The 527869-nt window shown below is 45.4% G+C and overlaps 4 protein-coding genes across 16 annotated transcripts; 2 read left to right on the forward strand and 2 right to left on the reverse strand.

Moving 5' to 3' along the window:
* Positions 1-18446: 18446 nt before the first annotated feature.
* On the forward strand, positions 18447-204259 carry SLC8A3 (solute carrier family 8 member A3). 7 transcript variants are annotated; one of them, XR_012903475.1, is made up of 9 exons: positions 18448-18994; positions 66745-68567; positions 157792-157898; positions 171970-171987; positions 191309-191433; positions 192025-192124; positions 198944-199219; positions 200846-201427; positions 201667-204258. XR_012903475.1 is itself a non-coding variant. In XM_006130304.4 (8 exons), the coding sequence occupies exons 2-8, from the start codon at positions 66802-66804 to the stop codon at positions 201220-201222; spliced, it is 2766 nt and encodes a 921-aa protein (XP_006130366.1). In that variant the 5' UTR covers positions 18447-18994; positions 66745-66801; the 3' UTR covers positions 201223-204259. The 7 variants fall into 7 exon arrangements, 6 of the variants coding, with proteins under 6 accessions (XP_006130366.1, XP_075783432.1, XP_006130365.1 ...); XM_006130304.4 differs by lacking the exon at positions 157792-157898 and adding an exon at positions 159642-159745 and having other exon boundaries at positions 18447-18994; positions 200846-204259; XM_006130302.4 differs by having other exon boundaries at positions 200846-204258.
* Positions 204260-225119: 20860 nt separating this feature from the next.
* On the reverse strand, positions 225120-405771 carry SMOC1 (SPARC related modular calcium binding 1). 6 transcript variants are annotated; one of them, XM_075927325.1, is made up of 14 exons: positions 405444-405575; positions 396568-396702; positions 349911-350082; positions 332860-332972; positions 319018-319117; positions 312659-312706; positions 279901-279990; positions 275736-275816; positions 253828-254020; positions 250317-250399; positions 246438-246543; positions 237478-237725; positions 233891-233941; positions 225120-230717 (listed from the first exon to the last, which is right to left on the reverse strand). In XM_075927325.1, exons 2-14 carry the CDS (start codon positions 396601-396603, stop codon positions 230701-230703), a joined length of 1338 nt encoding a protein of 445 aa, XP_075783440.1. In that variant the 5' UTR covers positions 396604-396702; positions 405444-405575; the 3' UTR covers positions 225120-230700. The 6 variants fall into 6 exon arrangements, with proteins under 6 accessions (XP_075783440.1, XP_075783439.1, XP_075783438.1 ...); XM_075927324.1 differs by lacking the exon at positions 396568-396702 and having other exon boundaries at positions 279901-279957; positions 405444-405690; XM_075927323.1 differs by lacking the exon at positions 396568-396702 and having other exon boundaries at positions 405444-405690.
* A 66121-nt stretch (positions 405772-471892) lies between these two features.
* Positions 471893-485050, forward strand: SLC10A1 (solute carrier family 10 member 1). The gene is given in 6 exon segments (XM_006130297.4): positions 471893-472314; positions 480199-480409; positions 481482-481660; positions 482650-482846; positions 484924-484977; positions 484980-485050. Coding segments are annotated over 6 exon segments (1134 nt in total).
* A 2866-nt stretch (positions 485051-487916) lies between these two features.
* Positions 487917-492621, reverse strand: SRSF5 (serine and arginine rich splicing factor 5). 2 transcript variants are annotated; one of them, XM_075927326.1, is made up of 8 exons: positions 492461-492621; positions 491643-491794; positions 491125-491195; positions 490830-490928; positions 490506-490575; positions 489202-489275; positions 488774-488884; positions 487917-488610 (listed from the first exon to the last, which is right to left on the reverse strand). In XM_075927326.1, exons 2-8 carry the CDS (start codon positions 491766-491768, stop codon positions 488364-488366), a joined length of 798 nt encoding a protein of 265 aa, XP_075783441.1. In that variant the 5' UTR covers positions 491769-491794; positions 492461-492621; the 3' UTR covers positions 487917-488363. The 2 variants fall into 2 exon arrangements, with proteins under 2 accessions (XP_075783441.1, XP_075783442.1); XM_075927327.1 differs by lacking the exons at positions 487917-488610; positions 488774-488884; positions 489202-489275 and adding an exon at positions 489682-490230.
* Between the last annotated feature and the right edge of the window lie 35248 nt (positions 492622-527869).

Consider the following 527869-nt stretch of genomic DNA (forward strand, 5'->3'; position numbering starts at 1 on the left):
GGCCTTGATAGTCCTGGTCGCCTGCCTACACACCACCCGTCCACGCCGGACACGTTTGAAGTGGTGCAGGACCTTATTAGCCTCATGACGTCCCCTCCAACCTTGGTTGACTCGGAAGGGTCGAGGTCGCCATCGTCGGAGGCTCGGCTGGCTATGGCTTCACCCCAGCATGGCCCAGGTCGGCATGCTAAGGTGGCTTATGCATCGGGACCACCCCATGTGGGGTCAGTACCGATCGCTACTTCGGCACCCTTCTCGACGCCAAACTGTCAGTCTCAGGGAGTTTCCAGCCATGCGCGAACTTCGCTGCAGATGAGCTCCTTGCCAGCTCCCCGCCTGGCGGTACCGGTGCCGTATCTCAGTAGCCTGTGGCATCCACTCAGACATCTCTCTCCTCCATGGAGGTCACCCTGGAGCCGGCGTCCGTCTCCGTGCTGTCATCTGCACCGGCATCGACGCAATGATCTCGCCAGGCACCGGGCCTGGGTACCCCTGTGCCGCAACTGCCGACCACAACTCAACCAGTACTGGGCCTGAGCACCCCAGTGCCGCAGCCATTGGCGGCATCTCAACCGGCACCGAGCCTGAGCACCTCGGTGCCACAGCTGCTGGCGTCTCAACCGACACTGGGACTAGGCACCCCGGTGCCGCTGCTGCTGGCGACTCAACCGGCGCTGGGCCTGAGTACCCCGGTGCCGCAACTGTTGGCGGCTCAACCGGCACCGGGCCTGGGCACCCCAGTGCCGCAGCTGTTGACGACTCATCAGGCACCGGGCCTGGGCACCCCAGTGCCGCAACTGCTGACGTCACAATCGGCATCGGGCCTGAGCACCCCGGTGCCACAACTGGGTGCCGTAGAATCCTCAGCACCGGGTCTGGGTCCCCCGGTGCCGCAACCGTCAGCGAGCCTCCTGGCACTGGGCATGGGTCCCCCGGTCCCACAGATAGTGTGGCCCCACCGTACTCATGTGGGTAAGCCTGAGTCCATGGCAAAGTTTGCCCCGCATTCTTCTTTGGCTCCACCCTGGCCGGAGTCCGATTATTCCTCAGACTCGGATGCTGTCTCCATCCGATCGGGGTCTTCAGGAGCATCCTGGGCCCACAGGTCCAGGTCCAGACATCGGAGGACCACACTCAACAAACATGGCCTCCGCAACCACAGTGGCCTTTTTGGACCTCCTGGGCCTACCATCAGTGGCAAGGTCAGCTGCCTCCTTCTCTGGGGTTGGAGAACTCAGGGCACCGCTTCCAACCATCGGCAAGCCTGTCTCGAGCCGCCCTCCACCTCCCCTCTTCAGGCGCCGCAATCCGATCCAGCGGCACCGCAATCGCCGGCACTGGAGGCGGACCCATCGGGAGCGCAAGCTGCCCAGCCGGCACCGCAGTTGGCGACAACCGTTCCTGTGCCAGTTCAGGAGTCCTCGTCATCGTCGTCTCCGGATGGGGCACTAGCAGACCCTACACCGAGTCTGCCGTCAATGGATGCTCACACACACCAGGATCTCCTCCACCGCATGGCTTCCAACCTGGCCGTTCCGGTGGAACCTGTCATCAAGGACACGGATCCAATGGTGGACATCCTCACGGAAGATGCGCCTACGTGATTGGCCTTACCGCTTAACAAAACGGTGTCAAAAATTACTAATGCCCTGTGGCAAACGCCGGCAACCCTGACCCCTACCTTAAAAGGGGTCGAGAGGCGTTATTACATCCCGCAATCGGGGCATGATTACCTGTACTCACAACCCATCCCCGGGTCCTTGGTCGTGCAGGCCGCAACCCAAAAGGAAAGACTCCCTCAGCCCAGTCCTTCTCCAAAGGCGGGGGAGCCAAGCAGCTGGACCTGTTGGGCTGTAAGGTTTACACCACAGGGGCACTACAACTCCGCATCGCAAACCAGGAGGCGATGCTAAGTAGGTATGCCTTTAACACCTGGCAGGCCGTCGAAAAGTTCCGAGACAGACTCCCTGTGGAGGACCATCAGGAGTTCGCGGCTGTTGCCTTGGAGGGTAAAGTCATCATGCGAACCGCTCTCCAGGCGGCTCTGGACACTGTGGATTCAGCAGCCCGCACGATGGCAACTGGTGTCGTTATGCGTCGGGGGGCATGGCTCCACAACTTGGGAATTCCCCCGGATGTGCAGCATACGATACAGGACTTGCCTTTTGAGGGCAAAGCTCTGTTCTCGGAGCACACCGACTCTAGGCTCTATACCCTAAAGGACACAAGGTCCACCTTGAAATCCTTGGGCATCCACACGCCGGCCCCGCAGCGGCGGCAGCTGCCCTATATAGGCAGCAGGGGAGGGCGCAGCCCCAGGTCCCCCGTGGGGATTACTGGAGGCGCCGCTCCCGGGCCTCCGGTGGAAGTTCCGGGGCGGCTGCGCACCCTCAGGGGGCTAGGGGTTGATGTCGTCGCCCCAGGACCGATACCCAGTGGGGAGGTCCTCACGGTCCTTCCCATCAGGGCAAGCCCCAATTTTGACGCCCTGTTCGAGAGTCCCGTACCAATCTCCTGCCCTGGCCCCCCATTTGGGGCCAGGCTATCCCTTTTTGCCCATGCATGGGCCATAATAACATCGGATGCCTGGGTTCTGAACATAGTAAAAGGAGGCTATTCTATCCCTTTCCTAGGCCCACCGCCCTCAAAACCCCCTTATCCGTCCTTAGTAAGTGACACCCCTCACGAACACATCCTGTGTCAGGAGGTGTCTGCGCTCCTCGAAAAAGGAGCAATAGAGGAGGTTCCTCCGCATCTGCCAGGAAGGGGTTTTTACTCCCGTTATTTTGTTGTCCCCAAGCCGTAGGGAGGGGTCCGCCCCATCTTGGACCTCCGAGATTTAAACAAGGCGGTCCTAAAACACAGGTTCAGAATGGTGACCTTGGCATTGGTCATCCCAGTGTTACAATTAGGAGACTGGTACACGACTCTTGTCCTCAAGGACACGTACTTCCACGTGGCGATCAGACCCAGCCATAGGAGGTTCCTCAGGTTTATGATGGGCCAATACCATTTTCAGTTTACGGTGCTCCCTTTTGGTTTATGTACGGCACCGAGGGTATTCACGAAATGCATGGCGGTGGTTGCCGCATATCTCCGCAAACAAGGGGTGCACGTGTTTCCATACCTCGACGATTGGCTGATCCGAGGTCGCTCGTACGGGCAGGTAGAAGCTCACGTGGCACTCACAAGAGCCCTTTTCCTAAGGTTAGGACTCATGATAAATGTCAAGAAGTCGTCTCTGACTCCCTCCCAGCAGATAGAATTCGTGGGAGCCCTCCTCGATTCGGGGGTGGTGAGAGCGTTTCTGCCCAACAGCAGGTTCCTCTCCATAGTGGAGCTGATCTCGGGGTTAACCCGGTCCCCTATCACGACCCCTCGGGTCTGCTCCAGGCTCCTGGGCCATATGGCGGCGTGTACGTACACGGTCCACCATGCCAGAATGAGGATGAGACCCCTGCAGGCGTGGTTGGCAAGGGCCTTCAGCCAATCCAGGGGTCTTTGGGACTCGATAATTACGGTGCCCACAGAAATTCTGGACTCCCTCCTATGGTGGACCCAGGAAACTGTGGTACGCAGTGGGGTTCCTTTCAATGCCCCTCCCCCCTCCCTGACGCTGGTCACCGATGCGTCCGACCTGGGCTGGGGAGCACACCTGGGGCGCCACAGGACTCAAGGCCTCTGGTCCCCCTCCGAGCGAGCCCTACACATAAACGTCCGGGAATTGCAGGCGGTAAGGAGGGCCTGCGAAGCCTTCCTGCCAAGGCTCGCCCACTGCTCGATCCTGGTTCGTATGGACAACACAGCGGCAGTCTTTTACCTCAACAAGCAGGGTGGGGCGCGGTCGCCTCCCCTCTGCAAAGAGGCCCTACAACGTTGGCACTTGTGCGTCACGCATGATATCACACCTCAAGCGGAATACCTTCCGGGGTGCAAAAACCTGCTAGCAGACACGCTGAGCAGATCCTTTGGAGCCCACGAGTGGACGCTCAAGGACTCTGCCCTCCGCCAGGTTTTCCGCAGGTGGGGTTATCCCCGCCTAGGCCTGTTCGCCTTGGCACGCAATGCCAAGTGCAGGAACTACTGTTCCCTGCTGGGGCTGGGGAAATATTCCTTGGGGGATGCCCTGACGACCGTGTGGCCAGAGGGCATTCTCTATGCTTTTCCCCCGTTTCCCCTAATTTCCAGGGTATTGACCAGGGCGAGGACCTTTCAGTCCTCGATCATTCTCATAGACAGTTCTGGTTCCCCATCCTAGTGGACATGCTTATCCAGGACCCAATAGCACTCCCTCTAGTCTGGGACCTGCTAACTCAACCCTGGGGCAAGGGGATCATGGTTCACCCGGATCTCCGGTCTCTCCACCTAACGGCATGGTTTATCCGTGGTTGAGCCAACCGGAAAAGGAATGTTCCCAAGAGGTTCAGATGGTCCTCCTCAGTAGCAGGAAACCCTCTACTAGATGGTCGTACGCTGCCAAGTGGCAGCGCTTCTCGTCTTGGGCGTCCCGGAGAGGAGTACACCCGTCCTCGGCTCCTATTCCAACTATTCTTGACTATCTTTTCCAGCTTCGGTCTAGTGGCCTATCTTTTTCTTCTATCAAAGTCCATGTGGCATCTCTCTCTGCCTTCCACGTTGGTACGGCAGGAGTCTCCCTTTTTTCTAACCTGGGGGTTAAAAGGTTTCTTACTGGCCTGGAAAAGCTGTATCCCTCGGTGAGGGCCCCGCTTCCCGCCTGGGACCTTAACGTGGTCCTCCACAGGCTTATGCTACCTCCCTTTGAACTGCTGGCCACGTGTTCCCTGCAGCACCTTTCATTGAAGGTTGCTTTCATCGTGGCCATTACCTTGGCTCGAAGGGTATCTGAACTAAGGGCGCTAACTATAGACCTGCCCTACCTTGTCTTTTCCAATAACAATGTAAGGCTACGACCTCATCCAGCCTTCCTCCCGAAGGTGGTATCACCATTCCACCTGTCCCAGGAGATTTATCTCCCGGTTTTTTCCCCAAAACCTCATGCCTCCTCTAAGGAGCGGGTGCTTCACTCCCTGGACGCCAAGCGGGCGCTGGAGTTCTAAATTGATAGGACCAAGCCGTTCCGTAAATCACAACAATTGTTTATTGCATTTGGGGACAGGGTGAAAGGGTCGCCTATTTCGACACAAAGGCTATCAAGATGGGTGGTGCAATGCATCATAGAACGTTATCAACTGGCTGGTAAAACCCCACCCAGGGTGAAGGCACACTCTACCAGGGCACAGGCGTCCTCAGTGGCCTTTGGTGCCCAGGTACCAATCACAGAAATTTGCAGGGCAGCCACTTGGTCTTCCCTTCACACGTTTGCAACACACTATGCGCTACCTCAGCAGGCCAGAGAGGATGCAAGGGTGGGCTCTGCAGTCCTCGAATCTGAGATGTAAATATGTAAATATATATATCCAGTTGTCTTTGTTCTTAATATGTGCCTTATCAGTGTTGGATTGTTCAAATAAATCCATTTATTGTTCACCTTCCTTCATGACTCTGGTGGTCTGACTGCTCCAACCCCTCCTCCGTGGGGTTAGCTTGGTAGTCACCTACTTCGAATGGACATGAGCAACCACTCGAAGAAGAAGAAAAGAACGGTTACTTACCTGTAACTGTTGTTCTTCAAGATGTGTTGCTCATGTCCATTCGGCTCCCACCCTACCTCCCCTTCGTCGGAGTCTCCGGCAAGAAGGAACTGAGGTGGGGCAGCGCCGGCAGGAGTACTTATGCCCCGCCATGGCGGCGCCACTCCAGGGGGCGCCCTGCCGGCGCTACAGGTACCGCTAGGGAAAACGCTCCGGAAGACGCAGTGCACGCGGTGCGCACACCTACTTCAAATGGACATGAGCAACACATCTCGAAGAACAACAGTTACAGGTAAGTAACCGTTCTTTTCACAGCAGTTGGGAGGCACTGGGAGGGAGAGGGGCGCTTGTCTGCCAGTTGGAGCTGTAGCACCCACTAACTTTCCCCAGCCCTGGAGCAGCCATGGAGTTGGTGCCTATGGTAATGATTTACACTGTGCCTATTCACATCTCTGGGATGGCTTTCAGTAGTCACTGGGTGATCAGTGCTGATTGCGATAGCGTCCTGGCCAATCCAGGAGGACTGGAAATGCTGCCTGTGAGACTGATGAGCTCCTCGTGTTCTGGAAGGAGAAACTGAGCACAATCAGTTTGTCTTGCTCAAGGTTATACAGCAAGTCAGTGGCAGAGTTGGGAATTGATTCCGGCTCTCCTGGCTTCCAAGCCTGTCTTCTCTCTCACTTAGCAGTGTGATTGGTTACCCAAGTGAGCCTGTGAGGAAATAACTGGTCTGCCCCCACTCGGGAGGCCCTACAGAGGTGGGACAGCACATTGTCAGTGGAGGCCCTTAACCTTGGAAACTGCCCACTGATGACAAATCTGAACTCACTCCTAGCCATAGGGAGGCGTAAATCCTGTCCCAGCTCCACAGAAGGTATTGAATACAGTAGAACCGGTGTGATTTTGCTGGTTGGGAGCGGAGAAGCGATAGGGAGAAGCAAAGTAGCACCACGGGATACACACAGCTACGCAGGTATACCTTGGGCCTAAGCGTTAGGTGACTGCAGAGGCATGGCTGGGTCACAAAATCATGCCATGTGGCCACCTCCAGGAGGATGCATTTGGGAGTGTCCACAGGGGCTTCTGAGGCTGCAGCAATGAACACAAGAGGTTTTTGTCTCCCCCACAGTCTGCAAAGACCTCGCCAGTGAACACTGCCTGTTTATTCAGGCTCAATGCTAAATCTAGGAGTGTGCTGGAAGGACTCCTCCGACCAAGCTTTCCATTAACCACACAGGTTCTTGAAGCCACTGGCATTTAACTGACTTGACAAGGTTTTCCCATCCTTTTTCTTTAAGAGCAGCAAGTTTGGTGTTGCACTCTGATAGTGATCCCTATTTTGAAGTTGGAGACATTCCCCTGGGATTTTTATTTGTAGGGTTCTCTGAGGCTGAGAGAACTCCTTGATTGCAAAATATGGTGGACTAAATGTTTTAGCTAGTTTTGCATTGAGGTGTGGCATTTGTACAGTCGAGGGGTTTCCTGAGTTGCCTGTGATTGGAGTATTGTCTTGCCTCAGGAGGAAATGCCTAATTTCTCCATCAAGCCCTCATGGGGTGGAATGTTCCCAGGAGCTGAAGGTTTTCAGGTTCATGCCCCAAGTTTACTTCCATCAAGATGGTAGTGGCAGTGCTTCTTCCTTGGCTTGAGTCACTGCTACAGCTGCCAGTGTGATGCAGTGTGTCTCATGAAACATACCGCAAATAGGTAAAAATGATGAAATTTTTTCATCTGGAGTTTCTGTTCATGAGCCCCTGGGAGTTCTAAATTGTCCTAAAAATGAGTAATTTTGTGAGGAGCTTATGTTGTGGACTAGTTAGAAAAGTGGCATATATCCCTTTTCAGTGGTAGTAGATTGGTTAAGTGGTTTTCCTCCCCACCCCACTGTCAGGTCAAATAAGCAAAATGACCTGTTGCCATGCAGCCCCAGCCATGAAAGGATTAAATGTACATGCCATTGCAGGACTTTAACAGGGTTCCCCCAAAAAAACAAAAAAAGAAACAAACAAACAAAAAAAAGCTAGATAGATCACAAAGGTTAGTTCCATCAATGGCTATTAGCCAGAATGGGTAGGAATGGTGTCCATAGCTTCTGTTTGTCTGGAAATGGGTGACAGGAGGGAGATCACATGAAGATTATCTGTTGTGTTTCTGTCCTCTGGGTTATCTGGCATTGGCCACTGTCGGCAAACCAGATACTGGGCTAAAGGGACCTTTGGTCTGACTCAGTATGGCTGTTCTGATGTTGTTATGACACCCTCCCAATATCTGAATAGAGTAGGCTTGCTAACTCAAGGTTTAGGACAGCTAAGGGAAATGTTCCAGCCATTCCTAAGTTAACCCCCCTATTGACTTCAAAGCAGTGCTCCTGTTTTGAAAGGCTGCTTTGAATTAGCAGCTTACAAAATGGTTATTCTGTAAACCAGACCTGCAGAGAGAGCCACTCCAAGCCCATAGCTTAAGTGACCCCTTGCCAGTGAGTGATAGCCAAGCACGTGTACTTGCAAAAACAAATTGAGGGTGTTTGATTCAGGGTGAGAGACGTTGGCTTTCAAGCAGTATGTGGAAAGAAGCAGAGGACAGTGAAGTGTTTTGGCTGGACAATTTGAACATGGGGCTGGGTATCTGTTCTTTTTGCTCTGGTCGTTCTTATTCATAGCATTAACAGAACTGAGTCCCTGCTCTAAACAAAAAACAGACTAGGAAGGGCCCTGAGCATATATGTCACTCTTTCTTCTCTCCTGTTTGAGAAGTCTAGCTGCTCAGAAGATAGGAAGATGCAAGCCAGATGAATGGATGTGGACACCTGGGGTTTGGGGAGGAGGTTGAAACCCTCATCTCCCCCCAAAATGAAAGAGATTGTATTAACAAATAACACTGGTTGGAATAGATATTTTTTTCTCATTTTATTAAGTGGGCCCATTGAGTCATGAAATAGAAATACCCATTGAAGTGACAGACCACTGCTATTATTTTTAACTCTAGCCTGTCCCCTCTCAGTTTTAAAAAAAAAAGCATTCTGAACCCCTACTGTGTGACAGCAAGAGGTTCAGCATCCACCTATAAGCCCATATTTAGAGCCCTACCAAATTCATGATGCATGTTGGTCAATTTCATGGTCATAAGATTTTAAAAATAATAACTTTCATGATTTCAGATATTTAAATCTACAGTTACAGTTTTGACCCAAAAGGGTACAGTGTGTGTTCCATTCAACCCATTCAAAAGCCTTCTCTTAGTTGTGGCACAGCAGCATGCCAGTGTACTCTGGGGCTGAGTGCATTGATGATAGCTGCATGTGTTGCCAGGTAAACTGCAATCTACAATAACCCCTGGGTCTCAGTTAATAGTAGTAACAGAGTCTAGCCTATCAGCAGGGACCTTGGCAACCTGAGTGAAAGCTGGATGGAGGAATCTAGATTGCTTGAGGGAAGTGTGTAAAGAAGGCGTCAGGAAACCAGTCTGTGCACATGGCTTCACTGCTAGCTGGCACTGCAGCACCTCTGTAAATAGTGCTCTTAATGCAAAGCCAGTTTAAGTTTAGAAACATGGAGCCCTCTCAATGTATTGCTCGGCATATGGTACATGAAGCAGCAAGTATCTTGGTATCAGTGTTTTAAAAGGAAAGTACCTATGTTAGAGGCATAATCACTCTTGCCTTCCAAAATCAGTGGGAGATTCATTGATTTATGGAACTCGAGATAAGTCTGGGAAATGTACGTAAATAAAACGACAGGATTGGGAGTGTGATTCTTTGTTGGATCTTAGTATCATGCACCTGAGAACCCATCAGAACCCAGAGACTTGCCTCCAGGCTCCTAGTCTAATCTCTTTGCTTACTGACAATACAAACTTTTTCTACACTGAAAGCTCTTTATTCACTAATGGCCAAGAGGGGGTTTCAATAGGTAAACTCATAGTTGCACTATACTTCAATAATCTGGTCTTTGTTTATTTGGATCTCACCAGAGAGAGAAACACTGTCTAACAACTTACATTTTGGGTTGTAGCAGAGGTACAAGATTTAGCAATCACTCTAAGATGTCAAAGTATTAGTTATAGGTGCCTTTCCACTCCACTCTCCACCCAAACCCCCCAAGAGTTTTCCCTTGCTGTCCTCCCTAAGTGGCAACCAATACACTGGGGGGAAGCCTTTTAAAATGAAATCAATTAAAAAGAAAATCCTATTCCATACCACTACAGTGTGTGTGTTGCCTCATCTACTTCACCACAGACCAGCTGTCAGGTAGTACACTCCAACTCATTAGTCCTATCACCCTATTCCTATGCACTCTTTCTGCCCTAGCAAACCACGTGTATGCCAATACAGCTGTTAATAATCAAAGCTAAATGGAAAGCTTGGAACAAATGGAACACTGAGTGTCCTAGAAGCTCTTTCTCCACAATAGCCAGCATCTTCTCTTTCCTACTTATCCTTCCCATCCCCTCCTTCACTTCTGTCGGTCACCATATGTACTCTTTGGAAGACATCTGTTCTATTTACAGGTCCTCTGGGCCATGACTTGCTTCCACATCAAGAGAGAGCATCTGCTAGTCCTGTTTCTTTCCTCCTTCAAGTACAATTCCAGCTCTTCTAGGAACTGTTCATGCTCCACTACAGTACTGTAATACAACAATGTCAATTGAATGCCCAAATGGGAGTGTATATTGGCCTGGAGCAGTATTTCAGGAATCCTGCTGAGCTCCCTTCTCGTTCTTAACGTAAGCGAAGGCATCTTGGAAATAGACGCCTTTTGTCCATGGGCCTCCAAGAACAACTTGGTGCTGTAATAATTTTCATTAAGGACCTGATCTTGCAAAGACGTATGCACAGACTTGACTCCCTACAGGACTGAGACCAAGTTAGCTTTATCCTCATGATAATGCAGCTGTACAGTCTTACCCCTTGGGCAAGATCTGGCAGCTGCCTCTGGAAATGGTGTGTTATGTGCTATGCACGTAGGAGTGCCTTTCTCCTTCACCAAGAGTTCTCTTAGCAGTGTTTCCTAGGGTTCCCTTTTATATTCTGCTGAGTGCTTTCAACCTTCTATTATTTCTTTCCTTATTCTCAAGATCATCCATGTTTTAGCTCCAGATCAAGCTCCTTGCCTTCCAAGTCCCTAATCAGTTAGTGCATCTGGACATTTTGTTTCTGCCTCCACTTCAGTCACTCAATTAGCAAGTTCTTTTGTGTTTCTCATTAATTCCCCTGAGCAGGTTTGCATCTTCCATCCCATTGATCTTGATTCAGTCATTAATTCTCTGTGTGCCTTTGTGGCACCCCTCTCCTTGCCTTCCTCAGTTAGACTTAATTTGTGATGGCACGTTGGGACTTTGGTGACTTGCACACACAGGCTGTGCTGATAGAGAGGGCTTCTTTGCAGGCGTAAGTTTCATGGTGGGTTGTTTTAAAATGTCATGGGTAAAGTCTCATGGAGTTCCATTAAGGAGCAGCCCTCTTGCTGGAGTGACAGCTCCACTCGCTCTTGCCAGCAGAAGTCCATCCAATGAAAGAGATTCCCTCATCCACCTTGTCACTTTAGTAGCCTGGGACGACCATGGCTACCACCACACTGCATATATCACCATTCCTTGGGTATTTGATCATAGTGAGTTATGAAACTGATCAGATAGAAGAGAGAGAGAGAGAGAGAAAAGTTTGTGGAGGGGAGTCTGGTAGACAAAAAGAGCCTGTCCTTTTGACTCACAGCAACTCCACTGGTGGGTTCTCCAGGGAAGAAGGAAGCAATCCCCAGTCCCTGCCTGTTCTGAGCTCCCAACAACCCACAAGTGGGTCCTCTATTCTTTCACATCAGTAAATCTTAATACTTAGGCTGGCATCAAACACCGCATTGGGGATTGTATAAGCAGTAGCTTTTTTTCAGCAATAGGTGCACCTACACTTGTGCCTTTGCCACATTTAGGCTGGGTTACTGCCCTGCACTCTGATTGGGGCTGCCAAGTTGCTTGAACACTACTCAGAAGCGACCATAAAACAAAAGGTGGTCTGTCTGCTTTGTGGAGTGAGCTGACACACTGTTCCTGTACTCTGGGAACTGCTTGAGTTCCTATTTGCTTCCAAGGGCAATGTAAGGTGTCTCTAATCTATACAGGCCCTCCAATGTATAGGATCAAGCTACCTTAAAGACCACCTTTTCCCCATATGCACTATCAAAAAAAGCTAAGATCAGCTGAGGCACTCCTGTTTCCAGTCCCTAGATATCCTATCTTGAAGAATGGGTGATGCATTGGTGAGTTCCTGACCAGGGAATATGCTCCCTATTACACCGCGAGTTTGATTTTTCTGAACATCATGCAAGGACGATCCTTCTGGTCCAGAAGTTGTTCTGTAGCTCACATGTATGGAAAATTTTCCTGGGGTAGCACAGGACAGGAGATGTTTGGAGCATCAATTGTTTAAATCCCCATATTGCTCACTTTTAAGTATGTTTTTAGGTGCCAGAGTGCAGAACCTTCAAAATCATGGCATACTCATGTAGCACATCCCACCCAACATTGGAACATAGCAATGTAGTTTTTGACCCCCTAAATGAAACATTAAAATGAAGCTCCACTCGGAATAGATATGGACATTTTCTTCTCACACAGGTCTGCCCTACTGAGTAAAAGGAAGCCCTACAGCCAGGCTTCCACAGTCTAGTGATTTAAAAGATTTTACTCCTGTTTGCCTTGCAGAGTCCACCTAGCTCAGAGTAGGAGGGACTATAGTCTATTCTGCCTTCTGCATCGTCCACAGAATTCCAGTTACGGGCTCAACCAGTCACACCTGTGAATGAGGCTAATGGGGCTGCCCAGCAATCCCTGGGATCTTTCATAAATGACAATGGGGTTGCACAGGTGACACCAAAGACACGATTTGCCCTGCAGCTTCTTTATTGCTAGTGATGATGATGCCTGAAGAGTCCAGTCATGCTCTGAGTCTTGGCTCTGTTTGCAGAGCTGGCTGTTAGAGAAACCAGCATTTTCCCTGTAAACTGAGCTCATTTGCTCTGAAATCACTGACCCATGATGCCGTTTGTTTGTTTGTTTGTTTGTTTGTTTTGCAGTCACTTTTCAAAGTAAAGCTTCACTTTTAGGGTTCTCCACCTGAAACCCTACTAGCAAATACTACATTATCCAACCCCTCCTGATACTGAAATGAAGCTTGATGGAAGCTGAATGAAGAAGAAAAGCAGAGATATGAGAAACATATAGATAACGAAAACCAAATGATCCAAGGCCAGGTTTGAATGAAAAGGGCTACTCTTGTAACACAACGTTGATTTTAGTTACTTGGAGCCTGTTTGGGGACAGACAATAAGGTTTTCAATGTTGTGTTGAGTGCTGAATGAATGGGACAAAGGTGAGTAAAAGGAATACATATTTGAAACCCAGTTGCAGAATCTAACTTGTGAAGATGTTAGAGGAAGGAAGAACTCAGCTGGACTTTAAGATTGTGGATTGAGTTTGTTGCATGGACAGGCAGAAAAAAAAAATCTCTTGATATGAAAAACTGCACACCAGCCCTGCAAGTCTTACATGGCCCAAGTTGTCAGTATGAGTTTTGGAGATGGCTTCAGTTTTGAGTGTGCAAAATATGTGTGAGTGGTTCCTTGATCTGGAAGCACTGATCGAGCACTGAAGATAGTATTAGCAGGACACTCTGATCCCATTACCACACACTGAGGCGCTGAAGGGGAATATTTTACAAAGGCTTTTGTTTTACCTCACACAGTACAAATAAATAATTATCAGCTATGGTTGTCATGGTCTGGTATGTGTTTGTGGTAAGACAAGAAGGTGTGATCCATCTATGAAAATGAAGATAAAAGTATGTTGTTGGAAATAGTCCATTCGTTGCACTTTGCTGTTTTCTGCTTGGTTTTCAGTTAACAAAAATCACTGCTGCTGAAGTCCAGTATGAAAGTGAAATCTAGGTCCGTAGTGGAAGAATGTAATCTGAAATCTAGTATCTGTACTATATACAAGACTAACCTACAATAAGGTACATTTTTCATTGGCAGATTTGGATACTTGCTTGCCTGGGTGATATCCAACAAAAACCTTTTAAGATTGAGAAAATTCATCCCCGTATAGAATGGGGGAGAAAAAAAAGAGGGAAATGTCTGGGAGCATTTCTTATCTGTATTAGGCACAATTTCATGTACTGGATAGTAGAGATGAGATAGTAGAGACACAACATGGCTGCACAACGAAGAGTTGTTGTCTTAAATTTATTATCGAGCATAAATGTGTGTGTTGCCCCCAGTCCTAATTCCTATCACCTAGCTATTGTAACCTGACACCTCAAGTCTAGACCTGCTCTAACTGAGAATTAAACAAAAAATAATTTTCAAACCACATACAAATGAATTGTGGCTTAGAAGAGCTTCTGCACCTGCCATTAAGGGACACAGCCTTTTCTACTCAAGAACAGAAGCTATTGGTTTAAATCAGGGGTGGGGAACCTAAAGCCCAGGGGTTGGATGCTGCCCCTGGCTTGCCTGGATATGGCCCCTGAGGTTTGGGCTCCCCCCCTCCGCCCTTAGCATTGGCACTCAAGGCCCCCACCATCCTGCCTGCGGAACTGGAACACACGAAATCTACTAGCCTGGGCCCCCTAGGCTCTGGTGTGCAAAGGAAATGTGGGGAGTGTTTTTCTCCTCAGTCAGGGGCCATGTCAGTGAGGTGTTTTTTTGGTTTTGGTTTGGGGGTTGGGTTTTTTTTTTTTTTGCTTCATTTTTCACTTGTGTGCAACCTCCAACTGATTTTTCTGTGGGTCAGTAGCTCCTGACCCAAAAAATTTTCTTCACCCCAAGATTAAATCCAGTCCTGAGTTATTGTAGTGAAATTCCATAGTAACTCCTTCAACCACAATAAAAGTATAAGCATCAACTCAGAGACAGCAATAAGGGCAATCTGAGGAAAGGTGTGTTTGAGGAAAGGGTTCAGTCTGGTAAAATGAAGTGCCTGGCATCAGAATAAACCTCATAAGTCATGCATACATTAAGAAGTGGAAAGCAGTAGCACACGAAAAATGTGGTGCCGAACACTAGCCACATGTGTCTTCTTGCTATAACCACAGCTCTAGCCAGCTCCCTAGGGTCAGTCAAGTAATAGAAATAAAGACTCGTTAACATTTCTCCACAAATGTTTGAGGTGTGCAATGATTTGTGGTCAAATTTTCAGACAGTTGCTGCCTTGTGTGTGAAAATATTTGAATCCTGAATATTCACTAATCAGAGCAGGAATGGTTATTTGGAAGAAGATGTATACCTGAAGCTCATCATTCGTTGGTCTCTTGTTTAAAATGTCATCCAATCAGGGGAGCCAAAACAATAGCATGTACCATGGTGATGACCCACATACCATGAAGAATGAAGAGTGAACAGCTCACAGACAACCCAGGAGCTAAAAATTATTCATCCATATTATGTGGTGAATTTCTGAAATAACCAACATGTTAGAAGGGCAAAAGATTAGGATCAGCTTTTGAAGAATTCATTAACTAAAAAGAGGGCTAAATTTTTTAACGTGTTAATTATAATGTACAACCAGTTCCAGTTTCTATACATCAAATTGACAAGCATTACTAGCTAATCTACCATACACGACAAAAGAAGTACAACAGTGCTTAATGTAAGTGGCAACCACCAAGCAAGTTTGACCAGGAATATTACAGGACTGAATCCTGATCGATGGATTACAGTTATCATGGCATATCAATCTGACAAAACAAACCTCTGATCCTCACTTTAGTGTATCCGATAAGGGTTAATATTTAATAAATTCACAGATGGGCAATATAATCTATCTAATGAAGTCTCATGCCACCCCTGTATAAAAAGCGGGTAATTCATGTTTGTATGACAGTAGTGCCAGAGGATTGGAGCCCCCTTCTGCTAAGCACTGTACCAGTTACTGTCCCAGTGAGCTTAGCCTCTTTATAGACATGTTAGACCAAGGTAGGAAGTAGGAGCTCTTGCTGTTAGGGTTGTAAAATCCTATTTATTTGGTTAACTGGTTAAAAGTTATGTTTAACTTTTGCTTAAACAGTTATGGTTAACTACTTAAACAGGGACAGGCAGGGGGCTGATTTGGCCAGGCTTGAGCGCCCTCCACTGGTTAACTGTAATCAGTAAGCATCACACCTGGGCAGGCGCGCCTCTACCCCACCCCTCCTGCTATGGTGGGGCTGGAGCAGCCCCCTGCTGTGGGGAGGGGCTGCTCCAGTCAGGCCCAAGCACCCTCCTCCTTGTTTAACCATAATCTGTAAGGGTGACGCTTACCAGTTAACAATTCACATCCATAGGAAATTGAATGTCTAGGCCAAGGTCACACACAGTGGCACAGATGGGATCAGAAATTAATACTTGTTGGCTCCTGGTTCATAAAGCTGTCCTCCTCCATCATACCTTTCTCAGTCAGGGCTCAGGATGAGTAACACAAGGAAAGGCAAACCACTGGTACCAAGTCTATTCTTACATAATACAGGAATAGGTGTAGTGACAGTCACATGACTGACAATGGCACCAGGGCTGGTGTTGGTCATGACTCAGGCACCATGTATCAGAAGAAATTGAATGAAACATGACCATATGTGCAGCTGCCTGTGGCTTAGGCAAAGCATTCTAGCCATCCCCTGACATACATAGATTCCAGGGAGCAATGCCACACAGCTGGTTTCATGCATAGATATTAATTGCTGGTTTCTGTGTGTCAGGAAGTAAGGATGGTAGAACTGTGGAAACCTGAAGTTGGCCAATAGTGCTAGAGAGGGCACCTGGTTTTTGTTTTACGGAGGCCCCATGTTTGTGTGTGGGCTACAATGCTGTGTACCTATTGTGTTGTGAGTGTGCCTCGTACTGTGCAACTGAGAGCTGCTCCCAGATCCCTTTCCCTCTTATTGCCAGGTCTGCCCCAGTTACTCAAATGAGCTGCCTTCCCTGTGTCAGGAACAGCACATCTTCTGTGTTGCACAGGTGGGTGTTGCTTGCTCTGGAGGGAAACAGCTGGCTAATTTGCAGACCTCGTTTCTCAGGCTCAAGTCCTCTGCCAAGATCCCTGATGCCTGTCTGGTTTCCTAGAGGGAATATTTACTCTCTGCCCTGTGTAGGCTAGAGGCCACGTTTGTACTGCTGACTCTGCAGTATGGGCTGGGTTATTTGTGGAGAGCTGGAGTCATGAGCAGTAGTGGCTGACTATTGGGAAGCTGGGTGTGCTTTCAGCAGCTAGAGTTCACAAGTACCATACGTGTGTGAGACTTTGTATCCTCCGTATTTCGCTAGGCAGCCCTCTGCTATAAATGCATTTTTTCTGTAGGTAGCTTTTTTCTGACTTGTCTCGCCTTCCTTGATTAGCTTCTCACATCTTGGCATCCCTTTCCTGTCTTACCTGAGACTGCTATGTTTCTGTATCGTGGCAAGACTCAATTTTTTTTTCCAGTTCTCTAGATCCTGTTGTGGTACGGTTGGATGGGCCAATGGCTCCTCCTTGGCTTGATTCCCACACATATGAACCATAAATAGGCTACTGGGGATTTCATGGCTATGGAAAATCTTCCCACCTGTTATCAGTCTGCCTATTGATGTTGCTGACTGTGGCCTATTTGTGCCTGTTCTTACAGATTGACTGTCATTTAAAGCAGCTTTTAAGTTAAGTTACAGGGAACAGATATGAGCTTTCTGCAATTCAGGAGCCACATAACTGCTAGTTGCCCCAGACCATGTCCTTTTCTCCATGTGTACATCTGCTGTTGTGACGAGCCAGGACTAAGAGCAATTAAATGGTTCTGGAATAGATTCTGAATGCTCCTGTTCTGCTTTGTGTCACTAGTCAACATAGTCACTTTTGATATGGCCAATTTGCACTTGTGTAAGTGCTTAAGTCTTCAAACTAAAAGCTGTTGCTTCAAAACACAGCACAAGTCAAATGATGAAAGAATATACCAGGATGAGGAGTTTACACTAGAGCAAAGAGTAAAAACAGTGCATCCTTCTACAGGGGAGCTTATTACTCTTCTGTATGCTGTAGAGTTTGAGGACATTGCTCTACAATACTGTGGTTTCATAATTCTTTCAGAGGTAGCGGTAGCCTATGCTGAAAGGTAAATCTTATGAGAGATATTCACCAAGTTTGTGCATGACAAATATAGAGGCAATTGAAGGCTGTGAAAAACATTGTGTGTCGACATAATTTTGTGTCCTGCACAAAATGCAAACCCATGTTCTTTTCTGTGGTAGTGAAACATGCCCAGCCCAGTCATCTTATGCCAAATCAAATGGCAACATGTGAGGCAGCACATATTTTTAGCCTGAAAATTATTTGCCACCTCACAAGTTATTTGACTTTGGTTAAAAAGATGAATGGGTGGATGCTGCAACCACAAAACAAAGCATGTAATTTCAAATGGATACCCAGGGCGCAAAAGCTAGAACTGACTGTGCCTATATTATTTTCTTGTCTATATTTAATCTCTCAGATGCGTTTGGCAGATACTTTGCAAATCTTAAATTGAATCAATATCTTTTGCTCTGAAGGTGAGCTCCTGATAGCCTTCCTTCTGTCTGAAATACACAAGGAACAAAGTCAAGTCAATATACTCAGAGGTTACAGTGGTGATTCCTGTTCAGTGTGTGTGAAATGTAATAAAACGGGTCTGTATTTATCTGGGCAGGGTTTGTCTGTGGGTTTCTTGTGATTGTTTAAAGCAAAAAAAAAAAAAAAAAAAAATCTGGCAGCCTCCCTCCGCCCCAATTGCGAAGAATAAATATGCAGGGCTTGTAATTCTGTTGCAGTTCTTGCTCCCAGCTGATAGGGTGACGTGCGGTTTGGAGGCTTGGAGATTGGTTTTTTTGATTTGGCTCCTTGCTGCAGTTGTGCAAACCTCGTTGTCTGTCAGAAGTCAGGCTCAGCGGCTTGCCTTGTGCTGTCATGCCGGCAAGTCTCCGCTGAGCCCCGATGGTGTGGGAGAAAAGGGGGAAGCCCGGCAGATTCGATTGCAATTGGGGCACAACCCAATTTTTCCCTCTCCAATCCCCAGTCATCGCTCTCCTCCTTCCCCTCCCCACATCTCCCTCCCTCCCCAAACTATACTGCACCCCCCTGAAGATCACGGCTGGTGGATTTATCAACATTCAACCACCCCTCGCTCCCCCCACCCAATTTCCCGATGCACTTCCCCGCTCACCCTGACAGCTGCAAAAGAGAGCTGAGGTGTTTTAGCAAGCGAGGCAAGTTGGACTGACATGCAAGGAGGACCCCGCGCCCCTCTCCAGTCAGTGACTAGCCACCAGATGCAATGAGCTCTCTTTAAGAACCAGCAGGATCTGTATTGGGGAGCAAGCAGGTCCCCCCGGGAGCTGGCAAGGCAACTAGGAGGGGTAAGTAAGGCGGCTCTATCCCCTCTATAGGCAATGCAGGGCGTGTGGTTAAGTTTCCTGCTATGAAGCGGGTCCGGATTTATTGCACGCCAATTCCCAGAGAGGTACGTGTGTGTGTGTGTGTGGGGGGGGGGGGGGGATCTCGCTGTAAGATCATCCAGCAGAGAAGGTGCTTTAACGTGGTGAACCCTCACAGATTTGTCACATTCGTGCTGTTTTCCTGCCCCCCAGCCATAGTCGTTGTGGGGGGGGGGGGGAGGGAGAGACGCGCACAGATGGAGATAAGCCGCCTGCTGCAGCTTCCCAGCCCGGCGCCAGCCGCCCCCGCGCTTGGGCCACGCGCAGGCAGAAGCGGGTGGCTTTGCACGGCGGGGGGCTCCGGGGCGTCTCGCTTTATTCCCCTCCCCTCGGGCATGTCCTTTCCCGGGGCCCAGGCGCCGGCCGGCCGGCTCCAGCTGTCTACAACACCGCGCCGGCGGGAGCGCGGGGGAAGCGCTCGGCGGGCTCGAGCCAAGCCCGGCGCCGCCGAGGGCCCTGCAGCGCGGGCGCGAAAGCCAGCGGCTGCCGGGCAGAGGCGGCAGCTCCCTTGGTGCGGCGGGAGAGGGGCGGGCGCGCTAGCCGGAGGAAATGCCTCTAATGCAGTGCTATAAATTTCGTGTCTTTTCGCGGCCCGACTCGGGCTAGGGGAGCATCCGGCGGGCAACGTGCAAAGGGGCTGGCAGCGGCCAGGTGCACTTTCCCTCGGGACACGGAAAAGCTGGCGGGAGCCCCTCAGCGACTCTGCCTGCCTGCGGGCGAGGGCGTTTGCTTCTGTTTGGTCAGGGGAGGGGGCCACTGACCCCCCTCCTGCTAGAATCGGGGGGCAGGATTGAACCCTTCGAAGCAAAGGGAGCCCCCCGCTGTGTCTGCCTGGCTCTCGCGGCGGGCGCGCTTAATCGCGCACAGCTGTTGTGCTCCATCCACTTGTGCTGAGATCTTGTTTACCTCGGGTTTCAAATATAGCTACTGCGCCATGCTCTTCCCTAAATAGGGCAAGAGCGGGCTCCTGGGTAGTACCAGACAGGCTGGGATTTCTGCGCTTGGGAAGGGGGTTACCCTGCCCCTCATGGCTGCTTATGCTCCCGAGAGGGAGCAGCCAAATACTGCCAAGCTTAGAAAGACATAGTACTTTCGTCTGTACCCTTTTAAACAATGGTTTCTTCCAACCCCCACAATCCTCTGAACACACACACACACACACACACACACAATTTGACCTAAATGTTGGATAATTTTATACTCCTCCCTCTCCTCTTTATTTGATTTTTTTCACCAATAGGTAGCACCTTGGGCCTGAAAGCAAACACCTGTGCATTTAAAAAGTGACATGGCCATTTTTCTCAAGCTGCACTGCAATGCAACAGGGGGGGGGGTCTCCATTTGCGTGGGATGCCCCTGCAACTTGCTTTTAGGGTTAACCCCCCTAAATGTATTTAAAAATTAAGGATCTATGAAGGCCTCTTGGTTGGGATCTCAAAGGAGTATTTATTCACACCATCCTCTTTTTGGTAAAGTTCATCATTTTGGGGGTAAAGGACAGTTTTGCGGAGCCATTTTTTATTCTGAGAGGAGTTCCTAAATAGGGAGCACTGGCAGACTGTAGGCAACCTCTAGCCCGCACCTTCCCATTCAAAAGCTTTCTGCTCTTACAGTCCAAGAGCCTTAGAGGCTTGGTGCAATTGGGAGCAGCAAGGCAGCTTTCAAATATGGCGCTGACAGTCTGAGCAAGTTTATAACTTTTCCCCATCTTCATCTGAGATATTGGCATTTTATTTCCCTTTTGTGCAATTTTTGTAATGAAGGTAATTTGTGTTTGGTAGCTCATGTGCTTGCATATGAGCCTGGGTGACTGTCTGCTGCAAGACTTTTTTTGTTCCCTGGATGGAAGTAATGAGTTAGAAGGAGCAAAGGCATAAAACCCCTATTAAGAATGAATGGTCCACGAATGAGGAAGAGTTATCTAATTAGAGCTGTGACATGGGAGCCGGAACTCCTGATTTCTCTTCTCAGCACTGCCACTAACTTGTAATGTGACTAGGGGCATGTCCCGCAACTCCCCCCCTCCCCCAGTTTACCTATTTGTACATAAATGGGCATCATACCTACTGCTGGAGGGGGAGGGAGTAGTTGAGGCTTTATTTATTTATAAAGCCCTTTAACTCCTCAGATGAAAGCTAAAATATATCCAATCAGAAAAGGCTTAGTTAGTCTAATTACCCATAACACCAATTAACATTGTTCCAAATTTAAAACAATCCAAACACACTGTCCCAGGGTTGGAAACGGCATGCATCACCAAGGACCTGCGGTTCAGATGCTGCATTTAGAATAGGGGAGACATGGTTTCACTCCTTGCACAAGATCCCAGTGAGCCTGTTGAAGAAGCAACTCACTTAATCGCTCTGCAGCTCAGTTCCCTATCTGTAAAATGGGGGAAATGCCATTTCCCTATCTTCCAGGGGTTTTGCAAGATAAATTCATTTATAACTTGTGAGGTGCATAGCAGCACTTGCACCATTCAATATTCAGCATACATATCCCACTTACATGTATAAAGATGATTTAGATTATGACTAGTAGTGACTAGTATCCAGACTGGATAAGCCATCATGATCATGCAAACACTCTCCATTTTTCCAAACACCAATCTTCAGAACTGCACAAACTAGGATATTACCCTTGTATTCTAAATATTAGTGGAATGCTTAGGTCATGTGAAAACTACATCATATCCCAGATGTTTTTCTGTTGCACTGAGCACATGCAAGAATATGAGCTGTCCAGTACAACCTGTATTAAAAATAATACTTTTGTTACTAATGAATGTTGGTGGAATACTATAATGTGTCTTTTGTAGATTCATTTGAAATGCTGCTCCTGAATTTTCTTAGCTTTCTATTTCAAAGTTTATAGAATAAAAGCTGGAGGTGTATGAGTAGAGTAACAGCAGGGATGAATTTGTCTATGTAGATTTTCATTTTCCTCTGGGTATAGAAGCTGGATGGAGAGAATGTGAGAGTCTATGGCAGATCCTACATTTATTGCTGGTTAAAAGGTGGTTGGCTAAGAGATGTGAGTAGGCCATTGAGTTCTCTTGTGTTTCCATACAATTGAACAGTTTCAGAAAGTCCTGGCTGAAATATACATCCTTCCTTTCCAGTGCGTGTCTGCAGTTATTAGAAGCCATATTAAAATGAATCTTTCCACCATCAAATATTAAACCAACGTTTATAAATATAAATGGATTGTCCGTTTTATTCAGTCAAAATACAGCAACCCCCCCATCTCAAACCTTCCTACAAATAACCAAGAAGCCTTTTTAAAAACATGTTTGCATGTTCATACAATTAAAAATGGCTTTGCCTGCCAAATTTAATTTGTTTTTCAATCAGGCTGTAATATGATCTAATTCTGTACTGAAAAATAAATAAATAAAATAAATTAAATTACACAGTGTGTGTGTGTGGGAGGGGGGAAATCTCTGATGTTAAAATAGAAAAACCTCTGAAGCCAGGAAATTCATAGCTGAGATATTCTAGCATCCAATCACCCCTCTGTGTCCAGATAATTTCACAGTTGTTATAGTTTGTATATCATTTATATTACAGTAACTGCTAGAGCAGGGGTGGGGAACCTCAGGTCTGGGGGCTGGATGTGGCCCCCGGCTTGCTTGAATCTGGCCCCTGAGGCTCTGGGCTCCTCTGCCCCCTCCTCCGAACATTGGGGAGCCTGTGCCTACTGCAGGACTGGAGCACACAAAATATACTAGCTGGGCCCCACTAGACTCTGGTGTGCAAGCGGAATGTGGGGAGGGGAATGTGGGGAATGTCTTTCTCCTCGGTCAGGGGCCACGTTAGTGATGGATTTTTTTTTTTGGCTTCTCACTTGTGTGCAGCCCCTGACTGATTTTTCCGTGGGTCGGTGGCCCCTGAACCAAAGAAGGTTCCTCAACCATGTGCTAGAGGCATCAGCCAGATTGGGGGCCCATGTTGCTAAGTATTATACAAATGTAGTCAGTGATAATGTGGATCCTATAGAGCAGTGGTCCCCAACCTTTCGGGCCTGCCAGGCGTCCGGGGGCGGGGCCACTCACACACCGGGCACCTGGGGGCGGGGCCGCACACCGGGGATGGGACCACCCATACGCTGCATGCCCAGTGCCAGCGCCACCCATGCACCGCACTCCCGGGGCCAGTGCCCCTCCTGTGCCGCACACCCAGGGGTAGGGCTACCCATACCCTGCGTGCCCGGGGCCGGAACAGCCCATGCGCTGCATGCCCGGGGCTGGCGCCACTCCTGTGCCGCGCGTCCAGGAGCCGGCAGTGCCCATGCGTCGCGTGCCTGGGGCTGGTGCCGCTCCTGTGCCATGTGCCCAGGGGCGGGGACGCCCATACACCGCACACCCAGGAGCCGGCAGCGCCCATGCGCCATGCACCCGGGGGCGAGAGCAGGGCCAGTCCGATCACTCGGCGGGCACACAGAAATGGCCCGGCAGGCGCCATGGCACCCATGGGCACCACGTTGGGGACCACTGCTATAGAGCTTATGCATCATTAATAACTTAGTCTAATTCTGGTTGTTGATCAGGGTGCAGGATGGGTGGGTGGAATTTTCGTGGCTTGTGATATATGGAAGGTCACACTATGATTTGGTGATCCCTTTTAGCCTTAAACTCTTAGGGTATGTCTACACTACCACCCTAGTTCGAACTAGGATGGTAATGTAGGCAACCGGAGTTGCAAATGAAGCCCGGGATTTGAATTTCCTGGGCTTCATTTGCATCTTGCTGGGTGCCGCCATTTTTAAATGTCCGCTAGGCTTCCTAGTCTGAACTACCTAGTCCGTGCTGCGTGTAGCCGCGCTGCACGGAGTCCGCACTAGCGGACATTTAAAAATGGCGGCGCCCGGCGAGATGCAAATAAAGCCCGGGAAATTCAAATCCCGGGCTTCATTTGCAACTCCGGTTGCCTACATTACCGCCCTAGTTCGAACTAGGGTGGTAGTGTAGACATACCCTAAGGTAGTTACAGAAGATCATCATCTGTTCTTGGGAAACCACACCCTGCATGGCTACCTAAGAGCCTGGTCCTCCTGTGCTTGTTAAATAGCAAATCTCCCTTTGATTAAAATGGTGCAGTATCATACCATAACTGAGTTTTTGACCTAACTGGGGACACTTACCCATCCCCCACAAGAAACCTGGAACATTCCTGAGTTTCCTAGCACATGTGGGAAAATTAGAGCCCTATATTACTCTGGGGATCATCACGCACATAAATTACTTAGAATCCCCTTTCCTGTTTAGCCTTTTTTGCCTTGGATATTTACATTGTAAACTTTTGGAGGGGCAGAGGGGCAGCTGTACAACATCTAGCACAATGGGCCACTAATCCTGAATGGAGACTTGAAGCATTACTGTAATGTCAATTATTCATAACAATAAGGCATCATTATGCAATGATGTGTCATAATGCGGTGTCACAACCCATCTTTCCAATGACACAGTGAAAAGAACCAGATGTCATATAGCTGGTGATGCATCATCACCGAGTACTTACGTTACCCCCTACAGCAAATTATAAGCAGGTAGCAGCTCCAGTCTTAACTCTGAGCTTCCTGATAGTTCCAGTTTTAAAACCAGCCATTAGCCCTCCTTATCATCCAGGTGAATGTCCATTGATGTCACTTAAACCAGATCTATGCTCCTCCCCCTGGTTGATGTAATCTGCGTAGCTGAAGTCAACGTACTTACTGCTGCATCTTACATGCAGTAATTTCAGCGGGGGCTCCTCTCCCTTCGATGCCAGCTACCCTTCTTGTCCTGGTGGAGTACAAGCATCGACAGGAGAGCGCTTGGAGATCGATTGGTAGTGTCTAAACAGATGTGATAAATTGATAGCCAGTGGATCAATTGCTGCAACGTTGATCCAACATAGTGGACACAAACTGCCTTTTATCTGAGTCTCCCAGCTACAAGTACAGGCAGAAAAATGGTGGTAAAAACAGCAAGCAACAATATTAATATCCTATACATCTACAGAGCTTTTTATCTAGAAAGATTTCAAAGAACCTTAAGGTTAGATCCACAAAAGGATGCAGACCCCAAAGTCCAACATTTAGGTGCTACCGAGATCCTCAGTACCCCATATCACCTGACCGCGGAGATTCCTAAAATCCCTTGGCACCTGAGTTTCTATTAATGAGCATGTGCACAGCCACCTCAGGCATGGTTGTGTAAACCCAGCAGGACTCTCAAACCAGGCAGCCCCCAGATCCAGTAGGCAGACTCAGAGTGTGCTTCAACCCACACAGAATGGCCTGGCAGAGGGTAAGGGGTGGGGGAGGAGGCAACAACAGCCTCCTTTGGACTAAGGATGTTAAGCATAATGTAATTGACTAATTGAGTAGTCAATGCGTTTTTGCATTGACTATTCGATTAGTCGATAGGGCGGTGCTGCCACTTTGAGAAACCATGGCGGCGTTTTAAAGGGGTAGCACCGCACGGAGCCCGGGATCAGCTGTGTGGCACTGCCCCTTTGAAATGTTGATAGAGGCAGCAAGGGAGGGGGAAGTGACTAGTTGACTATCCTGTCAACTGTAAGCATTTTGCTTATCAGATAGTCGACTATCCTTAACATCCCTACTTTGGACCAGTAATTAGGGCACTCAACCACTGGGCTGCAGAGCTATTCCTGCTTTCTCTCTGTCCAAGTGCATATTATTTATATACACTGGAACAGCTTCAGCGGGGAAGACTGAGATACCATCAGGGTGGCTGACAGAATTGCCTGGGATATCTGCGGGGTGGCTCTGGGCCCTGGAAAGGGTGGAGCCTCACATGAAAGGATGGGGACGGTGCTAGCCTCTTCCAGCCAGCCCTTCAGGGCTGCATGGCACACACTGCTCAGAGCTCCAGCTGCTGCCACAGCCGCAGTAGCAGAGGCAGCTGGGAGCCCCAGGCCCTTTTCAATTGCACTGTTGATGTCACTTAAGCCAGTTTCTCTCACGCACCCACCCTCTGTAAGTGGCACTGGCTCCCATAGTCCACAGTATTGCATAGTTCTATTATTACAGCACTCACCTGAGAATTGTATGGGTTCTAATTCCTGCTCCCCAGCCACTAGAAAAGAGAATTGGACTTGGTCTTCCAAATGCTGGGTGAGTGCCCTTAACTCTTCTCCACACATACAATAGAGCTTTCTTAAGTGCCTGACTCCACAGTAGGTTTCCTGGCTGTGCAACCCAAGCAGCGATAGGGGTCCCACTCCAGCCCAGATTTAGGTGCCTAATTCCCTGAGTGGTGGGAGGGAGGCCTTGTGACCTACCCCTCTTTGTTGGCATTTCCTACCAGCTAGCTCAGACAATTCTCTCACTTGGCATGCTGTTTTTTTGGGGTGCCTAACTTTCCCAGTGTATTGTATAGAGAATCTGGGCATCTAATTTGGGACTGGATGACAAGGTGCCTAAAAGTCCCTTTGTGGATCTAGCCCATGGAAAGTATATACTTTTAGTAATCCCTTGAGTCTCCACACTGATAAGCAGCCACCTCTGAAGCATGACATTGCAGCTGTTTAACAGCACAAAGCATTGCTCTACAGCTGTTTAGGCAGTAACGTAGAATACTGCTGTGACAGATTGACAATATCCTGTAATACATGGAAGAAACCTTATGGAATTGAGATAAGGTTTACTGAGTTCAGTTTACCCCATTGAATTAGAGTTAACACCTTTGGTATCCATTATATTAAAAACGCTTTTGTGTACATGGTGTTGTGAAATTATGGTACCTTTTCTAGTAAGCAGCAGTGATGCCAATGTACTTCAAATGATTGATAACAGGAGAAGACATCACCCCAGGGAGATATTCATACCCTAGTTCAAACTGGATTCTCCAGAGACCCACACACAAAGACATTTGGAAAACCTCAGGATTTTCTTCCTGGTCCAGCAAATGGAACAACTCCTGGTCTGCAGAGGGCCTTGAATCCTTATGGAAGGATTGGATGTACTTGGCCTACTGAGACCCTGTGAGACTGTACCTGTTCTGAGCTGAAGCTCTGATGAACTAGTAACCACAAGACTGCTCTAGAATGGGGTATTAAAACTGCAGCTGACAGAGCTAATGTGAGAGCAGTAGTGATGTCTGTAATAAACTTGTTAGCATGTGTGTGGGTCCTTCCACTGGTTTGAACTTTTTCCATGTAATGCTTCTTACACAATTACACTGATGGCCCTCTCTGGAGAGAAAGATAGCAGGAGTCCCAATGCAACTTCTTTGTGCTGGGAATGCCACAGTGAGGGCAACCCAGCCTGGAAATACCCCTGTCAGAAGGACGAGAGGCATGTGTCTCCACCCAAGAGAGGTCACAGCTGGGTAGCTGAAAGCCAAGTTTGGTGGCATTGCTGATCACTAGGCAATGGTGCAACTAGAGGGGTCTGGTCTGGTATATCGTACCACTAAAGTATTTATAACTGGTATGATGTGCTGGAAAAACTCAGGAGAAGCCCACCCCCAGTCCTTCCACTCAGCTTAGTCTCCTGAGTCCCCCTTCGTGGAATCTTTTCAGCAGAAGTCTCTAGTACAGTGGGAGGATGACAGAGCAATGTTTCTGGTATAATGGGAAGGGGACAGGGAGAGTGCAGAGGACTGGGTGGGGAGAAGTCGCTTAGGGAGGCCAGATGCCCTGCCACCCTTGTGTTCCTTCTATGGGTGTGTCTAGACTACAGAGTTTTGTCGACAAAAGTGGACTTTTGTCGACAAAACTATACCTGCGTCTACACTACTGCTGAGTTCTGTCGACATAACGTCGACAGAACTCAGCAGTTTTGTCGACGCTGGTAAACCTCATTTTACGAGGCATAACACCTTCTGTCGACAGAGTTTCTGTCGACAGAAGGTGTTATTGAATGTAAACTGTCCTTTGCGTCTACACTACCATGTCGACAAAGCAGCTTGCTTTGTCGACAGAACTCAATGTAGTCTAGACGCTCTTTGTCGACAGAAGTTTTGTCGACAGTATCTGTCGACAAAACTTCTGTCGACAGAAGCCTGTAGTCTAGACGTACCCTATGAGTGCAGCATGCCAGCAAGAAATTATTTCCACTTGCACCACGGTCTGGGAGAAGGGAGGAAAATCCAGGTGCAGTTGCCCTGAACTGTGACAATTTCATTAAATACAAGCTACAGAGAGACCTTAATAGGGTGGAATGTAATAATGTTAGTTGGGAATTCTGGCTATAATGCTGAGATGAACAGCTCCTATTATTACTAAAATTATCATGGGGTCTCTAAAACCATGTAATGCTTCTTACACAATTACACTGATGGCCCTTTTTGGAGAGAAAGCTAGAAGGAGTCCCAATGCAACTTCTTTGTGCTGGGAATGCCACAGTGGATCCTTTAGGATTTTTTACCATTTACCTTTTTCAAAAGGGGGTATCCATCAGTAGCTCAGTAGCCCATAATACTACAAGTTCCACACTGAATATTATTTATCCAGAGAGACGTGTGTAACCTACTAAACTACCAGCACTACTCCTTGAACACTTTGTACTTCCTTGCTGATCTTCCATGTCATTAAAATCAGTCTATGGTTGTGTGCCTGTTAGGTGAGCAGCAGAAACCAGTGATTTGGTCAACTTAATGTACTCTCTGTACATACATGCACATCGCACACCATTTGAAAGCCGATTGTTGCTTTAAAATAAAGTATGATGTGAAACTTTCAAGTGGTGCCATAACCATGGAAACAGTGATAAACACTGACACCATCAAGATGTTAAAATGACTCCTTTGAAATATTTGCATTACTTTGTTAGTTTAATAACTATGCATTATTTTAAAACATCAAACTGGATTTATTTGTGACCTCAAAAGATCGCAATAGCCGTCTAAAGGGTAAAATAATCTAATAATAAATCTATATATGTATCATTGACACGTAATAACACAGGTGACATTTCTAGTCAACATCATTCTCATCATCTTGTTCATCACTGTTCTCTGTCAAGAGTGCCTGGGACACCACAGTCTTCATTGCCTTAACACAGACACAGTCCTGTGCAGGGAAGGTTGTTCTCACTATAGACGAAGGTGATTGTGCAGTGATCTCTAAAGGTTCAGGGACAAATAGAGTCTTGTAGAAGCCCAGGTCCCATTAGGCTCTGGAAAAATATAGAAAGTAGTTCATCTCCACTTTTCCATCCATGTTGCAAAGGTGATCTAAACTGTGTGAAGGCATCCAAGTCTTTGTCACGATGCTCTTTTGAAATGCTCTTCAAAACTGCCCGCACATGGTGGAAGTTTGTCTTCTTTGATGGCTAAATGGAGGTTCAAGCAATTCAGGCATCTGTGGGACTTTTGTGTCTCGCTCTGGTTAGACAGCACCGCTAACAACTTCTTTGCTGCAGAAATTGTGGCTTCTCCATCAGTCTCTCCGGCTACGTCTATACTGCAGAGTTCTTGCGCAAAAGCGCGTCCACACCTCAAAGTGCATTCTTTAATGCAAGTAAAGCTCACACCAGCATTTGAGTTAATATTGAGCCACCTCTAGCTCTCACTTTTCTCTTGCCACGCTTGCTGAGAACACCACATTCAGCAGAGATGTTAAAGCCCATGGATAAACATTGTATGGCTGGGAGCTGAGTGGTTTTTTGGGGAGGTGGAACACTTGCACTAGGGATTGATCTGAATTCAAGTCTAGTCAACTTCGGAGCACAATGCAAGTAGTGGCTCTCTGGGCAATGCTCCACTTTCAAGGAAGGCAGCTGATTATATTCTGCCCAAAAAGGAGATGGCCTGTGACATGTTGATATTTCATTGTTTTTACTCTGGTAACCAACATGCAAGAATTATCCTTCAGAAAGGTTATGACAGGCCAGGGCAGAGAATATAGCCCCAGTCAGTCAGCACAAATGCTTGTACTAATGCTTGCAGTTGGCACCTGCGTTATGATGATGGACAAATTAGAAGCTGGACAAATGAACAGATGATGGACAAATTAGAAGATGAGTCTTCTCCTTATCCTCTTGTAAATTACTTGCACGTTCCAAGCATCTTTTTTCCTTGTGTTAAACTTAAAGGATAGCTTCAGGCTTGCTACTTCTCATTATGGTTTCCTTTTCCTACCTTAAATAATCCATCTAGCCAAACACAACCTGACAGACATTGCCCTCACTGTGACACTGAGTGTGCAACATGCTGCATGAAAATCTGGCTATGTGGGTGAACGTGGCATGAGCAGTGACCCTCCTAGCATCCCTGCTAAAAATAAAACTCGACCCTTCTGGCAATCTTGGGGTTGCTTTTAATAGGTAGCCAGTCTCATCCCAGGCTTAGCGTGCCGAATACTAGGAGCTGGCTCATCTTTGGGAAGCTGCACTGAGGTAGTGAGGATGAGATTGACCATATGCAGAAAGTGTTATCTCAGTGACTTCTCCACAGACTGCCAGGTTATCTGCCATGTATAGGTGCGATGCTCTGTGCTTCCTAGCCCATGTGTTACATACATCTGTGAGCCTCTCGGGCCGCGTGTTCCTCCTACCACCCAGCTTCCTTGATACTCCTTAACGTAACTTTATCTTCCCACTTGCATAAGGCTCTCACTGTCCTTGGTTGAAACCCCAATTACCAACTCAACCCTCTGCCAGCTGACTTTCCCTTTTAACACCCTGCTCAAAGTGTTGCAGATCAGCACCCCTCTCAGCTGCTGGTTAGCTGTCCCTCTCATAGGAAAATAGATATTGCCATGCTAGACCAGACCAATGGCTAGGCACTCTTCAGAACTAGATGCTTCATTATGAGTGCCTTTACACCTTCCTTTACAGCTGCAGTAAAATTCCTATGGGAGGTAGGTTTTGTTCTAGGGATGTAAAATCCCATTTAATTGGTTAACCAGTTAAATAGTGTTTAACTGGTTAAAGCGGGGCGGGAGGGGAAGGGGGACTGCCAATCGGAACATCCCCTGCCTGAGATGGGGCAAGGGGGACCACTAAAGCCTGGGGGGGTGGTGAGTGGGTCTGCCGGCTCCCGGTCCCATACAGGGGCTGGAGCAACCTTCTGCTTGCAGCTGGCCATGGGCAGGTACTGGTTAACAGTTTCCAGGTAAGGATCACCCATTAACGATGATGGTAACAGGTTACCTGATCACATCCCCAGTTTGTTCATAACCCAGGGAAGCTAGTGGTTGGATTATATACTCAGTGATGAACCCTTCTTTGAATCCCACCAACTTCTTAATTTATATTGTGGAAATTAGTTACACAGGGCATATGCTATTTTGTTTTTAATTCCACCATTTCCCCGAATAAATAGGCTGGAGCCTACATGCTTCTCCAGTCTGTTTCCCTTAGAAAAATCTTGATAACAGTTCCACACACCTCTCCACCCCTCTCTCTACAAATGCTACCTTCCACAAGTTCCCCATCTCATACAATGCCCTAATTTGAGGGTTCCAGTTAATTATGAGAAGCTCTGTGATTTCCACTAGCAGACTCTAGTGACCTGTGGAAAACAGGAGTGCTCTCTCTGCCATCCCTCACTATTGGCGCAGATTGATTTACCCATCTTTGTTTGACAACTGAAAGGCATCAAATCAATGGTTCCCTGCCAACTTTTGCTGAGTTTCTGCCACCAGGCGTGGCAAGATAAATTGACTTCAGTATACAAATGACATACCCAAGAAGCAAAGTAACCAATTTTAAGGGGTAAATTAATGCTAAGTAAGAGTTAGTCTCCTGCATATTTTCTTGTGCATAATGTTTATTTTAAACTCGATGGTTTAATGCACACACCTCTGCGGGCAGCGATATTAGCACTGAGTAAAGCTGGGTGGAGAAGGCAGTTCTGTTTAGCAAAAATTTTGCTCTGCCCTGGAATTAAAACTAATTCTTCCAAAATGTTTTAGCAACATGGGTTTGTGTCAAAAAGGTCATTTTTTCAGTTTCTGTCTCCCACACCTCACTAGAAATGACCAAAGTGTCATCCTTGGATCTCAAAATCCTACCAGCTGGAAATGCACAGCATTCTTTGATGAAAAAATATTTAGTGGAAGATATTCTGACCATCTCCAGTGCTAAGTGCTTTTCAGGCTTCCAGCTGGTAGAAGACATGCTTACTCCAGATAGTAACTGCCTTGTGGTGGTTAATATGGTTAACACATTTTCCAGCATGGTGTTTCTTCTTCAGAATAGATGAGTTCTATAGTGGATCCATATTCATGGCTCATTCAGTCCTTGTCCTTTTTGCTGTGGCTTGACAAGTGCTAATTGAGATGGTGGGGTTTTTAAATAATATTTGGATGCGCATGGTTTTCCACAAGAGCTGATTTGTGATACTGTTTAGAGGAGTTAAATGACTGTGGGAGCCTTCTACAAGTTTGGGTCAAAATTTAGTGTTGCCATCCCCAAACACTCACTAATTAAGAGTCAGACCCCGCAAAATCATGAAGTTGGACTTAAAATCAGAAGATTTTTAAAATAGTACTTTTTGGGATTTTTGTTTACTTCTGGTTTCCAAATCTTATGGGTCCATTGAGGTCATTTTTCAAGATTTTTCTCTGCAACCAAAAGAGTAGAAATTTTCTCCCCCTTCTCCCTTATGAAAGCTGAGATCCTTGTACAATCTCTTGATTCCAACAACTTGGACATTAATAAAAAAAAAGAAATATCACATGACTGCTGATAAAATCAGTGTCAGTGTAACCCACACACCTAGGCTATGTCTAGACTGCAGAGCTTTTCTGGGATACTGGAGGCATCCAGGAAAAGCTCTGTTGTGTCCAAAGAACGCATCCATTTTTTGGAACAGTTTCCGAAAAAGCAGACGTCTTCTTTCGGCATCCCTGTATTCCTCTCAGTGACAGGAATAAGGGATGTTCCAAAAGAGGAGGTTTTTCCAAAATTTGGCCCCTTGTAGATGGCGCCCCCCGGGGGTAACTGCCCCCCCTCTCACTACGCCACTGGCTGGGGATTTCGATAAAGAGCTGAGCTGAGTGACCCTCGCTGGAGAGGGAAGTTTCAGAGGAGTGGAGTGGGGAATTCAGAGTCTGGTTGTTCTCAATCTTTGTTTCATTTTGAAAAAGGACTCTGCAGGGCCAGAAGGGTTTGGCCTCTTGAAAGGCCTGGCTGTAGGCCAAAGGAGAGGGGTGCAAACTTGAGGTAGAGTTGCTATGCCAGACCTTACTGTACCTTACTGTAATTAAGCACCTTGACAGCGTTATCTCTTAAAAGACAGCCACTGTAAGGAAAGGAAAGGAAAACTGAAGCAATGTTTCCCATTGGTGAGATCTATGGTATTGTGCTGTAGAATAGTGTCCCAAGGAGAGCTCTGTGAGTCCCATTTAAAGCTATCTCTCAGGAATATGCTGTTGGGCACAGAACATCTATATGGCATTCAGGAGATACAAGCTGACTGGTCTCTTCCAGCTCTAGTTTATCAGGCTTGGAAAAGACACCACTTAAAAAAACAACACGACCAACTTCATGCCTTGTTCATCTTTAGAAGAAACTTGCTTGCCTTTGTATTTTTTGTTAAATCTGGGGCATATATTCTTCTCGCTTTGATGTGGATGACCCCCCCATACTCGTGATAACAGAGGTGTGTCTACCTCAAAGAGGGCAGACTTACAGTTTAATTGTTCTCAGCATGGAATTGTTGTTCTTTGGAGGTTTTCTGTAGATATGTAGGGACACTTGTGGCAGTTCCTTCTATTCCACAGAAGCAGGTTTACTCATTTACTTTCCACAGATTTCTCAGATGACAGGAGTGACCATAAACTGATCACTGAAATGCGGGTCATGGTATGAAAAGTCCTTCTGAACTCCTGCCTCAGATGTTCTCAAGTCTGCTCTCGGCTGCATTGCCCATGAGAGAGGGATTCTGTGCCCTATTGGGGATTCTGATCTTAGCTGAGGACATAAACTTCACAGCAACTGGACCACCACCCTCTTTTAATCTCTCCTCACAGACATGCAAAGAAGGAATTGCTACAATGCTTAAAGCATATGGGGTCTCTTTCCTCAATTAAGCCAGGGGAGTGCCTATTCTCTTTTCATTAGGTCCAATAGGAATGTCTTGAGTATTTCCTGTACACCTCCATAATAGCATGGAGTCTGCCCTCTCTTCGCTTAGTGGTTTGAATAGAATGCCCAGCTTGCATATGGGCGTTGTTTTAGACACACATTATAAGTAAATCCTTACTCTGAATGTCCAGGAATCAAAGGTGCTTTCAAAAGCAAATCCAAAGTGGTTCATCTCTAGCCACATAGTGGTGGTTACTTGAAGCATGCCTCACAATTATGATGCTCCCCAGGCATACCTTGCTATCCTCTGCCCTTAGCGTAAGGAAGTCTTGTCTGTGCTTGCTGTGGATCACCTCTCTGACTCCACCAGCTGCTGGCAACACAAGCACTATCGTCCAGGCTCCACAGGCCTTGCTGTCTCTGTGCAGATTAGTGACAGGCACACAACAACCCCTGAGTCCTATGCGTATTCCTGTGGAGTACTGATTCCCAGCTCCAATAAACACTCACAGAAGTTTCAGGGGGTGCGTCTACACTGCTCACTTATTTCAAAATAAGCTATTCTGGAAGAAATACTCCAAAATAGCTTATTTTGAAATAGCACGTCTACACTACAGGGAAGCCTCAAAATTAGTCCAAGGCAGGCTTCCCTAATGTGGGTGTGCTACTTCAATTTAGAGCCTCAGGAAGCACTGGGGAGTAATTAGTTTGAATGGCCCAGGGCCATTTTGAAATGGCAGCAGTGGAGTGTCCACACTACCGCTATTTCAAAATCGCTATTTCGGAATAGGCATTATTCCGAATGGGGTTTACAGTAGTTGGAATAAGCCGTCCATTAGTTCGAATTTATTTCAAAATAGTGGAATTGCTGTGTAGATGCTCATATTGTTATTTCAAAATAATCCTGGGTCTCTGTTCTCAAAGGAATACAGGTTAGACCTCCCTTGTCTGGCACCTTTGGGACCTGGCTGGTCCCAAACAAGGGGATTTGCCAGACCAAGAGAGGTCCCTTTCCTCATGGCCCATCAGACTAGGGCTCCAGCCTGGCCCTGCTGCTGCCCCACCTCTCTGGGGCTTTCTAGCTGCCACCAGCCCCACTGCTGGTGGGGCTAGAGTGGCATGGCTGGAGCTCTGCAGTGGTGGTCAGAGCTTCGCAGCTACTTGGCTCCATGGCCAGGGCTGGGACTCTGCAGCTGCTTGGCTCTGTGGCCAAGACTCCACAGACCCCGCCAGAGCTGGGGCCAGAGCCTCATGGCTGCCACTGGGTTGTAGCTCCCTGGCTGTGGCCAGCGCTCCATGGTCACTGCTGGGGTTGCAGCTTCCAGGCTATGGGCAAAGCTCCTTGGCCACTGCGATTAGAACTCCCTGGCACTCCCACCCCACGCCGACACTGGCTTCCAACTGAGTTGCCAGTCCCCCCTACTGCATTCTTGCCCGGATGCCAGGCCTCCCTGTTCCTGGGCTCTGTGGTCCAAGAATGTCCATGGTCGTACCAGACCATGGATGTTGCCGGACCAGAGAGTCCCGGTTAAGGGAGGTACAATCTTTAGTACATACCAGCCTACTAATTTCACCTCAAGATCACCGCTCTGCTTAACACACAGCATGTATATGTGTTTACAGTGAAAACAGTATTGTTTATTATCTAAGAACAGATTCAAATGATAGTAAGGAAGGATATTGGAAACAAATGTTTACATATAAAACAAACCCATACTTTACTTCCTAGAGTCTAAACTTAACAAGATGTTTCCCTACTTCCTACAGGCGCTCTCACCTCAAGTCCTTTCCCCAGTCGTTTCAATCAGAATGGCTGAGACCCTCTTTTCATAAGATCAAGGCCACAGGCAGCTTGTCTTCCTAGATTGAAGGAAGCCCCCACTTACATCCCAGAAGTTCATTGTCTTGAATGATAAACATGGTAGCCCCTGCTGTTTTGGTAGCCCCTGTGGTTATCCTTCAGCACTTGCAATCTATTCATTAGCATTTGATTCAATATGCAAATAGACACCAATTGTACAATATACAACCTGGTAAATACGTGGTTCCCATTTCTTGTCTAGAGAGGTTTGTCTCACCTTTGTGTGACTTGCCTTTAAGAACAAGGCCTTATGTACATATATAATTCATTGTATGTTATTTGCCCTACATTTTGCCCATACTGTGATGCATGCTTTGAGAGACCTTACATTACTTGTTCTGGCATGTGCACCATTTTGGTAGGTCAGGGGGCCCCTACAGATGCACATACTGGCACATTGCTTGCTCTTCCTCTCACTGTCAGGGAGTGAGGAGAAAGTACTCTGCTTGGATGCGTTTCTTTCATTCCCAGCTGCTGAGTAGAAGGGGAAGAGGAGTAATTGGCACAAGCTGCATACTTTCCCCTTGCTCCCTGATTGTGAGGGGAAGGGGAAGAAGAGCAAGCAGCATCCCGGTACATGCAGCTGCAGCCCCCCCGCGCTTCCTAAATGGCGCCTTTGCGTTTTGGTGAACCTAAAGGATTCCTGCAACCATCTGTATTTCTGTGCTCTCTTCCAGTGGGTATCGGTGGGTCCGTGGGTCACAGCAAGGTACTATCCAGGCCTTTTTGTACCAGGAGGTGGATCTGTTGTTGTGATGAATGAGGGTTTTCTGTATTTGTCCCTTTGGGTGCGTCTAGACAGCACTCTTTTGTAGGAATAAACTACGCAATTTGCACTATGCAAATTGCATAGCTTATTCTGAGTCAAAATCGAAAGGGCTTATTTTGAAATTTGGCACTGTCTACACAGCACCAAATTTCAAAATAAGGCACTCTTCCAACAAATCCCTTAAACCTCGTGGAATGCGGGTTACAGGGACACTGGAATAGCACTCCTGTTATTTTGGGAAATAGCGGGTGCTTTTAAAGATGCGGGGTTGCTATTTTGGGATACTTCTGGCATTCCAAAAGAGCAACACAGTCTATATATACCCTTTCAGAGCTGTCTTCTCTCATGACTCAGCCACTTCATATATTGATTAGTTCAAGCAACTTGGGGGCTGTTGAATTAGGACCTACTTAGGGTTTGCCAGTTTGGAGTGGCATATGGTAGGAAAATGAGTTGGGATAAGGAAGGGAATGGCAGGGATGGAAGAATTGTATGTGAGAGAGAATGAATTATGAGAAGGGAGGTGGACGGAGGTTTCCTATTGAGCAGTAGATGGAGTGCTGTCAATACATAGGGTCTGATGTTTCACTAATATAACTCACCATAACTTGGTCCAAGAGTCATCTCTATTCTCTAAAACATCCTTCAGCTGAACTTGAGGGGACAAGCAGGCTTTTGGCCCTCTCCAGACCTGAAAGAGACTTCTCATTGTATGGTCTCTGCACAAGGAGGCATTTTGGCAGAGAAGGGATGGGGAAGAGGGTAAATGGTGTTCTCAAGAATACTTGCATCCATAGTTGGATGTGAATAGGATATCTAATTTTAGAATCCTTTGAAAACCAGGTCTTTTTTAGGCAGCTGAGATTGACTTTTTTGGCCTAAGCGACTTACCCAAGGTTTCACAGATTTCTTGTCTTCTGGAGAAGGAGGTAATGGAAATTCATTAATAGGTTTAAGCTGTTGAGGGAAATCCAATCAGACAGAGCCTGATTTTTTTCAAAGGTACTTGGGTGCCATTGTTTTCAATGGTGGTTATTCACCTTAGCAGGTCAGGTGCTTCTGAAAATTCCACTAGGTACCTATCTGTATCTTTAGATTTCTAAGGGTACGTCTACACTGCAACATTATTTCAAAATAACTAGTGTTATTCCAAAATAACTTAGTCTGCATCTACACAACAGGCAGTTATTTTGAAATAGTGTCAAAATATTGTCAAGCTGGAGGACTTCTTACTCCAACACCTGTAACCCTCATTGTACGAAGAATAAGGGAAGTCAGAGGAAGAGTGCTCTATTTTGAAATAAGTGCTGTGTAGATGCTCCCTATTTCGAAATAAGTTATTCTGAAATAAAATACGCAATTGACGTAGCTCAGTTTGCATAGTTTATTTCGAGTTAAGCCCTGCAGTGTAGCCTCTCCCCAGGGGCGGATATAGGGCAGGGCGAATGGGGCGGCCGCCCCGGGCCCCGCGCTTCAAAAAGCCCCGCGCATGCGCCGTGGCGCTGCTGCGCATGCACATGGCGTCACTGCACATGCGCCGTGGCAAAGGGGGGGCCCCGCATAATTACGCTGCCCGGGACCCCGCAAAACTGTCATCTGCCCCTGCCTCTCCCTAAATATCTTTGAAACTCTGGCCCATAGTGTTTCCCTTGCTGATGTGACGTACATGAGACATTGTCAGTTGAGGCTGAAAGAAGTAATAGTGTTGCAGAGGAAAAACATGTATGGAGATATTTCTCTGGTTGCCAAGAGTTGTGTAATTGTTTGCATCCTTGACAAAACACACGGCCAGCTGGCTGACAAGAAACTGAGGATAGATAGTAACCCAGACCTGAGGTCTAAAGGCAAATGTCAAAAGAAAGAAGCAAGCGATCCTTTCTGAGGAGACTGTGGAGGAAGAAATCCTGGCCTATCTGTAACATAGCCAAAGAGAACAAAATGGTGTATTGCTTTTTGCATCCCATGAGAGATGTGACCAAAAAAAAAAGAGAGAGAGAGAGTGGGAGAGTAGGGGAGTCAAAGGCCTGAACAATGCTTCCTCTTACTGTAATCACTGTAACAGCTGAGTTTCCACTTATTGCAGCCTATGTGATCGCTGCAATTACTGTATGATAAATCTGACTTCACTCTCTAGTAGATAATAGAGTTTATGTTAGAGAGAATCTGCAGAAAAATAATACATAACTGAACAAAGAGCAGTAAGCAGCCTGCACTTGTGAAGAATTAATCATGCTCAATTTAAAAAAAATTAATTACAAAATTAGCAGCTGAATGAAATTCAGTTGCTGTGACGTATGTGAACGTCAGTTAAGTAGCTGCTGTGTTGCACCATGAAATCTTAGTTGAGATATTAAGTTAAATGAGGGTGAAGTAAGCATTGTCACTTACCAAAACAGGTTGGAGTATTGAATGTGAACAATACTGTCAAAGGCAGCACATTGAGCGTGGGAGTGCTGGTGTGGTGTGGGGTAAGGTTTGGTGTGAGGCAATCCGGTTTTAACGTGTATTAACAATGTAGAAGAGGGGCTAAACCAACTAATTAAATGTGCAGATAATAGTAAACTGGGAAGTGGAGTTGTGTGAATTACTGATTTTTGGGGGGGGGTTGGCAGAAAAGCTGGAAAATAATGATGATTAATTGTGCATTGACCTAAACACTTTATTCATTTATTTTGGTAAACTGAAAAGATTATTTCAGGTAAAATGATTTTTTTTTACCTAGGGGCTACGTCTACACTGGCCCCTTTTCCGGAAGGGGCATGTAAATTTCACCAGTCGTAGTAGGGAAATGCGCGGGGGATTTAAATATCCCCCGCGGCATTTAAATAAAAATGTCCGCCGCTTTTTTCCGGCTTTTAAAAAAGCCGGAAAAGAGCGTCTACACTGGCCCCGATCCTCCGGAAAAAGCACCCTTTTCCGGAGGCTCTTATTCCTACTTTAAAGAGAATAAGAGTAGGAATTAAGAGCCTTTAAAGTAGGAATAAGAGCCTCCGGAAAAGGGTGCTTTTTCCGGAGGATCGGGGCCAGTGTAGACGCTCTTTTCCGGCTTTTTTAAAAGCCGGAAAAAAGCGGCGGACATTTTTATTTAAATGCCGCGGGGGATATTTAAATCCCCCGCGCATTTCCCTACTACGACTGGTGAAATTTACATGCCCCTTCCGGAAAAGGGGCCAGTGTAGACGTAGCCCAAATGAATAGTTCACTTTTTGAGGTGTTTTTCTCTTAAAAATTAATAAAAATGAACAAAAAGTCATCTTGGTTAGAAACATTGAAATATTTCATTTCGAAAATGTCAGAATGTTTGGACTGCTTCAGATTTTGGGAGGATTTTCTTTGAGGAAACAGTTCAGCCCATTTGACACAAATTTTCCATGTTTCCTTTGACCTGGATCTCTATTTTTGTGAGGATGTGCGTGTATTATAATTCTTAGTCTGAGAGTCTGACATTTCAGTTCAAGCTATAGAAACTCAAGTTTTTAGCCAGTGCATTCTCTGGTTCAGTCCCTAGCATGTTGGCCAAGATTACAACCCTCCATCACACAAGCACTAGAGAAAACAGGCAATTCAGTGAGAAGGGAAAAATCTCTATAGACTAGTTAGAAACTATAGAAATCTCTATAGACTATTTCCAAACTATTTTGTACCGCAGACCAGCAGACCCATTCACAAACTTTCAGCGGACCGGCAACATTTTATTTGCATATTTGCCCCCAAAGCCTCCCAGTCCCAGCACTAACCCCTAGAGCTCCTCTCCCCCAACCCTTCACTACCTCCAGTGCCAGCCACTTCCCCCGGTGTCCCCTGCACCCAACACCTCCCAGTGCCAGCCTCTTGCCCTCAGAGACCTCCCAGTGCCAGCCCCCATCCCAAACGCCTCAGTGCCCACCACCAGACCCCCAGTGCCAGCCTCCTGCCCTCAGAGACCTCCCAGTGCCAGCCCCCATCCCAAACGCCTCAGTGCCCACCACCAGACCCCCAGTGCCAGCCTCTTGTTTCCAGAGCCCCTCTGCACCCAACCCCTCTAGGACGCCTCCTTGTCCCACCCTCAGACCCCAATATTAGCCTCTCCCAGTGCCAACCTTGCCCCCATAGTTCCCTCACTACTAATCCCATCCCCCAGAGCCCCCCGTTGCCACATTCCGGCCCCAGTGCCCCCCAGTGTCAGCTCCCCACTTCTTAGAGCCCTCCACCTCTTAGAGCTCCCTAGTACTAGCCCCATCCCCAAAGCTCCTCAGTATTAGCTTTTCCCCAAGAATCTCCCAGTGCCAGCCCCTTGCCTCTTAGGGCCCCGCACCCGCAGAGCCTCCCAGAACTAGCTGCGCCCCTGGACCCCCTAGTGCCTGCCCCGTCCCTCTCATCCAGCCCTGCGCTGCCTCCCAACTGGTGCTAGCTGTCTCCCAACTGGTGCTAGCTGTCTCCCAACTGGTCCCATTGCTGCCCCGTGGCTACTCTAACGCTGCTGTTCCAGGCTCTGTGCAGCCCTCCTGCCGCTCAGGGAAGCACTTCTCCATGGCCAGGAAAAGACCTCGCCTCTGCCTGGTGCTGGTTGGCTGAGAGACGGGGCAGGACACACCTTTCCCAACAGCTGTGACAGGGGAGGTGCTGAGCGGTGTATCCCAGCCTCGGCCCCTAGAGCCGCTGTGGCCCAGCAGCCAGCAGTTCGTGGCCCAGCGCCAGTCCGCAGACTGGCAGAAACAAAACCACTGCTATGGACAATAAAATGAGACCGTCTGTCAGGAAAATTGTGATTCAATGTATCTGGCAAATCATCACCATCGTAATCCCAAATTCAAATATACAGTAGAAGGAGAGGGAGGAAGCAGGAAAGCAATAACAACAAATTAGATAGGATGACAGCGGATAGCAACTGTAACTTGAGTTTCAGCATGGTATCTTTCTAAAAAAGTCAGCATCTACAGTGGCATAGTATCATAGAACTAGAAAGGATCTCAAGAGATCTCATCCAATCCCCTGCACTCACAGCAGGATCAAGCACCATCTAGATCATCCATGACAGGTGTTTTGTCTAACCTGCTCTTAAATATCTTCAGTGATGGATGCTCCCTAAGCAATTCATCCACAAGCTCCCTAAGCAATTCATTCCAGTGCTTAACCACCCTGATAAGAAGTTTTTGCTAATGTCCAACCACAACTTCTATTTCTGCAATGTAATTCCATTGATTCTTTAATTTTTCTCCTTCCTCCTTGTAACAACCTTTTAGATATTTGAAAACTCTTATCATGTCTCCTTTTCATCTTCTTTTCCAGACTAAACAAAACCAGTTCTTTCAATCTTCTCTCATAGGCCATGTTTTCTAAATCTTTAATCATTTTTGCCTCAGAGCTTTTCTCACGGTTTGTCCAGATAATTTTTTAATTATAATCCCATCCCATGTCTTCCCGGGGGGTTGCAGCGCTTAGATCTGGCTGTCCGGGGGTTGGGTGCGGCCGCATGGCAAGGTGCTTAGATCTGTCCAGCTGGTGGCTGGGCCAGTGCAGCCTAGATCTGGCTGGCCAGGGGCAGTTGGCGGCCCCCACGACACGGGGGAGGGGGGCGCAGATCAAAAAAGGTTGCGCACTATTGGTCTAGACTGCAGAGTTTTTCCAGGATACCAGAGGTAACCTGGAAAAGCTCCACCATGTCCAAGAAAAGCGTCTGCTTTTCCGAAAAAAATTTCGGAAAAGCAGACGTATTTTTTCGGCATCCCTGTAAACCATGTTCTATGAGGAAGACGTGATGTTCCAGAAGAGGCTTTTTCTACAACATTTGGCCCAGTGTAGACGGGCCAATTGTCGGAAAAGCCTCTTTCAGAAGAAAAGCGGAAATTTGCAATTTGCGTATCTTTTTCTGATAGAACTTCGTAGTCAGACACAGCCTCAATGGAAGACGTAGTAATAGAGATGTAGCTGTGTTAGTCTGGTCTTGCTAAAACAAAAGACAGGACTATGCAGCACTTTAAAACTAACATGATGGTTTATTAGGTGATGAGCTTTCTTGGGCCAGATGTTACTGACATCAGTGGGAACCAAATCTGAGATGCTGGGCTCCTGAATATTAGTAGGGTTATGACTAGCTAGAAATGAGTGATGATCAAGACAAATGATTAAATGGCTGACTGGGCTAATTGATGAAGGAGAGAGAAAACAGGTGCTGTCTTGCCAAAAGATTACTCTGGAGGAAAAAGCTATTTTCAAGTAACAGAAGTAAGTACGTTTCTAGGAGGGAGGCGAATGCTAGACTATACCCAGGGCATATAAGAACCAGTAACATGAATGTTTTTAATTCCTTCCTAAACATAAAGAAAGGACCCAAATCTCTGGGATATTTCTTGAGTAATGTAAAAGTACTAGGCAAAATGCTGCACAAAGTAATACTCAGTGTTTAGGGAACAAATTAGCACTGGCTGCTGAGGTGATGGGGAACTTTTTTTTTTATCATTTTTGGTCAGGGACCACTGACCCATCGAAAAATCATTTGGGGACCACATATAAGTGAGAAGCAAAAAAGAAAAACCACCCTCCAAAACTCACTGACCTGGCTCCCAACAAGCCAATTCCCCCTCCCCGCCCCCCAATTAAAAACCTTTACTGACTTGGCTCCCATCAAGCTTTGGGCTTCCACCAGCAGCTGGGCAGTCCAGTGCTCACACTTCAGTCCTGCGGGGGGTGGGGAGTTTTGAGGCTGAGGGCTTCCTTGGGCAGCAGGGCGAGCTCACACTCCAGCTCCATGATGGTGAGGGGCAGCACCGAGGCTTGCCACATGGCTAGAGCATGAGCACCAGCTTGCCTCACCATGGGGGAAAAGCCCCGAGCTTCACCATGGTCCAGATCAAGCAAGCTAGAAGCTGGAGCTGGCCCACGGGCCATAAGTTCCCCATCCCGGAACTTGATGATTTAAGAGGCCAATTCCATCTCTAATTTTAGTAATCCAGAAATCTTTAGTAATTGGGCTTAGCCAGAACCTTTGCTAACCATTTCAGTACCTATTGCACGGAGAATTCTTAGCTCTTCAGTTTACAGCTAAGACTGAAAAGCTATTCTTTTTTTCCTTGGCAGCAACAGAATATTTCTGAAGATCAACCTTTTTACCCTTCCATTTCCTATTGTCAGTCTCTTTCCCTAAAATCCTGGGGAATAGAGAAGTGTGAGATCTGGAATTTCTGCCGTGAGGACATTTTTGTATTTCTGGGGGAAATTGATTTGAATTAGAATGAGAAGTCAGAAATTCAAAAGTTTCCATGGTTCAGAATTAAAAAAAAAACTTTTGGAGAACCAAAATGGAATTTCCCAACTGCTCTCCACCAGCCCATGCAGCTTCGTGGACAGCCAGAGAGTCTGGGGGAATAGGTAGCCTGTCTGTACAGATACCTGGTGTGATCAGGCAGATTACCCATGAGCCAGCTAAAGAGCTTAGGCTCTGGGTGAAGTGTCAGAGCCAAGCAGGTGAGCAGCAGAGGTGTTGGGGATTGGAGGTGGGGGGGGGGAGACCAAGCTGACCAGCTAGTCTGGTGTCATGTTCTTATATAAAGTTTAATTTCCATGGAACTAGTATTTTCAAGTGGAAAATTGCTCTTAGGGAAGACTTAGGACAAGCTATAAGTGGTTCTATATATATGGGGAAAGTAGTGGACGTGAAATACCTGGACTTTAGTCATGCTTTTGATATGGTCTCCCACAGTATTCTTCCCAGCAAGTTAAAGAGGGATGGCTTGAATGGATGGACTATAAGGTGGATAGAAAGCTGGCTAGATTCAGGCTCAAAGGATAGGGATCAATGGCTTGATGTGTGGTTAGCAGCTGGTATCAAGCATAGATATGTAAGCGAGTACTGTAGTTAGCTACTTGACTATTTGCATTTCCTGTCTTCCCCTGGGAGGTCAGGGGAGGAAGCAGGAGCCAGTGCTGGGGACAGCCAGCTTAAAATCTGGTCCCCGCCAGCACCACCTCCATGGTGCCATCTGCCCCCTCTTCCTCTGCGGTGCTTCCTCTATCTTCAGAGGCTCAGGCAGCAGCCCAGGGGGCCAGGGGAGGCCACTGCAAAGCAGCCTTTGCCTGTAGTGGGCCCAAGCACCGTGGGCAGAGGATGCTCTGGCAGCAGCCCCTGTTCACGGGGCTTCCAGCTTCCTGAGCAAGCCCGACTCAATTCTGGCTGGTGCCAAGTCCGGGACCTACCCCCAGTGTGTCTCCACAATTTAAATGTAGTAGGAGCTGGGCTGCTTGCCGCCCGGCTCTTACAACATTTAAACTGCAGAGTCACAGCAGGGGTAGCTGCTGGACCTGGTGCGAGCTAGAACTGAGTGCCTTCCCTTATCGGCTAATCATGCAATCAATAAAAATTCTGATGACTTCACGATTAGAGAAAAGCCCACTTCTTAACATCCCTAATCAAGTGGAATTCCCCGGGCGTTGGTCCTGGGGCAGTTTGTTTAACATCTTCATTAATGATCTGGATGAGGGCATGGATTGCACCCTCAGCAAGTTCATGGATGACAATAAGCTAGGGGGAGAGGTAGGTAGGGTCCAGAGTGACCTATACAAATTGGAGGATTGGGCCAAAAGGAATCTGAGGTTCAACAAGGCAAGTGCAGATTAAGACAGAAGAATTCCATGCACTGATACAGGCTAGGGACTGACTGTTCTGCAGAAAAGGACTTGGAGTTTGTCTGGAAATGGATGACAGGGGGGGATCACGTGAGGATTACCTATTGTGTTCCCTCCCTCTTGGGCATCTGGCATTGGCCACTGTCGCAGACAGGATACTGGGCTAGATGGACCTTTGGTCTCACGCAGTATGGCTGTTCTTTTGTTCTTATGGGTTACAATAGATGAGAATCTGGATATGAGTCAACAATGTGCCCTTGTTGCTAAGAAAGCTAATGACATATTGGGTTGCTCTTCTCTGAACTTTCTCCAGTTTGTGCATGTTTTTCCTGAAATGCGGAGGCCGGAACTGGACACAATACTTCAGCTGAGACCTAATCAGTGTGGGGTAGAGCAGAAGATTTACTTCTGCTGTCTTGCTTCCTACAATGATATTTGCTCTTTCTTCAAGATTCAGATTTTGCTTGTTACACTGACTTACATTCAGCTTATGATCCACTATAACCCCCTGATGCCTTTCCCGAGAACTCCTTCTTGCGCAATCATTTCCCATTTTGTATGTGTGCAACTGATTGTTCCTTCTTAAGTGGAGTACTTTGCATTGGTCCTTACTGGATTTCATCCTATTTACTTCAGATAATTTCACCAATTTGTCCAGGTCATTTTGAAATTTAATCCTATCATCCAAAGCTCTTGCAACCCTTCCCAGCTAGATATCATCCACAAACTGTATAAGTGTACTTTCTGTGCCATTATCTAAATTACTGATGAATAATGTACCTACAGACTACTCCAGACTGTAATCAAATGGCACATTGAAAATAATTTCCCCATATTACAGCAGTCTTTTGGAAATGGGACTGCTCCAAACCAAATTGGCAGGGTGTATGTGTGTCTGACAGAGAGGATAGGGGAAGTGTTGCACTTTGAAGACTGTAATGTTTTTTGCTCGACAAATTCAAATTTTCCCTGGTGGTCACCTGGGGTCACCAACTGGTTAGGACCAGCCCTGTTTATTCTCCTCAGCCTCCTAAACATTCAAGGAAAGATTTTCAGCCTCTTAGCTGGCCTTTGATTTCACCCATAAAATTGTGAGCACTTGTCCCTTTAATCCTATCAATTTTGACTGTAAAAAGTAGTGTTTGCAGGCAGAGTTGGGTGTGCAGTGATAAAAAGGTCTCATTTGTGCTTACAAATAAGTGTAGGCACAGTAACAGAAAGGTGTTAAAATCTGACTTCTGTAATGGAGCCTTCCAAACTTAAAACAAAGAATGGAAATGCATAGCTGTCACTTAGTCACCCATGTGTCCTGTTGCAGTTACTGCTATAATGAACATCAACCCATAATTTCTTTAACACAGTTAAGTGTATTCACCCTGCCTACTCAGCTTTTGGCATAGTGGGGGTTGCAGTGTAAATAATTACTGTTCTAAAGGACATGGCTGAACCCTGCAATCACAGATGTCCCTCTAATTCCTGCGTCCATGTTCTTTAAATATTTATACAGGCAGTATAAACCATTCCTCTCTCAGATGTGCAGCTATATGAATGGATCTTCCCTGAATGGGTGGCGTGGGGGTGTACTCACATTTCTTCAGGTGGTCTCCTGTGTTGGTACAGGATAGGGTCTCTCCACACCATGATAGTGTTCTCTCTGGTCAACCTCTTACCCATGCCCCACTTTGGAAGCTGCTCTGTTTGTTGCCCAGTTCCAGAGGGGCTGGACACTTTGTCCCTACCCCCACCTCATACTTCTGCTCTCTTAGGTTATGTCTACACTGCAGCGCTATTTCGGGATACTGGGGGTATCCCAAAATAGCTATCCCACATCTTAACAGCAAGCCCGTTATTGCAAAATATAATGGGCTCACTATTCTGACATCCCTGTAAACCTCATTCCATGAGGAGTAAAGGAAGTTTCAGAATAGCGGGTTATTTTGAAATTTGGTGCTGTATAGACAGCACCAAATTACGAAATACACTATTTCAAAATAAGATCGAAATAAATACGCAATTAGCATAGCTCAAATTGCGTATTTTATTTCAACCTACAGTGCAGGCAGAGCTGGCCCAAGCTACGGGCTGACCGGGCTACTGCCTGGGGCGCCCCATTGTAAGGGGCACTGCACAGGGCTGCCGGACTGGGTGGGGCGGGGCCACGCATGTGCTGCACTCCCAGGGGTGGCGCCATGCTCCCGGGACCAGGGGCCCACGAATGGCTCGGGCCAGCCCTGGGTGCAGGTAGATGCACCCTTAGAAACTGGACCTGCTTTGCTAGCTAGCAGGATCATCCAGAACGCTTCCTCTGCCAAGGTCTAAGTGCACCTCAAATCAGTGAAGAATCTAAGGTTCCCTCTTGGTTTGGACATCATGAAGCCTGATGCTGGTCTCCTCCAGCAACCACTTCTCTTTCTCTCACTGCTGTGCTTTGTGCCCATGGGGCAGGCAGTAAGCACAGCAATGCGGTTCTCTTATTGCATCACAGCCTGGAAGAGGACCAGGAAATAGTGGGGCTGCTCCCTTTTCAGCTCAGAGGGCAATGAATTACAATCCATTATCATGGGACTTGGGGGATGGAACATCAAGTACATGGAATGCAGAGCAGTGGTAAAGGGCCATAAAGGAAACAAGAATCAAGCCAACGAATATTAATTTGCCACAGTCATCCCCTCCCCCCCCCCCCGCACCGCCCCATGACATAGTAGCTTTTGTGCATGAACTTGCTTTGAAGGAAAGGGAGCTGTATTAACACACATTCATGGGATTATTTTTGTAGGCAACTGAATATGTTGCTATATAAAACCTAGATTTTTGGCACATTCACTGTGGAGCACAAAGCAATGACAAGCAAGAGCCGCCTACTGTTTCCTCTTGTGACATTTTTTTTAGGAGCCAAACTAAGAGGAATACATTGAGGGACTGATAATGAAATTTGGATGTTTTCCTGCTGTAAATCGCTGGTTCAAATACAGCCCAGGAAGATAGGGAGCAAAATCCATGAGTATTTCATAACTATTTGGTGGCCTATTGGAAATGAGATGGTAAATCTCAGTCCAGTTTCCAGTAGAGACTTATCCATCAACAAAGTTCTCATTAAGACTTGGTCTATATTTAAAAAATTGGCACTGCTGCAGCAATCAATGTACTTACACTGGTCCAACTTTTTTAACCTGGACGAGCCTTAGCTCACACTCTTGTTGGTTGCCCTAGTGGTTAGGCCAAGGATCAAACAGCCTTGAGTGGAGCTGATTGAAAATGTATTTTATTTCCACTGAAAAACTTTGAATATTTTGTTTCTTTCAACACTTTTCTGTGAAAATTTGAGGGATTTTGTGGAAAATATTGAAGATATTGGGTCCTGAAAACTGGATTATTTGGATTTCAATGTTTTGATGAAAATCGAAAACTTCAGCAAAAACAGATTTTCCCAGGAAACCTTCTGTTTAGTCAAAAAAACATTTTTTTCATGAAGACAAAGATTTGATAAATTTTGACCAGTTCTGTCACTGAAACCAAACTTATTCCTGCTCTGAAGGGGCAAGAGGTGGGGCAACTTGGAGGAAACTTACACTGCAGCAGCCTGTACTGTTGTTCTGTTGCAAAACATGGGACTTTACTCTGCCGGATTGCCAGTCTGGTATCTATCACCAATGCAAAATTCTGAATGTGATGAAAATAGCCCAACATTTATGCACAACAGCAAGGGCCCACATGCAAATCTGGTGTGGGAATATGGATTCACATGGATCTGAATGTTCTCAGTTGCTCTGTTTGTCTTTGTTGTCCTTTTTTTGGCAAAGGGACAGGGACTGTCACGTTCATCCGTCTGAGATTTGAAGGCCAAATCACAAGGTTCTAATCTAGATAAAACTCCTATTTTTGCCTCAGTAGCAAGTGAGTAGGGACTCTACTTTGACTTTTTATTTGTGACTCTCTTTCTTTATTTAGCAGCCTATTCAGGAGGGAACATGTAGCTTTGTTGTGAAAAGCAATAGTTCCATGCAGCAATGCATTATCTTAGCAGGAGGTCAAGGACACCCCACTTCCTTGCTCGAGTACAGGTTATCTGGGTGTGCTAGCTTCAGGAGACTCCTTCTTTCCCCAATCCCAGCTCCATTCAGCAAAAGACCTCATAGAGGCCCTTCAAAATTACATTTGCTTTTGTTAGCAGAGCTGTCCCACAGCATGAATGAGAGAGAATGACTTTACGTTTTGTTTGAGTAGAGCAACCTGGCTGTGGCTTTGGTGGCATGTGGCGAGCAGCCAGCACTTACCTGCTGTCTTCAGGCAAAACAAGCTGATTTGCTCTTTTGTTTGCAGATGCCTGCATGAATGTAGTGGCTGGCAATCTTTCAGAGAGAAGCAAGCTATATTGTGAGGGGGAAAAAGCTCTCATGCAAGTAATTGTTTACACTTGGGTAGGGCGTCCATGCCTGGAGTTTTTCCCACTCACAGTTGCAAATATTTTGCTACCCAAGTGAGGAAAGGAAATCTAAGGTAGACAAGGCTTGAGTCTTCTCAAATTTCTCTACTGTGATAACATAAAAACCTACTGTCTAGTCTCCTTAGTTAGCTTCCTGCCCAGGTTTAAAGTGACAAGATCTTCGAGGCACTATCCGTGCTAAAGTTTGGGTTTTGTCCAGCAATATTTTCCAAAAGCTTGAAAAAAATTGTGGGTAAGAATTGTTAGCTACCATAGAATGGGGAATTTTTCTTGGATCCTTCTAATCAGAAAAGCTGAAAACCATTCTAGAGACCTGGGATTGAACACTAATTCTTGAGCTATTCAATTTATATTGCAGCTTTTGGCTTCCTTTTCCCTACGCTCTTTTTTCAATAATTTATCATTTATCTCTGTGGTGCACACTCACCTGGTATCTCTTTCCCTATAGCCATTTATCAGTATGCTTAAAGTGGTAGCTGCAGGAAGGCATGCAGTTGCATAAGCAGTTAAGTGGGCAGCTATGTCTGATATTATAAAGGTAAGGGATATAAACAGGGAGAGATTAATAAGCCATTGTTATGCTGGCATGTGATACTGTATGATCAATTTTAAACAATTAGAAGCATTCTGAGAGGTGTAGTTAGTGCTATTAATGCTAGACTTAGATTTTCAGAGTCTGCATGTGAAAATCTATGTGCATAATCATGTAATTTGCAGTGCACATGTAAATTAAATCTCATATCAGAGTTACTTTTGTGCATAATGTCCACATACTTTTAGCAAAATAGGTGCCCTCTTCTTGTTTAACCTACTCACTTATTTTCAGCTTCTCACAATGCATTTACAATATCTGTTTCATTGAAAACATGGCTGTTGACTGTGCAGACTTTCCATACATGCAGCTTATCTTTCCTGCAATTAACTGCTTTGCTTTGCTTACTGTAGTCCCCAGTTCAGAATCTGAGACAAATGCAGATGATGAACTCCATCTTATGCTACTCTAATGCTGAGAAGATACAGTGACAAATGTGGTTTTCCTTTGTCTTTCTATGGGGCCCGAAGAACAATCTCTTATCAGAGATTGAGTTTAAAGGGACACAGTTACAAGAGTGACTTGGGGTAATGGACTGATTAATTTAGACTGAAGTCCTCTCTCTCACCCGAAATAGAAACACTACCATGGCAAGGTTCTTCCCATTGTCCTCCTGACATGCCCCAACACTGACCTGTAGAAACAACCTGTCTAGGAGAAAGCAGGAGTTCAGATTTCACAAAGCATTCAATCCTTGAGCTTTCTGCTAAGAGTACCACACATTGGGACAACAGTTGTGGTTTTGTGCAGTAGGAACCGGTTTGAGACAAACATTACATGGTACCTGGCCCCCCCTCAACAGCTATCAAATGGTGTGAGATTTGGTTACTTCCTCTAGCCCCCACCATGCCCCACCTCTTCCTGTCCCCACCCCACCTCTGTCCGTCCCTTTTCCCAAAGCCCCATCAATACCCCACCACTTCACGCCCCCTCCCCTGAGCATCCCCCACCATTGCTCCTCCCCCTCTCTCCCAGTGCCTCCTGCTATGCTGAACAGCTATTCCACGGTGTGCAAGCAGTGCTGGGGGAGAGAAGAAGGAGCTGATCAGTGGGAAGCACCAAGGGGAGGGGGTTGGCTGCCGATGGTTGCTGAGTAGCCATTAACTTTTTTCCATGGGTGCTTCACAGAATCAGTGTTTATGGCTATTACCATCTTGAAGACCATTCAAGAGACTGTCAAACAAAAGGGATTCTTTAAAAAAAACTCTCTCCAGCTAAAGGGAAAAAATATAAGGGATTTTGTTAAAATAAACCCCTTATTTAACACTTCACAGGTCATAATAAAAAGTTAAGAAAATTATTACAACTGTTTTGCCATGGTTCTAAGCAGGCTGAGGTCTCTCTTTACTAAATCCCAAGCCTTGTTTAAAATTGCTTGATGATGGACAATTTCAGGGACTTGTTAACAATATGTTGGAGTCTTTGGGCACATCTATTCCATCTCTCTTAATACAACAGCTCCCACCCATGTTGCCATGGCCACGCAGCTAGTGCATCAGCTTGTGTAAAGTTAGTGCATATCTGTCTCCTTGGGCTAGGAAGCACTCTCCGAGAGTAGAGGTACCCTCAAAGACAGGAAGAATGCTGCAAGCAGTGTTGGCTGGTTCTCCTGACTCAAGAGATGGGGAATAAGCCACACTCATCTGAACGGCTGACACAGAGACTAAGCCAGTGGTCTCCAACCTTTTTAAGCACAAGATCACTTTTTTAATATAAGCGCAGTCCAAAATCTACCTCAAATATAAATACCCTTGTCCCGCCTCCCTCCTGTCTCTTCTCCGAGGACCCTCCTCTGCACACTCCATCATCCCTCTCTTGTCCATCCTTACTCACTTTCATCAGGCTGGGGCAGAGGGTTGGGGCACAGGCTCTGGTCTTGGATTAAGGGATCTGGAGTGTGGGAAGGGCTGTGAGCTGCTCTTGGGGCAGGCAGTTGGGATGTAGGAGGTTCTAGGTGCAGGCTCTGGGATGGCATTTGGATGCAGGGGTGCTCGGGGCTGGGCCAGGGGCTTGGAGTGCAGGAGGGGGTTCATGACTGGGATAGGAGTTCAGGCTGTGGGCTCCAGCTGGACCCTGCCTACCTCAGGTGGCTCCTGGGTGGTGGTGCAGTGGGGCTAAGGCAGGCTCACCCCTACCCTGGCTCTGGACCACTCCCTAAACTAGTTAGCAAACTCCATCCCAAGTCCTGTTGTGCCCCCTCTGTGCTCCATGGAGAAAGGATGCAGAGTGGGAACCTTGACATCAGCACTCTCCTCTCCTTCCCCTGCCTTGCACAGAAAGCAGGAGGCTCCCCAGGGGAAGGGGCAGCTCCAAGGCAAAGGGCAGGACAGGAGCAGCAGTGGGGAGAGGAGCAGCCGAAGTGTTGGCACTTGATAGCCTCTTAGCCAAACCAGTCAGGATCACCTGCCAGAGGCTCCAAGATCTACCAGGTGACCACTGGACTAAGCACTGATAAGGAAATGTACCTGTAGATCTCTTTGTTATTTTTCACCCACTTTAAGCATAGCATACCTTACAGGTGCAATAAATCCTACTTGGTTTGGAAGTAGCTGTTTCTGTCTCCTTGCAAGTGTAAGCTGTCACAGGCTCCCAAAGAGAAACCCTGGAGGGATCCAGTTCAGTTGGATCCAGTGAAGTACACTTCTTTGGGTACCAATGGTGAGTAACTCAGAGACCCAGTCAGAGAGAACTGGATCGGGAAATCTCACCCCAAAAAGCAGTGGAGGGAGGCATGGGCCTGCCACATGAAAGGGATGCAGGGAGAGCTATGCCAGTAATATAGAAGGGCTAAAGTTTAAAAGTGAGGGTATCCTTTGTAACAGAGTATTCTGTTCTATTTGTGACAGTGTACTGTTATTTATATTTGATTTAATATACAGCCAGCCAAATTCTGCTTTCAGAGAAGCACAGGCAACTCCAATGATTTCAATCTGAGTTGCGTAGATGTATACGAGGACAAAACTGGATCTTGCATAAGCAATGCAAGTGATTTATGGTTGCAAAGAGAACCTTAGCTTTTGCATTTCCTGACTTATGAATGTTTAATATTTACATTAATGTTTTATTAATATAAATTTTTTAAATCTAGTAAATGTATCATTGCAAAGTACTTTTGCATTGGTTCCCAGAGGCCTATGGAGGATGCTGTATTGCGGTTTTTAAGACAGTTTAACTTAAAACTGTTATTTTATTGAAAGCATATTAAGGTCTTATCTTGCAGTCACTATGCAGACAAAATTCCTTTGGCTCTCACTGGAGAATTTTGTCTGTTTCAAGACAGGCAGGATTGGATCACTTATTACACTGTCTCTAAAAATGATTTTGACTTCTGCTTACGGGAAACCTGGCCCATCGCAAGAGTTAATGAACAAGAGAAGAAATATGTTGCTAAGCTTGTGTTTTTTACTCTGGTACCAGAGTCTGGGTTTGGAAATGTTGGGGACTCGAACCCGGACGGCCTTTGTTCGTTGTTTGACCGCAAAGAGACAGGCAACACCAGCAAGATCCAATCACAAGCTCTTTATTGAATGGTGCACACAACAATAGAGAGCGGCCCGTCTCCAAAGAGAACCAGCCCCGATTTTATTTACAGGTAGGCTTATATAGACAGTTTCGTCGCGTTATAGACTATTCGCCCAAGCAACCAACCCCCCTTTATTAGTTAGAAACCTTTAATACCCATGCATACCTGGCCAACTATACATCATGGCCTTAAGCAATTTATAATGCATCAGCAATTTCTTATTAGCCCAAAAGACAGGTACTGGGCAATAAGGAGACAGTTCGTTATGGCCAAAGGAGAACAGAAACGGAGTTTGGAACAAATGGGGAGAGCAGAAACAGGGAGGCTCCTTATCAGTTTTTAAAACAAACTGTTCCTTATCACAGCAGGTACAAAAATGCAGCTTTTTGCTTATCTCATTTTGCAACTTGAGCAAGCGTGTAGGATGCGTCCCTGCTTGAACCTATTTCCAGTTCTGCCCAGGGACTCACCCAGAAACCTTTGTTACATTTGCTTTAGCATAACTGCACTAGGCCTATTTTCCCTAGGGCCTAACAGTCCCCCCTTTGTCCCTAGAGTACCATGAAGGGACTTTTGGGACACAATGTAACAACTTACTACTTGGTGGAACACACCTTAGTGCCTATCCAACATCCACAACGAATTAGGACATAGAGAACTACCAAACCACAAATAACAATGACAGCGCTACGAAGTAAGTTATGGAGCCAACCACCGACATTTGGAAACCAGCTAAACAGGTTGCTCCACCAAGAATCCCCTTTCTTTCCTTCATGATCTTTTGCTACCTGCATAAGATGATGCGCTTTTTCCCAAGTGGCGTTATAAACGTTGGGAATATACACACAACACTCTTGTCCTATCAAGGCGCATGTTCCTCCTTGAGAGGCCAGTAGAATGTCTAGTGCTAAGCGATTCTGGAGAACCATTTGCCGGATTTTTTTCTGCTTGGTAGCCAGATTAGTTAAAGCATCAGCAGAGGTATTAGCCATTATTTCCAAGATTTTTTGAAGCCTTATTACTCCTTCTCCTATTCGATAAAAGGCCCCTCCACAAGCATTGGGAAATGCCGCACAAACACCTGTCCAATCATTCACAGCCCGCCAAGTAAGAGGGCGAGATTCTTTAGCATTTGTCTTAGCGTCCCTCATATTCCTAATCTTTCCAGTAGGGAGATGAGGGCGGTAAACAACAGGTGGCTCCAACCAGGCCAAGTAGCAGGATTCACTTCATGAAGGAGGAAGGGTCAAATATGCTTTGTTACCGCACACCCAGTATACTCCAAATAAGGGTGTGTTCCACGGTGCCCAACTACGGGGTGCAACCGGTGTTAGAGGACTATTAGGAAAATAACAAGCACAAAGCAATCGGTGATTAGGTCCCTGATCGCAGTGAGTGCAATTTAAGGGAGAACAGTTATAGGAATTATTCACTTGAAATGGGATACACAAGGAAGGGTCTATAGTCATCCAGGTAGGGAGAAGTGAGATAGAGACTCCATTGGGGATTAGATATTTTAATTTTTTTTTCTTTCACTTGATTCCCATGGCGTGAAAAGTTATATCGTGTTTCTATCTTTTTAAATTGATACCCAATATGTGAGATATTATAATAAATTTCGCACTCACTTTCACCAACCCACAAGGTGTTAAGCGTAGAGGATTCCTTAAGAAGACACCATTTACCGGGTTGTTGCCAGACCAACAGATATTTGTCTGTATGGATTCCAGCATTTTTCCAAGTTATATTCTGGGTGCCCAAAGGATCTTTCCATGATGGAGTCCAAGTTATATTCGCTGCGCTAAGTGCAATAGGAATCATGGGAAGGCCTTTTTGACTATTCATTGGCATTAAGGAGCAAACCCAGCAGGACACATTGCGTAATGCAGGCATGCGAGCTTTTATTTCATGAGCAAAGCGCAGGAAGGTATTAGCCTTTGATGCTCTTATATTCCATACCACCAAAAAAGCAAAGCAATTAACAAAAAACAGAGTAACACACAGAGGGCCCCGAAAATATAACAAGGCCATTTTTTAGATTCTTTAGCAAAGGGGCACCACCGATTTAAGCTTTTTTTAACCGAAGCTTCAGGTTGTTCAAAGGGATAGCAGTCCATTTGCTTCGGACACCAGTATCGTCTGCTTCTGGTTCACCCGTTTTGCGGTGGGGTGAACGTGCGCTGCTCCCTTGAAGTCCGACGTTGTCTGCTTCTGGGGAACCCTTTACCAGGTCGGGTTCCCTAGCGGTGCTCCTTTTGACCCTGGTATGATGTATCCAAGTGGGAAGCTCTTTTACCCGGATTGCAGTGGGGCTTACCAGAAGAGTTTTAAAAGGTCCCAACCACTGAGGCTGTAGCGGAGTCTTCTTGTATGCTTTTACCCAGACAGGATCACCTGGTAAAATAGAATGAACAGCTTTCCACAACGGTAAGGATTGAGATTGTGCTGAATATTGCTGCAGTGTTATTAGATGTTGCTGCAGCCTCTTTACATAAACTTTTGTTTTATTTGTTAAATCAGTGTTATTGGGAATCGAGATTAAAGGAGCAAAGGTTGGGGGTACATGTCCAAACAGAATTTCATAAGGTGCCAATCTAGTCCTAGCACTTGGAGTTGTTCGAATGATGTAGAGAGCTAGAGGGAGGACCTTAGTCCATTTCAACCCAAGTTCTTGGCATAGCTTTGTCAGGAGATTTTTTAAAGTTTCATTTATTTGCTTCACCTGGCCCGAACTCTGAGGGTGCCAGGGAGCGTGAAAAGCCCATTGGGTTCCTACGGCTTCAGTGAGCTCCTTACAAATTTTTGCAGTAAAATGAGTGCCTTGATCAGAGTTGATTATTTCAGGAGGGCCAAATCGTGGTATGATCTCATTAAGTAATACCTTGCATACTGTAGTCGCAGTAGCTCGAGTGGTGGGGAATGCTTTCACCCATCCAGTGAGCTGATCTATTATAACCAACAAGTGCCGTTTTCCTTCAGAGGGAGGTAAATCTGTAAAATCAATCTGTACATGCTGCATAGGTTTGTGAGCCCAGCTACGCCCCCCAGGCGGTGCTAGTTTGATCACACCTTTTGGGTTGCATTGCTGGCACAAGGCACACTTTTCCACCACCCTCCTGGCCACTTCATGAAGTCCTGGAGAAACAAACTGCCTTAAGATGATTTGGGCTATCTTATTTGCTCCCAAATGAGTATTGTTATGAACTTGTTGCACCACTTCGCTCTGATGACTTTTAGGTAACACAAACCGACCACCGCACTCCCACATTCCTACTGAGTTGGGCTGAGCTCCCCATTTCTTCCAGATCGCCTTTTCAGTATCTGGGGCTTGTTGCTGCCAAGCTACTAAAGGGGAACATAGATCCAACTGAGTTCCTTGTAAAGCAGCTGCCTTAGCAGCCCCGTCCGCAAAGCGATTTCCCACTGACACAGGATCAGTCTGTTTAGTATGAGCCCTGCAGTGGATAACTGCAATTTCTTTAGGAGCCTGAATAGCCTGCAATAGTTCGGCTATCTCTTTTCCGTGAGCAATCTGTGATCCCGAGGAAGTAATAAATCCTCTCTCTTTCCAAATAGCTCCAGTAGCATGACACACCCCGAAAGCATATTTAGAGTCTGTGTAAATGTTAACCCTTTTTCCTTTAGCATACAGACAAGCTGCTGTTAGAGCTTGCAATTTAGCCGACTGAGCACTGGTTCCGGGTGACAAAGGCTTTCCAATTAGCACTATACGACCATCTGTAACCGCATACCCTGAATGCCGAACTCCATCCCGGACAAAAGCAGATCCATCAACAAACAATTCCAACTCCGGATCAGATAGAGGAACATCAGTGAGGTCAGGTCGCGGAGTTGATACCTGATCCAAAGCCTGTAAGCAATTATGTACTTGTTCCTGCCCCTCCTCATGGGGTAACAAGGAAGCAGGATTTAAACTTGCACATCTCTTTAGGGTAACCCCATGGGTCATTAGCAGAGTTACCTTATACTTTGACAGTCTCTGATTAGTTAAATGTTTATGCTGCTGTGAGTTCAACAAACTAGCTACAGCATGTGGAGTGTGAACAGTTAAGGAATGTTCCAAAACAATTTTTTGAGCCTTTTTAACTAATAGTGCAGCTGCTGCTACATTTCTAAGGCAACCTGGGTGTTCTTTAGCCACTGAATCCAACTGTCCTGACAGGTATGCTACAGGTCTGGGGCTACTGCCAAAAGATTGTGTTAACACTCCAGATGCCACTCCCTTTACTTTATGAACATACAAATTAAAAGGCTTGCTATAGTTAGGGAGTCCTAGCGCAGGAGCTTGAACGAGGGATTCTTTCAATGCCTTAAAGGCTCGTATTTGCTCAGAGTTAGGGTGTAAAGGTTCTTTAGCCCCCTTTTTTGTTAGTTTATGTAAAGGCTTTAGCAATTTCCCAGCCGAGATAATCCAAGGACGACAAAATCCAATCATGCCAATAAAACCCCGTATACCTTGCTTGGTGGTAGGAAACGGGATTTTAACTATAGTTTTAATCCGTTTGGAATCCAGACTACGTATCCCAGGACCCAAGGTATACCCGAGGTACTTTACTTTTTGCTGTGCCCACTGCAGCTTTGTGGGGCTGACTTTATGTCCTTTAAGTGCCAACTGATTAAGCAAATAAACACAGTCACGCTTATTATCCTCTCGAGTTCTTGAAGCTACTAAAATGTTATCAACATAAGTCACCAGAGTAGAAGCAGCTGGCAACTGGACATCCTTTAAATCTTCCGCCAAAACCCTGGCAAACACACCTGGTGCTTTCACATAGCCCTGGGGCATTTTAGTCCATGTAAGTTGTCCCGGAGGTTCAGACCCTTTATTCCTTTTCCCCGCAGTACCAGGGACCCCCCACGTAAATGCAAAAAGATACTGCTTTTCTGACGCCACCGGTATGGAGAAAAAGGCATTTGTCAAGTCCATACAAGTAAACCATTTCGCCTCTGGTGGTACCATTGCCAAGATAGTATTTGGGTTCGGCACCACAGGATGTTCAGGAATAACATACTGATTGATAAGTTTTAAATCTTGCACCATTCTATACACAGGATTTCCATCAGGACCAGGCTGTGGTTTTTTTACAGCTAGAATGGGGGTGTTACAAGGAGAAACACATGGCACCAAGATCCCTTTGTTCTTAAGACTTTGTACAAGAGGTTCAAGTCCTTTTATTGCCTCCAATTTAAGAGGATACTGCCTCTGAGCAGGGGGAGGCACATTGCTTTTTACAACTGGATTTAAGGGTGAAGCAGATTTTACCAAGCCCACATCGTGCTTTCCTTCCCACACTATAGGGTTAACCTCATTTTGGACTCGGAGAGGAAGTGTGTTATAATTGCTACCAATGAGCTGTGTTAACAAATAAGCTTTTTCAATCGGGAATCGAAGGGAAATACTCTCAGGGGTACAAAAAATTTGTGCATGCAATTTACACAACAAATCTTTTCCTAACAGATTTACGGGACCATCCATTAACAGAAAAGAGTGCTGAACAGAGATAGGACCCAATGTAGCCATACAATCATTGGTCATGAAGTGGCGTTCAGGTTTCCCAGTAACCCCCACAACACATTTTTCTATTTCACCTTTTGGTGCCGCTCCCTTAGGTACAGCCGAATGAGAAGCTCCCGTATCCACTAATAATTCAAAGGTTTTCCGTCCTAATTTAAGGGGAACTACAGGAAATCGTGCATCACACTTAAATCGTATTATTCCGGCTTCGTAAACCTCAGGACCCCAGGGGAGCGGCACCTCCCTTCATTCCTGATCCACAGGAAACTGACCCACCACTTCAGGTTTGTACCCGGATTGCAGCCTAAGCGGGCATTTTCTCTTCCAGTGTTCTACCTTACCACAGCAATGACACTCATTAGAGCCACGGACACCACTACCTCCACGTCCTCGTCCTCTACTTACTCCACCTCTACCTTTTCCAACAGACCCTTCTTGACTATTATAGTTCCATTCACGGCCTCCACCTCTGCCTCCCGATGCGGCCACAGCCATAGCCAACAACGACACTTGATTCCTTATCTCTTTTTGCTCCTTCTTCCTTTCTTTTTCCCTCTTCTCTTCCCTGGCATTATACACTCTCGTTGCAATGCTTACTACTGCAGGTAAACTCTTCCCTTCCATCCCGTCCGGGAGTTCCCTAAACCTTTTTGCAATGTCCTCTGCACATTGCGCCATAAAGACAGTCTTTATCATTTCTTTGCCAGACTCCGAATCAGGATCCAGAGTGCTATGTTTCCTGATTTCAGTTGTCAATCGTGTACAAAAGTCGGAGGGATGCTTATTAGGGAATTGGATACATGCAGTAACCTTGCTCCAATTGGGGGTAACCTCTCCCGCTGCTTTCAGTCCCTGCAAAATAGCCTGTCGGTAACGGGCCAAACTAGTCTTACCCACATCCACATTCGGATCCCAGTTGGGCTCAGCAGTGGGCAGGTTTTCCCAATTCTGAGTTTCGTAATATGTCCTAGCCTTTTCTTTAACCTTTTGCTTTTTATCCTCGGTGAGGAGAGTATCCAGCAATTGGTTTACATCAGCCCAAGTTGGCAAGTGGGTGGAAAAGATAGTGCGAAACGTTCTTTCCACCTCCTCCGGGTTATCCCGGAGTCGTGGCGTGGAGCGTTGCCAATGTAACAAATCAGCTGCCATAAACGGGACATGGGTGTACGCTATTGCAAATGTCCCATTATTCTGGGGAACTGGGTAAGCTCGCAGAGGAGCCATGTATGCTTCCGGAGTCCCTGGTAACTTCCCAAAAGCTGTCATAAAGTTTCCAGGGGGCTTCCCCTGAACTGGGGATGCCATCCCAATTTTTCTTGGCTCCTCAACTATTGCTTTCCCAGCCTCCCCAAGCAATCTTAGGCTTACCCTTCGTGGCATTGCTGTAGGAAAGTATTTATTATTTTCTGTTTGGGTTTCCGGGGCATAGGGTGGGGGTGATTTAACAGATTTTTCTACACACACAGCCTGCAGAGCCCTTTCAAATTCCTTTGGTTTGTAATTATACCATACAAATAAATATTCCATTTGTCCGGGTTTAAGATTGACCAGTATGTCCCTCAGGGCATTCATTCTTTCTACGGAAAATGTCCCGCAGTCTGGCCAATCATTATCCGGGGACAAATTAGCAGTGAGTGAAGGCCATTGCGTTTGACACAAATCCTTCATTTTAGATTTTGCTAGACCGGCCGTTCCAGAAATGTCCTTCCAATCCCTTAGGATCAGGGTCAACGGGGCGTCCCCCGGGCACTTACTGCCGCCCTGTCCCATCTTTTCCAGCCAAAGGATCCTTAACCCAATTTCTTAATACCGAGCGCTTGCTTACCTCTCCAGGGACTTTAACCCCGAACACTCCAGGGACTTTAACCCCGAACACTCCAGGGACTTTAACCCCGAACACTTCAGGGACTTTAACCCCGAGGTTCTGGATCCTACTCAACGGGTAGGTGATGTTGCTGGATTTCTGCGGGCCTCAGCTGGTTCACAGGACACGCCTTATCGCCGGAGCAGGGATCAGGCCACCTGGCAAGGCTCCTCAAAACCGGAGGATGCGCGCTGCGTTGCTTCGGAGTCCGATCCTCTGCACCGGAGAGTCAGACGGGTCCCATCTGGGGTGCCAAATTTGTCGGGGACTCGAACCCGGACGGCCTCTGTTCGTTGTCTGACCGCAAAGAGACAGGCAACACCAGCAAGATCCAATCACAAGCTCTTTATTGAATGGTGCACACAACAATAGAGAGCGGCCCGTCTCCAAAGAGAACCAGCCCCGATTTCATTTACAGGTAGGCTTATATAGACAGTTTCGTCGCGTCATAGACTATTCGCCCAAGCAACCAACCCCCCTTTATTAGTTAGAAACCTTTAATACCCATGCATACCTGGCCAACTATACATCATGGCCTTAAGCAATTCATAATGCATCAGCAATTTCTTATCAGCCCAAAAGACAGGTACTGGGCAATAAGGAGACAGTTCGTTATGGCCAAAGGAGAACAGAAACAGGGAGTTTGGAACAAATGGGGAGAGCAGAAACAGGGAGGCTCCTTATCAGTTCTTAAAACAAACTGTTCCTCATCACAGCAGGTACAAAAATGCAGCTTTTTGCTTATCTCATTTTGCAACTTGAGCAAGCGTGTAGGATGCGTCCCTGCTTGAACCTATTTCCAGTTCTGCCCAGGGACTCACCCAGAAACCTTTGTTACATTTGCTTTAGCATAACTGCACTAGGCCTATTTTCCCTAGGGCCTAACAGAAACCCAAAAGTATAAATGGAAGCTACCAGCAAGAGAGGTTGCTTTAGAAATCTCATTCAGTTAGTTTGAGGAATAATCAATACAATTATTCATTAAATATTTTTTTTAAATATTGGCTGGCCAAGCTTCAGAGTAGCATGAGGAATGAACTGCAGTAAAAGCCAGTAGAGCAGTGTTTCTCAAAGTGTGCTCCGTGGAGCCCCAGGGCTCCACGAAACATCTCCAGGGGCTCTGTGAGGTTGACAAACTTGAAACATCCATAGGTACAACACATGCAATCAGTGGACCGCTGGGGCTCCGCATAAATACAACACATGCAATCAGTGGACCGCTGGGGCTCTGCATACATTTTTAAGCATGTAAAGGGCTCCGGAGCCCAAAAAGTTTGAGAACCGCTGCTTTAGAGCAACAAAATACAGATACATAGAATCCTAGGGGTGAATGGCTAGAATGGACTGTATGGAAGGTGGACCAAGTAAACCTAGACCATCCCTGGTGGGTATTTGTCTAACTTGTTCTTAAAAGCTCAAATGACATGGATTCTATGACTTGCCTTGGAAGCCTATTCCAGGGCTTAACTCTCCATATAGTCAAAGCTTTTCCTAATATCTAACCTAAATCTCCTTGTGTTAATGATAGAAGGTCAGAACACGGAGCGGGAGGCTGGTGGTAGCAGTGATTGATTTGAGGGATGGAAATGTCATTGCTAATCCAGTGTATGGATGAGAGTCTGACTTTGAATGATACTGAGGCACCAGTCACTTTTGAAAATGGAGTGCAGTTGTAGTTGTGTTGGTCCAAGTGTATTAGAGAGACAAGGTAGGTGTTTTATGTTTTATTTAGTCAACTTCTGTTGAAGGAGAGCTTGTTTCTCTCTCCAACTATCAGAAGTTGGTCCAGTAAAAGGAATTATCACACCCACCTTGTCAAGTCTGAAAATGGGATGACGGATGAACTGTAGTAGAAGCTATTACAGCTACAGAAGGCCAGATAAATAGAATTATAGGGGTGTATGACTGGGTCGAGGGGTACGATTGGGGGTTGTCTTACTCTGGCCTGCCCCTCAAATCTAGGTACTTTAAGGGTGGGGCTCAGCTTTCCTCCAAGGCCGCTCACACTCCCCCCTCACCCAGAGCTAACCCAGCCAGGTGGCCTGCATCCATATACCAGTCTGTTAGTGACACTGAAGCTCTGAGGCCTAGTACTCAGGTGGGTCCCTTCTGTTAGAGGCAATACGGCCCAGAGCTCTAGTCCAGAGATAAGCCTCCAAACTTCTATGGCACTGATTTGTTGTGGGGGAACCTGGGCCCTCCTGCTCTACTGGGTCCCAGCACAGGGCCTTGGTGGTGGTGGAGCAATCTACTGCCTGCTCAGTGGGGAATCCTACCGCAACACGCTGAGTGCCCAGAGAACAATTCTGCACCCTTGGCTACTTCCTACCATTCCTGGCTCGCTGCTTCACTTTCATTGCGTTGCTTGTGGGTAGTGTCCTTTCAGATGGCCTCCTAGGCTGCAGCTTCTGCTGAAGGTTCTGGCTGACTCCACTCCCCGTGCATCCTCTTCCTTCTGTAGTTAGCCATGACTAGGGTTGCCAGGTGTCCGGTTTTGAACTGGACAGTCCAGTATTTGAGCTTTCTGTTCAGGAAACAAATTGAGAAAATATAAATGTCCGGTATTTTCTAAATAAGATGTAATGTAGATTTTTATGTAATGTCAAGTGTGTCCAGTATTTTTGTTGAAACCATCTGGCAACCCAAGCCCTGACTGAGTGGCTCCAGAGGTTTTTATACTCCTGGGAGCATGCCCAGCAGGGCTGTGGGGGCAGAGGCCCTTTCAGCCAGTTGGGCCAGGGCAACTCCCTGATTCTCAGTGCAGGGTTGATACACCCCATCACAGGCTGGAATGGACTTTACAAGTGCGTCTAGTCCTGCTTCATGTGCTGAGGTAGGACCAAGTAAACCTAGACCATCCATGGCAGGTGTTGACATTTCCTATTGCTTTAGACAGGGTCACACTGAGACATGTTGACAAAGCAGGGTGGGGATCAGGCATGGTTACTGCCTGTATTGTACCTGTTCCATGGATACTTTCAATTCTGAGTCTATCAGTCAAGCACTGTATACCAGTCATAGGTTAAAAAAAGAGAAACAGAAGGATAAAGCATAAAAGAGAGCAAGTTGAGAAGAGTCTGTCATTTCTGAATCCATTCAGGTAGCATCAAACAGGTGTTTATTTCTTTCCATCTTTTTCCATACCAAAGGGGGTGATACGGATTTGTGGTTCTGATACTGCATAATCAATCACTCCTCTTCGCTGTGCTTTGTCAAGGATGGCTTTGTTCATTTGCAGTCTTTGTTCATTCTTTCCTTCCTATTTTGCTTGTCTCGATAGATTCTTACCTGGATATTGAAAACATTTTTGTAGATTGAGGGAGATTGTGCCTGCTTTTGAGGAGAAGTGAGTGACACAACAAGATGATGATGATCAAATAGCCGTTGCAATGCGTTTGTTCACACCAGTAACATTAAAGTGCTGCCTAGAATAGACACGGTGCTCTCAAGCCTCTTGAGGAACTTGTGATGGGGTTTTCAAAAGCATCTAGGGGATGGATTTGTAAAGGCACCTAAATGCCTTTTTTAAATCTGTCCCTGAGTGACTTGGGAATACAAGTCCCATTGAAAATCAATGGATATTGAAAGTCCAGTGGACGTGTGGGTCCTAAGATACTTAGCTGCTTTGGAAAATGCTGTTGTTAAGATCAAGGTTCCATGTGGCACTCTGTTCAGGTTCAAGGGACCCATTATAGATTAGTTAACCATGTTACTAAATACCTCAGAAAGCACACTGTGGCTGTAAGAGACAAAATTGCCTATTCTGTGGCAGCGTATACTATTTAACCCCAATTGTTAACAAATGGAAGGCCTATTAGCACAGAATACAATGAGTAGCAAAATACAGTAGGTGGGCCTGGAATGTGATGTACTAAGTTCTTCAACTTGGTCATCTGTCCTGGTTAGATTAGAGGAGAGGCAACGTTTACTCTATATAGAATTTGAAAACAGGTAAGGTTGTGTGTTGTGTCTAATCTGTCTAGGGGAATATTGGGAACACCAGTGGGTACTTGAATTTGCCACTGTATATTCATTAGCGTGGCTCTTCTGGATCTGTTAGTACCAAGCCTTTAAGCAGAGCATTACTAAGTTCTTGGGGGTTTTATTTTGTTTTTCTAAATTTAGCGACACACTGGTAGCCCTGGAGAGTGGAGTCATCTGTGCATAGTATGGGTACATAATGACAGTTGTGTGCCACACTCGCCTGCCACCATGTCTACCCTGACTTGCAGGCACTTCTCAGGGAAGAGAGAATGTCCATCTCTGCTTTCTGTTTAAATTTCCAACAAGGGAGCCAATTGTGATGGTTGTTTGGACATGTGAACACCTCACTTAGTTTGCTGGCCTCGGTTCCTCTTACTACTTTCATATACAGGCTAGTCAACAGCCACTTCACCCTCTTTCAGTAACAGGAGGAGGGCACGAAGGAGGCAAAGTAGATAATTTCTTTGTTCCTTACACCACCCTGATCCAACTCCAGTTTATTTTGTTACAAGAGGATTTGCCCAGTGTTGCTTATGTCCTTAACTCAATTTTTGTTTTTCTTCATTTAAATCGTTGTTCCGGGGTGGGGCCAGGGATGAGGGGTTCAGCATGCAGGCTGCCGTAGGAGCAAGGACTACCCCATCCTTCTCTCAGTGCAGCAGCTTGGGTCCAAGTGAGAAACGCCTCCCCATGGCCACTGCAGCTCCAACAGGCACAGTCGGGGGAGGGGTGCATGTCCCTTGGCTGGGGCAGGTCTAGGTTAATCTGCCCCCTGCACTCCCCAGCCACATTGAGGAATGGAGCAAACTGTGTCCTTCCCCCTCGCTCTCTGACCAGCAATGTTCCTGTACGAATGTGAGGGAGCTACAGCCTCCCCATCTTCCCTAAAGGGGCCCTTGGGGGTGGGAGGCTCAGGGCAGGGTCAGTCTCGGGGGGGGTGCCCCCATCCAGCCCCTTTCATTTACCTGATAATTCTGTCTCTTTTCTTTATGGTTTTATGCATCCCTATACGCATTGGGGGGTAGCTTCAACACCCCACCCCCGCACAACCAATCCTTTACCTTGCTTTAATTTATAGTAAGAGGAAGCTGCATACCAAATTTGGTGGTCCTAACTCTTACTGTTAGGAGCAGTTACTGAACAAATGGAGAGACAGACTTGCTTGCTCACAAACTCTCCCAAATATATGGAAACTTGCAGCTGGGTACTTGTTCCCTAAATTAAACAACTTGTTTGTCAAGATTGGGTTAAGATCATTTCCTTCTCAGTTACTTGTTTATCAGTTCCTCTCTCTGTTCAGCACCTGACCTTCCAAGACAGCACTGCTCTTTCTGATTTACTTTTAAAGAGTCTCTACCACCGGTAAAAAAAAAATGTTCATAAGTGGTGGAACACAGCCCATGTCTTTCTACTACTACTCCTTAGCAGTGAGGTACTGAAGTGCATATCTATGAAAACATTGCTTCTTGTTTCCCTCTATCTCATGCTTCCCTCCCATTTGTTTTGTTCATTTCAGATCCTTGGCGTTTTCAGAAGACTGTTGAATCTACACAGTGGAAGTCAAATCTTGTGTATGGCGTGGTTAAGGTTGCAGCCTCTCACCTCAACCTTCCTCCACTTTGGGCTGGTTACCTTTGTGCTGTTTTTGCATAGTTTGCAGGTGGATGCTGGCATAACAGGAGAGTCTCTAAGTACAGGACAAAACATCTCATGCTCAGGATCTTCTGATTGCAAGGAAGGTGTTATCCTGCCAATATGGTACCCAGAAAACCCATCCCTTGGGGACAAAATTGCCAGGGTTATTGTTTATTTTGTGGCACTTATCTACATGTTCCTCGGCGTCTCCATCATTGCAGATCGTTTCATGGCATCAATAGAGGTCATCACGTCGCAAGAGAGAGAGATTACAATCAAGAAACCAAATGGGGAGACCACCACAACTACCATTCGGGTTTGGAATGAAACTGTTTCCAACCTGACCTTGATGGCTCTAGGTTCTTCTGCTCCCGAGATTCTTCTGTCACTGATAGAGGTGTGTGGTCATGGATTCATAGCCGGAGATCTGGGACCCTCTACCATTGTTGGCAGTGCGGCTTTCAACATGTTTATCATCATTGCCATCTGTGTCTATGTGATCCCGGATGGGGAAACAAGAAAGATAAAACACCTGAGGGTCTTCTTTGTCACATCTGCATGGAGCATCTTTGCTTATATCTGGTTGTACATGATCCTTGCTGTCTTCTCTCCAGGAGTGGTGCAGGTCTGGGAAGGCTTGCTCACTTTGTTCTTCTTCCCTCTTTGTGTCCTCCTGGCTTGGGTGGCAGATAGAAGGCTGCTCTTCTATAAGTACATGCACAAAAAGTATCGTACTGACAAGCACAGAGGCATTATCATTGAGACAGAAGGTGAACATCCTAAGGGAATAGAAATGGATGGCAAGATGATGAACTCCCACTTTCTGGATGGAAATTTAGTGACTATGGAGGGAAAAGAGGTAGATGAATCTCGCAAAGAGATGATCCGGATCCTCAAGGATCTGAAGCAAAAGCACCCAGAAAAGGACTTAGACCAGCTGGTAGAGATGGCCAACTACTATGCCTTATCTCACCAGCAAAAGAGCAGAGCCTTTTATCGCATCCAAGCTACCAGAATGATGACTGGAGCTGGCAACATTCTGAAAAAGCATGCCGCTGAGCAAGCCAAGAAAAGCACCAGCTTGAATGAGGTGCAGGCGGATGAACCTGAGGAATTCATCTCCAAAGTTTATTTCGATCCTTGCTCCTACCAATGTCTTGAGAACTGTGGTGCTGTCCTCCTGACGGTGGTGCGGAAAGGGGGTGATATGTCCAAGACCCTCTATGTGGACTACAAAACAGAGGATGGCTCTGCCAATGCTGGTGCTGACTATGAGTTCACAGAGGGAACTGTGGTCTTGAAATCAGGGGAGACCCAAAAGGAGTTCTCTGTGGGGATCATTGACGATGACATCTTTGAGGAAGATGAGCATTTCTTTGTGCGGCTTAGTAACCTCCGAGTGGTTGAGGTTGAGGAACCTGCCGAGCTCAACAATTCACCTTACCCAAAGGCTCTCCTGGCTTCCCCTTGTGTGGCCACAGTGACCATCTTGGATGATGACCATGCGGGCATCTTCACATTTGAGTGCGATGTGATGCATGTCAGTGAAAGCATTGGTGTGATGGAAGTCAAAGTCCTTAGGACTTCAGGTGCTCGAGGTACAGTCATAGTCCCATTTAGGACAATAGAAGGGACAGCAAAAGGAGGTGGAGAGGATTTTGAAGATGCTTATGGGGAGCTGGAGTTCAAGAATGATGAAACCGTGTAAGTACCCCTTAAATTCTTTTCCCTCATACTTAGGTTAACTCCAAGTTTGCCTTTATCACAGGTAACACAGACAACAGATAATGGGCTATTTTCTCCAGCTCTCCTTCAATTTCCATACCTACCTCTTCCAGGCAAGAACCCTACAGCAGGATCTAAGAGGGAAATACCTCTTGTCTCTCCCCTCTCAGGCATGACAAAATGGGGTTTGGAAATCTTAGTGAGAAGACTCATAGTCCTCAAAATCATGTACTCAAACTGGCTAGTGAGACTTGGAGACTGACCTTTTCATAATCATTCGGTTTTGAGGATAGCAGGTATGATAGTGAGTAGAGGACAAACGCATTTTGTGGTCCTGTTGCAGACCTTAGTTAAAATACATAGCTACTGCCAACATAAATGGGCAGATTATCAGTAGTTGCTAAATAGGGTTGGATTTCCAAAAAGGCTCCGCACTGGCAGAATTCTGCTCCTGTTCATGTCAGGGGGAGCTGCAGAGAGCGAGCAGCTTTGAGCATTTTTGAAAATCCCACCCAGAAGAGCTAAGGTATCACTGAGAGCAATGGGAGCTGTTGGAAGCTGAGCTTAATCTGGCTCTAGGTGATGTGAGAAATAGCTGCAAGATCAGGCCCTTGGTCACTAAATTGAACCTTTATTGTATCGGTACGTCTTCCATTAATTGCCACTCCCTATTAGGGATGTAAAGGGTTAACAGGTTACCTGGTAAGCATTTGCCTTACGGGCATGCTTATTGGGTTAACGGGTGCCCAGCCCAGATGGTGCCACCCCTCACCTGCAGTGCAGTACGCTGGGCTCAGTCTGGCATGGCCAGAGCAGCCTCTGGTGGGTCAGGCACAGCTGGCTTGGAGCAGGCCCGCTGCCCACAGTGCTCCAGCCCAGCTGGGCCCACTGCAGCGCAGGCTGGCTCACCAATTAATTGTATAGATTAACATTTTAAATGGGATTTAACATCTCCGCTCTCAGTCTCTTTTATTTTCTTCCCTCAGCAAACAGCACATTGAGGACTGATTTCCCCATGCAGTAGAAGTGTTAGTTATGAGTAAAGGCAGAAGGTAGAGGGAAAAAATCCTCTCAAATAGTTTTTAATGGACTCTTGAATATGCTAGTTTGGGATATTAAAAGTCCTTCTGTAGGTATGGTTTTTAATTAGATCAGCCACCTCTCAGTAAATATAAGCCACTTACCTACCATGGGCTCTTCCCCTCCCTCGAGCTATACAACTACACAACTACGTGGTCTGTCTGTGCTGCTTGTACAACCAGCTGATCCATGTGGTAGCTAAATCCACGATTGGCAGCAAAGCACACCCTCTTGCTGGCTTGTGGCAAAAATTCCAGTCGGTGTGCCCTTGCTGCCTCTGACTAGAACTGTTTGAGCCGAAGAGTACTCTACCCAAAGGCCTTTCTTTACATGGATCCTAACATAGACATTAAAGGGGTGGGAGACATTTTTAGCTTTTGAGTAACCTTCTGTGTGACCATTACTGAGTAAACTGCTTTTCCCTGTGAATTTATTTACTAGTGATTCCCCCCTTAAAAATACTGCAATATTTTTCTGTAAAGAACGCTGCAACACTGCGCTTCCCTGTGGCGCCATGACCTAGTGTTTTCATACAAAACAAAACACAAGCACTCCTCCAGCCAGAGGAGGGAAAGGATTTCATGGCCTCCAATGGTGTGGACCCATCCTGTTATTTCAGCTCTTTCATTATGTACAAACATAGCTGATGAGAGAGTAGTGAGTAATAAAGGGCAGAGACATAATAATGTCTACCTGCTTTAACTACCTTCCATTAACATTAGTGGAGGATGAGGAAAAATCTCTTAAGAGAGTAGAGAGAAGTGGTGTATGGAATAGGAATGATGGTAACATTCCCTAATGCTGAGTGCTCAGGTGTCTCTTGTTAACACCAAGTCACTGAAGAAATCAAAGGTAGAATTGTGCTGACTTGCAACTGGCAGCAGAGAAAGGAAATCACTGTACCAAGGCTCCTTATGCAATACATATGTAGATACTGGTACCCTGAGCAGGGGTGCCAAACTCTCACATCTTCCCTTGGGCTGTGCCTACCTGCCATATGCTTCTCTCCTCCCTCCCCCCCCTGCTTCCTGTTGATTTCTGCTTGATTGTACTTGGCTATTCTTCCTTGATAGATGTACAGACATTGCTGGTTGGCTGAGATCACCAACAGTAAAAAAATTACAGAAAGGCAAAATAAGAAAAATGCTGATTGGGAAGGTATTTGATTTAAGGAAATTGACTTTATATATTTTGACAGGTGATGTTGACAATTTGTGTTTCAGGCATTCGCTTTTTGAATCTCATCTATTAGCCTTAAATATCCTGGCTTTCCCTCATAATTTCCTGCAACTGTGGCAAATTTACAAAGATAAAAATAGAAAAAAGATTTAAAATATGCTTCAACGTGATCTGTCAAAATTATGAAAACAGACAAACTGAATTGTGCCAAGCCTGAATAAAAGATTGAGGGTGATTAGCTTTGTCCTCAGCTTGCTGCTCCAGGGAGAAGGTGATCATGCTTCTCTGCTACTACAACTGCTCCTCAGGCTGCACTCTTTGGACAAAGTAGACCAAGGTCTCAGTTAAAATCTGTTGTGCTGGGGGACACCTACAACATGGTTTAGTTCTGATTGTGTGGGGCACAGGAATGTTTTAACTGGGTTCTCCATGATACATATTACTGGGGCATTTGGAGCCCAACAGGCTCAATTAGTGACAGAACTAATATAAACACTGTAATATTCCAGCCAGCCTCTCCTCTGCCACTAAAGCTTTCTTCTTTACAAATAGGGTAACATTTTAAGGTCCTGATCATGCTACCACTAAAATGGTTTAAGCTAAACCATGTTCAGCAGAATCATGTTTGAGTCTGTTCCCCAAGATAGTCATTGCACTTGCACACAACAGATGCTGCCATTTGCAACACTTCTCCTTGAGCTAGTCAAATCACAGTTCTGTTTTTAGAGCGGGGGTATAATAGAACACGCTCCAGTGAGACAGTGGGTTCCCATCTGTACTTCAAAATGGAATTGTGCTGGGGGCAAATATATTGTAACGGAGGCACCTTACCCTTCAGAATGACACCAACTAGTCATAAGTGAGCCTCAACACATCTGAAGTTTGAGTTTGAATAAGTGCCTATTATTCTAGACATTTATTCAGACATTAGACAAATCCTGAAATGGTGTGTGCCAGTGAAGTCAGTGAAGATGCAGTTGCTTACAGCATGGCTGCATTTACCCTCCGAGCCTCTTGAAACGTTGGTGAGGATGTTTCCTGCTGGTCATGAAGCATGGTGAGCACAGCTTTTGTTGCCATATTGGGAGAGTTTGGCTTAGAGACTCAGCTGGAATTACCAAATGAAGAGCTGTGAAGAGCAGTGATTTTCCTGAAGGGAAAAATAATTTTGGGCAGATGTTTAGGGTAGAAACTGACCACTATGGAGAATTCAGATCCATGTCTGAGCTGCTTGCAAAGATCAGCATTGCTCAGATCCCAGGTTTGGGTTTGGGCACTTCTCCAGTTTAACAATGTGTCTGATTCATATACAAGATGAGTGATGTGAGGTGATCTTTTCATCACCACAATGTTTTATGAAAACACTGGGTCAATAAAGTATCTTTCTTCACTCACTATGGATTCACTACCCAATTCCCCCACCTTTATCCACCCGTCACTCATTTAGACTCATTCTCTTTGTAGTACCCTTGTTAAGGAGTCTTTTGCTCATTGAGGAGGGAAGAGCAATAACATGTGTGCCCCATTCCTGTGAACACTTAGGGTATGTCCTTAGGGTATGTCTGCATTGCAATGAAACACCCACGTCTGGCCCTTGCTTGCTGACTCAGATATATAGGAGTTGGGCAGTGGGTCTGTTAAATGGCAGACTTGAGCCCAGGCTTTGGGACCCCATGAGGAGAGAAGGGCCTAGAACTTAAGCTCCAGCCCAAACATCCACACTGCAATTTTATAGCCCCATAGCCCAAGTCCTTTGAGCCTGAATCAACTGACATAGGCCAGACATGGGTGTTCTATTGCAATGTAGACAAACCATTAAGCATGTGCTTCTTTTGACTATCAGGAATAGTCCCATTGAACTGCCACCTGCATTGGGACCACTCAGGATAGTAAAGTTAAGCATGTGTGTAAGTATTTGTGGAAATGGGGCTAATGAGACTTCCAGGCCCTCTGACTGACTATGCAGATTGATGTAACTTACACACTAAGGAGCTGGCGTAGGGGGAGAGCCTCATTTTTCGTTCTCTTCTGGCTCTTGGTGAGCAAGTTACTGATTTAGACTCCACTGAATGGTGGGCAGAGTGGCTGTAAGCAGCTCAATGGGAGTCCTACTGAGTGTAAGAGTGTCTACATCAATGCTTCAGAGGGATAGCGGAGTTAGACTGTAACAGGATAAACTTAAAACACAACAAATAGTCTGTAGCACTTTAAAGGCTGACAAAACATGTAGATGGTATCATGAGCTTTCGTGGGCACAGACCACTTCTTCAGATGACTGGAGTGTTGGAAGTCCAGAACCAAGAATCAATGTGAGGGGCTCAAAACTCCACATCACCTCTCTATTGGATAACCCTGCAGTCTACCAAATCCCTAGAGCCAGCAGTTGGAGATGATTTCCCCGCTCTCTTTGAGGGAATTTCACTTCAGTTTAAAAAGATAAAAGAAACCATCCCTGTTTTTAAGAAAAGCGTTGAAGTCCCCAGGGAATGAAGGGTTAAAAATAGCTGCACTGATGCATAAATTAAACTGTGAGAGGGAGGTAGATCCTGCCTCAGGGTCTTGCTTATTGCTTCTGTGATTCTCTTAATCCTAATATGGTCAAAGTTTCCTTGCCTGTATATTGGGTGGGATTGGGGAGTGAGCTGATTTCATTTGAGATGTGAAACCTCAACGATGCTATTATTAACCAGCCCTCTTTCTATGCTCTGTGTGTGTGTGTGTGCGTGTGTGTGTGTGTGTCTTTCTATGGTGTGTGTGTGTGTGTGTGCGCGCGTGTGTGTTGTGGACCACAGTGGTAACCCTGCACTCTGCTATCTAATGAGAAAAGTGAGTAATCACAAAAGCTTCAGACTCTTGGTGTTATACCATTTTAAGAAAATAAAATAATACATGTTACTGCCCGTTGCCATCATCTAGCACTGACACTCCAGATGGTGTCTTTCCATTTTACATGGCAAAAACAGCTGATTGAGAACTGTCATCTCTAGTCTGGTAATACTCATAGTGAGGCTCGTGCACCACATATCGCTCTTTAATGTGTTTCCTGCTGCTCTTTTCAGCACGTGATATTAAAACACTGTGTGATTTAACAATCAGGATGCTTTTATTTTGTTATTAACCATTTGCAGATGATAAAATAATATTTGGCAGTCATGTTGTTATGAGAATTATACTATATATAGTAAATGAAACAATGAATTCACAGCATTGAGGCTCTTTTAGGTAACTCTGATTGCTAATTTGTCTTTTGAACAACTGAGGTCTGAGTGTCACTGTTCTAGTCTATTAAAAGGATACTGTCAATTAGATTAGGCCGAACATTTAAGTTTTATGAAAGGTTATGCAAACAAACAAATAAACAAAAGCCATAAGAATCGCTGATGTAAAGCAAATTGTGTTTTTAAAAATATTTTTGCCTTCTATAATAGAGTTACTAGACACACAGGGAAGGAATCTGCATCGTACAGTTCCAGGGTTGTCACTTTGAAGCCTAGGATGTCTGAGTCAGCGTGGAGCAAAGGAAACAGAAACAGGCATGGATGAGGGCTTTTTGTTTAGCAGATCACTGGGTACAATCATCACTGGGGTTTGTAGTCTGTTACCATCCACCGAGTAAGTTCTCAGCCTCTTGAATTTGACTTACACCTGTGCAGTATATAGGAAGGCAGGTATTTATACCATGCCAAGAGTCATAGATGATTAGGCTATCAGAAGTAACACAGCCAGTCACTACCCTTACTCTATGGTAACAGTTTCCTTTGTTCTAAGAGGGAGACTGCATGGATAGTGGATTACTTCGCCAAACTGTCACCTACACAAACACAAATCTCCCAGATTTCCACCCCCCCACACACACATCTCCCAGTGCAACCTCATCGTCACAAATCAGCACAACTTCCCACATGATAATACAACCAGCACACACCTCTCATTCCCCCTCCAGAACACAGAACCACCCCAAGCATCACTCAGATGTTTGGCTTTTTTTATGCCTATGATTTTATGAATTACACCCATGTGACAGCACAGGCTTTCAGTTACTAGTAATACCTTAATTTATAATTAGACTGACTGTGTACCTTCTTGCATTTGCCTGTGTCCATTTGGAATGACACACATGCTATTAGAAGCCAGTTTGCATGCCATTTGGAAGCCTAAGAGCTAAATTATATTCTGTGTTCCTTGCTGCAATCTCCAGGATTTCAACCTAGAGCTCAAGCAATAGATGTACGTGGCTGCTTGCTTTTGTCACTGGGATCAAAGCGGTTTTTGGGATCCACAGCCATGTATGGCTGGAGATTAATTTTTGTTCAGGACAGGAAGGAGTGTGTCTCCTCTCCAGCAGTGTAGCTGTTTGCCACAAGTCCAGAATTTTGTAAGCACTGTTTCATGGATCAGAAAGGGTATTAGGTGTCAGCAGAAGCTGTAATGTTAAACTGGTAACAAATGGCTTGCTAACCCTCTTGGCAAAACAAGCAGCGCTGAGACTTTGGATGAAATGCGTGTGGTAACATGTGGCCATTTCAGTGGGAGGTTTTTATGCAAAGCTTGCAATAGAGGTATAAATGGCAAAAAAGCTGAAAGTAGCTACCTCCTCCTGATTTGAGAGACTCTGCCTCACACTATCCAAGAAATTAAGGAACCACTTGATAAGTATTTTATACAAGAAACAGAAAAACATCAAGAATGACATTTCTGGAGACTGAGGTCTTGAAAAAGTTTATTGCCTGTGGCTTAAAAACAACGCTGCCTTTCAATATTTTTGGAGGTGCATTTTTTTGAAGCACTGAATAAGTAGTTACCAGAGAGCAGGAGATTTTGGAGTATGAGTTGCACTGGCACCCTGCTTCTGAGTTCGCTACTGAATCACTACACACGTGTTATGTAAGCTCTGTGCTGTAGGGACTATCTTCTTGTGGTTCGTGTGCCTAGCACTATGTGTCTAGGAAGCACTTGGTGCTGCTGCAGTACAAATAAGAAATTCCAGGTTATTTTGGGCTTTGAAAACAATCTCCTTGCTGGAAACAGCAATTGCACGGAATATGGGGAGTTCAGAAGATGGGGCTCAGGATGGGGCATGGAAGACAGACTGGCTCTGAGCTGTTTGGAAAAGACCACGGTGGAGCCTGTTGTAGCCATTTGTGCTTCTTTTTCTAGAACTCACCGCTGCAGGAAACGGTGTCATTTTCAGTTTGATGAACCACCCAGCTGAGGTGGCGTGATGATTTGGGGATTCAGCAATTGTCTGTTTGGGAAGCTCTTCCTGTCCTAGGCTCTTCCTCCTCCGTAACTCAAGACCTTGAAGAGCCAGCTCAGACTATTATGTGCTTCTAGTTTATCACATAGGGTGACCATATTTCCCCAAACGAAAATGAGTCACATAGGTGGGGCTAACCTGAGGCCACGCCTCCATGCAGGGCTGGCTGAGCTGCTCTCCCAAACCCCCAAATCCCACGCTGCTGGGAGTAAGGCATGCCATTGGCATTGCTGTTCACCTGAGCCCTGTCTCCACCACTGCATGGGACTGGCATTGCTGCTTATTCCCCCACACATTCCTCTGCATCCCATTTTTAAACAAGCATCAGCATTTGTCCTGTTTGCTCTTGCCAAGTGATCAAAAAAGTCAAGATGGCTGAGATAGGGCTTAAAAAGGGACTGTCCCAGGCATAATGGGATGTATAGCAACCCTATTATTTCTCCAATCCCGTCCTCTTAATCTCTCCCATTAACATGCAGGATCATTCCTGCCTTCTCACCCTTCCCGTCCAGTAAAGGAGAGGTGACACCTGACTGGTTCTGATCCCGGGCTTCTTCTCTGACCCAGGTTAAGAAGCAGTAGTACCAATCTCCTGGGATACTGTGCTCCCACATAATGCTCTTCCAGGAGCGGTCCCTGCATTATCCTGTAGCCAGGTTTTATCATTTCTGAAAGAGGAAGGTGCCAGTACGTCTGCTCCCTTGCTTTAGTTAGTCCATGTGTCTGTCCCACTCACTCCATGCAATCCATTTTCCCCCAAGCTCTGATTTAGTGATCAATGTGGGTCATCTCTCGGCATATCTCTAGTGTGAGAGATGCTGTGTTTAGTCTTCATTCTGAAATTCCCTCCTTTAGGTCCTGCTAAGACTGCTCATTCCTAGCTTACCACACTCCATCTACATTTACTACAATCCACTGTGATTTCTGTGTTGACTGATCTGGTGAGGCTTCCTATGAGATGCTGGTGGAGGATATCAGAAGAGTGTAAAAAATCAGCCTGCAGAAATGTGAGACTGAGACCAGCATGTGAACAAGAGAAGCACTGACCTGACCTTTACCCTCTCATAGTCTTGGTGACAGGTGTTGAGTAGAGATACATGCCACCTGTCCATGAGAAGGACAAATGACATCCTGTCTGGGGCTATGACTTGTTGCCCATCAAAGGCATTTAGATGTATTATATGACTGCAGCAAACACGGGGGCGTTTAACCTCAGTAACTCAGCCTTCAGTCAATTTAGGAAGGCATAAATATGGGCCTGATCCTGAGAGGGATTAACCCTCTCAAATAGCAGTGAAGTCAGTGGGAGTACAAAGTAAGCGTCACCCTACAGGATCGGGCCTTAGATGGGGAAGAAATGAGAATATTTCACAGTGGCCTGTGTCTTCCTTATTCTACAGAGAGCGCTGGGACACTGCAGCCCCAAAGTGGATTAAAAAGGTTAATCCCAATTCAGGTCAAAAACTAATTTACTGTGGGTTGGGTTGGGTTCAATTCAATCTGATTACCTGAAGTGTCTCAATGAAATGTGAGTGCTAGTGACACAATCCTGCCCTGTGGGTTTGAAAAGTTGGCAGATATGCACTTTGCACACATGCCTTCATTGCCCCATTTAAAGACTCTCCCTCCTTTTCTTTTCCCTGCACATACTGCTACTAGGAGGAAAGGAATCTGCTCCTAGATGTTTATGATTCGGTAGTGTCTGTAATGGTCAAGAGCACTTGCACCTCTATTCCCCTCTAGATCCTGAAAGAGCACTTCCCTTCAGGCTTTGGCTTCCCGGCTATGGCCTTTCTGGGGCTAAGACCCATGTCTCTCTTCCTTCTGGCTGGGATAGCTCTAGGCTGCACAGTCTGCTTCCTTCACAGTGTCCTTCTCAGCAAGAAACTCTGCTTAAACATGCTAGCTTACTTTCCCTTCAGAGACAATAACAGAGTAATCACCCACTATATGGTACCACACAGCACTTCCTATACAATCCCATCATAAGGCAAAAACACTCAGAGAAAACATATTAACCAATAAAAGAACCTACATGTGTATGAATAAGCTTACCTAAAGATCACTCCAACCCTAATATGAGCTATGGCTGAATTAGTCCTTCAAAACCCCACTCAAGGGATTTCCTAGTGGTTTGAAGTTTCTCACAACTTTGGTTTAGACCAAGCACACTCATGACATGCTTAGACCATCCTTTATACAGTTCATGGGTCTTTGAGCTGACATTTCCAGAGCCAATAATGGGTGGACAATAGATTTCTCTTTCCAGGGTGTAGTTTCAAAAGGATGGCTCTAAAGTTGGTCATTTACATTCCCCTCACTTCTCAGGTATTGCTTAGGAAATCCACTTTATTGCATTGTTCAAAAGTATTTTTGATGTTCTTCCCATCTTCCTGAAATGGTGATAATCTTGTCTTCTGGCTCTAGAAGTTTGAACGATTCCATAATAGAACATTAAATTTGCATTTTTCATAAATAGGACCCCAAGATATTGAGCTGCATTCACAAATGTTAAACTATTGAATTAACTTAATCTTAATGTCATAACATTTGTCCAGAATATTGGGGAATATTTTCAGTCTGTCCCAGTATCATCCTTTAATAAATGTATCAGTGGAGCAGGGTATGGCCAGGAACTGGCTAGCTTGGATGACGTGTATTGAGATGACATTCACATTTGACTCTGGACTTCCTGAGACAGCTTTGGATCCCTGGAGAAAGACACATGGAATTGAAAGGATTTAATTTTGCACAGAGAATTCCCAACATCCTACCTCCTCGACCCGTATGATCTGGAGAGACACTGTGACTTCCTCCAGAAGAATGGAAGGTAAATAAAGGTGAAGAGGTGCAAGAAAGATACAATATATGGATACCAAAAATGGGTGGATTGGTGTTTTCTGTTCCTTTTCACCTTCGTAGTCAGAGGACAGAGATGGGTCTCATTATCCATTGTCTGGCATGTTGCAGTGATGTGAGAGACTGTGGAACACATGTGCCAAGTGTCCAGTCAGAATGGTAGCATTTTACACCCGCTCTTTGAAGGTGTGATTATAGACAAGATGCAAGGCGGTTGAGAATGAAGCCCACCAATGTCCTCCGACCAGTAAGATGAAGAGGAGCTGCAAACATTAACCCTCCCACTAGGGAGGTGATAAGAGAAACGACATCTTAACCTGAGGGGAGGCCCAGGCAGCAACTGGCAGCCTGGGAGATGCTGATACTATTATGTACTGAAAAGGCTCTTTAAGCACTCTTTAAGCATAGAAATGACAAGGTGGGCAGAGCAACACAGAGAATGCACAAGCACCCACTTGTGCTGATGCCTTGAATGGTATTATCCAAACTCTCCCTCATGTTTGCATGAAAAGAAGCAGGATGCTTTCCTACAAGCCCATTGATAGAGAGGTATCAGCTACCACATTTCCATTCAGCAACCTGAGCATTGCTCTTACAGATGAATGTGGCTTGGGCCTGTTCAGTGCATCAATGGGAGACTGCCAAAGATAACCCAAGGTGCTTATGGAACTGGAATGTGACACGTCGGGCCAGTGTTCCTTCTGACTCTAGGTATGTTAGATTGTGCCACAGTAACACCTGATGACTGTGTAGATGTACCCTTAATGTTAACTTAAGGCCCAGTTATTTTGGAGGGGAGGAAATGTGTGGCTAGCCAGGCCATCTTTCAGACTAAATATAAACCAGGTTCTGACTGTAATTTTCCTTCCTGTCAATCCAGCCAGGCAAAATTCCACTTATGCATTTACCTGAAGTGAATATTTTTTTAAAAAATATTTCTTTAGTGGGAGAGTCACACAGTCATTAGCCATTGTTAGCATGGTATGTTGGGGGGGGCGGGGTGTTCTATGCGATCTCAAGTTTATGGAGGGTATGGTATGATGAGATTGGCTTATAGCCCATCCGCAACTGCTATTAGGAAATATCTCCAATGGCCAGAGATGGGACACTAGATAGGGAGACTCTGAGTTTCTACAAAGAATTCTTTCCCAGGTGTCTGTGGTGGGTCTCATCCATATGCTCGGGGTCTAACTGATTGCTGTGTATGTGGTGGGGAACATTTTTTCTTACAGGTCAGATTTGCAGAGACCCTAGGGAGAGGAGGTTGCCTTCCTCTGCCTCATGGGGCACTAGTCACTTGGTGGTTAGAACTAGACTATGTGGTGGACACCATTGGTAATTTGACACCATTAAATCAAGATTTGAGAATTTAAGTGACTCATCCAGAGGTTGTGGATCTGTGACATGCAGGAGCTCAGACTGGTTGATTATGATGATCCATTGTGACCTCAAAGTCTATGAGTAAATGCCTTAGGATGGGCCTTTGATGTGCTGCAGTGCCTGGATGCACAGAACAAGATCCCAACAAAGCCTAGAGTCTCTTAAAGTGTGTCTACACTGCAGGCTTAACTTGAAATAAGCTACACAAATTAATCTATCTCAATTGCATATCTTATTTCAAAATAGGGAGCGTCCCACAGCACTTATTTCGAAATAGAACACTCTTCCTCTGACTTCCCTTATTCCTCATACAATGAGGGTTACAGGAGTCAGAGTAAGAAGTCCTCTAGCTTGACAGTATTTTGACACTATTTCAAAATAACTGCCTGCTGTGTAGATGCAGACTAAGTTATTTCAGAATAGCTCTAGTTATTCAAAATAGTGTGGCAGTGGGATACCATAAAAGCACATGAGGTAACATTATGGAGCCACCACTAAGGGATGTTACACCAGGTTTATATGTTCCAAAATCCCTTGCTCTATGTTACCCATAATTGGTGTAGCCTCAGAATGTACGGGAACAAATGGCTAATGGCAGGTCTATATGGCAAGAGAGACATAATGGACCAAATTCATCTTTTTTTGAGCTCCAGGAAAGTCAGTGGTTTTAGAGCTAAAAAGAATCTGGGCCAGTGATGTCGAAGAGATATGGCCACGCTGAACCCTCCCACATGGTTTAACTCCCTGGATGTCTAGGTGTCAGAGTTTATTGCCTGTTTTTTTGCAACTGAGGCTCAGTTGCAGCCAGATCTGATTGGCTAATCTGGACTCCATGCCCCTTGCCAGAGTCTGGCTGGAACATGAATTGGAGTTTGGCATTGGGATTTTCTATTTCCTGTGTCGGTCCATAGACCTGTTCTTCCTAGAGTAGACTAAGTATCTATTCTTCTTGCCAGTTATCAGCTAGCTGTATCTGCCCTGTTTTGATCTCCTCCACCACAAGTCACATTGAAAATACTCCACCCATACTAAATCTTTATTTTTTTCTAGTCTTGCATTTGCTTGCTTTGCTTAAGCTGTATTCCCCTTGTTCCTTGGCCACCTGCTTTGCTTCTGTGCCTACCTTTGTCCCAGGGAAATAGCCAAGTAAGCAAAATTAAGTCATTCTCTCTCCGGCCCAAAAACCTTTCAACTTCCACTGCTTTCCCCTGCAATCACAAATAATTTCACACTATCCACTCAAGTTGTCACCAAAGAAAGTGTTGGCAATAATTTCAAATTATGCCACTCCTTATGAATGTCAGCGAATTTAGGATGGGCCATTCCTGGTTATTGAGCAAGCCTGGAGACCAAGCAAATAAAGGTTTAAGATCTAGCCTCTTGATATCTTCCTTACATTGCATATTTTCTGAATCCAATGGGTGTTAGAGATGCTTGGGATGAATCAGCTTTATCTCCTCTCGCTTTACTCCTTCCATCCCCATGTGCACTATCCAAGACAGAAGTTTTGTTGTGCTTTCACTTGTGATCCTTTCCAATGGGCCCCTCCATGGACAGTTTATTCAGGGATTTACTTTCTTCCTGCCATGTGTGTTAACGTATATTGTAGAGATCACCTTTTTGCCTCTACATTTTTTTCTTTCAACGAGAGAAGCAAAAACATGCCCATACAAATCATAACAAATGTCTTGCCTTGTATTTATAGCTCCAGTTATCATATGATAAATATGCAAATATTTAACTTGGAAATTCTGCTAAATTAAACTCTGCTTTATATCCTTTCCCTGATGAATTAAAGGATTAGGATCAATGTGCAAATCTCTCTCCTTTGCCTCATCTGATTGATCCTCTTACTCTGACATTCCCATCCTCTCCTTTCATCAAGACGCACCTGGAGAGCAGTGGCAGAATGCAATGTACCAGGAATAGTTTACTGACCTTACAAGGCCAGTTTAGCTCTGTGTAGTTTTCTAAGACATCAGAATTTATCTTTAAGATGCCCAATTGCTTAAGGACTCATTTTAATTTTTCTCCAATGGAGTGTGGGTTGTAGAACAGGAGTCTTGTTGCATTTTTTAAGATAATGTGCTCTCCGCTGAAAATAGAGTGGATAAAACTGGGGAGAGGTGCGCTCTTTCTAAACTCAGAGATGAATGGAGGATGAAATATACTGTAAGGTATATTTCAGTTTACCCAGAAGCCACTCTCCTTGAATTTGATCAGTTTTGTAGTTGGGCCAGAGAACAGTGGGGGTACGTCTAGACTACAGGCTTTTGTCAACAGATACTGTCGACAGAAGCTTCTGTCGACAAAGAGCGTCTAGATTACATCCAGTTCTGTCGACAAAGCAAGACGCTTTGTTGACATGAGAATGTAGACACAAAGGACAGTGTAGATGCAATAATGCCTTCAGTCGACAGAACTCTGTCAACAAAAGGCGTTATTCCTCGTAGAATGAGGTTTACCGCCGTCGACAAAACTGCATAGTTCTGTCGACGTTATGTTGACAGAACTTGGCTCTAGTGTAGACGCAGGTATAGATTTGTCGACAAAAGACCACTTTTGTCGACAAAACCCTGTAGTCTAGACACACCCTGTCTGAATAGGTAACAGAGTGGACGTATGTTAAGATCCTAGCTATTTCTGACATAAGGGATGCAGCAATGTTGAAGTCAGTGCAGTTGTGTGTTTGTGTTTGTCTCAGAGGTCACTTTGATGCTATGTCTGTAAGGCCGTGGTCACCAACCAGTAGATCGCGAGCTACCGGTAGATCTCGGAGGCTCTAAGAGTAGCTCTTGAGCCCTTTCTGAACTGCGTGCCTGCATAGTACATTTACATTAGATTTCCTCATTTCAGGAGCAGCTACTCACCGAGCAACAGCACAGGTGAGTAGCTGCGAGGAATGGTGGGAATTTTTTTTAAAGTAGCAGTATAAGGATTGGGGATAGCAAGTGATGGAGAGGAGGAGAATAGAGAGGGCGGGGCTTCAAGGAAGGGGCGGGGTGGTAGATCTTGGCTTGGTCTGTCATTTAAAAAGTGATCTTGGGTGTAAAAAGGTTGGAGACCACTGCTGTAAGGACTTCTGCATCTCCTATAGGTCTCCTGTGCATGGAATAGAAAGGCTTCATGTGGCCTGATGGAACAGTGTTAGATGGGGAAGAGAATGCTGTTAGTGGATCTCAGAGCTGAGGAAAGCTTTGCTGGTCATGAGACTTGTTCACGATATGCAGCTGGTGCTGTCTTTCCCCTAAGGAAACTAGTACATGGGCTAGGAACCTGCTTTTCCCATCCTTGTACGGCACACAGCAGCAGGAAAAGACATAACAGGTGCACCATCTGCCCCAATTAACTGCAAGTTATGCACAACAGTAGCAGAGCGTGCAAGAAGGAGAACAGGGATTGCCACTTAAATGAACTCTTGAGAGTGCATGGTGTCCCAAAGGGGGCAAAGAGCGGGGGAAGAGGTGGGACCATTACCCTCCTGCCTTGTCATCTAGGCAAACCAGCACAGCTGATTTCCCACCAACAGAGCAACTTACTTGGAATAACAAAGAGATAACAGAGATCAAATGGACTCAAAATCTTTTACAAATATATATATAGGGCAAATGCATATTTAGGAGCCTAAATGCACACTTAAGAGTATAACTTTGGGTACTCAAGTCTGAACATTCTGTCCCCAGAGCATTTGTTAATAGTTACTCTACCACAGGATCATTTCCACCACCTCTGGGCCATAGCATGGCAACTATTTAGAGCTGCACATGTTTTTTACAGGATAGGAAGTGTCGGCCAATATCATATTCAATTGAAGCCACAGAGGGAATATCAGATAGGTGAAATGCAATTACCTAGATTGGAATTCAGCCAAGAGACTGGAATTGATGTCTTTACCATGAGTGGTTAGGACCTCTGTTCTACAGCTAGCTGAAAGAAAACCCCTCCATCGACACTGATCTTCCTGACACCATGCTGGGGAGTCAGAGCAGTATCGACTCCACGAGGAGAGAACGCAGACTAGAAAGCTCTCCTTTGGTTAACAAGCAAAAATTCCATTTTATAGAATTTGGGGTTGCAAGAGGTGGGCACACAGGGTTCAGTTGAAGAACTGGAAAAATAAAGCAAAATTCTTCATAAAAAGATAGAGGCCCACAACCTACTTTTTGGGTGTTTTTTTTTTTTTAATAAACTAGTTCATAAAGTACCAATGCACTCCGTGGAGGGGGCCTCTAAATGAATTAGAGGGTGTCTCTGTGTTGTTCCAGGCAGCAAGAGAACAGCACCACTTCCTTTAACCACTGCCCAGAATGCTTGTGAGACACCCTATAATTCAATTAGAAGTACCCTCCAGGGAGCATATAATTATATCATATCTGTGAAATGTAATGACAGCCCCCTCATATCACATGGTGAGCAACTCTATACTGCTGCCCAGAACCTTTCACCGGTAAGGAACTAATCTGCTTAGCACAGATTGAACTCGGCGGTGTACAGCACTTACCCAAATGCTTCTGAAAGGAATCCCAGCCAGCGGAATAAACCTGTTAAAGGCACACACTTACCACACACTAGGGCTAATGCCTTCCCCTTCTCTGCCCTCAGAGCCTGCCCTGACCATCTTGGTCACTCTGGGTATGTCTACACAGCAAAGTTATTTCGAAATAACAGCCGTTATTTCTAAATAACTTTACTAGCATCTATACAACCAAACCACTATTTCAAAATTAATATGAAATAGCAGCGCGCTTATTTCAAATTTGGTAAACCTCATTCCATAAGGAATAACGCCAAATTCAAAATAGCTATTTCGAAATTAGTGCTGTGTAGACACTTATATCAAAATAGGGGGTCTCCAGCCTTCCCAGGGTGCCCTGGTGGCCACTCCAGCCTCAACCAAGAACACTCCTCTCCCTCCCCGTAGCCCTTAAAGAGGTAGACTCTTGTCACAGTGCCTGTGCCAGCGCCAAGCCTGCCAGCCCAGAGCCAGCAGTCACTGCCCCTGACCCAGTGACCCCAAAACATAAGGCAGCAAGCCACTGGCAGCCAGCCCTCCACCGCTCCCCAGGAGCAGTCTGCCAGCTCCCAGGAGCCTGCCAGGGCCTGGAGAAGGTGGGCACCTTCCTGGTCCAGGGTTGAGATCATGGACCTTATTCAGGTTTGGGGGGGATGCCCCCAACGTCCATGATCTCCACACTAGAAGGAGAAATGCAGCCGTCTATAGCAGGATTGCTGCCAGCCTGGCCACCAAAGGCCACATGCAAACCCAGGAGCAGGTTTCCATGGAAATCAAGTTGGTCCAGCAAGACCCCCAACCCTGAGCCCGAGCTTCCCCTCCCCCTTCTTCTCCTTGCTTCCCCCTTCCAGCTCCCTCCTCCCAGGTTTCCCTCTCCCCTCTCCCACCCTCTCTCTTCCCCTCTCTTACCTCTTTTCCTCAGTCTCAGCAGAGTTTCATTCCTGCTCCCCCCAGGTTTGTTAAATAAAGAGAGTTTGTGTTCATGAAAATATGTGTATTTTATTTGACATCAGGAAGGGGGATTAGGGAGGGGTAAGTGGAAGAACATGAGGGAGGAATGAGGCACAAGCCCCCAGTGGGGCAGACCAGGGAGGCTCTTAGTGCTCCTCAGGGTGGAAGCTCTCCTGCAGGGCCTCCTGGATACTGACAGCCCCCCGATGGACCTCTCAGATGGCAGCCTGCAGAAAGTGCAGCCAGGCTCGCAGCAACACATCCAAGAGAAGCACCAGAGTGCCCAGGGGCAGCTTTGTCTCCATGTTGCAGAGTGCTGTGGCGTCCCAAGTGAGGGCAACCAGAGCACACAGAGACAAAATGCTTTGTTGTCCCTCATCGAGGTAGACAAGCAAGCAGGATACCTGACAACTAGCTGTCCATGGGGGTGTCCCTTTAAGCACAGGCCTCAGATAGCTTCAGGCAGCAGCCACACAAAGTAACTCCTGACCGAATGCCCTGCTGGACCTGGTTCTGGCTGGCCTTAAATGCGATTAAGTGTCCACTCAATGTGGACACACTATTTCAAAATAGCAAAATGCTATTTTGAAATGCATTTTGTGTGTAGCTGCGTTATTTCGAAATAACTTATTTCAAATTAACTATTTCGAAATAAGATATTTCGAAATAACGCTATAGTGTAGACATACCCCCAGAGCCTCCCTGGAAAGGCTGGGATTTTAAAGGAGACAGCTGAGCTTCTCTGTAGCCCTTTAGACAATATTGGATAATTCACTTAAAATCAGTATGTTGGGTGGATTGGATTTTATAATGGGCAAATGTCCCTCTTGGATAAATGTCGTGAAGTTTCTATACAGGCCATACACTTTGTGTGAGAGAGAAGTAAGTGCACTCATCATGGAAATGCAGCTACTTCTGGTGTGAAACTCAGCAACCCTTCAACAAGCAGCCTGCAACATTATAAACTATTCAGTGAAGAATATTGTGGTGTGTTAAAATTTGAATTGGATACTGGAATTTCAATTAGGCAGAACACGATTATCCAACAAGAAGTGTTGGGGGTGTTTGAATCTGAGAGCATGCGCCTGCATTGGCAAACTTACATCCTCTAAGTCTCATCTGCCTGAATAAATAATGTGGCTCAAAGAATTAGATGAGTGGGCTGCTAGTCAGATTTCATTGGAAGAGGTACCTCTTGTTAGTCACCAGGAAGAGGCCATGCTTCTGACAACACTGGAGCTGACCAGTAACAGGAAGATTAGAAAGAAGATTTTCATTATAGTGAAAAGCAAAGTGGGGGCAGGTTGAAAGGGGAGGGTGCCCCATCCCACTTAAAGAAATCCTCTTGGAATTTCTCCACCAACCATGGAAAATGGTCTTGCCAACTTCTAGCCACATTGTGGCAAAACGAACCCGGATGAAATCATCCTCCTTACTCCGAATGAGTCTGAAAAATGCTCTTGCTCATCTGAGTTGCCCCCCACCCTTTTCCTTTTTCAACTGATATGCCTGTCTCCAAAAGATTTTTCGCTCCAGAGGAATAACTAAACCAATATCTGTCACCAACGTGTATTTAATTCTAATGCTTTAACATTACTGGCTGTCAGTCTGAAAAGTGTCCTTTACAGCCTCAAATCCCTGAGGTCTGAGTGAGTTGGATGCCACTTGAATGCCAGATAAAAGGAGCAAAGAGCAGCTCTCTGAGAAAAGACTGCCAAAGCAAGGCCTGTTCCCATCAGAAGGCAGGGGAACTGATCTGAATCCCCAGGTAAATCTTTTATGGGAAGCACAGTGTGAACTGAGTCAATTGAGACGGATGGGGAGCAAGCGCGGTTAGGCAAAATTCTTCTGTTCTCAAGAGATGATTTCCTGAGGAAGCACTAACTAGCAGGGCCACTGGGTTGAAATATGAAGCTATTCAAGAGGGAGCTGAAGTGTGTTTCTAAAGACACTCAAGAATGAGAGAAGGGTTTCGGGAACATTGTAATGCAAAAAAGAAATGGGTGAGAGCAACTTGCCTAGAGCTGCTTTGGCCTCTGTTCGTAGGACAGAATGAGGTTGGAAAAAGGTTATCTCCTTTGGTTAGGGTTTCTCAGCCATGACCAGGAAGTGGATTGAGGGGCACGGAGGGAATATATATAATTTGACATGAGCTAGGATCTGTCTGGGGCTCAGGCAGCCTTCCCACTTTCTGCAGGTGCATCTCTTCTGATGCCAGCTCAGTTCAGGGGGCAGAGGAGGAAGCAGTGTGTTCTTCAGTCAGCACTGCCCTAGAGCTGTGTTGCATGGAAGGGAGGGAAGGGAAGAGGAGGGGTGGCCTGAAGAGAAAATGTGTCCCCATCCATCCTGCACTCAGCAGGCCCCGTCCCCTTCCTTAGCATCCAGAGCCAGCCATGCTCTTTCATTTGCTATGATCCAAATCCCACAAGTCCGAAGGATATTTGGCAATTAAAAATACCTTGTATTTGCATAGCGCTCTTCAGATTGAAGGGCCCCAAAGCACTATAGAAATTATTTTAAATTCACCACTCCAATACAACTGCTTCTAGGTATCTGCTGCTTCACAGCACATAGTACTCCAGGACAGGATGTGAAGAAGAATGTGCACTGACATTTCTGGGGGAACATAGGAAGGCTGCATGTAAGGCTCAGAACTGGAATTTGGGTGGAACACAAGGATTAACACTGACCCGTGCACATAATGGAATAAGATCTTTAATGACAGCAGGTGAGCAGGACACATGACCTATAACTGGAGCCTGAAAGAACTGGGTTTGTTCAGTTTAGAAAGAGAAGACTGAGATGGGACATGATAGCAGCTTTAAAGTACCTAAAAGGGTGTAATGAGGAGGGAGAAAAATTATTCTCGTTAATGTCTGATGATAGGACAAGAAAAAATGGGCTTAAATTGCAGTAAGGGAGATTTAGGATGGTCATAGGAAAAACTTCCTAACCGTCATGCTATTATGCACTAGAATAAATTGCCTAGGGAAGTTGTGGAATCTCCTTCATTAGAGATGTTTAAGAGGTTTCTTCCAGTTCTAGTATTCTATTAATCAGTTTTACTTCTCAACTGAAAGGAGGCACCTGCAGCAATGCAGTGCCTCCTAACATCTCTCTGGAGCATTGTCTCAATCACAGCTAATAGTAAAGAGTGATCCTCTCTGAATCCCTTGTACCACTTCTTGCAGGGTCCTCGAATGTCCTATGGAGGCTAAGAAAGTTGTTTAATGAGGGAGCCTTTGATTAATAAGGGTTGTAGCAGCCATTGGTACTAGGGGTGTAAAATCCTGTTTAATTGGTTAACCAGTGAAACACAATGTTTAACCGGTTAGCTGATTAAAGTGGAGGCAAAGGGACTATGGAGCCCTTCAGCAGCTGCGGCGGGGAGGGAGTTGATCCAGCTCCCACCAGTTAACCAGAACCAATAGGCTTACCTGTTAATCATTCACCTCCCTAATTGGCACCACTTCAAATATATGAGAAGCCATGTGCTTATTCTCCAGTTGGAGCTGCCACAAAGGAGAAGAGCTTGAGAAACCAAATGGTTAAAATTACAAGAATAAAGGAGCAGCTAAATCTCCTAATCCCCTTGCAGCTGAGTCAGTGTGCTAGGAAAGAGCAACTCATTTGCCGTCCTTGGAATAAGAGGAAGGATGAGCATAAATTCACTGGTGGTGGTTTCGAGGGCCTAGATGCCCGTTGGTCATGGGGGCACCTGCACTGGATAGCATGAGCACATAAACAGTCACCAGTATGTTTTGGTGAAGGCAGATTGTAGCTCCTGTTTGTCTGAAAACCATTTCACCTCTCCAGGAGAATATGTTTCTCTGGATCCCAAACCCTAGAAAGTGGCTCGCAGCAGCTGAGTTCCAGCACTACTTGGTAGGAAGTCCAGTCTGTTCATTTGAATCTGTATATGCTGCAGCCTGTAGTCCATCACCCTGGTGGCCAGCTGGCAACTGAATGGGTGTCAGTAATGTAAGTGGTTTAGAGAGAGAAATGGAGCAGCATGTTGTTTAAAAATCAGACTGAGTCAGGATAGCCAGGTAGGGCTGGAGCTAAGATTCAGGGAGCTTGAAAATGCCAGCTTGTGTCATCATCAGCAAAAGAGCAAATGAGATCAAAACCTGCATCCCCACATCGTTTGTGACTGAAATTAGAAATTTGGGACATCATATTTCCAGGGGTGGCCAATTTAGGACAGACGCTCATCAGTCATTGCAGACACATGGAGCATGTAGATTCTTCTTGAAAGCACGGATCTTGTTTAGGCTTAACGTTTATTGTAGCGCTGCTACCTCATGCCACCTCTGAGTTCCCACAGTGCACTGGGGCCCACCCTTTCTGAGCAGATGATGTAGATCTAAATGTCAGTTATTGCTTCAAGGCTGCTGCAGGGATGTGGTTACATACCAGAGCCCTGCTGCTTAAAACATAAACCTCTTGCTAACCCCTTTGCAGCGTGGAGATATTTATCCACCTCCTTCTTTCTCTGTTTGCCATAACAAGCATAGCTTTTCTTTCTCCGGTACTCTGTCTCTCACACAAGCCCGTACACTGTGTACACAAGAAGAAAGATAATTCTATCACTGCCCCCCTCCAGTTATAGTTCTTGCCTCTTTTCCTACAGATACCTTTGTGATGCGGATGGGAGGGGCTTCCACACTCCAAGGCAGTCTGCATGGTGAGCCGGGGATCACGGATTCCAAAGTCCCTGGTTCTGGGGTAGCCCTACCATGTGGGCTGCCCTAATGCCAGGGCCCTATTTCTTCCCAGAGAGTTTTTACATTTTTGGTTTTCACTCCATCTCAGAATGAAACCAGTTCTGAAGTCGTGAAACCCTCTGTGAAAAAGAACGACTTTTCCCCACACAGCTCTGTCCACTGAACTTGGGGATTTTTTGGCTCAGACCCCAAAAGAGACCAGGTGGAATATGTGGTGAGGATGCCACTTTATCATCTTTCGTCACAGAAAATTGAATCAGTCTGGACTGTCCAGTGACTTTGGACCCACCTGAGCTCGATATCAGATGCACGTGCCGTCATCCAGTAATTTGGGGAGTACATAAAGGGCTGGAGGGAATGTGTACTGAGTAATCAGCTACCTTTAGGGCCCTTTCCTACACTAACTCAAGTAATTTCAATGACAGCAGGATCCTCATAACTATATGCTCTGTAGCAAAAGCATTAAACATCAGTGATCAGGTTTGGAGATGAGACATGGGAGATTAGATCTGGGATCCCATTCTGCTCCTGCACCGATAACAGGAACTTATCGGGCTGCCACTTTTGCTTTTATTACTGATGCTTGAGATTGAAGAAACTGAAAGATAGAGATGGGAAGTGACTATTGATCGGCAGTCAGTAGAGGCTGAGGCTCTTTCATCAGCCATGTGCAAGTGCAGTGCATGTTATAGCAATCGGCAAGTCCCAGTGGTGCCAGTGTGGATGTGGGGAGTTATCGTGACTGCATGCTGTACACTCTGATGTGAGAAGTGATCAGACTTGAAATGTAGTGTCCTTGGCGTTACCCCCACCCCCATGTAAAATGGAGCTTTGTGTGACAGACTCGCCAAGTGCCCAGTCTAAGGTTAGCAGCAAGCGAGGGGCAACAAAGAGCAAGGGAGGGAGGAACAGTGTGTGAGGCTGCGTCATGTTTCCCTAAATAGCAGTGCTCCACTTCATGGTGCTTTAAGCAGTATAGACTTGTGTTCTTACGCATAAGTCAGGGACACATCTGTCAGTGAATCTGAGGATGTGCCTGAAGTCCCCAGATGTGTGAATGGGGGCCACACTCAGTGCCCTTGGTTCCCCTTACTTTTCCTCTCTACCTTCTCTGTGTTCCCTCCCATTTAGATGACCCGTTCCCTCCTTTTGTCATTAGATATCTCTTCATTTCTTGCTTCAGCTGTGCTTTCTCCTCCAGTCTCTCTATTGCTTCCTTTGTTTCAGACGGTAAGCGTCAGGGGAGGGGACAGGGTCAGGGAGCACGGCAAAGAGTGAGTTTCTCTTTCCTGTTTTTCTCCCTGAGAGAACATGATGAAAAAGGGCCAGTGTCCAGGGCTTTGGATGCTCTGGGTGGCAGACACGGACAAAACAGGGTGCCGCTCCAGTAGCCAAAGGAAACGTGAGATTTAACATTCCAGAATTTTCAAAGGGACAATCTCTCCTCATACCTCTCCCCCAAGGGTAGCCTCCCTCAGGCACTGGTCAGTCAGTGGAGTGTACCGCCAGCTTGTGTCTGTTGTGCTGCCTATCCCTATCTCACACACACTAGGGGGAAAAACTAGCTAGTTGGAGGTTGAACTTCCTATCCATCTCTGTCAGCCTAATGCTCAGTCACTAAGGAGCAGCTCCGGTAGCAGAGCCCAGCAGAGACTTGGTTATATAACAGCCTGAAATACGCAATCTCTGCTGCTTATTTCCTTTTAAAAATAGCCCTAGATTTTAATTTTTAAACTGAAGTGCTGCTGTAAGAGTGATGCTGCCAAGGTGGCAGAGTGACGTGGTGCCTTCCATTTGCTGTGGCTTATTGATTTTTGAAAAGTGACATGTATGAAAAGCCAACGCGATTCTGAAAAAAAACCAGAATCTTTTAAAACCTGCCCAGTGATAATGTAAAGGTAAAGTTCAAGGCCTCTGGCTTGTATTTGGATTCCCTAGTGAAGATCCTTGTGCCCATGCAATGAGGCATTGACTTCAGTGATGCTCTACACAGATTCAGGTACCTCCCTGTGCAAAGTGTATAGAAGGCTCAGGCCCTTTGGTGGTTGATGTCATCACCTGACATAGGGTGAACAGACTCCAGAATTCAGGTCTTCACGTGTAAGTAAAAACAGAACAGATGTTCCGCCATGTTCTGCAGTGTAGTATAGCTGTATTTTTAAGAGTACCTGTGTATTTTGTTACAGATTCAGGATCTTTTTAATTTTTAAAGGGCACTTACCAGGTTATGAATCTAGATACTATATGTTTTAAAACAAAATGTTTAGACAAATATTCTTCCCTATATTGTAAATAACAATTTAGATAATTAAAACAGAAAGAATTTTTGAAATGTTATTTTCCATTGTTTCCACTGCTTGTTTCCATTATAATACAATGCAAAAAGTGGTTGGACTATGAATATGGATTAGTTAGTTTGGGGTCCACAGGGGTTCTTAGGCATTGTGTGAAAGCACCTAACTTTTAGGTGGCTATAAAATCACAGGGACAACACTGTTATAGATAACACCTGAGGCTAGGTATACACTATAGCCTTTTTTTGGATTGCTTTTTTTGGATTCGCATAGCTTTTTTTGATTGCTTTTCTGGAAGAGGCTTTTCTGCCATTTGGTCCCGTCTAGATGGGACCAAATGGTGGAAAAGCCTCCTCTTTCCTCCTCTTTCCTCATAGAACGAGGTATACAGGGCGCCCTGAAAGAGCACATCTGCTCTTCCAGGAAAAAAAAGCGGAAGAGCAAACGTGTTCCCTGGATGTGGCGGAGTTTTCCCGGGTTACCTCTAGTATCCTGGAAACCCTGCAGTCTAGATGTACCCTTAGGCACCTCAGCCTCCTATACAATGAATGGAGAGAGATAAGTGCTACAGCATGAGACCCACAAAGCCAGCGCAGTAGGCAGGGGCCTCTTAAGCTAGCCAGTGGGAGATGCCGGCAACAGGGATATGTGCTAAGGCCTGCCTCTCTTTCCGAGGCAGGCACCTAAATTCTAGCTGCAGGGAGGTGCCTAGCTCAGCGAGTGATCCATAAACTGGGAGAAGATTGGTGTTGCATGTGGGGCCCAAAACAAACTGTTCCCACCAGGAGAAGGTGGCTTGGAAGTGGCCTCCCTTACAAGTTTTAGCCTGTGCATGGAATATCCTTGGTTCAAGCCCCCCTTCCTCCTGAGGGAGTACAGGGATTTAAACAGGGAGATGCCAGCTCCTTGACAAGTGCACTAATCACCGGGCTAGAGTCATTCTAACTGTCCCTGGTCCAGTTAATTGTCCAATTGTTTAATTAAAGCAGAACAACTTCAGTGGGAGAAATTGAGGGAGACACATTTCAGAATATCCTGTGCCTTGGTGGCTAGGCACTCCCGTGAGAGGTAGCAGATCTCTGTTCGAGTCCCTTCTCCCTCTCGGGAAGAGGGGGGACTTGAACTGGGCATTTCCCATGTATGCTAGGTTAAAGGTTATAAGGGCAGTCTTGCTGGCCCCAGCCCCCAGTCATTTTATGTGAACATGCCTAAGGGGCCCACTGCAGTAGGTATGCTCAGAGGCTGCTTACCAGATGCGGCACCAAACAGAATGTAGCTCCAGATGTTTTTGGAATTCCACAGTAGTCAGGGATAACTTTGATCTGCCCCCTATGTCACAAAGGCCATAGAACTGCCTTGAAGGAGCCCCTGGTTGAATTAAGCGTAGCTTTTAGAAAAACATCCCACTTTGATCTAAAAACTGCCAGTGGTGGATGATCTGCCACAGCCTCTTAGTAAATTACCCTCACTGTTAGTTTGCCCTGCCCTAGCTCTAGCACTGCTACAGCTCCACTGCTGCTGCCAGTGCTCACACAGCCCTGCTGTTGCTGTGTTACTAAATGACATCCCCTCCTCCCCCAGCAATTATTAGCTCTGGAGGGAGTAATGCTTATCTCCCCTTCTCCCACGCACATTTAGGAGTCACTCAGAGGGGAAGATGGAGCTTTCTGAGCCTGCTGCTTAGTGTAGGTCAGCTCTTCCTCTCTTCCCACCTGCACTTCATCAGAAGGGCTGGGAGGAAGTTGCAGCTGCAGCTAGGAGCAGCTCTGTCCTGCTGGGCAGGTAGCAGGAGCTATGCTCTGGAGTCATGGAGACCTGCAAGGCCCCCAAGATTTTAGTATGGGGGGACTATTTGGGTAGGTAAGGATCTGAGCACCAGTCCAGCTCCTTCTCCCCAAGTAAGGGGTGGGACAGAGAACACAAGATGGGATGGGGGGTGGTGTGGGGGACACATCCAGGAAAGAGCTTTGTGGGGTTGGAAGAGAGCACAGGCTTGGGGGGAATCTTGGAGAGGGAAGAATGAGGGGTATTCCTGGGAGAGGGAGACAAAAATGGAGATGGGGATGTTGTAAGGGGTCAGTGGCCATTTAGAGGGAGGTGTTGATCTTTATTGTTGTTGGGGGATATGTAGGAGGAGATTTATACTGCTGCACTCAGGGGGGTGGGTGTGTGTATAGGGCTGCCAGGTGTCTGGTTTTCGCCCAGACAGGCCGTTATTCGTGGTCCCTGTCTGGTAAAAAAAACCAGAAAATACCAGACATGTACATTTCCTGCTTTCCTTGGACAGAAGGCTGGTGGGGACAGTCTTCCCCTGCCGCGTCTGGCGAGGAGATTTTTAAACCGTATGTGTGTGTGACACTGTAAGGAGGGCCTGTGGTTCCCCCTCTCTGACGAAGACACCATACTGAGCATGGGGTACAAGAAAAGCGTTTTGAGGGAGGTGATATTTAATTTGTCCCCCTTTTTCTTAATAAATAAATAAATAATGAAGAGCCACCCTCAGGGACAGGTCTGAGCAAAATCCCCTCTGCTTACTTCAGAGTGGAGACTTGTTCATTGGATTGTGTCCCTGCTGGAGGAGGGATCCAACCTTTGCTTTAAAGCGTGTTAACATCAAATGAATGACAGTGCAAACACTGGTCCCCCAGACCTCACAGATCTGCTTCCGGGTGCCCTGACCATCTCATGTGGAAAGGACCCTATGCTGGGATCTAGGAACACTTTGAGGATGTCACGTAGTTCCCTCCAAATTTGTCTATTAGCAGGTGGAGGCACCCCACTGTCCTACACCCAGAGAAGAGGCAGAAGGCTTATCCATCATAATTTGGCCTTTCCCTGCAATCTTTGTGGGTAATGAGGGAGCCATTGAGAAGTTGTGTCTGCCTCTTCCAGATTTCCCTGCCTTCCTTTGTTGCCCTGGCTGCATAGCTGCACTGGATTGGCAGGTCAGGCTCTTCAGTGCAAAGAGGGCTATGCAATTAGTTACACAACTTGAAGCTGTATGAATTTCATTGTTGATTCTCTGTCACGTTGATGTGAGTACATTTCTCTCCCCTCTCCTTTGCCAGATATGCTGAAAATAGAACCCATGGGCAAGGGGAGGAAGGGTACACACTTCTGTAGCGATAGTTGATCTCTCTTTTCCCACTCCACACCAATTTCTGAATTAAGAAGGGGAGATTTATATAAAATCTCCAGCGCATGGTCTGTGTCTGTTCTCCATCTCTATCTGCTTTGCCAACATGTTTAAGCTCCTACAGATGCAGTATAGCTTCAGCAGAATGAACTGGAATTGTCCTGTAATTTTAGATTGCAGGATCTTTGTTAGTAGGAATAGGATAAGAAACAGAGGAGGGCGTGTTTGAATCTCACATCCCAGGCTGCATTTGCTGTGCTGGCAGTTTAAAAAAAATCTTTTTACTTGTAAACTGAGCATATTTCATATGGAATCCATTGGGAGAACACAAATTACAGAGCCCCTCTTCTAATTGTAACTCCTCCTTATGCAGCTAAATCTGTCATCCTCAAATATTCCAGGCATCCAATCTGCAAAACCAAGCAGTAATTGAAGAGACCACTAGTCTTCTTGGAGTGAAACTCTCCTTACTGGTATCATTTACAAGGTCATCCCTTTCTTACTCTTCTGCCCCTCCCCAAAAGTGGCATACTGGAGAGCATCTGCATTCCATTTCCCGTGCCAGAGAGTGACAGGAAAGGTGCAATGAAAGATGCATGACTGATGGTAGCAGAGTCTTGTTAAAATATTGCTTGTTTTGTGGGGAGCAGAGGTTTGCTTTTGGGATGCTGGATCCTAAATCATCTGCCTTTTGTTCTTTTAAAGGTGAGCTGAAGAATTTTTAGAAAAAGAAAAGAAATGATCCACTTATTTAAGAACTCACATCAGCACCAAGCAATGTTTGTCTTAAGACACAGAGATGCATTTACTTTTTAAAATTAAAACAGAAAATTTAGTTCCTCGTTTATTTATTCTCTACCAAGGCCCGAGTTCAGGTTTCTGCTTTTCTCTAGCAATAGCTGATATTGCTGCCTCCTAAATCAATATAAAGACTAATTGTACATTCTTGTGCCTTACTTCTCTAAGCACTTCATTCTGTACACAGACATTCCTTTTCCAGCTTTTGAGGTGCAGCTGCCTCTTAGGTAATCTTACAGCTTTAATACAATACTCAAAGTGTAGGCAGGAGTTGCAAAACATATTTTTTTCCCCATTGAAATTGCTGACGAACTTTACAAAAAGATGGACCTACTTTGGAATTTGGCCAGGACGTCCAACTTAACACACCTACCCCTTGAAAAAATGCTACATCAGACTTCATTCGGCTTTATTCGGCTCTGGTGAGGCCACATCTGGGCTACATCTAGACTACATCCCTTTTTCATAAAAGGGATGTAAATTAGACGTATCGCAATTGCTAATGAAGCGGGGATTTAAATCTCCCTGCGCTTCATTAGCATAACAATGGCTGCCGATTTTTTTCGTCACGGAGCTTTGCCGGAAAAAAACGCCAGTCTAGATGCGGATCTTGCGGAAAATAAAGCCTTTTCCGAAAGATCCCGTATCCCTTATTTCAGAGAGGGATAAGGGATCTTTTGGAAAAGGCTTTATTTTCCGCAAGATCCGCGTCTAGACTGGCGCTTTTTTCCAGAAAAGCTCCGTGACGAAAAAAAGCGGCAGCCATTTTTATGCTAATGAAGCGGGGGAGATTTAAATCCCCGCTTCATTAGCAATTGTGATATGTCTAATTTACATCCCTTTTACGAAAAGGGATGTAGTCTAGACGTAGCCCTGGAGTATTGTGTCCAGTTCTGGGCCCCCCACTACAAAAAGGATGTGGATGCATTGGAGAGGGTCCAGCGGAGGGCAACCAAAATGATTAAGGGGCTGGAGCATATGACTTATGAGGAGAGGCTGAGGGAGTTGAGTCTGTTTAGTCTGCAGAAGCGAAGAGTGAGGGGGGATTTGATAGCAGCCTTCAACTTCCGGAAGAGAAGAGGATGGAGAAAGGCTGTTCTTAGTAGTGACAGATGGCAGAACAAGGAGCAATGGTCTCAAGTTGAGGTGGGAGAGGTCCAGGTTGGATATTAGGAAAAACTATTTCATTAGGAGAGTGGTGAAGCACTGGAATGGGTTACCTAGGGAAGTAGTGGAGTCTCCATCCCCAGAGGTGTTTAAGTCTCGGCTTGACAAAGCCCTGGCTAGGTTGATTTAGTTGGGATTGGTCCTGCCTAGAGCAGAGGGCTGGACTTGATGACCTTCTGAGGTCTCTTCCAGCTCTATGGTTCTATGATTCTAAGCCAGGATTTTGATTTTAAGTTTCACTCAGCACCGCTAGAGCCACAGGGCCCCCAGTGCCATGGTGAGCCATTGATTCCATCCTGAAAGGGAGGAACACCATCTTCCTGAAGTGTCAGGACCAAAATCTGGAGTACTTCTTTATTCTGTAGAAGTCACTTTCACAGTCACAAATACTGACCTAACCCTGCTTCAGTTAGAGCTGGATTCACAGTCCTAGGTGGTATGTCTGAAGGAATGAGTTTACTTGGGCATGGGACTTGTGGGAAATAAAACTGGATGAGCCAAGACATGGAAAAGTAAAGCAGAGCAGATGGAACACAGCCACAACCTCAATGTGTGTAAATTGACATAGCTCTATTGACTCCATTGCAGTGCAGTGATTTGTATGAGCTGAAGAGTCTGAGTTCCAGTCTCCTATAATATATAATTTGGTCTTAAGTAGCAGCTTCTCAGTCCCTTTTACAAACATTTATTTAGTGTCACAGCACCCCATTTCACAGCTGAGGGAACTGAGAGGCAGAGGTTTTGTATCTTACTCAAGATCACCCATCAAGTTGGTGCAGACTAGAATCCAAGTCTCCAGATTGTTAATGCTTTGCCTTGCTATAAAATCACAGAATACTAGAACTGGGAGATACTTCAAGAGGTCATCAAGTCCAGTCCCCTGCCCACACAGCAGGACCAAGCACCATCTAGATCACCACTGACAGGTGTCTGTCTAACCTGCTCTTAAATATCTCCAGTGATAGAGATTCCACAACCTCTCTAGACAATTTATTGCATTGCTTAACTACCCTCACAGTTAGGATTTTTTTCCTAATGTCCAACCTAAACCTCCCTTGCTGCAGTTTAAGTCCATTGCTTCTTGTCCTATCCTCAGAGGTTAAGGAGAAGATGAGACCATCCAGTCTTCCTTTTAAAGAACTTGGGGATTTTTCAGCTTAGAGAATTTCTTCTCCTTCTAAACAAAACCCCAGCTGTGACACATTTGATAACCTGTCTGCCCAGGAGCGGAGGAAGGCTATTGGATGGCGGTGTTACTCTGGTAGCTGCTATGTGGCTAGGGTCTTGAATGGTGAAAGTATGAGTTTCATACAGAATTTCAGTCAGTGGCCAGATTGTGTCGCATCAGTGATGAGTTGGCTGGGCACACCACAAGTGCTACTGGGAGTCAGTTTGCCAGTACTAGAGAGAGTCAGTTCAGAGCGTGTTGGTGTTTATGGCAGTTTGGGGGTAAGCAAGGCTGCTGGAATCTGACCCTGAATGTTGCCTTCCCCCTACATAAATCCTGTGGAGGAGATTGTGCCCATCAGGCTGTTGCTTCCTAACCAGTAAATGTAACTTGGGTCTCATAGCCCTACATAATGCCTTATTAACTCGTACAACTAGTAGGGAACTAAAGGAGGCAGGATGTTTTGGTTTTATTCATGATCCCTATACCTCTTTTGATACGAGTTCCAGTTTCATTTAAGACACAAATAAAAGGTTCATACAAAGGAATCCTCATAATTCCTATCTATCAACAGTGCAGATCCCGCATATACAGTGCCATGATTGTTAAATATCTTCATAGGAGGTACTCAGGACTGGAAATGCAGACGATATTGCAGCTCAGGACTCAGGTATGTTAGCAAAGATAGATGATATAACAGAGGTTCTAAATCAGGACTGAGGTGGACTGACAGGTTGTAGGAATCGAAAATTGACATCCTAGAATTGTGTCCGACTCCCGGGGTATGTCTAGACTATTGAGCTTTTCCAGGATGCCTCTGGTATCCTGGAAAAGCTCTGCCACATCCAAGGAACGCATCCGCTTTTCAGAAACAAAATGGTGGAAAAGCGGACGTGTTTTGTCGTCATCCATGTAAACCTCATTCTACGTGAAAGAAGGTTCCAAAAGAGGGTTTTCTTCTGACATTTGTCCCCATGTAGACAAGCCTAATGTTGGAAAAGCCTCCTTTGGAAGAAAAGCAGAAATAGATATGCAAATTAGGTTCACAATATACATATCTTTTTCCGACTTTTCTTTGTAGTGTAGACACAGCCCCAGCTGCCCGATACCTCATATCATTTCCCTTTCTCATTTTATTGTTCTTCTACCTGAGTTCTTAGAAATGGAAAAAATAGAAGAAAGCCTCCTCCTGGTTTTATTTGCTCTTCCCTTTTCTTTGCAAGGCATTGTTACACGGGATGCAAATGCATTCAGAGGAGCAGAATTAATCTGTCACAGTAGTCACGTCCAGTGGGGCTGCTGTTTGTGTGGTCTGCCCCTGAGATCGTGCACAGGTTTTATTAAAGCACAGCCTGCTTAGGAGATTCCACCCCTCTTCATCTTTCTTTTTATTGATGTAATAAATCCCACACCATCTGTATCCTGGGTGGAGGAAGAGGGAGATTTCCTGTGTAGTGCATTCCCAGGTTTTATTGACTATCCAAAGTGGCAGTAAATCTGAAGCAGCAGGTAAATTCAGCGGTGGTGAGTAGATCACGGAGCATTGTCGCCTGTGGCAGGTGAGGATAGATTGGAATTGCTCGCTATTACCATGCGAGGTTTCAAGGTTTCATTCTGTTTTTATAGTGGCTTTTGAGGGATTGGAAAGTGAGCTATTTTTACCTCAACTTTAACCTTTTTTAAATTTTCTGATTGCTAGTGCTGAAGAGTGAGGGAAGCAGTGTTTAAATCTCCCTCCCCCACAGGCCCTGCATATAAAACACCTATCATCACGGCAGCTTTCCACCAGCTGAAGGTGGAAATAATTTGTAGACTCCATTCAACTGCTCTGAGTAATGCTTTGTAGATCTGCTAGCAGTGTGTACTGCAAGAACAGGTTCACTTACGCTTTCCTGAAACTGAGACTGGAACACAAACGTGTCTCACACTGGCTGATTTTGCTCCAGTGCTCTGCTAGTAGAAGAAACTGAGAAAAGAGTAGCTCACATTCTTGGTCTAGCTGAGAGGATGGGTGATAGTCTTACCCAGGGTTCAGGTCAGTGTGCCTTTGGAAATCTGCCATCATTATGGGAGCTGTGTAAGTTCACTATCTGACAATCTATGCTGGAATCTTCTAAAATGTACGTCTTTGTGCTGGCAGGTTTCTAGTCCTTCGCTTAACTTCGGCCAATTAGTAAGATTTTCTGTATGGTACAAACTCCATCTCCAACCCAGAAGCAGGCAGCACTTTACTATGTTTGCTTTTCATCTTACCAGTTTCTCTTCTCCATTTCAAACTGCTGTTTACGACATAACCACTAGCATGACATTTTTATAACCCCTTTCAGACAGAAGGATATTACAGTGCTTATCAGTCTAATCTTCCAACCCCTAAAATGTAGCAATTTGAGGGGTGGAACATAGTGGCAACACTATACAGCCCTTCAGGACAGGGAGAGAAGAAGACTCCTGCATCTAATTAAATCGCAGGGAAGATTGGCTGGCAGAATGGAATTGCCAACACTGGCAATCAGAGTCTTTTCCTCAATATCCATGGGCTTTATATGATAAGGTTTCCCACTATATCCTCTCTCCCTCACTGAAGTTGTGGAGCATCAGAAGTTTCCAATAGTTCACCACTCCAGCCACCAGCATTGCCTGACCCAACAGGGGCGATTGATTGTTTGTTTCCTTGATTAGGCATCAGTCTGTTTTCTAACTGGGCCATGGCCATGCAGGCAGCCAGATTTCCTTCTGAGGACCCACCTCCACAATAATTGCAGTTGTCTAATGCCCTGGGACAAGGATACAAAGAAAATCCTCTTGGTGAGTTGCTGAGGAGGGGTGCGGGCGGGGGGGGGGAGCTTTCTCCTGAAGGGAGGAGGTGAATGCCTTGTGTCCTCCACTGGAATGTGTCCTCCACTGCTAACACAAGTGGGGTCTTGCACAACTCCATATGCTGTGAATGCTATTCGGTTTCCCAGCTCATCTAAGAAGTGTCTAGACTATGGCTCCTTAACAAAACCATGCTGAGATTTGGTCTGTCATGACATGCTACACACCTGCCATAAATATTGTGTAGTCACCTGGGGAAGGGGACATATTAAGTTGCTTTCCTCATCCAGATGGCTATATAGCTCTCAAAACGGTGAGAGGCAGCACATGGGCTAACATCAGTGGTGTCCCCTAGGGGTCTGTGACAAAGGTTCACTGGCTAACATGTGTGGTGGTGATCTCGATGAGGACTAACAGAGCACTGGTTCTTTCGGTCACCTCCTGTAGGTTCCCCATTTGTTAGTCACAGAAGTGTGTGGTGCCTTCTGGATGAGCTGGTAGCTCCGCATAGCCTGCACCTCTGTGGGGTTTCTTCTGTGGTTCGTTTATGCTGTTTAGTGGGTTTGGTCATGTGAGACGCAAAGCCAGTTTTACCCTTTTCCTCCTCCTCCCTCAACTGCCTCATAACATACTGTACCCACAAGTATGGATGGGGTTGTGAGTGGCTGATGCAAATCCTTCTCAATTCCCTTGTCTTCCTGAACCACCCCACAAGTTTGGCCCTGCCCTAGTCCCCGAGCTCTTAGCAAGGGCTTGCTCTCTTTGTCTCTATCTTTGCATGCGTCACACCCAGGCTTTTCCGTGTGTTTGGAGTTTTTTAAATGAGTTTGGAGCAGGAGTCTGAGGTGTTAGTTAGTAGCTTAACTTTTGTTTCCTGGCTTAACTGTGCCCCTCTCTTGAGTTCATGGGGTCTCAGGGCACTTTGGGAAATGCAGTTTGGAAACTGAGACCATTATCCATGTCCTGGTCCCACCTCATGGATCAGCATGCAGAGTGCATGCATAGGGCACTTGAGATATGACCAGACTCCTTTTCTGAACATCTCTGTGTCCCAAATTGCATGAAGTCCCAGTTAGAGCAAGCAACAAGCCACTGGTGTCAACACAGGCTTTGGGAGAATGTGGTCAGAATTTCTTCCATTTCACAAGCTAGAGATTTTATTTTCTGTTCCCAGGTTACCCAAATCAGGTGATGAGGTGTGAGGAATCATTCTGGGGGCACTGCAGACCCCAAGGCCCAGCTCTGGTTTTGCAGTACATTAATGTTCAGTTAGACCAAGAGACAGTGAACCAGCCTATAGAAATGTAATAAAGAGAGGGAGTGTGCATGGTATTCGGCAAGGAGTCAGGGGAGAGCACATTTTCTTTTCCAGACTTCATGGGTTACATCAGTTCTGAGATCCACATCAGTGATCAAGGGCCACCCTGCAGGAATAGAATTGTGCAAGTGTATGTGCTGGGGGATTTTCTCAATTGATAAAAGGGATGGATGGCAGAGGCAGGGCACTGGGCAGTGAACCACTGACAGATGGCACTGTTACTAGGGAGGGCAGGCAGGGTAAGACTCCTTGTTTAGTAAATGCTTCTCCTCCACTGTACAAGGCATTTGCTCTCTTTTGCAGTGAACATGTATATGAATTAATCATTAGGATCAGACTTTTCTGTCAATAAGAATAGCATTTGCAGTTACATTAACAAGGGGTAAGAATCACCAGGGCTCAGACTTCAGGACATAAACCAATCAGTAGTTGGGATCAGGAAGAAATTCACACTCCAATGGGACAGATAACATAGGTACATTACGGGCAAATTTACACTTTCCTCTGAGCTACAGTCAGAGACCAGTTACCAGACCACATGGGTCCTTTGCTCTGTTCAGCAAATTGTATGCTATGTTTTTATTATCCCTAAGTGTCAATCCTCCATTTTCTAGGGCTTAAGAATTCTAGGTTGTTTTTTCTTTTGGGAAAGTAGTCATAATAGCAGAAGCTACAAGCTTAGAGGTAGATTGGATGGTCAAAATGCCTTTTCCCCATACTCTGTTGCAGGTTTCCAGATGACACTGCTAGGAACATTAGGAAATGTACTGCATCAGCTCAATGGTTTGTCTAGTCCAGGATCCTGTCTCCTACTGGCAGCACAAGATGCTTTAGACAGAGGAAGGTGCAAGAACAGATATGGGATAATCTGTACCCAATCAAAGTCTCATCATAACCCCTCAGAGTTTTATTGGTGGATAAGTCTTGAAACATGAAGTTTTATATCCCTTACAAAAAATTTAAGAAGCATTAACTATTCTGATGATGGATATAACTATTCTGATGATGGATATCCTTTTTATTCATATAAATGTCACTCCTCACTTTAAATCTTGCTAAGCTTTTCACTACTATGGCATTCTGTAGCAATAAGTTCCACAGTCTAGTTATGCATTATATGAAAAAGTGTTTCCAGTCATCATTTTAAAATGACCTTTTTACAATGTCATTGAATGCCCCCTTCTCATGCCCCCTAGGAGAGAGGCAGAGCAGAAGTTCCTGGTTTACTTTCTCTAAGGCTTCGTCTACACTGCAGCACTATTTCAGGATATTGGAGGTATCCTGAAATAGCTAATCTGTGTCTTAACAACAAGCCCATGATTTCGAAATATAACAGGCATGCTATTCTGATGTCCCTGTAAACCTCATTCCATGAGGAGTAAGGGACATTTTGGAATAGCAGGTTATTTCGAAATTGACTCGAAATAAGCTATGCAATTTGTGTAGCTCAAATTGTGTAGCTTATTTCATGCTATGGGTACAGTGTAGACACACCCTAAATCAGCAGCTATTTCATATACTTTTAACAGGGCTTTCCTATTTATCTCCTATCTAGGGCAAACAATCCCAGTCTTTTCAGTCAGTTTTCAGAAGAAATGTTTTCTATTCCCCTAATCATTTGGTTGTTCTTCTCTAACTTCCTATATCTGGAGAGCTCTGCATCTTCCCTTTTGTTAATACTTTTAACAGTGAATACCATGCTAGAGGGACGGCATTGCTGACTGTACAGGACAAGTACAGATCTGGCAGCAGTAGAGCCTCAAACTGCCCTTTGCCAGTGGGCCTCAGTCCTAACCAGGGATGGGAATGGAGTCCAATTTCCACGGCCCATTCAATCTGTGGTCTGACTCTCTCCCTCCAGATTGCCAGCAAGGGCATTTAGGGCCAATTGTGCTGTTATTTTTGGGATGAGGACCCTATTCATTAGAAACTGAACTGGCCGTCGTCCATTAGAGAACATTTGGTCTCTACCACCTTGGGGCTGGAGTTGAACCAGTAACCTCAAGATGAAAGGTTCCATAATCTAACAATCCTCCACATTCTTGAGTGCCTAAAAATATTCCTTACTTTATTTAGCCTGTCCTCACTTCTCAACGTTTGCTGTATTTGATGGCTGCATGAAAAGCAAAGGAGAGAATAGTTCTGACCCCTGTGGGTCGTATATGGCCATGACAGTAGGTGCACCACTCACAAAGAAATATGGTGTAATGGGACCACAACTGCTTAACTGCAAAGGTGTAAACTGTCTGCCTGAGGAATGGTCTATGGCCCTTCCCCCACTCTCCCTTGCCCAAGGTCACATATAATTCAGTGACAGATTTCAGGGGTCCTGACTCCTCCATCAGTTCTCTGCTCCTGCCCCTAGATACTTTCCTTTCCTGCCAGCAGAGAATGGGTTAACTCAAAAGAGGAATCTTGCATGCAGCATGGTACATTGGTTGGAAGCATCAGGAGGAAGTGGATGGAAAAGTGATTTCAGTGCCCTGTGGAATGCACTCGCAGAGCTATATTTGGCCTTTTTAGGTTTCATCTCCAAGGTAGCTTGAAATTCAACCTTTCATTCCAGTCCAAAATATCGCCACTGGCCTAGTGTGTTCCTTGCCCTCTCTTCCCCCTGCTCCCCCCCCCACACACAGCTCTTTGTGTAGACTGGTTCACACGAGATGTCCATAGTGGCGAGCACTCTCAATGGACACTGACATGACATGCAGAGCGGAGCTGCCAGGGTTCTGGCCTGGGTTTAAGCTCTGGTGCTCAAACTGCTGCTTCCCAGGCCTCTACCCAGTGCTTTCGTTAACATTTCCCTGTGGGCGTGTTGGGGGGGCTAGGGAACAGAAAATGTCCCGGGGGGGAAAGTTGAGAGAGGGGGGAATTTTCCTCATTTTCTAGTTGGAACAGAGAAGTGGTGGTTGAGATTATTTGGTTTCTCATTTGCCCTTTCTATGTTAAGGTTCCCAGCAATCTGTTTCTCCAGTTCCCTCACTCCTCCTCATTCTGTAAGTACAGACTCTCTGAGATAGATTCTGATCCCACTGATGCTGATGTAAATCAGGAGTTACATCAGTGAAGTCACTGGAGCTAACTGGTTTAAATGCTTACTTTATATGGGCTTAAGTTACAGGTAGGACAGTTTAGGTTGGACATTAGGAAAAACTTCCTAATTGTCAGAGTTGTTAAGCACCGGAATAAATTGCCTAGGGAGGTTGTGGAATCTCCATCACTTAAGGTTTTTAAGAGCAGGTTAGACTAATACTTGTCAGGATGGTCAAGATCTCACAAGAAATATTTTGGTGGTCTCAGAGTGCAGCTACGAACTCTTGCTGGTGGTCGCACTGATGTTTTTTTTCTAAAATACTTAATTAACTTTAGGAAAAACAAATTAATATGCACTCATACATGTTCAAACCATTGTAATTTATTTATGCAGGGTTTTTATGCAGGGTTTTTTTGCCGACTCGGTAATAAAAAATAATGTCGTTTTCTCTGTTCTTTTCTGTACTTAGAATAGAAACAAATAATGTGTTTTGCATGTTCCTGTCCCTTTTTTAAAAGACTTGCTAGCTAGTAAGTCTGTTTCTGTCAAGAGTTATATCTATATGTTCTTAAAATCACGTTTCACAGCCGCAGACATGCTAGCTAGCAGGGAGGCACTGAAAAGTGATATTATCAAACATGCAAATACCCCCCGCCCCAGTAAATTTTTTAGAATCTGGCTCAGTGCCAGCAGGCGCAGGGTCTGGGAGCTACCTCCACTGCAGCTCTGCATTTAAAATACATTAGGAGCTGGACGTGCAGGCTGCCTAGCTCAGTCCTAGCTTGCGCTGGGTCCTGGGAGCTATCCCTGTGAGCGTGAGCTGGGCTGCCTGACCACCCGACTCCTAAATTACTTTCAGTGCAGAGCCATGGCGTGGGTAGTTGCCAGACCTGGCAGGAGCCGGGACTGAGCGTTATCCCTTATTGATTAACCGCATAATCGACAACATTTTTGTTGACTACACAATTAATGAATTACACACGTCTTAACATCCCTAGTCAGAGCCCACTGCTGCATGGCTGGAGCCCAGGGACAAAGAAGACAGTGGGTGGAGAGGGTGAGCCTGGGGCCAGGGCTGGGCTCTTGGGTCAAAGCCCATGGCCAAGGGATGGAGCCTGCTGCCTGCCATCCCAGGTCCGAAGCCCTAGCCTCACTGCCTGCCTGCTCCTCCAGAGTCTGTGGCTCCAGAGGGGGTCACCACCCAACCCCTACTGGCAATCCTGGGGGAGGGGCCACTGCTTCCCTCTTTATCCCTCCCTCCCCCCCCCGCATCATGATGTAGGAGGTTGTGGCCAAACTAAAAGCTCTTGATGGCTGCATTTGAGAAATGCTGGTAGATAATACTTAGTCCTTCCATCAGGGCAGGGGGCTGGACTAACAGGTCTCTCGAGGTCCTCTCCAGTCCTATGATTCTATGCAAGGAGTATCTCCCCCATCCCTGATCCCCCATTCATCCCACTCACTTCCTGTGGAACAAAGTCACATCTGGATACTATGAGGGAGCCACAAAGAGAGTGTGGAGCTGATTTTAAAATCTTACTTAACAGCAATTACACTGAATGAAAGTCTCACATATGCCCAGTAACAGGGCCAGCTGGCACAATGGACATTTGAAAGAAGAGGTGGAAGATTGGCCAGTGTCTGGAGCCAAGAGGACTGGGTATGAAAGCTGGGAGACTGGGCATTCAGTAAGCAGCAGAGAGATAGTGCTGTGGGCCCTATAGGTTTGTAGGCCAAATATTCTTTGTAGCTATGTGATGCCACGGCCTGTATTTGATAAGCTGCCCAGGATGTTTGCTAGCTGTTTACATGGACACAGGCTCCTTGCTGTAAGTCAAGGTTTCCCAACCTATGGGTTGCAACCCAAATATGGGTTGTCATTACATTTCAAAAGGGTCGCCAAGTGTCTCCCCAGGTGGCTTTGCCCTCCTCCTCCCCCCATTTTTGAATTGCTCTGGGTCACCAAGTCTTCCTGAATTGTCAAAATGGGTCCCCATCTGGAAAAGGTTGGGAACCACTGCTGTAAATGGATCTCCAAGTTTATCCTAGTCATTTTTAGCAAACAACCACCATAAGTGTTTTCCCTTTTGCTGGTTCAGATTGTCCTTCTCACCTGTCTGCCTTGCAACAGCCTTGCTAGCTTTCACCCTTCGCGTGCCTAGCTGTAGTGTATACCCATAAATTGCCTGGATTGCTGCAGCTTAGTTTCTTTGAACATAATGTCAGTCTCATCGGGGTTCTGAAGAGAGAAAGATTATCAAGGGCGCTGATCTGCACAGTTTGAAACTATACTTCTGCTCTGAGTAGAAGGTGAGGAGAATTCAATTTACATTTATATGGAGCTTGGAGGTAGACATGGCATTAATGTTTTACCTCCGGAAACCTCAGCTCAAATGCTGGCTGGATAAGAGTGCAGTGAATATGAGGGCATCTCCTCTTAGTCTCCAAAGGATAATTGTATGTTCTACATAGACCCCCACACTGCTCAGCATAGTTTGCAGTCTGTGGGGTGGGTGCTGCAGGGCAAGGCTTAAGAGCTGCCTGCAGGGCTGGGAACAGGAGAGAAAATGGTGCTGCAGATCAGGGCTGAGATGTAGCGCTGCATGGGGAGTCTGGGGTGAAACAGCAGGGAAGGCTGCATGTCAGAGCTGAAATGTTTTGGTAGAGCTGTTAGAGACTCTACGGGAAAACTCTGCTTCATCCATTCAGGACAACTGTCACTGCTGCTGTTGTCTGCTTACAGCTGCACATCTCTGCTACTCAATTCCCACCTGTGCAGTGACAGCAGTTCTAAGACTCTGGTGCCTCGAACATGAAGGTCTGATAAGCTATGATCACTTGTAGCTGTGCAGTTCCCCTCTCTCCCTCATAGGCCTCTTCTCCTCCCCTTCTGTGCTACAGTGAAATGGAAAATACCAGTCAGCTAAAAATTGTATTACCGCTGCTGTTTCTGTGCTGCCAAACACGGAATCCCCCCCACAACCCAGCCTCCCCCTGGGCCTTCCTATAAATCTTACCTACCCAGAGTCCGGCGCTCGGAATATACGAGTGGTTGTTCAGGAACAGAGGGTGAGCGTATCAAAATACATTAGTGCATTGATCTACCAGTTGCCTCTCCCCCTCGCCCCCTGCTGCCTCCTGTCTGATGGCATCGTTTTATTTCTGTCTGCAACCTAATTACGGCAAGATTAGAACTTGAAGTGCTGTGTGCCTGCTGAAAGCAGCAACTGTGCTGCAGACTCCCACAAAAGCCATAGGGGTTGGAGAAGTGTGTGTGCACGTGTCAGCGTGGGGGAGAGGGACGGAGGCCTCAGACGAGCTTTCTTTAAAATTCCCACTCAGCATGTGGTGGTGGATGGTGAGATGGCACTTGGAAGGCTGAAGGACTCCAGAACCTTCAGTCGTCCCCATTTTGCTGAACAATGCTCTGTGTTGTTTTTATCTAGAATGCCCCCAGTGATCTGCACTTTGCCTGCCCTCCTGTGCTAAGTGTTGTGAAGAAGGGGGACAGGGAGCAGATGTGAGAATGTGCCAAAAGCTCATTCTGTGGGAGATGGAGGACACAGAACTACAGAGGAGGGTCCCTTTCTAAAGCTGCCACCATGAGTTAATACTAAGAGTGGGGAGGGATAAAATTAAGCTGGGATGGGATTTGTACAGCCTCAGTGTATGAAGGGTAGGTGGCAGTTGCTTCTGCAATAACATCCTCCATGACATCCTCTCTTGGACCTGCTCAGTTCCTGCTGCAGCCATGCCCTGCACCCTCTTACTGGTGTCCTCTTACTGAGTCTTTGTAGCTGGCTGAGACATATTGCCTGAAATAGTGCACCCTGCTGGCAAGTGTCAGTCCTGCTTGGAAAGAGTTAACTTGGGTCTGCTGTCTCACTGACGAGATGCCCAGTTACTCCACGGGTGCGTAACCAGGTGGGAGTGGCTCTGTAGGGTACTGAGGTCTAAAGTTTGTGCAGCACGATGGGCTTGGCTGGGTAGGAGTAGCTCCCTGCTGCTTCGACCAGGATGCACCATGGATTTATATAGCAGCCACAAGATATTCTCTCTCTCATAATCTATCTCTTTCTGATTGATTCCCAACATTCGGTTTGCTTTTTTGACTCTGGCTGCACATTCAGTGGATGGTTTCAGAAAACTATCCACAGTGACCCCAAGATGAATGGTAACAGCTAATTTAGTTTTCATTATCATTCTCTCCTCATGCTCGTCTCTGAATTTTCTCCAATTTGTTCACATCTTTCCTAAAATGTGGTGCCCAGAACTGGACACATTCCTCCTAATATCTTCCAGGTTGATGTTTGCTTTTTTTATTGCACAGTTCACTAGTATCTAGCTCAAGGGTAGGCAATAATTTTTGACCAGCAGCCACTTCAGATATTTTTGAAATGGCCCTGGGTCATCCGGAGATGGTGGGGCCTCAGGTGGAAGGGGTGGGGCCAGTACACTTCCATGTTTCCCCACCCACAGATAGTGATTGGCCTGGAGTGGCGGGAGCTTGCAAAGTCTTTGCCCCCTACCCAGAGGGAACCGCCAGCTGTTCTGAACAGCTGGCAGTTCCCACTAGGTACCAGTGCCCCTGGCAGTGGGTGGAGACTTCACATGCTCCCCACTGCTGCCCCCAGGTCAATCAGGGCCTGGAGACGGGGAGCACATGAAGTCTCTTGCTCCCTGCCCCCACCCTGCAAGGGAGTCCCTTGCTTAGAGTCAACTGCCAGCTAAGCCTGCAGGGCAGGAGGAGACTTCCCCCGCCCCTAAGCCCTGATTGACCTGAGGGCAGGGGGAGCACAGGGAGTCTCCCCTCACCCTGCCCCCGCCCTGCAAGGAGCATGCGGTGCTTAGAAGCGCTATGCGCTCCTGGCAGGGTGAGAGGAGACTTCACGTGCTCCCCGCCCTCACACCAATCAGGGCTTCAGGGTGAGGAGAGCACACGAAGTGTCCTCCTGCCCTGCAAGGAGTGTGCGGCGCTTAGAAGCACCATGTACTCCTTTCAGGGCAGGGACAGGGAGGAAGATTTCCTGGGGCAGAGGGAGCAGCAGGGCCTCCATGGGCCAGATCAGCTCTCTTGGTGGGCTGGATTCAGCCCACAGAGGCAATTTTGCCCACCCTTGATCTAGCTTGTAATCTATTGTGATCCCCAGCTCCTTTTCCACAATACTTCTTCCTAGGCAGTCATTTTCATTTCCCATTTCCCATGTGTGCAATGGATTGTTCCTCCCAAAGTGGAGTACTTTGCATTTGTCCTTATTCAACTTCATCCTATTTTCACTTGACTATTTCTCCAGTTTGTCGAGATCATTTTCAACAGCTTGGTATCATCCACAAGCTTTATAAATGTACTCTCTATGCCATGACCTAAAAAATTGATCATGGAAGGTGTAGTAGCCGTCTGTATTCACTGATGCAATTATGTGCCCCTTCTGGGAAATGCAGACTTCCTCAGAGACCACAGCTTTTGGCCTCTGTGTCAGGGTGCCATTTAGGATTGCCAGGTGCCTCTGATTTTCAGACCAAATGTCCAGATACCTGCAGGGTGGCTCCTACAGATGATCCAATGAGCAACAAGGTGAGGGGGGAAAGAGCAAGTGATGGAGGCAGGGCCTCGGGGGAAGAGGTGGAGTGGGGGCAGAGCTCAGAGGACACAGCAGAGCAGGAGCAGGGCCTTCAGGGGAAGCAGAGTAGAGGTGGGGCAGGTTACCAGCCTTTAAAAAGGTGGCAACCATAGCTCAGTGTGATGAAGGAACCAGTGGCTAATGACTAATTTAGCCCTTCAGGCAGAGCAATCCCACCATCCTCCTTGCCTCCTCAGACCTGGTCACTGCACCTCAGTTCTGCCTTTCCAAACCTCTGACTTGTTTAGTGATTCTTGCCCAGGAATGCTCTCTAGGGACCACAGAGTGTTTTCTGGTCTGAAATCTGAATGCATGGCGTGTTCCTTTTGGTCATATTTCCAATAACTTTGCAAGTTTGCTGAAGGTGGTTGCAGTGATGGGATCCGAATAATACTCTTCTGGGTATTTCCCCTGCTACACTGAGATGTCTGGGTATAATCCCTCTAGTTCCCCAGCTACATGTGGGGAAGATAACAACAAGAAGGGCCTGGGTTATAGTCCATCCTTTCACTGTGGGGGAATGTCTAGACTGCAGAGTTTATCCGGGATACCAAGGTATCCCAGAAAAGCTCTGCTGTGTCCAAGGAATGCGTCCGCTTTTCCAGAAAAAAAATTCGGAAAAGCAGACGTGGTTTTTTGGCATTCCTGTAAACCTCATTCTATGAGGAAGAAGGGATGTTCTAAAGGCTTTTTTTCCAACATTTGGCCCTGGGTAGATGGGCCAATTGTCAGAAAATCCTCTTTTGGAAGAAAAGTGGAAAAAGATACGCAAATTGTGGTTCTTTTTCCCTAAAGAACTTCATGGTCTAGACACAGCTTGGAAGAAGAAAGGTGTCCCTTTGAACTCTTCTAATCTCTGGAGTTTGAGGAGTCTCTTTTTTTCCTAGTCCCATTTCTTCATACGTTTATTCTAACTGACACTTCGTTTTATGCATAAAGCTAGTGCTTTAGGTATAGAGGCATTACTGTAGGTTTCTAGATCCAAATTCTGCCCTCACCCGTGTGTGAAGGCAGAATTTGGTCCAAGCTATATATATGCAGATTATTGGAAGAGAGCTGTCCTTGGAAATTAGACATTTAAGGTTGCTCCAGCTAAAGGCAAAGAAAATTCAAAGGAAAACAAAGGACAGCTGCAGGGTTTTTTCCCCTTTCAAAAGCAGTCTAACTCAGCTCTTGGCCTTGCAGTTTGAAGCCCCTACAGACACTTTGACAATAACTCCTCCTCCAACCCAACTATCAAGCCCTCTTTCAGCAAATGACTGTTGATGACCTCATTTGGCTTAGGCATGGATGAATCACCATGTGCATATGTCAAGTTGAAAGGAGCAGCCTCCCTCCCCTGTATGCACTTGTGTGCGTGCGCGCGCGCACATATACACATAGAGGCTTTTGAAATATTTCACCTGGAGTCCATGCAGGAGATGATCTTTCTCCAGTGCAGCGGGGGCACCCACCCTATCTGCAAAATGTCTGAATGAAAATAAAGATTTGGGATTTTTTTAAATAAAGGAAATAATAGTTTCCATGTATGTGAAAATGCAAGGGTCTAATGATTTGGATTCTGGAAGCATAATCAAACAAAAGGAGACTGGTTAGCTCAGGGGATTAGTGAAGTCTTTTCCCCTTCTGTCCCTGTTAGCACCTGATAATAGTCCAATGACTTGTGTGAAACTTGAAACATGCATTTTCACATACATGGAAACTATTATTTCCTTTATTTAAAAAAATCCCAAATCTTTATTTTCATTCAGACATTCCCACTTCTCCTGGGCATGTGTTCACATCTCAGCAACCACTGTCAGACCTGACACAGGCCCATTCAAGAGGCCACGGCTTGAGTGGGCTTGAAAACTGGTCTTCCCTTTCGCTGGCAAGGTTGGTTCCTGCAGAGGAGCGTAGAGACTCGCGAGCAGAGCAGAGGATGAGCACTTTGCAGTTGGTGATATACTGCCATAGTATGAATATGAGCCTCCCTCAGAAGTGCCCCACCTTGGATGGCAACGCGTGTGACATTCTTTGGGTGAAACACATTCTGTCCCCTCCTCTGAAAACAGTAAATCATCAATTCCACGCCCACCAAAACATTTCAGTCCTGCCACGACCTCCCCCTTTTTTCATTTCCCCTCCCTGTGTCTCACACTAGTCAACCCTTCCCTCTCCATTGCCCTTAGCTACAGTCCTTCACTCATCTCAGCACCCTACTGAAGCTTGACCGCTGTCCTTCACAGCAGCTCCAGTGACAGAAGGTGGATCATTCTGTGGCCCAGTGCTGAGTGGTGGAATTATCTTTCAGACTCCATCTGCGGGTGGAGTCTGGGTCTCTCTTGGCAGAGGGCCAGCTAGCTTTGTGGGGATGGACTCTTCTTGGTTAGTGGAGTAGCCAGTTCTCCACTAGCTGGTGGATATGTGAATGAATCTTTCTAGGTAGGCCTGTAAAGTAACTCTTTGCACCACCCCCAAAACTACCTGCCTCTCCGTTATTCACCATTGATCACGCCACCATAACCGCCGAGCTTGAGGCTTATGGGGAGAATCAGTGAGACAGCTGTGTGACATATAGCTCACATGTCACTGACTTAGTTTACATTAAACACCTGTTAAGATTCAGGACAGAGGGGAAGTGTTTAGGTTTTTCCCCCTCGCTCAGCCTCAGATTTCTGCTGCAGAAATGGATCTCAGCTGCTTGTTCCTTTGAACTTGGAGCTCTCTGTTTATACTGGATTACATTTTCTCAGGCATTTCTCATGGGAAAAACATGAAGAGGAAGAGTTTCCATCGGGCCCACAAGCAAGATTTATATAATTTTCCCCACAGCCCTGCCCCTGTGCAGCCAACATGAAAGTCACTAGAAATGACTAATTTAGAAGGCTAGAATGTAGAATGTTGGCTAGTATTAGAGCAGGGAATGGGAGTCAGGACTCTTGGGCTTTCTTGCCACCTCTTTCACTGGGTTGCCAAGTGTTCATAGGTAGGTCATTTAACTTCTCTGTGCATTAGTCTCCCCCTATGTAAAATGGGAATAAATCCTACACAGGGCTGTTGTAAAGCTTAAATAACATTTTGGAAGTGCTTTGAGATCCTTCATGCAAGACACTATTTAAATGATGTCATTATTAATTAACACAAGCCTGCTTTAAACATAAATCAGATCAAATGACAGCCCCCTCTTGTTTTTCAATTTGCCAGCAGCAGTACCTTGTTTAGTTTGAGCATCGATGCTGCTTTTGAAATAGAGTTCAGGATCCCAGAATCGTGATGTTTTCATTTTTACATTCCACACACAGGCAAACACTTCACACATGCTGTGTCTTCCTTAAGACATTTCAGGACATTTTAATGTGCAGCACGCCTTACCTGCAGAACCATATCTCTGACCAAAATTGGGGTTGTCCTTTGAAAATCAGGAATGAGTATTAGAAATCCTGCTTCACGGTGGTTGCCTTACTGCTGCTATTCGTCCTACAGTCAGAATGTGTGTGAGAGGCTGCAATGAATGGGAAAACACATGTGTGGATATGTATTTGAGAGTTCTGCTTGTAGAACAAGCCGACTGCATGTGTCCAAGCCCTGAGGGGACTGTAGTATGTAATATAACTCCAATGAACCTCAGATGCTCAGGATGAGCATTGCCCAACTGTGGAAAAGATGTAATGCACAGGATAAGTGCAATCAAATTGTCGGTTAGTGGCTGGCCCTCTGAAGATGAAAAACCTTCCTACAATTGAAAGCTAATACAGATTCACATATAGTCCAAGAAGCAAAGCGTGGTGATTCTGGAGTCTAGAGGTTTTGGGTTCTGCACCACATGGTTGCATGACACTTTCTGTTCTCTTTCATGTGTGTGCTTGTGGGTGTTAGAGAGGAAGGGAAGGGCGTGGAGAAGATCAAAGGAAAACTCCAACTCTTTTTCCTGTCCTATAGTACTCATTTACTGAGCAGGAGGAGGGATTGTACCATTGGGGTCACATTCTGAAAGTGCAGGGATGATCAGAAGGGTTAGCTCCAGCAGAAGGAAGCTAACAAGAAACTTGGCAAGATATTTCTTTCCCAGTCTTTCAGGCACCAGGGGCTTGCCTAAGTTTGGTAGAAGCATTGACACTGTCAGGCCAGAAATCTCAAACCTGTACCTCTGGGTGCTGACTCGCTAGCCCAAATCTGCAGCAATAACCACAATTTGTGCAGCATGCGACAGTGTTCACAACGTAGTGACGCTGCATTGCGACATACTGACCAATGGCCACAGTAACGAGGCACAAGTCTGAACTAAAACCTCACAGCCAGACATCATCGCTGATCTCTCATGCTGTAAGAGTGATCCGGAACTCAGGATGTGGACTCCCTTGAGCTTTGGGTAAGTTTATCTAGATGTAAAAATTGCATCTCTGGCCTGTCTTTGCAAAGCTACAGTCTCCTGATGAGCACATCCTCCAGGACAAAGTGTGCAGAGTAGCAGCCCTCTTCTGCCAGCATCCTAGACAGAAAAGAGATGGCCAAGGGGATCAAGAAGACTTGTTATAAAGCAAATCCAACTTCCCCCCACTCCCCCTCCCCCGCACATGTCAAAATATAACATTTGTGTGGGAGGTTGGGTTTAGCTATTTGTGATTTTTTTTTTAATTTGGAAGGAGAAAGAGGGGAAAGAACCTGAGTACACAGAGCAGTTTACTTACTGACCTGGTATCCTAGCTGAGAGGTGGTGGAGTGAATAGTCTGCATAGCTGAACCCCTGGCATTTGACAATAACCCAGTCTTCCTTCACTTTGCTTTATCTGGACCTTGGGCACAGGTGACATTACAGCAAGGCTTTCTCTTCTTGTTTTCCACCTCCTTCAATTGGATGTCCTCCCAGATGTGAGATAGAATTACTTCTTTGTGCCTCTCCAGAGTATGTGCCAGACCTTTCCTTCAAGCCTGGCTGCTGCGGAAAACAGTCTCTGTCTGTTATACCTCAGTCATTTCCCATCTTTCCCAGCAGGGACATTGCAGGGGTTGCTGACTGAGCTATCATTGTATCATAATTGCAACCAAGGCTGGGAAACTGGGCACAACCTGTTTGTCCCCTGATTTAGTTAAAGCCTGTGTCCAGTGTGTAATCCATAAGGAACTGTAAAGATGTTTCATAAACCTTGGACATGTCCCAGAGTCCCCTGCACAGAGACACTTTCTCATCAACATGGCAAAGTGAAACCATACTGCAGCCAAGCTCTTGACCTGATTATAACTGAAGCATGTTTGGGCCCTCGCCAACTCTCCTCTTCCCACACAGTCACCTGGCTGCAAACTGCCCAGGACTGGACACTCCCTAGCAGTAGTGTTCCTGTTCTGTTCTGCTCTCTGTCTGTTTGCTTAGGTGTTAGGACAGGTGGACAGTTGGTCAAGAACAGAGTGGAATAGAGTTCCCGGCCACCCCATTCAAGCCTCATTGCCCTCACCTGTCCCTGAAAGGGGCCTGCCCCTTATCTGAAGGCAAAACCTTTTGAACTGTCTCCTCCTATCTCTCCTCTTCTCCTCACCCTTGTCTCCTGGAGCAGTATGAGAGTGAAGACTCTGCTGGAGCATATACCTCACCCCCCTGCTGAGGTACAATACCGTGCACCCATAAACACAGACTACGATGACTGGAAGTGGGCATGATAAGTTTGCCTATAATCTTATTGCCTCTAGCAGAGGAGGTAGCATAGGCGTACACGAGATCTCCTGTCTTCTGGTGGGGATGTTGTTTAAGCATATGTATAATTAGTTACACAGTGATAGTATATATTACTGTGTACACCTACACATCTATTATTTCTATTGTAGGAATACAGAACCTGTTATCTCCAAGTGTGTAGCAGAGGGGTTTGTGGGCATACGTGTAGGTGATTGTATTTCCGAGCTGACAAAGGTATATGCATAAACACTTCTGGGTGGTTGCATATGCACATAGAGTGCACATCTGGAACTCTCTCGCCATGCTTCTCTTAGGTAAAACTTTAGGAATCTTTTGAATCACTTCTCAGCCACTGCCACTCAAACTATCCAGTGGCACCTAGTCATCCCACCACTTCAGCTTCTAAGTAGAAATTCAAGGGGCTTGAATCTTCCACTGGAGAACACAAGTGATGCCTGTTGCACTTACTCGAATTCTGCAAAGGGAGAGCAGGCTGCCAGTGTTGTCTTCTATAACTCTTCTTATTCCTCCTGTTGTCCATTGTTAGCCAGAAGAGTGCAATAGAGGAAGTTTCTGAGTGTGCTGCTGAGAATATCAGTTCAGAGTGAATTGCTTAGAGGCAGGGCTACGTCCAGCCCAAGTCTGGGAGTTCTCCACTGTAAGGCACACCAAACCAGTCACAAAGAGCACTCCTGTTCACTGCACTGGCTAGCAAGAAGTCACATCAGCAATTCCCATCAGACGTTCTAGTTCACCTGTATCCCCACCAGTACCACTCCCTATAGAGGTGAGAGGTTATGAAAACCAATCTCACCAGAGAAGAACAGGTTCCTCTGATCTCAAAGGACCAGCCACATTCCCAGGTCCATTTGTAACTCAGATTTTACCCCAAAGAGGTTAGCCAGTCTCATAGAATCTAAAATCTAAAGGTTTTTTCATAAAAAATAAAAAAAGGCAGAGAGTTAAAATGATTAAAGGAATCAAATTACATAGATCAGTTGCTAAGTTCTTGACGCAGGCTTATAACAGAGATGGCATAATCTTCTGTCTTAAATCAAGTCTCTGGAATACACCATCTGTTAGGTTGGGTCATCAATCCCATCGAGCTTCAATTCATAGCAAGGATGCTGCAGAGGTGATGAGCTGGATTGAAGCCAAATGAAAGAATCCCAGGGATCTTTTTATAACCCTGGCCATTAGGGATGTCAGCGGTTAACCGGCTGATGCTTTACTGGGTGATACTTACCAGTTAACAGGCAGCCAGGCCTGGCTGGAGCAGCTCCCCACCTGACATGGATGGGGGCCAAACTCCGTGCCATGCTGTGGCCCGGGGGCCACTCCAGCCCAGCTAGGCTGCAGTGCCACCCCCCACCCCAGCACCAATCCTATTTAAGCCGTTAACTGATCAAATGGGAATACAGGCAGTCCTCGGGTTACATGGATCTGACTTACATCGGATCCCTACTTACAAACGGGGTGAGGCAACCCCGCACTACCTGCTTCCCCCCAGCAGACCAGGGAGACGCGAAGCTAGCGCCCCCCCACAGCAGACCAGGGAGACGCGGAGCGGCTTTTCTCAGCAGACACCTCAGCTTGAGAATAAAGGACTGAGGGAAGTGAGGTGTGGGAGAATAAAACTGAGCTCTGGAGAAATGTTTGGCTAGAGTTTCCCCTACAATATGTACCAGTTCCGACTTACATACAAATTCAACTTAAGAATAAACCTACAGTCCCGATCTTGTACGTAACCCGGGGACTGCCTGTATACATCTCTAGTAGCCATGTGGAGTGACTCCCATTGTTCTTGCTGTGTAACAATATGCCCCAAAACGGAGTCTGTCACATGAGAGAGTCACCTGTCCATGCATAACTCAGTCCTTTTTAGACAGATGCCATGGCCCGCATCCCAGATTGAAGGTGCGCAGGAAAGTCCATTCAGTGTAGTTGGGTGCCTCTCATGCTTCATTGTTTGTTGAATGTTCTTTGATGGGCTAATCAACTTGAATATCCTTTCCCAGAGGTGCTGGCTGGCTACTCTGAGGGTGTTACTCCAGGAGCTAACATTTGAAATACAGACACACAGCTAATGTTCATATCTTCAAGTACAAAAATGAACACTAAGTATAAACAGAACCAGTGAATTGTAAGATTTCTGTAGACCCCCTCCCTTGGCTCACTTTGTCCAAGATTTGGTGCAAACATATAGCAGTGGCTGCAACAATGATATGTAAAGACCCATCACACTCCAGTAACATCACACAGTTTAATATATTGTATTGTATTTAGTGGGATAGATTGTGTAATTAATTAGCCTAGCTGTGGTTACCAGAGAGAGTCGCAAAATCAGATTAAACTCCATATCCCTGACTGATTCGATTTCAGGAGTAAGAGACTAATAAAGGTGATGCTTGTAGGGCTCTAGTTCAGATTCTGTTATTGACTTCAATGGGATTATCCCTGATTTACACTGGTGGAGAGTCAGAACCAGCCTCCCACCCCCACCCTGCTGTCCAGGCCATATTGCTAAGGAAGTGCATGTTATCATAAGTGATTCTGGGTCTGTGGGGTCTGCATTTGTGGGGTCTGCATTAGGAAACGGATCACAGAGTTTGAGAAGTGTCTTGTGATGTAACAGGCAAAGTCAGAAAAAGAAGTTTGTTTCTTCCTGCTCTTCTTAATGACTTATTTCTCCACCAGCACTGATGTACAACAGTGCCCAGATGACTAGGTACATTACTAGGATCATCCAAATGGTATTTGGTTCTGCTGCGAGGGCAGGGCACTGAACTTGAGGACTTCTCACGGACCCCTCCAAGTCTAGGATTCTATGGTTCTGGAAAGCTCCCCACGCTTTTTTTTTTTTTTCTTTTTTGACGCCTCATCAAGTATTGGCCACTGCCAGAACTAATAAAAAATCAGAGATGGGTTTGAGATGCAAAGTTCAGGGGGTGGTTTTGCATGGCCCATGTTATGGAGCTAGTGACTAGGCAGAGAATTGAAATCTGGGTTGGAACTTCCCTAAAGGTTGAGTGTTGGGGTCAGGCCTTTTTGTCCAGCCCATCTCTGCCTGTCATGATGTAAATCTATTTAATTAACAAACTAGATGGGCTGATGGAGTTTGTTAAACCAGATTAGATTGTTTCTCTGAGAAAATCATGTTGTAACCTCTTGTGATCCTGGCTAGCAGTCTTAAATCAGCATCCATGTCTCTGTTTACATGCAGAATTGTATCATTTTCACTGAAGGTGTTTTTAAATATATATGTCAGACTTACATTGATTTAAGAGTATATGTCTACACTACAATGTTAGTTCGAACTAACATTCATAGGCGCTACACTAGCGCTCCGCTAGTTCGAATTAAAATCGAACTAGCGGAGCGCTTAGTTCGAACTAGGAAAACCTCATTTTACAAGGATTAAGCCTAGTTCGAATTAAGGGGTGTGTAGCCCCTTAATTCGAACTAGTGGGAGGCTAGCCCTCCCCAGGTTTCCCTGGTGGCCACTCTGGCCAACACCAGGGAAACTCTATTGCCCCCCTCCTGGCCCCGGACTCCTTAAAGGGGCACGGGCTGGCTACGGTGCCCGTGCCACGTGCAAGCCTGCCAGCACCCAGCCAGCAGACCCTGCACCTGGCACAGCTCGAGCCAGCCACCCGATGCCCCCCAGCCCTCCCCCTCTTCCCGGGACCAGGCTGGCAGCTCCCGGGAGCTTGCCCGGGACCGCAAGAGGCGGGCACCCGCCTGGTCTAGTGCGGACATCGTGGACCTCGTCCACGATCTCCGCACTAGGCACAGGAAAGTGGCCATCTAGGGCAGGAGAGCTGCCAGCCTGGCCACCCAGGAGCAGGTGTGCATGAAAATCAAGGTGGTCCACCGAGACCCCCAACCATGAGCCCTGAGCTTAGAATGGCCGTACTGGGTCAGACCAAAGGTCCATCTAGCCCAGTAGCCTGTCTGCCGACAGCGGCCAACCCTAGGGACCCTGGAGGGGATGGACCGGAGACAGTGACCAAGCCATTTGTCTCGTGCCATCCCTCCCCAGCCTTCCACAAACTTCGGGCAGGGACACCACTTCTACCCCCTGGCTAATACCACTCCATGGACCCAACCTCCATCACTTTATCTCACATCTCTTTAAACTCTGTTCCAGTCCTAGCCTTCACAGCCTCCTGCAGCAAGGAGTTCCACAGGTTGACTCTTTGCTTTGTGAAGAACAACTTTCTGTTACTAGTTTGAAGCCTGCTACCCATTCCTTTCCTTTGGTGTCCTCTAGTCCTTCTATTATGGGAACTAATGAAGAACTTTTCTTGATGCACCCTCTCCACCCCACTCATGCTTTTATAGACCTCTATCCTATCCCCTCTTAGTTTCCTCTTTTCTAAACTGAAAAGTCCCAGTCTCTTTAGCCTCTCTTCATATGGGACCTGTTCCAAACCCCTGATCATTTTAGTTGCCCTCCCCTCTCTCACCCTCTCTCTTCCCCTCTCCCACCTCCTTTTCCCAGTCTCCCCGAGTTTTGTTCAATAAAGAGAGATTCTATTTTTGACCACACCTTTTCTTTATTTTGTACATCAGGAAGGGGGGCTTGGGAAGGGTAAGTGGAAGGAGGTGAGGGAGGAATGGGGTACGAGACCCCGATGGGGAGGACTGGGCTGGCTCTGCGGGCTTCTGGGGGTGGAAGCTCTCCTGCAGCCCCCCGATTGCCCCCTCTCCCCAGATGGCAGCCTGCGGCAAGTGCAGCCGGTCTGATGGCCGAGTGCTGTGATGTGCCCAGTGTGGGCACTCAGAGCACTCCAAGCCAGGACTGCTTGGCAAGCGGGGCACCCCTGAGAACTGTCTGTCCAGGGTGGGGGTCGGGTCCCTTTAAGCACAGCCCTCGGCTAGCCTGAGGCAGCAGCTCCACGCTCTAAGTCCTAATCTGATGTCCTGCCGGCACTGCTTCCGGCCATCCTTAACCCCGGTTCAGGGTCCACTTAATGTAGACATGCTAGTTCGAATTAGCAAAACGCTAATTCGAACTAGTTTTTTAGTCTTGATGCGTTAGTTCGAATTAGCTTAGTTCGAATTAACTAATTCAAACTAAATTAGTTCGAATTAGTGCTGTAGTGTAGACATACCCTCATTTACATCCCTCTGCCAACAGAGGGATGTAGTTTAGACGTACACCCTGTGTCCTGCCCTGGCTGAAATCTGGAAGTGCAGAGACAAGCGAAAGACTAAACAAATAATGCAGGACTATGTAGCACTTTAAAGACTAACAAGACGGTTTTAGTCTTTAAAGTGCTACATAGTCCTGCATTTTGCTTCAGCTACACCAGACTAACACAGCTACATTTCTATTACTAAACAAATAATGAAACTCTTCTCAGATTTAAAAATTGGGGTTCAGTTCAGTGAGATTCAGGCAAGTTGTGAGGAGGACTTTTTTAAATAGTAAGGCTCTATAACTCTCAAGCATCTACCAAGCACCTCAGAGCCAATTACAAACATTAATGAATTAAATCTCACAGCCCCTCCGTGTAGAAGAGCCAGAAATAGCTCTGTGGTATCCTTCATAATATAGGAGAGAGAGCAGCCCTCTTGCTAATGAACACTCAGGTGATTCGGTACTGAGAGTGTGTGGTGCCTGCAGACACTAATTCCCTGTTGCTGTGTAGCTGACCAAGGATTGTAACTTGTGTATACCGAGGGTATCATTCCTTGTCCAAATGAAGCAACCCTACGTGGATTGTTGACTATCCTACAAAACCTGCCTGGTTCCTCACCCCTTGTTCTAATCACTAAATGCTTCCTTAATCAAACTGGGTTGCCCATCCCTAATTGTCAAGCTGCAGATGAAGAAGTAGCTCTAAGTGAGTGTGGAGTTCTTCCACGCTATAAAGGTTGTCAGGGCTGCTGACTCACTGTACCTGCTAGCGGCAATGTGCTGTGATACTTACTATGAAGTGGGAGGGAGAGTGAATGAAGCAAACATTGGTTGAGAGAGAAGGTCACCTACTGCCTCAAGAAACCAAATCAAAGTATCTGGGATTTTCACTTCTGTCACTTCCTCACATGGGAATAAACCCTGCTCCTTATACATGACACCTAGATGAGGCGCATTCTAAACAGTCTGGGCTTTGTTCATCAGTGTGATACAAAACTAGATGTATCACAACACTGATTCCAACCGTTAGCTAGTTTTATTCCCTACACCAGAGGCTAGCTGAAATCAGCCCCATCCAGTGTGTGTCTAGCTGTATGTCAGATGCATGTCAACTAATCAAATATTTGGTGGTTTGCTAGATACGGGTTGAAACCCTTCATTTCAAGTAAGAATGTCACAAACTCCCACCCCGCCCCCTAGCAGAAACTTTTGAGGAGGTTCAAAAACATTTTATTTTAATGTTTGTTTTTAATTTCCCTCTACACTTTCAGCTGGGAGCAAAAATGCCAACATACCATTACACAGTCTATGCAGGAGACAATTTTTTCAGGGCTGGTCTGAGATTGGGGAATGGCCTCTGCCAGGAATTAAGGACCATCACAAGCCATCATCATCTTCCATTCCAAGGACAAAGAGCATTTCTTCAGCCTGCCTTCTCTAGCATAAACAGAGAGCAGCAAATTCAATGAAAAATCAAAACCCTACCAAAACAAAACATTACAGACTAGTGGATATTAGTCACATTTCTTGCTGAACTACTAGAAGATGCTCAAATACTACCGTGAGGAGGGCAGTATAAGAACCTGAATAGAACAGAACAGACAAAGCTGTTCACATAGAATTTCTGTTCTTAAGCCAAAGCCTTATTACAGAAACATTGCAAGAGACCCTGTAGTCACAAGAATTTCAGTCCAGTTTTTCCAACGGGCGCAGGGAGGATTTTGAACAGCACATCAGTTAAGTGCCTCACATCAATTGAAAATTAATGGGGCTTGGACATCTCTTTTATGCCTTTGAAAATCCACCCTTGCAGACTTTTGGGGGATTAGCTGAACTGAGCCTCCATACATTTTGAGATTCCTTCATTATCAGTCTCAAAGATTGTCCAATTGCTTTTTCACTTTTGGATTCCTCTCCTCTTGCAATCTCTTATTCCTGATCTCACACCTTCCTGGACGCAATATATTGCTTAATTATTTGAAAATGAAGTACTAGGTAAGGCTCCTGGGTGATGGCCCAGGGCTCCAACTTGTGTCAGTGTGGTTAATTTGCTCCCCCTCTGTATGGGACTTTAAATACATCACTTCCAAATTTTGTCCTGGTGCTTGCAGCTTTCAAGGGTCTAATTTGTTTATGTCACTGCAATTTAGCTGTGTGCTGCATTATACATCTCCCATTTTAGTTTTGTCCACAAATTTTAGTATGTCTGACGCTACAGTATAAAAATCAAAAAACATCCATCAGAGAGAACCATGAACTACCAATACAAGGTACAATATACAAGCTTGGGTGTTGGTCAAAAACATCTCAGGAGACCTGGAAGTCTCAGAGTAAGCTGCAGAAAGCAAGAAGTGTCACTGCTTGAAAACTGGCAGATGCTGCCCCATTATGACAGAAGTAGCTCTGTGGGCCAAATAGAATGACTGTGAAGGCCAGCAATGTGCCATAGACCAAAGTTTAAGAGCCACTGCCTGACATATGGGTTTTTAATAACACGGTCTTTGTGCTTTTTAAATCACTGAATTATTTAGCATCTTTTTACCACTCAGTATTGGCTGTTTTTGTTCAGGATCTCAGGAGAGTAGAACTTAAGTTCATTCCGAAAGGCTTCTTTAATCTTCATACTGAGCAGACCACATTTTCCTTTTAGGAGGAGAGATTCAAAGCCCCACTTAACCTGCTCATAAAACTCCAGTTGCTAGTTTCATGGGTCTCAGAACAGCTGACCATCTATCCCCTTTTGCCTGTGCATGGCTACTGAATCTGGTTGGAAGGGAGGGAAAGAGAGAACAAGGCCTGCCACATCATGTGCTTATCAAAGAGGGGCCTATTTCAGGATCTCATTGATACATGCAGCGAAAGGTCTCAGGCTATGTCTAGACTGCAAAGATAAATCGGAAAAAGCAATGCAATTTGTGGTATGCAAATTGAGTATCTTTTTCTGTTTTACTTCAAAAAGAGGCTTTTCCAAAATTTGGCCTGTCTACATGGGGCCAGATTTCGGGAAAAAAAGCCTCTCTCAGAACCTTCCTTCTTCCTTGTAAAACAAGGTTTTGTAAGCATCCCTGTAAACGTGTCTGCTTTTCCGACATTTTTTTCTGCAGTCTAAATGTACCCTCAGAGGGCCACTAGAATATAGAAGGAAAAAAGAACAGTTGCAAAAGGTGAGCCTAAAATTGACCAGGATCTGAAAGAAAATATAACGCTCTGAAGAGGAGGAGATGGGTATAGATGGGGCTGGTTAAATTCATATAGCCTTGTGTAAGGCCAGGTATTCACTAGATCTGGAAAGTTGGGTTGAGGTATGCAACTCCAGCTATGTAAAATATGCAGCTAGAGTCGGCTTACCTTAAGCAGAGCTAGGCACCGTCTTCAACGAGGAAGGCCAAATGTTCCTGTCAGCTTCTTTTACTCCTCACAACTGCCAGGAGTAGGGGTGCAACCAGAGCCACCATCAGCAGTCAATTTAGTGGGTCTTAACTAGACCCACTAAATCCAATGCCAGAAGATGGATCTCTAGCACGGCAAGTATAGACATGGCCTAAGAATGTCACTTGGTGCTTAGAGACATAACTCATGTCATCTGCCTGATTCTTGCAGCTCTTTGACTGACTCATGCAGACAGCATCAGATTCCACTTGCTGTGCTGACATTAGGTCACTGCAGTCTAGGCACTGCAGTCTAGGCTGCTTCCTATACCTTTGGCTGTCAGGGCAACAGGTAACATCTTACTTGGTGACAAGGAATCTGAAGGGGGCTCTAGTACTCCCAGGTGACGGTCTATCTCCATTGCATCTGTCTCTTTTCTACCTCTAGGCTATGCATTCCTCCCAGAGGGGTGCAAGTGAAGGCCTATCTGCCTCAAAAGATGGTTCCTTCTCATTGAACTGACTTGATCCTCATACATACAATAGGGGTAGTGGATAGAAGGTTGTTGGGCACTGAGATTGTGGTGGGAAAACCCCAGGAGAGGGAATTGTATTTTTGTGTGAATTTAGTCAAATATCATTGACCCTTTGGGGTATTTGTAATTTAGCACAGACCGTAGCCTATTGTTTCTGACATCTCAGAATGAGACTCCTCTACTATTCACCCTTCAGGTGCTGCCATTTTCATATACATGTAAGAAAATTCTGTCAGAGGAATAATCTGTATCTGGGAAATTAATGTTTGATGGCACCTTACATCTCTGAGCTTGTGCCCGAAATAGATCACCAGGTGAAGAACTGGAGGTTCTCATTTTGGTCATTAGTGGACATATGTGCCCACGCCACAAAACCAGCAACCACCCAGTTTGGCAAAACTGGTAGTCACTGGTCAGAAGATGTTCCTGCAGGAATAGCAGTGGGGGGGACAGGACTGCAGTGCATTGTCAGGATGGTGGGGATAGGAGTTGGGGTCCCAGGACTAGAAAAATGACATCCTACAGATAAAGAATTTACGTTTACCAATGTACAAAATCCCCATGGCACTTGGACTCTTTCCTTTGCTTTTTTCCTTCACAGAATATTTCTGCTGATCAGTAAAGCAGTGGTGTGTACCGTGTGGCCCTTGAGTGTCTGGAGTTGGGGAACTGTGTTACGACGAAAATTGGTATTTGATTATTAACAGAAAATGTGATTCCTGAACAGCCCTTGTTATTTTTCAATAACAGTCAAATTGTAGATATTATTTATTTATTTATTTATGTGTATTGCTGCAGTGCTTAGGTGCTCTAGCCATGGATCAGGATGCTGTTGTGCCTAGCACTGTACGAACTCAGAACCAAATGATAATCACTGGCCCAAAGAACATGCAGTCTAAGTAGAAGACAAGAGGCAACAGGGATGCAGATGAAGGAAGTAGAAGGAAACTGAGACCGTATTGGTCAAGATGATGGGACTCTCCTACCCAGAGCCCAGGCTCCAAGCCAAACTCAGAAGTCTGCACAGCAATGAAATCATCCCTCAGCCTGAGCCCCATGAGCCCAAGTCTGCTGGTACTAGCCAGTCACTGGTGTGTAGATGCACTCGTAGGGGTTTATGTTCCTTCCCTGCTGCAGCTAAGCACTGGCCAGCTGCTGAATCACAGGGCAAGAAGATGAGAGAAGTTTTGATTTGTTTGCTGCCTGCTTCACTGTTAGCCTGTGGGTGCTCCAGGGAGAACAGAAAAGCAACTCAGGGTCTTCCTCTTCTGGAGCCTAAGGAAGTGCTTAGCAGTGGATGGCTCTCCTCCGCAACAGAAGCACCCAGGAAAGGTGAAGGGAGAAGATGCTGAGAACCAAGCACAAAATATGGATCCCTGATTTTCTGCTATAGCCTAGGTTAGAAAAGGCTGGGGCTGCTTTAAGTTGTGCCAGCTGGCAGCCATACCCTAGGGACCATATGCCAGTGGGGATAGCTGGAGTGCAGTGTACTCCAACCAGGCCTCCTCTTCCAAGGGTAAAAAAGCAGACACAGTAGAAGGAAGGCTCCAGCAGGGAACGTGTTGCTGGTTTCTGCTCCTTGCTCACAAAGGGCTTGGACAGAGCAAAGGATCTGGCCCAGTGCATTAACTGTAATCCCTTAACTTCCTTGAAATAATGTATTTGTCTCCCAGGCTGATTAAAGGTTGACATTGCTGCTGTGAAATCTCACCAGGCACAAGAAATAGTTTGCAGTCAGCTGTCTGCAGGGAGCCACAGCCAAAACTCTTTACCATGGGGGCCTAGAGTTATGCACCTACCTAAAAGTGGTTTGATTTTCAGAAGCTGCAGATGCTCCCCTGCTCTGGAGAAAAAAATATCAAGCCACTATTGAAGTTGCTGACGTAGGCACCCAGGTTTGTAATAGCTTTGTGTGTCCATGTGTGCATCTCTGCATATATTTATCTGTTGCAAGAATGAAAATAAACAGAAGAGGAGACTGGCAGAGACCTATGCAAGTGTCAGCCATTCAGAAGAGTCCCGTGTCTGCTGTAACATTTGAAATACCACATGTGATATGGAAGAAGAGTGGGGAGCTAAAGAGAAATGGTATAGATAGAGCAGTAAACTGAGACTTGCTGCCTGCAATAGACCCTGGCAACCTGTTACTCCAGGAATGAGGGTAGAGGAGAAAGCAGGTTGACCTTGGTGCAAACAAAAATTACTTGTAAAGGCTGAGAGTCTGCTGACATATCTGATTAAGAGCAAGGCCATGCCTACTACTGCACAAAGGAGATATGTCCATGTAGGTATCACAAGTTTACAAGGCAGGGTTCTTTCATTATTGCATGCTTAGCCTCTTCTGAATTAATCATCTGAAAGATTTTGTCTTATATTGTTTTAACCTGGAGAAAAGGTGTGTATAGCACACTAGCCAATTTATACAAGCCTGACTGACTTAACCTCTTGATTCAAGCAGGTCTTTGCTTCCTACCACATGGAGACAGATGCACTACAAAGCTGTCTCTGTGTGGCAACGTTGGCAGCCTCTTCTCTGGACAGAGGCAGGGTTCAGATGACAGAATAGTTATTGCAGGCCAGAAATGAATGGAATTGCTGAAGGGGAGAGCTGAAGATGGATCTAGCTGAGATGCAGCCAGTGAGGATTGAGGGGCATTCGCAGAGTTGTGTGGTGACGTGAGTGCTGGGACAGCAGTGTGTTATTCAGGCCAGAACAGATTGTTGAGCCTGGTGGAAGCTTGGTCTGTGTCCTGCTCTGGAAACCCAGCAGAGTTTCTTTTAAATAAAGGGCAGCTGTTTTATCATTTATGATAATCTTTCACCTTCTGCTCCTTTCATCAGCTGCTGCAGCAGCCCATTAGGAGGATGTAAGTGTGCTCAGACTCCTTTTTGTAGATGATACACTAGACTCCCTGGTTAATTAACAAATCCAACCACCTCTTTCCACTTTCTGGTGCACTGTGTTTTCTTGAAGCTCTTAAAAGAACAAAGCTAATACAAAGCAAAATGTTAAGACCCACTACAGACCGATTTCTATCCTGGGTCCCCAACCCACTGTTTTTAGGCGGCTTTTAGCAACAGTAAATTAGAAAGAAAAAAGCAGGAACAGTCCCAAAACATAGATTCTCCAGACTAGAGGCCTTTCTTTGAGCTACCTATCTATACTGAAGGAACCCTGCAAATTATGTAACTCCAGGCTCTCTCTCTCTCTCTTGCTCTTTCCACCTGTCTTGTTGATTTTCACTGCAGTTGTCATTTTCTAGAAGGCCTCAAGGATCCTTCTGTTGATAAGGAGTGGAGCTACTGGAGTGGGAGGTGGGAAGCATGGTACTGTGTAGAAGGTGTTTCTGCACACTGAAAGCATCTCCAAGGGAAGCCTGCAAGGGAGAGAGAAGAAGGAAGGGGAACAAGGGCAAAGTTCTGAGCTGCTTGGCGAGACAATGAGCTGTCAGTACCATCTGCCTCCCTGCGAGAGAGAATGAGAGAGAATAAGAACGAATCTGTCTGGCTGAACCCTTCTGAAAAAATCTCTAGAGTCACAGATGCTCCCTTCTGGATGTCTGCAAAAGCCAATAAGCAAAAGTTTGGGGGGGGGGGGGGGGGGGGTTGGGACTATTTGTCTGGCATTCTGGTTTTCATGTGCCCTCTACTCTCACTGTCTAACATTAACCATCTAACTCCGCATAGGAGCCTCCGTAATGGTATTCTCATTATATGGCTCCAGTTCTTATTGCATAATCAGTATTTTGTCATTTCTAAACCAGCTGGATTTTTCCTGTGGTCCTAGAGGAGACAGCTAGTCTCTCTCTCCTTTAAGGTGTATGGAAAACTAAGTATTTCCCTAAGAGAGTTAGAAGCCACTCCTGCTCTTAGTATTAAGTAAAATCCAGAGGTTGCTTTTTAGCTTGATCCTTTTTCAAACTTCTTTTGTTTTCAATAAGTACTGAGTAGATACTCAGTTAAAACCTCAGAATGTGGCCCATTATTATTTGGTTCCTTTCTCCCCCCTTCAAATATTTGTACATCATTTGCAAGGTCTTCTCCCACTGCATGCATCATTGTTTATCCAAGTTATAGGTAATGCACGTGGCATGGTATGTTACTTCTGTAACTCTAGAAGTAATTATCTCATTGTTTATGAAAATAGAGCAAGATGGTATCTTTGTGGGATTGGGTAAGGAACAAGAATAGAAATATATTGTTGCAATGGATGCTCTTACTTGCACCTGTTCTGATTGGTCTCAAGACAGAACTGTACTTGAAAGCTACTGAGAAGTCTGCTAATTTTTAAAAGCTAGTGCAGTTGCCTATTTGTTCTCTACCACTCCTTGTGACACCTTCCATATGTTAAAGGAGTTATGTTAAATGAGTTGTAAGTGGGCATGTCTGTGATTCTCATCACTGCTGTATCTGAGTGCCTGGCAAATATTACTCACCTCCCTCCCCCGCCTTCGAGGCAGAGCAGGAGGAAAGTGAGGTCCAGAGAGGGAAAGTGACTAGCTTGAGTCTGTGTTAGAGCCAGAATGAGAACCTGGGTCTAATGACTTCTAGTGCTGGGCTTCCCCCCATTAGAAAATCTAAGTTAAAGAACTCCAAATGGGTGCTTTGTAAGTACACGCTCTGTCTGTCTAGTCTTTGTTTCATGTACTGCTTGCTAGGTAATAAGATAAAAGGCCTCAAAGTTTCTAAAACTAGATTGCATACAAAGATACCACAACTACAGTTAGCATTCAAGCCATGCACTGTCTGATAATTGTACAGTATAAAATGATTTGCAAGCTTATTTCAAATCTCCACTAAATTTAACCTCAGTATTTCAGATTTAAAAAAATTCCTGGGCAAACAGGAGTATATGAAACTGGCCTCATTTATTTTACACATTGCCATACAGAAGGTATTCGGTAACCTAGTGGGGGAGGGCCATCAGGGGGCCATCTTTATTGAACCATAATGATGACATGCAATGGTCCTGGAGTAGTGATTCAAAAGTTTTGGGCCATTAATGTAATAATGATGGGGAGGCTGCAGCAGATAAGTAAGACCTCATTGAACTTTTCACAAGCATAGAAGTGTTAGCCAATTGTAATGGCCAAATTCCCATGTAGATAAATATAGAATATGGGCCCTAAATTCTCTCAACGGTGTCAGTACTTTTTTACCTGTGGGTGTAGTGCTGCTGTGTGCTGTTAAATAGAGGTTTCACTCCAGAAGTGAATGCATTTTAGCATGGTGGTCTAAGCTGAAGAGGAGTAGCTGATGAAAACTGCCTCCTAGCTTAGGCTGGACATACATATCTGGGTAAACTTTTTCAGTAGGAAGAGTTTTCACACCAGCAGGAAATGTACTATTAAAGTAAAGTGGATCTCTTTGTCAATTAGTACATGCCATTGAGCATGCCTCTCAGAGCATAAAGGGTCCAACTGTGAGTGCAGCAACTAGGGGAAATATGAAGTTGAGTGTTTTTTGCATCCTGAAACTTGAGAAGGCATACTTTGAGAACAGGGCTGGACAGAAGCTTAGGCCAACATTTTCAAAAGTGGACCCTGATTTTAGGTGCTTCAATCGAGACATCCTGTGTTTGATTATCAGTCACATTGGTTACACACAGCCCTCGTTGGGCTGAACTGGCCTTAAATCACTCTGTACCCCTGTGCTCTCCATCTCTGAAACAGGGAGATGATAATACTGACCTACCTGCCAGTGATACTTTATTAATGTTTGCTGAGCACATTTAGATCCTTGGATGGGAAGTGTTGTGCAAGTGCCTGGTTTTATATTATCCCCGAAATACAATAAGAGGTAACCCCATGCTGCGTCTCAGATTGCCTCTGCACATTAATATCTAACACGGGCTTACATAGTGCAACCAGTTCCAAAATGGGAATTTGGCTGGGACATCTGAGCTAATGCCCTTGCTCTTGTAAAAACTGCCATGGGATATTTAATGAGACCACGCAGCAACTGCCTCCATTCTGAATCTCTTTGGAAAGCCAGCACCTCTAGCAGCGAAGTGCCCCCGCATGCCATGCTCCAGCACTGGCTGGTTTTTACTTTCAGGGAAAGACACCATCTGTCAAATATCCAGTCCTACTTCCTGCAGTGACCTTGATTTGCCTTGGGGGTCTCCCATCTCAGTACTGACCAGGTCTGACACTATGTAGCTTGTGAGTTCTGACAACTGCTTGCTTTTAATGGAACGGATTTTCATAATATTAGCGCACTGAAACCAGCTCCCTAATTTATCCTTATTTTAACAATGTTTGTGCATGGCTGAGCATAATTAAGAGTGACTAGTAAATATTTAGCTTCATGCTGAAAAATGAGCAAGATTTGCTTTTTAAAGAAACCTACACAGTTTGGATATTTAGCTGCAGATGACTGGCTAGATGAAAAATTATATTAAAAAAAATCCCAACTCACATTTTTTGCTGCATAGGTTTTGTGCAAATCCTTCTTTGGCCAAAGGCCACCTCTCCTTTGCTCTCCACAAACAAACTCTCCCTTCCCCTTTTGTGGCAAAGTGAAGCTCGTTACCATGGAAGTTTCATTAAATTTGCATCTTGCTCAGCCTCTGCCGCACCACAGCAGCAAGTTGTATTTTTGGCTTGTGGTCGTTACATAATGAGAGAGGGAGAGGAGGGAGGTTCCAGTGGGAACGTTGCCTTGATGTAGCCCTCTCTGGCTGACACTTGGCTATCTCTGTTGAATTGGAAACCTGTGGAACTCCCGCACCTACAGCTGTCCCCGTCACATAGCAGCAGCTGGGTTAGTGTGAGTCTCCCTGCTTTTCCTTTCCATGAGCTCAGCAGCCTGGCAGTAGATGTCACTTAATCCCAGAGAGATGATTGATTGACTACCAGCCTGTGTTGCAAGCCAGAACTCTGAAGTGTCGTTCTGTTTAAGCAAAGCCCAGCCTGGAGTACTAGGTCTTATCTTTCGTACTGGGAGAGCACAGGACCATGTGTGCCTCCCACAGGTGGGATTTCTCATTGCCCCATCTCTTTCAAAGAGTTCAGTTTCTGGGAAGCAGTGGTGGAGAAGCAAGGGAAAGCAAAGTCCAATGCATTGATGTGCTTTCCCCTATGTGCCCCGCTCACTCACCGCATTTACTCACCACGGATGGAGATTGTGGCCATGCCCATCTGGCAGTGCTGAGTGTGACATTCAGTTGTGAACATGAACCTCCTCGTGTCTAGAGGTTCTGGGGTCTGAACCTCTGCAGTCTCTTCCAAAGGTACAGCTCAGAGGAGAATTGGGTGGGAAAGATGACTTTATGTCCACTTTGTGCCTTCCAAACCCTAAGCTGCCCCGGCGTGCTCCCACTCCCAACCTTGTCCTATATACCCCCGTGCTAGAACTTGGTGGATCTGTGCTATGTCCATACAAGGGAATTCTGCCGGGCCAGTTCCAGCTCTTATGGTATTCATATACATTTCCAGAAGTTCTTATCGGGGCTGGAGCCTGGGACAGAATTTATTTTTTTTACAAGAGTCTAATTTTTCTGTCGTGCATATGGATCATCAGATCAAAACAGCACCAGTTGCAAGCAAGTGGCCTTTAAAAGCCAATCCAACCACATGATTCAGAACATAAAATGACCTGCCGGGAGGTTAGGAAGAAATTCTTCCCAGACACCCTCCTGTGACCAGCTCTAGCAAACACAGCATTGTGGTGTTAACTACATGCATTATGGGGCATTTTGCTTTCATTTGAAGTGCCTGGTGTTGGCCATGCTCAGAAACAGGAGAATAAGTTACATAGTGTGAGGAATAGGGTGGCAAACACTATGGACCAAATTCATTCCTCGTGTAACTCCAATGACTTTAATTGCCTGGTATTATTCCATTAACACCAGGATGAATTTGAGCCTTGGTACCTGCTTTAAGGACAAAGCCAATGAAGGATCTAAAATATGTGCCTACTGTGAAAAGACAATGTACACGAATAGACAGGGATGTTTGTGTATTGTCACTCAGAGATTCTAGATCAGGGATACTTAACTTTGGAAACCCTGGGGGCCACAGCAATACTCACACACATGCCGAGGGCCGCAACTTAAGTGTGGTTGTATATACATGCAAATATTTATGCAAATATATGTAAATAGCTTCTTTCACACTAATGGGCATGAATACAAAGATTAAGGCGAGATTATACAACACACAGGCCCCATTTAAGCCAGTTCTGCTGATGGGTGGAAATAGTTACCCGATTTCCACCCATATGACATCACTTTTAATGAGCAGTGACAGTTCAGGAATCAAACTACTAAAATGCATATCAACAGAAGACCATTATATTGACTCACCATTGTGAAGCGTGTTCCCAGTGGAGGCCATGTTCAAAGGATCCCAGCCGCTGGCCGTGTGTTAAGCCCCGCATAAACCCAAACCACACTGCAGGCCACAAACAAAATGGGCCGTGGGCTGCATGCGTGTGTTGAGTAGCCCTGTTCTAGATCAAATCTGTTCTGCTTACAAATAGAAAGATGGTGTTTAATATTTGCCAGTACTGCAAACATGGCCTGGATCTGAATGTCAAGCTGGGCTCTTTCCTTCTCATCAGTGATAAAGAGTCCACAGGCCAAATTCTCCCCCTAGTTACACCTTTGCAATATGTTAGCCTTCAGTTGCTGTACAAGTGTCGCAGCGGGCAGAGTGTAGGCCTGCAGGATTTTATTACTTGTGTTGATGTGTGAGAAGGAACTAACTCAGCTTGACTCTAAACCAATAATTCTTTTCTTTAATAAAAGCAATCTCTTTGTTCGTAAACTGAGAAAATTTGATCTGGAATCACTGGGATACAATAAACACAGAACCCCAGGATGCCATTCTTTATAGTTAGCATGTCAAACTGGAGCCACATTTTAAGCTGCTTGAGGTATTAGAGACATTGAATGTTATTGTTTTCTAATGGGATGATGATCTCATTAGCTGTTGTTTAGAGAGACAGTCCTCTGAACTCCACTCTTGGTATTATTTGTAATTTTCCTAGTGTGCACTAGAAATGTAGTGGTTCACCTGCTCCAAATCTCCCTGACACAGCCAAACTTTGCAGCTGTAGCCTGTCTCTGGAGTGGGCCAAACTAGAATTCTTGATCCAAGATTTGGATTTGCCTCCATTTTCCAGTTTGATCTTTGCAGGGCAAGACCTTCTCAGCACTAGAGTGAAATCAGAGGTTTCAGTTTGCAGGTGAGAGGATACTCCTTGTTATTGCAGTTTTTGTGGGGGTTGCAACACAAACCTAGTTTTGGTTTGAATTTTGCATACAGAGACTTAATGTGAAACTATGCCCATTTCAAAATAACAGAGTGCATGTCTACACAGCAAGCCCGTTATTTCGAAATAATTTGGAAATATCGGGCATCTTACTCTGACTTCTGTAACTCTCATTTCACGAGGAGTAATGGAAGTAGAAGGAAGAGTGTTCTTCCTTTGGCTTCCTGCTGTGTAGACAGTGCCAAAAGTTGACTTAAGGTATTTCGACTTCAGCTACGCAATTAATGTAGCTGAAGTTGCGTAGCATAACTTGACTTTAGCCTGCAGTGTAGACGTACCCTTACAGAGAGAACAAGAATGAGTTTGCTTTACAGCCTTAGCTGAGAGCCTGTTGACTTCATAGCTCAAGCTGTAGCAGCTCATGCACTAATTCCCGAGGTCCTAGGTTTGATTCTGTCTGTTGGCATTACACACCTATCATAGAGCACTAGACCTGGAAGAGACCTTAAGAGATCATCAAGTCCAGTCTCCTGCACTCACTGCAGGACCAAGCCCCATCTAGATCATCCCTGACATGTTTATCTAACCTGCTAAATATCTCCAGTGATGGAGCTTCCACAATCTCCTTAGGCGATTTATTCCAGTGTTTAACCACCCAGACAAGAAGTTTTTCCTAATGTCCAACCTAAACCTGCCTTGCTGCATTTTACTGAATCTGGACCAAGTCCCAGCTTTGGAGCAGAAAGCAAAAGCTGGAAAACTTCTTGGGATTTTGGATTATGTTTTAAACAGCTCTAGTCTATTTTTGATGGGCCAGCTGTGGCCTAGAGAATTGAATACAGGGGTGGGAATCAGAGGACTTAGAACTTTGTTCATCTTTTCCTCACAGCCTCTCGACACCAGGTAGGCTGAGGCAAAGAAGTTGCAAGACAGAAATAGGATGCTACAGCCAGACACAAAGTCAGTACTGCACAATTTCTATAGCAGTTCCAGATGCAAAGGGTGTTCCAGTGCAGGCTGGAGGGAACAAAGAGGAGGCAGGAAGATGGAGGGCTGTTTTGTTCCAAGCAAATCCCCATGTGGACAACTGCTCATAATGTGGGTCAAACTGGTCCCTCCAACTACTGCATAAGGGAGGTCCAAAAAGCCTAACCTCATCCCTAACCTGATGCATTAATCATCTGACTGTTGGATTTTATTCCTGATTGACACAGACACTCGGTGCAATACTGGGCAAGCCAATTATAGTCCCTGCCTCAGTTTCACCATCTGAAATCCAGTATAACACCAAAGTTTATAAAGTGGTTTCGAGCTCCTCAGGTGAAAAGCACTATTGAAATGCAAAGATAACGAAATATCAAAATCAGCTGCTTTTTTAAAAAGCACAGAACATTTACTTTTCAGCATTATTTCTGGTCATACTTCTTTTCAAGTTGGCTAAACAAATAGCTGGCAGGACAGATGGGCAAAGGGGAGGGGAGACAGAAAGAATCAGAAAAACAGAGCAACCAGGTGATAAACAATGACAAACACTCTGGCAAACAGACAGACAGAGCGGAAGGTTCCCATTCATGACAGTCTTCCAAGTGTACAGATAGCACAATTTCCATGTAAGCGTTGTGATGCTCACTTGAGGGCACATGTGAACCGAACTGGAAGAGAGCTGAAGCTGGAATCGGGAGGGAGCGAATGCCAATGCCATTTCAACCTAATTACACTCAAGCTGGACAGAAAAGCCAGCTCAGGATGTGCACAGAAGAAACACACACAGTCCCCCTGCACTCTGAGCCACTGTTTTCCTGCACTCTGAAGAAACAGGCTCTGATCTCAATTGTTACCTCCTTTTGGGATGTTCCATAGCTTTAGAATCTGGATTCTAAGCCAAGGTAGGGGAAAGCACTCTTAGAATGGCCAAGTGTTTTATTGATCAAGTCAGCACTATTTAGAACAGCAATCTCTGTGCTGAAATTCAGAGGATCCATTGTCCACGCATGGCATGACATACTAGCCTGTATAGCTCTCATCAAAGCCATGTGACTAAAACCCGGTAGGCTGTTTGTGTAGGCTGGAGTGAATGATGCTTCAGTTACATATTGTCATGTTTTATTCCAAGGAGATGTCCGACTCCCATAGTGTTCCTACAAGGAGGTTAGAGGTACAAGGCTTTCATCTGTAGGGGCCTACGGCTTGGTGCCCTTTTCTCTGTAGTTGTATACACCAATGCAATGCAATGATTGTAAAACTCTCCCATAGTGAATGACACCATTTTACATTCACCCTGCAGTAGCAGTAGAGCAAGAGTGAATGGGGCCCTGTGTGAACAGCAGAGGGCGGTAATTAGCACAGTATTTGTTATCGGATGACTGTTTGGTGGCCTATACAAAATGAATTGGAGGTATCAATCCAGCTCCTAATGGACCAGCATCTATCTACAAAATGAAGTCATCTGTCCACATCACAAATACAGAGTAATTAAAAGATTCCCTAGGTTGTAGGATGGCTGTGCACCTTGCAGGAGAAAGAAATAGTGGCAGAAGGGAGTTGTGTGATTTTGGTTACTTTTGTACTCACGTGAAAAGGAAACAATAGCTGTCTTGCTTCTAGAGGGGGCACACAGCCCATACTAACAATACTTCTCCCTACCCCACCTCTTTTTTGGTCATCTTGGCCAAGGACAAGGACTGAATGGACCTTAGACACTCAGCTCCCTCAGTGGCAGCCAATGTGTAGCCCCTACTATTTGTTACTTCTCTAGAGCTTTGAAGTGCTGTGAAATCAGAACAGTGGTGGGGGAGAAATGACTCTCTGGGCTGAGTGACAAGATTTGTGAAGGTAAAAGCCACAACACTATCCTTTTAATTGTCCTGGGGGTGAGGGAGTTGCATTGGGAGGATCTTGTCCACTGAAAGGGGGAATCCGATGAAGACACATATTTGGATGGGCAGCACATGTTTGGACGGGTGGGAGAGAATAGATGAGGGCATTTGTTGTCAAGCAGAGATGAATGGGTCTATGGCAGATGTTACTGGGGAGCAGGGGCGGATATAGGGCAGGGCGAGTGGGGCAGCCGCCCCGGGCCCAGTGTTTCAAGAAGCCCCGCGCATGCACCCTGGCAAAGACGGCCCCCGCAAAATTGGGCTGCCCTGGGCCCAAAATGATCATCTGCCTCTGCTGGGGAGTGATGGGTATGAGTGCAGGGTAGATCAGTAAAAGTTCAAATGGGGATGGACTGAGAATAAATATCAGCCAGGGAGGGAGAGGTTGTGGGTGGGACAGAGTTTGGGGCTCAGGTCACTCTCAGAATGGTGCTCATTTCTTTCTCTCCTTATCCCCAACCTTCCCCCTGCCCTTCCCCGGTCATTCCTTCCACTTGTAAGCACCCCCTTACCATTATGGTTTTCAACTGTCCCTCTGCTGGGCCTCAGTATAGATTTTATATCCTCTGTTGTCCTCTTGAAGCTGCCCGTGCGACTTCATGTGGAAGGGAGAGCAGCCTCAAAAGACTAATGGAGGAAGGAGCAGGCTGTAAACGGGAGCTCAGAATTGAGGTAGGTAAGCTCTGAAGTCCCCACTAAGGTAGGGAAAGGAGCAGTCATGAGCGAGGTGTGACAATAGGAAAAAGTGGAAGAGGAAAAACAGATGAGCAAGGATAGATGTGGGAGGGGAGTGGGTGGATGGAGTCCCCAGTCTCTAACTTGCAGAGCCACAGGTTCTCCCACAGAATCTGGCTGGATTCCTGCTGCCCTCAGACATCGCCAGCAGGAACAATTCTGCAAGTAGAATTAACTTGACAATTTTGTTGCTGAAACCTGAGACAGAAACCTGAAACTTGTAGCTATATTGGCTCTGTAGGACTAATGAAAGCAAAACCATGAAGTGAGTGGGTATGATTCTGCATCCATAGCTCAAAATAAGCTACGCAATTTGAGCTATGCAAATTGCATAGCTTATTTCAAGTCAATTTTGAAATAGCCTATTTCAAAATTTGGCACTGTCCACACAGCACTTATTTCGAAATAAAGCACTATTCTGAAACGTCCCTTATTCCTCATGGAATAAGGTTGATGGGAACGTCGGAATAGCAAGCCTGTTATATTTCGAAATAACAGATGCACTCAAAAGATGCAGAATAGCTACTTGGGTATACCTCCCAAAATAGCGCTGCAGTGTAGACGTAGACGTAAAGCTAATCTAGACCAAGCATTGAACAATGTACTCTAGGGCAGGGTTTTCCACATTTTTTTCCTTGAGGCCCACCTGCGCAGCTGCAATGGGCAACATGGCCCACTATTAACACTTCTTGAGGCAAATTATTAATTTTAATTTTTACATACATATAAACTATAATACTGTAAATAAACAATGTACGTATTTCCTTTTCATCTAATGTAAACAATTATAATGATAAAAATCTGAAACAAAACAGTTTTAGTAAAACTACACTTTAAAAAATGTTGAGAGCAAAATGCAATAATCAAATAGGGAGAATAATATGTATAAATGTACAGTGTATAAAACTGAAAGTTAAGTACTACAACATTAACAAAATTGTTAAACACATTGTGTTATTTTATTTTAAAACAAAATAATTATCCAACTTTGAAAACTAGTATAAAATTTGTATTTCTGTTGTGTAAATAAAGACACAACGCTACTCTCTAGAAAGAATCAAATTTTGTAAATAAAAATATAAAATAGGTTATATTACAACACATTTTTATCACTTTCTGTATTATTGTGGCTGGCTCATTTCATGTAGCTATAGATGGTCTGGGACTTTCATTATCTTCTCCACCAGTGTACCTTTCTCATTTTTGAAAAATAAATCAATCTTTGTCAGATTGAAATACCTCTTGCCATTTTGTACAGTTGTAAATGGTGGTCTGTGTGTACGTTGCTAAGTTACTTTACAGTGCAATGCACTGTTGTATTCGTGAGAATTAAAACTTGAAATATTGCAGCTTGGCTTTTAAATAAGTATTTTTTTCCTATACTCTATCCAACATATACAACTCAAACACTACTTTTACTAGCTTTTATTTGATTACATGAGTCATGTTAAGTTAGAAGGGGGTTGGACTCTATGACTTCCTGAGGTCTCTTCCAACCTTCTGATTCTGTAATTCTAAGAGATTGACTGGAGAATGCAGTTGTGCTGACACACCACGCAGAAGGGTGTTGTGGCCATGGCCCATTGTTTGGGAATCTGCTCTAGAATAAGCCAGGAGTGGCAAAGGGGATGAAATAGGTGACTGAATGGGTCTTTTCCAGCTCCAACCTCTCTGATCTACCATTCAAAGGAAGTAAAAACCTCCAGGCTGGAAACTGTTGTGAAGAGCATGGCTCTCCTCGTTCTTAACCTTCCTTTCCCCCTTCATCCCCGCACTTCTGTCCTCACCAACATCTCCATAGCAACACTGTGTGCTAAAGAATAGAGAAGATATCTAAATATAGCTTCCAAATCTCCATGCCTACAGCTAAAAGCCTAGGGTAGAACTAGGCTGCTAATGCAAGACAGTAGAGAATGCACAGAGGATAGGAGCCGAGAATGATTCGGTGGGATTGCTAGGCAGAGCCCTGAGGTCATTTCCAGTTGAATGCCTGTTTCACAGGCATGCAGGGCACCCAAAGGCATTTTGAGGCAGTTTAGTCTTCCATCTAAATTCCAGAGGATTTCCAGTCATTCAGCCTACTGGATTTCTAGGTCCATGTTTTAAAGAAAACAAAAACACCTCCAGTGCTTCATTGGGCTATCAAAATCCATGATGGGTTTTGACATGGCAGCCTCTTATAATAATACATAAAATTAAAGTGGAAACAGAGAAATTAAAGGAGGAAGCAGAGTTGTTGAGCTCCCCCACCACCCCGCTTTTTTTTCTTATATTCTGAACTGGCTAAGGGCAATTCCAGTGTGGTTGTTTTTTTAACACTGGATCTTTATCAAAGAAAAAACTATGTTTGTGCAATTATGAAAATGCTACAGGGAGAATGAATAGGATATAGAGCCTTACACTTCCAGGCCCGCTGGATCTAACTAAACCCAATCAGATATTGACAACATTTTGTTTGTTTCATGGAGCTGCATAAAATGAGTCAGTGGTGTGGTTAAAATTCTTAGGAGTCAGGTGCTCACAACATGTTGGGCAGTAGCAGGCAAATTCAACAGCTAACTCAAAGTACGAATGAGCCATGTAGACTAAACTTCCCTCTCTCTCCTTGAAGTGGCCTCTATTGGCCATTATTGAGGCAAGGTGGTAGGTCACTGTAAAAAAACACCCCTGCAAAGCAGCTATTCATGCTGTTATCTGTTCTGTGTATGAAGAGACTTTGGTCTCCAGAGGTGACCGGCTGGAATTTTCACAAACATTTACACGGATGTTAAGTTTGGAATGAGGAGTTTAAGCAAAGATCACACACAGGACTGTAAATGTTCATAGTGACAAGTGGATTTTTTTAAAGTGTGTGTGTGTGTGTATGGGTGGGTAGGTGGGTGGGTGGGTGGGTGAACAATATTGAAAGTGACTTGCATAATAGCAGCCAGTATTAGACACTTATCATATATGAAAAATTGAAAAACGGAGTGCTTTGAAAATTTGCTTATCTGGCAGTCTGGGTGATTCCACTAAACTCACGGAGCATTTTCTTGTGGTCTCCTAGAATGCCCTTTGCAGCTCTGCCAAGTTCTTTGTGTTGAGTGATTGACAGCTGCCATTTAATAGCTTGGTTGCTGACTCATGTGGTTGACAGGTGAGGGTATGTTGCATCTCTAGTGTTGGCCTAAGTACTGTTTTGGGGGACTGCAGGTTACTTTGAAGATTCTTGGGAAGACCAAAAAGGTTTACCTGCCTGGCTAGTAACATAAAGGGATCTGATTTTTTCCCCCCTCACCATTCACCTTTCACAGTGCATGTGAAATGCTACTGTGCTTAACTGGGGATGATTCACACTCATTTCCCCCCGTTGTAAATGTCAGTCCAAGGTGCAAGGCAGGAGAGAATAAGGCCCCACATGCAGGTTGCCTCCCAGATTAAATTGAGGGAATGCCATCTCTTCACATAGCACCGTGACGCAAGAGGTCTGGGAATATGATGCTGACAGTAAATGAAAATTAAACTGACCAGTTTAGTTTCACTGTCCCAAGCTGAATGAAGATGAAAGTTTAATAGACACAAGCAGAGGTGAAAAATAAATTTAGATCATTCCAGATCTTTCACAGTTAAAGTAATGGGGCGATAACACAATGAAAGACCTTTTAAAAAATGTGTGGCTTTGGTCCTGTCTGCGTCCTTTTTAATTACCGAGTGCCAGCTGCTAAAGTATTTACCCATAGCTCTAATTGAAACACAGGCCAGTTTACTAATTAGTCAAGATTACAAGGGGAATACACAAAAGCAAATCACTTTTTCTGTCAATATTTCTTTCTTTTTCCTCCCGAGACCTTGTACAACATGAGCAATTTTTTCCCCTCCCAACCAGGTTAGAGGTCAAGCTTCTCTACTCCCTAAAGCAGGGAGCCACACACAGATCAGAAGGGTAGAGTGGGGTGGAGGAGCAAAGTTGCATTTCAAGCAGCGCTGCCTGTTTTCAACCCATGATACAGCAACCCTTTGTGAGAGCAGTGTACGAAGGAGCTGGGAAAATAAGTAACCTCCTCAGCATGCACCTTCTCTCTCTGCAACCAGATGCTTCAAGGAGACTGGTGGTTGTAGTTCTCTGCTCTCTGTCCCCGACTCAGCGTAAAGAGGGACAGGCTCTGTGTGTTGTAATGCAGCCCAGGAAAAGGGTGGTGAAAAGCTACCTTTGCGCTTCCCAGATTCTGGGTTTCTCTGGAGGTCACCCGCACTGCTAGTCCCCCAGGACCTCCTCACCTGCTTCTCTGTGTTGTTGTTTTTAAAAGGGTACATATGCCACTCCTGCTTTGGGGACTCTTTCACTCCCCAGAATGGCATAAAGGGATGCTGGTATGGAGGAGGATACTTAAAATGATACTCCTTTTAAAGTAGTGGCTGGGGTGACAAACCAATAGGAGCAACAGTATCAATTGCAGGTGGCACGTGCAGGTTATGAGGGAAAAATGGGCACTTGACTAGAAATAAACTCTGCGCTCAGTGACAGATCCTCTTTAACTCCCTAGCAGGAAGCAGAAAGAGCCCACCTTTCACTGCATGTCTTTCATCGGGGCTTAGAGACTCTTCCTTTTCCTCACTCCTGTTATAACAATACATTGTGCTTCTAAGGCTTCTTTCATCTGAGGATCTCAAAATGCTTTGCTAATAGTAACTGAGTCTCACAGCTCCCTTGGGAGAGCAACGAGCAGAGATGGGAATGGAATCCAGGTCTCAATCCCATTCTTGTGCTCCCTCTCCTAAGCAAGGAACAGGAGATACTGTGTAAGTCCTACCCCTTTGGATGTTGTCTTACTATTTATTAATTTTATAAGAATTCAAAACACAGCACAGTGACTTGGTAAACAAATTTTTTTCTGGGCAGAGTGTGTGTGTGTGTGTGTGTGTGGTGGGGGGGGATTGCATAGGTCTGGAGGAGAGGTCTTGTGAACCAGTTCAGGGAAGGGATTTCTAGATGTATAGGGCAGCAAGAAAGAAGATGCAGAGACAATTGCAGGAAACGAGGACAAATTGGGGTGCAGAGGAAAATGGACGGGACTGAGATGATGCAGGACAAGAGCCTGCAGGTAGGGAGAAGGAAAGATTTGAACGCCCTTAAGATGAGGACAAGGAGTGTAGCAGAAAAAAAAGGAGCCAGTGGAGGGATGAAAGTAGAATGGAGACATAGTCAGAGGGATGGTAAAGAAGACGATCTTAGCAGCGGAGTTTTATATGGACATGAGAAGGTGATGGTAGATGCCAGGGAGGCACTCGGGAGTTGTTACAGCAATCAAGGTGGGAGAAGATGAGGCCCTGGACAGAGGGAAAAGTCTGAATTTTGGAAATGCTATGGAAGTGGAAGGGGTGGAATTTGAACACAGCCTGAATATGTGGTGCATGGGGGAGATGTCAAAGATAACACCCAATAGCAGGCCTGAGTGACTGGAGGATGTCAAGAGTGGCAAGGAATGGTAGGAGCAGTGAAGGTTTGGAAGAGAAGAGAAGCTGGGATCACAGAAGCAGAAGTCAGTGGAAGGAGCATGTGCCTTGCTATTCCAAAGCTACCAGGAAGCAGTTCAGTCTTGATTGCAAGCTAGGGGAGCCCTCTGCTGAACCCAGCCATCAGGGACTCTGTAGGCCTATAGAGTTGGGCAACATGCCCGTAATTAACAGAAAACAAGCCAGTAATGGGAGGTGTTAAGGAAGCAGGTTAGAGAAGTGAAATGGATGAGTGGAATGCAAAGGGGTGGTTTGGTGTATGGGAGTATGGTTATGTAAAAATATATACAATATAATTCCAGTTATCTAGTTTATCCATAATCCTAAGAATCTGAACCCATAGCATGTCTCTGTGTTAGTTAAGATAAACATCCATTTCACATGTTAGCCACATGTTTCAGGTGGCCCCCAGGCCATTTGGATAAATGGGTGTATACTGTGTTTGGTGTTTAGGGCAGGTGAGTTGGAAGGAATAGATATGGGGCATTTCGAACTAATGGGCGGGTGTGGAAGGGAAGTGGAACAAAAGACAGGGCTATACAGCACTTTAAAGACTAACAAGATGGTTTATTAGGTGATGAACTTTCGTGGGCCAGACCCACTTCCTCAGATCAAATACTTCCTCAGATCAAGTGAGTTTGAGACAAATGTGTGAAGGCCAGCAGAGAATGAGAATAGAGCATGTATCACAGAGAGGAGTGAGTGCATTTGAATTCTGGTCATGTATCATGGCTAGAAATAGAGATTATTTACTAGTTCAGGTGGTAGACACCTCTGGCCTTAGAGCAGCAGGACCAAACTCTTATCTGCAGTGCCCTACTAAAGTTCAGAAAGCCATGGTGAGAGAACCACAAAGTGTCTAGGTGTCAAGGGAGCTGCTTAGAAAACCCAGTGATGAGCACTGCATTCCTGAGATTGTGATATGTTGCTTGAAGCCAAAACTCCAATCATGGTTACTTGTTGTTAAAGATTCCAAGGTGCTTTTTACAAGCTGAGGGGTGTTACCCGAGGTGCTCTCACTCAATAAAGAATAATTGCATTCTCCCTACCTGCTGCAAACACCCCTCCTCCACAATCATTTCAAGTAGATCCTGTCTTCTTCACTTCCTGACTTACATAGTTTGGCTGAGCTCAATTTTATTTCCCACCCAAAAATCACAGACACATCCTCATAGTCTCCACAGCAATAATTCTCAACAGAGAGACAGATACTGAGTTTTTTCTAGCACATTAATCAAATAACCATCCAGTTGTTTCCTTATGTGTTCGAAGCAGAGACATTGTCAACTAAAATGATTTTATATATTACTCTCTCCACTTTTCAGATGGAGAGTTTAGAAACTTCATGAGCATGAAGTCTTGTAGGAGAAGATCAGTGTCTGTTCATTTCATCTGCTGTGTACTCCAGAAAGTCACATGTAAAGTCACAGTTGTTCCTAAGTGGAGCTTGCTCTCCCTCTGCAGTTCTGAAACCAGTGATTATTATTAACTGAATATTTAAAGCAGTAGTACTTAGGGCTACTTTGGCAAGTGCTAGGGCCCAAATTATGTTGGATAAAATGGAAGAGGGAGATGATGTCCTCATTGTCAGCATGGATATATGACCCATGTCAACTATAGATTCCAACTTGCTGTGTTCCATCCTCAGCCAATCCATGTTGACTGGATTTCCGTACAAAAACTGAAGGCAGCCATTGTGGGATGTTATAGGCCACGCTTTGGCCACTGTGGATGTAAAATTACAGATTCAGCAATCTACATGAGTGGATTTTAGAGAAGCAATTTATCTATATATTTAAAAGATAAAACTTTCAGGGGGCAAAAAACTACCTGGCTTCTTAAACTACTGGTGTCTAAACTGTGATGCATGCAGCAGTCATGCCCTTTCAGATCCTGCATGGCGTGTGACATCTCTCCCCTCAGTCATTTGAGGCAGGCTGCTTGGCAGCATAGTGCTGGGAATCTTAACTGGAGCTTCTTGTAAATATGAAATATATCAGGTCAGCTGATCTGGGCTGGGAATCTCATAAGAACAAGGGCTCTCTGAAGAGATTTCTGATGCTTCCTGTTAGGCCAAAAATAGCTCTGTCACTCTGTGTTTGGCACCTGTGCCTCCACCCCCAGTCTGAACCCAAGCAGGAGAGGTTAACCAAACTTTTTTAATCTAAAAACATTCAGAACCTAGCTGAGACTTGGGGAAATTCTCCAGAACGCTGAATTAAAAAGATGTTTACACCATGTCTGACTTTGGCCTATGGAGGCTCAACCTCCATTTGACCTTATGTGAAGGTTTGTGCGGGTTCTTGTTTTTGCAGGTTGGCTCATCAGTCCCTGATGCTTGTTGTGGTATTTAAAGGAGGCCTTTGATTGCCAGGTCAAACTTTTGGATGGCTGGTGTCATTCTCAGCTTCCCAGCTGTCAGCTGTCCATAACAGAACTGTCAGACAGAGGGAGAAAGGACAGGAAGTGTCCCTTCCTGTCCCCCAGTGCTGGTGAATCAAGGATTTGTGAGGGCATGCTGCTCGGTTGATCCAGGTGCTCTTCAGATCTCTCTCTTTCCATGAGGATGAATGCATTGTCAGGACTGGTACAATGAAAACCCCCTTGTGCCTCAGGCTGCCTCGATTAATTTCAAGAGACGGTCACAGTGTTCTCACAGCAAAATGTTCTGAGCCTCCCTCGCTCGCTCGCTTTCTTCCTGTCGGTGTCCTGTCACAACTCTCACATTAACATGAAGTCTTCCCAGAGTGTTGTTATGCTCCAGTTTCTCTCCCCATCCATCTCCCTGGCTCTCCACACACTACTAGAAAGCAGCTGTCAGGCCGTTTGCATATGGGACGCAGGTGACAATGTTGCAATATGCATTTTGGCCTGAAGAAAATGAACCAGAGCATAGGGTGTGTCTGCAGTTCAGCTTGCTTTTTGCCACATATGAAAGGTACACCAGACACGGAAATCTTTTTGTATAGTTACAGAACACACGCAGCCCCGCTACTGTCAGTGCCCTGCTGCCCTGCTAATGTAATTCAACCCAGGATCACCCTCCTAGGTAAGCACCCTAGTAGGAGACCTTAGGGATATTAATGGCCTGACAAAGGAGAAGCACTCTCAGGTTTAAGCCCTCCAAGTCAAGTTTGGGAGTGTAAGTCTCTTATAGAAATCTTGAAAAGAGGAATCAGCTTTCCTTGAGATAATAATATTGCCATTAACCTTCTGTTTAAGAGACAGGAAAAAGGGTTTCTTTTCTCAGCATAGCTTGTAGCAAAGGGGAAGCCAGTGCTTTGCTGGATTTGTTATGAAATTCAAAGCCCTTAAAAAAAAGCAGTTTAAAGCTTGAGGGTTCAGTAACAATCCAACCTATAGCCAAATTGAGTCGATCAAGGAATTCAGAGGATTTGCTGCTCTCTTGGTTACGCTGCTGCAGAGATTTTACTGACTTCCCCGAAGCCAATGGTTGCCTTGGAGTTAAACTTTAATGTTGGGAAAAACTTGAAAAATCTGTCTTCAAGATAAATCAAAGCATTCCTAATACTTCCCCCCTTTGTTTTCTTAGTTCATTATATTTCTTTTTTCAGCTCAGTTTTTTCTTTCTTATAGCCAGCTTCAGTCTCATTGAAGCGCTAATGATTGTCTCTTTGCTAATATCACAATCATTTCCATAAGAATTCGTATGTTAGAGTATCAGTATTTTGTATGCTTCCTGGAGATCTAATTCCTTTATCCAAAGAACACATTCAACCCAGACAGCAACAGTGCAGCCTTCCTCATTCCCAGAGTCTCTCTGCCCAGGCATGGAGCACCCACCATTAGGGAGAAGTTGCTTCATCTCCATGTTCCATTGAACTCTTGATGGTCCTTTTAAGCTTCCAACGTGATTCTGTCCTATGTCTCCACCAGATCGATTTGTGGGGGCCATTGAACAGATGTCAAATGGTGGCAACTTTTGATCAAGACTGATCTTGGCTGGATTAGATTATAGGGAAAGGGTTGTTGTTTGCAAACACATGACCTATATCAAGTTCAGTTGCCTGCTGGTATGTTTCTATGTGCAGGGAACTATTTATTTCAGCAGCTCTGATCCAGTCTGAACTAGTGCAATGTCATTCATTCCAATTGAAAGTCAGGAATAGGGGTCATCACAGTTCTGGGTTTTAATTTAAAATCCAAAAGACACAATGCCGCTTACAGTATGTGACTCAATAGGTTTGTGATCGTCTGGCCTGGCAATCAAAGGCCTCCTTTAAATGCCACAACAAAGCAACGAAAACCAGCTGCATTATTTGACTGATTGAGTTACCTCTGCTCTTGTGTTATTTCTCTCAGGGAGCAGGCTATTGGAAAGGACCAACAGCAGCAGGATTGGGGGAGTGGGGCAGAAACACAATGAGAGCATCCTGCAACAGGAATACCATGCCGATTAGTCTTCAGTAATTAGAAAACAGGAACACACATAAGCGCAAGTTAAAAAATGACCAGGGCAGGCAGTGCGAGTGTCTCTGACTCTGCAGCCACTAAGTGTTTCCTGCCTAGTGAATGGAGTACAGCCTAAGACAGGATCATTTAGCTCAGGACTTCATCAGTCTGCTGGCGATTGCACTTGAAGCGTCATACATTTCTTAAGGCATGATTGTTCTCTGCCTGCATCCTACCCCTTCATTGCCTTGTGCACTTATGAATAAAGGAGCTAGCAGACAGACTTGAGACTATAACCATTCATGACAGTGAACTGTTTGTAACCTGTAGTGTTGTTTGTACGCATTCTTAGGCTGCACTCACCGTTGAGCCAGAAAGCATCATAGAATCACAGGGTTAGAAGGGACCACAAGGGTTGTCTAATCTGACCTCCTGTCCAGGTGCAGGATTTGTTGTGTCTGAGCCATGGGCGGCAGGTATAAGTGGCAGGGGAAGGCATTGCCTTCCCAAACTGACAAGCGTGGCCCCACCCACACTCCGCCCCTTGCTTCAGCATGGCTCCCAGGCTTCAGTCATGCTGAGGCTGGGGCCACACACTGCTCACTCTCGTCATGCCTCGGGGGGCTGGAGACCTGCCCCTGGGGGGGCTTGTCTCCTGAAGGGGGTAGGGCCTGGGTTGGATAAGGTAGGGGTGGGAGCTTGCCTCCCCCATCCCTAAGTTCACTCACCATGCATGGTCTAAACCAGGGATGAGGAACCTAAGGCCCTGGGACCAGTTGCAGCTCCCAGATTTCCTATATCCAGCCCCCGCGGCTGAGGGCTCACCCTCCAGAATTGGGTTACCCAGACTGCTGCTCCAGTACCTGCCAAACCCCCTTCCCCTGCAGGGCTGAGCACACAAAATCTACTCACCTGCCCGCCTCCCCCCCCCCTCCCTCCAGGTTCTGATTTTTCCATTAGTCAGCAGCCCTGACCCCAAAAAGGCTCCCCACTCCTGGTCTAAACCATCCAAAAGAGATGGCTATCCAGCCTCCTTTTAAGAACTTCCAGTAAAGGACTTTCCACAACTTCCCTAGGCAGTTTGTTCCGTTGTCCTACTGTTCTTAGTTAGGAAGTTTTTCCCGAGATCTAGTCTAAATCACCTGTGCAGAACCTGTTGCTTCTTGTTCTGCCTTCTGTGACAAGAAAGAACAACTTTTTTTCCATCTTTTTTTATGGCAGCCTTTCAAGTATTTGAAAACTGCTCTCTAATTTCTTCCCCTAATCCCCTCTTTTCCAAATGAAACATACCCAGTTCATCTGCCTTTGCTCACATTATTTGCATTCTGTCCTTTCGATCATCTTTGTCACTTGCCTCTGGATCCCTTCAAGTTTCGTTACATCCCTTTCTAGGCATTGGTGACCAAAACTAGAGACAGTCTTCCAGATGAGGTCTAACCAGTGCCAAGTAGAGTGGTAGTATCACTTCCCTTGACTTGCGCGCAATACCTCTGTTAATGGCACCTAAACTTGCATTTGCTTTTTTTGTAACAGCATCATTCTTGCAGCTCCTATGTATATGTATGTATTTGTCAGGATACATTAGTGTGAGTATGCACACACATCATACAGTTAATTGTTAAAAGAATGTCAAGGCTTCAAAAAGAAACGCTCAAAAACCATGAAATGCTCAACTAATGTTTTCTGTATTGAATTCTATAGATATTGGGTTTTGGTGAATATTTCTTTAAAGAAAATCTATAAAGAAGTCCCGTCCTTTGGAATTATATGCTAGACAATAATAGAACACTCTGTACTTTACAAAATGTGCACTCAGTAAGTCATTGGTTCATTGAGTGCACAATTTTGAGTATTCTGTTTGCAGAGAAAGCAACCACATAAAATCAGGAATTCTACAAACGCCCTCAAGAGATCATATTCCACACATTAAATGAGAATTTCTCCTTGTCTTACATATTCATGCATAGTATCAATGGAACACTGCAAAGCTGTTCATAAAACTGTTCTCATGTAACATAAAACAAAAAAACCCATGTGCATGCATGGAAATGTGTTTTCTAAACTCTGAAAACTTGGACAAATCCAACTGGATTTGTACTGGATCCCAGAAAGTTACATTAATGAAGCAAAAACTATGTCCTTCTAACCCACTGAAGCTGTTCAAAATGAGGTTACAGAAATTGTTGTAAAATGACAAAATTGTACTTTTTTCAATTTGCTTTATATTTGAACTATTTTGTTCAATGTTTTAAAAGTATTCTTTCTTGGACTGAGAAAAAACTGGACAATTTCATATTTTAGAAGTAAAAATTCATGAAAGCTGTAAGTGGAAAAAGGCCACTGGAATGGTAACACTTAAGCTGTGTTAACTACCAGTACACCTTCACACTGTAGATGGGATTTTCAAAACTTGTCAGTTTGTAACCTATCCTTTAAATAATCTTTGATACCAAATGGCTAACGATGCCGGTTTTTAAAAAGGGCTCTAGAGGTGATCCTGGTAATTACAGACTGCTAAATCTAACTTCATTACTGGGCAGATTGCCTGAAACTCTAGTAAAGAACAGAACTGTCAGACCCATTGATGACAAACTTAAAAAACAACAAATACTCTAGTAGCACTTTAAAGACTAACAAAACATGTAGATGGTATCATGAGGTTTCGTGGGTACAGCCCACTTCTTCAGAAGACCAGAGTGTTGGATGTCCAGGACCAATTGATGACATAATTTGTTTCAGGAAAAGTCAATATGGTTTCTGTAAAGGGAAATCATGTGTCACCATTCTACTAGAAGACTTTGAGGGGGGTCAACAAGCATGTGGACAAGGAAGATCCAGTGGATATAGTATACTTGATTTCCAGAAAGCCTTGGACAAGGTCCCTCACCAAAGGCTCTTAAGCAAAGTAAGTTGTCATGGGATAAAAGGGAAGTTTCCTCTCATAGATTGCTAACTTGTTAAAAGATGGGAAGCAAAGAGTAGGAATAAATGGTCTGTTTTCAAAATGAGAAGAAAGGTGCCCCTAGGGCACCCAGTCCTATTCAACATATTCACAAGTGATTTGGAGGAAGGGGTAAACAGTGACGAGGCAAAATTTGTAGATGATACAAAATTGCTCAAGGCAGTTAAATCCAAAGCAGACTGTGAACAGTTTCAAAAGGATTTCACAAAACTAGGGGTATGTCTAGACTACATGCCACTGCCAACAGAGGTATGTAAAATAGGCTACCCGATATAGTCAATGAAGCGGGGATTTAAATATCCCCAGCTTCATTCAAATAAAAATGGCCGCCGCGCTGTGCCGGCTCAGCTGATCGTCAGCACAGCGCATGAGTCAAGACGCGGATTGGTTGACAGGGAAAGCCTTTGTCGACCGCTCCTGTAAACCTCATTTCACAAGGCATAAGGGAGCGGTCAACAAAGGCTTCCCCTGTCGACCAATCCGTGTCTTAACTCGCGCGCTGTGCCGACGATCAACTGAGCCGGCACAGCGCGGCGGCCATTTTTATTTTAATGAAGCCAGGGATATTTAAATCCCCATTTCATTTACTATGTCGGGTAGCCTATTTTACATGCCTCTGTCAGCAGAGGCATGTAGTCTAGACATACCTTAGGTGACTGGGCAAAATGGCAGATGAACTTTAATGTTGATAAATGCAAAGTAATTCATATTTGAAAACATAATCCCAACTATATTTATAAAATAATGGGAACTAAATTAGCCATTACTACTCAAGCGAAAGATCTTGAAGACGTTGTGGATAGTTCTCTGAAAACATCCACTCAAAGTGCCGCAGAGAAAACTGGAGGGGGAAAGGCAGAAGCATTTGCAAAGTGTTATGGGCCTAGTCAACTTCCATTTTAAAAAGAGTCAACTCATGTAGGCCTCATGTGCTGCTAAGCATCTCCAGAGAAGCATAGAAAGTATTCAACAAAATTATTATGAAGAAATCTCAGCACAGTACTCAACATTTTCATCAGAGACACGTTGTTTAAAAGCCTATGTCCTTTAAGATGGATTGGTGGAGACTGAAAATGTCCAGATAAGGGAGATGAGACTGTCTAGCATTAATGCACAATTTCTGTACAGCAAGCGATTGCAAAAAATTTGGATTATTTAACCTAGCAAGGAGGAGGATTAGAAATGATTCTTCTTGCATATTTGTAATGATGGACATAGTGAAAGCTCATCAGTCAACATTTTCCCCTCTTATTCTATAATATGAAAACAATGGATGACAAAGAGGGCTAGGTCAAACCGAGAACCATGAAAAGGAATTGCTTTCCACAAGGTGGTTGGACTGCAGAACTTCTTAAACAGTAGGTCATGGGTCTAATGCTGCATCTGGAAATTTGTGGGAGGACTAGATAGTTTTATGATGCTTACCAATGGGTATGTAAGCTGAAGTAAATAAAGTAATCAAACCTCATACTTAATAGTAAAAAACTGTCATCTGCAGGTGTTCAAAAGGACACTCTTCCCCAATGTTACAGAATTGTCTAACTGGCAAATGTTCTCCTTCCTATATTACTCTTAAGTGAAGCAGTTTTGTGAATCATTACCCAACAGGCATGGCTCAGTACTTACAGTATTAGTCTTGGTTTGGCTGTTGGCAAGGTGATATCATGGGAACTGTTTGTTTTACTCTAAGACATAGCCAGGTCTTTGATGACAGCACTATGCACTTTGGCAGGGGCATCAAGCAGAGTGGTTTGGGATGCAGCAGAACTTGAGTGCAGGGCTGAATGCTTGTCTTTCTGAAGAACTCTTGGATTTTAAGATGCTGAAATAAATTTAGTGCCTGGTGCTTGTAGTAAGTTGTCTGTGCTCAGTTTTGAGCTATATACAACCAAGACATAAAGACATGAGAATAGAGATGCCAGACCTCAGAGAGTCTCTCAGGGTATGTCTACACTACCCTCCTAGTTCGAACTAGGAGGGTAATGTATGCATACCGCACTTGCTAATGAAGCCCGGGATTTGAATTTCCCGGGCTTCATTAGCATAAGCGGGGAGCCGCCATTTTTAAATCCCCGCTGCTTCGAACCCCGTGCAGCGCGGCTACACGGGGCTCGAACTAGGTAGTTCGGACTAGGGTGCCTATTCCGAACTACCAGTACACCTCGGTTCACGAGGAGTAACGGTAGTTCGGAATAGGAACCTAGTCCGAACTACCTAGTTCGAGCCCCGTGTAGCCGCGCTGCACGGGGTTCGAAGCAGCGGGGATTTAAAAATGGCGGCTCCCCGCTTATGCTAATGAAGCCCGGGAAATTCAAATCCCGGGCTTCATTAGCAAGTGCGGTATGCATACATTACCCCGCTAGTTCGAACTAGCGGGGTAGTGTAGACATACCCTCATTTCTTCATAGAGTCATAGGGATTTCCTGAATATTTATGGATTTGTGGTTTACTTACTGAGTTAGAGCCTTACCTTCCAGATGGTCAACTCAACACACTCAAATCCCATCAAAGTCAATGAAAGCTCTGTGGAGGAAGCAATACCTGTGTGTATTTATAGATAACTAAGTTATAGCACAGTAAAAAACGCTGATAACTGACCAATGACACTAGCTCATTTTCTCCTACCGGGAGAGTAAATAATTCCTGTCATCTTGGATGAGGAATGAAGAAGCACAGTGCATACCACTGATTAATATTTCCAAAGTCAGCTGAGTTTGTTGATGAAATATGTTTGTGATGTATGCCACTGTCTCTAGTTTATCTCAAGATTTTTATCACTATTATTGAGTGCTGTCATTGTGCTTGCACTGGGCATACGTAGGAAATCAAGTCCTTGCCCTGAGGAGTTATAATCTAGAGCAGTATGATCATACTTTCCAGTTTTCTAACACTTTCCAGTCAAGGGTCTGAATGTGCATTACAGACATTAATGGATAAACTTCCCATTGTGGCTGTGAGGGAGGTGTTATCAACAACATTTCATACACAGGGAAACAGAGGTACCAAAAAGAACTTTAAAAAATAGGACCATACAACAGGAATTCCAGTCCTATGATTTAACTGCATGGCTACTCCTTCCTTTCTGCACATAGACACAACAGGTTAGACATATTTAATATACCACGTATATCTGAAATTGAGGAGGTGTCAGAATTTTGCAAAGGTCATATTGTGCAGAAGAAGCATGTGGAGGATGGGATTGTGTGGAGATTAGATTATTCACAGGCTCAGGGCCCATCATGTGGTGAATTGGCTAGCTGGTTTGAACTTCAGGGAGAGCTGACCTATGGCTAGAAAAATGTAGGGCATTTGCTACAAGTTTCTTATTTCGGAATTGTTAAGTGGAGACTGTTTCAGATTTTGATTGTAACTGCTGTTCACGGAGCTTGCCTATTGAGGGCTTTCAATGTGCCTGCAGTGTTTGGGAGCCCCGAAATGTATAATACATACAGCTATTTATAATGTATAACCATATGTGAGCCTAGCTAATATAGATATAATATATGAATGTCAATGCACACACAAACTGCTTTGCATTAAAAAGCGTGAAAAATTGCACCAGAGTCTGAAAGCATGAACTGCTTTTACAGTGAGAAAGTTGGGATGTGATTTCATATAGCCTTTCCTGCCAATCAACAAGAAAGAAAGCAAAGTGCAGGTATAACTTACAGCCTGAGGCAATCGAGAGCAGCACTAAGTGAAAGCAAAATAACACAACTGGCTAAGCCTTCAAGGCATGCAGAGACTCTGTGTGTGTGTGCGTGCGCGCGCGCGTGCCTTCAAGACATGCAGACTCTGTGTGTGTGTGTGTGTGTGTGTGTGAGAGAGAGAGAGAGAGAGAGAGAGAGAGAGAGAGAGAGAGAGAGAGTGTAAAAAAGTCATTGAGGAAACAGTTTCTACCTGATTAAGGCATTTCCTTACCAGGAAGGGAGAACAGACTGGCAGAGAATCCCTCATACTTTTTCAGTGAAGATATTCATGGAATTCAAGCGCATTTTGCCTGGGTAAGGGTATCAGAATTTGCCCCAGAATTAGTGTGCCCTCCATAGCTGGTGGAGGCCTCCCAAGCAAGATTGTCCAGTAGAACTCTGATTAATCTACAGTATGCTTTAGATTGAGGTGATATGAGATTAAGTTGAAGTATAGTCCCATGTGTACAGGAGGGCTGGTTTGTTCCCTGCTTTTAGAGCTTCTTTGTCTGGTTGGGAGTCGGTTTCAAGTGAAGTGCCCCAAGGATCGGTTCTAGGGCTGGTTTTGTTCAACATCTTTATTAATTACCTGAATGAGGGGATGGATTGCACCGTCAACAAGTTTGTGGATGACATTAAGCTAGGGGGGAGAGGTAGATATGTTGGAGAGTAGAGACAGGGTCCAGAGTGACCTAGAGAAATTAGAGGATTGGGTCAAAAGAAATCTGATGAGGTTCAACAAAGAGAAGTGCAGAGTCCTGCACTTGGGACAGAAGAATCCCAAGCATTGTTACAGGCCGGGAACCGGTTGGCTAAGCAGCAGAAAAGGACCTGGGGATTACAGTGGATGAGAAGCTGGATATGAGTCAACAGTGTGCCCTTGTAGCCAAGAAGGCTAATGGCATTTTAGGGTGCATTAGGAGGAGCATTGCCAGCAGATCTAGAGAAGTGATTATTCCCCTTTATTCGGCTCTGGTGAGGCCACATCAGGAATATTGTGTCCAGTTCTGGGCACCCCACTATAGAAAGGATGTGGATGCATTGGAGAGGGTCCAGCGGAGGGCAACCAAAATGATTAGGGGGCTGGAGCATATGATCTATGAGGAGAGGCTGAGGGGTTTGAGTTTATTTAATCTGCAGAAGAGAAGAGTGTGTCGGAGGCTCAGAAAAGGATGGAGAGAGACAGTACTCAGTAGTGACGGATGGCAGAACAAGGAGCAATGATCTCAAGTTACAGTGGGGGAGGTCTTGGTTGGATATTAGGTAAAACTATTTCACTAGGAGGGTGGTGAAGGACTGGAATGGGTTACCTAGGGAGGTAGTGGAGTCTCCATCCCTAGAGGTTTCTAAGACCCAGCTTGACAAAGCCCTGGCTGGGATGATTTAGTTGAGGTTGGTCCTGCTTTGGGCAGGAGGCTAGACTAGATGACCTCCTGAGGTCTCTTCCAACCTGAGGATTCTATGATTCTAAGGATGTTTTAGGCCAGAGTTTCAAACCTTTAAGCAAAAGTTGTGCCTGTGAAGTATGTGCGTGTGTACACACACCCATTGAGTAATTGTGTAAGCAAAGCATGACTGTGTGTGTCGATCAGATGCAAGGCCGAAAGACTAGTTGCCTTGCAGTTATCCATTTTTTTCTGACAAAGCGAATTCATAGCAAGGGGAAGTAAATTTCTCTCTGGGGCCACTTCGAGCCTGTTTGGTGGGTGAGTAAACTTTGACTGTCTAATTTGCCTATTTGGTTTCTCTTACCTTTTCCCAGTCCTTGCTTTCCTATCCCCTCCTCCTCCTTATGACACTTATTATTTTTCAATCCACAGCAAAACAGTTCACATCAAGGTAATTGATGATGAGGAGTATGAGAAAAACAAGACTTTCTTCATTGAGCTGATGAGCCCACGCATGGTGGATATGAGTTTACAGAAAGGTGTAGTACTCATCCTCCAGACTAATGTTAACATTCTTATTTCCTCTTCTCTCTGTTCTCCTGCCTTCTTTTCTCCTCTGTTTTCTTCTTTTTCTCTTATTTCTTTTTGTTTTCCAACCGCTCTGTCCTTAACACTGCTGTGCACGCACAAACTTGTCACATGGTACCTATGGGGTCTTAACTGGAAAGGGCAATACTGTATTCTGGGGAGAGGGAACAAGATAGAGAGATGGGGTGTGAATTTGTGTGTGTGTGAGTGTGCGTGTAGAAGAGGGCGATTAGTATGCCTCCCTGATGTTGCTGAAATGGCTTGTGGTAGGGTTTTCTATTGCTCCTGTTGGCTGGAAGGACTGGACCACTGCATGCCCATCTGTGCAGCTTCAGTGGCAAAACATCTACAGGAAACATAACCAGGTTCTGAGAGGAGTTGTCATCCTGCCAGACCCATTCTAATAAAAACACAACAGTCGAGGCCCATATGAAAGTAGCACATCATTTCTCAGAAGTATTTGGTAAGATCCTTTAACTTTATCACAGGCTGACCCAAGGAACAAGTGCCATCAGGGTAAGGAAAGTGAAGAAAATCAACTTTTTTTTGAGAGACAGACAGACAGACAGACAGACCATGGAAGCTTTTATACTTTACAGTGGTGACATAGTGTCATGAGCTTGCCAGGGGGAAGACTGAGCAATGCCAGTCTAGTGTGCTGGGTACTTTAAGTCCAGCCTTCCTAGTCCACTGGGATATTTTAATACACGTCTCTTTTCCCAAGCGGTGGCCAAGTAAAGCTGAATCTTTCAGACACAGACCATCTACTTTAGGGGCACAGTAGGGGTATCTGCACAGGGATAAAAAAATCTGTGACTGGCCGGGGCCATTTGAAGCTCTTAGGGCTCACGTTCTGGGCCTTGAAAATAGCACTTTAGACATTCAGGCTTAGGCTGGAGCCCAGTTCTAGGACCTTGCAAGAGCTGGAGGGTCTACACTACAATATTTAGCCTTGCAGCCTGTGACCCTAGAGCCCAAATCAACTGACCTGGGCCAACCACAGCCATGCTGCAGGACTTTCATCCCCTTGTAGACATACCCAATAGGAGCTGGTGAATAATGCTTGTTAAACAGCTTGAAAACAACTAGAAACAAGAATCTAAGATATCTGTTGTTTTCAAATACAAAGAGAGAGGTTATAAAAAAACAATCACCTCACAGCCAAATGAGAGCTCCACCCTGAATGGACAACCCCCCAGCCTCACGCACAGCCATGCGTGTTTGTGTGTATGAGTGTATCTCTCTCTGTCCTGCTCCCCACCTCCAGAGCCAACCTGTTATGAGTCATGAGAGGGTGGGAGAAGCATTTGGTCTCTCAGCTAAAATGTGTTTGATATCTTTGTGGCTGTTTTGCCCTTGGTTATTTCTGATTGGTCAGTGCTCAGTCAGCTGATGAGATCTTATTACCATGTGACACTAAACTCAATGTGCTGCAGAAGTCACCTCCCACTAACCATCAGCAAGGTCCAACCCTCCCCTCCTCCTTCACTCCCTTGCCCACCCCCATCTTCCTCCTCTAATACTTTCCCACTCACCCTCAGAGCAACTACGACCGATGCGCTATATCAAACAAACAAAATGCTGCCCAAGGGAGCAGCAGGAATGGACTGCATGTGAGAAACGTGTGGTACTACTGCATCTGCTCCAACCAGCCAACCCATCGTACACGGTTGTCTTTCTTGTTGTCCCTACAGGAAGACCGTAAGGGTTAAAATAGTAAATGAGGAGGAATACGAAAGGCAGGAGAATTTCTTCATTGCCCTTGGTGAACCGAAATGGATGGAACGAGGAATATCAGGTGTGAGATCCTTTTTGAAAACAAACCAAAAAACCACAAACCCCAAATCCAAAAACTCCCACTTTTCTCCCCTCTCACCCACCTTTTTTCCTCCTCCTCCTCCCCCTTTAAATGAATTGACTTTTATTCTTTTCCCTCCTGTATTCTCGATTTCACCCTGTTTCGGTGTCATCTCTGCCTTTTAGAGCCTAGCTTATTTACGATCCTCTTTTTGTGCAATGCTCAGGCCTCAGGCCTTATTAATATCATCAGTTTTGATTTGTTTTGTTTTGATGACATCTCTGCTGCTATCCGTTTGCCCCCCGCCCCCTGCCCCTCATGCCAAGACTAAAGGAAGTGAAAAAGAACAGAGAAGAATATAGTGCATGGCCTTCAACTCCCCTCTTCAGTACTGTATCTCCCACTGTCCTTCCCTCCTTTGTACCCTGTCCCTTATGGCGCAACGTTGAATATTGTTGTTGGGTTCCCATGAATCTTTGCTAAAAGCCTACCGCACGGTACAGGAATCACTAAGTGTTTTAGCTTTGCGCCTCTTTAGCTTTTTTTCATGCAAGAATCTTGAAGCATTTCACATATATTTATTAATGAAGCCTCACAACACTTTTGCGAGAGAGATATGAAGCCTTATTTCCCAGTTTGCACTCAGATAAAATGAGGCATGTGGAGGTTAAATGACTTGGCCAAGATCACACAGCAAGTCAGTGGGAGAGCTGGAAAAGAACCCAGACTTTTAGTATCCAGTTTAGGTGCTAAACCATACTTAAAAATGCCTGTGTCCACCTGCCTGACCACACGCTAAACCTCTCCCTGGGCCACTGAAATCCATTTGTCATTCCATTGCCACAGTGGTTCAGGATCTGCCCCCTAAAGGTAATATTTGAACATAGGCACCTAATAAGTGGCTCTCCTCTTTTGGTGTCTGAGCTGACATGCAGGTGGATTGAGGTACCTGTCTGAGCATAATTTGGGCACGATAACATTTTAGGTGCTTCTGCAACAAAGATGCCAGCCGGGGTAATTAACCATCATGTGAGTTTAGAGTCTTCAGATAGAACAAGATTGAGAGAAATTCCATTTGTCTCAGAGGGTGGCTATTAATATAAGTTTGAGTCCCACAGGAAATGGATTCTTCTTTGGTTGATTTGTGTTTTCTGAGTTGGAATGCATCCCTACTACAGTCTTACAGTGTGTGCATCCAAGATCACTTAAAATTCCTCTCTAGGTTACCCCATCAATGCTACACAATGCAGAACTGGTTCAAACAAATCAGGATTTCTCTGAGAAGCTATTTAATGGTGTTCATCCTTACAAGGCCAGTGTAAATTGAAAGTAACTCCGTTACAGACAATGGGGTCACATAGTGTAAAACAGGTATAAATGAGGATGGTGTCAGACCCAAGGTCTGCTGGACAGCTCCTAAAGGGCACCTGCCTGTCTCTGTCACAACACAGGCACACCTATGGGCAGCCTCTATTTACCAGCAGGGCATGTGATACAATAGAAGATGAAGCACTTGTCCATTTGTGAATATTATCTGCAAATTTCCAAGAAACATGTCCACAGAAGGAGAGGTATGCACATTTCATTAGCCTGGTAAGACTATAGCCAGCACAATCTCTCAGCACTTAAAAATAAAGGAAAGGAAAGAGGGATTCAATGTATTTTTACATGGCCACCGTCTTAATCCTATGGCCTCTCTAAAGAGTCCATGTACTGTAGAGGGCTCCCACGAGAGGGCACTGTTGCAGAGGTTTTCTGTTGGCTTTAATGAAGAATTAGATGGCACATAGGTAGGACCTTGTGAAATTCACAGACATGAAAAACATGTCATGGACCATGAAATCTGGCCTCTCCCCCTCTCCATGAAATCTGGTCTTTTGTTGGCTTTTACCCTGTGCTCTACAGATTTCATGGGGGAAACCAGCCTTTCTCAACTTGGGGCTCCGAAAGGGAGTTGCGGGGAGATGATCACATTATTTTAGGGTCATGGTATGGCCACCCTTACTTCTGTGCTGCTGCCTTTAGAGCGGGGTGGCCATGGAATGGTGGTTGCTGACTCAGGGTCTAGCTATGCAGGTAGAAGCACAGAAGTAAAGGTGGCCATACCATACCAGGCCATTCTTCTGTACTGCTGCTGGCAGCACCTCTGCCCTCTGGCTGCCCAGTTCTGAAGGCAGTGCCACCAGCAGCAGCAGTGCAGAAGTAAGAGAAGCATTATCATAGCCCCCTCCCCCACCCCGGCACCCCTCTCACCTTTTTGGGTCAAGACCCCCCACAATTACAACTCCATGAAATTTCAGATTTAAAAAGCTGAAATAATGAAATTTACAACTTATAAAATACTATGATATGTAGATACCATTAACTTTAAAGTTCATCAGTACAACAATCACTATTGTCATCATGTAGCATGGGCCCTAATGACTCACAAGGCCACTAAGAGAAACAGATTCAGTAACTCTTGGCAGGCCCAGATAAAGTTGTTTTTGATGAGGAATTTCTGCTTGTATATTCTACTGGCATATTTGTAACCTTTCACACGGGATGTGGATTTCATCAGCTTGTGCTCTTCTTGTTGTTACTCTCCATTTATCTCTGTTGCATGCAGGCTGTTTCCAGAATGCAGTCGGAATAGCTCACGCTTCTAGATTGTTCTTCAGAGTGCTTTCAGAGCATTTCTTCTGGCCTCTCTGGGCATGCAAGCATGTCCCTTGGCTCAGCAGACTAAGAAGTAATCTTTTGAGGTAATCACCATTCAGGCCTTCTAGTGCAAGAGCCAGCATATCTCAGTTGTGCTTTCTCAATCGTAGCTTGAGTACCAGTGGTTTGGACTCCCCCAGGTGCCTTGTTATCCTGCCAGTTCATCTTAAGAATTAAACGATAGGCAGCACTGATGAAATGCATCTGATTTCAATTCATTGTCCACATTTCACAGCCAGAAAGCAGAGTCAGTTGGCACTTAGGTGCATAAAGAAGCATTTACATGCTTAAGGATCCATCCAAAGATCCCAGGGCAGGATTTGGCTGTCTGAATTTGTATCTACATATTGGTTTGATACCTTGTGCCGCTAAAATTCCCAACTCTGTCACTGCTAACTCGCTCTACGAATTCAGCAGTTGACCATAGACACCTAACTGAAGATGTGCCACCCAGGACAGCAATACAGGACACGGTGTTCAGCAGAGTATAGTCAGTCCAGATTGCTGGCTAAACTCTCCTATATACATAACAACAGAAAGCACCAGCAAAGAATATCTCTTATGTAGTATTCACTAGAACTAAGACTTATACTGGAGAAGTCTTGGCCCTCTGATTGGGATCCCAACTTAAACTGGGATTTGTACCTTTGCAGGCTCATGCTCAGAGCTTAGCATCTAAATTGCAATATTTGTGAGGCACCAAGATACAGACTAATGAAATCTATCCCATCAGGACTTTACCTGTATCTATCACAACACTACTGTGAGACTGGCCTTCCTGCCAATACTTTCTGCCCCCAAAATAAACTAAAGTGGTGAAGGGCCACTGAGGCAGCATTCACTCTGAGCAGTGATGAAGATCGCAGTCCCAGTGTTCAGCTGGAACTGTGTAGGGAGAATTACAATACCAGATCAGACTGATCATCCAGTAGGACCTGTTTCTAAGAATGGCCAGTATGAGAGATGATTGAAAGGGTTTTTTTTTAAAGCAGAAACGGGACATTTGGGGGGCTTCTGCTGAAAATGTTTCAGTTTTTTGATGAAAAGTCAATTTTTTCTATGGGAAGAAAAACATTTTCAGACCTGCTCTGGCCAGGACTGGATATTTCAGAGGCAGGTGCAAAGATTTGTGTCCTGGATAACTGTGGAACATCCTTTCCCTAGTCGGTGGATGTCTTCATGATCTGCATAAATCTCTAATACAGCTTTCTTCACTACATAATTTTGTGTCACCTGCAATGTTTGCCCCTTCCCTGCTCAGTCCCTTTTTCTGATCATTAGTAAATATTTTAAACAGCCTCCATGCTGGGCTGGTACCTTATGGCATGCAGTGATTAACCTTTTCGTCATGACAGAAATGGATGGATTTTTCCTAGTTTTTGTTCCCTGTCCCTTCGGTGCTTTCTGATCTATGATAAATTTCACTTTGCACCCCAGGGATGTTTAGTTTCATGAATAGCCTCTTGTGAGGGGCTTTTTAAAAAGACATTCAGAAAGTCCAAATAGCTAAATCGTGTAACTCTCCTTTATCAGCTACTATGTCAATATGCCCAGAGAATTCAAATAGAACAGATTTCACATTGGTATCTCTCCAATGTTCGTAATGAAGACTAATAGTAATTCAGTAAGGGCATATCAAGGTGCAAGGAGCACCAATAAAGGTAACTCTTACTTCAATTTGGTAGCACAGAAGTGAACAAGCAAAACACCAAAAGGAAATGGGCACTTTCTGCCTAGCAAGTAAGGCCAGGATGGTGGGGAGGCAGGGAGGTTGGTTCGCTCCAGTCTGCCACCTGCCCCCCAAATTTTCTACTCTTGTCTCCCTCTCCTTTTCCAAGAAGTTAACTAATGGAGTCTCATGGCTACATCTGTTTCTCTTATTTGCAGTAACAGTGACCAAATCCCTGTCTACTGAGCATAGCAGTTCTTAGAAGCCTCCCACCTAGGGATGTTAAATTTGGATTAATTAACTCATTGAATAGTCGATTGGATTTCCACCGACTATTCGATTAGTCAATAAGGACTAGCTCAGTGTTCCACCTTTGAAATGTACAGGAGTCCCAGCAGGGGCTCTTGTGCATTTCAAAGATTGAAATTCCATGTGTAGCCCTGCTGGGGCTCTTGTATATTTCCAAGTGGAAGCGCCGCATGGAGCCTGGGGCCTGCAGAAGACTCACCGTCCCTGGCTGGCCCCAGGCTCCATGCGGTGCTTCCACTTGGAAATGTACAAGAGCCCCAGTGGTGACTCTTATACGTTTCAAAGTTGGAACATCGCCGCTGCACCCCTGCCTCCTCCCATGGAGCTAGAGGGAACAAGCTTTTAAGCTGGCTCCCCCCAGTACTCCTTTCTCTTCCCCCCCTTGCTGCCTCCTTCTGATAGAGGCAGCACGTGCGGGGAGAGCAACTAGTTGACTAGTGTGTTGACTATCCGATAAGCTTTTGCTTATCAGGTAGTCAACTAGTTGATTAGTCGTTTACATCCCTACTCCCAGCACATTGAGCCACCTGCCTGGCCAGCCTTCTATCAGTCACTTTTAAATGCCTCTCTTGTGAATCAAGTCTTCTTCATTGAAAGATGACATCTTTTAGTTTCACTGTTACTTTCATGGTAGTTCTGGAGTCACATTAACTTACAATTCAGACAGATATTTTGCTATTTGCTGCCCTGCAGTGCTTCTCGGGGTTCAGAGAAATTCCAGCCTGTCTGTTCTCTGTTCACACATCTGCCTCAACAATTTTTTTTGCACTCCAGAACTGCAGGAGTGGAGCTTGCTTTTCTTGGAGCCAGTCTCCACCTTTTGCTTGCCCTGTGGTTAACCCAACTGTTAAGCAGAGCACAGAGTTGGTGTGAGCAACTGCAGAAAAGACACCTCTTTGGAAGATTCCATTTGACATTGCATAAGCATGGGGCTCACACTTGGAAAATTACAATTCATGCGAGTAATTGGGACAATTCACAGCAGACTGGCAAAAAACTGAATTTCAGGGATAGTGGCTGAATATTAACTTTGGATTATTCCACTTGACAGAAGGGTGAGAATCCTTCTTGGAAACTTCATGAATAAGTGGTTCCTTCAAGCTGTGTCCTCACAACAAGTTGAAACACAGAATCCCTGTTAGCAGGGGCAATGGATGTGTCGTTTGCAGGGATCTGCATAATAGTGGGTAGCACTGGCACAGAAAACTCCACTTCCAAGAGTGCAGTTGTGGCTGAGAGTCATAGTTGGAAGATTGTTTCATGATCAGTGGATGAGAATAGTTCTAGAAAATTTTCATTTCTTTTTCCAAACAGTCCTCTGCACCCCATCAAAAGTTTGCACCTTGTGAGATTATATTTCCTCTGCAATATACTGACAGAACTAACTTGTTGTAGCAAGTTTCCCAATGAAGAGCTAGTGTTACTTAATTACTTGACCTACATGAGAGGCAGAAGCTACATAGAACTGGTGTAGACAGCACTTAGGTGTCTGTAACTTGTGTTGCTCGGCAGGGTGTCTTTTTCACACCCATGAGTGACATAAATTAGATTGGCTGAGGTGGCCGTATAGACCTTCCCTTAATCTATAATGTGTAAAGAATAAAATGTGGGGCTAATTCTGTGGTGAAGCAAACAGTGATGAAAATAACACAAGGGATTAGAAAATGGATGCACTATACAGTTTGCACGACTCTTATACTGGACCAAAATCACTTTGGGAGCAACCTTCATTGATCTCAGGGCTTATCTAGACTACGTGGAACAGTTGAAAGAGGATATGCAAATTCCATTGGAATTTGCATATCTTCTTCCAATTGCAAGTGAAAGTAGTTTAGATGCAGCTTTTTTGGTGAACCCCCCCCCCATTTCAAAAAGCCACATAAACCTCAATTTTTGAGGAAGAGCAGCTTTTTGACAAAGGGGGGGGGTTCACCGAAAAAGCTGCATCTAAACTACTTTCGAAAGTGTGATTGGAAGATATGCAAATTCCCACGGAATTTGCATATTGTCTTTTGACTGTTCCGTGTAGTCTAGATGAGCCCTCAGTGACTTACAGCAAGATGAATGTTGGCCCTGATGCATCACCTAGTTGGCCAATGAGCTTCATACTGTATAGAAGACACAAAAATCGTAGACATTGGATACTGGCCTGGCCTGTGAAGTTCAGATACCAATTACCAGACTATAGAAAAAAGCAAGTATTCAGATCTGGGACTTTGGTTCAGCCCCTTATGCAACTAAGGCAACAAAACTACTTTAGGAGTTCTGGGATCCAAGGTTTTGATTCAGATACAGGCCAAATACAGGCTCATGCACTAGCAAAATGAAGGCAGCTTCAGTAAATGACAAAGCAAAGCTGCTTCAGGAAAAAGATTCAGATCTGAAAAGTTGTTCTTGTATATCTTGGCCATGCCACCACGCTCGTCTGTGCTCCTGCTGAATTCTCCTTCAACTGATTGGATTCTCACCGGCCGTTACCTCTCTGTCTGGAACCAAGCCAATCAGACCAAGAAAGTATCAAAGCAATTTCACCCTAGAGTTGTCATGATGATTCTGTAGTTTACCAGATGCCCCTTTCAGAACCTTAGGCTACCTGGAGTCCTGAGCCTTAAAGGACCATCTCTGTCTTGATTCTGATTTTACAAGTGATTATGCGAAACATTTCATTCTCACAGGGTAGTTCTTGCAGCTTAATTAGGCATATATACAGAGGCCAGACATATATAAGGAAGAACATGTGTTGAATTCATCCCTAATGTACTCTACTGGAGCTCTGGATATTACACTAGGGATTTATTTTAGCTTTATATGCCTTTTATCAACTCTTTCATTTTATCAATGAAAACGGAATCCCCTGTCCTGCCCTCTTCATCACAGTCTGGAAAATGATACACTGAAGAACTCCTGGGAGTTCAGCAGAATAAATGCTTCCTGCTTTGTCTGCCATATCCTGTGTTCATCTCTTCTCAGATCTTGCAAGATTTAAGCAAGGAACACAGAGGGTTGCTATTAGGGTGTAAAAGCTGGGCTTATTTTAATGGCTTCCTATAGTAAGGTGCATCAGGCACTTAAGAATATCCTTGACACCAATAACAGTAAGGCCACACTTCAGGAGTGGAGTGCGTTGACTTAGCTGTGTCATGATCAGTGACTGGAAGAGCAGAAGGCACTGCAGATCGGGAATGAGGTACTCTAGTTAGCAGACATGTGTGAGAGCCCCAGATCACAAAGCAAAGGGGTGCTCCAGATGAGAATTGGTGTGTATTGGCAGAAGGACAGGAGGATCCAGGACTAGACTGACAGTGGATATTACAGGTCAGGACTAAAGTACATTAAGCAGGTCCATGTGCAAGAAGGAAGCTACTGCCTGTGAAATCATATTCTGTGAACTATATTCACTCAGAAAGATAAAGATAAAGCAGTCCCTTGGCTTCCTCTTCTGTATTCCTGATGTTTCATTCCTAGCTTTACAGGCTCCTTCAGATATTCATGTATCATATCATAGCATAACTGAAGAAGAGAAAAACATTTCTTTTTCAGGCTCAAAAGCAAATGAAAAGTATAAACTCAAATCCCAGAGCACCAGAATATGATAACAGCTTTATGAAACATGAAAACTGGTGATGTTTTATAATCATTGTAGCTTAAGGGTCCAGTGATATTTCACTATTAGATTAATTTTGAACACTGAGTGAACTCGCCCTAATAATATTTCTGCTTGTGTGAAGCAATTGAATTATATTTGTCCAGAGTTATAGCAGAGTAGGGATGCCATTGAGGTGCATTTGACTAGAGCTGTGAAGAGACCCAACATGAGAAATGAATGGAGTGCTGTAGATGAAGGAACATTGAGGAATATTGCCTAGGCTGTGTGTAGCCACGGGCAGTTCGTTCGAACTAAGGGGGATTTAAAAATGGTGGCTGGACGGGAACATGCAAATAAAGCCCAGGATATTTAAATCCCGGGCTTCATTTGCAACTCCGGTTGCCTGATTTGCCTACCTAGCTCGAATTAACCCCTAGTCCAGCGAATTCTTTGGTTTGGGATCCAAGGGTGCCGGACCAGGGAGGCACAGCCTGTATTACAAAGATTGTTCATCAAAAGTACTGCTGAGCAGAAGCTAACTGTGGTGTTTTCCAGCCTATAATTAATCAGCTGAATAGCAATAGTTAACATGCCAGGCTTCCAGCTTGCAAAACTGTATGCTCTGGAAAAACAAGTCAGGAGGGCACAGGGTCATGTTTACTCCTCGAGGTCACTCACTTCTCCCTTCCCTCCTGCTCTGTTAGGTGTGCTAAGGTTTCAGAAAGGCCTGTTTCAGCAATGAGCATCACAATTGGTATTCCAGCTACTGGCAGTGGTTTAATCACGTTACTGAGCTCTGGGCTATCAAAAATCTGCTCCTACTTTGCATTTCTCAGAATTCTGCAACCATGAAGTCTGTCACTGCATCCAGTCTTGTTATGGAATGAGAATCCAGAATCCAAGCATTAGTTTTAAGAAAATTTGAAGTCAGTGAAACTGCATCTATTTATACCAGGAGAGGTCCAAACCATTTATTTCTAATTCTTAAGGTTTCAGAGAAAACTTCCAAACATAAGCCAGGGTTAAGCAACATAATCTTCCCAAACTCCTGATGCTTTTTAAAATCTGTAACTATTATCTGCAGATATGCAATGGTGTTACAACTGTGTTGGTCCCAGGATATTAGAGGCCCAAGGAGGGTTAGGTAGTATCTTTTGTTAGATCAGCTTCTAAACAATCTGTTTCACCATGCTCAGAATACCTTTCCCAGACCCAAAGAAGAACTCTGAGTGGCTCAAAAGTTTCAAGCTTGTCTAACAGAAGTTGGCCCAATAAAAGATATTACCTCGCCCACCTTGTCTCGTGAATATCTGCAGATAGATTAATACAAAAATAGTGGCGCATTGAAAATTTAGAAGTAGTGTAAAATAAATTGAATTAATATTAAACAGATAACACCAGGATTACAATATCAATACTATTAATAATTTTCATAATTAATTCACTTAAAATCTTCTGAGTGTTCCTGAAGCTACTGCACGATATTCACTCTGTCACATTGAAACATCACTACAAGTAGGAGGTCCTGCAGTAGAAGTTAGATACAGTTTGCAGGGGAGACACATGGGGCTTTGCCAGAGCTGTATCTAGGCCCCAGGACTGGAACAGCCTGGGGAGCTACATTTTAGAAGTGAGTTGGACAAGGGGAGCTATAGAGTAAAGACCTCATGCTTCATATCTACATCATAGCTAGTTTTAGTAGCAGTATTAGTTCTTTTTCTTGCATAAATTCTCAAAAATATTTCATGTTTACGTCATTACTTTGGAGGACCGAGGAGATTCTTCTCCTTTTAGGATTTACTGAGAATAGACTCTGAAAATCCATAGAAGGCTTTAGTTCTAGAGGTCTGAATCTACTCAGAGCCCTTTCACTGCTGTGACACATCTGCTATGCTGCTGGCATTCCATGGGCATTCCTTCCAAATCAGTGCAGTATTAGGACATACCTCAGACATTCCCATCAGATAGCAGTTGTCCAGCACATTTAGGGGAATAGCAGATGCATTCTCACTTATTGCTTGAATGGCCCTGCTATTTACAGTAGAAGCATGCCAGAGGACTTCACATTAATTAATAGTGTTCCAGACAATTCTGAAGCTTGTAACCATTTTTTGATGCCCTCTCCTCCCAAATCCAAATAGACACAGAAGGACAATAAGCTGCTGCCAGACTCCAGGCTGACTGTGTGGTCATGTAGAGTCCAATGATATTATCATGTTCACACCAAATCATGTGGCTGATATTTATTGCCTGTTCAAACACTTCACTGAAACTTGAATCAAAAAATGTGGTGGAGAGAATTGTCCAGTAGATGCAGTAAGAGATTGAGAACCAAGACTCACAGTTACTTTTCCTAGATTTACCAGGTGACCTTAGACAAATCTCATAGGCAAAGTTTCCAAACTTTGGTATTTAAACGGTGGTACCTGTCTGCATGTGTTGTGAATATTCAGATGGGGTTAGCAGACACTAAAAGCAATGGGTGATGTGGGTGTTCAATGCCTTTGAAAATTGGCCCACGATTTAGGTGCCTACGTTCAAATGTTCTCCTTAAGCTTTCTTTGCCGTTTCACCATGTGTAAAGTAGGGGTGCTAATACTGATTAGTTGTCTGTGCAGTGTCTTGAGATTCTTGGACTGAAAGAGTTATAGTAACAGTTAACAAGCATTATCACCAGTTAACCAAATCTTCACATCATCACAACCCAATCTTTAGATGCCAGTTGCACAGTTTTCCATTTGAGGGAGGAGTAGAGGGCAAACTTCACTGATGGAACTGAGGCTCAGTTCCTAGACAAAGGTTTGCTATTGTCAGCCAATATGAAGCATTTTACCTAGTTCTTGGCAGGATTCATGGAGTTGATTGAATATTGGTCGGTTTTCTAGGGATAATATGTAGAACAGATGCAACAGGATCTTTCTTTCTGACCACTATTGAGACTAAGGGGGCGGGGGGAACATCAGGTAATGAGAGTGAATGACAACAGGCGAACAATACTGAGCATTTTTGGAACTGGGAAATTACATTGTTCCTTATAGGGCTGTTCTCTCCTTTCTTATCGTCTCCTCCAATGGTCTACTATTTCAGCCTGTACTAATCTTGAGGCCCAAATAACTGTTTGCAAGGCGTTTTTGCAATGGAGTTGCATCCTTATTTGATGGGGGAGACTCTGTGGTGTATGTCAGTGCAATAGCTCCATGCATAGGTGCAACTAAAAGCCAGGAGACCTATGAAGACTGAACACGGTGGTGCATTGTGACATCTGGGACTCTAAATCTTTCAGAGCTAAGCTTGTGAGACATGGGATGGACCTGTGCAAATCAGGACTTCTCTGAATTTTTGGGGATGATGCCTAGCGACATTACTTCCATCTCCATTGGTCCAAGGACAATGCCCATTTTATAAATTTGTTGCCCTTGCCAAGTTCTTCTCAGTGAACCCCTTCGTTCCTCTTACCCCCACACTCACATCTGATTTACAAGAGAAGATCTGACAGGGCGCCAGTGTACCAAGACTGCCCTGTTTTTTGCAAGACCTCTCCACTTCTACAGAGTGTGCCTCAAACAGGGACACTTCAAACTCATTTTAAATCACTTTGGCTCATCTCAAAGCCTGATCTCAGGAGCAACAATCCCCACACACTTTTCCTCTCCCTTCCCCACTGTCCTGTCCCAAGTCCCATCCTTCTGCCTTCGCTCATGGGGGAGGGGGAATACGTCTGACCACAGAGCCCTTGGGATGCACCTGTTCCACCAGCCTCATTCTCATCCTGCTGCTACTGGGCATGCTCACAAACCTGCGCCAAGCATGCGGCTACAGAGAGCTTACACGTTGCACTAAGCCAACTTCATCACTCATTTAAAACTGTCATCTGCAAATAGCCTTTGCATCATCTCCAACTGGGGAATTAACAGTCTTCCTGTTTTCTTCTTTCCTTCTTTTGTTTTTCGTTTCCTACAGCGCTGCTACTCACGCAAGGTAAGAGTGCTCTCACTCCTTTCCTCTGTTGTGTGGCTTTGATTTCATTCTCCTCCTTAGGCCAGGGCTTTTTGTGCTCATGCTCATTGTATCACAATTAGTAGTGAGCTGTGTGCCCAAGGAGCAGATATATTCAGCATGCGCCAATTGTGACAGGGTGCGGTCATGTGAGAACCCTTGGGGCTGCTTCCTGGTGTGCTGATAAAGCCACTGACACTCACCACCTTACTCTCTGGGGCTTATCACCACCCTGTTCTGCTGGGCCAGATCTCCTGGTCTCCCCAAGCCAAGGCACAGAGCTGAGATCATCGCCTTCCCTCTTTTCTTCCCCCCCAACCCTTTTGCTATACAGACTTTGAACCTCTTCAGGACTGAGGAGAATGCAGTTTTGGGCAAAACTTCCAGGAAACCAGCCCCCAAGTGGGATCAGAACTCCACATAAATGATTCAGGCAAGCCCCCTTTTAACAATGAAAGGTGGATGTGCACCAGGCCTGGGCAAAATACCCTCCACGGGACAGATGCGGCCTGCCAAGCCACGAGATCCAGCCTGCAGATGCAGCGGGGAGTCTCAGGCAGACTCCCTGTCTGCCCCCCACATGCCACTGAAGAAAGCTGCTGCGGGACTTTGTTTGAACAGCTGTGAGCCTTCACGTGCTGCTCCTGCCTCCAGCACAATCCCATTGAAAACAGGCAGCTTGCAAAGTACCTTCCCCTTTTTCCCCTCAGGCTCAAAGCTGTTCAAAAACCACATGGCCCCTGCAGCCAGTGCAGGGACGGGGCAGGGAGGGGGTCTGCTTGAGAAGGCTGCTGGCTGGGAGTCAAGCAGGTAAGTCTCCCAGCCAGAGCCTGCCTCTGGCACCCCCAACCCTTTGCCCCCCTACCCCACAAAACCCAAACCCTCTGCCCTCCTCCTACCCCCATACTCCCTCCCATATCCTTTATCCCAATCCCTTACCCCAGTTCACAACCCCCTCCTGTCCTAGGTCACAGCCCAAACCTCACCACCCTAGTCCCCTAACCAGTCACACTGCCTCCTTCACTCAAACTCCCTCCCAGACCCCACACCCTCTCTTGCAACCCAGTCCCTTACTGCAAACTCCTTTCTGTGCCCAACCTCCATCCCAGACCACGCACTTCCTCCATTAATATTAAGGTTGTCAGATGGTTTCAACAAAAATACTGGACACACTTGACATTACATCACAATCTACATTACATTTTATTTAGAAAATACCAGACATTTATATTTTCTCATTTATATTTTCTCAATTTGTTTCCCGAACAGAAAGCTCAAATACTGGACTATTCGGTTCAAAACCGAACACCTGGCAACCCTAATTAATATGGAAGTGTGTGGCCATTGACCACTTTCCAAGTTCTTGGAATGGGCCCCCATAAAAAAATATTGCCCATCCCTGATGTGCACCCTGATTGCTCCCCCAGGTAACATTTATTTACACTGGCATTAATAGTAAATCAAAGTGATTTTATTAAGCACAAATAGTAGGATTTAAGAGGTTGCAAGTGAAAACAGGCAAAGCAAAGTAAATTACCAATTCAAAATAACAGAAAATGCATAGCTAGTTCTAATGTATTAAAGCTTATTGCAAACTTATCCTAAAACTGTTCTTATTTCAACCAAACCTCCAAGCCAAGGAAAATCTTTTTTCCCTGGGAATCTCTGGCTTATTTCTTTGGGTGTGTCATGCGAGCCAAAGACTAAGAGCTTGACAACTTTGCATCTTAAATAGCCTTCCTTTTGGGTGGGAATTATTTGTTTCTGCATTCTCCCCTTTCATGGAAAATTACCTGGTCAGACTTTGCCATTTGAGGTGGAAACATGTTTTCTTAAAACCAGCCACTGCTTAGACTTAAAGGACAAAAGAGGATGTTTACAGGTGATCATCCAGACATTGAGGGAAACACCCTTGATGGTTTTCATTTACACATTTAAAACCATAAACCATTTCATACCCATATTTCCAACTTCACATACAAGAATGATACACACACCAAAATGAGATACACAGATCCAGCAGATTGAGACATTAAAATTGATAGGCTACATGAGGTATTTTGTCCAAAGCATCTTCGAGCTATGCATATTTGTATCCGTACGTCAATTTCATAAAGCATGGGGGAGGGGCAGTCTGTAACATCAATTATTGACATATGAGGTAAGACCTCAAATCTAAGATTTTTTTCCCTCCACCAGTCTAGGGAAAAAGACCTTTCCTGTACCATACAGCTGAACTTACAACTCCTGATAGTTAAACTTTAGACTATTGGCCACCTCACCTCCCAGTCCCAATCACACAGCTTCCTGCCTGCTTCTACAAGTACTTCGCTGCAATAACACAGACAGGGCCTAAGTGTGGTTTTACCCCCAGAAATCCCTGTGGCAGGTAGCCCAAAGGAAAGTCCTGGAAATTTGGGCATAAGACAGACACAGTGCCTCCTAAAGAACAACTGATGTGCCAGCTATGAAGAGGGTGTAGTGTAGACTTCTCCACCACCCAACGGAGGCAAGATCTTCTGGACAGCATTATGAGGAGTGCAGGGCCATGGCCTTACCCCTTGTCACTCTGGCCTGCCCTGCTCTTGGAAACGTATTACCAGTAATGGCACTAAACAGAAGCAATCATTGCGCTCAGGTAGTAGACTTGAATGGTCCGTACCTTACCTCCCCTTGGCACCCAGATACAGGCTACATACAATCATGCCCAGTATTAGGACACTATGAAGGGAACAATATTAAACTTCAACCCTTGTATTCCTCCCATCCCTCATATTGATTCTCTTCTCTTGATCTCCTCTCCCTGGCTACGTCTAGACTGCAGCCCTCTGTCGACAGAGGGATGCAAATCAAGCACATCGAAATTGCTAATGAAGCAGGGATTTAAATATCCTGCACCTCATTAGCATAAACATGGCCACCGCTTTTTTTTCTAAATGGAGCTTTTTCAAAAAAAAACGGCAGTCTAGACGCAGATCTGTCGAAAATGAACCCTTTTTCAACAGATCCTGTATGCCTCAAAAAATTAAGTTTACAGGATCTGTCGAAAAAGGTTTATTTTTGACACATCTGCATCTAGACTGCCGTTTTTTCGAAAAAGCTCCGTTTTTGAAAAAAGCGGCGGCCATCTTTATGCTAATGAGGCACGGGATATTTAAATCCCTGCTTCATTAGCAATTGCGATGTGCCTAATCTACATCTCTTTGTTGACAAAGAGGTGTAGTCTAGACACACCCCCTATGTGCAGGACTTTCCATTTATTAATACTGAATCCACACACACCCCAGGACCCAGGACCTGAATTTCCTCTACTCTTTCTCAGTAGCTCCCACAGGGCTGACCCACAACATTTTGGCACCTGAGACGGGGAACTCAAATGACACCTCCATGCCCCCTTGCTTGGGCCAAAACTTTAAAAGGTCTCAATTCTGCCTTCTTCCTGTTATATGCACCAGCAGCAGACACAATTTTCTACACTTTGGGTCCTAGTGGCAGCCGCCTCAGTTCGCCTCTTGATAAGGCCAGCCCTGAGTTCCCAGTGAAATACAGGTTATTCCCCTTGTATTTGTGTGATCCCTCCTGCTCCAGGTTTGCTGAGTGTTGTATTTGCACTAAAGAAATGTTTAGCACAAGAAACAGGCACTCGAGGGCCCAGAAAGGGGCTTGGGTTTTTGTATTTTATGTAGTTGGACAAAAAATATTGCAAGTGTCCTGAACTAGACTACAATTGTCAGGAAGCGTCCCTGCTTGGAGCTGACAGGGGCTTAATGGCTGTGAGAGTAGCAGCTCTTCAGCAAACTCTGGAAGTGCTTTGCAAGTCACCAGTCCTCTACCACCCACAGCTTGCTTGAAGAACCTTTGTACTAAGAGGAGCTTAAGGTTGATGGACCATTCATGCATGTTTATAATGCCCAAGTTATGGTGGCTTTCACATTGCAGGTCATATCCAAGACTTCATTGCAAATCAGTAGGAAAATATCTTTATGCTGCAACCTTCAATTCCTAATAGTCTATGAGGAGCCTAACGCAGTTGTCCTTAGAGTATGTCCAGATTCCCAAACTGGGATAATTAGGAGAGAACTAATGATAGCAAAGCTCTCAGGATCAGCCCATTCAAGTTCAGGATGTGCATGAAACATCTCTGTCCCACTTGGGCTGGAAATCTTTTCAGAGGCCTTTTTCTTGTAGGAATTCTGTCCATTTTTCAACTTCATCAGGATTGGAAATGAGTCAAGCACAGCCTTTCTCAGGGTAATTTTGTTAATTCAGTAGCCACTTAATTTGATCAGAACCTCTGAAACCAAATAATTTGTATTGACAAAATTTCCACTCTTTGTGGTGATTAAATGTGATTGCTTTTGGCAGGTATTATTGGATAGTTCCTCACTGGCTATGGAAAGTTGCTGTCCAGTTAATTAAAAAGGGCCAAATTTCTGACCTGGAGGAAGTACCAGGTTCCTGAGAGTAGGGTACTCTGTTCCCCCTAAATCACACTGGCTAGAGTCCTCCTCCCTTTGCCAGGCTGCCTAGAATACTTGTTTATCTGATGTCATGTCTCTTGTATGCAGCACATGAATTCTGTGCCCAGCTGGGCTGACCTCGTTTGTATGTTGTATGTGTTTAAAACTACAAATATCAAGTTAGAAAATATCTAGACACTATCAAAAATATCCCTGCCCCCGCATTGCAGAAACACACATTAGCTTACCACTCCGTACCAATCCTGGCTAATGAGGAGCGAGGGCAGTGACATTTTCACTTAGTCCATGCCATGTCAGATCTGGAAAAGGAGAGCAGTCAGGAGTATTTGTAAAAATTACATTGAAAACTACCTTGCAGCTTCTCATCTCACCCGCCCCTCGCACCTCATGTTACCTGTTCTACCTCGCTCCTCATCTCCCTCCAGCTGCCCCACTGACCTGTCTGAGCCCACAGGTAGGTCCACACTGCAGTTGAGTACCTGTGGCTGGCCCAGTCTCCCACAGCTTGGGCTGCAGGGCTATAAAGCTGCATTGTCAGTATCAAGGCTCTGGGACCTCGTGAAAGGGGCCCAGGCTCGAATCCAAGCCTGAATATCTACACCATAACTGTATAGTCCTGCAAGCCAAAGTCAGCTGTCATGGGCCAGCAATGGGTTTTTTATGTCAGTGTAAACATACCCTTAGTGACCTAATGGCTCTATCACTTGGCCTCCTTTCCGACTCCCCCTAGATGTCTCATATTTTTCCTAGTGACTCTTGTTTCTCTTGTGTGTATCTCATGTCTTCCACACACCGTTGTTTGCCCTCCAGAAAGCCATCAGCATTTAGGACTAGGGCTCCTGCTGCTGTGTTCCTTCACTCCTCCAGCATAGAGCACAATGCTTGTCCCTTATAAGGCTTTCCTCATCGCTCGTCACAAGCTAGCTCAAGTGGTTCTGTCTGCATGAGCATTTGAGCTCTGGATACATATCAGCCATACAGACAGCACAAACCAAGACCCCCTAAATCCAAACAGCTCTTGATTTTAGAGCAATTTCCTATTGGGATTCAGACTTTGCAGCTGTGCAACTTGTATGTTTGCATCACATGAGTGTGCTAAAATCCCACAACAATCTGGCTAGCAAGATTTCCAATACTTTCTGGTTTTAAAATCTCACAAGAACAACTTTTTTGTGTATTATTGGCACTGCTGTTTCCAGAGGCCGAAAGTAAAGAACCACATAAAGAATGGAAAATATTTTTAAGAGTTAAACTCGCAAGTTTGGATGAGCTTCAGGCACCGATTCAAGCCAGTGCGCATTTGATCCAAACTGATTCTGCAATCCGTATTTGTGACTCAATAAACATTGAAAGGAACTTTAAGGGTGGGCCTGCTAGCTACTCAATTCAAGTATCTGATTCTGACTGCATTAAGTGAATGTGCTGGGTTGGTCATGAACCACAATTTAAATTTTTAGAGACAAACATCAGATGTTTCTATAAATTTTTTTTTAAAATCCACTGCTCATATTTTTTGGTTTTCATCAAAATATTCCCTGCAGTTTGCAATGGAAACTGTAATGTGTGAGGATTTTGAAACTGAATGTAAACAAATGTGAAATTGACAAACACATTTTCATTGTTTGAAGTAAGAGAAATGCACAAGGCAAACAGCATAAATAATGAAAAGTGAGTGAGATTTTAAAGTAATCTCAGGAGTGCATTTACTTTTAACTTGTGGATTTTTAAATGCACACCTAATATTGAATTAGTGTTGTTCATCTGAAGATCTCAAGTGTAAATTGAACATAAAAACCTCTTTATGGGGTGGGTGCATATTAGCACCATTCCATAGATGGAAATAGAGAGGCCAGTGTGACTTCCCCAAGTTCACACAGCACGTTAACAGCAGTGAAAGAAATAGAACCTAGAATCCCGTGCTTTAACCACAAAGCCCTGCTTTCTCTACTTAAAGTAATATTATGCCCATTTTTATCACGTTGGATAATTCATTATTTGTATTGGTCTTATTGCTGTTAGTATTAGAGAAGTGGTGACCATCCTCTTTTATCTGTAAAAATAGTTGTTTACTTCTGCCCAAAGGAGGGCTTGGTGAGTCAAGTCAGAGAGAGGGAAAAAGCTGGAATTTTGACCTAAATCTCAGATTGAATCCAAACCTTTCCTCACATTCAAAAAAGTTAGCTTGCATTTTTGCCATTATCTCTGTACTTTCTGGTGCTGGCTGGGTTCAAAAAGAGACATGCCAGATTCTGTGTGAATGATTAATTATGTGGCATTTGTAGCATGACCAAATGCAGGAATTACTGGAAATCTTACCAGCGGCTGTAAAGGTTTCAATAATTGATTAAAGGTTTGGGGAAGCATTCAAATGTTTGGCTGTTTATTAGAACGGACTATTCTAACCTGTTCGCTCATAAGTAAGAAAGTGTCTCAAAGCACATTTTCTTTATTAATGAATGAAGCCTCATTCCTATAATCCAAGCAAATCTTCATATCCCTGTTTTCACAGAACAAGTGACTGAGGCACAAATCAGACAGTTGATTTGTCCATGGTCCCTTCATGTGTTTGTGGCAGAACCAAGAATTGAATAGTCTGCCGATCCCATCTGGTGCTTTCGCAACATGAAATCCTTCCTCTTGTAGAGGTGCAAATTCTTCTACCTTACACTTAACAAGCTGCTTCATGTAATGCCAGATGGCTCACACCTCCAAATTACCTTCAGTGGCTACCTAAATAAATCCACACTCCCCCTGTTGTTGAAAGGCATAAAGAATATTCTGTGCTCATAGTGGGTTGAGTGCATGTGTGTTCAGCTAACTTACATATCAATTTGCTAACTTCAGAAATGAGATTCTCTCTTGGCCAACAGCCATCCCCAAGTCCAACTGATTGATAGGCAGTTGTCAAGGGAGCAGAGTTTATTCATGCCCAAGATTTACTTTACTTAGCTGGGATTTTATTATTCTGCAGCTGCAAGAAAAATCCCATTTTAATTATCATTTCAGTTGCTTCCTAACACTGCATTACCCAAAAGGAGTGAACCTCACTTGCAGAAAAACCCATTCCAGGCATGGGCACTAGGTAGCACATGGCATGGTTACTGAGCTCTAAAAGAGCCCTTTACCTCTAGGCTGCTGGTTTGAAACCGCTCTGGTTCAGAGAATAACTAGACGTTGTTACCAGTTGATGGCTGTTTGCTGATCTTGGTGCTGTTTACAATCACTACCTGGAGTTCTGCTCCTCCAGTTCCATCCTGGACCCTCTCCACTCTGGTGTCAGTCCCTTGCACTTCTCTGAAACTGCTCCCACCAGAGTTTCTAATGACCTCTTCCTGGCCAAAGCTCAGAACCAAGATGCCATCCTGACGGACATGTCTGCCATTTGCAATCCCATCAGCCATGCTCTTCTTCAAATCTTGATTGCCTGGGACTTCCATGATTCTGTCCTCTCCTAAGTTCTCTTTCTTCCTTCAGCACATTCTGTGGAGGACCCTCCATCCCCCCTCCAGCTTTCTATGGGGGTTACACAGGGCTCAGTCCCCCTCACTTCTCCCTCTCTTCTTTGGATAATCTCATCCCCAAATAAAAATTAAATTCCATCTCTATGCAGACGACTCAGAGATCTACCTCTCTGCTCCAGACCTGTGTCCTTCTCGCCAAACTAAAAGCTCCACCCATCCATCTGACATATCCTTGCAAATATCTAACCAGCAGCTCAAGCTCAACATGATCAAAACAGAGCTTCAAGCCCTCTCCATTACCTGCTTTCTTGATCAGTGTGGATAACACCATCATTCTGCCTGTTGTCTGGGTGTCATCTTTGAGGAGTCTAACCTCTCAGTATGGCCTCACCTCCAGGTTGTGTCTAAATCTTGCTAATTCTTTCTGCAGAATATCTCCAAGATGCAGCCAATTCCTGTCCATCCATATGGCTAAAATGCTCATCCAGACTCTCATAATCTCACATTTCAATTACAGCAACTTCCTCATCTCTGGCCTTGACCAAGGCAATCTTGCACCACTCATACCACTGAAAATACTTCTGCAAAGACCATTTTCCAGTTCCACCACGGGACTCACCTTGCTTCTCTTTTGCGTCCATCCCTTTGGTTCCCTTTCTCTACCCACATCAAATGTCAACCACTTCATGTTACTTTCCAGGCCCTTCATAACCTATCCACATCACGATAGCCTTTGACAGCCACTTGTTACATTTTCTTTGTGCTTTCTCCCAGGCTGCTCCTCATGCGTGGGAGGCAAAGCTACCTCATCAGCCACCTTCAAAGCCCTCCCTAAAACTCTCCTTGTAGTCTCTTCAGGCCTCTGTCCCAGTGAATCTCTCCCTCCAGGCTGTAGCCTCTAGCACTATTGTAATGCAAAGACGTAAGCCCAGTTGTGTCCTGGACCCTGGAGAGGGGCCAGCAGAGCCAAAGCCCAGCAGGTAATCTGTGAAGTAAGGTGTAGGATTGTGTCCCCTCACCCTCCGTGCCCAGCTATGCTACTCAGTGCTCCTGGGTCACAGAAAGGGCTTGTGCCTTGGACACAGGAGGGTGGGGCAGAATTTGGCTCTTAGAATAAACACAGCAGAAGGAAAAGTCTCCGGGCAGTCCCAGGAGCACAGTCCTGCATGTGTTTAAAGAGCTCCACTTGCCAGCAGGAAGTGTGTGCCACTGAGCACTGACATGGAGGAACTTCTCTTGCATGCTCGTGCTGATGCCGACCCAGCCAGGTTCTCTCAGGCTTTCCCTAAAGGTGACAGGCATTTTAGAGAACAGGTTGGGGGATGGGCACCTCTGAATCTCCTGCTGGCACCTCCTGCAGAGTCACTTTATCCCCCAACACCAGCTGGGGCACGGCCAAGCAGGATACGTGTCGCTTCACTCCGGTGACAGCTATGTGGAAAGCCTTAGAGCCCTGTCCTGCTGGACTTAGGTGATTACGTCTGTGTTCAGGATCACCCCTCTGTCTTTGCATGACAGCTGCCCCCACCAGCCTGCCCTCACCCAACGTGAGCCACGCTCCTTCTACCTCGATGTGTCCCCTGATTGCCCTGAGCTAAGCGCCTCACTCTACCTGCCCATGCTGGATGGGCCATGCGTCCCGTCTCTCTCGGCCACTGTTGCTTCTTCCTCACCCCTCTCTGGAGCTTGCAGTGCGCCACCCCTCCATCCTGCCCATGGGCGATGTTGAGAAGCGATGGCAGGGGCAGCTGGCTCACATCGTGACTATACGTCAGGCAGGTGGAGATATTCCTGGCCAGAAGGAGACAAAGTGCCTTGGGAATTGCTATTTCTAAGACTCTTCATTTGCATTTGTCTCATGGACTCCAGACATTTTCCTTCTTCCCCAGTTAGCCTGGGTGTTGAAGAATTCAGAGGGATGTTAGGGGCTAGGGATGCTATGTCCAGCAGATTAGCAAGGGTTAAATGTCATAAATGTAGCTACACCTGTCAGCCTCTTTCCCCCATGGAGATCTTCACATGTTTTGGAGCACACATTTTTATTCTAGATGAGTGCTACTGGGTCATCAGATTAGTAAGCACCCAAGGATCAGTGAATCCTCTTCTCCTGCTATTGCAGGCCGTCCCGTGATAAAGTGAGCCAGTGGCAGAGCCATGAGGAGGAGATCCCCGAGATCTGATGCCCTACAACATTCTCCTGCCTTCCTCCGCAGAGAGCCTGTCCCATTCCAGATAGGGTTAGCAGGCTGATAAATGCTGGGGTGTTGATTGAAACTCTTTGTTACATATCATAACAAAACATTTTGCCCCACGGGAAGGCCATGTGGGCAGGTCGTGACCCTCACTCGGGCACCAACCTATCCCTAAGCCTGTATTGCCTTCCTCTTGAGCTGTCCTCACTAACACAGACTGTGTGAGGGAATTAACTTTAAAAACAATAAATAGTCTGGTAGCACTTTAAAGACTAGCGAACCCTGTAGATGGTATCATGAGCTTTTGTGGGCACAGCCCACTTCTTGGTATCTTCATCACTTCGACCCTCTCCCCACTACCACAGTGGGGCCTGACTGAGACCTGCATGTGCTCCCAGGATCTGTATGTGAAAGTACAGTAATAATGTTTGCATGTGCTTATGTTCAGACTAGAGGAAATTAGGGGGAAGCCTTTCCTATCTCTAAGAGGCAGGAACCCAGGCAGAACTGGCAAGCTCCTTTTCTTGCCTGCTGTCTCCCGACCTTATCAGGCCTAATTAGACTTGACAGCCAGGAGTCCAGGGTGCAATCCACATTGAAAGCTTGGTGTTGAGGCTGATGCAAACAGAAATCAGGACTGGTTAATAATTAAGCTGTGGGTTGGCAGCATTCACCTTGACAAACTTGACCTGCCAAATTCAAAAACAAATTTTTTTTTAAACCTCGCTCGTTTTCTGCTGAGGAGAAGTGAGTGTGTTGTGCACACTGATGTAGAGGGGCACATGAAGGTAGGAGCATTTGACCACATCCCTCCTCCTGAAGGCCCTCCCCCAAATTTAGCCAATGACTCCTTGGGCACTGCAGCTAGACACACGCACTGCTGGGCATATCCCTCTGGGTTCCGGGACCTGTATTTTAGGTCAATCCAGACTTCAATGTAACTGTGGTATTTCCTGTCAAGGTAGCATGGATTGCTTAGAAAAAAGGACAGGAAGTCAGGGCACCTGGGAGCTACACTGCTTATTTGCTCGTGAGAAATTCTGCTCTGTGCTTCAGGTTCTCCATCTGTGATGTAGGAATAACAAAATTTCTCTGCCTCTCTGCAAAGATACAGGATGGGAGGCTTCATCAGAGACTCTCGGGGATGGGAGAGACAGAGGTGGTGAAATGTGGGTTGGTTCAGTCCTTTATGTATATACTAGGCACAATGGGTAAGCAACTCTCTGCCCTGCTCTGTGGAGTCCTACAAGTTTCAGTCTCTTCTGCATCCTATTCAACATGCAGCTGCAGGAAGAGATCAGGCAATAGCCCCATCTCCATTGACAGCTATCTGCAAATGACACGTACAGCTTTACATTTCAGAGACAGCCAACACTGCCTGCACCATCTCCCAGATACAACAGAATCATTGACTGCTGGGTAAAGACCAGCTGGCTGAAACTCAGCCTGGAGAAGATGGAGGTTATGGTGATGGCTGGAGGGAAGTACATGAGAAGTGCCTTGAACTCATCAAGACAGATCAGGCCTTTTTGGCCTCCTCTCTGCTTCTAGATACCTATGTAGTTGCAATCCTAAAAATGTCCTCTTCTATCTACAGATGGCCCATGCACTTAGCAGTGCTGTCCACATCACCTCACTCTGTGCATTGGCTCTGGTAGAACATAGAATCAAAATCAAGATTTTTCGTCTTGATAGCTAAAGCCCTCCACGGGACTGGCCTTGGTTACCTGAGGCCCTGCCCCCTCTCAACAGGACAATGACAGCCATTAGCAATGATGTTACAGCAAAACAGTGCAACTGTGAGACACGGGTGCAGGAGACAGAATGTTCTTCCCAGCTGCCCCTTATTGATGGATTCCTTAGCAAAGAATACCCATTGGCCTCATCGTCCACAGGACAAATCATAAAAACTCACTTAATTTACTTAGATTTTCCACAATAAATAAAACAAATAGAACGGAGAATGAAAAACAAAGCAATGGATGTTTTTAAGGGTCTTAGATTTGAAGGGGGCTCAGCTCCCACGGTGATGAGCATGCTGTAACGCTTGGATTTAGTGCCTAGAAATGGCGGTGTTGCTGTCTTGTTACCAGACAGAATGGGTCATGTAGGAGGCACCCACAGAATGTGTTTGGGTGTCACTCAGAGGCAGATGGTGAGTATGACACAGTTGAGTTGATACATGTGGCTCATACTGTTGACATTGTAGATATAAAGGGTCCAGACATAAGACTGCTTCCTAAATTAGCCTGGAGAACTGGTGGAGATACAGAGGCAGAGTGGAGAATTTTTTTGAATAGTCCAGCTCTACACTTCAGTACTTGAAGGATTTTTTTTAATGTCACTGGCTTGCTACCGTTTAGTTATTTATTTAAACCCATAGTTGAAGTTTTCTTTTTTCATTCCCTTATTGAGATGTAATTTCAGCTCTGGCCCCATCTGAATGAATCATTTAGGACTTGCCTTTGATGTTTTAATTTCCAAACATTTTCTACTAATTGTTCTGTGACATATGCCTCTGAATTGCTTAAAAATAAAATGTGCACTAGGAACCCCTGGACATGTAGCAAAGGACCAAAAGGCAGGGCCATTGTCCTCTGGTGCTGCTATCCTACCCAAACTGCACTCCTGCGCCTGCCACTTTTTGCCCACTGGTTTCCTCTTCCCTTGCATGGCAGCCTGTCCTGTGCCCATTGCCTCGTTACTGCTGGGGGTTTTCCAGCTGCTGCTGCCTCTGTTGCTCTGGGCAGTTTACCATCTTATTCAGAGCAGCTGAAAAGGAGATTGCCAACTGTGGCACTTGAGAAGTCTGCGCCAATACTTTATAGTACATTATTGATTTCAAAAGATGGATGTTTGTGTCAGCTTTTGTGATGGATGAATGTAGTATCTACTGCCTTAGGGTTCCTTGTGTGCTTTATAAACTCTGCAGGCTGTGTAGGGTTTATAATGTTTGCAATCAATCTGGCAGGGTTTGTGAGCCCAGGCAAGGGGTATAAAAAAAATCCATGCAGAGATTATAATCCCTGCATGACTTTTTGTGAGGAATAGGAGATCTGCTGGAGTCTGTACAGGACTAATAAGCCCCTCAGTGTCTGTGACATTAGGGGGTGTTTATAAACTGTACAGGAATTGCTGAGTAATTCCTGCCTCAGTTCTGGGCTACAGCAAGACTCTCTGTGTTGTACCTTTCCACTTCTTACGGCCCTTCCACTCAGACTCAGAAAGGCAGCAGTCTGAAATGTGGGTGGCCAAAGTGGCCACTAGCAAGGCCTCGGCCTGGCATCCTGCCACCCCTTGTTGATGAAAGTAGACCTGTCAGTGGGAATGCCGCTGTTGTCAGCTAGACCCTTTTGCCAATCTCCAGATCTGCTTGTTTGTGAAATTCCTTGACACTTGTTCAATAAGAGTGGTGACCATTGAGTCTGGAAAAGGCTTTGGGCACCAGCCTGCAGATCAGAAAGTTGTGACTCACTAGCAGCAGGAAGGTAGGTGCGTGCCCTCCAGCTGCCCCAGCAGCATCAGGAGACTCCTGGCGACTAGCCCTAGCACCAGAGGGAGTCACACACACCACTGACTGTCAGCAGGAGAAGCAACAGTGGCTATTTCAGCAGCCCAGGAACAGAAAGTCATGGACGCTGCTGACCTAAGAGCAGGGAACAGCAGTAGACGCTGCTGACCTAGTCCCAGCAACAGCAGCACTGGTACCTATCCACTTCATGAGCAGCTCAGGGACTAGCAGCAGGCACAGCCTCCGTGCTAGCATTCAGCTAGTCATTTCTGGCCTCTTAACTAGCTGCCAGGTCTGACTCTTCAGTCACTTGCAACTGCTCAGTCACTTGCTGTTGGTACAGCTCCAGCTGCCGACACCTTTCTCCCTCAGCTTTGCTGGTGCTGCACCAACTCCTGATCCTGCTGCTGGATTTACCCGTCTGCAAGTTCCTTGTCTCTCCTATCCAGGGCACATACCCACACTCTGCTTCCCTGCAGCAATCCATGGGCTTCTGCCATCCTAAGTCCCAATGGTAAAGTAGCAGCAAGGAACTCATCACCACCTTGCTGCTGCAGCTGGTTCCCCAACTCTGCCCTAGTCACTGGCCCAGCTGCTTGATGGCTCGCCATTTCAGCCTGTCTATGGCAGTGAGCTTGATGGTCCGTCTGCCAGCAGCCACTCAGTGTCTTGCTGTCAGGTGACCACATGGCTGCTTATAAATAAGCTTGTGGAGCTGGCAGAGATGGTTTACCAGGGGATCTGAGCCTCAGGGTCTAGGTACACTACAAACACTTCCTGCAGATAGACCATGGGCCAAGTCAGGGCCATCATTAGGATTTCTGGTGCCCTAGGCGGGATTATCAAACTGGTGCCCCTATGCCTGACTTGCTCTCCCACCCCACCCCCTCTCCTTCCCTTCCCAGAGCCCCACAGTAGCCAATCCTCTCCCTCAGACTGTGCTGCAGGCAGCGCATTCGGCCCTCTCTAGGACCCAGCCCTGCTGTTACATGTGTAAGCCTTCCGCCGGGTAGGCCTGGCAGCAACCAGGGCCGGGTTCAATATCTAGGGCTATGTCTATACTGGCGGGTTATTGCGCAAGAACAGCTGTTCTTCCAGAAAGCATCCACACTGCCCGCCCGCACTTGCACAAGAAGATGTACAGGACGGCGTGGTAAGAGAGGGCTTCTCGCGCAAGAGCTACGCTCTTTTTAACAGGTGTAAGCTCTCTTGCACAGGAGCTCTTGCGCAAGAGAGCAGTGTGGACACTCAGCAGGGATTTCTTGCACAAGAAAGCCCTATGGCTAAAATGGCCATCAGAGCTGTCTTGCGCAAGAGAGCGTCCACACAGCCATGGATGCTTTTGAGCAAAAGCACAGCTCGCACATGGCAGTGTGGACGTTTTCTTGCGCAAGACTTCTTACACAAGAAGCTGGCAGTGTAAACATAGCCTACGGGTCCATCTCACACAGAACCAGCTTGAGCCCCCACCCAGTAGCCTGGGAAATTCACACACCCCTGGGTGCCTCTGAGAGGCAATGCTTCCCCACTCGCAAGCACAGCATCTGAGTGAAGAAAAGAACCTTTTAATGAAAGAGAGAGAAGTCACATTGCATTATCTTGGGAAAATACCACAACAGAGTTCACTTACTCAAACTTTCTCCATACCCCTCTTCAGATGCCCCACTTACAGCTCTGTCCAGTCAGTGAAGACCCTGACACATCATCCAGATGACTCCCCTCCTTTTGCGTGAGGCTAGGCCAATTTTGTGCTACTCCTGGGCTACATCTATACTGGCAGCTTCTTGTGCAAAAACTCTTCCATAAGAGAGCATCTACACTGCCATGTGCTTTTGCGCAAGATTATCCATGGCAATGTAGACACTTTCTTGTGCAAGAAAGCTCTGATGGCCATTTTAACCATAGGGGCTTCTCGTGCAAGAAATTCATGTTGCTGGTCTACACTGGCCTCTTCTGGAAGAGCTCTTGTGCAAGAGGGCTTAATCCTCATGGGGAGAGGAATAATTCTTCCGGAAGAAGCCCTGTTTTCCAATGCTGTACTGTAAATTTACTTCTGGAAGAATGCTCGTGCAGTGTAGACAGCAGGCAAGTTTTTGCACAAGAACAGCGGTTCTTGAGCAAGAAACTGCCAGTGTAGACAAAGCCCTGTAGTCTGCTGGCCGCTCCTGCCAGCCGGTCATTCCCACCAGCCACTCCACTGGCTGCAATGGGTCTGGCTCCCGGCCAAACCAGTGATGTCAGCTCTTAGTGATTTCAACTCTTTAGCCATTACCTAGGCTGGCAAAAGATTCCAGCTTCCACTGGACTAGCAAAAAGACTCCTCATGGAGTCTGCTTTAGGTCTGTCCTTAAAACCAAGGGGGCAGGTTGAGCCAGTCTTTCAGCTCCCCCCCTGGCAGGCATGAAGCAGGCTGACTCAGCCCTCAAGCCCTTTCCACCCCCAACTCAGTTCACTCAACTCTGGCAGGGGGGAGGCTTGTTCCTCTGAGACCTCTTACAATGATGGTCTCTATCCTGCAAGCACTGGTGTCATATTTTAGTTTCCACATTTAGGGGTAGCATGATTTGTGACCCCCCACAACAGCCCCAAATTAGTTACAATACACCACATTCCATTCCAACACTGATCCTCCATCAGCCCTGGCTGAATTGGATTTACATAACCACACCCCGGATTCCTTCCCCCTCCTGGCAAGAGCTGTATTTACATATCCACAGTTAACAGTTAATTATCCTGCAGAGCTAAACAATTGGAGTGAGCACACCCACCCCAGGGCAGCTCTCTCCTTTTAGCTGGCTGATAGCAAGCAGTAGTTTAGCCCCTGCTTACACATGCTCCACTGCTTCTATCCATCCCAGCAGAGTGATGGCCCAGAAATACTGGTGCCCTAGGCAACTGCCTATGCTTAAGGACAGCCTGGGGTCAAGTGTCTACAGGCTATTGTTCAATCATCTCCATGTCTCTCCCCCGTCTTTCCTTCTCTGTATCATGTCACTATTGTATTTATTATATTTGCGAAAGTACGTGATTTTTTCTGGGTCTCACCTACACTAGCCAGGTCCTCTTACAAACACATGAAGCCAATATGTAGCGAGGGGCCAGGAGACCACTTCCATCCTCAATAGGTGCATGTGCACATGAATCCCAAAAGTCACATGACAAGAAGTTCTGCCCCAAATGGCCATGTGACCAAAAACCTATCACATGAACGTCAGTAGGAGTGCAAATAAACATGGCCCAGAGCAATCACAATGCACTATTTTAAGATGAATAATCATGCGCACCTTCATTGTGTTAGTCTAGCAAACTAATCAGGACCATAATCAGCACCATGGACAGCAGCCACCTCAATGGATCCCTTGGTTCTGCAGCTTCACCATAGACACCAGATGAGGAGGCCTTCAGGGCAATGATGCTCAGATCTCAGTGGTTTCACATCACATTAGCCATTAACATGACCCCCCCCCCCCCCAAGTGACAGGAGTTCATTGTTTCATTTGCAAGACGCATTAAAGAGCCACTTGTGGCTCAGAAGCCTCATTCTGAGTATCACTGCTTCAGGGTATCATTCATGATTGAGACCAGAGACAGCTTCCCAAGGGGAGCTCTCAGTGGATTGCTCCTCACAGGCAACACCACATGGGACGTCTTGTTCCCCACCATCAGTAGCTTGGGAAAACTTTTTTCTCCATCAAGGATTAATCATCCAGTTTTATATGAAAAAGCACACCCTCTTGGTCCCTGACCTATTTTTTTCCTGTACATTTTCCAGTGATAGGAATCCCCTAGGAAACGCACAATGTGGCATAAACGTAATTAAAGTGCAGAATGAAAGAATTAAGAATGTGTGTCTGCCCCTGTGAATATATATCTGGGTGAGAGTTAAAGCAAGCCCTGAATAGAACAGACGGCTGAAAGCAATTTTCTAATCAAAGGGGAATAAAAAGATTCTCGCTCTTGTTCATTTCAAGCTAGAAAACATGTCTGCACATTAATGTTTGCTTAAAAGGGCTCTTGTGCTAAAGCGTAAAAAGAATTGGTGCTTCAAACCCACCGAAGCTGTGGTTGCTGAAGCAAGTGGGAGGCATTGGGGGGAGGGGTTGTCACACTAATAAAGAGGTTCAAGACAGGGTAAAAAAGCCATTTTTAATTTTTTTAAAATAATGTACTTATGTTCCTTGGTATATATTGGAATCTGGGCCTTTTCTGGGTGTTTTCAGTGAAATCTTGGCTTTTGCGCCTCAAAAACGTGGGTGTTTCTATTAATAATCTTAATAGGAGCGATGTATTTGCAGGCTGCCAGAGCAAATGACGGCAGCCCTGCAGGAGAATACCCTTTCCCAGTCTAGACATTTTTGAGCTTCTGGTGCCAGTTCTCACTATGTTCCAACACTAGGCAATGTCCCCCTGGGGGGAAGTAGGCCCCTATGCTGTCTCTCACAGCAGTGAAGCAACCTGGACACAGCCCCACCTTGACATTCTGTAAATGGCAAAGAATGGGTCTGGCAAGCAAGAAGTGAGCGTGGGGGCAGTCATGGGCCTGGTAACTGCTCCTTCCCTCTTGACTGACACCTGGGCTGTGTCTACACTGGGCCACTTATTCCGGAAAATCAGCCGCTTTTCCGGAATAAGCTGCGAGATGTCTACACTGGCCCTTGAATTTCCGGAAAAGCAACGATGCTCTACTGTACAAAATCAGCCGCTATTCCGGAAAAACTATTCTGCTCCTGCTCGGGCATAAGTCCTTATTCCGGAACACTGTTCCGGAAAAGGGCCAGTGTAGACAGCCCAGTAGTCTTTTCCGGAAAAGCGCGTCTACATTGGCCACAGACGCTTTTTCAGAAAAAGGGCTTTTCCGGAAAAGCAGCCTGCCAATGTAGACTCTCCTTTTCCGGAAAAACTGAAAACGGAATAGCATTCTGTTTTAAGCAGTTCCGGAAATTCATGCCAGTGTAGACATAGCCCTTGTGACCAGCAGCATATTCCTCCTACAGCCCTCCCATTGCCATCACTAGTGGTGCTATGCAGATGAAGGGGGCAGACAATGCCCACATGGTCTGTTCTATGAAAATCAGGTTGAGGGGCGCTCAGTAGTGTAGTAATAGTGACTTAGCACTTTTCATCACTAGGGTGCCAGTGCTTGATCCTGATCCCATTCAAGGCAATGAGGAAACTCCCATTAGCTTTAATGGCTCCGGATCAAGTCTTTAATGCACTAGGCTTTCACTTCTGCCCAGCATATGCTGCAAAGGCAATCAGTAGAGACGTCCAGGGTAGGAATAGCCACGGATGCGACAGATCCGCAGTAAGGCACATGGGCAGTAGAGGGGAAAGGACAGGACTAGTCAGGGTGAAGGCTACTCAAGTGAATTAGTATTCCAGGGGATGCTTGCCCCAGTGTGTGCCTGACTCAAAGGATGGGATCCTCATTTTCAGAAGTATAATGCATTGAAGGCACAGCCAGGAGCTCTTTAGAAAGCTCATTCAGCTAATGGCCCAGAATTACTTTCATGAAGCTCATTGTGAGCTCAGCAAAATGGGAGACATGTATTTGTGCCCCAGGTTGGCACCCAAGGCATTTCACAGCCTCCACCAAGTGCCCCTGTCTGGTGCCCAAGGGCTGGTGTCTTCAGCTGAGTGCTGATGCTCTTTTCACAGAAGTGGCAGAAAGGAAGCTGTCAGTTGAAGAGGAGGAAGCCAAGAGGATTGCAGAAATGGGGAAGCCGGTGTTGGGCGAGCATCCCAAACTAGAGGTCATCATTGAGGAGTCCTATGAATTCAAGGTCAGTACTGGGTACCGGGTCTCTCTGTGAGGAGATAATGCAGTGTCACTGGAGAGGGCGCAGCCAGAGGGAAGGGATATAAGTAGTGGCTTGAGCAGAGAGGGCAGCTGTCAGAGAGAAAGCGGGTGGCCAAGGCAGGAGAGAGCATGCACCCAAAGAAAGGGGCCTAGCAGAGAGAGAGTAAGGGAGAACTCGGAGGGGAGAGGCAGGAGGGAGCAGCCTCAGGAGACATGAAGGGAAGGTGCACAAGCATCTTCTGGAGAGAGCAGGTAGGTCCCTTGTGTTCAGAGAGGAGGAGCAAGTATCCTGACAGGTTGGGAGACAATGCAACACCTATGGATGGAGCGGGTGGGTGGAAATGCCTGGGGAAAGGAAGGCTGGATGAAGGACAGGGAGAAGCAATTCTGCATGAAGAGAGGGGGAGCGGCATGAATCTAGCCACCAGCCCTATGGTCAGGAGCTTTATCTCCCTGGCAGGGTGAGTGTCTGTTCCAGCCCCTGTGGAAGGGCAAAAGTTCTCCTCTCAGCACAGCACTGAGCAGGGGGAACCAGAGCTGCTTTAACTGCTGTGCATTTTTGTCCCATTGACAGAGCACCGTGGACAAGCTGATTAAGAAGACAAACCTGGCATTGGTTGTAGGGACACATTCCTGGAGGGACCAGTTCATGGAAGCCATTACTGTTAGTGCAGGTGAGGGGATTTGAGGGTGCCCAGCTACAAAGTCACCAACCCCAGAGGGATGTACCAGCAAGACTTGGCCTCTGAGCATTTGTGTGAACCAACCTGAAACCGCCTGTGCTTCCTCAATGCTATTCAGTTCTAACAGTTACACCTATCTCAGACATGTATGGATCATGCATATCAGATAAACCAGGGTCTTTGATTCTACAGCACAGGCCTCTCACACATAAGGGCTGGTCTACCTAGCAACATAGTGCATGGCAAGACACAGCTCAGTCACTACGTGGACCCTTGCTACTGTACACTACAGGTTCCATCCTATTGCTCTTCAAAACCCGGTCACTGGACCAGAGAATGACACTGCAGCCTGGTGGTGATAGCACCAGCCCTGCTCCAATGTCTGTTGAGTTGTTTAGAAACTGTAAAACAGCTTCAGCAGGAGAGACCCTTCCCCTCACATCTCTCCGATCAGCACCCTTTCTTGGGAGGTGGGAGAGCTCTGTTAAAATTCTTTCTCCCCTCCTGCCAAAGGCTGGAATTGATCTGGGTCTCCCCTATCCCAGGTAAGCATTCTAACCAGCAGGCTGCAGTTCCTAACATGGGCAGCACCTCCTCTTCCTGGGGCTTTTTTGTGTGAAGTCAGGCAAGTGCCTGGTTCTTTCTCCCAGCTGCGGATCTCACACAGACCTGCCTGCCTGCCTGTCTCTTAGACTTAGGCACCAAATTCTGTGAGGGGGCGGAGCATAGGGCAGTGTTTCCCAAACAGTGGGCTGCAGGCTTGGCATGGAACCCATGGACCAGAGAGTAAGTCTGTCCTGCACTCACCCCACAGAGGTGGAATGATTTTCTAGGTTAGGCTAGACAGTGGATCCCAGATCAAGCACTCTCGGGATGCTCAGCAATTTGCAGGATTAGGCCCCTATTGTATAGACTTCAGGAATGCTTTGCAAGCAATAGAGACTAGTATGCTAAAGCACAAACTGAAAACCCTTAGCTATGTCAACACTGTCCTCCTGAGCAAGAAAATATGCAAATGAGGTGAAGCGGTGAATATTGCTATGCCTTATTTGCATACTTAATGAGCCACCATTTTGCGCAAGGGGCTTTTGCACAAAAAGGAGCTGTCTACACTGCTCCTTTTTGTGCAAAAACCCCCTCTTGGGCAACAGTCGTTCTGCTGCTTCTTTTCAGGAAGAATGGCTCTTGTGCAAGAGGGGGTTTTTGCACAAAAAAGGAGCCATGTAGACGGCTCCTTTTTGCACAAAAGCTGTTTGCACACAAATGGTAGTTCATTAAGTATGCAAATGAGGTGCAGCGATATTCATGGCGTCGCCTCATTTGCATATTTTCTTGTGCCTGAAAGAACAAACAGCTGGTGGCTTTTTGCCTTTCAAGCCAGCCGCAGAAGAGTGACAGGATCACATGTGGTGCAAGTTCAGCATTCAGAATGCACCTTGGCCATTTGGTGCTTTGGAGACCTCTCAAAAAGGGGTTAATTCCCAGCCAGCTCTGGGGCTAGGCAGCTGCAGTCGATTAGTTGGAGCTGCTTGCAAGGGAGTGAGCCCCAAGGCAGCTTGTGATTCATGCATCTGAGACTGATGAGAAATAAAGGCAGAAGGGGTAAGAGATAGCTGGGGCTATAGCTACACTACGCAGGTTTTCTGGGATACCAGAGGTATCCCAGGAAAACTCTACCGCGTCCAGAGAACATGTCTGCTCTTCCACTGTTTTTGTGTGTGGAAGAGCAGATGCGCTCTTTCGGAAGCCCTGTCTTCCTCATTTTATGAAGAATAAGGGCTCCTCCAAAAGAGGAGTTTTTTCCAAAAAAACTGTCGGAAAAAGGTACACAAAGTGTAGAGCGCAATTTGCGTATCTTTGTCCAATAGATCAAATAGTGTCGTCTAGACATAGCCTGAGTTTCTTCTTGCCACTTCTTTCTGTGTAGACTTTCCCCCTGCTGGAGAGAAATAGCTGCATGAAAGGAGAATTCCAGTGACATATCTCTTTGGAACAATATTTTTACAATTCTGCTCTTCTCTCTCAATCCCTTTCCCCCATTTCTCTCCTTCCCTCCTCCTCTCTCTATTCTCTCTCTCTCTGTCCATCCCTGATAGAACAACGGGATGGCTGCTCCATCCTGTGCCCTTAACTCCAAAGGTTAATTAAACCCTTGCTCAGTATTTTCTGCCAAGCACACAATCCGGCACTCAACCACTAGGGCACCAGCGACTAGAGTCAGTGCCCACACCATGGCAGAAAAGTGAAAACAAATTTTTGAAAGTTTAGTCCAGTGCTTTTGTAATTGATTGCACTCTGGGGAAGGAGAGGGACAGGAGAAGAGTGAGATGGGAATTCCTTATACAATAGATGCTTTATTCCATCCATACTTCAGTGAGCAAAACCAGCCTTTGACTCTACAAAGGAATTGTCACAGAGCACATTCCCCCTACTGCATTTATCCCTTTGGCCATTTCTAGACAAACCAGCCATCTGTAGAGATGCTCGTTCAGCTCCCTCTAATGAGTGCCATCTCAGTCACGAACTTCTTGTACACAGAAAGTTGCAGGGCTGCGACTAGCATACCAGGCTTCTGTACAGGTCTGAACAAGCGACAGAGCTTCCATCATAGAAAGAGACAACAGATGTGTTCCCTTTAGGAGATTTTAATGCACTGTCAAGTATTACTGTTACCAGCTCAGGGAAGATATGTTACACATGGTGCCATCTAGTGGCTGATTGTTATAATACAGTTTTAGGATTCCATCACCTCTCTCCTTTTGTTTTACATTCATGCTGTTTATAAAATGTATACTAGCTTTATAGCGTAATATGTATCAGTCTGTTAAGTTTCTGAATCAAACTGGCTTTTTAATTACACAACCTGAATGCATAACAACTTGATCATATGGCTATCCATTAGCTACAATGACTATTCTGGTCAGTTAGGAATCTTTGCTTCTTCTTGTTGTTATGCATGTGCTACTTGTAGTGTCTGCTCTGTTGAGTTCTGTTGAACTCTCCACTGGCAGTCTCAATTACATATGATCTGGGCGATTCATTCTTTTCCTTTAAGATAGCTGCAGTTCTTCATTCTCCATCCAATGTGACACATACAATCACACCAGATTCTAGACTTGACAGCATCATACATTGTAAAAGTGTCCATACACCCTTTCAGACTTTTTATCCAACTGTTTACTCGCTTCATGTCTGGCCACTTTTTGGAGATAGAGTCTTTTCTGAAGTTGGAACAGTAGTCCTTAGTTGTCTTCCCATCAGGAGTTGTGTTGAGCTACATGTTGGAGTGTATCTCAGAAGAGCAAGGAATGTGGTAGGATTTTTCTTAGTTGTCCATACTGCTCTCTCAGATTCTCCATTCACTTGTGCATAGTGTGGGTTGCTAGCAATATGAAAAATTATATTTTGTTTGGAAAAACTTAAATTCTGCTACAATTCTCTATAGCATGTAGTCCACCACTAGTTTGTTCTGCTATTCCAAAATGAGCAAAAAAGCATTTGCCTCTCAATAATACTTTGACATGTTACTTCTTTCTAGTACATTATTTCTATCTACCTGGAAAAAAATAATCCATTTTGACCAGATATCTTCTGAATTTGCATAAATCTGCAGCTAGTCACTTCCAACATGTATCTGGTAGAGGGATTGTTGAAAGATTTTTTTGTGTTGTATTGGTCTGTGAGAGCTGGAATACTCACATGGAGGTACTCTATTTTTATGCCGTGCTGATGCCTGGTCATGACTCACGTTGGTTGGTCTGTTCAAAGCATATAGTTAGCCCTTGTCCTTTGAGGATGAGTTTAAGATTTCTCCTCTTGTTGCATTTGGAATTATGATGCAATCAACTTTAATTATGTCCATTTGACTCAATTGTCCTTGCACTAAAAAGTAGTCTCTTGTTACTTTCTTAGTGTCCTTAAATACTCATGCTAATTTGGTCCTCATATAACTTAGAACTTCTTGAAATGTATGTCTATTGAGGCAGCTTTTTGTAGTAGGTATAGTCTCCTTTACATCTATAGCAGCCACATACAGCTTTATGTCATCTTCAAGCTCATAGATAGATGAGTATGATGCTGGGCTCCATGACAGCATATCTACTATTGCCAGATTTTTTTCCCCCAGGAATATATTTAGCAATTGGGATATGAATCATTCAAGGTGTATGTAAAGTTTATGGTTCAACATTATCTGACAGGATTATTTGTACTGCATCTTCTTTCAAAAATGCAGTCTCACCAAATACTTGTTTGAATTCTTCCACCTTTCTCTCTAAGCACATCCTGGCTATCGGGTTTGGAACTTTTGATAACATATACTCTGATTGGAAACTGCCTTTGTAAATTGTTTCTGTGGTGAACTGGCCCGTGCTGTTAAAACATCCGCAGCACTAGTCAGGGCTGTATCAGGTGATTTCAGCTCTAGTAGGTATTGAAGGTAATTATACATCCCTTCTGCTATGACTGTCATGTCTGTTCCTGAGTCAGTTTTCAGGTCAATAGTCTTTCCTTTAACATTCAGTCTTGCTCTCCACGTGGTCTCTATGTTATCACATTGATAGATCCCAGAACAAAATGCCTCTGGACTATCTGTTCTATGTCTGTCTTGCTATGGTAAACAATTGCAAGATGTCCATATTTTGTGCACTGATTACATTCTGCATCTTCAGTGGGCCATGCATCTGTTAGGCTGTGAATTTGTCCACATCTTGTACATTTAATTTGAAAGGTTTTGTAGTTAAGTCTGGGACGTGTCCAATATGCCTTAGTGGTCTTATAATAATTACATTTTGAAGTCATGCTGTGTCTTTTTGCTGTCTTATTTCCAGTTTAAATATGTCTGGCTTTAGCATCCAGCCCCTGATGCCTTTCTCTGGTAGATTAAAGAGCCCAGTGTCATTATACACTGTAATGAAGTCATGGTTTTCATCCATTTCCTCTGGCTATGGGCCTAGCACGGTTCCTCCATATAGAAGATCTTAGTTCCTATCACAATCACATGATCCCTTAAGAAATAGGCAGCAGTCCTTAAATCCAGGAACCAACCAAGGTTCATGTTCTGTCCTTGGGGCAATTCTGAGAATTCCTGCACCAGACATATAACACTGTTTGGGCAGCTTTTGGAAGTTTTGACTTAAGTGCCAGTAGACTGTATGGAAAATTGGTGTTAACTTTTGTAGTTACAGTTGAGTAGAGCTTTAATCTACTTATGTTTGGTCACTGAAGCTTAGCACTCTCTTCTTTCAGAGTAAGGGGGTGTGCAGTCCTCAGCATTTGGTCCAGTCACAGCAATTGGATTTGTCTGACTAACTTTGTTATGAGTAACAATAAAGAAAACAACAGGAAGAGACTGAACAAGCATCAAGCTGGAACTGCCCAATTGTCCACTTCATTTGATATTCTGTGTCAGGAACTGCCCTGTGACAGATATTTCAGGGGAACATATCCCCCGCTCCCTCCATATAATGCATGTTACACTGTAGAATGGATGGACATTTTCCTTCCTGATGTCAGCTTCCTCTGCCCAGAAAGATGGAGATTTAGAGCCCTTGTAATTTTAGCCAACCTTCTTACACATAAAGGTCTTAGTTTATCAGTTTCTGCTCCTTTACTGAATATTATTTAGCTTTGTGCCTCTATAATGCCAATCAACAATGAGTTCCACAGGCTAATTATGTGTTGCATAAAAAGTATTTGCTTTTATCCCTGTACAATTTGTTGCCTTTCAATTTCAAGTACTCACTTATGCTTATCATCTGAGAAAGGGTAAATAGGAATGCCTGACTGGCCTTCACTATTTTCCTGATGCTGTCTGCGTTGCTATGGTGATAAATATGGTCAAATCTTCGGTGTACCAGTACAAGAACAACATTAAGGACATTATGAGATGATTCTGTGATTGCTGATCCACTTTCAAATACCCTGATGCCATTTCAAAGCAATCCCAATATTATCCTCAGCCTCTCCCCCAGCCCCTCACTAAACCCAGAAAAAGCAGAGAAGAGGTGAAGTTGGCAGAGGAGTTTATTTGCACCAAATCAGCAAGCAGTAAGGAAAACTTGCATGTATTTGACTGCTGGCTATCTCTCCGTATCCCACAGAATGTAGCTGCTGCTAAATTCTAAAACCACATCTGGATTGGCATCTCCTGGTATGGTCCAGGATGTCCCAGGAATAGTGCCGCCTCGGAAGCTCCTGTTGCACTGCTGAATGTACAGTTCCTGTCATTCCACTGATAGTATCAGAATGTGACCTGACGGTGACAACACCGCAGGCATGAGGATGAGCAGCTAGGAGAGGGATAATTTGGTTAAGGTGTATACTCTGTGATGCTGCAAATATCCAAGAGCAGGAACATTTGCAGGCAAATCATTGGTTGCCATCGTCTCCTGGGCAGCAGAAGACAAGTGCTTTTCTGCCATCGCTCTGAGTTCTTAAGGCTGTCAGAGAGAGAAACGTGTCCACAGTTGGTTCCTTTCCCTCCAGCGGTAGTTAGTATTCTCCCCTGAGCCCTCACTGACTGAATCCTAGTTGTAGCTTGGATGGACTGTTCAAGGTAAGACCACTGTTTTCTGGCTTGACCTCATCTTTCTGAAATCCATCCAGACAGCAGCCAGGCCTCCATTCCGCCTTGGCCAAACAAAAGATTTAAATTCTTGCCTGTGCGATTTCAGGGACATGTCACTGTTGCAATAAGGACCAATAGAACATAATCCATGTGACTTCAGCTTATAAAATGCAGCAGCATTTGGGACCCTGGAATTTCAGAGCCCTCTGGTGATCTGCTTTCTTGTCTTGCATTGCTTGCAGCGGGTGAAGAAGATGAGGACGAGTCTGGTGAGGAGCGCCTGCCATCCTGTTTTGACTACGTCATGCACTTCCTGACCGTCTTCTGGAAGGTGCTCTTTGCTTGTGTGCCACCCACCGAGTACTGCAATGGCTGGGCCTGTTTCGTGGTGTCCATCATGATCATTGGCATGCTCACCGCTGTCATTGGGGATCTGGCTTCCCACTTTGGCTGCACCATTGGCCTCAAGGACTCGGTGACCGCTGTTGTCTTTGTGGCCTTTGGCACCTCAGTACCAGGTGAGGAGGCCAAGGGCAAAAGTGTGGCAATAGGACTACATAATGGCTGGCACTACTGTCCTAGCCCATTGCTCAGGAGTAGCAAATCTGAGAGGGGCTCAGCCCTTTCATCCCACAATCCTTTGCATGGGCATCTTTGGTGTTTCTGGAACCATTGGTTCATATGATGTTGTAAGGGATGTGAAATCTGATTTGGAGCAGAGGCTCTAGGAGGAGACTCATACCCTCTTTCCCTGGGCAAAAGCTGTTGACACTATAGGGTTTGGGATGCACCAGAAGAGAGTCTCTGTGAGCTGTGGTTCAGTGACAGGATTCTGTCTGGCTATGGAAGGGTTGCTGGGGGCATGTGTTTTGAGCAGGGTGGGTAAATTAGGGACTTGGCAGTAACTGCCCTGTAAACCAACACCTTCTGCTCATAGCCACCCACCTGACATGGTGGGACAGCTGAACGCTTGTCCTGCCTGTGGGAATGTTGACATCATGTGCTTTTACAGCAGGTTCCTGGTCCATGATTGGGGCTCCTAGGAGCTATAGCAACAGGTAATAGTGATAATAATAATGATGAGCAACAGGGAGTGTCCTGCTCTGTTGCCACTGGCAGTGCTCTCTCTACAGCTGTGTCTACATGGCCATGGGGGATGTGGCTGCACCTTGGGTAGGTACCCACACCAGTGTAATTCCAGATGCCATGGCCAAAGCTAGCTGTGAAGACATAGTGACATGCATCTGGCATGGAGTATCAATGTGAGTCTGGGCCCAGAATTCCAGGTAGGCTTGCACAGCCCCAGCTGAAGCCTACACTGCCATGTCTTCATGGCTAGTTTTAGCCATGCTAGGCAGAGTAACACTAGCCTGGCTGTGCCTGCTCCAGCTGCAGTCACACCTCCAGTTGCAGTGTGGTCAGTCTCTCTTTTCAGAGGCCACTTCCAGGCAATGGTACCAAAGCAAGTGGTAGCAAACAGCTACTGAGGACAGAGATGAGCCCTATTTATATCTAGTCAAATAATCTACTCTAGCTCTAGAGCATCAATTTCCCTCAGAAATAAAGTCCACCCCTTCGTGTCCCCATCCCCATTGTGAGTGTAGGTTAATGAAAGTACTCTCCACTAGCCCCCTTCAACCCGATGCCTACACAGGTCTCCTATCTAGCAGCAGCTTATTATGCTATTTAGGGCTTGGCTGAGAAGGGGTCCTACTTCATGGGCAAGATTTATAGTGTCTGCTAGTGACTAAAAGAGGAGCCGTAAGCACCCCTCTGGATGGAAGGTTGAGTGCCACGGGCTGTGTGATCAATGAAAAGGAGAGGGAACAAAGTGCAGTGGGTGCAAAGAGCAAAATGAAGGCCAAGGCATGCCTATAAATATCTCGTAACACCATGTACCAGTGTAGGAAGAAGGTGCTAAAATGGCATGAGACCATTAATAGGACTCGCTACCAGAGCTATTTCCAAACCACTCTTCTGCAGCTTCAGAGATCTGGCTTCTGCCCCCCTCAGAAAAGGGGCATCCTTAGGCCAACTTAGCCTCAACAAATCATGCCTACTTTGTGTCAGTAAAAACTGCCAGGGCCCCATCTTTGGGCAGCACAATTTCATTTTCATTGTTAATTCATGTCTCTCCCTTCTAGACACTTTTGCCAGCAAAGCAGCTGCCATCCAGGATGTCTACGCTGATGCTTCCATCGGCAACGTCACGGGCAGCAATGCCGTCAACGTCTTCTTGGGCATTGGACTGGCATGGTCTGTGGCTGCCATCTACTGGGCTTCCCAGGGACAAGAGTTCCACGTGTCAGCAGGCACGCTGGCCTTTTCTGTCACGCTTTTCACCATCTTTGCTTTTGTTTGCATCAGTGTCCTGCTGTACCGGAGGCGGCCTCACTTTGGAGGGGAACTGGGAGGCCCCAAGGGGTGCAGACTTGCCACAACTTTGCTCTTTGTAAGCCTGTGGCTCCTGTACATTCTTTTCGCCACGCTGGAGGCCTATTGTTACATCAAAGGGTTCTAAGCCGTGGAACGGTGATGAAGTCGGGGGAGGGGAGTCTCCCTCCTGTGTTACCTCATTGGACACCAGTCCTCCAAGTGTTGTTAAACCAGAAGTGACAGTGGTCAGTCAGATTCCACAGGTGCCCAGGCAGGAGGACAACTGGGCTGCAAGAAGGGCAAAATTATCATGAAACAAAAACAAGTTAAAAATACAAAATAAGTTAAAGGTAATTAAAGAAATCCAAGAAAATACACCCAATCACCGACCCCATTCACTGATACTCAGAATCTTCAGCCACCTTCAAAGATCACATTTTCTTTATTTTATTGTGTTCTCTTTTGTCTCCTCCATTCTGAAATAGTATTGTGTATTTTTAAACAGGATTACAGAAATAAGTTGGATCAAGGTTTTCTGGGGGAAGGGGGAACGACATGTTGCTTTAATTTTTTTTCTTCCTTTAAATAGATAAACATATGTTAACAATGAAAACCAAAAGCTTCAAGCTGCCATCAGCGCTGGAGTTGAACTGTGCATTTTCTGAAGCCACAGAAACAAATGTCAATGTCAAATGGCTCACTGTTATCCCTTTCTCCCTTGCATTTATTTTAAGTATATCATGAGACTGATGTATTTTAAATGCAAATACAAACACACATGCAGGAAAATACAACGATGAAGCTAGAACATGGAGCAACCCATACACCCGCCTTGGATTAAAGAAAAAGACCTCTACCATAATGTTGTATCCTGGATATTTTGAGTATGGCATCTCTCTTCGCGTAAAAAAAACTTAAAACCTGTGATACTGCAGGGAGAGGAAAATATGTTCATTTATAAAAGGCAAAGAAATGAACAGATACACAGACTTCACCTGCTATGTGGGGAAAAAAAGGAGCCAGGAAAACCAGTGCACGTCCCTTGGAATCATAATGGTATTGTGCTTGATTTGTGGGAGGACAGCAGGGTGTTCCATTTTGCTTTACAGTTAAGGTGAATTCATGTAAATAATTTGCTGTTCTCACATTTTGGTGCACACGAGAAGCTTTGAGGCATCCCATGCCACTCAAATTTCCTAAAGGATCATCTTAAAGGGTTTACTTTATTCTTAAAAACACACATACGTCCCAAAGGGGAAAGGTTCATGCTAACTCTTCATGACCTCTCTCTGTGCATCAGGGCCAGTTATTTCCCCATGTCTTTCAGGTCAAGTATGTCTGACTGGATGATGACCCACAGCTGGTTATTATAACTCACTGGTATCAGAGATGCTAAGCCAGGATGACACCAGTCTACTTTTTGGGAAAAATCCCAAAACCCAAGCAAAACCACATGACTGTATTTTTCCAGTGCACTGGACATTTTCCATTTTGATTTGGATCATGTCTGCCAGTTTTCTCCTTTAACACGCTGTCTTTAGAAGGGTCAGTGCTCCACTCACGGTCTTTGCTAGGTTGAGAGGCACAGTCTTAAAAACTGCCACAGGTCTCAGGACTTCTGTGTCACCTTAAGTAAATTTTAGAAACGTGCCCTTTTAATTATAAGTGCATTTTTAAAAGAAAAAATACATAAAAAGGGGGGGAGGGTACAAGCAAGATCTCCTATCAGGAATTATGTCAACAGCTGTGAATTGAATGGTTGGGTTGGCTAAGCAAATAAAAGCTATACTTATATCTATATAACCATATTATCTATATACATATTTCTTAAGTGCAAGAACTGGAAGAGGGTATTGCAGCTTCATTCTTTTTCAAGTGTTTTTAAGATGAAGATGTTTTCTTCTGTCAAAAACTTAGGTACTGTAAAGGGAAATGTCTTCTCATAAATTTCACATTCATTAAACAAACCTGGAGCATCAGCAAGTGAACCAGGAAATGGAGAGAGGTTCTTCTTTCCCTGTGTTTTCATAAGCGTGAGCCAATGCGCTGATCATGCCTTAAAGGCCAGGCAAAAGCACACAGAGGGAAACTAGTGATGATAATAGTTATTTTGTTATGGAAAAGAAGATGCAAAATGATCTCAGATGTATGGAAGAGTGTGAAAATGATCCTTAATTGACAAATGAAATATTTATTTTCATACAGATGTGTATCAAGTATATATAAACAGTGTGAGAAGGGCAGGCAAAATTCTTCTCTCTGATAGGATATGCGCAGTGGGCACTTTGTTGAAACTAGCAATGGGTGAACATTAAAAGGTGTGAATCCAATAAGGACCCACATTTTCTGAATGCTTATCCCCACATTATAATTTTGCCTACAAAAATCAGGCAAGCAAATTGATGAGAACAGGATGCCTACAGAGATTTTCAGTGTTTCTTGCTCCTCGCATGGCAAGAAACACAAGAACAAGCTTTTGTTAATTTATTTCAATGCTGCCACTCTCATCCTGGTAAGCAGAGGTACAGGAAATTGAAAACACAAAGGTTTGGGGAAAAAAAATTGTTTGAATTTGAGGCAAAGATTCAGAAGGTTTCTTATTTTATCCAGACCGGTTCTCTCATTGCTAGTTGGAACCTGGCTTGGTTATTTGAAATGCTGTTATGTTGCTTCTGCTGTATCAAACACATGCTTTTCATCTGCTTCTTTATTAAGATCACTTTGTTGGGGGGCGAGGGAGGGCTAGCGGGAGGAAGACGCACTATGCTAATGCCAATCTCAGTTACTTTGCTACCCTTACATGCACAGAGAAAAACTGCTCCAGGCCAATAACCTCTGTGGCGTGATTCTTTATTTTATTTTTTACATCATTAAAAAAATACAAGAAAAGAAAAACAACCTTTGTTGCCTTTTTGTTTGGTTGGATGGGTTTTTTTGCTCTGGAAATTTGCATGGAACCATTGGTACTTTTCTTTTTCTTCCTCTTCCTGTTCCTGTTTGTCTCAATTAGATTTTGCGGGAATAAGCCGCCTAAAGTTGCATCATGGATGTTTTGCACATAGGAGCCCTCCTTTGTTCATTAGAGCTTTCTGGTTTCATTGCCATTGTTCCTTACTCTTTGCTTTTCCTGTCAGCTTCACGTCTCAGTCTGGAATAAAAGCCGCTTTCTTCTTTCTGTTGGCTTGTTGCTTTTTAAATCACATTCTGTACAGTTCCTTAACCATTCGCACAAGTCCCTTCATTTCTCCTGCCCTTACTGCTGGATGAGAAAGAAGTCTTTTCTGTTGTAGGTTGCATAAGACTGCAGAGTTTGTATGGCCACCACGAAGAGGTGCGTTGAGAATCCAAACAACTGCACTGTACCTCCTGACCATCAATGACTCAGGAACACAGACTGAACAGATCTGAAAGTTAAAGGGGTTGGAAGTATTTGGGAGTTGGCCAGTTGGTTGTGATTTTTTTCCTCTTGGAGGTACTGCAGGAAACCTGTAAATCCCTCTTACCTCCTTGCTGAGCCCAGAAAGCATTTGAATGTCTTCATACAGCTGCTGAAACTGTTCCCAGTGCCAAACCGCATTTTGCTGGGCGAATCAGCCTTGCTCACTTTGACGGTGGAATAAATACTAAGAGCAGTGATAACATTTTGCATGCCGGGGAGATCAAAGAGCTTTGCAAAGCAACAGCTAGAGATTAAAATGGCCTCAAGCAATTTGGCTGAACAAGATTTCAAGCCTCCAAAAGATGCCTCGGTGCTACAAAAGAATGTTCCTGTGATGGGACAGGGAGTCCCACAGGCAATGTCAACACTTCCAGTGCTCCCCTATGAATGTCAGATACTTGGCCTAGTCAGGTTGAATTTAGCCTCATTTTAAAAGCAATTTTGTAAATAGGTTTTGCTTTTTCCTACCCCTACGTGAGCTGGATTTGGACTGGAATGCATCCAATCTGGTGGGGCAGCCAAAACCAACTGCCCTTGGCTCTATGGTAGCCCTTGTCTGAGCTATGAAGAGTGTTCGCCTTAGTCCTGTGTGGGTTTTCTCCTTATGCTGATGGCTGGCATCAGCTGGTCCTGGTGCTCAGGGGAATCCCCAAACTCTTTCACGCCTTAGGTCTAGCAGGGGGACAGTAGAAGAACCCAGGCACATCCACTACCCCGGGTTTCAGCTCAGTCAGCCAGTCAAGGCTCAACAACTCCTGTAACACTCTGAGCACTTACTAACCTACCTTCCTTGATTGCTGTAGGCAGCTGCAGCCTGTACGATCAGTCAGCTCATCACCATGTGGCATCTCAGCTACTTGCTGGCTGGAGTTTCTTCGCCAGCATCTTTGCTCCTCTGGCAGCTCTGCAAGCACTCAGAGACGGCCCCTAAGCAGTACCAGGCAGTTCTACCAGTAGCCCCTGGGTTCCTGGGCCAGGCTGGCGAATACGCACCACATAAACCCCAAGGGCCATTGTATTCATTTTAACAGTCAGTGGTGGATTGAGTCACTGCCCGAAGCACACAACTCTGGCAAGCTGGCTACCTGCTATTTTCCTGCAAAGCTCAGCTCTGTGTAGGGCTGGCATATGTCAGGGGTTTTTCCGCCCATTGCCTCTTTTTTGAGTCTCCATCCAGGTGAATGCCTGGCATTTTGCTGGAGCAGATACTGCAGCTCAGAAAACTGGTCTGCTTCCCAAGTGGTCCCTCCTCTAGAACTGCATTTGATTGGCCCCTGCCAGCTGCTAACTCCCCCCCCCTCCCCCCAGCCACCAGACTCAGATGCCCCTGCCAAGGAGCAGGGGGGCGATCCACAGAGAGACATGAATGTGACGGACAGCAGTCTGCTGCTCCCCACCGCCCACAGTAAAGCCCCAGGTACCTACTCCACCATCCCACAAGTACCAATCCCACACAGCCCCCAGCTACCCTTCCCAGTACATATGTCCTCCTTCTGCTATCCTCCATACAAACACAACTCTTCCAGAATCCAGCAGGCAGGCCTCCCAGTACCCAACCACCCCTCCAGTACCTGCATGCATGTGTATACACACACAGCCTACAACAATCCTGGTCCCCGCCAAGTACAACTTACAGTACACACACACATACTCTTCCAGCACCCCAGGTTCTCCCTTCCAGCATACATGTCCCCTAGCACATGCCAGGACCCTGGACGGCCAGTGACCTGGCTGCACAGGGAGGCTAGTCCCCAGCCCTCTCTCCTGGACCCCAACCTCTCATCCTTGCTCAAGCCCAAAGTGGCCCATAGCCCCAGCCCTGGTGTGCTGCATCTTCAGTTCCTGGGTGGCACGTCCGCTGTGCCCACAGCCCCTGGGTTCTGGTCCCCAGAGCACTGGGCAAGCAACACATCCAATCCCAACTCCCTGCGGGAAGAGCACTGGCCTGGGGACGGGAGCACAATAGGCCGGTTGGGGCTGCTCAGCTTCCCCCTGCCTACAATGCCTGGCACTCGTGGTTCTATTCACACATGAATGAGCCAGACAGATTCCAGCTTTGTGTCTGTCACAGTGAGACACAGTGGCCTTGGCAAGGGGTGACGACTAGTCTGTCAACATCACAGCTATTTCTGGAGCTATTTTCTGACAGTGGCCAATCATAGAATCCTAGGGCTGGAAGAGACCTCAGGAGCTCATCAAGTTCAGCCCCCCACCCAAAGCAGGACCAACCCCAACTAAATCATCCCAGCCAGGGCTTTGTCACGCCAGGAGTGAAAAAACTCTAGGTCTGGAGATTCCACCACCTCCCTAGGTAACCCATTCCAGTGCTTCACCACCCTCCTAGTGAAATAGTTTTTCCTAATATACAAACTAGACCTCTCCCACCGTAACTTGAGACCATTGCGCCTCATTCTGCCATCTGTCACCATTGAGGACAGCCTCTCTCCAGCCTCTTCAGAACCTCCCTTCAGGAAATTCAGCTATCAAATCCCACCTCACTCTTTTCTTCTGCGAACTAAATAAGCCCAAATCCCTCAGCTTCTCCTCGTAGTCCCCTAATCATTTTGTTTGCCCTCCACAGGACCCTCTCCAATGTGTCTACATCCTTACTATAATGGGGTGCCCAGAATTGGATGCAATACTCCAGATGTGGCCTCACTAGAGCAAATAAAGGGGAATAATCACTTCTCTGGATCTGCTGGGAGTGCTCCTCCTAATGCACCCTAATATGCCATTAGCCTTCTTGGCTACAAGGGCACACTGTTGACTCATATCCAGCTTCTCATCCACTGTAATCCCCAGGTCGTTTTCTGCTGAACTGCTACTTAGCCATTCGGTCCCAGCCTGCAACAATGCTTGGGATTCTGCACTTGTCTTTCTTGAACCTCATGAGATTTCTTTTGGCCCAATCCTCTAATTTGTCTAGGTCACACTGGACCCTTTCCCTGCCCTCCAATATATTTACCTCTCCCCCTAGCTTAGTGTCATCCACAAACTTGCTGAGGGTGCAATCCATCCCCTCATCCAGGTCATTAATAAAGATGTTGAATAAAACCGGTCCTAGAACTGATGCTTGAGGCACCCCACTTGAAATTGATCGCCTGCCAGACATTGAGCCATTGGTCGCTGCCCTGGGCCCAACAATCTAGCCAACTTTCTATCCACCTTACAGTCCATTTATCCAATCCATACTTCATTAAATTACTGGCAAGAATATTGTGGGAGACCATATAAAAAGCTTTGCTAAAGTCAAGGTATATCCCATCCACTGACCTCCCCATGTCCACAGAGCCAGTTAAATCATCATAGAAGCTAATCAAATTGGTCAGACATGACTTACCCTTGGTGAATCCATGTTGACTATTCCTGATCATTTTCCCCTCTTCCCAGTGCTTCAAAATGGATTCCTTGAGGATTCCCTCCAAGATTTTTCCAGGGACTGAGCTAAGGCTGACTGGTCTATAGTTCCCTGGATTGTCCTTCTTCCCTTTTTTAAAGATGGGCACTACATTTGCCTTTTTCCAATCATCCGGGACCTCTCCTGATCTCCACGAGTTTTCAAAGATAATGGCCAAATCTCTCAGTACCCTCGGATGCATTAAATCTGGACCCATGGATTTGTGTATGTCTAGCTTTCTAAATAGTTCTTAACCTGTTCTTTCTCCACCGAGGGCTGCCCACCGCCTTCCCATATTGCCTTGCCTAGTGCAGTAGTCTGGGTGCTGACCTCATCTGTGAAGACAGAGGCAAAGAAAGCATTGAGTAAATCAGCTTTTCCCACATGATCTGTCACTAGGTTACCTCCCTCATCCATTAAGGGCCGCGCACCCTCTCTGATCACCTTCTCATTGCTAACATGCCTGTAGAAACCTTTCTTGTTACCCTTCACTTCCCTTGCTAGCTGCAATTCCAATTGTGCTTTTGCGTTCCCGATTACTCCCCTGAATTCTTGAGCAATATATTTATACTCCTCCCTAGTCATCTGTCCAAATTTCCACTTCTTGTAAACTTCCTTTGTGTGTTTAAGCTCACCAAGGATTTTCCTGGTAAGCCAATCTGATTGCCTACTATATTTGCTTTTCTTGCTGCGCATCAGGATGGTTTCTTCCTGTGCCTCCAATAAGGCTTCTTTAAAGTACTTCCAGCATTCCTGGACTCCTTTCCTCTTCGTTAGCATCCTGCCCATCAGTTCTCTGAGGGAATCAAAGCCTGCTTGTCTGAAGTCCAAGGTGTGTATTTTGCTTCTCTCCTTTCTTCCTTTTGTCAGGATCCTGAAATCTACAATCTCAAGATCACTGCTGCCCAGGGTTGCCACCCACATCTACTTCCCCTACTAGTTCCTCCCTGTTTGTAAGCAGCAGGTCAAGCTGTGCATGGCCCTTGGTCAGTTCCTTCAGCACTTGTACCAAGAAGTTATCCCCAACATTCTCCTCAAACTTCCTGGATTGTCTGTGTACTGGTCTCCTAACAGATGTCAGGTGGATTAAAGTCACCCATGAGAACTAGGGCCTGTGATCTGGAAGCTTCTGAGTTGTCTGAGGAAAGCCTTGTCTACCTCATCCACCTGATCTGGTGGTTTATAGCAGAAACCAACTACAACATTTCCCCTGTTGCTCCTGCTCTAAGCTTAACCCAAAGACTCTCAACAAGCTATTCTCTCTCTATATTCTGGAGTTCTGAACAATCATACTGCTCTCTTACATACTGTGCAACTCCTCCTCCTGCCTGTTCTTCCTGAACAGTTTATACCCTTCCATGACAGTGCTCCAGTCATGTGAGTCATCCCACTAAGTCTCTTGTTATTCCAGTCAAATCATAGTTCTTTGACTGTGCCAGGGCTTCTAATTCTTCCTATTTGTTTCCCAGGCTTTTTGCATTCGTGTACAAACAGCTTAGATAGTTGATTGCCCTACCATCTCCATTTGAATCAGGGGTCCTCCTTTGTTGCTTCTTCCAATGCCAATGCAGGTGGTCGGATGTGAAAGTTCCTTTGGCCTCTTCTGTTGACAGCTGGCCTTGTTCAGTAAATATGAAATGAGAATTGAGCCACTTACCTGCCCCTTGTGACTTCCTCTGTATTCCTGTGCTTTGGGTGCCTGTCCTGGAGGTGCTGGTTGAAGTCCCTGCTCTGCTTGTTGAGAAATGAGTGGCAGTGTAAGCTATTACCTTCAAGTGTTCCACTATTAACCGGGGCCCAGTAAGCTTCCAAGCCCTTCTGTGGCCTGGGGGTTAGGGCGCTTCTGGATCAAATCCCTGCTCTGCCAGGCAGGAGTCCTCTGGTGTGTGAGATCAGAGCCCTTGTAGCTGATTAAGAGGCTATTTGAAGCCCCTCTTACTCCCTTATTTAAAGAGGAATTGCTGCTGGGCAGTAACCCCACTCTTGTCCATCAGGATATAGGCCCATGTTGTGGCAGACCCCAGGGCACGGTCTCCTCCCTGCTCTTTCAAGGGGGGTGAAGTTGAACTGGAGGCTCCCACCTCCTTTGGATAGTCACTTGGGGTATGTCTACACTACCCCGCTATTTCGAACTAGCGGGGTAATGTAGGCATACCGCAATTGCAAATGAAGCCCGGGATTTGAATTTCCCAGGCTTCATTTGCATAAGCCGGGCGCCGCCATTTTTAAATCCCGGCTGGTTCGAACCTCCTCATTTCACAAGGAGTAACGGTAGTTCGAACTAGGAAGCCTAGTTCGAACTACCTAGTTCGTGCCCCGTGTAGCCGCGCTGCACGGGGTTCGAACGAGCGGGGTTTTAAAAATGGTGGCACCCCGCTTATACAAATGAAGCCCGGGAAATTCAAATCCCGGGCTTCATTTGCAATTGCGGTATGCATACATTACCCTCCTATTTCAAAATAGGAGGGTAGTGTAGACATACCCTTGCAGGCCAATCCTGCCTGAATCCTCTCCCTGTGCCAAGACAACAACAGCCAGCCTCTTGAGAAAGAGAGGAGGCTTGGGACCAGGCTGACAGTCACCTAGGAGGCAGGAAACCCTTGTTCAAACCCCTGCTGAAAACGCAGCTAGGGGATTTGAACCAGGATCCCCCACAACCCAGGTGAAGAGCCAAACCACTGGACTGGGCAATAGGTGTAGCTGCTTCTTGGGGAGGCAAGCTCCCCAGGCTGAGGCTCCACCCAAACCTCACCACCGCACCACCCAGGCCCCTGCCCCTTCCCACTCATTCCAGCCAAATTCCTGAACATAAATGTAGCAAATGACCTCTGGGAAAACAACATTCTTCTAAAATGTTTTTCTAAAGAAAACGGAACAGGTTTTCCACTGCATGCCAGATTGAGACAACTGGACATGAAGAAGGTACCTAATTAAAAGCACTACATTCAAGAATAAAACATGTCAGTCACAGGTTTTTTTATATATACCCCAAATTTTGTCAGAGATTTATTTACAAAAAAACTTCATAATAGGGGCAAGTCAGCTACCCTGCTGAATACAACATTAAATACTATGCAACACATGATGCAGCCTCTCTGGTTTCCATTTATCTGCATCAGTATTTCTAAGCTGATTTTATATTTTAAATAAATGCTGAAGCCTTCGTAAAGTAATCGTTCCAGATTACTTCACTGAAACCTTGGCCTCTAGAAACTTGGATTTCAATCCTGAACTCCCCATTGTATATAAATCACTGTGGTGTGTGACCACAGGCTTCCTAACAGTAAATTATGTATAATATTAATTAACCACTTTAGTAATGTGTTTTATTGGTATGATTAAGTGTCTGTAGGGCAACCATCACCCTAGCATCTAAGACTCGAGGACATGGTTGAAATGTACTAAGAACAAATAATAGGCTACTACTGTCAGCGTTCAAAGTCCCCAAAGGTGGACACAACACAGATGTCAGCATATGAACAACATCATCATGGAGACTCCATCCACAAGGTACGGCTGAGCTGTCATATCTACTGGGCATTGAGAGCCCTTAGCATCTTGCACATGGTACTCAGATTCTTATGGCCTTGTCTGATGAGCAGCCCCATAGACTCCACTTAAGATCTGCCTACATGGGCCTGAAGATGAAGTGACTCACCCTGTTCAGTAACAATGGTTCTTCAAGATGTGTGTCCCTATGGGTGCTCCACTCAGGTCTTGGTGCATCCTCACGCTGCTGATGGGAGATTTTTGCTCCATAGCGCCCCTCACTCCGTGCCTGCACACTCCGTGTTGCGTGTTGCTGCCGTTTGATGGATGCATGTGCAGCAGGAGCCTCCCTCTGTTCCTTTTCTACCTGAAATCCATTAAAGAACTCCAAGCAGAGGGGAAGACGGGAGGGTAGTGGGGCACCCACAGAGACACACATCTCATAGAACCACAATCGGATATACATAAAGGGAACATTCAGAAGCCTGTTGGTGAGCATTTCAGCCTGCCAAACCACAGTCTGACAGACCTGCAAGTAGCTGTCTTGTCACAAATCAGCTCCACAATCCAGATCCACAGGGAGGCTCTGGAATCACAGTTAATCCGCAAATTCAATTCATATGCTAATGGACTCAATCGTGATATGGGCTGGTGGGGACTCTACCTACTTAATAACCACTGAAGGTGCTAACACAGCTCTCTGAGAGGTATCCTTCCTGTCTTGGGAATCTATCTATTGACTTTGATTTTTATCTGCTTAGGTTTAAGTACCCATTCTCCAGATACTTAATGATGCTCTGTCTTCCATCCCCCTCCCTTTTTCTCTTTCTCCCCCCTCCTCTTCCCCTCTCCTATTTATTTCGAGTTTTCATATCCCCAACTCATAACTCTGGTCATCTGAAGAAGTGGGCTGTGCCCACGAAAGCTCATACCACCATCTTCATGTTTTGTTAGTCTATAAAGTGCTACCAGACCATTTGTTGTTTTTTTCCTGTAAGGGTATGTCTACACTGCCACCCTATTTCGAACTAGGGTAGCTAATGTAGGCATTCGAAGTTGCAAATGAAGCCCGGGATTTAAATATCCCGGGATTCATTTGCATCTTGCCGGGCGCCGCCATTTTTAAATCCCCGTTAGAGCGGACTCCATGCCTGCGGCTACACGCGGCACGGAGTAGGTAGTTCGAATTAGGCTCTCTAATTCGAACTACTGGTACACCTCGTTCCACGAGGAGTGACAGTAGTTCGAATTAGCGAGCCTAATTCGAACTACCTACTCCGTGCTGCGTGTAGCCGCGGGCACGGAATCCGCACTAATGGGGATTTAAAAATGGCGGCGCCCGGCAAGATGCAAATGAAGCCCGGGATATTTAAATCCCTGGCTTCATTTGCAACTTCGAATGCCTACATTAGCTACCCTAGTTCGAAATAGGGTGGCAGTGTAGACATACCCTAACAGACTAACTCGACTACCCCCTGAAGCTACTTTCTTCTCCATCGAGTGGTGTCCCCATGGGTGCTCCACTCAGGTGACTTAGTAGCAGTACCTGCCAGATGGTGGTGGGCATTGGCATAATTTATGCAGAGGAAGGGCCGCATCTGCCAGAGATGTGGAAGGTACTGGTCCTTTCTATAGGGCGTAATGTTGTGCAAAGGTGTGATGGGAGGACCATGTAGCTGCTTTACAAACATCTGCCAACGGTACATTATGTAGGAAGGACATTGTTGTGGCCAGCACACATGTGGAGAGAGCCCTGGTAAGTCTGTGGTGGCTGCTTCCCTCGAAGTTCATAAACTGTGTAAATGCAGCTGGCAATCCATTTGGATAGACGTTGTGCCAAGACCTTGTGCTCTTCCCCTATGTGGCTTGGACCAAGAGATGAAGAGTCTGTCTGACTTTCTGGTTTCTTTGGTTCTATCTAAGTAGAATGCAATAGCTCATCCAATGTGTGCAAGATGGCCTCTTTGGAGAAAGTATGAGGTTTAGGGAAATATGAAGGAAAGTATATCAGTTCGTTTAGGTGGAAGTCGGATGTGACCTTGGGGAGGAACTTGGGGTGAGGCCTGAGTATGACTTTTTCTTTAGTAAACGTAGTGAAAGGTGGATCAGCCATGAGGGCTGCGATTTGGCCTACACGTCTTGCTGTGTTATTGCCACTATGAAGGCCACCTTCATGGACAGGTATTGTGGTGATGTAGTGGCTAATGGTTCAAAGGGTGGCCTGGTGAGCATGTCGAGAGCAATGTTTAAGTCCCAAGGTGGCACCGGGGGATGCAGGTTTGGGTGTATTTTTGGCAGGCCTGTGAGGAATTGCTTCATCATGTGATGTGCAAAGAGAGAGAAATCATCCACAGGTTCATGGAAAGCAGTGACTGCTGCCAGATGGACACAGAGCTGATGGAGAGACTTGCATCACTGAGGTCCATCAGGTACTTTAGTATGGTAGATGGGGGGGGAGGGCAGTATTAGGGAGTAAACGCCGAGTGATGCAGCACTGTTGAAAACATCTCCATTTGTTTTGGCAGGTGCTTCTAGTGGAGGGTCATCGACTGTTCAGTAGGATGTGTTTGACTCTGTCTGAACAGGTAAGTTCTTCATTTTAGAACCATGGAGAAGCCATGCTGAGAGTTTCAAAGTTTTAATATTCAGGCGGTGATGTTGCGTTAGGAAGTGTAGTGCCATGGGGCAGGGGATCGGTTGATCTACTGAAAGGCAGTCCAGATAGGGGAACCAGGGCTGTCTCGGCCAGGCAGGAGCTATCAGAATTACTGTGGCTTGGTCGGACCAGATCTTGTGGATCACCCTGGAGAGTAGTGGGATTGGTGGGAAAGCTGTAGGGGAGCTGTCCAGCAAATGGTGAAGGCAACCCCCTCCCCAATATCTTGTCCTTCCCTGCTTGGGAGCAGGGCCTATGGGATTTGTGGTTGAGTACGGTGGCAAAAAGAACTATGCACCAGCCAAAGCCAGTCACTAGCTGATGCTGTTTCCACCTTTGTTGCTCACCTGCAATTGTTTAGGCCTATCCTCCAGGACAAAGGAGCTTAGCTGAGTTAATGTAATTAGCAAATGGTTCAGCAAGAACTTTGTGGACTGTTAGCGAGTTTATAGGGAAGCTGCCGCCATCCAAGTCAGCCCAGCAGTAGGAGCGGGCACAAGCTGAGAAGTGCTCATTGCTATGAATAAACTTGGCAATATAATTCTTAAAAACACTTTTACTTACAACTGTCTTAGTTGCACTAGAAGCAGGTAGCTTGCTAAAAGGGAGGCTCTTTGTGGCAATGGCAGGTAGACTCCAATGGAAGAACCTGTGATTGGCCCTCATTTGCCAGGGGTGAATGGAACACTTATCAGAAAAACACAATGTTTAATTTCTAGGTAATTAATATTATGGGTAAAACAATGCCTCCTACCAGGCAGCTGTGTGCTGGGAAGACTTGGCTGTGCTTGACACTGCTGGATACCCCTTTGAATTGGGGGTAACAAACATGCCCAAATCACTGCCTCCTAAGATCATTAGAGCAAACAGTAGCAGTAGTAGTCCCCCGCCGTCCCCCCCAAAAATCTGCAAATTACATCTGCCTTTTGTGTGGTGTGCGAGTGAATATGGGGGAGGAGAGGTGCTTTGCCTGCTTTCCCAGGCATTAATTTGCCCCTAAATAGTCTGATTTTTACATTAGTACTAAATGTGGCTGGCAGCTGTTTTATGGTCTTTGACCTTTCATACCACCAATGTCATACAGCACATCACTCCCCTGCAATTCACTATGCAGCTCTGAAAAAACAGCCTGCCTGAAAAACTAGTTGTGCTGACAAGCTACAGTATGGAGGCACTAACTGTGGCACCTTTGTTGCGGTTGAGTTGAATGTTGCACTACAGCAGGGCTCCAGCCCCGTTAGGATTAATGACATACCCAAAATTTTATTGACACCATAAAGAGTCAGAAAATTAACAAGAATAATTGTCAATTAGTTGGAGCTAATTAAATACCGAGTCCTTTAAAAAATGTGTGTTGAAACTTCCAATTCCTGCCTAAGTGATTTTGAACATACCTAAGAGTGGCCATACTGGGTCAGACCAATGCTCATCTGAAGAAGTGGTTTTGCCCATGAGAGCTCACGATATACTCTCTCTCTCTCTCTAGCAAATTAATAAAAACATATATATATATATGTTTTTGTTAGTCTCGAAGGTGCCACAGGACTACTGGTTTTTAAAATTACAGACTAACACGGCTACCCTTATTAAACTGTTTAACAAACTATGTTAAATTCAAAGCAAAGTTTTTCACCACATGCTTTCAGCAATCTTACTGATCAAACTGCTTTGGTCAGGACCCCTTCTCACAAAATCTAAACAATGTTTCTTTTGTTCCAACTGCTATGAATGTGGTGGGCAAGGGGAGTGAGAGATGCACTTGGGTGCTTGTTCCTATTTTTTTTATAGCTTCAGTCTAGTCCCTCTTGAAAAAAAATTTACAGCTGGATACCAGGAGACAAAAAGTATAATTGGGAGGGATGTTACCAGCTGCTTTTTCCTCACCCATTTGAGCTTCCTTTGTTTCCCTTCTTGCTTGTGGAATGTTACTGTTTAAACACAAATTAAGCATAGCACACATTACTTTGTTTGAGACGAACCTCTTTGCCAACCTCAGTTTGGAACTTGTGTTGATAACACCATACACTGGACTCTTATAATTTCATACCATGTGCTACACATTTTTTTATCAGGATAAGAATGATCAGCAAATTATGAGTTTTCAAATGATACCTCCCAGGCCATTTGTTCATAGAATCATAGGGTTGGAAGAGACATCAGAAGGTCATCAAGTCCAACCCCTTGCCCAAAGCAGGACCAATCCCAACGAAATCATCCCAGCCAGTGATTTGACAAGCCAGGATTTAAAAACCTCTAGGGATGGAGATTCCACCATCTCCCTAAGTAATCCATTCCAGTGCTTCACCACCCTCCTGGTGAAATAGTTTTTCCTAATATCCAACCTAGACCTCTCCCACTGTAACTTGAGACCATTGCTCCTTGTTCTCTCATCTGTCACCACTGAACAGCTTGTCTCCATCCTCTTTGGAACCCCCCTTCAGGTAGTTGAAGGCCACTGTCAAGTCCCTGCTTATTCTTCTCTTCTATAGACTAAATAAGTCCAAATCCTTCAGCCTCTCTTTGTAGGTGACGTGCTCCAGCTCCCTATTCATTTTGGTTGCCCTCCACTGGACCCTCTCCAATGCATCCACATCCTTTCTGTAATGGGGGTCCCAGAACTGGATGCAATACTCCAGATGTGGCCTCACCAGTGCCAAATAAAGAGGCATAATCACTTCTCTATGGGTACGTCTAGACTACATGCCTCTGGCGAGAGAGACATGTAGATTAGGCTACCGGACATAGTAAAATGAAGCGGCGATTTAAATAATTTTAGCTTTGATGCATCCCAGGAGGCATACCTGGGTGGTCGACAAATACCTTTGATGTCGGCAGGGGAGCTTCCAGACTGTACGACAAACAGCTGATCAGCTGTTTGTTGGCTCAGCGCGGCAGCCATGTAAATTTAAATGAAGCGGCGATTATTTAAATCGCCATTTCATTTTACTATTTCCGATAGCCTAATCTACATGCCTCTGGCGACAGAGGCATGTAGTCTAGACGTACCCTTAATCTGCTGGCAATGCTCTCCTACTGCTCCCTAATATGTCATTCTTGGTTACAAGGGCACACTGTTGCCGCATATTCAGCTTCTTTGTTGTATAAAGAGGATTACAAACATGTGTGTTGTAGACACAGCAATACATTCAGTCACAATTGTTTTATTAGAAAGTCAGCTCAGCAACTTTGAGTCCGGCACCACTGCTCAGGTGGCTGTGTCAGAACTGCTTGTAGTTCCCCCTAGTGTATCTATTTAGATAAGTCACAGTCCTGAAAGGGACATAAGTTTAAACCTTCCCTTTTCCAATCAAAGAATGTATGCAGCTTAAGTCAAGCTATATCGACCTATACACGCTTAAGCTTGGCCTGTTACAATTCATCTCTGAGGTTTTCTGTGCAGTTTGGTGATCTACATGACAATGAGTACTGTCTTTGCTTCTGGTGGTCCAGCTCTCTTCTGATCTGTCACATAGTCTCCTGAACCTCCTCCTCTTCTGTAACATATTGTTGAGGTATCCTGTTTCAGCAATAACTGATTGTCCAGAAATCAATACTTGAAATTTCCTGCAACCATGCATCAAAGCTAAAGTCTTCTTCTCAATTTGTGTATATTGGCAGTTTTACTGAGTGCCATGGAAGCATATACCAGTGGTCTCCAGTGTTCATCATACTGCTGTAGTAAAGTTGCCAATGTGCCTCCCTTGAGACATCTGTGGACACCTTAGTCCATCTTTTGCCACCATAAAATAGAAGGACAGGAGTCTTCTTAATTAACTGTTCCAAGTTTTCAAATTCCATGTCTAGATTGGCATCCCATGTTCACTGACTAGTTTCCTGCAAGAATGGTCTAAAGTTGCTGATTTTAGCAGTCCACTTAGGTGTATATCTTCTCACAAAGTTGACCATCCCTAAGATTCTTTGCACTCCTTTGTCTATTGGAGATTATGTTTTTATTTGCCTGGACTCTGTTAGATCCATTTGATTCCATACTGTGAGACTTTCTCCAGGTCCATCATAGCTCAAATCCAACATTTACATTTAATCCTACTGCCCTACTAATTTCCAATGCTCTTTGTAAATCTTAGAATGTTATCCAAGTATCCCTTAGCACCTTCTTTCAAATATTTGTTACACTGGCCCCTGAAGTGTGTCTGGTGCAACTCATAACCCAATTGGCAATCTGCAAAAGCAGTATCTTATATATAGTGTACTAAAAGTAAATAAATGTGCTACTCTCAAACTTTCTTCTCTAGGGCACATGGGGAAATGTGCTTAAGCTCTTCGGGGTTTCAGTACACTTTAAAGGTTCTCTTTCTTTTCTACAATTACTAAGCAATGAATCCATTCAGTAAATTGTTCTACTTTTTTATTATCTCTAGTGCAAATAATCAATCTAGTTCCTCAGTTTTTTTCTCAAGGTTAAAGGAACATTCCTAGTGAAATGTATGATGAGACAAATAGACTCTGTCATTTTGATATTCTTTGAGCATTTTTTCTACATTCTTAAAGGCATCCTGAAACTGCTCTTCAATACTTGCTCCTCTAATGAGTATAGTCTCTTTACTAGCCCTAGAGTTTGACATGTTTTCAAGCTCAGTACAGGTGATTTTTTCTTGGCACAATTATACATTTTCAGTATTATTTTTCAACTTTACCACTTGTTAATGTGCCCAGAGTAGAAATGAGCACTCCACTGTAAACCTTTAACTTTAGCTGTCTATTGTCAATGTACTGCACTTTTTTCTTTAAAACCTTTAAATATATATTCTGTAACCACATTTGCTTGTGTACTGATGTCTAGTCTGTAAGTCACTAAAATTCCATTTACTTACTGCACTGACTATTCAAATCTGCTAAAGAAAACTTTGGCTTTCAAATATCAATTACCATTTGATCTGATTATGGACTCAGTGAGCTTTCCATAATTACATGTTTGACAACAGTTTGAGATCCAATATAAATTCTGGAAATGACTCTCCTTCTCTCTGAGTTCTCATGTGAAATTTGTATTTTTCAAAAGTTTAATTTGTCTTGGACAGGCAGTAGTCAACCAATTTCTGAAGCACCGTCTGAGAGCATTTTTGTTCAGCCTCACTTAACTGCATAACATTATAAATAACTAGTGCTTCTGGCCCCACAATATTTGTTTAAAATATATAGCTTCTGATTATCTTCTTTCAACAAAGCAACTTACTTGCATATACATTTACGGTGAATTTTTTTCCAGTTACCTGCTGCACTGGCCGATAACTTCAATTGTAGTGGAACTCTCAGCTCCTAAATTGTCTTTACCCCTCCCCCCCAATCTAATATCCAATCACTCTTATCTATGCACTCCTGCTACCATGCAGCGTTTGTGGTTTTTATGTAGGCAGACAGACTCAGACTCAGTCAGGACTCTATGAAGGTCAGAATATATTGTTTATTATAGATTCCGCTCAGCAACACAGAGTCTGGTGTTATTCCCTAGGTGGCTGTGTCAGAACTGCAAGTAGCAGTTGATGTATCTATTCAGCTAAGGTGGCACAGCCCTTAAAAGGGAATACCCTCTCACCTTTTTTAAGAAGTGAGGGCTGTCGGTAAAATTTTGTTAGAATGAGGCCTGTAGTGACTGTATTTTTATATAAACCACCTAAACCCAGAAAATTATATTATTGAATTGCCTTCTAAAAAACACAGGGCACTATGGGCTTAAAGATCACTCTTACGAGTGACAGCATTGTAGTAGTGCAGTAGCTTCTTTGTAGTTAAGGCTGCATCAGGTCATCTACTTAAAGATCAACCTTTCTAAGTCCTCTACAATTGACTTGCACCATTGGATTGTTTAGAAATTTGGTGTGCTTCAGGAGAGTCAGGGTAACGTCAGAGACCCAAACTTGGAGTCACTAGAGTCAAGGCTTCCAGAGGGCTAAGCTTGGTAAAGAAATAGCAATTAAAAAAAAGTTGCCAGGGAATTTGGAGGGGGGGAAGGAGAAGGAGATAAGGGTCAAAATGGTCTAAATCTGTCTTGTTTACCCAAGGTAGCACATGGCACTCATTAAATCTTTAAAGGATTTAAATTAAGAATGGTATTTAAGAAAGTGGCCATTTTTACACTGTGTGCGCATCAATACAGAAAAGTAGCTAGAGGTTTTCCACTCTATATACATTAGAACTTGCCTTTTGGTAGTGCTCTAAAATCTGTAAGGTTAACCCTTGAATTAACATAGTTAAGGATAAATTAATCACAACTGCAGCTTAAGACAATCACCCTGCACCCCAATCACTATGTCACACACGTGGCTGTCTTTACTCCAGGCATGGGAGAGGATTCTGTTTATAGGAAAGAGAGGTAACTGCAACAGAAATGTTGGTGGATCAGAAAGTGAAAGCTTTAGGGAAAGGCATTCCCTGCTTGCAGTGGAGAGGGGCCAGGCTGGAGAGACAGCAGAGCATGTGTGTCAGGGGTTTAGCTCAGCATGCCACTTGCAGGACAATACATATACAGCTGCCTAAATGACTAACTGCAAACATAATTAACTTTGCCTGTTTAAAAACATAAACCTAGAAAATTCAACAAAGAGGAAGTTAAGGTTGCTTGGTGGGCTGATGTCCCCTTGCAAAATTCTGAGGTGAGCAAAACCCAAACTTCTTCAGGAAATGCAGAATTCAAGTGGCCCCTTTTACTCTGCCCAACCCCATCATTGCTGAAATGTACAAGCTCTTCATCTCCTTCGGCAGCCCATTCACGCTCCCCCACAGGATTCCATCTAATGCTATGAAAGAAAAAAAGGGGTTGAGAAGGAAGGTTGCCCCCATCACCTGCTCTCTCTCCTCCATATGCACACAAGCACCTCTCACACTAGTCCTTGGCACAATAAGATTCAGGAAGGGCCACAGTCTGGTGTACGCTCACGTTCATTGCCAACTCTCCAGACAGAAGACCAACACAAGCAGTTTAAGAACCACTTCACATTCTTTTTCATCTCCCTTATATTTACTTCCATCCTAGGCTTCCATCTCAACCTACACTTCCACTCAGCCTTAGAATCCTCTCAGTCCACCTTTGCTCCCCGCATAACTGCCGCAATTGTGCACTGAAATGAAGCATGCTGTAGCCTGAACATGCATCTCTTCCCTTTCCTCCCACACAAGAGTGAGGGAAACCATAGATCACCATAGATCACCTTACATCATAGTCACAGCTCTGTCACACACCTCAAAGTAAGCCACACATCTACCTTTCCGTGCAGCTACACTTACCACCTCCTTATCCATGCTACTTGGACTACAGGCAGATACTATATGCTTTGACTATATGCTTTGACTGCTCTCATTCCCCAGCTCACTATATACAATGAGCCTTTTGCAATAGTCCTCCTGAGCCCTGTTTATTGTATGAAAGACTCATGAGGAGAGGCTGAGGGAATTGGGCTTATTTAGGCTGCAGAAGAGAAGAATGAGGGGGGTTTGATAGCAGCCTTCAACTATCTGAAGGGGGTTTACAAAGAGGATGGAGCCAGGTTATTCTCAGTAGTGACAGATGGCCGAACAAGGAGCAATGGTCTCAAGTTGAAGTGGGAGATCTAGGTTGGATATTAGGACAAACTATTTCACCAGGAGGATCCTGAAGCACTGGAATGGGTTGCCTAGAGAGGTGTATAATGCCAGGCTTGACAAAGACTTGGCTGGAATCATTTAGTTGGGGTTAGGGATGTAAGCAAGTAGCCGAGTACTCGAGTACCCAATAAGACTATGCTTACTTGGTAGTCAAGCCGAGTACTTGACTAATCACCGCTTCACTTGTTGTCTTTGTATGAGAGGCGGGGGGGGGGGGGGGGGAGGGGGGAGGGGGGGGGAGACGAGGACAGGAGCTGGTGCTAGGGAAAGCCATCTTAAAAGCCAGTTACCCCTAGCACCATCTTCATGGTGCCGCCCCCCCCCCCCCTACTGCCAGGTGGCTCTTACTACATTTAAAATGCAGAACCACAACAGTCCCAGACCAACACAAAACAGCACTGGTCAGTTCCAGCTCATGCCTGGTCTGTGAACTATTCCCCTCTGTGGCACTGCAGTTTAAATGTAGTAGGAACCAAGCTGCCTGTGTGCCTGGCTCTTACTGTATTTAAACTGTAGAGCTGCAGCAGGGGTAGTTTCTGCACCGGCAGGAACCAGGACCCAGCACCTTCCTTTATTGACTAATTGTGATTAGTCAATTACCTACCTCTTAACATCCCTAGTTGGGGTTGGTTCCACTTTCAGCAGGGGGTAAGACTAGATGATCTCCTCAAGTCTCTTCCCAATCTAATCTTCTATGATTCTATGACATATACAATGCTGCATTGAAGTAATGCATACTGGAACTTGAAGATACAATGCAATCCACAAGTCCTCATATCACAAACACTCCTTTACCACACATGCCCAGCTACTGCCTTCACCATTTTATGTCAGTACACCTAATATACTTCAGGTGCAATGAGTATCTAAATTCACCTTCGCTACTGCTAGCTTCAGGGGAACACAAGGGAGGCAGCATAGATAAATTATGTAATAGAAGTAGCTAGAATCCTGTGGGTGAGTGTGAATATGCTGTAGAAAGAGGTGAAGAGCTTGCACATTTCAGCAGCTGTGGGGTTGGCAGAGTAAAAAAAGTATGTAGTCAACTAAATAGGACACATTGGGCCACTGCTGACCAAGGGAAATGCTGTGCTGGTTTTCAGAAGTTTTGAGTTTTCTCAGCTCAACATTCTGCAAGGGGACAAAGTATCACTAAGCAACCTGTACTCAGCACTAACCTAAGGTTTTTCTGCTATGTGTATACTTGTGCTGCAATACATATTCATTGCTATCTCCACATCCGACCTCTTCAAATCTCAAAGCTTTTCTGAACTAAAGCTAGCTACAGCCTAGCGGTGTGGACTGCTTAAACCCCCTAAAAATGAAAATGCCCTTTGAAATAATTCATTCAAAAGAGGAGCATAAGAAAACATCAGAGTTTATAGAACAGGCCTGATAAGAAGGTTGCAAAACAATGTGCATAACCTGCATGTCCATGCTGTCTAGTACCTATTAGATGGAATAGAATTTCTAACTTCTACATTTTCTGAGTTTGGTGGTGGTTGTTTTTTTAAGAAGTGTTCTTGTAAGGTATTTTCCAAATATTTTGGTGAGTCTTCTGCTCATCCATCTCTCATTTACACAGGGGTTTGGAGTATGTTTGGGAGAGGAGGGGCGAGAGGTGTTTTTTGCGCCTGGGAATTGGTTACAGGGCCTAGATTTTGAGAGGCTAAAAAATCCATCTGATGCATTTTTATTATTTATTTCAAAGTTCAGAAAAATGAAATTGGAATGAAAGCTCTCTCAGAACAGCTCTGGGAGACACAGCTGGATTCCATTCTAATTCTTGGAGCATCAGCTGAACTTTCAGCTAAAATCTAACTCTGAAAGTCGTACTTACAGATAATGATGGCAGAAATAACACAGCTGCAGTTTCAGATCCCAGGTGGATTTTAGAGAGTTAACAGTTTGAAAAAACAAATTGACCATATTTACTTTGGATTCATTGAAAGATTGTTCCTCACAGTGTCCACTTTGCAGTTACTTGTCTGTCTAGAACTAGAGAGACTGAGTGGCATTGCCTTTGGTGTGAAGAAAAATACATTTGCTGTGACATAATATTGGCACTTGAACATTTCAGGTTCTGCAGATTTACATTACACATTCTTTAATCAAAGCTGGTAACCTTGGTTGTGAGTAAAAGTTTCCCAATGTGATCCTATTCAGGGCTGTCTGAACTGCAGAAACAGAACCAGTAGCTTTATGATGGGCATGGGCCACATCGTTGATTTCATTCTGATAACTAGAGGGACATAGTGTCAAGCAAATGGCTGACTTTTTCAAAAGTGGCACCTGATTTAGATGCCTCCTTTTCTGGGTGCCCAAATGAGGCACTTTAAAGGGACCAGCTTTTCTAAAAGTGCCAACCACCCAGCACCCTGAAAATCAGAACCCTTTTACGGGCACCCACGAATAGACACATATAAAAATTATTATTCAGTTTTGACCATTGTAATTCCTTCCTACTGCTTCAGTAACTTTCCGTTTGGACTCCCACTGATGTCCAGGGACCCCCAGCCTCAATACAGGTCTCACCTTCATACCTTACCTGAGAAATGAGGGCCTGCTTAAAAAAAAAATACTCCTGAGCTTGGATCTCCACATGAGTTTAATTAACTCAATCTGGGAGTGTGGAATGAAAACTGAGGCCAGGAGACTCCCATGGTTTGGGATTCACAGATAGCATTGACTGAGCCCTTCTAGAAACTGAGATGGGTGCAGACAGGAATGCAGGGACAGATTCATGACATTCTACTCTGCACTTAGGAAAATTCAGGTCCCATCTTCACAGCTCAGGCCTGTCTCTGTACTGGAGCCAGAAGCAAAGACCTTACTCAGGACATAGTCTGAATCCACCTGCCCTGAATGTTCTAACTAGAGGCTGGTCAGGAAGTTATTACCAGTCACTATTAAAACAGTGAGAGACTGTGCAGCCATTTCATAAGATAGGAGAAAGCATTTGTGACCAACACTTTAAAGAGCAATAGCTCTTTTCACTGATAAAGGTTAAAAATCCTCATGACCTGTAGGTGGCAGTAGTTGCTCTACTATTCAAGTCACTAAAGAAACATGCTTATATAGTGACTTGCCCAAAGTATTTTACAAACTATGCAGACAGTACAACTGAAATGTTGCCACTTCTGGGTAAAAAGCTGCAGGGACACACATCCTTCTTCCTCTTTGAAGCCTCAGGCCCTTTAAGTGGTCCAGGGCTAGCAAACATTTACCACTTTTGACCAAGTTTCACTTTGTGCTCTTGGGAGTGTTTCATAGTACTTATATAGGCAACATTTGGGGGTGCGCCCCACGTGGATCAAAATAACCTACGGGTTGGTGTGGAGGGACCACTGTGAACAGAAACCGTCCCAACCCTTGCTTGGGGAACTGTCAGGGTGTGATGCAGAGGAGGGGGGATCAAGCCTGGAAATTAAAGCTCCACGGGAAGTCACCACAAGACTAAAGCAACATTTATCTGTTTTATTACAAAACCAGCCAAGCACTAACAAACAATGCTGTCAACAGAATTGTTGGGCGGGGGGAGGAGGAGAAGGGACAATACCAAATTTACTTCACCGGTTCTCTGTGAACAAGAAAGTATCTCCCCTCCACCCCAAAGAGAACCAGTACTGGATGTCGACTTACTCTGTAAGGCCCTGGGCCTCTGCTCCTTTGTCCTGGTGTTTTCCCCTCTTATTCACAGCAGCAATGAACATATTCAGAAGCATTCACAAAGGTCAGAGAACATGCAAAGTTCTGCTTTCATGTACACATGTCTAACCAATTGACTTTATGGAGCTGTACTGGTGAAAATGAGAACAGCATGTAGCCTACTACTGCTGGATATGGATGTACTCGGCTTCACTTCCTGTCAGACAGGGCTGGCTCTTAGCTCTCCAGTGGGAATCGTAGTGCTGCTGCTGCTGCAGGACTTGCTGTTAACATTTGTCGTTTCAGTTCTGGGAGAACTTTGAGAAATCTATAGTCACTGACCAGCTCTGATATGGACAGTTAATTGACTGATTTATGCCTGAGGCATAGTTACCTCTAAGGTATGCACCTGCGCAGGTGCACACCAAGAATTTGCCTCCTGCCCACCTCCTCAGCAGAGCCATGAAGTGGCTGCTCAGCTGCTCCAGGGCGGGGCCATGTGGCAGGCAGCTACCCCACACCAGGAGCAGCTGGGTAGACACAAGCAGCCCAGTCCTAGCTTCAGCCCTTCCCCAGGGCTAGAGCTGTGGCCAGGATGGCAGCTGCCAAAGCTGAAGCTTGGGCTGCGGTACTAAAAGAAGCTCCTTGGCCCCGGGCCAGGAGCAGCTATGCTGCAGCCCCAGCTCCAGTTTTGGCCCATGGGGCAGCCACTCACCACGCAGCCGCGCCCCAGGTGCCAGGACTGTAGCCAGGGCCACGGTGCTATTTTTAGTACCAAGGTCCTGGCCCCAGCCCCAGCTGCTCTCAGGGTGGGACCACAGGGTGGGTGGCTGCCCTGTGTGCCAGGATTGGAGCCGTGCCATGGTGCAGCTGCTCCTGGGCCAGGGTACTAAAAAAGAACCGTGGTCCCAGCTCCAGCCCCGGCACATGGGGCAACTGCCCACCACACAGGCCAGCCCCAGCACCAGGGGGCCGAAGTGGGTTGAGGGGTGCAGGTGTCAGGAAGGCAGAAGGTGAGGGAAGAGGCAGGGGGAGAACTAAGGGGAAGATGGGGGGTGAGGAGAGGCAGGGACTTGCGCCAATGGGAGAAGAGGGGGCCCGGAAAGGAAAAGAAAGGGGAAGGCACCAAAGGGCAGGGTGGAGGAGAGACAAATGCCAGGGGGCCAACAGACAACAATGAGAGGAAAGGGCGAGGGCGAGGGGGGGGGAAGGTGTCACTGGGGGTGGGAAAAGGGAAGGGGCAGGGTGATGCTGGGAGAGGAAAGGGGACGGGCAGAGGAAAGGGGCAATGGAGCAAGAGGAATGAAGATGAGAGGGAGGAGTGGGTGCCGGGAGAAGAGGGGTTGAAAGGAGGGGTGGGCATGGGGAAGGCAGAGGATGGAGCAAGTTATGTGTGAGGGTGCAGAGGGGCATGAGGAGAACTGGGGCAGAGGATGGTGAGGGAGTGGGCACACGGGAGAAAAAGGGCAAGAGGGGCAGGTGTCGGGAAGGCAGGGGCAGTGAGGGAAGGGGAAGGCACCGGGAGAGTGCAGGGGGTAAAGGAAGGTGCAGGTGTCAGTGGGATTGTGGGGGTGAAGCAGAAGGGCAGACATAGGGAGGGGAGGAATGGGCAGCAGAGGACAGAGAAGAGAGGCAGGGTAGGTGGGTAGAGGAAGGTGTTCGGAGATGGGATGGGGAGAGGAGCTAGAAGAGGGGTGGGCACAGGGGAAAAGGGCAGGTGCAGGAGTTAGAGAGGATGGGGGGGTGGGGCAAGTCCCAGGAGGGCAGAGGGGAGTGAGAAGGGCAGGAGCCAAGACAGCAGTGGAGGGTGAAGGGTGGGGGGGGCAGCAGCAGGCACCAGGGGAACAGATGGGGCAGCAGAGGGGAAAAGGGAGAGGTTTATAGCTTGGGTGCCATGGCGAGACACACTAGTGCACAAGACAAAACTCACTCTGCACAAGGACGGAAAATCTTAGAGGGAACACTGGCTACAGGGCCAGGATAGTCTGTGCGACTGCACAAAAAGCTAGATGACATTAAAGCTGTAATTATGGCCCAGCCACACAAGATCACTCAGCCCCTCTTGTGTGCACAGTAACAGGCAGCACATGCTATGCAAGAGACTGCTCAGGACCCTATGCAAACCCAGCAACTCAGAATGCTGAAAGTCTCTCTCCAGTGGGCATGGAAAGGGAAACGGCATGCTGCTTGATTCCCAACCCACAAGTAGAACAAGGCTGGAAGGCAACCCGCTGGCAGATTTCATCACCAGGTTCGGATGCTGGCCCCATAAGCCAACAATAGCTTGGCTTCCTCGAAGATGTGCACGAACTAGTAACTTGCAGACAAGTGGTGGGCAAATACTACTTAAGCACTCAGACACCAGGGAGGCAGGGAGGACAGCAGGACAAAGGATGCAGAAGGGTTTAATTGGCAAAGACACAGTGTGCTCAGTGGCTGAAAGTTTTCAGTAAAAAAAGATTCAATGAGTCTTAGCAGAGCATCAGCCAGGAAGATTGGATTTAGGAGATTTTACTGCCCTGAGCAAATAGGTAATGACCACCTCTACCAGCCTGCTTCTGCTGCTGAAGATCTGCAGCTCTCGGAGACTTTATGAGAGAGCCCACCCTCGCATCCAACCCTCTGCTCATGCCATAAGTGAGAACGGCAGCCAGAGTCCATCATTCCTAGAACTAATATACAAAGAAAGGAGTTTTTACAAAACAGGTTCATTCTTCATTCCTACAATAGGATTAGAGGAGGAAACTCATTTCTCATTATACACCAAGCCAAATCATTTCAATGCACATATACTCCCCTCTCTAAGAGTCCAGGGTATATAAAAAGGAAAAGCAAAGAGAGCACGTACAATGTGCTGCTGTTCAGAAAGGACAATGGTTCCTCTTATGGTGGGCTTGGGAGCTCCGTGCTTCAGGAAGCCACTTGTGAAGTTTGTTTGGTCTGGATTTAAAAAAGCCCGAAACACTTTGACCAAACCTGCTCTCATCCAGAAAGCCCCACGCTCTGAAATCCAATGAGCAATTTATTTTTGCAGTCGAGCCCTGCTCCCTCTCAACAGTTAGTTAGTGAGCAGTGTGGTGTGAACCTGTGCCGAGACATCAGGACATTTGGGTCGCGACACAAGCTGTTCGGCCAAAGCTGCTTGTCACCACGTGATGCCATTGCAGTTGCCTCTGAGTGCGCTGTGTCACAACACCGAGTTGCAAAGCCACGGCCGCCAGCATGATGCAAGGCCTTTCTGCCACACAGTGCTGCTGTGAAGACATGTTGTGAGGCCTGGCACTACCATGAGTATCCATTTTAGGACCCTTCAATGGTATTGCACGCAGAGCTTTCCCAGTGGGCAGGACAGGTTGCAAACCCAAACGGGGGCCTGCTTGCCATTTCTCATTAGCCCAAGAGCAGATTTCTTATCGTGAGCGTACAAGTGAGAGAGAAGGGAGATCCCATTCTCCACCTCACGTGCAGCAACACAGCAACTACCTTGTGAGCAAAACATCCAAAGTACTTGGATAACAATGTTGCCAGAGACCTGCTGCTTCTCTTGCAGCACAATGCAGACAGCTGGTAGTATTGAGTTGCCAGTCTTGGTTGGACATATTCCTGGCGGCAGGCGGGGGGGGGGGGGGGGGGTCATCACATGACACGATCTTTAATAAACGTTAATCTTTAATTCTTGGAGACTCCTGGAGGGTTGGCAACCCTAGTTTGGGTAGAGAAGAGGTGCATGAAAGCTGAACAGAAAGGCTGTGGTCCAAATCTGAGTGGCAGGAGAGCACGTTTGACATCGGAGAAGCTGCTGTAAATAATGTGGCCCTCTTCCCCAGCATGCACATGGTCAAACAGCTAGACATGCACAAAGCAGGAATGTGTTTCCCATCATGCTCCATACACCCTACTGCCTAATGCACAGACCTAGCTGATTCCGCCACAGATTTGACAAGTCCGTCTGAGATGAACAAGACAATAACTTTGGCCACGGCACCACAAACTGAAGTGACCCCTGAAAGCAGCAGCCTGTTCAAGCTTCAATATTTCCACTGTTTCAATAGTGTGCACAATTACAACTTCCACTAGACACACAAGAATCAGAGCATCATGTGAGGTGGTTACAATGACCTAATAGATCACACTGCCACATGGGAAGATAGTTCTGGATTCACACGCAGCAAGCACTGGAACCCGTGGTCCAATGAGCAGCTATCGTTCAGCGCATAATGAACAATGCTTTCCTAAAGAGCATGGGCTAAAACAACAGCGATGAAACTACCAACTCCCCGCCTTTTGCTATATCTTGCTATGAGGACATATGAGTGCTCATCTCTTCACTGTCACACTAAGCAGACTATAAAGGGGCTTAGAGGCATTGCTGAGCTACTTCATGCTTTGTCTTTTGTATTCTGATCTGAACAGGCGGTATTTCCATGGTCACGTTGTGACACGAAGACGTGTGACTTCTGTGCCTTCCTCTTACTCCACTGTTCTACCAGGGCCTACACCAAGCTTCCCTACTGATGACATCCTCCTTGTTCTCCTAGTGCCACTAGATTCCCAAAATATGGCATCTGCCGTGCATGTCATCTTTGTCTGGTTTGGCAACCAGTTTGTTGTTCTCCACTACCCAATCTGCTGCTGCTCCTGGAGCCATCTTTGTGCATCAGGTTTGAGCTTTGCACCCATTCCTGCTCATTTCTTGGCAGTTCTCCAGTGTGTTGATGGAAAGGAGCATTGCTCTCTAAGGCCCAATCTTGTACATTGCAGTGGTTCCTCAACTCCACTGGCAGTTGGGTGTATTCTCCACTGGGTGTATTAACTCCAAGGAGGCATCTGGCCGACTGCATGAATGAAACTCCCGTGCACATCTGTGAACACAACCTATGCCAATACACTTGCTTTTATGCAAGCAGAGATGCTAGAAAAAGAGAGCGCAATTTGTGGCCAGAGGTTGGATAGTTTGCAGACATCACTACATTACTGGATACCAGAAGTCAAGGTGTCCCTTTTAACTCTAACAGCCTATGAAATTGAGGGGAGGGACCAAGCAGTGACTCCTACCCCTGTACAAGACAACTGTACAATTTACATATATATTTATATACAGTATATAAACATCTCTTTCTTCTTGAGTCCCCATGAACTCAGAAACGTAAGTTGTCAGTAGCTGTCCAATTTTTTTTTTTAAGTCATGCTCTCTTTTTCCCACTCTCCAAAGTATTAGATAATGGCATTAACAACAAACCAAAAACCCAAACCAATCATTTTAAAAAGTGCAAACATTCTGGGTGCCACTTCTGCTATGCTGGATGTTGCCAATGCCACATGCATGGTTGCAGGCAGCAAGGTGTCCGTCTGTCCATCCTTGGGTGGCCCTCCTGTCTTCTATTCAGATCTGCTCCTAGACCAGGCGTCCTACTGAAGCGGGTGGGTCAGGCAGAATATTGGTGGGGGAGGTGAGAGAAAAAAAACAAAATTAAAACCAAAATTACAGACTGAGAGTGTAAGTGTGCCATACACAGCTGCAGTACACAGCTTCTGTGTGACAGAAAAGGCTTCTGGAGGACAAAGATTTCATAGAAATCTGCACAGCAGAGAAGGGCTAGGACTTAAGGAGAAATAGCCTTGTGGAACAGGCAGCTTTGAATGAGTCAGATACACAGCCTAAGGCATGGCTGTATTTTTAAAACACAAAGCCTCTCTGCTCATTCCCTGCTGGGGAATGGGAGAATAGTCTGGGAACAACCACCACGCCCTCTCTTTCATCTAAGGCTCATTCTTGTTTCCACTAAAGAGCAGAACTCCTATGGATTCCAGTGAAAGTAGGATGGAGCTCTCACTGCTCTACCAATATAAATCAACTTCAAGGGTGATCATCTGGGTTCCTTCCCCATCAGAGAGCAGGTCTGTGAGGAATTAAAAAAGCATCTCTCTCTGGCCCTCCAGCAACAGGACCCAAAAACCTCTCTGCTAACCCCTCCTAGCAGCATTCCTGGACAACATGCTCTCAAAGCCCACTGTGCTACTGAAGGCCTGACTCCAAAGCTAAGACTGGGGTTTTAGCAAATCCTGCAAACTGAGAGCATGGATTCAGTGGAAGGGGAGAGATGTCAATACTTAAAAAGCTAAAGAGCTCTGGTAAGATCTGGGGGAGCCATGGCACTGAGGTTAATTAGTTGGTTGTATTGAGGGTCAGATCTACTGCTGTTATGAAATCCTGAAGCTACAAACTGCTGCCATGTGGCTCTAATAGCAACTGTCTGAGATCAGAAATTCCACTGAGCAGCATAGGGCTAGGCAGAGAGCTATTGCAAGCAAAGCTGCAACTTGCACTAACACACTCATCTTTACTTAACTGGAAATGAGTGAGAGACAACGTAGCCTTTTACTTTAATGGAGTTACACATTTTCCCCAGCAGTACTGTATATCTCCTCTTGCGGCTTCTCCAGTCCTGTTAGTCAAGACTGGCATACTGATGGTGTTCACTCTACTGGTCCTTGCTAGCACAATGGATCAGGTTGTGGATGGCCCTTTTATAGGTACACAGAAGGTTTATTGCAGGAAGGACGCAGAACTACAACTCTGTCACCTTCTGTACTGGCCAGCAGAGATGGTCAGTCATGGAGAGCAATTGCATTCTCTTACATGGCTGCTTAATGACCATATTGCACATATGCCAGAGGGAGCTCACGGAGGACTAAAAATTGCCAACTTTACCTGAAGGCAAAGGAGAATGTTCCTGCAAAGTTGGATGTAAATGCATTTTGAGTTAATGTCCGTTAGAAAACTGTCCTGCTTTGAAATTTTGACTCGCCTAATACTCTTTCTAATCTAGTCTCTAGCAACAGCAATTAAAATATTTTAACAAAAATTCTTGTAACTGATATCTTCTCTTGTCAATTGATCAATGTTCTAAGGGTTACAGTTACATGCAAAATACGAAGATACAAGATCAAGATAACTCAGAAGAAATGTAATAATCCATGGGTGAAAGTGACAGATTGTTCAATTATTTTAATAGATGCTGAAACTTTAAAATCAGAAGAGATCATTCTATCACCTAATTGGACCTCCTGTCTATCACAGGCCATTGCTTTTTCACACTGTACCCCAGTACTGAGCCCAATAACTTGTGTCTGACTAAAGCAATTCTTCCCAACAGGCACCCCTAAGTCTTGGCTCAAAGACTTCAAGAGCCAGAGAATCCACTACTTCCCTTGGTAGTTAATCACTTGATTGTTCAAAATGCCTGCCTAATTTCCAATCTGAGTTTGACTTCAGCTTCCAAGCAATGGTTATGCTTTTCTCCGCTTCATCAAAGAGCCCTTTTGTACTCAGCATTCTTGCCCCATGGAAGTACCTGGATACTGTAATTAAGCCACCTCTGAATCTTCCTTTTGCTAAACTGAACAGGGAGAGCTTTACGTTTCTCATGGAAGTTTTTCTCCAGCCCTCATAATTTTTGTGGCTCTTTGTGCAATCTGTTCTATTTTTCATCATCCTTTTTAAAATGCTGTGCAGCATTTCATTATCTATCTGACCAATGCCATATACAAAGATAAAATCATCTCCATAGCCCTCATCACTACTACCTTGATTATACATGTAAGAATCACTTTAGCCCTTTTTTGGCACAGTTTATGTTGAGTAGTTTGTACTGTATGATCCTTAAGTCCTTTTCAGAGCCACTACTTTCCAGTTCCCCATTCTGTAGCTATGGCCTATATTCCTTGTTCCCAGAAGCATGATCTGGCAAATGTATTAAAAAGCATTTTGTTTGAATGGGCAACCATTCCTAAGCAACCCAGATTACTTTGTGCAACTGTCCTGTCCTCATCATTATTTGTCACTATGCCAATCCCTGTATCATCCACAAATTTTAAATTAGTAGTGATTCTATATTTACTTCCAGGTCATTAATAAATATCAAATACCATCAGTTCTAGAGCTGATCCTGATGGAATCCCTCTAGAAACAGTTCCATTCCACATTAACATACCTCAGGACATAGTTGTCAGTTAGTTCTTAATCCATTTAAAATGTGTTTTATAGATGCTGAACAGTGCTAATTTTTTTAAAGAGACTGTTGTGTGGTACTAAGTCAAACATCTAACAAATGTCTAGTATATCTATACATTTACCTTCACCAATGACAACTGTATTGTGCATTTCTTAATTCTTGTAAAGAATCATGTGCTTGTTTATTATGTGGGCAACATAAAATTTACCATGTCCTTCAACTAGCTTTCGGAAATTGTAAGTATATGTGAATAGGAAGCACTGCTGAATAAGACCTGAAGTAAATGTAAGGTTCCTTAATAACATACTTTACAAACAGTGGATATTATTATCCCCATTTGGAAAACTGTGGCTCAAATTTAAAAATTACCCAAAAATCACACAATTTGGCTGGGAGAAAGGGGGGAATGAAACAAAGTTCATTGACTCCAATTCCACGTTTTAACTTCTCTTAATCTCTTAAACTGTATTGCAAAGTCAACTCATTGGACAGATGTCAGGCAAGAAAATAGGGAAGGCCTCATGAATTTTAAGGTATGTGAGTGTTAAAGAAGAAAAAGGAAATACTTACTGAAAGGGTTAATGCCTTGTCTTTTTCCATGGGGGAAACTGCTAGCACTACCTGCAAAATCCAAGAATATTATTTGTTTAGTACTATGAACAGTTTGGGGTTCTTCTAAATTTCAGAGATAATTTTTGTAAAATGCAATGATTGTTCTGCTAATAACAATGGAAGATAATTGCTGACTGCAGTGGGGTGCAGTAATGTAGGAAGGCTCTGGGCAAAACTCACTTATATTTACACACATGTATCTCAACAGTGCATCTCAGCTTTGGCTGCATCATCTCTGAGCCCTGATCTACACTAGGACTTTATTTTGAAACCCCCTTAAAGTCAAATTTATAAGCAGTGCGTCCACACTATCAAACCCATTATTTTGAAATAACAGGCTTTGGAATTCAAAATCTGTACTATTGCTTTTTATCAGGAGTAATGCTAATTCCAAAGTAGTTCTATAATGTGGCCGCTCTACTGCTGGTATTTTGAAATAACTACTCCCCAGAGTAAATCAAATTAAATACTCCCTAGTGCTTCCTGGGGCTCTAAGCCTGAGGTAGCGTGTCCATATTAACAGAAACTGTCTCAGACTAATTTTGAGGCTTCCCCGTAGTGTGGACACGCTAGTTCGAATTTGTTAAATCAGGAGTTAAGTTGAATTTAACTCTAAGGCCATGTCTACACTAGGAAACTATTTTGAAATTAGTAGACTTTAACTGGATTAAAATATAGATGTTAAAGGTCTTGGATTACATTGTAAGTAGTGTAGATGCAGCGTAAGATTTCTCTAAAGACCACCAACCTGAATGAACAGTTTTATAAGGTGCTCAGACTGCATGAATGTATGGCTCAACCTTATTTGGATCTCTGGAGTCTACAATGTTAAGCCAAAGTGTTCATAGTTGGATACTTACATCCATATTCAGGTACTGAATGAGAAGAATGAGAGAAATGGCCTGACCTTCTATCAGGGGGTACACCCCTGTCAAGGGGTTTGGCCCCCTCCTACCGGGTCTATATAGTACCCCAAAGTCCCAACGTAAAAGTCCAGGCCCCTCTATCAGGGCATATAAGGTACTACAGGCCTAGCTGCTCTGAGAAGCCTCCCCTGGCCTGGGGTTTGCTTATCCAGGGTAGGGGAAAAGGGCGGTGGGGGGACCCAGGCCCTCCCTCTCCACTGGGTCCCAGCCCAGGGCCCTTTAAGCAGGGCCTATGGCTCCTGCCCGCTTGTCGGGGGATCCGGCCGATACACACCGAGCCAAACTTTATATCCTTTGCCCTGGGCTGCTTCCTACTGCGCCCTGGTTCTCCCCGGACCCCTTTTCCTCTGAGTCGGTACCTGCCGGGGTTGTGGGCGCGCTCCTGCCGCCCTGGGTCAGCGGCTGCTTTCTCCGTGTCAGGGTCAGGCGCGGGCGGCAACTCTGGTCCCACCGGCTGCAGGAACACTGGCCCGGCCTGGTCTCCTCCCTCACCCTGCGGCCTCCCTGACTGCAGGGCTCCTTCTGCCTTTATACCCTGCCGCTGCTGGGAGCATGCCCAGCAGGGTCGGAGGGGCGGGGCTTCCTCCGCCAGCTGGGCCTGGGCTATCCCCTGTTCGTCAGTGCGGGGCCTGTCCGCCCCGTCACACCTTCCAAGGTGCCGAGCACCATAACATTCATTGAATTCAGTGGGAAGGTGCACAGCACTTCTGAAAGTGAGCCCATGTGTGGCTTTTAGGTGCTGATTTTAGACACAAAAATTCGATCATTTTGGTCAGTATCTGAAATCTGAGGAAAGTCAGTATGCCTACTTCCAGTCAGAACCAGAAAGTGTGCTACCTATTTCTATGCCAGGCTGGAGACAGATGCATGCACGATTCTGGGACTTTGCAGTAGGTTTTGGCTCTCTGATGTGCAGTCTTCTTTCTTCTCAATATTTTGGGTGTATTACAGAAGCAAGCACCCTTCCTATTTCTCCCATCATTAGCCACATACATTTAAAACACTCCCTTCCCCTGGAACTCTCATTAGTGGAAATCACACTATAATATATAGTAAGGCTCCTTACACACCCCTAAGCAATTCCTCCAACATTGCACCCAAGTCTGATGAGAAAGAACTCAGAAGCCAAGCCTACTGTCTCACGGGAATTAGACCTTCCATGAAATCAGGGGTATGAAACAGCTTCCACATGAGAGATTGATAAGACCCCCCCCCCCCCGATTAAGGGGGGATATTATAGAGGCCTATAAAATCATGACTGATGTGGAGAAAGGGAATAAGGATGTGCTATTTATGCCTTCTCATAACCCAAGAACTACGGGTCACCTGATGAAATTAATAGGCAGCAGGTTTAAAAACAAACATAAGGAAGTACGTCTTCACACAATGCACAGTCAACCTGTAGTTCTTTCGAACATTCTAAAGCCATATAGTACTAATGCTGATTTCACATGTTAATTTCAGTGGTAGAAAGTAATAAAATTAAGGAATACAGTTACTATGACTGTCCATAGCAAGTTATAGCGGAATAGAGAAAAGCTTCCATAACACTAGGGAAGCCAGCTGCTTTAGTCCTCTGGACCAACAATGTTACAGGCTTGCATTAAAGTTTATAATATATGCACATAAAAGATGTAACATTAACATTAAGATGCTAACTTCCAAACAATCCCTGACTCCCTCCCACGCAGTGCTCAGTTGGAGCAAATTAGGTTTGCATGTGGCATCAAAGACAGGGCTGATTGGGAGAAAAGCATACATGTACCGGCCCTCTTCCCCCAATGGTTTGGCCCATGAGCTATAACTGTAGCCAATGCCCACACATGCCCATATGCCCCAACACTAGGGATGTAAGCAACTAGTTAACTATCCGAGAAGAATAAACGTATCGGATAATCGACTAGTGATGTGACTAGTTGCTTCCCCGCACTTGCTGCCTCTATCAGAAGCAGCAAGAGAGGAGCAGGGACTAGCACTGGGGGGAGCTGGCTTAAAAGCCATGTTCCCCCAGCATGGTCTCCATGGGAGACAGGGGAGGTAGAGGCACAGCAGGAAACGGCATGAGTGGGGACTGAAGCAGTCTCCACTCACGCCGCTTCTACTGAGATTCTGCTTTTGAAATGTACATTTCAAAGGCTCAGGTGCTGCAGAGAGCACTGGGCCAGCAGGGAAGTCGTCCTGCGCTCTTTGCAGGGCTTCCTTTTGAAATGTAGCAAGAACCCACCGGGGCTCTTGTACGCTTCAAAGGTGGAGGCGCCCTTATAGACTAATCAAATAATCAATGGAAATCGCATCGACTATTCAATTGGTTAATCAATCTAAATTTAACATCCTTACTCAACACAGCATGCTAAATATACAGAACTTCCTGTGGTGAACATCACTGGTTGTGCCCTTTCCTTCCTTCCTTATGCACTATTGCAAGACAAACATTCAGTAAAATAATAAAATAACAAAAATTAAGTTTTGAAGGGCTCACCGTTAGAAACACACAATCTTTTTGCTTGTAAACTGAGCAGCTCAAACATTCAATGCCATGTTGCTGATTTTATTTTCATTCAGCACACTAGACTGCCTTATGGGATATGTTCCTCCACTTCTGAAAGGAAAATAGCTCACCTCCATCCTTACCGACTCCCAAGCACCCCTTTAGCTCCAGCAGTGAGATAGACTTGTCCTTGTTGAGGTCGCAGTAGTCAGCAAAGCGTCGAGCACATTTCTTGGGCTTGGCTTTCTTCTTCACATACCGCTTGAAGGGCTTCATCTCCCGCTTGTTGATATCACTGCTGCTATTGTTATCCAGCTGGCTGAAGTACCAATGTACCACTCGTTCCTCCAGTGTGTGACTGGGATCTGGCTCAGAGAACCTAGAAAACAAAATGAGTCCCCAAATAACCAGAATGTACTTGTTAATGATTGTAAATGCCTTCTGCCTGGCCACATGGCTGGCTCAGTTTGTGACAACCTGTATCACATTTTGCCTCCTATGACCAGAAAAAGTAGATTCCTGGTCCATGAGGCTGTTATTCTTAGGTACCCTCGGTAAATGTTCCCTTATGACCAGAGGTCTGAAAACACCTCCCTCTATAATTAAGTTTCATAGGCAAGGGTTGGTTTGGGAAAGGAATGAACAGAAAAAGAATGGATTTGAGCACCAGTGAAAGGTAGAAGATGAAGAGCCCTAATGAACTACATCCTTTGTGTATCCACCGAGCAAAGACAACATGAGCAGCAGCAATACACACTTCTCTACCACTTTCTCCCAAGCACTATGCCTCAGCCTCTCTTCTCTGGTGAGACAGCAATTCAGTCATCATTCCTAACTGTCAGGGTGGTCAAATATTGGAATAAATTGCCAAGGGAGGTGGTGGAATCTCCCTCTCTGGAGATATTTAAGAACAGGTTAGATAGACATCTGTCAGGGATGGTGTAGACGGAGCTTGATCCTGCCTTGAGGGCGGGGGGCTGGACTCGATGACCTCTCGAGGTCCCTTCCAGTCCTATTATTCTATGATTCTATGATTCTATCATGGCCCATTTAGTCCTTGGTCTCTCAATTGAGACTGGCAGCAAGAGGAACAATTAGTACTAAGCATGTCAGTAGTTTCTATGATGTGGACCCCAACCATTAGGAACAGGATCCAGCTTCTTGAATTCATTTCATGCAAGATGCATTTATTTATTTGAAAAAGTCTTTGGACAATTGTGCTGTGTCAATTTATGTGATCTCACCACCCATGTTTTATTCACTGAATGGTTTCCAGAGGTGGCCTCCCTTCACTGCAGGTGAGTGTAGAGAGGGGCCAAATCAGAGTAAGACTGATTAAAACAGGACAAGGACTTTAGTCTCTCAAGCCTGCTGTTTTAATCCATCCCAACGACAATAGGAGGAAGGCTGGGTTGATTGACCTATCAGGGAAGACTGTTTAGTTTAGAAGGGAGAAGACTGAGGGGGGGACATGATTGCAGTTTCCAAGTATCTAAAAGGGTGTCACAAGGAAGAGGGAAAAAAATTGTTCTCCTTGGCCTCTAATGACAGGACAAGCAGCAATGGCTTAAATTGCAGCAAGGGAGGTTTAGGTTGGACATTAGGAATAATGTCATAACTGTCGGGATGGTTACGCACTGGAATAAATTATCTAGGGAAGTTGTGGAATCTCCATCACTGGAGATATTCAAGAGCAGGTTGGATAGACATCTATACTGGATGATCTAGATCAGTAGTGCACAACCCGGGGGTTGGTGGTCGCAGCTGTCTTGCTTGGGGTGGGGGGGGGAAGGTCGCAGCTCCAGAACAGCTGCCATTTTGTTTTCCCAGCTCAGCGCCTGATGTACGCACAGCGAGGGGAGTGGCCCAGTGCTTGAATTTAAAGGGACTGCAACAAAATGTTCTGGCCAGCATTTTTTTTTTTTTTTTGCTCAACCAAATTTTCCTGGCCCTTGGGGGGGGGGGGGGGGGAGAAAGAAAGGTCACAAATTAAAAAAGGTTGAGCACCACTGATCTAGATGGTGTTTGGCCCCGCCGTGAGGGCGGGGACTGGACTTGATGATCTCTTGAGGTCCCTTCCAGATCTAGTGTTCTGTGATTCTATGATAAATTCAGATTATCGTGAGGGCCTTGGGTTCTCTGGGTGCAGTATAAATACCTAGGCTCAATCCCATTAGAGGGGAAACTGCAAAACACACTGAAACAAAATCTGTGATCATCTAACCCCTGGTGTACACTAGGGGATAAGTTTGAATTCGGATATGCAACTTCAGCTATATTAATTGTGTATCTTAGGTCAAAGTATTTTAACTCAAATTTTAGTGCCACCCACACTGTGGGAAGTTGAAGGAAGCATCCTTTCCCTTCGGCTTCCATTACTCCACACAGAAGCAGGACTACCGGCATCAATGGGAGTGCCCTCTCAGTCTGAATTAATGTGTCTTCACTGGTCCTGCTAATTCAAACCCCGGAAGATTGACTGTGGCTGTTTTGATGTTATCTGTAGTGTAGACATGGCCTTAAAGACTAGTGGTCTCCTCTGGTGTGGAATAGCAAGGATGACATTTTCTCTGCTGTGCAGCCAGCAGGGGTTGGGGAGGGGGAAAGAAAGGGCTGCCATACTTCCAGCCCTCCAGCCTTCTCGGCATCCTTCGACAAAGCAGGTACTGTTGTTTAAGCAAGTGGGGGAAAAAAGACACATCAATCCGCACTAATTCAGAATAGTAAGGGGGCGGCATCTACAGCATGGCATGGAAGGTTGTGATCAGAGTATGGAGGAAGATGGGGATCATTGGCAAGCTTTACAAATGATACAAAATAGATATATAAAGGGCAGCCTCTGGCCCCAACATCTGGGTAAACCTGAAATAATAAATACAAACTAACCTTAAAAACCAGGGGGAATAAAAACTACAAACCAGTTTTTAAAGATTTTACTTGCAGAATTCAGTTCTGGGCTGTGTAGCAGACCAGCACTTGGAATTACAGCACCTGCTCAGTGCACAGTAGAAGTCAGGGAGGCTGGCTTAGCTCTCAGAGCCAAAATACCAGCCAAACCACTGAAGCCATGGAAACACGCAAAACAACGACAGTATCATGAAGGTGAGGGGCTGTCCTCATTTTTCAGAGCCTTGAAACTCTGCATGAGGTACAAGTTGCCAAGGCTGTGGAAAACACAAACTAGATCTTGTTGTGACTTGCATTTGTGAATGTAGACATTGATGCTTTTAGTTTTTGGAAACAAGATGGCTATTGCCTGAGGACTGGCTGATTTCCCTGGACTTAGGGAACACCTGAATGTCGGTGTTGTCAAGGAGAGTGCAGTTTTGATCACAGGACAATGGAGCTATGCTAGGACTCCTGACTGGAGTGAGTCCTAACTGGCCTTACCTCCTACCTGCAAGAACACTTCCCTTACCTACCACATCTGCATGCCCTGCTGCTATGTCCTGGCCTCTTCATAAGGCTGGAAGTAGCAGGGCTGACGTGGGCTCATGGCAACAGCAGAGAGGGAAAAGGATGCAGAATTCAGAGCAGCGGCCAAAAGGAGACCAGGCGGGAAAGTGAGGATCTCTCTGTTTGTTGGAAGGACCAATAGTGGTGCTGGGTTGGGGCAGGAGCCCACGCATGAAAGAAATCTCCCCGTGTTCAAGAAACATAGGAAGAGTGGGTGAGAAGCAGGGGCTCTTCTTGGAAGAGAAGGGAAAGACAGAGAGCATGGGGAGTGCAACCAACTCCAATGCCTCGGTAAAGAACACCGAGGTCAGGTACCGCCCCCTGGGGTTCTCAGGGTTACTGTAAACACACCAAAGCATGAGGCTAGGGTACATCAAACATGAGCATTCCAGCCAGTGCAGTTGCAGTAGTATGTGTGGACAGGGGAGGATAAATCCATAAGAGTTACTTTAACCAAGGGGCTGGTAGTGGGGAAGGGAAGATGTAGCCCACATTGGTCTTTAATACCCACTACGATTGCTACAGAGCGCTAAAGCCGCTAAGGTGGTAACCTTCCCCTGACTGCATAGATATAGACCAATTTAAGAGAGAATGGAACAGAAGAGGCTTAGAGGGCTCCCTTAAATATTGCAGCTCAAAAGTCCAGTGTTTCTTTGGTTTGCTATTAAACAACACAACAAAAGGTGAGATGATGACACACTGCCTCAGCATCCTGAGATCATCTGTGTGTGAAAATATGTCTCATGCTTCATCAATGTGACATGGTTTTAGGTGATCTCAAATCACCGCTGTGTTTCCATGCTCTGAGACTGCATTGTGACGCAACATCACTATATTAGAACAGCTAGATTGTATCTGGAACTAGAATTGTCCTGCAAAACACAAGTGCTCACAGGTTGTGGGACAGACTGGCAAATTGGAGAGGACATGCATTCCCACCACTGAAAAACAGAGAGAGTTCAAAGGATCATATGGAAGCATAGGCCCTTCCTGAGCTGGTTCTCTCCTGATTCAATCCACCAGGGACCAGAGAATCATAGAATCATAGAATAATAGGACTGGAAGGGACCTCAAGAGGTCATCGAGTCCAGCCCCCCGCCCTCAAGGCAGAGAGACAGAGAGATATGTCACTTGCTCAGTATATTACGGTATCTTATTCTGACAACATCTGTGCTACACACTAGCCACATGAAAAGTACACAGGATACTCTAACTCTCTTGGAAAGGTGCAGTAACTGCTTGTGGAAAAGAAATCACACCGAACACCCAAAACAAAACAAGCCATGCACCCAGCACAGGACGCCTTCCCAGAGTTGAAGAGCACAGTTAGGAGAAAGGCCAGGGTGTTTTTGATGTGGTCAGTGAGAGAAGGCTGTGTGGGGAAGCAACCCATACAGGAAGGATGATTAATACTTCAGACAAACAAAAAACTGTTTTGCCCCCCACCTCAACATACTGTTAAGCCATCCAACAAAAGCAGGTCTTCAAAAGAGGGGTATGTATGTCATCATTTTGACAGAAGAGAATTAACAGACCTCAGAGAGATTGCCTCACTTTTGCACCCACTGTGCTAATAAATGTTTATATACCAATAAAGGAAGGAGCCTGGTCTATACGTCAAAGTGCATGGGTGGGAAGCAGGATTCCTAGGTTCCAATCCCAGCTCCCCCACTGACTCACTGTATTGCCTTGGGCAAATTATTTCCTCGGGCAAATCATTTCCCCTAACTACATCTCCTTCTATAAAATGGGGAGAGCATCCATCCACCTCATGAGTAGAAAGAGAGTATTAATTTGTTAACTCACAAGCGCTTTGAGATTCCTGGATGAAAGGTGCCACATAAGAGCAAAGTGTTCTTATGACTGCTTTATACTTCTGGTAAAACACTGATGCTATTTAGTTAAACTGGCAAACAGACAAAAACGCAAGGAGGTTATGTAAGTACATGCGTGTTTTTAAGTTATTGTGCTGAACTCTGAAGCAGAGCAGGTGGGAACAATCTGAAAAGGTCAGATTCCTGAAGTGATGTCTGTGCACAATCAAAAACATCTTTAAGCCCCCAGGGCCATAGAGTCTGTCCTGCTAGCAAGATGCAAAGAGCTAATGCAGCAGCAGAGAAATAAAGGATAATGTGGAGGAGAACAGCAGTACCAGACATCACTTACTGTCAGGACCACTGCATTTATTTACACTATGTGCAATCTCATTATCTTCCATAGGATTGCAGTGGGTATTGATCAGAGCACAATATGCTTCTCAGTGATTGGAAAGGGTAGATGTAGCTACTAAATTGAAATCTGTACGCACAGTGGCTGTTTCCAACTCACAGCAGCCTCATCATTTCCAAAGACAAGTGAGCACAATACACAATAGGCATGACTGATGTAATGTCTACGTCTATGTCTAATACAAAATAATTGTAGTTAGTGACCTACTATAAATAGTTAGCTAGCATAAGACTGGATGAGAATAGTCTTATCACCTTTCCTGTCACCCTGGCTTGCTATGCACAAGAAAAACTAAAAGGTATGTGCACGTTGGGAAACATGGCATGTATCTTTTTGAATCATCCTTTGTCTGGCAATGACAGAAGCTGCAGGATGGAAGGATGTGAATAGTGCAGTGCCACAAAGTCCATGGTTGCATACACAGGCTATTGACTATAAATCAGAGGAAGTTGGGCTAGTCCTGTGCAAGCTGGGAGGAAGAAGAGGAGAGGAATGCAAGGCTACTGGTAGAGTTAGGGAGGCCACATCTCCACTTGCTGGAGGAGCAACGCTCTGGAAATCAATCCTCCGGGGTTCTATTTAGTGGGTCTAGTGAAGATCTGCTAAATTGCTGAGGGCACCCCCATCGACGCTGGCACTCCTCACTGTTGTGAGCAATAAGGAAAGTCGATTACTTCAGCTAATATTAAAAAACTCCTCCTCTCTCCCCAATTTTCTTCTCTCTTCTCAGGTGTGCCCTGCCGTGTCAGAAAAGTGCAAAAGTTCACATTTATTATTGGCACAGTGACAAACTTTTGGTCCAATATCTCGTAAACCAAATGTGTTACAAATTATCAGGGATAATAATGAGTGTTTCAGCCTTTAGAGAATTAGGAATACTTCTTTCTACTAAGAAAAACCTTCAGTTTCTAGCACTGGTGAGAAGTTGGACATTGGAGATTAAAACATTATTGATAATAAAAGCATAATTTGAAGTCATTTTTAGAAATTTCTGAACTGTATTAGAATTTTTTTCCGTGGTAGGACTGCATTGCAAGACCTGTTATACGAAGGCAGCTTATACTAAGACTCTCCAGACAGAGATCCAAAACAAATTTACCAACACATTATTTAAAAGTCTTAGATTCCCAAGACACTTTCCCTGCAAGATGTATGGCACCAAAATTGTGTTCTGATGGAAAAGTTTGAGGCACCACCTGTGGAGATGGCATGAATAACTAGTGCGTGTAGAAGTTTATGCCAGAAGAGTTGCTTGCATTTAATTATGGCAGCAGGCATGCAAAATATTTGGGTGGTGGAGCAATTTGCCTCACTTGGAATGGGCTGCTGAAAGGTTTCTCTTTTTCCTTGCACACTGGCTGTTGACACTGTAGCTTGAAACAAATCAGCATGAAGATTGTGAAGAGCAAGGTAGTGAAGGATGCTGCAAGAAAGAGCCCCATTTAAAAAGTTATAAATACTTGGAGACTTAGGAAGTAAGGTTTTTATAAGGGTAGTTGGTTCTTATTGACATCTCTCCTCCCTACAATACAGCTTTTTGATCAGCGTTATTTGCAAGAGTGCTGATTACATTGACATAGGCAGAGAAATCCAAAAGGGATGCTAAATCAATATGAAATATTCTCTAAGTCTTTCCTTCACCCACATAGACCATTTTTGCACTATGCCATTTCACAAAATAGACATTCAGAATTCTTATAAATTAGGAAGGGAACAATGTCTTTCCACTCTAGCATATTTAACTTGTACTGCTGTACAACCATTTTTCATTTTGAGATGCTAGGCATACTGGTATGTCATGGACTGTGCAATATGCAGTTCATAGATTCAACAGTGATTTGGCAGACTTTTGAATACGTATTGCTGTATAATGACCAGTACCGAAAACAACTGGGCATAAGGTGAAATCCTCAGAAATAAATATTTGTATCAGGCAATTAGAAACTATTCTATTCCATTTTGTATTGTAAAAGATGAAAGTCTGAGACATTTGTACATGTGTAACATCTAACACATACATGGCTCTCACTCCTCCAGACCAATAGGATGTGCCAGAGTGCCTGCCCTAAATAACACACACCCCTACCAGCATGTCTGTCATGCTCTCTTCTAGACACTTCAACATGTTGCGTCTTTCCACTGATGTTAAACACGTCCATGTTATCCAACAGATCATACATAAATCAGAATAATAATCCGCTTGCCTTTCTATACACTAAGACCTCACCGCCAACAACATATTAATCCTCACAACATTCCTGTGAGGTAGGACAGTGTTGCTGGGCAACCAGAGGCACCGAGACAAGAACAAAATGACTCATTATTCCTTGGAGGGGGAAGAAGGGAGCAGAGCTGTTGGGATGCTTCTGCTCCCTCATCTCCTTCCCCTTCTGTCAGAATAGTGTCGGCTGCTCCTTCTCACCCCTCCCCCAACCAATAATTCCTCTTGGCTCCTAAGGGAAGGGGGAGAACTCTTCTTACCTCCCACAGCAGCCTGATTGGCTGCTCTTCCCCAGGAGGTGAGAACATGGGGAAGGCATCATAGGGGTTTTCCCCACAGATGCTGGAACAAGCGGTGCTGGTGGTGTTGTCACATCCCATGGTTTAAAAGCAGCGTGCACTCCTTGCAAGACGGGGGCAGGGCAGGATGAGACTTGGCACGATTCCCTCACCCCTAGGCCCAGACTGGCCTGGAGGCAGGGAGAGGCACAAAGTCTCCTCCCGCCCTGCTAGGGGCTTGGCACTTAGCTACCCGCCAGCTGAGCAGCAGCTGGCAGTTGACTAAGGACAGTGCTCCCTTGCAGGGCGGGGCAGACTTTGCGTACTCCCCCCGCCCCCAGGTTCTGACTAACCTGGGGGGCAAGGGAGGGGAGTGCGCGAAGTTTCCCCCCACCACCAGGGGCGTGGGCGCTTAGAGGGAACCACCAGCTGTTCAGAACAGCTGGCAGTTCTCTGTGGAGGGTGGGGGCAAAGACTTCACATCCTCCCCCAGACCAATCAGGGTGTGTGGGTGGGGAAGAACTGGAGTGTGTCCTGGCCCTGCCCCTTCTGCCTGAGGCCCCGCTCCTTCCAGGGCAGCCTGGGGAAATTTCAAAAATTTCTGGAGTGGCCCCTGGTCAAAAATTATTGTCCACCCCAGCTTTATGTAATACAGGATGAAAGACTTCCTTCTCCTGAGCTCTCATGACACTGTAAATGGGATGTGCTGGTCTTTATGCAGAACAGCTCCACAAGAGCAAGCACAGGTGATCAGGGTTATAGTGACAGAACAGAGTTTGGAGCTGTGGCATTAGTTCTTCTTAAAGCCAGTAGAATTAGGTGATCCCTAGTTGAAAGCAAGAAACCCTCTCCCTACTTCACCTGTGTTCAGACCTCTCATTCATGTCTGAATGCTTTCTAGACTCACCTCCCACCTCCAGCAGGTGCGGCTGAGTTAATGGCCTGTACCATGTCCGTAGTCAAAGCATCCAGTAAGCTGGTGATAAATTCTACTTTCTTCCCTTCTGGACAGCCTGCAAAACATGAAGAGGAAGAATAACTTGAGAACACAGAGTCAGTCTCCCAACCCTGATTTAACCCTCTTCAGTGTGGAGATCGTGGTATCGGTAAGGTTTAATATGGCACCCAAGTCTCTAACCAATGGGAGAAAAATCCTTGAACAGCTTTTAGCCTCACACATATAGTCAGCTTGTTCCAACCACCTCCAGATCTGCCTGTGTTTTGCATGAATACTACTTTTGTTCACGTCTGTCCTGGCTGGTGCCCCCAGTTGTCTGCCTTCTTTCTCACTTCACTAGTTGATTCCTCTGGGGTCTAGTAATGGCCTCAGATCACCAGCTTTCCCTGTTAAGCAGCATCAGCATTCACTGCTGATTCCTGGCATGCGCACGGTAACCCCTGCCAGAATGACAGCCTCCCACCAAAACAGAACACCTCTGTCAACGCTTTCTGCATTCCCAAACGAGCACACACAACCCATGACAAAGATCTAAAAACTTACCACAATCGCTTTGACAGTTGAAAAGGACCTGCAAATTATTATAACTAAATTCTTCTTTGCAGTAAAACAGACTCAATTTTCTGCCAGATTCAACCAAAGGAAAACAGTTACAAGCATCTCCCCATGTCATGTACATTACACACACACTCACCTGTCCCTTAGCACTCATTTGGCTCACAGTCCAGAAAATGTCAGCAACGTAAAAGCTAAGCTGCTACGGCAGCTGGAGTAGACTACTCACTTAAAGAGCTTTTTGTTGCAGAAATGAGACGGTTGAAAAACTGTGTGCTAAAAATCATCTCCCAGAGGTCTCAGCATCTAACCCTCTGCTGGGACTGGCAGTGTTGCTTGCAGGAAAGGGAATGACAAACTCTCCTTCCTTCTTTCTCCTGGGTCTTGTGGAAACAGCCATGGCATTATTTGTACAGCATAGCGTGCGTGCATACACATATGTGCATATTTGTGTGTGCGCATGTGTCTCTCCCCTTGGGATCTGCAGGATATTTTATAAGAGCAATAAATGTAGTGCTTGCAGTGATGTAAGCTTTAAAGGATGGGGTGACAGTTTGGACAGCCTCACCAAGTCCTCCAATAAAGGTGAACCTCTTGGACAATTAAGAATAACTGAAAGGGTCTCACTCGTGTTTGGTTTGGGGGTATTACAAAGCTGGGAATATAGCAATGGGAAAGAACACCCTATAGCTCTCCTCTCTTTTCCTCCTTCACTCCATTGATATAACTGTATGTATCACTAATGGCTCCCAATAGCTAAACCTGGTTAAATCAATGACAATGTGATAGAAACTGCCAGCCTGAATAAAATGGGCTGGTATATTGAGTACCTACAATGGTACATAGCCAGTCTGTGACTGCGAGCAGCAAAATACCCCCACAGGCCAGTGATGGGACATTATATGGGGAGGGCTCTGAATGACTGCAGAGAATTTTTTCCCAGATGTCTAGAGCAGATTTAAACTAGTATAAATGGTGGATTCCCTGGAACTTAAGGTCTTTAACTCATGGTTTGAACACTTCAGTAACTCAGCCAGCAGTTACTAGCTATTACAGGATTGGGTGGGTGCGGTTGTTTGGCCTACTGTGTGCAGGGGGTCAGACTAGACAGTCATGATGGTCCCTTGTGGCCATAAAAATCTAGGGCTGTGTCTACATTGGCACCCTTTTCCGGAAAAGGGATGCTAATGAGACCAGTCGGAATTGCAAATGCCGCAGGGGATTTAAATATCCCCCCGGTATTTGCATGAACATGGCTGCCGCTTTTTTCCGGCTCGGGGTTTTGCCGGAGAAAAGCGCCAGTCTAGACGGGATCTTTCGGAAAATAAAGCCTTTTCCGGAAGATCCCTTATTCCTGAATTTAAGAGGAATACGTGATCTTCCGGAAAAGGCTTTATATTCCGAAAGATCCCATCTAGACTGGCGCTTTTCTCCAGCAAAGCCCCGAGCCGGAAAAAAGCAGCAGCCATGTTCATGTAAATACCGCAGGGGATATTTAAATCCCCCGCGGCATTTGCAATTCCGACTGGTCTCATTAGCATCCCTTTTCCGGAAAAAGGTGCCAATGTAGACACAGCCTAGGGGTCTATAAATGGAGTCACAAATGAACAAATACAACAACAATTCTCAGACAGTTTACAGCTGGGGTCGGCAAACTCCCACCCACCCCACGGGGAGGCAGCGAATCCTGAGCTGCAGTGGCAGTAACCGCAGTGCAAGTCAATTCCTCCTTGACACAAGTTTCACCAACTCCATGTCGGCAGGCAATGCTCTCCCACCAACATAGATGCCGACATTCATTGGGGTGGTTTAAATATGCAGACAGGAGAGGTCTCTCCCATGAAGGAAAAGCAAAAAATGGCATGCACATTGCGTATTATGCTGGATTAAGGCTATGTCTACAGTACAGACCTTGCAGAGGTATAGAAGTAGTGGTACTCCAGCATAATACACAACTTGTATGCACATAGCAGGCATTACTTTTTTGCTAAACTAATTTTAGAAAGTGACTATGCCTGCCTTAAATTTGTTCTGCCTCTGCTTTTCCTTCACTCCACTTTTCCTTTCCATGCTGCTGAATCTTGTATCTTTTCTTGTATTTTTCAGCATTAATTTTTCTATTCTAATTCTCCAGCAAGTTTAATGAGCAAGTTTTAATTTCCTTCCCCACCATCTCCTAGTTCTCTGTTTTGTCCTCCCCTTTCTTAATTGTGTTATTTCAATTTCTCCTTCTTCCTTTCCCAGTTTCTCTCGTTCTCCCTCTATTCTATGAGCATTTGCCTCTCGACTTATAACTTCCACTTGCTTCTTTCTCCCCCTCACCCCACCTCCTGCCTATATACCATTTTTCTATCCTCAGACAGCCTGCATTTTCTTAAGTGTTCAGCCACGTACATGTACTAAATTGAGGCAATTTCTGTCCCCATGTCCAAGCTCCATACAATTGAAGGGAAAGGGCCAATTTTCATCTCTCCCTCCAAATGGCAAAGAAAGAGGCAGCAATTAATGGATACAAAAGGGAATTAGGAATCATAGGGAACCACTTTTTACACAGACACACCAGCAAGTTTGTACAATGTTCACCTTCTGCTCTAGGCAGGGGACTATTCTGAGTTGTAAAGAAAGAGGTGAGATTCTGGGACTAGGTGGCCAGGAGCAGCTACCAACCAAGCTGAGACCTGTAGCAGGCAGGAATGAGGGTGGAACTGAACCGACAGGCTGGAAAGGAGGGATTCAGCCTAGCTGAACTGAGCAACAAGAATTGATCACTATAGTACTGTCCTTTGTCTGCATTATTAGCAAAGGACTGGTTGGCCAGCCAGTCATGGCCAATCTAGGGGCAGCAGCTGTGAAGGTGTCACTGACTAGAAAGAAGTGGCCCTGTCCAGGCAAAGATCAAAGACTTTCTCAAGCTTGAACCTGCTGGTTCTAAGAGTCTCATTGAGCAAGGGATGGGTTACTTTCCCAATACAATTTTTTTTCAGGTATATTGCTTTGCTGTCAGAATTTTGTTTTCAAATGGCATAGATACACTAGGAAGGAAGGGAAGACAGGTGACAAGCCAGCCCATAGGAAACCTTTTCCATCTCCCTATAAACTAGTAGTGCCTCTACCTAGTACATTTCTTGCAAAGGACTCCAAAATGTGAAGAGACCATAACATACATACATATCAGAGAGAAAACCCATCAAATCCCCATTCTCTTAACACAGATTTTCCCCTTCTCTTGCTTCACCAACATTAAAGACAGATGGATGTCTGCTCCACTCTAACCTGGAAGCTCTCGGTCCTTGAATGGATCATCAATCTCTGTGCTCTTTGATCTAGCATCACTTTCACACACCGGTGTCTCATAGCTGGAAATGGGAGAGAGGAAGGAAGTTCAACCATCTGATATAATTACAGAGACAATAGGTTGCCATAAAGAGATTAGTGAACATTTCAGTCTCGCTTCATTATCCTAGTGCAGAGCGCGAACACACAAAAACCACAGGAATCCAAGGGGGAAATAAATGGACTCAAACTCAGCCTTCATACAACCAGGGTGATTCCTGTAGGAAGAGGGAAGCTAGAAAAGTAAATAGCATGTATGTGACTTTGCCTTATATCCCTGGCCTCTTCCCTTCTCTTGTTGGAGAGCTGTCAGGCTTCTCGGGCTTCTCAAGAACTATTCACCATCAGTGCTTGCCTAAATGGTAGAAGTGGCCAGAAAACTTTATGAACTTCAGCTGGCCAGGAGGTCAAGCTCCTTTCTGTTACATGTGAGCTTACCCATAGCAAGCCAGGCAGTCTGAAACCTAGACATAAGGGGAGTACAATGCATTGTACCTTGCAGAGTATATATTTCAGCATGTAAAAGCCTGTCTATTGAACAGAACAGACCAGTAAGATCATCTCTAGAGCTCACAGTAACTAGCAGGTCAAACAGTTCAAGTTCTGTTCCTTCCCTTAAAAAATTCTCAAAGAGCCCAGGAATGAACTTTTTCAACCCTTCTCTGCCCTTCTGAACAACAGATGTGTTCACAGAATTACTAAAGGTTGAACCTCTCAAGTCCAGCACATTTGGGACCTGACCTGTGCCAAACCAGAGAATTTGCTGAACCGGGGAGGTCAGTATTGTCTAGCAGCATTACCAACACTTCCACTGTTTGCTGGGCTCTGAGAAGACAGTTAGGAGTAAATTAGGGGCTAAATAATATCACAGAACATGAAGAGCCGAGACTGAGGGCTGTACACAAACATTATGGGACCACAGGGAACTTGGCCACACACATGATAAGTAGACATCTGGCTAACTAAACTCATGCTGGACCACAGAAATTGCCAGACCAGAGAGCCAGACTAGACGTGTTCAAACTGTACTGCTAACAAACCCAGGTTCAAACTCACAGCGGCTAGTTATCAGAGCTTGCTAGCGCTACAGTTTGCTCCTGTGGAGCTTTCAAGTTGTGTTGTGCAACAGATGTCTCCTGGAGAGCTTTACAATGTGCACACACAAAGATTTCAATATGGAATCTGTGTCTGTATTGAAATCTGACTGCACACAAAGTTTTCAACTTAGAGCTTTTTAGATCAGTACTAGCCATGACAACTTAGGTTCAGACTGTTTCTGGCCACAACATGGAACACAAGGCTGGGGATAATTCAAGCCACTTTCTTCCCAGTTGTCCCTGGCCATTGGCTGGGTGGTACAACAGGCCTGCAGCTTGTGTCCTTGACCTTAGGGACTGTTTTCTTCTAGTGCTCTAGAGCTGCAAGTCAGCTCAAAGACAGCAGGTGAGTGGAGGAAAGAGAACTGTTCCTCCTCTGAACTGGCCATCTTCTCTGGGTGGGCAGAAAAACAGAAGCATGTTGTACCTAAAGGATGGCCAAAGGTAACACTCCTTGTGCAGAAAAGGACTCCTCAATTTCCTCTCATGGGGATTCTGCTCCTCCATGATGCACACATGTGCCAATCCAACGCAACTGAGCCCTTAGTAGTCTAGTTAGTATCAGTGCTGTTAGTCTCAAGGAAAGCCGTTGCCACCATAACTCAGGAAAACCTCATTTCCCGGTGTCTATAACTCAGTGGTGGTGCTCTCTGCAGATAAAAACCAGGCTCCATCCTCAGAGAGGACCAGCCATTCTGAGTAGCTCAAGTTGTAAAGTTCAGCTGTGTTTGAGCTTTGTGTGAGCAAAAAAGATTCTTCAAATATAGTTTATATGGGAAGTGGTTGTTTATTTCACCTTTACATTAACTCTCCACAGTTTATTGGATTCGGGGGGGGGGGGGGGGGGAGGGGGGAGAGGAGACTAAGAGTGATCAAGGAATATTTCAGCCAGAATCCTGCATTTTTCAGAACATTAAAAGCATGTGAAAACAGTGATAATGAAAGCCTGGACAAATCCTTAAGTTTGATGTGTGCTGCTAAATATGCTATAACACAGGTATTTTCCTCTCTGCTTCACTGAGTCCAGCATACACAACTGGAATGAATGATATATTCTTCCCCACTTGAAGTACATAAGAGTAATTAAAGTAGTGTGCATTCATGGGGCAAACACACATTTTCTCTTCCTCTGCCCCTCACCCTGCAAAGTAACAATATTTAGCACTCCTCAAGTATTTTTCCTCCCTATGCGTATGGATTAGTTTACTAGACATAGGAAAATGAAGTGGCGATTTAAATAATCACCGCATCATTTACATCAAAATGGCTGCCGTGCTGTGCCGATCAGCTGTTTGGCGGCACAGCGGGGCAGTCTGGACGCGCCGCGGTCGACAAGGAAAGCCTTTGTCGACCGCTCCGGTAAACCTCATTTCACGAGACATAAAGGAGTGGTCAACAAAGGCTTCCCTTGTCGACCACGGCGCATCCAGACTTCCCCACTGTGCCACCAAACAGCTGATCGGCACAGCGCAGCGGCCATTTTGATGTAAATGAACTGGCAATTATTTAAATCGCTGCTTCATTTTCCTATGTCTAATAAACTCATCTACATGGCTCCGTCGACAGAGCCATGTAGTCTAGACATACCCTAAGTCTCCCAGAGCTTTTCTGCTCATTTGACAGATGGAGAAACTGAAGCAGAGAAAGGTGAAATGGCTTGACAGTGAATCAGTAGCACAGCCAGGAACAGAACTAAAGTTTTCCAATTCCCACCCATATGCTTTATTCACTCACCTAAAGGTGCTCCCTTATGCTGAGATAATGGCAAAGATTAGAAAAGCTGAGTGTATGATAGGGAGAACCTTTCTAGTGCCATGGTGTTCAACCAGTTCTGAAGCAGTAGTCACTATAGTGGCTACTGCTATAGCAAACTAGCCACACCCAACAGCGCAAAAAGCCACACGTGGCTAGTGTGTTGGATACCATGGTTCTAGTGTATCTGTACTTGTGACTTTTGTGTGTGTGTTTGGAGGGGGGTTCTGTTGGAATTGTCCTTTCACCTTGCCCTGTTATTAAGTTCTGACAAATTCAGCAAACATAACAAAAATGTGAGATGCTAATTAGTCTATCTGGCTGTAGAAGCTACTCGATCCAAGAGAGGGGGAAATATTAAGAAAATATTAATAGTCATTCAGATAAGGAGGCTTAAGCACCCAACTCATGCCCAACTATGCTGGTTGCTAACTAGAGCATCTTCTGTTCTAAACAGGAAACTAGATTGGATAGCTCTGGCCTCTTCTGGCATGGCAATTCCCAGATTCTGATTCTTTTGTTTTCTCTGAATTGGTGCCTTCTCCATCATAATTATTTCATACTCTACCATACAGGGCAGGTTCACAGCGACTTGCTCTCACCGGGTAGAAGTACCAGGCAAGGGGCGTCCCGTGTCCACCAAGACACACCAGCAGTACCCTGTGGACTGATGACACTGCACTGGTTTGTACAGCCCGCCAGGAGCACACTCTGGGATGACAATACCCTCGCGGGGGTTCTGCCTGGCCTCCTCCAGGGCACTCTGTCGCTCCTGGTCACATGAGTGAACTTTCTCTGGAAAAGAAAGAAAAACAGAAATATCCCCCTCCGCAACAAATCATGGCTTCAGAGCAACTTACAGCGCTCATGATGCTAGTCAGTCTTGAGAATGCTAGATCCCTTTTTCTTCCCTAGGAAACTCCAATATTCAAAAAGTTCCCCAGCATGCACAGGGAGCTGTGTTACATTCCGGACCTGAAATCCTCCTCCTACTAACGACAGTGGCTACTTGTGAAGGGGTGCACCAAAAATATTTTCCGCTCTGGCTGTCAAAATGGCTAGGGCTTTTCCCACGTCCTAGAGAGAGTGCATTTTCTGTACACCCAGAGGGAACAAAAGATGGTCCTACCCTATCATGCCTCAGGCTTCTATCAAGTGTGTTAGAGAACAGACTCATTTAGCTGGCAGAAGTAGTAGGCTGCTGTGCTCTACATGGACCAGTGTCTGGGAGTGTGGGGGGCGGGGGAAGGTGATGAGACACACTTTACAAACCTATAATGTTAACATTTATTTAACTGAAACAACTGAGAGGAAATTTCTGTTAGAGAACTCAGATGTGTCCATCTGGCCTTTAATCTGAGGGCTGAGAAAATTGTTGCTTCACATTCTCTTGTCAACTAAGGAATCTAGAAAAGAATGGAAGACTGGATATTCATAAGGTTAAAAAATAGGTAGAGAACATCCCAATAAATGGATTGGATTTTCTTAAAATGTGGGAGACAAATGCTCCCCCATTCCTTACCCCCTTTTGCAGGTCACTTTAATAGGCCATATTGCCTGAAATCTTTTCCCATTTTCAGGGGCCACTTCAAGTTTTCAGTAAAGAAAATAACTCAGAACCCTGATAGGAGGTGTCTCAACCTGAACTTGTTGCCATTTTGATGACCAGCTGGGACATGCTGTATTACACAGCTGTCTGGTCTTTTGGGGAGAGAGCAAGGGGTTCCAACCACAGAATTAGTCTGGCAGTTCTGAATGCAGTTATTGGGCACAGATTGCGTCAGTTACCAGAGAGAGGCCAGGGCACCATGATTTCTAAATTGTAACATAGCAACCAAAAAAAAAAGGTTCCAAGAGACGACAGATGCCCTCCATCCCAAGCATTTCAGACCCTCCTTAAGGTAGTGAATAAAATAAAAAAAGATACTTGAACTTTGTCACACACAAATGAGATTTAATGTAAGAGCCTTAACTATGTGCAAGTCTGACTCAACCAGAAAGAAACTTGATTGGCAAGAAACAGGGGAGGAGGGGGGAAATAAAATCAACACAACTGAAAGGGCTCAAGTCTCGGCTGATATTTAAGCTGACTTCATTTTGCTGACAGATTTCACATCTTAAAAAAAATGTGACTGTTCCTGAGCTGTATGCAGACAGAGGAGTCATTCAGTAAGAGGTCTGTGGGCTTCTTAACAAATCAATTACATCACAAGGGGCCAGCTTACTCAAGGTCCCTGCCTGACAACAGTTTACACCTTGGCCATCGGGTGAGGGGTAATTCATTTTGTTTGACGAAGCAAACAAGGCAGCCAGGATTCCATGCCTACGATCACCCCATTTTTTATTAATTCTATTTATTTAATAACCAAAAGAAAAAACTCCATTGAAGGGAAGTGCATTCCAGGCATTTTTCTCTCTAAATCCCCAAAGCTTCCTCAGTACACAAATTCTCTAGAGTCCTTTGAGTCTTGCAAAACTGGCACTAAAAGTGCCCTTTGGGGGGGGGGGGGGGAATAAATACCAAAGCTTTTTTTGGCCCCACACTCCTTGTTATAAATTAATCACTTTTCTTTTAATCAGATGTAACCATAGTTTATACACATGCACAGTACTGTGTGAGCATACATCACTATGCAAGTATATGCAGTGCACAGATGTGCATTCTATACCAGTGGTCATCAACCAGTAAATTGAGCCTGCCAAACAAGTTGATCCAGCTGGCAGAGGCCCTGCCACTTCCCTGGCCTATCAGGGCCTGGAGGCGACGGGAAGCGCACAAAGTCTCCTCCCACCCTGCAAGAAATGTGTGGTGCTTAGAAGCCTTGCAGGATGGGGGCAGGGCAAGAGGTGATTCTGCCCGCTCCCCCTGCTCCCCGGACTAACTAGGGTTTGGGGGTAGGGGAAGCGTGTGAAGTCTCCCCACACCCTGCAAGGGGCTCAGCAGTTAAAGTCAACCGCCAGCTGCTGCTCAGCTGGTGGTTGACTAAGCGCGGTGCTCCCTTACAGGGAGGGGGCAGAGAGCAAGAGACTTCACGTGCTTCCCCTCCTCTGGCCCTGATTGACCTGGGGGCAGGAGGGAAGCTCGCAAAGTCTCCTCCCACTGCCAGGGGCATGGGCATTTAGAGGGAACCGCCAGCTGTTCAGAACAGCTGGCAGTTCTCTCAGCTGGGGGGGGGGGTTAAAGACTTTGCACGGTCCTCCATCCCCAGACCAATCAGGGTCTGTGGGTGGGGAAGCCAAGGAAGTGTCCTGGCCCCTCTGCTTCCACCTGAGGTCCCGCCCCTTCCAGGGCAGCCTGGTGCCACTTCAAAAATTTCTGAAGTGGCCCCCGGTCAAAAATTATTGCCCATCCCTACTCTAGGGTCTCACACCTGTGTATTGTAGCCTACTCAATTTTGCCAGAGCTGTGAAATGGGACTTCTTTACTAGCAGGTAGCGGCATATTTGCTATATCTATCTACTATATATTTGAGAGAGTGTCTGTACAAGAACTCATCCTAAACGATAAGAGCTGGGCCCACCAAATTCCATATGCAGCTTCCTCTTATCATAACTTAAAGCAAGGTCAGGGTTGTGCCAGGAAAATTGGATATGCCTGGAATGGGATTGCTTTTCAGAAAGTAACATAGAAAAACTGAATCACCAGACAGAGGAAAGGGGCCGGCTGGGGCACCCCACCCCCCCAGGACTGCCTCTTACCTCAAGGCACTCTTTATGGAGAACAAGGGGGTTGAAGCTCTCCCCTCCTCCCCCCCCCCCCCCACCGACCGATTCATATGGCAACATTGTTGACTGTTCCCCTTTGTCAGGGAGTGAGGGGACGTGCACAGTTTGCTGCATTCCTCACTCTGGCTGGGGAGTGCAAGGGGCAGATGAACCTGGATCTGCCCTAGCTGGGGGACATGCAACCCTCTTCCGGCTGTACCTGTGGGAGCTGTAGCAGCTATGCTGAGGCATGCTTCTCACCTAGCCCCCAAGCTGCTGCGGTGAGGGCAGGCAGGGGTAGTCCTCTGTCCCTGGAGAACCCTCATCCCCAGCCTCACCACAGAGCAATGATTTAAAATACAGAAAAACAAAAATTAATTGAGTTAAGGACCTGAGCAATGCCGGGTAAATCTTCTAGTCTATTAAATAAATATGTCCTCAGTTTCACCTTTAGTACTTTCATTGGCCGTGAATAGAATTTGCAAGTGATATAAAATTGTGAAGCAACACCTGCAAAAACAGATAAAATACTCAGCGTTCCATATCTAGACACTCATGCAGTCACAACAGTTGCTGATAGCTAGATACGTAAGAATGGATAAATTACAAAAAATAGAAAATAAAAAGAAATTCAACTTGGACAAATATATTAACAGGAAAAAATCTGAAATTTTATAGGAAGCAATCTCTTGAAAAGCAGCACTATAATGCAAATTAGCTGGGATTGTGAACAGCTAACTATGTCCACTGCTATGTGTTAACAAAAAAAAGGTTAATGCTCTTTAGAGTTAGATTAATTGATGCATCGTGCTAGAAAGCACTAAGCACTTATGAGATTGCTTTTTAGCTAGCATAAATTGGCACAGCTCGGGTGACTTCACTGGTTTATACCAATTGAGACTCTGACCTACTGTGCCCATATCTAGGCTCTTTATTACAAGAGACATGTGGAATTCAAAAAGTGACAGTGATTAAGGGGTTAGATGGATTAATTTATGAGGAAAGATTGAGAGAGAACTAAGGGCAGTAATTTTCAGAAGCACTTAGCACTGGTCAAACTCCATGCTTATTTATATCAATGGAAGTTTTACCATTGACTTCAACAGGGAAAGAATTAGATTGATGACGAGGGCTTCTGAAAATCCTAATCTAAATAATGTGTAACTTCCACAAATGGTAATGTCTAAAGGCTATGACAACCAATTATACGAGTATTAACATATCTAATGGAAAGGAATTGTTTAGACAGGTCCAAACCTCTTGCACAATGTAATGGAAAGCTATTACAACAATAATTTATACTTCCATAGCACTTTCCACCCAAGGATTTCAAAGAACTTTACAGATGTTAAATGAATTAGCTTCGGACCTCCCTGAAGTAGCAAGCAGTACTCTTCCCCTTTTATAGAAAGGAAACAGTGGCACAGAGTGTGTAAGTGATATGCCCATGGTTGCAGAGAAAGTTGGGGACAAAACACAGGTTAAAATTCAAATCTCCTGGGTTCTAGTTCTGCACTTAAACTGTAAGGCCAAGCTTGCTCTTATCAGGAAGGGTATGTCTACACTACCCTCCTAGTTCGAACTAGGAGGGTAATGTAGGCATACCGCACTTGCAAATGAAGCCCAGGATTTGAATTTCCCGGGCTTCATTCGCATAAACTGGGCGCCGCCATTTTTAAATCCCTGCTCGTTCGAACCCCGTGCCGCGCGGCTACATGCGGCACGAACTAGGTAGTTCGGAGTAGGAAGCCTAGTCTGAACTACCTAGTTCGTGCCGCGTGTAGCCGCGCGGCACGGGGTTCGAACGAGCAGGGATTTAAAAATGGTGGCGCCCAGTTTATGCGAATGAAGCCCGGGAACTTCAAATCCCGGGCTTCATTTGCAAGTGCGGTATGCCTACATTACCCTCCTAGTTCGAACTAGCAGGGTGGTGTAGACATACCCGAACAGAGTAAATAAGCTGGGGGGAGTTCCCTGATGCCCAGCTCTGGAAGAGTAAGGAACTGTGGCTAATGGTGGCCTCTCCATTGCTTGAGACATTTAAAAGTAGACTAGAGGAAACACTTGTGACTGTGCTGTAGACACCAAGTCGGCACCAACACAGAAGCAAAGATATCCAAACAGATTTCCTGTAATTCTCAGATCTCTGATTTGGTGAAGATCTGACATCATCGTCTAGAGTTAAGGCATTTGGAATGCCAAATAAGCAGTGAGCCAGACAGACACCTGCCATAAAATTCATCTGCAGCCCCCCAAAAAGAAGCTTGTCCTCTCAATGAAGTGCAGGGTATCTAGGAGCACAAATCCTTATTTGAGATAGCAGGAGTCAATAGGCAACAAGAGGCGAAAAGAAAGAAGAAACCTTAAAACATGTATGTATCTTCATTTAGTGAGAGAAGAGCATTTGTGACAGTGAATGGGAGCAGGATCGACAATACTACTGTAACCATTTTAAAAGAAAGACACTGTCACATGGTCCTATTTTCTGCTGCAACTTGTGAGAAGCTGTCAGCAAAAAAGGCCCAATAGCTCAGCCAAACTACTGCTGCTACTTGGAAACAAAATATCTGGGAGTCAGCAAATTAAGGCTGCATTACCCACTGACAGCAAGAAATAGAGATGGGTGACAAAGAGGGGGGAGTCAGTGGCAGAAATATCCATTTTAACTGTAGCTGCTCAGCTCCAAAAATGCTAACTACTATTTTTCACTCTTGACTGCTTTTAACATTCCTTAGAACATTTTAAAAACTGGCATCTTTTGAAACGACAGGCTCCAGCAAGAGAGACGGGGACAGGCCCGTCCCTTGCGGCTTATTTATTAAAGAAATTTTCCCTGGCAATGCTCTTTTTGAGAACTACATCATCACATTCCCAAAAGGTCTCTTGCTGTCTCACATTGAGAGAAGAGCATTTGTGACATGTTGTCTGACACAGCTCTGCCATCTCCACACCGAAACAGAAGTGGACTGATGAAGTAAAGGACTCATCCACTGTCTAATTAGCCAGATGATTATTAAAGAGCTGCAGGATTTGGTTATGCCAGGCAATGCTGGAGAAGAGCAAATGTCAAGAAGCACTAGTAGAATACATTACAAGCTTGCTTACACTCCTGCTTGGTGGGTAGATATTGATTTGTTGTTGCTCAGTGGTTAAACCCCCCTCCCCCCAAGACTTTCCCAAAATCTTTCTGTGTTAAATCATCTAAGCAATACAGTAATTGCTTAATCCTCTCTCAAGAGCTGATGAAATTTAGCAATCAAGCAGTCACTGAGTCCACTGGTTGAACACAGGTCCCCCAAAAATTCAGAGTTCCATTCCCAGCTTAGTGGAATATGTATGTGGATAATCACTTGATGGAGATATTAAAGTTTTATTCTTAGCTCTGCTGGATTTGTTAAGTAAGTCACTGAAGACATCCATGCCTCAGTTTCCCCATTGCTTACATGCCTCTTTTAAGTTAAATTTATCAATGAAATTGCTTTGAGAGCTTCGAAGGAAAGCACTAATACGAAGTCTTCTATTATTAATTGCTAAGGTAGCTCTGGTGCCAGTCAACCTTATTATCCAAACCAAAGTTCTCTCTAAGCTGTGCGGCCATACAGCTGCCTAATAAGCCCCCTGCAAGGGCCCAGGGTTACTGCACATGGAGCTGCCATGGCAGCTCCCTGCTGGGGCCAGAGGAGCATGCCTCTCCCCTGGTTGTGGCAGCTCCCTGCTGGGGCCAAAGAGAGGCATCTTCTCAACTCAGAGCCCCCTCCCACACTCTGAACTAATTGGTCCCATCCCCGCCCCAGATTATACATGTGCAGAATGAATTGTGTTATGTACACAAATACAGAGGTGATGTGTTGCACATCATCTCCATATTGGTGCACATACCAAAATTCATTGCACCCACAGATATAAAAAAAAAATTAGAGGGACACTGATCCAAACCCATCAGTTCCTAGTAACACAGATGAGAGTCCATGAGGGATGGGAGTAGACTGGTTTAGGGTGACAAAGTGTCATGATTTTATAGGGACAGTCCTTACTCTCCACCCTTGTCTCAGTGTTTCACACTTTGTTTCTGGTCACACAACAAAGATCAGTATGAGCTGCCTGAAAGGAAAAGCATTTTGGAGACAAGCTGATTCACAACATAACCCAAGCTATTCAGTCTACAGAACTGCATCACTTTGCTCTGCCTTGTGAAGTGCGAACATGCCTGTGCTGTAGAAGCAACATACAGCATCTTCTCTCTGGCTGACGCACCAGGATTTCCTCATGAGCAGTTTCCTCTGAGTTCTGCCTGCAGTCCTGCTTGAGCCTGCATATTAAAATGCAAACAAATCCAGGAGGATCAGCTATAGAATCACTCTGTAGAGATGGTATTTGGCTCACAGCCTATTGCTAGCCCATGGACAGCAGGATCAATCCCTGATCTCTTGCCTGGTAGCACATCATCAACAATGCAATTATGAGATCAGCCCAGCTAGAAATATAATTTTTAATTAAAAAATGCTATCTTGCCTAGCCAGTGTCACTTCATTCCAAACTCTGCTATAAGACAGGGAGCTAAACAAGAGTGCAGCAGCTGTCGGTGGATGGGATGAAACATCACAGACTTAGAGCCAAGACCCTTCACTTCTGTTACTAGTTCTGCCATTGATTCACTAGCTTTCAGCACGTAAGGGCCTCTGTGCCTCAGTTTCTAGATCTATAAAATGGGAATAACATTTGTTCATCTCAAAGCAATTAGTTCATTGAGTCTGATTCTCATTTGCATTTAGGCCAGTTTATACGGTTGGGGTAGAATCAAGGGGGCCTTAAAATGTAAGATGATGTAAATTACACGAATATCCAGGCTCTTTGAGCAAGCCAGAGCAGTGCTGAGGAGGCTTAATGTAAGTGAGCAACATATTCATTGTGGTTTCTAGAGCACTGAACCCCAGGACCAGCAGGTGCCTTTCTGTCCAGCTATGACACTCAGAAGTAATGGATTAGAAGGAAGAAAAATTCTATCCAGGAAGCAATTTCAACAGGAATTGCTGCAGGTTTGCACCCCTTCTACTGCAAACACAAAGAAGGATTTTAAATAACCAGGAGGTACTGGCACACACAGGCTGGCAGGCCTGCTAAACCAGCATGGTGAACAAATACTGGACACCAATGTGCAAAGCAGGGATGTGAATGGAGGCGCAGAAACTACCCCTTCTGTTTTCTCTAAAAGCACAATACCAGCTGAGCAAATATAGGCCCTGGGTATAGTATACATTTCTCCCCACCTCTTACTCCTAAGCAGCACCACCACTGCAGCTTGTCTCAATTTTGGACACCTGGAAGAACATTCAGGGTTTATTTTATTTTTTAAAGTAAAAAAGAAATATTCTCTGCAGGTGTCCCCACTGCACACATTCAACTGCCCTCGCTTTGACTGTTCATCTCTGAGTAGACAACAGGGAAAACAGTTGCTGTATATACTGCACACTGCAGAATTTTGCCCATTGATTTATGATTTTCCAAGTGACTTTTATCAGGTGGCACATTAGATCTAAATTATTCAGAAATTCCCCTACACACACACACACACACACACACACACACACACACACACACACACACACACACACACACACACACACACACACACACACACACACACACACACACACACACACACACACACACACACACACACACACACACACACACACACACCCTACTGATGTGGCAAAGCTGCATTGAGTTATGCTGCAATATTAACTAATTATAAACTATTCAATATACTCTGTGGTCCCCTCAACAAGGAACAGGGGTTAGCAGAAGGGATGAAGCACCATTTTGGGAATAAGGATAGACTTACAGAAGGAAGCACTTGCTACTCAGGCCTCTTAAACAGCAAAGGGACAGTGTGCTATTTTTGTGGGAATTAGCAGCTGCACTGCTAGGGAAGGGTCCTGCTATGCAGCACTCCTAAATTTTGCAGGAGCACAGCTCTGTTCTACTTGGATGGCAGCCACCTATTGCTGCAAGCCTACCCCTCCAGCCTGGCAGGCAGTGTTGGAACCTCTTTGGCTGCCTCGAGCAAGCAGTCACACAGCCCTTGCAAACCTTCTAAAACAGCAGCCAGACAAGTCAGAGCTAGAGGACAAAATGACCACATTATTTTTATGCATGCAGCTCACCATCCTGGCAAAATGATAAATTACAGCTACTATTTTGCCTGGCCACATAATCCTGTTACACACAGGACCCTGATTACATTACAGCTCATTAGATCACTTTGGAAGTTGTTTTGGTGTCATTTTGTTGACTTGATTGGATTAGCAGCTCATGGTACATAGAGATTGAGACTCTTTCTTAGATCCACATAGACCACTGAAGTCCCATTACTCAGGAAGCCTAAAATCCCCAATGACAGAGCCTGAACTCAACCCCCGGGCTGCTGAAGTTCCCAAACTTTTTGGAAATTTGCGTATGAATTTCACAGAGAGCCTGGTTTTCATTGAGCACCTTAGTGCAGGTTATCTAAGCATTAGCTCCAAAATGGCCAAACCACAACCCTGAACGACAACCCCTCTGAACTGAAAAGACTTGTACCCAAATCCAGCTATGAACAATGCTTCAGGCCAGCTCTACTCAGAGGATATGTCAAACAGGAGATGGATGGAAACAACAATTCGTCTTAGATGTTCTTGTTTGGGGAGGGAGCCAGATTACTGCATTCCCTTTTGTCTATGAAATTCCTCGTCATCAAATGGCAGCTTGTGGCATAGGTAATTCCTGGTTGCCTCCTGGGCTACAGCTGAACCCACTTCTTCACTCCCCCATTGCTTTCACTATTCTATCTTCTCTTCCTTTGCACCACTGAGGAGGAATAAGCATTGGACAAACCCTACCTGACTATAACAATGTGTATATTTCCACCCCAGCCATTCAATAACCATGGAAGATGACACTACATCCCCATGTTTTCATAGAAATAGTTTTTTAAATATGAATATGCATAACTTGAATATGCTTTAAGCAACACAAATCAAGTAACCTATCACTCAAAAGCCTGTGACCCCTTGAATGTATATATTCTATTTGTGTGCATGTATTATTCTTGTACGTGACATTAGAAATATTAAGTGGAAACCTGCTCATTAATCTAGAATTTCTAGCGAGAGCCAATGGCTTCATTTTACCTCAAACTCCAAACTATGGTTAGTCCAACAATGGCATGTGACCAAACTACTTGGTGCCAGAATCCATCTTGAATCTGGTATTTTCCATTGGGATGAGGTAACATGTTAAACAAAGGATTCCTGCTCTGGGGAAATTCTATTTAAAGAATGGGAAGCAATCAACAATCGTCCTCAGCTGGCTTTTGAAACTGCCTTGCCCACCCTAAGAGGATACACAAGAAGAAACCTGAAAACAAGGAGCTCTAAGGACACATGAAGCTCTTAGACCCAGAGAAAACATCAGCTGGGTCTTGAAGGACTTCACCTGGAATAAGGACTATGGTGAGAATTATGATCTATAATGATCTCTCTGAATGTATTGGGATTCGCTGGTGTGTTTTGTTTATTTTAGATTAGTAGCTTGTTTAGATCTGTTTTCACTTGCAATCACTTAAACCCTACTTTTTATACTTAATAAAAATACTTTTGATTAATACCAAACCTAATGTAAATAATTGTTACCTGGGAGGGAAGTGACAGCTGTGCATCTCTCTTTCATGGATAAAGAGAGCAACCTTATGAGCTTTCTTTTACATGAAGAAAGAGATTCATTGGGGTGTTGGTCCCTTTTAAAGGCTGTGCTCCTGGATGCTGTGAAGTCCTTATAACTGATTCCTTCCAGAGCTAAGCTGGTTCAGCATCTATATTGCTCAGCAGGAAGGCTGCTACCCTAACTCTGTGCCTTGGCTGGGGGAGACCAGAGCTTCTGGCTCAGCAGGTCAAGGTGATGGATTGCCCAGGGGGCAGGAAAGTGGGCTCAATGGTATGATCAGCACACCAGGTGAAGCCCCAAGGGAACCTCTGATCAAATCAGCCTCCCTCCCCCTTCTGCCTCTCCTGGCCCACCACCACTTTTTGTTAGCATCAGGAACTACTGTTGAGGAAAGTCACTTGCCTCTGATGGCTGAACTATGCAAGAACATTTTCCCCAATAGTACTGGGGATAAGGGACTATATGTAGGGTGCTATATGTGAGACAGTTTTAAACTGTGGCAGGCTAATTTACATTAAGCATGATTTGGCTGCCCACTACGATAGCCACCTTTGGCACATGGCTACACATAGACCAGGGCACGAATGTGGAGGGCAAACTAGTGCATGAGTGCCATGCAGGGTGGGAACAGCATCCCATAGGCATATACATGTGCCTTTTTGTCACTACTGAGGGAATTCTCCCTGCAGTTTCACAGAATCCCTGCAATATAAAGTAGCCTTTGTAATGCCAAATTCACTTCTCTCCCGTCCCTCTCTCTCCATGGGCCAAAAATATCCCTGGTATAGTCTCCTGGCCTCAGCAGAAGTTCTTCAAGAGAAGAATTTGACCCTCTTGTTTTTTATTTTAACCCTAAAAGGAAATCTGTGGGGGTTTAGCAAAGAGCTTTGCTCTGACTCCTGGCTATACCTCTCTTCTGCCCACCCCCACCCCAGCCGATTTTCCTTAACAGGCAGCTGTGGAGGTAGCAGTTATGACTGTGCATAGAGTAATTTGTTTTCTTTCTTTGGGAATGATTTATCACAGAGCACTAAGGGGTGCTTCATTTATTTGCCAGCTGCATATAGTTTAGCACCTAGGATTGCAAACTGATTATTATACTTTGTTATTTTTCCCACTTGTATACTTTGCACCTTTTCATAAAGTGGATTAACTGCTCCCTAATGGCACATTATTTATGTCTTTCTGTGCTGACTGGCTGGCTGGGAAGGGTCCTGTCTCTAGACTCTTCCAGTGCCCTCCTCCCTTCCTCCTCCCCGATTCATCCCCCTCATCTCAGACACTTCAGCTCTGCTGAAATATCATACTTGCTAGTGATATATCTGCCAACTAACTTTTAAATAGCCTCTAGGTAAGTGATGGAGTCTGAATCCCTCTGGCAAAAGCCAAGAAAAGAAGATGTGACTGGACTGCAGCTGTAATACGAGAGAGGAGTATGCACAGCCAGAAGGGGAGCTGCATGTACGTGCACACGTACATTCACAAACACACTATACTAGTGAAGGATCATAACTAGTACAACTGCTTAACTGGCCTGCAAGGCAGCAATTCAGCAGGAATCACCATTGATTCATCATGAAAATTAAGTAATCTGGATAAAAGTAAATCAAGGATTTAAAAAAAAAAAACATGTATTTTTAAAATCAGCAGGTATAAAACAAACCTAAGGAAGTACTTCTTCACAAAATACATAATCAATCTGTGGAACTCATTGCAGGGAGATGCTGTGAAAGCCCAAAGTATAACTTGGTTCACAAAAGAATTTGATAAATTCCTGGAGAATAGGTTCATTGAGGACTATTAGCCAAGATGGGCAGGGGTATAACTCCATGTTCTGACACAGAAGCAGGGAGTGGATCACTCGATAAATTACCCTGTTCTGTTCATTCTTCGCTCCTGAGGTATCTGACATTGGCCGTGGCTGGAAGGGAGAATACTGGTCTAAGATGGATCATTGGTCTGACCCAATATGACCCTTCCTATCCTTCTCAAAACTTGTTTTGATAAACAAACAAAAAAGGATTGTACCAGCACATTTAACTAATAAAAAAATGCTATGATGCGCATATTCCAATTTCCATCTAAATGTCACTCAAGACAAATCATGAATAGAAAATTAACCTAGTAAATATGAAATGCTTCATTCACCATTTTCTAAAATAAAAAATAATCTGAATAAATGTAAGTATAGCAATATAATTTCTTAAACAAGTCTAAATATAGTAAATCCTCCTGGTTAACAAAAAGAAGCGCTGCATTTCATGTATAGGCTGTATTTAGTTTTAAAGCAACATTTTTACAGCTACTAACCAGGTGAGGGGAAAAATCAATATTTTTTAAAGAAAATAACTATAAGTACATATGCAACACACAAAATAAATCAATGATTAAAACCATGATTAAAATGAGTGATACAAAATCAATCCTGCTTGTAACTGAGTGACTTTACATTGGTGAATTTTTATACCAATGAAGGTTTCTCCTCGGTGCTGGCTGCTTAGTATAAGTTGCTGGCTCGACACCCAACAAAGGCCAAATGGAAATGTTGACTATAGAAGAAAGCACAAAGAGGGTACCCAACGGCACTGGGGAGAGGGTTAACTTAACTTGGGTGTTGTAGTTCAACACTTCTGGCATATTGGGAAAATAGTGTATGGGGAGGCATGGATTCAAGACGTGGGATTGCAGCCAGGAAAAGACATTTGATGGATACATAATAGTATGGCCACAAGGTCTCCAGCCATCTGTTCCCTCTATCAATCAGAGCCCTTTCCTGGGGTGAGAACTGAGCTTTGTTCTCTCTCCCTTTTAAGCCCTCAGGGACCAGTCATGTTGGAACAGTCCCATACACATGCCAAGAAGAGTCAGAGGCTTGGAAACAACACAAAAAGGACAGGGGGCACAGAGAGAGCACATCTCCTGTGTTTACATAGATTCTCTTGGTTCTAGCCAATCTTGTTTTGGTTTCACTAAAAGGAGCTCTGTCTAGTTATATTGTCTACATCTCTGGCTGATGCCCTCTCCCTTGTCTGTGAGGCCTAGTGATGCTTGCGCGATGCTCGAATGTGCTGTCAGTCCATGGACTTTGTGCCAAATACCAGCCGACGACTGAGGGCACAGTCTGGGGTGTTCTATAATCCACTGTACAGTGGTGTGGTAAATTCACTATGACTGACAGAGAAGAGTAACATGTTTGAGACAAAAGCAGCCAGCGCCAGTCTAGCAGTAATGGAGTGGGAGCGAGAGGCAAGAGGGCAGTAAAAGCTGGGCCCAACAGAGGCAGCTGGACTCAAAGGTCCTCTCAGACAGTGGGATGGAGGAAGGTGGAAAGTTCCATGAGTCACATGGGGAACAGCATCTTGGCTGGGGGATGACTAAAACCTGATGAGAAAGCCAGGTTATACCCTTTCCTTTCGGCCCTCAGACGCTAATAGCACCAAAACTAGCAGGAATATACCTATCTACTCCCACCTGGTGCTTCCTGCAACTTTAGGCCACCAGGACATGAAAAAATTTACTTCTGACAGCACATGCTAATTAGCTCAACCAACAAATTGAAAGAGTTCAATGTCTCCCTGTCCTTAACACTGCATATAGACCTTGAGTTAAGGTGTAGGCCTACCACATTCCTGGGAGTTGGTTTTATTGGTAACAAGACAGTCAACAAACTTCAGTCTAAACTTCTCTTCACTCTCGATAGTGCCTAGCATTTCTCTCCAGTCTCTCCTCTGTCCCAGGCCTTTTATATCCTGATTGGACTCACCTGCCATTATGGCTCAGCAGTAATCATACTAATTCTTAATGCAAAGCTATGGCATCTGAGGTCCAAGTGACTCAACAGAAGAGTCCTGTGTTTGCACAGAGGGACTTAGTTTGCCATCCTGTTACAGTGACCAAGAATTGTCTGGTTAAGCATGTACACATGTATCTACATCTACTTCTTGAGAATTCTCACTGTCCTGTGTGCTCAAGTAAGGCGTGCAACAAGGTGATAGATAAGTGAAGAAGGCTGTTAGCTCTTAGGTTATGTCTATACACCAGTGGGGAGATGTAAATCCTAGCATGGATAGATGTGCACATGCTAGCTAACACCTAAAATAGCAGTGGGGCTGCTATGGCATTGGTGGTGTCTCAGGCCAGTTTCTTGATATGTACCCGGGGCCAGAAGACGTTATACTTAAACTGCTAGCTCAGGCTGCCACCAATGATCACTGTGGTCACACTGACTTTTTTTGTGCTAGCTTGAACTTAACTAGCGCATGTGTCTATCAAAGCTGGGAAGTGCACCTCCCCACTGCTGTGTAAACATATCCTCTGTTGTAACAAGCAGGTGCACACAGCCTAGCAAGTGGCACAAACAAAGCCAAGGGGGAAAGGGCTACAATGTGCATATGGGGGATGGGACTGGGGAAACTGATTCATCACCCCAAGGACTAGTAGACATGGCTCCCTGTTCCACTCCTTAAGCAGATTTCTGGACAGTTGGAGATGAACTTTATAAAACCCAACCTCCAGCTATGCACATGATGCAACCACATTGCACCTCACCATGAAGATCTGTGGAGACCAACTTGGAAGATCTCCATGGTGCACATGGGGGTTCAATATCCCCTTGTGGGGTCTCTACTGATTTTGCTCCCTTAAACATCGGCCACCTGGATTTCATGCTGCTTCACGATGTTGTGCCTCCACGCAAGATACTCTGAGGTAAATTAATTTTTAAAACACATGCATTATACTATTCTGGTTTCTGTACGTTTATTTTTTCATAGCTCATTTATAGCTTTGCTCTGTGTTAGAAGTGTTTCAAAAAGCAAAAAATTGTCTCAGTGGAAAGCAGTAGTAAAGAGCACAGATGGCCTCTGGGTGCCAGAGTAGAAAAGGAAAACCTACAGGGAATGGCACCCATCCAAGGAACAGAATTGAGAAATGAACAGCAAGATTCAAAAAACACACACCTGTCTTTAGCAGCTAACCTTAATATATTACTCATTCTTCCTTTCAAGTAACGTCATGTTAAAAACCCTGGTGATTGCACAGTATTTACTTGAGACTACCACTGCTGGTTTTCCTAGAGCAGTTTATTTTTCCATGCATGAGCTCATTACATCACCCTGTGGTTTTCTTAAAGGTTGTCAGGATAGTTTGGCTACAAAAGGACAACTACTGGATTTATTTTATTGAAAATGAGATGAGTTTTCAAGAATTGCCCCAGAATAAGATTTTTAATAAAACAGCAAGAGTCTTCACTATAAAATATCAAAGATTATAAAGTGTGGGTGAGCAAGCAGTGCAAGAGCAGCTGCCATCTATCTATATTTTAAAATCACAGCAAGTGGTTTAAAAGCCCATTTACACATTTTGCTGCAGTGGTAGTAAGAAATGGAAATGGCAAGTATATGTGGAGCATGTAACTGAGAGACTGTGGGGTCTGGTGGATCTATCTGGGAGTCAGATAGTAGTCCCAAAGCCCAATCCTGATTTAGCCACTGACTCCTTATTTTACCTCTGGCCACATACTCATCTTTCTGTACCTAAGTTTCCATTTTTATGGAAGTGGAGTAATACCAATTCACTTGGTTTGAATAGGAGGAGGATTAGTTAATTATGGTAAAGTGCTACATATGATATGAAAGTGTTATATCTGTAGTATACAAGAAAACAAAAGGAAGCAGAAAGAACGTGCTGTCGACTACTCAGTTACAGGTCCAGAAGCAGAACAAAACTTGAGAGGCTAGGCTACTGTATTTGGGGATTTGTTAACCGAGTCACAAGGTGGGAAGGTGCTAATGAAAGTGGTTTGTTTGTCTTGAGGAAAATAATAACTGAATTTCTATTGCTTTTATGAGTACCCAGTTTTGCGGTTCATCCCCCACATAACAAATGGAAGTTAAAAAGAAAGTCAGCAATTTATTGGAGATTCTAACAGCTTCCTCTGAAACATTTGATATTGGCCAAAGACAGGACACCAAACTATATGAACCCCTGATCTAATCTGGTGATTCTTATGTTCCTATCGTGATGAATGTGGCCACAAAGTCCTGTTTCCAGGATGGCCAATGCCAGTGCAGACTGGAATGACTCACACATCCTGTGAAAGTGGTATTTGCTTAAGCCTTGTTCACAATTGAAGTTGTGGCCAAAATATTATTATGGGGAACATGTGAATTAAGTAAAGGCATTTGAAGAATGTGAAGATGAAGGCATGAAAGGCTGATTTAGGCTGGTATAAAGAGGGAGTACCTGGAGTAATGAGAAGAAACAGAGACAAGAAATGTAGGCTAGACATCTGGAGAATAAGTTCCATTAGAAGCTGTGTTGTCTACCCTACAAGTCGGGTGAGATTCCCAGCTCACTTAGGCATTCATACTAGCTCTCATCTGAGTTAGTGTAACACCAAAAAAACCCTGGTTGTTGGCAGGTGGGATTGAACCTCAGACCTCTGAAGTATAACATATGAGCCACTAATGCATGAGCTAAGAGCCAAATGCCTCTTCTCTAAGACTGTAGCAGACTCATTAATCTCTAAGTAGTCTAGAAGGAGACAGAGCACCAAACCCAGCAGGCATGGGTTACACAAGAATGCTAAAATAGTAAGGCAGACACAGTATCATGGGCAGCAGCAGAAGCCTATGCTTGCTGCTTCAAGTATAAACCTACCTGAACCTTGTGGGTACATACTTGGGGTGACTAATCTTATGCTGCTGCTGCCACTGCTACCTCAGTTTATAGTACTATTTTTAAATGTACTAGCTTAGATGTGAGCTAGCCCGAGTGCATCTATGTGACCTGGGAACCACACCCCTACCTCGTAATGTAGATGTAGCCAGAGAAGGGAAGAATCTCCCACAGGAAGCGATGGGAGCTTTATTGCTGGAAGCATTTAAATTACAATAGAAAACATTAGATGCTGTAAAGGGGGCAGAGAGTAGTCACCCAAGAAAGTTTTCCACCCCTAATTTCAATGAGTCCATTAAAATGCAGAGACAGGGTAGGTAAATTCTTATGTTGTCTTAATTTGAGAAGCTTTGGGCCCAGAAGCAATACAGCCACGCAAATGCAAAGAAAAACTGGCAGAAAAACTTACCGTGAACTGTTGAAAACAAAAAATACAACAAAAAACATTCTGCGTAATGAGATTTAAAACTGCTGTCGGTTAAGTTATCAAAAGCATCCACTAATTTTGGATGCCTGATTTAAGATAAATAAATACCTCATCCCAGGCATTCCAAATAATGGAAGCAATTACCATTCATCATATTTTCAAAAGTGCTCCTTGTTAAGCCTTAGTTCATACAGGCTACGTCTAGATTGCATCCCTTTTTCGTAAAAGGGATGCAAATTAGACATATCACAATTGCTAATGAAGCGGGGATTTAAATCTCCCCCGCTTCATTAGCATAAAAATGGCTGCCACTTTTTTTCGGCATGGAGCTTTGCCGGAAAAAAGCGCCAGTCTAGATGCGGATCTTTCGGAAAATAAAGCCTTTTCCGAAAGATCCCTTATCCCTCTTAAAATAAGCTCCGTGCCGAAAAAAAGCAGCAGCCATTTTTATGCTAATGAAGCGGGGGAGATTTAAATCCCTGCTTCATTTGCAATTGCGATATGTCTAATTTGCATCCCTTTTACGAAAAAGGGATGCAGTCTAGACACAGCCATATAGTGCTTTCCTTCCATAGCTTCCAAGTGCATGTCCCTGTCCTTCAATGGGAGACAAAGATCCAGAGTAAAAAATACCATGAAAAACAACAGGGAGGGAAAAGGAATGTGTCATCTGTTCAGTAACCTCTTCCATGATCTAGACTTTCCTGAGGTCAGTAATTCACTGCAACAAACATGACTGCAGGTTTGTGTGGCAGTATGAAAAACTGAGTCTAGAATTAGCAACTTTCCCCTTTTACAATGTATTATATACTTCAATAGGGTGGCAAGGACATCATATGGAGGGCAATCAATTGTGCTCCCTGAGATTTTTTTTTAACAACTCATTTTATTTTGCTGTGGTAGGTGTCTTTTTGGTATTCATTTGAAATTCTCCATCTGAATTTATTGGATTAGTAATGTGTGTAATTTCTCCCATTACAATCTCCGAGTTCATTTATAGTCATTAAAAAAAAATCACCAAGTAAGAATGAAATGGACCTAGCATAAGCTGACAAAGGAACTCCTTCTCAAGCAACACTCCCTCTTATATACAGCCATCTCCTCAGGGAAAGCGTGAACAGACAGCACTTGCAGCATGCCGGGAAGGTCAAATGACCTACAGGGCTAAGCAAGAGTGGTAGACATATTCTAGAATCAAAGACCACCACCTCCTTCCTTACAGAGGATACCCCATTTTTTAACTTTCTCCCTCCCAAATTCAGATCTGGGAACTGGAAGCAAGAGTCTTTCATTTGATCACAGATACCAGGAAACAGGAGGTTGTTAAAATACACAGATCCAAAATCAGATAAGGCTGTAAATAGCAAAACCACCGCTTTGGATAGCACCAGATATAAATTGGTAGCCAGTGAAGTCCATGGAGCACAGATGTGGTTTCCTCTGCATTTAAAACACTGTCTAAGCCAGATGGCCAACACTTCTACACCAGTTGAAGTTTTTGAATGGCCTTCTACGGTGGTCCCATGAGGAACCCGCTGCCATGAAGGCACCCAAAAGAGTCAGGATTCTGATTCTAGCTTACTTTAGCTACATTACCTAATTAAGCTTACTTTATTTTTTCACTTTAGCTCCATATCACTCTCAATTTGAGACTGGGAAGAGGCACCATCAGGACATGAGTGGTCCCAAAGGAGGGAGTTTGCCAGACAAGAGGAGATCAGGCCTTGGGCTCTCCTGGGGCTCCCTGCCTGATCACTGGCCTGCCTGGTGCACTGTCCCCAGCCACTAGCAGGAGCTCCACTCCCAGATGCCACCCCACTCTAGCCAGTGGGGCTCCCTTCCCCTGGCCAGGAGCATCTCAGTGCTCCAAGCTGCAGGCGCTCCCTGTCTCTGGTAGGTGGTGGCTCTGCGCCTCTAGCCAAAGGGGCTTCCCTGACCCCGTCTGGTGATGGCTCCACGTCCCTTGAGGCAGGGCTCCCCTCCCAGCTCTGCTCTGGATGCTGGCCATGCTCCCTGCCCCCAAGCCACTGGCCCTCCAGGATGCCTGCCGGCTGAGCTCCCAGCTGCTGACAACCTCTGTGGCCAGGGCTCGCCGGTCCTGCCAGACGATAGATTTTGCTGGGCCAGAGAGTCCCTGACCACAGAGGTTCAAACTGTAGCTATTTGTCAAATGTTAAATCAGTATCTTGGTCATCTCCTAGCAGCCTCCTCCTGTCGCACTTCCCAATTCCCATATAATTTCCCTCAACCCTAGCCAAAATATTCAGCAGATCAAACTATCACCTTCACCCACTGCTCAGATCTCACTCCCTGCCTCAAGTTCCAGCTTTCCATTCTCACACTTCTGCTCACTTAGGTCTTCTTAGTGCCAACTGGCAGAGCACACAAGTGGTGCACAAGGATTTACAGGGATCCCCTGGCCTGGGATCTCCACCACAGTGTGCCAAAGGGCGGCATGTGAGGGCTCTACCAGCAGCATACACTGGCCGTCCTAACCATTGGGAGACATATACATGGATGACAGTGACAGAGTTATGAATCTACAGTTAAAACTACATTCTTAAGATAAATTAAGACAGGTCACCTGAAGATGACAAACACTCTGCTCAGGCAGGAGGCAGTAGACATCTCTCTCCCAGCTTGACCATTGGGTCTTATAATGTAAGTGCATTTGCACAGGGAACTAACAGCTAACGGAGACTGACTTTGACAAGAGTTCATAAAAGCTACAGAAAAAAAGCGCACACACACACACACACACACACACGTGAGTGTGTCCTGTTTATGACCAAGATCAAAGAATGAGTCTGGCATATGAGAAGAATGCAGTGGGACACCCAACTATCCTTCATCTGGGAGACAAGCTGTCAGTTTGTTTGGGAGGCTCACAGTCACCCTTTTTACTGAACATGGGGAGAAGAATATGGCTGAGCTCAAATTCATTAGGAAAAGATCTTGTTGATTAAGCATTAAAATCTATAAAGAGCATTGTGATTTTATTTTACATGTAATCAATTACTTCCAATGCTTTACCTAGCTGCTATTATTTCAATCTTTGCTCTTTGTTAAACTTAGATAGCTCAATGAAAAGCATGGTTAGGTGTTGCATGTTAAGTGGAATGATGAAATTGATAAGATGAGATTCACTGTTCCTTTGTGACGTAGCCTAAGTGCAGAGGGCCAGCACAGCTGGCATTAGCTGAGAGGGGAGTGCTTGTTGTCTGTAGCAGTGAGTGCGCGGACAGCCAGCAGATACAGACAAAGCTTCTTCACGCTAAGGGCAGATGGTAGCAAAGTGCTTCACAGCCCTGGGTACTGCCACGCTGACTTACATCTCTGTTCTCATTTCTGCCTCCTCCACCTTTTGTTCTTTGTTCCATCTGAGCCTCTTACCTCCCTGATCCCGGTGACCTTTTCACATCTCTCTCTGTCATTCTTCTGGGCCGTTTTTCACATGTGGAGCTTCCTCCCAGCCTGCTACACAAAGCAATAACTCTCTCTTCACTCATGTACAGCTCATGTCTATTGCAAAGTCCACCAAGGAAACCCCACCTAAGAGTCACTGTTGCCCACTTATCCAAAATACCATTTCAGATGCATTGGGTGATCATAGCTACTTAGACTGGAGCCCAAGTTCAGCAACAATCTCAGTTTCTTGGGAACCACATGGAGCGCAATAAGGATGCTCTCAGGAAAGTGTTAGCTCATGGAGTTGTAAAAAATGGTTAATGAAAGAGCATGGGAGTGGAATGAAGCCTGACAGTCTGGTACAAAGCAAAGGGGGAAGAAATCCAAAATTTCCCTTAGTATCCCAAGTTCCTGTTTTAGGGACTGTAAACTCTCCGCAGCATATGCCTAGTATAAAGCGAAGAGACCCTCTCTTGTTGCCTGGATTTCCCTTGTAGCTGCAGCAGGGGAAGTATGAAGTGAGACATCCTAGAGAAAAAAGTGACCATGCTGCTTAGTTAACTACCAAATTTTTGAAGTAGGCTTTACCTGAATTTCTTATACTGGAGCTGTTCAGTTTGGAATCTTTGATAACCAAGTGCTTGATCCAAAGTGTGGGAGCTGTGATTTCTGAAAGACAATGAGAAAGACTTAACAAACATGTTGGTTCCACTAGTGGGGAGGGTGCATGATGGAGATGGAGATATTCTGACTAGTCCATTCTAGTTCTTGGGGTTTGACATGTCCACCAGAGAGTTCTTTTGTGCATTTTGTGTGGTCTGGACCTTTGCCTATCTCCCACCACAGGCACACACACAACATCTTCCTCTCTTTTCATGTATTACATCTGTTTTTCTTTCCTTTCCCCTAACCCACAGTATTTTGACTCATACTCTTCAGCCCTATCTCAGAAAAAGTACAGATTAATTTGTGTGAAACTGCAAGCTATGTTTTCTACTAACAGATGCATGATATTCAACAAAATAGTTTTAAATCAGAAACATAAACATTACTTAGATCCTAGCGAGCAACTCAATCACCCTCTTTGACAATTCCCTTTTAAAATACAAAAGCAAATAGATAAATAAAGAGAACTACTAGAAGCACTTAAAAGAAAGCATGTTAAAGAAATGAATCTACTTAAAGGACATGCATCTGATGCACTAAACCAAAACACATACAGATAGTGCATTTTAGAAAGTGCTTAGAGATCCTTGGATGAAACATGTTATACTGTTCAAGTTCAAAGTACAGCAAGCCCTGCCATATGCAACCCCTCAAGGGACTGAAACTGGTTGCTTAACAGAGATATTCAAATCAAGGCTGAGCAAAGTAATTGATGCTTGGTTTAAGTAATCTCTAAAAGTAACTTTTTAAAAACTAACTAAAGCATTCTCTATTGAAAACTGAAATATTTTTAAATAGTAGGGTCAGATTTATTTATTTTTAATATAAAACATTTTACAAGGGTTTTTCTGTTTCCCTATTGGCATTTATACAGGTCTGTCCATCAAGGAAGAAGCTGATGGACCATATATAACAAACTAAGAATAAAAAATAAGGGCACCAAATATACAAAGTAAACAAAGTGAAAGGTTAGGAGGGGAGACATTTCTCTCTCAGATACAGCAATCATAGGAGGGTTTGCTTGTAAAAGGAGAATAGAGGAACTTAGTTATCTGCCCCAGCCTTCCCAAATCAGGGTCTCATCTTTGTTTATTCTTTTCTCCTTGTCCCTTTGATACAGTTTGACTTGAGAGTGAGTCAAATTTAAGGGCAAAGTTTCCAGGAATGTTCTACTTCCACAAGTGGTGTCCCTTAAAACAAAACAAAAAACAAAACAGAAGTTCTGCTCTCATTCAGACACCTATGTACAGTGATTAGGCTTCCAAGAAAGCCTAGCACTTTGGGTTATAACCACATTTGGAAAAAAAAAAACCTGGCCTCAAACATAACCCAAGAGCTACCATCTAAAGCTGACCTTTCCATTTTCCCTAACAAAGATAATTGATGCCATTTAAGGGACTATTTCCAAGTAAGATTTTTCCCCTTTAAAGAATATGTGGAAATGTTAATTTTAAAAAAGTTACAACATTGTAACAGTAATTTAGAGCTTCAGGGTTTTGCTGCCAGGTTTTGCGGTTTGTATCTTGCTAAAGAAGAAACTGTTTTCAAACAGATTTCATGGAAAAAGCAGAGCATTTCAAACTCTAAACATCAAGTCAGCTTTCATTTTAACTCTCTGACATCCCAAAACCCAATGCGATACTCAAAAGGAGTTTTCCTTTTTGCATGCCATCTGAGTAATAAAATGCCTAAAGGCAAACTTAACTCCCTTACTTCCACTCCTGCAACCACAGTGCTCATGGTGACACTTGTGCAGCCCCAAGGCCTCCATGGCAGTAGCGTAGGTCTAACAGAGGATTTACTAAGACCCCATTTCTGGGCTAGAGGTGTTCACTGATTCTGTATACATAGGGTGAGATTTTCAAGAAGAGCCTAAAGAAGGTAAGCAAACAAATCCTACTGAAATTCAGTGGGATCTATACATGTAACTTTCATCTTCGAGACCCCAGCCATAATGAATAGATCACAACAATGATTTGACCTTCTCGGTCACGTCATTAGTTTGAGACTCTGATGGGAGATGACAACGTAATAAGTCTTACTTATCCCTGTTTCCCAGTGGGGCAAACTGACAGAGAGATAAAGTAACTTAGCTGAGGTCACACAGAGTCAGCCAGAACCAGAACTTGGATGATTCCCAGTCTCACGCTGCCTCTCCACTGGGTCAAAAGGAATGCTGCTCAAGTTAACAGAAGGCCTAAAATCTGACCCCTTCTGTTACAAGAGACATGCAGGGTACGGGGGGGGGGAAAAAGTGACTGCATGACATATTGAAAGATTCGCCATAAAAAAAAACACAACATAAAGCATAGCAGGTAGGTACATAGTCCCTCATTATGCCATACAAACTTACTGTGGCCCATTTTCCACTTGGTTTCACCTACAGTCTCAGTGCAGAATGAAGGGTCCTTTGAATGACCAAAGTTTGGAGATTTCAAAGTGTCTTACACAGAAGAGGCAGATAAGAGCTGTTAGGCTCTATGGGCGTATCTAGACTACGCAGAACAGACGAAAGAGGAATTTGCAGAAATTTACATATCTTCTTCTGATCCCACTTTTGAAAGCAGAGCTTTCGAAAGTGAAAGTAGTTTAGATGCATTTTTTTTTGACAACTCCCCCTCCCCCTTTTTTGAAAAGCCGTTTAAACTTAATGTTTTGAGGAAGAGCAGCTTTTCAACAAATGGGGGGCGGATTCACCGAAAAAGCTGCGTCTAAACTACTTTCACTTTCGAAAGCTCTGCTTTCAAAAGTGCAGTCAGAAGATATGTAAATTCCCGCAGGATTTGCATATCCTCTTTCGACTCTTCCACATAGTCTAGATGAGCCCTACATGTCCTCTGGGTGGCCAGGGCGGGACTGTCTCTGCAGCATAGTCTGGTGCTTTATCTGAATGATCTAAGTGCTGGGGACTTTCATCATTCCCTGAACAAGCTTCTGACAGGGCTTCCACAGACTAATATAGTGCATTGTTTGGTAATTATTCCTGTAGTTAAGTTCACCTTTTCTTTCTGCATTCACTACCACTATCTTGGGGTAAGCTGAAACATCAGCAGCATGCTGTTATTAGAAAGAGCAATTTAATACAATACCAGAGGACTGCTAGAAGGAACAGGGTCTTTTTATGTAAACAGGAGACTTGACAACTAGGTTTTTGTTTCCTCTGTTTTGTTTATGTGGGAATGCAGTATTTTGGGCTAAGTATCTTTTTTGTTTTTTAAAGCTGGTACAAAGAATTTTATAAAAGCTAGGCCCATCCAAATGGAAGTGATGGAACTGCAATCACTTGCTATTACAAAAGCTTAATGTAGTAAAAAAAAAACCCACCAAAATGTAAAACCTACCACAATCATTTATTCATATGAGATGAAGGCAGGGAGGGAAGTTACCCACTATACCACCTGTTCTTGCCAAATCCCTTCTATTTTTAATTTCAACTCCATCTTAAAATCTTAGGGACAGCATTAAAATCTGCATCTCTTCCCTGGCCAGGAAATTCTAATGGTTCATGCTGAAGGCTTTGGCTTTGGCCTTGGCCCACCTCTAATTATGAATGATCACAGTAATTTCATTTTAAGGATTCCAATGAATTGAGACAACAGTTCCTCAAAAGTCACTGAATCAGAACATCTGAAAAAGTAAATTGTGTCGGTAGTCCATAGATTAGGTGGGCCCTGAACGCTGATTTCATTTACTTAATAGAAAGAGCATCACTGAAGGCAAGCAATAAAGTTCCCAACATTTTTCCTCCAACTCAATATTGCAGACTGCAGGTCAGTCTTTTCCTCCCTTTGGGGAAGCTGCTGTGCTTTGCAGAAGTTATGAAAGTCCCTGCACTGATACCACAGAGCAGGAGGAAGGATGGGACATACAAAGCCACCATTGTGACTCAGCGAGCATTTTTTAGCCATGATACCTTCCTCTTTGAGGTTATCCAAAAGATCCATCCAACTGGATGACCAAGGGCATTCTGAACTGTAGACAACTTATAAGGTTCAGGGTGTTACTGCTTTGTAGGTTAATATCAGAGTTTGAAGAACAATAAATGTAAGGGAGGGAGAAAAAATATGTATGAAAGGGAGGCTCTTACCTTCACCATCAAAAATAGGCTGGGTCTCCATAGTGGGCGTGGGCTTCGAACCATCATCTGAATTGAGAGTTAAAAAGAACCGAAAAGAAACTACCATTATTGAGGTAAATACTATCTACTCTCCAGTACAGTTGAATGGTTGGGATTTGTACATGGCCCGGCCAAGTCCAGGAGAGAAGAGACAGACAGACAAGACAAAATAATGTTTCAGAGTTTACTTGGATATTAGTGGAATGTTGCAGTATACAGTAAACATTCAGTGATCACTATCTTGAAATTTGAGAGAATTCCTCCCTCCCCGTAACACTGACATGAACCACAGGTATTTTCCCCTTCTCTTTGATGCATTGATATCTTTTGGTATCAGGTGGGCTTCCTCTCACACAATTGGTATCCTGTGATACCAGGGAATGGGGAATTAATGGACTCACGTCTTTCCCATTAGCATCTTTACTAAAAGAACTCATCTTCTGAAACTTACCCACATGGCGCCTGGCATCACCAGTCACTGAAGCGCTGTTAGAAAAGGGCTGTGAATTATTTCTTACACTGGTAATGTCAAGCTGCCCTCTCTCTCCAATGTGATAAGAGATAGAAAGATAGGAAGAAAAACTTCTGACATTAGCTTTCCCTGATACATCATGCTCCAATGTCTGCTGGCAACAAGAGTGGAGTCTTTCCCTTTTAAAATCGTAAACCAAACAATTAAATCCACACACACAACACTACCGCGGCAACATAGGCAAAAGATTAGCTGCTGGTTACATTGTGTAGACAGGCATTGATAGTTAAGTTTGGATTCTGGTTGAAAGTTTACCCTTTCAAAGGTATGCAGTGTTTGAATTTTTTATCCCTTTCTGGCTCCATCTCTACATGGCCTTAAAATACAGCATATGTGGTTGTAGAGGAGGACATAAAGCAAAAACACTGAGTTATACTGAAAATAACTGGGAAAGTCCATTCAGCTCCTCAGTTCAGTCTTGTGATACAGCATTGTGGTGCTGTATAAAGTGAAGGTGATGAGAAAACCTGGATATTTCTAGCATGTTGTGCTTTTTGAGAACTTACATCACAGCCTGTTACATGACCTCACACCAGACACTGATGGGGAAAGAAAGTGAATTCACAGTTACAAAGGACCTAGCAGAATATCTGAGTCTGGGGTGGGAGCAAAATCAGTAGAAAATAAGCCTATTGGGGCAATATTCTCATGATTAAAGTTTTTTTTTAATTCATTTCATTTTAAATACCTTTTCATTAGAGCATTTAGTATTTATTTCTAGGTACTTTAATGAGAAAGAGAACCCAAACTGAAAAAGTGTGATTCAAATTCCATTCCCCCTGTACAATTTCATGGAAGAAAAGGAGATGGGAGAAAGTGAGTAATGGAGGACTGCTATACATTTTTGCCCCTTTGATTCATGCATTGTCCATATGTTCAACAAATGTAGTTTGAATGCATTTGAACACACAAAGTATACAACTTTTACCATATGATGTATAAAACACCTACATTTCTGGACAAAATTCTCAGAGGAAACGACCAGCGCTAGAGGAATAAGTAGAGACTAGTAACTTAGTACTTAGCAGCTCACGGGATCTGGCTTGGGAAAGGCTGCCATTTAACATGGGTTTTGCTGACATAAAAACCTTCCACCGTTGGGCTTTAAAGTTAGCAAGCCCTTGTGATAAAATTACATCAGTATAGTCCTCCTTTACAACGGTCCTCTGACGCCTCTCACAACTTCATGTAAATCGCATGCCAAACATGCACATCCTAAATGTCTTCTTTAAACTAGAAGGGATAGAAATGCCTTTTTTTTTTCTTAACAAAAAAAGGAGGGTGGGGAGACTAGCTGGATAGACCCTGGCTGAATGCTAGTCTGATGTCCTGCTGAGTAACAGCCAAGTCCAACCTCTATTCTGGATAGCCACGTATATTAAGTAAATATACATTTGTAATTTATTTCCCTGTAGAACAAACATTTATTTATTCGAAGAGTAGGGGATTTGTCACACCAGCTCAGGTCATGGATTCTGCCAGTCCAACGCCCTGTATCCTGACAGGCATGTTTGCCCCACGTCAGTGAAAAGGGTTAAAGCAGCTCTTGGGGAGGACTGCAGCTTACCTGTGAGGCAAGTGGCTAGACAGGAAGCTGTAGTCTGCTACCAAGGCAAGTAGATGGACTAAGAACAGCTGGTCCCCAGAAGGGGGTGAAGAAGTGGCTGCAGGCTGTGCCCTGAAAAGGCTTCTGCAAACTGGGGACCAACGCAGGTCCCAGCGATTAAGCGGAAGTGATGGCAGGCAAGACCTCACTAGAAGGCAGCACAATGTTGAACTGCAGAGCTAATTCCCAGTATGGCCAGCAGGAGGTACTACAGTGGGAGCCCCACCTTGTTAGTGATCAATATTTTAGTCTTTAGAGAAATGTGGAAACCTCCATAATAGATCTAGTCATGCTTAATACTTGATATAAAGTGATTTCTTTCTGTCCCCTGCAGGAAATCAGCTTGTTACCTGAAGCATCAGACTTGATAAAGTAAAACTAGAAATGTTACCAATCAAAGTTATCCAGCTCTTAAAAAAAAAACAAAAAAACCCACAAGTGTCTAGCCTCAGTACTGGGCTTCCTTCATAGGAGACAGTGTGTGGGTGAAGAGGTGGTTGCAAGAGTAGCTGGACTACTATTTACATGATGCAACAGCCTGACTAAGCCATGTTGTGCATGGCGGGAGATGTAGCCTAACTAGGGAGCCCAGCCCATAAGAAAAAAAGAGTGTCAGTCAAGAACGCCAATGAGGCAACAATGAGAATCAGTTTAACATTAAGCTGAATTTTAAAAAAATATTCCTAATTAGTCAATATTCCTAGTTAGTTCAACATACAAATAAAACATTACAAACATTACTCATACATACTTCATTTCAATTTTCTTGACAAAAGTATCAAAAAGTTTTGGAAAAGTTGAAATTCTATCATAATTCAATTATGGAGAAATTATATTCTGCCAAAAAGCCTTGATGGAAAATTCCTGACCGGGTCTGTACAAACAATGGATGAAATCCTGATGCTTTTGAAGTCAAATCAGAATTTTGTCTTTAGTTTCAGTGAGGTCAGGTTTTAACCTAACAAAGGAACAAAAAATTTTATGAAATTTTAAGGGATAGGTTTTGCCTTCAATTTAAATTTAGAATGTCTATATAGGGTCAAACCCTCACATGGATGGTTGAACCAGAAAATAAAACAGGAAAATGAAAGTGAAATTGTCCTGTTAGTGACAAAAGCTGAGGGAAGTGAAAGAAGTTCACAGACAGCAATGACGATGAAAAGTAAACCAAAGTGTTCTTAAGTAGAAGTGATAACATTTTTAGTGTAGAGATTTTTCTAACCAAAAATGGCCCCTTTATGGATGTGGAAATTTTCCAGTGTTTCCAAAAAAAACCCAAAATATTCTGGCTTGTAAGATGGGGAGGGGGAGTGGAAAACTAAAAACTTAAGACAGGAGCTTTTAATTTTTGTCAAAATTGAAAATTCCCAGTTAATTCATCACTACCACCATTTTGCTCCGTATCAAAGAATTTTGAACTTAGTTTTACAACAGTTCTTAATGTTAATGTTACTGAGTATTACTCTTCATAACAGTGATAAGGAAAAAATGTAGGTACACAGGGCAAATACTTTCCTAGTGTAACTCTTTTGGCTTCATAGGAATTAGAAATTGAGGGCCAAATTGCTCTCTATCTTGATGTTATCCCTTTAAAAATAAGGCTGTCTAATGAAAGGAAAGTTAATGAACATTCTTTGTCAGAACAGCATGCTGAACTTCAACATGATTCATGAAACCACAGCAATTGCTTTTCCATCCACACAAATTATTGTTCTTAGGTGAGAACTGCTTCGGCTCCTAAGGATTTAGAAGTCAACATGACTCTACAGCAAAGATTACCACATACAACAGTCTGAAAAACATCTAATTAGGAAAGGACTGGGCATAATACCTGACAGTATATTAATAAATTTATTTATAATGTTACCATGAATGCTAAACCACCAAGTAATTCCAAAATTGTTTTTCGCGTGTAAAAACAATGAGTCAAATTAACAAGGGTGGGAAAATACCCACTCCCCAAAATAGGTCTGAACCACAAATTTTGTATCCAAATTTGGATCTGAACTTTGGCAAACTTCAGCAGTTTAATCGGGGGTGGGGAGTTGTTTTAGTTTTATCTCAGAAAGAAAAACAAAACACTAATATACACAAGATTTTTGGTAAATACTGACTCCTTCTCAGGAACCCAAGCCTTTCCTTTAGATTTATCCAGAAATAGCCATTGGTTTTCACAATAACATACCAAGTAATGTTATATATTATATATAAAATAATAATCATCTTAAAAATTAAGTATCTTGATATTACAAATAAAACCTCATATACCACTTTTCCCCAGTGAACTGCCATAGCTGAATTTGCAATTACTAAATCCATTATGGCAGCACTCAAAACCATGCTTTCCAAACATAAGACTACACAGTACCTGTCCTGTTTAAGGAACTTGATTCCTCCTCACATTGATTTAAAAAAAATACAGCAGAGTTGAACTTGTCAAAACACAGGGACTCCTGGTATTTTTCTGTTTGTTTGTTTAGGGGGTCATGTAATAGTCATGAAACAAGTAGTACATTTTATTTTACAAAGTATATGCTACTGTTGCTGAAGCCAGCTGCATGTCTGAGGCCAGAGGATTTTTTTCAGTAAATCCATGTTCCCAACAAGTATTACTAAAACTTGTTCTTTATTTCACAATGCTTTCAACTTGGAGCATAACAGCAGCTACAATATTGCCTACTCTCATCTGACTTTTTTCACTCCAGCCACTGCTCATCACACTGACCTCTCATTCCTCTGGTGTCTTTGTTCCTGGTAAACTACTGAGTGAATTCCAATTGGCATAGCAGTAAGTTATAAAACATTTGTACTTATTTAAAAAAGCATTCTGGTTGATTAAATGAAAGCCCAGGGCATTTCAGATTTCCCAGAAGTTCCTAGCATACAACAATATTACAGGTAAAAAACAGGATTATGTAGTCCATTTAAAATGCCAAAAAAAAGTTTCATGATTAATTACAATCTATTTACTCCTGCAAGGAACTGAAATACCCTATAGCTTTTAGAAAAATCTACAAGTGTGGCAGCTCTCCATACAGAATATGTTCAGAAGGACTTAAGAATAGAATAATTATGTACTCCCTAGCACCACTAGATGGCACCATTTCCAGGTATGCACCTACTCCTACTGCATAAAGAGAACTTTGTTCTTGGCTGCAGTTTCCCAAAACTCTGGGTGAAGAGGGAGCATCTTTGTCCTATGGTTGGGGCGGTGGGTCAACCTCTGAATTGGGGAGATTAGCCTCCCATTCCCAGCCATTTGGCCTGCAGCCCCAACCCTTCCATGCCCACCAGAGCTCAGCCCCAGCCCCCACTATGGCTCCTGGACCCTGCCCAGCACCCCCAACTCCCCCTCCCCGCACCGTGCATTGTGATTGCTAGCCCTGGAGTGCCTGAGAGCCACACATGTAGTCCCAGCTACACTGGCTGGCCTGACCCCCAGTCGGCCTCCCTGCCCATGAAGCCTCTCCCCCAGAGCTGAACCACCAGTCCCAGGGCTGGGTAGCCAGAGCAACCCTAGTGCAAGGAGGACAGGTGACAGGATGTAACCCCCCAGCCTGCCTCAGCCTCTGGCACTGAAACAGAAGGCGGAAACTGGCCTGGAGGTGAAGCATGGGCGGGGCCACCTCAGGTAGTTTAGGAAGGCAAAGCCTTCCCTTGCCTACACTACCCACTGCCCGAGCCTACCCTCATATCCATAATAACCCAGCACAGATGATGGGATCATCTATTTCACGTCTCATGTTTTTTCCTGCCATTCAAAGAACACCGGTTACCTCCGTCCCGGCTGCTGTTCTTCAAGATGTATTGCTCACATCCATCCCCGTTTAGGTTTGCACACATCCACATGTACAGCCATCTGAAACTTTTGCCCTATCAGTACCAGTCAGGTTGGATGTGGCACCCTCTGTGTCACCATATGCATTGGTATATCAGGCACCACTGGCCCTACACCCACTCAGCTCCTTCCTGTCGTCAACAACAACAGAGGGGCAGGAGGGTGGGTAATGGAATGCACATGAGCTACACGTCTCAAGGAACAGTTAGGAACGGCAAGGAACCAAGTTTTCTTCTTCGAGAGCTTGCTCATGCCAATTCCCTTCTAGGCAACGCACAAGTGTAACACCAGCCGCTGGGCCTGGCAGCAGAGCCCCCAGCGCGCAGGGCTGGCAACAGAGCCTGGGCACACAGGGCTGGCACCTGGGACTCCAGGTGCAGAGCAGGCAGCAAAGCCCCTGGAGTGTGGTGAGGAAGCCGGGATCCTGGCCACTAGGCCAGGAGCCTGGGGGTGCTGCAGTACCCCCTGAACCTCTAGTTCATGCATCTATGCTTCTTGCTGATGTAAGACATTGTAGCAGTATTGTCCATCAGGACTGGAACCACCTTGCCCTTCAATTGTGACTGAAAAGCCTGATATGCCAAGCGAAGCACTCTGAGCTCCCTTTCCCCATCTACCTTTCCCCACCTCTAATATCATTAACTCACAGACACTTACCTTCCTTCCCCCCGCTCCCTGCATCCCCCTTCTGTTCTGAAATGTGATTTGTCCTTTTCATAGGTGTTCACTTTTTTTAATTGTATCCTTTGGTATATATGGTTGTGACTATTTTCTTCCACTATTTGATCTGAGGAAGTGGGTCTGGCCCACGAAAGCTCATCATCTAATAAACCATCTTGTTAGTCTTTAAAGTGCTACATAGTCCTGCATTTTGCTTCAACTACACCAGACTAACACGGCTACATTTCTATTACTATTCTGAGATCCCTGACACTTACGTGGAGAGTGTGGTTGACCTGCAACTAGCAGCAGTGTATGCTCAGCTAGCCCAGGAGACTTCCTAGCCCAGGTCTGAGGTGTTGGAAACCAGGGTCAGTGAGGGGGAAAGTACTGTGAAGGAAACTCTCCAACACCAATTTGAGGTCCAAGCATCGTACCAGTGATGATCAGATGTGATCCAGTACCTTAACTACCAGGTGTAGCTCATGCCTGTTGGAAGTATACACTGACATCAGACACATCTGCAGTGGCCAAAGATGGAGTCGAGCATGATAGACCTCATAAATAGAGGCTGTCAGGTAGCCTAAAAACCTTAGACAAGTGTGGTGAGCAGGTGGCTCCATAAGGGAGATCTCTCTAACACAGCTTGGAAATGAGCCTTCAGAAAGAAGGCTCTGACCCATATGATGTTGAGGACCACCTCTATAAACTCTATTCATCACATTGGTATGAGTGTAATAATAAAAACCAAAATCCATCACAGATGGACATGATTTGTTGAGGAAGAATCAGTATGGCTTTTGTAAAAGGAAATCATGTCTCACCAATCTACTAGGATTCTTTGAGGTGATCAACAAGCATGTGGATAAAGATAATCTGGTGCATATAGTGCACTTAAAATTTTCAGAAAGCCTTGGACAAGGTCCCTCACTAGAGTCTCTTAAGCAAAGTAAGCTGTCATGGGATAAGAGGAAATGTCCTCTCATAGATCAGTCAGGGTATGTCTACACTACTCCGTTAGTTCGAACTAGCGGGGTAATGTAGGCATACTGCACTTGCAAATGAAGCCCGGGATTTGAATTTCCCGGGCTTCATTTGCATAAGCGGGGAGCCGCCATTTTTAAAACCCCGCTGGTTCGAACCCCGTGCAGCGCGGCTACACGGGGCACGAACTAGGTAGTTCGAACTAGGCTTACTACCGTTACTCCTCGTGAAATGAAGCCTAGGAAGCCTAGTTCGAACTACCTAGTTCGTGCCCCGTGTAGCCGCGCTGCACGGGGTTCGAACCAGCGGGGTTTTAAAAATGGCGGCTCCCCGCTTATGCAAATGAAGCCCGGGAAATTCAAATCCCGGGCTTCATTTGCAAGTGTGGTATGCCTACATTACCCCGCTAGTTCGAACTAGGAGGGTAGTGTAGACATACCCTAACAGGTTAAAAGATAGAAAACAAAGGGCAGAAATAAACCATCAGTTTTCAGAATGGAGTAGGATAATAGTGGTGTCCTCCAGATGTCTGTACTGAGATCTGCACTGTTCAATGTAGTCAACAAAGATCTGGAGAAGGGGGTAAACAGTGAGGTGACAAAATTGCAGATGATACAAAATTACTCATGTTACTCAAGTCCAAAGCAGACTGCAAAGAATTACAAAGGAACCTCACAAAACTGGGTGAATGGGCAACAAAGTGGCAGATAAACTTCAATGTTGACAAACACAAATTGGAAACCATAATCCTAACTATACATACAAAACAATGGGGTCTAAATTAGCTGTTAACACTCAAGAAATAGATACTGGAGTCATTGTAGATAGTTTTCTGAAAGCTTCTGCTCATCATGCAGCAACAGTCAAAAAAGCTAACAATGCTGGCAGTGATTAGGAAGGCTAGATAATGAGAGAAAATATCATAATGCCTCTATAAATCCACAGTACATTGACATCTTGAATATTACACTCAGATCTGGCTGCCCCATCTCAAAAATGGATTTACTAGAATTGGAAAAGAATCGGAAAAGGGCAACAATAGTTATTCGGGGTATAGAAAAACTTCCATATGTGACGTGATTAGAAAGACTGACTTTTCAATTCCGAAAAGAAATGACTAAGGGAGGACATGATAGAGGCCTATAAAATCATGACTGGTGTAGAGAATGTAAATAAGGAGGTGTTTATTCCTCATCACACCACAAGAATTAGGTGGTCAACCCATTAAATGAATGGCAGCAGGTTTAAAACAAACAAAAGGAAGTATTTCTTCATACAATGCACAGTCAACCTGTGGAAATCTGTGTCAAAGGATGTTGTGAATGCTAAGAATTAAAAAGAGAACTAGATCCGTTCCTGGAGGATAGGTCCATCAATGGCTATTGGCCAGGATGGGCAGAAATGCAAAACCATGCTCTGAAGTGTCCCTAGCTTCTGTTTGCCAAATGCTTGCAATGGGCAACAGGTGGAAGATCACTTCATTACCTGTTTGGTTCATTCCCTCTGAAGCATCTGGCATTGGTCACTGTTGCAAGCCAGGATACAAGGTTAAATAGATCACTAATCTGAGCTAGGATGGCCATTCTTCTGTTTAATCCCAGTAAAGAAAATCTCTCGGGGATGCCAAAGGAAAGGAACACTACTCATTTTTGCCCTTTTTAAAGGGTGCAATAAAATAAATAGATTTTTAAATCATGCATCCATCCAGGCTTCACATTACTGTGCAAACAGGAACTAGACAATTAGAAATATTGAGAGCCCAAGGACATATAGACTTCAATCAATTTGCTCACATTCAGAGATGCAAACTAACTGGGTTAGCACTAACTGTGCCCAAGGAAGACACTTTTTTTCGAAGCAGGTAGCATTTGTCCTGCTCTGGTCAACAGTGGGTGGACATCACAGGCTGGAATAAAAGTGCATGTGTTCTTTCTAGGTGAGCTTGGGAACATGATCCATGAGGGTGATCACAATGAGGCTAGAATTCTCATTTTACTGTTGAATATCACATTGCAAACTAAGTAAGCAAGGCCTCATTTCAGCTACTCAGTGTTCTACAACTGCCTAGCAAAGAGTTTAATATCTGGGAAAGTCCATATGAATATCTTTGTTGAAAGAACATTAAAATGGCAAAAGTGAACCACCAAATAATAAAAATTAATATAACCCATCCAACCTCAAGTCTACCCCTTTAGATGCACATATTACCATAAAGCAGGGAGTCTCAAACTTTTTCCACAGCAGGGATGACATAAAAGATTGCCTTGTGAGTCAACTTAATAAAAGAGAGCTTTCATTCTGTTATTTTCTGAAATTTGGATAACTGATTTTGCAATCTTTACTTTTTTTTTAAACCACTATTTGACTGAGCCTCTGAAGTTTTATTATAAATTATGGACAGCATCAGAACATCGCTTTAAGACCGATTTCAAGATCATAGCAACAGAACTTTGCATTATTTAATATGCATCTCCACACTAGAAGAAATGTGCTTTTTACAAGTTCTTAATAGGATATAAAATTCCATACAGCTGTTCTACGCGGAAACATGTTGCCAAAAAAGTGAAATATTAGTGCTCATGCAAGTATAAGTTTTTAAAACCTTATTATTTGGCCAGATCTAGACAATTTTTTCCCCGTCAGGCAACTGAAAAGTATACGTGCCTGATCTCCCTACCAGCTTTCTACACTTCTCTGCACCATAAGCCACTGAACTTCTACAGCTATTAAGGAAAACAGTTTTACACACACCCACACAGAACCTTCACTGTCTTCATTTTCAGAAATGCCTCACTCCCCTCTCCCCCCCATCCCGCTTACACTTAGCAATGACACCACCAGACCCTTGCATAGAGACCAGATCTGGAACATTTTACCTTTATAAAACTTCTGCTTTTTGGCCTAAACATGCAAAGACTCTTTAGGAACAGAAATGCACAGGAAGCTTCCCTCTATGGGGGCTGCTGTGCACTCCAGCAATAACAGACTCGTGTGCTTCTTAAATTAACTGTACCGTATGTTGTGCAAATGCTTATGGCATTTACTGAATTAGCCAAGTAGAAAGGGTAGCTTCCACTGGGCCTTCTGGAAGGCATTTGCTTTAGCCTTTCATGCTCCCTCCCCTTTTCACATCTTCTTGCAGGTGCGCCAATGTGGAAAAAAAAAAAACCTCTCAGACCCTGAGGACTTTGTGGTCCAATACAGTCAGGGCATTTGTGACAGCACAATTCTTTGCCCTACGAGAAAGCCTGTCCCACGCACAGTCCATTCTTCGACCCCTGATGACACGATTCAAAGCCTCTTCTGTTTGGCTTTTTGATTCCTGATTGACACATTCACTGCCAAGCGGAGATAAATGCTGCTAGAAGGACAATGTTGATCCGCTCCGACTATTCTTGTGAAGGACTTTCAGAATAATAAACAAAAAACATGGGTGCGCTTAAGTGCCTGAATAGAACTTGAGACAGACAGAGAGGGACTGGAGTGTTTTACAGAGGCTGGCAAGTCGATTGAAGAGTTAATTGTCTGGGTGTACAATGAGTTTATTCTGACTGCAAACAAAGAGCTCTCTCTTCCTGGTCCTGGTCCTTCAAAAGCAATGTGTCAAAAGGGCCCAGAGCAGCACTCTGTATTAATGGCATCACTCTGGTCTCTGGGATTCAGTGACTTTAAAAAAGAAAAGCCTTGCATCCTGACATTTGGATGGTATCTCTGCAATCCAAAGTCCTCATTTACTGCCCAAGTTCTCAAAATCCAACAAATAATTAGTCAAAACAAACCTATCTATACCCCCCTGCCTCTTTGTAGCCATTAATAACAGGCTTTTTTGAAAAAATAAAGAACTACCAGGCAAAGTTGATTTTGGAGGTAGTGTCTATTATTTGGTATGATTTTACATATCGATCATTATACATTTTCACTAGAGGCGGGTTCAAACAAAAACTCTGAATAGCTCAAATTTTGGGGTGCTTTCAGAATCCATATCCTCCAGATCAGAAATGGTACTATAACAGGTCAAACCAAAACCTGGTGCAAACTTTCCTGAGTTGTGGGTCAAACTCATCTCTACAGTAATTACTACTTAAATACCTGGCTTACTTTGCACAATTCATGCCAGCATTAACAGAAAAGCCCTCCCCAATACACTGCATGATAGGCAATATGACCAAACAAACCATTGTATCATGCTGATTTGGTAACAACTGTTCTGGGATTTTGTTTTAATGTGGGGGAGGGAGGAACCATGGCTTTAGATTAATAATGAGTGAAATTCAAAAGGTTCTGAGGGTTAGTCAGAAAAGCACTCAAGTATGGATGCTTATCCGAGCTTACCCCATATTGCAGCCTTGATTTTTGGATAAGAATTGTCAGCCTCTTATAGCCAGAAAGTGAGCTAATGAAGAACTTGGAACTGAGATATAAAACATTAACAGTTTTGAAATCTTTAAGAGGGTCAGTCTGATATTTTGGAGAAAAGTTTGACTGGATGTAATTAGAGCCAATTTATTTGACTATCTCCCAGCCCATCTCTTTCATACCACTGGTGGGCATAGGATCAGATTTGGATTTGGTTTAGTTAAGGATTTGCATCTGAGGTCAAAATCAAGGGCTCTGCACAGAGTTCTGAAAATCTCCTGATCTATTCTTATGAATATTTAAGCCATAAATGGAAAAGATATTGCTGCTTATCTCATGATATCCCCATCATTTTGGGCCTTCATAGCCACATTCACACAAGAACTGCAAAACAGAGCCTCTTTGGGGTTTTAGAAGTCACAGGGAAATAAACCCACAAAGCTAGGTTTCAATCATGCTCCCTGAAATGCAAAAGAGCTCATAATTGAGGCTGCAGTGTTTAGTCATCTCTAGTTTAGACAGAAAGTTGCACAAAAATCTTTATTTTGATTCAAATAGAGAATAACGCCATTTCTAGACTACCGAAGCAACCGTGCCATTGTAAAGGTTGCTCATGTAGCCACTCTATGCAGATGTGAGAGAGCTCTCCCATCGATGTAATTAAATCACCTCCAAAAATAGCCAACATAGCGCTGTCCATACCAGCACATCTCTCAGTTTAACTTAAGTGGCTCTGGGGTTTTTTTTCAGACCCCAGAACAACGTAAGTTCTACCGAAAAAATGCTAGCACAGACAGCCTTAAATCATTCTCACAGAATGAAGAAATTAATAACAATGTACAGGAGATAACATATTATATGCATCTCCCTCATGTGGCAGTCTCACATCTGTAGTCTCAGAGGGGTAGCTGTGTTAGTCTAACTAATAAACACTTTTAAAACAACAAATAGCTCTGCAGCACCTTAGAGACTAATAAAAAAAATGTAGATGGTGTCATGAGCTTTCATGGACACAACCCACTCTTCAGATGAACGGAGAAAGGGGTCCAGGGTATAAATAAATAGCAGAGAAAGAGAGTGTATGGGCAGGAAAAGAGAAAGAAAAAAATAGGAAAAAAATATTGCCAATTAGAGTGTCTGTTCTAAATGAGGCTAACAAAGTGGGCTATAAGTCCCCGGTGCTTAGCTTTTTATGCCATTGGAGTGACGCTGCACCTCTGCTTTTTAAATGTATTAAGAGCCTGCAGTTAAAAGGTAGAGCCACAGCAAGGTTAGCTCCTGGGGCCACTGCATCTCCCCTGCTTATCGACTAATTGACCAGCTGATAGAAATTCCATCGACTACTAGACGATTAATTGATTAAACTAAATGTAACATCCCTAATTTAAGGAGGATGTGAACGACATTTAAGAGGATAGAGGTGACAAAGATGGCTTATGGGACTGGGTAAGTAAGGATAAGCAAGGCAACGGTTTTACAGCACCCTAAGCTTGCAATGACCAAAATACATTTCCATCTGATGGCCGTTTGTTAGTCTGAGGCTACATCTACACTACAGCAGGGATCAATGCTTTGTAGGGTTGCCAGATGGTTTCAACAAAAATACTGGACACACTTGACATTACATTACAATCTACATTACATCTTATTTAGAAAATACCGGACATTTATATTTTATCATTGATATTTTCTCAGTTTGTTTCCCCGAACAGAAAGCTCAAATACTGGACTGTCTGGTTCAAAACCAGATACCTGGAAACCCTAATGCTTTGAGATCAATCCACCAGCGGTAGGTCTAGCGATGATCTGCCAAATGGAGCACAGATCCAGTCAACCCCATTACCCTACCTCACATGAGAAGAGCAAGGAATGTCAAACTCACTGCAGTGTAGACCCCACGGTAACTTGACTTTAGGTAGCTCTACTCTAGCTATCTTAAAAGCCAAGCAGATCTCAAAAGCCAAGGACTGAACGAGTCATGGAGACCACTCCCAGGTTTGAGGCACATCAACAGCAGAGTCTGGTAAAAGTCTTCATCACCGGCATCTATGTGTCCTTCCAGCCACTGTCAACCCAGCCCCTTTTCCCTAAAACTAAATTTCATTAGAGAAGGAACCAATAAAAACAGGCTGAAAAATTTAAAAAAGGGAGCAAAGGAGTGAAAAACCCAGCAAACAAATCGACCAAGTCCTGCATTTATTTAAAAGGGATGCACCAAGTGCAAGTCAGTGCAGATTTTGGCCCACTGACAAAGGGGAGATGGGCCACTTTCCTCTAGAAAATAAGTACTTATCCTGCCCCCAAGTAAAGTGGGAGGAGTTATGCTCCAAAAAACCTTCTGAACTCTAGATTTTGTGGGGTGATTTATGGTGAAGTGGGAAGAGAAAAGCATCACAAGCAGAACAATAATGCTGTCAGTGCAAGGTAAGTCATAAGCTCACTATCAACAAGCATCACTGAATACACTTTTTATTAGAGATGTCATTTTTCCCAGAACAGGCCCACTCCAGAGTGCTAGCATTATCATCTGAACTATAAAGTAAGCGATAAGGTCTAAATTAGGGCACAAGCCCATGTTCTCTCTCAGTGCACAGGGCAATGACAAGTCCTAAAACCAGACTGGGGTGGGGAAAAGGAGGAGCTTCCCACACAGTGGGAGACATTTTATCTGATCCTGTAAGTATTGCTAGTATGACAATAAGGGTGTGTCTAGACTACATGCCTCCGTTGACAGAGGCATGTAGATTAGCCAGATCGGCAGAGGGAAATGAAGCCGCGATTAAAATAATCGCAGCTTCATTTACATTTAAATGGCTGCCCCGCTCTGCCGATCAGCTGTTTGTCGGCAGATCGGGGCAGTCTGGACGAGACGCGCCGACAAAGAAGCCTTTCTTGATCGGCACAGGTATGCCTCGTGAAACCAGGTTTACCTGTGCCGATCAAGAAAGGCTTCTTTTTCGGTGCGTTGCGTCCAGACTGCCCCGATCTGCCGACAAACAGCTGATCGGCAGAGCGGGGCAGCCATTTAAATTTAAATGAAGCCGCGATTATTTTAATCGCGGCTTCATTTCCCTCTGCCGATCTGGCTAATCTACATGCCTCCATCGACGGAGGCATGTAGTTTAGACGTACCCTTAGACTGAGAATTGCGGGTATCTTTTAAAACCAAAATATATTAATTTGGAACGTTAAACCCAGCTCTTGTTTGCTGGTGGACTAGTGCAACTTTTATATGGGGTGCGGGGGTGGAATCTGCACAGATCTTATTTGAGACACCATCATTTTTAGCATCCAGACTCTTTGCTGCCCTTCCTTTCCACTCCCCACCACACAAATCTTGCTGCAGAGCTTTGTGCATTCATTCTCTATACCAGTGTTTCTGAAAATGCTCCGCAGAATCACTCTCAGAAACACATTAACTGGCCGCCCTGGTTTGTTTATTTACCAGCGCCACGGCCACAGAGCCTAGCGGCTCCCATTGGCTCCGTTTTGCTCTTTGCAGCCAAGCGGAGCTGCAGGCAGCGGTGGGCACTTCCCATGGCTCCCCTCAGCTGCAACGGACGAAACAGCGCCAATGGGAACTGTGAGGCTCCATGGCCGCAGCGCAAACAAACCGGGGCGGCCAGCTAATGTGTTTCTGAGAGTGATTCTGCAGAGCACTTTCAGAAACACTGTTCTCTACCACCCTAATGGCTCATAGCATAGGCAACAGCAACCACCACACTACTTGATTAAGATCTATAGTGCACAGAATACTGCCTAAAACATCTTCTTGCATGGTCCTCAGCTTTTGTAGAAAATATTTGTCTCGTCTCCCCTTCCACTCAAGTCCATCATGTCAGTTGCTGCTCTGGAATTTGCAGAAATTACCAAGTTGACAATGCCAGAAGGTACAGGAGACCTAACACCTGTGGGTATTTAAGGAGGGAGCACATGTTTAAAAGGCAGGCAACATCTGCTTTTGAAGGGGTCTCCCTGAACAAAACTGCTTTTAAATTGCTTCAGGGCAGTCAGAAAAAAGAGAAGCCTAGGATGCTTTTTGCACTGAACTCCATGTGAGCTTTGCCTGTAAGGACTAGGACCATAAATTAGTATTTTTCAAAAATTTTTACCAGTTTCTCAAACTATATTTTTAAAAAGGCGTCCTCCCTCTCCTCTTCCAAACAAGCCCATACATACTGCCCTTCCCTCCTCCACTCCAGCCCTGGTCTTTCTGAGCTAAAGTCTGTATACAATCTCTTCATATCTTCAAGGCATAGGGCCTGGAATGGGGGTGGGGATGCCAGTAAGTTTCCTGGATCAATGGCCATTTGAAATTCAGACATATGGCTGAAGCCCTACAGCTGCATGTGTTAATTACCACACGTGTCCCCTGTAAAGCAGTCTGTTAAATACAAAAAGAAAACAGGAGGAAAAAAAGCTGTTCCAAGGAATTAAGTAAATAGTCTAAATTTTTGACCCCACTCTTCCAGACACATGAGCATGTATAAGAACACAAGTTGCTTTCCTAACTTCCTCACCACTTCCCCCACACAAACACCCCGCCACCCCTGACACCTGCGTGTTTAGGAACCAGAACACCCTTTTACAGCTCTAATCATGTGCACTGAACCTAGGGAAAAGTTATCTCTAAGCGTACGTTCACCCCTCTGCCCACTCAGGCCTCTTCTCTCTCCCCCCCTCCCCTCTCCTTGTCTCCTTTAAAGGACTAATTCCTGGCTGACAACCAGACTAGTCTTGGGCTTACAATACGCCTTTTCATTTCCTCACAGGCAAAGAGAATGGATACCTCACCAGCTATGTCTGTAGCGCATGTGTGCAAGTGAGAGGAAGGGAGGGAAATTATTCCCCCCCTACCACCCAAGGTTTTTCTTTAGGACCACAAAGGGGAGAATTCAGAGCTGATGGGAGCAAATGCAACTCCGCTGATTCTGGCCCAGTCTGAATTTGTCCAGAAGAGTGTAATAATTCCATAATAAAAATATAATGTATAAACAGTCTTTGTATACTGGGGGGCAGGGGGCTATAGAGGAACACAGTCTAGGACCTCAAAAGAATCTAGCATGTTAAAAAAGATAACATGGCTCATAAGGGTTTCAAGAAAAAAAGCTAGAAGAGCAGAAGTAACACTCTTCAATCTCCACCTCAAGTTAAAAAACCACCCCCATTATACATATGGGGGGGCAGATTCTTGGGGCCAAATTAATCCCTGGCACAGGCAAGGGTGAACTACAGGCTAGTTCCTATTCTTTGCTGGCATTCTGGTTGCACCTAAAGACTCAGTCAGCATCAGGGCCACAAAGAGCTAGGCACTACAGATTGTAAGCCCTTTGGGGCACCGTCTGTGTCCTCTATGGAGTTCTAGACGGTAAGTGCCACCAGTCACCACTGCAGTCTGTACTATACTGACAATAAATGGGCAGCTTGAACTCTTGAGGGGAAGGACTGGATGGCCATATGGTGAGGGATGCTTCCATGGCCCCTGGCTGTCTCTGTTCATTGGACACTTTAATCCCCACAGCTGTCAATTCACAAGTATTAGATTTGTCCCCACCCCCCAACTTTCCTGTAATCAATTTGCAGGCATAGGTGTTCAGTATGCACAGAATTTTCCATGTCACAACATAATATATCTCCCCTGTGCAAATTAACCCTATGGGGCCAGTGGGACAGGGAACAGAAAGTCAGGAGAGTACTTCCTGGTACTTTCTATAAATCCCTGTAGTTCTTGGGTCCTGGACCCCTGCTGCATTACACTAGTTTTACAGGAGAGAATGAAAAGCTAAAATATATAGTACAGGCAGTCCCCGGGTTACGTACAAGATAGGGACTATAGGTTTGTTCTTAAGTTGAATTTGTATGTAAGTCGGAACTGGCTCCAGATTCAGCTGCTGCCACTGAAACTGACCAGGGGCTGACTACAGGAAGCCGGAGGCAGAGTTGCTCTGCCCCCAGCTTCCTGGAATCAGCCTGATCAGTTTCAACAGCTGCTGAATCTGGAGCCTGGGACAGAACAGCTGGGGCGCTGCCCAGTAGGTTCCCACAGGACCAACCTGGCAGCACCCCAGCTGCTCTACCGGAGGCGTCCCGCAACAAAAGCCTGGTCTGCTGGGGGAGGGGGGCACTAGCTGCACCCCCTCCCCCCCCAGCAGACCAGGGAGACCCGAGAAAAGTCACACAGGCGGAGGGACCCTGCTGCCTGTGCGGCTTTGCTCGGGTCTCCCTGGTGTGCTGGAGGGCACTAGCTGTGCCCCCTCCCCCCCCCAGCAGACTAGGGAGACCCGAGCAAAGCCGCACAGGCGGCGGGATGCCGCCTGTGAGGCTTTGCTCCTGTCTCCCTGGTCTGCTGGGGGGGGTCCAGCGGCTTTGCCATAGGTGTTTAAGATTCACCATTAAAGGGTGGTTCTAGTCTGAAAAGTGACTAGAACCCGAGCAAAGCTGCACAGGCGGTGGGATGCCGCCTGGGCGGCTTTCCTCCTGTCCCCCTGGTCTGCTGGGGGGATCTAGCAAAGCCGCTGGACCCCCCCCAGAAGACCAGGGGGACAGGAGCAAAGCCGCCCAGGCGGCAGGGGTCCCGCTGCCTGGGCGGCTTTGCTCGTTTGCCCGGGAGCAAAGCTGCCCAGGCAGCGGGACCCCCGCCGCCTGGACGGCTTTGCTCCTGTCCCCCTGGTCTGCTGGGGGGGGGGGGGGTCCAGAAAAGCCCCTGGACCCCCCCCACCCCCCCCCCCAGCAGACCAGGGACACCCGAGCAAAGCCGCCGCCTGGGCCGCTTTGCTCGTTTGCCCGGGAGCAAAGCCGCCCAGGCAGCGGGACCCCCGCCACCTGGGCGGCTTTGCTCCTGTCCCCCTGGTCTGCTGGGGGAGGTCCAGCGGCTTTGCCATAGGGCTACGTCTACACTGGCCCCTTTTCCGGAAGGGGCATGTAAATTTCACTAGTCGTCGTAGGGAAATCCGCGGGGGATTTAAATATCCCCCGCGGCATTTAAATAAAAATGTCCGCCGCTTTTTTCCGGCTTTTAAAAAAGCCGGAAAAGAGCGTCTAGACTGGCCCCGATCCTCCGGAAAAAGCGCCCTTTTCCGGAGGGTCTTATTCCTACTTCAAAGTAGGAATAAGACCCTCCGGAAAAGGGCGCTTTTTCCGGAGGATCGGGGCCAGTCTAGACGCTCTTTTCCGGCTTTTTTAAAAGCCGGAAAAAAGCGGCGGACATTTTTATTTAAATGCCGCGGGGGATATTTAAATCCCCCGCGGATTTCCCTACGACGACTCGTGAAATTTACATGCCCCTTCCGGAAAAGGGGCCAGTGTAGACGTAGCCTAGGTGTTTAAGATTCACCATTAAAGGGTGGTTCTAGTCTGAAAAGTGACCCAGTAACAAATGCTACTGCTCTCTGTGCAAACTCAGATGTGATTCTGAGAGTCAAAAGAAGCACTCATTCTCTCTCCTCACCACCCCACAACTCCTTAGCAGTACTAAAGATTCTGCAATCTAAATTATGCTCTCATTAACAGCTGTAAAAACCACTGGCTTTCAACAGGTATAATGGATTGGAATTTAATCAACAATTCTATTGAGAATGCACAAGGAAAATCTAACTCACAATTTTTCACTCCCTCTTAGCATAAAGGCTCTTTGCCGGACTAGTTAGAATAAGGAGGAGTTTTTAGGCTCCTTTGAATGTCCCAGCCTTTGTCATTAATGTGTGTAGATAGGATTGAATACCTACAGCAAGCAGATCTGCAACTTAAGGAGGTATTTCTATTGAACCACTTTTCAGAGGAGAACCACATAAGTACACACTGGAGCTGGTCAAATCTTTCCATCCAGATGAACTTTCACAGAAAATGTTTTACAAAAACAATTCAATTTCAATTAAGTTTGATTTCTAAAGAAAACTTTTTAAATCCATGTTCTCATTCCATTGAAAAGGGAAGGTGAGTGAGGTAGTATCTTTATTGGATCAACTTTTAGAGCTCTATAGAGCTCTTCTTCATGTTTCTTTCACCCACAGAAATTGGTCTAATAAAAGATATTACCTCACACACCTGGTCTCAGACTCTGGGAACACCACCACTACAACACTACAAACATTGACAAGTTTACAATTTCTGCAATAAAATTAAAATGAAATGCATTCCAATTTCATTACTATGAAAAACTGATGTTTTGACCTGCTCTGATCATAAATGGGGAGGGTCACACCACTTATTAAGGTTGCCCAACAGTTCCCATTATAAGATCCTGTTTTCGGTTACTTATATCTTTGTCAAACAAAGTTTACCATGCCAGGTGTCTGCCTGAGGCTGAATTTATTTAATTTAAATTTCAGCCAAAACAGTTCAGCTGTTTTCAAGAACAAGGCTAGTGAAAAAAATGTTTTGCACATGCAACCTTAATTCTGGTATTTCCTAACTATAGAACTTGACTTTTATATTTTAACATATTTTGTTGTAATATGCATATACCCACACATAGAGAGACTAGCAGATTACATGTTGTATTGGTGTCAAAGCTAGATTTGGCTGAATATTTATAGATTATTGAGATCCCCCTGCTGAGTGACAGGACATTAAGATGTTTCATGGGTCTGGGATCAGTTTAGCCCTTGCAAATAAATTAGTGGCAAACTCAAGGTATTTTCTAGTTTTTTTTCAAATTTACAAATCATACCCAAGACTTGTTTATTCTGAACAGAAAAGGCTAATGAATGCACAGACAATTTCACTTAAAATCACCATGGAATCAAGCTCTGTTGCCACAAAACCACTCCTCTGTCTCCTTTTCTTGGTCCCGGTTACTATTTGTTCCTCTTTGCCTCTGCCCTGCACTTTTCACATGGGACACCTTTTTCTCCAAATTACTAGCCATAAATATTTTTGTTGCACTGATTTTCCCCAGCTGCTTCTCATTCTACTGGGTAACCTTGATTAACTTGGGAGCATTGTAAGAGACACAGTTGAGCAGCTCTGTTCAATGAAGAGATGCAGGAGGAAGAAGAGGTAGTTAAGCTGCTGCCCTGTGTTTTCTTCTCCCCATGCCAGCCCAATGGGCTGGGACTCTATATGATTCAGAAAACCCAAATGAGGACGCATTACAGATAATTAAGTGGCTGGCATCAGCCAGTTAGCATCTATTGACATTTTGCAAGAAAGTTTCCACAAGGCTATCCAGGCAAGTAACACAGCCACAGTCTGTAAGATCAACCACTGTACATCTTAGTGCTACAAAGTAGTTGCATCCGTTCCCCTGTTACCACAGCACAGAGGAGATTTCCCTCACCGCAGCTGCCACAAGCTGTTAAGGAGTTTGCTACAAAAGTAAAATAATTTGGAAGCAGTGAACATCCAGGGAAGGCTTCTGCAACTTCAGGAACCAGTTCATATCTAGATTTCCACCTTATTGAGCCCAAGGGAATATATACATCACGACATGTCAACTTAGTATCATGTGGGACTCTCCAACTGAAAGTAATTGTTATTAGGTCTGGTCCACACTCAAAATTTAGACCTATTTTGCTGCACTGCTCAGTAAAAGGAAGATTTCACAACCCTAAGAAACAGTTAATCCAACCACTAGAGATCAGTTTCTATCTTGGAAGAGCAGAGAAATAAGGGGTGAACACAGGCCTCAGGGGGAAAAAAAAAGCTTGACCTTCTGCTCACAAACAGGGAGGAACTAATAGGGGAAGTAGAGGTAGGTGACAACCTGGGAAGCAGTGATCATGAGATGGTAGATTTCAGGATCCTGACCAAAGGAAGAAAAGAGAGTAGTAAAATACACACCTTGGACTTCAAAAAGGCAGATTTTGACTCCCTCAGAGACATGATGGGCAGAATCCCCTGGGATGCTAACATGAAGGGGAAAGGAGTCCAGGACAGCTGGCAGTATTTTAAAGAAGCCTTATTGAAAGCACAGAAAGAAACCATCCTGACACGTAGCAAGAGAGGCAAACATGGTAGGAGACCAGATTGGCTTACAGGGGAAATCCTTGGTGAACTTAAGCACAAAAGGAAGCTTACAAAAAGTGCAAACTTGGACAAATGACCAGGGAGGGGTTTAAGTGTATAGCTCGAGAATGCCGGGGGGGTTATCAGGAAGGCGAAAGCGCAAATGGAATTGCGACTGGCTAAGGATGTGAAGGTTAACAAGAAAGGTTTCTACACACATGTTAACAAGAAGGTGATCAGAGAGGCTGTGAGGCCCCTACTGGATGAAGGAGGTAACCTAGTGACAGATGAAGTACTCAATGCTTTCTTTGCCTCTGTATTCACGGACAAGGTGGGCTCCCGAACTAATGTGCTAAGTGACGCAAGATGGGATGAAGATGGACAGCCCTTGGTGGGTAAAGAACAGGTTAGGAACTATTTAGAAAAGCTAAACGTACACAAATCCATGGGTCCGGACTTAATGCATCCAATGGTACTGAGGGAGTTGGCAAATGTCATTGAGGAGCCTTAGGCCATTATCTTTGAAAAGTCGTGGAGATCAGGAGAAATCCCGGATGATTGGAAAAAGGCAAATGTGGTGCCCATCTTCAAAAAAGGGAAGAAGGATGATCCAGGGAACTACAGGCCGGTCAGTCTTACTTCGGTTCCTGGAAAAATCATGGAAGGGATCCTTAAAGAATCCATTTTGAGGCACTTGGAAGAGAGGAAAGTGATTAGTAATAGTCAGCATGGATTCACAAAGGGCAAGTCATGCCTGACCAATCTGATTAGCTTCTATGATGAGGTAACTGGCTCTGTGGACATGGGAAAGTCAGTGGATGTGATATACCTTAACTTTAGCAAGGCTTTTGATACGGTCTCCCACAATATTCTTGCCAGCAAGTTAAGGGAATGTGGATTGGATAAATGGATGGTAAGATGGATAGAAAGATAGCTAGAAGGCTGGGCCCAGTGGGTAGTGATCAACGGCTTGATGTCAGGATGGCGGTCGGTTTCTAGCGGAGTGCCCCAAGGTTCGGTTCTAGGACCAGTTTTGTTCAATATCTTTATTAATGACCTGGATGAGGGGATAGATTGCACCCTCAGCAAGATTGCGGATGACACTAAGCTAGGGGGAGAGGTAGATACGCTTGAGGGCAGAGATAGGGTCCAGAGTGACTTAGACAAATTGGAGGATTGGGCCAAAAGAAACCTGATGAGGTTCAACAAGGACAAGTGCAGAGTCCTGAACTTGGGACGAAAGAATCCCAAGCATAGTTACAAGCTGGGGACCAACCAGTTAAGTAGTAGTTCTGCAGAAAAGGACCTGGGGGTTACAGTGGATGAGAAGCTGGATATGAGTCAACAGTGTGCACTTGTAACCAAGAAGGCTAATGGCATATTAGGTTGCAGTAAGAGGAGCATTGCCAACAGATCCAGAGATGTCATTATTCCCCTTTATTTGGCTTTGGTGAGGCCACATCTGGGCTACGTCTACACTGGCCCCTTTTCCGGAAGGGGCATGTAAATTTCACTAGTCGTCGTAGGGAAATCCGCGAGGGATTTAAATATCCCCCGCGGCATTTAAATAAAAATGTCCGCCGCTTTTTTCCGGCTTTTAAAAAAGCCGGAAAAGAGCGTCTAGACCGGCCCCGATCCTCCGGAAAAAGTGCCCTTTTCCGGAGGCTCTTATTCTTACTTTGAAGTAAGAATAAGAGCCTCCGGAAAAGGGCACTTTTTCCGGAGGATCGGGGCCGGTCTAGACGCTCTTTTCCGGCTTTTTTAAAAGCCGGAAAAAAGCGGCGGACATTTTTATTTAAATGCCGCGGGGGATATTTAAATCCCCCGCGGATTTCCCTACGACGACTAGTGAAATTTACATGCCCCTTCCGGAAAAGGGGCCAGTGTAGACGTAGCCCTGGAGTATTGTGTCCAGTTCTGGGCCCCCCACTACAAAAAGGATGTGGACGCACTGGAGAGGATCCAGCGGAGGGCAACCAAAATGATTAGGGGGCTGGAGCATATGACTTATGAGGAGAGGCAGAGGGAGTTGGGTTTGTTTAGTCTGCAGAAGCAAAGAGTGAGGGGGGATTTGATAGCAGCCTTCAACTTCCTGAAGGGAGGTTCCAAAGAGGATGGAGAGAGGCTGTTCTCAGTAGTGACAGATGGCAGAACAAGGAACAATGGTCTCAAGTTGCGGTGGGAGAGGTCCAGGTTAGATATTAGGAAAAACTATTTCACTAGGAGGGTAGTGAAGCACTGGAATGGGTTATCTAGGGAAGTAGTGGAGTCTCCATCCCTAGAGGTGTTTAAGTCTCGGCTTGACAAAGCCCTGGCCGGGTTGATTTAGCTGGGATTGGTGCTGCCTAGAGCAGGGGGCTGGACTTGATGACCTTCTGAAGTCTCTTCCAGCTCTATGGTTCTATGATTCTAAAACCAAAGGGAGGGTAGTTTAGGTTACTTTACATAAATGGAATTCTCCACACAGAAGCTTATCATGCCAGCAAAAAACTGGTGTGCAGCTAAGGTCGGAGACTTTTATGGAGACAGAACTCTTTGAGGAACAACCCTGAGAAGAGAGGGTGACCGTTCCTATCAAGAATGCAGATGAAAGATTTGCCAAGATACCAGCTTCCTCATATCCAAGTCCTCCTTTATGCCTCACTTCTTCCTTGGAGCTAGTGTGAAGGAAGCCTACTGAAACATTCAAAGAACTAAACCAGTTGCAAGGGACTCGGGCCTGGCTTCCCAGTAAACGTCACCATCCCCACTCCCATCTATGGGATTGCGGACTGTTTTGGCAAAGAGCATAGTTTTGTGCTTGCTGTACAAGGCTGAGCACTTTTTTATTGTTTACACTCAAAGCTGGAAATCGCAAGAGATCTCATAACAAAATAAGCCTCTTCTCGTGTTACCAATGGTTACATTTCACTAACAACATCATAGGACCTTTTGCAGCATGAAGGAATCTCAAATAGCATCTCCAGGTTTTGCAAAGAGAAATAAAACCGCACTTGAATATTATACTTAATGATAATGTAGTTTATAAATGTGAATAGGTATTTAAATTGTTAAGTATATTGATATGGCCCTGACAGCTCACCCACAGCGCATTTATCCTTGCTTTGCATTATTCTGCTGAACATTAATTATAAAATCAAACCTGGCTTCCAGTTTTCTCTACCCGGGTGAGTAAAAGAATAACCTAAACACCTATTTAACAGCATTCAGGAGAAACAGTGTCAGCTTACTACAAGGCATGCTTACGTGTTCTTATTCACTTGAAAGCCATATCCCTTCTAGCTTCCCTCGCCTCTCTTTAATTCACTTGTTTTGTTGCCAGTTCTAAGCCAGCACATGGCTGCATAGGTCTGCTTTCTACAGCCTCTGCATCCTGAGCTGTGTGCTTTCTAAAGACTGCTTGATGACCAGGAACAGCACTACTTGTTGGCGGAGTTTGCGGAAGCTTGTGCATTGAGATCAAGACCTTGATGTTCATGGGAAGAAGAAGGAAGTTTTATTTTTGTGCTTGTTTTGCTTTGAGCCCATGTCACAATATACCTTTGGCCAGAAAGGGGTATACAGGCAGTCCCGAGTTACGCGGATCCGACTTATGTCGGATCCGCAGTTACGAACGGGGCTTTTCTCGCCCCGGAGGACTGGAGCGGCGGGACGCCCAGATGCGCTGCAGTCCCGCCGCCCCCGTCCTCCGGGGCGAGAAAAGCTGCTCCACGTCTCCCTGGTCTGCTGGGGGGGGAATCCCCCCCAGCAGACCAGGGAAACGCGGAGCAAAGCCACAGAGCATGCCCGCAGCGGGACAGCCCGGGTGCGCCTGGGCTGTCCCACTGCGAGCGTGCTCCAAGGCTTTGCTCCCCGTCTCCCTGCAAACCAGGGAGCAAAGCCATGGAGGACGCGGGCGGTCCTGCCACCCGCGTCTCCCTGGTCTGCTGGGGGAGTGGGGGGGAGTGCAGCTAGTGCCCCCGCTTCCCCCCCTCCCAGCAGACCAGGCTTTTCTTGCCTACGCCTGGGGTAGAGCAGCTGGGGCGCTGCCGGGTTGGTCCCGCAGCGCTATTCCTCGGCGCTACTGTACCAACCCGGCAGCACCCCAGCTGCTCTGCCCCAGGCATCCTGATTGAGCCACTGCTGGTCAGTTTCAGCACTGGCTGAATCAGGACTCCTAGGGCAGAGCAGCTGGGGTGCTGCTGGGTTGCTCCAGCAGCACCCCAGCTGCTCTGCCCCAGGCATCCCCAAGTCAGCCGCTGCTGAAACTGACCAGGGGCTGACTACAGGAAGCCCGAGGCAGAGTTGCTCTGCCCCGAGCTTCCTGGAATCAGCCGCTGATCAGTTTCAGCAGCAGCTGACTTGGGGACGCCTGGGTTTCTTAAGTTGAATCTGTATGTAAGTCAGAACTGGCGTCCAGATTCAGCCGCTGTTGAAACTGATCAGTTTCAGCAGCGGCTGACGCCAGTTCCGACTTACATACAGTTTCAACTTAAGAACAAACCTACAGTCCCTATCTTGTACGTAACCCGGGGACTGCCTGTACTGGATTTCTTCCCTGCTTGAAGAATCCAATCACATGAGTGCACTTCATTGCCTTTCAGAACATAAACACTAGGTAGTGTGGGACAGCAGGGAGCCCACCATGGTGGGAACTACATTAAAACTTCTAACACTCCTGGGCTAATCAAGGTAACGCAGCAGAGTAGGATGCAATTGGGGTAAATCAGTTTAGCACAAATTCCTTATGGCAAAGTTCTAGTGATTTGGAGTTAACCGGTTTTCCAGGTGTCAAGTACAGGACACATGCTGTAATGAGGAAGGGATAGAGAGATCAAAGAAGAGACCCAGGGACACTTTATCCCACTCAGACCCAGACAGGTAGTCCTGGGATCTTCTTCAGAGAGGGTACTGGGAAAGCCTCTTTCACCTCCACCTGGGCAAGTGTTAGTATAGAACCCACCACCAGACTAAGCTTCCAAGAGGCCTCTTATCATACCATTCAATGCTTTTATCATTAAAAACTTTCCCTGGGTAGCCAGTAAGATACCAGTGTAACTTATTACACTGGTGGCAGAAAACAGCATATCTATCTCCCTCTTCAACTGCTGGAGAATGAAGGAGGAAGTGTCAGAAATCTATAAACATCTAGACGACTGGTTTCAAACTTTTTATATTGGTGACATCTTTCACAAAGCACGCCACTGAATGTGAGCCGCCTATATCAAAATAACCATCTTGCAACCCTAAAAGTGTCACAATCCCCAGTTTGAGAATCCCTGATCTAGGCCAATCCACTTATACAGGGGCACTTTGTATTGGTGCTGCGGATGGGAGGAAGAGAGTCACATATTCTCCCAGAGCACAAATCATTTCTAAGATTACAGGTGAGGCACATCTTTTATTAAAGCTCAGAAATGTATAAGACAACACTAGCCCTGAGCAATTTAAGGAGGCTGGTTCCTTATCACAGAAGGTCACATGACTAAGCAGACTCTTCCTGGAAGTTATTCATGATTAGTCAGTTCTTCCACAAAATGTATAGAGCAGCCTTAATCCTAGTCCTCCATTAGCATGGTGAGAGGTATGGCATAATAATCTGAGTACACTAGGAGTTTGATCTTGCACTGAAGGAATCAAGTCCTTCAGGGAAGGACACAAACAATGATCTCGTCAAGCTCTCCCAGGCCTCCTGACAGCGGGGGGGGGGGGGGGAGGGGAGCGAGAGGAGGTCTAGGAGGGCAAAGGGGGTAATTGCACAGAAGCCCGGCATTTCAAAGAGGCCAGGAGTTCCTGGCCACCACCATTGCTACTGTAGCAGCGGTGGTGGCTGGAGCACTGGGCCCCTTTGAATCGCCGCAAGAGCACTCTCCACCCGCTGCTCAGGATGGTTCTGAGTGTCAGTTCTCTGTGTGGCGCTATGGACTAACTGCCCTCAGCCCTGCCCCTTCTGCCTGAGGCCCCACCCCTTCCAAGGGTTTGAAGCCAGCCCCCTCCCAAACCTGCTGTGACTGTTGGTCCCACTGAGCTCTCGTCTGGAGAAGCCTACAGCTCAGAAGTTGCCTTACTCTGGATTGTATTCACTGGTTTATATGGATTTTAGACCTATGCAACATTGTGATAAAACAAAGGCAGATCTTAAATATCAGAAATTCGTGCCTATGAGCTAAAACAACCCTAGCTGCAGGCTATGCTTTTCCTAGGGATTCCTTTATCAAAAAGCCAGTAAGCGGTCAACCATTGGTCTGGCTAGGCTGAGTACCAGGTACCTCTTGGCCTGCAAAAGGCATTGATGCTTGCTTTTGTCTTTCCTTTTACAAAGTCTTCCCAAATATACCATGCAAGTCAACAAGAGTGTCACTGCTTAGTTCATGAACTCATCCCTATGGCTGGCTGGCTCTTGAGCGAATTCTGCAGGCACAAGAGGGTTTGTCTTTGCTTCAAGCCCTACGTTTCTAGGATTCTGACATTTCCAAATGATAAAAATGTTTTTTTTCAACCAAAATAGCTTGCCAAAATTGACACTAATTTGTGAAACACTTCAGCCAATCCGCATCCATAATTTGTGTGTTTATAAAAAAAAAAAAAAAAGTTTTACCTGAATAAAAGCTACACCTAGCTCAGAACCCCAACTGCTCCTCTGCATCCAAGCTCAGTGCTCTGGCTTTCTCAGGAGCAGGTACGCTTGCAGTTGGCTACTTGCTCCTGCCTCTGAGAAGATTCAGACTCTTCTGAGTAGAACTGGGTAAAGTTTTTCTCAACACTTCTGTGCGAGCGCACACACTGATTCAGGTCAACTGAAACATTTAATACAATTAGTATCTATTTCAGCAAGTTTTGGTCCAAATAAGCATACGTTTTGGAAAAGTCAGACTCTTTAGACTCAGACACGTGGGGCTGGAAGTGGCATAGTTTTCACAGAAAAGAGACCCACCGGAGATTAGCAAGTAGTGGCAATTAAGCCACTCACCTTGAAAACAAAGACCTGGGTTCCAGAGTCCATATGCTGGAGCAGAGATTCAAACCAGAGCCTCCCACATCTCAGGGGAGTACCCTAAGCACTGGGCTATTAATGGGGTCCTACCAATTCAGTCTATTTTGGTCAATTTCATGATCATAGGATTTTAAAAATCATAAGTTTCATTATTTTAGCTATTTACTTCTGACATTTCCTGGTGTGGTATTAACAGAGATCCTGACCCAAAAAGAGTTGTGGGGTGGTGGCAGTACTGCTACCCGTACTTCTGTGCTGCTGCAGGAGGCAGTGCTGCCTTCAGACTTGCAGCTGAAGGGTGGCGGCTGCTGGCCAGGAGCGCAGCTCTGAAAGCAGAGTCGCTGCCAAGCAGCAAGGACAGCATGGTATGTTATTGCACCCTTTCTTTTGTGCTGCTGTTGGCAGCACACTGCCTTCAGAGCTGGGTGCCAGGCCAACAGCTGCTGCTCTGACCACCCATCTCTGACTGCAGTGCAGAAGTAAGAGTGACAATACTGTAACACACCCCCAAAAATAATCTTGCAACCCAACCCCTCTGCAACTTCCTTTCCGATGAAAACTCCAAATTTGGGAAACACTGGCCTCACCATGAAATCTGTATAAAGTATAAAACAAACAGCACACAAAAGACCAGATTTCATGGTTCGTAATGTTTTTTTCATGGCCATGAATTTGGTAGGGCCCTGGCTATTAGATACATTGGGGCATCCCAAGCAGTGGTTTTATGACTCTAGCCCCTCATTTCCTTTGTTTATGAATAAAGGTGCTTTTCCACCTTCCATTTATTAACTATTCAAATTTCAGTTGAACTTGAACTGATGGTTTGGGGGGAGGGGTATTATTATTTTTCAGAACTGGCAGGAAATAAAAAAGGAGGCAGTTATTGGCACAACTCTAGTTCCAAGAACTCCAATAGCTCCTCCATAGAGCTCTCCGCAAAAAAACTCAGGAGAGTTCTAACTGGGTCCAACTGCTATACCAATGCAAATGACTGATCCAAGCAGGCCCTATTTTTCTGAGGATCCTTAGGATCTAGGGCAGACGGCCACACTTGGGTCTGGCAGCCTCTTTCTTCTTCACTGTGCAACCGCCTTATGCCAGCATGAATTTTAAGACCAGAAGGGACCTTTATATTCATCACATCTGACCTCCTGACTAACACAGCGCAGACCACTAGAAACGGAAGAGTTGCTTTAACCAACAGAAGGGCACATAGCAATGAAAGAGAAATTCCTACAAAGACACATGTGTTCTCTATAAATCTGCCATTCATATCAAAGCAAAGTAACTGACTCAATACTCAGTGAAACATCTTTTAAATTTGAAACAACAGAAGACGGGCAAATATCTCCCCTTCTCACTCCCAACATTTACTCATGAGTCTTATAAATTAGCTAGTGATGCTACAGAACTGTGTATAGGTCGAAACTCCATCACCCAGACTTCCCTGGACCAGCATTGTTGGGGTGACCCGGCGGCCTGAGACCAGGAGCATTGCCAGACTAGAGGACTGCTGAGGTGGGAGTCCAGAGCCTCCCCCCTCCTGGGGCAGCAGCGAGGCCGCTGTGGGGAAAACAGAGCCACTGTGGAGAGACTGGAGCCCCCACTAGGGGGAGAGTGGAGCCGTGGGTGGCAGTGGAGCCACGGGGTGGAGCAGAGCCCCTACCGCTTTGGGGAGAGCAGAGCCACAGGTGACAGTGGAGCTGCCAGGGGGGAAATGGAGCCTCTTTCCCCATTGGCCTCCCCTACTCCAGCAAATTCCATGGTTCAGGACCAGTGAGGTCTCAAGGGTGCCAGACCAGGGAAGTTCAACCTGTACAAAACTTTGCTTACTCTTGTGATGGAGAAAAGGAAGACGTTGGTTGCATGCATAAGCAAGCAGGAACGAAGGCATGGTTACAGTGGCTGAGGTATTTATACTGGATCTAAGGCACATTGAGCTGGAAGGAATTGGATTTTTCCCTGAACTGCCAGCTTCAACTGAAAATGGTTCCGTGGCTGGGCACACCATCTTTGCAACAGTGCTGTGCAGAGGCAAGGCCAAGGAAAAAGGATACATGTTTCTGACAGGGTTAGCCTCCAATTTGCAGTCTCCTGCACTATCTAGTCCCTCCCTACTTCCCTCCTTTCCTGCCCTGCCCCTGAGTTACTGCATAAAGGGATGAAAGGGAAAGAAATGGAGCACACGCTTCCCTTCATTGTTCCTGCAGCCCTGTGGAAATTAGAGTGGTACCAACTGCTTGAGATTCTAGCCTTGCAGTCAGCAAATGAAAGATCAGGAGAGATCTGTGAGTTTGCAAGGGCTGCAAGATAATCAGTGACCCAAGTAGCAACTTAATTTGCCTGCACTGTAGGCTAATACCTACAAGGAGAGTCTAACAGGCACCTGAACATACATTAATATATCCTGTTATACATTACTTCAGATTTAATACATTACAGATTTACAGAGACACACTTTGCCTAAAATAAGCAGCAGGCTGACCAGTATTCTGCATTGTTTTATCTGAGGACAGCCAAATATTTTCTATCCACCTGTTCTCTTCCTGCCTCAAGCTGAGCCACATAAAATCTTGCTAAGAAATACCCTACATGTGCAAATATATGCTGGTGAATATACACAGGAGAAGAAATGAATTCTTGAAATGTATATTGATTTGACAAAAAAAATGTAGCATGTTCCCCTTGCTCCAAAGCCTCATCAAATTAAGGTCAATGATCTAATAAGCAAATAACTTTACAATTTTAAGTGGTTTTGAAGACACCCCTCCATGAAAAAAGCTCTTCTGACTTCACAAAACAGGCATTTTCTTGGCAAAGCATCAGTGGTTATTGGTTTTGAAAAGAAAAAAAAATAAGAATCCTACATCAGTTTCCATAGTAGTTATTCCACTTCAAGAAATGGCCTTCATCCTAATCATAAGAATGTGAGACTGCAGAAGGCAGCATATGTCAGAGCCATTTTTCAGAAGCAAGGATAAACTGTGATGACACTAAACGGGGAGAAGGGGGGGCTGTATGATGGGGAATGGGCCAGGAACCAATGATTTCCCATTATACCCATTGGTCCCCAAACCCTATCCCATCAACATCCGTTATCCTGTTTGAGACTTTTCAAAGATGTTGTACAAGACAAGGAAAGTGTATAAACTATAACAGGAGTGGCTGTGATATTTTCTAATCCTTTCATTTAATACTTTCCACACAAAAATTCATGCAGCACCTAAGGGTGCCATTTTCACAAGCATTCAGCCTAAACCTGCTTCCACTGAACTCAATGGGAGTTTTACCTGGCAGAGCACTTCCGAAAAAATCTCACCTTTAGTGACTTGCTCATGACTCCTAGAGTCCTGTGCTCTCACCACCTGACGGCTTAATAAATAAGTGTCAATAATAAAAGACAAGGCAAAAAATACAGGTTAATCTCAATCTGTTGCCCCTCCAGCAGACTCTACATGCCCTGTCATCCTCAAAGCAGAGTTCTATCCCATGCAGTGGTGAAAGTAACTTAAAATTTCTTACAGCTACTGTCCTATTGCAACCCAGGTTCCTGCCAGCTCTTTAAATAGCTCCCTGCTAGCTTTTGCTGCAGCTCAGCCAGCTCTTGCTGGAGCTGCATACTAGGATGCACCTGCTTAGTTTCACCTCTAATCCCATGAGGGCTGTGTTTTGGACTTGATGCCATCTTATTCCACATGCTTATTTCAAAAGCATGAGACTATTCTAGGACTTCATTTTGAAATTGAATTTCTATCAGATCTCAAAAGGTCTGGCTGGGCAACCCTATTCAAATAAATAAATGAACACTTTACTGAAGCACAGAACTCCACTTACCTTTCCTCCCTGAGTTACCCTGGCTCGATGGCTTATCAGTTACTGAACCTTAAAGGGAAACAAACAAAGACATAGTTTGTTTACAGGCAGCATGACAACACAGTCACACAAATATACTTCAATAGCCTGATCCCAGGGGATTGGTTTTTACCTGGCAAGAACTCCATCTAGGGTTCCAAGACCCCACTGTAAGAGTTCATGGCCAACACTTAAGGCAGTACAAGAGACAAATATTATGCATTAAGGCTATCAAAACAGGTCAAATTAGACAAGAGAGCTTCAGGCCTCATCTACACTACAAAGTTTTGCAAAATAAAAGTCAGGCTTCATTGACAGGACACTGGAGGCATACACACTGCAATGCCCTTCTACCAACAACACAAATCTTACTTTGCAGAAGAAACAAAACCATTTCGACAAAATGTTTTTTGCAGCAAAGTGATATCCACAAAATATCAGTGGAGACATCATGGCTCTGCAGGTGGACCCCCAGCTAACTGCGGGGCACCTCCTTTCCTTTCTCCACGCGCTACTCATGCAGCTCAACCCCACCCGCCCTCCTCTGCACACTGTGCACCGCCACTTCCAGCAACTGGATACTAGTTCAGACTGGTGGGACCAGATCATCATGGCATTGTGGAATGACCAGCAGTGGCTCCAGAGTTTCCACTTGCAGGAGGACACCTTCACAGAGCTGTGTGAGTGGCTCACCCCTACCCTCAGGCAACAGAACACCCACATGAAACCATCCATCCCCCTCCAGAACGGAGTCGCCATGCTGGACAGCTACCAATCTGTCGGGAATCAGTTTGATGTGTAGAGAACAACTGTTGGGACCGTGGTCATGCAGGTATAGGTCTCTCGTGCTATCGTCCCAGGAGGCTGGTGAACTGGGGGAACGGGGTTCCCTAGGGAAGGGGGAGGTGGAAGCCCCTTGCCTGGAAGGTTTTCAGTCCCGCCTTCACAAAGCCCTGCCAGGGGATGGAGCAAGTTGGGGTTACTCCTGGTGGGGGGGAGGAGCTCAGAAGTCTCAAGGGCCCTGGCAAACCCTGTGATTCCCTGTTTGTCTCCTTCTCCAGGTGGTGCAGGCCCTCAACACCATCCTGCTGCGCAGGATCATCATGTTGGAGGACATGCACCCCATCATCGCTAGCTTTGTCACTATGGGCTTCTCCAACTATCGAGGGGCCACTGACAGCTCCCATATCCCCATCCAGGCCCCTGACCACTAAGGCATCCAAATACATCAACCAGAAGGGGTACTTTTCTGTGGTGCTACAAGCCCTCATGGACCATTGAGGCCGCTTCACTGACATCTACAGCAGATGGTCGGGGAAGGCACAAAACACCCATGTCTTCTGCAACTCCAGCCTCTTCCAGAAGGTGCGCGCACACGCACATGCACTTTTTTACCATCAGGATCAGGGACGTGGACATGCCGATGTGCACTGTAGAGGAGGATGCAGCCTACCCGTTGCTCCCCTGACTAATAAAGCCCTACACTGGACACCTGGACTCTACCAAGGAACATTCTGATCCCAGGCTTAGCAGGGTCCACATGGTTGTGGAGGGCACTTCCATCCAGGTAAAGGGGAGATTCCGTTGCCTCCTCAACCGCCTGGATGTTGTCAAGCGGAACATCCCCCAAGTAGTGGCGGCCTGTTGTGTGCTCCACAATATTTATGAAAAAAAGGGGGAGACATTCCTGCCAGGGTGGGGGGCAGAGGCCGACTGGCTCGGCAGGGCCTTTGAGCAGCCGCGCATGGCTGCCATCCGACAGGCCCATCAGGGGCTCTGCATAAACAAGAGCCCTGAGGGAGAGTTTCACACAAGGCCCACAGTGACACTCCCTCCAAGCCTCCCCACAAGGGGTCTGTGCATTGCCCCTCTTTGCCCTTCCTCCCACACCCCTCCCTTCCCCTGCACAGACAATAAACCACGCTGTTTTGGAACAATAAACTGTTTTTTTAATTGGGGTATATGTAACTGGGAAGGAACTGGGGAAAGAACCTGGGAGGGAGGGAGGGAGGAAGGGAGGGAGGGAGGGAGAGAAAAGGGAGGAAAGACTCAGGGGTGGGGCTGGGAGTGGCACCTGCCTTGAGTCGGGGGCCCTCGATGGCCATGCGGGGGAGGAGGGGAAGATGGGGGGAGGGAGAAGAGACGCCCAAGGATCAGGAGCTGGGGCAGGAGCAGCTACCAGGAGTGGAGGGCAGGGGTAAAAGCCATGCAGACGGTCTGGCCCTGCTGCAGCAGCTCCTGCCAGGGGTTTCGTTGCAGCTCCAGGTCCGCCTCCATTCTGCAGTCCTGCCAGTCCAGGAAGTGCTGCAGGGCATAAAGGGAGGCAATGTGCTCTCACTGCAGGTCATCCTGGGCTCACCTGCGCCTGCAGGTCACGTGGGGTCAGGAGGAAGACACAGGAGGTGTAGTACGCGCCCTTCTCGCGGTTGGCTCAGCTGTGTAGAACAAAGAGAAGGTCAGTCTTCCCGGGAGACATGGTGCCTGAAGCCAGCCCTCGTCCCACCACGGCGTTAGGAGTAAGGCCAGCCTCTCCAGGCACCCCGTGAGCAGGAGTGCAAGGCTCCTTCCCAGCAGGCTCCTGGGGCTGTGGACTGGTGCTCCATGTGCACAGGCTACTGTGCAGTCCCCAGGCTGAGAAGGCTGAGCAAGGAGCCCCTCACCACCTGATCCCTCCCCCTCCGTGAGTGTGTGTAAATAATGTGGCTCACCTAATGGGCCTTCCCCGCTGTCATCCGATCCCTGGCTGGCATCCTGGCTGGTGATACCGGCTCCACAGCTGGGATGGCTTCCTGGATGGCAGGCATTGTGTCCACTGGCCTCCTCCTCCACCTCCTCCTTCTCCTCATCCCCAGCCACACCCTCTGGGTGGCTCATGATGGGCATCTCTAGCCCTGAGTCCACAACAAGAGGAGGGGGAAATGGGACTGCCCCCCTCCCAGGATGCAATGGAGCTGCCCGTAGTAGGGGCAGGCCTGGAGTCCTGCCCCTGAACAGGAGCTGCACTCCCTAGCCTTCGTGCAGGCCTGGTGCAGTTTTGACCTTCTTGCACACCTGCTCCTGTGAGCACGTGTGGCCCAGGCTTTTGACCATCTGGCCACAAATGTCCATATTCCTGCACCTGGTGTGGAGATCCCGCTGGTTTTCTTCCTCATCCCAGATCTCAAAGAGATTCAGGATCTCTGCACCAGGCCAGGTCCTCCTCTTTTGGCTCTGGGCAGGGGCTTGGGAGCTGCCTGAGGTAGTGCTGGCAGCTGTGGAAGGCTTGGCTTGAGCACTGGGCTCAGCCATGGCAGCAGGGAAGGCTGTGCAGGGTCCTGCTATGTAGCACAATGCAATTATGGCCTGCTTCATGCCACAAGCCCTTTCCCTTCTGCCTGCAGCTTTAGGAGAAGGGGAACGATAGAGGGGAACGATAGAGCTCTGATGAGTGTGGACAGAGTGGTTACCAAGGTAGCGGTGTGATTTCCTGGAGGCCCCTTATTTCGAAATAACTCCATCTGCCTCAACTACACACATGCTATTCTGAAATAGCTATTTTGGAACAGGCATTATTCCTCGTAAAAGGGGGTAACAGAATCCAGAATAAGTCGTCTGTGATTTCAATGATATTTTGAAATAAAGGGCTTGCTGTGTAGATGCTCTCTATTATTTCAAAATAACGCTACTGTGTAGATGTGCCCTAAGAAACCAAACCTAAGAAACCCAAGGGTGGCTAGGAATGCAATCAATACATCATAGAGAGAAGGGAATAGTAAAGGAAGAATTGATTTCTAAGTGTCAGGGGGGACGAGTCAGGTGACTAGAGGAGTTGGAAAAAGCCACTGAGCAGAGACAGTATGTTTGGGGAGAAGAGCTCTAAATGGGGCCTGGATTAACCCAGATAGTCTCTGTCCCTCCCTGAATGTCACCAGCTGCTATTGAGGGAACACGACCCTGAACTGGTGCTGGCAGGAATTTGAATAAGGAATTGATTTAATTTTGAAGTGATTTAAAAAAAATCACTCTTAATAGTCATGTGAAATAGAACATTCTGTATTTGTTTCTTCAGTCAGTCTTAAGATGCACTGTCAATCAATTTCACATTAAAAGTGCAATTGGAGACAATGGCTATTTGGACAAATCTCTCCAAAGTGAGAAAGTTAAAAGAAAAAGCTGTGTTCTTGATTTGGTCCTTTTGGGAACCACAAATACAACTCTCTATGGGCTTTGAAGTGTCCTACCCCCAAAAAAATGACAATAAAGTAAATAAGAGGGAAAAAAATACATTATCAGAAAGAACCATTCTACCAAATTACAGAGTGAAAATGTAAAGTAAACCATATTCTGAAGCAAGCCAATTTGCCATGGCACTTTATTTTCTACAGAAGATTACTCCAAAAAAAATGTTTTCACACTTGGAGGGAAATTGTACATCAGGCCTATAAAGCATCAAGTGTTGTCTCAAGTTTCATTGTTCTCAGCCAGGAGTCAGTGCAACTCCTGGTTGGACAGAAATGTGACCTTCACAAATCTACTAGATCAATGCACTGAGCCTTCCTCATTACCACGTGCTACATGATCATGACAAGTAAGTGAAGAATTTACTTGTTCTTTCTTCAGAATAGAATGAAAATTTACACAGCAAGGTGAGTATGGAGAATATATTCAAGATGCAGGTGTGTATATCACAAGGCCAGAGCTGTCTGAGGGATTTATATTTAGCACTTCTGAACATAATACAACTTTCATCATACACAGTATTTACAAATGCACTTTAGTGAGATGTCATGGGGACTCAACTTTCAAAGCCAAAGCAGGAGTTATCATTTGTAATCAGTTTTAAATGTAAGCATTAAGATTCTGGGTGTTCGAGTACAAGGTTCTCATGCTACAGTATGTCATCTAGCTCCAGTAACCCATAGCAGAAACTGGAGTATGGTCTGCCTTGCACTCTAAGACCCGCAAACTAATACAATTGCTGCCTTCATATTCTTACCTCTAGATACCTCATTTGATCCAATGGTGGGAGTCTGAGGTAATTAAATCACCCATTTTACCAGCTTTCAATAGTATAGCCATGATACAGAAGAGTAGCACTAGCTCAGTGGCATGGCAAGAAAAATTCTCCCCCCTGACTTCTCACCTTTTCATGACTCTACCATCATCTGTGAATACTCGTACATTCTTCATTTTGCTGTACAATCATCGCTGCCTCAAAACACCCTCACCTCTGAAGGGATCCTCTCTCCAAAGACCAGAGTAGAGCCAATACTGGTTTGCATGGCTGGGAAGAATCTTATTTTATAGTGTTTCCAGGCACTGCTGCAATCTACTTACTCTTTCTTTCTTGGAGTAAGAGAAGTAGCACTAAGGGTACGTCTAGACTACCGCGTTTTGTCGACGGAAGTTTTGTCGACAGATACTGTCGACCAAACTTCCGTCGACAATTTGCGTCCAGACACATGGAGTTCTGTCGACAAAGCAAGCCACTTTGTCGACAGAACTCCGTAGTCTGGACGCAGAGTTACAGGCAATAACACCTTCTGTCGACAGAGTTCTGTCGACAGAAAGTGTTATGCCTCGTAAAATGAGATATACCAGCGTCGACAAAACCACGGAGTTCTGTCGACGTTATGTCGACAGAACTCCGCGGTAGTGTAGACGCTGGTATTGTTTTGTCGACAAAAGTCCACTTTTGTCGACAAAACTAGGTAGTCTAGACACACCCTAAGTCTTGACATCTAGCAGACCTCTCTAGCATGAACTGGAACAGCAGCCACGTATACAGAAGGGTCAGCAAGTCAGTAAATGTGAGGGGTGAAAATAGCTCATGACTTGAAAGTCATGTCTGTTGTGTTGCAAAAAAATGGCAATGCTCTCAAGAGAGGATCTAACTCTCTTGTCCTTCTGCACTAACTGAATAGTATGCGAGCTTTCCTTCCCACAAAGAACTTATCACATCTGCCGTCGTTAAAACTGTATTGCCCCATTCTTTAAACACTCCCATTAATCCTCTGATGTATAGTTAAAGTAAGAAGAGAACCCATCCCTGGGTTTCATGCTGCAGTTGCACTCCTCTACCTTAACAACTATCTTCTATAAGCCTTTCGCTGCATGTCTGCTGCCCAATGAACAACTGAGCTGCCACAACCATGACTGTGATTGGAAACACAAAGGTCCCACGTGGGCTAACATGCACATAACTGAGAGAGTAGTGGGTACAGTTGCAACTTTGGTTTGGCAAATTAGTAAAGCCATTCGCAGATTCCAAACAAGTGGCACTAGGAACAGAACTCACCCCTTCTCTTCCACCAGCATTTTAAAACATCAAAAAATACTTATTTATTCCCCCGCCACAGTACCTGAACATACAGGAGTTTTATTCTGTACAGAAGAGCCACTGATGGGTTTGCCATCAGGAGTGACACACCAACAGTATCCGGTGTAGGTATGGCATTGCACCTGTTTGGGAAAGGAAAGAGCAATGACTGAGACGTACCATTTCTCAAAGTATCCTTCACAATGCCCTTCTATCTTTGCTTTTGTGCCTCATTGCTTACCCAGCACCTTAAAAGTGAACCTCAGCTTGGAAGGCCCATCCTTTCATCATGGGAGTTTGTGAATAAGAAAGGCTTTTTCAGTTTTGGCAGACACTGGTTTGGACAATCATGGTGGTACTTGTTAGAATAAATGAGATGAAACTTTTGCCAACCCAGTTCACCTGTCTCCAGATCAGGACTTTAAGCAACTGTCAGAATCTCCTCTGAAAACATTTTATCTATCGTGTGGCATTACTGCCCACTCTGCCCCATCATTTAGCTCATATTTATTCATGCCACCATTTTACTTACCATTCTCCACACCTATAAATGGATATGACTGGTGTTTGTACTAGCCCTCTCGATTACAGTGGGTTAACCCTATCTCCTTTAGCCGTAGACCCAATGTCACAATGAGTGGCAGATGTTTGTGAGCACAGCTGTTTTTCCAGTCACAGGACAAAGTGATAGTATGCCTTGTTTTGGAATTACCATTTCTGCAGCTGAATCTGAACACTCCATTTTCCGCACCTTAGCATTCCAGCTCAATGGATAAGAACAATTATAATATGTTTGCATTTGTGTGTGGCCATGGATTCTAAAGCTACCAGCATGATATCCCTAGTAATGTCAGTGTGGGACATTGGTCAGGTGGCAGGTAGGGTTGCCAGATGGTTTAACCAATAATACCGAACGCACACACAACACGGCCCCTTTAAGAAATGCTTTTGAGGCTTTTTGGCCCTAACAGGCTGCTGACAGCAGTCTGCCATCTTGTCTTCCTGCTCCGGGCCAGACAGCTCCTTTGCGGAACCAGCTAAGCACCCGAGATTTTTGACTCCTGGCCAGCGGGGTTGGGAAAATTAGAAAATACCAGACATTTTAGGTGTCCGGTATTTTCTGAATTTTTTTTTTTTTTTTTAAAGCAGCCAGAAGGTGAAAATACCAGACTGTCCGGGTCAATACCGGACACCTGGAAATCCTAGTGGCAGCACAACTCTTACTACATTAAACTAAACCATTCCAGATTTTCATGGAGGAGTCAGTAGCTGGCTGGAGGTCAACAAATCTTTTCACTTAACATTACAGGCAAGCAAGAGATGCCACAAGTGGCTGCTATGCCATTTGCACTGCACTAAAAGGCAGCATTTGAACTCCAATCACACTTTCAACACTGGCTAGATTTGTATAGGAGTACTTCCAGTAACACAGTGGTGGGCATCTATTCACAGTACATCTCTGTAAACTTAGAGAAGGCTCCTTACACCCAGTTCTGCAATGAGATTGGCCTAAGGAGGGCTGGACTCTGCCTGTCCATCTCTTTTTCAAGACTTCTAAGTAACATTCCCATCAGTCCTCTCCATGTCTGGTGGGACAGTGGTACTAACCACCTATTGCACATCCCTCATTAGGGGTCACTTCAGACTCAGGGTATTTGCAGTCCAAGAGCTGGACCCAATTCTCTAAGATAGCCAAGTTTGTTCAGAGATTATGATGAGCTTTTAAAAGGTTTTGCATATTTTATATTAAATGTGATCTATCAGCAAGTATAAGCCCAGCACTGTGTGTTTGTCTTGGGTTATAGTAACTTACAAGGCAATCATTTTGCCTCAAACCAAATCCACATCTAGAGGCCAAAATCAACAGTACGTATATGCGCAGATGCACACACATTTCTCGTCACTGTTCTTGCCATTTGCACACTTGCACTATTATTCCTTCCAGATACATCATGGAACAGATTGCATTTATGGTGTATTTGAGTAATGAACAATTCATTGCTTTTTAGTAATGATTCTTGTGAATGCTCAGACTAGAGAAAAAAAATGTTAAAGTATAAAGGAACGGTTTTTCAATGTATTTTATGTTTATTTTGGTAACCACATTTTTCAGACACACACACACACACACACACACACACACACACACACTCACAAAATTGTGCTGGTGTAAAGAGCACCCCCAGTAAAAATCTTGTCCGATAATTAGACTTACTGAGATTGGGATTTTAAATCTGTCAGAGCGCGTTACATATAGTCAATGACATTTTCTTTTGCAAGGCAATATTGGCAGAGCTCTTATTTCAGAGATGGCTAGCATATACTACAGCATTATCGTATGGTTTCTTCACTCAGTGGCTGTGTCTAGACTGCATCCCCTTTTCCGTAAAAGGGATGCAAATTAGACACATCGCAATTGCAAATGAAGCAGGGATTTAAATCCCCCCCGCTTCATTTGCATAAACATGGCTGCCGCTTTTTTCCGGCTCTGAGCTTTGCCAGAAAAAAGCACCAGTCTAGACACGGATCTTTCGGAAAATAAAGCCTTTTCCGAAAGATCCCTTATTCCTCTTAAAATAAGGAATAAGGGATCTTTCGGAAAAGGCTTTATTTTCCGAAAGATCCGTGTCTAGACTGGCGCTTTTTTCCGGCAAAGCTCCAAGCCGGAAAAAAGTGGCAGACATGTTTATGCAAATGAAGCGGGGGGGGGATATAAATCCCCGCTTCATTTGCAATTGCGATGTGTCTAATTTGCATCCCTTTTACGGATAAGGGATGCAGTCTAGACACAGCCAGTAGGTATAATAAGGGATTTACAACACTTTGTGCTCTTTGCTTTAACTACACAATTCACTTTTATTCTTGTTATATACATAAAATTGCGGGTGCGCAATGTGCTTTCTGGGAAGTACAGCATATCTGAATATATGCAATATCTGGAACAATTGGGCAACACGGTGTTGCACATGTAATTTAGATCACATGGCATTTTTTCAGCCAGTCAGTTTAGAAAAATATTTAAGTGGATTTTTTGTTTTACTACAATTAACACAAAAACACTGACTATAGAATGGTATTCTATAAGCTGTTTGTTGGCATTCATGTGGGGCAACTGAATTATTCAAAGGTGAGTTATACCCAAATGTGCTGATAAAACTCCCTGACACACAATCATGCAACCTTTGTACGTTACATACATTAGAGGAATTTTTCAAACTGATTCCACTTTTCGTAACCATCTACCTGTAAAGTCAAGTAGCTTAGTGGCTATGAGCTAGGCCATACCCAGAAATCAAGGCCTGATCTAACCTCCATAGACCGCAGTGGAGAGACCAGATTGCTTGAACAGGCTTTGGCTCGGGTCCTGCATAAACACAGAAAAAGAATGAACAGGACCTCCGTCTATGGCCTTGTCAACTTCCCTATGCATGAAAAGGAAGCAGCCATCACATCAACTAGTCCATGCCCCTTGTTCCCATTACTCTTCTAGATTTCTATTTTCTTTCCTCTTCCACTCCTATTTTCCAGGCAGATAAGGGCTCCTTGTGCTGGCAGAAGTGCTGTATGATGCCTCAGAGCTGTATGGCCAACTCCAAATATTCAGAAAAATGTCAGGCCCCACAAATATTCTGAGAATTAGAAGTTGGGGTTCATTTCCTTGTCTTCTGTTTGATTTTTTTGTGATCCCAGGGACACATTTTCAAGCTTTTCTCTACAATCACGAAAACCAGAAAATTTCAGGAGGCAGGGCTTGAAGTATGCCCCCCAAAATCGTAAGCCTCGTGATATAAAATCTCAAAAGCTTGCAACATTGCATCGCACTGCTCCTCCATCATTATACACTGAAAAGCTTCCTGCTGCTGCACTGAGACTATGTGTGATGCTCAATGGCTCACAAGAGACGATACTGGGATCATCTATGCTTCGTCTTTTATCCCCTCCAGCATAGGGCTCAGACAACTACCCAGGAAAATGAGAACAGACAAAACCTACCTAAACTAGCTTTTGTTCAAGTCATAACATTCGGAGATTAAGGTCCAGAACACTAGATTTGACCACAGAATATTTAGAAGTCAGAACAGTGCTGTTCCAACAACCAAAGAGAAATTATGAGCCTGGAAGAATGTAACCAATCTCATTCTCATCTTATATTTCTATACTTAGTATTTACAGAAAAAGTAAGATAATAGATGTTCTAGCACTACTTCCAATAGCAGATAATTGGAAAAGTTAGTTTCTGAGGTCCACTTCACCCCAATCAAACCAGATGATAGTTGGAAAGATTTATGTAGGCCTCACATCTCAGCAATGTTGAGAATTCTTGGCATTTCCACACAGTTGTGTGCCTTCCAAATAGTATCTGAACTTTTGATGCTTATTTAAATCTAATCCATAGCTTCATGATTTACCCATAACTGTCCTCACCCTGCACAATGGCCAGACTATACAACATGGTTAGTCAGAAAAAAACATTAACATTTCATAGTAACTCTGCCTTAATCAAAAAGTTTCGCTTTTTTTTAAGTGCTAGTTTGTGGGAGTGGCGGAGAAGGAAAGAACTGATGCCTTATGTCACAGGTCTCTTTGTGGAAATCCGGAATTGAATTTAGGTGTCATCCTCCTATAAATGTTTAATATCATCTACTTTTATTGATAACATTTTAAGTTCCGCTCCTTTTTGCTCCCCTCAGTCTTGAAAACCAACAGTTATTGGGAACAGCAATGGACCCTGGTCTGTCTCATGCATAGGCAACAAAATCATTAGTTAAGTTCCAGTCTTCGTTACTGGTGAAGACGCAGGAGTCAAAGACACAGCTAGACTGTCAGAACCCACTGTGAATCTGTCTGAACATTTTAAGTTATAAACCTCAAGCATATATGAGGATATGAAATGACTGAGAAGGAAGTGATTGAACCCAACAATATTTTTACAAGTTTTCAGAACAAATTAAATTTTAGAAAAGAAACCTACGCCTACTGGACTTAAGTCATTAGGCAAGAAGAAGCTATCTCTATTCTTCAGGAGTAAGGGATGTGCCATCTCCATTATGCTTCGATTGAAGAATGAAAAGCAGAAATGATGCATCCAAAAATTGCTTTATCATTGTCACCGAATTAATTAAAAAGTGCTACATTGGCTCCCTCTATTCCCCCCACCCCACCCAACCATACAATATGTGAAATCAAACAGAAGCTAACACTCAAGCCATAGGAACCATGAATAAACGCCTGCCCTTGTCAAATTCATTAGAATATGAAAACATTAAAACTGTAGTCACTGGCAGACTCCTCTGCCTCTTAATTCTTGTCCAGATAATGAAGTTATTGTTGTGGTCTCTTCAATACCACACTGGAGTTGCCAGAATGAGATTCCAAACCATTCCAAAATCTTTTAACAAGCTGGCTGGATCACACCGTTACAATGATTTGACAAGAGAACCAAGGGTTTGTTTTCCAGAAGATAGCCTGGAAATGGCAGAGAAGTTAGTTGTACGTGCCCGTGTGAAGTAGATATTAGGGGGCTAAACAGTAGCTGGATTAGCTTCAACCCATCTTTTTGGGGTTAGGGAAAACAAACTTCTTATAAGAAGCACTAGGGTGCCTGATATAGAACTGGAACAGCTCTGAGCAGCACTGCACCAAATATCTCAACAATGTTCAGACTACACAATAACTGCTGTTCAGACAGGGTGTTTGATAACTAATTCGTATCCAATGGCAGATTAGAAACAAAAAACAAACACTTCCTGATTCCTTCAGTAATACAGAAGGGCAGGGAGCAGAGGCAAGAAAAACATTCCTTTTACATTCAGAACAACATTTCCTCAAGAAAAGAAAAACAATTTTAGTTTTTAGAGCCCAGTGCAAAGGCAGGGAATGTACAGTGGAACTACTCCATACATGCAGCATACATGCCCTCCGTCCCCACACACACTGTGCCAGTTCCATTCAAATGTAGCTAACAGATACTGTAAAAACAGTTAAGATGATCTAAACAGTACGCAGATTTCTAAAGCCAGAAAGGACTATTCAATTTAATCTAACCTCCTGTGTAACCCAGGCCATAATCCCTCATCCAGAAATGTCTGGATTAAGACCATAACTTCTGTTTGCACTACAGCATTCCTTTTAGAAAGACAAAGTCTCTATTTATAGCCTTCAAGTGGTGGAAAACCCTCAACATACTAAGTGGTTCTAATTGTTACTCTTTTTAAATGAATTGCACCTTATTTCTGGACTGAATATTATATAGCTTCAATTTCTCATCATTGGCTCTCATTATGCTTTTTTCTGCTGGATTAGAGAGCATCAGAAATTCTTCCCTATGCAGATACTTCGAGACAGACATCTAACCCACCTTTAATCTTCTTTTGGGAGAACTGCAGATATTGAACACAAGTCTTTCATTAGGAGGAATGTTTTGCAGACTTCATATGATTCTTATAGCTCTTTCACATCTTTTGCAACTTTTTCCAACATCCTTTTTTAAACCACAAAACTCGTGACAAAACCACTGCCACTTTTCCTATACGGTGCATACCAAACTGGAGTAGGGAATACAAAACTTGTGAGCACAGGGAGATCTTTAGTCTTTGGTTTGCTTCAGGAAATGCCTCGTGTGGCATGCTCTACTGGCAATTCTAAAGAAACAATCTTTCAGAAAGGCTCCAAAATTGGGGCTCAGTCCTAGTGAGAGGTTGAACATTCTCTGCTCCCCCAGAAGTCACTGGGAACAGAGGATACTCATTTAGTATGAACTGATCAATACCTTGCAGAATTGCAGTCTAGAATCTTGACATTTCAAAGGGAAATGAATCAGAGCTGGCAGGAATAAGCAACGTGCAGAAGTCCTGCCAGAAAGTCTAATTTGGTAAGGAATTAAATTACCATGAGGGACCCCGTTACAAAGCAATGTTCTATTAAATCAGCCTTATAGAGGTGGATGTTAAGAGTGTCTCAGCCTGTTTAACGTGAGCAAAAAAGACATTCCTGACAATCAGCAGCAGTGTAATTACCACGTCTCAGGTTATTTTAAGAAAAGCACATGTGAAGCACTAGATTTAAGAGCACACGCTGTACCACAGCAGGCTGGTAAGACCACTGCGCCAGCAGTTGCTTCTTGGAATGAAGAAATTCCAAGTGAAGTAAGGCACTGGGAAAAAAAATGCTGCTCTTCTAGGATTGGTGTCAACCACATTTATGCCAACTTGCAAAGGAAAGGGACTGAACTTTGACAGTGGAAGCAAGAGGGACAAAACGAAACATGCCACAGAAAGCTACATGGGGTCATGCATCCAGAGCAGCAATGAGATTATTAACGTTCCCTTTGGTTTGTCCATAAAGGATTTTGTTTAAGCCTTAAGCCATCTTTTCTGCAAACCTGCTTGAGGGAAAACTATGAAGAATGCAATTCTCCCTGAGCCCATGGCAACAAGCCCTATGGCACTGAACTGCAAAAAAGTACAGCTTACCCAGTACAGTCTGTATTATTTAGGAAGATCAGATCACAGCAGGTTAAATACAGCTTGAAAACAAATGGCATTTATGCAAAATACACTAACAAAAAAGAACATACTGGAAATAGGAACCACTTTAAAGGTAACATGCAACTTAACATTAATTCTCAGCTGCATGCAATTAATTAATGGCAGATGAAATCCAATGTTGATAAATATAACGTAACACATATTGAAAAACAATCCCAACTATCCATATAAAAATGGAGTCTAAGCTAGCTGTTACCACTCGAGAGAGATCTTGAAGTCATTGTGGATAGCCAAAGATTTTAATTTAGTATCCATTTATTGTGTGGTGTCATTAATCAATACAGCCATACTACATGCATTAATTGTATGTAAGAATTGATTTGTAGGATAATAGAAGTAGAAGACTGATCAACGGATTTAGAGCAACTATGCAGCAGACATGGGTAAGACAAGCTGAAATGCAAGAATCTGGAGACTGAGGCCTGCAAGATACTAGTTTAGCTATTTCAGGCCTTAAAGAGACAAAGAAATAACCTGAGAATTATGGGAAAAGAGGTACCAAGTGGTAATATTGTCAAAGTTCTACTCTGAACTCTGAAGGTTAAATTATAAAATGCTGTAACAACAAATATTGTCTCCAACAAGCACGTTAACCCTAAGATAAAGGTGATACATCAACCTTAACCAGAACCTACACAGCCTATAGAATTGGAGTACCTTGTGTTTCTAGGGAACAGAGACAAATAAGAAAGGGAATTAACACGTTCATGTACATGTGAAGAATGTAGGTACAGACAGAATTAGATTATAAAAAAGGTGCCTAGAGTAGGAAAACGGAGTTTCCTATGGGAAACTCCATCATGAATCAGTCCATGAGAGTGCTAACAGACTTTAACACTATCTGGGACACTATTATGTCTGTAGTTATAACTGGTACATCTCTTTATTTGGAATTGTATATGCTGTGACATTTATGATTTTGTTGGTAACTTAATAAAACTAAGATACATGTTCTTGTAATTGCACCTGTTATTTGCCTATGGTTTCATGTATTCCTGTGGGCTTTAAATACAGAGCAGAGAACTCTGTTGAACTTGAGTCTAGCCATGAGAAATGAGCCAACTGAAGTACAGGAAGTCCCCGAGTTACGCAGATCCGACTTACGTCGGATCCGCAGTTACGAACGGGGCCATTCCTCTCCCTGGTCTCCAGCAGACCAGGGAGAGGAAGCAAAGCGGCGGAACACGTGGGCAGCGGACACGGCTGTCCGCTGCCCACGTGCTCCGAGGCTTGGCTCTGCTTTGCCCCCCCCCCCCGTCCTCCTGGTCTGCAGACCGGGGGGGAGGGGGGGGGGCAAAGCAGAGCCAAGCCGCGGAGCGCCCGGCCAGCTGACAGCCCGGACGCGTCTGGGCTGTCAGCTGATCGTGCGCTCCGCGGCTTGGCTCTGCTTTGCCCCCCCCCCCGCCCCCCCGTCCCCCTGGTCTGCAGACCAGGGGGACGGGGGCAAAGCAGAGCCAAGCCGCGGAGCGCGTGATCAGCTGACAGCCCAGACGTGTCTGGGCTGTCAGCTGGCCGGGCGCTCCGTGGCTTGGCTCTGCTTTGCCCCCCGCCTCGTCCCCCTGGTCTGCAGACCAGGGGGACGGGGGGGGGGGGGGGGCAAAGCAGAGCCAAGCAGAGCCAAGCCGCGGAGCGCGCGGTCAGCTGACAGCCGACGCGTCTGGGCTGTCAGCTGGCCGGGCGCTCCGCGGCTTGGCTCTGCTTTGCGCTCCCCCTCCCCCCCCGGTCTGCAGACCAGAGAGACGGGGGGGGCAAAGCAGAGCAAAGCCACGGAGCACACGGGCAGCGGACAGCCACGGCGTGTCTGGGCTGTCCCGCTGCCCCCGTGCTCCATGGCTTTGCTCCGGACACCTGTGGTACAGCAGCTGGGGCGCTGCCAGTTGGTCCCGTAGCGCCACTCTGGGCGCTACTGGACCAACCGGGCAGCACCCCAGCTGTTCTGCCCCAGGCGTCCTGATTCAGCCACTGCTGGTCAGATTCAGCAGCGGCTGAATCAGGACGCCTGGGGCAGAGCAGCTTGGGTGCTGCTGGGTTGGTCCAGTAGCGCTGAGGAGCGGCGGCGCTACTGGACCAACCCAGCAGCACCCCAGCTGCTCTGCCCCAGGCGTCCCCAAGTCAGCCGCTGCTGAAACTGACCAGTGGCTGACTACGGGAAGCCCCTGCCCCGGGCTTCCTGGAATCAGCCGCTGATCAGTTTCAGCAGCAGCTGACTTGGGGATGCCTGGGGTTCTTAAGTTGAATCTGTATGTAAGTCAGAACTGGCGTCCAGATTCAGCCGCTGTTGAAACTGATCAGTTTCAGCAGCGGCTGAATCTGGACGCCAGTTCTGACTTACATACAGATTCAACTTAAGAACAAACCTACAATCCCTATCTTGTACGTAACCCGGGGACTGCCTGTATAATTAATTATTTTTATTGCTCCTACACATTGTCCAGATGTAGGCTTTTATTCTATTTAATATTAATGTTAGGAACCACTGGGAAAGGGATAGACAAGATGACAGTAAGGCTGTGTCTACACTGGGCCACTTATCAGCCGCTTTTCCAGAATAAGCTGCGAGCTGTCTACACTGGCCCTTGAATTTCCGGAAAAGCAACGATGCTCTACTGTACAAAATCAGCCGCTATTCCGGAAAATCTATTCTGCTCCCGCTCGGGCATAAGTCCTTATTCTGGAACACTGTTCCAGAAAAGGGCCAGTGTAGACAGCCCAGTAGTCTTTTCTGGAAAAGCGCGTCTACATTGGCCACAGACGCTTTTCCGGAAAAAGGGCTTTTCCGGAAAAGCAGCCTGCCAATGTAGACGCTCCTTTTCCGGAAAAACTGAAAGCGGAATAGTATTCTGTTTTAAGCATTTCCGGAAATTCATGCCAGTGTAGACACAGCCCAAATATCATAATACCAATATATAAATCCACGGTATGCCCACACCTTGAATACTGCATGTAATTCTGGTCACCCTCTCTCATATAAAAGCTGTGTTGGAAATGGAAAAGGTACAGAGGAAGCACAACAAAAATTATTAGCAGGATGGAACAGCTTCCATGTGGGAGAAATTTAAAAGATTGGGATTCTTCAGCTTGGAAAAGAACAACTAAAGCAGGATATGCTAGTGGTCTATAAAGTCACAAAAGTTGTGGAGAAAGTGCATAAGGAAGTGTTATTTACCTCTTCATACAAACAGATGAACCAAAGGACATCCAACAAAGTTAACAGGCTGACAGTTTAAAACAAACAAAAGGAAGTACTCCTTCACACAATGCATAGTTACCCTGTGGAACTCGTTGCTAGGGGAGTTTGTGAAGACCACGGTTTAACTGGGTTCAAAAAAGAATTCAATTAATGAAAGATAGATCTATCAATGGCTATTGGCAAAGACAGTCGGGGATGGAACCCCATTCTCTGGGGCTACGTCTACACTGGCCCCTTTTCCGGAAGGGGCATGTAAATTTCACTAGTCGTCGTAGGGAAATCCGCGGGGGATTTAAATATCCCCCGCGGCATTTAAATAAAAATGTCCGCCGCTTTTTTCCGGCTTTTAAAAAAGCCGGAAAAGAGCGTCTAGACTGGCCCCGATCCTCCGGAAAAAGTGCCCTTTTCCGGAGGCTCTTATTCCTACTTTGAAGTAAGAGCCTCCGGAAAAGGGCACTTTTTCCGGAGGATCGGGGCCAGTCTAGACGCTCTTTTCCGGCTTTTTTAAAAGCCGGAAAAAAGCGGCGGACATTTTTATTTAAATGCCGCGGGGGATATTTAAATCCCCCGCGGATTTCCCTACGACGACTAGTGAAATTTACATGCCCCTTCCGGAAAAGGGGCCAGTGTAGACGTAGCCTGGGTGTCCTAAGCCTCTAGCAGCCAGAAGCTGGGGATGGACAAAAAGAGATGGATCATTCATAATTGCCCTGTTCTGTTCATTCCTTCCATTGGCCAATTTTGGAAGACAGGATACTGGGCGAGACAACTCTGATCTGTCCCAGTATGGCCATTCTTATGTTTGGCATAGGTTGGACCTCTCTCATTCAGCACCCTCAGGACCTGAGAGGATTTGCCGGACCAGGGGAGGTCCCTCCCAACACAGCCAGTACTGAACTCCTGCACCCTGTTAGGGCTCCAACCCGGCATCGCTGCTGCCTGCCCAGCCATGGCTCCCCAGGCTGGAGCCCCCTAGCTGGTGCTGCCGGCCCCCGAGTTCCACGGCTGGAGCTCTGCAGCCGCCGCTGGCTCCTGCTACCTCCCTGCTATAAGGAGCAGAACTCTTCACTGCACCACCCGCCCCTCTGCACCCCCCTTCATGGGGCTCCCAGGTGAGTCGCCAACCCCCCTGCCATGCTCCTGCACCATGGCCCAATCTCCCGCACCATGGCTCTACCTCCCAATACCTGGGCTTTGTGGTCCAGGAACATCCCTGGTCCTGCCAAACCACGGATGTTGCCAGACCAGAGTGTCCCGGTTAAGGGAGGTACAACCTGTACCAAGTATGCTGTACAATAAATGCTCACCTAAGAGCTCTCCAGCTACTATCAGCAACATATTCAATACTCAGGTTGAGAAGAAAGGGCTGTCTATCAGCAAGTCTAAGTCCAGCAGTCAGGGCAGAAATTCCATCCCATCTTCTGATGTTTAATCTCTAGCTGTTGAAGGACAACTGATGGGGGACACACCAAAATTCAGCTCCAAAAAGAAAGAAGGAGGTGACAGGATTTTGGGCAGAGGATTGCTCATTCTGCCCTCAGTCATACCACCTCCCATTTAGGGAAATAAATCAGAGTTGTCTGGAGATAAAGTAACATACACAGCTGACACCTAATTAGCTTGTGGCTGTCTAAAAGCCTCCAGGGAAGAAGCCAAGGTGGGGAGCAGAAGGAAAGGGAAAAAGCAGGGAGTAGAAGCAGAGATTTAGCTTTTCCCTCCCTCCCGCCTGCAGCGGTGAAGGACCAACTGCATATGATGAAACAGTGGTAGGAACAAGACTCTGAATAAACTGCACCAGTGGTTACTTATCCTAAAATCTCAGAGTGACTTTGTGGACCTTGCAGCAGGACCTTTTGGTTCCTGCCTCTGCTTTCTGCTACACATACCAACCTCAATATAATCTACATAACCATGTACAAGGCTACATCTTAAAGACTGGCTCAAAGTGATGATATGGGATACTTGCCATTTCACACACACCCCATTTGTCACCTCTCCCAGAAATAAGGTACATATTTTACACAAATAGGCACAAACGGTTTAGGAAAAGAGGATAAAAAATAAAGGATCATACATGTCAGGAAGTTGGCAGGATCAATAAGATTGTATCCACTTTAAATGTAGAAAAATGCAGATGGACAGACAGAGGCAAGTGATGGGGGGGGAATAAAATAAGGATGAGCTAGCTTTGTATCTTCAAGAATCTCATTATTTGTGGGGGGAGTGGGAAGATGGAGAGATTTGATATTGCAAGGAGCATCCTTCCTCTCCCCTTCTCCAAGACATCCTGGATTGTTTAAACTGGCCCCAAAACTTTCCTTCTCATCATTTTGAAATCAGCATTAAATAATACTTAGACTTTTAATGTATAGAAACATTTTATACATGGGGATTTGAGGAGTAATTAGCTCACTAAGTAGCAGGGAAATTCTATCCTAATTTTATCCATGGGGAAATGAATGCAGAGAAGTTATGCTACTTGGACAAGGTCACAAAGACAGGATTAGGGCCTCCAACTGCTGGCTTAGAGCCCTGTGCCAAGTCCAATAGACTATTCATCTCTCCCATTTACCCAGCTTCAGGGTTGAACTGCACATGGCTTCCTTTTACCTCCCTAGCCACTAGTGAGCTACACTGTTCTCATTAGCAGCCACGGCAACAGCCACTCCAGATTGCTGCATGCCAGAGAGCTGAACATCAAGACTAAATTTCTTTTACCCTTTTAGTCCTTTTTCACCAAAACAGGTGAAGTATGAGCAGCAGCAGAGGAGGCTTGTCCCACCCTGTCCTGTCAGGCAGCCTTACCCTGCCGTGAAAGAATGTCCATGGGGCTCAGGCTCATAGCACATTAAGTCCCAGGACAGATAGAGGACCTAACAAAGGAGCTAATTAGCACAGGTCATGCTGAAGGGGGATGCTGATGTACATGTCCTTTCGGTTCAGGAGTAGCCAACACTGTATCTTGCACAGTCCAAACAGCTATCAACTGGCAAGGCCTTTTGATCTCCAAGGCAGTGAGGATGTCTGCCTACCACAGTCTATTTTTACCACCTTGTCATCACTCCTCTTTGGTCAGACACTAGTACCGGTAGTTAATTCCTGCCAGCCAGAGGAAACGGCAACTGATATAGTCTGACTGAAATCTTACTTGTGTGAATGATCCATCCTCATTGCATTCTGGAATGAAGACCGCTTCTTGGGGCTTCTTTGCCTGTTCCAGCGCCTGGACCCTCTCTAATCGACACTTACTTTGGCCAGCATCTGCAAAGGGAACCAAAAGCCCACTCTTATTTTAAATAGAAACTGGCTTTCCAGAAGATAGAGAGAGGCTACATTCAGCTGCGCAAAGATGCAATGGGAAGCTATGCAATAAGACTTGTTTTCCCACCATCTTATGTTAGGAAGACAATCATTAGGCAATTTAACATCCCCTGGAAGGAAGACCCACGAGCTCAAAGGAACAGCCACAGCACACTTTTGTAAGCAGTAGCAAATGTTTATGGGAAACATTTGTTTACATTCATTCCCGGGAGACATTGACTCTTGTATTTGTTAGTAGAGGCCAAAGTCTACAGGAGTTGGAAGTCTACCAGAGCAAGCAGGGGAGTGCAAGACACTTATAACCCCTTCTCTCCTTGGATGGCTGCTAGCCAGTACAGGCCAAGCATTAGGCAATGCTGGCAGCAAAAGGGCCATAACCACAGCTCCAGAGGGGTGAGCCAGTCAAGCACATCCCACAGACAACTTTGGCAGGTAAGGCCAATACAGTTGAAATTGAAGAGCCTCTCAGGCAAGGATGTGCTATCACTAGCTTCCTTTCCTAAGGGGTAACTCCTACAATCAAGTACAATCTGGCTGGAGGGTGGGGTGCAATGTATCCCTCCTGCATCTCAGAAGACCGAGGGGGAACGTGATAGCAGTTTTCAGGTATATAAAAGGGTGTTACAAGGAGGAGGGGGGAAAACTGTTCTTTGGCCTCTAACGACAGGACCAGAAGCAATGGGCTTAAGCTGCAGAAAGGGAGGTTTAGGTTGGACATTAGGAAAAATTCCCAAAGGGTCAGGATGGTTAAACACTGGAATAAATTGTTTATAGGGAGGTTGTGGAATCTCCATCACTGGAGATATTTAAGAACAGATCAGACAGACACCTGTCAGGGATGATATAGAACAGTGGTCTCCAACCTTTACACACCCAAGATCACTTTTTAAATAACAGAACAAGCCAAGATCTACAGCCCTGCCCCTTCCTTGAAGCCCCGCCCTCTCTATTCTCCACCTCTCCATCACTTGCTATCCCCAACCCTTATACTACTGCTTCCTCCCCCCCCCCCCCCCCCAATTCTTCTGCAGGAAGGGGCTTTTCCAACATTTGGCCGGTCTAGACTGGACCAAATGTCAGAAAAAAAACCCTTCTTTTGGAACCCCCCTTATTCCTCGTGGAAAGAGGAATATAGGGGTGACCGAAAGATCATGTTTGCTCTTCCGCTAAAAAAAGCGGAAGAACAAACACATCCTTAGATGCAGAAGAGTTTTTCTGGGATGTCTCTGGAATCCTGAAAAACTCTTCAGTCTAGCTGTACCCTCACTGGATTGAGACAGGATGTGTAGGCTCTGGGGTGGGAATGAAGGATTTGAGGGTGGGAAGGGGTGAGAGGTGCAAGCTCTGGGAGGAAATCTGGATGCAGGAGGAGGTGGATAAGGGGATGCTGGCTCGGGGAGGGGGCTCCAGGCCGGGCAGTGTTGGGGGTCAGATGTAGGGTTAGGGTACTAAGCAAGCCACAGACTTCTGGATGTGAGGGTTCAGGAATTTGGGTTAGGGTATGTGAGGGGCTCAGGGCAGGGGGTTCCAGTGTATGGTAGGCTCAGATGGAGGGTCTGGGGAAAGGGAAGTGCAGGAGGCCAGATGGGGGCTTGGCCCCAATTGGGGTTTTGTTGGCCAGGCTTCATTTTTAAATAAATGATATGTCAAACACAAAAAGTTTCTGCATTGTCTTTATTTCTGAGAAGGGCAGGGAATCTGTCTTGAGTCAGGGGTCACTGACCCACAGAAAAGTCAGTTGTGGTCACACAAGTGAGAAGTAAAAAAACCCTCCTCCAACCTCCCCCAACCCAAGCTTCACTAATGTGTCCCCAACTGTGTTGGTGGGAGCAGGGGACATAGTACTGGGGAAGGGTGCTAGCGGGGATAGAATTCTGCTGCTGGGGGCAGGGGAAAGGGAACAGGGTTCTGCAGCTGGGGACAGAGTTCTGTGGCTGGGGAGTGGGAAGAGGGGCAGGGAACACAGGCGCAGGGGGCCGGGAGTCTGCTGCATCTGCCCCCCCCTCCCCCCGAGGGAAGCCAGCATGCGCCTCCTCCGGGCCCGACTCCCCGCTCCCGCAGCACGGGGAAACCCCCGCGCATGCCTGCCCCGGGGCCAAACCCCACCCCGTGCATGCCTGCCCTGGGGCCGACTCCTCACCCCCCCCCCCCATAGCACAGGGAAACCCCCACGCATGCCTGCCCCGGGGCCAAACCCCACCCCGTGCATGTCTGCCCTGGGGCCGACTCCTCACCCCCCCCCCCCCATAGCACAGGGAAATCCCCGCGCGCGCCTTCCCTGGGGCCAACTCACCCCTCCTGCAGCGCAGGGAAGCCCCTGCGCTCCTCCTCCAGGGCAGACGCCCCCTCCCACAGCGTGCCTGGCATGCCACAGACCTGTGGGAGGGGAGCAGCCAGTGCACTTCCAGAAGAACCCCCCGGAAGTGGCACGAAGCTGCAGGACTTCCGTCCACTCCGTAGGAGGCTGGCACTACCTCCATTGTCGCTGGAGGTAGGTAGTGGGGCTTCTCGGGGCTGGGGGGAAAATGGGGGGGGTGGGCCGAACGCCTCGCGATTGACCAGTCAATCGCAATTGACTGGTTGGTGACCATGGATATAGACCGTGCTTGGTCCTACTGTGAGGGCAAGGGACTGGGCTTGATGATCTCCCTTCCAGTTCTAGTAATCTATCTGATGTAAGTCAGCCACAGAGTGAGCTGGGCTTGTAAGGGGTTAAGGTCTCAGCTCTGGCCTGTGTTTGAATCAGGTGATAGCACAGTTTGGAACCTCAACCCTTTATAGGCCCAGCTTATCCTGTGACAAAGGGTAAACAAATACTACACTTGATGAAACCTTGAGCTGATCACTTACAGTGTGTCAGGGCTACTCCCCACTCTGGCAATCTGAGTGCATAAGATGTGGGCCCACAAGGGACCTTAAATACTGTGCCTCTATAGGCTCTGCTTACAAAAACTCCTCAGGTCACACATTTACTGACTTTGGGAGGTAGTTGCCACCATCAAGTGATTTAACCTTTGGGGGGGAGAGAACAGGAAAGAACTCTTTAATTCCTTCCCCAAGCTCTTTTGCCCCCAAGAGAGCTTGAAAAAGAAGAAGCAAAAAGCACAGAAAAACAAACAGTATCTCTGATAGATGACCTTGAAGGTTAGGCAGACACACAGAACTCCTGTTACCTTCCAGGACCCAAGAGTCAAATCATTGCCTTTATAAAAGCATCATTTTTTTAAAACAAAACAAAAAGATACAGTGGATAAAGCATACTTGATTGCTAGGTGTTACAGAGCAACTAAGAAAAGAACAGATCAAAACCACAAAGAATCATAGTTTTTTGGGCTGTAACTTAGGGTAGGTCTAGACTACAGGGCTCCGTTGATGGAGCCATGTAGATTTGTTTGTTCAGCAAAGGGAAATGAAGACGCGATTTAAATAATCGTGGCTTCATTTAAATTTAAATGGCTGCCCCGCTCTGCCGATCAGCTGTTTGTCGGCAGATCGGGGCGGTCTGGACGCTCCCCTGTCGACATGAAAGTCCTTTATCGACCTCCCCGGTAAACCTCATCCTACAAGGCATAACGGGGAGGTCGATAAAGGGCTTTCATGTCGGCGTGGGAGCGTCCAGACTAGCGCGCTGAGCCAACAAACAGCTGATCAGCTGGTTGTCAGCTCAGCGCGGCAGCCATTTAAATTTAAATGAAGCCGTGATTATTTAAATTGCGGCTTCATTTCCCTCTGCCGATCAGCCTAATCTACATGGCTCCATCAATGGAGCCATGTAGTTTAGACACACCCTTAAATGGTGAGTGGGGGAGGGAAGGCAAAGATTCACACAGAGAAGTTTAACCAAACAACCAAAAATAAAGAAAGATACCCTGATCACAAACTAAGACACGTTTTTTTCCCCCTCTACTTATGATCCGTACTTCAAGCCCCAATTCACTCCCATGTCCGTATTTCTTATAGTCATGGTAATTCTGATTACTGCATCAGCTTCCTCCATCCCTTAACTTAGAATTTTTTTTTAAACAAAGCGAGCAAGCAAGGTATCTAAATACAATTCAAAATTTCTGCATTGTATCCTCATTAGCTCTTCAGGTCCCCTGCCAACACCCTTGCTAGCTACCTGATTTTAATCCCTTAGTCACCAGATGCTGGCCAGCACTCTGCCTATCCATCACACAGGGTCACAAACAAAACCTTCCTTTGCCCTGCAATGGTACGGTATCGTGTTAGCATTTACTTGATTTAAAAACCACACTCTTAGGCTGTGTCTACACTGGGCCACTTATTCCGGAAAATCAGCCGCTTTTCCGGAATAAGCTGCGAGCTGTCTACACTGGCCCTTGAATTTCCGGAAAAGCAACGACACTCTACTGTACAAAATCAGCCGCTATTCCGGAAAAACTATTCTGCTCCCGCTCGGGCATAAGTCCTTATTCCGGAACACTGTTCCGGAAAAGGGCCAGTGTAGACAGCCCAGTAGTCTTTTCCGGAAAAAAGCCCCGATAGCGATCGGGGCTTTTTTCCAGAAAAGCGCGTCTACATTGGCCACAGACGCTTTTCCAGAAAAAGGGCTTTTCCGGAAAAGCAGCCTGCCAATGTAGACGCTCCTTTTCCGGAAAAACTGAAAACGGAATAGTATTCCGTTTTAAGCAGTTCAAGAAATTCATGCCAGTGTAGACACAGCCTTAGAGTGCTGTTGGTAGAGTTTGGAAGAGGACTGAAAAACTGCAACTTCTTACTCAACATGTCTGCTCTGCAGAGCCAGATTCACCTCCCTTATGTATACTGAGTAGCACTTCCCCCACCATGGATCCCCATTTCTATGATGCTTCTCAGGGAAAGGATGGCAAGATCTGAGTTTCTAATTGATACTTGTGTTCCAGCAAAGCCAGTGATCAGAATTGAGGCGTCACTGTATACACATTGTAAATGTACAGAAGATAATCTCCATAGCAACAAACTTACAATCCAAGTCTAGGCAGAGACACATACATACATACAGAAGGGAGTGGAATTGAATGACAGTGGAGTGACAGTTATCCAGATAATATAATTGTTTAACTTTGTACTTTTAACACACCGCTACATAGCCCCCATCCTTCTGGCTTGTATCACGTATCCATGAAACAGAAGTCACCAATACATAAGTATTGTGCTTTAATGCACCTTGCAACTGCTTGTTTTTAAATTAGCGTATTGGTGACAGTCTAAAATAAAAGAGCAAAAAATTGAACAGAGAAGAAAACAGCTTTTAATGGGGGTATGGTTACATTAGGTAGTGATCTACACATACAGAGCCAGACTCCTCATGTTAGCTACACTGACATGCAAGGTTCTATGGCGATTTAAGACAAGCGGATGATCTGAATGATAATATAACAGAGAAAGAGAGAACACGGGGTGAAGTGGAAAGGGTGACCAACTATCCAGTTTTTCACTGGAACTCTCAACCAAAAAGAAATCCGGTTGGCTCCAGCCAGCAATGTTGACTGCGCCATTGACTGTCTGGTAGGCAGTATTGCACAGTGGTGCTGGCAGGCTCCCTACTAGCCTCCATGCCATGTGGTCCCCAGGAAGCAGCCAGCAAGTCCCCTCTCCAGCTCCTATGCTTAAGGGCAGCCAGGGGGCTCTGCATGCTGTCTCCTCCCCAAGCACTGCTCCTACAGCTTGCATTGGCCATCTGGCCACACCCCCACGTGGCGCTGGAAGAGCGACAGGCTGCTGCTTCCAGAAGTTGCTTGAGGTAAGTGCCGCTTAGAGCTTGCATCCCTAAGCCCCCTTTCCATGCCTCAGTTCCCTATCCTGGTCCCCCTCAATCCAAGCCAAAAGCACCCCCTTGCACTATTCCTTACCCTAGCACAGTGCCCCTCCTGCAGCCTGAATGCCTTCGCCCCAGCCTGGAGGGCTTTCCTGTACCCCAAACTCCACACCCCTGGCTCAAACCCAGAACCCACAACCGCAGCCACAGCCCTCACTGCCTGCTACTCACCAGACCCCTGAGCCAGCCCACTGAAAATTAGTGAGTGAAGGTGGGGAAGCAAGAAACTGATGGAGGGGGATGGAGTGAAAGAGACATGGCTTCACAGAAGGAGCAGGACAAGTGTGTTTGGTTTTGTTATAGCTGCCAACCCCAGGAGGGAGCAATTCTAAGACCTCACTCGTTTGTTGTAAGGGTTTGGTCAAAGGTTTTCCACTTCCTCCTCCTCCCCCTTCACTGCTGAAAAGTGCTGCAGGTGTCCAAGCAAGAGGCCTCTTGCTGAGCCACCCTGCTCCCTGCCTCCTTTCTACTCACCTCCCCTGGCTTCCAATCATCTCCATGGCTCCAGAATGTCATTAGCTTAGACAGAGCAGATAAGAGAAGGGGATGAATCTACAGGGCTTTGTATTTCTGCGCAGGGTTTCAGAGTTGTGTTGCAGGATCTTTTTAGCACCACCACCGTAGGGGTCATGCTCCATTTTCTTTTCCCTTGAGAATGAACAGGGAGCTCAGAGTGAGAGAGACTCAACCTGAGGAGCAGATCTCAGCATCTGGAGCATGCTGACAGCCGGGCTCTGGGGGAGGGGGAGGGCACTGGATTAGAGCAGGGACACTGGGAATGACTGGCTCTGGGTAGAGGAAGGGGATTGGGTTAGAGAGCGGGGGGGAGCTGAGGGTGCCTGGCTCTGGGGGAGGGGTGAGGCATTGGGTTACAGCGGAGGGGGGGGGCTGTACCACCTTAAACTCAAAGTCTTCATGGATTCAGAATAAGGCAGCCAACACAGATGTCATTTAAATTCAAGGGCAAAAAAAGAATCAGCATGTATCTGATTTACACTAAGGGAAGGTCCTTTCATGGATTGAGAACTGGTTAAAAGACAGGAAACAAAGGGTAGGAATAAATGGTAGATTTTCAGAATGGAGAGGGGTAACTAGTGGTGTCCCCCAAGGGTCAGTCCTGGGACCAATCCTGTTCAACTGATTCATAAATGATCTGGAGAAAGGGGTAAGCAGTGAGGTGGTAAAGTTTGCGGATGACACCAAACTGTTTAGGATAGTCAAGACAGAAGTAGACTGAAGGACTCCAAAAAGATCTCACCAAACTGAGTGATTGGGCAACAAAATGGCAAATGAAATTTAATGTGGATAAGTGTAAAGTAATGCACATCGGGAAAAATAACCCCAACTATACGTACAGTATGATGAGGGTTAATTTGGGTATGACAAATCAGGAAAGAGATCTTGTAGTTATCATGGATAGTTCTCTGAAAACTTCCACACAGTGTGCAGTGGCAGTCAAAAAGGCAAATAGGATGCTAGGAATTAAGAAGGGATAGAAAACAAGACATAGAATATCTTACTGCCCCTGTATAAAACTATGGTACACCCACATCTTGAATACTGTGTACAGATGTGATCTCCTCACCTCAAAAAAGATATTTTAGCCTTGGAAAGGGTTCAGAAAAGGGCAACTAAAATGATTAGGGGTTTGGAACGGGTCCCATATGAAGAGAGGTTAAAACAACTGGGACTTTTCAGTTTAGAAAAGAGGAGACTGAGGGGGGATATGACAGAGGTATATAAAATCATGAGTGGTGTGGAGAGGGCGAATAAAGAAAAGTTATTTATTAGTTCCCATAATAGAAGAACTAGAGGACACCAAATGAAGTTAATGGGTACCAGGTTTAAAACTAATAAAAGAAAGTTCTTCTTCACACAGCGTGTATTCAACCTGTGGAACTCCTTACCAGACGAAGCTGTGAAGGATAGGACTATAACAGAGTTTAAAGAGAAACTAGATAATTTCATGGAGGTTAGGTCCATCAAAGGCTGTTAGCCAGAGGATAGAAATGGTGTCCCTGGCCTCTGTCTGTCAAAGGCTGGAGAAGGATGGCAGGAGACAAATCGCTTGATCATTGTCTTCAGTCCACCCTCTCTGGGGCACCTGGTGCTGGCCACTGTCGGCAGACAGGATACTGGGCTAGATGGACCTTTGGTCCGACCTGGTACGGCCGTTCTTATGTTCTTACGTACACTGTTTCTTTAAAAAAAATTCAAAGGATATTGTTTGCCAAGCTGAAGCATTTATTCTGATGTGTGGATCCCTTGATTAAACAATTGAGGTAGGGAAAGATGACTAATGTTTTGTCTTCTGAGAAAAGCTGTGACCACAGCTAGCATCTCCGAGAACACTCGAGGGGGCGGTAGAAAGACCAAAGGGGAGGACCCCGTATTGGTAACGGTCCTGACCTATGACAAATCTGAGAAATCTCTTGTGGGCAAGGTGGATGGTTACATGAAAATATGCATCTTGAAGGTTGAGGGCTGAGAATCAGTCCCCTTTGTCCAGTGCAGGTATAACAGTTGCAAGGGTCACCATTCTGAATTTTGTTGAGAATGAACTTGAGTTTCCTGAGATCCAAGATTGGTCTCCATCCCCCTGCTTTTTTTGAGATGTTAGGAAAAATAGTAGAAGTCTCTTCCTCGATATTCTGTGGGGACAGGTTCTATTGCCCCTAGGGTGAGTAACTTTTGTACCTCTCCTTGTAATAGGGGTTCATGAGATACTTCCCTGAAGAGGGACAGGGTAGGGAGTTGGGTGGGGGTATGGATGTGAAGGGGATTGTGTAACCCAGTTTGATAATCTCCAGAACCCATTTGTCTGTAGTGATGTGGACCCACAGTTGGTAGAAGGGCCTCAGGTGGTGATGGAAAGTGACTTCTGAATGCACTGGATTTGTGGGGTGGTTGCTAAAACCCCCAACCAAGACTTCAAATTTGTTGCTTGTGTGAAGTGGAGTGAGTGTTGGAGGACGGATTCTGTTGTGTTCTTCTGTTGGAATGTTGCTTGGGCCTGCTGTCTGTCTGCTGTTGTCTGTAATAGTTAGAGTTATAGTCTCTTGGCCTTTAGTAGGGGACGTATTTGTATCTCGTTAGGCAGAGTGTACATCCCCAGAGTGTAGTACAAGAGTCCTTCATAGAGTGTAGGACTTCATCTGTCTTTGTGGCAAACAGCTGGTTTCTATTAAAGGGAAGGTCCTTCACCTTAGCTTGTAATTCTTTTGGGACCCCTGATGACTGCAGCCATGAGGCACTACGCATTACAATTGCTGTAGCTGTGGCCCTGGCTGCTGTGTCAGCAGCGACATCCATAGCAGCCTGGAGGGCAGTTTTTGCTATAGATAGACCCTCCTTAATAATGGACTGTAGGTGCAGTTTCTTATTCTCAGGAAGGTCCTGTGCCAGCTCCTGTAGTTTAGCATAGTTTGCATGATCAGTGTTAGCCAGGAGGGTTGTATAATTCGATATGCTGAATTGGAGAGTGGTGGCAGAGTATACCTTGTGGCCAAAGGTATCCAGCCGCTTATGCTCCTCGTCTCAGGGTGTAGACTTAAATTGTGGCTTTTTAGACCTGTGATTAACCAAGTTTACAACTAGTGAGTTTGGTTGGGGATGTGTAAAGAGGAAGTCCATGTCTTTTGCTGGGACAAAATATTTTCTGTCCACCCTGCAATTTGTTGGGGAGAACGGAGGCTGGAGTTTGCCAAAGCACATCTGATGGTTCCAAGATAACTTTGTTAATGGGTAGAGCTATCTTTGAGGATGCCATGGGTTGTAGTATCGTAAATACAGCAGGCCCCCCACTTTGCAACGGCCCGATTTATAAACCCTCACTTACGACCTTTTCCATAAGTGCGGAAGGGGCCTAAATCCCCCAACTTACATCCTCGGCCCTGCATTTACGATGCCGTACGAACACCTGTCATAAATGCAGACTCCAGTTACGATGCCCTCACTTGCGAAGCTATCTCTGGAGCTGACTGTGTCACAAGTCGGGGGCAGCATGTAGTTTAGATTGGTTTTTTTGCACCTTTTGGAGTGTAGTGTCCTGTGACAGAGCTACCCATTTAAGTAATTCTTGAAATTGTTTTAGATCATCCGCCAGTGGAGAGGGCAATACCTGGAAAACTGCCTCATCTGGTCTAGTGGATCTGGAATTGTGTGCGGAACTCTCCGAGTCAGAGTGAGATAAGTAATCATTGTCATTGCAGCCAGCCTGTGTTATTACTGGGGGCAGGTGAGACGGTGAGGAACGTGTGGATATACAGGCAGTCCCCGGGTTACGTACAAGATAGGGACTGTAGGTTTGTTCTTAAGTTGAATCTGTATGCAAGTCGGAACTGGCGTCCAGATTCAGCCGCTGCTGAAACTGACCGCCAGTTCTGACTTACATACAGAATCAACTTAAGAACCCCAAGCGTCCCCAAGTCAGCTGCTGCTGAAACTGATCAGCAGCTGATTCCAGGAAGCCTGGGGCAGAGCAACTCTGCCTCGGGCTTCCTGTAGTCAGCGCTGGTCAGTTTCAGCAGCGGCTGACTTGGGGACGCCTGGGGCAGAGCAGCTGGGGTGCTGCTGGGTTGCTCCAGTAGCACCGCTCATCGGCGCTACTAGACCAACCCAGCAGCACCCCAGCTGCTCTGCCCCAGGCGTCCTGATTCAGCCACTGCTGAAACTGACCAGCAGCGGCTGAATCAGAACGCCTGGGGCAGAGCAGCTGGGGTGCTGCCGGGTTGGAACAGTAGTGCCCAGAGCGGCGCTGCAGGACCAACCAGCAGCGCCCCAGCTGCTCTGCCTCAGGGTCCACAACAAAAGCCTGGTCTGCTGGGGGGGGACACACTAGCTGCGCCCCCCTCCAGCAGACCAGGGACACGGGGAGCAAAGCCGCAGCAGCAGCGGGGTGCCGCACCTCTGAGGCTTTGCTCTGGCAAAGCCTCAGAGGCGCGGGACCCCGCCGCTGCTGTGGCTTCGCTCCCGGTGCCCCTGGTCTGCTGGAGATGGTCTCCAGCAGACCAGGGGCACCGGGAGCAGCTTTTCTCGCCCCGGAGGTCGAGGTGGCGGATCGCTGCCTGCGAGCTCTGGGGCGAGAAAGCCCCGTTCGTAAGTGCGGATCCGACATAAGTCGGATCCGCGTAAGTCGGGGACTGCCTGTAGTCAGGAAGCACATAGTTGTGTGCTGTGGTAATGCTGAAGCTGTATCTCTTGGGTGGTAAGCATGGGAGCAATGTGGTCAGTACCCCTGTCATGGTTCCCAAGAGGGCCACTGAGGCTGAAATTGTTGTGGAGGATACATCCATGGCTGGCTAGCCCATGGGAGATGTTGTAGGGAATGATCCCGCTATGAATGCCAGGAAGCCATTGATCCCGATGAGGATGAACGGCACGATGAAAATCCACTCCTATGTCCACTGCTGTAGTCAGTTTGTGGTGAGAGCAGAGTAGGAGAGTGGGGAGCCCTTTCTGGCATATGAGTGTGCCCCTGGGCATGAGACACCAGCGAGGAGTGCAGTGAGCAGGGTCCTGGTCTGAGCGGTGTGCCCAGCTGTGGGGATTTTTGTAAATGACGCATCTTACGCAATGCTTTTTTATGCTGCGGTGCCAAAGCGCACTTCAGTTCGGGCTGACCAGGGATGGACTGTTCATTCATTGTAGAGGTGCCTGTGGGAGCCGGTCGTGTCATATGCGGCTTTTCTAGGTGCCGCTGCCTCAGTAGCACTGACCGATGTGAAGTGCTTAGGTTCTGACTCACTCTCCTGGCTGGTGCAGACTTGCACATCTCTGTGGTGCTAGAGACTGACAACACCAGGGAACGAGAGGCTCGGGACACTGCAGAGTTCAGTTAGAATCCAGTGGAAGATGAAAAACAGAGGACATTCCAGTAGTAGTAGTTCCACTTAATTTAATTCAGAATAATTAGGACTGCCTGTATAAAAGTCTAAGCCAGTAGTAGTAGTCAGGGAAGCCTGGAAACTTGAGCGCCTTTGTGGGGTGGTGAAGCTGCTCTGTCAATGGGCTTCTGCTGTCCCCTTGTGTCCTCAGATTTGTCCCATGGTGGTTGTAGAGTTCTCCCAGAGGAGGTTTTTGAGCCACATTTCATGGTTTTTCTGGCTTTGGCTGTCATGTTCTGACAATGCGGACACTTATGTGCTGTATGAGTCTCTCCCAGGCATTTAACGCAGGAGGCATGCCCATCAGAAATAGGCATTGAGTCCCAACATGAGTGACATCTTTTAAAGCTGGGGGAACCCGGCATGTTGAAGGAAAAAAGCCTCAGCAGCAGCTCTTTTTTTTTTTTTTTTTAAAGTAAAGTAAACTTTGAAAACTGTTGTTAACTGACTAAACGATGAAGAAATTCTAAACTAACTATGGTATCCCTTTGTTTTTCCTGTCAGAAAGAGCACTGCTCTGACTCCATCTTCAGCCGAGGATGGTAGAAAAAGAACTGAGGGGGCTTGTGCTGCGCACGCACTCAGCAAACGGCAGGAGCGCAAGACACTGGATGCACAAGCGCAGCACGAGGGGCACTGCTCACCAAAAACCTCCAATCAGAGATGCAAGGACACACCAAGACCTGAGTGGAGCACCCACAGGGACATAACTTGATGAACAGTGATTTATTTCGAAATTAGATCAAGACAGGATATGCAATTAGCATAGCTCAAATTACGCATCTTATTGTGACCTACTTGTGCAGTGCAGATGCACCCCTAGAGTTTAGTTGTTTTCAGTTCATTTTAGTTAGCACCTTCTATTCAGAAGTCAGTCATTATTCCACAGCAAGAGGGCACTAAATATCTTCTGAGACTGGGAAGGTTTTCCATCCTGCTGTAACATACAAGCAACTGATGTAGCAATATTACACAGCTATCCACACTTTAGGTTCTTATGGGCACCCTTATTCATGGAGGGGGGGGGGGAATCTTCATGCACCACTATTCAATAAGTTTCTATACTGGACTATAAAGAAATTGAAGCACCAGGGGGTAGCCGAGTTTGTTTTTTTTCTGTACCGACTAATGGTCTGGTTGCACTTTATAGACTAACAAATCATGTAGATGGTGTCATGAGCTTTCGTGGGCACAGCCCACTTCTTCAGACTCTGATCATCTGAAGAAGTGGGCTGTGCCCATGAAAGCTCAAGATATCATCTACATGATTTGTTAGTCTATAAAGTACAACCAGACCATTATGTTGTTTTGTATAAAGAAAATTAGAGTAAATTGCAGCTGTACAGGGCCAGAAAGGCCCAAGCACTGTAGAGTTCAGTTAGAATCCAATTCCACTTAATTTAATTCAGAATACTTAGGACTGCCTGTATAAAAGTCTAAACCACTGCTGTCTGTCGAACACTGGGCATCCATGTCTAAGTGGTCTGTAAAAGGTTATCACTGCCATAGAATAGTGGATTTTGACCTATGTACTACCAACCCCTGAAAGGGTCTTCAAACTAAGTCCAAGATTTCCAAAGGTTCTGCACCACTATTTGACATTTTTTGGAGGTTCTCAAGCAGAAAAAAGGTCGAGAGCCGTTTTTCTAGCTTGTTGTGAAATCTTTAAAGCTACAAAGTTTCATTTGTAGATTGCAGCATGATGGGCTTTGCAGTTAGCTATGGGACAGTTTCACTGGAATGTGCTAATGACATTGAAATGTTTCACAGAATCATAAAGGATTTGTCAAAAGAAATCACCACAACATTCCCATTTCTAGAAGATGGAAACATGTCATTTCAGCTTTAATCTTCATTTAGAATGGAATAAAAACATTTCCATTTTAATCAAAATATTTTGAGAATATTTTGTTTCATGAAAACTCCTGTGATTGACTTTTCATCCAGAGTTGGGGGAGGAAGGGGGGGATGTTTCAAGATCTTGAATTCACTGTGGGATGAAAATTCTAAATAGTTTTGTTAAACTGTGTCCAACTAAAGCCATTTGGTATCATCTCAGTGACATTGTGAAGAATAATTAATGTTTGAAGAGCTAAATATTAGCACATCACAGAAACACACCCCCATTCTGAAATCAATGCAGCACTGGGATAGTAAGTAGTGCAGGGGGCACTCTGTATATTAGACCAGAGGGAAATTCAGAGTTTCCCTACCACATGAAATTCCAATATTTGTTTGATGAATGCGAAGGAGAAAACCAAGCTTTAAAATATTTGCAGTTCATCTTTTGAAGTAAAAGGTTCAAGTCTCCCATCTCAGTGTATGGCCAGAAGAACTGAATAAGTACTCATTCACTAGTTGAGACTGGCCAAATAAGGAACTTGTCAACAGTTTCTTCATTTCTTTAAAAAAAAAAAAAAAAGAAAAGTTACCAGTGTGCTTGAATGTCCCCCACACTATTGAAGGCTGTGTCCCCCAAGTAAAAAACTGGCTGAATTACCAGCTGAATATTGGCCATACTAACCTTTGTTCCAGTAACCGAAAACAATTGACAATGCTCCCATCCTAATGCCTTTGGCAGTACACATTAAACCTCTCAGCTATGTCTACACTCCACATTTTTGCGGCAGAAAATATGCTAATGAGGGACTCATTTGTATGAGTCATGATGTCAGTCGCATATTTTCTGCCAATTCTTTTTGTGCAAAGGGTTTTTGCACAAGATCCTTATGTCTCTCCAGGAGAGGGATAAGAATCTTGCGCAAAAGGGTTTTTGTGTGCAAAACAGAAGCAGCTACACTGCTTCTTTTTGCACATATTTTCTGCCACAAAAACATGTAGTATAGGACAAAGCCCTCTAGTCCAGCAGCCTTGGAACCTGGACAGATCCAAATGAGAATTTTCTGGACCATGGGAGATCAATATTGTTTAGCAGCATTACCAACCCTTCCACTGCCTTCTGGGCTGTTAGAGGACATTCAGGGGTATATTAGAGCTACAGAACAGCACAGAACACTGAGAGCTAAGACTGGTGGCTGTAAAAAACTTTATGGGACCACAGGAAATTTGGCCACATCCATGAAAAATGGACATCCAGCTGACTAAAATCATTCTGGATGAAGGATGTTTCCATACCAGAGGGTTACGGACTAGAGAGGTTCAACCTGTAGATGACCCAAGAAAGTTACACTTTTTTGGCTGAATGATTATATCTGATCGGGCATCTCCACAGCCTATGGAACCATCTAAAGCAGATGGTTTTCATTATTCAGAAGGCAGCTTGCGATGCAGGAAGGGACTTTTGAATCATGACAGGTGCTCAGTCTTGCAGTATGCCAAGACATAAGAGTGTATCATGTAGAAGGGGGAAAAAAACTCAAATGTTTAGGAAGCTCAAAATTAGTAGGGAGCCTTTTGGTGGGGGGTGGGGAGCACGTCTTATAGTTCAACTTTGTTGCCAGACTAATCATTTCTAAGACAAAAGATTGATGTCCCTGAATGAGAAGCTGTGACTGCACTGCTCGATCGCACTGAAGGGATAAAGAAGCTGTGAGAGAGAAAGTGCCCCCTCCACCTGTGCACACAGCTTCAAGGGTGGTAGGAAGAACAAAGAAACCAAATAGAACCATGTTGCTAATTCAGTGCAAAGATACTTTCCTTGCTAAACTTACCCATCTTTGGGTACACATACATCCATCAAAAGTACACCTACTCCAGACAGCAAATAGGAATGCAAACCCACTGGAGGAGAGGGTCAGATCCTGGATTCTCTGTGTAGCCAAACTCACAGCCCAATGGACACGGATTAGTCCTTTGTTTGGGGATATACCCTACTTCAGTGGTCTCCAACCTTTTTACACCTAAGATCACTTTTTAAATCTCAGAACAGGCAAAGATCTACCGCCCCGCCCCTTCCTTGAAGCCCCGCCCTCTCTATTCTCCTCCTGTCCATCACTTGCTATCCCCAGCCCTTACTTACACACTCTGATAAACAGTTTATTTTTAAATTATGCGATACATACAATTAAAATCACGTGTTTATAGTTATGAAATAAATGGTCTGTTTTTTATTCGTGCTATTTAAATCTAAAATGAAGCATTTATAATTATACATTTTGTGGGGACAGAGTTCTGCGGCTGGGGGCAGGGGAGAGGGAACAGGGTGCTGGGAGGGCAGAGGACAGGGTTCTGCAGCAGGGGACAGAGTGCCAGTGGGGACAGAGTTCGGGGAGTGGGGACGGGAATGGGGACAGAGTTCTGTAGCTGGGGACAGAGTTCGGGGAGTGGGGACAGGAATGGGGACCAAGTTCTGTGGCTGGGGCCAGGAGAGTGGGGACAGCATTCTGTAGGTGGGGACAGGGGAGTGGGGACAGCGTTCTGTAGGTGGGGACAGGGGAGTGGGGACAGCGTTCTGTGGCTGGGGAGTGGAGACTGGGGAGCCAGTGGAGGCAGAGAGTCCCCTGCATCTCCCTCCTCCCAGGATTCTCCCACCCTACCCAGGGAAACCAGCTCGTGCCTGCCCCGGGGCCAATCCCTCCCACCCCCCACGCAGGGAAGCCCCACGTGTGCCTGCCCAGGGGGCCGACACCCTCCCCCCCCGCGCAGGGAAGCCCCGCGTGCACGCCTGCCCCGGGGCCAACCCCCTCCGCGCGTGCCGGGAAACCCCCTGCGCACCTCCCGCGGGGCTGACTCACCCCTCCTGTGCAGTGCAGGGAGCCGATGCTCCCTCCCACAGTACACCTGGCCGGCAGAGCAGCTAGCGCACTTCTGGAATCGCCGGAAGTGGCGCTTAGCTGTGGGACTTCTGAAGCCAACACTACCTCCGTTTTCTCTTGAGGTAAGTAATGGGGCTTCTGGGGAGGGTGGGAGGGAAATGGGGGCAGGGCGGATAGGACGCCTCGCGAGTGACTGGTCAAGGCCTCACGATCAACCAGTAGCTCGCGATCGACCTGTTGGTGACCACGGCCCTACTTCCTCTGTAGTAGTCAGTAATCATCCCTTCCTCCATCCACTAATGGGACAGATTCAAAGACTCAGAACTCAGCATGAAGATATTACTTCAGTGGGTTACTTGTGGAATATGGTACTTTTTAATATATACATGTCAGAATTCAGCCTTAGAGTAAATAGGAAACCCACACTCACCTCAAAATAACCAGCGTGTAATTCACTTACCTTTGCATCTGCCTCGATGCACCACACTCAGAGCTGAGTCCCTGCATTTGGCTCTCTGGTAGTCACACATTGACTCGTAAGTCCTGCCATCCGAGGCGCAGAGAGGTTTGGACTGGGACCGGGAGCAGTGGAGGTTACATTGTGGGTCTCTGTCACGGTCACTTATTAAAAACTGAAGGTAAAAAAAAAGTGGGGCGGAAGGACACAAAAAACATTTGGTTTGTTTAAGTCAGCACAGACACTTGAAGAAAGCAAAGATAAATGATGCAGCTTAAATTCTTGACCTCAGTGTTGATTTTCACCACAAGAGTGGCTTGATTTAAAGTGTATTTTATTTTTGAAAGATAACACCATTCACCTTTTTTTTTTTAAACAAACAATACTACCACTCAGTGTGCTGCCTTGGAAACAGTGGGTATAAAGATGTAAAGCCAAAAACAAACCCAACATAGGAAAATGCTGCACTGGATGGACTTGTGTTCAGATCACTTTATAATAACGGCCACCTGCTCCATGCAAACATGCAAGAAACACTGCAGGAGGCAAAGGTGGGGTAATCTGTATTAGATATTGGCTTAAGACCTGAAACAGAAAATCACACAAGAGGTCATCCAGCCAGGGCCGGCCCACAACATTTTGACACCTGAGGCAGGGAGCTCAAATGACGCCCCCAAGCCACTTTTTCTCCAGTCTGCCTGCCATGTCTCTTGTGCCCTCCTTCCTCCAGCACAGCACTCCACCATCTCTGTGCCTCTAGAGCAGAGAGAATACATATGCACCAGCAGCAGACAATTTTCTACACTCTGGGTCCTAGTGGCGCTTCCCACGCCCCCAGAGTCTGGCACCTGAGGCGGCCGCCTCAGTTCGCCTCATGGTAAGTAAGGCCAGCCCTGCATCCAGCCCACTTCCCCTGCACTGAGTAGGGACCAGTTGTCTCTAGGGCAGGGATGAGGAACTTAAGGCCCAGGGGCTGGATGCAGACCCCCGTTTCCCTAGATCTGGCCCCCGAGGCTTAGGGCTGCCCTCCCCCCCCAACGCTGGGAAGCCAACGCTGGGTCTCCAGCCCCCCCCAGGGCTGGAGCAAACAAAACCTACCAGCTTGGGCTCCCCTGGGCTCTGGTGTGCGAGGGGAATATGGGAAGTGTCTTTCTGCTTGTCAAATTGGGAGCCACAATAAGGGTTTTTTGGATTTTTTTGCTTCTCACTTGTGTACAGCTCTCTACTGATTTTTCTGAGAGTCAGTGGCCCCAGACCCAAAAAAGGTTCCCAACTCCTGCCCTAGACCATCCCTATCAGTGGTTTAACCTGTTCTTAAAAACCTGGGGGGCTGCAGAGCCAGTGTGGGCTCCCCAGTGTTGAAAGGGGAAGCCCTAAGCCTTGGGGGCTGTATCCAGGGAAGCTGGTGTTAACTATCTTTATCATTAGATTAGAAATCAGGAAAAGCTTTCTAAGTGTCCTTTGAGGCTGATTAAGCCAATTACTTCTGTCTGACCTTCAGTGGACACCAAGAACAATTGACCTTTTTAACAGCCCTTAACATCTAAAGATTGTTTTTCAAAGGGATATAAATTATAATAAAATATGCATATATCTCAACAACTCTAGATGTCCCCGCTTTCCATAGAGATCTACAGTACATCCCAAACCCTGCCCTGAAGTGGCGCATTTAGGGTGGATGTACTTTCCATGAAAAAGTATTTCCTTTTTCCCCAGTCCGGACATTGACTGTCTACTTGTTCAACATAAAAACAGAAGTTGCCCCTCCCTACCATGTGTTATTTTATGTATTTCATGTCCCCTCTTATTTGTCTTTCTAAAAGGTAAACAATCCCAATCTTTTCATTCAAGAGTTTTTCCAGGTTATTGTCCTCATCTTTCTTTGAAACCTCTCTAATTCTGCAATATCCTTTCAGACACAGTGACCAGTGTGGCACACAGTGATTTGTGGAATGGCATATTTTCCATATTATTCTCCATCTTATTCCTCCTTGTGTCACAAAACCTGATTTGCTTTTTTAACTATAGCTGCACATTGAACGGAGGCCTTCATTAACCTGTCCACATTAATACCAAGGCTCTTTTCCTGTATTAATATGAACCAAGAAACATTTGTTGCCAGCACGCTGCTAGACTACAGGTTCAGTGGTTTGGGTTTTTCAAGTAGCCCCTTTTGCTTTTCCAATTTCCTCTTGGCATCTCTTATCTTTGGCCTTGTTTATTGGTAGATAGTGTCAGGCTTCAATTTCTGTGCCCATAATTATTCTGATTGTACAACAAAATTTCACTGGAGCTCCTATAATGCAACTTGTGAAGACCAGGCAGGAATTAAACTCTAGTCCTCTCCCATATTATACTTAATTTCACCCTTCTCAAAAGCACTTCCCTCTGCTGCCAGCTCAAGCCTGGGAATCAAAGTCTCTTTCTCAAGCATTAGTATCTCAGCCTGTTGCCAAAGCACTTATGAGCACAGCAGTCCAGAGCTGGCTAGCAAGTGGGCACTGACTGACACTCTCCTTGCATATACAAAAGGCACCGGTCTCCCAGTGCACTAATAGCTGGATTCTGAACAGGGAAATGTGAGTCATCACCATAATCACCTTGGTGTTCTAGCTGTCTACAGAACTGTCTGTTTTATGCTTAGAGGTTAAAGCTGTTGGAGGGAAAAAATGCCTACCATTCTAGTTTGGATTGGTTTTTATTACTACAAAAGACGCACTCCTCTGGTGCTATTATTATTATTTTAAAATAAGTCATTCATTCAGTTCAATAAGCTATAGAAGGTTTAAAAATCTTAATATCACAAACCTATCAAATTCATTCTTGTATGCCACTGAACATTTGGGTAGAAGTGAATTACTAGAAATCTCATTTGAACATCAACTGGCAAAAGTGAGCTCCACACTGGATTTAATCTGGATGTTGAATGCCAGTTTTATTCTAAACTTAAAAAACAACAAATGGTCTGGTAGCACTTTATAGACTAACAAAACATATAGATGGTATCATGAGCTTTCATGGGCATAGCCCACTTCTTCAGATGACCGGAGTTTATTCTAGATACCCGTTTGCCTGGGACCTGACAACTGTCCAGTGGTAAAGTCCTTGAAGTTCATTCATTCCTTTCCTGCATTACCCATCCCAATTGAGAAATTCAGATTTATTATTATTTTTAAATGTTGGGCCAGGTCTTTGTAACATTATAGGATTGGACCCAATTTCTGTCTATTTGTCAGCATATACTAGGTTAGTTTAAATTTCTCTAAATTGCTATTCATCTATTTGTACCCACTGTAGGGCTAGAAATTTTTTCTGTGACCATCCAGTCAGGTGTGCTAAGGTCCAGAGACAGAGCTGGAGATTAGAGAGGTTAAGGCCTCCTACAAATTTGTGATAACAAAAGCAATTAAGATTGCTCTGGGGTTTCCAGCTTCCCATACATACACGGTTTTAAGAAGGAGTTTTAAGATGATAGGGTACATCTATAATCATTATAACAAAATGATAAAAAGGAAGAAAGTCATTCAAAAGCCATTCCCCATCAGGAGAAACAGGAGATTTTTCACATAATCCATTCGAAGGGCTTGAGCAGTTGGTTTAAAAGTTACATTATTGCAAACTCTTCAGGTCACATACTGAGCCCAAGATACCAAAAGACACCCAGGAGGCACCCTAAAACGGAATCAGTGTATCACTACACACTACCGCTTCTAATTTTCAGGCTGCAAGCTGAATTTCTAGAAGTTTACTAAAACAAACATTAAGTGGACTCTAATGAACCAATTTACAAGAAATCAAAAGCCTTTTCAACATTTGGATTACAGTAGCACCTACATGGCATACAAGATAGTTTCCTTACATCTAGAAGGCCAATCCTGCAAAAAAGAGTAACAATCTAAGTAGTAACACAAACTGGTGCTTGTTTTATTGAAAAGTACATTCTGCTGAAAAGTCTGTATTAAATTCCCAAAGGATATAGAGTTCTGTATAGTACATGTGATTGGGAAGTAATCTATTTTTTAAATAATCCAGGAGTATTGCTAGGAGAGCTAGATGTCTTGGACATGTTGCTAAAGGGTTGCGTAATCTTACCTGTAGAATACAAATTCTAATCCAGCCCAAGCCATGGGTAGAGAACTAAAGCCATTTTCTTCAGACAGATCTGTTCGCTTACAAGAAAACAGATGGTTCTCAGATCTCAGTCTAGTTGGTGGTTTTCAGGACACTTTTGAGTTGTAGTGTGAACACTTTGCAGAAGTCTGTGTCACAGACAATAGTGATGAAAAGACCATCTGTTGATAGTTAGGGAGTCCATCATTTTAGTTTGTATATACAGTACTAGACCTGCAAGGCCACCTCACCATACACCCCTTTCAGGACAGCCTGGTAGTATACTTGCTAATGCTCTGCCCCATTTCAAATTTAAACATCATTATTGTCTGTCCCGGTAGCGAACCCTATAGAAAGGTCAAGAAGGGAACATGGTGTGGATGCTGAGCTAGATTTCAAACCCTGTAAGTGTGTGTAAGGCACTACAAAAGAGCATGAGAGGCATCCCTCCCCACCACAAATGCCTACAATTTGTAAGTCAGAATCTCACAATGTGAGGAGAAACTTAGAGGAAGCATTTCTCTCCCAGGACTTAAACCCCTCCCCACTGCTAAATTAATTTACACAGGTGCTCACTGAATCACTTCCCAAACCAGTTTCAGCTTCTTCAGACTTGAAAGAAAGAGATAAGAGGTCAGAATAAAGCAACATTTGGCAGCAAAGCATATCTGCTTTTTTTCCCCCCACACCTCAACACCACTGCTGACAAACAACACATGCTGATTAGATGGCTTTTAATGACTGTGAAGGAAAGCAGACTCCCTGCAGCTGCACAACAGCTGGAACCACTTGCGTTAGTTAGCAGAGACAGGTCTGACCCCACAAGTGAAAATGAGTTTGGTGGTCAATCATTCTAGTCTTCCCCCTCCTCTCCACTGTAAGCACAAACTCTTTAGTGTGGTCCTTTCTGAAATGGTAGGCTCTACTGAAGCAGCTGCCCTGAAACAGAAATAGAAGATTTGGATTGAAGAACTAACCGAGTGTGGAAGTAGTCACAAAGCATTGGCAGAACAGTATTTCAGAAGAGAGGTGCGCAAGATAAAAAATGTGCAAGTTGGCAGAACCTGTAGGGAGGGACATAGGCTGAAAAAGATGGGGAAGCAGGATGTAACATAGGTCAGAACTGAGGTAACTGAGGTAACCATGACGGCCAGAAACATTTTTAAAGTAAAGCTGAAATTCTCATATAGTCTCACCACTTCAGGATATAGGTTTAAGAAAATTCCCCCCACCCCCTCCCAATATAACGAGACTCACAAGCAAGTCACATGAATTGGCCACAGTATGTCTGTTTCTGAAAGAATGTTAGTGAAAGCCCTATCATTTGGCCATTTAATATTGCAGTACCCCATTTTTAAGAAAACTAGGGCACTCAGACTTCCAATATCTGTTTAACTTATACAGCAAAAAGATAAACTTAAACTTAAACAACAAATAGTCTTGCAGCACCTTAGAGACTAACTTTGAAGAAGTGGGTTATGACCATGAAAGCTCATGATACCATCTACATGTTTTGATAGTCTTGCAGCACCTTAGATACTATTTGTTGTTTAAGTTTTTCCAGTTACAGACTAACATGACTACTCCTCTGAAGCATTTCAGCAAAGACAGAGAAAGAGACCAGAATGTTCCCATAGATTATAGGAAAGTGCCCTATTCACCAATGTGGAAAACTCTCATTCAAATCCCTTTGCTTCAGGCAGAGACAAGTCTTAAACCCAGGCCTCCACAGCTTGGGTGAGTGCCCCAATCTGTGGGTTAAAGGTGGCTGCCTCCACCCCACTCCCTGAACATTGTTAAGCTAGTCCCACTCCAGTTTTGCCTAAGTGACATTTTTCATTTGCATAAGACTGATCACGACAAAGTTTCATTTTCACTATACTCGAAAAAAAAACTTCATTAAAAGTTTGAGTTCTGGTTCAACCTCTGATTTATTTTTCCTTTGCATTGCCAACAAGCTACTGACCCGAGCAACATTTGAACTGGAGAGTCAGAAATAAATCATACATAACCCAATATCAGTACCAGAGTCAAAGATGTTCAGAGGGCTGAGTCTTCCTGAAGTGTTTGTATTTACCCTAGTCATGTCCAGAGCTGCCACCACAAATAAAGGAAGAATTCAAAGGAAATTCTCGGAATCTGACCTTACTTCTAAGAGCTCAGCCTTTGAATTAGAGGGAACAAGGATCAGATCCTTACAGAAATTAGGAATTACTATTATCTAAATTCCAAAGATGATTTGAGAAATAGTCTATGTACACAATCCCTTCATCACAATCCACATGGAACAGGATGGAAGATGTCAAGGTACTGGATAATTAGATGTAGTTCAGTTTAAATTGAACTACAAGTCGTGCCATTTAATAGGACAGAATACAATTTTTAAGACACATCAGTATCTGGCGGTTACAACTTCTGTTTTTGTAAGTCATTGCAAGTTTGCATAGCTAATCAAATGGTGTGTTTGGCAAAACCGACCCTAAATCATAAAACCAGAATAGGAGTGTAGCGCTCCCTCACTTTCCAATGGGGAGGGAGGCCACACTACATCATTGTTTTGTGGTTTAATTCTTGGCCTTGTATTGCACTGCTCAGGCCAAGTCATAAACAATCTACAGTTCTAGGTAGGGATGTAATAGAGTAATAGAATAGTTGATTAACTGATAAGCAAAAGCTTCTCGATTAATGCTATCAGCAACACACATTTAAATGTAGAGCCACAGCTTCGCTGCAGCTCTGCATTTTAAATGTAGTAAGAGCCAGGCAGCCCGGCTTAGTCCCAGCTCATACCAGGTAGGGGACTACCCCCACTGCCGTTCTGCAGTTTAAATGTAGTAGGAGCCAGGCTGCCTGCCCTCCTGGTTCTTACTACATTTAAATGACAGAGCTGCAGCAGGAGTAGTTATCAGACCCAGTGTGAGTGGGACAAAATGCTTTAACTTCCCCTTATCGACTAGTTTTGTAGTTGATAAAAATTCTATTGACTACACAATTAGCAAATCACCTTCTTCTTAACATCCCTAGCTCTAGGCCCATCTGACAGAGGCAAACACACTGTCTGAGGCCCTTGTTTCTGCCCTTGGGCGGGGGAGCAATTTGCAGAGTGCAGGGATGTTAAGCAGCGATACATTTGCTAGCTGAGTAGTCGATGGAGCCCCAGCGAGGGCTCTTGTGCATTTCAAAGTTGGAACACTGCATGGAGCCCAGGGCCAGAGGGAAGTCCCATTGACTCTGGGCTCCCCATGGGCTCCCCGCTGGGGATTCTTGTACATTTCAAAGCTGGCACGCCCTGTGAAGCCCAGGGTCAGCTGGGGACTCTCCAGCTGATCCCAGGCTCCATGCAGCCCTGCCACTTTGAAATGCCGCAAGAGGCCTGATGCCAAACTCCCTGCAGCATTCAAAGCGGCAGCACTGCACGAAGCAACTAACCGTGGCTCCATGCAGCACTGTTGCTTTTAAGTACCCCCTTTTTCTCCCCCCTGCTTTGCTGCCTCTATCTGATAGAGGCAGCAAGTGTGGGAAAGTGACTAGTCGACTATCCTGTCATCTAGCCAATAAGTATTTGCTTATCGGATAGTCGACTAGTCCTTACACCCCTAGCAGAGTCTCTTGCTTGAGCAAACTATGGTCCTAGCCCACAGGCATGGCTGGATGGTAGTAGGCTGTAGCCTAAGCCTCCTAGTGCAAGGAGCCAGCAAACAGTCAATTAACTCTAGCCCTTTGGGAAGGCCAGAGCAAGAAGTCCAAGTTAAAGCCTGCTCAAGGGCTCAGGCAGCTAGCAAGCAAACAGTCCGGAAGTCCAGATAAGAGGGAGCACCCACACAGTCTAGGGGCTTTGAAAGAGGTTTACACACCTAGCACACAGCTTAGGGTTCTAGCAGGGGCTCCCCACAACACAAGTCTCCTAGTCAAACGTAGGAATCAGCAATCCAGGGGTTGAAATGGCAGGGATTCCCACCTTACTCTACCATGTCTCAGCCCAAGGCCCTAACAGTCCCAGAGGGATCTGCCACTGAGTTGGTAGAGTCCAGCCACAATGCAGCACTGGAATGGAATTGTGTAACTTTGTTAAAGAGACTAGAAGTACCCCTTTGTTCCATGCTGCAATTCTGTAAACGTACTGTTTGTGTGAATGAGAAAATGTTTTAGGAGAGATAAGTGTGAAGGCCACTGCATGCTCAAATGGTCAGAGGAGAGGCCGGAGACTCAGAAACACCAAATAATAATCAAAGCACACTGAAGACGCAGACTACCCGGGCAGATTGACGAATCCTGAAGCTAGAGGCAAGCACCCCTTGATAGGGAACCAATCCCAACTTTCCCCAGAAAGACAACACCCAGGAGGGGTCATCAGCATCCTGATATCAGATGATTGTGAGAACAACTTCTTCCCAATAAGCATACGTCATAGGAAGACTGACTGTGATTCTGAATGATTATTTACGGACCGACATGAACCAGGCTCCTTCCTCACACCCGACCTATCTGGCCAATAGGTTGGGCCGAGCAACAGACTGGTAACTATTCCATCAGCAGGATGTGTGTATGTGCAAATGCATACGCTACTTTGTTATATTGTCAATAAATGTGGCGTGGTGCCTTATCCTGTGTGCTTCTTATAAGCATAACAGCAGTATGCTGACAGATATGGTCAATCACGTAGCCAGCCAGTCAGCGGCAGCTCCTACCACCCTGGGCATTGGTACCGCTGGTATCCACAAATCTTTGGGGTACACAGCATGGTAGTCCCAACAACTCTTCATGTGAGCTTGTCTCTTCTGGGGCAGGATGCAGCAGAAGGCAGGTTCTACTCCTGGGTGGCGCAGCATGGCAGAGATGTCTATCTCTTCCTTTGGCCATGCCCAACAGAGCCTCTCTAATACTTCCTGTCCTGGTACTGCCTAAAAGAGGGCCTGGGCAGGTTTAGCTCCACCCACCAAGGGAAATGTAGTGCTCCCTTGCTCACCAGTACAGAGGGAGGCCACTCTGCCTTGCTACCAGGAGGTATCCTATTTAACCGCAAGTATATTGAAAATTAAATGCTGAAATACATAGTTCTGCTTAGCTTGTATATCAGTTAATACAAAATTTTTTTGCAAATCTTCTGCCCTAGGAATCAGCAATTTCAAGGCAAAAAAACTGGCATCACAACTAGTATGTTGAGTAGTTATGAGCGTAAGACAGTAACTGGGGAGAAGATATTTCAGTAGTAACTCACAGCAGAAAGTGAAAACATGTTATTCTCCTGAAAAGAAGATTTTTGGCTGCACTAATATTAGCCAAGATTGTATGGGTAGTCTGGGAAGCAGGAATGCACCCCATCAAGAAATTAATTTCACTCATTTAAAGTAGCAGCATTTTAGCAGTAGTTAAATGATATGCAACAAATACTGGAGCCATTAGAAGTTTGCACTGAAAAGAAATACAAGCCTAATCTACAAATAAAGAAAAATTAAACACACCAATGAACAAATACTTTTATGGGATGAATTTAGTGTCACCTCCCACCCCCAGTATTTAATTTTCCAATTATAAATGCTGGAAGAAAATGGGAAATCCAGATTCTCACCTATAGTCATGACAATAAATTCTGGTCCCATGAAGTCCATGGAAAAAACTGCTAGTAACTTCAATAAGAGTAGAATTTTATCCTGAAAGTTTTACTGTTTTTAGTAAAAAAAAAATCAATGTTATTTAAAGAGAGTCCCCTGCTTGTTCAGGATAATTCAAGAATGAAGCCATACACATTGAATGTCATAGGATGTAGGTTATGCAAGTCATAGCTTACTACTGGGAGGACTAAAGAGATGAGGTTGTATTTTCCCTCCTCACTCTCAGGTAATAAATCAGTTACACCCTTGTTGCCACAACATGCTGAAAAATCAGCTATTGTAATATAATGGGATGCATCTTCTCTGAAAACAGCAAGGTTTCAGGGATTTAAAGCCAATAGGATGGAACAAACAGTAGAACGTACCTCCAGCTAAAAGAGATTTTGAACAACAGTGTCACAAATATATTTACAGATTCTTATGTTTATAAGAACAGTTCATCAGGGTTAGCCACTGACAGGCTGCCAGACTTTACCTGAGCTTCCACAAGCAGAGTCCTGCAGCTACTAGCGGCTGCCGATCGCTGTTCCTTGCCTGACAAACCACATGCAGCCCATGGGTTCCCCATAATCCCTATGCCTGTTTGATGTAACCTGGAAGGCACATCAGGTTGCTAGAGGTTATACCAAAATTCAAGAAATTCAGTTTTAAATTCTTAAAGTGTTAGAAGATGCAAGTGAACATAACTCAATGCAACTATATATTTAGGTCTCTCCCCTCATTCCCCATATATTCTGTAGGCCCCATGAAAATTTGGTTTGGTCATTCCATTCACGGAGAAAAGAAAGCTGTGAAGCCCCATCAGCATTTATTTTCTATCATCCATTTCCATAAGAAGTATCATTTTGCCAACCTTCCACTTGTGCATTCCCATAATAATCTACTGAGAACTGCAAGACCTCTTCTTTTTGCCTTTATTCAGTTAGTGATTAATGAGTTTAGAAACAGCTTAATTTCAAAATAAATCAAATAGTGGTTGTAATCTTGGAAGTGCGTGTGTGATATGCATGCCACACTGCACCATTTGGAAAAACATAACCAAGTTTGGGTAAGACATTCCTTTAAGATTTGTCCCATAGCCAGGAGGGTATGGTTTCCTCTAGTTATTCTGATCTGCAGGGTTTTTTTTTTTAAAAGGTGTTATTATTTAAGTGATAGGGTAGCGATCTTTAATTTCTATGGGTTGCTATGCTTTGGTTAACTTCACAGCCTGAAGTTATTTAACACCACCGTATCCTGCAGACTTTATGCAATCACTCTTTTCCCAAGAGCTTGCGGAGATGAATAGCTAGGGGAAGGCACAAAACACTGTTCCATCTATACAGTTCCTGTAACTCCAGAAGCCAGCCCTGCTACAATATAGCTTAGGTGTTCTGCAGAGAAAGGACCAGTGGTGGAGACACCAGGTGCAAAACATGGCAGGGTGCAGTACCCCCTCACTTCTACTTCCCCATGCCTATGGCTTCTAGCCTGTCCTGTTTTAAAGGGACAGTCCTGTATTTAAGCCCTCCTGCAGGTGTCCCAACTCTCTCTTTAAAGATGGCAAACTGTCCTATATTTTGCCACCTCTCCTCCATCCTCACACCATCAGTATTGGTGAGTCCTGCTGCTGTCTGGATTCATGCTTGCTAGTCACCTGCCCATGAGTGGTGACTAGGGGAGAGAGGGGTGCAGTAGCTGACAATGGGGTGGGTGAACAAGGCTGGTGATGAGAAAAGATGCAGTGCATGGGAGGGTTGCTTCAGGCACTGTAGAATTTGTCACCCTCAAATTTTTAGTTAGTGATTACATGTGGATGCTTAGAGAGAGACCAGATTCTAGACTGGATGGGCGGCGAAGAGTCCTGTGGCACCCTATAGACTAACTGAAGTGTAGGAGCATAAGCTTTCGTGGGCAAAGACCCACTTCATCAGATGCAGATTCAGACTAACACGGCTACCCCTCTGATACTAGACTGGATGTGTGTGAATGTGCGAGACCCGCCCACAAGAAAGAAGTTTCTTCATAACCTTCTAGCGCTTGTCTTGTGTCTTTACACATATTTGAACCTTTAGTATTGTAATTCTGGTGGTAATCAATGTATTTATTTAATTCTGCTAAGGAGCTCATGGCTTTTGTGCCCTGTGGCAGTTAGGTGCACACCCAAGCGTGTATTGTGTGGACAGATATTTTCTTTCGTGTTTTAAAATTTGACCTGATGGCAGGTAGATCTTTCAAGATTAGTCTTTGTTTTAATAAAGGTATGAGCTGTCCCTATGGCATCCTAAAGATGTTAAGATGAGGGTATAGTTTTAAAAAGTTTTAAAGTTAGCTATACGGGTAAAATAAAATATTTTTCCTTTATGCACTGTACATGCACAGGAACAGAGGTACACTGACAGACCTTGAAAGAATTCCTTCTAGTATATCAGATGGAGCCAGGTTCTGAATGTCAGGTGGATTCTGGTCTTAAAACAATCAATGTATCTCCTTTTAGTACAGTGGGTTACACTGACACAGAGATCCTTGTGTTATTTTAACTAGGTGTACAAGGTTCGGTTTAAAAAGGAAAAATAATCTGTTAACCAAAGAAAGGATTGAAGGCAGCATGGAATTTAGAGCAATGTGGGGGTGGGGGAAGAATCAGGACATGCAAAAGAACTGAAACTTGTATTTCCACTCTAAGCAGGATTCCCATCCCCCCTCCCCCCGAATTCCCAAGGGCTGCCTAGCTTTAATACTGCTACTTTATTTGGCTATTTTCTCCCCTTCCCCCATACCTATTCAAGCCAAACACTCCTATCATTTCCAGGGATATAACCAAGAATGGTTTTGGTCCTTTTTGCATGAAGTTAGTGTTGATGAGTATCAGAACGACAGCCATGGCGAGTGGAGTCTTGTTCTCAGAAGTGGTATATAGCCTGGACAGCAAGAGGGAAAGTTTTCCCACCACCTTTCCAGTCCTCTTCAAGCTCTACCTGGAGGACCTCGACCCTCTTAAAACGGGATCTACCAGTAAAGGGAACAGTTAGGTGCTAGTTGTGATGGAAGACCATCATAATAGTCACGCTAGACAGGTAGAAGATGATGAAAGCTTTTTATAGCTGACCTCTATATAATTACATGGTATACCCCTCCATCTTGAATACCACATGCAGATGTGGTCAGCCCATCTCAAAAAGATATATTGGAATTGGAAAAGGTACAGAAAAGACAACAAAAACATTAGGGGTATGGATCAGCTTACATATGAGGTGAATTTAGCGGTCTCTTTTCCAAACTGAAAAGACCTAGACTGGATTAGAGGTCTATTCAATCATGAAGGTTGTAGAGAAAAATAAGGTGTTATTTACTCTTCATAACAGAAGAGCTAAGGGTCACCAAATGTAATTAACAGGCAGCAGATTTAAAACTAAATGAAGTATTTCTTTTCACAACATGCAGTCAGTCAATCTGTAGAACTTTTTGCTAGGGGATGTGAAGGCCAAGGCTAAACACAACATCACCACCCCCAGCCCCCCCACCCAAATTTCCATCCTATTAGCCAGGATTGGTAGGAATGGTGTCCCTAGCCCCAGAAGCCAGAAATGGGAGACAGGGGATGGATCATTTGACGATATTACCTGTTCTGTTAATTCCCTCTGGGGCACCATTAGCCACTGTTGGAAGTCCGGATACTGTGCTAGATGAACATTTGGTCTGACTCACTACATCTGTTCTGATATTTTTATAACCAGATATCAGTACAAACTTTCAGAAAAACCACCAAGAAACTCCTCAGGAAGCAGTTCTAGAATAATTTAACCAAGATGAAGTTCCTTCCTAACCCCTCTCTGAATTGCTTGCACCCTGAAGCTAGGGATGTAATAGTATAGTCGATTAACTGATAAGCAAAAACTTACAGGTTAATGCATTTCCCTCCCCACACCCTTGCCAATAATTTTCTAGCAGGCTGGCCAGCTCAGCTCTGGCTCACACCAGGTCCAGAACCTACTCCTGCTGCAACTCTGCATTTAAAGTGTATTAAGAGCCAGGCAGGCAGGCAGCCTGGCTCAGTTCCGGCTCATGCCCTGCGGGGTCCAGGAGCTCAGACCCACCTTAGACAGTGGCTGCAGCAGCACTGGGCAACAGGCAGACCGTTCACAAGGGGAGCTGGTTTTTAAACTAGCTCCCCTCCTGGACCAGTTCCCGCCTGACACTTTGCACTGCTTCCTCTGATATAGTAGCTGCTAGCCCTACCCCCAGGGACTACAGAATAGTTGACTAACCAATAAGAATTCATGAGGTTACTCGACTATTCAATTAACCGATATTTAACATCCCTACCTGAAGCATGAGGGTTCAGATTCTGCCAGGTTATTTCTGTTTATATGATGTAACTATCTGTTCTCATCCACCATGCACATCCAGGACTTTATGTGAGTGTTTCTAAAACACAATAAATTTTAGTTAACTTTGTTATAAAGAAGTTAAAGGGATCCTTACTAGGGAACAGTAGGAAATAAAGTTCAGTTACTGAGTGCTAACTCCACAAATCTAAGAAAAACAAACTAAGCCAATGGTTGCATCTACTTCCTAAGTCAAGTGCTATACTACTAGCACACAATCTGTAATCTCAAAGTGACTGCTAGTGGGTTGTACCAGTGTGTGAAGTTGTTCTGACCTATTCAAACCCAATCCTTTCATGTTTAGGAAGCAAAGTCCAATTTAGCTCCCAATTTACTAAAAATTAGTGGGGGCCGGTGAGGAAGGGGGATAATTCTTTAAGATATTTCAGTATCTAATGTTACTGCAACAAACTGCTTTCATTTTAGTTAAGGTGACAATGCTATTGTATTGTTAGCTTTTTCTCGATTTTTTCCTTTTTTAAAAAAGCTGTTTCAAAGAGTCAGGCTCTTTCTAAGCTAATAGCATGGCACAACAAGCCAAAGGAATCTTGACGGAGACTAAAGTTCTATTAATATGAAAGGTCTTTTACCAATGAGTTGACAAGGTATTTCCAGAACTTAAATGAAAAGGAATGATCGAGATTTTCCTTTAGGAATATCACGCATGTAAACATGCTACATGGAGTGCCAGCAAGCCATTAACATGGCCATTGAAGTATGCCTTCCAGAAAAGGAAAAATATCTATAGCTATTAAATCAAGGCGGGAGGGGCAGAACCTCCTTTTCCTCCCCCTCCCCCTCCCAAGAGAAGATCCCTATTACCTATATGGACATTAGAGGAAAATCCTCTCATTCCTTACTACTTATTCCTCCCCAATACAAGTCAAAATTCATTTTTTCTACATGCTTAATTCCTACATCCCTGCAAAAACTAAAACAGTGTTTTTAAAAGTGACTTAAATGTTAACAGAAAGATTTTATCTGTACACTTGTATTTCTTTCAGAGTCCAAAGGTTATGGACTGGATTTTGGCTTAGGCTGACAGATTTTGCATAATTTTGTACTGTTTTAGTGCTTGGTTTCTTTTAATCATAAGGGAGGCTGGCCACATAGTGAACTATTTTCACGCTCCCAGCTTGGACTGGCAGGCAATTCTTAAGGAAGAAGTCAAATTTGCAGAGATTCATTTCCAGCTGCACTCTACATTTCACCTCCAATGCATATAATGAAGTTTCCAACTTTATTAATCACCAGTATTCAGCTGCTTGCAGGCTCACACTGCAAGACTGAACTGTTTTCAGTGTTAGCCCCAAGCACAACCTAAGTAACAGAATCAAATATAAGGGCAACATGCACCTCTGTTCTTATTGCCAAACAGCTCTGCTCCAAATTCTGTCTTCCAAAATACATACTGAAAAAAGTCTTCAGATCAACTTTCAGAAGCATTTTGCAAGCCTGTGAGGGAACGCCAAGCTACGGTGTGCATGCAAGTCCCTTATGTCTGTTAATATAGCATAAACCCAGGCACACACACACTATTTTTGTAGCCTGTCTTGCTGAAGCGGGGTAGCACACCAATGTCTCTTAACATAAGACAGCAAGACCTGTGCACAATAAATCCTTGACACAGAATTGGCAAGATTATTGGGTGGTCCTCATCTTCTTTTGGAAAAGGTTATTGAGAAAGCAGTGGCAAAACATCTGTGGCTATACCTAGATTCCTCATATTTTCTGGATCTGTCTGTCTCAAGATCTGGCTGCAGTATAGAAACAGCCCTGGTCTCATTGGTCAGCAACCTTCTTCTGGCAAGAGATACAGATCAAAACAACTATTACAAGGACTATCAGCAGCCTGATACCTGTTCTGAGTTTAAGGTTTTAATGAGACATTTTCAGAATGTAAAATAGGCATTTTACATGAGCAGCAGCACTCGGGAGAGAGAGAGAGAGAGAGAGAGAGAGATCAGGAGGTCTATGTTGAATGGCTCTGTTCAAAGTTCAGCACATTCTTAATTAATTCATGGGTTTGAGAGACTCCTGGTCAGAGAGTTATGTTATCTGGTCAATATGGCAAGGAGATGCTATATGAAATTTCCTTTCTAGCCAAGACAGTGGTTTGCACTGGTAGTTCCTAAGAGTAAGGCCTGGATGAAACTCTATCCAGAAAGCAGGCTGGTTGGAAACATCTAGAAGAGTCGGCAAAGTTTAGTCTCTGTTGTGGGCATGGTAGAAAGGAATGAGGAAGATAGGACATCTGTCCTAGATCACTAAGGAATCTATCAGATGAATGGCTGCTTCTAAATGAAATAGCAGCAGTGGCCAAATGTATTTCTCCATCTACAATCGATTAGAAGAATGTAACCTCTCCTTTCAAGATACAAGCTTGATATATGTGGATTCCTGCAATGGTGCTATAGCAGATGACTATGTGAAAGCCGAAACTACTTGCAGAACATGGTGGCCCTCTTGCTTAGTGGTGCTTCTATGGTCTTTTCTAGCTTTCACTTAATTCCTTGGGATAAGAGAAAAAAAAGAATTCCACCATATTGGTGGTGACTTCCAGAGTTATGCACGGTATGACTTAGAATTCCCAGTATCTCTGGTGATTGTGCTGATCCCTTTTTAAATCAGGTGGGTGAGGGATCCTTAGGTCTAAAACTAATTCCTGGCCTATCCAGAAGAGCTCGCATCTGGACAGCCCATGAGGGATTTTCCTGAGGGATACAAGACAAGTGATCTAATTTCTTTCCTTTGGAGGAGGTAGTGCAGTTTAAATATTGTTGATACTAAACCAAACTGCTCTCATACTAAAATGTACTGATTTAAAAATAAATAAAATTCTACATTGACTAGATTTTTTAAAGTTTTAATAGGCCTGGTTTAAACTAGGCCATTTTAAAGGAAAGTCTTACAATTACCACCACTGGTTTGGGCCCACCTACGGTGGCACCAGGGTAGACAAGTTATTAGCCAACAGAAGGGTTAGACTGCACAGGGCTAGACAGAACAGTGTTTAGAATGCCTGATGTAGTAACAGACTGCTTAGAGCACTGTCTAGACTAGTTCTCTCACTGTTACAATAATCTACATAACTCAGCCACTCCTAGAAACAGCAGCAAATTTTGTAACAAGAATCCTAGTGCCATCACAGTCCAACTTTACAAAACAATAGAAGCACTCATTACACCCTCAGCCACAAACTCTGCCTGGGGCTAATAAAACTGCCTAGAAATCAGTATGATCAGAAGTCACAGTGGTTTACGCAAGTCATCGTGTCTCAAGAAGTTTAAAAAAAAATCTATAAGAGATAGGAAACGAAAGGATTGCCTAGTGACTAAAATGTGGGTTTATGTGACTCTTGCAGCTCTTAGCATATGGTGTAGACATGCTCCATGATCTTGCAGAAGTAGCTAAGCTCTATGCCTCAGATTACATTACAAAAAACAAAGTAGGAATAAACACTTATCTACGGGGCACTGTGAAATAAAGCGTGGGACTGGGATCCCACTGCCACTTCTGCTGTTGTGGCAGGATCTACTGCCACAACAGCAGAAGGGGGATTAAAAAAAATTCACAGTAGGGCTCTACTTGAAGCTTAGAGAACTGTACAGCGAGTGGACAGATCTTCATATGCAAGACACTACAGAAGTGCAAACTTTTACACAACTACATAGTATCCGAGGACACCAAAAGTGCCCAAAAGTCAGATGAATTCTCTCAGAACTTTAACCTTCCTCTCCACGTTTACACTAAGAATGTAAGCGACTAGTCAACTATCCGATAAGCTTTTGCCTATCGGATAGTCAACTAGTCCCTCAACTAGTCGCTCCCCTCCTTGCTGCCTCCAACAAAGGCAACAAGGGGGAGGGGGCGGGTGAAGAGCAGGAGCCGGTGCTAGAGGAAGACAGCTTAAAAGCCAGTTCCCCCCAGCACTATCTCTGTAGGGAGAAGGGGCAGGGATGCAGCAGGGCACTGATGGTACTTCTGCCTTTGAAATGTAGCAAGAGATGGGCTCTTGCTACATTTAAAAAAAAAAAAAAAGAGAGAAAAGCAGGAGCTCGGTACCAGCCGGGGGACTCAAACAGTGCCCCTCTCTCCCAGCAGCGCTTTGCTTTTGAAATGTACAAGAACCCTCCCAGGGCTCTTGTACATTTCAGAAGCAAAGAGTGCCGGGAGCCAGCAGGGACTGCTTGAGTCCCCCACTGCTGTGCTTCTGCCTTTGAAATGTAGCAAGAGCCAACAGGGCTCTTGCTACATTTCAAAGGCAGAGGTGCCCTTATGGACTTATTGAATACTCAGTGCAAATTACATTGATAGAACTAAGGATGTTAAATTTAGATTATTCAACTAATTGAAGAGTCAATGTGGAAGTTCAGTCTTCTCCATTCTCATGAGATGCTGAGGGCTGAAAAAGCCTGCCCCATATTCCAAATGCACCCATATTACATACTGAAAGGTCACTGGTTGATAACAGTATGCAAAAGGTGCTGTCGGCATGGGTTGAAGTAAGTAGGCCCGACAGCAACTGTGGTCCCAGGAGCAAGGTGGAGGGGCAATTCTGCATCCCTCAGAAGGGGCAGGGCAGAGAGCAGTCAGCCCTCAGCACTGCCCAAAGCGAGGCGTCAGAGCCCTATGGAGCAGTGCTCCCACAGCATTTCAAAGGGGCCCAGAGTTCCTGGCTGCTGCAGTCACTCCTGTGGCCAGGTCCCTGCGCAATTGCCCTCTTTGTCCTCCACTGCTGGCAAGCCAGGTTAAAGTAGTCACTATTCAGTTTTGAGCAACTGTTTTTGCTTGATAGCTTCCTGGCATGCACCACTTAGCAAACAAAAAGGAACCAAAAAGATAGATTCACAGAAATGCATGTGACGTGTAACCCTACTGTTTGCTTTATGATCAGAGCACTTCAGTAACTGACGCTTTTGGTTCACTCTCCATTATTAAAAAAAAAAAAAAAATTGGGGGGGGAGGAGGATTGGGTTTGGTTCAAACCAAAAACAGGATTCCAGAATTTTTTTTGTGGGGGAGGGGGGGAAATCAGAGGCACTGGAAAAATTTGATTTACGTTTAAAAAAAACAAACTTTAAAAAGGGAGGAACAGAGTAAAGGAAATGAAGGGCTAGATTCATAGAGGTGACAACAGTGCAACCCTTCCTATGCTCCCACTTCCCAAGTTAGTGCCCTAACCACTGGCTAAATGTTATAATAGGGCACTGGCAGCACTACCACCACCTCCTACGTGAATGGTGCCTAAATCTTATAAACTCAACTTGCAAAAGCTTTTCAAAAAAAGAGGGCTTGTTTAAACATTCCTGAATTATCTTCCTGTTTGTTTTAGCCAAAACACTTAGACAAGAATCTACATGAGTTCTCCAAACATTTGTCAATCTGAATCTGCATTCAGAAACAAGTCTGGTTAGCCAGAAAGGTTTCACCCAGCTCTAATTAGGACCTCTGTGTCACAAACCCAATGTAAGAGAGGGATGAGAGAGTCTGATTAGTGCCTTATTTTAAGATAAGAAAGCCCTTTAAAACTGAATGACTCCTTTCACTGGCTCCTCAACCCCTGACTACTCTCCATCCAAGATCTTACAAATTAGATATGTCCAGTATGGCTTACATGAGTTAATGGGAGGCCACCAATGAGGAGTCAAGTGCTGCTATCTTAAAAAACAGCAGAGGCATGTAGATTAGGCTACTAGACATAGGAAAATGAAGCAGTGATTTAAATAATCGCCGCTTCATTTAAATTTACATGGCTGCCACGCTGAGCCGACAAACAGCTGATCAGCAGTATACTGTACCTGACCACTTCCCACCAAGCTTTGCAATACCTGATTCAGTTCCATAGGGTTTGAAAGAATTAATAAATTTGCATCAGTTCAAAGCATACAAAGGAATTTCAGCTTTAGAATTTAAAAAACCCATGCACAAATGTGTTGAAAGATCTACTCTAGGTGGTTTAAGTTGACCAACATCTGGAAATACTGAAAGCCAAGTTAAGTAGGGTTTGGTTTTGTTTTAAAGGTCTAGTGATTAACCAGGAAGCATCCTTTCAACATTAAATAGATTTTTAAAGACTGGGTAAACAGATGATTAAAACCAGCCTTCAAAAATATTTGTCTAATTTTGGTTTGGGGGTTTAATGTGCAGGTGATCTGTTGGTATGCAGGTCAGCCAATGATCCAGTGGTCTCTTCTGGCCTTAACCTCTGTTTTGCTTCTCCCCTCCCTCTTCCTATGCTCCTGATTTTCTAAGGCCAAGATCTTTTAACAGGATCCAGGTGCAGCGTTCACACCCTCACCTTGCAAGGATCCATGCACAACACTGAGACTTTAGATTACAGGCTACAAAGTAGAATTGTGCCTTCATGTGTGGTCAGTACTTAGTAAACTGCTGAAGCTAGCCAAAAAAATTACCAGCAGAGGCACAATCTCCTCTTCTACCCCTCTTCCCAGGGATAGGAAAAACTAGTGATGTTTTATTGGACCACTCCCCCTGTCCCTTCCAAAAAAGTCACGTACACACATGCTTCACCCAGAGGGCATACAATTGGAAGAGACTGAACTAGACTTTATACAAGTAGAGGTACCTCTCCTATGCTGCTTGGAGATCAGGATGAATCATTTTATCCCCAAAAGGGCCACAACTCTATTCACTGTTAGAGCAAATTTCAACTGCCTGATCACGTGCAAACAAGGTGCAGTCCTCTACTTTCTGGCTACTTACTAACACAGCTCTTGGCTTGGGCCAAGTTTGTGTAAGGCCCTTGGGTGCTCTTTGCTCAGACGTGCTGCTGTTGCCCACTAACAAGCCATTGAAACATTGGGATGTTTAGAGCATACCCGGCACATTCCACAGCACAGTAGGTCTGTGTAACCTGCAACATTTAGCAGTGGTCAAATGCTTAATAATTTGCCAGAAAGTTCAGAGTCCTAGAATTTTCCTGCTAAAGCAGATATCACAGGTTGCCTAAACCCATTTAAGCCCAGTTCTGATCTCACCAATTTTTACTCCGGTGACTTCATCAGGCGCAGTAGAAGCTACACTGGTGTAAATGTGTAAGTTCTCTGGCCCAGCATACTGCTCAGGAACATATACAATTACACATCTGAATGCTTTCCAAACTCCTAAATGGGGGGGGGGGGAGAGGGGAGATGGAAATCTGACTTCATAGCCTTTGATTTCTAGCTGACCAGTAATGGCTGCAAGAGCCTTTCTGGTGGGCTTCTACATTTTGCTTCTAGTCCCAGCACCTTGCAGGTCCACTAAATAAGGTTTTTGTAATGGCTTAACTTTTTCAGCCCTCAAAGAAAAGGCATTCAGCTCAATTCAAGAGACAAATATATAGTTACTGGTGAAAGCTCAGTAGTTTCTTACTAAACTAAATGTATTCCCTTAATTCTGGTCAGTCTCTACATTGGTTTTTTGGACTTCTGCCCTGCCCAGGTCCCTTGCATATTTTAGCACTAAAACTTCAAAATACCCAGACGTCCCATGCACCACAAACTCACTCCCTTTTAGTTCTAAAACTTATCCGTAGCACCTCGATTTTAGGAAACAGCCTCTTGATGGAAGCTTGCAGAGCTCTGAATTCTAGGTAGTGTTACAAGAACCATAATAAAAGAAGAAGCAGAACCAAGAAATCTACTCACCTCACAAGAAGATTATTCACTTTGTGAAATAACTGATATTCCATGAGATAACGTGGCACATCCCCAGGGGCACTAAAGTGCTTTGGTGTCCTGCACATCTCAGTCTTTTGGTAGCAGTACCCTTGTTGGCCACACCACAACAAGCAGCTACTCCTGGGCACAAAGCCAACCACCACCCAGTTCCTTCTCTACCCCAGAGGATCAAATTCAAACTCTGAAGCAGAGGGGAGAGGAGAGTGGGTAGTGCAGCACCAACAGGGACAACCATCTTGAAGAATTTCAGTTATCGAACACGGGGAGCAACTTCGTTGAGAAAAGTGTCCCTATTAGGGATGTTAAAGACTAGTAGACTATCCGATTAGCAAATGTTTATCAGATAATCAGTCGACTAGACGATTCCCTCCCCCTTGCTGCCTGGGACTCTTGTACATTTCCAAGCTAGCATCCATATGCAGCCTGGAGTCAGTGGGACTTCCTGCTGGCCCCGGGCTGCATGCGGAGTTCTGCATTTCTCCTTTGAAATGTACAAGAGCCCCATTGGGGGCTCTTGTACATTTCAAAGGAGGAATGCGGAAGTGCCTATCGACTAGATGAGTAGTTGACAGAAATTCCATCGACCACTCAATTAACCGTTAGTAACATCCTTAGTCCCTAAAGGGGCTCCACTTAAGGTGACTGAAAACCAGTGTCCCTTGATGTAGAGGAGGGGCTTCAAAGTTGGTCTGTATGGTAGAGATCACGAATAGCCCAAAGTGAGCTTCTGCAGCTGACTGCTGTTCCAGGGTGTATTGTTCGATGAAAGTATGCATGAACCCCTAGGTAGCTGCCGTACAGATAGATACATATGGGGGGGAGCTATGGATGTGGATATTTTACACACACACACCACTAGAGCTATGTCCAGAAGGAACATGCAAATTGTAGTTTTGGTAACATAGCTTGATACAACTTAAAAAACAACAAAGTCTTGCAGCACTTTAAAGACTACACAAAATATATAGAAGGTGTCATGAGTTTGTGGGCACAACCCACTTCAGATGGAGTTTAAAGAGTCCAGTTTTCAAACAAATAGCACAGAGAGAGGATGGGGTGGGGGGGAGATGAGAAAAGAAAAAAAGGAAGTAAATTGTCAAATACAGCATCCATGCTAAATGAAGCGGACAAGAATACTTAGTACCCACTTTAAGTATCCTTTGTTTGGTTTTATGATGTCATTAGGATGTGGAATGTAGCTGGCCATCCAGCCAATGTCTTTGTTTAGACTTCTGTTGTAGGAATCAAAATTAAGTTCTGTAGCTTCCCTGTCGAGGTGGCTTTTGAAAATGGTTTGAAATAATACGGTGACTGAGATCCATTAATGAGTACCCAGGCAAGTTTAGATACATTTAGAGATCTGTTTAGAACAGCTGTTTGGAAATGATTTGGCCTCTGGATCATTCTGTTGTAAATTCAACAACCCTGGATGATTTTCTGAACATTTTTTTTTCTTTCTACATAGAATGTCAGTGTTCTGTACATGATGGCTAGCGAGTGAAGGGATGTGTCCCTGTTGTCAGTATGTGCAGCTTGGGGAAGAATACAGGGAAGTAATTAACCCATTTAAGATGGAAGGAGGCGGCAATCCTGGTTATAAATTTAGTGTATGGGTGTAGGGTTACTTTGTCTTTGAGGTATAAAGAGGGTGTGCCATTAGGGCACACAACTGATGTGATAGCTACTAAAAAGGCAGTCTTCATAGGTAAGTACAGTAATAAGCAGGTTGCTAGCAATTCAAAGGGTTCTCCAGGCCCTCAAGTCAAACAAGGTTGTAGTGTTCTCAAAACCCTTGAGAAAGTGCTTGGTCCAGGGGTGGGCAATAGGGGAAAAAAAAAGCAGACTGCTAGGCCACCACTGCTATATTTACCTATGCCTCCCTAGGTATCAGGCAATAACAGCTCTCATCAGCTATGGATTGCCGTTCACAGCCAATGGGAGCAGTGGGAAGCAGTGTGGGCTGGGACACCACTTCCTGCCACTCCTATTGGCTGGAAATGGTGATCTGTGGCTGAGGTGAGTTGCAATCACCTGATACCTATGGGAAGTGCAAGTAAATATAGCAGTGACAGCCCACCAGGGACTAACCCTGGCAGACTGGAACTTGCCCATCCCTGGCTTAGTCAGTGGATGGGTAAAGATAAGCATTTTGAACTGCATGACACTCCAGTATATTTATTGTGGACATCTGACTCCAGTAGCGACCATTGGCCCTTGATGGCCTTGTTGGCCAAGTGTGCCCCTCATTTACCAGAGTGACATCCATGATGATAGGGACTGATGATGTTTCCCTTTGGAAAACAAATGTCTGCTCAGGCATTCCTATGTCCACCGCCTAAGTGATTCTTTCATTCTGCTGGGCATCCTGAGCTGCCAGTTAAGTAGAGAACCTGAGGAACGTATACAGTGCATAGCCAGATTTGTAGACATAGCATATAGCCTGGCATGTTTCATGACAAACATGATAACCAACATACATCCGAAAAATTGTAGGCATATTCTGGTGGATGTTTGTTGACAGTTTCTTACTGTTACAATGTTTAAGACAAGAAGCTATTGTTGGAGTTGCTGGGCTAATGCTGAGACACAATTGAGGTGTACCCCTATGGACTGGGGTGAGGTTGGATCTCTGTAGGTTGATTTGTAACCCTAGGTTTGTAAACAGGGTTAAGGTGATGTGAGTGGCATGGACTGCCTCACTGTGGCTACATCTAGACTGGCATGATTTTCCGTTAAAAGCATTTTTGGAAAAGAGCGTCTAGATTGGCACAGTCGCTTTTCCGCAAAAGCATTTTTTGCGGAAAAGCATCCGTGGCCAATCTAGAAGCACTTTTGCGCAAAAAAAGCCCCGATTGCCATTTTCGCGATCAGGGCTTTTTTGTGCAAAAAAAGTCTCAGCTGTCTACACTGGCCCTTTTGTACAAAAGTTTTGCGCAAAAAGGACTTTTGCCAGAATGGGAGCAGCATAGGATTTCTGCAAAAAGCACTGATTTCTTACAGTAGGAAGTCAGTGCTTTTGCGGAAATTCAAACGGCCAGTGTAGACAGCTGGCAAGCTTTTCCAGAAAAATGGCTGATTTTCCGAAAAAACTGGCCAGTCTAGACACAGCCTGTAGGTTGGTGCTTTTAGCAGGTAGGTAGCTGGACAGGGGAACAGTGTCACATGCTGCTTGTAAAGATGTGATGTTACCCAATCAGTACTTTGGAGAAAATGCTTAAAGATGTAGAAAAGCAAAAAGGAAGCAGAAAGAGAGGGAATGGAATAGCCCTCGGCTACGTCTAGACTGGCGTGATTTTCTGCAAATGCTTTTAACAGAAAAAATTTTCCGTTAAAAGCATTTGTGGAAAAGAGCATCTAGATTGGCACGGACGCTTTTCCGCAAAACCACTTTTTGCGGAAAAGTGTCCGTGCCAATCTAGATGCGGTTTTGCGCAAGAAAGTCCTGACTGCCATTTTCGCCATCAGGACTTTTTTGCGTAAAACAGTTTTCAGCTGTCTGCACTGGCCCTTTTGCGCAAAAGCATTTCCGGAAAAGGGCTTCTGCCCGAACGGGAGCAGCATAGTATTTGCGGAAGAACACTGACAATCTTACATTAGAAAAAGCGGCTGCTTTTGCAGAAAAACTTGCCAGTCTAGACGCAGCCCTTCTGTATAAGATTTCCAGAATCCACTTGTCTGTGGTGAGGGTTCTGCAGACTGTGTAAAATGCTGTAAAGGGAGTCCCAACACAGGCTGGAAATTGGGGAGCGTGGGACTCGAGTCCTCTACCAACCCTTCAAAATGATTGCCTAGAAGCAGATGGCTGAGATGTAAACAAGTGGGGCTTTGTCTGAGTGTGTCTGGTCAGGTGCTGCTTATGGCATTGATCATTATGCTGTTCAGGCTGAGTGTATGAGGCAGGATGAAATCATTTGTTGTCGGAGCTGCCCTGTTTAAGGTTGTATGTGAGTCCTTTAGGGTGTGTAAGGAGATATCTGCTTTCTGCAAACAATTTTTGCCCCTCAACGTATAAGTCCTCTGGACTGTCTTAGGGAGGCTGGAAACCCTCTGCATGACAATGGATGTGGTGATGGAGCAGGCTGCTGCGTCAGAATTCAGAGAAGGCTGCAGGGTAGTTATGGTGAGAAAAAAGCCTTCTACTAAATCAGCTTGATTTTTTTAAAATCAGCTGGGATGTGTTAAATAAAAGATGACATCTAAGCACGGAATGGGGGGGGAGCGGAGGAGGGGAAGAGAAGGGGAACGATAGACACTGCTCCAGCCAAGCCATGATGGGGAATGAAGGGGAGGAGTGGGGAGTAGCCCCACTCCCTTTTCATTAGTTTAACCAGTTAACCAAGTAAATGAGATTTTACATCACTGGGTAGAACAGGCCTAGAAAACAAGAATTTCTTTTCTATTTTGCACAGAATGTCAGCCTCATTCTGTTAAAAGCAAGACCTTGGAGGGTAGGAAGAGGGACCACCAGACACACCCAAGAACAGCCAGTAACTTAGGGATCAGGAGCCTCACCTGGGATATAGGAGACCCTGTTCTAGGGATGTGAACAACTAGTCAACTATCTGATAAACAAGTGCTTATTGGATAGTTGACAGGCTAGTCGATTCCCCTCCCCCACACACCCCTTGCTGCCCCTATCAGAAAAAGGCAGCCGGGAGGGAAAGATTAGGGGGTACTCCAAAGCTGCAGCAGTGCTTGAAGCCTGGGGCCAGCCACTTTGAAACACCATGTGCAGCCCAGGACCAGCTGGGATGGCCCCAGGTGGCACACAGCATTTCAAAGTGGCAGGGCTATGTGGAGCCCGGGATCAGCTGTGGACTCCTCCAGGCTCTTCACGGCATTTCAAAGCAGCAGCACCGCACGTAGCTCGGGGCCAGCGGGGGAGTCCACAGCTGACCCCACATGGCGCTGTCACCTTTGACGTATAGCAAGAGCCTTTGATGTACAGCAAGAGGCTGTTGCAATACTTCAAAGGCTGAGGCGCCCTTATTGACTAGTCAAATAGTCAATGCAAAATGCATCAACTAGTCAATTAGTCGATATTTAACATCCTTAGCTACAACTAAGAATAGAAGTAGTCTCACGCAAGATTCTTTACCAATACACACACCCTGTAATTTAGCCAAATAAGATCTTTAGATCCTAAAGAAGCCTGCTTGATAAGCTAGAAGACTTTTCCCTCAAGATAAATTCTAGACCAAAACCTGGGAAGATGCAACATCTTTTCTCTCTCAGCAGCACTTAATGTTCTCCCCTAGTCTGGGTAGAAAGTAGTAGTGTGGGAATTCTTGCATTTTCCATAGCCGCCCCGCCCTCTAACCCTACTCCACAAGTTAGACAGAAATCTTGTAGAGAGGGTTAGAGACTGTCCTACATTAGAAGGAAACCAGGAGTTGGGGGTGTCAGGGTTGACCGTCATTTACCGTTGTGTCTTATTGCAGACTGTCTGGCTGGAGACAGTGGTGAGCCAGCTCTAACGGTGGTGAGCTGGTCCAAGACCTCCTTAGCTGCATAAACAAGTCGAGATAATTAAGCCCAAGGATACGATGTGTGGGGAACTGAACAGCAGTGGTGTCTCCTGCTAGAATCTGCCTGTGGATGTTTATGCCCCTCAGAAATAAATAGTTATAAAACGGCCAAAAGGCCCTGCTTGAACAGACAGTCCCACCTGTGGCTCTAGGCCGTGTGAATGCCCAGGAATTCCCTACACTGGAGCAGTGCCTACTCCCAGCCCACAAGATCACGGGGCGGGGGGGAGGGATTGTCGGTAGCAGAAGTGGCATAAGCATTGGATCATTGCTTGCTTGCTTCTCTGTGGTGAGAAGTACATATTTAGTAATGCGTGACAGCTGTAAGGCGTAATATGCTTTGGCAATAAAACCTCTTATGCTTATGCACCCGGTGTGGCTTCACTGAGTGTATCCGAGCCTCCCAATTGACAGGCCCCTGTTGCCCACTTACCCCTCATGAGCACTCCCTGGCCAAGTGTGTATGCGCACTCAGTAAGTCCCACTGCTGCTCTAATTCCGTGGGCCACCTCCCCCACAGCCCTCACCTCAAGACTTCGCCCAAAGGGAGTCCCAAAAGAACAGCCCAGAGCACTATCTGCTCTCCTCAAGCTCCAGCAAGGAACATTCTTGCTTTGGCCCTCCAGATCTTATTCTGGCCTTCTGGCTACTGACTGCACACCGTTGCTTTAGGCAGCTTGGAGGACCTCTACTGCCCTTTTTTGGGGAAGGGAGTAGCAGGGCCACAAGGCCTCCAGCAGGGGGCCTGGCCCACCACATCACAAAGGCACATGTATCCATTTCAGATTTCTGAACAAAAAGTCTTGACTCTGCTCCTCTGGAAGTCCAGCTGCCTTTGGATTTATTGCACATCTACTAGCAGCTCTACATCATTTGTCTTCTCTTTGAAACAGCAGACAACAAGTGGTTGAGGTTCTCAACTCCAGTTTAAGAAAAGAGATGTTAGATATTTGAGTCTTCACAGTTCCTAACAAATTGATAACGTGCATAATTGATTTGCGATCGCTTTACCACATATACCACCCTCCCCTTTCACACATTCAAATCTAAGAAACCCATAAGAACTCCTTGGCTCACCTCAACTCTAACAATAGCACATGCCAAGTTCCCAGACACCAGGAGTAGCACAATAAATTCTATAGAACAGAGCTACTCAACAGGTAGCTTACAGGCCACATGCGGCCTACAGCCCATTTGTTTGCAGCCCGCAGTGCAGTAGGGGATATGCGCTTTAGAAACTAAGTTCCTGGACTGCCATTGCTCATTAAAAGTGCTATCATTTGGGTAGAAATCGGGTAACTATTGCATTTTATTAATATCAGCAGAACCAAGTTAAATGGGGCCTGGGTGTAGTGTAATCTTGCTTTAATCTTTGTATTCATGTCCAGCGTGAAAGCAGCTATTTGCATATATATGCGCATCCACACAAGTTGCAGCCGTCAGCATATGCTGCGAGTATCTTTGTGGGCCTGGGGCTTCCAAAGTTGAGTAGCTCTGCTCTAGAATGTATTAGTTGAGCTGTTTGCAATATGCAGGCAATAAAAGCCAACAAGTGACCTGACGAGATACGAACCATATCAATCCCAGATTTATCCCCCCCACCCCGCATGTGTTAAGTCATTGCCTCATGGCGATGTTTGAGTTCAAGGCAGAAAGGAGTCACAGGCACTTCTGTCCCATTTGCAGACAGCAACATTGTTAGATTTCCCCATTGAGTTAAATCAAACTTCTGATGCTTTGTTCCAGATGTATTACACCCATCAACACCTTGATACTAGATGGGAAGGGAGCTTTGACATGCTGTCCATATGGACAGCACATTTTCATTTTCATGGATTACAAAACTAAACAAGGAGAAGGCCAAATGACAACCCAGGCTTTAGCCATAACAAGCAACAGGGGAATCTGAAAAGTCCAGCATGCATATAATCATTTCACTGTTCAGTTTCAAGCAAATCCTTATGAATTTGATAACTGAGAATAAGCAGCAGCTGTCAGGAATGCAGCAGATTGGCAGTGGGATTGTTTTAATAGTCAAAATTGTTTGGTACCAAGCTCAGAGTCCCTCATTAGTCTAGTTGAGCTGTTCTCAAAGCGTTGGTTGAAACTAGGGATGTGACTAACTAGTTGACTATCCAATAAGCAAATGCTTATCAGATAGCTGACATGCTAGTTGACTAGTTGCTCCCCCACCCCCTTGCTGCCTATCACAAAGAGGCAGCAAGGGGGCGGGGCAGGAGGGAGTCCTTCAAAGCAGAAACACCACTTTGCAATGCCACAGGGAGCATGGGGTCAGCGGGGGACTGCTTGAGACCTAGGGCTGTTGCTAAATTTCAAAGGCCTGAGGGACCCTTATCAATTAATCAAACAGTCAATGCAATTTGCACTGACTATTTGATTAGCTAATTAATTGAAATTTTACATCCCTAGTTGAAACCCCAAAGGGGATCATGACCCCCTTTAAATGGGGTTGCCAGTGATGGCTTATACCTGTGGGACCCAGGGCTGAAGCCAAAGCCCAAGTGCTTCATCATGTCAAACCCATCTGATGGCTTGTTATCCTCTCAAAGAAAGCTTTGTGGAGAAAGAAGCAGTGGACATGGTATACCTAGACTTTAATAAGGCATGCACAGTTTAGCATGACCTTATCAATGAGCTAGGGAAATACAAGCTAGATTGGGCTAAGGTAAGGTGGGTGTATAACTGGCTGGACAACCATTCTCAGAGTGTAGTTATCAATTTCACAGTCATGCTGGAAGGGGTGTAACAAGTGGGGGTTCCACAGGGAGTCTGTTTTGGGGCTGGTTTAGGGTTGCCAGCTGTGCAGTATTGATCTGGACAGTCCAGTATTTTTGCCTCCTGTCCGGTTAAAAAAAAGTCAGAAGATACCGATACCTAAAATGTCTGGTATTTTCTGGGGTTCTCTTTCCCCCCCCCCCGCCCCCCCAGGAGGTGAAAACACTGGACACCTGGCAACCGTACAATACACTCAGTAACCGGGCCCAGCCCTCTGCGCCCCTCCCCCCCCCCCCCCCGCCCCGCTTACTTGGTTCCACAGGGGCTTGTCTTTTGGCCGGAAAAGAAAAATAAGATAGCCGCCAGCAAAAAAGCCTCTTTAAGGGTCCATGGTGATTTTTGTTGTTGTTGTTGGCTTAACTGTTGTCAGGGTCTTTTTTGCTCAATAACTTTGTTCTCCCCTTCTTTCCCCCCCACCCCCCCAAGAATTTTTTCCCCCAGTGTTTTTTTTTTTGGAGGGGTCATAGTGGATGACAAGTTAAACATGGTTCTAGGATGCATGAACAGGAGTTGTGAGCAAGACAAGAGAAGTACCGTATATTCCGGCGTACAAGACGACCTCTGATGTTAAAAAACATCCCCCAAAAATCGGGGGTCGTCTTGTACACCGGATGCCCCGCCGCCGGAGCCCCTCCGCGGCTTTGAAAGCCTCGGGGGAAGCCGGCGGCGGGGCATCCCAGGCGCGCCTGGGCTGCGCCCCCGCCGGAGCCCCTCCGCAGCTTTGAAAGCCTCGGGGGAAGCCGGCGGGGGGGCATCCCAGGCGCGCATGGGCTGCGCCCCCGCCGGAGCCCCTCCACGGCTTTGAAAGCCTCGGGGGAAGCCGGCGGGGGGGCATCCCAGGCGCGCATGGGCTGCCCCCCCGCCGGAGCCCCTCCGCGGCGGCGCGGAGGGGCTCCGGCGGGGGGGGCAGCCCATGCGCGCCTGGGATGCCCCCCCGCCGGCTTCCGAGGCTTTCAAAGCCGCGGAGGGGCTCCGGCGGGGGGGGGGGGGGGGGGGGCAGCCCAGGCGCTCCTGGCGGCTTTGCTCCCGGTGCCTCTGGTCTGCTGGGGACCATCTCCAGCAGACCAGGGACACCGGGAGCAAAGGAGGCGGAGGGGCGCTGGGGTATAAGATGAAACCCTATCTTTTAATTAAAAAGATAGGGGGTCGTCTTATACACCCAGTCGCCCTATACGCCGGAAAATACGGTAATTCTTCTGCTCTGCACTGATTAGGCCTCAATCGGAGTATTGTGTTCAGCTCTGGGCACCACATTTCAAGAAAGATGGGGAAATCTGAGAAGGTCCACAGAAAAGCAACAAAAATGACTGAAGATCTTAAAAAAAAAATGACCTATGTGGGAAGGCTGAAAGAATTGGGCTTGTTTAGTTTAGAAAAGAGAAGACTGAGGGGATAGGATAGCAGTTTTCAAGTATCTAAAAGGGTTTTACAAGGACAATGGAGAGAAATTGTTCTCCTTGGCCTCTCAGGATAGGACCAGAAGCAATGGGCTTAAGTTGCAGCAAGGGAGGCTTAGGTTGGACATTAGGAAAAAACTTCCTAACTGTTAGGGTGGTTAAACAGTGGAATAAATTCTCTAGGGGGGTTGTGGAATCTCCATTACTGGAGATATTTAAGACCAGGTTAGACAGACACCTGACAGGGATGATCATTCTAGACACTACAGTCCCCTGCCCTCACAGCAGGACCAAGGACTTGATGACCTCTAGAGGTCCCTTCCAATTCTATGATTCCATACTTCAGCCCTGAGTGACAGGGCCCAGATTGCCTTTCAGACAAGTGCACAATATTATAACCACACAAGAATGTGTATATCAGTGCTTTCCCATTGTTAGAAACCAAACAATTCCACTTTTGCTAAAGTGGGTAGCCTGTGGATCAGCACTCTGTCTGCTGTGCAGTGAAGTTCAGCATAGCCATCCCTGAAGCATAGCAACAACTGCTAAAGCCCGCATGGCAGTTTATTTTTCATTCCAGTAGGAATTCATAACATGCTAATGAATTTTGATGTGTCAAAAAGCAGCTTAAATCACTTCAAAATGACTTTAGCCTGGCCACTAGGAAAGGTGTAAATTAGGATTAGGAATGGAAGGGACCTATTAAATCAGCTTGTCCACCTCCTCAGCTAATGCCAGCAAAAGTTCCCAGCAGCACATACTCCAGTGCTGCTTTCTAGTAGATCCTGCACTTTATTTCATTAAGCATCTTTTATACAAACTTACACCATTTAGGGTGTTACATTAGGAATAAAGAACAGTTAGAAAAAACTACTGTTTAATTGAACTTTCATGATCTGCACATGCCTAAACTGAGTAACTCAGGCTATCTCTACATAGTGTTATTTCAGAATAACAGACATTTAAAAACAACACAGTCTGCATCTACACACAAGCAGTTATTTTGACAATGTCAAAATAATGTTGAGTTGGAGGGCTTCTTACTCCAACTCCTGTAACCCTTATTGTACAAAGGATAAGGAAAGCTGGAGGAAGTGCACTCTTGAAATAACTGCTGCATAGACAGAGCCAAGTCAAAATAAGCTATTTTGATGTAAGCTATACAATTGACGTAGCTCAAGTTGCATAGCTTATTTCCAGTTTAGCCCTGATGTGTAAGTGTGCCCTAAGTGATTTTTTTTAAGCTTTGCTTTCTGTACTGTTTGTTACCATTCACTGAGTCATGTGTAGAGTAAGGCACCTTTCCCAGAGAACTTATCTTCATTTAAGAGCTAGAAAATACCAAACACAGCACACCTTTGGTTACAATATTAGCGTCCCAAGCAATGCAATTTCCAGGTCACTGTTCTTCAGCTTGCCGGATGCTTTCACCAAAAATCCCGAACATGGCAGGAGAAAAAAAAAGGGGGGGGGGGAGGGAAGAGGGGAACAAAATTTGTTGAGCAAAAAGAACAAAAAACAGGTTGCTGCACCTTTAAGAATCCCTGCATTCCTTGCTTCCTCCCCCCCCCCCGCACCCACACGAGTATATATATATATATATATATTTTTTTACCAGGACAGGAGCCAGAAATGACAGACAGACCTGGCAAAAACTGGACACCTGGCAACTCTAACTGTTCTTGATACTCCACCTGCATTCTTTGTAGCTCTCAGATTTAAATAAGCTGCACTTTGAGCAGAGTGCTGCAGGAAGGCCTGGCCATCAGTAGAAGAGCTGCATATAAACAAATCAAAGTCAGCATCACACTTTGGCTTTAAAGTGCAAAAATAAATGCAAGGCCATGTTAAGGCTTGGAACCCACTGAGGCAGAAAATGAATCCCTCATGAGGCTTTGGGGAGAGGAGTTGGTTGCAAAGGCCTCAGCCCTTTGAGACTCATTTGTTGCAGGAAAATGAATAGATCTTGGGGTGTTCGAAAGTTTAAAGAACTTTAGCCTTCACCAAAATGGTTAGTTTCACTGCTATTGGGAGGCCACTTGCGGTTGTGAAATCATTAGCCTTTGTGGTCCCAACAAAAGGGAGAAATTTAAAATAAATATTGAGGCAACAGGAAGGGTTCCAACTTCAAAAAAGAGCAAACTCTGCAAGCAGCTGATAATCAGAGATAAAAACACTGATCTTGGTCTTTGACATACTGGATATCTACCAGATAACAGAGGAGGTTCTAAGCACAGGCTTTTCTAAGAGAAAATAAATACACTGACTAGTCATAAACCCTGACGGACATTTAGTTTCCTCTCAGTCTCTGAAAATGGGCAATCGCTTATACAGTATCACTTCTATCAGTGTAGTTTGCATTTATTTCATAATCATGCTGTTTTCATTTACCTAGGGCCCACAAGTGATGTCAAAAGCCACACGATTATGATCAGACTTCAGTATGTAGTGACAACTCAGCAGTTCTAGTTTTGCTCCTCTCAGAAGAGTAAAATTAAGGACTTGTCTGACAGCTCCACTGGCATTTTAACCTGGGATAGTGTCTGCTGCTATACCCAACTCCAACAAGCTGAAAGAGGGGAAGACGTCCAAAATGTAGAGGTTTTAATATTTAATAAAGTTACATTGATGGTCATAGATTAAGGGAGAAGTTAGTTTCCTTTCAGATTATCCATGATTTTATAGCAGAAAAGCACCACTTCTGCCCTTCCCCTTTTTCCCCCCTCCCTCCTCCAATTGGCCATGTAGTGCATCAAAGTGGTCCCCTTCTCCCTCCCTTGATGGAAGCAGTGGAGCAGCCAGCACTATCAAGGCTTGCTGGAGTCAATAACTGGAGGCTTGTTACTGGGATTGTCAAGTGAGTTTAAGGGAGTTGGAGTGCCAAGCTCTTGTAGAACATCAAATGGAATTTGGTTGCATAAGCTCCTTGAGGTTTTGAAGTTCCCACCCCATATGGCTTTGTCTCAGAACCCACCCAGCTGGCTCTACTACCACGGGGCTTAGAACATCACCCCACTATCTGAAACCTCAAGAGCCTCCTGGAAGCCAAGATCCCAGAGTACTTCTCACATCTTTCCAGAGGTCAAAGGCCTAAGCTTTGCACTACCCAGCTGTCAAAACCTGCAGGTCGCCTCCTCAACTCACCCAGATCCAAATATCTAGGGTGTATCTATACTGCACCCTATCCCAAAATGAACTGCAAAAATTCTGTAGCTTCTGGTTCAATCAGGAAAACAAGATGGCCACCAGCAAAAAGCTTCAACGGCTTTTCTTAAAGGGGCCATGCTGGGTTTCTTTGCTTAACAACTCTCATGGTCTTTTTTGGTTTTGCTCAACAAGTTTGGTGTCTCCCCCCACCCCCCACAGAATTTTTTCCCCCGGTGGTTTTTTTGGGGGGCAGGAGGGGGTCAATATTTTTAGTCAAACCATCTGTCAACCCTAGTAAATCCAGAGATCTATGCAGTCAAAATTGTGGCTGAAGCAGGTGTCTTTAGGGCCCAATCCAGCCTTTGTTGGAATGTGAACTCCCCTTATCTCCATAGTAAACTGCTTTGCTGCCAACTAGTTCCAAAGTTGGGCACCTTCATATTATAGGTGCTGAACTACAATGGGAGCTAGGGCACTCAGACACCCCTCCTCCCCTCCTTGAAGTGGATTCCAGGGTATACAGGTTCAACCACTCTCAGCATACCCACTATACAAGTTGTTCTGAATGTCACCAGAATTGCTGACCACACTGCAGATTTCAGAGGCAGCCACATTTGTTTTTGGAGCCCACAGATGAGTAGATTGGGAAATATAGGCCGGAAATAGCTTTAAACCCTATCTTAATCTCCTTCCTGATAACATTCTGGACTTCTGTTCCCCAGAGTGCTTTACGTTAACAATGTCAGTCCCATCCATCCACTGTCTTTTCTTCGTCTTGTGCTACCATCTTACACTCAACTTACCTTTTAAAAAGAATACTTACACCATATTATGGTTAAAAATAAAGAGACAGTTTGATAAAAAAAAGCAGAGAGAATATTTCCTTCCCAGGTCTAAATAAATGGCTCAGCAGTTAACCAAGAAGGAGGAGGAATTGAATGCAAGTGTGATTAATTGCATTGTGTTTTAATCTTCTTGTGTTGATTGACACCAAGTCAGAGGTGCTTTGCCCTCCCTTTTTGCCATGAGAGCTATTGACCTTTCAGACTGATAAAGAAACATCTGCTTTTTTGCTTGTTTTTCTTGTGTGGTTTAAGAGTTCATATTGCAATTATCAGGGTTGGTCCAAGCTTCCACTAAAAAGGACACTTGCCAGTTATTTATTCAGCCCTCTAAATAGCCTCTTCAGCAGCTTGAAACATTTCTGAAGCATTGCCATTCAAAGTAAGTTTCAAGGGACAGTAAGATGCACCCGCAGTTTTTACAAGCCAGCCAATGCTCCAGACAAGATCATTTTCATGAACAGGGAAGAGTTTTTGTTTGTCATAGACCAGGGGTGCCCAAACTTTTTTCGAAGAGGGCCAGATTTGATGAAGTGAACATGAGTGAGGGCCAACCATTTTGCCTGACATTCTTTGAACCATTAAAATTAAATGCAAATTAACTATTTTATGCAAAGTTTATTGCAAACGGCATACTTTTCATTTTGTCACATGGATGACAAATCTAAACAGGTGTTAAATCATTCTGCCTTTCATATCTGAAGGCCAGATGAAAAAAAATCCAGGAAGCTGAAATATATGTCAGGAACATTGTAAAGTACATTACATATTATTGGTAATAAACGTTGTCTGTCAACTTTTAAGTTCAAAAAATATGAACAGGAACATAACACCAAGTATACATGTTGTGTCCAAATATATTTATAACTGACTTAGACCAACTGACATTAACTGAGATTTTACAATGTATTCATCTCAATACATATGGATTCGTTGGGGGCCATAAAAGATAGATATTGCCAAATTACCTGGGGGGCCGTATTAAACCGGAACACGGGCCGCAATTGGCCCGCGGGCCGGACTTTGGACATGCCTGTCATAGACCATCAAACAGTTTTGCAAGTGAAGTATTTAGCCGTTGCACCCTTGTGAGCTAAGAGGGCAATAGCTTAACTTTGGAATTAGAGGCCTACTCACCAACACTCCCGCAGAATGCTTGTTGAGTGGCAGGAATAGGGACCTGGTCTCTGTCAAGGGAAGGCTGCCATTTTAACCACAGAATAGTTTTGCCAACTCTTTTCTTTGAAGTGGCCCATCTCACTTGTTTAAAATAGGATTTTTCCAGCTATGCAATGAGAGTCCCATCCTGAGAAAAAGTCAGCAACCTCTCTCCTACTGCCTCCCAGCCTCCACAGACCTGGGCCTCTATACATGAGTGTCAGGAAGAAGACTGCCAAATTGATTTGCATGGTATTCTCCTGCCCCCTGCCAAGAAGGCAACCCAACTGCACTAAGTTGATGGAGCCCCATGCAGTCAGCTCCTTGTTTACTCAGTCAGTGGAAATCCCCTCCCTCCAATACCTCTTTATGGGGAAGAGTGCTTATGACACTTCCTGTAGTTATGTAGGCTAAACAAGGCTAGGGTTGCCAGATGGCTTCAACAAAAATACTGGACACACTTGACAGTCTATCACAATCTACATTACATCTTATTTAAAAAATGAGACTTATTTTCTCAATTTTTTTTCCTCAATGGAAAGCTCAAATACTGGACTGTTTGGTTCAAAACCAGATCTGGCAACTCTAAACAAAGCACCTCACCAAATGCCCTCGCAAAAGAGAACCTTGTCCATGCCTACTATGGGTCTGCTCTGCTCATGGGCAACACAAGACCTCCCTTCTAGGCCCATGCAGCTCCCATTCTTTCTATGGAGAGCAACAAGCACACTAATCCTCAAGGGACACTCTAGGGAGAGACTAAAAGCCTGTTACAATGGACAATCACACCAGTCACAGATCCACATTAATCCAAAGCATCAATATGCTCCATCTTACTATAGATCATCACTCTGCATGCTCGTACACTGCAAAGGATGTGGTTAGTGAAAATAAGCAGTTTTTTTAAAAAGTTAGAGATTCTAGTGATGGAAAGTTGCAGTACTGGAACACACACACACACACACACACACACACAAAATCACAGCACACAGTTTAAAGAATTCTAGTACAGGTTGTACCTCCCTTAATCAGGGCTCCTTGGTCTGGCAACAGCCACAGCTTTCCTGGACCACAGAACCCAGCATTTCTGTCCCACCGCCGGACGAGGCGCTGGCAACTCGGGGGGAGCCCCAGTGTGTGTGTGGGGAGAGGGGGTAATGGGCACCCCAGTGGCAGCCAGGGAGCTCTAGGCGCAGCAACAGCCAGGGAGCTGCAGAGCTCTGGCCACAGAGCCAGGAGGCTGAGGAGCTCCAGCTCCAGCAGCAGCAGGGAAGGTGGCATCTAGAGAACCCAGGGGGCTGGGGCAGCAGTGGTGGCAGCCTGGGTCAAGAAAGGATAGACCTCCTCTGGTCCAGCAAATCCCCTCATTCAGGTCCCAAGGATGCCAGACCAGCGAGGTCCAACTTGTCTCTAGAACACTACATAAGTAGACACTCTCAAAAGTATATGAAAGTAACACCTCAGTTCCTTGACTAGTATGGGAGCTGCAGCCTGAAACTAAGCCTGCTGCCTGCCTGCTCGTAAGATGTGGGTAAGAGGTAAACCCTGGTTGGGCAGTGGCTCATGTGGGTTGATCACCCAGTGATTTACCCATTGTGGTGAGGAATCAATACATCTGACCAGCCACTGCCAGATCCACATTTCGACCAGAAAGTCTGGCCAACAACAGGACACCTGGCAACCCTATAGTATTTAGGGAGTATTGTAGAATTGTATGTTTTTTCATGGGAAGGGTAAATATGAGAACAGTGGGGAGAGGGTTAATCAAATTCACTCTGGTCTTTATGTCTCCAGAGAAGTCACCTCCCCGGAGAAGTTTGACTAAAGCAGTTTTAAACTGATTTAGGCCCTTCTTCCTGATCCAGCAAGTAGACAGGACCTCTGGTCCTTCGGATTGGAAGGACTGGGTGCTTGTTCTAAGCAGAAACCGTGATGAACTGGTAACAAGGAATCCCCTTGGGGGGCAGGCTGAAGTACTGTTTCTGCCAGGATCCATGTTAGGGTTGGGGTTAATTCTAGTAATCTTTTAACATGTTGGTTATTGTGGTTTGCTCGGTACAGTTTTACCTTAAGAATAAATCTAGACATGCAGAGGAAGTTGTGTTACTTCAAATGTAGTGATTATACCTGCTAATCATTTCCAAAAAGAAAACGAGTGCCCTTGGGCAACCTATCTGCACTGAGACCACTATGCTGTAGGCATGGAACTATTCAGCCTGGAAATATCCCAGCAAGAATTGGAGAACGATGTGGGTCTCCACCTAAGAAAAGCAACAGTTGAGGAGCTGGAAGCCTGAGTTTAGGTGCTCTTGCAGAGGAGCAATATTGATGCAGTTACCCTGAACTGGATAAAAGGAAGCCATAGATATGCCTTTTCCTAGATTTCCACCCTAGCACATAGAACCAAAATGTGCTTAACTAAGCAGTGTATCCCCTAAACTCAGATCTACTCAAAAGAGTGCCCTCCCCATCATTCGACATTCCTCCTATTGTTGGCTCCTGCAGGGACTTCACACTCTTGTTGGCATCCATTATACAGAAGCATCTGATGCAACAATGTGGACTTTGGTTACTTCACAGCAGGATTAAAGATACAAATAAAGTCACTGAATTTTGTGTTGAACATTAACAAGTGAAATCTTGGTTTGCTCTCATGCAACAAATCATAAGGGAATTACCTCCATGTTGAAGTCTACCTCTAAGCATCAGTCATTCCAAATGGTGGTTGACACAAGGTAGGGGGGATTACTACTTAATAGCAATATTCAAAATTGTGAACTGGGTTTTAAGTCTTCCCTAAATATAAAAACTAGTGGTAACGAATGTGCAATTCTTCTGAAATACATGTATATTCTTTTTTGTACAATAGGTGAATGAGGACTGACTGGAAGAAGGGATCGGACAGTCTTTACCATCCAGCTATCAAAGATTTGTTATCTGTTCCCCCCCCCCCCCCCCACCAGAGATGAGCTTTTGCTTCCTAAAAATTTTCCAAAATAATCTGGGACAACTATAGATTCACCACAAACAGGATTAAAGGGAACTCTCTTTGTGTGGTGCATGCCAAACACATGTAGAAAGTGCCGGACAGTCTAAGGAGTTCTGTTCTCCCCTTGTAGGATTTTGTTTGAGATTTAAGGGAGGTTTTGTGGAAGTGGGGGGGAGATGGCGAGTGGCTTACATTGAAAAGAGCCTTCAATTCCTGTTAATAAAGGTCTCTGCAATAATTGTTTCTTCAAGTTGGAGTAAGATTACGAAAGTTCTAGAAGCAAGAACCTTCTGAATTCAAGCACTCACCACTTGGAGCATAAAGTTCTTGCCAGAAGCTTTCCATATGTAAGCATCCCCCAAAGGTAGTGCCAGAGGACGGGTGACCCAGTGTCAAAATGGAGACTTCGGGGACTGTGAAGACCTTCAAAGAGATCTCACCAAACTAAATTATTTGGCAACAAAATGGCAAATTTAATGTTGATATATGTAAAGTAGTTTAGCTCCAAGTACTAGAGAGATATCTTTGAATCATTGTGGATAGTTATCTGAAAACATCCATTCAGTGTACAGCAGCAGTCAAAAAAGCAAATAGAATGTTAGGAATCATTAAAAAGGGATAGAAAATTAAACGGAAAATATCTTATTGCCTCTATATAAAACCATGGTATGCCCACATCTTGAATACTGCATACAGTCAGGCTACGTCTAGACTGGCCCCTTCTTCAGAAGAGGCATGCTAATTTCTAACTTTGGAATAGGGAAATCCGCAGGGGATTTAAATAAACATGGCCGCCGCTTTTTTCCCGGCTTGGGGAAAAGCCGGAAAAGAGCGTCGACTGGCGTGATCCTCCGGAATAAAGCCCTTTTCCGGAGGATCTCTTATTCCTACTTCGAAGTAAGGAATAAGAGATCCTCCGGAAAAGGGCTTTATTCCGGAGGATCGCGCCAGTCTGGACGCTCTTTTCTGGCTTTTCCCCAAGCCGGAAAAAAGCGGCAGCCATGTTTATTTAAATCCCGCGTGGGATATTTAAATCCCCCGCGGATTTCCCTATTCCAAAGTTAGAAATTAGCATGCCTCTTCCAAAGAAGGGGCCAGTCTAGACGTAGCCTCACAGTATATCAAAAAAGATATACTGGCATTGGAAAAGGTTCAAAAGAGGGCAACAAAAATAATTTGGGGTTTGAACAGGTCCCATATGAAGAGAGAGTAAAAAGACTTGGACTTTTCAGCTTAGAAAAAAAAGAGGAGACTAATAGGAGGGGATATGAGAGGTATATAAAATCATGACTGGTATGGAAAGTGAATAAGGAAAAGTTATTTACTTATTCCCACAATACAAAAACTAGGGGTCACCAAATGAAATAGGCAGCAAGTTTAAAACCAAACAAAAGGAAGTTTGTCTTTATGCAGCACACAACCAACCTGTGGAACTCCTTGCTGGAAGATATGATGAAAACAAGGATTTTAACAGGGTTCAAAAAAAGAGCTAGATAGCCTTTGATGGACCTAACCTCCATGAATCTATTAGTCAGGATGGGTAGGAATAGGGTCTCTAGCCTCTGTCTGGAAAGGGATGACAGGAGAGGGATCATGTGATGATTACCTGTTGTGTTCCCTCCCTCTGGGACATCTGGTATTGACCACTGTCAGCAGGCAGGATACTGGGCTAGATGGACCTTTGGTCTGACCCAGTATGGCCATTTTTATGTTTGTTCTTATGTTGGGCACTCCCTACCCTCTAAGTAGAGATCCCAACACAAGCAAAAAATGGGTACGTGTTGTGGAACTAGGGATGTCAACTGTATGATTTAACTGATAAGCATTTCCCCCCCTTGCTGCCTCTGTATCAGTTAGGAAGGGGTTAAGAGAAGCAGAAGCTAGTGCTGGGGAGAGCCTGTCATGGACAGAGGCTGGTCCCCAACAGCAGCCCCTGTTCGGCAGGTGTGAGCTCCCCATGGACAGCAGCCTCTTTCTGCAGGCACAGCAGCCTCTTTCTGCAGGGAGCTCAGATCCCCCCACCCCTCCATGGACAGGGGCTGCTGCCACTCCACACTGCTGTCTCTGATACAGAAGCAGCAGTGCAGAGTGGCAGGCAGCCAGTCCACAAGGGGAGCTGGTTTTGAACTGGCTCTCATGGACTGGATCTCACCTGGCATCCTGCACTGCTGCCTCTAGTACAGGGGACTACAGAATAGTCAAGTAACCAATAAGAGTTCATGTGGTTACTTGACTATTCAGTTACCCAATTTCTAACACATCTGTGTAGACCACCACCCCATTACAGAAATATGGCAAATTACTTTAAGACAGGGAAATTCTGCCCCACACCCCAGAAAGAATACATCAGTATCCTGGTTGCATAGAGAATCACTAAAACAACAACAAGAAGAAGTTTGCCAGCTTAGGCTTCCCATTTGGGAATGCTACTCATTCAGCTACGAAAGCTTTTAGTGGTGTCGATCAGAACCTGCTTTACAAGCCACATAGTATTTGCCTACTCGATTCTATTTTGTGAGCTTTTAAGAAAAAACCCTTGAATATGAAAACCTCACTGTAGCTTCATCCCATGGTGTTTGTTTTGATGCCAGCAGTTCTGTATTACAGGCAGCTCTTGGAGGGCCCAGCTCCAGGAGTCTGCCAACCAGGACAAAATTTTGAAATACTTATATCCTCCATGAAATGGAATTATCCTTCTCCACCTAGGCTATTGTGCTGTGCTTGAAAGTCAGGCCCCTTTAAGAAAACAAGTTGGGTTTTCAAGAGTTGAATCATGCACTCACTAGTCACTCGAGGCTTTTGGTCTATGGGCTCAGATAAACGTTAATATGCCACCACTACTAAGCTACATTTCTTGCTCCTCCAGAAGAGAAAAAAAATGCCACCACCCACACACCCTAGTGTCTCAAGTGTAACCTGAGTGACACTGAGGTGATTTGCAAGAGGTGGCAGAAGCCAAAATTGTTGATCCTCCTTGCCTTGTAAATCCATACATGAGCCCTCCTGGAAGGATTCAGTTATCACAAGCCAGTTTCAATACAATCTGCCTTTCTACTAAAGAGAAGCTCTGACCAAAAAGAGAACAGAACCTTGTAAGGGTAGCATTTCAGTGTTTGAACGTGGCTGTTACTGGAAGGGTTCAAATGCATAGTTCTGACATGTTTGGGCTTCAATGTTTTGCTAATGAGTGCCATATACTATGGAACTTGCAATAGACCATCACAACCAAAGCTCATACATATGCAGCTGTTACACTGTTTTCACAGGCAGCATTCATTAGAAGTAAGGAATCTGTGATTATGTTGTCACCTTCCCCCATCTCCAGCAAGCAGTATAACCTACTCTTGCTTCCTTTATATTTTAAGGAACAGCACCTTTGGGTTTCAGGCTGTCCTGCAAGGCTCTCAAGTCATAGTTCCAGTGATATTCCATGTGCCTCTGAGACAAGTGCTGGTGTTCAGCTAGACAGCATATGTGGCATCAGGTATAGAACAAGAACTTTCCTAGCCAAAAAAAAGCAAAGCCACGTAAACTAATCCACAGAATTTCTGTGACTTCAACTAAGGAGGCTTCGTTAAAAGTAGTAGGGCTTTTTCTGCTATGAGACAGCCACTGCCTGGAGACATGAACACATAATGCACTCCTGAGCCCAGTCACCAACTGGATCTACCAGTAGATCTTGGAGCCTCTGATAGGAGATCGTGACAGATTTGGCCGGGAAGCTCTCAAGTGGCTGCACTTCAGTTGCCCCTGCAGCCACTGCCATGCTGCTCCTGCCCTTTGCCATGGAGCTGCCCCTTAGAAGCCTCCTGCTTGCTGTACAGGATGTGGGAGGGAGAAGGGGGCACAGATGTCGAGGTGTACTCCCTATCTCCACCCAGACAGAAGGGGATGGAGGGAGCCTGGCAACACAAATCTGTGAGAGAGAGAGACAGAGAGACAGAGAGAAAAAAAATCCGAGACACAGTCCTTCACTCATCTCCTGACCCAACACATGTGGGAGATTGTTATTTCTTGGACTGCTTGCAAAGTGGGTTAGTTTGGGTTTGTGACTGGTCTGTGCATTTCATGATTTTCATTTCTAATGCTTAAATTCAATTCTTTAAGTTCTAAAAATTTAACCTGTTGTGGCTGGAGTAATTATCCCAATGGTAATTGCTGCTTCTGAATGCGGCTAGCATGTCCCTGCAGCCCATGAGAGAGGCAGAGATGGGAATCGCCACATGCTGTCCTTGCCTGCAGACACCACTCCTGCAGCTCCCACTGATCAACAGGGAACTGTGGCCAGTAGAAGCTGTGGGCTCAGTGCCTGTAGATGAGGGGCAGCACATGGAGCCATTGATGTACATGCCAGCTGCTTTCAGGAGTGTTGCAGTGCCAGGGCAGGAGTAAGCCTGCCTTAGCCACACTGCTCCATCAGCCAGAAGCCATCTCAGGCTCTGAGTGGGCACCATTTAACTGTTTCCTGAACCCCTGTCACAGACCTGAACCACCTCCTGCATCTAACCTCCTGCCCCAGACATGAGTCCCTCTGCACCCAAACTCCTTCCCATAGTTTGCACCCTGACACACCTCCTGGACCCCAATGCCCCACCTGGGGCTAAGCCCAGAGTCCCTCCCACACTCCAAATCCCTTGTTCCAAGAGAAGAGCCTGCAACTTAATCCCTATGCCCTGCCTGGAGAAAGTGAATGAGGTTCGGGGAGAAGGGGGATGGAGTGAGCAGGGTGAGTGAGGTGTCGGAGAAGTGGTGGAGCAGGGGCAGGGTGTCAAAGAAGGGGTGGGAAGGAAGTGGAACAAGGGTACTGGGTTTGAAGTAGATCTTACATTGCACTTACATTGAAAAAGTGATCTTGTGGTCAAAAAGGTTGGAGACCACTGCCTTAGCCTTTCCCTCATTGCCTCCCTGGCCCCTCTGTACCAGCATGCTTGGATAACTGTAGCTTCACCTTGCTCAATTGCACAGAGTAGTTTTTAAACCTAGTGCCAAAGGGACACCATTGCCAATAGCGATGGCAGCCTCAGCCATGCCACTTGCCAAAATCCCAGAGTAAGTGATCCAAGATAAAGGGCAGAAAGGTCTAAGTGACATGGAATTTAATTCCATAGCCTTAGCTTACCTAAATGGTAACACCCAAACAAAACTAAGATACCAGGTTTATGGAGGAACAGGAGCTACTACCCCCTTTCATTTAAGTGGAGAGTTTGAATTGCTGCCAAGAAGATTGCAGACTGCCTACAAATTCAGGAAGTTACAACTTTAAAGTGAATCTAGTGTAAAACTAATGCTGTCTTCACAGCCACATGTGATAACACTGTTTAAACAGCTGAAGCAAGAGATCCCTGCCATAGCAGAGTGATTTTTAACCTGTGGTCTTGGCAGACCCTTGAGGAGCTGCAGACTATGCTTGATTTTTCAAAACGGTCTGTATCTCTACTCAGAGTTAGGAGTCTACAAATGAAAGACTGACGACTGCTGCCAAAGCAAGTTCTTTAGCTACATTAATGTGTGTTCAGGAACTTTACCTGTGACTGCAGGTAACAGGGTCAGGGACTGTATCTTCAGTACACCTACCCACTTTTTATACGTTAGCAGCCTTCATTAAAGCAAAATGCTAAATTCATCACTTGCAAGAGACAAATAGACAAGTAGAAACTCAGTTAAAACCAGTCGATTCCCAAAAATGAGGGTTTTAAGTGAAGTCCTAAAATGTAAACCAGCAGTAAAGTTGCTGAGAAAGCCACGGTAGTTGGTTAATCAAACATTTGATCAATAAATTTCTCAAATATTTCAGAATGATGAATACTAAATACTGTAAAACTCACAGAATGTTAGCCCTGGGGTACCATGCTAAATAGATCTCAGAAGTTAAGTCAACTTCTATACTATTAAACAACTGCATAACCAACAATGCAAGTCAGATCAGCACACTGAGCTTCTTGGGTGCATAGCAAAAAAAGCCTACCAGCTGTTTAAGGTTAGTCTTTACATAATCCAAATAGTAAAACTCTTCCCCTCCCCATCCCCAACAGCTGTCAACATCCTAAAAATCCAGCCACCCAAGACAGGCCTAAAGAACAATTTTAAAAGAGCTAGAATTGCCCTCAACTCAATGAAGTGAAGATCTTATCCACTCATGATTTAAACATGAGACGAGAAGCAATGCATAATACTATAGCAATTCTGCTACAACAGAAATAGTATGATGCTCTGAGGAATCTGGTCCAGAGTGTTGCCTTTTGGGGTGTACTTAGTTTTCCAGTACTGTAGTCTCTCCAAAAGGAACCATTAATGTTTCAGTCATTATTAAAAAAACAAACAGAATTACATTTAAGATAACAGCTCAGAGAAAGGAGCCCAAGCACCAATCATTAGGACAATTTTAATCCAGATCTGAACTATGCAGTGTGGACCCAAATCTTTTCAGTGTAACATACTAAGCAGAACTCCAAGCTAAAACAGACTGCAGTCTCTTATGATGGTACAATGGAGGGAAAACAGATTACCTGTATCAAAAAGCAGGTGGAGCCATCTCCCTTGCAGGAGGTAACAGAATGCTTGGACATTAGAACACAGGCATCCCTCTACCATTTTACCATTTGTTGTCTGTGCCTCTTTTGGTGGTGGGGGGGGGAGAGGAGATTGCAGTCATCTATTTCAGTTCCTCATTAATGGAAATTGTAATATGGGGTCCTTACTTATTGCCAGCTGTAGGGAAAGTTATTAAGCTGTGGGGACGGAGGTGCCTGCCTTTACTTCTTTCCAACACCAAGTGAGAAGAGCAGAGCAAGAGTGCACTATCCATCTGGTCTACTTTGGATAAACAAGTGCTACTAAATGGAACATAACAGGTTGAGATTTGTAGAGGGCCATCCAAGTGTTCTCCTCAGGCTGGAGGCATCACTGTCACTGATGCTCTGAAGACCAACAGCTGGAAGGGTAAGCTGCCAGAATTCATGGGTCTGGCTCTTCCATTCCAGCAGAGAGAGAAAGGGGAGGGGTCAGAGTAGAGAAAAGACACCAACTAACCTTTAGCCATCTGTAGAGCGCTCTCATTGAAGACATTCTTACCACTTTTCCATATGCAACTGATCATAGGAATATTAGACTGCACAGGAAGTGTAATGCAATCATGAGAGACCAGAAGTAATTGAAGAGAAGAGTCTGTTAAAATATCAGCCACATTATGAAATTAGATCAGGAATTAAAGTTATTTCTAGGAAATCCTAGGTACTAAACTCTTCCTAAAGATTCTCAGTGAGAATCTTTATTACGAGTCTGAAAGCTGGTGAGACTACACATTCAAAATGAGGTGCTTTCTGCACAGCAAGTCACTTTGAAGCCTAGAATAGCAGCAAATAGACTCAAGCTGCTGTCATAATTGTCTTATACCAAGAGATATAGATACTCATACTTGCTATTGGTAAGCCCATTTTGAGAGCCACATAAAACCAAAATGAAGCAGCAAACCCATGTATCAGAACTCCAGTAGGGATATGGTGTCACGACAGTCAATTTGTACAAGAGACCCACCAAAATCACTCTGAAAGCTTATTCTGTTTTTACTTTTACTTTGCAAACACTGGCCCCTCTTACCTCCTACATATTAATATTCATACCATTTACTGGGTCTTTCATTTAGCAACAGAAGAAAAGCAGGATTTTAAAAAGCCACACAGCAACTAGATGGAAGACTCAGGCACAGGAGTAATACTTGAAACTACTCCAATAATTTGAGTGGCTAAATGAAGTTAGACAAGGTGGGTGAGGTAATCTTTTATTGGACCAATTTCTGTTGGCGGAAGGTACAAGTTTGAGCTTACATAGTTCTTCACATCTGCGGTAGGAAGCAGAGCATTGGTGTTGAAACAGTCTTGTTTAACAGTTAGAGGTGCTGAAGGCAGAAGACACATTGGCTACGTCTACACTGGCCCCTCTTCCGGAAGGGGCATGTAAATTTCAGCAGTCGTCGTAGGGAAATCCGCGGGGGATTTAAATATCCCCCGCGGCATTTAAATAAAAATGTCCGCCGCTTTTTTCCGGCTTTTAAAAAAGCCGGAAAAGAGCGTCTAGACTGGCCCCGACCCTCCGGAAAAAGTGCCCTTTTCCGGAGGCTCTTATTCTTACTTCAAAGTAAGAATAAGAGCCTCCGGAAAAGGGCACTTTTTCCGGAGGATCGGGGCCAGTCTAGACGCTCTTTTCCGGCTTTTTTAAAAGCTGGAAAAAAGCGGCGGACATTTTTATTTAAATGCCGCGGGGGATATTTAAATCCCCCGCGGATTTCCCTACGACGACTGCTGAAATTTACATGCCCCTTCCGGAAGAGGGGCCAGTGTAGACGTAGCCATTTAGATTACTATTTCAAGCCAGGGAGCATGGTAGCAGCCCCAGCATGTATGAAGAAGAAACTCTTGCTTAATAAACACTCAGGCTGTCTCTAAACTGGCAAGTTTTTCTGCAAAAGCAGATTTTGCGGAAAAACTTGCCAGATGTCTACACTGGCCGCTTGAATTTCCGCAAAAGCACTGACTATCTCATGTAAGATATTTCTGCAAAAGCACAGACTACTATACTGCTCCCGTTTGGGCAAAAGTCTTTTTCCGAAAAACTTTTGCGCAGAAGGGCCAGTGTAGACAGCAGAGATTTATTTTCCACAAAAAAGCCCTGATCGCGAAAATGGCGATCAGGACTTTTTTGTGGAAAAGCGCGTCTAGATTGGCCACAGACGCTTTTCCGCAAAAAGTGCTTTTGCGGAAAAGCGTCCTGCCAATCTAGACGCGCTTTTCCGAAAATGCTTTTAATGGAAAGCTTTTCCGTTAAAAGCATTTCCGGAAAATCATGCCAGTGTAGATGTAGCCTCAACTTATTAACAGAAGAAGCAACAGAAATGACCACCTCCAACATCTTTCCCCAACTGTTATTTAGCTCATCCTCTGCTTCATCCCCCAGATGTAAAGTAGTACTCTCTATAAGCTCAAATGTTCCACCAACAGAAGTTGGCCCAAGAAAGGTCTCACCTACCTGTTGCCTGTTGTATCCTGGGACCATCACAATTACAACTCTGCAAATTGAGTAAGTTAGTAATAAAGCTTTAAGGACTGAATCCTATATTCACTGCAAGACATAGTGCCTACTGCCCTGCATAGCCAGATTTCACCCAAAACCAAGAGGCTGCAGAATCAAACCTTACAACTGCAACTAAGGAGTTAAATATCAGTTAATTGAACACTCAGAGGCAGCATGGGATGTCAGGTGGGAGCTGGTCCATCAGGGGAAATAGTTTAAAAAACAGCTCCCCTTGTGAACTGGCTGCCTCAGATAAAGAGGCAACAGCATGGGGTGGCAGCAGCCCCTGTCTAAGGGGGTACCTGAGCTCCTGGACACAGTGCAAGTGGGAACTAAGCCGGGCTGCCTGCCCACCTGTCTCCTAACACACTTTAAATGCAGAGCCTCAGCAGGGGTACGTTCTAGACCTGGCATGAGCCAGAACTAAGCCAGGCTGCTGACCAGCCTGCAAAAAATTTACTGACAAGGGATGGGGAGGGAAATGCATGCAGTCTATAGTATTAACCTATAAGCTTTTGCTTATTGGTTAACCAGTTAATCAACTACACTATCACATCCCCAAGTGCAACCTTTTCCACTTCTAAAAAGAGTGTTTCCTGAAGGGTATTTCTCTTCACTTATCACAGATCTCTTCTCAGGATCAGAGAAACACTGTGGGTATCCCTCTTTTGAGAGAGGGATGCAAATGAAGACATTAGAAATGGCAAATGAAGCCAGGATTTAAATATCCCGCGCTTCATTTGTATATTAACGTTATAGCGCTATTTCAAAATAACAGACGCTGTTAAGACGCAGGAATTTCAAGAGAAAACCTCTCAAAATAACCCTTATTCCTCATACAATGAGGTTTATCAGTTATTTTGAGAGAAGGGTTCTCTCGAAATAGCTGCATTTTAACAGTATCTGTTATTTTGAAATAGCACAATATGCAAATGAAGCACAGGATATTTACATCCCAGCTTCATGTGCCATTTCAAATGTCTTCATTTGCATCCCTCTCCCAAAAGAGGGTGCAAGTGTAGACATACCTTGTATGATGTAGCCTAGCAGCCATAAAAAAATTAGCAATTCAAATAATTTGTCATGAAAATGGGAATCTAAAGCTTGGCACCTTTAAACCACCGATAGCTTTATTGGCGTGCCTAACTCCGTAGTCACCAACCCGTCGATCGCAATCAACTGGTCGATCCTGGGAGCCCAACCAGTTGATCGCGAGGCTTTCGGGGGCCCCCCTTCACTGCCCCCCCCCAGATGAATGGCACGCTGATGCTACCTCCAGGGACATGGAGGAGCGCAGGCTTCCGTCAGGGTGGGGGGGGGGAGGAGGGGGGAGTTCTGCAGCTGCACGCCAGGTCCCAGAAGTGCACGGGCTGCTCTTCCTTCCCCACCTCACCCCTCCCCAACAGCCAGCACAGTACCTAAAATGCCGGTCTATCGTGCGCTGGGGACTTTTCCCCACGTGCAGGAAGGCAGCAGGGGAACAGAGGGTGGGGGTCCAGGACTGCACTGGCTCCAGCTGCTCAGGCGGCCTGCGCTGCCATGGGGAGCAGAGGAGTAAGGTGCACGCTGTTCAAGTGGTTGGGGCTGGCGCAGTCCAGGACTCCCCCTCCCTCCCACGCAGGAAGGCAGCAGGGGAATAAAGTCTCCTGCACACCAGCTCCAGCTGGCGTGGCCCAGGACTCCCCCTCTCCCCATTCCCACCCCACACAGGAAAGCATCAGGCATGCAACAGACCAGTGTTTCAGGTACTGAGCCGCTGTTGGGGGGGGGGGAGATGGGGGAGCAGCCTGCACATTTCCTGGGCCTTGGCACGCAGCTGCAGGATCCCCAGGTACCAGTCCCTGTCCCCTCTCCCTACCCAAACCCCCACAAGTACCCTGCCCCAGCATCCACCAGCACTCTGTCCCCTGCCCCAGTCCCTTGCCCTGACACTCAGTCCCCAACAGCACAGTTGGGGCCACATTAGTGAAGCCTGAGGGGTTTGGAGGTGTTGTGTTTTTGTATCTCACTTGTGTAGCCCCTTGACTCAGACAGGTTTCCTGCCCCCTCAAAGACAAGGCTGAAATCTTGTGTTTGACATAGTATTTTATTTAAAAATGGAACCTGGCAAACAAGTCCCCCAACTGGGGCCAAGCCCTTATCTGGCCACAGCATTATACCATTCCTGTACCCCCCTCCCACCCCAACCCCAAATCTGAGCCTACCATATACTGGGAACCCCCTATCCTGAGCCTCTCATCCCCAAACTCCTGCACGCTCACATCCTCAGTCTTCTGCCTCAACACACTTGCACCATTCACACACACTGCAAATCTGTGCCCTGAGCGGATCATACTCCCAACCTCCCAGCCCTGAGCCCCTCACATCCCAACCCAAACTCCTGCACCCTCACAGCCACAAGCCTGCAGCTTGCTCAGCACCCCAACCCTTCAGCTGAGCCCAACACTCCCCAGCCTGGAGCCCTCCCCGAGCCAGCATCCCCTTCTCCACCTCCTCCTGCAGCCAAATTCCCTCCCAGAAATTGCACCTTTCACTCTTTCCCACCCCTAAATCCCTCATTCCCACCCCAGAGCCCGCATCTCCTATCTCAACACAATGAGGCTAGACTGCTGGAGTTTTTCCAGCAAACACACTCTTTTGGCAGCCGCTGTACTCCTTGTTCCACAAGGAATGAGGGGGCTTCCAAAAGAAGGGGGTTTTCCGACACTTGGCCCAGTCTAGATGGACCAAATATCGGAAAAATTTCTTCCAACAGAATTATTGAACAAAAGCGGCAGTGTAGCCATGCCGTGAGAGTGTATAAGGGATGGATATAGCAAGTGATGGAGAGAAGGGGAACAGAGAGGGAGGTGCCTCAAGGAAAGAGTGGGGTCTTGGGGAAGGGATGGGGTAGATCTTGGCTTGTCCTGACATTAAAAAGTGATCTTGGGTATAAAAAGGTTGGAGACCACTGGCCTAACTCAAGATCATCTGAAATGGGTTTTGCCCATGAAAGCTCATAACACTATAGATATTTCTTGGTCTACAACTACGGTTTTTAATCAGGTGAGAGATTACTACAGGCAGTCCCCGACTTACACGGATCCGACTTATGTCGGATCCGCACTTACGAACGGGGCTTTCTCGCCCCGGAGGTCGAGGTAGCGGATTGCTACCTGCGAGCTCCGGGGTGAGAAAGCCCCGTTCGTAAGCTGCTCTGGTGCCCCTGATCTGCTGGAGACCGTCTCCAGCAGACCAGGGGCACCGGGCGGGTTCCCGCGCTTCTGAGGCTTTGCCAGAGCAAAGCCTCAGAAGCGCGGGAACCCGCCGCTGCTGCCGCTTCAGTCCGGGTGCCTGTGGTCTGCTGGGGACCGTCCCCAGCACACCACAGGCACCGGGACTGGAGCCGCAGCCGCGGGGGGGTCCCGTGCTTCTGAGGCTTTGCCAGAGCAAAGCCTCAGAGGCGCAGCACCCCGCTGCGACTCTGCTCCCCCTGTCCCTGGTCTGCTGGGGGGGGTGGGGCGCGGCTAGTGTGCCCCTCCCCCAGCAGACCAGGCTTTTGTTTTGGACCCTGGAGCAGAGCAGCTGGGGCGCTGCCGATTGGTCCTGCAGCGCCGCTCTGGGCACTACTGGACCAATCCGGCAGCACCCCAGCTGCTCTGCCCCAGGTCCTGATTCAGCCGCTGCTGGTCAGTTTCAGCAGTGGCTGAATCAGGACGCCTGGGGCAGAGCAGCTGGGGTGCTGCTGGGTTGCTCCAGTAGCGCCGAGGAGCGGTGCTACTGGAGCAACCCAGCAGCACCTCAGCTGCTCTGCCCCAGGCGTCCCCAAGTCAGCCGCTGCTGAAACTGACCAGCGCTGACTACAGGAAGCCCGAGGCAGAGTTGGTCTGCCCCAGGCTTCCTGGAATCAGCGCTGATCAGTTTCAGCAGCAGCTGACTTGGGGAAGCTTGGTGTTCTTAAGTTGAATCTGTATGTAAGTCAGAACTGGCGGTCAGTTTCAGCAGCGGCTGAATCTGGACGCCAGTTCCGACTTACATACAGATTCAACTTAAGAACAAACCTACAGTCCCTATCTTGTACGTAACCCGGGGACTGCCTGTAGATGGGATTTGAATTTCAATATGCTAATGGAACAGGGGGAGGGGAGAGAAGAGAGAATTATGCTACACAACTTTTTAACAAGCTACTTGAAGAAGGGGACAAAGATTTACTAGTTAAAGACACAAAATCCATAATTATACATCAAAGAACCCATACTTTAAACTTTTAAAGACACATGTCTTTCCAATACACGTTGGCTACGGCTAGACTGGCATGATTTTCCGCAAATGCTTTTAACGGAAAAGTTTTTCCATTAAAAGCATTTGCGGAAAAGAGCGTCTAGATTGGCATGGACGCTTTTCTGCAAAAGCACTTTTTACGGAAAAGCGTCCATGCCAATCTAGACGCGGTTTTGCGCAAGAAAGCCCCGATTGCCATTTTCGCAATCGGGGCTTTTTTGCGCTAAAACAATACCACGTTGTCTACACTGGCCCTCTTGCGCAAAAGCATTTGCACAAAAGGGCTTTTGCCCAAACGGGAGCAGTATAGTATTTCCGCAAGAACACTGACAACCTTACATGAGATCGTCAGTGTTCTTGCGGAAATTCAAGTGGCCAGTGTAGACAGCTGGCAAATTTTTCCGCAAAAGCAATTGCTTTTGCGGAAAAACTTGCCAGTCTAGAAGCAGCCAAAAAGCTATGGAGCCAGATTATCTTTTCCCACTGACTGCAAAATTCTTTGGGGAAAAGTGAGTTCATTGAATTCATGGGGTGAGTAGAGACTCAGTAGCCGTTTGGATTTTAGAGTCTCTTGAAGTGACTTCTATTTTTTTTTTAAAGGATAGAGTTCATGGAGCAATTAAACTGGCTTGTAAAATACAGTATATAAAAAAGGCCTACAAGGAACCTGATAGACAGGCTTGTTGTGCCATTATGCAGGCTGGCATCAGGATTTGTTTGTTTTATTCCTCATCTCATCTGTTCCTAATTAAGGCTCTCAGCTACTTCATTGAGGAGGGGCCATGTAAGTACCTAGATAATTAAAAAAAGAAAAAAAAAAAAGCTGTTGAAGAATCTAACTGCCCAACATCAGACCTTTGGGAATTGGAAATTAAGTGCTTCACTATCAAACAATACAGTTTCATTTAGAATTCTTATGCATATCACAAAACCTTGTGTTTCCTCCAACTTTCAAAATTCCTGTCTCCAAGGATTTATGACACACACTGGATCTAATCTACCACATTCTAACTGCGGCTGTTACACATCTGGTCATAAAAGGGCTACAAGGTGCAGTTGAACACAAGGACACTTTTTTTTTTAATGGGGGTACAGGGCATCCCCGCTATAAGTCGCTCTGGTATCCATCCGTTCCGCACTAAAGTCATTGACACTTGTAGGAACTGATGCATTGTAAGTCTTCCCAAACCCCCCTCTTAAGTCATGCCAAAAAAAAAAAACCCCACACACACCACCCCAATTTGCACAAATGGAGCTCAGACAAAAAAAATTCCCCCTCTAAGTTGTTTTGCTAGAAGTCCAAGTTCTTTGGAACATGTCTTGGACTTATAGCAAGGCTGGCCCATAGCTAGTTTTTCCACAGCATTAAGAGTTTTTAAGTGAGTTTATATTATTCAGTAATATGGTTTAGTATGACACTTCAATTTCATGTAAAAAATCTGATATATTCTGAGTGGAGAGTCCTACATAGAGCTTACCCTTATAGTTAGATTACATACTAATTATTCCAGACCAATCAGCAAAAAGGGTATATAAACCGTGCACCTAACATGTTTACATACAGATTAAGTTTTTCCACTTACCCGAAATTGTTTTTATTGCAGAATTTGACTTTAACACAACTAGTGTTTTACAGCTTTAGCAGTCAGAATCATTACCCAGTCTAGGAGATCGGCTGCAGGGGTAACATGTCAGCTGAAATACTGTATTTAGAACAGAGGTGTTCTTCCCCCAGAGCAGTTTAATACTCCGGTAAGTAAAATTAACAGCCTCAATAAGAGTCAAGCATATATTCAAAGACAGGACTAGAATCTTAAGGGGAGAAATCGTGAAGGCTGAAGGCATCTAGAAGGGATTCATTTAATCCCTACTTGGAAGCCTAACAGGGAAAGTCCCAAAGCTATGGTCTGGGAACCAAGTGATCCTATTAAACACAAAGCTAGCAATATAAAAATAAAGCACGTTAACTTTGTCCCCTCTTTTGTATCACTGGGGGATGTGTGCACCTGGGCTCTTGATTTTAGGGATCTTCCAAACAGCTAACTATATGAGTGCACTGCCGGAGTCTCTCCCCGCCTGTGAAGCAGAACTCCAGAGGCAGCCACAGGTACTGGCACTAGGGGGGTGGGGAGGAAGAGTAGGGGAGGAGAGCCGCCTGCTGCATCCCCTGGCTTCATGTAGTTTCCGTCTCACGCCGGGTTTGCAGTCGGGGTCAATGGGCTGGCAACGGGTCAGATGCCCCTGGAGGCAGTGATGGCTCAAGCCCAGCAGGGCCGGAGTAAGCCCACGAGCGACGCTCCGGCGCCCATTGGGGAGCCACTCTGGGATGGGAGGCAGACAACCGGCCCCAGCGTACGTATCAAATAGCGAGGTGTGCGCGTCCCTGGGGAGGGGAGGGGGGGGGGGGGGACATAACCAAAGCAGCCAGAAGCACCGCAGGACCGCGAGCGAGGCTCCGGGCCGCCGAGTGCACAAGAGCCCGCAGCGTCCCGGGCAAGCCTGAGGGGTCAGTGCGGGAGGCGGGGGCACCTGGCTAAGGACCTGCCCGGGCGCGGAGAATGCAGGAGTCTCGCACTTACCCGGGGCCCGGTCGCCCTGTGGCTCCCGACCTGAGGCAGCTGCGCCAGCAGCAGCCCCAGGAGCAGCTGGGGAGGGAGGAGGCTGCACCAGGCTCTGCAGAGCCGCATCGCCACTTGGGTGGGGGTGGGGGTCCAGACACGAGACACCCCCTCGCGGCTGGCCGGGCTGCAACTCGCTGCTGCCGTCAGCCTGCGGGACAAGAGGCGCCCGGAGAAGCCGGAGGCAGGAGGCAGCTCCGTGCCCTACCGGGGCGTGCGGCGCACTCGGGCAGCCCAGCTCTACCCCGTCCAGCGGCGCCAGGTCGAGTGCCTCAGCCCGGGCCATTGGGATCCCCGTTATAAAGACGCTGCCTGGGCGGGGCCAGGCAGGACTGACTGGGGGAGGCGCCCATCACAGCGGAGCGGCGCTGGGCGAGAGCCAATGACAGCGAGAGGTGGGTGTGCCCCCCTCCCCTCCTCTGCTGCTCCCCCTGCGCGGAAGGGGGCAGCGGGCTGCTCGGCTTGCCCCCTGCGGCTGCATGTTTGGGTTCCAGCGGCGGGGCTTCCGAGGGACGAGCAGCGCGAATCACGGAGAGGCACACGCGGGTGCAAAGCACCGTGCACCTCCATCGCCTCACCTCTGTCACTCGCAACAGCTGGGATCAGCCACACCAGCAGTGCCCTAGCCAGTCCCTGCCCTGTGCCCCGGGAATGCTGCTTGTGCACCGCTCTCCCAGCTCCCGCAAAGGAGAGGCTGTTTCTTTGGTTTATGACCGGTTGCACTCTCCAGTTGTCCTGTGCGGGCACACTGCGGGAAGGCTTGCCTGACACTGAAGGGTGATGGAGGAACATTTCCAGTTCACCTGCTTGTGATGGCCTAGAAACCTCCATGTAGGGTTCAGGAGCTAGTGGGAGCATCAGGTGATCTAGCAATCAAAGGTACAATAAGCACACCCCGGTATTTTCCTCAAACCCTAATTCTTGAGCCTTTATAAAGTCCAGTCATTGCAGAGGGGTGGGGAACAGTATGTTCTTACAGAAGATAGTAAATGGGTGGTGAGCTATGCCTTCCCCAAGGCAATTTGTCCCTATACCTGGTCCTATAATGTGTCCTTTCTGTCTGAAAATCTGATTGGGGCTTCAATCCTCAGCCCTGCTTCTTTCCCCTTGCACTTGGAGGAAGTCTGAGGCAAAGTAAAATCCCCCATGCTGAAAACCATGCAAGGTATCTATTCTGTAGCACACTTCAGTAAAGGTTGGGCTTTGCAAAGCTAGTATTTTGTGTCAAATTAGATCGAACACTATTTCTGACCCTTTGTGATAGTCAGGTTCATTTGTGTGTGTTTCTGTGGGGGAACGGAAAATATAGTCAAGTCCATATCCAGGCAGTGAATGAGCCAGCAGTTCATTTCAGAATGGATAGTCTCTGGCCAACTTGGTCTGTTCAGCAGAAGTTGGATTTATCTGTAAGCAGTTAGGCAAATCTGGTTTACACAGTTATGTTTAAAGCCAGCGTATTATTCAATTGTCAATTGCTACTGATGCACTGCATGCTGTACAAACAATGTAGAACTAATTACAGAAACACGTGAAACTCAAAGTACATCTGACCCAAGTAAACAAAGACTGGCGTGTCCCTTCTGCTGACCTGGAAAGGCAGCCATTCATCCCAGTGCCCTATCAGGTAATGAATAGGAGCCTCTGGCCCAGTGGAGTCTGGTAACGCACAGGGATGTCAAAGAAGTGATGTGCTTGGTGTGTCAAAGGGGGGGTAATGCACTAATTGCATCATTTTCCACTCCTTCCTATAGGCCTACTAATGACACAACATGAATGCCAGATTCTGTGCACTTCAACGCCTAGCAAAAGGGAGAGGTGATGGGTGGTGGGGCAGAGGTGTCAGAAGAGGGGAACTAAAGTCAGAAAAGATCAGCCAGCGGAAGTGGAGTATTTGCCTTTTTGGGGGCCTGGGATATCCCATGAATTAGGCTTTCTTATGTTTGTTTATTCCTCTCATCTTTGAGAGATGTAAAACTTGATTTTAAATGTTCTTTCCAAGTTTGATATTCATGAATGATGCTCTGCATGCTGCTGGCACAATACCAATATATAATCATTACCACTGTTCTTGAAATTGTAATCAGGAAGTCCTTTGCACCAAGAAGTTTCCTGTGATTCTTTGTGAGAATGCACAAGACATGCATGATCATTTCATTAGACTCTTTTAACTTTGGCTTATTCAATGATCTTATAAGAACCAGCCAAAATGTTCAGTAGTTTGGAATGGGAAGAGGCAGATGCCACCCACATGACAAAACTCTGCTATCTGGTTCATGTTCTGTAAAGATGGCATCTCTCTGGAAGCTAGGCAGTTAGCTGAGTGGTTACTTCAATTAAAAAAACAAAACCCTAATACAGAGAAATTTTACTTTCACCTACTCTGGGTAAACGATATGGCACTTAGAAAACTCTGCCTGTAATCATTTTTATTCCAGCTCACAGATACCACTAAGCACTAGGAATATACCATTATCCTAACCCGCACCATTCTCAGGCTTCAGTATAGCTGTGCCAGTTCTGGTTAATCCTGACCTACAGCATCCCCTACTATTCCAGTCCAGAGTCTTTCCTGGCTAGAGAACAATTTATGGAATCTTTTTAATCCCGCATATCCTGGGAAACATGGTATGAAGGATTAAAGATTTTGCCAGGCCCAGAAAAGTGCTGTGGTGTCTGTGTGGGATTGGATGAGGATGTGGCAACGTAGTTTTGCAACCGTCACCAGGGAAGCAGCTCTGCAGCAGGCAGAGCAGCTTCCTCCTCCATATCATGGGTGTTCCCAGACTAGGGACACTTATAGTACAGAGGTTCAAGTGCAACATACTCCTACTCTATACTGGCATCCATTTAGATTCCAGGACCTGTCAGCTCTCCTAGACCACATACCATTTGCAGCAATGGTGTCCAGCCTGGCCAGTTTAGGAGAGCTAGAGTAGCAGCATTAAAAATCATGGCTAAATTTTAATGTGGGGAGCTACATGCTGCCTGCCTAACATTCCTCCTGCAACTTCAGTTGAACATTCTTTTCTTCTGTGCTAAACTGTTGTGTAGCTTTTTGTGTATTCTTAAACACTTGGTTTTTTCCACCTTAGAAATGGCAGCATCTCACAAAGGGTAACATGCTTCCTATAAATACCACTAGCAATGCATGCTGGGATTCTCCTCTAGATCAATATAATTGTATTATATTAAATAACACTGTGGAGAGATAGCCACTTTGTTAATCCTGCATAAAGAATAGCAACCCTAGTGGCACTGAGGGTTGTGATAAACTGATACTGAGGGCAGCAATTCTCTGGCACTTAAGTAAAAATTCCTGAGTCAAAATCTCTCTACCATCATCATCTCAAAAGGGTCAAATTCCTTTGTGTTTAAAACTTTTTCTGATGTTATGTGCAACTCCCTCCAAAGCCAATAGTCCCTGCCACTAATGGTCATCTGCTGTTTCTCCCTGATAATGCACAGCTTCTGTGCTGGTGGCATAGAAGGCTCCATATAGTTCTATGAATATATGAAAACCTGCTTAGGGCTAGAAGAGACCACTAAATCATCTACTCTGAACTCTTGTTGAGCAGAGATCATTACATTTCACCCTCTTTTCCCTGCATTGAGCCCAATGACTTACTCCTATAAAGCTTGTCTTCCAGAAAGGCACCCAATGTTGAGTTGAAGACATAAAGAGAGAGAGAATCTACCACTTCCCTTGGTGGTTTTGTTCAAATGGTTAATCCCTCTGACTGTTAAACATTTGTATCTAATTTGACTTTGTGTAATATAGAATTTGATGTGCATATAGTATACTGCTATGTCATCTGAAAAAATCCCTAAGGAAGCAAAACAAGTTAGCCTTATGGAACGATCCTTGCAGTTTAATTGTCCACTGGGCTCTTCGAGAATGCCTGTCAAATGGGAAGAGATTGATTTGGGCATCAGGGAATTCCATATGCACTACTAAGCCTGGGGGAGTTGGGTGCCTCGCTGCCTCCCATAGGCTCTTTTGAAGATCCCAACCATGACTTGTGAGGACATGGGCCAAATTATCTGCTGGCAGAGCTCCACTTCAGTCAGTGATGTTACACCTGCAGAGAGCTTAACTGAGAGTTCTGAAATACTAAAGGAAGATAGATGAATGGTTGGGTGCTGTATAGCAAGTTCCAATGAGCCCCAGCATCCTGATACTTCAGAAGGAAGACATTAACCCCATCCTAACTGCACCTAATCAACTACACAATGTTGTTGAAGGTGAAATTCTACATCAGTGCAATTTGGGCTATTTGACATACCCAATAAGCACCTTACATCATTATCTCAAAACACTGATATCTGCATTGGAGATTGTGCTGAGTCTGCATACAGTGTTTTTTTGAAATATTATACAAGGTAGTTATTAGTTATCTTTAGATAGTTACCTATCTCATAGAGCTAGAAGGGACCTTAAGAGGTCATTGAGTCCAGTCCCCTGCCCTTGCAACAGGACCAAGTGCCATCCATGACAGATTTTCCCCAGATCCCTAAACAGCCCCCTCAAGGATTAAACTCACAACCGTGGGTCTAGCAGGCTAATGAGCTATCCCTCCTTCCAGTTAAATGTTTAACTGGACATATGTCTGTGTTACATGCCACAAAAATTACTATCCTGACTTGAATTGCATTGGAATAGACTGCAGAACCTTCACAGGACTTGTCTGTTGACCTATGTCTAGTAAAAGTCAAAGCCACATTTGCCTGTGTTTAATGTAAGTGATTGTTCTGACTTACGATAGACAATAATTTGCTGATTTCTAGGAATTATTACTACTTTAAGAAAAGGGAAAATTCAGTCCTGGATTAGTATGTACAGCTCCTTTGAAGTCAGTGGGTGTTGCAACGATTCCCAGCAAGGCTAAATTTGACTCTCTTTGCATAAGAAAAGAGAAGATTTTGGTTAAAAGAAGGAAGCAGGAAATATAATAGAAAGAAGAGATGCAAGTTTGAGGAAATCTTTTGAAGTCTGAGACTCTTGAATGCTCTGGATAATTATCATAGATGTGTGATCTGATATTTTCAGTAGCATATCCAGAAAACCCCAAACAAAGTAGTACTGGGAAAAGAAAACTATCTGGCCTTGGCTTATAACAGGGGTGTAGAACCTAAGGCCTGGAGGCTGGATATGGCCCCCAGCTTGCCTGGATAAACCTACAAAATTTACTAGGCTGTTCTCCCTGAGGCTCTGGAGTGCGAGGGGAACATGCAAAGTGTCTTTCCCCTTCTCCATCGAGGGCCACGTCAGTGAGGATTTGGATTTTTTATTTGTTTTGGGGGTTGTTTTTGGAGGGGGTTGTTTCTTGGTTTTCACTTGCATGCAGCCCTTGACTGATTTTTCTGTGGGTCAGTGGCCCCCAACCCAAAAAAGGCTCCCCACCCCTAACTTATAGAAAGAAGGTGAACATTATTGGATCAAGCCTTTCCACCCTTGTAGCAGATTGCACTGCTAGTGAAAGTCTGGGTTTAGAGTGAAACCTGTCCCTGGTGAGGGGGGCTAGCACAAAGCCTTCCACTGTCTAGAAGCTGCGAGAGGGGAAGAAGGCTTGCCAGCTCAGCAGTCACACAGCGATCCATGCCAGAATATGCAGTAGGGATGCAAGAGGGCAATTTGAGGGTGGGCTGGGGAAAAGCTGCAGATCCACATTTTCATCACAGGTCCACTGGCTCGAGTAGCCCACACACAGGCGAGAGTAGCAGCTGTGGCGTGCAGGAGATTATACAGCCATCTTAAACTGGGGATGAATTTCACCTTGCCTGCACAGAGCCTGAATACTTGGGCTTTATTTAGGTGAAATGAATTTTATCCTTATTAAACCTAAAGCATAAAATCCCTGGTGTCTGAAAGGAATGAAATCACAGTGTGTGACAACATGACATTACTATGACTCTGCAGACATGGTGCTGCTATGTGTGGTACTAGGGGAATTTGCACTGGCAGGATAGCAATGGTTGTTGGACTCCCTATAGACATATTGCTGGTAACAGTTTCTACACGGGATTGTATTAATACAGAAGATGTGTAGAAAAAACTGCTGTCGAAAAAGCGATCGGAAGAATGTATGCAAATTAGCACCACATTTGCATATTGTCTTTCGAACGTGCTTCTTTTACTTGGTTGTTAAGACACTGTAGCACTTTTTTGGTTCTCTCAGGCTACGTCTACACTACGGCTTTTGCCGGAAGAGGTAATGCAAATGAAGCGCAGATTAGCATTTTCTCCCACTTTATTTGCATAATCTCTTCCAATCTGTTTTTGCACAAGGGGTTTTTGCACAAAAACAAGCAGTGTGGATGTTTCCTTTTTGCGCAAAACCCCCTTTTTGCTCAAGATCCTTATGCCTCCCCCATAGTGTACACGTAGCCTTACTGTATTTTTTAATTTGGGGTATACATTTAAGTTGGGCCTCTATTATGGTGTTTCTGAAAAGTTTCCATGCAGCTTGCAGGGATTTTACTTTTGTCACTCTAACCCCATTTTAGTGTAGGTCCCCTTTCTGAAATTAAATGTCACAGTGTTGGGCTGCTGAGGTGTTTTTCCCACCACAGGGATGTTAAATTTTATTACATTATAGTCACTATTTTCAAACTTCCAGTTATATTTATCTTTTGGACCAGATCCTGAACTCTACTTAGAACTCTATCAAGAATTTCCTCTCCCCTTGTGGGTTCCAGAAACAGTTGCTTCAAGAAGTAGTCATTTAAGGTACCAAGAGATTTTATCTCTGCATCCCATCCTGAAGTGACATGTTCCCAGTCAATACGGGGATAGTTGAAATCCCCCACTATTATTGAGTTTTTTATTTTGACAGTCTCTCTAATCCCCTTAGCATTTCATAGTCACTATCACTATCTTGGGTCAGATGGTCGATAATATATCCCTACTGCTATATTCATATCAGAACATGAAATTGCTATCCCTAGAGATTCTATGGAATACTTTGGTTCATTTAAAATTTTTACTTCATTTGATTCTACATTTTCTTTCACATATGGTGCCATTCACCGTCCCGTCCCCTCCCCTCCTCCCCCCGCATGATACCTGTTCTGTACTTCTGATATATTCGGTACCCTGGTATGACTGTATCCCATTAATTGTCCTAATTCCACCAAATTTGTATGATGCCTATTTTATCAATGTAATCCTTTAAATAATAAGATGAGTGAAATATAGTGTCATATTAGACTTCTAGTTTTGTGTATAAGCACTTCAAAAACTTGTTACTATTTATCTGCCATTTCCTGATGTTAGACTCTTTTTCATTTGATTATTTCTCATCTGATCTTATCCATACTTTATCTATATTGTCGAATAAAATAGGAACCCTGTAAACATCACATCTAGACTATATCTATTAAACCTTCTTAACTATAATAGTACTCAGCACCTTCATAGAGATTTTCATCTTTACAGGGCTATACAAAACATTAGAAAGGTGGAGTGATGGAAAACCCTTTCCAAGAAGTATTAACTAGGTCAACAGAAGAATTTTTCTGTCAATTTTCTAACTATATACAAATGGAGATAGGTTAACCTAACTACAGTAATCAAGATAAATGTTTTCACAGGCCTGTAGCTACATCAGTATAATTTTTTTATGTAGACTTGGCCTTAGTCCCAAACAAAAGTCTTTTTTTCTTTTTTTTTTTAATAAAGAGTTGAGATTGCAAGTGCATTTCAGCGAAGTCTGGCTAACACCCAAACACTGTTTTACACTTCAACTCTATACCTTTTAGAAAACCTGAACAGTTAAAAACCTTAACTTCATTCTTTTTTAATTTACTACATGTACACAGACATGGATATCATTTATTAAATGTGCAGTAAAGATTTTTGAAAGGAATATGGCCATATGGTCTGGTAAGTTGCAGACTTCTGTACATTTTGTTTTTATTGAAATAAGGTATTGGACCACAAGAATGTGGACAGCTTTGAAATGACTGATCTGGCTGGTGTTAAGAAATATGTTGATCAGATGGTTTTGCCAGTTTATGAAAGTATAGGTAGGTATTGCAATACAGAAGAATATTTAATATGTTTTTGTAGTGAGTAATATTTGAACATATGTATGATCCCTTGAATCTAAAAAAAGAGGGGGGATTTTATTGTTGGGGGTAAAGTTAAGATTTGGCAGGCAGTGACAAGTCAGTTGCGTGTCAGTGAATCTCCAGGGATTAAACAACATTGGGAAACAGAGTAAATTACCTAATGGTTTCTTACCAAGCTCGCTAAAATCTGGTCGGGGGCGGGGGAGGGGGAAGGTCCCAGTATCATTTTTCCAAAGAACATGGAGGGTTCTAATGGGGACTCCAATGAAATGCTTTTTCAACCTTAAAGTTGTTAGGGAATATCTCCGTTTTTTGAATAAGCTACACCGTTTAAGTTTCTGCTGGCATAATACGAGCTGCAAGGTTAACCAGAACAGTGTTATAAACTCATTGAGCTGTATCTTGACTGGCAAGTTTTTCCGCAAAAGCAGGTGCTTTTGCAGAAATAAAACTTGCCAGCTGTCTACACTGGCTGCTTGAATTTCCACAAGAACACTGACTTCCTACTGTCTGAAATCAGTGCTTCTTGCGGAAATACTATGCTTCTCCCGTTCGGGCAAAAGTCCTTTTGAGCAAAGCTTTTGCGCAAAAGGGCCAGTGTAGACAGCTCAGATTTGTTTTGTGCAAAAAAGCACCGATCGCAAAAATGGCAATCGGGGCTTTTTTGCAGAAAAGCGCGTCTCGATTGGCACAGACGCTTTTCCACAAAAAGTGCTTTTGCAGAAAAGCGTCCGTGCCAATCTAGATGCTCTTTTCCGCAAATGCTTTTAATGGAAAACTTTTCAGTTAAAAGCATTTGCGGAAAATCATGCCAGTCTAGACGTAGCCATTGTTGTCTACACTAAGCAGATGTGACTAAATACACACAGCAAGCACTTCTCTCCCCACCCAGGCAATTTTCTGACTATATCTGCCCTTTCAGGATAGAATGCAACTGCCATTGGGATATTTTCACATTGCAATGATATGAACTGCACAAGTCAGCTAGTAACACTAGAGCAGGGTTTCCCAACCTATGGGTCGGGACCCAAATATGGGTTGCCATTACATTTCAAAAGGGTTGCCAGGTGTCTTCCCAGGTGGCTCTTAAGGAGCCATTCACACATTTTTTGAATTGTCCTGGGTCACCAAGTCTTTATGAATTGTCAAAATGGGTCCCCATCTGGAAAAGGTTGGGAACCACTGCACTAGAGTCACTAGGAGTAGTACATCTACACCGCAACACTATTCCAAAATAACTTAGTCCAAATCTACACAGCAGGCAGTTATTTCAAAATAGCATCAAAATACTGTCAAGCTGAAGGACTTCTTACTCCGACACCTGTAACCCTCATTGTCCGAGGAGTAAAGGAACTCAGAGGAAGAGTGCTCTATTTCAAAATAAGCGCTGTGTAGATGCTCCCTATTTCAAAATAAGCTATTTTGAAATAAGATACTCATTTGACATAGCTCAATTTGTGTAGCTTATTTCAAGTTAAGCCCTGCTAGTATAGACTTGAATTTGTTTAATGAACCTAATTGTAGACATAACTAAATAAATGTACTGAAAGATTTAACTTTTCAGAAGTTGTTGCCTATTGGTCTTCTTTCAGGGACAATTCTGATTCTGTCTGGATTGTCCCATGTGTTGATACATAACACAGCTCAGACCCATATTCTATGAGGCCCTTTCTTCTATCCTTAGGGCTGGTGGAAAGAGAGGTGACAATAATAAGCAAATTTTAAGATGCCCTAGTCCAACTTTTTTTTTATCTGAGTCTAAAAAGTGGCACATTTTCTATAGTGCCTAGTAGTGCGTATGGCCTTACCAAATTCACAATCTGTTTTGGTCAATTTCACAGTCACAGGATTTTTTAAAAAGTAAATTTACATGATTTCAGCTATTAAAATCTGAAATTTTTCAGTCCTTATAGGGTTTCTTATCCAAAAAGGAGTTGTGGGAAGGAGGTCACAAGGTCATTATAGAAGGGTTGCAGTACTGCTACCCTTACTTCTGCACTACTGCAGTCATCAGTACTGCCTTCAGAGCTGAACAGGAGAGAGTGCTGACTGGACGCCCAGCTCTGAAGAACACAACTGTCAGCAGCAGCCCAGGAGTAAGGATGGCATGGTATACTATTGTCATCCTTACTTCTGCGCTGCTGCCTGATGAGCTGGGCCTTCAGTCAGCAGTCACTACTCTCCAGCTGTCCAGCTCTTAAGGCAGCAACGCAGAAGTAAGGGTGGCATGATATGACAGTGCCAGCCTTCTGCGCTTCTGCTGATGGGGCGCTGCCTTCAAAGCTGAAGTGCCCAGCCAAATGCCGCTGCTCTCCAGCAACTCAGCTCTGAAGTCAGTGCAGACATGGGAGTGGCAATAGCACAGTCCCCCTTGAAATAATCTTGCAGCCCCCCTGCAAATCCCTTTTAGGTCAGGACCCCTGTCACGGGGCTGGGAAGAAGACCCTGTTCAGGTCTCTATTCACAGATGAATTGCCAGTTCTCCAGTGCCTGGGGTATTACTGTTACTGCTGGTGTCCGGAACCGGACAGGTCTCTAGATATGTCTGGTCTCCAGCCTCTGTGGTAGCGCCTCAGCATCTGAGCAGTCACTGGGCTTTGCCTGGAGCTGGCAAGGCACGTCCTCTCCTTCTGGCCATCAGCCCCAAATGAGCAGGGCTGCTCTCTTTTATAGCAGAGCAATTCAGGCATGCCCAATAAGACTCCGTGGGTGGAGCCTTCTCAGCCTGCAGGGCTAGTTTAATCCCCTCCTGCCAAGTGCACAACCCCAATTTAGAAAAATCAGGTCTCCCGCATGACATCTGTGTAGTAAAAAGTAAAAGCAAAAGGCGAGATTTCATGGTCAGGGACATGTTTTTCATGGCCATGAATTTAGTAGGGCCATGCTAATGTGGCAGGGATTTTTCCTTTCCTTCGCAATAGTGGAAGGACACCAGTGTCTTAACACTGACATCATCTGATCCCGCATTCAATTGCAGCCTTAAGAACCAACTACATGCATCTGAAGTTGAGCAAGGTTCAAACCTTTGCACTAAACTGGTACAGAATTTATGTATATATAATTTCCCACCCATTTGGTATACCAGCTGCTGAGCCACATGTTCAAAGACCACATACAAGCTGCATGACTAAGTTCCAACATTGACACAAAGGAAATGGGAGCAAGAGATGAGGACAGAGAAGCTGACTGGAAGCTGGAGTGATCCAGGCTGAAAGCAGAGGTTGGAGCAAGTTTTACAGATGTTTCCTTCTCATACCCAGAAAGCTATAGCTATATGAGACTTCATAGGCTAAATTAGTAGAAGCTCCAAAAAGGAGGGTTGTCTAGTGGTTAGAGCAGATGACAGGTTGTCAGTTCCCAACACAGCCATTGATTTGGTGGGTGACCCTGAGAAAAAGTCATACAACTGCTTTGTGCTTCATTTCCCCTGTTCTAAGATGCAATTGACAAGATTTGTAAAGTGCTTTGAGACCGTCACATGAAATCCCTTACATGCCAATGCAACGTGTTATTGAATTCGCGTTCAACATGATTCTCCAGCTTACAAAAGAAGTCAAAGTGAAAGATTACTTATTTTCCCCCCCTCCCCCTTTCTATTCACCACCACCACAGGGCATGTTGATCTGAGGAAAGGTAACTAGGCTGCTAGGCAGGATTCCCACCTATTCTTGTTAACCTTGCAGAAAGACCAAATAATAACATTGTGACACTGCTTCATTATGATGCAAAGACATAAATAGCATGAAATTGTGTCCATCACATACTGACACAGCTTTATCGTGTCACAACACATCTTTTTTCCTAGGGGGAAAAAAAAAGAGTGGGGATTCTTTCCACTGTCTTACAAGCCAAACTTGCAGAGCCCTGGACAGAGCTATGAAATTCAGAACTACTCTGTGGATTTCAGTTCAGATGGCTTCCCTGTCAGCATTCTGCACTAATCCAACACTGTTTATCCTCAAAGACCTCACAGTGCTTTAAAAACGTCATAATCCATTGCTACACAATACAGAATGGATGCGTGTATTTTGTATGGACACTTCATAATTAAAATTGGAATTGAATTTTACGATAATTTTACCCATCATTGAAATGAAGCTGCCCTTAGAGTAGAATGTTGAAGCTCTCCAACAGTATGCAATAACACCACCCAGCAGTTTGGAACAAGAAGTGAAGGAGGCAATTTCCAAATGAGGTCACAGAAGGGAATTCAAGGAAGCAGAATGCAGTTTCTAGAGTTTGAATTTGGCCCAGAGACTAAAGCTACTAGCTCTACTCCTATGAGAGCTGCCAGGGAATCTGCAGTCAGCATAGTCAGTTGTGGCTTCAAATGGAAGAAGTCAGCTCTATCATTAGCTCCCCATAACATCATGTTGTGTGATTGGTTCAGAACAGATTAAAAAGGGAGGAGCTCTGCAATCTCTGTATACTAGACTATGAACCTCCCTGCTCCATTACTAAATCCCAGCTAGAAACTGTAATCAAACTAGAAATATGCTGGAAGCAAATGCTAGCGCAAAGTACCCCAAACCATAACCCCAGAGCTAAACACTGGGGTAGTTTGGACCCAGAGTCAAACACTATGACTGGCACTTCTCTCAATAAAGGGCTGAATCAAATCTGAACACTTGGGGCTGTGTCTACACTGGCATGAATTTCCGGAAATGCTTAAAACGGAATACTATTCCGTTTTCAGTTTTTCCGGAAAAGGAGCATCTACATTGGCAGGCTGCTTTTCCGGAAAAGCCCTTTTCCCGGAAAAGCACGTCTACATTGGCCACAGACGCTTTTCCGGAAAAAGGGCTTTTCCGGAAAAGCAGCCTGCCAATGTAGACGCTCCTTTCCTGGAAAAGACTACTGGGCTGTCTACACGGGCCCTTTTCCGGAACAGTGTTCCGGAATAAGGACTTATGCCCGAGCGGGAGCAGAATAGTTTTTCCGGAATAGCGGCTGATTTTGTACAGTAGAGTGTCGTTGCTCTTCCAGAAATTCAAGGGCCAGTGTAGACAGCTCTCAGCTTATTCCGGAAAAGCGGCTGATTTTCCGGAATAAGTGGCCCAGTGTAGACACAGCCTTGATGTGTTTGGGGTTTTTTGCATCGGGATCTAGATCTGGAGTTCGGAGAACAAGCACATCTCTTAAATGAGACATACTGACAGGAATTTATGCTAGTCAATCCAATCAGTCTGTGAATATCGCTACTCTTACACTTTAATTATTATAGATGTATAAAAATTATCCTCTGACACCTGCCAGAAACCACATAGGGAGAGAAGCCATTCAGTAGATAATTGCCTGCAGAACTTTCTGAAGATCCCACTGAGGTACATATAACCCTTTTTCTTTTGATTGATAGACATTGCTGGGGAAACTTAACAGAACAGATGTGTGCACATGGGTGCCATCAAAGGAATGTTAATGCTGTTTCCCTCTCCACCACACACACTTATAAAAAAAAAAGAAGCTATTCTAAAAGACATGTGAATCCAAAATGAAGGTGGAGGGGACTTCAGGGATTAAGGGACATCTGAGGAAAGCAGTATAAAATAGCACTAAACACAAAAATCCTCCCAACCACCCCACTTCCCCGCCCACACCAGTGTCAACAAATATGCAACCAATTAATGCAATTTCAGAGTTATTTATGGTGCACAGGAAAGCAAAGTCAGGGACCCTGAGAAACAAGGCAGTAGGGATAAGAAAGGGTTTCCCCCCCTTTTATTCCCTCCCCATTTGTAGATATTTAAATTGACTTGTGGTGTCCATGTGTCTGGTAACCAAGAGCCGGTCTACTCTGCTTGCAGGTGTTATTTGCTGCATGGGGGCTGGTAGGAAAGTGGGTGGTGGGAATTCAGACTGTGACTAAAAGATATGGATTGTTTTTAGATAGCCTCCTTTGCAGCTCACAATAGCTCTCATTTAATCCTCTTCTGATGACCCCTTTTGACAGCAGCAACAAAATTTGCACACAGCACTTAAAAAAATATATTTTTAATTCCAAGGATTTGATTGTTCGAGGTGACAGTTTTGTTACTGTTCAATGCCCTGCACAAGAGAGGTTTTAATTAGAGCTATTGAGTGGTTCGAATTGGCACAATTAGGGTAAGCATTAATGATTGCTGCATGTGTTCTTTTGAACAGTAAGGCCCTTTTTTTGTCCACGGACAGGAGGGGGTAGCAGCTAATGAACCAGGAGAGTACAAATGATCTTGGCAAAGTAGGGGCAAGTGTAACACATACTGAGGATGAAGTGAGGAGAAGTTTTTAAAAAGTCTTTTGTGGGCCATATCCTGAGCACCTCCCAAGAGGTGCTGAGCACTTTCAATTCCCATTTATCTCCTCTTAGGGGAGTATAGAACTTTGACAGGGAGACAAGAGGAAGGCTTCCTACTGGCAAAGGACATGCAATACTTGGTGTACATATAAAAAGGCAGAAGATGCAAGGAACAGAAATAAGTTTGAAAAGATTTATACAGGAGTACAGTCGCTATGAGCGGCTCTACGAGCTGATTCAGTTCTAAACCCTGGTGAGGAGGCAAGAACTGTCACAGCACCTGCAGCTTTAACGTAAAGAACAGGCAGCTTAAGGAATGCTTTTGAAGCTCTGTCCTTGCAAGTCTTATGAGATCTGCACATGCAGAGTCTTTAACATCTGTATTCAGCCCCAGCTGAGAAAGTTTGCTGGCCAAGGCAGAAAACATCTTTGGTGCCCCTCTCTTGAGTAGCCAAGCAAAGAGGGAGCCAGCCAACGAACCAAGCAAAAACAGCTAGCCAATCAAAATGAAGAAAAAAAAAACAAAACCAAAAACCCCTAGCTAACTGTCAAGCAGCACCAGAGCAGTCCGGCGCTCCCTAGGGGGAAATAGACAGGGCATCTGGCCCACTTGCCCTCTCCAGAGTAGATTGGGAATCTCCTTAGAGATTTAAGAATTTCCCCCCAGACCATAGCCATAAACCAAGTTCAGAGCTGAAGTACCTTCCCTTCTGCCCGCACTTTCTGCTGCTCGCTGTATAGCAGCAGTTCCAGTAGCCCATCCCCATCTCCTCACTCTGGATCATGTAGGAAATCCTGACAGAACTAGCTGCCTAGATCAGTGGTGGGAAAACTGAGTGGCCTATTGGAAGTCTAGGTCCAGCAAGATGTTTTGTTTATTGTTGCCCATGTGCAGGATTGCCAGATACCACTGGTTTCCATCCACATAGATTTTTTTCCTTACCAATATTTCTCAAGTAACACACACGTAAAGCAAGGGTATGTGAAGTGAGGTGTGTGCTGATTGTACACAACATGGACTGTGAGAGCCGTGCACTCCCTCTCCATCCAAAGTGGTGCTACAGTTCAATCAGCACACCCTGAAAAATCAAGGTACACAAGCACAATTAGCAAACCTATCCTCTCTCGGGTATTGTTATGACAATCAACGGAGATGGAGAAGGGTCACTCATGCTGTCCACTCACTAGCCTAGGTTGCCCATCACTGGCCTAGAGGCTGTGCCTCCTCTAGGCAGCATGGTCATAGCATTTATTGGGCAGGCAGGTCCTTCCCAAAGTCATAGAGGATGGGGCATGATTTGCCCCTTTGGGAGAATTTCTCTTTACAGGTCAAATGCAAAGTTCAATGAAGTCAGTCCCCCAACTACAAGGGGCTTTGGATCAAGCACCACGATAGGGCCACAGAGCTCTTTTACTTTGAGATTGGAAGTGCAGACTGCTCAATGCCCCATTTCTTGATATGGTGGCTCTCCTTGCTGCCTCCCCTTGCCTTGAACAGCAAGTAAAACCCACTCCCCTCCAACAAGAAATTGCCTGTACATTTTGCAACACACATTCACACTCATACAAGAACTGGATTCATTTTTGGTCTGTAGTAAACACAAAGAGGTCAGTCAGGGAACAGGGTTCTACTGTGCTGGGGAGGGGAGGCATCATACACACATGGCCCCAGTCCCAAGGAACAGGTATATTAAAGCAACACTAGCACCACCAGTTTTAGAACCTACATACACTCTACAATGAGACTGTTCCTAGGGTACATCTACACTACATGGCTATTTCGGGATACTGGAGGTCTACACAACATCTATACAAGCCACATGTTATTTTGAAATATTTTTGAAATAAAAGGTGCACTATTTCAGCATTCTGGTAACCCTTGTTCCACAAGGGTTAAGGGATGTCTTGAAATAGCACATTGTTTCAAAATTTGGTACTGTGTATATGTGCCAAGTTTCAAAATAAGCTATTTCAAAATAGATTTGCAATAAGATATGCAATTTGCGAAGCACAAATTGTGTATCTTATTTTGAGTTTTGGGTTCTGTGTAGACTCACCCCAAATTGATTTGTTTTCTAAACCATTATGGGCCAAATTTTCCAAAGCAGCCTCTCAATATGCCCATCCAGAATGGCACACCCCATGCTTTCAAGGCCTCCCTTTGCACAACCAGAAATTCAAGAGCTGCAGAGAGCAACACCACAAATTGCATAAATTCACTTGCAAAATCTGAATCAGGAATAGATAAAACCTTGGGGGGGGGGGTTCAAGAACAAGATATACTGTCAGTTAAGACTAAGTCAGGTATTTCACCTCTATTATATACAAAAAAAAAAAAAGCAAAGTTACAAAATATACTCAGACAGATGGCAAGGGATCATTTGGGTGGTTAAAGGACTGGTTTACCATGTATTTCTGTAAATAAATATGTACAGGTCAATATTTAAGAATCTGTTGTAAGACACTGCTTAACTCGTCTATAAAACAAGCAATTTATTATATGTAGATTTGCAGCAGTTTAATTTTTACATTTGATTTAAATTTAAATTACTGATACTGTTGCATTCCAGTGGCCAGCTGCAGTTTAAGGCGGATACATGACCTATTGCTGCCAACAGCTAATATTGATTCTCAGGTATTTTAAATTGAGGAAGGATGTGGCTTGTCCTAGGCACTATACCCTCTCTGCTCAGAAGTTGTGCATGCCACTACTGTACTGTGTTGTAGAGGGTGGAGTTGCCTCTGAATTGGGAAGGTATTTGTCGTGTGACAATTAGAATCAATTTGCTTCTTCATTCTAAAATCCTGTCTGAAAGATTAGTCATAATCATAGCTTTGAATGTGCTATCTTTCTGATATCAAACAATTTATGCCCTCTTTCTAATCACTGTTTAATCTGGAATGTATCTAAAACAAAGTACTGTAGTGAATTTTAACTGGCTAGGCAACAAAAGTGAGGCTTCCTGCTTGAACACAACCAGTCTCAGAGGGGTAAGATTGGTACAGCATAACATTCCCATGCACAAAAGGTAATACTGATATGAGCCAGATGTGGCTCTTCTGGAACCCCAACTCAGCACCCCCCTGCAGCAGGGAACCAGCGTTGGCACTGCAGCCTTATGGTGTCCCCCCCACAAGACTGGAACACCAATGCCGGATTCCTGCAAGAGGGGAGGAGTGGGGAGGAGAAAGCCCCAAGGGTCTGCGCCAGATCCAGTGCGTAGGGAACAAACAGGCTAAAAACGGCTCGGCCCAAGAACATTTTCCTTCTCCCTGTGTATGTGAAACCAGGAACCAAATATGATTCCCTGGGGCTGCTTTTTTTGTCCTCCCCCCGACAAACTTCCTGGAGGCCTTCGCCCCCCCCCCCGTGCCCAGACCCACCACCCCCTGACCAGCTAAACAGCCTGCCCCCCAACCCCTGGCGAAAATCCCCCCTGCCCTCTGCCTCCTGGCCAAAATCCCCCCTGCCACCTCAGTCCTCCCTGCCCCTACCCCCACTATGGGGCTGGAGCTCCAGGGGAGTGAGATGTTTTGGAAGGGGTTTTTTTGCTTCTCACTTGTTTGGTCCCCAACTGATTTTTCTGTGGGCCAGTGGCCCCCAACCCAAAAAAGGTTCTCCACCTCGGCCATAGACAATACTGAAACCTTTTGGGTTGGACATAATATTTTACTTTATTTAAAAATGAAGCCTGGCCAACAAGCCCCCATCTGGCCACAGTGTCATAATGCTCCTGCACACACATCCCCCAACACCAACCCAGAGCCCATCATACACCTGAACTCCATGCCTGAGCCCCTCATCCATCCACATCCCCAGTTCCCTGCCATAACATGCCTGCACCCTCACACACGCCAACCTTGTGCCCTGAATCCATCATACGCCTCAATCTCCTGCCCTGAGCTCCCTGTACACCCCAACCCAGGCTCCTGCACCCCCACATCACCAGCCCCCTACCATAAGATTGTCAGAAGACATCCTGAATAGATGCATGGAGCTGGATTTGACCAGTTAGGATATAAACATCGAAGAACTGTGCAAAAAGATACAGCAGCAGAAGTCCCATTAAATAAAGTCTATAAGTACAATGTTTCATTTGTGCTATAATTAATCATGATCACTTGTTCTGAATTTTTATGTAGTTTGGCTCTTGGTTTGAAGAGGTTGCCGACCCCTGTTATAGTAGGTCGTTCCTAATGTAATGTGATAGCTGTAGTTAAGCTGCAAGTTTCTACACTGATCTTCAGTCTTCTGTTTATGTATGTACACACCCTGCCTCTTCCATACTGGCATCTCTCGCCCACTCAAATTTTCTCTAGTTAGCCATCTCGCTTATTGTTCAGATACATTTCACAAGAGAAGTCAGACATTAAGAGATCCCCATGCTCTCAACCTCACATCCAATAAAACCCAAGTATCGGATTTTTCAATGTCAATCCATAAGTTGGCTGGTGTTTTCTGGAAATGAAGGCCTGGATCACTCTCCTCCAGACAAACTTGGTCCAAGTTGAAAGAAAAGCCTAGGCATATTTGCGTAAATTCAGGTTCCATGATCAAAGCTCAGCACTGCGACAATAGATCATGGTAGTTTCATCATAGGATGGTCCTTAGTGATGCAGCAGGGCTCTGTTCAAACACAAAAGTTATTTCCAAGGTAATGACAGCGGTAGGACTCTCTATGGTGCATGCCAGGGCCTTCAGCTGCACTGGACTAATTATGCAAATTATTTATTTAAAAAATTAATAAATGATTTTTAATAAAACCCTGCTTGAGGGCTCTCCATGCCAAGCCCATAGCTGACTTTTTTTTTTTAAATACACACCAACTAAGAGACTAAAGAGGTGTCCATCAGAAAACCATTCACAAGAACTTGGGGGCTGCTTCTATGCAGGCAATAGAGACCAGGGTGCAAGTGGTCAGACCTACTTGGCAGAGACAGTTCAGTAGCCAGTACCCAAGCAAAGAGTTACAGCCAGAGTCAGGAACCAAGAGCTGGAGCCTCATGTCAGAGGCCAGTTATCAGAAATGAAATCTGATCGGAGCCTCAGAACCTGGTTACTTGGAGCAAGGCAGGGCTAGGGCAGAAGCAAGGCTAGGAACAAGCAGTAGCAAGAGCTATCACAGCTGTGGGCAATTGCTTTGAACAGCCAGCAAACCACTATTACTGCTGCTCCTAGACTTAACAGCAAGCCTGCTAGCTTCCTCCGGCAGGTGGGACATTCCATCAGGCTGTCTAGCTGATGCAGCCCAGCTGTGCTCATTACATTGCCAGGAGACTGAGCAGGCATAGCTCTTTGTTCCTGACAGCAGGAGACAGTGAGGAATCAAATGGGGTGAGTGAGAAAACTTTTCCTTTTACCACTTTCCATGGCCCAAGGTGAGCCAAAAGTCTCAGCAAAGGAGACCGGAGGAACTGGAGCAAAGCAGATGAATGTCTGAGCAACCTACCATCTTGCTCCTCTATGTATGCATCTTCAAAAAGCTTCACTGGCACCCAGATTAGTTCTTTTTGTTTTGTATTAAAGTCATGTCAGTGTAATGCTCTGATCTTAAGTTCTCTAGCAATAAAAGAAGGCAGAGCATGAGCAGCTGTGCCCCAAACCAGACCTGGGAGGACCATTTTCAGGGCAAAGAAAGGAGATCGGCACAATTCAGTAAGTCACTAACCCCGGCTGAGATGGTCAACAAGCAGGCCAATGAGTGACCACTTCAGAATGTTGCCCTGCCACGTAACGGACTGAGATTCCTTCCTCAAAGCACCTAGCAGATTGTCAGAGAACTTTTGTCCCTGCCTATCTAGAAGTGAAAGGCACCGAACTGTTTGCATTTGAATGCTGGAAAATGACTGTGGCAAAGTTTTACAAAAATTGGGACCCCCCCCCACCACCACCACCAGCATAGATGAGAAGCAAGATGTTTGCAAGAGAGAGGAAAAAACAGCGAATTATTTCACAAGCACTTTCAAAATGTGCCTTCATTTATACTTCTGTCACTCATCCCGTTCAATCTACCCATAATCTTTCATTAGGATTTGAACTATCATCAGGTTAGGCAAGTTTATTGGCAAAAACTCCAGGTTATTTTGGCTGTGTCTACACTGTAGGGAAAAGTTGGAAAAAAAACGCAAATTGCAAACCTCAATTTGCATATCTTTTCTTCCAAAAGAGGCTTTTCCAACATTTGGCCCATCTAAACAGGGCCAAATGTCGGGGGGGGACTTTCAGAACATCCCTTCATAGAATGAGGTTTACAGGGGTGCCAAAAAAAGAGCATCTGTTTTTCCAAAATTTTTGAATGTTCCTTGGACGCAGCAGAGGACACCTCAGACATTCTTTAAGGTGTGAAAGAAACCAACAAGAGGAGTAATTTTTTCACCCTTATTACATTGGAGGTGACATTCTTCACCTACCATGAAACATGTAACAACATCCACTATCATTTCATCACTTTCTCTGTTATTAAACTAGTAATCCTATCAGCTTTGACCTGCATTCTTGATGCAAGTTATTAATGATCTTCATGTAGATATTAAACAAACACTTTAAGTTTTACTTCACTATTTATTAATCAATTGGGATAAACTCAGAGAGCTAAAATGTCTGCACCAGCATAGGCTGTCATACAGCCAAGCAAAGATCTGAGATAGCAGATGACTTTTTGGAAGGATGTCACTGTGTTGCAAAGTTGCTGTAACCTCTCCTCAATCACACACCAAGCACTGACTGGAAAGACAGACAGCATGGCTAGAATGGTTGGTTGCAAGATGGGGAGAGATGTATGGAATCAATACATCAGAAGCCAGCATCAGATTTTGAGAATGCAAGACATATTTCCAGCTGCTGCCCATACCTGAGCATCACCACAAGGAATGTTAGAAAAACCTCCTTTTTAGCACTCCTAGAGAGAAGCCTCAGCAGGCTTAGCCAGTATGGTGATCAAAATGGCAGAAGCCAGAAGATCCTGATCTGGGGAGCTCCAGTATGCTTCTCCACTGGGAAATTCTCCCACATACAATCCCCAAACCCTCAGGTTAGATGTGGGGAAAAGAAAGTCTCTGGGAACAGCATGAGACACATGGGCAACCACATTCGCAGCAAAATTGGATTTTAAATTCTTCTGAGACTAAACTTTGCATAGTAAACAAAACACTCACCAGCTTGGGTATGTCTAGACTGCATCCCTCTGCCGGCAGAGGGATGCAGATTTCGCCCTTCTGCCAGGCCGAGTAAATAGCAGCAAGGGTCGGGTTCAGTATCTAGGGGTCTCCTCCCAACAGTGGTAATACAACACCGGCTCGAGCCCCCACCCAGTGATCTGGGAAATCTCTGGGTGCCTCAAAAGAGGCAATTCTTCCCCTCTCGCAAGTACAGAGCCTCAACATCAGCATTAAATTGGGGAAATGCCAGAACTCGGATTTACAGACCAAACATGAGCGAAGGCCCTCCCCCCAGCCACAAATCCCCCCAAAGTCCCAAAAGTCCAACACCCCAAAAGTCTCTGCCCCAGGTCAGTGCCACCCCAGGGTTCAAAAGTTCACCGGCAGGGTTTCACCATCCCAACCTGGAGGGGCGGGGAGCGATATACCTTACGTGGCACGCTGGTGGCTCTGCCGATGGCTCCACCTTTCCGTGGGGTTCTGCCGCCGTCGACGCAAGTCACTCCGTCACACTCCGCCAGCCGTCTCCAGCCGTCTCTGTCCACGCCCCCGGCTGCCAGCTGGCTGCTCCTGCCGCTGGCTGTCTGCTGCCTCTCCTACCTCCCGTCAGCCGCTCTGCTGTCCGCCCGCACCCGCAGGTCGCCCCCGCCAGCTCCATCTGCTGTCCGCCTGCAACCACCGGTCGTCCCGGCAAACCGCTCTGCTGTCCGCCTGCACTTGCTGGTTGTCCCTTGCAAGCTGCTCTGCTAGTAACCCAGCAGCACAGCGCCAGGCTCCCCCTCAGCAACAGTGATTTCAGCTCTTGTTGCGCAGCACAGCACCAGGCTCCCCTCAGCAACAGTGATTTCAGCCCTCGTCCACAGCCCAGCGCCAGGCTCCCCACAGCACATAGTGATTTCAGCTCATAACAGAAGAGCCTTAACACTAGTGCTGCACTGGCCCACAGTGAAGTTAACTCCACAGCTCACAACTAGACCCCTAACAGAATCTAAATTAACTCTGATATTCCACAGTGGAGAGAGAGAAGGGGGTGCAATTGGTGTTGTATAGGCCCTCAGACAGGGCCCCACCACCAGGTACAAAGACCTGTCCCCAGCCTCTCTCAATTTGACCAGGTTTGGAACCCATGCCCCTTGTCTAGCGAGTGCTACTTAGTTTATGACAGAAGGATTCGCCATAATCAGTTCCACCAGTCCATTGTCCTTGATTCACATAATCAGGGTAACAACACTTTTAACCCCCCTGCCTCAATAACAGAGAGACTGGGGATCCCACAGTGGCCAAAGTGACCATTTGGGCTGCTGTGAGCACATACTAGACAGGGTGGGTGTGCCTATGCAAATTGGGCTCAGCCCCTGAAGTCTCTTTGTACCACTTGCCACAGTTCACCACCAGATGTCAGGACAGAGGTTACCTTGACCCCGCTTACACAGATTAAGCAGGTCGAAATTGCTAATGAAGCGGAGATTTAAATATCCTGTGCTTCATTAACATAAAAATGGCCACCTTTTTTTCGGCACGGAGCTTTGTCGGAGAAAAGTGGCAGTCTAGAGGCTGATCTTTCGCTAAAGAAAGCCTTTTCCAATAGATTCTGTATACCTCATTTTACGAGGCATAATACTATTCAAATCTAAATTATTGTGTTTAGCCATTTGATATGATGTTGACAAACACTCTAGAACTACCTTGAACAGATAGTCTAGAGAATAAATGTTGCAAGATCAGATCCCAAGGCTCAGAGGGGCCAACAGCTTCCACTGGTTCCAGCACAAGGTGTGGAGGGAGCCCTGACAGGACCTCAGGTGGAAGGGGCTGGGGTGGGGTAGCCAGCCTTCAGCGCTGCCTGGACTATGGTGCCAGGCTCTGCCCCCCGCCCTCAGAGCCACACAGAGCATACTGTGCTCCAGCAGCAATTTAAAGGGGCCCAGGGCTCTGGCTACAACCATTGCCATAGTAGCAGCAGCAGTGGCTGGGAGCCCCAGGCCCCTTTGAATCGCCAGGCTTTGGAGCAACTGCCCCCTTTGCCCCTCCCTCCCAGTAAACAGGCTTGTCAAGGCTCCATGAGGAATGTAGATGTTTTTATTTCTATCTTTTGCAGTATCTAGCACTCTGGTATTGCTTAACAAACAATAAGCAAGAACTAGAACAGCCCTTCATCTCACATCTACAGCTCAATGGTGTTGCCCTATCAGGAGGCTCGGATACACTCAGAGAAGCCATGCTGGGTGCATAAACATAAGAAATTTTATTGCCAAAGCATATTACGCCTTACAGCCTTCACGCATTACTAAATATGTGCTTCTCGCCACGGAGAAGGAGGCAATTAAGCAAGCAAGCAGGCAAGCAAGGATCCAACAATCCCTTCTGCTACCAACAATCCCAGGCCCCCGTCTCGAGGGCTAGTAACAGGTGCTGCTCCAGCGTGGGGAATTCCTGGGCATCCACATGGCCTAGATCCACAGGTGGGACTGTCTGTTCAAGCAGGACCTTTCAGCCTTTTTATAACTATTCCTTTCTTACAGAGGCATAGTGAAGGGGGGTAAGGGAGGGGCAGTTGCCCCTGGGCACCACGCTAGGGGGTGCCAGGCTGGGGTGGGAGCAGAGCACATGCTGCACAGGCCCACCTGATGCTTAGAACAGTGAGCCAGCAGCTGGGCAACATGCTGCCGCCCAGAAAACACTGCGAGCCGAGGCAGCCGGCAGGAGCGGCCTCTTTTAAAAGTAAGATTAACTTACCCATGCCTGGCTCTGAGGGAGGGGGATTTGGTTGGGGGAGGGGGAGCTGGAGTTGCTTGGTCCTGAGGGAGGGGGATTTGGTTGGGGGGGGCTCTGGGGTCCTTGGTTGTGGGATGCGCTGGGGGTACCTGGCTTTGGTATCAGCTGATAGAAAACCTGCCAATCTCCAGCACCAGCCCCTGGTAGGGCAGGGCCAGGGGGCACGGGGCAGGGGATGGGGGGGCCAGAGGCGTGTAAGGGCAGGCAATGGCAGGGGAGAGAGCACAAGCTGGGGGTGGGTCTTGGGAGGAAGAGGTAGCTCAGGAACATTTTTGTGGGGAGGAACATTGTGTGGGTGGGGCTTTGGGGCAAGAACAGCAGGGTGGGGGATCACAGGTCTGGGTGCTTGTGCCCCCCAACCCCACTTTTTGGGCACTTCTGTGATTGTGGGCTAGGAGAGCCAGGCCCTCCCCGGAGCAGTGCCCAGCCAAGGCAAGGGACAGCACGTGTAAGGATCTGGAATAAAGTGATGGATTGGCTGGCGGGGAAGCGAGAGGAGTTTTGTCATTTGTGAACGCTGCCCACAAGTGCTGGGAGCGGAGGCGTGGGGAGCCCTCTTCCCCGTACACCGAATTTGCCAGTGACCCGGCGCCTGGCACCCAGTTCCCTGCCCACTGACTTTCAGCCACTCGCCAACCTGTCATTGGACCACCTCACTTGATTTCATACGGACACAAAGCGCTGTCACGCAATTGACGGCACCATCCGCCCACTGGAACAGTACCAAGCCCACATGACCAAGGCAAGGCTAATCCTCGCCAGCCCTCGCTCCACCCATTGGCAGCACTCAGAGGGCTTTCCCAAGGAGGCCAGCATTGTTCTCATTTTACAACTGGGGAAACTGAGGCACAGTGGGGTCTGTGACATGCCTGAGGTCACACACCAGGCTGGACTAGAAGCTCAGTTTCCAGTGGTTCAGGGGCTGTCTACATGGGTAGCGAAGATGTGACTGCAGCACAGCCTGGCATAACCCGGCTCGCTGCAATCCGACTAATGTGGGGAACAACCGCGGGGTGGGGGGGCTTCAGCAATCACGCCCTGGCTAGCTCATACTGCGATCAAACTGCCCCTGCTCAAAGGAGACAGTTCTGGAAGCTGCCTGCCCACGGTGCAGCCCAACTAATGGCAGCGAGGGATAGAGACTGATACCCGGCAGCCATCCTCTGCCCCCTCTTCCCCAGGCTTGCTGAGCCCTGTGTAGGGAACACTTCTGACCTAGCCAATTCACTCCCCTCGTGCCACAACACCTGCCTAGAAGTACCACAGGGCCTGGCCCCTGGGACCCCACAGTGTGGGAGACAACCTGACCCCCAGTTCAAGGGATCCACTTGAGGAAGGAGCCTGTCACCAAAATCCCACTGGTGCACAGGAGGCTACAGGGCCTCTCCAGGGGGTGCTGGCTCCCATTCAGTCCCAGGGCAGAGGGCCCAGGCTGGCTCACAGAGGTATGGATGGGCTCTGGGGACCTGGTCCTTCTAGGAGGCACCAGCCCCATCTAACCCAAGGCGGGCATTATAGAATCACTGAAGACAAGAGATGGAAGGGATCTCAAGAGGTCAGCAAGTCCAGTCCCCTGCCCTCACAGCAGGACCAAGCATCCAGGACTACTCAACACCTGGCCCATGGGCCACATGCTGCCCACGGCCGGTTTGTTTGTGGCCCGCAGTGCAGTTTGGGTTTATGTGGGGATCAACACGCGGCCAGCGGGTTGGAGTCAAAACAAAAAAAGTAGTCAGTGAAATGGTCTTCTGTTGAGATGCATTTTAGTAGTTACATTCTTGGACTGTCATTGCATGTGAAAAGTGCTGTCATATGGGTGGAAATTGGGTAAATGTTGCATTTTATTAATATCAGCAGAACTGTCTTAAATGGGGCCTATGTGTTACCTTAATCTTTGTATTCATGGCTGTCAGTGTGAGAGAAGCTATTTGTATATATTTGCTTGCATAGGCAACCACATTTAAGTTGAGGCCCTCAGCATGTTCTGTAAGTATCAGTGTGGCCCCCGGGGCTTCCAAAGTTGAGTTGCCCTAGCTTATCCCTGACAGGTGTCTGTCTAACCTGGTCTTAAATATCTCTGGTGATGGAGATTATGCAGTCTTCCTAGGCAATTTATTCCTATGATTAACCCCCCTGACAGGCAGGAAATTTTTCCTAATGCCCAACCTAAGCCTCCCTTGCTGGAACTAAAGTTAGGCTCCCAAGTCCATAGTTCGGCATCTAAATAAAATAAGTAGCCTGATTTGCAAAAGTGTTCAGCACAGTTCACTTTGAATTTTGGCCAGCGGTTCTGGTGATTCAACTGACATTTTTTAGTACTGACATTTTACTTCTGTTACCCCTCCATTACTAACACAGCCACGGGTGAGTAAGTTGGAGTCTTTTCTGCCTAATATATCATCATCAGAATTGTTAATTGAGTGCCAGTTGCAAGATCTTTCTAGCTTATAGATCATAAAGGAACAAAATGGGTGAGGGAATATCTTTTATTGGGCTCTCTGCTGTTGGTGAGAGAGACAGGCATCTGAGCTTACAGAGAGCTCTTCTTCAGGTCCTGGAAAGGTACTCGGGCCAAGTCTACACTACATTGGCATATAGCCATTGCAGTTATCATATCATGTGTGCGTGGGCACACTTGGCTCTTTGTGCTTGTGGTACACCCCACAGGCCCACTTGTATCATCCCTGTGAGGCATTGTAGGAGGGCTCCTGAAAGCCAGTAATGGTTGATGTAAGCAACACAGGATCTACACTGACACTGCTTTAACATAATTACATTGACTATGACACTACGTCGCTTGGGAGGTGGTGTCACTAAATTGGCACAGAAGTTTGGCTCCTGATGACGTAAATGCTTAAGTGAAAATACTCCTATAGTTTGTAAGGTTGCATTGTCCTAACCCTGTAGTATAGCCCAGGCCTCAGAGTGTCAAAGCTATAGACAAGATGCAACAAAGCATCCTTTGTTAAGCAAAGGAATTAACATAAACTGCAAGAAATCATTCAAGGTGAAGTGGGCAGCTCAGACCTTGTAGCTGCAGGATAAAGGAGGACTACTGGGTTATAGACTGTTGTAATGACCCATAAATCCGTGATTTTTTTAGTGTCTAGCGAAAGCGATGAAGTCTCTCACCAAGAGAAGTTGGTTTTATAAAAACAGCTACCTCACCCAGCTTGTCTCTCTAAAATCCTGGGACCAACCCAGGTACAACCCTATTGCCAAGACCATGAAGGATGGGAAAGAACACAGCACAACTGCCAGGTTCTAGGCTGAGTTCATGTTGCTGGCAGTTACTGTTACTTCCAAACTGAGCACATCAGAGATGGAATCGTGACAGACAAAGATCTAGAGCCACAAAGAGATTTACGCTCCCATCTTTCATTGATTACAGTGTAAATTAAGAGCCTAAATACTTCTGGGGATGTAGGCCTAGCTCTGGAACGTCACAATGAATTGTTACAGAGCCACTTCTCACTGCACTGCCAGGTCGGATTCCAGCAGTGACAATCCTAGTCACTGAAGTGGCTGTGAAACGCTCCTTTCAGAGGGAGGTAGCACTGTCAGGTTCAAGAAATGCATTGATCTCCATCCCCTCAAGAGTCTCCATCAGCAGGGCTGCTGGGTTTATCCATCACTCACTGTGGCCACTAGCGGAAAAAACATAAGCAACACTGCCAGCTGAGTGCAAGAGGCCAGGCTGTATAATTTAGACCTCTCGAGCCTGTCTTCTGTAAATCAAGCTCAGTTTCCAAATCTCCCATCTGTATGTATCTCTTTATGTGTACCAGAGTGTTGCACAAGGGAGACTTGTAAATATTGAATAGTGGCCACATTACTGAGGAGAATTTTCCTGTTTTCAGTGCAGCTGTGTTATTAATTTCCTGGCTTGTTTTGACTGCTTATCTCTCAAGATGAGGAATCTAGAGTTAAGCAGACACAGCAAAGAAGAGAGTCTGTAATATAAATATAAGCAATATTTATCACAGATACACCAACTGTTCTGTGACAATGTTTTGTTTTCAGTACAACTTGGGGAACATTAAATGCTTCTCAAATTCAGCTTTCTTGGATTTTCTTTCAAGTGCATCTCAGAGCAACTAGGATTGGATGCTTTGGCCCTTTAACAATCTTCCCTTGTCCGCCAGACTTCCTCCTTTCATAGCCCCCAATGTTCTCCCTCCTTTCTCCCCAGAGCTACTTAATATGTGCCAAGTCCTGACACCCTGAATGGTTTCCCAACGCCGATACTAATCACGTTTTAGGGAGCAGGTCAGCAGTGCAGGAGCTGAAATTCGTGTGAAAAAGTCCCTAGGATGGCCCCGGTGGCTCACACCTGCACACCCTATTCATCTGCACTGTTTACACATTGTCATCCACAATTAATTCTTTCCAGGGACGCTCCACTGATTGCCCTCCCGTTATACAGGGACCCCATTCTGAGCCGTTGTGTCTGTTAAATTGAGCATGGGGCGCTGTGATTAAATTAAGTTTTGTGGCTCTCTCTCCCACCTCTCCCTCCCCTTCTCTTTTCTCTCTGTTAATAACACTGCCTGATTGAGGACTGCTGGCACTGGCGTAAAGAGGTAATTATAGGCGCTAAATGTGGGGGGAAGAAAGGTTTATGTTTGGAAGTGTGAACCAGGACAGCAAGGGAAAATCTTTTTCTGGATGGTTAAAGCTGGTATGAAAGTACAGAGGGAGCAACAGTGCTGTGCATGTGGCAGGCAATTAAGGAAACGTCCCAAAAGCAATGAGTGAAGACATCAAGGTGGAAGTTTGAATCAGAGAATGTGACCAACCAGAGTCAGGTACCCATTGTGGAAGACAAATGTGAAAACATGCTAAAAGACTGTCCCTGATCCAGAGAACCATAGAGTTGCAATGTAACCATATTGTTGGATGAAATGTTTGTAATGAAAAAGGTTTTCTGAATTGGTTTGATTTTGTTGAGGTGGTGAGAGGGGAGTAGCAAGAAAGATCAAGTTTAAAGTTTACAAACTATAAAGGAAGTTGCAACATTTGTGCACAGTGCTTTGCATACACACAATTTAACTAATGAGAGATACATGTCAAAGTCTGTGAAATTAAAAGACACTTTTGCTCAGTAACAGACATTTATACATGGGGGGAACAGATTAGTGGATTGATCACAAGAGTGCTGGGCTTTAAGTCTTGAGTTCTGCTATTCACAGGACTTGTACCACACTGTCTATGGCTATCTTGGACTTCATATTGTCAAAACGCTACAAGTCACATTCAGAATTTCACAGTGGCAACAACTGCAGAACTCAGTCCCTCCTGCTCCAAAAAGCACAAGCCTCTCCACTTGAGCTGAAGGGGAATCTGCATCAGCAGCGCCTAATATCTGTATCTGATACACAAGACAGGCTGAAAACTCTGCTAGTGATGAGGTCCTCCTCATCAAGGTATTTAAAAAAAAAAAAGTTCACCAGCTACTTATACCACCTTTTAGTAGCTGCAGGAATAACAGCCTCTTCTCTAAAGAATTAGCCCAGCAAAATCAAAGCTTTATGTTCACTACCAAAACAAGTCTCCATAGAAGGTGGTTTTTGCAAACAACTCTCATCTCAAACTTGACAAACTCATTATATTTAAATATATTGTTTACAGGGTATTTTCTAAGTAAGGTTACAGCATGGTCTCTTGGGGTACATCTACACTGCAATACTATTTCGGGACACCAGAGTATCCCGAAATAGCTATCCTGCATCTTCGCAGCAAACCCATCATTTCAGGCTCACTATATTGATGTCGCTACCTTGTTCTACGAAAAGTACGGGACATTTTGGAATGGCGCTTTATTTTGAAATTTGGCGCTGTGTAGAACTCCTCCTGTGCAGAGATGCTCCTTAGCACACCGACCTCCTACAGATCTCCCGCCAGCCGCCTCAGAGATTCTAGCAATAGGCACCTCTCAAGTGCATATGGAGACAGCACCAAGTGATGAAATACGCAATTTTGAAATAGCATCAAAATAAGATACGCAATTTGAGCTATGCAAATAGCGTATCTTAATTCAAGTTACGGTGCAACGTAGATGCATCCTTGGGGTCTGTGCTTCCGGGGACTGCTTAGAAGATGAGTCCTGAGGCCTACTAACTACTAGTTGAGTGGGTGCTCTCAAGGTACTAGCTGCCTATCTTTGGATGATTGATCACCGTCTGAATGTTTTCATTGAACTCTGTGACAGGGCATCCGTGCCCTGCACTACGGCCAGGCCGGCCCCAGTATTGTGGGGCAAGAGGGTGCCGCAGCTCTGCCACACATACTCTGGGGCAGCTGGCAGCATAACTGGCCTGACAGTGGCCCAGGTTGGGAGGGTGGGGCTGGAAAGAGCATGTCAGCAGGGGAGGGTGGGGCAGCAACGTGGCAGTTTAAAATGCCGTGGCCGGTGCTGGGAAGGGGGCAACTCCCACACCGTGCCCACCCACCACAGCAGGCACTTCCAGCTAGCTCCACGGTCGTTGGTGGTCCGGACCGCTGGCGGAGGCTGCACAGGCCAGCAAACCTGACCAGAGGCCAGTCCTCTCCTCGGTACCCCAGGAAGAGGGGGCTTGGCGCCCCCTACACGGGAAACAGCCGAGGTAGTATTACTCCCTCCAGGGGCCCCCACCATCCTGCCAACTGGTTACAGGTAGGCCTGTGGTCAGGTGAACGACGCACCCTGCGTTCCAGACACTAGGATCCTCAGACTGGGGTAGGAAGTGGCTCGGGGGGGTGCTCTAAAAGAAATCTCCCCGTGGGTTGGTGTGTTGTGGGTGGCAACCCCACCAACTGGACAGAGGGTTACTTCCCCGTCCTTAGGGCTCTGGGTCAGGACCCGGTGGTGAGGGTGGGCCAGGGTCTCCTTACTCTTCCCCCTTCTTTGTTGCCTGTCGGGGATGAGTTGTATTCCCACCCGGAACTGTGAACTTTGGCTAGACAAGCTGTATTTCGGGTAATAGAGGCCTGGAACTGTGAACTTTGGCTGGTCAAGCCGTTATTCACATTATAGAGGCCCAGAATAACAGACTTGGGTCAGGGTGGCCCTTAAATTTGGTTGTTTATTCATTTAATAAAATGAATAAGGGGTCGCATCCTAGCCGAGGTCGCGACAAACTCCTCCTGTGCAGAGATGCTCCTTCGCACACCAACCTCCTCCTGGAGATCTCCCACCAGCCACCTCAGAGATTCTAGCAATAGGCACCTTTCAAGAGCATATGGAAACCTCCAGGTCTGAGGAAAAAATCTAGCTGGAGAGGACTGCAGTAGCATCGTCAGCAGAGAAGAAAAATGCTCCTTCACAGCCAGGTTCCTAAATAATGGCTCCTTCAGACAGTGAGTCACCCCAGTTCCCAACCCACCATCCACAGAAAAAACCATGTCTTTAAAAACATCATGATGCTGCCGTGGCAATGAGAGATAAGGAATCTCCCCCACAAGGGGAAAAGACAACATGCACCCACAAGGCTGGGAGGAAATTAAGGGAGGTGGTGGCAGCCAATGACTCTCTTCTAAGAGGGACGGAGGCATCATCTGTGGCCTGACCTAGCATCCCAGAAGGAGAGCTGCCTGCCAGGGCCCACATCCAAGACATTACAGGATTGCCAAGCATCATCCAGCACACAGTACTACCCCATGCTATTCATCCAGAAGTGTCTATACAAGGGTCTGGAAGTGAGAATGAAGGAGCTGGGGGGAGCGGGTGGTGTTCTAAGTGATCCTTCCAGTCAAGAGTAGGGACCTGGGCAGAGACAGACACATCTTGGTAGTAAATACATGGCTGCGTGGATGGTGTCATCAGGAAGGCTTTGGATTTCTCAACCGAGGGATACTATTCCAAAAAGGACTGCTGAGCAGAGATGGGGTCCACCAATTGAAGAAGAACAAGAATATCTTTGAATACAGAGTGGCTAGCCCAGCCAAGGGGGCTGTAAACAAGGATTGGTGGGGGCAGGAGACAAAACCCCACAGGTAAGTCCGAAACACGGAGACCTGGTTGAAGAGTTGGAACCAGAGGGGTGGGAAACATGGGTAATGGCAGCAGGGTCAAGAGAGAGAACTGAGCAAATATAGAGGGGAAACCTTAGATGTCTGTAAACTAAAAAGCAAGTACAAGGAATAACCCAGGAAAAATGAGATATACTAGTGAATAATCACAATTGGCGTCCCAGATTTAGAGGGATAATTCATGTGACTGGAACATTGGTATAGAAGGCTAGTTCAGAAAGGACAGGCAGGGAAAAAGGGAAGAAGCATTGTGCTTGCATTGAGGTTAAGATAGAAGTGGAAAGCAGACCTGTTGAAAGTCTCTAGGTAAGGATGAAAGGATGATGTCATGGTAAGTGTCTACCATAGACCACCTAACCAGAAGAAGAGGTGGAAGAGACTTAAAAAAAACTAACAAAATTATCCAAAACACAGGACTTGGCGGTGATGGGGAACTTCAAATACGGAGATGTATTGGGAAAATAATACAGCAGGGCACAGATTGTCCAACAAGTTGCATGGAGATGCTTTTTCCACCACCGGCAATGAAAAGTTAACTAGGGAACAGGCCATTCTGGATTTGATTCTGACAAACAGGGAGGAACTAGTTGAGAATCTGAAGGTGCAAGGCAGGTTGAGTAAAAGTGAGCACGAAATGAGAGCATTCATGATTCTAAGGAATGGTAGGAGAAAAAACAGAAGCTGTATAGATCTGTAGGGTAAGGGAGGTTCCCTGTACAATGCCACATTCTGGGTGAGTGCATTCACACATCACACCTTGTTGGCTGGCTTTGGACCTGTAGTGATTGTTTTCAGACACGTTTATTCTTTCCCCCCCCCCATTCTCTTCCCCATGTCACGTCCAATCACACCACTTATCATGTTTCCACATATAATCATAGGGCTGGAAGGGACCTCAAGAATTCATTTAGTCTAATTCCCTGCACTCAGGGCTTGACTACATATTATCTAGACCGTCCCTGACAGGTGTTTGTCTATCCTATTCTTGCAAATCTCCAATGACGGAGATTCCACAAACCCCCTGGCAATGTATTCCAGTTCTTAACTTCCCTGACAGTAGCAACGTTTTTCCTAACATCCTAAGTAAACCATTCTCTCTATAAATATGCATGTCAAGAGGCCAGTATTTAAACTAATTCTATTGACTAGACAGCAGGCAGCCCAGCTCAGCCCTGGCTCACTCTGGGTGTGGGACCGAACCCTGCTGTGGCTCTGCAATTTAACAGGCTGTAGGAGCTGGAGGGCAGATTGCCCAGCTCCTGCTGCCTTTTAAATTGCAGAGCTGCAGCAGGGTTTGGTCCCACACTCGTTGAGTCGGTACTGAGCCAGGCCGCCTTCTCAACCAGCAGCAGCCCCTGTCCACGGGGGTCCTAACTCCCCACTGGGACCCCCACAGACAGAGACTGCTTACCAACAGCAGCCCCTTCCCCTTCCCCCACTGCCTCTAACAGAGGCAGCAGCGAGGGGGGAATGGGCAGCATCGCAGAGACAGTGCTGGGGGAAACCGGCTTTTAAGCCAGCTCCCCCCAGCACCGTCTCCTGCTGCCCCTCCTTGCTGCCTCTTCCACACTTGCCCCAGTCACCACAACAGCAAATACTCACACAAAAACAAAATCATTAAGTTGGTATCTTTGTGTACAGGTGCAGGAAGACAGCTGGGATATTTCGCCCTTAATTACTTGTTTGCTACACCAGAATAGCAGCACCTGAAGGGTCCCTACGGATATGGGCCCCAGCCTGCTCCTGCTGAATGCAGTGGGAGTTTTGCCAGTGTGTGCAGAGTGAGTAGGACTGGGCCTTATATAGCCCCATGCCCTGTTGCTCTCCCAGGGGGCACAATAGGAGCCACAGGGTAATAGATGGCATATCTTATACATTGATATATTAATGGTATTTCCCCCTTGCTTTGCCATTTTCCATCAAATGTCTTTGGTGCGTGAATTATCCTAAAGGGTTTTATTTAGTAAATAATCCAGGCCAGCTATGCACTAACACCCCTCACAATCTCTGCCAACAACTAATAATGCATTTTAATTGTTTCTTGGCTCTTGATGCCTGAAGCCTTCTAGACAACTCTATCTTTGTTATTTATATACCACTGCAGGTGTACCACAGCGCTGCACAATAGATCAGATGTGCCAAGCACAAACTACACTTGTCTGTATTTGAAGTAGTTTGGGAGCTCCTAAGAACTGGGTCGCCTTTGTTCTAAAAGCACCATGCGCGCTGTTGGGCTCAGCATCCTTGGCTCAAAGCTTTTCCTTTCTCAAAGGTATGAACAGCTAGAACAGAGCACAGCACGAAACTGAAGACATTCATACATGTCACTATAGCTAGACACGTCAATGGAAGAATGAATGAGCCTTTGGAAGATTTTGAGAGGGAGGGCACTAGGTGAACATTACCAGGCAGGCAATTAATTCCCTGTGTACATAAAGGCTCTGTAAATCAAAACATTATTATAGCCAGAACACTAGCAAGCACTATTGTTAAGGTCACATGAAGATTGCCATTAACACAGTCCCACACTGTCAGTTATTCATAACTTTCCAATATACCCACTAAGCTGAATTTTTCATCAAACTGGTCCCTGCCCTCAGTGAATTTTTCTGGGAAGCTTGAGCAAAAAAGGTTTAGGTATTTCTGCATGAGAAGGGAGAAGCTGGGGTACATTCCCTCCCTTGCCAAAGCACCATTGTGGAGTTTGGTTATTAGAAGTGGCTGTAGTGCCGAAATGGATTAACCACATAAGAATGGCCTTACTGGGTCAGACCAGAGGCCCTACCCCATTTTCCTGTCTTCTGATAATGATCCGTGTCAAATTCATTGAAGAAAATGAACAGAGCAATTTTGAGTGATCCATCCACTGTTGTCCATTTCCAACCTCTGCAATTAGAGGTTTAGAGCAGGGGTGGGCAATAATATTTGATGGGGGGGGCCACTCCAAGATTTTGGAAAGTGATTGAGGGCCACATTCTTCCATGATATGGAGGAAGTGCAGGATCTGGGATGGAGGTTGGGTGCAGAAGGGAGCTTGGGATAAAGGAGGGTGTTTGGGTGGAATAGGCCATTGTGACCTGGGGCACCGACTGTGGTGCCGAGGGTTGGATTTTTTCCCCCTAGAGAAGGGAATTGGGATACAGGAAGGGGTACAGGAATTTGGGTTGTGAGCTATGGCAGGAAGGGACTGTGATCTGGGGCAGAGGATTGGGGTGGGGAGGGGATATGGGTACAGGAGGGAAGCAGAGGATTTGTGTGTGTGGAGTTGGGGCAGGAGTGGGGGGGCAGAGGGTTGGGGAAGGGAGGGGTTGAGGTGCCAGAGGCAAGATCTGGCCAACAGACTTACCAGCCAGCAGCCATTCCTGAATCCGCCTTCCTGCCTGCCCTGCCCCCACACAGGCTGAAACCATGTGCTCTAGAGCCCCTTGTGCTTCGTGGCTGCCTGTTATTGAAACAGGCAGTTCCCATTGGCCAGTTTCTGGCCAATGGGATTGAGCTGGGGGTGGGAGCAGCTCCTAAATCTTTCCCCTCTCCTCTCTGGGCTCACAGCTTTTAAAGAAAAAATGCCTCGCAGCTGTGTTTGAGCGGTGTGTGCATGGGGTGAGGCAAGCAGGGAACCTGACTGGGGCTCTGGATCTGGTGACTTGGCAGGCCAGATCCAGCCCGCGGGCCATATTTTGCCCAGGCCTGGTTTAGAGGCACTCAAAGCATGAGGTTGTATCATCTTGGCCAATAGCCATTGGTGGACCTATCCTCTGTTAACATATCTAATTTGTTTTTGATTGCAGTTATACTTTCATCTCTCACAACATGGTAATGAATTCTACAGGTTGGCTGGATATCATGTGAAGAAGTACTTTGTATTATTTGTTTCAAAGCTGCTGATGCCCATTAATTTCATGTTGTGACTTAGTTTGTGTATTATGTGAAGGACTAAATAACATTTCCTACGGACCTTAGCTACAGTACTCTATTCATGATTTCATAGACCTCTAGCATATCCCCCTGAACAATCTCAATCTTTTTAATCTCTCATACTGAATCTGTTCCAAATCCTTAAACATTTTTATTACCTTTTTCTCTACCTTATCTAATTCTAATATATATTCTGACAGGCAACCAAAACTGCATGCAATATTCAAGATTTGTGCATGCCAGGGTCACTGGTGTGCGTATGGGGTGTGCCAGGTGTGCCCCGGCACACCCTAATGTCTTAATGTTGCCAGGTGTCTGGTCTTCTACTGACAGTCCAGGTTTTTGGGGCTCTGTCCAGTAAAAAAAATCCAGAAAATACAGGACATGTGCAATGTACGATATTTTCTGGTTTTCTAACTGGGCGCCCAGAAGCCTGGTGGGGGGAGTGGCTGGAAGCCTTGGTTGCATGTGAGGAGAAGGGGCAGCCCAGTCTGGGCTCCTGCGTGCTGGTGGAACTCAAGCCAGACTGATTCACACTTCGCCTGGACCATGCGGGGGGCGGGAGCTCCCCGGGATCTGCACTGCCCGGGTCAGTCTCCCTCCCCACTGGCTGCCACGCTCCTCCTGGCCGATTCTCCCCCACTTCTCCCGATCTTCCCCGGCCAGCCCCGCTGCACCCGCCGCCAGCCCTGTTTCCAGCAGCCATTTCTCCCCTCCTCTCCCGACCTCCCTCTGCTAGCCCCACTGTTACTCAACCTCTGCCCCTGCCACCAGCTCTACCTCTCGCTGGCCGGTTCCTTCTCTCGATATTCCCTGGCCAGCCCCACTGCACCCCCCGCCAGTGCTGCTTCCAGCAGCCAGTTCTCCCCTTCTCCTGAGCTCCTCCAGCCAGCCCCGCTCCCGCTGGCCACTGCCCTCCCCCATCCCTCCCAGCCAGCCCTGCTCCACCCAACTGCCTCTCCTCACCCACCAGCTCTGCTTCCCGTTGGCTGCCCTCCTCTGGCCAGCCCCCCGGCCAGCTCTGCTTCCCAGCCCCCCCCCTTCCTCCTGGCCAGCCCCGCTCCCTCCCCCCCATGAAATGTGTCCAGTATTTTTTATACTTTATTTCAAAATAAAAAACACTGTTTAGACGTGGTTAATTTGGGAGAAAATCCTTCTTCTGAAATACAAGGTTTACTGGTTATGTGGAATAAGGGTTATTTCAGAAGAAGGGTTTTCTCCTGAAATAACCATGTCTAAACAGTGTTTTTTATTTCGAAATAAAGTATTTCGAGATAGCGCCTGTCCGTGATTATGCAAATGAAATGAAGGATATTTAAATCAATTTTGAAGTCTGCACTTGCATCCCTCTCTTGAAAGTGGGTGCAAGTGTAGACATACCCTCATGGATTTATATGGTGGCATTAATGGTATTTGCTCTTTTATTATCTACATCTTTCTTAAGGCTCCTAACATTGTTAGTGTTTTTGACTGCTGCTGCACATTGAGCAGATGTTTTTTGAGAATTATCCACAATACAAGACTGAGTGGCAACAGCTAATTTAGACCGCCATCATTTTGTATGTACAGGCAGTCCCCGACTTACGCGGATCCGACTTACGTTGGATCCGCAGTTACGAACGAGGCTCGCCCTGGAGGACATGGACTGCGGGACCTCGCGGTCCTGCCGCCCGTGTACTCCGGGGCTTTCTCCCCCAGCAGACTAGGCTTTTCTCCGGACGCCTGTGGCAGAGCAGCTGGGGCGCTGCCGGTTGGTCCCGCAGCGCCGCTCTGGGCGCTACTGGACCAACCCGGCAGCACCCCAGCTGCTCTGCCCCAGGTGTCCCCAAGTCAGCTGCTGCTGAAACTGACCAGCGCTGACTACAGGAAGCCCGAGGCAGAGTTGCTCTGCCCCGGGCTTCCTAGAATCAGCTGCTGATCAGTTTCAGCAGCAGCTGACTTGGGGGACGCCTGGGTTTCTTAAGTTGATTCTGTATGTAAGTCGGAACTGGCGGTCAGTTTCAGCAGCGGCTGAATCTGGACGCCAGTTCCGACTTACATACAGATTCAACTTAAGAACAAACCTACAGTCCCTATCTTGTACGTAACCCGGGGACTGCCTGTATAGTATGGATTGTTTTTCAATGTGCATAATCAACACTGAATTTCATCTGCTATTTTGTTGCCCAGTCACCCAGTTGAGTGAGATCCAATTTAAACTATTCACTGTCAGCTTTGGACTTAACTGCATTGAGCAATTGTGTCAACTGCAAATTTTGCCACTTCACTGTTCATCCTCTTCTCCAGATCATTTATGAAGATGTTGAACACCACTAGTCTCACTACAGGTCCTGAAGGAATCCTGCTATTTTCCTCTCTCCCTTCTGAGAAGTGACCATTGATTCCTGCCCTTTGTGACCTGTCTTAACCAATTACCAATCCATGAGAGGACCTTCCATCTTGTCCTATGACTGCTTACTTTAAGAGCCTCGGGTGAGGTACTTTGTCAAAGGCTTTCTGAAAGATTGAAACTGAAAGCTGAAATTGGGCAGAGAAATTGCTTTAGTTGAAGAGAAGCACCTGAGTGCTCAGGTGAAAATTGGTTTTGATTTGACTCAGTTAAGAGGGTTTAGAAATGGCACTTTCACATGTGCAGTGATTTCTACAGGATTCTGAAGCACATGTTGACATTATAAAGGAAGCAAGGAGGCTGCACTATGAGTGGGTCCATATGCTAACGTGCACCCTGTGGCCCCTGTTCTACAGAGCACTGGAGCTTGCGATGAGTAGCTGCACTGACTGCGATGGACATAAAGTTAGGCAAATGCTTAAGGACCTTGCTGAACCAGGGCACAAAGGAGTCAGGGCGCCTCCTTCGTTTACTTTTAAAATTAGAGGACAGAGCATTACAGACAAGAAAAGAGAACAGATGCTAAATAACCATCTTGGGAGGTCTGGAGCACACAGCCAGGTGCATTTGCATTTAACAGCCTTCCAGCATGCTGTTCTGCCCTTCAAACTAATGTTGCCACCTCCACTTCCAGCTGTCCCTCTGTCAAAGCTGATTCCCCACTCTGGCACAAGGAATGCAGAAGTGGGGGCAAAAGTACCCCAAAACCTTATCTTTCCAGGCTTTGGTATAAAGCTTACCCCCCCAAAATCTTAAAAACCTAGATTTTGGGGATAAAAATCTGCTGCCACCACCCAAGTAATGGTAAGAAAACCAGGGAAGAGATCACTTGGGAAATCTCAGCCCTAAAGTAAAATCAGGACACAAAAATTAACCAATATCAGGTTAATAAAAAAAAATTACCACCACACTATTCCTGTTACAAGCATAATGACTAGATGGAAAAAAGTCACTAATTAATATACTCATGGGGGACGACTCCCATGGACCAAAAACAATCATAAGGGAGAGGAAGACCCATTTCTAAATACAGACATCAGATTCCCATTCCCAAACTATAAAACAATAAAACCTAATAGATTTATTTAAACTGTACCTTGCTTACAGATAGCAAAGAGTCTTTTCTTGGGAGAGAGACATGTTGTCTATCTCCCTGAGTATCTGGAGAGTCTATTGCCCAGAGACAAAGGAGGGAAAACCCAAACATTCCTTTGTCTCAGTTTGAAATCCCCATCTGCATTTCTATTGGCTAACTGCTACCTGGCTAGGTACAGTTAACACCTTAGTCCCCAGGTTGCTGGCTAACCCTCGTGGTCATGACATGCCCCCCAAAATCGCAGACGGTGCTGGACAGCTTCTGGTTGTGGTGAAGTGTAGAAGAACGTATCTAGGGCAGGGGCCATTCAGATATATAAAAGGCTAAAATTTACCTGCAAGAGTTATTCCCATTTGAAATATGTGGCTTGGGTAGAAGGTGACATCTTCTCCAATGCCAAGCATTCAAAAAAAAAAAATCATAAGTTGGGCCCTCCGAGATCATGAGATTGCAATTTAAAAAATGCACTTTAAGCCATTCTTATTTGCCTTCTGGTTTCTAAGCCTTCAGGGAGCACTTAGGTCACATTTTCAAGCTTTTCTCCATAATCATGTGAGCTAAAAATGAAATGAAAGCTGAAAGTCTCCCCTTATCACTTGAGTCCAGGAGCCAGGGCTTTAAGTAAATCCGCCAAGTATCACTAGATACATGACAAAATCATGAGCGCTGGGAAACTGTCAGGTCCAGGGGTACCTATGTTGAGAGTCTCTTTTCCCACCACTTCCCTGTGACTGCGTGCTGAAAGTAATGCCTCTTCCCCCAAATTTAAAGACTTTAACTTTGAAAATGGCTCATTATCTGGTGTACAACTTGATCTAGGGCAGTGTTTATCAATTTTTTATAAAGTACTTCTTTAAAAAAAAAATTATACGTACTCTCAGTACCTACAGTTTTCAGACAATTATTTTCTACCATTGCACCACATTTGTTTAAACAACTTTATCATTGCCCGGGGCAATGGAATATTTGGGTGTCAAAAGTAGAAAAACGAAGTGCTGTAAAACTTAAACAAAAATTCAGTTCTCCTGATTTCATTTGTGTTGACGTACCCCTCCCCCAGACTTCTCTCAAGTACCCCTAAAGGTACTCTTACCACTGGTTGCTCTAGGAGATTCCTTATCTCAGATATGACCTAAAGACTGTCCTTCTGGACCTGTCCTGGCCAAAAAAAAAAGTCTGAACCTAGCTTTGGGGAACAAAATTTAATACAAATGTAGCTACGGAGCAGCTAGATACCACCTAGGTGGTACCTTCTTCAGTTCCTCTCCTATACTATTGAAATAGTTGCCATGTTCACTTCAGAGGCATCTGAATCAGAATGCTGGGTGGAGTGAATCCGGCCTAGGAATTCTATCAGTTTGTAAAGTGTATAGTGATCCTCCCCACTAAATGGCTGTCATAAATATAAGTGCGTTATTACAATTCAAAGGCTCTAATAGGTTTACAATCTCATTTCCACTAATCTCGTTAGGTTCGTTTACATTAAAACTTCCTGATGCACCCTCTTGTAGATACAGCGTTTTCCTTTGCGCTAGTCACTGTTGTTGGCTGTTAAAATGAGCAGATGGATACTAAAGCGTGTTCCCAACAAGTGTGTCCTTGTTTTAAAGACACAAGACAAAAAACGGCTGCTCTTTGGGCCTGGGACTGTGTTTTGAGGAAGCTTGGAAAATAGCCAGCACAGTGGGCTTGCTTCTGGAACACAAATAATAAAAAGATCCCAAAGCATATTTCATCTGTGGAACTCCACACTTCAAGCTGCCATTGAGCCCAAGAGCTTAGTAAGCTTAAAAAAAATAAAAATAAAAACCACACACATTAGAAATGCATATGGTTTGAGAGAACATCCACAGTTACATTAGACAGGACTTAAACAGAGCTATAAATTTCTAGCATCTACTTAAGCCAACAAGTAATTGATGGAATTAAGGTGGGGGAAGCTTCCTATGACAAATTCAGACCTGTACATGGGGGAGAGGGTGCATGAAGGGTGTCAACACCCCCCCAATGGTCCCCTATAGGGCCAATTCCATCCAATCTGGGGAGGCCCCAGCCTCCCTCCCTCCATGCTCCGGCCAGCCCAGCAAAGACTGGGGCTGGTTCTACCCCCCACTCCCATTGCCCAGGAGTGAGGCTGGGGGCAAGACCGGGCCCTGGGCACCCCCTGCCTACTCCCACCAGCTCCATCTGCACCCCCCAGCATGCTTCCTGACACTGATGCCCAGCAGCTCAGTGTCTCCAGACAGACACAAGGGGCAGCCGCCTCCTCTGCCAGCTACCGGCCCACGGGCCAATCAGAGTCACCAGAGAAAGGCACCAGCCACCAGTGTCCAGCCAGCACTGAAGGAAAGGCCCCTGCACTCTGGGAGCTGTAGTCCCACCCCCATCCCTCCATGGCTGCCCAACATGGGGAAGAGAAGCAGGGGAGGCTAAAGAGGATTACAACTCCCAGCTTGCCATCCAGCTCTCCTGTGATGCATCTGAGAAGCCAGTCCTGTGGGTGGGGTGAGGGCCAGGCCTGGCCAAAATACCTTCTGGCCCACAGACACAGCAGAGAGCCTAGGCGAAAACTCCATGCTTGCCCCCTCCGCATGCCACTGAGAAAAGCTGCCCAGGAGGGAGGGAGATCAGCCCCAGCCTTCTTCAGGCCAGCTGGTCATGGGGCAGGGAGGATCAGGCAATGTGTTGCTCCTGCCTTCCCCAGTCAGCCAGAGCATGCTTACTTGGGGAACCATGGGGGGGAGAGAAGGGGGGATTCGCTCGCACCCTTGAAGTCCACATTTACAAAAAAGCACACCCCACAAAAATTCCTGCATATGGACCTGAGATTACTTCATAATTATCAGCTCTGGGGCACACGAATCAGCTTTCATACCACACTCCCCATCAGTACCCAGCCTGAGCCAGGGAAGACAGTGATCCAATCAGTGGACCAAATTTGGTGATGAATCCTGATCACATGCCAGCTGAAGCACCTTGCACATATGCTAAGAAGGAGCTACAGTATTCTTCCAGTGTGACTGATGGTGGCCAGTGTCACGGATAGGATAGTGGGCTAGATGGACAATTAACAAAACTATCCAAAGCCCAAGATTTGGTGGTGATGGGGGACTTCAACTATCCAGACATATGTTGGGAAACTAACACAGCGAGGCACAGGCTATCCAATAAGTTTCTGGACTGCATTGGAGACAACTTTCTGTTTCAGAAGGTTGAAAAAGCTACCAGAGGAGAAGCTGTTCTGGATTTGGTTTTAACAAATAGGGAGGAACTAGTTGAGAACTTGAAAGTGGAAGACAGTATAGGGGACAGTGATCACGAAATAATAGAGTTCATGATCTTAAGGAAAGGTAGAAGAGAGACCAGCACAATTGAGGTAATGGATTTCAGGAAGGCAGATTTTGATAAGCTCAGAGAACTTGTAGGTAAGGTCCCATGGGAAGCAAGACTGAAGGGAAAAACAACTGAGGAGAGTTGGAAGTATTTCAAAGGGACGTTGTTAAGGGCCCAAAAGCAAACAATTCCGCTGTGTAGGAAAGATAGAAAATATGGCAAAAGACCAGCTTGGCTTAACAAGGAGATCTTGCATGATCTCAAAATAAAAAAGGAGTCTCATAAAAAATGGAAATTAGGACAAATAACAAAGGATGAATATAGGCAAGCAACACGGGAATGCAGGGGCAAGATTAGAAAGGCAAAGGCACAAAATGAGATCAAATTAGCTACAGGCATAAAGGGAAACAAGAAGACCTTTTATAAATACATTAAAAGCAAGAGGAAGACCAAGGACAGGGTAGGCCCACTGCTTAGTGAGGAGGGAGAAGCAGTAACAGGAAACTTGGAAATGGCGGAGATGCTCAATGACTTCTTTGTTTCGGTCTTCACCGAGAAGTCTGGAGGTGTGCCTAACGTAGTGAATACAAGCAGAGAGAGGGTAAGTTTAGAAGATAGGATACACAAAGAACAAGTTAAAAATCACTTAGGAAAGTTAGATGTCAGCAAGTCACCAGGTCCTGATGAAATGCATCCCAGGATACTCAAGGAGCTGATAGAGGAGGTATCTGAGCCTTTAGCTATGATCTTTGAAAAATCATGGCAGACAGGGGAGATTCCAGAAGACTGGAAAAGGGCAAATATTGTGCCCATCTATAAAAAGGGGAATAAGAACAACCCAGGAAACTATAGACCGGTCAGTTTAACGTCTGTCCCAGGGAAGATAATGGAGCAGGTAATTAAGGAAATCATATGCAAACACTTGGAAGGTAATAAAGTGATAGGGAATAGCCAGCATGGGTTTGTGAAGAACAAGTCATGCCAAACTAATCTGATAGCTTTCTTTGATAAGATAACGAGCCTTGTGGATAAGGGAGAAGCGGTGGATGTCATATACCTAGACTTTAGTAAGGCATTTGATACGGTCTCGCATGATATTCTTATTGATAAACTAGGCAAATATAACTTAGATAGGGCCACGATAAGGTGGGTGCATAATTGGCTAGATAACCGTAGTCAGAGAGTGGTTGTTAACGGTTCTAAATCCTGCTGGAAAGGGATAACAAGTGGAGTTCCTCAAGGGTCTGTTTTGGGACCCGTACTGTTCAATATCTTCATCAATGATGTAGATATTGGGATAGAGAGTACGCTTATTAAGTTTGCAGATGATACCAAACTGGGTGGGGTTGCGACTTCTTTGGAGGATAGGGACATAATTCAGAATGACCTTAGCAAGTTAGAGAAATGGTCGGAGGTAAACAGGATGAGGTTTAATAGAGAGAAATGCAAAGTGCTCCACTTAGGAAGGAACAATCAGTTCCATACATACAAGATGGGAAGCGACTGTCTAGGAAGGAGCATGGCGGAAAGGGATCTAGGGGTCATAGTGGACCACAAGTTGAATATGAGTCAACAGTGTGATGCTGTTGCAAAAAAAGCAAATATGATTCTAGGTTGTATTAACAGGTGTGTTGTAAGCAAAACTCGTGAAGTCATTCTGCCGCTCTACTCTGCACTAGTTAGGCCTCAGCTGGAGTACTGTGTCCAGTTCTGGGCGCCACATTTCAAGAAAGATGTGGAAAAATTGGAAAGGGTACAGAGAAGAGCGACAAGAATGATTAAAGGTTTAGAGAACATGACCTATGAAGCCAGGCTTCATGAACTGGGCTTGTTTAGTTTGGAAAAAAGAAGATTAAGGGGGGACATGATAGCGGCTTTCAAATATCTAAAAGGGTGTCACAAGGAGGAAGGAGAAAATTTGTTCCTCTTGGTTTCTGAGGACAGGACAAGGAGTAATGGGCTTAAAGTGCAGCAGGGGAGGTTTAGATTGGACATTAGGAAAAAATTCCTAACTGTCAGGGTGGTCAAATATTGGAATAAATTGCCAAGGGAGGTGGTGGAATCTCCCTCTCTGGAGATATTTAAGAACAGGTTAGATAGACATCTGTCAGGGATGGTGTAGACGGAGCTTGATCCTGCCTTGAGGGCAGGGGGCTGGACTCGATGACCTCTCGAGGTCCCTTCCAGTCCTAGGATTCTATGATTCTATGACCCTACTAATTTAATCCTGCACATCAGTTCCCATGCTGCTACACTGAGCTTTGTCATTTCTTTCTAGAATACATATCTGACTTCACCGAGTTCTGCATCAGGCCAAAGCCTCCAACATTGCATTACATGTAACAGGACAATCACTGCACCTGCTAGAGATGCCTCACACAGCTGGCAGGAAAAATACCCTTGTCTTCCACATTTAGGGGTTCTTTACCAAACTGTTCACTCAGAGCCAAGTCTAAAAGGTAAGCCCCGGGAACATGACAAAGAGAGCAGAGAGCCAGACTTCCAGAGCCTTTGTGTGATGAGAAACTTATCGAGCTTCCCTCTGCTGGCAACTGTGGATGGGGGTTGTGGTGGAGAAGCAATGACCCAATACTCTTGCTGCACGTAAGGGAACCACAAGATGGAGTAAGCTTTAGGTGTAGGGAATAAGGGAACCAAGACAAGTGGAAATTGCTCAAAAGGAGGGAGGTTCAGCTAAATAGCTGAACTTTCTGGCTTATCCACACTGAATTGAGATGCCAATGTTTGGTGGGTGACTGACCAACAATTCAACTGAAGTAGGATACAGCTGGGCAAGAGGGCTTCTTAGGATATCCTGGAGCTCTGGAACAAGGTAATCCAGTTCAGCTCTTGGGCAACCACCACAGTGACAGAAAAGACCCTGACTCACCCTCAGCTGAAAGGACCCATCTCTAACCCATAACCATTCTGTCAATACACTCACACATGTTATTGTTAGAGGTCCCTAGCTGGAACATCCTGAATCCAGAGTCACACTCTCCATTTGTCTGAGGTACTTATACCTCCAACCCCCACAGTCTGAGCACCTCACAAGCGTCATTGTATTTCTCCATGAGATGGGACTCTTCCTCCCATGTCACAGATGGGAACTGAGGCCCTGAGACATTAAATTTTTTGCCAAGATCATATGGGGTGCCTGTGGGTAACAAAGCAGGGAACTGAACTCCTGCTCTATTTATTACAGAGTCAAAAAAAGTAGTAAAGTAGGGAGTGGAAATTGACAGTAGATTCCAAAATGGAAGGAACTATTTAACAGATTGGCTGCCAGCTCCTGCTAGAGGTAGGTAGTCTTCTAACAAGCAGTTCATTGCTGCCATCTAGTGGAGCTCTCCTTCAATGTGACCTGTGTTTTGCAAAGTTAAGATCTGAATTTTGAATAAAAAAATAGGATTGGAATAATTTGATATTTATTATTTTGATGAATATCAGTGTTTATTTTGGTCAGTTTTAAGTTTTTAGCAATTTAAACATTCATTGTTTGGGGATATCTGGGGAGGAGCAGATACAGACAATTATTTTAAAAAAAAGACCTAAGATTCAAGAAGTTAAGCTCAATAGTCCTTAAAACATAGTATATTTTGCTGTGATGTTGACTAAGTCAATATCCTTAAATAAAATTCTAATAAGCTCTTAAGCAACACATTATTACTTTTCCTATCTGTAAATTTCTACATTACTAATGGAAATTTCTCTCATGGGTGTGTGTGTGTGTGTGTGCACACAATGAAATTAATGTTTAATTTACCAATAAATATCAAATCCTTCTAAGACTAAATAAAATCCATTCTTTTTAAAAAAAACCACACCAAATATCGTATATTCACCAAGAACTAAATTGCAGGAAGCTCCCACCATTTATTCTTCTACCTCCTTTGATTATTATGGACAAACTGCTGTGCGAGGACAAAAATCAAGAGTCCAGAGTGCTCCACTGCCAGCAATGCACTTTTAAATGTACCACCACCTGGTCACATGCCACGCTAGGGTAGGTCTTTACCCTACAATACTGTCAATACAGCTCTTTGCTTATTTGAGAGAATGTGTCTGAGCAAGCAAGTCTGACTGTCCATCCATCTAAGAACTCCTTCTAAACAGTAAAAGCTAGGACTACCAAATTTGGTAAGCAGCTTTCTCTTATAAGTTAGAGAAGTCAGGGTTTGGTTGTACCAGGAAAACGGGATCTGCCTAAAATGATTGTTTTTCATAATACAGAAAGAGACGGGACAGCTAGCAGAGACAGTTATTTTGTAATGAGCACAAGGGGGCAGCAAAGAGCCAGAGATGGGGAACAGGGCAGCTATAACTCCATTGGGGAAACAGGGATAGAGGTAAGCATCCTACCATTGCCCAGAGGGCATGGATCCTAGTGTGGCCCGCAATGAGGCATCACCATCTGGGCAATACGTGCCTCCATACACACTCAGTGCCTGACAGCAAGCCCTAGGGAGCCACCACCTGGGCAGCATGGTCTCTGCCAGCTCTTGCGCCCACCATACCTTCAGCCCCCTACCCTGAGCCCCTCCTCACCTCCCTGACCTGACTCCTGAACCCCCACAACTCTCAATCCTCCAAGGACCTACACAACACCAGATAAATCTTTCAGTATCCAAGTAATTTAAGCAGCAGTCCTCATCTAAGGGTAATCTCTAGCCTGCTCTGGATCAAAGTTATGGTAGAATAGCTTCACTTGTATCTCAAAGGTCACATGCTGCACTCACTTGTGTTCTGGTGCTTCTTTGTGGTCACTCTGGTGAGTAGCTGTTGAGGTCAAAACCCCCTTCAGCAACTTACATGCCATTGTTTCTCTCTCACATCCCAAGAACTACAGCATCCCTTATGACTCAGCCTTCCAGCTAGGTTACTCGGTGTTTCCCCCTATCAGGGTAGCAAAATCTCTTCTCCCTAGTTGTCTTCTCTCACTGCCACATGGTATCATTCCCACAGTAGCAGACAGTGGAACCTGGTCCCATCCTCTACTCAAGGTTGCATCGCAGGGACTCTGCTCAGCAGTTCTAGGCCTTCCTCTCTTGGCTCCTCCTTTGAACTACTTCCTACCATCTGGTTCCTCCAATACCCTCTTATCTCTTCCCAGAGGAAGGCAGCTGCCTACTTTCTCCATATCTGTAGCTAGCTACCTGACTTTATACAAGGCTCCATAACCCACCTGCTCCTCCACAGCTGAGCCATCTCTCAGTTATCTGCTGCATGGCTCCACCTCCCTGTGCAGCCTGTAAAATTAATTGGCCTTCATGGCCATCTTAATCCCTTCCAGCCCTGTATAAGGTGGACACCCAATCACAGGGGCTAAAACTAACTCCTACTGCGTCTGAGGCATTGAGAGGCCAATACTACCCTCTCAAACGTGGCGAGGAATGCTTGCAGATCATCACTGGGGTCCATCTTACTCAACTTCATGAGCACTGGTGGCATAGTTCCCCTGGTATATTGGGTCCTGCCAGGCTTCCCTGAGCAGAGGCTGGGTTTTTAACTGCTGCAAAAAATCTCTGGAGTTCTCTGGTGGATCACAATCTCTTCCAGCACCTGGTGTTGCTGTGCTGACTGGGGCAGCCCCTTGCTGACATATCTGCTGCCAGAATAGCTGTAGCCAGTTGGCTTGCTGCTTTTGCCATTTTCCCATCCATATCCAATTAAAAATAAACACAAATGTATAAAAATGCATTAATACAAAGACTCCTTTTAGTGTTTACACACTACATTCATAATAAAGCAAATTATACCCCAGTTCATTATGCCTAAATTAACTGCTCAGTTTTTCCACATAGAAATTGAATATGGCTAGATATTATCCACATCCTTACACAAGAGTTCACTGCTAACCTGGACAACACTGGTGCCACAAGAATCAGTCACTCGCAGGTCAACAAGTGGTTCTTTTACCTCCCCCAGTTTTTTTAAACCTGAGCATTATGAATTTTTCCCAGCTATTGATCCTTTTATGGTTGCTCTGCTGTAGAAGCAAAGACTTCTGAATGACAGTCACAGTTCAAGAAAGTAATTTCATTGAAAGAAATAATCCTAACCAAAGGTAAAATTACTCCATTATTGAGAATTATTCTCAGCCAATGGTGAGAACTGGTTTAAAAACAAAGGTGGCATTTGATCACAAGCTATGAAAACTGTTGAAAGTATTTGATGTGTGCCAAAGTGATTCTTTTGGCTTTTTGCCAAAGGCAATTTATGTCAAACCAGACGAAAGTTAATGTTTACTAATTAAGTTTTAAAACTATTTCAGCTAATCAGAGATTAGATTATAGGTATACTACATTAAATCACACTTAATAGGCCAGGTTCTGATTAGCCAGAGCACATGATTGGATATTTGGTCATGGCTTCCAGTCAAGCTGCAAAGAGAATATTCCTCACTCCATTCTTCTAATAGTTCATCATCAGTGTAATGGAGGAAAAGAGTCACAAGGTAAATGTTTCCTATTTCTATAACTATCTGGGTTTGTCCCTGGATTTCACAAAGCAACAGATACCATTAGCCCATGAACAACAGTTGATTCCACTGAATATCTTTGTTAAATAAATTTGGGTGGGCCACAATTCATTTGTGAAATTCATAATTGAGTAAATCTGGAAGCTGTGAGCCACCATAAATAATGCCACATCAGTCCATTCTGGGTGGTAATGCGGAAGGGGGGAGAACTACACAAAGCTTTAAAAAATGGTCTGGGGGTAAATAGTATTTGAGTCTTTTATCCCATGATAAGAAGGGAAAACTACACAGTACTACGGAAGGCCTCATGTCAGCTGAGCAGGTACTTAAATGCCATATCATAATGTACATGGCAAGAATCTACTGTAAGTTCCTATGGCTGTGAACCTTGAGCACAGGGAGGTGGGATCCACGAAAGTCTCAGGGGCCCATGTGCGGGTAAATAGGGTTACATCATGACATATTAGAATGGGGTAAATAATGCTGTACTGTGAGATAGAGATAGGAGCATCCAAAGGCCTTGAAATGGTGGATGGAGGCTGTGATGGAGTGGAACTACTGTTTTCTAGACTCCCAGCCATTCAGTTAATGAGTTGCCTGTAAGGGTTAAATCCAGACACTGGTTCCTAGAGAGTCTCCAGAAGTGTTGGCAGGAAGCCAGAAGAGGCAGTGAAAACAGAGTACGAGTTCTTGAACTGAAGTAGGACCATCTTGCTGCAGTCTGTGTGAGCGGAGGAGAGCTGGGAGAGATGGACTAAGCCAGAAACAAGACACGGAATTTTCAGTGATATCCATGCCTAGGCAAGGATTAAACCTAGGAACAGAGATGTAAGTACAACAGGGAATGTTTAGTCTCACACAATCCGGTTATTCTCTTTATTTTTGGGTTTGTTGGACTCCTCTGTGCTGAGTCCATGTATCTTCCTCCCCACACCCACATACACTGTAACTTAGAACATACAAGAACATAAAAACAGCCATACGGCATCAGACCAAAGGTCCATCTAGCCCTGTATCCTGTCTGCCAACAGTGGCCATGCCAGATGCCCCAGAGGGAGTGAACAGACCAGGTAATCATTATGTGTGTGATCCCTCACTTGTCATTCATTTCCAGCCTCTGGAATACCACTAGGGATACCGTTCCTATCCATCTTGGCTAATAGCCAGGGGTCAACAAATTATGGAAAACCCTACTCGCCAAACAAAAAAGGGACTCGCCACCCTCCCCCATAAAAAGTATTTTTTAATGGCATAAATTCCTAATAAGAATAAGAACAGCAATTACTAATAGTTAATAAATATCACCCAGGTTAATAAATATCTTATAAACCTCTACCTTTTCTCTCTGCCGCCATGTCTCCTCCCCTTGCTCCATCAGCTCCCCTGGTGCCTGCTTCCCCCCAACCCCTCACTCTCTGCTGTCCTAACTCCTGCCCTTCTTACTGCCCTCAGCCTTCCTGAGACCTGCCCCCCCCCCCACCAGCCCTTCTCTCCGCCCTGTGCCCACTCCTCCAGTAGCCCCACTCTGATCGTGTGAGCTACCCCTCCTCATCTCCTCTCCTAAAACCTCCCACTACACACCTGCCCTGCCTCTCTCCTCTGGTGCTGGTCCCTCCCCTGCAGGTATCTGCCCTTCTGCTTCACCCTCAGAATCCCTTGGCACTTGCACTCTCCTGGTGCCTCCCCCTTCCCTCACTGCCCCTGCCCCCTTCGCTCTCTTTTTCCCTGATACTCACCCCCTCACCACCCTCTGCCCCCATTCTCCTCATGCCCCTGTGCCTCACAGATGTCTTGCTCCATCCCCACCTTCCTCATGCCCACCCCTTCTTTCAAGCCTTCTCCCAGCACCTCCCCCTCCAGCGCCCTTACCCGCTCCTCTCCCAGCATCACTGTCCCCCCCCTTCCCACTGACACCTCCCCTCCTGCCCTTTTCCTCATTGTCTGCACTTGGCCCCTGGGATTTGTCTCTCCTGCACCCCTGTCCCTTGGTGCCTTCCCCTTTCTTCTTATTCTTCTTCTGACCTCCTCCCCTCAGCACAAGCCCCTTCCCTGTATTTTTCCCTCCCCTCCCCACAGCCCAGCCCCTTCCCCTCCCCAGGGGCCAGCTCTAGGATTTTTGCTGCCCCAAGCAAAACATCCCCTCCCCCTTTGTTGTCTTTTACACATGTTCGCATTTTGCAATGGGTTTTTTCTGTTTTTTTTTGTCACGACATTTTAGCCCTATAAATAGCAGATAGCATTTTCATTCTTTTTTTCCATAAAGGCAAAGGCGCTTCAAGTGAACTCCCCCTTTCACTCACTGCTGTATCACAGCAGCCTTTTCCCTGCCCTGTCCAGCCCCTCCCTATGGGTAAGCACCCTTCACTCCTGACCCACAGGGGGTGCAGGGACAGCACAGAGCCAGAGGGGTGCAGGGATCGGGGGTAGCAGGGTGCGGTGGAGGCACGGGGAATGGGACGCGGGGAATGGGAGGGGCAGAGGGATCGGGGTCTAGGGGCAGTGCAGGGAATGGGCAGCATAGAGCTGGGGGGCAGGGATCGGGGTGAGCAGGGTGTGGGCTGTGAGGGTGGTGCAGAGCCAAAGGGTCGCAGGGAAGAGGAAAAGCAGGGGGTCCGGAGTGCAGGGGAGGCATGGGGATCAGGCAGCGCAGAGACAAAGGGGGGCTGGAGCCCTGGCAGGACTGGAGCTGGCAGGGCGGGCCCTGGCTGTGCCGCACACCACAGCCAGCTCCGAGGGACATGCGGCCAGAGCCAAGCTGCCATGGCCCTTTAAAATCATCGGGGCCAGGTCACGCCAGTGTCCTGGTATCCCGCCCCCCCTTCTCGTACCAGAGCTGCACGCAGGCAGCCTGGTGGGAAGAATCTCCACACTTCCCCCTTACCAGCGGTGCTGTGCTCCTCTGCCAGCCGGCGGATCGGATGGGGCCGCGCCACCTGTAGTGCAGGCTTCGGCCGGCCTGTCACAACGGCTCACCGGACTAGTCTGCCTCTGCACTTGCCAGCTGGAAAAATCTACTCGCCACAGGCAAACGGGCGAGTGCATTTATCGAGCCCTGCTAATAGCCATTGAGGAATCTAACTTCCATGAATGTATCTAGTTCTTTTTTGAACCCTGTTAAATGCCTGGTCTTCACAATTTCCTCTGATAGTATGTTCCACAGGCTGACCAATGCGCTCTATGAAGAAAAGCTTTTTTGTTTTAAACTGCTGCCTATTAATTTCATTTGGTGACTCCTAGTTCTCACGTTATGGGAATAAGTAAATAACCTTTTCCTTACTCTTTTTCATAAGAACATAAGAATGGCCATACTGGGTCAGACCAAAGGTCCATCCAGCCCAGTATCCTGTCTGCTGATAGTGGCCAATGCCAGGTGTCACAGAGGAAGTGAACCGAACAGGTAATGATCAAGCCATCTCTCTCCTGCCATCCATCTCCACCTTTTGACAAACAGAAGCTAGGGACACCATTTCTTACCCATGCTGGCTAATAGCCATTAATGGACTTAACCTCCATGAATTTATCTAGTTCTCTTTAAAACCCTGTTATAGTCCTAGCCTTCACAACCTCCTCAGGCAAGGAGTTCCACAGGTTGACTATGCACTGTGTAAAGAAGAACTTCCTTTTATTTGTTTTAAACCTGCTGTCCATTAATTTCATTTGGTGGCCCCTAGTTCTTATATTATGGGAACAGCAAATAAGGAAAAGTTATTTACTTTTCTCCACACCACTCATGATTTTATATACCTCTATCATATCCCCCCTCAGTCTCCTTTTTTACAAGCTGAAAAGTCCCAGTCTCTTTAATCTCTCCTCATATGTGACCCGTTCCAAACCCCTAATCATTTTAGTTGCCCTTCTCTGAACCTTTTCTAATGCCAGTATATCTTTTTTGAGACGAGACCACATCGGTACACAGTATTCAAGATGTGGGCATACTATGGATTGATATAAGGGCAATATGATATTCTCCATCCTTTTTTAATGATTCCTAACATCCTGTTTGCTTTTTTTGATTGCCGCTGCACACTGCGTGGACGTCTTCAGAGAACTATCCACAATGACTCCAAGATCTTTCCTGATTAGTTGTAGCTAAATTAGCCCCCCTCATGTTATATGTATAGTTGAGGTTCCCTCCCCCCGCAATGTGCATTACTTCACATTTATCCACATGAAATTTCATTTGCCATTTTGTTACCCAATCACTTAGTTTTGTGAAATTTTTGAAGTTCTTCACAGTCTGCTTTAGTCTTAACTACCTTGAGCCAGTTTAGTATCATCTGCAAACTTTCCACCTCACTGTTTACCTTTCTCCAGATCATTTATGAATGAATTGAATAGGATTGGTCCTAGGACTGACCCTTGGGGGACACCACTAGTTACCCTGCTCCATTCTGAAAGTTTACCATTTATTCCTACCCTTTGTTTCCTGTCTTTTAAACCAGTTCTCAGTCCATGAAAGGATCTTCCCTCTTATCCCATGACAACTTACTTTACATAAGAGCCTTTGGTGAGGGACCTTGCCAGAGACTTTCTGGAAACCTAAGTACACTATAGCTACTGGATCTCCCTTGTCCACATTTGTTGACCCCTTCAAGGAACCCTAGTCGATTAGTAAGGCAGGATTTCCTTTTACAGAAACCATGTTGACTTTTGCCCAACAAATTGTGTTCTTCTATGTGTCTGACAATTTTATTCTTTAATACTGTTTCAACTAATTTGCCTGGTACTGATGCTAGACTTACCGGTCTGCAATTCCTGGGATCGCCTCTAGACCCCTTTTTAAATATTGACGTTACCTTAGCTATCTTCCAGTCATTGGGTACAGAAGCAGATTTAAAGGATAGGTTACAAACCATAGTTAATAGTTCCGCAATTTCCCATTTGAATTATTTCAAAACTCTTGGGTGAATACCATCTGCTCCCAGTGACTTGTTAATGTTAAGTTTATCAATTTGTTCCAAAATCCCTTGTGAGCCCCCACTTTCTGCACTCAGAAAGCGCCAGAGTAGGGAATGGCCTTGATGAAAGCATAAAAGCCCAAACAAAGCCTCTGTTTCACCACACATCAAGGGATGCACACTCACTGCCACAGCACTTCCTGCCAGTAGCCCTCGGAATTAGCTCTTATCAGACCACATGATGCCTGCCTCTGGCGAGTGTCTCTCCGTGTCCTCGCTCCATGCTCCAGTCTGGACCCACGTCGCTCCTGGACCACAGTGTTCTCTTCAGGAGACTGTCCTCCAGCAGTGCCCACGCCAGTGTCTTTTGGCCCCCTTCTGGGGGCAGGGGGTGTTTTATCAGTAGTCCTCCCTCTGCACTCTGGGATCCTCCCCTTCCAGGGAACCCCATAGTCCCCTATACCCACCTTGCCTCAGTGACCCACTGCCAGTCTTCACCTAGGCCCTGCCTCAGGGGCAAACTGCAGTCTGAAATGACCACGCATCATTGGCAAGGAGGTGTGGACCTGTCACCTTTCTGCAGCCTTCCTGCACTCAGGCCTTGCCTCGCACCCAGCAGTGAGAGCTTGCTGGCTACAGCTTCACCAGCTCTGCCTGACTTTCTAGACTGCTAGCTCCAGGAAGCCTCCTGCTCCCCCAGGCAACCTGGTCCCTTCTGCTCTTCAGCAAGTGTGTGTCTGTGTTTCCTTCCCCCAGGAGCCCTTATAGCCCCCAGTTGGGCCCTAATTAGCAGTATCTGCATCAGCTGTGGCTTTGCTCGCAGCCCTCTCCCAGGGCTGAGTTTTGCCTTTAAAGGGCCAGTGCGGGGTAGATGCCCTGTCACACCATATATTTTGCAATCACCCAAAGACACAGGAAAAAAACTGGAAGAGGAGAGAGAATAGATCACTCCTCAAGAAGAGGAATGACTGAACATTGAGAGGCAAGGAAAGGAGATGGGGGCTCCTATGATGTATGTGTGGGTTCCAAGTTTGGGTTCTCTCCCAATGAGCAGAACAGCAGAGTCGTCCCTGCCGCCCAGCTTGGCTCCCCATGGCTACGTCTACACTGGCCCCTTTTCCGGAAGGAGCATGTAAATTTCACTAGTCGTCGTAGGGAAATCCGCGGGGGATTTAAATATCCCCCGCGGCATTTAAATAAAAATGTCCGCCGCTTTTTTCCGGCTTTTAAAAAAGCCGGAAAAGAGCGTCTAGACTGGCCCTGATCCTCCGGAAAAAGTGCCCTTTTCCGGAGGGTCTTATTCCTACTTCAAGGAGCATGTAAATTTCACTAGTCGTCGTAGGGAAATCTGCGGGGGATTTAAATATCCCCCGCGGCATTTAAATAAAAATGTCCGCCGCTTTTTTCCGGCTTTTAAAAAAGCCGGAAAAGAGCGTCTAGACTGGCCCCGATCCTCCGGAAAAAGTGCCCTTTTCCGGAGGGTCTTATTCCTACTTTGAAGTAGGAATAAGACCCTCCAGAAAAGGGCACTTTTTCCGGAGGATCGGGGCCAGTCTAGACGCTCTTTTCCGGCTTTTTTAAAAGCCGGAAAAAAGCGGCGGACATTTTTATTTAAATGCCGCGGGGGATATTTAAATCCCCCGCAGATTTCCCTACGACGACTAGTGAAATTTACATGCCCCTTCCGGAAAAGGGGCCAGTGTAGACGTAGCCAACGTGTTTGTAGGGGATTGCATTTCCCTGGGGCTATCTCTGTGGGTTGAGGAAGTGTGGATTTCCCCAGCCCTGCGGAGAGAGGAGGGGGAGGGGGAGGGGGAGCAGAAATGGAGACTGTAGGAGAATTTCCCTGACTACCCTGACTGTGGGGAGCTCCCCCTTCCAGTGGATCCCCACCCCACACAACCTGCAGCCAGTGTCCTCACAGCTCGGCTTGAGCTCAGGGCAGTAGAACGCCAGATGGGAGTGAGCATTCCTGCAGTTTCAATTGCAGGAGAATCAGCAGGATGTCGTGTGGTTTTTTTTTCTCACTAACCACCCCCAGCCAGGTGTGGGAGGATGCAGGGAGATCCTGTCACCAACAGAAAGAGGTGGAGGCTGCTGATGCTCCCACTAGCCTCATTGATTGCTTGATCCCTTCACCAGGTCATCCAAGAAGCCTTGCGCCAAGCACCGAGCCCAGCCCAGCCCAGCCGGCAGAGGACACAGCAGCTAAATCATCCTTCCCTAGCATCATGAGATTTTTCTGCTTCCCCTCCCCCCACACCTCACTCCCGGATTGGCCAGTGGTTCCATGGGCCTGTCACCCATGCATTAGTCCACTACTGGGAACAGGATGTACATTTCATTTTTGTAATATATTCATCATGATGTTTCTGTAAGCATGTACATAAAGTATCACAAACTACAAAATTAGTTGCCTATCCAACTAAATCTAAGCGATAACCCCACAATCAGCTAAGTAGAGATACACCTCTCCCTATAGGCAAAATCTCAATAAACAGAGGGGCTTTACATCATGCCCTGAAGGACAGTAGAATGCTTTCGTTGGACAAAGACCCTGGGAAAAACGACTGGAGTGTAGATAGGACCTCCATTCAATGAACTCTGCCACCAGCCCCTAGACCAAGGCTACATGGAACCTTGGAAGCTCCGGGGGCCACAATGATACTCACAGCACATGCAGAGGGCTACAACTTAAATGTGGTTGCATATACATGCAAATATATGCAAATAGCTTCTTTCACGCTGACGGGCATGGATACAAAGATTAAGGCAAGACTACACAACATGCAGGCCCCATTTAAGTCAATTCTGCTGATATTAATAAAGGGCAATATATACCCAATTTCCACCCATGTGACAGCACTTTTAGTGAGCAATGATAGTCCAGGAATTTAAGTACTAAAACATATATCAACAGAAGACCATTATGTTGACTCACCTTTGTGGAGAGAGTTCCCAGTGGAAGCCACGTTCAAAGGATCCCAGCTGTGGGCTGCATGTTGAGGCCTGCATAAACCCAAACCACACCACGGGCCACAAAGAAATGGGCCGCAGGCCGCATGTGGCCCCAGGCTGCTTGTTGAATAGCCTTGCCCTAGACAATCCAATCTATGGGCTGTTAGCAAAAGCACATCAACTTATGTCAGCTGTTAAATGAAACAAAGATGGCTTCTACAGTGAACCAGGTTCCAAACCATCTGTAACCAATGGCAACATACAGAATTACAGCCAGAATTGAATCAGAAGCCAGTGCAGTCTATGGAATAATGTGGTGGCATGCTGGGAGTGGCTAACTGCTCTGTAAGTGCTGCCATTCGACAAGAGCTTCATGCTGTATTCATGCTGTATTCCTGCAGAGAGGAGGTCACAAAGACCTGGATAACTATGACAAGGCCCAGAGTCTAGACAAACAGTTACCACCAGCAGATGGAGAACAAATGGGACAAGGCAGGCACTTACGGCCAGGGCAGGCCCTAAACCAAAGGGCACCTCAGGTGAGGAGCATGCTAACCCGCCCTCTGTTTGTTAAACTTTTGAATACTTTATATTTTATTGCACTTGTAGCCCATTTTGCTATCATTTCTCTTCAAATTCCCACCCATTATACTACTCGGAATGAGAATTCTGTAAGCATCATTCCTACAGCAAGCTTTTGTTAAAGAGACATTATAGAGGAATACAGCCAACAGATCACTCTGTTTAACAGGATGTTCCCATTTTACAGTGTGAGTGTCATTCCAGCCTCCATGACATGTCGTTTCTAGTGACTTTATTAAATGGAGTGAAATCTCAAATTACGTGCCTATCAAATGTTAATACTCAAGAATATTGGACAGGAGTGCTGCAGTGGGGAAGGGTTTCCAAGTGAGTGCACTTTGCCTGAGTATTGAATAAATAGGAACCAAATATCAAAGTATCCCATTGTCCTCTATTGTGCTGCATACATAATTAGTGTATTAATTTTTCCATATCGCCCATATTTTTGAACCACTCCTCTAGAGTTGGATTTTTTTTTAAATTTTCCAGTGAAAATGAGTAGCTGAGCAGCTGCTAGCAGAAGAAATTAAAATCTTCATTTCTTTTTGTGTGGCCATTTCCTCTGGGAGCATTTTAACCAGTCCCCTCTAGATCTGTAAAATGCTGGGTGACAGTGTAAAGCCTGAGGCTAATCAATTAGCGAGTGTCATAATTTAATATTTCTATTACAGTAACATGTAAAGGCCACAACCAAGTTGGGCCCCCTTGTAGTAATAACTGCACATGCATAAAATAAAAGCCAGTCCCTGCCCCAAAGACGCATGCCTCAGATTCCCCATGTGTAAAGTGGTAACATATTTACCTGTCTTGCAGTTGGATATAAGTGTTACGTTAATATTCGTGCAGTTCGCTGAATGTGTAAAGTGCTCACTCATTATACTGTATATCCAGGAAACTACAATATGAGGGTTCTTTAAAAAAAAAAAAAAAAAAAAAAAGCAAACACAGCATATCCTTTCACCCTTCATCAAAAAGTCCATAAACCTCTATGGAATGTTTAAAATATTTTTTAATGCAGGGAAGGGTAGTAAGTGTTCTGTGAGCAGCACCACTTATTTGGTTTACTTCTTCCAGAGAGATTAAGGACAAGAAACTAAACAGTGTCTGTTAATTTTGGGTGCCCAACTTATGGCTCCAAGGTCAAAACTATGCACTTAATATTTAGACCTTCTTTAAAAAGGAGGCCTAAAAAACCATTCAAGGATCTTACTTGCTTATAGTTTTAGGACTGACTATTGTTGTGCTATTAGAGTCTTCTAGGGATGCTCATGTGCATTATATCTTGCAATGCTATTTAGCTTTATATAACATTATAAGAATAAGGTCCTTTCTTTGTACTGTGGGAAAATATACTTGTACTTATTTGTATAATGGGGAAAAAACAAAGACTTAATTGTGTTAAGGTCTTAGTCCAGAGTAGGAAAAAATATCTGTGAGTGGACCAGGAGTCAGAAAATCTCTGCAGTGGGAATTAAACTGTCTTAGTTGAATGGATTTTAAATGGTTTGACCCGCTGACCTAGCAGTGAGGGCTCAGTTGTACCCTCACTTACAACCATGCAACCTTCATTGATCTCCCACTAGACTTCTACTTAGGGTCAGGGCAGAATGCAGCCACAGTCCCCACTGTGGATTAGGGATGTAGGTGACTAATCGACTAGCTGACTATCCGATAAGCAAAAGCTCATCGATTAGTCAACACACTAGTCAACTAGTCACTTCCTCCCCCTTTATGCCTCTATCTGAAAGAGGCAGCAAGGGGGAGAGAAAAGAGGGTGTTAAGGGGGAGCCGGCTTAAAAGCTGGTTCCTCCCCAGCTCCAGCTCTGTGGGAAGGGCACAGCAGCAGCGTTTCAGTCTTTGAAATGTACAAGAGTCGCCGCTGGGGCTCTTGTACATTTCAAAGGCAGAACGCTGCAGAGCACTTCCGCCTTTGAAATGTAGCAACAGCCCAGTGGGCTCTTGCTGCATTTCAAAGAGAAAGTGCCCTTATCGACTAATCTAATAGTCGATGGAAATTCCATCGACTTTTCAATTAGCTGATTAATCTAATTTTAGCATCCCTACTGTGGATGGGCCTTACCCAAGGCCTTGTCTACACTTTTTCCTTTTAAAGCTTTCCATCATTGCTATCAGCAGTCCAGCTCCACCACTGAGTGTCCGAGTAGCCTCAAGGCCCCACTGATTCTTAAATCAACATGCCACTTTGTGCATGCCCTATCCAGGGTTAGACAGCATGGAAGTCAAAATGCCAGTCGTTGGTTAACAACACTGCTCCCAGTGCTTCGCTGGCTGTTATTCAAGCACTAATGTACAGACACAGAGCAATATTAAATTTTCTGACTCCTGGTCCACTGACATCCTTAAGGGCAGGCAAGTCTGTTTATATTCCACCTGCAGCATGGCTTGATATTGCCCAGTTCATGTAAAAGGATTTGCTGATTTTAGTAGCTAAAGATTATATTTATGATCCTTTTCATGAGCTGATAGAAGAGAGATGGATATCACTGGCAAGTCTCCATATTCCATGTACTAGAAAGGATATTCCACAGAGGCAAGGCTGCTATATTTTGTTACAGTGGCCACATTTTAAATGGTTCTTCTGACACACATCACTGGTTCCAGTGGTGTTTCCCATTTTAACTATAGGGAATCACTTTCCAAACAGTAGAAACTTTTAAAGCACAAGCTCCTAGTAAGCATTTTTTTAATTGTTACTATTATTAGGATAGTTCAGAGACTTGCTGCACACTTAAAAACATAGATGGAGAGAAATATTTACAGTGCTGTCAATTTTTAAATGTTCAACTACTGCAGCTGAGCTTGTGATATTCCTTGGGCAACAAACACAGTGACACTGAATAAGATACCAAATGCTTTTGATTGATCCTCCTTGCATCTTATGGCAATATTCAATATTAAAATAGAAGAGCAGAGACAAATACAGTTGAAAGCAAACAACTGCCCAGAAATTCTGTTGATATTTGGAGAAAAGGAAGTGGGGGGATGGGAAAGAAATTGCTCAGGATTTTACCCCAAAATTCCCTATACATTTGTAATGCTCTTTCACATGTACTGGCTTGGATGTGTTTATTTCTCATACAACCCCTATATTATAGTATAACCCTTATACTATGTCCTCCCCTCAAAATAAAAATATATCCAAAAATCCTTTGCATAGCACCTTTTTCTTCTTGCTTAGCTAAGGCCCTAGAGACAAAGATATACCTTCATATTACACCATACCATTCACCTGCAGGTCTCAAAGTACTTAAACAAAAGAAGCTTCACAATGCCCTCTGCAAGGCAGGTAGTATTATCTCCATTTTACCAGGATAGGAATTATCCTTGCATGTGAGAAGTGATGAAACAAAAAGGTTAATTAAGGACAACATTGAAAGTTAATGGACAAGGCAGGGAAGAAGAACAACCTAGGAATCCCAATCCTCTGCCAAACCATTAGTCAATGTTCTTCTTAAATACCACCTTAGCTCCAGTTCCTTCTCCTAACCCAATTGGGAATGCCTATGCTACACTCAAAAAAGTTGTTGCTGCTCCAACTGCTCTTTCCTACCCTTGAGACAGCTTGGCTATTGCAGGCATTTTCAAATCAACACTAGAGAGAGGGAAAGGAACAGTCAAGAAAGGCGCCTACATTCCTGCCAGCTTGCCATCATGTTTCCAGAGCAATTGGGCTGGAAAGGTTGCTCACTGGTGAGCTCTGCTCTGAATAGAAGCAATGAATAGATTACTGCAGCTGACAAACTAGAACGCCAGCAAGAGGGAAGGGCTCACAGAGAACGCAGTGGGATGGGAAAAAATCCATTCCTCAACTCTGTACCCAGGAGGAAAAGTTATCCAGCCAGCAAAGAGTGCCTGTGGAACACATCCACAAACCAGAAGATTCCATTCTTGCTCTTCTAGGAGTTACTTTCATACTCTGTAAGCATAGTACCAAGCTTTGCCAGACGGGGAAGTGATTTTCCTGAATCATAATGGCTAAAGGTACCTCTGAGTTTTATTTCTTGGAGAACTCATCCAGGAATGGACCAAATAGCATGTAAACCCTTTGAAAACTGCAAAGACAATATCCACCTTCTGAAGCAGCAGGCTAAAGGTAAATTAATTAAATTTCTCCTCTGTACTTTATTGTGTCTGGGGATGGTGTGTTTTTGCAATCATCAGGTCTGATCCCAGTGGGAGTCTCTAGATGGCTTACTCCATAAATAATGGCAGTGTGTGGATAGGGCATGGGGAACAGGGAGCAAACAAGGTCAGGCACCAGTATGTGCAGTTCTCAAGTCTGGCGTGAGGAATAAAATGTGTCCTGCTGATACAGGTTTAGAATGGCAAGGACCCACGGGGGGATCAGAAGAGTCATTTCCACTTGTGAACTAGTTTCTTTAAAGAACAACACTCTATCCCCGGTGCCTCCTCACGCCCACCTGTGCAGCTCCCATTGACAGGGCTGCTGGTAGCTGCAGGTATAGCAGGAAACACGACTGCCTGTCCCATGCTTTCTCTGCTCTGCCACTGACTCAGTATGTGTCCTCGCACCGCCAGCCTTTCATCAGGGCAACCAGGACGGTAGCCCAGGGGGATGTGCTGAGGGGGACATATTTGATATGGGAGCTTAAGGAGGCTAACCCAGCCAGGGTCAGGGAGGGAAGGAAGGAGAAAACAGGGGGAAAAAAATCACACAGCCAAGCTGCCGCTGGAGGCACTCACTCTCTCCCAGGTAAGTCCTCTGAGGAAGGGGCAGTAGCCATAGGCGTGGGTACCTAGGGAGGAGGCTTCCCCACTCTCCCAGGATAGAGGGCCCCTGCAGACACCATGTGGGGAGTGGGTGGGTCAGCCTGTGCTGGAAGAGGCTCAGGATGAGTGGCTGAGGTTGATGGAGTGAGGGAGGGGGTGTTGAACGAGGAGTGTGTGTGTTTTGGCTGGCTGGTGGCACAGTTGTCCCTACCAATACACAAACTACACAGCAGCATGTGGCCCCAGGGTATTTGGGGGTACCCCACAGCTGGCCAAGAGGGACAGCATTCCAAGCAAGTAGGTAAGGATGTGAGGGGACAGCTGAATGTACTGGCCCAGTTAACTTTTTAAATGGGGTTTTATTCCCCTAAGGGCCCCACTATGTCATACTAAGATTCTCTTGCTTTTCAGTGACTCAGTCTAGTTTTCGCCCAACCAGAGATTAGGCAACAAATAGTTTATGTTTTCACAATGTTTTGTCCAGCTTCCATGAAGTAAATACCTGGTTACTGTGAATTAACTGGATAATGATATTGATCTATTCACAATACACAGTTGATATCAAGTTGTAACTATCATTACCTTGGCAACCACTACACACGAGCAGCTAATGACAGAGTGCAACAACCGAGAGAGCCCCCTCAAGCACAGTGACAGTTCTGATTTAAATGGACTTGAACTGCATGAAGCATTGAGTACATTGTCATCGACACTGCCACATGCAAAGTCGGTGGTGGATGCTGCACGGTTTATTCAACCCAGCAAACTTGTTGACCTCTATCCAAATTTTAAAACAAATCCTTGCCTCAGTACCACTTCATAGTAATTTCCAATAAAATGTTATGCTGGCAGACTTAAAATATTTTATTATTTGCATCATCCTGGCAATAAAGCAGAATTTGTTTATATTGCTACTTCTTTACTGCAGCCGTAGTTCCTCAGTATTTAAGTTGTTTAAACTGTTTTTAATAAAGTGCACATGGCAGGTTTTCCAACACTGTAAACTTCTGTTTGCTTTGCTAAGAGCACATCAGGCACAGGGGCACCAGTTTAACGATATTGTGTAGGGCACCAAAAATCATAAGGATGGCCCTGGGTGAGGGTTTGGAGCAGCCCTGCTATCTGGGTGTAGGTTAGTGTAACAGGTCCAGGTCTACCTCCCTTCTCCTGCCCTGCCACCCTAACAGGCCCACTTGTCCAGGAAAGGGCTCTTTCCCTAGGCATTGCCAGCAGCACACATTTAGCTCTGCACAGTGAGCACTGCTAATCAGAGCACTGCTTGCAGACTACCTGCTCCCATCTCTTCCCTGAAGGGATGGGACACATGGGAGGTGGGGGGGGGGAGCATGCACTACATGACCCCCAGTTTTCTGCCAGGGCTGGCTTGCCTGCCAAGCTCGCTCCTCCCTCCCTCCCCGGTTTGGGACCAGGACACAAGAGGTAAATAAACAGCACCTGCACCAATAAGCTTCACTGGCTTGCTCCCAAAGCCAGGCAGGTGGGTACAGATGGAGATAAATGAGTGTGGCTGAGATCAGCTGCCCTACGACTTGATTACCTGCATCCTGTTTCAAAGGCCTTTTAAGACTACAGAAAGAGAATCCTCTGAACTGTCATTCATGCTTAAATTTGACACTTTACATCTAAGTTTGAATAAAGACGCTAATTATCTTACCCATTACAAAGATAGCTTCCCCAATTATCACTTCTAATATCATTAACTCACAGACATTTACCCCCATCCCTGTTCTGTTCTGAAATTTGATTTGTCCTTTTCATATGTGTTCATTTTTTAAATTGTATCCTTTGGTATAGATGGTTGTGAAAATTTTCTTCCACTATTTGATCTGAGGAAGTGGGTCTGGCCCACGAAAGCTCATCACCTAATAAACCATCTTGGTAGTCTTTAAAGTGCTACATAGTCCTGTTTTTTGCCTATGGCATCTGTCTGCCTTCTGGGACCTGCTTGAAACCCAACTACCTTTCATTCAGCCCCTGATTTCTGAGTCACCGCCTCAGGCTCTATATTTTTAACTGTTTCTGTTTCCACTACAAGTTGTACTGAAATTCCTTGGGGCAAAGGGTCTCCCACAGAAGCAGCAAAGTGGGCGGGGGAGGGAAAGCTGCCATGGAGCTGTATCAGAGGCAGCAGCACGGGGCGGCAGGCAGCCAGTCTGAGTCGGGAGGTGGTTTTTAAACCAACTTCCCTCATAGACCAGCTCCCCACCTGCCACAGGGCTCTGCTGCCTCTGATAAAGAGGCAACAGTGTGGGATAGCAGGGGGCTCCCTGAGCATGGGGCCAGGAGCACACTGGCTGCTGGCCCCGCCCCCGGGGACTATCAAATAGTCATGTAACCACTAAAATTTCATGCGGTTACATGACTACTCAATTACACAATCTCTAACATCCCTAGTGCAGTGTTTCCCAATTTTTTTTGACCATGGAACCCTTACATTTTGGAGTGACTTATGTCAAAGTCAAGAATATTCATCTTTATCAAGACATGCAATTCGTCAGCTGTTACCCTTTGCCAGTACATACTTGTGCGAAACTGGGTTCTCGAACTATGCAGCAATGAAAACGAAATACAGAAATCGACTGAATGCTGCGCCAGATATGCGAATCCAACTTTCTAGTATTAAACCAAATATAAAAAGAATTTGCCAAGAAAAGAAGAAAAACCACTCTTCGCATTGAAAACTATGAATATAATTAATATTATTTGATAGTTTTATTTTTTGTACATATTTAATATGATTTTTGTTGAATATAAATGAATGGTGTTATATTCAATATGTTGAATTTAAATGAATGGTGATCTCATGACCGTATTTATTACTACCAATTGTGGTGTACTGGCAGTCTGTGTGTGTTTGGGTGTGGTTTTGGGGGGGTTTTTTTGCTCGACAAACTTAATCCCTGGCTAGGGAGTTCCTTGAAATTTTTCTGAGTTTGAAAGGGTTCCATGGTCAAAAAAAATTGGGAAACACTATCTGATAGAAGCAGCCGGGGGGAGGGGTGGAATCAACTAGTCAACTAACCATCCGATAAGCATTTGCTTATCGGATAGTCAACTAGTCCTTAACATCCTTAGCGTATAAAAATTTTTAGATCTGTGGTAATTTTTTTTAAAAAATTAAATGACTAAATGTCATAGCCCCCAATGTTTATCACTAAGGACGGTAATTTTGTCAAGTGTCTGTTGTGCAACAGGATGTTGCCAACCCCTGAAATTAGCTGCCTTTCATTTTCATTGACTGTGCCCTTGTTCTGATGTTGTGGGAAAGTCTAAGAAAGCTAGAGAGAGGAGTCAAGGCAACCAGTTTTAAGTCTTGGAAAGCTAGAAAATAGTGGAAGGTTTATTTCTGAAATCAATAGGCTCTGTTTCATGGCTATCAATGAATAGCCATAAGACAAAAGCTGAAATTGTGTCATGCATGAAATATCAGCCCGCGGTCAATGTGGATATTAGAGGGGTTATTCCAGTCCTAAAAATAAATAGAATGCTTTGAATTCCTACGGCAGGAAGGTGCAAACTATTAAAAATATGACAAAATAGCCCTCAGTTGTAGTCAGTGCTACATGACGAGAGCTGTGGCCTGAAGAAAAGGTACTGACTGCAGGAACGGGTACTGTTGGCTGTGACGTTTACTTGCATTGGATTTGCATTGTTTCAGGCTTCCTTCCTCACATTGCCAACCACACTAGGAAGAAGGGATGGCTGATCTCATAGTGACAATGAACAGCACTGGAGAATCCTTCGGGAGCCCTGAATCCTGGAATCCAGAACACACAGAGAATGCCTCCTTGCCCAACTTTACACTGCCTTTCTCTTTTGGCCAACGGGTGGCTGACCGAGTGCTGAATGGAATCCTCATTGCTGTCCTCTGCATTGTCATGGTGTCACTGGGATGCACCATGCAGATCTCTAAGATCAAGACTCACTTCTGGAACCCTAAAGGGGTGGCCATTGCTGTGGCGGCCCAATATGGCATAATGCCTCTGACAGCCTTTGCCCTGGGCAAACTCTTCCAATTGGGCCCTATTGAGTGTCTGGTCGTGCTCATCTGTGGCTGCTGTCCAGGTGGAAACCTGTCAAACATTTACAGTCTGGCATCAAAAGGAGATATGAACCTCAGGTAAGGAGAGCTAAGTACAACCTCATCATTGTCACTGGCCAGGCCATTTCAGTTGGGAGAATGGTCTAACTTATCAGTTCGCTCTACCCTAATGCTTCAGGCAGGAAGGTAGTTGGTATCATACTCAAAGTAGTTTTAGAGTACTCCTCAGCATGTTGCTAAATGCTGCTTAGTCACTATTGCTCCAGAGTGGCACCTGAAATCTAGGATGGAGCTACACTATAGCACTTGCAAAAGCGACGAGGAGTCCTGTGGCACCTTATAGACTAACTGAAGTGTAGGAGCATAAGCTTTCGTGGGCAAAGACCCACTTCGTCAGATGCATGTAGTGGAAATTTCCAGAGGCAGGAATAAATATGCAGGCCAGGATCAGGCTGGAGATGATGAGGTGATCCAATCAAGGAGGATGAGGCCCACTTCTAGCAGCTGATCTGGAGGTGTGAATTCCAAGGGAACAGAAGCTGCTTTTGTAGTTAGCAAGCCATTCACAGTCTTTGTTTAATCCAGAGTTGATTGTGTCAAACTTAAAGATGAACTGTAGCTCAGCAGTTTCTCTTTGAAGTCTGGTCCTGAAGTTTTTTTGCTGCAGGATGGCTACTTTTAGATCTGCAATTGTGTGTCCAGGAAGATTGAAGTGTTCCCCTACAGGTTTTTGTATGTTGCCATTCCTAATATCAGATTTGTGTCCATTGATTCTTTTACGTAGGGACTGTCCTGTTTGGCCGATGTATATAGCAGTGGGGCATTGTTGGCACATGATGGCATATATTACGTTGGTGGATGTGCAGGAGAATGTACCAGTGACAGTATGGCTGATCTGGTTAGGTCCTGTGATGGTGTTGCTGGTGTAAATATGTGGGCAGAGTTGGCACCGAGGTTTGTTGCAAGGATTGGTTCCTGAGTTCGAGTTATTATGGTGCGGTGTGTAGTTGCTGGTGAGAATATGCTGTAGGAGTGGAAATCTATCAACCTCATGAAGAAACTTGCACAAGTACAAACAGATATCATCTTTCTCTCCAAATGCAAACGGATGGACATTATACCAAATGGACTGAAGGTGAAAAATCCATTGCAATCAACATACTGCACAGACTACAGTGAGAGATTATGCCATATACTATCCAAAAAACTGAGGAACCACCTGATCAGCATCCTGTACAGCAAACAGGAAAACATCAAAAAAGAGCTCTCAAATCTGGAGTCTCTCATAAAACACCAACCTTCTGCACAAGTGGACTTTACTAAAATAAGACAGGAGATCTACATTACACACTTCACTTCTCTACAGAGGAAAAAGGACTGTAAGCTGTCTAAAATCCTACCTGCCACATGGGGCCACAACAATGGTACCTCTAACTCACCCAGCAATATCGTCAATCTCTCCAACTACACACTCAGCTCGGCAGAAGAATCTGTTCTATCTCGGGGACTCTCTTTTTGCCCCACCACCCCCACTAACATGATTCAGTTTTGCAGTGATCTGGAAGCCTACTTTCGCCGTCTCCGTCTCAAGGAATACTTCCAACACGACACTGAACAGTGCACTGACACACAGATACCTTCCCACCAACAGCACAAGAGGAAGAACTCCACATGGACTCCTCCTGAGGGCCGAAATGGCAGTCTGGACCTCTACATAGAATGCTTCCGCCGACGTGCACAGGCAGAAATTGTGGAAAAACAGCATCGCTTGCCTGGTAACCTCAGTCGTGCAGAACGCAATGCCATCCACAGCCTCCGGAACAACTCTGACATTATAATCAAAGAGGCTGACAAAGGAGGTGCTGTTGTCATCATGAACAGGCCTGACTACCTAAAGGAGGCTGCCAGACAACTCTCCAATACCAAATTCTACAGGCCACTTTCCTCAGATCCCACTAAGGAATACACTAAGAAATTGCACCATCTGCTCAGGACACTCCCTAAACAAACACAGGAACAAATCGACACACCTTTAGAGCCCCGACCAGGGTTGTTCTATCTATTACCCAAGATCCACAAACCTGGAAATCTGGACGCCCCATCATCTCGGGCATTGGCACTCTTACTGAAGGACTGTCTGGCTATGTGGACTCTCTGCTCAGACCCTACGCCACCAGCACTCCCAGTTACCTTCGTGACACTACGGATTTCCTGAGAAAACTACAATGCATAGGTGATCTTCCAGAAAACACCATCCTAGCCACCATGGATGTAGAGGCTCTCTACACAAACATCCCACATGCAGATGGAGTACAAGCTGTCAGGAACAGTATTCCTGATGATGCCACAGCACAACTGGTGGCTGAACTCTGTGAATTTATCCTCACACACAACTATTTCAGATTTGGTGACAACATATACCTCCAGACCAGTGGCACTGCTATGGGCACCCGCATGGCCCCACAATACGCCAACATTTTTATGGCTGACCTGGAACAACGCTTCCTCAGCTCTCGTCCACTTACACCCCTTCTCTACCTACGCTACATCGATGACATCTTCATCATCTGGACCCATGGGAAGGAGACTCTGGAAGAATTTCACCATGATTTCAACAGCTTCCACCCCACCATCAACCTCAGCATGGACCAATCTACACGGGAGGTCCATTTCCTGGACACCACGATACAATTTAGTGACGGTCATATCAATGCCACCCTATACCGAAAACCTACCGACCGCTATACTTACCTGCATGCCTCCAGTTTCCATCCCGGACACACTACACGATCCATTGTTTACAGCCAAGCACTGAGGTACAACCGCATATGCTCCAACCCCTCAGACAGAGACCTACACCTACAAGATCTTCAACAAGCATTCTGTAAACTACGATACCCACACGAGGAAGTGAGGAGACAGATTGAGAGAGCCAGACGTGTACCCAGAAGCCTCCTGCTACGGGACAAGCCCAAGAAAGAAACCAACAGAACACCACTGGCCATCACCTATAGTCCCCAGCTAAAACCTCTCCAACGCATCATTAGTGATCTTCAACCCATCCTGGACAATGATCCCTCGCTTTCACAGGCCTTGGGAGGTAGGCCGGTCCTTGCCCACAGACAACCCGCCAACCTGAAGCATATTCTCACCAGCAACTACACACCGCACCATAATAACTCGAACTCAGGAACCAATCCTTGCAACAAACCTCGGTGCCAACTCTGCCCACATATTTACACCAGCAACACCATCACAGGACCTAACCAGATCAGCCATACTGTCACTGGTACATTCTCCTGCACATCCACCAACGTAATATATGCCATCATGTGCCAACAATGCCCCACTGCTATATACATCGGCCAAACAGGACAGTCCCTACGTAAAAGAATCAATGGACACAAATCTGATATTAGGAATGGCAACATACAAAAACCTGTAGGGGAACACTTCAATCTTCCTGGACACACAATTGCAGATCTAAAAGTAGCCATCCTGCAGCAAAAAAACTTCAGGACCAGACTTCAAAGAGAAACTGCTGAGCTACAGTTCATCTTTAAGTTTGACACAATCAACTCTGGATTAAACAAAGACTGTGAATGGCTTGCTAACTACAAAAGCAGCTTCTGTTCCCTTGGAATTCACACCTCCAGATCAGCTGCTAGAAGTGGGCCTCATCCTCCTTGATTGGATCACCTCATCATCTCCAGCCTGATCCTGGCCTGCATATTTATTCCTGCCTCTGGAAATTTCCACTACATGCATCTGACGAAGTGGGTCTTTGCCCACGAAAGCTTATGCTCCTACACTTCAGTTAGTCTATAAGGTGCCACAGGACTCATCGTCGCTTTTGCAGATTCAGACTAACACGGCTACCCCTCTGATACTTGACACTATAGCACTTGGAGTCACATCACCACTAAATTTTGATGTGGCTACCCCCTCCATAATGCTGGCCAGAGCAGTGGATAAGCCAGATTTCACTGGTGGTGTGTCCTAGAGTGCCAGGTTGCCACACCACTCAAATTTAGCCCAGCCATCAATGTTTCCTCGTTCTCACACATGCACTCATGAACACTCCCCGCCATGTGAGGTAGTAACTAACACCAGGGTTGGACTCGCCTGCCAGAATCCATGTAGCAGCTCCTCTCAGCACTGGAGAAGCATCAAACCAGTAGGAAGAAGAGATGGTAAGGAGCCAGGTGAAGTGGAAAGAAGGCCAGCCAACAGCTAGATCCCATTCTGCCTGCTGAGACCTGCCAGAACCCACAGCAGCTCCTCTCGGTGCTGCTACTCTGAGGACTTATAGGAAGCTCTGAGCCAGCCACCAGGGAGAAAAGTGGGGAGAGGATGTTATACCTTCCTAGGGACCCAGGTACAAGCTGAAGCAAGTAGGGAAGACAAAGTAAGGAGCACTGTGGGGTGGGCAGAAAACTAGCAGAGTTCCACCAGTCTTGCAGTTAGGACCCAGGAATTAGAATCCGGCACAGATTATAGCTATAGGGAAAGAAACACTCTATAGTGGAAGACAAAGTGTGTACTTTTACTGGTGCCTGTCGAGGGGCGCCTTGTCCACCCACCAGAGAGGACAGCAACAGGTCAGGAGCGGCCCCTCGAACTCTCACTCAGGATAGGGTGACCTAACAGCCACAGAGTATATGCATTGCAACCGGCATTCAAAACTATTATGCCATTGCATAAACCCAAACCACACCATGAGCTCCTGCAGCACCTCCTTTCCCTGGGGCAGTCAACCGTGACTGAGCAACTCCAGAGGCCTTTATAGTTGGCTTCCAGTTGGAGCATGCCTAGCAGGGCTGTGGGGGTGGGGCCTCCTCAGCAAGCTGAGCCAGGTTAACCTCTTCTGGCCCAGAGTGGGGTTGATATACCCTGTCTCAGTGCCATGTATCTTACCTATGGCATGCTTGCTAGTCTTGTTACTCAGCACACTATTGGCCTACAAACTACATTTCAAAGAACTTAAATGCAAGTTTAAACCTCTTCAACTCAGGAATCAACAAAATAGATGTTGTGGCTAATTACAAATTGGCTGGGTTAAATAAATAGATTAGGGAGACAAAGTAGGGCCAGCCCACAACATTTTGGCACCTGAGGCGGGGAGCTAAAATGATGCCCCCACACCCCCTCGCTTGGGCCAAAACGTTGAAAGGTCTCAATTCTCTAGGTCCTAGTGAGGCCCACCCCCCACGCCACCCCCCGTCTGGCACCTGAGGCAGCCGCCTCAGTTCGCCTCATATTAAGGCCAGCTCTGAGGCAAAGGACTACCTAAACATAATAAAAATATAATGATAAATTAAAGCCAAATAGGAGTGGGCCCTGTTCTCTCAGCCTTTCATTAACAAATTCAACTGGGTGAAATAAAATAAGGTTCCACTTTGATGCTTTTGGTTATTGTAATCATGTTTTTTTTGTTTTGATGGTGGTTGATTTTATTTTTCTTGCATGGCACTATGGATCCTTGTGTTTAGTTATGCTATACAAAGAACACATTTCCAAGAGTGGGCTGCATAGTTGTGACAATGCTTATTTGCATTTGGTGCCCACAATAATTTGTGAATGCAGCAAAGCAAAGGCTGTTTGTCCTCAAAAACTGCCAGTTTGTCCATTAACAAAACCATAGGTCCAGCTATAAAACTTGGGATTTGCACCCCAAATTTGCATTAATTCCCCTTTCATAGTGGTATAACTCCATTCATTTAGATCAGGAGTGAGGAACCTTTTTTGGGTCAGGGGCTACTGACCCAAAGAAAAAATCAGTTGTTTAATAGTGATAGAAATGTAGCCGTGTTAGTCTGGGGTAGCTGACTATTTGATCTGAGGAAGTGGGTCTGGCCCACGAAAGCTCATCATCTAATAAATCATCTTGTTAGTCTTTAAAGTGCTACATTGTCCTGCATTTTGCTATAATGTTTAAGAGCCACTCCATGGCTTCATTCCAGCACTCAGCGTTCACCTTCCATTCCCTCTGCTCATTGTCCCTCCAGTCCTTTCATTCTTTCTTTTAGGCAGCCGCCTGAAGCATAGCCTCATGCATCAAGTCATCTTTACTTTTCCATAGCCACTTCCTTGCCCTGAGCAGGCAATAACAAGGCAGGCTGGGATCCTAAGGTTAAATCTGGGGAACCAAAATGCAACATTTTACAGAGGGACCCTTTTTAACACCACACAGAGCATTGACATGACCCAATTTAAGCACATAGGTAACACTGACTGGCGATCCATATGAGACACAAGATCCACAAAATGGTGAGTTAATCACTAGAGAAGGGGAATTCATTGTTGTAGGGCCTAATGTATTCTGGGCTGATGTGTCTTGGGCAAAGCCTACAATGCAGGGGGGTAGACCTATAAGCAGTAATGTCCACACATTTTCCACAGCCTGAACGCATCCTGTAAGATATTTCACTGCTGAAGGTGAGAAGGGAAGCAAAGGAGGATCTTGTGTAAGACTGCGGCTTCCCTCCTGGCCCTTATGCAATTTGGTTGTGTCAGCAATGGTGTCCTCTCCCACCCTTTATAGCACAGTGGCATGCAGGGTTGCCAGGTGTGGGAGTAGCAGGTATCCCCCCAGGAGCCACTGCCATAAGGGGGTGCCCCAGATAAGCATAACATCCCCCTCTCCTCCCACCCACCCTCTTCTGTACCCCATGGCCTCCAGAACTTGCACCCTCTCCCCCATGACACATGCTGCCCCCAAACTCTCCCCCTCAGCCCCAAAACTCCCTCTCAGAATCTGCACCCAGGACCCATAACACCTAGCTCAGGCTAGAGACAACACCCAAACTCCCTCCCAAAGCCTGCACCCACTCCTGCCCCTGAATCCCCTGCTTCAGCCCAGAGCCTCCACCCAAACTCCCTCTCAGAGCCTTAGGCGGGGTGGGAAAGAGTTTGTGGGGGGGAAGGGTGTGAGCTTTGGGCACCACCACCATTTCTGAAAGTCTGCCACCCCTGCATCCCACTATGCTGTAAGGGGAGGGGGAGGACACCAGTGCTGCACGCAAATAAGGTGTGCACTACTGCTGCACTCTCATCAAGGTCATTTACCTAGAGCACAGCAACTGCAGAGTTCTACCTAAGTGTCCTCACTATGAGCAGAGATTCTTACAGCACTGTGTGTCTTGTCAGTGTGGACACCTCAGGAGTTACAGCGCTGGCAGCTGATTTATTGCACTGTAATTTGCCAGTGTAGACAAGGCCTCGGTATTTGGAAACAAATCAACCCAACAGCTTTAGAGAGGACATAAATCCTTATGTTTCCGGGCATTAGCCAACTTATGGGTGGAGGGAAGGATTTAAGAAGTTTTCTCTGTGGGCAGGTTATTGCATAACCAGGCCTACTGATGGGGGGCTAAGGGAGCAACTGCCCCAGGACTGGTGATTCTCAAGGGCCCAGGGCTCCCAGCCACCGTGGCCAGAGCCCCACTGCGGGAGCCCCATGCAGCATGCTCCAGCGTTGCCTGGGGGAAGTGCGGCATGCTCTAGGCAACACTGAGGGCTCCCTGGGAGAGGCTAGCCCCACCCCTTCCAGGGACAGAGAGCAGAGTCCCCTCCCCCCCCACAGTGCCCAGGGTCCTGGCAAGGCTGTCAGCCCACTGTCAATAACTGCGCTTCTTCTAAAGCAACTGATGCCAGCCACTGCTGGAGACAAGATACTAGACTAGCTGGACCACAAGTCTGATGCAGCTGGAAATGTCTATGAATCAAGATGCAGATTTTTGAGCCTTAACCTTAACTACCCTTAACCTTCCCCTTTGCTTCCATTCCTGCAGGTCCTTCCCTTACCTGGTAATGCTGAGGAAACCTCTGTGAGGGAAAGGGGAGAAATGGGAAGTGAGCTGAAAGTGTAGGTAGATGCATGTGTCCAATGAGTTAGATAAAGAGGAGAATATTCCAGCAAAGGATTTTATTCTGCTGCTTTACTTTTTCCCTTCATCTCAGTATTGTGATGACCACTTGCTCAACACTCCTGGCACTTGGGCTGATGCCTCTTCTCCTGTATCTCTACTCAAGAGGGCTCCACCAGGGCAACCTACATGGCAAAGTCCCTTACAAGGAAATAGTCATCTCCTTGGCCATGATGCTCATTCCCTGCACCTTTGGCATCTTCCTGAGCGAGAAGAAGCCACAGTATACACACATCATCATCAAGGTACGAATTAGAATTACCTGATTTACAGATGGGAGAACTGAAGCACAGAAGGGTTAAGTAACTTCTTTGAGGTCATGCCACAAATGACTGAAAGAGCTGAAGACAGGACCTGTCACCCAGGTATGGGGAGTCACTGGGCCCTGTGGCTCAGCCAGCAGGTAGAACAGAAGGTTTTTTAGCTGACAGGGATACACTGTAGAACAGACCTGTCGGGACACTAACCAGAAGCAATCAATACAATCCATCCTGGGGAGAGGGGGCTCCGAGTCAATTCCCTGATCCCCTCCTGCACCTTGAAGCCAACTAAGACTTACCCCCCCAGCCTCTCCTGTGCCATTTGTTCCCCTTCCCAGGCAAAGGATGTCACCTGGCTGCACCTCCTCCTGAGCTCAGGTTACAAAGGGCATCAGCCATTGTGTGCATACTGTGGCTAGAGTGAGTGTCACACCCAAAATCCCCATCACCATCTAGGTATTGGTGCAGTACCTGGGAACCTGAGGCGCACACAGAGTTACTATAGGACATTAGAACTCATGTGCAACATAGTATAGCGAATACAATCCTCACTTCATCACAAGACCCGAGAGTGTTTCAAAGGCAGCATTTACACTGGGGGAGGGTGGCACACAATGGCCAGCCTAGGTGCACTGCTCAGATCCCATTCTGTTATCACCACCCTTCAGGATAAAACACAAACCTGGGGACTTCTGACAGTTTCTTGCTAAGCAGCGGAAACTCATTCTAAGGGTTAGATTCGACCTCCCAACATTTCTCATGCACTTCAGTTGGATATGGTCTTCTCTTCACTTCCTTTGCTGAATTATTAGGAAGTGTTGCTATAAACTGAAAAAGCAGCAATCATGTTCCACCTAAGCAGTGCTTATGTCCTCATTATGAGTAGAGTAGAGATTCTTACAGAGTCGGTTAAGCACGTTGAGATGAAGGTGCTACGTTAATATAAGTAGGAAAATATTCGTTTAACAGACACTGGGACAGTTGCTTCCAAACATCTTGGCTAATTTTAATGGGATTTTTGTCTTGTCTTTCCCAACTCCTGATACACTGATTTCAGGCAGGGATGATTGTGTTGCTTGTATCATCTGTTCCAATAATCGTTCTGTTTGTGACAACTGTTGGAAACAGTATTTTGATCATCTTCTCACCATCCCTCCTGGGAACTGCTGCCTTGATGCCTTTTATTGGTTTCCTGCTTGGCTACGTGCTATCTTCATTCTTCAAGCTCAGTGACAGGTAGGTCCCTCCACATCCCTTATCACCCTCATTCCTTTTTGCCCAGGAGTTCTAGGAAAGGGGACTGAGTATAAAACCATGACCCTGGAATCTTAGGAGATGCTGAATGAGTTGTTTTCAGCATGGAAGTTCTGATGCACTCTAATATCATCCTTTGAATATGATCTCCCGGTGCTGATGGCTAGAAGTATGGGCACAAATAAGAAAAGCTGTCTACACAGCTCCCACCCTCTCAGCTCCTCCACTCCATAAGATTTTGTAGTGGTAAAATGGTGCCAGTAGCAACCCTGGAGATTGATGTTTGTTATTTAACTACAAAACACACGATATAGGCAGTCACAGTGCAAGCTACCTCTACTGGCCCTAGCCTGTGTGCCTCAACCCTTACTGGGAGGAGTGATGAGTAGAGTTTTATGGATCAATTTATTCCTTGGACTTCCTGAGTCTACCAGAAGTCAAATGGGTACCTGAAAACCCACCACAGCCTCTGAACAAGCTGATGGATGGTTGTACCATTTGGTCACCAAAGACCTGCTCATTTTGGAATTCTCAGTTACTGACAGTGAAATATGAAAGAGAAAAGTCCCCACTACACAATTCTGAATCAGCTCTTCCCATGCCTGGAGCCCTTGGTAAACCAGCCAAAATAACCCTCTTCACATATGCAAACCTCCCCTAACCTTACCCTAGTGAATATCTCTGCACTTTTTAACCAGTTTTTTTCCTCCTTTGGGATGGCAGCAACTCCTAGAGAATCTAAGATTCATGACCACCAAGTATTACTGGGTAGGATTTTCACCCACGCACACCAACCTCTCTCACTACCTACCCTTGCACACGCACATCTCATTAGCATTCTCAGCGTTGCTTTGACCGCAGTTTCTTTTACCATGCTAAATGCATATATCAGCACAGAGTATTCATTTTAAGCTGTATAGAAACTTAGCAGTTCTGCAATTCACGTCTGTGTTTAACTCCTTTCTGTACAGGTGCAGGCGGACAGTCTGCATGGAGACTGGTTGCCAAAATGTGCTGCTCTGCTCTACCATCCTCAAGGTGGCCTTTGCCCCTGATGTTATTGGACCCCTTTTCTTCTTTCCATACCTCTACATGGTATTCCAGCTTGGAGAAGGCATTCTCCTGATACTAGCCTTCAGGATTCATGAAAAGATAAAGAACCCAAATGGCAAGTGTAGTGTAACCAAAACCTCTCTCCAGTTCCTACACACTTTTCAAAGTAGTGTATAAAGCATCTACTGGTATCACCCACCATGAACTGCTGCTGTGTCTGAGGTGGAAATCAGTTGCTATATAAACAGCACACAGCAAAACTAAACAACAGCTAGAAGTGAAGAATAGTCTCTCCAGTTGCTACTGCATAGGGAATTGAGGATACTATACTAGGGACCACAACTTCAGGTATCAAAAGTTTAGGTGTGAGAGTTACAGATTGCAACCTACCAAATGGTCACAGCTTTCCAGACAATCCTGTGCTTCAGTGCACAAGCACATTCCAAAAGCAGGGATCTGTTCTGACACCTCTCAGAGACAATGGGTATCAAAACTCAGAGAGAACACATCCTGGGTATCACTGCATGCTGTAAGGGAAAGGAATGCCCCTCACCCCATATGCAAGTCACATAAGTCATTTAATTAGAAAGTAAATCTTAGGAGCAGCCTAGTAGACAGATTTTTGCAGAATAGAAGTGAAAGGCTCCAACCCTGGAAGCTCTGTAGTATGGGAATAAAAAGCTTTTCACCTTAATTATTTTGATTCCCTGGCCTGGCCAGTAACATCATACTCCTCTGACAACTGTTAGATCACTCCAGGGGACAACCTTGGAGTGCACCCCTTTGGGACACAACATTGTCCTGCGACTGCACTGCCTTAATTTCCATTCATACATCATACGGCCTATCCAGCCATAGCAACCTAGTCCTCCAGCCAAGTGACCTCAAAGCATCTAGCCCAGGGATAGGGATCCTGAGGCCCAGGAGCCAAATACAGCCCCCTGCTAGTCTGGATCCAGCCCCCGAGGCTCAGGGACCCCCCCCTGCAATATTGGGGAGCCCACACTGCCACTCCAGCTCTCCATTGCCCCCACTGTGAGCTGGAGCACACGAAAACTACTTGGCAAAGCCCCCCTAGGCTCTGGTGTGTGAGGGGAACGTAGGGAATGTCTTTCTCCTTTTCTCAGTCGGGGGCAGGTCAGTGAGGGTTTTCCCCACCCCTGATGTAGCCTCTACCAGGTAAAGGAATCTCCCAAAAACAAAATATCAAAAAAATAAAAAACAAAGGAATCATCTGTCCAGCCAGGTTCTGGCTCCAGTCTTGTGCTGTGATTGCCAGCCATTGCATGCTAATTCCATATATCTCAAATAGTTTAGTTTCATAGATGCAGCAAGTAAAGCCTTTAACCTTTTCTGGAACAGGATTAGTCTCACCCCAGCACACTGGTCTAAGAAAAATGAGTTGATTGTATTTTGAAGTTCTTAATGAACACAAATTCATTTACCTCTGCCAGATGGTGCTCATCTGGACCAATATTGTAATAAGACAAGAATGCTTAAACCAAGTGGGTGGGTTGCTTTCTAGCAGATTGCAGGCAAGTATTGCAGTGGGGAAGGGAGACAAGTTGAAGTGCATAAGCAGATTCAGCAGCTGCCTTTGTGGTATTTAACAAAAAAAGCTGTAGGCCAGATTCATGGCAATAAAGACAGCTGTTCCAGACCAGTACCACTGCAGCTCTCTCTCTGGAGAACAGCTTTAGAAGCCATTGGGCCTCACAACACAGCTGATTGGGAGAGCCACTCAAACAGAACATCTAGCAGCCATTCTAGCCCTGCCCTAATCAGCTGGCTCCACCTACTTTGGGAGGCAGGGTAAAGGTAGATTGACACCTTGGAGCACAGTGATAAAGTTTTACCATATTTTTGTAAGTTTTGCTGATAGACAATGTAAAAGCAGCATGCACTAGAAACATACACAAAAAGTTGACATTTTCCACATACTGTTAAATGGACTTTTCTAAAAATTCCATGCAAACTGAAGTCTGGTTTGTGAAATGACTTGAAACAAAATAGCTTCAGGAATTTTTTTGGAGTGGGAAGTGGAGGGGAATGCCACTTTTATGTTGTCTCAGTGCAATATAGGAATCCCTACATTAAAGCAACCATTCATCTTTCCTGCAGCATTACCTTCCAATGCTATGGGTTAAGGACACTGTGGTCTTATAAAACTTTTTTTTCCACCTCTTCTTTAGATACAGCAAAAATCATCTATACAGCTGTGGATATTGCCCAAGAAACAAGTCACCCTGGCCCCTAAGAACCACACCACAGACACACATACCCATGTTTCAGTTATATCTTCTGCACCTGATTTGCTGAATTCCAGCAGTTTTGCATGAAATGTGAAGCAATATCAATTTTAAAGCAAAGGCGGAGCAGATCCTCTTCCAGGCCTCCTTGCACCCCAATTGGATGTTCTCAAGAAAGGACACTAAGGACTATGGCGTTTGAGACTCCTTGAACATTTTTTGGTTATTTACAAATCATTCATATTTTGGCTGATGAGGAAATGGTGTGGTCCCAATGGCCTTCTCCCAGTTTTCCATGAGCATTGGAACCCACAATATGATAGAGCTTAATATTACTATCCTTAATGGAGCCAATCCTACCCATTTGAGTCCTGTTTTTCCAGGTATGTTGTGTCATCTGACTGCCTCATACATGGGGCCCTACTAAATTCAGTCTATTTGGTCACTCACAGTCACATAACCTTAAGTATGGTAAATTTCATTTCAGATATTTAAATCTGAAATTTCACTGTTGTAATTGCAGGGGCTCTGATCCAAGAGAGTTGTGGGGAGGTACTGATAGGTTATTGTATGAGCATTGCAATAGTTACCCTTAGTTCTGTGCAGCTGCTGGCAGCAGCATTGCTTTCAAGAAAACAGGCCATCCTTCCATGTTATTGCCACCCTTCTGTACTGCTGCCTACACAAGCTACAGCTAGACTGCAAGGATCTATCGGGAAAAATGCACTCCACATCTGGTATATCTTTTTCTGATACTTTTGTCAAGAGAATTTTCTGAAATTTGTCCTGTCTAGACTGGGCCAAATTTTGGAAAAAAGTGTGTTAACGCAACAGTTTAATGTAAGTAGAACTGAATATATAAGAAATTGTAGCATAATCACATTTGCAAGGCCAAGAAGAGTGACTAAAAATCCAGGTGGCCTATTTGAACACTGTCTACCAACACTAACAAGAGTTAACATGGAAATGAGAAACTTCTCTGCATGTGTTAAACAAGTAGGTTGTGTCTACACTGGACCACTTTTATTCCGGAAAATCAGCCGCTTTTCCAGAATAAGCTGTGAGCTGTCTACATTGGCCCTTGAATTTCTGGAAAAGCAACGACACTCTACTGTACAAAATCAGCCGCTATTCGGGAAAAGCTATGCTGCTCCTGCTCGGGCATAAGTCCTTATTCTGGAACACTGTTCTGGAAAAGGGCCAGTGTAGACAGCCCAGTAGTCTTTTCCGAAAAAAAGCCCCGATCGCGGAAATGATGATCGGGGCTCTTTTCCGGAAAAGCGCGTCTACATTGGCCACAGATGCTTTTCCGGCAAAGCCCTTTTTCCAGAAAAGCATCTGTGGCCAATGTAGACACTCTTCTCCGGAAATACTTTAACAAAAACTATTCTGTTTTAAGCATTTCCGGAAATTCATGCCAGTGTAGACATACCTGTAGGTTTTAAGCTGTATTCTCTAGTGCAAGAACCAACTTAAGTCATTAATTGAGCTTCCCATTTTATAATTGGCATTACTTGCCAGCTGTTTGCCTTAAAGATTAGAGCCAAAAGTCACTCAAACTAATAATACACTGCATGATGTTCAGTAGCAGTCTGAACTGGAAGAAGTTGCACATGGACACCACTGAACACAGAAAAAGTAGAAAACAAGAGCCTGACATTTAAATGGAGGGGGAACTTTTTAGTGACAAATATGCAACTCCTTGCAACAAAAACTAGAGTGTACTTGTGTGTATGCAGTGAGACAAGAAGCAGGGCATCTTTAAGTTAAAAAAAGCACAGAATGGGTCAAACCAAAGCCCTGTCTAATTCACTATCCTGTTTTTCCCCAACCCCATAACCCATTCCCTCTGGCATAAAGGCTAATCCCCCCCATCCTTGTACCTGCTGGCCAATATGATGGACATTTAATGTTTTTAGATTTGTCCTTTACAACATCTGACAGGTCCATGGTGTGCACTAGGTGAAGAAATTCTATCACAGGTACTGATACCTCATGATTACTAAAAGGAGTAACACTTCCACTGCAGTTATGACTTACACACTATCATATACCCCCTTAAATCTCAAAATTTTTAAAGACTCAGTTCTACCAATTGCTGCAAACTCCTAAACTGTTTAATATTAAAGGTCGATAAAATGGTTCTCTTTTAAGATGGAGCAATGCTGCATTAGAGGGGGGAGAGGCATGAAGGAGTTGCATGGATTTATAGTCTGCGTGTGCATGCATGCTCTATCTATCCTTCAACACATCAGGCTTATACAACTACACATCCTCTAATGTAATATGCCATCAATGCTCCTCTGATGTGTATTGGTCAACTTGGACCACCTGACAGATAAATGGATGCAAATCAGACATCAGAAATGGTAACAAACCTGTAAGGGAACATTTTAACCTGCGTGGTCACTCAATCTCACTGATTTAGAAGTAGCTATTCTCACCAGCCAATGAAAGAGTACAGAATTGGTATTCATCAACAAATCTGACAGTTTCCTTGGCTTGAACAAAGACATTAACTGGATGTTGCATTAGAAAGTTAGTATTTTTTACAGCAAAAGCTATAGGACACTTCTAGCCAACTTAATTAGCTTCATTAGCATTGTTCCTACAAATCACAAATAATCTATTTCCATTTAGGTGTGCTTATTCACAATCAGCTGTGCCTTGAAAAATAAATGCATGTGTCAAAATGTGTTTTTTGTGGCTAAGTTATTTCTACTTCTGCACTAAGGCATGGGAGGCTCTACAGTAACACCATAAACTCTGGCCAGAGACAAGTGTGTTTTTTTTTAAATGAGCTGTAAAAACTTGAACAGCATAGATGTTTTGGGTTGAGTGAAGAATCATTTAAAATGATGAGACAGGTTTTTTTAAATAAAGACTTTATTAATCTTGAGCAGCATAATCTAGAGTTTGCTGACTCAACTGAAACAGTTGTTGGAAGCACAAAAAAAACCCTGATATAAAGCTTTATGTACAGCACATATGTAGAGCTCATAAGTGTCTAAAGCTATTAGTTTAAATGTCTTTCAATTAAACTAATATCTTGAATTACCATTCACGTTTGAATACACTAGGAACTAAAACGTTCAGATGATTTTTTTTGAGTACAAAAAATTAAAGTTATTAGCTTTAGTTATAAAGAGCTCTCTCCATATACAAGAACTATACACTTGACATCCACAAAAAAAGTTAAGCAAGAAAAGGATATCAAAAGACATTTAATACATTTAATTCATACCCCCCTTCGTGGTCCACATCTACAAAGTTTTTTGCCCATCCCTCCCCCCCATCCAAACCCCTCCCCACAGAAAAATCACATACTTACCACAAGTTTTAGCAAGTATGGTTTAAAAAAGGCCCTCAGCCAAGTTTATAGTTCAATTTCCACTGTCAACTGATCTGGATCTTGATCGAGATCTCTGCCTATCCACTGATGGAGATTTTGATCTACTAGAAGACCCTCGTTTCTGGCTCTTCTCAGGCGCTGGAGACCTACTAACTGAACGAGACTTGCTACGGCTCCTACTCCTGGACCTGGTGTAAGACTTGCGGCTTCGGGAACGAGAACGGCTGCGAGACCTGGATGAGCTCCTGCTTCGGGAACGAGACCTGCTTCTGGACCTACTAATGAAATTATACATACCCATGTTAGACTCTTACATTCATGTTGTACTGCTATACGAATACTTAATAGCCAAGTGCTTTATCAAACACACAAGTGTTTAGAGAAATGAAGTCACATTTTAGTTTGTACTTTTGCATAATTTGGAGATTTAAAAACTCATACCTGTGCCTTTTGCTGCCTTCAATTAGTTTAATTTTCCTTCCATTGATTTCTTTGCCAGACAGCTTTTCAATAGCATTCTTTAAGTCACTGTAAGAGGCAAACTCAACCACCCTTTAAGAAAAAAAAACAAAAACCATGATTCACATTAAGTGACACGAATTACCTACCCAACATCCTAAAATTTTTAAGATTGTTGCAACGTATCGTCAATTTATTCCACATCAGTAACTAAGCCGTGAAATCAGATTATTCCCCCACCCAAGTAGCATTCATCTTTTTTGCTGAAATCAAGGGATAAATGTTTCAAGATAGCAAGAGTAACTCAATCTATAGGCAACCATTAAGAGTTTTGAAACGAAATTCAGTATTTAAGAACACTAAAGTTTAGAAACGTTCAACAAAGTTTAAGACAAATTTCAGATATTTACCCTTCATTTAGTTTAGGCCTGTGTGCATCTGCAAAGGTTACTTCCCCAGCTTGTCTCATGAAGTCTTTGAGATCCTAACACGAGACCAAATTTGTTATACAAAGAAACAGAACTAATGCTTACGTACATATACATATATATAGATAGATAGATAAAAAAAGAACAAAAACTACTGAAAGAGAAGATGTTAGATAAATTACAAACATGGCACTTGCCATACTTGTATTCTATCAAAACTGAATTGACATTATCTACATCAGGGCACGAAATAAATGAAAATAGCATTTTGCTTAAAGCAATGTGCTGGTATAGTTTTAACATTAAAGAAAGTATTAGTCTATATATGGAACTGAGTGCATAATATTACCTATGTATTTTTGAAGCATAAAAAGAAACTGCAATAGAATAAGCCTTATATGTTTAAACAGAATGTTTACAATACACCAGTTATTTTGTGCCCCATATGTCATAAAAATATAGTTTACTTTACCTTCATTAAAATTTCCCTAGGCTAGCCAAGCAGCAAACTGCATTAAGCGATCGAAGATACCGTCATGATTTATGCCCGACTGGCTCTTCGCCACCCATTTGAAGAACACTACCCAGTCGATGGAAGCCTTTAATCGCACAGCCCTCCCTATTAGCAGACTACAGACGGATGCAGACATTTTCTACTCTTGTGGAGTTACCAAGGACCACTTTACTGCGATCAGGATTCCAACGACCGACCACCTAATTTCGTATCTTTCAATTCTTTTCGACCAGGACCTCATTCGGAAGCGTTACAGGAGGAACAGCTTTCAACTTAAGGATCAGATCTCGTTAACTCTCTGGGATCGCTGCAATCTGGCACTTTAAGGAAGTGCATCGATTACGTCTAGACCAGCAAACACAGATCTAGAGGTGGCCAACTGCTACATTGTAGGAGCTGACTGGAAAAGTCAACCAGGCCCAACCAAGAGTGACCAAGACAGAACGATTAGGATAACCCACAGGCACTCCTCGTCATAAGGCCACGACACAGATAGGCTGGCAAATAAAGGGTTTAATATGTGGTTAAAATTGATTTTCAACAAGAAAAAAAATATATATATAATATATAAAATATATAAATAATTTCCTCAAATATTTACATTGAGTATTTACATATTACGTAAATTTTGAAAATACCATAATTTTATCATTTAAACTAACATTAATACATTTTTCCAAATATATATTTTATCAAAATATTTTCAATAAATATATTTTACATTACATACCTATTAAATGAAGTCAAAATAGTTAATTATGTTTTAACAAACCTGCCAGCTGACTCGGGAAGACAGATTCTCTACAATCAGACGATTTTCTGTTCGTACAGGCGGGGCATTTCTACATAGAAAAATATTTAGTTTCGTCTTCAGTATTTAAAGTTAAGGACACTAGTTTTACTTCAGTTTTACAGAGCCAATACTAAAAGATTGTTGAAGTTTAAGACCTGGCTCCAATTCAGAGCATCAACTACAATGCAAACTTCTACATAAATAAGCCAAATCAAAGGGGAGGGGAGCGTTAAATCAGTTAGCTAGGGGTCTGACATGTAATTAACTAGATCATATCCACTAAGACTATTCAGCCATATATACCTCCTGTCATTACGAGGTCGGCGGCTACTAAAGCGATCAGAATATCGCCCTCTTCCTCTACCACCTCTGGAACGAGCCCGTGCATGTTCAATTGTAACCCTGAAACAAAACAGAACTCAACTTCATCTGCATACCTGTGTTACAAACTTCTTGTATTTTCTCAACAACAGCACAAGAGAACTCATGTTAACATTTTATATGAAGAGAAACTGAATTCATGAATTTGATTTACTCTAGATTTATTTTTAAGCTACATATGAAGCAGCATTCTGGATACTACTATCAAAACATTTACCTCTCACTGCAGAGCTCCTTTCCATCCAATTCATAGACTGCATCATCTGCATCCCTTGGATCCTCAAATTCCTATTGGATAAGAAAACATATTTGATACCCATATTTAATAGAAACACATGCAAACTGTATTGTTGGTAGATTACTACAGTGTTATAAAGGCACTAGAAGCAGCTCCCCATTATATAAAAAAATTAAGCCCTGGTACACTCCTTAATGGTGTAGTTATACCAGCTGCATTTTGTAGAGTGAAAAAACCCACCCTTCTGACCCTACAGTTCAACAAACTTCAAGCCACAGTGAAGGTAGATCTAGGTTGATGGGAGAGGAACCACCTTTTATTTTTTAGGGAAATAAATCACCTGGCAGGACAAGCCCTACAGGAGCATAGCTGTTTACCACTGCAGTGTCTCTCAAATAACAACAAAAATCATTATGCAGTTACACAAATCCGAACTTCCTGGACAAAAGGTTTTTAGCCCGGGCGGCACGAGGCAGGGCTGGTGCGACAGCGCTTACCACAAATCCAAAGCCTCTTTTCAGATCGATGTCCCGGATGCGCCCGTAGCCCTTGAAGAATCGCTCCACGTCCTTCTCCCGGGCGGCGGGGTTCAGCCTCCCGATAAATACGCGGCAGCCGCTCATGGCGTCGATGGTGGCGACTAAGTCGGCTGCGGGAGAAGAAAGACGCGCATCAGGCAGCGGCAGGGAACAGGCCCCCACCTCCTTTGTCCGCCCGCAACGCCCACCCCGCCCGCACTGCGCAGCCGCAAAGCCCCGCCCTGTGCCGCAGTCTGGAAAATCCGAGAACGTAGGAGAGGCCAGCCAGCCCCGCCCCTCTCGCCCAGCCCCAATGGGAGCGCGCCAAGTATGACATCACCCTTCTCCGCACCAATGGGAACGAGCCAAGACACCACCCTTCTCCGCACCAATAGGAACGCGCTCTCGTCCCCCCTCCCCCAACCACTCCGCCTCCGAACTTTTCTGTGGAGCTCAGCGCCCCGCGCGTGCGCGGAAGATCCCGAAGTTGATGAGGAAACAGAAGACGCCGCCATTTCCATTTCACAAAATGGCCGCCCGTGCCGCGCCCGATTAACAGTAGAGACGCGCGTCCCCACCCGTAGATCGGCCCTCGCCCTTCCACGGGAAAACGAGGCACTAAGAACGAGCCAACCCCACCTCGCCCTTGCCCCGCTACTTCACTCTCCCCGACCGCAGACTGGCTGCCCCGCTCTGCGTGTCTTTCCCACCCCGATCCTCGCCACCCACGTCGCGCGTTCCCCGGCTCAGCTTCCCAGTCGCTCGTCCGTAGCGAGGCTCGCCGGGGCCTCACCAACCTGCGCTGCAATGGTATCGCGGTGCGGGCCGAAGCCAGACAGGTGCGCAGCGAGGATGATCAGCAGCCTCCTGCTCGATCCTTCCTCTACAGCAGCTGGCTCCCGACTGGCGAGTCTGACGTGCAGCTGCGCCACAAAATGGAGGCTGTCAGCACGTGACCCTGGCACCACGTGACCCATTTCCGGCTCGCCGATGGGTGGAAAGGCGAGGGGCTGGTGCGCCCCTCCTGGCAAAGAGAATCTAGGTCAGCGGGTGGGCGGGGCTCGTCCAGGCTCCCCTCCCGCTGCGGCTCGGCTCTGGGGCCGGGCACCCCGCCAAGTTGCTGTGTCACTTGAGCTGGGCCGGGGGGGGGGCGGCGGCGGCCATTGCAGCCCAGTCACAGCAGCCGCGAGCCTCGGCCTTCGTAGCGCGGGAGCGGCGCCGTGAGGCGGGCTCGGGCCTAGCTGCCGCCTGGCCGCAGAGCCAAGCGAAAGTCTCCCCTTTGCCCCGGGGGGTGGCGAAACCTGCCGTGCGCCCCCTCCCGTAGAACCCCCCCCCCTTTCTCAGCCCGTCTCGGCTGCGGCCCTGGGGCAGGCCGCGGTAACAGCGGAGCTGGCTCTGCCCGAGCAGCCCATCGCAGCTAGAGCTTCGCTAGCGCTGGGCGGGCGGGCACCGTGTGTGTCGCGAGCGCCTTTTCGAGCCGCAGCAGGCGCGGGGAGCCGTGTCGCTGCGCCAGGGAAAGGGCCGGAAGAAAACTGGCACCGAAAAGGTTAAACGTTGCATCCTCCAGGACGCCATCTTGGGGCTGCGGTGGAAATACAAACACCTCTGTTTTCAATTCAACGTAAATAACAAATGGTCTTTAAAGACAAACAGAACATGGAGAGGGCACCGAGAGCTTTGCCAGAGCCCCGTGGCCTGAGTGACGCTGAAATAAGGTGCTAGTTGCCCAGTATTTTACTAGCCCTTCTGCTGCTTATGTAACAAAATAAGAACTGCAGCTCAGGGTCAGGCTAGTGACAGGAGGGAGGCTTGCAAAAAAGGAAAAACAATGGGCCTTGCGCTTGTCCACCAGTGCATTACAACCATGAATGAAAAATAGACCATCGATATGAATAATCCAGATTAATTCAGAACAAAGCAAATAATAGCTAAGTAAAAACATAGGTGACATGGGCTCTGCTTTAGCTCCACTGATTTTTTTAAATTAATTTGGCATAGGGTTTTCAGTTTTTTTTAAAGTTTGGTTGCAGAGAAAGGCTGCAGTCAAGATAAATGGTCTCCTGGTTCCAACAACAGATCTGGAAGTTATAAAAATAATATAGGTTAGTTATTTTCTCTCATCTTGGACTCAATTAATTGCAAGTTCTTGGTGCAGGGAATGCTAGGAGTGGGACTGAGACTGCCATGATGGGATAGGCCTTTTAACTCTTCCCCTAAACCTTGAAAGCTAGAAGTTAAAACTACATGGACATATTAGGCAGAACTTCCTGTGCCTTTGTGGTGGTGCTGGAAATAGAAGATGAAATGTATTCAATTTCCCTTTAATAACCAGTGAGTTTTTTATTAGTCCGCCTTTTTTCTTTGTTTCGCCACACACATTTTTTCTGTATTCCTGTTTATCCCTTCTCCCTCATCTCTGTGTACCAGACTTCTTTTATTATTACCATTGAAGTATTTCCACCAAACTCAGCAATAATAGAAGGTTTTGTTTTAAAAGTCTTACTGAAGTGGCAAAAATTAAAACGCCAAATGTAATATTTGTGTACTTTTTGAAATGTTCATGACATTTGATGAAGAATGACTTGATACAGAGAGTAGTATGTTTAAGAATCAACCCTGGCACTTTTTCACTTGGATTTCCCACATTTTATTCATTTTGCAAGAATCCAAAATTCTCTGCACCTATCCATTATCCACACTGCTACTTCCTGGGTGAATTCTAGTAAGTCAGAAATACATTGATAGTGTTTGTTTTGCAGAACATTTTACAACTCTTTAGCCATCATGGAAAATACGCACACCAAGCTAAACTCTCTAGATTTTAATTTGATGAGAAATTTCCTGCCAAGCAGAAGTCAAGTGAGAAATTAACACTAGCCTAATCAAACTTGTCTAGGACAAAACTTTAATAAATACTGTCCTTTTTTAAACAAGCAGGTAATCAAAGTTCAGGGCCCTGTAGATGTTCTAATTGTGAGTAGAAATTAATGTTTGGTATTTTTTTTTGTGATTAAATCTTGTTTAGAAGGAACATACAAAGTCCTATTTTTTAAAACACTGGAGATAATTTCTTCATTCTCTATTCTAAGCCTACTTCTCCATTCAGCACTCAGTACCCAAAAAGCCTTTTCTCTTAGCTCACGTGACTATGCTTCAATGCGCTCTTTTTGTTGGACTTTTTCTTTATTGCTGTCTCTTGGTATCTGTCCTTGTAGTGAGTCCATCTGCTCAAGATAAAGACATCCTTACTCAATGCTCAACAAAGCCTGTCCTCTCAGCAGTGCAAATTCATGGCCAGTCTCCATTGATCCTTGTTTTAAGCTGCTTAAAAATTAGTCCCAAACCCACCATGCGTTGTCAAAAATGGGTGGGGGGGGAGTAGTGGGATAGATTTGCAATTTATATCTGTGCAGCATAACTCTGGGCAGGATTTGTGTCACAGCATAATGATGCTGGATGGGATTGAGGCAAAAGACCTGCAGGGCATAGCCCAGAGACAAGTGAGAAAAACCCTGTGGCTGTGTCTACATTGGCAAGATTTTGCGCACTTTTGCGCAAAATCTTGCCACCTGTCTACACCGGCCGTGAGTATTTACACAAGAACACTGATGTTCTACTGTATGAAATCCGTGCTTCTTGCGCAAATACTCTGACGCTCCCACTCAGGGATAAGTCCTCTTGCGCAAGTGTTCTTGCGCAAGAGGCCAGTGTAGACAGGGAACATCAATTTCTTGCGCAAGAAAGCCTGATGGCTAAAATGGCCATCAGAGCTTTCTTACGCAAGAGAACGTCTACACTGGCACGGATGCTTTTGCACAAAGGCACATGCCAGTATAGACACTCTCTTGTGCAAATACTTTTAATAGAAAACCTTTTCCGTTAAAAGTATTTGCACAAAATCATGCCAGTGTAGACGCAACCTGTGAGCACGACTGCATGAAAACCACCACCCAACTTGATAAAACAAGGCAAGATTGCTTAGTGCATGCTACTTTGGCAACCTAATGCACAAATCTTGCCCTTTAATTTCTTAAAGTCTATACTAGAAAATTAGATCCACCTAATGATATTGTTTGGGTGTGTGTGTGTGAAAAATTCACATCCGTGAGTGACATAATTAATCCAATCTGAAACCCAGTGTAGATAGTACTATGTTGATAGAAGAATTTTCCCACTGATCTAGATAGCACCTTTCAGGAGGTGGATTACCTGTGCTGATGGAGAACCCCTTTTCTTGGTGTAGATAGTGATGTGCTAGAGCACTGAATACAGCACTGAACCTCCAGTTGTGCCAGTGTAACATTTCAAGTGTAGATAAGCCCTAAAGTCCATGTTTTCAAGGCTTAAGATAGATGAAGTGTGTCCTGCCACAACCTTGTCAGTTTTTGTTTGCTAATTTTAGAGAAACAATTTTAAACATAATACTAAAGTGATCACAGCCCAGACAAATGTATTTAAACCCTGGTTACAACTACAAAAACCATTTTTAAACCAGTTGGATTAACAGGGTTACCTTACAAATGTTAGCAAAGAAGAATTATTTGCATATCAGAAAAAAGGGAGTTTCACTTGCATAGGTGGAACTGTATCTGTACTCTGCAACTCCAGGACCTTGTGTTACAAAAAAATTGAAGATACAATTTCATATAGAGTCTGAGCTGCATGGATTCGTGTCTTATGGCTAGTCTACACACAATTTTGGAGTGGTATAAGGATATTGGGTTAGAACTTAATATATTTTAAAAAGAATAGCCCCTTAATGTGGATGTGGCAATACCAGTATAAAGGTGTTTAGAATCAGAAGTGTTTATTTTGATAAATATGTGCAAAAAGCTATTCACTGACCAGAAATTATATTACTGTAGAGCTAAGGTTACCCAGTGGTATCTTGTGCCTTTACAGAATGTGAAGGTCAGCAAAACTCAAACTTTTGAAATCGGGAAATGAAGAATTATGGTTCATACCCATGAAACACTATCTCTGCCCTCCTGAAGCTGGCAATGCCTCCGAGAACTATTTGCATGCATTCCAGCTGCATTCACTGGATAGGTGCAACTACAGGCAGTCCCCGAGTTACGCGGATCCGACTTAAGTCGGATCCGCAGTTACGAACGGGGATTTTCTCGCCCCAGAGGACTGGAGCGGCAGGACGCCTGGTCCTGCCGCCCGCCTCCTCCGAGACGAGAAAAGCTGCTCCCCGTCTCCCTGGTCTGCTGGGGGAGTCAGCAGACCAGGGAGATGGGGAGCAAAGCAGCAGAGGACCCGGGCCGGACCGCGGCGCTGATCTGGAAGCGCCGCGGTCCGGCCCAGGTCCTCTGCTGCTTTGCTCCGTGTCTCCCTGGTCTGCAGACCAGGGAGACGCGGAGCAAAGCAGTGGAGGACCCGGGGCCAGACCTGCGGCGCTTCCAGCTGATCTGGAAGTGCCGCGGGTCCAGCCCCGGGTCCTCCGCGGCTTTGCTCAGCATCTCCCTGGTCTGCTGGGGGGGGACGCAGCTAGTGCCCCCCCCCCAGCAGACCAGGGAGACGTGGAGCAAAGCCCGGGGCCTGTGGTAGAGCAGGTGGGGCGCTGCTGGTTGGTCCCGCAGCACTGCTCCTTGGCGCTACTGGACCAACCTGGCAGCACCCCAGCTGCTCTGCCCCAGGCGTCCTGATTCAGCCGCTGCTGAAACTGACCAGCGGCTGACTACAGGAAGCCCGAGGCAGAGTTGCTCTGCCCCGGGCTTCCTGGAATCAGCTGCTGATCAGTTTCAGCAGCAGCTGACTTGGGGACGCCTGGGGTTCTTAAGTTGAATCTGTATCAAAGTCGGAACTGGTGTCCAGATTCAGCCGCTGTTGAAACTGATCAGTTTCAGCAGCGGCTGAATCTGGATGCCAGTTCCGACTTACATACAGATTCAACTTAAGAACAAACCTACAGTCCCTATCTTGTACGTAACCCGGGGACTGCCTGTATCTGGTATTAAAGGTTCTCAGACTTCATTGCACTGCAATCCTCTCAAGTTACTATATGATACTGGGGCTGGGGGAAGAGAGGGCAAAGCTGAAGTCCAACAGTTTCAGTTCCAGGCGGGGGGAGCGGGCACGTAACCTGAGCCTCAACAACACCCAGGACTGAAGGCTGTGGGGGGTGGCGTTCAGGCTCCAGCTCTTGCCCCCGGGCCCAGAAAGTCTAAGGTCAGCTTTGGAAACCCCATTAAAACAGAATCTAACCGACTTTGGAGTTCTGACCCACAGTTTGAGAACCATTGGCATAGGGACTTATAAGGCAGCTTGGCAGAGCTGTGAAAGGCGATCAGGGAGGGGGCTGACATCCATGATCAAGGGAAAGAGGTGAATGTGTACCCTGAGAGATTCAGTATGCCTTATTCCAGAACTGCAGTGTGTAGGTGTCAGTAACAGGGTAGGGGGTTGTGCTACCATGGGGATTGTCAGCCATTTGGTGGGAAATGGGCGTGATCAGTGGGAATGAAAGTGAATGCAGAATGTTAGATGGCATCATGTGCATACAAATGAAGGGGTTGTAAAATGAAGTAGATCTGGTGTTCTATTCATGGAGTAGGTGTCACGTTTAAGAGTCGGACAGGTACAAGTAGCCCTTGTTCAGTACCAAATAAAATAGGGAGTCCACTCATCCAATATTAAACTGGACAATGCTCTTTGTGACAAATTCGTCCATCATCTGGTTTCGTTTGGTACTGGCCAGGGAACACGATTTTTTAAGAGATTTTTTTTTAAGAGTATGATGCTGTACTCCTCCTGTGATCTTGCATGCACATATGTAGCCATGCCATTGGAGATGGGGCTGCATGCTGTAATAGATGGTGCCCCCCATTTAGCATGACTTCACACACACAGTGGGTATGAAATCACGCTGGTGGGGATGGACCCATGTGATTCCCATAAGTACCAGAATGTCCAGTATTCCAGGAGTGTATGAGTTGCCTCCTTAGTGCAAAGGCAAAGTGGAAATATGAGTTACGGGCATATTACTCAATGAGTGCTCAGTTAAGTTTGCATCAGCATGATCTCAAATTTAGATTACAAATAGGGTTGCCAGATGGTTTCAACAAAAATACCAGACACAATTGATATTACATCACAATCTACATTACATCTTATTTAGAAAATACTGGACATGTATATTTTCTCATTTATATTTTCTCAATTTGTTTCCCAAACAGAAAGCTCAAATACTGGACTGTCTAGTTCAAAACCGGACACCTGCAACCCTAATCACAAATCCTACCATGTGCTTTTGTGAGATATGGTGGATTACAAAATAATCTAAGAAACATGCAGATTTTAGGACACTTAGAAGAATCATTCAAACAGATCAGTCTTCATTACAGCAGAGCTGGTAGTCCATTGTAATTTTGTATGATAATAATGATCTAACTGCTATGATATACAGGTCTCCAGTACATGATAATCCTGAAAGCATAGGAGGCTCTAAGAGGTGTTAAATTGCGCATTCATCTCAATGTAATGAGAGAAACATTCCATTGAGAGGAATACAGCCTGAAAAAGCAGCCCTGAATACACTGTTTCAAAGGGCCTTTAAAATATACATTCAACTTATTCTGTGCCATGGAACATTTTCAGACATACATATCTTATTAATAATATTGCCTTAGATTCAACAGCTCCTCCACAATGGTGTCCTGCAGGCTGTTTGCCAGCACAAAAGACAAGATTAATTAGATGTACTTTCTGTTTAGCTCTACTGCTGGCTAGAAATAGACACAGAGCTCACATGCAAGTCCCTTAGGGTTCGAAGAGTATGTAATGTGTTAAATGAAACAGGATGGTTTATGATGGTTATTGCTTTGCTGACAATCTGATTCCATTACATAATTGTCAAGTTCCTCTAATTCTGGGTTAGTGTGTCTCACCTCTTCTCGGGAGCTAGAGTTTTCTCAACATTATGATTGTTGCGGTTTTAACGAGGTACAGACTAACATGACCTTTTGATAAACAAGAGCAAGAGACAATGTTTTTAGTAAACGTGCCCCTGCTGGATCATAGAACATGGAGATAGAAAGGTGCTAGAAGCTCTTTCAGCCCATTCCCTGAGGGCCAGTACAGGATTGAGACCCATAGTATATTCCTTAATACTTTCCCCAATCCTTTTTTAAAGGCCTGAAATGATGGGCTTCTACCACTCCCACTGGGAAATTGCATGTCAGTTTTTCTTCCTGATGTTTAACCTAAATTTGCCTTGTCTTAAATTCATCCAGGATCTCTTACTTATATAGCCCCTGGAACCAAATTAAAGTCTTCCTCTTGCTTTTGGGGGATTATTCCCTTTGGATGGTTATATAAACCTTATTTCATTGCTTAGCCAAGTTATACATCTCTAGTCCTTTTAATCTTCCTTCAGGAGTCCCTCCGGCTCCTGCTAATTGTATTGCTCTTTGATGTTCTTCTCTGAGTTTGTCTGAATTTTAGATTTAAGAACAGCACTATTAATATACAGAGCTAAATACTGGTTTGCTCTGAATGTGGTGATGTTCTCCCCATCAGTTCTACCCCCATTCTTACCATCCAGGTAAGACGACAGGTAAACTGCCTATCAGCTCTGACTGCTTTTCTTGAGGGAAAACTGTGAATACATGTTGCCAGGCAGATCTGACAAAACTGGCAGTCTGTATTGTGCTGCAAGCATAGGTATAAAAATGGACTCCCTTTCCAATTAAAGAGAGATTTGTTAACCTGCCTTCAGATATCTGCATGATAAAAATGCATACTATGTCACTAGGCACTGGGACACTTCTTAACATGAGGGAAAATAGCTTCCCCTCATAAAAAATGACAGGCATTCATATTAATGGTTTCACATACGGAAATGTGTGAGCTGAAGAGTTTTGGAGCACTACTACCAAAGTGCCAAATATTGCATTTCTTTAAAAGGTGGCCTGTAAAATGGGGAAAAACATGATTTGAGTTGGAGGGGTGATTTTTCCTGTTTCTTTTTACACTGAGGAAAGGAAGATGGTACTGTGATTAAAGCATTGAACTGGGGCTAGAGAGATCTAGGTGCTGTGAGGATAAAATCCATTAGTGATTGCAAAGCACTCAGATATTATGGTATCTAGTATGCACGAGGCTAGAGGGAAAGATAGGTAATGTAAGTGTGGTCTATCTTGCACTGGAGAATAAGTGAGGTGAGGCTATCATAAGAAGTAAAAGAGTGGAAGCTATGTTAATGAGATGGAAAGGTATATTTCATCCAGCTGTTTAAAAAGTCTCAGAGTGGTAGCTCATGATACTATATATTTTTGTTAGTCTTTAAAGGTGCAACTACACAGCACTCTTACCTCAAAATAAGCTACACAGTTTGTGCTACGCAAATTGCATAGCTTATTTCAAGGTAATTTCAAAATAGCTTATTTAAAAATTTGGCGCTGTCTACACTGCGATTAACAGTTGTGTCTTCTAGAAATTCATTGACCTGGGTTAGAGGTCACAGTAGTTAAAATACTGGCAGCTGATGGCTTTACTCTGGTACTTCCACCATTGCTTGTACCAGCAACATCTCGCCACAATAGCAGTGGAGGGATATGGTGGAGGATACATCTACACAAGAACTAGACACACATAGCTGGCCTATCTAGCCAATGTGGAGCTCAGACTGCAGGGCTGTTTCACTGCCGCATAGTTCTTCTGGATACAGACTGGCACCAAGGCTGTAGGACCCTGTGGAAAGGGTCTAGAGACAGTCCCTTTCATGTTCAGAATGTTTAGGCTAGACCGCTCCTGTGAAACCCTATTCTGAGCAGATACTTGAAGTATTTGTTTTTGATAGACACAAGGTCTTTGGTTCCTTTTACAGGTTTTCAACACTTGCATAGTGTGTTATGCCAATAATGTATTTGGAACACAGCCAGATCCTCAGCACTCTTTTGTACTGCTCGTTAACATTAGATACTTAATTCTGCTCCATGGAGATGCCACATTTCTGTCTCTTCCTCCTAACACATTTTTCCCCTTTCCATGAAAGCCAAATTAAACTTGTTTTCCATACATTTTGATTTAATACATTTTTTTTCTGATGTTGAAATACTATTTGGAGTGTCTAATGTTTTTGTGTATCCCTTGATCTATCCAACCAACCCCCCCCCCCCCCCCCCCATCACCACCATGATAACATATAAAATTAGATATCTTCTCTCATTAGGGTTTGTGAGAGGCAACTCTCATTGTCAGAAATAGAAGAACTTTTTTTTTTTAATTTGTCTGTTACTTTGATTTAGTATTCAAACAATTTCTCTTTCAGACTCTGCCAAAATGCCTTCTTTGTAGAGGGGAGATTTTGCATAGTTTCATTTTTAACTAATTAACACAGTATTTAAACAATTTGCAAAGGTGAAGTTTGTGTCAGGGTGGGAACAGAGCTCTGACCTAGGTAACCCCTAGCTCATCCACAGGAGTATGCGCTCTGATACACATGACCTCAAATCTTTATATTTTATTAGACCAAGTTTAATGGAGCTAATGCTCACTCTGCTGTGAGATGTACAGGCGAAAGAACACTCGGTGCATTTTTCATTAGGTTAAGTGGTTGTGATGGAGGCTGTGGAACTGCAGATGCAGGGTTTTTGTCTCAGCTCTCCACTTGTCTATGTTTTATTTAATAATCTACTAATCTGAAGTCGGGTTTTGTTACCCTGTGTTTCCCATTTCCTGTAACATCTGACACAGAAGCCACCAGATCAGCGCAGCAGCTGCCCCAACAATTCTATGGATGGGAAGAACCTGGGAGATAACATGGCCCGATAAGGTGGGGCAGCCTGATTTGCCCTTCTGTGCCCTACTCCCGACCCACTGTGCCCCACTTCTCTGCAATGGCAGGAAGTGGAGCACCCTGGGGGCAGAGCATTCTGCTTCCCGCCACTGCTGAGAAGCCAAGTGCAGCAGGCCAGGAGAGGGCAGTGAGGAGCACTCTGCTGAGCCGCTCTAGTTCCCACTGCCTGTGCAATGAGGGGAGGGAGGCAAGCCCTGCGCTTTTGCTGCCCTCCTGTAATCTCCCAGGTTGCATTGCTCGGGGGAGGGAGAAAGGAGGTGAGGAAGGAGTGGGGCTTGGTGAAAGAAGGAGTGTCCATGACTACACACCTGGGGCACTTGAGGGGGCTGCCCCAGGCCCTGTGCCCCTTTTGGGATAGCCCTGTCTGTAAAGACAGCAGATCTGTGGTGCAACCCAGATCTCCACCCTGCATCTGTTCTCTCATACACAGCAGAATTTTTGACAGCCATAGTTAGTCACATGCAGTCCATTTTAGGCAAGGTCACCCCAGAACCTTAAAAGCAGGGATGCCCAAACACTGCCTTAATAAAATCCACAATAGCCATTTCCCAAGATGCCCTTAATTTACTTAAAATTCACCTACGGAGCACTCTGTAGCCACCCTCATCTTTAATCATACTGAGACAAGACCTGCAAGGCTGGTGGTCACAGCTTGTACTGCTTCAATGTATAGGCAGTCCCCGGGTTACGTACAAGATAGGGACTGTAGGTTTGTTCTTAAGTTGAATCTGTATGTAAGTCGGAACTGGCGTCCAGATTCAGCCGCTGCTGAAACTGACCGCCAGTTCTGACTTACATACAGAATCAACTTAAGAACCCCAAAATGCAGGACTATGTAGCACTTTAAAGACTAACAAGATGGTTTATTAGATGATGAGAAGTGGGTCTGGCCCACGAAAGCTCATCATCTAATAAACCATCTTGTTAGTCTTTAAAGTGCTACATTGTCCTGCATTTTGCTTCAGCTACCCCAGACTAACACGGCTACATCTCTACCACTATTCTTAAGAACCCCAGGCGTCCCCAAGTCAGCTGCTGCTGAAACCGATCAGCAGCTGATTCCAGGAAGCCCGGGGCAGAGCAACTCTGCCTCGGGCTTCCTGTAGTCAGCGCTGGTCAGTTTCAGCAGAAGCTGACTTGGGGACGCCTGGGGCAGAGCAGTTGGGGTGCTGCTGGGTTGCTCCAGGAGCGCCGCTCCTCAGTGCTACTGGACCAACCCAGCAGCACCCCATCTGCTCTGCCCCAGGCGTCCTGATTCAGCCGCTGCTGAAACTGACCAGCAGGACCTGGGACAGAGCAGCTGGGGTGCTGCCGGATTGGTCCAGTAGTGCCCAGAGCGGCGCTGCAGGACCAATCAGCAGCGCCCCAGCTGCTCTGCCCCAGGGTCCAAAACAAAAGCCTGGTCTGCTGGGGGGGGGGGGGGGCACACTAGCTGCGTCCCCCCCCCAGCAGATCAGGGACATGGGGAGCAGAGCCGCAGCAGCAGCGGGGTGCCGCGCCTCTGAGGCTTTGCTCTGGCAAAGTCTCAGAGGCGCGGGACCCCACCGCGGGCTGCAGCTTCAGTCCCGGTGCCTGTGGTCTGCTGGGGCCGTCCCCAGCAGACCACAGGCACCGGGACTGAAGCCGCAGCCGCGGCGGGGTCCTGCGCCTCTGAGGCTTTGCCAGAGAGCCGCTGCTGCTGCTCGGGGACTGCCTGTAAATCACTGTTAAGGATTGCAGGCTGGAACAGGTAGTCTTCATTGACCCCCATCTCACATTTAAAATCAGACTGGGCACGACTGTGGTGTTCTGTATTACTCTGGGGGCCATGCTTTTGCCTAAGCTACATTTTAGCCTCCCAAACACCTGTTTTGCTGAGCTGTGAAATAAACTTCTCATTGGTCACTTCACTTGCCAATCAGAATTGTAAACAAATCCCCTCCCCCTCATTCCTCAATTTCTTTGTGCACAACATTCCTTTTAAACACGAGATGGTGCTATTCATTCACAGTGACTTTTCTGGCAGAGAGTTTTCTATTCACAACCAACCCCAGTATAAATAAAAAACAGGACTATGTAGCACTTTAAAGACTAACAAGATGGTTTATTAGGTGAGCTTTCGTGAGCCAGACCCACTTCCTCAGATCAAATAGTGGAAGAAAATTGTCACAACCATATATACCAAAGGATTGTGACAATTTTCTTCCACTATTTGATCTGAGGAAGTGGGTCTGGCCCACGAAAGCTCATCACCTATTAAACCATCTTGTTAGTCTTTAAAGTGCTACATAGTCCTGTTTTTTGTTTCAGCTACACCAGACTAACACGGCTACATGTCTATCACTATTCCAGTATAAATAGACTCACTAAATGTGGGACCACTAGCATCACTGATGTTGGGGAGACCTCAGAAGTATGTGCGGGTAACTCCATGGCCCTGATTAGGCTGGCTTAATTACTTTAATTCAGAATGGCAGTGAAGTGAAAGTCCTTGAAATAACTCTGCTCTTCAGCAATAGCCTGTATTATGCAGCCTGCTTTTAACTTTCTTGCTCTGTTTTCCTAGGAAGCACGTTGTAGTTAATCTCCCTTGTGTCACTGCCCCCCTATTTTTTCATTCTGTGTAGCTCTTCCACCTTTCCTTGCGTAGCTCGGTAATGCAGCCTAATCCTCGGGGCCAATGAGTCATGTTTCACAAGGCATTTTGGCTAATATTATTAGGCACTGAATTGTCAGATATTTTCAGTAATCATCTTATGGTACAGTAGTAATAGCTTAATTGCCCAGTCTCCCTTATCATGCATAGTAAATCCAGACCTGAAGGTATATTATCTGAGTGGTAATGAACTAGGACCATTTACCTCTTGATCACCAATGCAATAATTAACACATCTCAGGTCAATTGTTAACATTTAGCAATGAATGTAGTGGGGCAGAGGTTATGTGTGTGTCTCAGCAAAGAGGCCAAAGACCAAACACGTCTGGTCATTTGGACTCTTGTTTTTGTAAGAAGACTTCTCAGTGCAAGAAAAATAAGTCTATGCACTGCAGGCTGATAACTCGCTGCTTGATTTAACGGAATCTCAACAGGAACATTTCCACTGACTAAACTTGAAATAAGGGAGAGGTGGCACATGCCTCAATCCCGTAATATGCTGGGTAGCTTATTTAACCCTATCACAAGCACTCTACTACTATGTGCTTGTCCTCCTAGTAACCTTGCCAGGAGCACAGGAGATATGACCAAAGCAGAGGATGGAGTTGGGGAAGCTGATGCCTCTGTAGTCATCAAAGTTTTTATTGTGATGGGTTTTAATTAACATTAATAACACAAAATAAAGATAAATTATGAACTCTAGTGGTGAGGTAACCCTGGCCTTCATCTTCCCATCATATTATCCAGTGAGATTACATCCCAACAGATATGGACATTATTTTTCAACTGTGAGAGGTGACTGATTTGCCTCCTCAAAGCAAATGAAGATTCTCACCATAAAATGATTGTGCACAAGAGATAGAAACAAGGGAGGAGGGACTATGTGAAGAAGGAAGACATTAATTCAGTGCCTGGCCTCTCTGCCAAGAAAGTGGACAACCGTGGTAGGAGGTTTTGTAATCTGAATCTTGTACTATCGGAACCTGGTCTGACATATTGACTAGTTGAGCAGTGAAGTTAATTAAGTCAGAACTTTTGTTCCTTATTGAGCTGGGCAGTAGGGGAAATTCATACTGATGTCCCTGTCCCAGCACCAAGTATCTGCATTGCCCAACTGCCCACATTCAGTAATTTCTACATTTTACACTATTCTGGGAAACTTTTCCTTTTGCTACCAAAACGCTGCACGTGGAAAGAACTAGACTGTTTGGTACAGCTTTCCTGAACTATTTAGAGCAGTGGTTCCCAACCTTTTCCAGATGGGAACCCATTTTGACAATTCAGGAAGACTTGGTGACCCAAGGCAGTTCAAAAACGGGGAGGAGGGAGGGCCGAGCCACCTGGGGAGACACTTGGCAACACTTTTGAAATGTAATGGCAACCCATAGGTTGGGAAACCCTAATTTAGATGTTCCAGCTCTTCCCATGGCTCCATTGACCTCCCCCAAATTACAAAGAGGAGCCTCTAATAGTCTCATTTCAAGCTGGGAGAAGACCATTCAGCCCAGAATCAGGATAGCACAGCAGCAGTTTGAAAGCGGTTTAATGAGATATTACATTCATTTGCCTACTTACATTATGAAGAGAGAGCTAATATCTCAAGCTGTCATCCACCTCACCCCCATGATACACCCAGATTTGGATTTCATGGAAATCATGAGAGCAACACCTGTGCATTACTATTGAATCATCATATGTGTGTTTGTTAGTGGAGGAAATATGGTGTCATGGTCTTACACATGAGGGTACTGGAGAGAATTCCAAAAAACTGTGTGTTCTTTCCTGGCTCTTCCTGAGTGACCTGGAGAAAGACATTTAACTTCTCTGGGCCTTGCTTTCCCATGTGTAAAATGGATTTAATACTGATCTTCCCCATGGGATATTGCTATGTATTTGCAAGGCGCTTGGAAATCCTGGGATGGAAGTCTGTATACAAGTACAAAGTATTCTTCGTCAAGAGGCATCTCTGGGAGCGCCCCAGCACTCCTTGACGGATTTTTCTCAGCAGTGTATTGGGGGCATCCCTCAGTACTATCGCGCATGCGCGGCCCCTCTCCCTTCAGTTCCTTTCTACCGCCCCCCGACTTCAGACGGAACTCTCTTGCTCTCGCAAATGTATTTCTTCAAATAGTGGTTTAGATAGTTTATTCCCGCAGTTCCTGTTAATAGTTAGCTCATTTACTTGTTTAGAGTTAGTTTAAAAAAACCCGCCTGCAGTCTTGAACTGTAAAAGCTGCAGGCGCTGCAAGAATGGAATGCCTGTCACTGACTGCGCGAAGCCGAAAAGGCGCGAAGACAGGCAGCTGAGACTTAAAATGTCCTTCTCTGACAAGGACAAACCCCATACTTCTGACCCGGGCTCGGGTCTGAGCAATACACCGATGAGGCAAACGTCCCCTAAGCCATCAAAGGCCCGGACGAGCTCTCTGAATCAGCAGCCCAGAAAGCAGCACCCCGAGGGGAGAGTCACACTGCTCAGGCAATAACCCTCTGAGCACGTTTGACCTCCCAGGCACTTCGGGTGAACACAAAAAGGGCAATGAAAATGTAAAAAGGTCTGTCCTTACTGAGGCAACAGGTCTTCCTCTGCTTGCCCCACACTCTGCGCTGTCTGACACATCAGAGCTTGTCCTCCCACCGGCCATAAGAGATCTTCCCGCGCCTATCGCAGCATCGAGGAATCCCCTCACAGACCAACTGCTGGGTGCTGGCCCCCTTCTCCCGTTACCAGGGGCACCACCTCAGAGGAGCGCTGCCTCGGGCAATTTGTTTACAGTCAGCAGAGCTATCCATGCTGCATACTCCCCTCAGCCACAAGGACCACAAAGACCTGGCAATTTCTCCCACTTTACATTCACATAATTTGACTGATAACATACATCTCCATTCTCTGATTACTCTGACTTCCCCTCCCCCTTCTCTGAGGAGGAGGAGGAGGAGGAGGAATGTTTACCTGCTTTTTCACCTCAGCCATATATGGCAGGCTCTACATGGTCTGCTAATCAGCAACAACCAGATTTTCTTAGAGCACAAATGGCTCCCTGGGCTCCTTATTTTTGAATGCCACCTCCCATGCTTTGCCCCCCACAGTGGCAAATGTTCAATCAAACACCTCAACAATATAAAGAGAGACCATATAAGACCAAGTATATGGCGAAACCCTGCTCTCCTTTAAACCTGTCACCCTACACCTCTATGAGGGGAACTGACAGTGAAAGCCATTGCTCTCCAATGTCAGCTTCAACATCTATATTATATTCAAATGCAGCCTCAGCCATAGAGCAGGCATTGTTACCACCTGCTACTCAACCGATGATCTCGCCTCTTTCCAAGATTTATTTAAAAGAGTTGCTATTGATTTGAAAATATATTATATGGAAGAAGTTCAGGTTTCTCAACATGAAGTCACTAACATCCTCCAGCCCAGTACAGCAACAAAGATGGCACTTCCTGTTAATCCAGCCATCTTGGAGCCTGCTAAAACCCTATGGCAAACACCTGCATCCATCCTACCAACATGCAGGAAAGCCGATTGAAAATACTATGTTCCCCCCAAGGGTTCTCAATTCCTCTTTTCTCACCCTCCACCCAACTCTCTCATAGTAGATGCTGCACAGCAGAGAAACAAACAACAAAATCATTCCACTCCATCCAAAAAGGACAATAAACGTCTGGACACGTTCAGAAAGAAGGTTTATGCTTCTGCCACTCTTCAGATAAGAGTGGGGAACTATGCTGCTTTATTAAGTAAATACAACTTCAATAATTATACAAAATTCAATACTTTTATTGAAGATATCCCTGACAGCAAAAAGGCACAGTTTCAGGCTCTTGTTTCAGAAGGCCAGATAATATCACGAATAGCCCTGCAAGCCACACTTGATGCAGCTGACACAGTTATAAGGACTATGGCAACAGCAGTCACTATGAGCCTCGCCTAGTGGTTCAACTCTTTTGCTTTTCCCCGCCAAGTGCAACCATCGGTAGAAGACCATCCGCTTGATGGAGAAAAGCTATTTTCTGCAAAGACCAATTAACTGCTCCAATCGATGAAAGATTCCAGAGCCATATTGCGGTCCCTCGGTATCCAAACCCCTATGACGAGACAGAGACAGCACAGGTATCAACCATATCAGAGACCTAGGTTCCCACAACTCACTTACCAGTACCAAATACAAGACCATGCCCCGTACTAAAAGGACCTGCAGGATGCATATTTTCATGTATCCATTCGCCCCTCTCATAGACATTTTCTTCGTTTCACTTTAGGTCTCCAGCACTACCAGTACATGGTATTGCCCTTTGGTCTCTGCACTGCACCAAGGATATTCACGAAGATGCTAGCTGCTATCGCTGCTCACCTCAGAAAACAAGGAATCACAATTTACCTGTACTTAGATGACTGCCTTATCAAAATGAGGACCAGTCGACCAGAGCTTCTCTACTGACAGACAGATTCACTCGCATCAGTCAACTGGCAAAATCGCTTCAAGAGATGCCAGTAGTAAGGGTTTACAACTGCCTTCAACTATTAGGTCATATGGCATCATGCAATCCTGTGGTCCCCAATGCACGTCTTTTTATGAGATGCCTCCAAGGTTGGCTTCGATGCAAGTACAAGCCACGTGTCCATCATATGAACAAAATGCTCACACTACCACACCCAGTGAAAGCATCCCTACACTGGTGGACAAAATCAAACAATCTGTGCAAAGGCATCCCTTTTCGACTCCTGGACCACTGTAGTTGTCACTACAAACACATCCCTTACGGGTTGGGGTGCCTATACAGAAGGCCACACAGCACACGGCCTATGGTCTCTGGCAGACTGCATGCTCCACATCAATGCCCTCAATCTCAGGGCAGTTCGCCTGGCATGCCAAGAACTGTTATCCAATGTCACAGGAATAAACGTAAAAATATACACAGAGAACTCCGCATGCATGTTCTATATAAACAGGCAAGGCGGTGCCCGATCTCTCACTCTATGCCTGAAAGCTATAGCACTTTGGAATTGGTGCCTAGCCAGAGATATTCACATATCTGCTTGCCACCTTCCTGGGGTCCTCAGTTCAACGGCAGATGCCCTCAGCAGAGCTCTGACACAAGAGCACGAATGGGAACTCAACTATGCACTCCTCACGGACATATTCAACCAATGAGGTTTCTCAGATATATTTATTTGCCACCTCAATCAACAAAAAATGCCCAAGTTATTGCTCCAGGGTGGGCACGGGCAAAGAGTTCTCCGGGGATGCTCTTGTTATAACCTGGAATGCACTCCTACATTACGCTTTTCCCCCATTTCCTCTCCTCAACAGAGTACTCATAAAGATTCTGAACGGCAAAGCAAGTGTTATCCTCATTGCGCCCTGCTGGCCCCAACAGCCGTGGTTTCCCCTCCTACACAGGCTAGCAATACATCAACCAATCACGCTTCCGAACGATCCCAGCATTCTCTATTAAGCAGGGATCATGTATCCTCACCCACAGTTTTGCACACACCATCTCAAGGTGTGGTATCTAGATGGTTCACGGGCATAGAACTACAGTGCTCTCAACAAGTCCGTGATGTCCTCTTACAAAGCAGAGCACCTGTAACAAGAAAAACATATGTGAGCAAATGGACGCGATTTGTTCACTGAGCAACCTCTTGTAACATACGACCACTAGACGCTCCACTTCCTACTGTATTGGAATACCTATTACACCTCAATCACATCTCTCCCACAGCTCAATCAGGGTCCACCTAGCAGCCACTGTAACCTTCCACGCAACAGTGGAAGACACCACAGTCTTCGCACACCCAATAACCAAGCGATTTTTGAAAGGTCTGCAGGCTCTAATACCCAGCGGTGGCACCCCCTCAAGAGCCTTGGGACTTAGACTTGGTACTAACAACCCTCACAAAACCACCATTTGAACCCATGGTGACATGTTCCCTACGCCATCTATCCTTAAAGATGGCATTCTTGGTAGCAATAACATCAGGCTGCAGAGGGAGCGAGATGGCTGCCCTGATGGCAGAACCACCTTTCACGATCTTTTTAAGGACAAGGTCACGATGTAACCACACCCAAAATTCCTCCCCAAGGTGCGCTCCCCTTTCCATTTGAATCAGACAATATACTTACCAGTATTTTTTCCAAAAACCCCACATTAATGCAATTGAAGCTCAGATGCACACCCTAGATGTCAGAAGGGCTCTCTCCTTCTACATCGACAGAACAAAATCTTTCAGATCCTCTTCCCAACTTTTCCTCTCCATTGCAGATCATAGTAAGGGAAAACAAATATCATCACAGAGATTGTCACATTGGATCTCAGAATGCATTGCTACTTGTTATTCGCTAAACGACCTACCTTCACCAATTCCGATTCGGGCACACTCCATAAGGGCAGTCGCCATGTCCGTTGCTTACCTGAGGAAAATCCCACTGCATGATATATGTGCAGCAGCCACGTGATTGTCAGAAAACACCTTCACAAAACATTATGCACTCACCTCAGGACCCCTCCAGCATACCAAACTAGCAAAATCTGTACTACAAACAGCATACTTACCTGATCTGAAGTCCCTGCTTCCATAAGAAAATATTGCTTGAAGTCACCTGATGTGGAGCCAGGGGCAGATGACTGTTTTGCGGGGCCCCGGGCAGCATAACTCCACGGGGCCCCCCTTTGCCACAGCGCATGCGCGGGGCTTTTTTAAGCGCGGGGTCCGGGGCGGCCGCCCCGTTCGCCCTATGCTATATCCGCCCCTGTGTGGAGCACCCCCAGGGACGCCTGTCGACAAAGAAAAGGAGGTTATTCACCTTCCTGTAACTGATGTTCTTCGAGATGAGCATCCCTGGAGGTGCTCCTCTACCCTCCCTTCCTCCCCTCTACTTCTGAATGCCCTTATGATAACATCTATAGTACATTATTTGCCGGGTTCTGGATAGAGAAGGAACTGAAGGGAGAGGGGCCGCGCATGCGCGATAGTACTGAGGGAGACTCTCACGCGCCGCACATGCGCGACCCCCAATACACTGCTGAGAAAAATCCGTCAAGAAGCAGTGGGGCGCTGAACACCTGATGTGGAGCACCCCCAGAGATGCTCATCTCGAAGAACGTCAGTTACAGGAAGGTGAGTAACCTCCTTTTCTTATTGATACACAGTAAGATTCTTTTCGCAGGTTGCCAGAGGAAGCAATATTTGGATCCACATTGGGATTTGGAATGTAGGAAAGTGTTAACCTATCAGAATCTAGCTTTGTGAGACTTCAGCCCCAACTCTTGTAAATCACTCGAAAGCAGCTGTTGTGCAGTTTCTGCCTGCCTGGGCACACACTAATGGAAACAGAACAGCGTTGCTTTTGAAAGAGGGCTGTTACATCTGTACCACAACTGGAAAATGCCTTCCTGCAGTCTGTGATCCACTACAAAATCTAAACCCCAGGGACAGGACAAATGCTAGGGAATGAGAACTGAAACCCACCTCTACCCCTCAACTCTTTAGTCTCATCACCCAGATTCAAGTGTTCTGGCTTCAGTCCATGTCAAGTTGTTAGTTAGGATAGGCAAACACCGAGTCACTAAATTCCAAGGCTAAGTCTAGACTGCCCCCTCTTACGCAAGAAAATATGCAAATGAGGTGAAGTGGTGAATATCACCACGCCTCATTTGCATACTTAATGATCCGCCATTTTGCGCAAGGGGCTTTTGTACAAAGAGGAGCTGTCTATATGGCTCCTTTTTGCACAAAAACCCCCTCTTGCACAAGAGCCATTCTGCCGCTTTTTTCAAGGAAGAACGGCTCTTGCGCAAGAGGGGATTTTTGTGCAAAAAAGGACCCATGTAGACGACTCCTTTTTGTGCAAAAGCCCCTTGTGCAAAATGGCAACTCATTAAGTATGCAAATGAGGCATGAGGATATTCACTGCTTTGCCTCGTTTGCATATTTTCTTACACAAGAGGGGGCAGTCTAGATGTAGCCCAATAGTCTGAGGGCTGCAAAATCAGAGGTTTGTTTCCCTCAACATGCAGCATTCATGTCTGACCTCTGAGTGATTCAGATGATCAGGGTTTACATGTATTATTTTGTTAAGACTTTACACAAACAAACGGCTACAAAAACAGGGAGAGTGGAGCTCTCTTAGGGGAAGAACTGCCTTTCAGGCCCAGCCCTTGCGTGTGGCCTGAGTAATAGACATACAGAGGGGAACTGGAAAAGCTGGCTGTGTGTAACTGAATGCCTCTGCTGGAACAAAATACAGGACTATGTAGCACTTTAAAGACTAACAAGATGCTGGAACCTGTGACTTCTCCTCAGCCCAGCTTGTGCCATGCAGGAAGTTTCACAGACAGCAATTTACACATGAAAGCTGAGCTTTGAAAGGCAGCCCACTAAGCCCAGTCCTTTACCCATGTCCCACTTCTTGCCCTTGAGCCCTGTGCTGCCCCACATGGACATGAAAGGTTGCATTTATAGACTCCGTTTCATGTAGGTATAACCTCAGTTACAGCATATTGAGGTTAGGGATAGCAGTGGGAGACACTGCCAGGAGTCCTTCGCTGCAGAGAGATCACCTCCCAGTGGCCTGTGAAGTGACTGCTCTGTGCCAATTAGCACCGAGTCCTTCTCACAGCCATAACCTGCTCCGGAGGCTGCTTGCCTGCTGGCACTTTGACCACATTGCCTCTTGCATGCCACTTCTAGCAGGCTGGCAATTCACTGGTCCACACAAGCTCTGCCTAGCTCTCAGGCAGCTGCTTGAATCATGGCCCAAAATGACCCGCTTTTGTTCTGGGCCTCTGGATTTATGGCTTATGCAGCGTGGCGCCCTCCCTTTGCATGGTCACGCTGGCATCCATCAGCCAGCTCGAGGAGAGGAAGGGCATGTCTCTGACACCAGGCAGGTTACCCACGTGTCACTTCAGATTTATGTGCTGGGAACCTTGTCCTCCCCGTTGCCAAGGAAACAGCTTGCCAAGCAGAGCTGAGAAGAAGAGCGCAGGCTGGTGAGCTGCCTTTTGCTACCCCCACTTCCCAGTTGGCCTGCCCACACTGCACTGTGCCAGCGGCAGCCCCACCCTGCCGCCAGGGAGAGTGTATGAGAGATCACAGGAGATGTAACAGGGTCAGCAGGGGGAGGACGGGAGAGAATTTGAGGCCGGGTTTAAGGCTTTTCACGCTAAGCGGAATGCCACGCCTGGGAACCCCGCTGTGTGAACACAGAACAAAAAGCCAGTCTCTGCCCCAAAGCACTTGTGATCTGGGTACAAGATAAGCAGTAACAGATCGACACAGGAAGACAGTACAAGGAAACAATGGGTGTTCGGGCCATGTTGCCATGGTGGAGGGAGTCTGGGCCCTTTGTGCCCTTGGATCCTGGGTTTTGTTGTGAACGCAGCTTCAGGCCTACATCTTGTTGTATCATGCAAGCAAGGTACTAACAATCTTCAACAGGACTTTATTTACCAAAAGTGAAACCTCTTTAGAAAGCTGCTGCATCCCTCTGTAGCTCTCAGTCAGCCCCAGCTAATCTTCTCCCCCCTCCTTCCTGTTTCCTGTGCTTCCAGACTCCCAACAGCCAGTGCTCCCTTCTAATAATTACAAGAAGCATCTAAAACACCACATTCCCTCCTCTCTTAAGAAGTGCTCTCAATTATAAAATAAACATTGTTGTTCTAACCATAGCAACAAATATGGAACAAGCTACTATACTGTTGGCAGAAATATTACACTGAAAACACTGTAAATACTATATAACAGTCTAGCTCAGACAGGTGATCGTCTGGGTCTGACAGACAGTCTCTCTCAAACCCTGTTTCTAGTGCAATGTCTTGTTGTGTTGGTACTATGGTGAAGTCATCCAACATGGACTGGGTGTTGGCATCATCTTCTCTTGGTGCATAGGCAGGTGCAAGATAAGAAGCATTCCATATATGCCCATCAGAAAGTCAATAGATGCAAGGTCCCATCTTCTCAATGATTTTATGAGGAGACGTGACTTTATAGTCTCCTTTGCGTAGAATTCCAGGTTCTCACACTAACTAAGGAACCACACTCAAACTTTGGTTCCTTTGCACGCTGTTGTCTGTCTGTGAAAGCCTTATACTTTTCTTGCTTTTCTCATATCATCCTCTTTTGGTGCATCAGGTCTTGACTAACAATCCAGCAATGTTCAGTTTAGTATACATCTGTTTTCCATGCAGTAACTCTTCGGGTGATCTTTGTGTTGTGGCATGTTGTGTAGTCCTGTATGCTTGCAAGAAATCAGTAGTGAAGATTATCCACGATCGCCCTTCTAGTTTAGTCGTTTGCAAACTCTTTCAAGCTTCTGTTAAACCTTTCGATTTCCCCATTGGCTTGAGGGTAATACAGGGATGATCTATGTAAAATGTTCCTCTCTGCTAGAAAAGTTTCAAATTCCAGGGAAGTAAATTGACTACCATTATCCAAAACCAGTTCTTTGGGATTACCTTCCCTGCTAAAAACTGTAGAGAGGAACTTAATTACTGTAGCAGAAGAGATTTGTGATGTAAACGCTACTTCAGGCCATTTAGTGAAATAGTCTATTAAAGTGATGTCATAACGACAGTCAGTTGGAGCAGTATCAAAGGGTCCTACGATGTTAATCACAACTTTTTCCCATGCAGAATCAGGAAGAGGAACAGGCTGTAATAGTGGTGTATATGTGGTGTATATGTCACTGCTGTCTTATCATGCATGTGGCAGGTGACACAGGATTTTATGATTGCTTCAGTTTGGGAGTCCATCCCTGGCCACCAATACAGATCCAGGTAGTCATCATTTGGTTCTGACAATTCCTTGATGAGCATTGTGTGCCAGGTGTATGAGTTTTTACTGTAATTCTTCTGGCACAAGTAGCCAGTGTGTACCTCGTAGCATACAGCCATCAAGCAAAGAAAGTTCATCCCGAACTCTAAAATAAGGCAGCAAAACTGGGTCAAGGTTTTTTGGGTTACTGGGCCATCTTTTTGTCAGAAATTCCTGTAGCTTTTGTTGAATTGGACATGCTAAACAAGCAGCTTGGAATTGTTCTCTTGTAACTGCAGTAAGAATACTTGTAATAAGCACAACTATTTCATCCTCATCCTCCGGTAGACCATCTGTTGAAATCAAAGGCAGGCAAGAAAGGCAATCAGCTATCACATTTTGGTTTCTAGGCTTATATTCCAATTCATAATGGAAAGAGAGTAGTCTTGCAGACCATTTAGAACTATGATTTCCTGCTCTTCCTAGTCCTTTTGTGGTTAGCAATGTTGTCAAAGGGCTGTGGTCTGTGCGCAATTTGACTGTGTGGCCCCACAGATAAGTTCTCCATTTTTCAGTAGCCCAGACACAAGCATGTGCTTCTTTTTCAGCTGTAGAATATTTTCTCTCAGCATTACTCAGTGTCCTTGAAGCAAATGCAGCAGTCCTCTCCGTGTTGTCCTCATGAAGTTGTGTGAGGACAGCCCCAAGTCCATAATCAGAAGCATCGGTAGTCACAACTGTGGGCAATGCAGGACTGAATAGTGCAAGTGCTGAACTATGTACAATCAAGTCCTTCACAGTTTTCAAACTAGCTTGTGCACCCAGTGTCCGCACCAAGGTTGAACTTCTCCGTAGTAATTCTCATAATGATTCAATGACAGAAGCATAATTGGAAATAAATTTTGCATACCAGGAGGTAAGACCCAAAACAGAACGTAAGGTTTGCAAACCTGTTGGAGGAGGGAGTCTTTGAAATTGCTATGATATGATCTGGATTAGGTTTTATCCAGCTGGTGAAATTGTATGCCCCAGAAAGGAGAGTTCTGTTTGTCTAAATTTGCATTTAGACAAGTTGAGCTTGAGGCCTGCTCTGCTGATGCAGTTTAGTATAGACTGCAAGTTATTCTCATGTTCCTCAGAAGTATTTCCAAACACAATATCATCATCCAGATAGCACTGAACTCCATGTTGATTCTTCAGAATCAATGACATCATTTTTTGGAAGGCACTTGGGGCAGATGCAAGACCGTATGGAACACGTTTAAAACAAAATAGTCCCTCGTGTAATAAATGCTGTGAGGTCTCTGCTGTCTTCATGCAACATAACCTGGTGGTATGCACTCTGCAAATCAAGAGTAGAAAACGTCTTTGCTCCATGGAGTTCTGCAAATACTTCTTCTATGTGAGGCAGTGGGTGGCTGTCAATCACAATAGCTTTATTTGGCTCCCTTAAGTCCACACAAAGGCGAATGCCTCCATCCTTCTTCTGTCATCACTATAGGTGAAACCCATTCCGATGAGTCAATTTCTTCAATAATGTCTTTTTGTACAAGTTTTTTTAAGTTCCTCTGAAACAGTTTCCCTGACTGAAAAGGGTAAGTGCTGTAACTTCTGTCGTACAGGCATCACATTATCGCATTTTAACTTTGTGCACAAACCCATAACCGCAGCCAAGTTTCTCCTCAATCTGGTCTTGGGTCCCAGTTGAAACTGGTGAGTGTACTTCAAGAGTGCTTTGCTGAGGAAGATCAATTCGTCCATTAACTACCCTGAGGTTTAAAGCAGCCAATAAATCTCTGCCAAAGATAGGAGTGCCTTTGTGGACAACGTAGAACTCTGCAGTTATACAGCAATCACCAAAAGTCACCGTTGCTGGCAGGCAGCCGTGTACTGGAATTTGGTTTTTCAAATACCACACCAAGTGAAGTTTGGATTCAGTAAGAGCACATCTTTAAAGTAATGCAAATAGATGAAGTCAGATAGTATACTGCTGAGCCAGTGTCCAACATTAGCTGAACAGGATGGGATTTGCCTGAAGATGTGGCAGAAACATTTACAGTGCACCTTATCCGTTCTGGAATATGTGCAGTAGTGATTTTGTCCACGCTCAGCACAGCAACATCTGGTATTGTAACTGCATGCACCTGTTGATTGGACTGGCTACTGCGGCATACCTTAGCAAAATGCCCAATCTTTTTGCAGTGATTGCACTGAACTACTTCTGTAGGACATCTTGTGTAGCTTGCGAGGTGTTGTGGGGATCCACAGCAAAAGCATGCTTTTCTGTGCTTTGAATTTGCTTATTCTGTGGTTTTCCATTAGCTTTCTCCTTGTAACTGTTTGTCTGCAGTGATAGTGGACTTTTCTGCAAAGGAATCACAGCCTGGACTGGGCCTCCTGTATCCATGTTCATTATTTTGGCTTCTGTTATAGCTGACTCAATCTGGGTAGCAATGGTTATTGCTTTTTCCAGTGTAAGTTGTGGTTCTAGAAGCAAGCGTTCTCTTACACAAAGCATGGTTTTTCTCAATGAGCTGGTCTCTAATAATTTCATCTGCCATATTCCCAAAGTCACAAGTTACAATCAGACTCCTCAGAGAAGCAATATTCTGCATTATAGTTTACCCTGGTTTCTGTTCACGCTGGCGAAATCTGTAGCGATTAGCTACTACATTCACTTTTGGCACAAAACAGTTCTTTAATGCAGTGAGTGCAGTCTCATATTTATAATCTGCAAGGGGGAAAGTGTAAAATATACGCTGCCCTTCTGCTCCAAGGCAGTGGATTAGCAGAGCACATTTTCTTACTTTAGAAATCTCTGTAGCACTGATTACAAACAAACAGATAAGTCTCAAATATATGAATCCAGGCAGTAAAAGCAATTGGAAGCTCACCTGGGCATTGCAGAAAGGTGCAGGTGGATTCAGAGGCAGAAGATCCATCCTCATTGCCAAAATGTTGTATCATTCAATCAAGGTACTAAGACTTCAACAGGACTTTATTTACCAAAAGTGAAACCTCTTTACAATGTTGCTGCATCCCTCTGTAGCTCTCACTCAGCCCTGGCTAATCTTCTCCCCCCTCCTTCCTGTTCTTCCAGACGTCCGACAGCCAATGCTCCCAGTTCTAATAATTACAAGCAGCATCTAAACCACCACACATCTCCTAGGATCCTGTACTTTGTGGTGAAGGACAGTCTGTGCTCTTCACGGCCCAGGCTCCTGTGGCTTGTGCCTGGTCTGGTCTTTCATGCACTATGGCCCTGTGCCAAGCTCCTGTAAGTTGTCTGGGCTCTTCAGCTCTGCTGTCTTCTTTTTGGGCTTGGTGTCAGGCTCATGATTTTGAAATGCCAGGAGCATGGCTGGAGCTAGTGACTGTCATTCCAAAGTGAAGGGGAAAGAGCTGAGGAGGCAGGCACAGTCCCTGGGGCTCAGGGCACAGAGGGATCTCATAAATACGTGATGGTGGCATTTGTGGCACACAACTCCCAGCTAACAATACCCAGTGATGGTGCCTTCCAGTGACAGTGCCACCTCTGTGCTCCAGTGATAATCCCTTCTGCTGCTCCCCAGTGTATTGCGCTGGAAAGTTTCCATTAATAGACCCTCTTCCTATAAGGTGAGCAGATAGGGAGTGTGAAAAACAGGACAGGAGTGGAGAAGCTCAGCTCTTTCCCTATGTAAGAAACAGCCCCAAATATCAGGACAGTCCCTATCAAATAAGACCTCTGGTCACCCTATCTGCCTAACATAAAGCAAAGCTGGTGCCCTCTAACATGAAACCACTAGCCCCAGTAAATATACAGGTATTGGAATGAGGGTTGTTTCCATTTCCTAGGGGAGCCCCAAAGGTGGGGGAGAGGCTGGGCAGAAACTGATGCTTCACAAGAGATTCCAAGGAGTGGTAGACATGTGACCTATTGGAGGACCAACTAGTGGGAGGGAACTGGAACGCTATCGGAAGGCATAATGGGCTTGCAGTGTTCAGCAAGGCTGGTGCTGACGTGTCCTTGTTACCAGATTCATGCAGATGGTTATGATGGAGTCCATGTACCAGTGGTTTTGTGTTCATGGATAATCCGCACACATAAAAATGTCCACCCCCGGGCTGGGGCAGCGCACTGAAAGGCCTGCCTTAACACTGGATGAGTGGTGCCACCTTCATGTAGATCTGTTCTCTCTTTTGAGGAGGTTTCCTCAAACCAGTTGTGTGGCAGGGCATTTTTGTCTGGCTGCCTCTCTGCAAACTGAAGTCCTTTGAGCATTGGCTCTGGAGGTGCCTAAGGCTGCAGATTTTCCCCTCCCAGATGCAGCCCAGCTCAGTCAAGCTTTTTTGCACATGACCCTCTATTGCTACAGGCACAAACCCAGAATGACAAATTGTTTCCAATACATTTAGCAGATAAAAGCTGCAGAACGATACGTATTTCTGGCTGCAAGAGCAGCTGCCAGCAGCCTTAGCCCTGTGCAAAACACGGGCAATACAAATCTGTTCCCAGAAGGCATCAACCTCACCCACCCATGTGACCCCAGAATGCCCACACATGCTGCAGGATTGGGAGAAGGATCCTTCATAGCGGAACATCCAGTGCTACAGTATCAATGTCTGGAAGCTGTGTGTGAAGACGAGTGGAATGTGCATTATGGCAAATAAACAGAGATGTCACCTCTTCTTCCCACTTACCCCTTCTTCCTGTGCTGGGACTTGGGATGCAAAAAAGCCCATGGCAAAGTTATGACTCCATAGAAAATGATGAAAGAGCCTTAGTGTCTGGATTGAACAAGATGGTTTGTCTAAAATAATCACTCTTGTTTTCTCCTAAATGTGCTACTGATCAGATTTCCTTAAAGACAAAAAAAGGCACTCTGGAGTTTGCATCTAAGGGTATGTCTAGACTACATGCCACTGGCGACAGAGGCATGTAGATAAGGCTACCCGGCAAGGACAATGAAGCGGCGATTTAAATAATTGCCGTTTCATTTACATTTAAATGGCTGCCGCGCTGAGCCGATTAGCTGTTTGTCGGCTCAGCGCACTAGTCTGGACGCTCCGCGGTCGACATCAAAGGCATTTGTCGACTGCCCCGGTAAACCTCATCCCACAAGGCATAACAGGATGGTCGACAAATGTCTTTGATGTCGACCGCGGAGCGTCCAGACTAGCGCGCTGAGCTGACAAACAGCTGATCAGCTCAGCACGGCAGCCATTTAAATTTAAATGAAGCAGCGATTATTTAAATCGCCGCTTCATTTTCCTATGCCGGGTAGCCTAATCTACATGCCTTTGTCGCCAAAGGCATGTAGTCTAGACATACCCTAAGGCTGTGTCTAGACTGGCAAGTTTTTCCGCAAAAATCACATGATTTTGCGGAAAAACTTGCTAGCTGTCTACACTGGCCGCTTGAATTTCCGGAAAAGCACTGACGATCTCATGTAAGATCGTCAGTGATTTTCTGGAAAAACTATGCTGCTCCCGTTTGGGCAAAAGTCTTTTTCCGAAAGACTTTTGCCCAAAAGGGCCAGTGTAAACAGCACAGTAGTGTTTTCTGCAAAAAAAGCCCCAATTGCGAAAATGGCTATCGGGGCTTTTTTGTGGAAAACCGCGTCTAGACTGGCCACAGATGCTATTCCACAAAAAGCGTTTTTGCGGAAAAGCATCCTGCCAATCTAGACGTACTTTTCTGAAAATGCTTTTAATGGAAAACTTTTCCGTTGAATTTCCGAAAATGCTTTTATGCCAGTCTAGACGTAGCCTAAGTGTGCACCATGGATCTGACACGTCTTGTCCCCTGTGAAACTGCTAATAGAGCTAGCAATCCCCCATGCTCAGAAATTACACATAGCCTTTAAGACTCAGCAGAAGAGTTATTTTCCATCATGTCAGTACAAAGCAACAAATTACCCCAACTGCCCTCTGAAAAATAGGCTTCCATTGACAGGAGAGAAGATAAGCAGATTATAAGGCTTTCCTAAGGCACCATCACAACAGGCTAGATAAGTTTGGAAACTGTAATCTGTGACCATCTATACTATTTTGTTCACTACTTTTACAAGAGTATTATACATTTTGCACAAAGCATATTTTGTGAGGAATCACTGAAATATAATATGCTTAACATTATTGTTCTGGTACAATGTGTGTATCAACATTGCATGTGAAGATATAAAATAATATACTGTGTATCATTATAACATGCTCCAAGGTTAAGACAATCAGGCACAAACCAGTGTGTCAGAGAAAAAGGTATAGTAGCACCACAGGAGTTAAAGAGCTATCAACAGCTTAAGCAGTTATTCTCCAGCCACAGGAAAGTTTAAACAAGAAATTTACACTCCATCACAAGGACAGTTCAAATCTCATGTCCATAGTGGACTGTGTGTCACGATGACTCAACAAGGATATTTCTAGTGCAATAAATCTACCTAGAGATTTTAAAAACGTGAACCTGTCTGTCTGTGAGTCCATTTATTCAAGAAATGCTCCTAAATAGTAAGAGCTAGGACCACCAGGTTTGGTATACAGCTTCCTCTTCTCATATCTTAAAGCAGGATCAGGTTTTGGTTATGTGAGGAAAATGGGAAGTGCTGGAAATGGGACTTTTTTTTTCTTCCAGAAAATGGAAAGAGGGGGCAGAGAGAGTAGGGACATGATTCTCAGTCACCACTGGGGGCAGCAAACTCTAGGGACAGCCATATTGCAGAGCTTCCACTGCAGGCAGCCATACCACCAAGAGCGTGGTACCAGACTGGATAAGTGGGCCTCCCTGCCCGGAAGACAGCTCCTGCTTCCTTCCACCCCAGGAGGGGCCTGGGAGAGGGAGAAAGCCCTTGGTGGCCTCACACTGCCAGCCCCCTGCCCTGAAGGACCCAGGCAATGCCAGGAAAGTCTTCTAGTTAAATTATAAAAAGGGGAGAAAAATACAGGTTGGACTTCCCTCGGGACCTGATTGGTCCCAGACTAGGGGAGTTCAAAGCTGCAGCCTGGGGCTCCACTCTTCCCACAGTGGCCTGGGGCTTCATTGGCCTCTGGAGCTCCACTCTTTCTCCAGTGGCTTCACTGCTGCCCGCGGCTCTGTGCTCCTGCTCATGGCTGGGAGCTCTGTTTTCTCCCCAGTAGCTCTGCTGCCCTCCTGGGTCTCTGCTACTGCCCAGTGGCTCTGCGCACCCCACAGTGCCCTTCATCCATCTGAGGCTTTGCTGATGTCTGGGTGGCTCCATACTTCCCCCAGCAGCCCTCAAGTTTTTTTATTAGAAAATCTTTAAAATCTAATCCAAATCAACACTTGGGGGGCTCCATGCTCCTCTGTACTCCCCCCAGCATCCCCACTATGGCCCAGAGTGCTCCATACTCCCCTCCAGCAGCCATGCTCTGCTCCTTCCCCTCCTCTCCACAGGGACCGGGGCTGTGCATTCCTCACTGACTCTGCTGCCCCCGGGGACTCTGTCTTGGCCCCTTAGTTTGGCAACGCTCCTGGCCCCAGCCCAATGACTTATCCCATGAGTGTTCAGGGGATCACCCGAGGATGCCAGACCAGGGAAGTTCGGACTATGGAGTTTTAACCTCTGCTTGACTCCCCTCCTCTTTTCTCACCCCATCTCTCTACCGAGTGGCACTGAACCAAGGGGGAGGGTCCCGGGCTGATGCAGCTTATGGAATGTACAGCAGGTGCGCTGAGACCAAGCCTCTTGCTTTTAAGTTCACTTAGCTTGTTAAATTAAGCGTTGGCTTGTGCTTTACTCTTCTCTTTCCTAACCAATCTTGACTCTTATGCCTCATCACAAACTATTTCTCTAGTGATAGAAATGTAGCCATGTTAGTCTGGTGTAGCTGAAACAAAAAACAGGACTATGTAGCACTTTAAAGACTAACAAGATGGTTTATTAGGTGATGAACTTTTGTGTGCCAGACCCACTTCCTCAGATCAAATAGTGGAAGAAAATTGTCAACCATATATACCAAAGGGTACAATTAAAAAAAAAGTGAACACCTATGAAAAGGACAAATCAAATTTCAGAACAGGAGGAGGATTGGGGGGGGGGGGGCGAGGTAAATGTTTGAGAGCTAATGATATTAGAGGTGACAATTGGGGAAGCTATCTTTGTAATGGGTAAGATAATTAGCGTCTTTGTTTAAACTTAGGTGTAAAGTGTCGAATTTAAGCATGAATGTCAGTTCAGAGGATTCTCTTTCAAGTGTGGTCTAAAAAGGTCTTCGAAGCAGGATGCAGGTAATCAAGTCGTTGAGACAATGTCCTTTCTGGTTGAAATGCAAGAAACTGTTTTTTCTTTGTGATCCTGTCTAATATCTGTTTTGTGGGCATTGATTCTTTGGCGAAGTGTCTGAGACATTTCTCTAGAGAATCAACGGATCTTATGGTTTTATCTGAACCATAAAACCCTAGTTTGGATTCAAGCACGTGGGAAACGGCACTTGGGATAACAAGGTTGGTGTGTTATCATTTTCCTTGGATGAGGTGATGGACTTTCTGTGAGTGTGTCTTGTTTAGAAGAATACTTGAGCATGAGCAATGCAGGAGGCATATTTTGGGGGACAAGACGGAGATGAGGAATTTGCAAGAGTCACCCTGTATGCAGTTCATGAGCAGCAGGTCAGTGTGCTCATTTATTTATATGGGAGTGAATTTGTATGCTGAAGGCTGCGTGAGCAGGCCAAGAGTGGCAGATCTGACAGCAAAGCAGTGTAAAAAGCCCTCCGGAGCTAGAGAATTAAGGGGCCACAGCTGTTCAACTGTCCAGATTGTACCTTGGGGAACGTCATAAAGCCAGAGCCTTTGATAGTCTCCATTTCTTTGTGGCTTCCAAATTTGTTCCCCTCCTCACTTCTGTCTTGTATTTCAGCAGAGGTCAAAGGCTGCAAGACTGCAGCTACTACAATTTAAGTATCTCCTTCTCCGGTATCTCCTTCTGTTATCCCACTATCTCCAAGTCTCAGCAGATGAGCTGATCTTTGCTCCAGAAATTCTCTTGTAACTTCTACTTCTCATTACCAAACTTACCTTTATCGATCAGCCTTACACTTGCCCCATTGTCATTCCTTCAAGCTCTTTACCTTTCCCCTCCAAATCTCATCTCTTCCTTCATTGTCACTAACATCTGCCCTTTCCTTCCTCCAAACTAGTAACCCCTGGATCTTTCCTCTTATTTGTATCCTCCTCCTCTCAACTCTTCCCACTCCATCCATGACACTCGACCATTCACAAGTACTTCCCATCCCCTTACACTATGCACAAGCACCACCCCATCCCTCAAATGCAGACTCACTCCAGCCTGCTTACATCTCAGCTGGATTTGTTCCAGTCCCTCTTTCACGTGAGGCTCTCTGCCTTTTCCCTCATTCTCTTTCATGGATATGAGCCTTTTGTGGTGCCCTCTATCATGGAAGAGGCAGCCAATCACACCAAATGTCCTTCCTCCATTGCTGGCTTGTCACTGCTGCCTTCTCTTGTGCCACCATTTTTATGGGTTCTGATCTGCTAACTTAGAACATTCACTCACGAGGCTCCTCACCCCAGTGTTCCTACCATTGTAAATTGCGTGAATACCTATGATGCTGCAGTAATTAATGGTAGAGGGAAGCAGAGTATTTTGTTCAAGTTCATGTAGCAAGTTAGTAAATCAACTGAGATTAGAATGGGACATCCTCATGCAGGGTCAGAGCTCCGTATCACATGGCCTACGTGTGGAAACCCAATAGATAGGTATATGGAAGAACCGCACCCGAAAATTGCTCCAGAGTTTGTCTCAGGAAATCTCAGCCCCTTCCAATTGGCTAGTCAGAGAATCTGGTGCCAGGATCAAGATACCTCAACCTGTTTTTAGGCTAAAACTAATGTATATCAGCCCAGTTCATTACTCTTCATTACATCTCTCCCAAACCAAGTCCCCTCAATACCAACCGTTGTTTCACTGGGAGATCCGCCCAACCACATGCAGCAAACATCTCCTGCTTCATGGAATATTCCTTCCTCCCCGTCACCCACCCACATTCCAAGTCACGTTGCCCAGATTCCATCCCTTATGCATCCCACAGGGGAAAAGGCTGGGCCCTCCTATTGGAATGCAAGGAAGAAGTTACTGTGCAGTTGCACAGCCACGTGTGGCAGCTGTGCACAGGCTGGGTTCCACTTTGTTAAGGGTGCAGCCAGGGACAGAAGCCTAAGATCGTCCATTCCCTGGGGCATATTCTTGGTTTGGGTAACAATTTATAGTGGATATGCACATGTACCTGGAAGTCACTAGCACCGAGGTCTTAGGGAAACACAAATGGGACAAAATTGGTGAGAATAGGTCCGTTTTTCCATAGGTCCTTGGCACACGCCAGTAACATCACTCCCGGCAATTCCAGTTTTCCACTGCCCAGGAAGAATGGCATGCTATAGCAGTGTATCCAAATCAGATCAGGGCTTTCTTCTCTATAGTTTAAGGCTGAGAGCACAAGACACACTGTGTCAGTTTCATAGATTGTGCGTTATCTTTATTGAAATGAACAGATTGAAATTCAAAAGCTATGGAATAATTCTTGAGACTGTCACTGAGCCAGGGTCACCTTGGGGGGGGGGGGGAGAACACTTAATTGCTCCCTGTTGGCTCATATGTAATAACTTTACTTCCTAGGTGTGTTAAGGCTTCATTCACCATCTGCAATATGCTTGGAGATCCCCAGATGGAAGGTGCTAAAGAAGTGTAGAGTATTTTTCAAATAACTTGCTGGCTGGTCTCTTCACTCAACTCAAAACAGCATGAGACCAAAGAATATCTTTTATATACAGGAAAAGCTTGGTTATCTGGCACTTGAATTCCTGGAAAAACTGTTACTTAACATTAAATTAAATAAATTAATGGAGACTGCCTATCTCCTAGAACTGAAAGGGACCTTGAAAAGTCATCGAGTCCAGTCCCCTGCCTTCACAGCAGGACCAAGCACCATCCCTGACAAATTTTTGCCCCAAATCCCTAAATGGCCTCTGCAAGGATTGAACTCACAACCCTGAGTTTAGCAGGACATTGCCCTCAGCCATCATATCCCCACATCTTTGGGCACGTGTGCCCCACTCCTGCCTGTCTAGACAGCCAGCTTGATGCCTCTGGCCGTTGCGAGACTTTTGACAGCTGGCAATGCCAACTACTGTCATCCTCAGGTACCTCCTTCCTCATGCCGGGTGACAGCTCTGCTGGAGGGCTCCCAGCCCACTCCTCTGCCTGCCGTGTAGGACAGCTCTGTGGCTCAGGGGAGATTGCCAAATCTTCCCTGGGACAAAGCAATAAGCTCGAGTATCCGGCCTATTTGATTAACTGGCAAGCTCCATTCCCCATGAGTGCCAGATAAAGCTTTCCCTGAATATTTAAGAAGCACACGACAGAGGTTAGACATTCACTTCAAAAGGATTTTAATTTAGAAATGCAGTTATATACATAGAACAATTAAAATTAAATTAAACTTTGTACAAATATTAAAATACTATCTTCACACCCACTGCAATGTACAGGATACCAGAAAATATATATAAAATAAAGCAAAATAAAACTGATTGAGTGACATCCTGCACAGCATCAATTATATTTCATGTGTTTTAAAATCCCACATAGAAGAGTACCATTCCACAAACAATTCCATAGTGGTGTAATTCAGATAAAATCCAGAAGACAAATTAATGTATTGAAGGCAACCAAGCTTCCCTATCTGTAACTACTTGCAGTCTGCCCATGGTATCAGAGTGTCTGCTCCACAGACATTTCATCTTTGTTTGAACTCTTACGTAAAGTTGAAAATAAAAAATAAAGCATTATTTCCAGCAGAATCAGATTGTCCCCTCTCTGTGGGGGACACTTGGACCAAAGCAAAAAGCATATATTAAAATAGAAGAGCATCAGTGTAATTCAGACACATCCACTCTGGTGCAACCACATGTAACCTGTTAAAAGTGATCCAGAAGGCCAAGTTAGAAGCAGGATGCAAGAGCTCGCTGAAGAGGTGTCTGGGAG

This window comes from Pelodiscus sinensis, chromosome 4 (assembly GCF_049634645.1).
Source record: "Pelodiscus sinensis isolate JC-2024 chromosome 4, ASM4963464v1, whole genome shotgun sequence".
Taxonomy (NCBI): domain Eukaryota; kingdom Metazoa; phylum Chordata; order Testudines; family Trionychidae; genus Pelodiscus; species Pelodiscus sinensis.

Bases quoted from the DNA above. Each gene is read 5' to 3' on its own strand.
- SMOC1 (XM_075927320.1), bottom strand. From the start codon at position 405,768: ATGGCCCGGGCTGAGGCACTCGACCTGGCGCCGCTGGACGGGGTAGAG. The intron at 254,021-275,735 runs GTAAAGCCTACT...TTTCTTTTCCAG, and splicing joins CTCCAGTATAAGAAATTCAG to AGAAAGTTCACTCATGTGAC. The intron at 246,544-250,316 runs GTTAGAGTGGAG...CATGTTTTGCAG, and splicing joins CAAGGACCGAGAGCTTCCAG to GCTGTCCAGAAGGGAAGAAA.
- SLC8A3 (XM_006130302.4), top strand. From the start codon at position 66,802: ATGGCGTGGTTAAGGTTGCAGCCTCTCACCTCAACCTTCCTCCACTTT. The intron at 68,568-157,791 runs GTAAGTACCCCT...TTCAATCCACAG, and splicing joins TTCAAGAATGATGAAACCGT to CAAAACAGTTCACATCAAGG. The intron at 199,220-200,845 runs GTGAGGAGGCCA...TCTCCCTTCTAG, and splicing joins CTTTGGCACCTCAGTACCAG to ACACTTTTGCCAGCAAAGCA.
- SRSF5 (XM_075927326.1), bottom strand. From the start codon at position 491,768: ATGAGCGGCTGCCGCGTATTTATCGGGAGGCTGAACCCCGCCGCCCGG. The intron at 490,929-491,124 runs GTAAATGTTTTG...GTTTTGTTTCAG, and splicing joins AAGGAGCTCTGCAGTGAGAG to GGTTACAATTGAACATGCAC. The intron at 488,611-488,773 runs GTATGAGTTTTT...TAATTTCATTAG, and splicing joins GAAGGCAGCAAAAGGCACAG to TAGGTCCAGAAGCAGGTCTC.